The 576,716-nt window shown below is 44.7% G+C and overlaps 5 protein-coding genes across 5 annotated transcripts in view; 2 read left to right on the top strand and 3 right to left on the bottom strand.

The window, feature by feature from the left end:
* Positions 1-6,700: 6,700 nt before the first annotated feature.
* On the bottom strand, positions 6,701-11,778 carry LOC309545568 (polyubiquitin-C). Its single transcript, XM_082244778.1, has 2 exons — positions 11,652-11,778; positions 6,701-9,229 (listed from the first exon to the last, which is right to left on the bottom strand). Exon 2 carries the CDS (start codon positions 9,221-9,223, stop codon positions 6,710-6,712), a length of 2,514 nt encoding a protein of 837 aa, XP_082100904.1. The 5' UTR covers positions 9,224-9,229; positions 11,652-11,778; the 3' UTR covers positions 6,701-6,709.
* Positions 11,779-145,299: 133,521 nt separating this feature from the next.
* On the top strand, positions 145,300-192,769 carry CENPV (centromere protein V). The gene is made up of 5 exons (XM_082244374.1): positions 145,300-145,772; positions 162,047-162,145; positions 168,063-168,132; positions 183,508-183,622; positions 192,518-192,769. The coding sequence occupies exons 1-5, from the start codon at positions 145,501-145,503 to the stop codon at positions 192,640-192,642; spliced, it is 681 nt and encodes a 226-aa protein (XP_082100500.1). The 5' UTR covers positions 145,300-145,500; the 3' UTR covers positions 192,643-192,769.
* A 7,706-nt stretch (positions 192,770-200,475) lies between these two features.
* PIGL (phosphatidylinositol glycan anchor biosynthesis class L) lies at positions 200,476-475,624 on the bottom strand. Its single transcript, XM_082247317.1, has 7 exons — positions 475,335-475,624; positions 466,578-466,677; positions 277,039-277,129; positions 253,698-253,765; positions 230,500-230,531; positions 218,787-218,920; positions 200,476-201,032 (listed from the first exon to the last, which is right to left on the bottom strand). The coding sequence occupies exons 1-7, from the start codon at positions 475,552-475,554 to the stop codon at positions 200,907-200,909; spliced, it is 771 nt and encodes a 256-aa protein (XP_082103443.1). The 5' UTR covers positions 475,555-475,624; the 3' UTR covers positions 200,476-200,906.
* LOC309547454 (uncharacterized protein) lies at positions 295,503-296,857 on the bottom strand (the record flags this gene model as incomplete). The annotated part of the gene is made up of 2 exons (XM_082247316.1): positions 295,503-296,382; positions 296,526-296,857. The coding sequence occupies 2 exons, from the start codon at positions 296,855-296,857 to the stop codon at positions 295,503-295,505; spliced, it is 1,212 nt and encodes a 403-aa protein (XP_082103442.1).
* Positions 475,625-509,353: 33,729 nt separating the features above from the next.
* The window catches only part of NCOR1 (nuclear receptor corepressor 1), a 310,428-nt gene continuing 243,065 nt past the window's right edge, over positions 509,354-576,716 (top strand). The window contains exons 1-3 of the mRNA XM_082245149.1: positions 509,354-509,663; positions 565,624-565,798; positions 575,998-576,113. Of these exons, the coding sequence (XP_082101275.1) occupies positions 565,691-565,798; positions 575,998-576,113 (224 nt within the window). The 5' untranslated portion in view covers positions 509,354-509,663; positions 565,624-565,690. The remainder of the gene's footprint in view (positions 509,664-565,623; positions 565,799-575,997; positions 576,114-576,716) is intronic.

Consider the following 576,716-nt stretch of genomic DNA (forward strand, 5'->3'; position numbering starts at 1 on the left):
CGTTAAACAGCACCAGAGGGTGCTTAGAGGGTGTTATATACCTTTTAGGGTGTCTCAATGGGGAAACTCACATCCCCAATGAAGAGGGTGAGTGAGAATAGGGAGGGCTGTTGCAGTACGGCTGGGGCTGGAATTCAGCGTGGACAGATATTCTGGGTGGATAATGGTAAAATAAGTGAACAATTTGCATAGTGCATGTATGCAATGCATATTTCCATGCCATAGTCTTTATGACCAAGCACCGAGTAGGTAAATTTGCCCTTCCATTTTGATATTTCTACTCTTGACAATTTTGACCTACATGGTACAAATTGTTCACTAATTTTACCCTTATCCACCCAGGTAATGGTCGGGCAGGAAGGACATAGACGATAGGTGTAAAAACAATATTACTGCGCTAACTAAAAAGTGACACCAATCACTAGACAAAAAAAGTGATAAACAGAAAAAAAACAAGAAAAATAATGTGCAGCGCTAATAATGAAAATAATGTCCGACAACATATAGAGTCCAATCAATAAGCATTCTATCAATAAAAATTCATGTGAAAAAAAATGGTGATAGAAAGAAATCCAATGTGATAAAAAGATGTAAACTGATTGTGCAGCAAATCCCAACACCAGTGAAGGTAAAATAGATTGCGCTCACCAGATGGATGGGACCCAATTACCGTATAGCAAAGGGGTCAAACAGGCTTGAAAGAGTAATGGAGTGTCCCAATGGAATTCTCTGACCGTGGTGGACAACATGTAGATCCTTGGCAGAGGTAATCAATCAAGGGCTCCACTTCCACACGATAGATGGTATATCGGAAAAAAGGGGGACATACATAGCGTAATATTGCTAAAAATGGTTTATTATAAAATAAGCTGATACACTTACAAACATCCGTGAAAGAATGGCGTATATCATATAAAAACAGCTGGGCTGACTAAGTCCTCTTTACATGTTTCGGACATGTTTCGGCATATGTGCCTTTTGAAAAAGGCACATAAGCTGAAACATGTAAAGAGGACTTAGTCAGCCCAGCTGCTTATTTTAAAATAAACCATTTTTGGATTTCTTTCTATCACCATTTTTTTTCACATGAATTTTTATTGATTGAATTCTTATTGATTGGACTCTATATGTTGGACTCTATATGTTGTCGGACATTATAGACGATAGGTAGCAGAGTAATCGGGTCACAAGCCGGGTCGGTACCAGGAGAGCAGCATGGCAGGAGCGAAATCCAGAACACAAGCCAGGGTCAGGGTTGGAAGCAGACAAGCACAAGTTAGAGATAAGCCAGATCAAGAACAAAGGTCACACGGAGTCAGAAACAGTACACAGAAGCTGCAGACCAAACAGCAATGAATCTATGCAGTCAGTTTAAATAGCCAGCTTGGCGCTATCTAATGGCGGGAAGTTCCAACTACCTTATGGACCAAACTTCTCTGACACCTATAATTGGAGGCAGATGTTCACTTTTTTAAAAGTATCGGCCACAAACTTGGCCGATATTTTCTTAAGGTAGGGCATATTGGGCTGCCTCTGGAGGGGAAGGGGGGGGATGGGGATTACCTATGATAGACAGCACACTGGTGACGTCTATCATAGGAGCCGGTCCAGGAGGCGGGACTTCGTATGACAGTGCCCGCACCGGGTAAGCAGAAGAACCCTGCTCTGTGTAATCAGGCAGCGCTCTAATCCCCATGCACTGGACACTCTGCTTTGGATGGGGGCACTGGTCACTCTGCTTTGGATGAGGGGCACTGGTCACTCTGCTTTGGATGAGGGGCACGGGTCACTCTGCTTTGGATGGGGGGCACTGGTCACTCTGCATTGGATGTGTGATTGAATGTGCAGAATATCGGCCCATATCAATACTTTGTGACTAAAATATCAGTATTGGCCCTAGAAAAACCATATTGGTCTATCCCTAATATATATACACATAAATATAGCAGGGGGACATGTTTACTGTCTACCCAGATTCTGTCTTTTCTCCCCGATTCTCCACCTGAGTTGGTGAATCTGGGAGCGTGAATTCTGGCACAGATCACCAATGAAGTTCGGAGATTGCAGCTTCATAATCTGGCCGTTTCTGTGTCAGAATTAAAGATTCTCCGTGTGTGGAGATGATCAGCGGAGAACATGTTCTCCCCCGATCATCGGTTTCATAAACCAAAAATGATCCGAGATGAGCTGTGATTATCAGGATTGCTGCTCATCCGCTTCATAAATGGACATCTATCACAGATTTAGACACATTTGTAAATAATATTTAAGAGAAATAGGCCTTTTGTGTGCACAGAAGTCTTAGATTTTTAAGTTGAGCTCCTGAAAAATGGGGGCAAAAACAAAAGTGTTGTGTTTATAATTTTCATCAGTACATACAACACACACCCATACATACAGTGGGTACGGAAAGTATTCAGACCCCCTTAAATTTTTCACTCTGTTATATTGCAGCCATTTGCTAAAATCATTTAAGTTCATTCTTCTTCCTCATGAATGTACACATAGCACCCCATACTGACAGAAAAACACAGAATTGTTGACATTGTTGCAGATTTATTAAAAAAGAAAAACTGAAATATCACATGGTCCTAAGTATTCAGACCCTTTGCTCAGTATTTAGTAGAAGCCCCCTTTTTATCTAATACAGCCAGGAGTCTTTTTGGGAAAGATGCAACAAGTCTTTCACACCTGGATTTGGGGATCCTCTGCCATTCCTCCTTGCAGATCCTCTCCAGTTCTGTCAGGTTGGATGGTAAACGTTGGTGGACAGCCATTTTTAGGTCTCTCCAGAGATGCTCAATTGGGTTTAAGTCAGGGCTCTGGCTGGGCCATTCAAGAACAGTCACGGAGTTGTTGTGAAGCCACTCCTTCGTTATTTTAGCTGTGTGCTTAGGGTCATTGTCTTGTTGGAAGGTAAACCTTCGGCCCAGTCTGAGGTCCAGAGCACTCTGGAGAAGGTTTTTGTCCAGGATATCCCTGTACTTGGCCGCATTCATCTTTCCCTCGATTGCAACCAGTTGTCCTGTCCCTGCAGCTGAAAAACACCCCCACAGCATGATGCTGCCACCACCATGCTTCACTGTTGGGACTGTATTGGACAGGTGATGAGCAGTGCCTGGTTTTCTCCACACATACCGCTTAGACTTAAGGCCAAAAAGTTCTATTTTGGTCTCATCAGACCAGAGAATCTTATTTCTCACCATCTTGGGAGTCCTTCAGGTGTTTTTTAGCAAACTCCATGCGGGCTTTCATGTGTCTTACACTGAGGAGAGGCTTCCGTCGGGCCACTCTGCCATAAAGCCCCGACTGGTGGAGGGCTGCAGTGATGGTTGACTTTCTACAACTTTCTCCCATCTCCTGACTGCATCTCTGGAGCTCAGCCACAGTGATCTTTGGGTTCTTCTTTACCTCTCTCACCAAGGCTCTTCTCCACCGATAGCTCAGTTTTGCCGGACGGCCAGCTCTAGGAAGGGTTCTGGTCGTCCCAAACATCTTCCATTTGAGGATTATGGAGGCCACTGTGCTCTTAGGAACCTTAAGTGCAGCAGAAATCTTTTTGTAACCTTGGCCAGATCTGTGCCTTGCCACAATTCTGTCTCTGAGCTCTTCAGGCAGTTCCTTTGACCTCATGATTCTCATTTGCTCTGACATGCATTGTGATCTGGAAGGTCTTATATAGACAGGTGTGTGGCTTTCCTAATCAAGTCCAATCAGTATAATCAAACACAGCTGGACTCAAATGAAGGTGTAGAACCATCTCAAGGATGATCAGAAGAAATGGAAAGCACCTGAGTTAAATATATGAGTGTCACAGCAAAGGGTCTGACTACTTAGGACCATGTGATATTTCAGTTTTTCTTTTTTAATTAATCTGCAACAACAATGTCAACAATTCTGTGTTTTTCTGTCAGTATGGGGTGCTATGTGTACATTCATGAGGAAGAAGAATGAACTTAAATGATTTTAGCAAATGGCTGCAATATAACAAAGAGTGAAAAATTTAAGGGGGTCTGAATACTTTCCGTACGCACTGTAGATAGATACATACACACTGTACAATTACCCTATTACATTCTTAACTCAATATTACCTTGAACTATTAGCCTAATACACATTCAATAGCCTAAATATTACCTTTTGTCAGTAGTGTCCTTTTTTAGGGTATATTGATTACAAGTGTCAGAAAAACACACTGAAAACTGTAGCCTGAAATCCAAACTGTACACAATTAAAACCTAGCTCCAGCACCCACCCCCTCCTAGTAGATGTGTAGCATCATAATGCAGGACATGGCAAGCAGCAATTGGTCAAGGTGACTGCTGAAATTTGTAGGTTCAACCCAAAGGGGGGGGGGGGGGGGGGGGCTTCGTGTTTTTTTTTTTTTTTGTGTTCAAATGCTGGGATGCTCATTTGTGCATGTTTACCTATTTTTGTTGTTATTGTGTTTTGTTGAGTGGGTGTAGTTTTATTTCTGTAGGTGTTTTATTTATCTGCATAGGTCTTTTGTGTTTCATATTTGGTTTGTAGTGTCTATTTCATTTAGTTTTTTACCCTTTATTGTTTGTGTTGTTTTTGGTTAACCCTAGTACACACTGGCCAAATGTCAGGCGATATTGGCCAGTTAAAAAAAAAGTCCGACATTCAGCCTGTGTGTATGGCAGCCTGTCCGGCGGGCTTCTATTGGGACATGCATGCTGGTAAACCAGTGGCCAACCCCCGTCAGTACACAAAAGCTCAGCAGGGAAGATCGCTGTACTAACATTGCATTGTTAGTACAGCAGCTCTGCCTGAAGCGGTGAGTTCTTTTTCATTCAACCTGCTAATTTGAACAAAAAAAAAAAAAATAGTTTGTGTTTTTTTTCGTGTGTAAAAGTTGAGCCTTTTTGGCAGCTGCCACTTATTCTCCTCCGATGGCTTCCTGGATGGTATCAGCATCATGTGGTCCAATGTGTGCGTGATGCCACGACGTGGTGCACTGCACACACAGTAACAGGCAATACATCAGGGTGTTTGTGGCGCAAATGCACAGCCTTCAATGGGGATGACATTTTGGGCACATTGATTTTCCCTGCCCAGGTATCAGGCAGTTTTAGGTGGATGCTGCACTGCATTCATTTAGTACCTGCCAACCACTCACAGTAAATATATTGTGAGTGGCAGGTACATGCACAATCCCATACGTGACAGCCTTTTTCTGGGTTTGGGACACGTGCACCCTGCCAATCCATGCTGCGATTGGACAAGAGTTTGGCTGAAATCAGCTGCATATTATCACACAGAATTCTTGCATAGCAACAGCTATATGGCTGTTTCTTTAGAGAGGGAAAAAAAACAGTCAGATCTGTTAGTAAAAGCAGCACATATTTTACAAACCATAGGCACACAGCTAACCCCTTACCAGCTAGTGTTATTAGTATAGTGCTAATGTACAGTATCACTGTATTGATGTCAGTATCATTTATTGACCCTCCCAGATGAGGGAGTGCCACCCTATTACAGTCCCACTACAAGTTGCTGATTACCACCATTATTGTATAACAGCTATAGCTGCATAAATTACAGTATATAGCATAGCTACTATAAAAAACGCACACAAACCCAATTAATATACCACATCAGAATTTTTGTTTTTACCAAAGACATGTAGCAGAAAAACATGTTGGCCTAAAAATATAGCATCCATTGGAGAGCTGAAATACTTTCAGCATAAGGAGATTTGACTAACCTAGCACTTAAAATTAAGACCTGTATTATACACTTTTTTTTAGCTGACCCTACCCATTCTGCATCCATTTATCCAGAAAAATCTATGGAGCCTTGTAAAACCATTACACTGCAACAAAACACACTCCCAGTAAACACATGTTGCAGAGCAACACTACCATGTGTTGCCTTTTATAGCTAAAAATGTCCCAATTTCAGATATATTGTGGAGCATTAGGTAGCCCAGTCAAATAAATGGGCTTTCCTAATGAAATACATGTTATTGCATTGCAGCATTCCAACCAGGTGTGAAATGGCCTTTAGACCAGCGGGCCACGACCCCTTTGGGAGTCAAAGGACCCTTTCACAGAGGGTCGCTTAAGACCATCGGAAAACATTTCTGAAGGTCTTAAGCAGGGAACACAGAAAAAAAAAAAAACACCACACACACTATATTGGTACATAGTGGAGCTGAAACAAAAAAAATAAAAATGTGTTACCCAGTGTTAACTAATGCCCCATACACACGTGCAGATTATCTGAAGACTTGTCTGCAGACTTACCAAAACCATATAATATGAGGTCAAACCTAAACACTTTCAATTTGTATGCAATCCGGCAGGCCCTTGCACTACATAGAAAAGTTAAGTCTGCAGACAAAAGTCTTCAGATAATCTGCACGTGTGTATGGGGCAAAACATTAGTGAAATGTCAGTGTTGGTTAATGTAGTGAAATTTCATAGTGTTTGTTAATGGCAACCAGATTTCACCATTTACTGAAAACCGATTTAATGGTCACTTTGGGCAACAATTAAAACTTTCCTACACAAAAGACTACCCTGGGCTCTCATCACAAGGAGCAAAGTGCAGCATCTTACATACCAAACACTTAAGAAACCACAAGTTGTTCAGTGTGCAACAAACTTTATTTTACTATACCGGGTCAGTATCGCAGCAAACAATACAGTGCAACAAAAATAGCAATGTGTAAAAGTTTTGAGGTTTAAAAGCCCCCTCTCAAACGGAGCACAAGGTGCAATGTGGATTCTTTCTGGATGTTGTAGTCTGAAAGTGTGCGGCCATCTTCAAGCTGCTTGCCTGCAAAGATCAATCTCTGCTGATCTGGTGGAATGCCCTCTTTGTCTTGGATCTTAGCCTTTACGTTTTCAATAGTGTCACTGGGCTCAACCTCAAGGGTGATGGTTTTTCCTGTGAGGGTTTTTACAAAGATCTGCATACCACCTCTCAGACGGAGCACAAGGTGCAATGTGGATTCTTTCTGAATGTTGTAGTCTGAAAGGGTGCGGCCATCTTCCAACTGCTTGCCTGCAAAGATCAATCTTTGCTGATCTGGTGGAATGCCCTCTTTGTCTTGGATCTTAGCCTTTACGTTTTCAATAGTGTCACTGGGCTCAACCTCAAGGGTAATGGTTTTTCCTGTGAGGGTTTTTACAAAGATCTGCATACCACCTCTCAGACGGAGCACAAGGTGCAATGTGGATTCTTTCTGGATGTTGTAGTCTGAAAGGGTGCGGCCATCTTCCAACTGCTTGCCTGCAAAGATCAATCTTTGCTGATCTGGTGGAATGCCCTCTTTGTCTTGGATCTTAGCCTTTACGTTTTCAATAGTGTCACTGGGCTCAACCTCAAGGGTGATGGTCTTGCCTGTGAGGGTTTTTACAAAGATCTGCATACCACCTCTCAGACGGAGCACAAGGTGCAATGTGGATTCTTTCTGGATGTTGTAGTCTGAAAGGGTGCGACCATCTTCAAGCTGCTTGCCTGCAAAGATCAATCTCTGCTGATCTGGTGGAATGCCCTCTTTGTCTTGGATTTTAGCCTTTACGTTTTCAATAGTGTCACTGGGCTCAACCTCAAGGGTGATGGTCTTGCCTGTGAGGGTTTTTACAAAGATCTGCATACCACCTCTCAGACGGAGCACAAGGTGCAATGTGGATTCTTTCTGGATGTTGTAGTCTGAAAGGGTGCGGCCATCTTCCAACTGCTTGCCTGCAAAGATCAATCTTTGCTGATCTGGTGGAATGCCCTCTTTGTCTTGGATCTTAGCCTTTACGTTTTCAATAGTGTCACTGGGCTCAACTTCAAGGGTAATGGTTTTTCCTGTGAGGGTTTTTACAAAGATCTGCATACCACCTCTCAGACGGAGCACAAGGTGCAATGTGGATTCTTTCTGGATGTTGTAGTCTGAAAGGGTGCGGCCATCTTCCAACTGCTTGCCTGCAAAGATCAATCTTTGCTGATCTGGTGGAATGCCCTCTTTGTCTTGGATTTTAGCCTTTACGTTTTCAATAGTGTCACTGGGCTCAACCTCAAGGGTGATGGTTTTTCCTGTGAGGGTTTTTACAAAGATCTGCATACCACCTCTCAGACGGAGCACAAGGTGCAATGTGGATTCTTTCTGGATGTTGTAGTCTGAAAGGGTGCGACCATCTTCAAGCTGCTTGCCTGCAAAGATCAATCTCTGCTGATCTGGGGGGATACCCTCTTTGTCTTGGATTTTAGCCTTTACGTTTTCAATAGTGTCACTGGGCTCAACCTCAAGGGTGATGGTTTTTCCTGTGAGGGTTTTTACAAAGATCTGCATACCACCTCTCAGACGGAGCACAAGGTGCAATGTGGATTCTTTCTGGATGTTGTAGTCTGAAAGGGTGCGACCATCTTCAAGCTGCTTGCCTGCAAAGATCAATCTCTGCTGATCTGGTGGAATGCCCTCTTTGTCTTGGATTTTAGCCTTTACGTTTTCAATAGTGTCACTGGGCTCAACCTCAAGGGTGATGGTTTTTCCTGTGAGGGTTTTTACAAAGATCTGCATACCACCTCTCAGACGGAGCACAAGGTGCAATGTAGATTCTTTCTGGATGTTGTAGTCTGAAAGGGTGCGACCATCTTCAAGCTGCTTGCCTGCAAAGATCAATCTCTGCTGATCTGGGGGGATACCCTCTTTGTCTTGGATTTTAGCCTTTACGTTTTCAATAGTGTCACTGGGCTCAACCTCAAGGGTGATGGTTTTTCCTGTGAGGGTTTTTACAAAGATCTGCATACCACCTCTCAGACGGAGCACAAGGTGCAATGTGGATTCTTTCTGAATGTTGTAGTCTGAAAGGGTGCGGCCATCTTCCAACTGCTTGCCTGCAAAGATCAATCTTTGCTGATCTGGCGGAATACCCTCTTTGTCTTGGATCTTAGCCTTTACGTTTTCAATAGTGTCACTGGGCTCAACCTCAAGGGTGATGGTCTTGCCCGTGAGGGTTTTTACAAAGATCTGCATACCACCTCTCAGACGAAGCACAAGGTGCAATGTGGATTCTTTCTGTATATTATAGTCTGAAAGGGTGCGGCCATCTTCCAGCTGCTTGCCTGCAAAGATCAATCTCTGCTGATCTGGGGGTATACCCTCCTTGTCTTGGATCTTGGCCTTGACATTCTCAATAGTGTCACTGGGCTCAACCTCAAGTGTGATGGTCTTGCCTGTGAGGGTTTTCACAAAGATCTGCATTTTGGCCTAAAAACAACAAAAAGCTTAATTTAGAGCACAGTTCACATAATACATAAAGACATCACACCTTGAAGATTTTTCACCAACTACCAAACCTTTTAACTAAAATGGGAGGCATTTAGTAAAACTGACACAGCTGTGCATATAACCCCTAGGCTAAGAGCTTTGAAACTAAAGCTAAAAGCCTATTAGTTGCCAAACAACACTACTCCAGTGTTAAAGAGGTTGTAAACCTGAAAAAAAAAAAAAAAAATTTTTCTTTTTGCAAGCTGTAAGCGAAACACATAATGAGCTAGTATGCACCGCATACTAGCTCATTATGAAATACCTTAGAACGAGCATCCGCTTACCTGTATGACGGGCGAAATGTCCAGTCGCCCGCCTTCCCGGGATCGCAGCATCCGGCCATCTGATTGGCCGGAGCCGCGGTGACGTCACTCCCGCGCACGCCGACGGTCACAGCACGGGGCTCTGAAGAAACGGCACCAGAGGCCGTTCCTTCAGAGTGCATGCCCCAGTGACATCACTGGCTGCATCTAAGGTAAATATCTCCTAAACAGTACATGTTTAGGAGATATTTACAGTACCTATAGGTAAGGCTTACCTATAGGTAAAAGTGTCAGAGGAGGGTTTACTTCCTCTTTTAAAGAGGAAGTAAACCCTCCTCAGGAAGTTGTACCTATAGGTAAGCCTATGATAAGGCTTACCTATAGGTTCTGTAAATATCTCCTAAACATGTACGTTTTAGGAGATATTTACCTTTAATGCAGCCAGTGACGTCACTGGCGCATGCGCTCTGAAGGAACGGCTGATCGTGCCGTGACCGTCGGCTCCCGCGCGGGAGTGACGTCACCGCGGCTCCGGCCAGATGGCCGGATGCCGCGATCCCGGAAGACGGGCGACTGAACATGTCGCTCGTCATACACGTAAGAGAGCGGCACGGCGGGGGCTCGTTCTAAGGTAAGTATTTCATAATGAGCTAGTATGCGATGCATACTAGCTCATTATGTCTCTCTTGCAGGTTGTAAAAAAAAAAAAAAAATCTTTAAACGAGTTTACAACCTCTAAGTAGATTCCCCTCATTGCATGTGTCTGTAGCAAAAGTTTTAGGCTTCATTCACCCAGCTGTAAAAGGGGTATTTAAAAAAAATAAAAATAAAGGGGGGGGGGGGCGGGGGTTTAATTTTTTTTTTTAATTAACTGCATTGTTTAATTGGAGACATGTACATAGACTGCGTTCAGATCCATAACACAAATTCAAAAATCTGCACCTGATTTGTGTGCCAGATGTGGGTATTGTGCAAGCCAGGCCAATTTTACAAGATTACGCAGGAACTTTTGTGCAAGAGAAAATCCATAGGTAATCAGAATAAAGTAACATTTATATGCCATGTGAAGGTAGCCTTAAGGTTTACATCCACACATGTCTTCTAACACAAACGTTTTACCTGACTGCACTATTTTTTTTTTTTTTTTTGCAACTGTCACATGAAGGCGGTAAATATGGAGACAGGGGGAGGGGCACATGGGAGATGACAGGGGGAGGGTGCATGAGACACAAAGACGCACTATGCCCAGCCTTAAGGGGGGAAGGCCAAAGCTGACCCCGAGTTCCTGGTTCCACAATAAAACATCTTAGCAGGCTGGTAGGGCATGCTGGGACATGTAGTTTCCCAGCCAAGAAGCTGTATCATGGCTAATAATACCTACAAACTACTAACAGGCTCTATACACCAATCTATAATAGGAGAGAATTGATATAATCTCTAACCACAATTCTAAGCTTAAATAGCTGCAATATGGATCGTTATGATAAACCATCAGCTTGGTGAATGGAGCTTCATCAAGAAAGTGAAAGGAGGAACATGGCAGCAGAAATCAGCACATTTCATCACCCAGGCCACAAAACCCTTGTATTAATAATTACTAAATAAAATACAGTTAGAGGAAATGTAGTTACATTACAATTAAAAGCAAAGCCAACCCAGCGAGTTCTATAGAAATAAAACGACCACACTATATAGCATTGAATAAAATACCAACCCCCCGCCCCTAAAGGCCATTTCTCCGACCACCGATAACACGGATTTATAATACAAAGACCCATAAGCGGCCTCTCACCTAATATCAGAGTTAAACCGACCAGCGAATTCCCTCTCGTATAATACCGATCGTCTTCTACGCAGTTATGCTGGCGGTTTCCTGTCCCCTCCTACTTATACAGCAGGCGGGTGACTCATCACAGCCCCGCCAGTCATGTGCTATTACGCCAATAAAGAATCCCTAGCCCTCAGAACAGGGCGGGGTAGCACCCGTACATGTAGAAGAGACTCGCTTTTTCCCGCTAACTCAACCACCTATCTGCCTACACTCACAAATTGCGATTAAAATAAGCATCCCCAGGTGGGAAAGACAGAAAACACGTTACCTCAAAAAAAACCGGCGCGGAGGGATACTAGGCGGAGGGGTGAAGACGGCGCCTTAGTTCTCTAGAAGATTCCAGCCGTTGCTGAGAGCGGGGTGGGATGTGGTGTTCGCTGATTGGAGGGATGTGACGCAATGTTGTTGCTGGGGCTGACGGGCAGATTCCAGGCGTCCTGTTAGAGGACTTGCTGTGTACTTCCTGGTTGTCTCTTCTTCCTGAATGTGCTGGAAGTGGGGTTATGAAAGTGGATTATTACTGAGTGTAAAGGAACACGACCTTGGCTGACACATTTATGTTATGTGGAAAAGTTACAAAACATGAATTACATAATTTCCCCAAATTGTGTTGTAAAGGAGCTGTGTCAGTCATGGGGTATTCAGGGCTGCTTCTCCTCAGTGTCCCCAATGCTTGATATTGCAGTGCACCCCTTAGGTTCCATTCACTTCTGCGCATTACAGGAACGCACACAGAAACATGGAAAATGTGCGTCGTATTTGTGGTGCCTTTAATTGTTAATAGAACCCCAAACACACAGGCATTCTGCCACATGCAAAACACGCTGTAAAATCATACAAACCGGAACCCATACTTACCAACAAACAACCTTCAGTAACAAAGCTACGCGCGCACTGCGCAGAATACTCAGTGCCGTCAGATTGTGCTAAGGGAGAGAGTCTTAAAGGCGTATGGTTACATAAAAACTGAGTCTAACAGACATGTACAGCACTCAGCACAGTCATTTAGGCCCCTATCACACTTGTACAACCTGAAAGTCGCACGACTTTGACACGCCTTGAAGCAATGCCTGCATAATCCTGAGGTTTATGGACCTCAAGTCACATCAAAGTCAGACCAAAGTAGTGAAGTCACACAGTTATGAACGGTACTCATTGGAAATCATGGGGTACCACTTGTCATGCGACTTTGCAGTCCCAAGGCGCAGGACAAGTCGCACAAGTGTGAAAGGAAAAAAAAATTAAACTTTTCCATTAACCACTTCAGCTTTGGAATATTTACCCCCCCCCCCTTTATGATCAGGCCATTTTTTGCGATAGGGCACTGCGGTTTTTTAACCACTTGCCGACCAGTCACGTTGACTGTACTGCGGCAAAGTGGCTCGTTCCCGTCCAGCGACGTAGACCTACGTCGCTGGACTCCTCCCCTTGTGGGCGGCGCGCGCGCCGCTGGAGGCTCGCTCCCGCTGTTTTCAGCCACAGCGGTAGTCGGGCCAGGGGAGGAGCGGCGGTGATCCCTGATCGTCGGGGAATCGAGTGTGGAAATCCGCCCGCTTGTGTAAACAAAGCGGGCGGATCTCCTAAGTGACAGGCAGGGTTCAGCATAGCTGAACCTGCTATCTGTCCCTGTGTCACTCAGTCACCTCCCCCCACACACGTTAGTAAGCACCAGGCATACATTAACCCCTCCCTCTCCAATAAAATTAACCCCTTCCCTGTCAGTGTCATTTTTACAGTAAGGGCCCTTTCACACGGGCGCTCCCTATGTCCGCAAATCATCCTATTTTTTTGCGGATGATTTGCGGATATAATGTAAGTCTATGGCATTGCGGATGTCAGCGGAATACCATCCGCTGACATCCGATTTTCTTCCTGTCAGTTCTGCTCCGTTTTTTTGAACTGAACAAAACCCTATTTTTGTTCCGTTCAAAAAACGGAAAGGAAGGAAAATCGGATGTCAGCGGTGTCATCCGTTGACATCCGCAAACCCCCATAGACTTACATTATGTCCACATATCATCCGCAAACGGATGGGATGATATGCAGGCATACGGAGCGGATGACAGAAATGTCATCCGCTCCGTGGAAAAAAAAAAAAAAAGTCCCGCAGCGGAGCTCTCACACGGAGCGGCCGTGTGAAAGAGCCCTAACAGTGCATATGTATAGCACTGATTACTGTAGTAATGTCACTGGTACCCCCAAAAGTGTCAAAAATGTCAGTCAAGGGTCCGATCTGTCCGCCGCAATGTCGCAGTCCCGCAAAAAAAATTGCAGATCGCCGCCATTACTCGTTAAAAAAAATAACACCAAAAATGACAGAAATCTTTCCCTTAGTTAGTAAACGCAATAACTTTTGCGCAAACCAATCAAAATACGCTTATTGTGATTTTTTTTTACCAAACATAGGTAGCAAAAAACAAATTGGCCAAAAATTTTAAAAAATTTTGAATTTTACATTTTTTTGGGGGGAATTTCATATAAAAAATGCGAAAAATATTGTTATTTTTTCAAAATTTACGCTCTTTTTTTGTTTATAGCGCAAAAAGTAAAAATTGCACAGGTAATCAAATACCACCAAAAGAAAGCTCTGTTTGTGGGAAAAAAAGGACGTAAATTTCGTTTGGATACGGCATCGCACGACTGCGCAATTGTCAGTTAAAGTCGCACAGTGCCGAATCGCAAAAAGTTGCCTGGACGTAAGACAGCAAAATCCTCCGGTGGTAAAGTGGTTAAATGACAATTGCGCAACACTGTACCCAAACAAAATGTATATCCTGTTTTTTTCACACTAGAGCTTTCTTTTGGTGGCATTTGATCACCTCTGCGTTTTTTTTTTTTTGCTATAAACAAAAAAAGACCGTCAATTATGATAAAAAAATCTATATTTTTTACATTCTGCTGTAAAACATATCCAATAAAAAAAATGTAAAAAATCTATTGACTTTCTTCATCAATTTAGGCCACTATGTATTCTGCTTCTGCTTACTTTTGGTAAAAAAAAAAAAAAAAGTGTATATTGATTGGTTTGCGCAAAAGTTATAATGTCTTCAAACTATGCAATGTTTTTATGGAATTTTTTTTATACATTTTTTTTACTAGTAATGGTTGTGATCAGCGACTTAAAGCAGGACTGCGATATCGGGGTGGACAAAACGGACACTCAGGAGGTAATGTACTGCTCCAGGGCAAAGATACCTCAGTTAAAGTTCAAGCCTCAGAAGGATATATCGGGTGCACGCCCTGGTTGCAACAGGAACATGTGGAAAAAATGGACTGGATGGCGGCACTCCGAAATAATCACATTTATTCAAGAATAAATATCAAAGGATGAATGTACCACAACGGAGATGATAACGGGGAACAGTTAATGCGTCTCGCACCAAAACTGGTGCTTAGTCATAGCTATGACTAAGCACCAGTTTTGTTGCAAACATGTTAGCTGTTCCCCGTTATCATCTCCATTGTGTTACATTCATCCTTTGATTTTTATTCTTGAATAAATGTGATTTCGGAGTGCCACCATCCAGTCCATTTTTTCCAAAAATCGGACACTAATGGCGCTTTTCCACTGAATGGAACGGATCGGTTTGGCTCGGTTTGGCGCTTTTCCACTGCATGGTACCGTATGGTACGTGTTAGAACGGTTCAGTACAGTTTGGTACAGCGGCACTTTTCCACTACATGGTATGGCTCGGTACGGCTCACTTAAACAGTACCACCTCGGTTGTGGTTCCAAGCGTTCCGTACCTATACCATATCCCACAATCCTTCGCATGCAGCCTTGATTGTTTGTCACTACTAGCCACTGATTGGTCAGAGAATCGTTGTAATCCCACCCACTTACTACTTTAGTGGAAAAGCAAACCGAGCCGAGTAGAGCCTATACAGTGCTGAAAGGTGCCGACTTGTACCACGCAGTGGAAAAGCAAACCGAGCTGAGCAGGGCCAAGCAGTGCCAAGTGGAGCCGAGCCGGTACTTGCAGTGGAAAAATGCCATTAGTGATACTTTTTTGGGGACCAGTGCCACTAACACAGTTATCAGTGCTGAAAATATGCACTGTCACTGCACTAATGACACTGGCAGGGAAGGGGTTAACATCAGGGGCGATCAAAGGGTTAAATGTTTTCCTAGGGAGTGCTTGCTAACTGTGTGGGGGGTGCTTTTCCTCTGGGAAGACAGAGATCCCGTGTTCCTGCTTAGTAGAAACACAGGATCACAACCCTTCTCACAGAACGGCAATCTGCCTTGTTTACATAGACAGACCCCTGTTCTAATTCTCTTGGGAACGATCGGCGGGTCCTGGCGGACATCTGCTCCCACTGTGTCCAACCCAGACCCGGAATAGCAGAATCCTGTGTAGGTACATGATTCTCCACAGGGAAACCACCTTACCGCCTTATATATACAATATATGGTCAGCAAGCAATTAAATACACTAAGCAAGACGGTTGCAATAGTTCAGCAACTTTTACAACCTCCGTTCATATTAGGGACCCCCCCCCCCCCCATATGAGAGTATTCTTTTACATCAAAGTCCCCTCTAATAACAGAATCTCTTTTTATATCATATCACCCCCTTACATCAGTCTCCCTTAGATCAGAGTCCTTTTTTACAATAGTCCCCTCTTACATCAGAGCCCCCCCCCCCCCCCCCTTAGATCACTCTCCTCTTTCATCAGATTCCTCCTTAGATCAGAAACCCCCTTAGATCAGAATATACAGTATCCTTAGATTATAGTCTCCCTTTAGATCAACGCCCCCTTTTTACCAGAATCCCACCTTAGATCAGAAGGCCCCCCTAAGGCTGGGTTCATACATATGCCAATTGGATGTGGGTTTCCCCATGATGGCATTGGAAGAGAAGCCAAGAACATAGGCAGCCCTTGCTGATAGGAGTCCTCAATGGGTGCAGATTGTGTTTGAGGACATAGTGGGCCCCATCCCCCGTTGGGACGCACACATTGCACTTATTGAGAATATGTCACTGGCCACCACATAATTGCATTACACTAGAGGGAGGCAGTTAATATGCTAATTTTCAATCAAGTGAAATCTGTAGCTTTTGTTAAAATAATCCCTATTTGTAGCCTGGAGGTCCTTGTCCATGCACTTCCTGTGTTGGGGTGACAAAGCTCTGTCCCTCCAGCTGTAGTTGTGCTCCAGAGCTGAAACCATCACCTGTGCTTCTGATAGAGACTACAAATGGAACTTTCAACACACGTTACACAGATATGGGTTTTCTGTTGTCACCCTATAGAAAATGTTATTGTGCCATAAAAAATGCATCGGATCACATCACATGAAAACAAAAACCCAGGAAACCTTAGAAAAAAGAAAAAACAAGGGGGTGACAAGGGGAAAAATGCACTGGAATGCATTGAAAACGCATAAAAATGCATATGCAGAAATGTATCTGGTGTGAGTTTTTGTGGTGTGAACTGGAAGCAAAAACGCGCGCAGTTTTTGTGGTGTGAACTGGCCCTTCCATCCAAGTGGTGTATTTTGAATTTAGGTGAAGTATGATGTGTTGTTTCTCACTGGTATTCATTCCGTTGAAAGATCTTCCTGCTATACCTCCCACTCCTGGTGGAGTTATGGTTTGTACTTCACCCTTCACTTCTGATCTGATGGACAGATTGGTGTAATGAAAATATAAAAAAATAAAAAATAAAGGTATGTAAACAAAAAAATGCAATAGGCCCCTTTCACACGAACAATCCGATCAGATCCGCCTGTCAGTTTTTTAGGCGGATCTGATTGGATCCTCCATGCATCCCTATGGGTCAGCGGATTTCAGCGGAGACATGTCCGCTGCTATCCGATTCCGATCCTGTCCATGAAATCTGGACACAAAAATAAAATAACAAACATGTAATGCCCCGTTCACATAGGGGCGATCTGACTTCGGGTGGCGACCTTCGAGGTCGCGGTGCGAGCAGCTCGCCGCGACCTCGGAGCGGCCGCCACGGACTTCATAACATTGAAGTCTATGGCGGTCGCCTCCGGGTCGCCCCAAAGAAGCTCCGGACACTTTTTCTAAGTCGGAGCGACTTGTGTCGCTCCTATTAGAACGGGTCCGCAGCTTCCCTATGGAAGGCGACCTACGGCGACCTGTGAGGCGACCAGGTCGCCTCACAGGTCGCCTTAGTGTGAACGGGGGCTTATACTTACCTTCTCTGTGTAATTGGTTTTGTACAGAGCAGCCCGGATCCTCCTCTTCTCGGGTCCCTCATTGCTGCTCCTGGCCCCTCCCTCCTATCGAATGCCCCCACAGCAAGCAGCTTGCTATGGAGCACCGAGCCGAGCTGCAGCTCTGTGTGTCCATTCAAACACGGAGCTGCCGGGGGCATGTCCAAGATGGGGACTTGATAGGACGCATAGCGAGGAGCTTCGCTGCCTAGCCCAGCTTTAATCCTGTTTAACTGCTGCCCTACTACTCCTAGCCCGCCCCGTGTCCGCCGGTGAGTTCTCCAGCCTGCTATGACCAGAGGCAGGCAGTCCTCTGTGTCCCGTAAGCCATCTACGGAGCCTGCTACCCCGGCCGGCGCGAAAGCTGGGCCTCGTGCTCCTTCCAACATGGTGACTCAGACTGAGGGGGAAGACCCGGCGCTCAGGGAGACTAGTAACTTTAATGTCCTCATGCAAGCCATTACTTCTTGCCAAACGGCACTGACGGGCAAAATTGACTCCATCCAGATGGACATAGGCCTGATCCGCCGCGATATGGACAAATTTCGCATCAGGATGACGGAGGTTGAACGGCAGGTCAGTGATGCTGAGGACACGCTCCGTGACCACTCTACTTCCCTCCATACCCTGCGTGTCAAGGTTAAAGCCCTGGAGTACCACGCTGAGGATTCTCAGAACCGGAACCGGCGCAACAACTTACGGATCCTGGATCTCCCGGAAGGCGTGAAGATCCACACCCTGCTGACTTCACTGAACTGCTTCTCCGCACGCTGCTCCCTCAGGCGGCCTTCTCCCCCTTCTTTGCAGTGGAGCGTGCCCATCGGATGCCGGCGCACCGGGGACCTCCCGGTTCCCCCCCACATACCTTCATCCTGCAGTTACTCAACTTCCGAGATCGGGACCTGGTGCTTAGGGAGAGTCGGAGGTCGAAATCTCTTTGAAGGGGCAAAACTCATGATCTTTCCAGATTTTTCGGTGGAGACCCAAAAGCTGCGTAAATCCTTTGATCACGTTAAAGCGGCCCTCCGCCAAAAGGGTCTGAAATACAGCATGTTATGCCCGGCTCGACTGCGGGTTCAAGATGGTGAGTCCCTACGGTTCTTTACCTCACCCGAAGAGGCCTCTTCGTGGCTGGAGTCCCTGCCCAGGCGCTGATGCTTCTACCCTGATGCGCCCTAATGTTTGTGATCTGAACGTGTTGGAGCTCCCTTGCTGTCTTTTTACCCACTGCCTTGCGGTCACATCTTTCTGGATACTGCGGTCCTGCCTGCCTCCCCTGATGCCTAACCCTCTACGTTTTGGACCTAGTCTCTCCCCATTGTGTGGGGTCCCGGAGTGGTGGGACTGACTTTGTGCCCTGGTCGCTTGGACTGTCTCCTTTCCCCCCATTACCATCTCCGTGCATTCCATTTTTGGGTTTCCCTTGGGGGGGGGGGAGGGGGGGTCCTGTTGGAGGGTAGTGAAATGCACTTGACTCCTGGAGGGTTTTGTCACTTCTTTTCTTTTTGGGACATACCATCCTCTTTCTTTTTTCTATTTTGAACACTATTTTTATTTTTTCTGGTTTTGTTCCTCCGGGCGCTGTTGCGGTAGCTCCTGGACATCGGACTTGTTCCTGTTGGTGCTCTCTTGGTATATGGTCCCCCATTGACCATTTGTCATGTTCAGTTTGGGGTCTCAAGCTCACCCGAATTTTTGGGGTGTTGCAGGGAGGGGGGAGGGGGGGTTCTTTGGGATTGTTTTGGTTATGTTTTTAGCTTATAGTTTATTTACAGTATATGTATGCCACCAGGGTATCATGTTACCAATATGTGCACTACTTTCTATGGAATTGCATAGTTTCCATCATTTTGGGGAGTTATGGGTGGTGTGGGGTGGAGGACGTCTGGGGCCTCGGGCTCGAGTGGTGATCCAGCAGCTGTACCCCGGTATTTATTCTTTGCGTTTGTCCTATGGCCCCTCTGAGAGTGCTGACCTGGAATGTGCGGGGCTTAAATTCCAAATTTAAACGGTCCCTGGTATTTTCATTTTTATAGAAGCATCACCCGCACATTTGTATTCTTCAGGAGATGCATCTCACGGGGGCCAGGGTACTGTCTTTAAAGCGGTCCTGGGTTGGGTCCTATTATCACTCTACCTTTTCATCCTACTCTCGGGGTGTGAATAGTACATCGCTTCCTACCGTTTACGCTGCTGGATATCCATCTTGACCCTGAGGGCAGATACGTGGTAATGCATGCTCTCTGTGACAGGCTTGAATTGGTTATTGCTGGTTTATATGTGCCACCGCCTGCTGATATGACTGTTCTGCACAAGCTTCAGAATCTGGTTGCTGGTTATCCTACCCCTAATGTGTTTTTTGCGGGTGATTTTAATATGGCTCCTGAACCTACTATGGACCGGCTACGTGAGGACCCATCGACTGAATCGGCCCTGGCACGCTGGGTGGAGGCGTTGGAGTTGCGGGATGCCTGGCGCTGGAAGCTTTTCTATCCGGCAATACACTTGCCATTCAGCCACGCATGCCTTTTCGCGCATTGATGTGGTGTATGTTAGCTAGCTCGTCCCTGTTAAGGGTGGAGGAGGCTTTAATCCTGTCTCGGGGCATCTCTGATCATGCCCCTGTGCTAGTGCGTCTCGCGACTGACGCGGCCGCGGGCCAGGGTCTGTGGAGACTATCCATATTCTAAGTCACTGATGAGAGGGTTGTGCCGCCGATGTCCTCTGACTTGGAGGACTACTGGCGTCACAATGCTGACACTTCTGCGCCGGCCATGGTGTGGGACGCTTTTAAAGCTTATGCCAGGGGTCGCTATGAATACACTATTGCTAAGGTTCGGGGGAATCACGGATTCGCTTGTCACTAGCTGAGTCAAGGGCGGTGTCTTTGGAGGCTAGCTACCTGGCCTCGCAGGATGGGAGTACATATGCTGATATGCAGTCGGCATACAGGGAGGTGGCGTTGATCCGCGCTGAATCCTGTCGTCGCTTCCTCCTTTCCCAGTCCCAACTTGTGTTTGAACAGGGGGAGAGGTCCGGCAGGCTGTTGGCGTGGCTGGCGGGGGAGCGCTCTGGTACGGTAGACATTGCTAATATAAGGGCTGTGGATGGGTCTCTCCTTTCTGAACCGCGTCTGATTAATGCTAGATTCGCGGAGTACTACTCCCAGCTTTATGAATCTAGGGTAACTTACTCCCTCCCTGAATTGTCGGCGTACTTAGATGGCATAGAATTCCCCTCGCTCCCCTCCGCCAAGGTTCAGCTTCTGGATGCTCCCATCTCTTTGAAGGAGGTTTGGAGGGCTATCAAGTCTTTACAGATTGGGAAAACTCCTGGGCCTGACGGACTCCCTACAGAATTTTATAAGACAAATTTAGACATTGTTGACTCTCACTTTCACAAAACGCTCAGTACTGCCTTGGAGGCGGGTGCCCTGCCGCCCTCTATGTCGGAGGCTGTTGATGTTGTCCTGCCCAAGCCCGGGAAGGATCCCGTATTATGCTCTTCCTACCAGCATATTTCACTTCTGAATGTGGATGCTAAAATCCTTACTAAAATATTGGCCAACCACCTGAATTCAGTGATTCTGACTTTGGTACATGGCGACTAAACGAGTTTTATGCCGGGTAAGGGTACGGACATAAACATTCACTGCCTACAAACTAACCTGGCATACGAGGTGGCTAGCGGTTCCCGGCGTGCAGTGGCCTCTCTTGATGCCGAGAAGGCTTTTGATTCCGTGGAGTGGGAGTACCTGTGGCAGGTGCTTTCCCGATTTGGCATTGGACCACGCTTTATTGCCTGGGTTCTACTCCTTTATGAGACCCCTGTTGCCCGGGTCCGCACTAATGGCCTTCTGTCCCCCTCCTTCCGGTTACACAGAGGTACTAGGCAGGGATGCCCACTTTCCCCTGGCCTTTTTGCTTTGACTATTGGACCTCTCGCCATACTACTATGAGCGTCGGACGCGGTGGGGGGGATTGATGATAGGCCCGGTGGTTGAGCGGATTTGCCTTTATGCGGATGACACTCTATTGTATTTAAATGATACCTCTGATTCCCTGGTGGCCGCATTGCAATTAATAGATGTCCATGGCGGGTTCTCAGGGGTACACATTAGCTGGTCCAGGTGTGGAGGACGCTTCTCCCCAAGTTCATATATGTCTTTAGAAACACCCCTGTGCCCATACCGGCATCCTTTTTTCGCCACCTGGAAGGTGTTATCTCTTCCTTCGTGTGGGCAGGGGCTGTTCCACGTATATCTAGATGGAAGCTGCCTCTGTCCTCAGGGGGACTGGCCCTGCTGTGCTTTAAGAAGTACTACTGGGCTGCCGTGCTAGTTACTGTCCGCTGGTGGTTTGCTCAAAATAGATCCAATCCGGCGGTCAACCTTGAAGCTGCAATTTTGGGCTCTTATGCGGCACTGATGAACCTGGTTTATAGGGGGGTGGGTGCTGCCTCTCAGATGAAGCTCTCTATGAGGACGGTGGTGCGGGTGTGGGAGCAAATGCTGGGAGCCACGGGCGAGGCCGGAAACCGCCTCACCTTACACACCCCTGTGGGGTAATCCCAGGTTGCCTCACCTCCGCTCCATTCCCGACCCGGGTGTTTGGGCGCAATATGGGGTAACTATGTTGCAACACATTATGCCTTCGGGCTCTTTGCTAACCTTCCAGGCCTTGCGGGATAAATTTCACCTCCCGTCACGAATGCTATTTAGGTACTTACAGCTTAAACACGCTGTACAGGCACAGTTTCCGACGCCTCTTACACTTGCTCCCGACATGGTTGAGAGGTTCTTGACCACGCGTAATGCGGACAAGTTACTATCCTCTATTTATCTTCGCCTCACGTGTGGTGGCTGGAACGGGACCCCCTCCTGCTCCGACAGTGTCAACAGGACATTCCTGAGCTGTCGGAGGATGACTGGAATCAGTGTATACCCCACTATATAATCTCGGCTAGGGATAGGTTCATTCAATTAAAATTTTTACACAGGGCGTACTATACCCCGCAACGTTTGGCTCGGATATACCGCACCCAGTCAGACTTGTGCTCTAAATGTCAGCAGGCGGTGGGCACCTTTTCCATGTCACATGGGACTGCCAGTTCATTCAGGATTATTGGAAAGGCATAGTCCTGGAGTTAAGCTCTGTACTGCAGTTGCCTGTGCCATTGGATCCTAGGGTACTCCTTTTGGGTATGGGAGAACTGGTGACGCAGGCAAAATATCCTAAGCTTCTATTATTTTTTATTTGCTTTTATGCCAGGAAAGCCCTGCTGCAGAAGTGGAAGGGTGATGCTCCCCCCTACAGTTGCACAGTGGAAAGCGTTGGTGGACGCAGCTTTGCCCCTTTACAAGTTGACCTATATGGGACGTCAATGACCTAAAAAATATGGGAAAATCTGGGATGGTTGGATTGCCACTAGACCTCTGCAGCTTTAGTCACCCACCGTTAGTTGCAGTTCCTATGGGCCCTGGTGGTGGGATTGATATTGTATGGATGCTGGTTGGGGGGTGCTGGGGGGCAGTGTTGTCTCTTGCCCCCCCAGACTCCTCCCTCTGGGGCTCCCCCCACTACTTCCCCCCCCCATGGAGACCTAGGGTCTCAGGGGGGCGACGGCTAGTTGTGGCCTTGTTTGATGTTACTATGCTCCTTGATGATGGATTGTTCTCTTAGGTTTTACTACAATGCTTGTAACCAATGTGCACGTGTTCTCTTTGACTGCTGTATTCATTTAATTTTTCACTTTTTGTATCTGTACCTTGTTGGCAATGTTTACCTTTTTGTTTGACACTTTTATAAATAAAACGTTTCTGTTAAAAAAAAAAAAAAAACACGGAGCTGCCGTTTGGCCGTGCCCACACTCTCTCCTGATTTTCTAACTGATGGCTCTGTGGCTGTGTCCCTGCCAATCAGGAGGGAGAGTGTCCGACGACGGAGGGACTCGTGGACATCGCTGGATAAAGAAGGACCTCAGGTAAGTATTAGGGGGTGCTGGGGAGGTTGCTGCACACAGAAGGCTTTTTATCTTAATGCAAAGAATGCATTAAGATAAAAAAAACTTCTGCCTTTACAACTCATTAAATTCTGAAACAAACTTTAACCTCTATTACCAAACAGAACTGCTGTTAACTATTAACCACTTGCCGACTGCCTAACGCCGATCTACGTCGGCAGTCAGCCCCTCACAGGCAAAGTGACGTAGGGCTACGTCACTAGCTTGTGAGGGTCTAGGGAGCGAGCGCGCGCCCCCGGAGGCGCGCTCCCGCTCCTGCGTGGTCACGGACCCCCCCGCACGTGTGACCGGCGGACCCGATGTCCGCCGGTCACTCGGCGATCGGCGGGGGAGAGGGAGAATGTCAGGCAGCTTGTGTAAACAAGCTGCCTGTCATTCTCCTTGCTGTTAGGATACTGATCACTCGGATCTAGTATGTAGATCCGTTGATCAGTGTCCATACAGCTCAAGCCCCAGCCAATCACAGTAGAAAGCACGCCCCTAGGGATACACACAGCCCCTCCCTCCCAAATAAAGTTAACCCCTTCACTACCAGTGTATTTTTACAGTAACAGTGCATATATATAGCACTGATTACTGTAGAAATGTCACTGGTAACCCCAAAAGTGTCAAAAATGTCAATCAAGGGTCCGATCTGTCCGCCCCAATGTCGCAGTACCGCAAAAAAAATTCGCAGATCGCCGCCATTACACGTTAAAAAAAAAAACAACAAAAATGACAGAAATCTTTCCCTTTGTTAGTAAACGCGATAACTTTTGCGCAAACCAATCAAAATACGCTTTTTGCGATTTTTTTTACCAAACATAGGTAGCATAAAACAAATTGGCCGAAAAAGTAAAAAAATTTTGATTTTTAAATTTTTTTTTGGGGAATTTCATATAAAAAAATGTGAAAAATATTGCTATTTTTGCAAAATTGACGCTCTTTTTTTGTTTATAGCGCGTGATCAAAAAATCGCACAGGTGATCAAATACCACCAAAAGAAAGCTCTGTTTGTGGGAAAAAAAGGACGCCAAATTTGTTTAGATACAGCGTCGCACGACCGCGCAATTGTCCGTTAAAGTCACGCAGTGCCGAATCGCAAAATACCCCCTGGTCAGGAAGGGGGTAAAATCTTCCGGGGCTTAAGTGGTTAACAGATCAACATGCTTAGTCAAAGACACAAACAGTAATATCTTACACCAACCAAATAACAATTTACCAACCACTGTCCACCCACAAAGTGGGCAATGTTACCATATAAAGATAAACCGTGGTAAGGGAAGGGAAGGCTGAAGATAACCCAGAGGTGAGTTCAGATAACACACCTGAGGACAGGGGGGAAAAAACAGGTGAAAGGTTACACTTATTGGTCATGAGTTTTCCCGCCAAAAGATTTGTCACCAATCCAGTGCTCAACTGACTCAAGATCTGTTCAGCAACCAAGGTAAATATTCCTAGCAACAGCAGGTAGCTCATAACCTGAAACACAAACCATAAAAAACAGCATAGCCTTCGGACACGTGGTAAAGGGTCAATCACAGTGGCTCTTTACAAAATAATCTGCTCTGTCCAATCCAGGGCAGACCCTACCATGGGTCCCCCTGGGAGGGGCGGTAAATTAATGGCCTAGATATTTTTTTCCAGCAGTTTTTTGTGTCATCCAGGGATGGACTGGGCCGAACCGCAAATAAGAGAAAAAAAAAAAAAGCTCCGCCTGCGATGAAGGCTAACCACCACTACCTGCTCCGCCGTATGACAGTTCCAAAATAGGTAAGGGTGGAGCCCCTGGCGACATCACCTGGTGGCACCGCCCCATGTGATGTCACTGACCCAGCATGCACCGATCGGTGATGTCACACGGGGTGGTGCCACTAGGTGACATCGCCAGGTGGCTCTACCCCTTACCTATTTAAGAACTGTCAAATGGCAGAGCAGGCACACGGCGATTAGCCTTTGTCATGGACGGAGCGTTTTTTTTTCTTGGGTCCATCGGTGGTGGTGGGCATCATGATTGAGGATGAATCTACAACCGGGGACATCATTTTTTTATTTTTAATAAAGACATTTCCAAAAACTGTGTGTGTTTATTTCTTTTTGACACATTTTTGGTGAATGGGTAGGGATACTTTGTACCCCATACTCATTTACGTAGGGGAGTTGGGATCTGGGGCCCCCTTGTTAAAGGGGGCACCTAGATTCCCATAAGCCCCCTGCCTGCAATCCCTCACAACCGCAGCCCATGGTTGTGGAAAAGAGGCCCTTGCTTTGGGGTGGGGGGCTTCCCGACCCAAAGCACCCCTCCATGTTGAGGCCATGTGACCTGGTATGGTTCAGGAGGGGGGCACTTGCTTCATTCCACCCCCACCCCTCTTCTCATGAGCTGCCGGGCTGCATGCTCGGATCTGTCTGGGTCTGGTATGAATGTTCAGAGGGACTCCATGCAGTTTTTTTTTAATTTTTGGCGTGGCATGCATTGGAGGGGGGACCCCCACACCATTTTTTTTAAAACATTTCTGTATTACTGCCAATGGTATTGTGTTGCCGGCAAGTGAAATGTCATTTATATATGTATATATATATATATATATATATTTATATATATATATGTCAGTTTTGCTGAAGCAGGTTCTATACATGGTACAGATGTTCAACTTTACAGGCAGACTAAGAGAATTCCCCAGGCACTATATTTAAAGAAATTTTTATTGTTTCACTTTAAGCTTCATTAAAATTAGTAAAAACGGTTGTTTTTAAAAAGAGTTTTTGCATTGATACATGCCTTCCAGGGCAGTACCTGGACCCCCAAATCCTTTCTATGGCCAATAACTTGCATATAAGCCTTCAAAATGAGGACTTTTGATTTTTCAAGTTCCCATAGAGTTCCTAGATCGGTTCCAAACTTTTTACATGTTCAGGACTTCTGGTGTGAACCAAACTGGGGCGTGTTCGGCCCAACTACAGCAAACCTTCTGCCTTTAGAACCACTATAAGGGTTTATACACACTGCAGCTATAAAAAAAATAAATAAATAAATGAGCTGCTTTTATAGGCATTTGAGCTTTTATTTCTCTGCCAAAAGCTTGAAGAAGCTTGTGCTTTTGTTTTTTGTGCGTTTTTTAAGCTTTTCAAGCTTTTCTGAGCATAAGGCTTTTTTTCACAAACCCTCCCAACAGCTAATTTTTGCATTCTTTTTGTGCTATTCCGCCCTTTTATCACGCTTTTCCACACTTATTCTGGTATATTCACGCTTTTTCGTGCTTTTCACACATTTTTGGGTGCTTAGGCATCTTTTCTGCTCGAAAGCTCCTCACAAACGTGAGTTTGGTGTGGGTTTTTTTTTTTTGCCTGTGAGCTTATATGACTGTAAACTCCTGAAAAAGCCATAGTGTGCATGGACACATTGGCTAACATGGAGGGGAGTTTCCAGGAAAAAAAATGAAAGTTTGAAAAAGCTCAAAAGCCTGTAGGAGCCGCTTCTTTAAGCTTCTTTGAGATGCAGTGTGCATAAGCCTAACAGTCACCATAGCCCTCTATTAAGAATATAATGGGCCAGTTTTTTTTATTTCATGGTCCTAAGAGTGTGATTAAAAAACAATATTGGATCTGCTCAGTGATACCGCGTGAGAAATGAGTGCAGTGTGTTTCATCAGCTTCACTGCCAAGTCATATGAGACAGGCACATTTTTTATGTGTGTGTAATATGCCAAGCTAAGTTCTCTGCTGCACTGTAAGAAACAGGAAACGCCTGAGAGTAAAATACTTATTAGGTTAGGATACTGTACACAGATCATGGCTGTTTCTGCTGGTGATACTAATAAAACACTGCCTTGTAACTGAATTCACTGTTTTGAAAGTCTGGGATGGGATGCCATTTGTAAAAATATAATTCAAGTTCTCATTGGCATCATCCCAAATTACAGATACAAATAATTAGAACACACAGAACAGGACTTTAAATATGCCTTTCAGAACTCAGACCACATCAAAGTTATAAAAATGTACAAGGATTTTACAGAATTACATATTTAAAAAGACATATAAACGTCATAATATATATACCATACAGTATAGAGTTCAAAAATAGAGCTGGTGTATAACTTGAATTCAGTTGGTCAATGATTTCATACGCATTTCACAGGAGACCTTGCTTCTTCAGGACCACAGAAATTATATGTTATCTATAGATCTAACTATAAACATACTGTATACCAAAAAAACTTTATATAGACCAATTTCTCAATATGACAGTGACTTTACCTTGCATGCTTGGAGCAGATGCTAATATGACTGCTTTTCCCTATAAGGTATGAGTTTTATTATGAAATTGGTGTGGATGCTTTCTGTTTGGGTCCCTTTTTAATTCCATATTGAAACACACCCCTATCTGTTGATCTTCAAGGATCTTTGATGGAGGATGGGGACTATCTACATGCACAATTTTTTTGTGAGGTCTTTTCACAGCGCCTCTCATTATTCTATTCATATATATCAATTGGGGACCTTATATACCATCCCACCCACATTGCTGATCCACCAACTTACCCACTGGGGGTAAGATCTTTATATACATTATAATACATTATAAAGTTATTACACTGAAGAAATAACACTATGCTACAATTTAAAGTAGTGAGTGTACAGCTTGTATAACAGTGTAAATTTGTTGTCTCCTCAAAATAACTCAAAATACAGCCATTATTTTCTAACCCGCTGGCAACAAAAGTGAGTACACCCCCAAGTGACGATGTCCAAATTGGGCCCAACTAGCCATTTTCCCTCCCCGATGTAATGTGACTTGTTAGTGTGACAAGGTTTCAAGTGTGAATGGGGAGCAGGTGTGTTAAATTTGGTATTATCGCTCTCACTCTCTCATACTGGTCACTGGGAGTTCAACATGCCACCTCATGGCAAAGAACTCTGAGAATCTGAAAAAAAGAATTGTTGCTGTACATAAAGAGGGCCTAGGCTATAAGATTTCCAAGACCCTGAAACTGAGCTGCAACACGATGGCCAAGACCATACTGCAGTTTAACGGGACAGGTTCAACTCAGAACAGGCCTCACTGTTGTTGACCAAAGAGGTTGAGTGCACGTGCTCAGCGTCATAACCAGAGGTTGTTTTTGGGGAATAGACATATGAGTGCTGCCAGCATTGCTGCAGAGGTTGAAGGGGTGGGGGGGGGGGGTCAGTGCTCAGACCATACGCTGCACACTGCATCAAATTGGTCTGCATGGCAGCGACCAATTACAGAAGAAGCCTCTTCTAAAGGTGATGCACAAGAAAGCCAGCAAACAGTTTGCTGAAGACAAGCAGACTAAGGATATGGATTACTGGAGCCAAGTCCTGTGGTCTAATGAGACCAAGATAAACTTATTTGGTTCAGATAGTGTCTAGTGTGTGTGGCGGCAACCAGGTGAGGAGTACAAAGACAAGTGTGTCTTGCCTACAGTCAAGCATGGTGGTGGGAGTGTCATGGTCTGGGGCTGCATGAGTGCTGCCAGCACTGGGGAGCTACAGTTCATTGAGGGAACCATGAATGGCAGCATGTACTGTGACATACTGAAGCAGAGCATGATTCCCTCCCTTTGGAGGCTGCAGGGCAGTATTCCAATATGATAACGACCCCAAACACAGCTCCAAGATGACCACTGCCTTGCTAAAGAAGCTGAGGGTAAAGGTGATGGACTGGCCAAGCATGTCTCCAGACCTAAACCATATTGAGCATCTGTGGGGCATCCTCAAACGGAAGGTGGAGGAGCGCAAGGTCTCTAACATCCACCAGCTCAGTGAAGTCGTAATGGAGGAGTGGAAGAGGACTCCAGTGGCAACCTGTGAAGCTCTGGTGAACTCCATACCCAAGAGGGTTTAGGCAGTGCTGGAAAATAATGGTGGCCACACAAAATATTGAAACTTTGGGCCCAATTTGGACATTTTTACTTAGGGGTGTACTCACTTTTGTTGCCAGTGGTTTAGACATTAATGGCTGTGTGTTGAGTTATTTTGAGGGTACAGCAAATTGACACTGTTATACAAGCTGTACACTCACTACTTTACATTGTAGCAAAGTGTAATTTATTCAGTGTTGTCACATGAAAAGATATAATAAAATATTTACAAAAATATGAGGGGTGTACTCACTTTTGTGAGATACTGTACATTGCAACCCCTCCGCTTTGTTCATCGCTTAGTGGTTCACCATCTATCACCCATATTTTTGGTTTGAGTAGATTTTTCAGGTAGGCATATTTCCACTTGGAGATTTTTTTACCTTCTTCTTTATAGTTAATACCATTCTCGGTTTCCATCGTCCACTATTACAGGTATGATGCTGAATTTACTTACTAGCTGTTTAACCAACTGAAGGGTCTGGATACTCCTCTGCCCATGTATATTATTTAATTTTTGTCTTTGTGGATGTCTGAGCGATCCATCATTATAATATCTTATTCATCAATGCTGTTTTATCAGTTATTCATATATGTTGTTTTTGTAACATGTTTTTTTTTTTGTTATATATTTATAGTTAGAACTATACATAACAGCACAGAAGGCTTTTCCTGAAAGCAGGGGGAGGAGCCTATGAGTGGCGCTAGCACAGAGCTTGAGCTAGGAGCTCCAGGGGAAGCCATTCGATTATGAAGTTGTAAAACTCCACGAAACTTTCCCATACATCCCCATCCCCTCAACATTTCGCCTCTTGTTGCCTATTGCCTGTTGACGAGCCACAGCTGGAGAGGACTCCTCATGTGGGGCCGCAGAGAGGGGAGCTGCAGAGACCCATTGGATGAGAGGGGCGGTGGTGGACGGGACCGGAAAGGTTTGCAGAAACCAGCATCTTTGGGCGGAGATCGGGGACTTGGCTGGGATGTGGAAAAGCCTGAGGGAGACCGGTAATACCCAACAGGGCTCGATCAATCTCGGGAGAGAGGAATGCTGGAGAGTGCAGAGTCTGGTCGGAAGCCTAAGCCTGACATTGGCAGCCAGGCTCGGACTCGGTGGGAATGCTGAAAAGCCAGACATGACAAATGAAATATAGCAAATAGACAAGAAGAACAAAAATAAGGAAAATAAAACCACGTCTAAAAGAGGAATATAAGAACACTCCAGATGCCCATCTGAAGTTTGCCGGTCCTGGAACAAAAACAGTGGCAGCCCCCGCTCATCCAGAAGTGTTGTAGCAGACCCCACATGGAGCAGCAGTAATCCCCAGGCCTGAAGTGGTGGGTCATTCTTTCCTATTTTAACTATTTATTGATGATTTTGTGACTCTGTGACTGTTGCCTGCAGCGATAATTTGGCACAAAACGATGCAGAAATGGAAAATAGTCATAAGCATCTTCTAGACTAGGTCTGTGTACATAGTACAAGTGCAGAGGTGTAAGGGGAAATTCTACAAGGGGCTGCCAACAAGGAAAAAGTGTGGATCTTAAAAGAATAGAAGGAGAAAAGCATAAATATGAAGGGGAAAGCAGCAAGAGGAGGGGTGGTCGCAAAGTCCCCGAAAATGAGTTAAAGTCCAAGAACAATCAAAAAGTATATGTCCCAAGAAGGAAGTACAGAGAAACAGACAGTAGAAAAACAACAAGGAAACCGCACGTAAGTGGCAGAGGAAAAGGATAAACAAAACAGAACAACAAGTATAAGCTTGCTCAGTCAGTCAAGAATGGAGCAGGATTTGGAAAGTGACTTTGAGACGGGACAGAAGGAAGATCAAAATATGAAGGCCCAATTGCCAACAAAGTCAGAAATGGCGGTTATGTTTGCAGCATTAGAAAACTAATTAAAAACGGAGATGGCAACAATACATGATGATTTGGGGCACATTTTGTCAAGATTTTCCTAAACATTCCTAAAATAGATATACCGGGCTGGACAACTCCCAGGACTGAAAGAACCATGTTCGAAGAAGATCAATGGCGACTGATCTCTAGAAAAGAAATTAAGATTTGGATTATAACAGAAGACTAGACTTAAATAATAAGAAAACATAGGAAGGAACTTTGTTGGGCCGGGAGGGGGAGGTATGAGGGGGGGGGGAAATTTAGGGGAAAAGGATGGGGTACCTGGTTATCTAGCAGGCTCTAGATCCAATCCCATAGATAGGTGGATTGGGCCTGGATTAGGCGCTAGATAGAGCATCATCCCAAAAGAAAGAGAGCAGATTGGTAAAGTAGAGCCCAATAGGAACAACATAGATCTGCTTGATGACCAAGAGATGGTCACAACACCAACTTTCAGGATTACTGGCACAGGAGGGAGCGGGGGTGAGGTGAAAGTGGGGGGGAAGAGTGGGGGAGGGGGGGATTGAAGGAAAGATAAAGGGGAAGGTAAGGGGAAAGAGTCAATGGTGCCGAATACCTGGAAAACTCAATTTTTTTTGTCTCTCCCTCTCCTTTTGCAGAAATTCCCTCATTCTGGTGTAAAGAAACCCTTCGGATGCCCAGGATAGTCGATGGAGGATTATGACGTTTATATGTCTTTTAAATATATAATTTATTAAAAAGTTTTTTTACATTTTTATAACTTTGATGTGGTTTGAGTTCTCAAAGGCTTATTTAACCACTTTACCCCCAGCCACTGTGCTGCTACTGCGGCACAGTGGCTCGTTCCCGTCCAGCGACGTAGACCTACGTCGCTGGACTCCTCCCCCTGTAGCCGGAGGCGCGCTTCCGCTGTTTTCATTCACAGCGGGAGTCCAGCCAGGGGAGGAGCTGCGGCGATCGCCGCTGCTCTGCCCTGATCGTCGGGGAATCGAGTGAGGAGATCCGCCCGCCTGTGTAAACAGAGCGGGGGATCTCCTAAGTGACAGGGACTGACAGATCGGAGTGTTCAGCATAGCTGAACATCCGATCTGTCCTTGTGTCACTCAGTCACCTCCCCCCCCACACGTCAGTAAGCACCAGGCATACATTAACCCCTCCCTCTCCAATAAAATTAACCCCTTCACTGCCAGTGTCATTTTTACAGTAACAGTGCATATATATAGCACTGATTACTGCAGTAATGTCACTGGTAACCCCAAAAGTGTCAAAAATGTCAGTCAAGGGTCCGATCTGTCCGCCGCAATGTCGCAGTCCCGCAAAAAAAATTGCAGATCGCCGCCATTACGCGTTAAAAAAAAACACCAAAAATGACAGAAATCTTTCCCTTAGTTAGTAAACGCAATAACTTTTGCGCAAACCAATCAAAATACGCTTATCGTGATTTTTTTTTACCAAACACATGTAACAGAAAACAAATTGGCCAAAAATTAAAAAAAAATTTGATTTTTACATTTTTTTTGGGGGGAATTTCATATAAAAAAATTTGAAAAATATTGTTATTTTTTCAAAATAAACGCTCTTTTTTTGTTTATAGCGCAAAAAGTAAAAATCGCACAGGTGATCAAATACCACCAAAAGAAAGCTCTGTTTATGGGAAAAAAAAAGACGTAAATTTCGTTTGGGTATGGTGTCGCACGACCGCGCAATTGTCAGTTAAAGTCGCACAGCGCCGAATCGCAAAAAGTGGCCTGGACGTAAGACAGCAAAATCCTCCGGTGGTAAAGTGGTTAAAGTCCCGTTCTGTGTGTTATTATTATTTGTGCCTTGTAATTGAACCTTAGATGTCTTTCAGTACCCTTTAGCAATTAAAGTCCAATATCTATTAATGCACTTTAACAATTAACTTTTAATAGAGAACTAAACTCTCTCAGGCAACATTAAATATTTTAATCTTTTCTGGAAACATTAGTTATTAGATATGAAAATATTTTATATTTACTTGTTTTAAACTTTTTTTTTTATATTTCTACAGTTACTTTCAGGTATGTAGGCTTAGGCCAGAATGATGTCATACTGCCCAGGAGTTTTCAGGAGAGATTTTCTCATCTTAGCACACTCACCTACCCACATACCTTAGCTAAGGGCAGATGGATTCTAAGAAGTAAATGCTGCATGAATCATCTTCCCTTACTCAAGATGGAAACTGCTAAAATTTCCAGAGGGATGTTTTTCAAAGTGATTTCTCATCAAACTAAAGCATGGAGACATGGATGGATGGGGGAGTTTGCTTTGGATATTAAAAATGAATTAAAAAGCATTTTTCAGTTTATGGTGCTCAGATACACTTTTGTTTCGCTGTAAGTCCCCCTTTTATGTCATCACCTAAAATGTATATTTTGGCTATAGATGGAGTATGGGATGTTGCCCTCTCTGAAATCCTATACTAATTCTGATAGTATAGTAAGGGGGGCATTAATATATCTGAGCCCACTTCCATGGGATTGCAGCAGAAATTTTTTTTTGCTCTTCTTTGTAGAAAATTCTCATCATAGGGTGCTGGGCTCTAAGAATTCCTGTCAGCTTGTCTGCTTGTAGCTTCAGCGGGAAAATCTTCTCCTTGTGGCAGTCTGGAATGTTCTCTGGCTCTCTATAAAAGGATCATCTTGGCAGCTCAGCCTCACCCGGCTTAGTCCAGCTCATACCCGGGCTGTGCTCATGGGAAAAAAAGAAAAGCAATCAGATGACCTAGAAAAGAAGGATTAAAATAAGGTATTTTTTAAAGTAAAACTAAAGGCATTTTTTTTTTATTTTGGATAGGGTAAGGGAGGGTTATAACTTATAACCCCTGCCAGGTTTATTTTTCCATCTGGGTCCCATTGGGGAGATATCTTTCCTTCACTTCCGGCCCCTTAGCCAAAGTGAGGGAACTCCTGGTTATCACCGGTGTCACTGGAACTCATGTCCCAATTAGATTTCCCCTCTATTCCTGTTCTGGTGAGAATGTTTCCAAAGCTGTTGCAGTTGCCTGTCCAGGACTGCAGGTATACAAGTTACAAATAATCAGAAATCTTGTTGCAGATCATGTGCTGAAAGAGAGGCAACTGGATTTCCTGGCGCCTCCATGGCAGCATACCTGTGATAGAGCTCCGCCTCTACTCCGTCTTCAGGACTAGTGAATAGCTTAAAAGAAAGACGCCCCCTACTCCCAGCATTCTCCTTTTTTTCCTCATACCTTCTTGACTGGTGAAGAGTAGGAGTATGTCCTTACCTGCTGACCATCTGGCAGCATACGCTGGGTTAAGCCTCTCCCAAGCGCAGTCCCTGTACTCGGGCCGCTCTTAGCGCTAAAAAGTCTGGGAACCCCTTCTGCGGATCTTTTGGGGTATGCAGAGTTTCCTAATGAGGAACGCAGTCTGCCATAAACTCTTTTGAAAAGAGAGCTTTTTTGTGATTGGCATTGATGGCAGCACCAGCAGGATCAGCATTCTTTTGACTCCCCCCTGCTATCTTTCTTCAGGTATCTACATTTATTTTCCCTCCTCTCCAGGTGAGTTTGTTCCTTTTTGTTGTATCCCTCCTTCCCCTCTATCTGCTTAATTTTCCCCTTTCTCTTTACCAGCCAGCCAGGTGTTCCTTGGGGTGTAGATTTTCCTTCCTCCATTCATTCATTCAGAGGATCGTTTAAAAAAAAAAAAAGTGTGTGTATAGTGTAGGGCTGAACGATAGTCGATGTGATATCGACTATCGTTCTGCGGGCACGGGCGATTTTCATATCGCCGAAGCCACGATATTCAGGCTTTAGGCAGGGCGGGGAAGAAGTCGGGACTCGAGGGGAGGAGGAGGACTCGCAGTGATTGCATCCGTCCCACACTTCCCTCCCAGCTCTGCCTCTAGTATCCAGCCGACCATTACTCCGCCCTGCTCCGCCCATTGTCTCTCCTGGCTGCATCGGGGGCGGGATCAGGCTGTAATCTTTTTCAATGGACAATGGGCGGAGCAGGGCGGAGTAATGGTCGGCTGTTGACTAAGAGGGAGAGCTGGGAGGGCTGGAGTACGGGGCGGATTGCATGGCGGCGGAGAGGCTACAGTGTTTGCAGCAGGAGAGGGGGGAGAGACGTCCGGAGCATGGCGGAGGAGCACCGCGGGACAAAGGCTGCTACCGACAGCCTGCTTCCTCTACACTCTGGCTCCGACACAAGGCTCGGGCGGGAGAAGTTCTACGAGTGTGGTGGATCCCCTGGCAGAAAGCTGAGCTCTGCTAACGGATCCCTCCTCCGGAGACTGTCTGGGAGAAATATCGCGATATATATCGTTAAAAAAACGAAATATCGCAATATACTTTTTTCCCCAATATCGTGCAGCCCTAGTATACTGTATATATATATATATATATATATATATATATATATATATATATATATATATATATATATATATATATATGTGTGTGTGTGTATGTGTTGTGGGAGATTAGCTCACAGGGATCACCTTTTCCACGAAAGTAAGGCCAGCATGCAGGTGATTTCTTTAAAGTCTGGAGGGTTGCCAGCTTTATTTAGCAGAGGTTTGCAAATATGAAAAAATAACAAAACAGTAAAATAATTCCTTGCCCTCCTAAACTAAACAGCAGTTTTTTCTCACTATACGGTGTGGGGCTGGTCCCCATCACCCACAAAAACACATAGTAAAGCAAACCTTTTCTTTTAAAGTCCAAATAGAGCTCCTCTCTCAGATTCCCTTCTGAGTCTCAGGCCAGAGCATTCCTGTGCTCTCTTCCTGTTCATTTAAAGTCCAGCTGAGCATGGACTCAGGTGACCCACAATCTCCGGACCGGAACCTAGCCTGTCACAGAGGCTGGAAAAACCCGGGCCCGAGTTTAGTCTCTTACTACCGAACGTATGCGAGGTGAGATATACCGATTATCAACTACCTCACCTCGCATACCGTCACAATATATGTGTGTATGTGTGTGTATATGTATATATATATATATATATATATATATATATATATATATATATATATATAGGTATGTAATGTGTATATATTTATATATATACACAGGGCAGCCATCAGTTTTATGCCTGACCCCCCCCACCCCCCGGACCTGACCACCAACATTCCCCAGGGCCCGCCAACCATGTCGTCACCCTCCTCCAGTCCCATGTCCTACTTCTCCTCCATTCCCATCTCCTCTTTCATCCCATGTCCTCCTCCTCCAGTTCCATCGCCTCCATCCCAGGAAAATAAAGGTGAATGGTTCTAGTAAATGCTGCCCCTCCTGTCCAGGTGTGAACAGCTTGACAACAGGGGAGGGCAGGGTCTACAGCTGTGTGTGAGGGCTAGTGAGGGGCAGGACCCCCTACATAGTGCCAGTCTGCAAGGGATTGGCAGAGCTTACAATTGAATGGTATTGCAAGGACAGATGGCAACCCTACCCTGTTTGGGGCCCCCCGCGACGCCCGGGCCCCCTACATGTGTATTGGCTGTATCCCCCTGATGGCGGCCCTGTATATTATATATATATATATATATATATATATATATATATATATATATATATATACACACACATTAATGAAACAAGCCTTCCCATTTTTAGTTTATAAAAAAAAAAAACCCTGCAATCAAATATTGCCTTTTTTCCGGTAAGAGCAGGTCCCAGGGATTACATTCCCTCCCCTTCCCTATAAATTCTGATTAATCAGTCTGAGGCTTGCTGGCAAACTGTGCACCGCCTCGTCAGGTCGTGTCGTTGACCAGGTACACCTTTTTCTGGTATTTCCTTTAAAAAAAAAAAAAGAGAGCATTAGAATATCCTTTCTTTTTTTTTTTTGGCACAATTTTGAAGCCTTCTTCCTCCTCCCTATTTTCAGCTGATCCTCTTGCTGTAGCCAACATGAGCCATTCACCTCATGATCAAGATCCGCAAATGTCCACCCATGGGACCACCCTTGCGTGAGTATCAAAAGAGCGCACTGACAAATGTGTTTTTAACAAAAAAAAACACATTTCTCTCTCGATATTTTTTAGCCCTGTTTACTCGAAGAGATCGAGAAAGTCATCCGGACATTATGCTTATCCTTGTGAACGCAGTCCGGGCAAAAGGTCGCATTCATCTAGACATAGATCTTCCGGTCGATCTAGATCTCATAGGAGCTATCACTCTCACTCTCCTCATACGTGTTCAGTGAGTAAAAAATGCTGGGCCTGTGGCGCCACATCCCTACCTAAAAAGCTGGTCTTTCAGAGTTGCTTTAAGGAACACACAGCTGACTGAGACCAAGAAAGTCTACAAGTAGCCAAGCTTTTGAAACAGACCATGAAAGTTTCTCTTTCTGAACTGGCTGACAGGATGCCTGCTCAGGCAATACCTCAGGACCCGCAGGCAACGGACATTGATCCATAGGTGCCAGGCCCCTCTATGGCCAGCATGCCAATTCCCCCTTCAGGGCACAGGGCCAGAACCCCTTCTCAGGAAAAGGAGGTGATTGAGGAGGAGTGGAAGAAGAGGGAAAATACGTTTTTTTCACTCGCAAAGTTTGGGAAACTTTACCCTCTAGTTCCAGCTGATTCGGAGCCCCTGTATTCGATGCCAGTAGTGGAAGCAGCAGTGACCCAACTAGCAAAGAATGTTACTCTTCCTATGGAAGATTCAGCATCCTTTAAAGATCCTTTAGAGAGGTGTATGGATCTGGATCTCAAAAGGAGCTATCTAGCTTCAGGTGCAGCATGTAAGCCAGCAATCGCCCTTACATCAGTGTCCACAGCAATAAAAGCCTGGACAGAAAACATAAGAGTTGGCTATCAGGCGAGATGTGCCAAAGCAAGACATCGTAAAAGCACTGGATGAGCTGAAGATGTCAGCCAATTTCGTCGGAGAAGCAGCAATTGACACCATTTGCTGCTCAGCCAGAGCAATTCAGTCATGGCCAAAAGGGCCTTATGGCTAAATCCGTGGGCAGCGGATATTGCTTCAAAACAGAACTGGTGCAGGATACCCTTTTGGCGCTTTTCCACTGCATGGAACCGAACGGTTTGGCTCGCTTTTGTGCTTTTCCATTGCTGGTACCGCATGGTATGGTGTAGGAACGGTTCGGTACGGTACAGCGGCACTTTTCCACTGCATGGAACCGAATGGTACGGCTCTCAAAAACAGTACCACCTCGATTGTGGTTCCAAGAGGTACCATACCCGGTACCATATCCCACAATCCTTTGCATGCAGTCACTACTAGCCACTGATTGGTCAGAGAATCCCACCCACCCCGTTGTTATCCCACCCACTTAACTTTAGTACTACTTTAGTGGAAAAGCAAACCATACCGTACCGTACTGAACCGTTCCAACACCGTACCATGTGGTACCAGCAGTGGAAAAGCAAACTAGGCCAAGCAGGGCCAAGCAGGGCCGAGTAGAGCCGAGCCGGTACTTGCAGTGGAAAAGTGCCATTAGATAGGAAGGCACTGTTTGGGGAGAGATTGGACAAAGCAATCTCCAGAGTGACTGGTGGCAAGTCAGGCTTACTTCCACAAGACAGACGGGCCGGGAGATCCAGAAACTTCTCTTCTAGATTTCAACAATCCAGGTCAAGAAATTTCAGACAGTCTCGCCAAAATAGAGATGGCTGGAAAACCTGGAGGGGTACCCAGTTTTCCTTTCTGGGGACAAGAAAAAGTAAACCTTTCTCCGCCCCCCAGGATAAAACAAAATCCTTTTGACATAGGGCAGGCCCAAACACTCCCGGTGGGACCCAGGCTCAAACATTTGCGCAACCCCCTCTTGATATCTTCTCTCTGTTTGAGCCTCATAGGTTCAATGTCAGCATGCATTCCGATGGTGCCATGGTCACTTTGGCATCTGAGGTACTTTCAGACCGGCTTCCTAAAACAGTGGAAGAAACAATGACTCTCACAGCCCATCCTCTTAACACCATGCATGTGCAGAAGTCTTCATTAGTGGACGAAGCTTCAGAACCTCTCCAAATCAAAAGTTGGGTTCCCTCACCTGGACCACAATTACTTCAGATGCCAGCGGAAAAGGATGGGGAGCCCATTGCGAGGAAATTGAGGTCCAGGGAAGATGGTCCATTCAAGCCGAGAGCCTAGTCTCGAACATCCTGGAGTTGAGAGGAGCATTCCTATCCGTAACCTCAGTAGCTCCCCACATCAGAGGCAAGAGAGTCCTTCTACGACTGGACAACATGGCATGTCTCCTATATTCAAAAACAGGGCGGGACTCGCAGCAGGTCGCTTCTGTCAGAAGTAGAACCGATCATGCTCTGGGCAGAGAGGAATCTCCTAGACCTCAGAGCAGTGTATCTCCCGGGCAGGCTAGACAATCAAGCGGACATTCTCTCCAGATCTTGTCTGGACAACAACGAATGGGCCCTGCATCCGCACGTATTTCACCAGTCACTGGAAATATCCTTAGGGGGATCTGTTCGTCTACACCATGGAACACAAAGCTTCCCAGATTTATCTCCCGTTTCCACACCCCCAGGTGGAAGCAGTGGACGCTCTGACATGCACCTGGGACTTAGACACAGGGTATGCCTTCCCACCTCGCCCTCTTAATTCTAAAATTCTTCCTGAGGCTCCTGAAGCAACCAGTACACATCCTGGCGATTCTCCCTATTTGGCCCAAGAGACCTTGGTTTCCACTAGCTATGCGGCTGTCTGTGAGCACACCTCTGACACTTCCCCTGTTCCCTCAACTTCTACAGCAGGGCAGAGTCTCTCATCCAAACCCGCACAGACTGGATCTACGGGTGTGGAAATTGAGTGGCGGAGGTTTGAAGCCTTAGGCTGTTCCCCGGAAGTCATTTCGACACTCCTTCAAACAAGGAAACCATCCACAAACTCCATCTACTCAAGAGTCTGGGAAAAGTTCCAAACCTTTGTGGCTGGAAAAAAAAAAAAATTTGATTGATTCTCACCTTCAGTCTCCAATATTTTGGGGATTCCTGCAGACCGGACTTGACCTAGGCTTAGGTTTCTTTCTTTCCAGACAGAGTGGAACTGCGACCTATTCAAGGTTTCACCCCTAAAGTCGCTACCGCAAGTCACCTCAGGGAACCATGGGCCTTGCCAGTTTTTTTCCCAGTCAGAAATAGACCCAAGCTTTGACATACCGAAAATCCTCAAGAAGTATCTCGAGGCTACAGAAAAATTTAGAACATCTAACAGGCTGTTCATTATCCCATGGGGAAAAAACAGAGGGAAGGAAGCCTCTAGCAGGAAGCTTGCATCCTGGATTGTCAAACGAATACATAAAGTGTACAGGGCTAAAGGCATGGTTCCTCCGGAGCAGGTGAAGGTTCATTCAAGGAGATAAATTTCTGCCTCATGGGCAGCCAGAGCGAACGTCTCCCTGGATACCATCTGCAGGGCTGGCACATGGTCCTCTCAGCACACATTTATAAAACATTATAGAGTTGACCCTGGAACGCTCACCACTGTAGAATTTGAAAGAAGGGCAATGCAGGAAGCCCTTTCTTCATCTAAATAAAAAAAAACAAAAACATTTCTTTGTGTTTTAGCTTCTACCCACCCTTTTGTCAGCTAGTTATTTATCACAGGTATGCTGCCATGGAGGCACTAGGAAAACGGAAAATTGTATCATACTTACCGTAATTTTCCTTTCCTGGTGCCTATCAATGGCAGCATATGCTCCCTCCCTCGGTATTCCATATCACAGGAGAATGCTGGGAGTAGGGGGCGTCTTTCTTTTAAGCTATTCACTAGACCTGAAGGAGGAGTAGAGGTGGAGCTCTATCACAGGTATGCTGCCATGGATAGGCACCAGGAAAGGAAAATTACGGTAAGTATGATACAATTTTCAGTTTTGTACTAGATAGTGGCCTGTTCTGTCACCATCTTGCTTGATTAGTTCCCCCATTATAAAGGGATTTTTACAGGGATATTAAAGTCTTGTTTTTTTTTTTCTTTAAAATAACAAACATGTTATACTTACCTGCTCTGTGCTATGGTTTTGCACAGAGCAGCCTGGATCCTCCTCTTTTAATGTCCAACGCTTAGGGTGCGCTTCTGGCCCTTCCCTCTCACCGAGTGCCCCCAGACACGGCTTTGTGTGTCTATTTACGCAAGGAGCCGTGGCTCAGACCCCCCTTTCCTGATTGGCTCACTGGCTGTGATTGACATTTCCTAATGGCTCCCAGTGCTGCCAAAAGCCAATAGGGAGTGTGAGTCCCTGGAGAGACAAGTCTCTCACGGACATTGCTGGATTGAGAGGAGGCTCAGGTAAGTATTGGGGGTCCTGCTGCACACATAGGGTTTTTCACCTTCATGCATAGAATGCATGAAGTTAAGAAGCATTGTGCCTTTACAACCCCTTTAACTACTTCCCGCAAACCAACATACCTGTACGTCGGCTTGCAGAAGTGGTTGTACTGGGATGATGCCTCCAGCTGCAGGCATCAACACAGTACCGTTTTTTAGAGACGGCGGTCGGCATTCAGGAGATAACAGCCGATGCGGCACAGCAGCCACTCAGCCATTATCACAGCGACCAGGAGGGGACGCCCTCCCCCCTCCCGCCACCTTCCGTGGCTCTTCCAGGTCTTCCGTCCCACCGGGAGACCCGAGCAACCAGCCGGCATGTCCCCTGGCTGATTGGAGTCCCGAACAAAGCCAGATTCGGCTTTTACCGTCTCTCCGATGTAGTAACCCGGACACGACGCGACAACATCACTTCTGGATTACTCAGCTGCTAACGGTACCGATTTAAAAAAACTGTCAGTATTCAAAAATTACGTTTCGGCATTTTGAATACTTTGAACTGCAGTGGAGGGGTCTGGGGTCATAAAAAATCAGAAGCATTTAATCTCACCAATCTGGGTGTGATCAGATGCTTTTAAGTGCGGAGGAGGGATTTGGGGTCTTTTAGACCCCAGATCCCTCCATAAAGAGTACCTGTCACTGCCTATTACTGTCACAAGGGATGTTTACATTCCTTGTGACAGCAATAAAAGTGATCAGGTTTTTTTTTTTTAAAACAGTGCTCAAAATAAAAAAATGAAATAAAATAAATGGGAAATTTTTTTTTTTTAAGTGCCCCCGTCACTGTGAGCTTGCGCACGAAAGAAAACGCATACGTAAGTCGCATCTGTAAATGAAAATTATGTTCCAACCACACACGTGAGGTAATGCCGCGATCGCCAGAGCGCGAGCAATAATTCTAGAAAAAGACTTCCTCTGTAACTCTAAACCTTTTAACCATTTAAAGCGTCGCCTATGGAGATTTTTAACCACTTCAGCCCAGGAAGATTTTACCCCCTTCCTGACCAGGCCCTATTTTGCGATTCGGCACTGCGTTACTTTAACAGACAATTGCGCGGCCGTGCGGCACTTTACCCAAACAAAATTTTTCACATTCTGCTATATGACATTCCCAAAAAAAAATTTAAAAATTGAAATTTTTTAACATTTTAGGCCAATTTGTTTTCTGCTACATATTTTTGTTAAGAAAAGCGTATTTTGATTGGTTTGCGCAAAAGTTATCGCATCTACTAACTACGGGAAAGATTTATGTCATTCTTAATGGTTTTTTTTTACTAGTAATGGCGGTAATCTGCGATTTTTTGCGGGACTGCGACATTGCGGTGGACAGATCGGACCCCTGACTGACATTTTTGACACTTTTGGGGGTACCAGTGACATTACTACAGTAATCAGTGCTATAAACATTGCTATAAACATGCTATAACAGTGCTATAAATATGCCCTTTTCTGTAATAATGACACTGGCAGGGAAGGGGTTAACAGTATAGGTGATCAAGGGGTTAAATGTGACCCTAGGGGAGTGATTCTAACTGTATGGGGGTTGGACCTATATAGCAGGATCACATGAGCTCTGTGATCATTTCAGGGAAAAGGACGGTCAGCTGTGTTTACAACAGCCGACCGTCCTCTCTCAGCAGGGAGCGATCGTGGGTATCAGGTGGCAATTGGAGCCGCCTGACACAGGCATCGGCTTCCCCGCTGACGATCGGGGACTGGAGCGCGCCGGCGGCGGCACGCGCTCGCCCCCTAGCTCCTCCCAGGCGAGCAACGTAGATCTATGTAGTTTTGCCTGTAGGAGCAAGCCTGCCGCAGTAAAAATACAGGAAGCGGTGGGCAAGTTGTTAAGGGAGCAAATCCTTCCGGTCCAGAAGTGGTTAAGGGAATGCCATTTGGCTGAGAATAGACAGCGGGGCCACGGTGGTTTGCAGAAATTAACACAAATCATTAATCCAAAAATTAAATAACAGTTGGAGATTTGGAGAATTTTAATTTACATGACTAGGGTACTAAAGATGTCTTTGACCACTTTGGCTAATACCACTCCCTCTAACCCTTTAATAACCACGCTGACAACCAACTGGAGTTAATGGCCAAAGCGGCCTTTTATTAACCAATGTAATAAATAACAAAAACATAACAACGTGAATACAATGTAAAATACAGTAGAACTGCAGCCTCAAGGTCCTCGTAGGCCTCACTCACCAGAAGAAAAATACCTGCGACCTACTACAGGCCTCCAGCCGCAACAGCACAGACTCGGAGACAACCAGCCGCAGATACCTCTATTATAACAACTGGGATCCATACCTCAGACGGGTCTCTACCAAGTACATTTTAGTGGCCACAGTAAACTACAAGGACCTTGAACCATCAGAAGCGACCCAATCCCAATAAATTACACAATTAACAAAAAAGGGGGGGCAAAATAACAGGGCGGGCGGGAGGGAAGTTGTCCCCTGGCTGATCTCCCTTCGACTGAAGACAGCCCTCCCTTCTGCCTAACCTCCCCCCCCCCCCCCACAACTCCTCCCAGACCTTACCAACTCCCCCTCCTAAACCAATTATAACATATTATATAGAAAACATATTTTAACCATTTTTGTTCTCCCTGACCCTTTAACTCCTGTCATGCCGGCCCTCCATTGATGTCTTGTTTTCTTTTACTCCGGGCCTCCCTGTACTTCGAATTCTTCATACTTGTGTACATCACCACATTTTATGAATTTTTACCTCCAGCTATGTAGTTACCAGCCGATCCAGCATTGTCCTGGCAGTATGAGGAACTAGTAACATATAACAAAACATTTAATAAACGGTTGCTGTCTGAAGGTGCTTTCGGGAAGGTTCTACAGAGAAAACATTTCACCTAGTTGACTCATAGTCATGAGTTACAAGGAGGAGAATATTGCGTCATTTTGCTTCAGGTCATGCTTTTAGCAAGGAACAGGCTGATCCCTAGTACGTGAATTCAGTTTCATTTCACAGATATGAAGTGTACGCAAACACCTGATTTTTTTTTATCTAAAGACCTGATTGCCTTCGTGGAACATATTTTATGAACTTTGAACTAACTTTATGGATAATCTTTTCCTCACAATTGATCCTTCCTTTAATGTTATCATAAAATTCATACAGCCTTTAAAACATTATGCCACAGCTAATAGCCTTCTCCAGATGTAAAAGTGTATTAAAAGCGGAGCTCCACCAAAAAAGGTGTTCGCACCCTCCACTGCCACATTTGACTTTGACAGGTACCTGCTCCCACTTTCTAGTAAGATCGCAGCACGGCGATCAACTTCATTTCCAGCCCCTCCTCCTCCCCCGCTGCCTTATAGGACACACAGAGGTCCCAGAAGATGGCGGGACCATTCAGAAAGCGCAGTGCGGTAGAAAATAGGCTGTGAAGCCGCAAGGCTTCACTTCCTGTTTCCCCTACTACAGATTCCGGCGCCTGCACTCAATTGACGAATAGGCTAGGGGTGCCGACATCACAGGATCCCTGGACAGATAAGTGTCCTTATATTAAGAGTCAGCAGCTACAGAACAATAAAACCTTGGTTTGCGAGTAATGTGGGATACAAGCATTTTGTAAGACGAACAACATTTTTTAAATAAATTTAACTTGATATACGAGCACAATTGATATACAAGTAGTAGAAGGATCACAGAGTTAATGTAAAAAAAAGTGGAATGACACTCACAATGGTAAAAACAATATCCCGCGGTAAGGAGTCTGGTGCTCATCCATGTAAAGCTGCTGGATATGCTGTAAATCCGCTGGTGTATACAGTATGTGGCCAGGGGTCCAGGGGCGCTAGTGGCTCCCAGCACTTCCTGGAGAACTCAGACATGCAGAGACACTCCCAGCCGGGTGGGGCGGACGTAACGCGCATTCGGAGCACTCAGAAGTGATGCCAATAGTTCCCCAGTGTCTCCGAGTTCCCCAGGAAGTGCTGGGAGCCACTAGCGCCCCCTGGACCACTTACTGTATACACCAGCGGCTCTACACAGATAAGCACTAGACTCCTTAACGCGGGTTATTTTTTTAAACTTTGTGAGTGTCACTTTTTTTTACAAAACTGTGATCCTTCTACAGTGGTGCTGCTCTTTTTGTTCTTTGTGTTTTATGTGCCTCTAAGTGTAGTAATATGATTACACTTTATATTTTAATATCATTTTTATATGAATAAATGATTGTGGAATGAATCGTCTGAGTTTCCATTAATTCTTATGGGGAAATTTGATTGATATTAGAGTGCTTTGGATTACCAGCATGTTTCTGGAACTAATTATGCTCTCAATCCAAAGTTTTACTGTATTTGTAGCTGCTGACTTTTAATTTTTTTTTTTTTTTTTACAGACTGGAACTCCTCTTAAGGCTGCATTCACATGTCAGCGTATAATCGCGGGCAGAACCGCCGCGATTCCGCCCGCGATTCGGAGATTTATTGCAAATCGCGGGATGCCTAGCGTTGCCCGTTGATTTGCAATAGCCCCCCAAACGCCGAGCGATGTTGCTGCGATTTACGCCCGCCGAATCGCGGCAACATCGCGCAAACAAAATCGCGGGACGCAATACGTTTCAAAAAAGTACAAGAGCTTCTTTGGAGCGTATTGCGTCCCGCGATTTTGTTTGCGCGATGTTGCCGCGATTCGGCGGGCGTAAATCGCGGCAACATCGCTCGGCGTTTGGGGGGCTATTGCAAATCAACGGGCAACGCTAGGCGTCGCGCGATTTGCAATAAATCTCCGAATCGCGGGCGGAACCGCGGCGGTTCTGCCCGCGATCATACGCTGACATGTGAATGCAGCCTTAGGAAATAATAAATAAGGCAGTGTTAGTATAGGACAATAGACTCAAGTTTCTGTACATACATTTTGGTTTGGATAAATGGAGCTTCAATACACTCAGAAACTCCCAAACCCAGAAGTACATGTATATGAATACTGCTTTTCTAAAAGTCATTGTTTAGGCATGCCCTCCTTCCCCTAATATCATTCAATGTAAATAGGAGTGCTGTTATGAAGTGCAGCGTGTAAGCAGGGCTACTCAAGGGCTGGGCTAGTTTAGCCGGTTTCTGGTCCCAGTGCCTAGCACAGTCCCTCACTATCTGCTCCTGTGTGTACGGATGGGGCCCATGTGACATGGGGGTTCAGGTCACCTGACATAAGACCTGTTTCAGGGGTCCTCTTCTCCTCTCCTCATTGCCACTGCAGCCGCCAGGAGTGTGTATAAATCTTATAAGCTGACTGTCAACCGAACTGTCACCTGGAAGCGATTCAGCAGCTTTGCAGCCACGGCATCGCTTCCATACACCCATGTATGTGTGCCCCCGCTCCCCCTCCATGTTTTCTGGTCTCTTCACACACCTTCCTGCTAATAAACGAGAAGCAACCTGTAAAGCGGCACTTGTAGGTCTTGTTATCACTTTACCCAACCAGTATGAATAGGGAAGAAGCTGGTGGAGTGTAATGTGCACTCCATTAGTTTCATTTTTCATTGGAGACATCAGGGGTCTCATTAAAGAGAACCTGTGACCAAAAATTGCATCACATAGGGGACTGTTTGTCCCCTATGTATTGAAGAAAAAAAGTTTAGTTAAAAATTTTAAAGTGTAAAAACATAAAGTCACACCAAGGCACTTAAAATCCCCTCATTTTCTTCCCCCCCCCCCCCCCACACTCACATACACACATAAGAATGAATGTAAATACACTCGTTAGGGATGCCTATGCACAATGTTGTATATCATAGCTCATGCAGAAGTGAGATCAATATTTCTAGTATTTCTAGGCCCATCATTCACAGTTAATTCTAAACTGCTAACCCTTCAGGGGCTTTTAAAGCGCTGCCTATGGAAAATAATTTACTGAAATTTGTCACTATTTAAGGGGTGCACAAAATTTTAAGGCTTCACATGTTGTTACTCAATGCAACCTCATCTTTTATATTTTACCAAAAAGAGGATCATTTATTTAATTTGTGCTTATAAGCCCTAAAATTTACTTAGTGTATTTTTTCAGAAGTTTAGTGTTTATAAACCTTTGCGTTATATCACGGGACATAACAAATTAGAATTTTCACATGTTTATTCTCTAGGGCAACTGATTTCAGAAAATGTATAATGTTTTGGGGGGTTTTACAGGCCTTCAGGCCATCAGAAGAATAATTTTTTAAACATGTGCCCAAAAAGACAGAAAAAATGGCTTTGGCAGTAGAAGAGTTAAATAACTTATAAAATATATTTTTAGTCCCAAAGTTGATAAAGAATAAATTGATATAAAACAGTGTACAATCACTTTAACAAGAAAACGAACATCAAGGTCCCTAAAATTATTTTCTCTTCTGGTTGAATGTTCTTAGCCTATAGTGTTAAGCTCTGTTTGTTAAATGTTCTTTAATTCTTCTGGTCGAATGTTCTTAAGGCCTTTTTCCTTTAGGTAGGGATGGGCCCGATGTTCAAGTCGAAAGCTGAACACAGGAACAAAAGCGGCATTCGTCGGGAAGGGTGGAGAGGAGGCAGATAGCGGGAGGCCTCCCAAGAGGTGTGAGTGTTTTTTTCCCCATCCCCCATCCCCCATGTTGAGGGTATGTGGCCTGGTATGGTTCAGGAGCAGGGGAGTAGCTCATTCGTCCTCTCCCCTTTCCTGACCTGCTGGTGTGCATGCTCGGATAAGGGTCTGATATAGATTTCAGGGGTAACCCTACACCTTTTTTTAAAAAATTTTTTTAGTGTGGGGTTCCCCTTAAAATCCATACCAGACCCAAAGGGCCTGGTATGAACTGGGGGAGGGGGGGGGGGGCTCCTTGTATTACAATAAATTACAGCAGCAAGCAAGTTTGAATGAGATTTTTTCCTTTAGAAATGTCAGTATTACTGCAGCAGGCTCTATACATCATACAGATGTGCCACTTTACAGGCAGACTAAGAGGACTCCCCATGCACGATATTTAAAGAAATGTTTCATGTTTATTGTTTCACTTTAAGCATCCTTAAAATTACTGCTTCTTTAAAAAAACGTTCATTTAAAAAAAAAGAAAAAAATGTTTGCATTGATACATGTCCCCCAGGGCAGTACCCAGGTCCCCATACACTTTTTATGGCAATAACTTGCATATAAGACTAAAATGAGATTTATTGTGAAAAAAATAAATACTAAAATGAGGATTTTTTATGTTTGTGTCCCATAGACCTTAATAGAGTTTGCCTGTTGGCTAGAACTTTTCCCTGTTTGAGATGTTCTGGGGGGTGTTCGGCCCATCACTACTCTAAAGATCGACAGCTAGGGAATGTTACAGTCTCCCTGCAAAAGGCAACATAAGAAACTAACATTTTACACGTAAAACAAACATTACGAGTATTATTTGTGAATCTTAACTTTTTAATACCATTCACAAAGCATTTTTTTTTTTTTTTTATAAATAGACCCTTTTGTGTCTGATGCAATCACAGTTCTATGTTCTAAAAAAAAAAAAACATCACCACGTATTCCAGTACTAGTACAACATGTATTGCATATCTTATATCTTATAAACACAAGCCCAGAGTCTTTCCTGTCCTGTAAACAGATTAATTCCCACATTTCAAATAACTAAATAGTTTGCAAGATCAGGGAGACTGTCATGTGAGGAGAGAGTGGGCAAACAGCCAATCCCCTGTGACTAGTCTGATAAAGATTCCAGGCAGAGAGACATTTTGTTTATCAAAAAAATCAGACAAAAAGAAAAAATGCTCTAGGGCCTGACTGTGGAACAATATAAGCAGCTGACACTTCACCCAGATACAGAGTACAACAGAATTCAAACAAAAAAGTGCAGCGCTACAGTAAATAAATAATGTGTATAAACCAAAAAATAGGCCTAAAAAGTGAAACATTTAATAAATAAAATAAATCAATGCACAATGTCAGAAGTTCTAACAGTAATCAATATACTTAACTCCGGACGATTTACCCCCCTTCCTTACCGGGCCATTGTTTGCTTTTTGGCACTACGTTACTTCAACTGACAAAAAAAAATCCTTTTTTTTTCACACAAATAGAGCTTTCTTTTGGTGGTATTTGATCACCACTGAGTTTATTTTTTGTGCTATAAACCAAAAAAGTAAAAAACCCAATATTTTTTACTTTCTGCTATAAAACATATGCAATAAAAAAAATTTCTTCATAAATGTACGCCAATATGTATTCTGCTACACATTTTTAGTAAAAAAGATACCAATAAGCTTATATTAATTGGATTGCGCAAAAGTTATAGTGTCTACAAACTATGGGATATACAGCTGCAAGAAAAAATATGTGAACCCTTTGGAATGATATGGATTTCTGCACAAATTGGTCCTAAAATGTGATCTGATCATCATCTAAGTCACAACAATAGACAATCACAGTCTGCTTAAATTAATAACACACAAAGAATGAAATGTTGCCATGTTTTTATTTAACACACCATGAAAACATTCACAGTGCAGGTGGAAAAAAGTATGTGAACCCTTGGATTTAATAACTGGTTGAACCTCCTTTGGCAGCAATAACTTCAACCAAACATTTCCTGTAGTTGCAGATCAGACGTGCACAATGGTCAGGAGTAATTCTTGACCATTCCTCTTTACAGAACAGATTCAGTTCAGCTATATTCTTGGGATGTCTGGTGTGAATCGCTTTCTTGAGGTCATGCCACAGCATCTCAATCGGGTTGAGGTCAGGACTCTGACTGGGCCACTTCAGAAGGCGTATTTTCTTCTGTTTAAGCCATTCTGTTGTTGATTTACTTCTATGCTTTGGGTCATTGTCCTGTTGTAACACCCATCTTCTATTGAGCTTCAGCTGGTAGACAGATGGCCTTAAGCTCTCCTGCAAAATGTCTTGACAAACTTGGGAATTCATTTTTCCTTCGATGATAGCAATCCGTCCAGGCCCTGACTCAGCAAAGCAGCCCCAAAACATCATGCCCCCACCACCATACTTCACAGTTGGGATGAGGTTTTGATGTTGGTGTGCTGTGCCTCTTTTTCACCACACATAGTGTTGTCTGTTTCTTCCAAACAAATCAACTTTGGTTTCATCTGTCCACAGAATATTTTGCCAGTACTGCTGTGGAACATCCAGGTGCTCTTGTGCAAACTGTAAACATGCAGCAATGTTTTGTTTGGACAGCAGTGGTATCCTCCCATGAAATCCATTCTTGTTTAGTGTTTTACGTATTGTAGATTCGCTAACAGGGATGTTAGCATTTGCCAGTGACTTCTGTAAGTCTTTAGCTGACACTCTAGGATTCTTCTTCACCTCATTGAGCAGTCTGCGCTGTGCTCTCGCAGTCATCTTTACAGGACGGCCACTCCTAGGGAGAGTAGCAGCAGTGCTGAATTTTCTCCATTTATAGACAATTTGTCTTACCATGGACTGATGAACAGCAAGGCTTTTGGAGATACTTTTATAACCCTTTCCAGCTTTATGCACGTCAACAATTCTTAATCGTAGGTCTTCTGAGAGCTCTTTTGTGTGAGGCATCATTCACATCAGGCAATGCTTCTTAAGAAAAGCAAACCCAGAACTGGTGTGTGTTTTTTATAGGGCAGGGCAGCTGTAACCAACACCTCCAATCTCATCTTATTGATTGGACTCCAGTTGGCTGACATCTCACTCCAATTAGCTCTTGGAGATGTCATTAGTCTAGGGGTTCACATACTTTTTCCACCTGCACTGTGAATGTTTACATGGTGTGTTCAATAAAAACATGGCAACATTTCATTCTTTGTGTGTTATTAGTTTAAGCAGACTGCGATTGTCTATTGTTGTGACTTAGATGATGATCAGATCACATTTTATGACTAATTTGTGAAGAAATCCATATCTTTCAAAGGGTTCACATATTTTTTCTTGCAGCTGTATACTGGAATTTTTATTAATTAACTAGAGGAGACAGCATCCCGGTATCCGTGCACTGTCAGAGAGAAAAAGAAGAAAAAGAAAGAAGAAATAAGGAGTGAAGGGAAAAAGACGAGACAGAAGGAAAAAGTGAGAAAAATTGGAAAAAGATAACAGAAAATGGAATGGGGAGAAGGAGGAAAGGAACATCAGCGGCTGGTAAGGAAAGAAAGGGTCGACATCCAGGTCCAGCACACCCCAGTGGGGTAGGTCCCCTGAACTCACTGTCCAAGGCGACCAAGGCGCCCGACTCCCCTTAAGGGGGGCCGGCCAGATACCTGATCCAGGGGTCCCATGTTTTGTCAAACATACACATCTTATCATTCAATAGCGCCACCATTCGTTCGTTTATAATGATCCAGGTCAGTTTGGCTTTTAGAAGCTCGAACGGCACTACAGGGGTTCGCCAGGAGCGGGCTATAGCTATCTTGGCGGCCGTGAACACAAAGGCTATAAGGCATTTGGCGGGTTTGGATGCCCCCTCTACTGGTTTACCCAAGAGGGCATGTTGGGGATCTTTTACCAGGTTAACCTGTGTCAGGGAATAGACGAAGTTATAGACCCGGATCCAAAAGCGTCTAACCTTCGAGCAAGTCCACCACGTGTGGAACACAGTGCCCGCCTGTCCGCTACCCCGGAAACAGTTGGGGGATGCAGTGCGAAACGCCGCCGCCAGCCTGACCGGGACCATGTACCAACGCAAAAATACCTTGAAGTTAGCTTCTATCAAGGAAGTATTAAGTATGGATCTAGAATTAAACTGTGCTAAAGAGTTCCAATCTGCTCGGTCCCAATTCTCATTTAAGTCCTCCTCCCAGCGCAACATGTATGACAATTTGGTGTCATCTTCATGTAGTATATTATAGATCGTGGATATATAGCTTTTTTGTTTATCCAGCGTACGGCAAAGATACTCCATCGGTGTGGAGGTAGTGATGTCACTCTTGCGCCTGAGGGAGGCTGCGAAATGAGAGATCTGGGCGTAGCGAAAGTACTCTCCCTCAGGGAGGGAATATTTCTCTCGTAACTGGGCCTTGGTAAGCAGTCCCCGGTGATCGCACAAATCTGCCAACCTGAGAAGCCCCTTGTTCGTCCACCAGGCAAATGCCACGGGGGTCAGACCTGGTGGGAACAAAGGATTGCCCAGCAGGGGTGCCAACGGAGCATGGAGGGACTTAAATGTGTGTCTGCCCGACAGCCTATCCCAAACCCCCAGGGAAAGGGACAGGGCAGGGCAGAGTACTCCTGGCCTGTCCCTGGCCCGCAACCACAACACGTGGTGGACTGGAACCCCCAAATGGGCCGCTTCCAATTGCATCCAGATTGGGAGAGGGTCTCGGGAGTGAAAGCGAATCAAATGAGCCAGTTGGGCTGCATAATAATATTTACCCAGATCCGGGACCCCCAATCCCCCTCTAAGTTTTGGGGTAAAAAGAGTACGTCTGTTTACTCTGGGCCTCTTGTCCCCCCCAAATAAATCGGATAACCGCCCCCTGAAATTCTCTAAGATCAGACATATTAAGCATTATAGGTAAAGTGCAGAACAGGTACAACAGTCTAGGCAATATGTTCATTTTTACCGAATTCAACCTACCGAACCACGACGGGGAACTAGCTGACCAAGTAGCAAGGTCTTCTCACATTTTTTTGTATAAAGGTGGGTAATTACATGTGTAAAGAGTAGCTATAGATGTCGTGAGATGAATCCCAAGGTATGGTAGCGATCGCTCCTGCCAAGTGAACGGAAAATTGTTTCTGAGGGCAGACAGGGTAGTGTCGTCTAATGTTAAATTTAGAGCCCCGGACTTGGAGGGGTTAATTCGGAGACCAGAAATGGACGCAAATTCCCCTAGGTCCCTGAGCAGGTTGGGGATAGAGATTAGTGGGGCTGAAACGTACATCAAGATGTCATCCGCAAACAGGGCGCACTTGTGCTCCACACCCAATTAATTTTTTTTTTTATACTTGTAATGACAATCAGTAACTTATAGCGGGACTGTGATAGTATGGCGGGCAATCTGACACATAACTGACACTTTTGACAAAGGAACCAGTGACACTAATACAGTAAACCGTGCTAAAAAATATACACTGTCACTGTACTAATTACACTGGCTGGGAAGGGGTTAACATCTAGGCGATCAAAGGGTTAAATGTGTACTGTGAGCTGCTTTTACTAAGGGATGTGCCCGTTTTTATTCTCTGCTTTGCAGGGAAACAAAAAAAAAAACAGCACATCCCTGCTGACAGGATAGAGCTCTCTATTGTTTAGGTTGACAGAGCTCTGTCCTCTTCCTCCTCGCCGATCAGTGGGTGTCGGAAGTGCCATGCTAATCACAGCACAATCGACGCGCGTGCCCCCTACTCGGACATGCTGGATCACTTACTAGATACAAGATCCGGCACAGGCGATCCATTCTGTCTCTGTTTTCCTACTTGAGGCGGCCGGCAAGCGGTTAATGTATCACATTAAAAAACATATACACATCTCAACAAAAATATGTGCATAAGATTAATAAATGAAGAAAAAGTGAAGGTCACATAAATAGTGATATAAGTCCCAAAGGAGAACCAAAAGACGAAAATGGTCTTGTTAAAAACCAATAGATGTCAGCAGCAGACGTGAGTTATTTTTGAGCAGGGGGATTGTGGAACCCAGATTACCTTAGAGAGGTCGGGAAACTCCTTGTCCAACTCCCCCGGCCCCTCCTAGTGTAGGTCACCCTGTGTCTATTAGGAGCATAGGGAGACAGAGAACCCCAGTCGGGTCCGCACTAACCAAACTCACTGTAAAACCACACCGGACTCAGCATTTCGTGTTACCCAGGTATTCATGGGTTCTGTATTTCTGGTTTGTGTTAAAAGAATGAAGGGGCTTTTTCACTTAGGACAGTAATATGTATAAACAATATCCCTCAGGAAATATATGAAGATAAATTGGTTTGACCTTTTCAGACTGCTTGTAGGAGTTTATTCCATAGATAATTGCTAGATAGTTTGAGGTGGGGGTGGGGTTTGTTATTGTTAAGTGCCTGTATCCCATTGTTCTATTGTTTCTGTCTGCCTAGGGATCAACCTATTATGGGATGTATATGTGTATGTTGATTATCTGCTAGACGGGAGGGGGGATTTCTCCAGCAGCCCTTCCTGAAGACTGTCTACTGGAAAGTTGAAGATATCTGTGTGTCATGTTACTGAATGTAGTTTACCCTGCCCTGTGTCATTATGCAAAGAAGGGGGGATTGTCCCCTGAGTGTATATGTCTTTGTGCCTGTCTTTGTATATGTCTTTGTGCCTGTGCCTGTGTTTGAATAATATGCTTCCTTCCACCCTACACTAAAGTCTCAACAAGCGACTGGGTGGGCTAAGGGATCTTGGATCGTACTGGTATCAGGCAAGGCAAGATTATATGGTGGACATACTTTTCTTGAGTATGGGGGTCCATCACAACGTGGATCACAACAGGTCCCCCCAACCCCAGCAAGTCAGCGCATTACACTACCCTAGTGCAACAGGCGGAGGCCTACCAGAATACAATGACTCCCAATAAAGAGTGGTCAAACAGCCCTTGATGCAATATATACTGTATGGGTCTGTAACATCACTGCAGCAGTTACCCACTATGCAGGTATCAACAATATTGCTCCACAAGGTTGTCACTCCCTGTTACGGAACCATGAACCAGACGTACAACAACAGATAAGTGAAAATAAGAAAGCTTTATTGAAAAACAAGCTATAAAGCAAAAGTCCAAACGGATGGCGAAACCGATGCAGAGTCTTGCGAAGCCAGGGATCAGGAACCAGCAGGGTAGTCAGACGAAGCCAGGAACAGGAACCAGCAGGGTAGTCAGACGAAGCCAGGATCAGGAACCAGCAGGGTAGTCAGACGAAGCCAGGAACAGGAACCAGAAGTAGCAGCAGTCTTAGTAGCATGTGAACACAGGAGGACCAAGCAGGGAACTGAAGCCACAGACCTCCTATATATATGAGCTAGGTATCCAGCTCCTCCCAGTGGGAAGGAGGAGCCGCAGGGTGGGAGGCTACAAGAAACCCAGAAACCAAGATGGCCGCCAGCACATGTCAAACGAAGGAGAACAGCAAGAAGGTAAGACCATGACAGTACCTCCCCCTCAAGGGCCCCTCCTCCGCGGAGTAAAGAACGGTTTCTGAGGGAAGCGTGCGTGGAAGGCTCGGAGCAAGGCAGGAGCATGGACATCTGCGGAGGGAACCCAGGAACGCTCCTCTGGACCATAACCACGCCAATGAACCAAAAACTGCACCCGACCGCGGACCAGGCGTGAGTCCAGGATATTGCTCACCTCATACTCCTCACGATTGCCCACTCGGACCGGACGAGGCCGAGGAACCGAGGAAGTGAAACGATTACACACCAGAGGCTTCAACAGGGAGACATGAAACACGTTGGAGATCCGCATGCCAGGAGGAAGCGCAAGGGCATAGGCTACCGGGTTTACCCTGCGAAGCACTCGGAAGGGACCAACAAAGCGAGGCGCCAGCTTGGGAGTGGGCACTCGAAGGTTGAGGTTGCGGGTGGACAACCATACACGGTCTCCGGCCTGGTAGGAAGGAGCAGGCGCTCGTCTGCGATCAGCCTGGAGTCTCTGGCGCTGCGCAGAGACCTCAAGGGACTTCTGGATCTGTACCCAAGAAGCACGTAGGACGGAAAGGTGATCCTCCACAGCCGGAATATCCTGGGGAGAGAATACCTCCGGTAACACGGCAGGTTGGAACCCATAGTTGGCCATGAAGGGAGACGTCCCAGAGGAAGAGTTCACCGCCGTGTTCCTGGCAAACTCAGCCCAAGGCAGGAGGTCAACCCAATTGTCTTGGTGATCGGAGACATAGCAACGAAGGAATTGCTCCAAGGCCTGATTGGAACGTTCTGCGGCCCCATTGGACTGAGGGTGGTAGGCCGAGGAGAAGGAGAGATGAATCCCCAACTGGGAGCAAAAGGCGCGCCAGAACCTGGACACAAACTGACTCCCCCGATCCGACACAATCTCCTTGGGCAAACCGTGCAACCGGAAGACCTCCCTGGCAAAAATCGTGGCCAACTCCTGTGCAGAGGGTAACTTCTTGAGAGGAACACAGTGACACATTTTGGAAAACCGATCCACAATCATGAGAATGACCGTATGGCCTCGGGATGCAGGGAGGTCCACAATGAAATCCATCCCCAGGTGTGACCATGGGCGCTCCCCGGTGGCTAAGGGTTGCAGAAGGCCCAACGGAAGGTGCCGAGGGGACTTACTCTGGGCACAAACGGAGCATGCCGCTACATATGCGGCGATGTCGGAACGTAGGGAAGGCCACCAGAACAGACGTGAAACAGCCCAGGACAGCTGATTCTTTCCAGGATGCCCCGCGGTCTTGGAGTTATGGTAGGTTCGCAACAACCGAGTGCGCAACTCCTCAGGCACAAAACATCTGCCGTTGGGTCTCCCAGAGGGAGCACCAGATTGAGCCGCCAAAATCTGCTCACCCAGGGGAGAGGTCAGGCTGGTGCGAATGGCAGCCAGGATCTGATTCGGAGGTATGACCGAAGTCGGAATCGACTCCTCCCTGGACAGGTCGGAGTACTGCCGTGATAAGGCATCAGCCCTGATGTTCTTGGAACCGGGTAGGTAGGAGACCACGTAATTAAAACGTGACAAGAACAGAGCCCATCTGGCCTGACGTGGTGTCAATCTCTTGGCCTCAGAGAGGTAGGTCAGATTCTTGTGGTCCGTCAGGATGAGGACCGGAACCACCGAACCCTCGAGCAAGTGCCTCCATTCTTTAAGAGCCTGCACGATGGCCAATAACTCCCTGTCACCAATCTGGTAGTTGCACTCCGCGGAAGACAGTTTCCGGGAGTAAAACCCACAAGGAAGCAGAGGACCCTCTGGTGTTCTACGCTGAGACAGAAGGGCGCCTACTCCCGTCTCAGACGCGTCCACCTCGAGGACAAAGGGCAACCCAGGGTTGGGATGCGACAGAATCGGAGCCGACACAAAGGCGGACTTTAGAGCCTCAAAAGCTCGGATGGCCTCGGGCGGCCAGACCTGGGAATTACTGCCCTTCCTGGTCAGATCCGTGAGAGGCTTGGCTAGCATGGAAAAGTCCCTGATGAACTTCCGATAATAATTGGCGAAGCCCAAAAAGCGCTGCAGGGAGCGAAGACCACTGGGCTGGGGCCACTGTAAGACAGCCGAAACCTTCTCAGGATCCATGGAGAACCCCTCAGCGGAAATGATGTAACCTAAGAAGGTTACCTGGGATCGGTGAAATTCGCATTTCTCAAGCTTACCGAACAGCTTGTTCTCTCGTAACCGTTGCAACACTCGTTTGACATCCAGAATGTGGGTCTCCATGGACTCAGAATATACCAAGATGTCATCCAGGTAGACCACCACACACTGCTGCAACAGGTCACGGAAAACATCGTTGATGAATTCCTGAAAGACTGCGGGCGCATTGCACAGCCCAAAGGGCATAACCAAGGATTCATAATGACCGGTCCTGGTGTTAAACGCGGTCTTCCACTCATCGCCCGCCTTGATCCTTACGAGGTTATATGCCGCCCTCAGGTCGAGTTTGGTAAAGACCGTGGCCCCTTTAAGGCGATCGAACAGCTCGGAAATCAAGGGTATCGGGTAAGCGTTCTTGATCGTGATGCGATTGAGACCCCTGTAATCGATGCAAGGCCTCAACTCACCGCCCTTCTTTTTCACAAAGAAAAATCCAGCCCCTGCCGGGGACGAGGATTTGCGAATGTGTCCACGTGAAAGCGCCTCCCTCACGTACTCCTCCATGGCCTCATTCTCCGCTACCGACAGTGGATAGACTTTGCCACGAGGAGGAACGGCACCAGATTGTAACTCGATGGCACAATCGTATGGGCGGTGCGGAGGTAGGGCAACCGCGCGCACCTTATCGAATACATCCCGGTACTCCTCGTATTCAGGGGGCAACAGAGAGTCCGAGGAAGTACACAGCAACTTGACAGGCCCATGGATGCAACTAGCCCCACACTGCGGTGACCACGAGAGGATCTCGGCCGATCTCCAATCGAAAATCGGATTATGCTTCTGGAGCCAGGGGTACCCCAAGACCACCGAGTAGTGTGGAGACGAAATAACCTGGAAGCAGACCGACTCTCTGTGGACGGCACCAATGGCTAACCCCACTGGAAGGGTCTCATGAGTCACGTGTGGCGGCAGAAGGGGTCTGCCGTCTATCGCCTCAAGAGCCAGAGGAGAACCTCGAGCCTGCAGAGGAATGGAATTGGCGGCTGCGAACACACTATCAATGAACAAACCACCAGTACCAGAGTCCACCAACGCCTGGGTCGTCACCGAGCCCCCGACCCAGGAAAGAACAACAGTGATCAGTGGTTTGTCAACACGGGAAACCGGGGACGAGGAGACTCCACCCAAGATCTGCCCCCGACAGGATCTCAGGTGCGAGCGTTTCCCTGGACGGTTCGGACATGCCAACCGAAAATGCCCACCGAGACCACAGTACATGCATCGGCCCTCGCGTCTCCGGAGTACCCTCTCCCCCTCGGACAGGCGAGCAAACCCCAGCTGCATGGGTTCACCCCCAGACAAGTCATCCCCAGGAGGCGTGGGAGGAGAGGGAGGCACGGGTGGGACAACAAAGGTAGGCGCCAATCTGTTAGGAGGCCTCCGCAGACTCTCCTTAAAGGAAGGTCTCTCCCTGAGTCTGGTGTCAATCAAAATCAGGAAAGAAATAAGAGACTCGAGCTCCACTGGTAGGTCCTTAGCTGCAACCTCATCCTTCAAGGCATCCGAGAGACCATGAGAGAAAGCAGCGACCAGAGCCTCATTATTCCAGCCCACCTCTGCTGCCAGGGTACGAAACTCAATGGCGTATTCAGCTACGGATCGTGAACCCTGTCTGATGGACATAAGGAGCTTCGCAGCAGAGGCAGCACGAGCCGGCACATCGAATACCTTCCGAAGAGAAGCAACAAAACCGGAAAACTCGGCAACCACCGGATTGTTGTTCTCCCATAAAGGGCTGGCCCAGGCCAAGGCCTTGTCCGAGAGCAGCGAGATTAAGAAGCCCACCTTTGATCTCTCAGTAGGAAAGGCATGTGGCAGCAACTCGAAATAAATGCCCACCTGGTTAAGGAAACCTCGGCACTGAGTTGGCTCTCCCCCAAAGCGCTGTGGAAGGGGGGCAGAACCGGACATACCCTGAAACACCGCAGGCGCAACAACAGGTGTCGGGGTAGACTCTGGCGCAACAACCGGAGTGGCAGTAGGAGCGGACCCAGGAGCGACAACCGACCCATCGGCAACGGGAGCGAAATGAACCGTGCGTTCAAGCAGGGTTTGCAACGCCACGGCGAACTGACCCAACAGGTGATCCTGCTGATCAAGTCTGGCAACCAGCGTGGGTAGTGAGGATGGCCCTGCACCGTCAGAATTCGTGGCCTGGGGTACCGTGCGTTCAAGCAGGGTTTGCAACACCACGGCGAACCGACCCAACAGGTGATCCTGCTGATCAAGTCTGGCAACCAGCGTGGGTAGCGAGGATGGCCCTGTACCGTCAGAATTCATGGCTTGGTCCTAATGTTACGGAACCATGAACCAGACGTACAACAACAGATAAGTGAAAATAAGAAAGCTTTATTGAAAAACAAGCTATAAAGCAAAAGTCCAAACGGATGGCGAAACCGATGCAGAGTCTTGCGAAGCCAGGGATCAGGAACCAGCAGGGTAGTCAGACGAAGCCAGGAACAGGAACCAGCAGGGTAGTCAGACGAAGCCAGGATCAGGAACCAGCAGGGTAGTCAGACGAAGCCAGGAACAGGAACCAGAAGTAGCAGCAGTCTTAGTAGCATGTGAACACAGGAGGACCAAGCAGGGAACTGAAGCCACAGACCTCCTATATATATGAGCTAGGTATCCAGCTCCTCCCAGTGGGAAGGAGGAGCCGCAGGGTGGGAGGCTACAAGAAACCCAGAAACCAAGATGGCCGCCAGCACATGTCAAACGAAGGAGAACAGCAAGAAGGTAAGACCATGACACTCCCGCAGTAAACACCGCTCACAGAAGTAGGCAATACTACCCGATGTACATAATAAACAGGCAAAAAATTTGGGGGAGCATACCCATGTATTTCCAAAGCTGCTGCAGCTATGAACCAAAAGAAATGTATATTAAAAAAGAATAGCGCGCAAATGCAAAAGAAATTACTACCAAATCTGAAGAGAGTCCATAAATAAAAATGGGGGTTTCATCTCTTTTTCATGGATAGTGTAGGACCCACTGATAATGGGGTACTTTGACGCAGTGGTGGGCTTGAGCACGATATGGCCATATGGTGGGACCAAACCCCCATTTTTATTTATGGACTCTCTTCAGATTTGGTAGTAATTTCTTTTGCATTTGCGCGCTATTCTTTTTTAATATACCCGATGTATTAACATCATAGATACAAAAAGAAAACAAAATATCCATAGTGAAGATCAGTTGGAGAATAGATGTTTATTCAGTATATACACTTACATTAAGAATAGGTAATCTAGCGCTTCTATATCAATCCAGAAACTCTGTGAACCAGAATCAAAGATGGCCATAGCAAGTCCTGCATGCATGGTTAGTGTGTGTACTGGCTCCACCCAATGAGTTTAGTCACAAAGGACGTCATAAGGGGCACCGAAACTCGCAAGGGGGATCCAGAACACATGCCAACTATGCATGCACAACTTGTGTGACACAATAATATATTGATCACTGTAAGAACTTCAAAAATTGGGCATTGATTTATCTCATGTTTCACTTTTATGCCTATTTTATGGTTAATGCACATTATTTATTTAGTGCTGCACTTTTTTAGTTTGAGTGAGATATTTTGGGAAGCAGATTACTGTTTTTTTCTGCAAGTTATTATTGAAATACTTTTGTTTTTACATTCCTCAAAGCTGAACCCTGGGAAATTAAAAACTTATTGATTTTTCCTTTATTCACAGTTGTCCAATAATTAAAAAAAAATCATTTTGGAAGTGCTTTTATTCAAAGTGATACCAAAGGGGTTTTTTTTGTACATTAAAATAAAATTGGATTACACTTACCTGCTATGTGCATCTATATTGCACAGAGCGGTCGCTCACCCCCTGTTTTGCAGTCCCCTGCCTGCTCTATCTGCTCCTTTCTCATCCGGGTGCCCCCGCAAGCCGGGTAGGCACTGAAAGTTTTTCTTGCTACCCAGTGAGCTGAAAAAAATGACAGATTGCCATACTATCACAAGCAATGTTAGTGAGGCAATCTCCCCCCCTGTGCCTTTGTATTCTGACAGGGCAACTCCCCACCACCCCTACCCCTGCCATAATACACTGATTAGTGCTCGCAGCAATTGGCTGCAAACACTGATCAGATGCTGCTTTTCCAGCATGTCCTCTCGACAACAGCCAGCCAGACAGAAATATTTACACACTGACTGAATGTTGGCTGGTTCCTGCTAAACTGGCCGATTTTCCCACACAGTGCCAGCAAGCCAAACCCATGCTCCCTTCTCACAGAAGTTTGACTAACAGCAGCAGAAGCCTATGGCTCCCACTGCTCTCAGAGTCTCCTATAAATTTCCAGGAAGAGAGCGCTGCTGTAGCCAGGGCAGTGCTGACTTTAAACATTTCTTTCTATACATGAAGTGCTACTCCCCCAGGAGCTGCTGGTTACTGGTTCCCCTGTTCCTGCACAGCCAGGCAACACGCATTTCAATTTGCATCCAGACACAAGAAATCAGTCCATGGGCTTGTTTTTGTTGTTTTATAGGGGAAATCAACCACCTGGATAGAGTACAGGGATTATGGGATGCCCAACTTGACTTGAAGAACAGATGAGGAAAAACTTCCTTCTCTATGTTCAAAAATAAAGATCTCTCTATGTACAAAAAGAGATGAAGATCCTGGACCGTACTACCTCCAAAATATACGCAGTTTCTATGGATCAGTGACGAGATCCTTTACGGACCAGAAGCTCTCGATCCCCTTTAGTGAAATAGCACAAGGTTGCAAACTGTATGCAGAAATATCTTGTCTCCTCTGCAGAACTTCACCCAGTGTGACGCTTGCAGATACTACCAGCCCAACTGGCTGCTTGACTACCAGCCCATCTGGCTGCTCTGAAGAACTCCCCAGGACAAGGGATCAGGATTTAGCACAACGCTGTCCTTGGAAAGTATGCTATGTCTGGCAGTCTTTCCCCCTTGTATGCCCCTGGTTATGCTAAGGTATCCACACTGCCTTCTGCTCCCTGCTGCACTGGGAAAGATTCCAGTCCAAGCCTCCAACTGATCAGATTTTCCCATGCCAGGAAGTCCTCTAAAAGGCTTCCTCTCCTTCCTTTCCTGAGCTTAGCTCCTCACCCAGGCCACAGGACAGCAATCTCAGCACTCCATCTTCCACCTGACTCACTTGCTGGCCAGACTCCACCATATTTAAGGGCTGATCCAGTCATTCTGCCAGGCCCTCTGCCTGGGGATGGCCAGATTCCCTCAAGTATGCAGCACAGGACCTCCTGGCCTCCACCCACTAACTTCCAGAAGCTTCCCCAAGCTTCTAGAGGGGGTGGTACCAGAGCCAAGCCCCTTAGAGCCGTCCAGCCTGACCTGCAGTAGTATCTGACCTAATTACAGACTCACACAGTTACCACGAGTCATACCAAATACATTTACCTACACTAGTTGCATACTAGAGGGTGCTACGTAAACTTTAAAGAAAAAGTCTAACTATAAAGATTATGTTCCACCTAGACATCGTCCCATCTGCATTGTCAATTATTCTCATTCTCTGAGTCAAAACAGTGCCAGCCAGAACATTCTGTAGTGTGTGCCCCTTGCCTCCTGCCTATCCTATTAGTGCTCATTCACACAGAGGACACAGCCCTCTGCACACCCATGCAATCTGCCAAGGAGGTATAAGTGGTCAATCCAGTCGCGTGCAGCCAGCCTGTTAAAATCAATGACAGGCTGCATGGCTATTCATGATCTGATTTTCGCACACATCCCTGAGTGTGCATTTTCGTGGGACTGATGCATGGCTCTGGAAGCAGACAAATTGATCACGTACCCTGTTTGTGGGGAGAGCACTGAATTGTGAAGAAACACTTGGAAATAACCTAACCTTAGTGTTAACGATTACGTACGCAGATGTTTCCCCTTTTTCAATTTTGATGTGAATAACAAAATATTCATCTTTGGGAAAACCCTGTAGGAAGGGGAAGTGTTGTAAAACCAATCCACTGGCATAAGTGTGTTGAGATTGAGGGCTGTGGACCGAGATAATGGTGAATGAAGGAAACTCAGGGAGTACTGAGATAGGCCCACGCAGTGCAGGAACAAGGTGTCACGGAACCATGAACCAGACGTACAACAAAAGATAAGTGAAAATAAGAAGGCTTTATTGAAAATCAAGCTGTAAAGCAAAAGTCCAAACGGAAGGCGAAACCGAGGCAGAGTCCTTGCGAAGCCAGAGGTCAGGAACCAGGAGGGTAGTCAGACGAAGCCGGGATCAGGAACCAGCAGGGTAGTCAGACGAAGCCAGGATCAGGAACCAGCAGGGTAGTCAGACGAAGCCAGGATCAGGGACCAGAAGCAGCAGCAGTCTTAGAAGCATGTGAACACAGGAGGACCAAGCAAGGAACTGAAGCCACAGACCTCCTATATATATGAGCTAGGCATCCAGCTCCTCCCAGTGGGAAGGAGGAGCCGCAGGGTGGAAGGCTACAAGAAACCCAGAAACCAAGATGGCCGCCAGCACATGTCAAATGAAGGAGAACAGCAAGAAGGTAAGACCATGACAGTACCTCCCCCTCAAGGGCCCCTCCTCCGCGGAGTAAAGAACGGTTTCTGAGGGAAGCGTGCCTGAAAGGCTCGGAGCAAGGCAGGAGCATGGACATCTGCGGAGGGAACCCAGGAACGCTCCTCTGGACCATAACCACGCCAATGAACCAAAAACTGCACCCGACCGCGGACCAGGCGTGAGTCCAGGATATTGCTCACCTCATACTCCTCACGATTGCCCACTTGGACCGGACGGGGCCGAGGAACCGAGGAAGTGAAACGATTACACACCAGTGGCTTCAACAGGGAGACATGAAACACGTTGGAGATCTGCATGCCAGGAGGAAGCGCAAGGGCATAGGCTACCGGGGTTTACCCTGCGAAGCACTCGGAAGGGACCAACAAAGCGAGGCGCCAGCTTGGGAGTGGGCACTCGAAGGTTGAGGTTGCGGGTGGACAACCATACACGGTCTCCGGCCTGGTAGGAAGGAGCAGGCGCTCGTCTGCGATCAGCCTGGAGTCTCTGGCGCTGCGCAGAAACCTCAAGGGACTTCTGGATCTGTACCCAAGAAGCACGTAGGACGTAAAGGTGATCCTCCACAGCCGGAATATCCTGGGGAGAGAATACCTCCGGTAACACGGCAGGTTGGAACCCATAATTGGCCATGAAGGGAGACGTCCCAGAGGAAGAGTTCACCGCCGTGTTCCTGGCAAACTCAGCCCAAGGCAGGAGGTCAACCCAATTGTCTTGGTGATCGGAGACATAGCAACGAAGGAATTGTTCCAAGGCCTGATTGGATCGTTCTGCGGCCCCATTGGACTGAGGGTGGTAGGCCGAGGAGAAGGAGAGATGAATCCCCAACTGGGAGCAAAAGGCGCGCCAGAACCTGGACACAAACTGACTCCCCCGATCCGACACAATCTCCTTGGGCAAACCATGCAACCGGAAGACCTCCCTGGCAAAAATCGTGGCCAACTCCTGTGCAGAGGGTAACTTCTTGAGAGGAACACAGTGGCACATTTTGGAAAATCGATCCACAATCATGAGAATGACCGTATGGCCTCGGGATGCAGGGAGGTCCACAATGAAATCCATCCCCAGGTGTGACCATGGGCGCTCCCCGGTGGCTATGGGTTGCAGAAGGCCCAACGGAAGGTGCCGAGGGGACTTACTCTGGGCACAAACGGAGCATGCCGCTACATATGCGGCGATGTCGGAACGTAGGGAAGGCCACCAGAACAGACGTGAAACAGCCCAGGACAGCTGATTCTTTCCAGGATGCCCCGCGGTCTTGGAGTTATGGTAGGTTCGCAACAACCGAGTGCGCAACTCCTCAGGCACAAAACATCTGCCGTTGGGTCTCTCAGAGGGAGCACCAGATTGAGCCGCCAAAATCTGCTCACCCAGGGGAGAGGTCAGGCTGGTGCGAATGGCGGCCAGGATCTGATTCGGAGGTATGACCGAAGTCGGAATCGACTCCTCCCTGAACAGGTCGGAGTACTGCCGTGATAAGGCATCCGCCCTGATGTTCTTGGAACCGGGTAGGTAAGAGACCACGTAATTAAAACCTGACAAGAACAGAGCCCATCTGGCCTGACGTGGTGTCAATCTCTTGGCCTCAGAAAGGTAGGTCAGATTCTTGTGGTCCGTCAGGATGAGGACCGGAACCACCGAACCCTCGAACAAGTGCCTCCATTCTTTAAGGGCCTGTACGATGGCCAATAACTCCCTGTCACCAATCTGATAGTTGCACTCTGCGGAAGACAGTTTCCGGGAGTAAAACCCACAAGGAAGCAGAGGACCCTCTGGTGTTCTACGCTGAGACAGAAGGGAGCCTACTCCCGTCTCAGACGCGTCCACCTCGAGGACAAAGGGCAACCCAGGGTTGGGATGCGACAGAATCGGAGCTGACACAAAGGCGGACTTTAGAGCCTCAAAAGCACGGATGGCCTCGAGCGGCCAGACCTGGGAATTACTGCCCTTCCTGGTCAGATCCGTGAGAGGCTTGGCTAGCATGGAAAAGTCCCTGATGAACTTCCGATAATAATTGGCGAAGCCCAAAAAGCGCTGCAGGGAGCGAAGACCACTGGGCTGGGGCCACTGTAAGACAGCCGAAACCTTCTCAGGATCCATGGAGAACCCCTCAGCGGAAATGATGTAACCTAAGAAGGTTACCTGGGATCGGTGAAATTCGCATTTCTCAAGCTTACCGAACAGCTTGTTCTCTCGTAACCGTTGCAACACTCGTCTGACATCCAGAATGTGGGTCTCCATGGATGCAGAATATACCAAGATGTCATCCAAATAGACCACCACACACTGCTGCAACAGGTCACGGAAAACATCGTTAATGAATTCCTGAAAGACTGCGGGCGCATTGCACAACCCAAAGGGCATAACCAAGGATTCATAATGACCGGTCCTGGTGTTAAACGCGGTCTTCCACTCATCGCCCGCCTTGATCCTTACGAGGTTATATGCCGCCCTCAGGTCGAGTTTGGTAAAGACCGTGGCCCCTTTAAGGCGATCGAACAGCTCGGAAATCAAGGGTATCGGGTAAGCGTTCTTGATCGTGATGCGATTGAGACCCCTGTAATCGATGCAAGGCCTCAACTCACCGCCCTTCTTTTTCACAAAGAAAAATCCAGCCCCTGCCGGGGACGAGGATTTGCGAATGTGTCCGCGTGAAAGCGCCTCCTTCACGTACACCTCCATGGCCTCATTCTCCGCTACCGACAGTGGATAGACCTTGCCACGAGGAGGAACGGCACCAGGTTGTAACTCGATGGCACAATCGTATGGGCGGTGCGGAGGTAGGGCAACCGCGCGCACCTTATCGAATACATCCCGGTACTCCTCGTATTCAGGAGGCAACAGAGAGTCAGAGGAAGTACACAGCAACTTGACAGGCCCATGGATGCAACTAGCCCCACACTGCGGTGACCACGAGAGGATCTCGGCCGATCTCCAATCGAAAGTCGGATTATGCTTCTGGAGCCAGGGGTACCCCAAGACCACCGAGTAGTGTGGAGACGAAATAACCTGGAAGCAGACCGACTCTCTGTGAACGGCACCAATGGCTATCCCCACTGGAAGGGTCTCATGAGTCACGTGTGGCGGCAGAAGGGGTCTGCCGTCTATCGCCTCAAGAGCCAGTGGAGAACCTCGGGCCTGCAGAGGAATGGAATTGGCGGCAGCGAACACACTATCAATGAACAAACCACCAGCACCAGAGTCCACCAACGCCTGGGTCGTCACTGAGCCCCCGACCCAGGAGAGGACAACAGTGATCAGTGGTTTGTCAACACGGGAAACCGGGGACGAGGAGACTCCACCCAAGATCTGCCCCCGACAGGATCTCAGGTGCGAGCGTTTCCCGGACGGTTCGGACATGCCAACCGAAAATGCCCACCGAGACCACAGTACATACATCGACCCTCGCGTCTTCGGAGTACCCTCTCCCCCTCGGACAGGCGAGCAAAGCCCAGCTGCATGGGTTCACCCCCAGCCAAGTCATCCCCAGGAGGCGTGGGAGGAGAGGGAGGCACGGGTGGGACAGCAAAGGTAGGCGCCAATCTGTTAGGAGGTCTCCGCAAACTCTCCTTAAAGGAAGGTCTCTCCCTGAGTCTGGTGTCAATCAAAATCAAGAAAGAAATAAGAGACTCGAGCTCCACTGGTAGGTCCTTAGCTGCAACCTCATCCTTCAAGGCATCCGAGAGACCATGAGAGAAAGCAGCGACCAGAGCCTCATTATTCCAGCCCACCTCTGCTGCCAGGGTATGAAACTCAATGGCGTATTCAGCTACGGATCGTGAACCCTGTCTGATGGACATAAGGAGCTTCGCAGCAGAGGCAGCACGAGCCGGCACATCGAATACCCTCCGAAGAGAAGCAACAAAACCGGAAAACTCGGCAACCACCGGATTGTTGTTCTCCCATAAAGGGCTGGCCCAGGCCAAGGCCTTGTCCGAGAGCAGCGAAATTAAGAAGCCCACCTTTGATCTCTCAGTAGGAAAGGCATGTGGCAGCAACTCTAAATAAATGCCCACCTGGTTAAGGAAACCTCGGCACTGAGTTGGCTCTCCCCCAAAGCGCTGTGGAAGTGTGGAAGGGGGGCAGAACTGGTCATACCCCGAAACGCCGCAGGCGCAACAACAGGTGTCGGGGTAGACTCTGGCGCAACAACCGGAGCGGCAGTAGGAGCGGGCCCAGGAGCGACAACCGACCCATCGGCAACGGGAGCGAAATGAGCCGTGCGTTCAAGCAGGGTTTGCAACGCCACGGCGAACCGACCCAACAGGTGATCCTGCTGATCAAGTCTGGCAACCAGCGTGGGTAGCGAGGATGGCCCTGTACCGTCAGAATTCATGGCTTGGTCCTAATGTCACGGAACCATGAACCAGGCGTACAACAACAGATAAGTGAAAATAAGACGGCTTTATTGAAAATCAAGCTGTAAAGCAAAAGTCCAAACGGAAGGCGAAACCGAGGCAGAGTCCTTGCGAAGCCAGAGGTCAGGAACCAGGAGGGTAGTCAGACGAAGCCGGGATCAGGAACCAGCAGGGTAGTCAGACGAAGCCAGGATCAGGAACCAGCAGGGTAGTCAGACGAAGCCAGGATCAGGGACCAGAAGCAGCAGCAGTCTTAGAAGCATGTGAACACAGGAGGACCAAGCAAGGAACTGAAGCCACAGACCTCCTATATATATGAGCTAGGCATCCAGCTCCTCCCAGTGGGAAGGAGGAGCCGCAGGGTGGAAGGCTACAAGAAACCCAGAAACCAAGATGGCCGCCAGCACATGTCAAACGAAGGAGAACAGCAAGAAGGTAAGACCATGACACAAGGTCACCTAGAACCGAGGGCAAACTGCCCCCCCCCCCTGCCCCGTTCAAGGGGGACCCTACACTCAGCAGTCATTTGCTTATCAAAATTACTGCCGCTGTCACTACTCCTGTCAGCCTTGCAACAAAAGGAAGGCGCCCCCATTCCTACAGTAAATCATTGAGCCCAGGGCAGCCGCCTCTCTTGTCCACTCTTTCTCCTGGCTCACACATCTCACCTGGAGAAAGACTAACTTGTGGTTTGTGACCGTGCTGGTCTCCAGTATGCACCTGCTATCAGATGCAATTGATGCCACTGCCAGCTCTCCTTACTGTCACTCACACCTCATTAGATGTTCATCTCCTTCAGAACAGCATGGTCAGACAATGGTAGGGGGAGGAGGTGAGCTCTCTGACCACACTGCTCAACATCCAGAGCACCTAACAATATGGCAAAAGTGCTAAATGCACTTTGTCCCATGGAGAAGGAGGGAAAAGGGAACAAAAAATGTTTAAAGCTTTGGAAGTTAAGCCTTATGTAAACTCATAAGCTACGTTAATGTCAAGCCTGGTATGCCCAGCTCTACTAACTGTACGTTTCTGGCTGGCTGACAGAAAAACCGCAGAGAGAAGCAGAAATATACACCAATTGCTGATCAATCACCTATACTGAGTCATTTCAAAATTTAATTTTGTATGCCAAGCCTCAGGGAGCAATGAGAGCAGATCAAGAAAAGAGTCCTTAATAATTTTCAATACTGTGTATGTATTAAATTATGTTGAAAAGCATAATAATAGTGTCTACTATAGCTCTCTAATTTTAGAAATGTAGGTGATCTATATGCATTAAGGATTTAACAAGCTGCATTGTAAATTTCCCACCCATTTCTGTTCTGAAGAAAAATAGGATTTTTTTACATACCATAAAATTTTTTTCTTGAAGTTCATTAACCACTTCAGCTGTGGAAAATTTAACCCCCTACATGACCAGGCCATTTTTTACTGCACTACTTTACATCGTGATTGCGCAGTCATGCAACAATCTACCCAAACAAAATTTATATCATCACACAAATAGAGCTTTTCTGTTGTGGCATTTGATCACCACTGTATGTTTTATTTTTTTGCAATATAAACGAAAAAAAGACCCAAAATTTTGTAAAAAGAACAAAACAATATTTTTTACTTTCTGCTTTAAAACATATCCAATTAAAAAATCAATAAAATCAAATTTCTCCATAAATTTTGACCAAAATGCATTCTGCTACACGTTTTTGATATAAAAAAAAAAAAAAAACCCCAATAAGTGTATATTGATTGGTTTGTGTGAAAGTTATAACGCCCACAAACTATGGTATATACAGTATACTGGAATTGTTTTTTTTTTTATACTACTAATGGCGGTGATCAGCGACTTCATGGACATCACCAGTGACATTATTACAGTGATCAGTGCTAAACCTATACACTGTCACTGTACTAATGACACTGGCTGGGAAGGGGTTAACATCTAGGGTGATCAAAGGGTTAAAAGTGTGCCTAACTATGTGTCGTGTGCACAGTGTGCTGCTTTTAATAATAATCTCTGTTTTTCATCCCTGAAAACTAACACCGGTAGCTGGGCGGGGGGCAGCCACGCATGGACCCGCCCTAAGCCGTTGGCGGGAAGAAGTTAAAGTATTTGTGAACTCTTACCTTGTAAAACAACCCATTTAGTTTAAAATAGAAATTAAAGGCAAAACTTGTGTATATATATATATATATATATATATATAAATATATATATATATATATACATATACATATACACACACATTATATTAACCCCGGTTTTTGGGTTTTTTTTGCCTTCTTTTTTATAAGTGGTCATAACCTCTGTTGTCAACTACATAGGGGGCTTAGAGAGCTATGTATGGAGAATCAGCAGCACACTAATCATCCCAGTGAATGGCTGTGATGGGGGAGCTTGTCAGCACAAGTTTGATCACTGGAGAACAGACAGGATGACCTCCCAGCACAGCCAGAAAACTACGCTGAGATGGATTAGGGTCTCATGTCTAGCCTGGGCAGTCTGAAATAGGAGAGCAGGGGGACTGGCAGGAACACAGAGTATTTCACACCTAGGACAAAAGAGAACAGGGTACTTTTTAACACTAGTACATGGTACAGCAGGCACATATCAGGAATTTGAAATGGTTGAGTAATGTATTCTTTAAGGTGGTGTTTCTCAACCTTTTTTCAGTCAAGCACCCTTTAAAATTCTGCACAATCTTGAGTCACCCCATTCTAAGTTATAAAAAAAATAAACTAGTAGTTTTACATAACGCAGCAGCATCCACACACATAGGACACCCAATATTAAAGGTGATTTATTCTTCCAAAGTAAATACACCTTTGCACACTGCTACTGACTATTATTCCAATGTTTCTGGACCCCAGTGCTCACGGAGAGGGGCAACCAGGGATGCTGTGCAGTCCTCCTTGTCAGCCGATGATTTCATTGGTTATTAGGACACCGGCAGCTAGAAGGTTGTAACGGTGCACAAAGAAAATCTGTGGCTTTGTGTAACCAAAAGGCAGGCTTTGTCTATCTGCTGGCCTGTTTTGGGCAGTTTTTAGGCATTTAGTCAAGACATCCCTGAAGTAACATGAAGGCACCCAAGGTGCCTGGGCACCCTGGTTGAAATAGGCTGCTTTAAGGGACTAAGTAGGCGAGAGCCACTTTGCCCCCATAAAACAGTGTTATGCAGTTGGCAAGTGGTAATGAACACCAATAACCTGATTTTACGAGAAGCACAAAAATCCTATTTTCTTTATCATTCATTAACCACTTGCCGACCACCGCAAGTACATATACTGCGGCGGTCAGCCCCTCACAGGCAAAGTGACGTATGGGTACGTCACTAGCCTGTGAGGCTCTGGGGAGCGAGCGCACGCCGCCAGAGGCACGCTCCCGCTCCCGCTCGGTCACAGACCCCCCCGCGCGTGTGCCCGGCGGACCCGATGTCCGCTGGGCACTCGCGATCGTCCGTTAGAGCGGGAGAAAGGCAGGCGGCTGATGTAAACAAGCCGCCTGTCATTCTCCCCTGTGTAAGAACAGTGATCATACGGTTCTACTATGTAGGACCGTTTTTGATCACTGTTCCTACACCTCAAGCCACAGCCAATCATAGTTAGAATCACGCCCCTAGGGACACACACAACCCCTCCCTTTAAAAAAAAAGTTAACCCCTTCACTGCCAGTGTCATTTTACAGTAACAGTGCATATGTATAGCACTGATTACTGTAGCAATGTCACTGGTAACCCCAAAAGTGTCAAAAATGTCAGTCAAGGGTCCGATCTGTCCGCCCCAATGTCGCAGTACCATAAAAAAAATCGCAGATCGCCGCCATTACGCGTTAAAAAAAACAACAAAAATGACAAAAATCTTTCCCTTAGTTAGTAAACGCAATAACTTTTGCGCAAACCAATCAAAATACGCTTTTTGCGATTTTTTTACCAAAAATATGTAGCATAAAACAAATTGGCCTAAAATGTTAAAAAATTTTGATTTTTACATTTTTTTGGGGGGAATTTCATATAAAAAAATGTGAAAAATATTGTTATTTTTGCAAAATTTACGCTCTTTTTTTTGTTTAAATCGCACAGGTGATCAAATACCACCAAAAGAAAGCTCTGTTTGTGGGAAAAAAAGGATGTCAAATTTGTTTAGGTACAGCGTCGCACGACCGCGCAATTGTCCGTTAAAGTCACGCAGTGCCGAATCGCAAAATAGGCCCTGGTCAGGAAGGGGGTAAAATCTTCCGGGGCTTAAGTGGTTAAAGGATACAAGATCAGTAGTTATTCTGATATAGCTGAAATGTCCAAAAACAGTCCAACTGACTGATGGGCAACACAGCAAGCAAAACAATTACAGGCCAACAAACAATACAGGAAAAAAAAAAACTAAGGGCGGGTGTTTGATGTGATAAGTGCTATCTGATGGACCTTATGTCCAAAGCTGCCATCAGGAGAACCTTAAACATCCGCTTAAAATGAATGTGTGAACAAAAGATCGAGTCCTAAAAATGTAGGTTGCCTGATGCCTAAAATCCGAAGAGACACTCACTGGTGCGCCTTGACGGGAAAAGGTAGAATGTTGTCCTTAAGACCATAAGCTTGAAAAATGAATAAGAAGCTGGCTTCTTTTATGAGAACCTTCAGGGATAATAAAAAGAGAGTCAATCTTTCTAATGGATGCAGTGGCTCAGTAAACCCACACAGCACAAACTACAACCAGACAGTGCAGGGAAATGTCTTTATGAGTTATTGAAACTGGACAGAGATGGAAGAAGAACGTCCAGGTGGAGATGAAAAGCCAAAACTACCTTATGAGGAAATTAGTCTTTAGGCCTCAATACTATCTTATGCTTGTATAAGACTAGAAAGGGTTCTTAACAGGATTATGCTGCCAGCTCAGACACATTTCTTGGAGAGATAATGGTGGCAAGGGCTGCAACCTTGTGAGTGAGAGTGATAAGGGGAATATCCCTGATAGGTTTAAAGCCCATTCTTTGAAAAGCCAACAGCACCAAATTTAGATCCCATGAAGTCACAGGAGTTCGAACAGGCAGAGCCAAGTGAAAAACACCCTGTTTAAGGCTCCAATCGCACCTTTACTAGCGTTTTTTCGGGCATTTTTTCAAAGCATTTTGGAAGGTTTTTACAAATATTTTTAAAGAATTTTAGAAGTGTATTGCAAGAGTTTTACAGCTCATAAAACGCTCGTAAAATGCTCAATCAGGCTTTTTTAGTGAAGTCTATCAGGCCAAAAACGCTTGTAATCTGCCAAAAAGAAGCTCATGTACTTTTTTGAGTAACGGACGTTTTGCTTCAGGCGACAGAATGCTCAGATGTAAACGGGGGCCATTCAAATTAATGAGATTGGGCTTGTTCAGCATTTTAGAGCTACAAGCTTCAAGCAGAAAATTGTTCAGGTGAGAATGGGGGCTAGTATTGACCAAACTATGGGAGGCCAGCCAAGCTTTGACTCTTCATGATACTTAAGGCCAAATGCTGATTTAGAGTTGATTATAAAAAGGTCAGAATTTGTCCAATGGAGTTGTTTCTGGGGTGAAAAATAAACTTTCTTTTTCTTACGGGATGTAGATTTCCTGGCTTTTAAAACCATGTAAATTACAGAGTCAGAGACAACCTTGTCTCTAAAGATCTGGGATTTAACAGGCATGCTGTTAAAGTAAGCGACCATGAAGCAGTATGGTAGACTGGACCTTGAGTTTGAAGATGCAATCAATCTGGGAGAGTCCACAGGGTGTTTGCCGGATGTTGTATAGGGTAACACATCCGACTCTTAGGGGCTGACAGGGCCGGTGCTAGACTATTTTGCGCCCTAGGCAAGACCAGCTACTTGCACCCCCCCCCTAAAAAACTGTACACATTGCCCCCCTTCCTGCACATAATGCCCCCCCTTTAACCCTACACTCCCTACCTGAACACACTGCCCCCCCCCTTCCTGCACACAGTGCCCCCCCTTTAACGCTACACCCTCTTCCTGCATACACTCCTGTATACTCTGCCCTCTTTAATCCTACACCCCTCTTCCTCTACCCACTGCTCTCCTTTAACCCTACACCTCCTTTCCTGAACACACTGCCCCCCCTTCCTGCACACAGTGCCCCCCCTTTAATGCTACACCCTCTTCCTGCACACGTTGCCCTCCTTTAATGCTTCACCCCCTTTAACCCTACACCCCCCTTCCTATACACACTGCCCCCCTTTAACACTACACAACCCTTCCTGTACACACTGCCCCCTCTCTAGAGGTGACATCCACTGGGGATGAGGAGGTGACAGGAGAGGAATGTGGCACTGGCCATGGCGGCGCCCTAGGTTTGCAGTGCGCCCTAGGCGGCTGCCTAGTTCGCCTAGTGGTAGCACCGGCCCTGGGGGCTGATTTACTAGAGGCAAATAGACTGTGCACTTTGCAAATGCAATTGCACTCTGCAAATGCAATTGCACTCTGCAAAGGCATTTGCTCCAAAGCTTAGTAAATAAAGTGAAGCTTCAATTTGCAAAGAATACCCAATTAGATGCAAGGAAAATATAAAAAAACTGCATTTTTGCTTGCACATGATTGAAAGATGGAAGTCAGCAGAGCTTTCCCTCATTTACTAAGTTGTGGAGCAAATGTCCATGCAGAGTGCAACTGCACATGCAAAGTCAGCAGTCTATTTGCCTTTAGTAAATTAACCCCATATAATTTAGAGTCCAAGTCTTAGAACAGAGTAGGAGAAGCTTTTCTTGAGGAAGAAATTGTTTTTACTGAGCTGTGTCTAGGATGGGACCCACATAATCCAAGCAATGTGTCAGCTACAGCACTGATTTTTGGAGGTTCAGGATCTAACAATCTTTTTAATGTCTGGACTATCCATATTACATTGACAGTCAGAGCCTGAGTTAACCATTGTTACTGTAATAAAGGATTGTCTAGATATCCCACAATAAGGAAAGCCCCAAAGTGTGGCATGGCAAGCACAGGGGCTAGAACCTTGGGGAACACAGGCAGACGATAGGCCAAAGGGTAGTGCTACAGTTAGTAGTTCTTGATGTCTACTGATGCTAGAAAGTCTTCCTGATTGAGGGAAGCTTTGGATTCCATGAAGAAGAGCTTGAATGAAGACATTTTGAGCCTTCGGGTCCAAGATAAGGGGAAAACCACCTTTTAGTTTTTTAACAATGAAAATGTTAGAGAAAAAACCCAGAAACCTTTCTGCAGATGGAAGCATTAAATTGACTCCTAGGTTTAAAAAAATCTGCACGCGCAACATGACTGGAGACAAAAAAAATGTTTGGGAGGAGAAAATAATTTGCCATGATGTTCCCAATCAGTGTAGAGAACAGGCTGAAATCATGAGTGAACTGGAAATGTTTTGATAGGGCAGGCTGGCCACATTATACATTTTTCTTGTACAATTTTCCTTTAGATTTACCAAAGCCAAATATTATGAGGTCAAACCTAAACACTTTTAATTTGTATGCAATCAGGTAGGCCCTTGTAATACATATTTAAAGGTAAATCTAATTAAAAAGGAAAATTATATGTTATATGGCCAACTGTTAAAGCGGAGTTCCACCCAAAAGTGGAACTTCCGCTTTAAATAGTCCTAACCCCCTGACATGCCACATTTGGCATGTCATTTTTTGGGGTGGGGGGAGCGGGTACCTAGTTTTGACAGGTACCCACTCCCACTTCCGCTCGGAGCGCCGCGGCGCCCTGAGCGGAAGTTCTCCTCTCTCCCTCCCTCCCTGCAATCTTCTGGGACATGTCAGAGGTCCCAGAAGATTGCCGGCCAATCACAACGCATAGCGCAACTCGCGCATGCGCAGTGCGTACCCGGCTGTGAAGCCGCGAACTGTCACAGCCGGGTGTCCACATCAGTGATGCCGGCGCCGCAGAGCAGAGAGGGAGAAGACAGCGCATCGCTGGACCGTGGGACAGGTGAGTGTGTGGTTAGGCTGGAACTCCGCTTTAACAAAGCCCAGACTGGTAACTGCATTAGTTGCCAGTTTTAGAAGTTTACATTAAATTGTAAAGGTCATTTTTAATAACATTATATCTCAAAATGTGTGTGTGAGTATGTGCTTGCTTTGTGCACTGGTGCGCAGTCATGTCAGAACAGGAAGGGGCCATCCCTAAACTGTTCCCACAAAGTTGGGAGCATGACATTGTCCAAAATGTCTTGGTATGCTGACAGCTTAAGAGTTCCCTTCACTGGAACTAAGGGGCCAAGCCCAACCCCTGAAAAACAACCCCACACAATAAACCCCCCTCCACCAAATGATTTTAACCACTTACCCACTGGGCACTTTAACCCTCTTCCTAATCAGACCAATTTTCAGCTTTCAGTGCTCTCACATTTTGAATGACAATTACTCAATCATGCAACACTGTACCTATATGAAATTTTCGTCCTTTTTTCACACAAATAGAGCTTTCTTTTGGTGGTATTTAATCATCATTGGGTTTTTGTAAAAAAATGCACTTTCTTAGTTTCGGTTTTAAAATTTAGCAAATTTAGTAATTTTTCTTCTTAAAGTTTGGCCAAAAGTTATATTGCTACATATCTTTGGTAAAAATAGCCCAAATAAGTATATATTATTTGGTCTTTGTGAAGGTTATAGAGTCTAGATTCTAGAAGCTAGGGTGCCAATATTTGAAAATTGATCACACCTGATGTACTGACGGCCTATCTCATTTCTTGAGACACTGACAAGCCAGGAAAGTACAAATACCCCCCAAATGACCCCTTTTTGGAAAATAGATATTCCAATGTATTTAATAAGAGGCATGGTGAGGTTATTGAAGTTGTAATTTTTTCCCATAATTCTTTGCAAAATGAAGATTTTTTTTCACAAAATTGTCACCTTACCAAGTTATTTCTCACACACTGTATAGGCATACTTGCAACTACACCCCAAAATACATTCAGCTACTCCTCCTGAGTATGGCGATACCACATGTGAGACTTTTACACAGCCTGGCCACATACAGAGGCCCAACATCCAAGTAGCACCTCCAGGTGTTCTAGGAGCATAAATTACACATACTGTATAATTTCCTGACAACCTATCACACTTTTGAAGGCCTTGGAGCACCAGGACAATAGAAACGCCCACAAAATGACCCCATTTTGGAAAGCAAACACCCCAACACATAATCTAGGAGGCATTATGAGTCTTTTGAACATGTGATTTTTCCCACAAGTTTTTGGAAAATGTGGAAAGAAAAAGAAAATGCATTTTTTGTTTTTCTTTTCAATAATTTTTATTGAGAATTTTGACATATACATCAGAACAACGACATTTGGTATCATTTAGGGGCAAGGCCCGTGCTGCAACAAACTGTAACAAGCCCAGAGGCAAACAGTAAACCCACAGTATTTACCCCGCATAACAATCCAACAGAGGCCTTTGAGATAGACTACAAAAGCGTATTCCCCTGAGTAGGTAAAAAGTGCTAGGGTACATAGCTATGTGCCCTCTCAAGGCAGCCCCATGCTAAGCGAAAAGTACTGAAAAGGCAAAGAAGGAAGGTAAAGAGAAAAAGAAACGCGAGAAAAGAAAGGGAAGAAGAAGCGATAGAATAAAGGAAGAGTAGAAAAAGAATGGACCCAACTCCGCTCCCCGCCCCCTGCCCCCTGGACCGCCCTCAAGCCGGCCCCGTCAGATAACTGAGCCAGGGCTCCCACACTTTATCAAATCCGCGCAGCTTGTCGTCCAATTGTGCCGACAGCCGCTCATTCAGCATAATCCAGGACAGCTTGTGCCTCAACTGCTCAAATGGTATAACAGGAGACCTCCAGGACCTGGCTATGGTAATTTTAGCTGCCGTAAAGATAAAAGTGATAAGCCGCCTCTGCGCTCTCGTGGCCGCACCCACCTTCTGACCCAACAGGGCCTGCTGTGGAGATTTGATTAGGTTAACCTGGGTCAAGGTGTAAATAAAATTGTACACCCTGATCCAAAAACGCCGCACTTTGGGGCACTGCCACCAAACGTGAAACATGGTACCCTCCTGGCCGCAACCCCGAAAGCACAGAGAAGATGCGCCCTGGACGAAAGTTGCTATTCTGGCCGGCACCATGTACCAGCGGAGCAACACTTTATAATTCGCTTCTACGATGGAGGTGTTGATCAGTGACCTGGAGGCCTCCTGAGCCATAACATGCCAGTCCGCCAGCTCAAGGGTGTCCTGGATGTCGGTTTCCCAACGGAGCATATAAGGAAGTTTTATAGGTGAGTCAGTTAACACGTTATAAACCATGGAAATGTAGCCTCGTAAGTTGCGGTATAAATACTCTACAGGCGTCATTGTGGTCAGATCTGAGAGGCGAGACAGTGTACGTACATAGTGGTCAATCTGAGTGTACCTAAAATATTCGGACCGAGGCAAAGCGTATTTGTCAACCAGCTGCTGTCGTTTAAGGAAACCTCTATGGTCGCATAGATCTGCTATGTGGATGAGACCCTTATTCGTCCACCATTGAAAGGACCTGGGGGAGAGACCCGGGGGGAACCTGCTATTATTGAGAATGGGGGCCATGGGGGTGTGGGGGGATCGAAAGGCATGTGTTCTAGACAAACGATCCCAGATGGCTAAAGAGTGGGATAAAGCTGGACATAGAATGGGGGGGCGATCTCTAGGTGGCAACCACATAACATGGGAGACCACCCCATCCGGTATGCAACTTGCTTCCATGCTCATCCAGGCCGTAGGGGACTGATGGGAGTGGTACTGTATTAATTGGGCCATCATTTTTTGTTTTTACACAAAGTTGTCCATTTATAAGGTATTTCTAACGCATAGCATGTACATAGCACAAATTACACCCCAAAATACATTCTTCTACTCCTCCTGAGTATGGCGATACCACATGTGTGAGATTTTTCCACAGCCTTGTCACATACAGAGGCCCAACATTCAGGGAGCACCGTTATTTCCTGACTACCCATTACACTTTTGAGAGGCACTGTAGGGCACTAATAAGCTCTGTAGTGGCACTGATGTGGCGGCACGGATGAGCACTGATGTGGCATGGATGTGGCACAGATGAGCACTGAGGTGGCATGGATGTGGCACGGATGAGCACTGATGTGGCATGGATGTGGCACAGGTGAGCACTGATGTGGCATGAATGTGTCAAGGATGAGCATTGACATGGCATGGATGTGGCACGGACAAACACTGATGTGGCATGGATAAGGCATGGATGAGCACTGACCTGGCATGGATGGTCACTGATGAGCACTGACTTGGCATGGATGTGGCACGAATGAGCACTGATGTGGCATGGATGTGGCACAGATGAGCACTGATGTGGCATGATTGGGCATAGATGAGGCATGGGTGGGCACAGATAAGGCATGGATGGGCATGATTGAGGCACGGTTGGACATGATTGAGGTATGGATGAGGCACAGATTGGCATGATTGAGGCATGAATGTGCATGATTGAGGCATGGATTGGCATGGATGGGCATGATTGAGGCACCGATGGGCATGATTGAGGCATGCCTGAGGTATGATTGAGGCATGATGGAGGCACGGATGGACATGATTGAGGCATGACTGAGGTATGATTGAGGCATGATTAAGGCACGATTGAGACATAGGAGGTGGAAGGTGTGAGCGGTGCTTCAGCCTCCCTCCTCTCCTTGCATGCTGTTCCAATTGGTGTGTACAGCGTGCGAGGAGAGGAGAGAACCGAACCAGACATGCGCCAGTTTGTTGACAACTGATTGCTTTGTCATTGGACAGAGCAATCAGGTGGTACAGGGCCGCTGTCATTGGGCCTTTACCACCATCCATGATGCCTTGGAGCCGGCGAGCACGGACACTGTGGGTGCCTCAGGGGGCATGCAGGAAGCATGATTCTGGGAGGACATCATTGTACCCGCTCCCAGAATAAACTGACCGCGCTGTAGCCATCATTTGGCTATGGTCCGGTCGGCAAGTGGTTAACCAGTGCACAAAGCAAGGTCCATAAAGACATGAATAAGTTTGGGGTGGAGGAACTTGACTGGCCTTCACAGATTCCTGATCTCAACCCGATAGAACACTTTTGGGATGAATTAAAGCGGAGACTGCAAGCCAGGCCTTCTCGTCCAACATCAGTGCCTGACCTCACAAATGTTCTCCTAGAAGAATGGTCAAACATTCCCATAGACACACTCCCAAACCTTGTGGACAACCTTCCCAGAAGAGTTGAAGCTGTTATTCCTGCAAAGGGTAGGTCAACTCAATATTGAACCCTACAGACTAAGACTAGGATGCTATTTAAATTCATATGTGTGTAAAGGCAGGTGTCCCAATACTTTTGACAATATAGTGTGTGTGTATATATATATATATATATATATATATATATATATATATATATATATGTATATATATTTTTTTCTTTGGACTGGAGTTTTCCTTTAAGGTGAACAAGTTTTACTTGCTGTACCTTACCTGCTATTATTGGAAATACTGGGAGGGGTAGGTTTTGCTGAGTCACTTACAGTCTGCGTGTTTCCAGAGGGCATAGAGGAAACATTAGGGCATTTATACGTAACATATTAATGTGTCACCTTATCTTAGTTCTAGGTCATTTACAGCCAAAAGTATGTTTCTAGAATTTAAGCTTTTATTTTTCTTGCCTATTGGTGATCAAAAGGGAGCATTATGCATATCCAAGTCGGCCTTTGTTTTCTAGATGATATGATAAACTGTACTTTTACTTTGTACTTTGCTTCTTAACCAATGATAGGTACATTCTTCTAAGATCAGGGTGTACTTTGACTTTTTCCAGGAAGTACATAAAAAAAAAAAACCAAGCCTATTTCTGACACGTTGTTTACAAGTTAACCACCTAAGCCCCGGAAGATTTTACCCCCTTCCTGACCAGGGGGTATTTTGCGATTCGGCACTGCGTGACTTTAACGGACAATTGCGCGGTCGTGCGACGCTGTACCTAAACAAATTTGACGTCCTTTTTTCCCCACAAACAGAGCTTTCTTTTGGTGGTATTTGATCACCTGTGCGATTTTTTGATCATGCGCTATAAACAAAAAAAGAGCGTCAATTTTGCAAAAATAACAATATTTTTCACAGTTTTTATATGAAATTCCCCCCAAAAAAAAAGTAAAAATCAAAATTTTTTAACATTTTCGGCCAATTTGTTTTATGCTACATATGTTTGGTAAAAAAAAAAATCGCAAAAAGCGTATTTTGATTGGTTTGCGCAAAAGTTATCGCGTTTACTAACAAAGGGAAAGATTTTTGTCATTTTTGTTGTTTTTAAACGCGTAATGGCGACGATCTGCGATTTTTTTGCAGTACTGCGACATTGCGGCGGACAGATCGGACCCTTGACTGACATTTTTGACACTTTTGGGGTTACCAGTGACATTACTGCAGTAATCAGTGCTATACATATGCACTGTTACTGCAAAATTACACTGGTAGTGAAGGGGTTAACTTTATTTGAGAGGGAGGGGCTGTGTGTGTCCCTAGGGGCGTGATTCTAACTGTGATTGGCTGTCTGTTGAGCTGTAGAAACAGTGATCAACGGTTCTACATAGTAGAACCGTGTGATCACAGTTTCTACACAGGGGAGAATGACAGGCGGCTTGTTTACACAAGCTGCCTGACTTTCTCCCTCTGCATCGGGTCCGCCGGTCACACGCGCGGGGGGGTCCGTGACCACGCGGGAGCGGGAGCGCGCCTCCGGCGGCGCGCGCTCGCTCCCTAGGCCCTCACAGGCTAGCGACGTAGACCTACGTCGCTTTGCCTGTGAGGGGCTGACTGCCGACGTAGATAGTCGTGCGGCAGTCGGCAAGTGGTTAAAAGCTGTATTTTTTGCCAGAATATTACTTAGAACTCCCAAACATTATATTATATTTTTTTTTTAGCAAAGACTCTGGGGAATAAAATGGCGGTCGTTGCAATATTTTTTGTCACGCAGTATTTGCGCTGCTGCCTTTCAAACGCAATTTTTTGGGAAAAATTACATCACTGAATTTAAAAAAAACGAAACAGTAAAGTTAGCCCAATTTTTTTTGTATATTGTGAAAGATGATGTCACGCTCAGTAAATAGATATCTAACATGTTACGGTTTAAAATTGGGCACACTCGTGGAATGGCGACAAACTACGGTACTTAAAAATCTCCTTAGGCGAAACTTAAAAAATTTCTAACGGTTACCAGTTTAGAGACACAGAGTAGGGGTCCTTTCATACAGGCGATCCGATCAGATCCGCCTGTCAGTTTTTCAGGCGGATCTGATCGGATGCTCCATGCATCCTTATGGGGCAGTGGGTGCCAGCGGAGACATCTCCGCTGACACCCGCTGCTATCCGCTTCCGATTCTGTCCATGAAATCCGGACGAATGGAAACCCCATTTTCTATCCGTCCAACGGATCGGATGGGATCGGATGAGAACAGACAGGCGGTCCGTTCTCATCTGATTCCTCCATAGAGGACAGCGGGGATCTGACAGCTATGGCCATGCATGAACCACTAATTGATCCAAGAGGGGCACGGCAAACAGGGAGACATCTGGCCCGATAGGGCCGGAGTCCAGAGGGCCGGGGCCCGACACATACGTAGTACCTAGCCAAGACAGTCTAGGCAGCCATTACAGGACTCTCAAGCCAAGCCTGCCAGACCTTCTCAAATTTCGTTGGGCAACCCCTACTCAAGTACATGGCTTTGTACAGCGGCAATGTATTGATCAACCCCTTCCAGTAAGTGAGCGAAGGCGTAGTAGCTTTTTTCCAGTACATGATCAAGGCCTTCCTAGCATAATAGAGCAATAGGGACAACAGCGTGCGCTGAGCTTTTTTGGGGGCGCTAAAACATCTACCAAGCTTAATAAACAGACTGCTACCATCATCGGGACCTGTAAGGAAGTGACTACTGAAATACAGTTGAGTACGTCCCTCCAGTAATCTCCAACCAGGGGACAGGACCAGAACACATGCCCGAAATCAGCCAGAGAGCAGGTGCAGCGCCAGCACTTGGCTGACGCCCCAGTCTGGCCAGTTTGTCAGGTGTGTAGTAGATCCTGTGTAAGAATTTAAAGTGGATCAATCTGTCCCACGCCGACACCAAGTGGGTGAACGGTACTGTCCAGAGATCATCCCACTCCTCACCTCCGAGGTCGGGAACATCCGCGACCCACTGCTGCCTACACCTAACCACTGAGGGGGGGAAACGGGGAAGAGTTCCTTATAAAGTTCTGACAAAGTCTTCTTTAAGGAATCATCCGTCAGGAGACTTTCCAGGCTTGACACTTTGAGCACCACATTAGTGGCACCAAACTGGGCAGCAAAAGCAGGTAGCGGAAAAGATAATGATTTGGTAACTTAAACTTCAGCTTAAGAGCATCAAAGGTCAGCAGTTTCCCCCCTGAACAATGTCCCTGTCAGGACCCGGACTTGAACCTGGGACCTCCATGGTGTCTGGCAATGACTCTACTCACTGAGCTACCTGGAATGCTGGACAGCTCCCTGGACAAATCCTTGAATGATCCTGCTGTGAATCTTTATTGCCTTGAACCTTGAACCCTTTGCTCCTCCCATGAACTTCCTGTTATAAACCATGTCTTTGCACTTCCTGGTCGCCAGAATATTGTGCCTTAAACAGCCGATATCTCGCTTGTCTCTCCTGCTGCCGTCTGTATCTTTGCTACCATCCGTTATCGACACTTGGCTTGTTCCTCGACTACTCTTCTGTTTGATCCCAACCTGCAACTACTGGTTACCGACCTTTGGCTACTCCTTGAGTACGCTTCAGCTTAATCCCTATCTGCTACTGGACTCTGACTTGCTCACTTCCTGGTGGGGCGATCTTGAGGACCGCAACCTGGTGCTAACACGCAGCAAAACCCATCTCCACCTTCAGGAGCGCTGGTGAAGACCGGTTAGTACTTAGACTCCGCACCTCAGGTGAGCCTGCGTCATCTGCCTGGGTGACCTGTCAGTGTTCCTATCCTGCTGGTTCCTGTGTGACCTGCGACTGCTATAGCTACTGGTCTTCGAGCCTGACCCCGGATCGCGACAGAATATTCTGGCCCAAAATATGGAGGCCGCTATAGCAAGCATCGTGACTCCTCTTAGGCAACAAATTGCTGAGCTGCAAGAATTTGGTGTTACCTGCCAAGAAAAAGTTAATAAACTAGAAAGTCTATTGGAAAGACAACAGAAGGAGATTCATGCTCTGCAGAGACTACTACTGGACCGAGGTGATACTATCACACATATGCCTCAGCCTTTACCATCCAAGTTTAATGGAGACCGCCATCATTACAGGGGTTTCCTAAATCAGTGTCGTTTATATTTTCAAACACACCCTGCTGCATTTCCTTCTGAGAAGAGAAAGGTAACCTTGATTCTCGAACTTCTGACTGGAGAAGCTCTAGCTTGGGCCTCCCCATATATTGAGCAGGACAGTGCTATTTTAAATAATCTGCAGACCTTTTTGACCGCAATGGATCAGGTTTTTGATGATCCCAACCGCTGTGCTACTGCTGAAGCAAAGCTGCATAGTATGAGGCAGGGAAGACGCTCTGTCGCTGAGTACACAGCAGAATTCAGATGTTGGGTTGCAGATACTACTTGGAACCCTGCTGCGCAAAAGAGTCAGTTCCGCCGAGGGCTTTCTGAACAGGTAAAGGATGAGCTCGCTAGAGTTGAGACTCCTGATGATCTTGATGCCTTCATCCAATTATGTATCAAAATTGATCAGAGACTTACAGAAAGGAGGAAGGAGAGGCTGGGAATGTTTGCAAGTAAGAGTGGCATGCGTTTCTCTGCTACTCCATTTGTTCAGCAGGATTTCAAAGTTGCTCCTAATTCTAACACTCCTGAGCCAATGCAGGTAGATGCAATTAAGAGATCCATTTCCATTCAGGAGAAAGAAAGAAGACGTTCTGAGAACCTATGTCTTTACTGTGGAGATTCTGGTCATTATGCAATTAACTGCCCTAACAAGGTTAGAAGAACAATTGCATCGGTTGATGTGATCACGCCTGAACAAATAAACTCCATTAGCCAGTCCATCTCCCCGTTGGTCCAGGAAGAAAATAAAGTAAATTCTTCACTACCTCATTTTGTCCTCCCTATTAAACTTATCTCTGAGGGCATTGAGATTCCTTGCTCTGCTATGCTGGACTCTGGTGCAGGGGGGAACTTTATGGACATAGACTTTGCCAAAAACAATATGATTCAGACAAGAAATAAATTAGCCCCAGTCGATATGGAGACAGTGGATGGTTCACCCTTAACTTCAGGACCTGTTACCCATGAAACAGTCCCTTTGGTTCTCCAATTTGAGGCTAACCATCGTGAGACCATCAGTTTTCAGCTGATTACGTCACCTAAATTTCCTGTGATCTTGGGCATCCCTTGGTTTTCCACCCATAATCCCTCAATCAATTGGGAAGCACGCGTTATAAATTTTACATCCCCCCATTGTGAGGAATACTGTAGAGAGCCTTGTCCAATTAGTTCTCCACAGATTAAGGAAACGCAGTTGGATGTGGTTACAGCACAGTCATATCTCAAACTGCCTCCACAATACCATGAGTTTCAGGATGTCTGTGATAAGAAGAACGCCGACCAGTTACCTCCTCATCGCCCATATGATTGCCCCATTGAGCTACTCCCAGGTGCAGAAATACCTTTCGGCCGCCTATTCAATTTATCAGAACCTGAATTAAAGGTGCTCAGGGAGTGGCTTGATGAGAATTTAGAGAAGGGGTTTATTAGACACTCAACATCCCCTGCTGGAGCAGCCTTGTTCTTTGTTGAAAAGAAAGACTCTACCTTACGTCCTTGCATTGATTACAGGCACATGAATAAAGTTACTATTAAAAACCGTTATCCTCTCCCGTTGATCTCTGAAATGTTGGAAAGACTTCGTTCTGCCAAGATTTTCACAAAGCTTGACTTGCGGGGGGCTTATAACCTTGTTCGTATCCGCCAAGGAGATGAATGGAAAACCGCCTTTAGAACCAGATACGGACACTTCGAGTCCTTGGTTATGCCTTTTGGTCTTTGTAATGCCCCTGCAACCTTTCAACACTTCATCAACGATGTTTTTTGAGATCTGTTGGACCAATTTGTAGTTGCTTATTTGGATGACATCCTCATTTTTTCCAATAACCTAGAGGAGCATCGCAAGCATGTTTGCACTGTCCTTGAAAGATTAAGGCAGAATCGACTTTATATCAAATTGGAGAAATGTGAGTTTGAACAAACCCAGATCCAGTTTCTGGGGTATATTATTTCACCAGATGGAGTAAGCATGGATCCTGAGAAGATTAGAGCAGTAGTAGATTGGCCTGTCCCTGCAAACGTTAAGGAAATTCAAAGATTCATCGGGTTTGCCAATTTCTACAGGAAATTCATCAGAACTTTCTCTAAGGTGATAGCTCCGATTACACAGCTGACAAAGAAAGGGGTGCCCTTTGTGTGGTCATCTAATGCTCAGGCTGCTTTTGATAAGTTAAAGACTCTGTTCACTTCTGCACCAGTATTGGTACATCCCAATCCTGAGCTACCGTTTGTAGTGGAAGTGGATGCTTCTGACTCTGCTGTGGGAGCTATCCTTTCACAACGAAGCGGTGAAAAGATGCAGCTTCATCCTTGTGCTTACTTTTCTCGTTTAATGTCTTCAGCCGAGAGGAATTATGACATAGGGAATAAGGAGTTACTGGCAATTAAGGAAGCCTTTTCTGAATGGAGGCATTTGCTGGAAGGTACTAAGCATCCTGTGACCGTTCTCACTGATCACAGAAATCTAGAATTCATTTGTTCGGCCAAAAGATTGTCTTCTAGACAAGCACGTTGGTCGCTGTTCTTTTCTAGATTTAATTTTATTATCTCATATAGACCTGGGTCAAGAAATGGTAAGGCTGATGCCTTATCACGGATGTTGTCTGGGCCTTCCCAGGAGAACAATTCTGAATGCACAATCCTGTCTCAAAAGAACTTCCTAGGTGTCACAAGTTCAAAGGCATTCTTGAGTCTCCTCAAAGAAGGTTACGAGAATGACTCACTCCTCAATAATCCTCCTATGGACATCAGTCTTGAGTTCAAGAATGGCTTTTGGATTAAAACGCATCGCCTCTATGTACCTGAGTCTGCTCGGGTTGAAGTCCTCCGGTTGAGTCATGACTCAAAACTTGCTGGACATTTTGGAGTTTCTAAAACAGAGGAACTTTTATCACGCTCCTTTTGGTGGCCTGGGTACAAGAAAGATGTTAAAAGGTATGTAGCCTCGTGCCTGACCTGTGCACGCAATAAGACACCCCGAGCTTCTCCTTTGGGGTTGCTCCAACCACTCCCTATCCCATCAAGACCATGGGGGTCAATTTCTATGGACTTTGTGGTTGATTTACCCCCCTCAAAAGGAATGACCACTATCTTGGTGGTCGTTGACCGCCTCACCAAGATGGCTCACTTTATACCAGTTAAGGGGGTACCCTCTTCGGAAAAAACTGCAGAGTTGATGGTTCGAGAAATCTTCAGACTACATGGAATTCCTGAAGACGTTGTGTCAGATCGAGGAGTACAGTTTACTTCAAAGTTTTGGAAAAGCTTTTGCTCAGCTTTAGGAGTAGCAATCAACCTGTCTTCTGCTTTTCATCCTCAGTCTAATGGTCAGACTGAGAGGACCAATCAAACTTTAGAACAGTACCTTCGATGTTTTGTTAGTTATCTTCAGGATGACTGGGTGGACTATCTTCCCACGGCAGAGTTTTCTTACAACAATTCTAGACATAGCTCAACCTCTCAAAGCCCGTTTTTCTTAAACAATGGTTATCATCCAGTTTTTATTCCTGATCTCCCTATCTCAACTCCAATTCCTGCTGTAGCCAACAGATTAACTATGTTGCAAGAGATTCAGGAGAAATTAATTGAGACTTTGAAGGAGGCTCAGGAATGTTACAAGAAGGCTGCTGATAGACATCGCCGATCACTTCCTACCTTTCAAGTGGGTGACAAGGTTTGGTTATCAACCAAAAATTTGAAGGTCCATGTTCCATCTGCAAAGTTGGGACAAAAGTTTGTGGGACCTTTCCAGATTTCTGCTCAGGTCAACCCAGTCACTTTCCTTTTAAAACTTCCTGACAGTATGAGAATTCACCCAGTTTTTCACATATCACTGCTCAAGCCATTTAAGGAAAATCCCTTTCCTGGAAGAATTCTTCCGCCTCCTCCACCCGTTGAAGTACAGGGTGAAGAAGAATTTGTAGTGGAGAGAATTCTTGATTCCAGGATGTTTAGGAATAAATTACAATATCTGGTTCAATGGGAAGGATATGGACCAGAAGAAAATTCCTGGGAGCCAGAAGAAAATGTTCATGCCCCTAGATTAACAAAGGAGTTCCACCAGAGGTTTCCTCTTAAACCTGGTCCTAAGACGTCCAGCGGACGTCCTGGGAGGAGGGGAGTACTGTCAGGACCCGGACTTGAACCTGGGACCTCCATGGTGTCTGGCAATGACTCTACTCACTGAGCTACCTGGAATGCTGGACAGCTCCCTGGACAAATCCTTGAATGATCCTGCTGTGAATCTTTATTGCCTTGAACCTTGAACCCTTTGCTCCTCCCATGAACTTCCTGTTATAAACCATGTCTTTGCACTTCCTGGTCGCCAGAATATTGTGCCTTAAACAGCCGATATCTCGCTTGTCTCTCCTGCTGCCGTCTGTATCTTTGCTACCATCCGTTATCGACACTTGGCTTGTTCCTCGACTACTCTTCTGTTTGATCCCAACCTGCAACTACTGGTTACCGACCTTTGGCTACTCCTTGACTACGCTTCAGCTTAATCCTTATCTGCTACTGGACTCTGACTTGCTCACTTCCTGGTGGGGCGATCTTGAGGACCGCGACCTGGTGCTAACACGCAGCAAAACCCATCTCCACCTTCAGGAGCGCTGGTGAAGACCGGTTAGTACTTAGACTCCGCACCTCAGGTGAGCCTGCGTCATCTGCCTGGGTGACCTGTCAGTGTTCCTATCCTGCTGGTTCCTGTGTGACCTGCGACTGCTATAGCTACTGGTCTTCGAGCCTGACCCCGGATCGCGACAGTCCCCCAGCGTCTTGATCCCCCAAGCAGACCATATAGTAGGGTCCGGAATGGTAAGAAACTGGGAGACACAAGGGTTCAACCACAGCGGGGAGGCCGGGGAAAGGGGCGCAGGAGCAGGCTGCAGCAGAAGCTGTACAGAGTCCCAGGCTTTAAGAGTGGCCCTCATAGTGGCTCTAAGGGGAAACGCAGGATCCAAGCCCCTATATAACAAAAGGTGCAGGCTCTCGTAAGATCCCAGCACCGCAGCCTCCAACACCGTGGCCGAGTCCCCATCATCCCCCCTAAGCCACGTACATGCAAACTCCCCCTGAAGTACTTAAACAAATCAGGAAGTGTGAGATCCCCCTGACCCCACGACACCTGCAGAGCCCTGAGACCTATCCTCGGGGGGGGGGGGGGGCTAGCCCCCCAGACAAAAGTGCTGAAGAGGCCAAGCTCTTTACGAAAAAATGAGTGAGGGATCCAAACAGGCAAGCTGCGAAGGAAATACAAAAACACCGGAAGAACCTTCATTTCGAGGAGATTAATACGACCGATCACCGACAACGGGAGATTGCTCCAGGCCTTCGACCGACGTCTATGAAAATCCAGCAGCGGCTGAAGATTCAGAGCAAAATAATCAGCAATCCTCGCCGAGACCAGCACACCGGGATACGTGAATTGTGTAACCCATTGGAGCCCAATGGACGCATCCGTCTGTGCTACAGCAGCAGAGTCTATCCGCAGCATGGTGGATTTATCCCTGTTCACCCTCAGGCCCGAAAAGCGCGCAAACTGATCTAAAATTTGAAAAACCGCCCAAAGCGATTTACCCGGATCCCTCATAAAGAGTAACATGTCGTGTACGTAAAGTGCCAAGCATTCCCTGATGGAACCCACTTCCAAAGCCTCTACCTCAGGGGAAGAGCGGAGTGCAATTGCCAGGGGTTCAATCATCAGTGAAAACAAAAAGGGAGAAAGAGGGCAGCCCTGACGCGTACCCCTGCCTATGGTAAAAAACTCAGAAATAGAGGACCATATCTTCAACGCCATCCGAGGCGAGCTTTAGAGAAGCGAGGCAAGCTTTAGAGAAGCGAAACCCACTTCCTATAGCGAGGTCCAAACCCCATGCGTTGAAGCACCACCCCCATGTATCCCCAGTCAACAGAGTCAAAGGCCCTGACCATGTCAAGGGATACAATAACCCTGGACCCTGTATGTTTGTGAGAAATCTGAAGGTGAGTAAATAAGCGTCGCAGGTTGGTGTCCGTGGACTTACCCGGCAAAAAAACAGTCTGGTCAATGTCAAACAAGGCCGGGAGCACCGTAGCCAGTCTGGTCGCCAGGATCTTAGTAAGTATTTCAAAGTCAGCGTTAAGCAGGGCTATAGGTCTGTAGGACGCACAGTCTGCTGGGTCCTTGCCAGGTTTTGGGATGAGAACCACATAAGCCTCCAGCATAGAGGGGGCCAAGGCATCAGACTCAAAACAGTAGGCATAGAGAGCCTGCAACCGGGGGGCAAGGACATCCAGGTGATGTCTGTACCAGTCAGTCGGGAACCCATCCGGGCCTGGGGACTTGTGTGGGGGGAACGAGCGAATGGCTCCCTCAATTTCAGGGAGGGTAATATCGCTGTCCAGCCAAGCAGGCAGTTCTGTGGGAGCGAGACAGGCAGGAGTAGCTCCGCACCCCCGAGTTTTTCTAGCGCCAGACCACTGTGAGCTGGAAAGCCGAGGCTCAGGACACAAGGTCCAGGGAGAAGGTCCACGAGGGATTGCAGGAGTCCAGCGTGCCATCCATAATAGCATTATTATCCCCAGCAATGAGTAGCGATAGGTGCAGGTAAGGGGCCAGTTTCACCAGGAGATCATACAGGATCTGCGAGTGAAAGGGCAGAGGCACATAAATACAGACAAGCACCAGTACTTGACAATACTTAAAACGTAAGGTATTATCTTTTAGCAAAGAATGTCCTTTAACATGTAAAAAATCACTATAAATTCAAATTTAATTATTAACATACTGCAGTGTGGTGTATTGGCACATAATTTTAAGGGATCGTTTTTCAGAGGTGTTTGACAGGCGGTGAGGAGGTAATATGTAACATTATCACCACCTGATCTGACTCTAAAATTGTACATGGTTGCAGCGTGGTTCCGGCAAGGTTCCATAAAACTGAATTAGTCACGTTTGGCAGGCTGAGCCACCCACCGAAAGCGACATTCTGTTTAGGTTTTGCTGCGGCCGCAAAGCAAGCATTGTGGTCATGGCATGTCTACAGTCATGAGCAGCTGCATCTTCAGAGTTTAGTAGGGCTGTTGGGGGGCAATAGAACCATGGCTCAACTGGTTTTACCACCCATGATCCCACATGTGAATGAGCCCTTAGTGCTGGACGAGCAAGTATTTCATTTTATTGCACAGTGAATTTATATACTGTATACATTAAAACACTTTGTAATCACTATTATTTTAGTTTTTGAGCACTTTACTTTTTATGTAGTCCCTACTAACACCAACCTCTGCCCTACTGACACCGTCCTCTTCGTTTTGAGGGGTGCCAAACTGAGTCTTTGCCCTGGGTGAAAGAACATTTAGCTTTGCGACTGGTATAGATAGGTGTAAAAATAGGGTAATTTTTATATAACACATTTTCAGAGGCTTTAAAACTTTCTAGAAATTGTTGACAGACCGGTTTCCTGTAAATCAGGTTATTTCAGGAGTTATCATGCAAGATGTTGTGACTTTCAGTTAGCAAGATCAAAAATAAACTAGTACAAAATCTTGGCTGGTTGTTGCCCTGACATGTCCCAGCATTAGTCAGCAGTGACACATTCTTACCAAGTAAATTTGTTTAGACATCCCAGTGTGTTCACTGACCAGAATAGCTTCTACTGCTTAGCACTCCTGTGGTCACAACAGAAGGATTTTGTCATGGTATCAGCATCTGCTATGAGATGTTACTAACGCTATGTGAATAAACACAGGGCTGATTATCCAATGCAACAAAAGCTTTTTATGGTGAGAGCCAACCTTTCAGATCTGATCGCTTACACCTACACACAATAGACCCTTTTTACATTTCACATGAACATCTAAGGTTAAGTCCATGTTGGAGGAATCTCCAATATCTATGGATCTAAGGCGCTTTTCCACTGCATGGAACCAAACGGTTCGGCTCGCTTTTGTGCTTTTCCACTGCATGGTACCGCATGGTACGGTGTAGGAACGGTTCGGTACGGTACGGTACGGCTGCGCTTTTCCACTACATGAAACCGAGCGGTACGGCTCGCTTAACCACCTTACCGCTGAGTACCGTGGTACTACTGCGGCAAAGTGGCTCTTGTAGGTCTGACGACGTAGACCTACGTCGCCAGACTCCTCCCCTGTAGGCGCGCTCCCGCTGTTTTCATTCACAGCTGGAGTCGGGCCAGGGGAGGAGCAGTGGCGATCGCCGCTGCTCTGCCCCGATCGTTGGGGAATCCAGTTTGGAGATCCGCCCGCCTGTGTAAACAGAGCGGGCGGATCTCCTCAGTGACAGTGAGTGACAGATCGGACTGTTCAGCATAGCTGGACATCCGATCTGTCCCTGTCTCACACAGTCACCTCCCCCCCCCCACACATCAGTAAGCACCAGGCATACATTAACCCCTCCCTCTCCAATAAAATTAACCCCTTCCCTGCCAGTGTCATTTTTACAGTAACAGTGCATATATATAGCACTGATTACTGCAGTAATGTCACTGGTACCCCCAAAAGTGTCAAAAATGTCAGTCAAGGGTCCGATCTGTCCGCCGCAATGTCGCAGTCCCGCAAAAAAAATCGCAGATCGCCGCCATTACTCGTTAAAAAAAAAACACAAAAAATGACATAAATCTTTCCCTTTGTTAGTAAACGCAATAACTTTTGCGCAAACCAATCAAAATACGCTTATTTTGATTTTTTTACCAAACATGGGTAGCAGAAAACAAATTGGCCTTGGCCAAAAATTTAAAATAAAATTGTTTTTTGTATCTTTTTTGGGGGGGGAATTTAATATAAAAAAATGTTAAAAATATTGTTATTTTTTCAAAATAAACGCTCTTTTTTGGTTTATAGCGCAAAAAGTAAAAATCGCACAGGTGATCAAATACCACCAAAAGAAAGCTCTGTTTGTGGGAAAAAAAGGACGTAAATTTCGTTTGGGTACGGCGTCGCATGACCGCGCAATTGTCAGTTAAATTCGCACAGCGCCGAATCGCAAAAAGTGGCCCAGACGTAAGACAGCAAAATGCTCTAGTGGTAAAGTGGTTAAACAGTACCATCTCAGTTGTTGTTCCAAGAGGGCCGTATCGGTACCATATCCCACAATCCTTTGCATGCAGCCTTGTCTGTTTGTCACTACTAGCCACTGATTGGTCAGAGAATCGTTGTTATCCCACCCACTTACTTTAGTACTACTTTAGTGGAAAAGCAAACCGTACCGAACTGTTCCAACACCGTACCATGCGGTACCATGCAGTGGAAAACCAAACCGGGCCAAGCAGGGCCAAGTGGAGCCAAGCCGGTACTTGCAGTGGAAAAGTGCCATATGAGACAGCACATCACATTGCTGGCCTGTGTATGTATGCTGTATTAACAGAGACGGAAACAGTACTGGGCAAAGTTCTCAATCTAGCTGTAGCACCCTTAGGAACATTTTGTTGGAATAAAAACAGCTTTAACAATCACAACTCCAAAGAGGTTACATCAAAACTTCAAACCTGCCCACTGCTTGGTACCTCTACACGTTACGTGTGGGCAGGTGGGTAGGTTTGAAGTTTTGATGTAACCTTTTTGGTGTTGTGATTGTTAAAGCTTTTTTTATTCTAATAAATGTGAGTTTAATATTTGAATTTGGGATCTGGGTTTATGCCTCCTGAACATGTTGATACTGCGCCATTGGAGATTGTCTTCTTTTTTTTCATATGTCCTAACCCTTTTGGACCAACACAGAGTACAGTAGAGCGATTTATTGAATGAACGGCATTACTCTAGATGCTCTCTAACTGCTTGAGACCCCTTGAGAGTGAATTATGAAGGTGAGCAGACACTTCACCTGGTGATAGCAGCACATCACTTAACCACTTCTGGACCTGAAGGATTTGCCCCCTTAATGACCAGGCCATTTTTTGCGATTCGGCACTGCGTTACTTTAACGGAAAAATGCACGGTCATGCGACACTGTACCCAAATACAATTGATGTCCTTTTTTTCCCCACAAATACAGATTTCTTTTGGTGGTATTTGATCACCTCTGCGGTTTTTAGATTTTACGCTATAAACAAAAAAGAGCAACAATTTTGAAAAAAACGCCATATTTTTTACTTTCTGCTATAAAACAATCCCAATAAAAAAATTTTAAAAAATTTAATTTTTTTATCAGTTTAGGCCAATTTGTATTCTGCTACATATTTTTGGTAATAAAAATCCCAAAAAGCGTATTTTAATTGGTTTGCGCAGAAGTTATAGCATTTACAAACTACGGGATAGATTTTTGCACTTTTTATTTTTATTTTTTTATTAGTAATGGCAGCGATCTGCGATTTTTAGCGGGACTGCGACATTGCGGCGGACAGATCGGACCCCTGACTGACATTTTTGACACTTTTTGGGGACCAGTGACACTAATACAGTAACCAGTGCTAAATAATATGCACTGTTTCTGTATAAATGACACTGGCAGGGAAGGGGTTAATACTGGGGGTGATCAAAGGGGTTAAATGTATGCCTGTATGCTTACTGACTGTGTGTTGGGGGGGAGGGGGTTCTGTGACAGGCACAGGCAGATCACAGTTTCAGCTTGGCTGAAACTGCTGATCTGTCCCTGCCTGTCTGAGAGAAGATCCGCCTGCTTTGTTTACATAAGTCTCCAGCTGTGTCTAAACCACATCGAAACCACATGCACTCCAGTCACGTAGTACTACGTGACTGGAGAGAGCCGAGCCACCCTGTCGCAGTAAAAAGGCAGGGGGCGGTCGGCAATTGGTTAAGGGGTAGACACACACGGAATGTGTATGGGTTTTTCCAATAGAGACTTTTTTTTACTTTATATATTGCACATTTGCACTTTTGGAGTGGTTAATTTATTTTTCTCACTTTGGATTTATCTGCTTTGTTTGCACTTTCATTTACCAGAGACGAGGTCTCTGCACTTTATTGCACTTTATTAGATATTTACCTATTGGCACAACATATATTACAGTACATTATATAATCCTTTTTACACTGGGATTTTTTATATTACTAATTTTATAGTAGCGGTATCACAATTTTTTTCCTCCTATGTAATTGTTTTTTATTTAGGATTTATTTGTCTTGTTAGCACCCCTTGTTTAATCAGAGACGGTGTCTCTGCATCACATCACACTTTAGTAAGCTATTTATTTACTTTATTTGCCACAGTAAGCCCCCGTTCACACTGGGGCGACGCTACTTCGCACCGCGACCTCCGAGGTCGCTGTGCGAGCAGCGCGCCGCGACCTCGGAGCGGCCGCCACGGACTTCATAACATTGAAGTCTATGGCGGTCGCCTCCTGGTCGCCCCAAAGAAGCTCCGGACCCTTTTTCTGAGTCGGAGCGACTTGTATCGCTCCTATCAGAACGGGTCCGCAGCTTCCCTATGGGAGGCGACCTGCGGCGACCTGTGAGGCGACCAGGTCGCCTCACAGGTCGCCCCAGTGTGAACGGGGGCTAATTGTATGATATTTATCTTTTGTACTGTTTATATTATTATTTATTCCTTTTTAGCAGCACTACCACATTTTACCATTCCATTTTTTTTTATGTGGGAACACATTTAGGTGGTAGCAGCAGCTGGCATTTTATTCATCACAAGGGTAGCGCACAATTATACTTGACTCTACCATTTAGTTGGGCTCAGAGGAGCTGGGGCTAATTTGTTTAGAGTTAGTTGGCAGAGCTCCAAGGGCTGAGTCTCTCTCACCTGCCCTGGCTTCTGGAACTGCTGGAGAGTTCTAGACTTTTTAATCTCCACCAATCACTGGGTGAGGACCAACCAGAAGGTGGACAGAAAACACATAAATATTCCGGAGCCTGGCCATGTGGGAGCAACGTCCGGGGTCCAGTTGCCCGGAGGGGTCCCCTGTGCTTGGGGGGGCTCTGCCCCTGGGCGGACAGAAGAAGCCAGAGTACTGCTGGCCATACACTATACAAAAAATCTTTCAAACTCATTTTTCGAAAAACGAACACTCGGCCGTGAGAGCAGACGATCATGCCATCATATAATGATCGAATTTTGATCAATAAATAGTTCAATGGACATAAATTAATCAGTTTTTCATTTTGTCACATTTGCCTAGTGCAAACAGTTCGGGCAAGAAACACATTAACCTTTCAATTTATCATTCATTTGGCAGAATGTTCCAAACTGTTCCTTTAATTTTTCAACTCTGAAAAGTTAAAACCGATTTTCTATTTGTGCCCATTAACTGGACGAAAAACAAACAGATCAAATTACAGATTTTCACACTATTTTTTAGCTAGTGTATGGCCAGCATTAGAGAGAGAGCAGCAGAGAAAGCCTTACACTTACACCTTTCAGCCTGAACTAGGCTTAGCTGAGCAGAGGCATACCTAGGGTCTCCAGCGCCCTTGGCAAGGAGCTGTATCAGCAGCCCCCCCCCCCCCCATGAAAAAGTAAAATATTAAAAAAAATGTTCTTGTTTAGATCAATTTCAATCATTTTCTACATTTTTTAAAGGTGATGTTCCTATATAAGTTCTCCACCATGTAAGGAATCTAAAGAAACATATGTAGCATTATATTTTGTTTCCTAATCCTCCCTGTTCCATAAAATGTATAAAAGGGAATTGAAAGTTTCTGAGGTTTCCAGCAGTCACTCAAAGCCCTCCGCGCTTCCTCAATATTTCCCCCTCTTTTGCCAACCTCCCCCCTTGCCAACCTCCCCCCCTTCCATAGTATTCCCCCCTCCCCCTTGCCAACCTCCCCCCTTCCTCAATATCTCCAGCCCCCTTGCCAACCTCCCCCATTCCTCAATATACCCCCCATCCCTCAATATCCCCCCCCCTTGCCAACCTCCACCCTTCCTCAATATATCCAGCCCCCTTGCCAACCTGTCCCCTTCCTCAATATCCCCCTCTCCTCAATTTCCCCCCTCCCTCATTGTCAACCTCCCCCCCCTTCCTCAATATCTCCAGCCCCCTTGTCAACCTCCCCCCTTACTCAATATACCCTCGCACCCTTTCTGAAATCTACTTACCTATGCGATCCTCGTCCCAAGCAGCACTCACAGAGCTGGCTGTCCAATAAATGGCTATCCTCACTTTCCTCCCTCCCTGCCGTTTTGCCTGTCGTGGCAGGGGAGCGGAGGCAGACGCCCGATGTCTAGCGTGCTGTCTGCAGTCATGTGACAGCCAGCGCTCCTACTCAGACGGCTAGGGGGAGGTGCTCCTCTTGTGTACTGTGCGTGCGGTTCCTTGATCGAGCCGCACGCTGCCTGGGGGTGCAGGCTGAGCGAAGGCTGCAAAAATCACTGATAGTGCTAACATTGTCAATTGATTTTTGCGCCCCCCCCCTCGGCCTGCGCCCCTGGCAGGTGCCAGTTTCGCCAGCCCCTTGGTACGCCCCTGGTTGAAGCACATATATATATACATGTAGCAAGGTTTCCAGGCTTATGGCCTGATGTGGGTCTGCCATTAGTACCAGTAATCTCTCCAGCCCATGTGAGCTGTGACCCTGGGTGTGACAACTGAAGCAGCGACAACTCCGGCATCTTTGTTAGTGGGTTTTATTGGAATAAAGGGGATGGGAGAAGGGAATGAGTGGGATACTCCTTGAGGCTTGAACTAATTACAATTGGGACTTTACTTCTGAAATACCCGTTGGCGCTTCCTTGACGCCAGCCTGTAATGTTCTGGTACCTCTGGTACCCTTATTTCCACATTTCTCTCTTAATATTGCGTCCCATCTTGCTATCCAAATGGAACGCATACACCTTTAAGGGCAATGACGTCATCGCCGGGCGCCGCTATGAGCGGCTATTTCAATCGCCGGCTTTCTCTCACTCATTGCTCGTTCAAACCGCATGTTGCCTTGTCTTGTCCAATGCTGCCGGAGCTTCAAGCTATTCCCCTTGCCTGAACAAGACCGGAACCTCGCTACCGATCCAGTATCTCGCTACGGGATTACTCCATTACTCTTGGACCTTGCTACTACTAACCCATCTAGTGATAAGTACCCCGCAGGGGATTCCTTCCTCAACCTAACTTTCACTATCTACTACTGCATACTAAAGGGACTATTACTATCTAAGCTATTTCTATCATCTGCATAGATTGCTAGCTCTTGGGACTACCATCACCTATCATTGCACTAGGTTACTCTCTCTTGCATACTTCATCTGCTGTCCCCTACCACCTGTTACTATACATGATTGCTAAAACCTATCTGCATACTATCATCACCTACCACTCTCCTGAATACTACTACTAAGTGCTCACCATTCTATTGCCTGTCTCTCACCTCTATTCTATCATATACATTCTATCACTCCAGGAACATCATATTGAGTGTATGTATATTTGCATAACAGGCTGTACACAGTGATGAAGTCCTGAGAGTTGGATATGTTGTTCAACACATTCTCTACATGACTACTGAGTGTAATAATTCTGCAGCTGCAAATGCATTCACTAACAAAAAACGCATGAGCGTTACACAGCCAACGCTCACTGACACTCTGTATAACAGAAGAAGTGCTGAATCCTCGACTTATAGTCCAGAAGATCCAAGACTGAGAACTGTAGAACTCCTGACACTGTTGTACTATGAAAGTCACTGAATATTTTCCCCCGCCTGGCACAGCTTGAGGTAGTATATAGTAGAACTCTGTATAGCTGTCACTTTAACTGGCACACTCAGGGCCCAAACTGCAGGTGCCCCCTTTGACCTTGAACTCTTCAGGATCCACTGAATATGTATCCCCTCTGTAGCTTCAAGGTCCTCAACCTAGGTACCCCCTTGTAGCTAGCTGACACTGGATCCCAGAACCTCTTCCGGAGTGGTCCCCTCTAACTTCAGGTAGACCCCCAGGGGTAATCCTCAGTACTCACGACCTGTGTAGGCTTTCCTGGGACTGGACCCCTCTCTCTCTCTCCGCAGGTTCTCGGCACACCGGATCCCCTCAGCTCAACTCAGCACTTTCTGGACACTCGGGCGACACCCAGGATATCCACCTTCCTCAGACAGGAGGGGAGACAGCCGCACTCCCCTTCCTGGGACTCTGCTCCCGCCAAAGACACCGTGCCACACACTTCCCTCCAAACTTATACCCACTCCCAGAATCCTTTGCAGCATAATCTGCCTTCTGGGGTAGTTACAAGATTGGATGTGTCCCCTGATTGGGCTTCCCACACTGCCCTATGAGAAGCCTCTCACAGGAGCCAGTGGGATTACTTCTCCCCTCAGCAGTCACATCTGGAACCCCTGACACCCTAGCTAAATGAATCACAGCCCTACTGTTAGACAGACAAGGCCCACTATACATTTACCTAGCACCTACCTGTAGGGTGCTACGTACAGTAATGTGATCACCTCTTTCCTGCCACTCACAGGATCCCGACTGCCAGCTCAGTGCCAACAAACTAGTAAGTGCATCTGAGGGGTTAAAATTCTCTGCAGTTCATACATAGGGCGATTTTTGACCAGCAATCGGGCCAACCCACACCAGTATTAAGAATTTCAAACTTTTGACAGTTATTGGTGGGAAGGTTGCTTTGATTCATGCTGCTGCCTTAGGAATTCAAAGCTGGTCAAAGCTTCCTTTATGTTACACAACTGTCATATGACCAGATCTGACCCGATACAGGAGAATACAGCAAATGTGATCTGAGCTTTAGGAGAATGGAGCAATGCTCTGCAGAGTTTGAAAGGATGTTGTGTGTTTGTGAGGCTGCTGTGTGTTTGTATGACTTTAGATTGTAAGCTCCTTGGAACAGGGATGGATGTGAATCTATCTGCATATGCAAAACACCAAAGGATTTGCCAGCACAATATAAATCAATGTTCTGCAGCATTTTGGAAGGCTGTATCAATGCACTACATAGCTTTATGGGGCTGGAGCAATGCTCTGCACATGCATTACATTTCGGGGCTGTTCAAATGACCTTTGCAGTTCTGAAATGTTGGCTTATTTGGGTCCAGGTTTGTTACACTTCAAACTATCAAATCTACATAAATTTAGGAAAATGGGAGCGATGCTCTGCATGCTTTTCAGAGAAGACTGCAATCCTCTGCAGCAGATAAAGCCTGAAACAGCGCTCTGTATCTCTTTGTGGGCAATGCTCTGCAGCTGTTGGAAATCAGAGGAATGCTCTTTGAAGAAGGGAGTAGTACATGCTTATCTCATTGGCAGGCTGGAGAGATGCCCTGCAGCTGTTAGAACCTGGAGCCTGCTCTTCTGCTCTTTGGAATATGTGAGCAATGCTCTGTTGCTTTTAGAGATGAAAGGAATGCTTTGCAGATGTTGAAAACTTGAACATTGCTGTGCAGCTAAAAGTTGCAGCTATTATATGTAGCCTATTAGTAGAAGGGAAAGGGGAGCAAATCGCTGCAACAGATGCAGGTAAGAGTATTGTATTTGCATCTGTTAAAAGCTGTAGCAATGCTCTAAGTTAAATGAAAGGTAGCAATGTTCAAAGTCAGCACAGCCCTCTAGCAGAAAATTCTAGAGCACTGCTGACCAGCTTTATTGAGATGTTGATTTAATTTTCCCAGCAGGACTTGGCACCTACATACACTGCCAAAATTACCAATATCTGGTTTAATGATCATGGTATCACTGTGCCTAATTGGCCAGCTAACCCACTTGACCTAAACCCCATAGAGAATCTTTGCGGTATTGTCAAGAGGAAGACGAGACACACCAGACCCAACAATGCAGACGAGCTGAAGGTCACTATCAAAGCAGCCTGGGCTTCCATAACCTCTCAGCAGTGCCACAGGCTGATCACCTCCATGCCACGCCACATTGATGCAGTAATTCATGAAAAAAGAGGCCCAACCAAGTATTGAGTGCATACTATACTGTACATGGACAAACTTTTCAGTAAGCCAACATTTCTGTATTAAAAATCCTTTTTTATTGGTATTCTGTAATATTGTAATTATGTGAGATAATACATTTTGGGTTTTCGCTAGCTGTAAGTCATAATCATCACATTTAAAATAAAAAAAATGCTTGAAATATATCACGTTATAGGTAATGCATCTATATAAAATACGAGTTTCACTTTTTGAATTAAATTACTGAAATAAATTAACTTTTGTATGATATTCAAATTTTATGAGATGCACCTGTACAGGGCCGGCCTTTGGGGTGTGCGTGCTGTGGGGATGTAGGGGTAGTGGGGGACAGGAATATAAAGGGGTACTGTGGGACAGGAAAGTAAAGGGGTAGTAGGGGACAGGAATGTAAAGGGGCACTGGGGATGAGGACAGGAATTTAAAGGGGTACTGGGTACAGGAATGTAAAGGGGTACTGGGGATGAGGACAGGAATGTAAAGGGGTACTGGGGATGAGGACAGGAATGTAAAGGGGTAGTGGGGGACAGGAATGTAAAGGGGTAGCGAGGGACAGGAATGTAAAGGGGTAGTGAAGGGGTAGTGGGGGACAGGAATATAAAGGGGTACTGTGGGACAGGAAAGTAAAGGGGTAGTAGGGGACAGGAATGTAAAGGGGCACTGTGGGACAGGAATGTAAAGGGGTAGTGGGGGACAGGAATGTAAAGGGGTACTGGGGATGAGGACAGGAATTTAAAGGGGTACTGGGTACAGGAATGTAAAGGGGTACTGGGGATGAGGACAGGAATGTAAAGGGGTACTGGGGATGAGGACAGGAATGTAAAGGGGTAGTGGGGGACAGGAATGTAAAGGGGTAGCGAGGGACAGGAATGTAAAGGGGTAGTGAAGGGGTAGTGGGGGACAGGAATGTAAAGGGGTAGTGGGGGACAGGAATGTAAAGGGGTAGTGAAGAGGTAGTGGGGGACAGGAATGTAAAGGGGTAGTGGGGATGAGGACAGGAATGTAAAGGGGTAGTGGGGGACAGGAATGTACAGGGGTAGTGGGGGACAGGAGTATAAAGGGGTACTGTGGGACAGGAAAGTAAAGGGGTAGTAGGGGACAGGAATGTAAAGGGGCACTGTGGGACAGGAATGTAAAGGGGTAGTGGGGGACAGGAATGTAAAGGGGTACTGGGGATGAGGACAGGAATTTAAAGGGGTACTGGGTACAGGAATGTAAAGGGGTACTGGGGATGAGGACAGGAATGTAAAGGGGTACTGGGGATGAGGATAGGAATGTAAAGGGGTAGTGGGGGACAGGAATGTAAAGGGGTAGTGAAGGGGTAGTGGGGGACAGGAATGTAAAGGGGTAGTGGGGGACAGGAATGTAAAGGGGTAGTGAAGAGGTAGTGGGGGACAGGAATGTAAAGGGGTAGTGGGGATGAGGACAGGAATGTAAAGGGTGGGGGGGGGATGAGGACAGGAATGTAAAGGGGTGGAGGGGGGGGGGGGACAGGAATGTAAAGGCGAAAGGGAGGTGATAAAAAGGGGGCTGAGGAAAGGAATGCAGAGGGGGGCTGAGGACAGAAATGTGAAGGAAGAGGGGCATGATATAAAGGGGCATAGGGATAGGAATGTAAAGGGGGGGTTGATGACAAGGATGTGAGGGGAGTGGGGGATATGAAGGTGGGCTGAGGACAGTAATGTGAAGGGGGAGGTTGTGATGTGCAGGGGGACTGAGAACACTGTTGTAATGACAGGATTGTGATGTGAAGGACCTGAGGCTAGGTTTATAACATTGCTACATGTGTTCTGCATGTAGGCAGCCCATTCATTTCATTGCAGAAACATACAAAGAGTAGTCCCTGGCTCTTTTAAATTGCACTGCACCAAGCATTTGCCAATTCTTCAAGGTGCCATTAGGAATCAAACATACAATTCGGACCTCTACTGGAGGAAAACTTTAATGACTGGACCTCCATAAATTTTATTCAATTCAATTTTTAATTCAATACCCCTGCTTTAGCCTAAAGCAATGACAATTCTCTGTGTCTGTGGCAGTATAGGAAAACACTTTGTGATCCGTGTGATCTGGAACAAGTGAGTCACCTCCACTCAGCGTTGTACTGTATTTATTCTGTGAAATGAAGGGAAATGTGTCTCGGACTCTCTCTGCTGGTTGATTCACATAGTTCATGCAATAATACAAATTACATTCAACACACTGGAGCCTTAGGCTGGAAATAGTAAAGACATATCAAAGAATAGGTCAATTAAATCTGTTTTTGCTGCCTCTGTCCCTGATAGGTAGAATTACCCTTTCTATTCACTCGGTGACCATTGTTACCAAAAAAGAATTGGAAATCCCAAATTTTAGGATGCACATGACATTATCATTTTGTGGGAACATGTGGAATATCCCAATGCGCAGTAACGTACTGTATGTAACATGCTCGGCGGTGCCAATAGTTTTGAACGGTACTCCAATACACTAAAGCAACGCGTGTGTGGTATGGTTGCTATGCATTGCTTTAAAAAAGGGTCATATCCAATTTTGGATACTCTGGGGTGCGTTGAAAACCCATTTATTTCAATGGGCTGCCTTAACGCAATGCATAATAACACGTGATATAACATGCCCTAAGACTGCATTCACAGGCAGATTTGTCGCAATTCTGCCGACGATTTCAAAGCCTCGAGGTGTGAATGACAAGTCGCAGAACGCACATTTGAGATGCCATTCTTTTAAAAAATGGTGCGGTTCTGCCGCAATTCTCGTGCAATAAATCGTGCTGCAATCGCAGCAACCTGCATCAGGTGAAGCTTGTTGCCCAATAAAAGTTCAGTAGCTACTTTTGGGGGACATGCTTCATGTGATGTGGGTTGCAGCGATTGCAGCGCATCTTATCGTGGGACAATTGTGGCAGAACCGCACCGCCATTTTAAGTGACATTCAAATAAATGGCATCTCAAATGTGCGATCTGCGATTTTGTCATTTACACCTCTGCACTTTAAAATCGCGGGCAAAATCTGCCCACGATTCAAAACGCCGACATGTGAATGCAGTCGTTAGAGTTGTCAACAGATCAAAACAAGGTACAAGAGCTGAGGGTAAATATTCCAATGCAAGCAAATATATGTATAACCGCGCTCATGTGCAAAAAATGTATGTTAATAAAAATAGCTGCAGCTTCCAGTGTGATAGCACCAAAACCAAATAAACAAAAAACAAGCTGCGCTGAATGAAAAATATATATATAGCAGTATAATCATATAGGAGTGAACTTGAATCAAATAAACAAGTGAAAAAAATAAATACATATATATATATATATATATATATATATATATATATACAGTATATATAAAAAGTACAATGAATCCCAATCTGTGAAGAAAAAGGATGCTACATTGGGTAACACCACACCGTGCTGTGTCCACCACCAGTGAGTTATCCTCCTTACCAGATAAATGGTAAATCAAGCCTGTAATTTCCAAAGCAGTTGACCACAAAAGAGACAGCCAGAAAGGAAATCCTCTTGGGGTGCTGGACAAGGACTGAAATGGCAAAGTAAACCTCCGGGGACACTCAGGAACCTGCCCTCAATGACTCCCATACATCTTCGAGAAACCAGGGAAGGAACCATCTGGTTGCGATGTATGGGAGTCATTGAGGGCCGGTTCCTGAGTGTCCCCGGAGGTTTACTTGGCCATTCCAGTCCTTGTCCAGCACCCGTGCCTGAGGCCCAAGAGGATTTCCTTTCTGGCTGTCTCTTTGGTGGTCACCCGCTTTGGAAATTACAGGCTTGATTTACCATTTGAAAAGAAACACAGGCGCCACTCTAAGTGCAGTAGCTGGAATTTTATTTAAAAGGATACAACTTAATGTTGGGTACTCACAAAGGTAATAAGTAATCAGGCACAGAGGATGCTCCGGTGGAGAGTCAGGATGGCCAGAGCGGTAGCAATGGGCAGGCTGCAGCGATATCGCTGTACTTCCTCGTCCCGGGGACACTCAGATGCCGGTCCGTCGTCACTTCCGAGAGCGTGGGCGTGATTACGTCATGGCGCCGGCGACGCGTTCTCGGAGCATGCGCTCCTTCTTCAGGCCGATATCGCGCCATTTTGGATAAGGGATTTAAATAGGATGGAAGCCGTAGCCTCCCGGTCCTAGAGTCCGCCCTAATATTAAATGTATTTAACAGTTTGGTTTATCTGATAGGTCTGGCAGTGTCTGGTGCATATAAAATCAGCAATTTCATAATACAGTAACGGATATTCAAACAGCAATTAATTTAAAAGCAGTGGTTAAAACAATATACAATATAGGAGCAGCTTATAAGCGGAGAATGTACTTATAGTAACCATTGTTTTAGCCGCAGTATAAAATTTTTAAATAATTGTAAATACAAATAAAATTAAATTCACATAAAATTAAATATAAAAAAGAAAGAATATAAAAAAAAAATTATTAGAAAATAAAAAATAATATATATATATAATGCATATAAAAAATATATAAAGAATGGCAAGATAGGTTCAACAATTTTAAAAATATTAGTTAAAACGCACTAAATGAGCGAATTCGTTTCGACTTCTTCATTTAAGCCACCTGGCACTAACGTGTCCAGGATATATATCCAGTACGCCTCCCTTTGACACAACCGCTTAAAACGTTAAAACGGGAGGCTACGGCTTCCATCCTATTTAAATCCCTTATCCAAAATGGCGCGATATCGGCCTGAAGAAGGAGCGCATGCTCCGAGAACGCGTCGCCGGCGCCATGACGTAATCACGCCCACGCTCTCGGAAGTGACGACGGACCGGCATCTGAGTGTCCCCGGGACGAGGAAGTACAGCGATATCGCTGCAGCCTGCCCATTGCTACCGCTCTGGCCATCCTGACTCTCCACCGGAGCATCCTCTGTGCCTGATTACTTATTACCTTTGTGAGTACCCAACATTAAGTTGTATCCTTTTAAATAAAATTCCTGCTACTGCACTTAGAGTGGCGCCTGTGTTTCTTTTCAGTTGGCAACAAGCAAAACTTCTACCTTGTCACTAGAGCTGCCTAAGGAGTGCACATTGGAATTTTTTATGGACTGTGTCACATATGGACTTATGGACTTTCTATACCATATTGATTTTCCTTTTAACAGTTCATTAGTATGTGTCCAGTATTAGCGGTATAGTTTTTTGGTGATACTGTTTCTCCCCGTGGTGCGCCAGTTATTTATTATTTATTGTTTGATTTACCATTTAAGGAGGATAACTCACTGGTGGTGAGTTATATAAATGTATTTATTTTTTGCACTTGATAATTTGATTCAAGTTCACTCCTATATGATTATACTGTTATATGTATTTTTTCACTCAGTGCAGCTTGTTTTTTGTTTAAATATTCCAATGGGCACACTTATTCAGTGACAACCGTCTGTCCACACGTGGCTCTAGCTTCGGCCTTCTCCTGCTGACCTGAAATTCCAGATGTGGGTGGCTCTGTCAGCACCACCTCGCTCAAGAAAATTTGACCTTTCAGTCAAATTTTTTTCCATGGAACTGGGTGGAAATCGTTGGCCCAGCAGTGGCTGCACCCAATCGGATGCACTCACTGTTCAGGTATTCAGCAGCCATTGGTCCCACTGCCAGGTGGCGGTTCTTTCATCCACACTGCTTAATGCAGATGGAAGAATCTATTAGATTTTTCTTGTGTAGTCTGTGGGCTGATCAAGAAAAATCTGTATGTGAATGGCTAGCTTAAAGTGGTTCTAAAGGCAGAAGGCTTTGATTTACCTTAATGCATTCTATGCATTAAGGTAGAATATCTTCTGCATGAAGCTCCCTTCACTTTAAAGCAGTTCTTTGCACTGTTTGAAAAAATGTAAAAGTCAGCTGCTGACTTTTTAAAAAGGACAGTCACCTATCCAGGGGTCCAGCGTCACCCTCACCTGAAACAGTTCTTCAACAGTGTTTGGGTCCCTGGCAAATGTTTACTGTGGGCAGCCAACTATGATTCCTTGCGACTTCACAACTGGCTGCACATTGCTCATGCGTAAAATGTGCTGCGCTTTGTGAATGGTCCCACAGCCTTCCAGGACTTTTATGTGCCCCAGAAGGTTGTGGGCAGGGAGGGTTGAACTTCCGGTGGATGTGCCGCAGCAATCTGACTGAAAGTGGGAGCCATGTGCCTGTCAAAACCATGTACTTGCTTCCCCCCTTCTCAAAAAAAGTGGTGGGGGGAGGGGGGGCATAAAGTGGAACTTTCCCTTTAGGATGAAGTTGTGATTTAAGAAAGGAATTTTCCTCACTTTTCATCTAAATCTTTTGTTGCATCTCCAGGGCAGGAAGTTAATGGAAATCTTACAGCAGGACACAGAAAAAACTGACTGCGGTTTTAACTTTTCCAGACTCCAGAAATGTAAGGCTGGAGACCTTACATTTAACAAAGTTATATCACCGTTGATGCTACATAAGACCTCCTTGTGTAGCATCAACTGTGATATAACTCTTGCAGTCACTTCTTTTTCAGTTGATCAAAACTTAGGGAGTATGTTACCCCAATATTTCATATTTATGATATGTGTCTGTTGTACCATGTACTTATATGAACAAGTATCCAGTTCTCTTTGTATTCCTTCCTTTGTGTGAAATCCCTGGTGATCCTGCCAGCCTTATATCTCAAACTGACCACACTAGGCATGAGAGCACATCCTTACCTGTGTAGTTAAGCCCCATACACACACGCAGATCGTCGTCATACAAATGTTCGTCTTTTCTCCCCGGGATGTCGGTGTCTGTTGAAAAGTACAAAGACAGCACAAGGACAGCACAAGAATTTTGTCCGCAGACTTCAGCTGACTGCAGAAGTGATGTCATGTAATGGTTAACTTTCCCTGTGTTTTTTATTTTCTGAGCATGCCCAGTCTTGCAAATCTGCGGTCTGTCGGCTGATTTCTGTACTGACAGGCGAACAATCGTCCGTTCTGGTGTCTGCAGACAAAAATTTTAATGTTTGCAAGAAAGACTTTTGTCCGCGGATTGTGTGCAGACATCTGTCGGAGGCACCATACTAACACGCGTACAATCGGCAGATCTTTCGTCCGCCGACGTTTGTATGACGACGATCTGCGTGTGTGTACGGGGCTTTAGTTTTCTGGCTGTGTTGGGAGCTCACCCTGCATGTCCTCCAATGAACAGATCTGTAGTGACACGCCTTCCTGCACAGCCATTCATTGGGAAGATGAGAGTACTGCTGTTTCTCTACTAACATGCACTCCTGCAGTCTCCTCTTCACCCCAAACTGTCTAAGGCTCCATGTACACGGGACGCTGGAAATGGTCGTTTAGGAGCAGTTGGGCGTTTTTTTCAGAAGCCCCTGAACCCATCTACATTTTATCTTATCTGTCCATGTACACCAGGTCGTTTACAGTCATTTGCAGGCAGTTGCGTTCAGGGACTTTTTGTAGAACGCAATTATTTGCGTTCGAACGTGTGTTTCCCGGCGTTTTAAACGCACAAACGCGTCCGAACGCGTCTAAACGCGTCCGAACGCATCTGAACGCGATGACCCGCGTTTAGCGTTCGCGTTTTTCCATTTTAAAGGGGAATAATTTTTTTGACCTCTAGGAACGCTTCTAAACGCAAACGCCCCTAAACGCCACTAAACGCCCGCTAAACGCGGGTACAAACGCGACCGAACGGACGTTTCAAACGTCCTAAAAATTCCAGCATTCAAAGGGACTTTTAACAACGTCCCGTGTACATGGAGCCTAATGCCCCATACACACGTGCAGATTATCTGCAGACTTTTGTCTGCAGACTTACCAAAACTATATAATATGAGGTCAAACCTAAACACTTTCAATTTGTATGCAATCCGGAAGGCCCTTGCACTACATAGAAAAGGTAAGTCTGCAGACAAAAGTCTGCAGATAATCTGCACGTGTGTATGGGGCATAAGCCTTATATGCAGCTGAGAACAGAGGTCTTGTGATCACATATAGAAATAGAAATTTGTTTCATTTAGTATATATATATATACACACACACATACACACAAAAAGCCTTTCATTTATATTTTAAACTGAATGGGTTGTTTTAAATGTAAGGGTTCACATACACTTTGAAATTTAATTAAAGGCACATTTTTTTTTTTTGTATTTGGACAAAGTGGAAAGGGATTAGAACACCTGTCAGATTTTTTTTTGCTGTTTGTGCCCCCCATTAGGGAGCTCCACCTTACCTGTTTACTATCGTCAAAGGTAAAAGTAAAAGAAAATCCAGAATAGTAAAAGAGGGGGAATGTTCCAATGGGGACACTAATGCTTATGTCAACCAGAGATTTCCTGACTTTGAGGGCCAGTTCACACTATTGCGAGTGCGGCGATCGCATGTAATTTGGAGCGCACTGCTCCTTCATTACATGCAATCGGATGTGCGGATGCAAATTCAGCCATATACTTTGTATGGCTGAAATTCGCACTGCACCCGCACAAAAGACGCACAGGACCCTTTTTTCCGGACGCATCAGGATTGGTTCGCACAGTGGTTCACACTTGTGCGATCCGATCCTGTGCGAACTGCAGACATCTCAAGTCTCCCGCAAGTCGCGGGAGACTCCCGCTTTCCGCCCTGAGCTCACGGACACCCGCGAACTCAGGGCGATATCCCGGCTGTGTGTGTGAGTCAGATGACTCATCGATGCAGGCAGAAGAGTGACTGTGTCAGCAAGCCTGCACGGAGCCGAAGTAGATCCGGCTCACAGGCGGAGTGATATGAGTCATGCACTCCGCCTGTGGGAGGAGCTGCAGAGAGCAAGCAGAGGCTTTGCTCTCTACTACAGCCACATCCTCTACTCCAGGAGGCATTTTGGCGCGCGGGGGACCAATCATCGTGACACCCCACTCTGTGACAGACACGTGACCTAACCTGAGAGCAGCACCAGAGAGCCAGCACCTGAGACCAGTACCAGCAAATGACCAGCACCTATGACCAGCGCCAGTACCAGTGACCAGGCCAGCACCAGTGACCAGCACCAGTGACCAGGCCAGTACCAGCACCAGTGACCAGGCCAGTACCAGCACCAGTACCAGTGACCAGGCCAGTACCAGCACCAGTGACCAGACCAGTACCAGTGACCAGGCCAGTACCAGCACCAGTGACCAGGCCAATACCAGCACCAGTGACCAGTACCAGCACCAGTGACCAGGCCAGTACCAGCACCAGTGACCAGGCCAGTACCAGCACCAGTGACCAGGCTATTACCAGCACCAGTGACCAGGCCAGTACCAGCACCAGTACCAGCACCAGTGACCAGTACCAGCACCAGTGACCAGGCCAGTACCAGCACCAGTGACCAGGCCAGTACCAGCACCAGTGACCAGGCCAGTACCAGCACCAGTGACCAGGCCAGTACCAGCACCAGTGACCAGGCTATTACCAGCACCAGTGACCAGGCCAGTACCAGTACCAGCACCAGTGACCAGGCCAGTACCAGCACCAGTGACCAGGCCAGCACCAGTGACCAGGCCAGTACCAGCACCAGTGACCAGGCCAGTACCAGCACCAGTGACCAGGCTATTACCAGCACCAATGACCAGGCCAGTACCAGCACCAGTACCAGCACCAGTGATCAGTACCAGCACCAGTGACCAGGCCAGTACCAGCACCAGTGACCAGGCCAGTACCAGCACCAGTACCAGCACCAGTGACCAGGCCAATACCAGCACCAGTACCAGTGACCAGGCCAGTACCAGCACCAGTGACCAGACCAGTACCAGTGACCAGGCCAGTACCAGCACCAGTGACCAGGCCAGTACCAGCACCAGTGACCAGTACCAGCACCAGTGACCCGGCCAATACCAGCACCAGTGACCAGGCCAGTACCAGCACCAGTACCAGCACCAGTGACCAGGCCAGTACCAGCACCAGTGACCAGTACCAGCACCAGTGACCAGGCCAGTACCAGCACCAGTGACCAGGCCAGTACCAGCACCAGTGACCAGCACCAGTGACCAGGCCAGTACCAGCACCAGTGACCAGTACCAGCACCAGTGACCAGGCCAGTACCAGCACCAGTGACCAGGCCAGTACCAGCACCAATGACCAGGCCAGTACCAGTACCAGCACCAGTGACCAGGCCAGTACCAGCACCAGCACCAGTGACCAGGCCAGTACCAGCACCAGTGACCAGGCCAGTACCAGCACCAGTGACCAGGCCAGTACCAGCACCAGTACCAGCACCAGTGACCAGGCCAATACCAGCACCAGTACCAGTGACCAGGCCAGTACCAGCACCCGTGACCAGACCAGTACCAGTGACCAGGCCAGTACCAGCACCAGTGACCAGGCCAGTACCAGCACCAGTGACCAGGCCAGCACCAGTGACCAGGCCAGTACCAGCACCAGTGACCAGCACCAGTGACCAGCACCAGTACCAGCACCAGTGACCAGCACCAGTACCAGCACCAGTGATCAGGCCAGTACCAGCACCAGTGACCAGGCCAGTACCAGCACCAGTGACCAGGCCAGTACCAGCACCAGTGACCAGGCCAGTACCAGCACCAGTGACCAGTACCAGCACCAGTGACCAGGCCAGTACCAGCACCAGTGACCAGGCCAGTACCAGCACCAGTGACCAGCACCAGTGACCAGGCCAGTACCAGCACCAGTACCAGCACCAGTGACCTGGCCAGTACCAGTACCAGTGACCAGGCCAGTACCAGCACCAGTGACCAGGCCAGTACCAGCACCAGTGACCAGGCCAGTACCAGTGACCAGGCCAGTACCAGCACCAGTGACCAGGCCAGTACCAGTACCAGCACCAGTGACCAGGCCAGTACCAGCACCAGTGACCAGGCCAGCACCAGTGACCAGTACCAGTGACCAGGCCAGTACCAGCACCAGTGACCAGTACCAGCACCAGTGACCAGGCCAGTACGAGCACCAGTGACCAGCACCAGTGACCAGCACCAGTGACCAGCACCAGTGACCAGTACCAGCACCAGTGACCAGGTATACTGATTACATTTAATTTCATTATTCTCTGGTAGTGTTAAATTGGAAAGGGGGGGGGGTGCGGCGCGTGCGTGGGGGGGGGGGGGGGCGTAGGCGTGTGGGGGGGGGGGGCTCACCTCCCTGAAATGAGTTTTTGCAGGTTGGGATGTCTTTACTGTCAGATCGCACTGCGATATGCGATCAAACTGGGGGTGTCGTTAACAATTAATTGACACCCCCTGCGTATCGCATATGGCAGTGTGAAGTGACAGATGTGCGTTTGCGATGCGGGAACAGGCTGCGAATTTGCGGCCTTCCCGCATCTCACAAGTGTGAACCGGGACTAAAGGAATTTTCTCCCACTTCCTGTTTTGGCTAATTGACAGTAAGTGAAGGGAAATCTCTCCAATGGAACACACATAGCACAAAAGTGCCTGGCAGGAGTTATAATCCTCCCTCCCACTGCTCTGCCACATCGGACGACTTCTGATCAGACTTTGCCTTGCGACTTCATGTTTAACTTCCATGCGACTTCATAAAACGAGATCTGACTTTGATTCAACTTTGAGATGATTGCGCCTTGTCCTTTGACCAATCAAAACAATTTCTTTGCTTCTGATATGGAGGAAACCTCACGCCAAATATAAAAAAAAAAAACAGCATGGGTTCTCTCCTCCAGATACATACCAGGCCCTTTGAGATCTGGTATATAGTTAGATAGTTTGTGAGGTTGAAAAAGACATCAGTCCATCCAGTTCAACCTATGGTGTGTTTGTGTTTGCTGTTAACCGTACATTGTATACCCCTGTATGTTGTGGTCTTTAAGGTGCCCATCTAATAGTTTTTTGAAACTATCGATGCTCCCTGCTTATACCACTGCTTGTGGAAGAGAATTCCACATCCTTACTGCTCTGACAGTGAAGAACCCCTTACATATTTTAAGGTTAAACCGTTTTTCCTCTAGTTTTAGTGAGTGCCCACGTGTCTTATTGTATTCCCTTTCTCTGAAAAGTTTGTTCCTTATGCTAGGGTCGCCAGTACAGTATTTGTACATTGATATCATATCCCCCCTCAATCGTCTCTTCTCCAGAGAGAATAAGTTCAGTGATTATAGTCTTTCCCCATAGCCGATGCCCTCCATTCCCCTAATTATTTTTGTTGCGCCTTCTCTGGACTCTCTCCAGTTCCAGCACATCCTTCCTGAGGACCGGTGCCCAGAACTGGACAGCATACTCCAGATGTGGCCGGACCAGAGTCTTGTAGAGTGGGAGAATAATCTCTTTATTTCTGGAGTGAATCCCCTTTTTTATACATGCTAGTATTCTGTTGGCTTTGCTTGCAGCGGCTTGGCATTGCATGCCACTGCCAAGCCTTTTGTCTACCAGTACCCTCAGGTCCTTTTCCATCTTAGACTCACCTAGAGGTTTCCCCCCCAGTGAGTAGCTTGCTTCCGTGTTTCTGACGCCCAAGTGCATTACTTTACATTTTTCAACAATAAACCTCATCTGCCATGTAGTTGCCCATCCTGTTATTATGTTCAGATCCGCTTGTAAGGTTTCCACATCCTGCATAGAAGATATTGGCATGCTTAGTTTAGTATCATCCGCAAATACTGAGATTGTACTAGATATCCCCTCCTCTAGATCATTTATGAATAAATTAAACAGAATTGGCCCCAGGACAGAACCTTGGGGGACCCCACTTTCCACACCCACCCAATCCGAGTACTCCCCATTAATCACCACCCTCTGGACTCTCCCCTGGAGCCAGTTCTCTATCCAGGTACTCACCCTATGGTCCATACCCACCTTCCTTAGTTTGTATAGTAAGCGTTTGTGGGGAACAGTGTCAAAGGCCTTTGAAAAGTCCAGATACACCACATCCACAGGCTTACCTTTATCTAGGTGGCTGCTCACTTCATCGTAGAAGGTTAATAAATTGGTTTGGCAAAAACGATTTTTCATGAATCCATGCTGATTACTACTAATACTACCATTTTCATTACTAAAGTCTTGTATGTGGTCTCTTAACATCCCCTCCAAAATCTTGCAGACTACTGATGTTAGGCTAACCGGCCTATAGTTACCCGGGATATATCTCGGCCCTTTTTAAATATTGGTATCACGTTGGCTTTTTTCCAATCAGCTGGCACCTTACCTGTCTGTAGACTATCCTTAAAGATCAAGAATAATGGTCTGGCAATCACCTGGCTATGGATCTTGAAGAGGAACCCCAGGCAAAAAAAACAAAAACAAAAAAAAATGGTGCGCCTCCCCCCCCCCCCAAGACCATTCAAGACCCTGGATTTTGAGGGGAAACAATGCAAAAAAATGTAAAAAAAAAAAAAAACAGTGCCCCCCCCCAAAATCAATACTAGACCCTTATCTGAGCATGCAGCCTGCCAGGTCAGGAAAGAGGGGGAACATCAGCGGAAAGAGAAGACTGGAGGAAGAAGACAGCTGAGGGAGAAGATCAGAGGAAGAAGACACGTTGGAAATATGGGGGAACGGGGGACGTTCTTCATTTTTAATAAAGGACTTAATAAGGACGTAATGGGGTCAAGATGCTTTGGGGTAGGGGGTGCATAGCTCCCATGCCCCAAAGCACCTCCCCCCATGTTAAGGGCATGTGGCCTAGTATTGTCCAGGAGGAGGGTGCTCGCTCGTCCCCCTCCCTTTCTTGACCTGACGGGGTGCATGCTCGGATAAGGGTCTCCTTTTTTTTTTAATTTTGGCGTAAGGATCCCCTTCAAGATTGTGAGAGCACAAGTCACATGCCACAAGTCGGAACAGTTAAGATGATGATCCGACTTGGATCTTGGATGCGACTTCAAATCATTGGGGCTTAAATCATACCCAAGTCAGGCAAAGTAGTGCAGGAACCCTTTTCAAAGTCAGACTGACACAAGTCGGACCAGTTAAGAGGACTCTTATATGTAGCACCCTCCTAGGTAGGTGCTAGAAGAGAGTATAGTTTTTGGGTCTTTCTGCTTATCAGGAAGATTGCCAGGAAAATGTATAGTGCTCTTTTCCTACCAGGGATCAGGATGCATTGGTAGGGTCTGCCCATGGTGCTCAAGAGCAGCTCAGCTTGTCTGAATGTTTTACACTGGTCCAACAGGGAGGCATAGTGGACAGTGGGAGGAAACCTGAAAAGTGAGGGCACAGGCATTGTTACAGCCCTGGTGATTGGCAGAGGAAAGTGCCTCAGAGCATGCTAGGTGACTGTGGGTACAGATCTGTGCCATGGGGCCCGTTCTTTGAGGGCCATCCCCTCAAGTGGAAGAGTCAGTGGATGAGTGTCAGTCAGATGCTAGAGAGTGTCCTGAAGATAAAGTAGTTGCATCAAGTCTGCTGCAATAGAGAGAGTAAGAAGACGTTATTCTTCAATACAAGTAGCAGTATAGTAAAAGCAGTGTCTCTGCTTCCACAAATAATCTGGCGAGGCCAAGTGAGAGTTGTCCTTATCTACTGTGAATAGTTCAGTTGGAGTATCCCAATATTCCCTTCTCACAACCAAGTTCCACAATAAATATAAAAAAACAATTACCCTGGATTGTTTATTTAGCAACGAGCAAATGGGAGTAAGGAGGGATATGTAAAAAACCCCCAGCAACAGTCTGCAGGTAATCGGAGGAGGTCTAAGAAGTCAACACACAGCAAGCCCTACGGGAACAGTGCTACACATAGAGAACCATTGATTTTGACATGCCATGGGACTTGTGCTCTCAAAGTCAGAGCATATATTGGACCAGTGTAGCTTGTAAACTTACTTAAAGTGATACTAAAGTCTCATATTTATTTATTTTTTTAAATAACAAACATGTCATACTTACATGTTCTTTGCAGTGGTTTTGCACAGAGCAGCCCGGCTCCTCCTCTTCTTGAATCCCTTGATTGCTTTCTTGGCACCTCCCTCCTGTCAAGTGCCCCCACAGCAAGCAGCTTGCTATGGGGGCACCCAAGCTGAGCCGCAGCTCTGTATGCCCATTCATACATGGAGCCACAGTTTGGTCCCTTCCCCTCTCTCTCCTGATTGGCTAACTGATTTTGATTGACAGCAGTGGGAGCCAATGGTACCACTGCTGTATCTCAGCCAATCAGGAGGGGGAGCCAGTTGTCCGAGGCAGATCGCTGGAGGAAGATTGGGCTTTAGGTAAGTATTAGGGGGGCTGAGGGAGGCTGCTCCACACAAAAGGTTTTCCTGACGCCAACATGGCAGCATACATATGATAAAGCTCAGCCCCTATATCCACCCACAGGACCTGTTTAAATCTATAAAAGTCTGAGCAACCTCCCCCATTCTCCTTTTTTGTCCTCAAGATATACACACGCAAGACTGTGATATTGTGATAAGTCCCTAACTGCCAACTGTGTCAGTATTCATCTGGGTTTAGCCTCTCCCAGGCACAGTCCCACATATTAGGTTTCTAAATGCACCAACAAGGTGGGGGAGCCCCTTCTGGTGGTCTTTTGGGGCTAAGGAGTTCGCTAACTAGAAACAACAGAACCTCATTCGGTGCACCTGAGATGGTGTTTGGCTCCTGGAGTCCATGATACACGTGTCTCTCTACACACCTGTGCTGGTGTTTGTTTGCTGGAGCCCATGATGCATGTGTCTCTCTGCACACCTGAGATGGTTCTTCGTTGCTGGAGTCCATGATGCATGTGTCTCTCTGCACACCTGAGATGGTTCTTCGCTGCTGGAGTCCATGATGTGTGTGTCTCTCTGCACACCTGAGATGGTTCTTCACTGCTGGAGTCCATGATGTGTGTGTCTCTCTGCACACCTGAGATGGTTCTTCATTGCTGGAGTCCATGATGCATGTGTCTCTCTGCACACCTGAGATGGTTCTTCGCTGCTGGAGTCCATGATGTGTGTGTCTCTCTGCACACCTGAGATGGTTCTTCACTGCTGGAGTCCATGATATGTGTGTCTCTCTGCACACCTGAGATGGTTCTTCACTGCTGGAGTCCATGATGTGTGTGTCTCTCTGCACACCTGAGATGGTTCTTGACTGCTGGAGTCCATGATGTGTGTGTCTCTCTGCACACCTGAGATGGTTCTTCATTGCTGGAGTCCATGATGCGTGTGTCTCTCTGCACACCTGAGATGGTTCTTCACTGCTGGAGTCCATGATGTGTGTGTCTCTCTGCACACCTGAGATGGTTCTTCACTGCTGGAGTCCATGATGTGTGTGTCTCTCTGCACACCTGAGATGGTTCTTCATTGCTGGAGTCCATGATGCATGTGTCTCTCTGCACACCTGAGATGGTTCTTCACTGCTGGAGTCCATGATGTGTGTGTCTCTCTGCACACCTGAGATAGTTCTTGACTGCTGGAGTCCATGATGTGTGTGTCTCTCTGCACACCTGAGATGGTTCTTCACTGCTGGAGTCCATGATGTGTGTGTCTCTCTGCACACCTGAGATGGTTCTTCATTGCTGGAGTCCATGATGCGTGTGTCTCTCTGCACACCTGAGATGGTTCTTCACTGCTGGAGTCCATGATGTGTGTGTCTCTCTGCACACCTGAGATGGTTCTTCGCTGCTGGAGTCCATGATGTGTGTGTCTCTCTGCACACCTGAGATGGTTCTTGACTGCTGGAGTCCATGATGTGTGTGTCTCTCTGCACACCTGAGATGGTTCTTCACTGCTGGAGTCCATGATGTGTGTGTCTCTCTGCACACCTGAGATGGTTCTTCATTGCTGGAGTCCATGATGCGTGTGTCTCTCTGCACACCTGAGATGGTTCTTCGTTGCTGGAGTCCATGATGTGTGTGTCTCTCTGCACACCTGAGATGGTTCTTCACTGCTGGAGTCCATGATGTGTGTGTCTCTCTGCACACCTGAGATGGTTCTTCATTGCTGGAATCCATGATGCATTCTCTCTGCACACCTGTGCTAAATCCTGATGCTGGTGTCAGTGCTGCAGTTTCTTTTCTCCTATAGGCATGTGCTATCCTTTTTGTTTTTTCCTTTGCCTCTAACTTCATTAGGCTTAAAATTTGATTGCAGATCTTCCTCTGCTTGTTGTTCTGTGCTGCCTACACACCACAAGATTAATTCTGTCCTTGTCATTTTCCACTTAAATTCAACCAAAATCCCCATGCACTATTATTGGTTAAATGTGTTTTATGAGCACAAAACAAAGACACGAGTTCACCGCAGAGATTTCAGTTCATAATTCACAACACATACTGCACATTATCCATTAGATGTGGATCAGAATTTCCTTTCACATCTAATTGAAAAGATCTCTCCACGCACTACAATTTTCACATGATATTAATCTCACATGATTGCATGTGCTGGTTCTAGTTTTTTCTTTTTTCTGCAGTTTTTTCCTTTTATCTGTGGGTTTTCCTTTGACCAACGTGCGTGTGTGCACGATTCGGTCCAGGTTTTGTGACTGTTTCCGGTCTCAGGGCTGGCTATGGTGTCCATGCATGCACTGTGCAGAGGGCATTGTGTGGCAGACATCGAAGAATTGATGGATATCTGAGAGATTCATATCAAGACGCAGGGGGTGCTTATAAGCCAGTGATCACAGTACTTTATTGCAAGCGCAGCACAATTGGGACCCAGAGTGGAGGTCTCCATCACCCATGAATCGCTGAAAGAGCAGATTATTTGTGCTCTTGGTGAGTTTAAGTGATCGGCAGATTTTGTGGATGAAGTAGCATTTGTTATCAATGTTCCCCTAAGGCAATGCTGCATTCAGCGACAATGAAGGGGGCTTTAAAGCCCAGTTCTTGGTCAACAAACCCATCCTCAGGTAGGGTGGTCGTAAGTGCCTGTATGATGACAATTTTCCCTTTGACTAGAAGTTTTGATTATTCCAAGAGACTCGCTTCTGGTTGTCTTTAGTTTTCTGTGCAGATGGATGGTGCTCTTGATTGCCGTTTAACAGGCTTTAAGTTTCATAGAGCGGCACACAGCCTTGAAATTTCGAACACTCTTTATAGGCCACGATTAAAAGTCACATGTACGTTCCAAAGCTTAGCACTATTCCAGGAGCAATCGGTGGTTAGTCTGGCCTTTCTCCTCATATGAGGTCGAGACTCTGGTGAGTTCTGATAATTTAGTTCACTCTATATTCCAGGACTCAAGATCCTTTTGCCAGAATGGAAAACTTCAAGAGCAAATGGAAAGGTGTGCAAGGGCACCTTTCTAAAGGACACACAGCCATGGTCCTTTTCAATCCCTTCATTATACCCTACAGGAGTTTGGTTGATGGGAGACCCCCCCCCCTCCCCAAGTGCTTAAGTCTTGGTGTGAGATGGACATTTCCAGTTCGTGGGTCTTCCTTTCAGGGCTATCTGCCTCACCGATGACCTCTTATGGAGGTTCTAATCTCTGTGTAGCCCCTTTTGGGAAACAGGGGTGCTTCAAATCCACCATCACTAGTCTAGATGACCTACTAGTTCAAAAGAGAATTCTTATGGCCACTCTGAGAAGTTTTGGCTGGATAGGAGGTGTCAAGACATTTGGAGCAGACCTGACTAGTCATCGATACGGAGCTCCAGTTCAATGCTTACGCGAGCACTTTTTCTCCTCCGTTTTGAATGGGCCAAGCAGTTGTCAGCTTCCCAATGCAGGGGTCTCTTGGAAATGATGATGTCTTGCATCCCTATGCTACCCTGGGAAAACTGGATTCTCTGGACGTCCAATAAATTTTCTTTTTGCAATGCAAAAGGCAGCTGATTCAAGGTGCTTCTTCCCAGATGTGCAGGAGCCTCTGGTGATGGATATGTCAGGGGACCCTCACTTGATCCCTTCTGGTAGGTTCATTACCTGGGACCATTGACACCACTGATGCCAGTACTTGGTTCCCAATGAATGGGTCTTTAATTGGAAGATCTTGCTCATATCACTCAGGTACTGGGCCACCCTCAGCTGAGTCTGAGTCAGATGAGTCTGAGTCTCATTCATAAGGTGCATCTCTTTCTACCCTCACCTGTTGGTGGAGGAAGTGGATGCCCTCACTCACCCAAGAAATAGTCACCTAACAGATCCCTTTCCTCTACTGCCTTTGGTCATGAAGTTCCAGGGGAGACTGTTATCTGACGGACTCACTAGGATAGCAAGCATGCCGATTGGTCCGCAGGCCTTGGGTTTACCCTAGATATGGAATCTAGGCAGGACCAGGCACTTCAGATACCAGTGTTTCCTCAACACCTGTCCAATGATGGCCTGTAAATGGAGGGAGAAGGATTGGAGGACTTGGGCTGTCTTCTAGAAGTGGTTAAATCCTGACAAGGTTCCAGAAATGGCGTTAACAAATCTATTTACTCCAAAGTCTGGAACAGGTTCACAGCCTGGGCAAAATTTCCAGAAGTTGCTATAATTTTCTCACCTGGTTCTGGATTTGTTGCTCAGCCTAGTCCTGTAAAGGCTCACATTTCAGCTTTCACCAGGGAAAATGGGCACGTGAGCTGTCAGGGGAATGCTTCGTGAGGTCAGTACTGAGACTTTGCCCTGAGGACGAATAACGTTACCCAGTAGGTTTTTTTTCTGGTCCTGGGTTTTCTTGCCAGGACTTGCTAGTGTCCCTCGATAACTTCAAGGGGCAGAGTATCAGTTCTGAAAACACTTGCAGAGTCTTACATCTTATTCCTTCCAGACAGGTTGGGGCTTATGCTCCTCGAGCACCTATGTTCCCAAGGTGGCTACTGTTTTCATCTTACAAACAAAGTGGCGGATCCATCTTTTCCATCAGAGACAGTATCGAACCTACACTGGATGTACCAGTGTGTCTAAAATGCCTACCTTCAAGCAGCTTACTAGGTAAAATCCTCCACAAGGCTGTTTGTGTTTCCATTAAGCAAGTTTGGAGGAGGAACCTACAGCAAAACCTTGTCATATTTGAGAGTCAAGGTCATCCAGAAAACTTACAGTATGGCCAGGCAGGAGCCTCCAAAAGTGATTCAGGCTCATTCAGCTAGGTCAATTTTTATAGCTTTAAATTTGGGCATTTTTCTATATAGACCTCTGCAAAGCAGCAGGCTGGTTGGTATGGTGCACTTGCCTACGGCGCTACAGGGAATATCCAGGGGCTTGTACATCAGTGGACTTCAACAGAATGACGGTCCAGGCTTTTTTGTCCATTGTAATAAAGTTTGATTATGCATTTTAGCCCTCCCTGTTTAGCTCGTTATTTATCATATGTATGCTGCCATGTTGGCGTCAGCAAAATGGAAAATTGTATCAAATTCTTACCGTCATTTTCCTTTCCTGACGCCAATCCATGGCAGCATACGAACCCTCCCTCTGATCTTTGTGCTTTGTACGGAGAATGGGGGAGGTTGCTCTGTCAGACTTTTAAACAGGTCCTGTGGGTGGATATAGGGGCAGAGCTATATCATATGTATGCTGCCATGGATTGGCATCAGGAAGGTAAAATTACGGTAAGTATTTGATACAATTTTCCATTTTTTATGTGAATGCATAAAATGCATTCAAATAAAAACCTTCTACCTTTAGAATCACTTTAATGAAGATCCCCACACATTAAGGCCTTTTGCACACTGCTGCACACTGATGGACCATATATCACTTGTGAGCAGGAAGCGTGGCATTTGCACGTATTTGCGGCAACCTGACCGGCAACTCAGATTTCTGTATTTATTTATAAGCCTGGACACATTGAAAATAATACACTGCATTTAGATCAGTAAAAAACCAAAAAAAAACAAAAAAAAAAAACGCCTGTATGACTGAAAACTTAGGTGTCTTGTACACTGTTTTCAGTCAACAGTGTACAAGACGCCTAAATGCAGCCCATTGTTTTCAATGTGCCTGAGCACACCGGCCTGGAAACATACTCTGTGTATTGATCAATAAAAAAAAAAATACAGAAATGTGAGTTGCTGGTCACTATTTTGTGTGTATACTCAAATATGTGCAAATATCACGCTTCCTGCTTGTGTGTGCATACTCACAAATATGAACAAGTGATATAAAGCCTATCCTTTTTCTGCCAGGAATGTCTGATGCCCATAAATAAGTACAGTGTGCAAAAGGGCCTCACTATTTGGAACTCTGTGACACATATTCACTATGCCACTATGCCCTGTGAGCCTGGGTTCACAGTATTGCAAACACAGACATCGCATGCGATTCACACCGCATTGCTATGCAGATCACATGCAATATCTGTGCGATGTAAATTCAGCCATACTCGCATACCAGTCGCGCAAAAATGGTGCAAGAACCTCTCCCCCCCCCCCCCCCCCCCCCCGGAATCAAATCCAACTACTTAAAAGTTATGTTCCACCCTTTTGCATTCACTAATTGTTTTGCATCAGCAAATCTTCCAATAGTGTCCGGGTGACCTGGGGGTACCCAAGGAATTCCCTTAAATTGCAGGGACTTCCTCTCCCTTCTTGTTTGGCTATGGGACAGGAAGTGAAGGGAAATCTCTGCAATGGGACACAGGTGGCAAAAAAAAATTCTGACTGGGGATTAAAACTCTCCCTTAAGCCTCCTACACACGCAACGATTATCGGCCGACCGATCGTCCGACTTTTGTCCAGAGTTGTGATTTGTTGGTTGGAATGTGCCTAGACTGCACACAAATTTTCTCGGCCAACAAAAATCTACTTCAGAAGTGATGTCATGTGCTGGTTTACTTTCTGTGTGTTTTTTCTTCTCTGAGCATGCCCAGTCTTGCTCATCAGATTTTTTTCTGCCGGAATCTGTACTGACTGACGGAAAATCGGCCGTTGTGTTGACGGCCAACGAAAATTTTATAGCCTCCACACCAGATTTTATTCGGCCGAAAAGTCGGAGTCGGTTGTCGAAAGCATCATACTAACAAGCCGAAAATCGGCCGTTTGGACGTTGTCCGAAAATTCCCTGCCAATAATTGATGCGTGTGTACGAGGCATTACTCAATCCAAAATTTAAAAAAAAGTTTTATTTTAAAGACTAAGTCCACCATTCACAAAAAAATAATAAATGTGCACATGTATACAGCATTTGCAGAATAAAATGTGCATTTATTATTTTTTGCAGATAAGCCTGCAAAGTATTGCAGCCACGATCAGTGGATCACGGATATATTGCCAGGCTCCTGCCAGAGGCGTAACTAGAACCTTCAGGGCCCTGATGCAAGAAAACAATGAAGGGCCCCCCAGACCCCTGGCCGGGGCCCTTACCTTCAAGCCCAGGGCTCTTCCCACTAATCCTGGGGCTCTTTACACTTGTTGCATGGCCTTTTATTACTGTCCCGCAGCAGGATTCTTTCACAAGTTCTGCAGTGGGCCCCCTTCCTGCAATCTTGTGGGCCCCCTTCCTGCAATCTTGGGGCCTCCCCACAGTGGTGCAATGCCAGGGTCCGGTCGCAAGTGTGACCTTTGCGATCCTGGAAGTTCACCCACTGGTTTGCTACCGGGCCCCCTGGAGCATGGGGCCCGGTAGCGATTGCAACCCCTGCAACCCCTGTAGTTACGCCCCTGGCTCCTGCAGTCTCTTCACCTAACTCCCATGGCACTTTGTTACACCCTAAATATGTAAGATCATCTTAAAAGAGGAAGTAAACCCTCCTCAGGAAGTTGTACCTATAGGTAAGCCTATGATAAGGCTTACCTATAGGTACTGTAAATATCTCCTAAACATGTACCGTTTAGGAGATATTTACCTTTAATGCAGCCAGTGACGTCACTGGCGCATGCGCTCTGAAGGAACGGCTGATCGTGCCGTTCCTTCAGAGCCCCGTGCCGTGACCGTCGGCTCCCGCGCGCGTGCGCGGGAGTGACGTCACCGCGGCTCCGGCCAATCAGATGACCGGATGCCGCGATCCCGGAAGACGAGCGACATGTCATGTCGCCCGTCATACAGGTAAGAGAGCGGCACGGCGGGGGCTCGTTCTAAGGTAAGTATTTCATAATGAGCTAGTATGCGATGCATACTAGCTCATTATGTCTTTCTCTTGCAGGTTTTAAAAAAAAAAAAAAATTTTTAAACAAGTTTACAACCTCTTTAAAGGTGGAGGTAGCCTTTAATCCCGCTGCTGATATTTGTCACTAAACATTGGACAACAAACACAAAACACAATATTTACTAAACATTGCTTTGTCTTACAAATCTTTGGCTAGCTGGACATTCCAGAAACAAAAGACATCAGGCAACATGATTGTTTTAAAAGGCATTCTTTTTTTGCATTTTCTCACATAGTGAAAGTGAAATAAAAATGGTAAAGATGATTCTTGTACGTACAAGTAGAACAATTCTTGGCAATACAGATCAGAATGTTTCTATGAATATTCAGTACATTTCCATCTCACTGGGAGGCAGCAAGTGTGAACGCACACAGAGAGTCTATAGATGTGTGTTTACCCTTCAGCACCTCCGTCAGCCAAGCAGTGTGAGCAGATGGTAATACTGGTATTTATCTGCTTCTTTTCTTGACGTTCAACAGAGCAACAATGGCGTGAACATTGGGACAGCTGGCCAACTCCCAGATGAACATAACACTCCGTAAAATAACAGGTGTCACAACTGCACCAACACCAACAATGAGGGTTTGTCATTTTCCCAGGAAGGTCAGAACTGATGGAATATGTGTATAAGGTATATACATATATATACACAGTATCTCACAAAAGTGAGTACATCCCTCACATTTTTGTAAATATTTTATTATATCTTTTCATGTGACAGCACTGAAGAAATGACACTTTGCTACAATGTAAAGTAACGAGTGTACAGCTTGTATAACAGTGTAAATTTGCTGTCCCCTCAAAATAACTCAACACACAGCTATTATTGTCTAAACCGCTGGCAACAAAAGTGAGTACACCCCAAAGTTAAAATGTCCAAATTGGGCCCAAAGTGTCAATATTTTGTGTGGCCACCATGATTTTCCAGCACTGCCTTAACCCTCTTGGGCATGGAGTTCACCAGAGCTTCACAGGTTGCCACTGGAGTCCTCTTCCACTGCTTCATTATGACATCACGGAGCTGGTGAATGTTAGAGACCTTGTGCTCCTCCGCCCTCCGTTTGAGGATGCCCCACAGATGCTCAATAGGGTTTAGGTCTGAGGACATGCTTGGCCAGTCCATCACCTTTACCCTCAGCTTCTTTAGCAAGGCAGTGGTCGTCTTGGAGGTGTGTTTGGGGTCGTTATCATGTTGGAATACGGCCCAGTTTTCCAAGGGAGAGGATCATGCTCTGCTTCAGTATGTCACAGTACATGTAGGCATTCATGGTTTCCTCAATGAACTGTAGCTTCCCAGTGCCGACAGCACTCATGCAGTCCCAGACCATGACACTCCCACCACCATGTTTGACTGTAGGCAAGACACAGTTTTCTTTGTACTCATCACCTGGTTGCCGCCACACACGCTTGACACCATCTGAACCAAATAAATGTATCTTTGTCTCATCAGACCACAGGACATGGTTCTAGTAATCCATGTCCTTAGTCTGCTTTTCTTCAGCAAACTGTTTGCGGGCTTTCTTGTGCATCATCTTTAGAAGAGGCTTCCTTCTGGGATGACAGCCATACAGATACAGATTAATTTGATGCAGTGTACGGCGTATGGTCTAAGCACTGACAGGCTGACCCCCCACCCCTTCAACCTCTGTAGCAATGCTGGCAACTCTCATTCGTCTATTTGCCAAAGACAATCTCTGGATAGGACGCTGAGAATGTGCATTCCACTTCCTTGGCAAGGCCATATATATATAGTGTAGTAGTATATGTACTCTTTAACCTGTTCCTGTATTTTTGTCTTCACAGTGTACCATGTGCACAGGGCCCCATAGGGAAACTATCCTACATCCTGGCTTAACCAGTACCTGTTGACAGTCCTCTGCACACCCGCTTCAGACCTTACATCAATGGTGCCCGCTCTTCCCCTTGGGAGCAAGTTTAACCACTTGCCAACTGCAATCCTACTGCCGCAGTGCCTCCTCTTTCCTGATCGTCAGGGAAAGTGTGAGAAGATCCACCTGCTTGTGTAAACAAAGCAGGCGGATCTTCCCAGTGACAGACAGGGAGAGATCACAGGATTCAGCATAGCTGAACCTGCGATCTCTATCTGTGTCACAGAACCCCCTCCCCCCTCACACAAGTCAGTAAGCATGAGGCATACATTTAACCCTTTGATCACCCATAGGGTTAACCCCTTCCCTGCCAGTGTCGTTATTACAGTAAAAGTACATATTTATAGCACTGTTTACTGTAGTAATGTCACTGGTCCCCCCAAAAGTGTCAAAAATGTCAGTTAGGGGTCCGATCTGTCCGCCGCAATGTCGCAGTCCCGCACAAAATCGCAGATCGCCGTCATTACTAGTATAAAAATAAAAGACCAATAAAAATGACATAAATCTTTCCAGTAATTAGTAAACGCGATAACTTTTGCGCAAACCAATCAAAATATGCTTATTGCGATTTTTTTCTTACCAATAATATGTAGCAGAAAACAAATTGGGAATGTTATATAGCAGAATTTGAAAAATATTGTTTTTTTTTTTTTTTTTCAAAATTGTCGCTCTTTTTTTGTTTATAGCGCAAAAAGTTTAAATCGCACAGGTGATCAAATACCACCAAAAGAAAGCTCCATTTGTGGGGAAAAAAGGAAGCAGAAGTCCACACCACAGTGGCGTAGCGTGGCAGGTGCAGGGGGGGGCGGCCGCACCGGGCGCAACATCTGGGGGGGGGCGCATCCTGCAGTGTCACTCTGTCTGACATTATATATATTACTAACACGGTGTCATCACACACTGTTTGCGGCTGCCGCCATCTTTAGGCTGGGAGATAGCCGGCGGGCGCCCTATGGCTGGAAATTGCGGGTCGAGGCGGGGGCGTAGCTGGACTGTGCCTCCCCTGCCCATTGGCGTAGCGTTGCAAGCCAAGCCCCACCTGTCGGCGGCGTGTTCTGCACAGCTCAGTCAGCTCAGCGAATCAGCAGCCTTCTTTTCACTCAGCCGCCCGGCGCTGTCACAGGAATCATTCATCTCTATCTTTCTAGTTGTGGCACTCAGCCAGCACAGCATGAAGTGGACTGAAGAGAGAGTTGTGAGAGGTGAGGTGAGACCATGAGAGATGTTTTTTCTGGACTGACAGACACACACAAGGCATCTAGGGAGGGAGGGAGGAGGAAGGGGGGGGGAGCAGCCTGGACTGGAGAGCACTGACTGCAGTAAAGTGAAAGTGGAACTGTAGGGGAGGTCAATGTAGGTGTCAGTGGGGGGTGAGTCAGTGAAGGGGGGTCAGTGTAGGTATCAGTAGGGGGGGGTTGGTGAAGGGGGGTCAGTGTATGTGTCAATGTGGGGGGGGGGCAGTGTAGGTGTAAGTGAAGGAGGGGCAGGGAAGAAGGGTCAGTGAAGGGGGGCCAGTGTATGTGTCAGTGTAGGGGGGTCAGTGTAGGTGTCAGTGGGGGGAGGGGGTCAGTAAAGAGGGGAGGTCAGTGTAGGTGTCAATGTGGGGGGGGGGTAGGGAGGTCAGTGTAGGTGTCAGTGTAGGTGTCAGTGTGGGGGGGGGGGGTCAGTGTAGGTGTCAGTGAAGGGGGGGGTCAGTGTAGGTGTCAATGTGGGGGGGGGGGGTCAGTGTAAGTGTCAATGTGGGGGGATGGGGGTCAGTGTAGGCATCAATGTTGGTGGGGGGGGGGGGGGTCAGTGTAGGTGTCAATGTGGGGGGGTAGGGGGGTCAGTGTAGGTGTCAATGAGTGGGGGGGTCAGTGTAGGTGTCAGTGAAGGGGGGTCAGTGTAGGTGTCAATGTGGGGGGGGGGGGGTCAGTGTAGGTGTCAATGTGGGGGGAGGGTCAGTGTAGGTGTCAATGTGGGGGGGTCAGTGTAGGTGTCAATGTGGGGGGGTCAGTGAAGAGGTCAATGTAGGGGGGTCAGTGTAAGGGTTCAGTGAAGGGGGGGTCAGTGTAGGTGTCAGTTTAGGGGGGTCAGTGTAGGGGGGGTCAGTGTAGGGGAGGGGTCAGTCTACAGGTCAGTCTAGGGGGCAGGGAAGAAGGGTCAGTGATGGGGGGCAAGTGTATGTGTCAGTGAAGGGGTCGATGTAGGTGTCAGTGAAGGGGTCAGTGTAGGGGGGGGTCAGTCTAGGGGGTCAGTCTAGGGGGGTTAGTGAAGGAGGGGCAGGGAAGAAGGGTCAGTAAAGGGGGTCAGTGAAGGGGGTCAGTGTCAGTGTAGGTGTCAGTGTAGGTGTTTGTGAAGGGGTCAGTGTAGAGAGGGTCAGTGTAGGGGTGTAAGTGTAGGGGGCAGTGAAGGTGTCAGGTAGGTCAGTGTAGGAATCAGGAATGTCAATGTAGGGGTCAGTGTAGGTGTCAGTGAAGAAGGGGTAGTGAAGGGGGTCCAGTGTATGTGTCAGTGTAGGTGTCAGGGGGGGTTCAGTCTAGGGGGGTTAGTGAAGGAGGGGCAGGGAAGAAGGGGGGGGCAGTGTAGGTGTCAGTGAAGGGGTCAGTGAAGGGGATCAGTGTGTGGTGGGGGGGGGGTCAGTGTAGGGGTGTAAGTGTAGGGGTCAGTGAAGGTGTCAGGTAGGTCAGTGTAGGAATCAGGAATGTCAGTGTAGTAATAAGGTAGGTCAGTGTAGTGATCAGGGTTGGTTAGTGCAGGAATCAGGTAGGTCTGTGTAGTGGTCAGGTAGGTCTGTGTAGGTGTCAGTATAGTAATCAGGTAGTTTAGTGTAGGGGTCAGTGTAGGGGGGGCAGTCTAGGGGGATTAGTGAAGGAGGGGCAAGGAAGAAGGGGGGCAAGTGTAGGTGTCAGTGTATGTGTCAGTGTAGGTGTCAGTGAAGGGGTCAGTAAAGGGCTCAGTGTGTGGTGGGGAGGGGGGGGGGTCAGTGTAGGGGTGTAAGTGTAGGGGTCAGTGAAGGTGTCAGGTAGGTCAGTGTAGGAATCAGGAATGTCAGTGTAGGGGGTCAGTGTAGTAATAAGGTAGGTCAGTGTAGTGATCAGGGTTGGTTAGTGCAGGAATCAGGTAGGTCTGTGTAGTGGTCAGGTAGGTCTGTGTAGTGGTCAGGTAGGTCTGTGTAGGTGTCAGTATAGTAGTCAGGTAGGTTAGTGCAGGAATCAGGTAGGTCTGTGTAGGTGTTAGTATAGTAATCAGGTAGTTTAGTGTAGGAATCAGGTAAGTCTCTGTAGTGGTCAGATAGGTCTCTGTATGTGTCAGTATAGTGATCAGGTAGGTTAGTGCAGGAAACAGGTAGGTCAGTGTAGGGGTCAGTGTAATTGTCAGGTAAGTTTGTGTAGTGATCAGGTTGGTTAGTGCAGGAATAAGGTAGGTCAGTGTAGGTGTCTGTATAGTGGTCAGGTAGGTCTGTGTAGGTGTCAGTATAGTAATCAGGTAGGTCAGTGTAGGAATAAGGTAGGTCTCTGTAGTGGTCAGGTAGGTCTGTGTAGGTGTCAGTATAGTAATCAGGTAGGTCAGTGTAGGAATAAGGTAGGTCTCTGTAGTGGTCAGGTAGGTCTGTGTAGGTGTCAGTATAGTAATCAGGTAGGTCAGTGTAGGAATAAGGTAGGTCTCTGTAGTGGTCAGCTAGGTCAGTGTAGGTGCAAATACAAACACAAAGAAAGGGCGCACCAGCCTAGCGCATTATCCTCAGCGGGCTTTTAATAACATAAGTTTAAAATCAACTGCTCACAAACATGTGTGATAGACCAGCATATCAATTCCACAGAGCAGCATCAATAGAAAAGTCCAATGTCTCATGTAGATGGAGGGCTGACGCGTTTCGAGGCCGTGCCTCTTCCTCAGAGCCTCGTCAGTGTAGGTGTCAGTGTAGTGGTCTGTGTAGATTTGTGTAGGGGGCGCAAATTACTTACCTTGCCCCGGGCGCTGACAACCCACACTACGCCACTGCCACACCATGAATGCCTTTAGTAGTATATTAAATCAAAGCAGAAATATTTATATTCTTCACCAAGGTGGTGGCACTCAGCTTGAGTTACAGATGGTCTAGCATAGTTCAGACAAATGTAGAAGGACTGGAGAGATGAAAGACCCGCTACTTATAGGAAGGGTGTTTCAGAGTCTGCCATCCCACAACAAAACTCTTGCCACTGCTCCAGACATTCCACCAATTTGAAAATAAGGAATAAGGCCCAACTGAGTACATGTTGAACTGGTCCGGTTGACCCAGAGAGATAACAAGTAATCCCTCTCCATGTGGCAACTAACCCAGGACATTCTCTGCCTTCCTAATATACCCTTACCCAGGGTGCCCTCTCCAAGCATGGGCAGCACTGGTATTTAGGCGATTTAAAACCTTGGTGATCTGCCCAGTAAAACACCTGTATTAGAGTGCCCCCACTCTGGATAAAGGAGCACAGGGGGCACACAGACAGCAGCATTGTTAATCTAGGGGTAGGAGAGTGTTAGATGGACTTGCAGATTTAGATACACTAACAAATTGAAAACAAACTCCAGCCTTCACTGCAGTTACAGCAACAGTTTTTTTTAGTTTTTTTGTTCTGGGATAACATTTTTACATGAATAAATAAAAGCTGATCATTGTAAGCACCCCTGCCAGTAGTGAACGGTTTGTGTCAAAATTCTTAACAGATACATATGCAGAAGAGCTTGTTCTTTTAAAAAACAACCGACTTACTGGCTGGGTCACCAGATGAAAATAAAGGAAAGAAAATCTAAAAAGAAAAATGAATGCAGTCATATCATCTAAGAATGGATAAGCTGCAAGATAATGTTTCCTTCTAACTCTGACTCCTGAATCTTCGCTGACTCCTTGTTTTGGGGACATCTAGTGGCTTAAGAGGGAATTACAACAGGCTCACCCCTGTGCCCTACATATTATATACTGTACTGTAAAGCATATATAGTTTCCTGGAAAGGAAGGGGAGTGAGGAGAAGTAATGTACATATGGTTTCTGGGGGCGGGGGAGTATTGTATACAGTTAGTCCAGAAAGTAGTCACAGTGCTTTTTCCACATTTTTTTATGTTACATCCTTATTCCAAAATGGATGAGAATAATTATTTTCCTTAAAAATCTGCAAACAATACCCCATAATGAACAAGCAAAAAATTGGGGGAGCAAACCCTGAACCCTACCCCATAATGACAACGTGAAAGAAGTTTGTTTGAAGTCTTTGTAAATCTATTAAAAATAAAAAAATGAAAAAAATCACATGTACTTTGGTATTCACAGCCTTTGCCATGACACTCAAAATTGTACTCAGGTGCATCCTGTTTCCACTGATCATTCTTGAGATGGTTTTACAATTTGATTGGAGCCCCCCTGTGGTAAATTCAGTTGATTAGACATGATATGGAAAGGCACACACCTGTCTATATAAGGTCCCACAGTTAAACATGTCAGAACACAAACCAAGCCATGACGTCCAAAAAAATGGTCTATAGACCTCCGAGATAGGATTATATTGAGGCACAGATCTGGGGAAGGGTACGGAAAACGTTCTACAGCATTGAAGATCCCAATGAGTACAGTGGCCTTATTCGTCCGTAAATGGAAGAAGTTTGAAACCACCAGGACTCTGCCTAGAGCGGGCAGCCTGGCCAAACTGAGCAATCGGGGTAGAAGGGCCGATATGCACTTTCCCCGATACATCGGAATCGGCCTTTGAATTTACCGATATTGCCGATATTTCGGGAAAGTGCTTGTACCTCTAGCTGCAGGCATCACCCCGGTACCGGTGTTCATAGCTGACGGTCGGCTGAGAAGCCGCTCGGTTGTCATTACAAGGAGCAGGAGGGGATGTCCCCCCTCCCGCCGCCTTCCGTGGCTCGCCTGGGTCTCCCGTCCCACCAGGAGACCCAGGCATCCTACCTCCACCACCGCCGCTGCTGAAGAGAAGAGCGGTGTACTGCGTCTTCATGTAAAAAACCCGGACGTGATGTCATGACATCACTTCCGGGTACTCAGCGCCGAATTAAAAAAACTGACAGCATTCAAAACAGCCAAACTTGGCGTTTTAAATGCTTTTCGGTGCCGAGGAGGGGTTTGGGGTCTTTTAGACCCCCAGATCCCTCCACAAGAGTACCTTTAGAAAAAAATAAATAAAAAAAATATATATTTTTTTTACATGTTCGAACATTTTGGCAGATATCGGCTGATACCGATATCCGATGACCAAAATATCGGTATCGGCATTAAAAAAACGATATTGGTCGATCACTACTGTATATATTATGACAGTGCGAGGCTCTGCCTCTGAAAAGGGAGTAGAAAGAACACGGGGTTCTCACATATGTACAGCGTGGGGCTGCAGAATATCCATTGTGAGTGGAGAAAAACGTTTTTTGGTTTTCGCTAATTTTGGCATTCCCGAACTGGGTTCCATTGTCTGGAGATTTCATTTGGGGAGGGAAAAACATCTCCAACCCAACATCTAGGTCTTGCAGGAGACCAGCAGGCTGTGAATGCAGGTGCACACAGCCCTTATAATGGAGGACTTGAGCATAGATCAGAATTCCTGTTAGGAGAAAGGCGTGTGCTCCCATTAGGAGACAGTTGTGCTCCACTCAAGAGATAGCACTCCATGTTGGAGGAGAGATTCCTTGCTCATATCACTGAGAGAGTCAAGGCAGCTAAGTGAGTCTAGGAGACCGAGATGGCTGAGACAACTAGGTGAGTCCAGACAACTGAATGAATTGGTAAAGCTGGATACACCTTCAGATTTACCTTTTCTATGTAGTGCAGGGGCCTTCCAGATTGCATACAAATTGAAAGTGTTTAGGTCTGACCTCATATTATATGGTTTTGGTAAGTCTAAAGGAAAAAGTCTTCAGAAAATCTTATAGTGTATATGGCCCATAAGTCTCAAAGGAGTGAGAGATCGGGGGGTGTCAGGAGAACCCCTATTGAGAGATCAGGGAGTGGACCCTTGCAGTAAGGTGCTGCAACTGAATTGTCTGGGAGAGCCATGCGAGCTGGGAGACGGCTGCAAAAGGAAATACAGGGGTACTGTGTTCGGTGATCTGGGGGACCAGAAGTCAAGAGCCAAGGTTAAGACCAAGGTTAAGAGCCTGGTGGCTCAGCATTTATTTCTGTTAGAATGGTGATGGTGAAAATAAGAATGGTGGTGGTGAAAATTCCCTTGTGTGGGCAATTTGTTGAACTTTAACCACTATGCCTCTCACACATGTTCACCCCCTATGGGTCAGAACAATTTTTACATTTCAGCTTTGAATCCGTTTATTGGGCAATAACTTTGTCATTCCTAAAGATTCCTAATTGTGCTCATGCAAATGCTCTAATACCTGAAACCGATACCTTTGCAGTGTGATTTGAGCTCATACAAAAATAAATGGGATCAAATTGCACTGCAAAGAATTGCATGTAATTTGAACAGGAATGTGGTGCAATTCCTGTCTGAATCACATGCGTGTCATAGTGACTTCAGCCTGGATTCACACAGGAGCAGTGCGGGAAACCGCATGCAATTCAAACAGGATTCACTCCGCATTCCTGCTCAAATCGCATGCAATTCTTTGAAGTGTGATTTAAGCCTATTCATTTGTATAGGCTCAAATTGCACCGCAAAGGTTTCGGCAAGTGCTTGAGTACAAATATCGGTATTTATATTCATAGAAAAAAAAAAGTATGGGTGCAACCCTACTAAAGCTACATGTACGCTAAATTGTAATAAGGAAAAAAGTGCGCTGGACTAACAGAAAAGCTGCAACCCTAGAAAAATAAAAGTGAAACCTAAAATGTGCTTGCTTACTGTGTTGGGGGTGCTTGTACTATGGGAAGGCAGGCTGCCTTTCTGCTTCTCTCTCCCAAAGGATCGGTGGGTCCCGGCAGACATTGAGTCCGCCAGACCCATCGAATGGCTCCCGCTGTGTCCGATCACAGCAGGAGCGGGTCGCCGGCAGGGTGCGGGTGTGTGCGTCCCAGAAATGCAGGATCACGTATAGGTACATGATTCTGTGCAGAGAATCCAACCCGGCAGTCGTGAACCGGTTAAGGACAATCAAAGCATTATTTTCATGATATTGAATTGCAAGAATGAATGTTTTCACAATCTTTAGATAATAAACGCAACAAAGTGCATTTTATTCTGTAATTTTGTCTTGTTTAATATGACACTAAAATTATGATTCTGTAACAAAGCATTGCAAAGTTGTTGTTTTTTTGTTTTTTATAAATGAACTGAAGCGAGAGAAGGAGACTAAGCAGTCAATTAGGGCTGATTACAGTAAACTTAGGGTTAATGAGGGGTTAAACAGTGGAACATTTTATTTAAAAAAGAAAAAAACACTTTTTTTTTTTACTTGTCAGGTTGTCTTAACTGACATCATCTGCAGATCTAACTTCATCCCTTTGATCTGCAGAAGAGTAGAAAGATACAAATGTAACAATGTTACTTTGTATACTCCTGGTCTGGAGCCACGTTATTTGTAAACACTAAGGCCCCTTTCACACAGGCGGACCGTTCAGATCCGCCTGTTCGTTTTTTTGGCGGATTCCCATCCGATTTCCCCCATAAAGATGCATGGGGAACTGACAGCTGTGTCTCCGCACACAGCGCGGAGACACAGCTGTCATCCTTCTGCTCAGCGGGGGGATCGAAAAGCGATGAGAAAAGCGGAGTCCGTTTGACGGACACAGTGTGTGAAAGAGCCCTAAGGCTCCTCTCACACGGTCCGCTCCGTGCTGCTCGCGGGTGATCGATACACTGATCCCCGCTGAGCAGGCAGGTGACAGCTCTGTGTGCGGAGAGGGAGGTGTCAGAGCCCCGCTGCTCTCTATGGAGAATCGGATGAGAACGGACCGCCTGTCCGATCTCCTCCGATTCCATCCGATCTGATCCCCTGGACGGAAGGAAAATAGGGTTTCCATCCGTCCGGATTTCACGGAAAGGATCGGATACGGATGGCAGCGGGTGTCAGCGGACATGTCTCCGCTGACATCCGCTGCCCCCCAGGGATGCATGGAGGATCCGATCAGATCCGCCTAAAAAACTGACAGGAGGAAATGATCGGATTGTTTGTGTGAAAGGAGCCTAATTCAGACTGCTTTTTTGACAGCTAGAGCTGTCAAATTTTTTTGCTGAGTATACTGTAATGCCGGCTGGGGGAGGAGGCGGCTCAGAAGCAGGGCAGCAGATAGACTAGACGTGTTACACACGCTCAGTGTACAATTACATTTTTTGGCCATGACTAGCACACCCAAATTCTGCAGCTAGTTAAAGTGGATCTTCATGGCATCCGAGCTCCACAAACCAAAAATATCATTTCATTAATTATTATTCAAAGCAAACTCCCCCATCCGTCCCAGTTTCCATGCTTTATTTTGTTGAGATATAACCTAAACAAGACCATAGCATTTCTGGCCATGGCCATCTTGAGTAAGAGCGAATGATTGACGAATGATGTAGCATTTACTTCCTGGAATCCATCTGCTCTTCGCTCAAGCATGCATGCAGGAGAGTATGCTTAGCTGAGAAAACCTCTTCTCTTCTCCTCTCCTCCCCTCCTGAAGACTCCCGGGTTACTTAACCACTTGCCAATTGCTTACTATATATGTATATACGGCGGCAGGGTGGCTCGTACAGTGGTTAAGTAACCCGGGAGTCTTCAGGAGGAGAGGAGAGGAGAAGAGGTTTTCTCAGCTAAGCACACTCTCCTGCATGCATGCTTGAGCGAAGGGCAGATGGATTCCAGGAAGTAAATGCTACATCATTCGTCAATCATTCGCTCTTACTCAAGGTGGCCATGGCCAGAAATGCCATGGGGTTGTTTTTCAAAGTTATATCTCAACGATTGTGTCCCACTCGTTGTGAGTCTTCACAAAAAATTACAGTTTTATATCCTTATGTCTGAAGCCTGAAATGTGGCAAAAGTTCAAAAAGCTCAAGGGGGCCGAATACTTATATATATATATATATATTAAACAGGCAAAAAATTTGGGGGGAGCATACCCATGTATTTCTAAAGCTGCTGCAGCTATGAACCAAAAGACATGTATATTAAAAAAGAATAGCGCGCAAATGCAAAAGAAATAACTACCAAATCTGAAGACAATCCATAAATAAAAATGGGGATTTAGTTCCACCATATGGCCATATCGTGCTCAAGCCCACTACTGCGTCAAAGTACCCCATTATCAGTGGGTCCTACACTATCCATGAAAAAGAGATGAATCCAGCCTTTCTAACCCTTGGAGATAATACTCCTTGCTGGGAAGGATGTGCAAATGCACTACAGGGGACTCCTCCTATATCCACTTGATGGTGGACACTGATTGAGTACAGGTGTGTGTGGGGGGTGGGGTGCTCAACCTCGATAGTCTGGTCAGACCGAATACATAATAAACAGGCAAAAAATTTGGGGGAGCATACCCATGTATTTCTAAAGCTGCTGCAGCTATGAACCAAAAGACATGTATATTAAAAAAGAATAGATACAGTATATATATAAAATCTTTTTTTTTTTTTCAAAATTGTCGCTCTTTTTTTGTTTATAGCGCAAAAAATAAAAATTGCAGAGGTGATCAAATACCACCAAAAGAAAGCTCTATTTGTGGGGAAAAATATTTACTAATGCCATCTGTATGGGGATTTAAAATAATCAATGTTGATTGGGAGAGTGCAGTTCCATTTTATAATTATATAATAAAAGTGGGCTGGCAAAAGTGGGCCCCCAATAAATTAAAATAAATCAATAATATCCCGGGGGGGTGGAAAAAAATTATGTATATTTGGTTTATAAGAGTGGGATGGTAGAAAGTAGTATTAGAAGGATTCCTGATGCTCTCTTTGTTCTAAGTCTTGTTTGGGAAGATATGTTCCTCCTAGACCAGGGGTCTCCAAACTGCAGCCCGAGGGTTGGATGCCGCCTTTTGCTAGCCTTTACCTGGTCTTTGGGGCACTATTCTTCCCAATGATATGAGACCCTATTCCTGACACCAACAATGGGACACTATTCCTCCCACTAATACCAAATGATGGGGTACTATTCCTCCCACTGACACCAATAATGGGGTACTATTCCTCCCATTGACACCAATTATGGGGCACTATTCCTCCCACTGACTCCAAGGATGGGGCACTATTCCTCCCACTGACACCAACAATGGGGCACTATTCCTCCCGCTAATACCAAATGATGGGGTACTATTCCTCCCACTGACACCAATAATGGGGTACTATTCCTCCCACTGACACCAAGGATGGGGCACTATTCCTCCCACTGACACCAAGGATGGGGCACTATTCCTCCCACTGACACCAAGGATGGGGCACTATTCCTCCCACTGACACCAAGGATGGGGCACTATTCCTCCCACTGACACCAATGATGGGGCACTATTCCTCCCACTGACACCAATGATGGGGCACTATTCCTCCCACTGACACCAATGATGGGGCACTATTCCTCTCACTGACACCAATGATGGGGCACTATTCCTCCCACTGACACCAATGATGGGGCACTATTCCTCTCACTGACACCAATGATGGGGCACTATTCTTCCCACTGACACCAATGATGGGACGCTATTCCTCCCACTGACACCAATGATGGGGCACTATTCCTCCCACTGACCACCAACCCTGAGGCCAGGTTTATTCTTACTGATGCTGGGCCTGTGACATTTTCTGGCCCCTAAAAGTCTGAAGGACAATAAACTGGCCCTTTGTTTAAAAGTTTGGAGACCCCTGTTCAAGGCTATAGCTGTAACCCCATGCACAGACTGCAGTATGTGATCCCCAGTGATTATATGAATGTACTTTAACCACTTAAAGCTGAACTCCATCCAAAAGGGGAAGTTCCGTTTTAAGGACTCGTCCCCCCGCTCCTCTTGCACAATTGGCACTTTAAGGAGCGAGGGGGGGGGGGGTTGGGGGGCAGGTACCCGATATTGACAGGGACCTGCTCCCAATTCTGTTCCTGAGTGCAAAGTTCTCCTCCCTCCCCCCTGCAGTCTTCTTGGACACTGACTGGTCCCTGAAGACTGCATCCATCAATCTAGGATGCACTGCGTGACTCGTACATGCGCAGTGGGCACCCGGCTGTGAAGCCGCAAAGTGTCACAGCCGGGTGCCCATAGTGAAGATGACGGCGCTGCCGAGGGAGGATAAAGATGGCTGGGGTAAGCTCACCGATGGACCATGGTACAGGTGAGTGGCTGTTTTTTAAAAGTCAGCAACTACGCTCTTTGTAGCTGCTGACCTTTATTTTTTTTTATAGGTGCCTGGATCTATTTCTGACATTTGTTGTTTACAAGTTAAAAACAGTATTTTTTGCTATAAAATTACTTATAGCCCCCAAATATAGATAGATAGATAGATAGATAGATCTTTTTTTTTTTAGCAAAGACTCTGAAGAATAAAATGGCGGTCGTTGCAACATTTTTTGTCACACTGTATTTGCGCAGTGGTCTTTCAAACACAATTTTTTGGGAAAAAATACACTTCACTGAATTAAAAAAAACAAAAACAGTAAATTTAGCCCAGTCTTTTTGTATGTTGTAAAAGATGTCATCCCGAGTAAATAGATGCCTAACATGTTAGGGTTTAATACTGTGCGCACACATGAAATGGCGCCAAATTACGGTACTTAATCTGCATAAGCGACGCCTTAAAATTTTTTAATAGTTTAGAGTTATAGAGGTGGTCTTTAGCTAGAATTATTGCTCTCGCCCTGACAATCGCGGCGATACCTCACATGTGTGATTTGAACGCGGTTTACATCTGTGGGCACAACATTGTATGTATGTAATAAGAAAAGAGAGGTAGATGGCGCTGCCTATAGAAACAATATATGTAATAAATAAGGCTCTGCTTATAGGGTTGTCTAAAAGCTTAAAATGTATAGAGTGAACATGTGCTAAACCAGACAGAAACCTTAAAAGTGACCAAGTGATATAAATTCCTTAGAGGAAGCAAACCCTCTGGACCAAATTGACTAAATGAAGAGGAAGCCCCAGTGCTAGAGCTCAGTGTTCCTAAAAAAAAAAATTTTTTGGGGTGTAAATATAAATCAAATAAGCAGTGTCTATGTATTAAAGTTCAATTGTGATAAAATGACCTTATACAAGGTATATCTTAGGTAGAGGTACTAAACTGTGGAACCAATACACCGTGAAAAACAAAAATAAATAAAAAATAGATATTATGTATCATGCGATTCTCAAAATCGCATATACGTCAACGCTAGAAAAGTGCTTGACTGGTGCTAAAAGTGACAATGTGCTCAATATAAGATGTATAAATATACTAAAAAGAATAAATAAATTGTGTAATAAGCTTCCAAAAGTGTTGAACGCAGGTGTCTGGGTCCTACGTTCTTAAATACCAGCTCCAAATCCACTATTTTATATAGAGATATTGCAGGGTTAATATTTCACAATATACCAAAGACCTAAGATATACCTTGTATAAGGTCATTTTATCACAATTGCACTTTAATACATAGACACTGCTTATTTGATTTATATTTACACCAAAAAAAAATTTTTTAGGAACACTGAGCTCTAGCACTGGGGCTTCCTCTTCATTTAGTCAATTTGGCCCAGAGGGTTTGCTTCCTTTAAGGAATTTATATCACTTGGTCACTTTTAAGGTTTCTGTCTGGTTTAGCACATGTTCACTTTATACATTTTAAGCTTTTAGACAACTCTATAAGCAGAGCCTTATTTATTACATATATTGTTTCTATAGGCAACGCCATCTACCTCTCTTTTCTTATTATCTTCAACTATATATCCTTGGATTATAGTTTTAGAGGTGGGCTGCAGCCATTGTTTATACTTGAGATATATAAATATCCTAAGCGCGGATTAATTTACAGTTTTTTGATTCAACACTGTATGTGTTTTCTTTGGTGTGCGAGGTGATGGGGGGTGCTTTAAAAAAAAATGTATTTATTTATTTTTATTACTGTTCCTTTTTAAAAAAAAATAAAAATCTGTTAACTTTTTTTGCTGTCACAAGCAATGTACATTCCTTGTGAGAGCAATAGACAGTGACAGGTACTCTTTATGGAGGGATCGGGGGTCTAAAAGACCCCAAACCTTTCCACAACACTTAAAATTATTCAAAACGCCGAAATCTGCATTTTAAAATACTGTACTGTCACTTTTTTTTAAATCGGCGCTGTTGGCAGCCATGTGACGTCACTTCCGGTTTACTTGATCAGAGACCTAAACAAAGCCGAATCTTAGTTTAGGACTCCAACTAGCCAGCGGATGTGTTGGCTTGTTGCTCGGGTCTCCCGATGGGACGGGAGACCTGGGCAGAGCGGCAGAAGGCAGCGGGAGGGGGGGGGGCGTCCCTTTCCGCTCGCTGGGATAACGGCTGAGCGACTGCTGAGCCGCATCGGTTGTTATCAGAAAGGCAACCGCCGGCTCTAAAAAACGGTACCGGGTTGATAGCTGCAGGAATCATTCGGGTACAACCACTTTAAGTGGATGTACAGGTACGTCGATTTGCAGGAAGTGGTTAACCACTTGCCGCCCGCCCGCTGCATATATGCTGCAGCCGGCTTGGCTGCGCGAATCGCCATACCTCCACATTCTTTTCGAAGTGGAGATTTTTCATTATGAGGGAAAATCTGTATTCTGACATGACTGTGCCAAAGAATGGAGTGGCAAGTAATGTATTGGTTGTCCAGTACTACTTCTGCAGGGGTTTGCCCACCACTCCCTGAAGAGTTATTAGGCCCATACATTTCCAAATGTCCTCTTTGGTCACTGGTTCCCACTTTCTGCATCTTGCAAACTTCCGATGCGTAGCCAATTGTTGCTCGTTGTACCGGTTGGTCTCGGTAACTATTTTTTCAATAACCTCGACGGTCAGAAATAATTGTAGGTATGCTAAGTCGCTGTCATGGTCATCATCAACCTTCATACCAGGTGCTCCAGTAAATGGGAATCTTGGGGGCACTGCATGATCCGTACCACAGTCAATAGAGCACCAAGTCCGCACATCGCTGAGCTCAGTCGCAGAATCGTCGCTGTTGTCACTTTCCATACCTGATGCCGAATTTTCCCACGAATCGCTATCGCTCAGTTCCTCAAATATTTCCGATTCACCGTCACTGTTTTCCAGTTCGTCCAAAAGCGTTTTTGAGCTAAAAGAACGCTTTTTGGACGCCATGGACGTTATCAATTTTCCAGGCACAAAGTACTGCAAAAAGTACAGGCAGGGCACTGGAAAAGACACCAGGTGAAAACCTGTGGTGAAATGGCATGATACGAAGTTGTAATTCTAACAGATTACACTGTATCATGTCATATGTTTTTTTCTTTTTTTTTTAATCTTCCACCGGTTTTACCCCCCTGAGATGCGGCGCTGGCAGGGAAGGGAACCGGAAGAAGGTGCCGGCATCGGCCGAACACACAGCAAGGAGAGAGTGGGAGGATGGCTGCAGGAAGGCTGGGGAGGGTGGCGGGGCTCGCAGGGGAAGGTGAGTTTCATTCTGGGGTAATCCTGAGTGTGGCTCGGGGGTTACCGCTTTTGGTACTGAATATTAACCCTGAGCCACACTCAGGAATACCGCCAGGGAGGTTAAGGGGGAAAACCTTCCGGTCCAGAACTGGTTAAAGAAACCAACATTTTAGTCTTTTGGTAGAACTGTCTGAAATTCTGACATAGTGTCAGGAGCTGCACCTCTTGGTGCTGACATTTTCTTTGTTGGCAGCTTGTGATGAAGTTTTAAAAATTGTGTTTTTAGGCTTAATACACACTGCAGCTCATAGAAGGAGCTTTTGAGCATTTTCCTTATGCTTAAGATACTCTCCAGAATGCACAAGTAATGTTTTAGCGGGCATCTGCTGCTTGTGAAAGCAATTCAGCGGCTAGTTGGCATCATCCCAGTATAACTGCTCAAATTCCAGCGACGTACGGAGCTCAAGTGGTGAAATCCCTTTTGTATTTTCACTTGGTGATCCTGGCAATAACACACTTCCTGCCAGGGCCTCCTGTTAGAAATTATGGGGTCCCATACTGCTTACCAAACAGGACCCCCCCCCCCAAAATATAAAAACAATATTTTTGTTACTAATACACTAAAATCAATTTTACACAAACACACCATAACTTACAAAATTCCTGCTAAATCTAAAAGATAAAACTGTATTAAGGTATGAAAGCTCTATGTGTGAATGAGGTATTGGGGGAGCTGCAGCCCGTAAAGTATAAATCAGCGCTTTTCTTTTTTTTTCCCTTCCATATGGCTGGAGCTGTGTAATAATATTTTTTTATTTTTATTTTTGTAAACATTTTTAACAGACCTATTGAGTAGTGATGCACCGAAATTTCGGGCACCAAAAATTATCGGCCCAAAAATAGGGTTTTCAGCGCTGGGCCAAAAGTAAATAGAAAATGTAGATAATGGCTGCCGAAAGCACCTGTGATTTTGCCGCGAGTTCACGGTGCTTCTGGTGTGTTTTTCATAGGTCATGTGACCTATACAATTCATCAAAAAACACAACACAGGTGCAGTTTTTGATGCATTATTGCTGCTTTTTCAATGGGGAGGTACTGATCAAATATGAACCAAAAATGCAGCAAGCAGGGTTCTAACACCGCTTCAAAATATGCCGATAATGGCCGACAAATTCATATTCTTTTAAATTCATGATAATTAAAAAGTAAGATATAACACATTTATTTATAAAAGATATATATACACTGAACAAAATTATAAATCAACACTTTTTTGTTTTTGTCCTTTTTTTTCATGAGCTGAACTCAAAGATCTAAGCCTTTTTTTTTTTTCTATGTACACAAAAGGCCTATTTCTCTCAAATATTGTTCACAAATCTGTCTAAATCCTGTTAGTGAGCACTTCTCCTTTGCCGAGATAATCCATCCATCTCACAGGTGTGGCATATCAAGATGCTGATTAGACAGCATGATTATTGAACAGGTGTGCCTTAGGCTGGACACAATAAAAGGCCACTCTAAAATGTGTCATTTTGTTCAGTGACCCTCCATTCCAGGTACATAAACCCCCCTCTCTCCCCATAGACACCTGGTGCCCCAACACCCTCCATTCTAAGTACATACCCCCCCAAAAACACTTGGTGCACCCTCCATTCCAGGTACCCCTTCCATTCAAGGTGCATAACCCCCCCCCCCCATAGACACATGGTTCCCCCTCCATTCCAGGTACATACCCCCATAGACACCTGGTGCCCCCTCCACCCTCCATTCCAGGTATGTAACCCCCCCCCCATAGACACCTGGTGCCCCCTCCACCCTCCATTAGAGGTACATAACCCCCCCATAGACACCTGGTGCCCCACCACCATCCGTTCCAGGTACATAACCCCCCATAGACACCTGGTGCCCCCCTTCACCCTCCATTCCAGGTACATAACCCCCCATAGACACCTGGTGCCCCCTTCACCCTCCATTCAAGGTACATAACCTCCCATAGACACCAGGTGCCCCTTCACCCTCCATTAGAGGTACATAACCCTCCATAGACACCTGGTGCGTGCCCTCCACTCGAAGTGCATAACCCCCCAAAAAGACATGGTGCCCCCTCCACCCTCAATTCCAGGTACACACCTGGTGCCCCCTCCTTCCTCCATTCCAGGTACATAACCACCCATAGACACCTGGTGCCCCCTCCTTCCTCCATTCTAGGTACATACCCCCCCCCCCATAGACACCTGGTGCCCCTCCACCCTCCATTCCAAGTACATAACCCCCCAAAAACAATTGGTGCCCCCTCCACCCTCCATTCAAGGTACATAACCCCCCATAGACACCTGGCGCTCCCTCCATTCCAGGTACATAATCCCCCCTAGACACCTGGTGCCCCCTCCGTTCCAGGTACATAACTCCCCCCCCCCCCCATAGAAACCTTGTTCACCCTCCATTCAAGGTACATAACCCCCCATAGACACCTGGTGCCCCCTCCGTTCCAGGTACATAACTCCCCCCCCCCCATAGAAACCTTGTTCACCCTCCATTCAAGGTACATAACCCCCCATAGACACCTGGTACCCCTCCACCCTCCATTCCAGGTACATAGCCCCCATAGACACCTGGTGCCCCTCCACCCTCCATTCCAGGTACATAGCCCCCATAGACACCTGGTACCCCTCCACCCTCCATTCCAGGTACATAACCCTCCATAGACACCTGGTGCCCCCTCCGTTCCAGGTACATAACTCCCCCCCCCCCCATAGAAACCTTGTTCACCCTCCATTCAAGGTACATAACCCCCCATAGACACCTGGTGCCCCTCCACCCTCCATTCCAGGTACATAACCTCCCATAGACACCTGGTACCCCTCCACCCTCTATTCCAGGTACATAACCCCCCATAGACACCTGGTACCTTTCCACCCTCCATTCCAGGTACACACCCCCATGGACACCTGGTGCCCCCTCCCCCCCATTCCAGGTACACACCTGGTGCCCCCTCCTCCCTCCATTCCAGGTAGATGTGCCCCCTCTATGCCAGCCTGGCTTTGTGCTGTCCCCTCTCCGCGCTCTCCAGCGCTCCCTGCTGGATGTTCAGCGAAGCGAGAGAAGGCGATAGAAGAAGCCAAACAAAGCGAAGAAGCGTCTTCCCGTCCGTCCTGTGCCCGATCCGTCCCTGGCAGCCTCCGATCTCCGGGCGAAGACAGACCGGGAGGGAAGGGTGAGCACTCTGCCAAGGCTTCCCATTGTCAGATACAACAAGGACAACCACCCAGAGCCGAGATGGTGAAGGCGAAGAAATCTCCGGCGAAGCGGGCACCCGCGGAGCGGCACACAAGGGCATCGGGGAAGCTGGAGGCGCCGAAACCCGCCGCCAGGGCCCCGGAACCCAAGCCGAGCAAAGCCAAGAAGGCGGCGATGAAGAAGCAGGTGGAGGAGGAGGTGAAGGAGGACGATGTGCTGGAGATGGGCGCCCAGAAGGAACGATGGATCAACTTTATCCGCCAGCACAGTGTCAGCCCCGAGGAGGCGGCCAAACTTCTGCTGGACTCCTAGTGAGTATATAGAGGGCACTGGGGCCAACCCACTGGGGGCCACATGGACTGCTGGGTACCAAACACCCTACTAGCCTGCTGGTGCCATGGTAGAACACCTGTACACAGGGGTATAGGGGGGCACTGAGGTCTGAGGGGTCATCTATAATAGAATCCAACTCATCTCCATCAGTAGAACTATAGGACATGGGGGGGGGGGCAGATATATGTAGATGGAGTTACCCCTTGGCCAATGGCTCTTGCTCCATACCTGGACACAGGGTTATAGGGGGGATTCCGGGGTCCCCTGTGCTGGGTTCAGTTGGCTCCTCTATAATAGTATCCAAGTAACCTCCATGAGTAGTACTCCAGGTTATGGGGTCATTAGGGCAGAGAAATGTATGTGGGATTACCCCTCGGCTAATGGCACTTTCACCACTACCTATACCCAGGGCTGTAGGGGGGTTCTTGGGTTCCACTATGCTTGGGTTTGGTGGCTCATCCTGTAATAGATAGATTCCAACTAACCTCAATCCATAGTACTGTAGATCATGGGAGCAATAATGGCAGATAAATGTAGATGGAGTTACCCCAAGACCACTGGCACTTGCTTCATTACCTGGACACAGGGCTGTAGAAGGGTTCTTGGGTCCCTCTATGTTGGGGTTTTGGTAACTCATATATATAATAGATAAACGGCACCTGATCTTCATTAATAGCATTGTAGGTTGTAAAATGTTATAGGGCAGTCGGGGTAGATACATGTAGAAAGAGTTACCCCATGGCCAGTGGTGTGTGCTCCATTGTCTGGACACATGGGAGTTGTTCGGTCCCTCTATGCTAGGGTTTGGTGGTTTATATATAATATATGGCAACCAATCTCCATAAATAAGGCTATAGGTTATGGAGGCAAAAAGGGCAGATACATATAGAAAGAACTACCCCGTAGTCAGTGGCGTTTGCTGCATTTATACAGTTCTTGGGTCACCTCTGTGGAGGAGTTTGGTGGCTGTTATATAATATAGATGGCCACGGATTCCCACGAATAATACTATAGTTCTGGTAGAGAACTGTAGATGGAGTTACACCATGCCCAATGGCACTTGCTCTATTATGTGGACACAGGGGCATTCTTAGGGGACCCTATGATGAGTGGCTTAAATAAAATAGATGGCAACTGGCAAGTGGACAGTACTATAGGTTATTGGGCCAATAAGGCACATACATGTAAGGGTTACACCACGAACAATGGCGCTTGCTCCATAACCTGGAAACAGTGTTAAATTGGTGTTTTTAGGTCCCTCAATGCTGGAGGTTTGGTGTCTCCGATATAATGGATGGCAACTGATCTCCTTAAATAGTGCTATAGGTTATGAGTTCAATAAAGGCAGACAAATGTAGGAAGAACACCATGGCCAAAGACTCTTGCTCCATTACCTGTACACAGGGCTGCAAGGGTGTTTTTCGTTCCCTTTATGCTGAGGATTGGTGGCTCCTATATAATAGCTGGTAATTGATTACCATGAGCAGTGCTATAGGTTATCCCAGGTTATGGGAGCAATAAGGCAAATAAATATGAAATGAGTTACACTATGGCCAATAGTACTTGCTTCTCTAGCACAATTGGCACCATTCATGTTTTACACAGTGAGAGTAAAAAAATAATAATTCCAGGCACTATAGAGTCTTTTTTGTTTAGGGTCTTCCATGGTGTCTTTGTTTGGCCAGCAATCGTTATTGCATGGCAGTGGGCTGGCAGCTGAAGAGACAGATTGATCTGTGAATATCGCATCTAATTTATGCTGCCAGAGGTCTGATCATCATCAAAACCATCCAAAAAATGATCTAATGCAGATGTCATACAACACATATTAGTAATATTATGGGTTTATCACCTTTTTTGTCTCATGTGTGAGATTATATCAGATTATATTTCTGTTTTTCCTTTTATTAAAAAACATTTTTTTTTTTTTTAGCCAGTCTGTTAGGAGTTCCTATACATCGGAGCTCAGTGTAATTTGTTTCACATCACAAAATGGCAGCGTGGTGTCTCTATAGAGAAAGCTGGGGAATCCTGGAGGTGTAAATACATATAGATTATAAAACATAGCAGAATAATCTATGAACATATTTCACTCTGCTGTGTAATAGATATTATTTCTACCAGGAGAAGAAATCAGCAGCTGCACTGGCCCTCTTCTGTAAATGATTTGTCCCTGCAGGTCGCCATGTCCTAATTACAGGTATATTCAGGGTCATCTCGGCGCTGAAGAGGTGAGGATCCTGTAGTTAGTTATATTGCAGGACTGGGTATCTGATTGGATTCATCGTCAGAACCTTATGCCATATTCTGCTTAATGTCAGCGTCTTTTATTTCGTGTGTGTATGGATCAAGGGATGTATGGTGAAGCGTGAGCTCCGTTTCATTATTGTCTGCTAACCACTGACATGGGTTGTTGTATATAATAATTTCATATTTTTATATTTGAGAAGGGGTTGTTGTATATAAATAATTTTATATTTTTTTTTAAAAAGGGGAAAAATACTAAAAGGTGACAAATACAATGCATAGAGGTTGAAGTGGAAAAATAAATATTAAAACATAGAATGTAAGTTATTTAAAATTATTCTTTTTTTTTTTAACATTTTATTTTTTAACCTTGCACAGCTCTGCCTAGTATCTGTATCTCTCTATCTGCTCAAATAACTCAGGTTACATTATATATATATATATATATATATATATATATATATATATATATATATATATATATATATATATATATATATATATAGTGTATGTGCAGCCATAATGTGATCATGGGGACTGGAACTAGGGGAGATATATAGGAAATGGGAGACAAAATGTTTATTTGATTACCCGTTGGATAATAAAGGCAGAGCTGGGATTTTTTTTTAATCTAATAAATGAGGATTAAACACCCTTGAATGAGCTCTGTGTCTCAATTAGGAATCGTTGAAATCTAGTGGCCAAAACCTTTATTTGTAAATAATTCAGAAGAATTGTGAACAATTTCTTGTGTTTGGTCAACAAAATCTTTGAGCACAAAGGCTCGTACACACTATAAGAAAATTGGGCAATCCTTTCAGGCTCGGTTCACACTTATGCGATGCGGGAAGGCTGCGAATTCGCAGCCTGTTCCCGCATCGCAAACGCACCCCCGGCAGTTCACACTGCCATATGCGATACGCTGGGGGTGTCAATGTAATCTTAACGACACCCCCAGTTTGATCGCATATCGCAGTGCGATCTTGCAGTTCGCACAGGATCGGATCGCACAAGTGTGAACCGCTGTGCGATCCGATCCTGATGCGGCTGCAAAAAAGGGTCCTGTGCGTCTTTGCTGCGGGTGCGGTGCGAATTTAGCCATACAAAGTGTATGGCTAAACTCGCACCGCACAGCCGATCGCATGTAATGAAGGAGCAGTGCGCTCCGACATTACATGCGATCGGCGCAGCCGCATCAGTGTGAACCGGCACTTACTCCGAAGAAACGATCGTCCAATTTTCTGATAGTGTGTACACAACTTTGGACAGCCGATTCCTACCTTCTAATTGCAAATTTCTGAAGGTGCAAACGCCAAAATTTTTCTCGTAAGGGAACAGAAGGAACGATTTTCGTTTAATGTGTACTTTTTTCGTACAAGTTTTGTATGAAAAAAGTAAAAAACACAAGACTGCGCATGATCAGAAACAATAAATAACACTTTCACACTGGCTTTCTGATCATGTCAGCCTGTCAATTTTTCAGGTGGACCTGATGGGATGCTCAATGCACCCGTATGGAGCGGCGGATGTCTGCTGACATCGCCGCTATTTGATCCGATCCTGTCCGTGAAATCCGTCTGGAGGATTGGATCGGATGTAAACGGACAGGCGGTCCGTTTTCATCCAATCTCCCATAGAGGAGAGTGGGGCTCTGACCGGTCCATCCCTGCACACAAATCGGAGACGGACCTGTCATCCGTCTGCTCAGCGGGGATCGATCCCCACTAAGCAAAATGGAGTCCGGCGGGCGGAAAGCCCGTGTGAAAGGACCCTAAAGAGCCTGCTGTCATACTGCATGTAGATTGTAGTCCTCCAGGTGAAATGACAGTGCTGGGTGACATTAAAGATATGTGAAATCTGTTCATCTGAATGTAATTGATGAGAAGCTGTTTAGGAGGTGAGGACATCAACAGGGAAAATGTAGGCAGTGTTCACATCAATGTGTATTAGTATGTGGAGTGTAATAAAAAAAATCCAGCTTGATGCAGTTTCCTGTAAATCTGCCCATAGATGGGTACAATTTTGAAAAAAAAATAAAAATCTTAGAAAAGAATGTTCTAAGAAAGTTTTTGTTTTTCTCATCATTAGTGCGTCAAATCAGCAATTGGTTTCGTCCGCAGTACCGTGAAAAATCAAAGGATGGAAAATTTTCTAATTTCTAAAGCCTAGTACACATGATGAGAAAATCTGATGAAAATCAGAGAGATCGTTCAATAACCTAATTGTTATTACACAGCTTCCGACATCTGAACATGACATGACATTGATCTTTGTCGCTGTTGATTTTATATGTTCTAAAATAAAAAAAACGAAAAAATAAAATCTAAATTAAAAGAACATTACAGTTCAGACAAAAGTTTCCGAAGGGACAGGAGTGAAAATTTTTTCTCGTCTGATAACAGAACAAATGATTTTCGTGTGATAATATATGTATTATAATAAATGTATTAATATAGTATTCATATGAAACAAATTGAGTGACCAAGACTACACATGATTGTAAAATAAAAGAATGGCCCAGAAGAAGAAAAGCTCAACAAAAACAATTGTCGTTTAAAATGAAAATTAATATCAATCTAGCTTGACAAACCGAACGTAGACAACAAACGAGTCGATGTGTGGACAAAAAACATTGCATGAATTCTCCTTGGTACCCCGAATGTGTATCTCTCTAGAGGTGGATAGAAGAGGAGTCACGCGTACATTACATCACTTCTGATTGACGCTAGAATCTAGCTACGTACGTTGGAAGTTGTATTCTGTCGTATGAGAATTTTCATAGCTTTAGTGACCTTGTTTTTTAGCATACAAATAACGGACGACTGTTCGTCCGATTATCTCATCGTGTGTACTCCACATTACAATGTATGCGGTTTTTGACCAGTAAAGTCCATTCATTCCAAAATCAAATGCTAAAAGCAAACAAAATCTTTTGAACGACATTTGAATGTTTGGAGAATTTTCTTAAAGCAGTTGTATACCCGGCTTTGTTATTTTTACTTATGCCCCTTTCACACGGCTCCGTTCCGAGGACTATGTGATTTTTTTTCCATACAGTGAGGATCTGACAACTGCAAACAAGGATTGCTGACAACCAATTAGGTTAACCACTTTACGTCTGCTCACAGTAATACTACTGCGGCAGAGTGGCTCGTTATCGTCTGACGACGTAGTATTAACGTCGTCAGACACTCCCCCTTCTGGGCGGCGCTTGCGCGCCGCCGGAGGCTCGCTCCCGCTGTTTTCATTCACAGCGGGAGTTGGGCCAGGGGAGGAGCAGCGGCGAACGCTGCTGCTCTGCCCCGATCGCCGGGGATCTAGTGTGGAGATCCGCCCGCCTGTGTAAACACAAGCGGACGGATCTCCATAGTGACAGGGAGTGACAGATCGGACTGTTCAGCATAGCTGGACATCCGATCTGTCCCTGGCTCACACAGTCACCTCCCCCCCTACACGTCAGTAAGCACCAGGCATACATTAACCCCTCCCTCTCCAATAAAATTAACCCCTTCCCTGCCAATGTCATTTTTACAGTAACAGTGCATATATATAGCACTGATTACTGCAATAATGTCACTGGTACCCCCAAAAGTGTCAAAAATGTCAGTCAAGGGTCCGATCTGTCCGACGCAATGTCACAGTCCCACAAAAAAAATCGCAGATCGCCGCCATTACGCGTTAAAAAAAAAAACACCAAAAATGACAGAAATCTTTCCCTTTGTTAGTAAACGCAATAACTTTTGCGCAAACCAATCAAAATACGCTTATTGCGATTTTTACCAAACATAGGTAGCAGAAAACAAATTGGCCAAAAATTTTTTAAAAAATTGGTTTTTACATCTTTTTTGGGGGGAATTTCATATAAAAAAATGTTAAAAATATTGTTATTTTTTCAAAATAAACGCTCTTTTTTTGGTTATAGCGCAAAAAGTAAAAATCGCACAGGTGATCAAATACCACCAAAAGAAAGCTCTGTTTGTGGGAAAAAAAGGACGTAAATTTCGTTTGGGTACGGCGTCGCACGACCGCGCAATTGTCAGTTGAAGTCGCACAGTGCCGAATCGCAAAAAGTGGCCTGGACGGAAGACAGCAAAATCCTCCGGTGGTAAAGTGGTTAAAGCTAGTCATACACACTTACAGGCTAAACAAGAGAAATCCAATAAGCCTTGTGTGTACACTAAACAGTAATAGAAGAATCTAACGGCTATTGTACTCAGGCAACTGCAGCATCTGTGGCTGTCTGTATACCGGAATCTTCACTGCATTTGATTGGATGGAGTCCGCATTCCACTGACAATTTCATCCAGCTGGGAAACTACAATCATCACCAACACTGGTGTGTGCAGACTTTGTATTCAGAACAAATCATTGGCCGGCCCCTCTGCTGTTTGCATTTAACCTCTGATCCAAGAAGTTCTATGCGATTAGGGGCTCTGACCAGCCCTGGACACAGGCAGGTTGTGTCTGTCCAGTAATGATGTTTCTCACTGTAAACAAAGTGGCTGTAAGTATTTTTCCAGTTTGAGTTTCCAGTTTTGAGTGCTACTGTGTCCAGATGAAGCAGCCTATTGGCTCATCTAAATCAGGTCTAAGGCAGGCCATACACGGTTCAAATCTTGGCTGGTTCAGCAGAAACTGGCGAAGATTCGAACCATATATGGCATGGGTGCTAAAGCAGTGGCCCTCAAGCTATTGCCGAACTACATTTCCCATCATGCATTTGGGAGTCATGCTTGTAACTATTTTTAATGCATCATGGGGCCATAGTTCTACAACAGCTGGAGGGCCACAGCTTGAGCACCTATGGGCAGGCTGAATGTACCAAGTTGATTGATTGATCTGTCAACTTGGATTTAACCAGGATGCTGGGTCTTACCTGCAATAATTGCGAGCAGCTAATATAACCGCTAGCAATAATCATTGTCTCCTGGCGGGGACGGCTTCCCCCTGCCCCACGCTGCTAGAAGACAATGATATTCCAAAAATAGTATCTCTCCTGCGCTCAAGTGGTGTGCAGGAAGGTGAATGTTCTAAATGGTCTTTGTAGCACAAGAATAGGCAGTCTTGCTGCCCCCTCAGGACCAAGGGTATCCAAAAACACTGTAAGACAACAACAAGAGAAGGGTGCACCGACTTTGTGCATTATCACTAAAGAAGTTTATTTGAATCCAAATAGGTAGCATACATCATACTCCCAAATGTAGGATGTATACATGCATGTAGGAATGACGATTTTGGTTCTGAGGAAGAGCGGTCTCCCTCGAAACGCGTAAGCCAGGTCATTGTGGACACCATCACTCCATCCAGCAGTATAGAAGTGTTCTGGAGGCGATTGGTTCCCATTTCCTACATGCATGTATACATCTTACATTTGGGAGTATAATGTATGCTACCTATTTGGATTTGAATAAACTTTTTTAGTGGTAATGCACAAGGTCGGTGCGCCCGTCTCTTGTTGTCTTTCAGTGTTGCTAGAAGACAGTGGCCTGGCAGCAGGGATTCCTGCATCAACACTGTCTAGCAAGTTTATTTTGAAGAAATTTGCTCTGTATATGGCCAGCCTAAAAGAAAATAACAAAAAGAGGGGTGCATCGACCTAGTGCATTACCACTAAAAACATTTATTAAAATAGTAAAACGTATAAATTATACTCACATCAACGTGATCAATAAGAAATCTCCAAGGTAGCCAAGGCACTGCGTGATGCTGGAGGCATGCAGTGTACCGCATGAAACTGCTATGGCTGGGCTGACACGTTTCAAGGGCGAGCCCCCTTCCTCAGAGCCAAGAAATGCTGCTGAACCCCCAGCCTAAGCCTAGGTTTAGTGATGCGTTTTTCAGTGCGTTTTCAGTATGTAGTATGCTTTTGCTCATTGTTATGCACTTTTTTTGGTAGGTTTTCATGTGTTTTTTTGTAGAAGGAGGAACTGGTTGTTAAACACAAATCCCTGCCAAAAACTGACTAAAAATGCATGAACATGCACTATTCTGCACCAAAAGAAGCACCTGCACCTTTTCAATAACTGCACTGATGTGAATGGGCACCATAGAAAATAATGGGATTTGCATTGTCATGCATTGAAGCATGATGGCAGACGTAGAAGAAATTGCACCAGTGTGAACAGGGCCTTAAGCTGGCCATAGACGGTTCGAATCTCAGCCAGTTCAGTAGGGACCAGCCAAGATTCAAACTATGTATGAGCAGGCTGATTTTACCCAGGTTGATCGATCGATCAACTTGGGTATAACCAGCCTGTCAAATTTTTCATGCGATTATTGCCATTGGTTATAGCCGCTAGCAATAATCACTGTGTGTTCTCCATGCCAGGACAGACACTGACTGTGTTGAAGGGGGGAATGAAGTGATTTTTATTCCTGCAACCACAAAAGAAATTAGCGCAATCTATGGCTGGCTTTAGAGCTAAATAATACACATTGTTTTCATGTCACAGAACAGCAGGAGCAAACTATATTTCTGGCACATCAACAGTTATGTTTCTGTACTTGCAGCGTGATTTACACCTTTTTTTTTTTTTGGCATACGCTTTAAAGTAAGTCTGTGAAGAGAATTCAATTGATACTAAAGTCTTTAAATTATTTATTTAAATTAGCTTTTTTTTTTTTTTGTTAAAAATAACAAACATGTTATACTTCCTCTATGCAGTTGGTTTTGCACAGAGTGGCCCGGATTCTCCTCTTCTTCGGTCCCTCCTCTGTGCTCCTGGCCCCTCCCTCCTGTTGAGTGCCCCCACAGCAAGCAGATTGCTATAGGGGCACACGAGCCAAGTCACAGCTCCCTGTGTCCATTCAGACATGGAGCCACGGCCCAGCTTCCCTCTCTTTTCATTGGCTCACTGACTTTGACAGCAGCGGGAGCCAATGGCGCTTCACTGCTCTCTCAGCCAATGAGTAGAGAGAGTCCCGGGCAGCCTAGTCTCTTTTGCAACATCGCTGGATCGAGAGGGGGCTCAGGTAAATATTAGGGGGGCTGCTGCAAACAGAAGGCCTTTTATCTTAATGCGTAGAATGCAAAAAAACTTCTAACTTTACAACCACTTCAATCTTAGAATCTGCCACCTTCAGTGTAAGGCAGCCTTTTTCAACCAGGGTGCCTTGAGGTTTCTTCAGGGGTGCCTTGGCAAAATGCCTAAAAATTGATCAAAAAAATGTATACAAGCCAGTGGGTGGATCAAGCCTGCTGTTTAGTTACACAAATCAATGGGTTTTCATTATGGACCTTCAAGACTTTCTGACACTGGCATCCTAACAACCAATGACATCATCAGTTGATAAGGAGGATATTTGTTGCCTCCACAGCATCCTTGTTTGACTCTTCTGTGCCCCTCTCCCTCAGCACTGGGGTGACATTAGCTGCTGATGGAGAGAAATTGAGGGAGAAGAGAAACATTGGATTACTAGTCATTACCAGTGTGCAAAAGTGTATTTGCTTTGGGAAAAATCACCTCAAACGTTGGGTGTCCTACATGTGGAAGTTGCTGCATTGTGTAAAGTTATTGAAATATTTTTTTACATTTTAAAATTGGGTGCCTAGAGACTGTCCATAATTTTAAAGGGTTCCTCGACTGGAAAAAACAGTTGAGGAACACTGGTGTAAGGTGTTTCCAGGTCATCCCAGTTTATTCTGTCTGAACATCAGCATGCTCTGATATGTAAATACTGACGTCTGTGGGGCCCGCTCCTGTCCATCACATTGAAGGGTGACCTCACCAGCCAGTAGTTGGGGACAGGCTGAGTTGGAACAGGATCCCTTTACTTACACTGAACAAAATTATAAACACAAAACTTTTTTCATGAGCTGAACTCAAAGATCTAAGACTATGTACACAAAAGGTCGATTTCTCTCAAATCTGTGTAAATCTGTGTTAGTGAGCACTTCTCCTTTGCCGAGATAATCCATCCACCTCACAGGTGTGGCAAATCAAGATGCTGATTGGACAGCATGAATATTGCACAGGTGTACCTTAAGGCCCGTACACACGCAACGATTATCGGCCGACCGATCGCCCGTCTTTTGTCCAGAGTTGTGTTTTGTTGGTTGGAATGTGCCTAGACTGCACACAAATTTTCTCGCCCAACAAAATTCTACTTCAGAAGTGATGTCATGTGTTGGTTTGCTTTCTTTGTGTTCTTTCTTCTCTGAGCATGCCTAGACTTGCTCATCAGATTTTTCCCTGTCGAAATCTGTACTGACTGCCCAAAAATTGGCCGTGTTTTGATGGCCAACAAAAATTTTATAGTCTGCACACCAAATTTTTTTCGGACGAAAAGTCGGAGTTGATTGTCAGAAGCATCATACTAAGGCTCCATGTACACGGGACGTTGTTAAAAGTCCCTTTGAATGCTGGAATTTTTAGGACGTTTGAAACGTCCGTTCAGTCGCGTTTGTACCCGCGTTTAGCGGGCGTTTAGCAGCGTTTGCGGGCGTTTGCGTTTAGAAGCGTTCCTAGAGGTCAAAAAAATGATTCCCCTTTAAAATGGAAAAACGCGAACGCTAAACGCGGGTCATCGCGTTCGGACGCGTTTAGACACGTTCGGACGCGTTTGTGCGTTTGAAACGCCGGGAAACACACGTTCGAACGCAAATAATTGCGTTCTAAAAACAGTCCCTGAACGCAACTGCCTGCAAATGACTGTAAACGACCTGCTGTACATGGACAGATAAGATAAAATGTAGATGGATTCAGGGGCTTCTGAAAAAAACGCCCAACTGCTCCTAAACGGCCATATCGGACGTCGGACGAAAAGTCCCTGCCAATTTTCGACGCGTGTGTACGGGGCTTTAGGCTGGCCACAATAAAAGGCCAGTCTAAAATGTGCAGTTTTATCACACAGCACAATGCCACAGATGTCACAAGTTTTGAGGGAACGTGCAATTGGCATGCTGACTGCAGAAATATCCACCAGAGCTGTTGCCCGTGAATTTAATGTTCATTTCTCTACCATAAGCCGTCTCCAAAGGCGTTTCAGAGAATTTGGCAGTACATCCAACCGGCCTCACAACCGCAGACCACATATAACCACACCAGCCCAGGACCTCCACATCCAGCATCTTCACCTCCAAGATCGTCTGAGACCAGCCACCCGGACAGCTGCTGCAACAATCTGTTTGTAAACCAAAGCACAAACTTTCATAAACCGTCTCAGGGAAGCTCATCTGCATGCTTGTCGTCCTTATCGGGGTCACAACCTGACTGCAGTTCATCATCGTAACCGACTTGAGTGGGCAAATGCTCACATTCTATGGCGTCTGCCACTTTAGAGAGGTGTTCTCTTCACGGATGAATCCCAGTTTTCACTGTACAGAGCAGATGGCAGACAGCGTGTATGGTGTTGTGTGGGTGAGCAGTTTACTGATGTCAACATTGTGGATGGAGTGGCCCATGGTGGCGGTGGGGTTATGGTATGGGCATGCGTATGTTACGGACAATGATAGGGCTGCAACTAATGATTATTTTCATAATCGATTAGTTGGCCGATTATTGTTTTGATTAATCGGATAAAAACCTAAACAACAAAAAAGATTGGTGTATAATTTAGTTAATAATCTTGAATATCTATATACAGTGGTAAATATAAATATTCAGCTATATAGTTGGACATTTAATCCACTTTGAGACAGATCTATGTATTATTGGAGGTTTAAATGTGGTACATATCAGACTCAGACCAAAATTTTAAAAAACTTGAAAAGAACTAAAACACTTTTTTTGCAAATTTTCAGACCAGATTGGTATATAATATTCAGTATAGACTCCCTTATTAATAGGCAGGTAGCTTGATACAAGTTCCCTGCCCCCGCTGTCACTTATGCTGGCCATACACATACTACATTCTTTTAGAACATTTTTAAAAACATTCATCCGATTTTTACAACCATTAGTGGGGTCCATTTGATGTTCGTTGCCAACCACAGGGACAGGAACATTCGAAGGAGCAGAATGGCAAACCTCTCCATCAAACAAATCTTCAAATAGTGTATGTGGTCTATTCTCACAAGTTATATTCATTTTAGACCCCGTTCACACTGGGGCGACCTGTCAGACGACCTGGTCGCCTGCCATAGAGAAGCTGCGGACCCGTTCTAATAGGAGCGACACAAGTCGCTCCGACTTAGAAAAAGGGTCCGGAGCTTCTTTGGAGCGACCTGCATTGACTTCAATGTTATGAAGTCCGTGCCGGCCGCTCCGAGGTCGCGGTGCGAGCTGCACACCGCGACCTGTGAGGTCGCCCCGGCAAGTCGGATCGGCCCAGTGTGAACGGGGTCTTAAAATTGAATGTTAAAACAAATAATATGTAATACAAATATGTAAACAAATAATGCATTCTGTATACTGGACAACTAATCGGCTGACCGATTAATCAATCGGCTGACTGGTTGACAACTATTTTCATAATCGATTAGTTGTCGATTAATTGATTCGTTGTTTCAGCCCTAGACAATGAACACAGGTGCATTTTATTAATGGCATTTTGAATGCACAGAGATACTGTGATGAGATACTGAGGCCCATTGTTGAGCCATTCATCGACGACCATCACATGCATTATTATGCAGCATGGTAAAGCACGGCTCCACGTTGCAAGGATCTGTACACAATTCCTGGTAGCTGAAAGCATCCCAGTTCTTGCTTGGCCAACATACTCACCGGACATGTCACCCATTAAACATGTTTGGAATGCTCTGGATCGGCGTATACGGCAGCGTGTTCCAGGTCCGGCCAATATCCAGCAATTTCTCAGCCATTGAAGAGGAGTGGACCAACATTCCATAGGCCACAATCAACAACCTGATCAACTCTATGTGAAGGAGATATGTTGCAATGTGTGAGGGAAATGGTGGTCACACCAGATACGGACTGGTTTTCAGACCCCCAAATACAGTAAAACTGCACATTTTAGAGTGGCCTTTTATTGTGACCAGCCTAAGGCCTAAGGCACCCCTGTGCAATAATCATGCTGTCTAATCAGCATCTATGCCACACCTGTGCGGTGGATGGATTATCTCAGCAAAGGAGAAGAGCTCACTAACACAGATTTACACAGATTTGTGAACAATATTTGAGAGAAATAGGCCTTTTGTGTACATAGAAAAAGTCTTAGATCTTTGAGTTCAGCTCATGAAAAATGGGGGCAAAAACAAGTGTTGGGTTTTATATTTTGTTCAGTGTATACAAATATTCTGAGCTCCTTATGGGAACTGCCCTGGAGGTGCCCACTATTGACTGTAAGTGGCAGTTCCTGACGTTGACTCTCTTCATTGTTAGAGACACTTGGCCTCAGCGTCTGATTTCACAGGGTATCGGTTTAATTGGGTTCTGGTTGCAGGAATTTGTGTCCAGCAGAGAGGAAATAATTCAATCAAACTTCATTCACTCATCTGATAAATATATCCCATTAGCCCGCTCCCCATCTGTCCCATCTCGCAGGAGGCGCGTGCGCTGGTCACACCACGGCTCGCCTTGTCATCTCTGTGCTGTAATTATTCCGTGTGAAATACATTCCTATAGCAGGTACAGCTCTCTGATATGATATGTCACATTGACAACTGAGGGGTTGAGCTTATGTTGCCTAAATATGACATCAAAGCAAAATACCAGGAAATTAAAAAAAAGCCTTTTTACCCAAGTTATGCATTTTTTTTTTTTTTTTTTTTTAATCGTTCAAAACAGTCTCTTGCAGAGGAAAAAAAATAGTGTGAGAAGCCTCAGATTGAAGCTGCTACAATCTGCCTGCCAAGTCTGTACAGTAGTTAGTTCTGGAGCTGTGGTTGTTAGCAAGTCATAATAAAGTGGGTCTCCGATCTCGTGTACAGTATAGGATTCTGTTAGTACAGTTGACAGTGCGAATCCATCTTTGTCCTTAGAACTCTAGTGTCTTAACAGTTCCCCGGGTGCAATGCCGATCCACTTCATTACTCTTTCGGTCATTGACCCAGAACAAGAATGCCATTTCGGAGGTCTGTCTTTCCCAATCTGCGTGTTTGTTAGTGATTCAAGACAATATTGAAGCCAGAGACATGTAAAAAGAGAACAGAAGAGCCAACATCTAAGTGTATAGGATTTATTAAAAGCAAGAATAAAAGGGTTAAAATGCACAGGGTAGTACAGACTCTGCACTACCCTATGGCTTCACAGACCGCTTTAGCCTGATGAAATGCAGTTTATTCTTCTGTAGTGAGTTCCTTTTTAACCCTTTTTATTTGTGCTTTTAAAACCTCCTCTACACTTAGATGTTGGCGCCCTCTTCTGTTCTCTTTACTTGTGTGCAATAGGTTACGCAAGACCATTCTAAGAGGAGCTGCAAATATCTGCTACTTTTTCCAAGTGACTTTTATTGATCAGCTTGTCTATTTTAGCAAATAAGACTTAACATAGATGTTAACATACTTTATTTCTCATCGATTAAAGCCAGAGACAGCCTGCCAATAAGCATTTTCAGAATGAGGTCAGTAATGGCAGCCTATACTTCTTAGTAAAGGTTTTCTTTTAAAGGGAACCTATCAGAACAGAATTTTGGGAGCTGCCGTTGAAACTTTTTTTTTTTTTGAAGGTGCATGTTCCAGGACTGTTGTCTTTTAGGAGAAGTGCAGAAAATCAGAAAAACAAGCATCCATACTCACTCACATTCTGTATATGTCTGCAGCATTGATCTGATGCTGCAGCTGTCCCCTGCCAGCTCTAAGACCAAGAACTGAGCAATCACAACCTGTTGATCACTCAGTTTTCAATCCACTCTGAGCAGAGATCGGTAACTGTCAGTTACCGCTCTTTACTCTGCCCCACCAGCAATCACTGAATCATCGGGCTGTAGAGGGGGTAGAAGCGGCTGATTCAGGATCTTTGTGGCCCGCTAAGAGGTCAAGCCAGCTGCTGGTCAGGCATCTGGGTGGCAACCTTAAAGTCAGGATTCTTCTAGAGTCAGGACCAGCTATGTGACGTCAGCAGAGAGTGGCTTTAGACCACTCGGCTGAATCTGGGTCACAAGAGTACAGAAATAAGGGTACTCCTGAAACCAAGAAGAGAAGTAGGGCCAAAAAAAGCTTTGGCCATACTTTACTTTTATTTCACCAGTGCATCACTGACCAAAACAGCATGCACATTTCTCACACCTAGGGATGTATTTATAACAAATCCACTGGGCTTTTTGTCCTGTGAAACTGCATGTACATTTGTTCTTTGAGAGCAAGCGTTGAATGGTATTAGGCTATGTTCCCTCCAGGTCAAAGGTTGTTCCTCCTACAGAATGGCCACTAGATGGGGCTGATGATAATGTTAATCAGGGGTCTTCAAACTATGGCCCTCCAATTGTTCCTATCATACCTGGTCATGTATGTGAATGTCAGAGTTTTACAATGCCTAATGGGATGTTTAGTTCCGCAACAGCTGGAGGGCTGTAGTTTGAGGATCCCTGCTGTAAATACTTATTTACTGTGATCATCAGCTCCATCTAGTGGCCATAATGCAATATTTTCCCCGATTCATTTTATTCTTTATGAAGAATAACATATACGAATTATGCTCGCAATCCAATGTTTTACTGTACAGGATAAATAATTCTGCAAGTTTTTTTTTTATATATATAAATACACCCTCTAATGTGCACACATGCTTGTCTCAGGTCAGTAACTAACATAGTAATGAGGTAAGGATGAGGATGATCGGCCCTGGAACATGCTGGAACATGCACTTTCACAGACTGGTTAGTAGTGACCGCTCCCATAATTCTTTCCTGACAGATTGCTTTTTACATCTACTTGTATTCACACCCGTGACCCGCCATGGGAAGTTTCAAGTGTGTGCAAGCAAGCTTTGACTCTGATACATTGCTGTGGTGCAGTACAGGCATTTCTTGTTTCAGGCAACTTTGTTGAATGAGACCCAAAGTAGAATAGAAAAGCATTTTATGAAGCTTTGGTTTCTGATTTACAATAGTTGGGAAATAATCCATAGAAAAGAATGACTTTCAATGTTTCTTGTGCATACAGTGAGTACAAAGGCCTGGTGAAGCACAGCGGAGGATGTCACTGCGGAGCCGTGCGATTCGAAGTTTGGGCATCAGATGAAATTCACGTCTTTGACTGCAAGTAAGTTATTAATGAGAAACAACAATCCTAAAATACATTCTTCTGTGACATGAAATCCCTGGGCTCTGCCCTCATTTCCCTTCACACTTTCCTGCCATTTAAATGCCGATTGATGCAATTCCTTATTATGGCTCTTACAAAAACGTTTCCAAATTGCAATTTCACATCCAGCAGGGAAGCTGAATTGCTGTAATAAATCTTGATAAGTAGTATTAGAAATGAAATTAAAAGATTAGCCACAGTTGCTGGAATATGTTTTTTCAAGAATCAACATTTCATTATTTCACATCACGGATATTAATCATATTTAAATGCTGATTTATTGGTTTTTAAATGAAATTTGATATTGCTTTGAGAAGTTTAGTGGAATTGTGGAGACAAAATATAAGAATTATCGCAATATATTGATATAGATTGATGGTCTGGCCAGAGGTAAATTACTGGTATTTATGTAGGGCAAGTCCCTGCCTTGGGAGCTTGCACTCTAAGGTCCTTATCTCACATACATACACATACAGGGGCCAGTCCAGACAGGAGCCAATTAACCTACCAGTATGATTTTTGGAGTGGGGGAATACAAGCCAACACAGGGAGAACATGCAAACTCCATGCAGATACCATGCTGGACAATATTTTAACCGAGGTCCCAATGCTGCAAATCACTAAGCCATGGTGCGGCCCATAGATACGTGTTTTACTCATTAATGTCTATTTTTTTACTGCTTATGCAGCTCTCTTGGTCCAGGCAGTGACACAGTGTAACACAATGACAGAGTGAGAAGGGGAAGGCTGCATTTACTTTCTACCAAGCTTTTTAGGCTGGGTTCACACTTATGCGAATTGGACGTGGGTTTCTCCGCATCCAATTCGCATGACAGGAGAGTGTGACTGGCTCTCAAAGGAGCCGGTTCACACATCTCTGGGACAGCTGCGGTCCGCACTGGAAAAGGGATTCTAGGACAATATCCCCCTTGGACAATATCCTCCCTGGACAACATCCCCCTTGGACAATATCCCCCTTGGACAATATACCCCCGGACAATATCCTCCCTGGACAATATCCCCCCTCTAACCCTAACCCTATGTCCTGGGGGATATTGCCCGGGGTGATATTATCCGGGGGGATGTTGTCCCGGGGGGATGTTGTCCCGGGGGGATGTTGTCCCGGGGGGATGTTGCCCGGGGGGATATTATCCGGGGGGATGTTGTCCCGGGGGGATTATGTCCAGGGGGATGTTTTCCGGGAGGATATTGTCCTGATACCGGAAAAGGGTCCTGTGTGTCTTTAGCTCCGTTTCAGGTCCCAAATCAGACAAAAATTGGGACCTGATTCACACCTGAAACAGTGAATGGGATGCACGGGACCCCTGCTGTGAGCCGCAGCTAGTGTGAACCCGGCCTTAGTCTTGCTAGCTGGCATTATAGTGCCACTCCTAAAGTAAAATTGTGTAGTTAGCCTGTTATATTGTCAAGGAATTTGTCCATTGTATCCAAAACAGTACTTCAACTAGTCTTCTACATCATGGTTCAGTGATGATGATGATGATTTCTTTACAGTGGGAAGGGTGACCTCCCCCTCCTAACCTATTAAGGTTATGTAAATCACAAGACTGGCTGAATAGAATAACTTTTGTCAGCTGAAACAACAAACGCATGCTTTTTTTTAAAAGTTTTTGGATACAAATTCCTCCAAAATTATATTTTTGTTGCATTGGAATATTATTGTGGGTCTTGATCATTGCTAAGATCTCATTTGAATATTTAGGTAAAATGAAGCTTATTAAAGTTAACACTAGTAGAAAGCTGCCACTTTTATTATTATTTATGCAGTGATTTGATTCTTGCTACAGGAAGTACATTTCTTATCCCAAATGATTTTGTTTGGTGTTATGGATGTGTCTGCTTGTTCCAGAATTCATATTCCTGAGCCTGACCCTGCAATGATAGCACATAGCAAAATTCAGAACATATCAAAAAGACATTGTTTTTGGAGAGGGATCACATAGACACGAACACTCCAAACCAGCTCAGGCTATTTCTGTTCTTCTAAATTGGATAGGGATGAATATCGCAGCTCTAACTGATGGCTTTGTAGTGCAGGTCTGTTATTCATGCCATTCTCATTATGTTTGATCCACTAGGGCTCATCTACACGGGTGTACAATATGCTGTGTTCAGATCTGTAATGTATTTGGATCTGATTGCAGCAATATGAAATGCTGTGGCCCATTCACACCGCTCCGTTCTGGTCTGTAGTATTTAGCTACATTAACCTAATCAAGAAAAATTTGGGACCACTCTCCGACTTGTACCATATTTATTTGCTGTACACATGTAAGGGCTCTTTCACACGGAGTGGACCGTATTGCGATCCGCTCCGGCACTTTTTTTTTTTTTTTCACGGACACGGGTGTCATCCCATCCATTTGCGGATGATATACGGACATTATGTATGTCAATGGCATTGCGGATGTCAGCGGATGACACCGCTGACATCCGATTTTGCATCCGTTCCGTTTTTTAAACGGAACAAAAATGGGGTTCTGTTCCGTTCCACAAAACGGAACAGAACTGAAAGGACGAAAATCGGATGTCAGCAGATGGTCATCATAGACATTCATTATGTCCGTATATCACCTGCAAACGGATGGGGTGATTTACGGGCATACAGAACGTCCGGGTGAAAGAGCCCTAAGTGTTTGTCTAAATGTTTACATGCATACAGCGTAAATTTAAATAGTCGTATGGGATTCTGCTGCCTAGTGAACTCAGGGCCAGGATAAGATGTAAACAATGGGGTTGATTTACTAAAGGCAAATAGACTGTGCACTTTACAAGGGCATTTTCTCCAGAGCTTAGTAAATGAGGTGACGCTTTACTTTGCAAAAAATTCCCAGTCACATGCAAAGCAAATAAAAAACTGCATTTTTGCTAGCGCATGATCAAATGATGGAAGTCAGCAGAGCTTCCCCTCATTTACTCAGTTTTGGAGCAAATGCCCTTGCAGAGTGCAACTGCACTTGCAAAACCTACAGTCTATTTGTCTTTAGTAATTCAACCCCAATGCATAGGTAGCAGCTGCTGCGCAGGTACAAACTGCCCTTGACCTTCATTCTGCATGTCTGAAGGCCCAGGTCATTTTACACTTTCACTGCTACCTACACATTGTTATTTAGATCTCCCCCTGATTGAGACATTCACACGGCGCAGGGCAAGAAGGGACTTGGCCATCAATCATTCACAATGATTAAAAGTGAAGATCATTCTATGCCTGTGCAGCCACCCCTACCTAGTGAATAAATCATTCAGGGGACAATGACATCCTCAAACATGTGTAGGTACTGGCAGAAGCCCAGGTGCAGAATTATTGTACATAATAAGCATCTCAACTCATATGAACACAAGCAAGATACTACCTAAGGCTGACCAGAGATGAGTCCTTTTTTTTTTCTTTCAACCAGCTGGTTGAACAACAAAAACTGACCCGATTTCCCCCATCCATGCACTAGAGGTGGAGGGAGGAAGAATCATCCTCACTGAGTCATTGTATTCTGACAGTAGGGAGACTTCCCCACCGTCAGAATACACAGATCAGCACTGCAGTCTATAGCCTGCAGCATTGATCCAGCGGAAATGTTTCCAACATGGCAGTTGAACAGAAGTTGATCGATAGATCGACTTCTGTCCAACCACAGTGACCATACAGTGCCTTTAAAAAGTATTCATACCCCTTGAAATTTTTACACATTTTGTCATGTTACAACAAAAAACATTTATTTAATTGGGATTTTATGTGATAGACCAACACAAAGTGGCACATAATTGTGAATTCAAAGGAAATTGATAAATAGTTTTAAAAATTTGGTATATCTGAAAATTATAAATATCTGAAAAAGAAGCCATGTGGGGGACACAGTAAACATGTGGAAGAAGGTGCTCTGGTCAGATGAGACCAAAATTGAGCTCTTTGGCCTAAAAGCAAAATGCTATGTGTGGCAGAAAACTAACACCGCACATCACCCTGAACACACCATCCCCACTGTGAAACATGGTGGTGGCAGCATCATAATGTGGGAATGCTTTTCTTCAGCAGGGACAGTGAAGCTGGTCAGAGTTGATGGGAAAATGGATGGAGCCAAATACAGGGCAATCTTAGAAGAAAACCTGTTAGAGTCTGCAAAAGACTTGAGACTGGAGCGGAGGTTCACCTTCCAGCAGGCCAACATCCCTAAACATTTTTTTGTTCAATAAGTCTTTATTAGAAAGAAACCAACAATATGGTAACAAATCACAGATCCAGAGCATCCATAAAAAGAAAAAAAAAACATAATACAGCAAAGAGAAAAGCAATAAGCATCAGGGTCCGTTAAGTAAAGAACAGCAAGTAAATTAAGTAAAACAAATATATATACTTGTTATATAACTGTTGGAAGGCGGATATAGAAGGTACCGCATAAGGAGGCAGGGAGAGAGGAGTAGAAAGGAAAGGGGGCAAGTAAGGGGGGGAGGTAAATGAGGAAGGGAGGAAGTGATGGAAAAGGTGAGTAAGAAGAAGAGGGGAGAGAAAGAGAGGGGGGGGAGGGGGAGGCTTTAGCGTCAGGGTCTTACCATAACCTGTAAACTGAGAAAACAAGTTATTGTAGAGTCCAATATATAAGTTGAGCGATAAATAAAAAACAAAAGTACACATGGGTGGCTTAAGTAGTGAACAATCCAGGTGGACCCACAGAAGGAGATGAGGCGGAGAAATCAGCAAAGGAAGGAGTGTTCTTAAACTGAATCCACATAGCTCTTATATCCCCGATCAATGTGCCCTTTAGAAATAAAGGTCAAATCTTCCATAAGTGCAACCGAATCCACTTTGCTGACCCACAGACGTAGGGAGGGCGGATCAGGATGGCCCCAGTGGGCCGGTATCAGGGCCTTCGCAGCATTCAAGAGGTGAGGTATTATTGAACGTTTATATGATCCCAAAGGTTCTTGAGTGCAGTGGAAGAGGACAGACAATGGGTCCGAAGGTATAGTGAGACCTGCGATCCGGGTTATGGTAGAGAGTATAGTTCTCCAGTATGGCTGTATTAAGGGGCAAGACCACCAGATGTGAGCATGAGTAGCTATTTGTCCACAATTCTGCCAACATAGCGGTGAATATGACGTAAACATCGCGTGTAATTTAGATGGTGTATAGTGCCACCTCGTTAAAAGTTTGTAATTGACATCCGCTGTTCTAGTGGACAGACGTTCACAAACGTTAGCCGGCCATAGATGATTCGAATCTCGGCCAGTTTAGCAGAAACCGTCCAAGATTTGAAGCATGTGTGGGCAGGCTGAATCTACCAAGTTGATCGATCAACTTGGGTACAACCAGCTTGCTGAATTCAGTTGTAATTATTGCTAGTGGCTGCTATAGCTGCTAGGAATATTTACTGTCTTCTCCGAGAGGGGACGGCTTTCCCCCACCAGAAGCAGACAGTGGCTTGACGGGAGGGATTCCTTTGTAAGCGCTGTCTGTGTTAAGGGGGGAATCGTGTCAGTTTCTTTCCTGGAACCCGTGGTTGCAGGAAAGGAATTTTCACCGTCTATAGCAGGGATCCTCAAACTACGGCCCTCCACCTGTTGCGGAACTACACGTCCCATGAGGCATTGTAAAACTCTGATATTCACAGACAGGACTAGGCATGCTGGGAATTGTAGTTCCTGAACAACTGGAGGACCATAGTTTGAAGACCCCTGAACTATAGCAGTGGATTCTTCAGTCATGTTTGGCAAGGTTGGTTCACACAATTATGATGGTGGATATTTGGCAGGTATTGTAGTTACAGATACAGTACATAGACATATCTTACACATCTTAGAAGTTTGTAAAACATTGGAAAGTTTTTTTTATTTTTTGGTCAACTATTATTTTTTGTTTCAGTTGCAGCATATGTGTAAAGAAGCAAAACAGGCATTTCATTGTACCTGGATCACGTTTTAAGTTACTGAAGGTGAGTGTTTGTGCTTTACGTAAAACTGACTTCCATACATGTAAGGCCTTCTTTATAAATGATGAACAGTCATGCCATTGCATAGTATCTTTGCGCTATGTAAACGTCCATTTTTTTTTTTTTTTGTTCCCAATAAAATTGAAATAAGAACAGTCAGAGATAACTCCCCAGCCACCTTTCAGAGAGTAAATGTTTAAACCTTATTGGCTCCTATGAGTTGATGCTTTAATAAATAAGGGTACATTTCACTATTTGTGTTCAACCCGTTCACTGCCGCTCCAAAACTGCCTCCTTACACCCATGTTTCCGGCGCCCCCCCCCCCAATGTGCCCACCCCCCGCCATGTATTCCAGGCTTCGCTTGCCCATCTGCGAGCTGGCGGGTGGGGGGGAGGTAGGAAAGCGCTTTCCTCCCCTCCTTGCTGTGACTCAGAAAACAACGGGTATGACATCACTTTGCCCAGTTAGCAGAGTCGGGAAGGGATGGATTGCAATACATTCGGTGGAGCCCAGAAGAGACATGCAGGGTCATGTCTCATTAAAGAGAGCTACCACTATTTTATTCTTTAGGGTTTCTGCTTTCAGAAAATGTATAATTGGGGGTTTTATGTAATCTTCAGGCCTAAAATTATTTTTTAAATGTGTGCAAAAAAATGCAAAAATGGCTCTGGCAGCAAAAGTGTTAAAGTTTGCTCCTCCTACTGAAAACCTTTTTACAGTTGTAGTTGGGAAGGAGGTAAAACCAGGTGTATCATCCTAGAGCAGGGATCCTCAAACTACGGCCCTCCAGCTGTTGCAGAACTACACATCCCATGAGGCATTGTAAAACTCTGACATGCACAGACATGACATGGGCATGATGGGAATTGTAGTTCCTGAACAACTGGAGGGCCATAGTTTGAAGACCCTTGCCCTAAAGAAATAAAACCAAAAAAACCCACACTACCTTCCAATCTTCAATTCCCAATTGTGATAAATTCAGAGCAACGAACACTCTTGTGTACCACCACACCACAATTAAACTGACAATATCACTTTAAAATTGTGCAGCAGATATCCGAGCACCGCACAATTTTAAAGTGGTAAAACCGGGTGGATGAGCTGAGTTATCGCCCCCCCTCCCCTAAGCTGCAAAGGCAGTTGGACAGAAGTGTACACATGCAGTGATTGTGATGCTTTGCTTTACGGCAAAAATTATCCCCCTTGTCATGTTTGGCAGGCGGGCACTACCACCACCAAACACAGCCCAGTCAAGTGAATAAGGCTGTGCCGCAACTGCATTTAATGCACGCAGTTGTAATGATATGATGCAGCATTTACAGGGTTGAAACAGTCTGTGAGGTGGTAACATATCACCTCCTTAAAACCTGTCAAACTCCTCTGAAAAGCGATCCACTGTGGATTGCTTTCCAGAAGGGCGGCCAGGACTTCTAGTTTCACACTAATGGCAACACCGCTATTGGAAAGCAGGGGCTCTTTATAAGCATTGCTCTGTGCTGGTACAGAGGTCCACGCTGGTCACAAAGGTTACACAGCCAAGCTGTACTTCCTGATAGGTGCATTTATTGGCTTAGAGATATGAATGATACTTAAAGGCAGATTGCACTGCAAGAGTAAGTTTAAGTGGCACTGCAGTGTTTTTTAGTCTTGAAGAGAACAAGAAGAGTTAGAACTCCTTCAGGTGTTATTGGTGCCTGGCCCCAGTGGGGAAGCTTCTCTATACTTCCTGTCCTAGTGACCACACAAGAAATTAGCAGAATCTCTCCAAGTACACTGAAAGATAAAACAGACAGAGATTCTAAAGCCGTGTACACACCAGTAGTGTTTTTTTTTTTCTTTTTAAAGGGCTGAACGAAAAAAAAAACTGACAGCTCAGAAAGAGCCACTGTACTAACTATGCAATGTTAGTACAGCGATCTCCCCTGCTGTTCCATTGTGTTGTGAAAGGGGGGTGGCCCCCTGACAGAACACTCAGCTCCTGTAAGACGGACTCCAGTATACACAGGCCAAATGTCAGACAGTTTCTATTGAAGGGCCAAATTCAGCCCACTAGGCTTAAGATAGGCCATATATGATTTTTCTTCCCTTTCATCCAGCAGGTTTAACAAAAGAACTGATTCCTCCATCCACTCCTTTCTTGGGGGATGGGGGAATCACTCCCGCTGAGCTATTATAATTCTGCCAGCCGGGGGTCTTCCCCTCTGTTAGAATACAATGATCCGTGTTGCTGCCACTAATCGTTCAGGAAAAACCCAATAGGCTGGATCAACACAAGTCGATCGATAAATGTAAAGTACAACCAGCTAGCTCTTACATGGATTGAAAATCAACCAGTCCCTGTTGAACCGGTCAAAATTGGATCCATCTATGGCTGGCTTGAAGCAGTTGTAACCCTTAGGCCCCTTTCACACAGGCGGACCGTTCAGATCCGCCTGTCCATTTTTTTGGCGGATCTGAACGGTCCCCCCATGCATTCCTATGGGGCATCGGATGTCAGCGGAGACATGTCCGCTGACATCCGATCCGTCAAATCTGGACGGATGGAAACCCTATTTTCCATCCGTCCAGCGGATCGGATCGGGTGAGAACGGACCGACGGTCCGTTCCCATCCAATTTCCCCCATAGAGATGCATGGGGAACTGAGAGCTGTGTCTCCGCACACAGCGCGGAGACACAGCTGTCGTCCTTCTGCTCAGCGGGGGATCGGCGGCTCGATTCCCCCGCTGAGAAAAGCGGAGTCCGTTTGACAGACATAGTGTGTGAAAGGAGCCTTAAAAAGAAAAAAAAAAATTGATCCTGTTCCTTTAAAGCACGAATAATAGCACAGTGCACAGTGCTTGTGCTGTGTAATTTGTCCCTTTTTCTATTATCTAAAATACCTGGTTGATCCTGCCTGGCGCTTTCCTCCCCTCTGTAAACTGACCACGTCTATCATTGTTGTTGATCCATGATACCGTGGTTAGTTTACTTGCCTCCGTCATCCCGCTGTCTCTCCCCCCTCCCCCTCCCTCCCTGCCTATCAGCTAGTCTGCCAATCTAGTGCCAAGCTGCTCCCCTCCCCTTCCTTCCTGCTGCTATGATACTAAATCCTGCCAAAATAACTGTGTCTAATTCCTAGAATCCCCTGTGTTAGATTAAAGTTGTTGTAAAGCTTAAACATTTTTTACCTTTAATGCATTCTTTGCATTAAGGTAAAAATGTTTAGGTGTCAGTATCCCCCCTTACCCCCCTTTTTACTTACCTGTGCCCTCATTTGATCCAGTGCTGGGCACATCTGCAGATCTTCTCTCCCCTCACTTCCGGGTCTTGATGGCTCTGCTGGGCCAGCGGGAGCCATTGGCTCCCAGTGCTGTCATTTAGCCATTGACGAGGGAGTGAGGGTGCAAGGTCGAGTCCTGCTGTCTGTGTTGGCATGCGTGAGTGGGAAGCTGCTTCCCATGGGGGCACTGGGCCGGGGGGGCAGGAGGTCTGGTAGGGGACACGAAAAGAGGAGGTTCGCGTCCACTCTGTGCTATTCCTTTTAATGCTTTAAGTTATGTGCCACAGTGTATTTGCTTTATTAAAAATATGCAGTTTCATACTTTATTTCAGAGAGCCCACCATTCTCCTCCTCTCCTCGCAGCTGACGTCCGTGGGGGATTCTCAGCCCCTCCCACTGTAGTTCTCAGATTGGGAGAGGAGAGCGCGGGAGCTCACATGAGCGCCGAAAAATATACAAAGAAAACAATATTGTTGTATAGGTACTGTACATATCAAACAGGGTCGGCTATGCCGCATGGTTGCATATTACTCATAGGCAGGTATGGTGATTCCCGATGTAGAGAAACATGGGGTTCCGACGCGTTTTGGCATAAATCCAAAAAGTGCCTTTTTCAAGGTTAATCACCAGAGACTCCCAGCCCGGGGTTTGATAGGGGCCCGCCTCATCTGGGGTCACAGAGGTTGCCACTAGATCTTGAAGAGGAGTTTAAACATGTGAGTAAGGGGTCCCAGTAAGTGGTCCTAGGATTTCACTGTCAATGTCTGTTTGTATGATTCCCACTTGCGTGTAATCATATGCTCCTGTTTGTGGAAAGGACTAGGTCCACTTGAGGAACCAAACCACTTTTTAGTAATCTTATTAGGGATGTTGGCAACTACTATTCTTAAAACCATAGCTCTAAAGACTTAACTATACAACATATTTTTTAAAAAGCGCATACACTGGGGCACATAGCTTTTTTTTTTTTTTTAAAGTTTAACTTTGGGGCACATAACTTAATCTAACACTAGGGGGATTCTAGGAATAGGACAAAGTGCCTTTACAACCACTTTAACTCTGCTCTGTGCTATTATTGGAGAGATTTGTGTTCCAGTGACCATGATGGAAAGTACTGAAATCTCCTCAATGAACAGAATTAAACCTGTTACACACAGACACAGTATGAATGCACAGAAGTCTACTTTATGGTCCAGTTAAGCTGTATTAACATTTATGTAAAACCAAAGTAATGAACTTCTCTTTTTTGGTCTGTTAAATAGACCACTGGAAGCATTTTGTTATCTGTTTGATGAATGAACAAAAAACAATTGATCCTGTCAGAAAGCCAGTGCTGTCCCGTGTCCTCTGCACATTCTCTGTGTTATCTCAAGAAGTTTCCAGTTCTTATCTTGGATTATAGAACAATTTGCTTCTATGTCCTAGAGATGAGTACAGTGGGAGGGTTAGAGTAGCTGGCAACTGGGCAGGGCTGACACCCAGTCCACAAAAATAGCGTTTTTTTTTTTTTTTTGCTGCTGTGATCTGAGGGGTGTCAAACTGGTGGCCCTCCAGCTGTTGCAGAACTACAAGTCCCATCATTCCTCTGACTTTGGGAGTCATGCTTGTAACTGTTAGCCGTGCATCTCCTTGTGGAACTTATAGTTCATCAACAGCTGGAGAGCTGCCAGTGAGGGGCTATGTTCAGTCTCCATGGTTCCACTGTGTGCAGAAATGTAGCCACCATTTCTTACTCGTCTCATGATGGACTAGGGACTGTGGGATGTGTAGTGTGCATAGAGCAGTGTTTATAACTGCAACCAATGTATACTGCTCATTCCAAAAAAAGTGATTGGGGAAAGGAGAGGTGTGGGAATTACCAGATGATGTTACTAGGAAGTCAAAAAACACAGTAGGGCCCCTTTCACACAGGCGCCGTCTGGCGGAGTCCGCTCTGCTCAGCGGGGGAATCAATCCGCTGATTCCCGCTGAGCAGGCGGATGAAAGGTCCGTCTCCGCTCTGTGTGCAGAGATGGAGCTGTCAGATCCTCGCTCTCCTCTATGGGAGATTGGATGAAAATGGATCGCCTGTCCGTTCTCATCCAATCCCATCCGATCCAATCATCCAGACGGATGGAAAATAGGGTTTCCATCCGTCCAGATTTCATGGACAGGATCGGATCGGATATCAGCGGGTGTCAGCAGAGATGTCTCTGCTGACATCCGCTGCCTCATAGGGGTGCATGGAGCATCCGATCAGGTCTGCCTGAAAAACTGACAGGCGGAATGGGTCGGATCGCCCGTGTGAAAGGGTCCTTAGAAATGATTTAATTAAAAATAGATTACAGGGCCATTAAGTAGTGAATGTGAATGAATCATTTTGGAGAAAAAGGATATTGTTTAGTGATTGTTTAATCTTTACCCCAACTCCACGGTTATCATAGCAAGACTGAAAATCACAGTGCACTAATGCAATTCCGCTACAGTCTGCTCTACATAGACTAATCTCATCAGATTCTGCGGTTCACTGATCAAAAGTATGCAGGAAAGGCAGCAATTGTGTTAAAGGGAAAGTCCTCAAAAGGGATATTCAGTTCTAGTTTGAGCATGGTGGGCTGAATTATTATATGGCTTGTATACAGAACTTCCTGCTGTCATTTCTAATTTTTGAATTGTCCACCTGGAAGTTTTGGGCATGTTTAACTCTCAAGCATCTGCAAAAAAATTAAAATAAATAAGTAAATTATTTGTGCACTGACCCCTATAGGAAGACCTTATTGTAGCCTTATAAAACATGGGGAAATGTGCATGTATTGCACAGATGTACTGCATATTTTTCAATTTTTAGCCTGAAGCTAGTACCAAAATAGAAGTGTTGGGGGATCTTTACTAAAACGTATACAGAATCTGTTGCAGCTTTGCATATGCTTGATAACAGTCAATTGTTTCAATCAACTTCTGACAAAGTGACATGCTGGAAAACTTCTGTTGATCAGAGACTGCAGCCACTGATCTGTGTAATCTGACAGCGCCAGATGTCACCTGTCACATTACAATGTCCTGGCAGGGGGGATTCCTTATCTACCTTGTTTTTGGGGATGGAGAAATCCATTTTTTTTTTTTTTATTTTTTTTTTTCGTTCAGGCCACTGGCAGGCAGAATAAAAAAATAAAAACTACCGGTCAATGGCCAGCTTTAGGCTATATTTTCTATTTCGTATATACAATAACACTTCTGATGGAATATTCTTACGTTTTTTTCTCTTTAGATTAAATGTTAGGAGGGTATGTTGCATTTGCCCTCTGAAATGCAACAGATAAAAACTGACACATTACACACATAATTAGTATTATTCATGATTTTGGTGTGAATGCTGAGGCATCCACAAGGAAATCTTTATAAATAAAACCCTATTTTTTTTTCTTTAATGTAATTTAAAGCTGGGACATTCACATGACAATTTTCATAAAGAGACTCCCAAACATTTTCCGTATTTTTAAACAACACATTTAAAAATGTAAATTAATACAAAAAAAAATGTATGTTAAATAAAGAAAAAAGGCAAAAGGAAAAAAAAAAACAGGTATGGAGGCATAAAGATGGGGTTCATTTAAAGTTGAAAAGAAAAAGAAACTTTAATAAAAACAATTTATTTTTTCACTTTACAAGGCTGTGTTTGTAAATGATTTACAAAGTTAGGCTCCATGTACACGGGACGTTGTTAAAAGTCCCTTTGAATGCTGGAATTTTTAGGACGTTTGAAACATCTGTTCTGTCGCGTTTGTACCCGCGTTTAGCGGGCGTTTAGCAGCGTTTGCGGGCGTTTGCGTTTAGAACCGTTCCTAGAGGTCAAAAAAATTATTCCCCTTTAAAATGGAAAAACGCGAACGCTAAGCGCGGGTCATCGCGTTCAGACGCTTTCGGACGCGTTCGGACGCGTTTGTGCGTTTGAAACGCTGGGAAACACACGTTCGAACGCAAGTAATTGCGTTCTAAAAACAGTCCCTGAACGCAACTGCCTGCAAATGACTGTAAACGACCTGGTGTACATGGACAGATAAGATAAAATGAAGATGGGTTCAGGGGCTTCTGAAAAAAACGCCCAACTGCTCCTAAACGGCCATTTCCAGCGTCCCGTGTAAATGGAGCCTTATCCTGCTGCCTTATTAGTGCTAAAGTACCTCTGAAGAATCCCTGTAACTGGCTGTTACACTTCATTCAGCCAAAAAACACATTGATTGGCTTACATGTCAGAAAAAAAATTTATAGCATTTTTCTATCTTCTTCTCTTTATTTATTTTGTTTAGTGCTCAAAAATAATAAATAGCACAAATGGCATATGACTATTTTACATGTACTTCTTGAGCCACTTGATGGAGCTCTATGCAAGTATATAGCTGTGTGGAGTTTCTTTATTTGAGGCCACTGTTGTGATAAAGCTTTTTTAAACACCAAAATATCAATAAAACACATAGCAGTTTACCAGATTAGATGCAATGGGTGTATTTTGTTTTTACCTGGTAATCCAGCGAATAACTTGCCTATTTTCCTTGGGTGGCTACGCTTACTTCTCTGCTGTATCTATTGGAGGAGGCCATTGTTGTCACACAGACTAGTATTCAAGCATGTCTGCTTTTTGTTTGTTTCCATTAAAGTGATGCTAAAGGCTTACATTTTTTTAAAATAGTACATACTTCACATAGTAATGGTAAAATAGTAATGGTTTTTCACACAGCAGCCTCGATCCTCCTCTTTCTTGGGTCCCTCGCTGGCACTCTGGGCTCCCCTTCGCCGGCTGCCCCTTGCAATGAGGGCACTCGTGCATGCTCACTCCTAAGCCGTGCACTGTGTGTCCAAAAGATACACAGAACTGGGCTCAGCCCCACCCCCCTCCCTGCCTTTGATTGAATGCAGTGGGAGCCAGAGGCTCCCGTTGATGTCTCTGAGCCGACGACGAGGCAGAGAGCCGGGACAGCAGCAGCCGCTCTTGTGCACTTCGCTGGATCGAGATCGGGCTCAGGTAAGTATTGGGGGGGGGGGGAGGGGAGCTCCATACTGAAGATTTTAGAATGCATGAAGGTAAAAACCCTTCAGCCTCTACAACTATTTTAAGGGCCTGTTCACACTGCCACACAGCCAAAAATGCTGCTGCCTGCATATTAAACTGGTGTACGGGCCCTTCCCTTGGCTGCAGAGCCTTGCAGCAGGGTTGTTGTACTGTGCTTGCTGGGCGGTGACAAGCGGGACCATGCAAAGCAAACATGTTGCATAATATCACACAGCTCTGGAACACTACAAAACACTGCATTCTGGTCGGTCAGGGCACGACACACAGAAAACTATTGTTTTCTGTTCAGGATATAGTCATCCTGTAAGCAAGAGCTACATAGGCAGAGAAAACTTAAAAAAAAATATATATAATACACTGTGTTGTGTGTGTAAATGTAGGTGTGTGTGTGTGTGTGTATGTGTGTGTGTGTATATGTATTTATATATATATATATATATATATATATATATATATATATAATTTACACAGTGCATCTGGAAAGTATTCCCAGCTCTTCGCTTTTACCACATTTTGGTATGTTACAGCCTTATTCCAAAATGGAATAAATTCATTATTTTCCACAAAATTCTACAAACAATACCCCATAATGACAATTTGAAAGAAGTTTGTTTGAAATTTTTGCAAATTTATTAAAAATAAAAAAGGGAAATATCACATGTACATAAATATTCACAGCCTTTGCCATGGCACTGAAAATTTGAGCTCAGGTGCATCCTGTTTCCACTGATCATTCATGAGCTCTTTCTACAACTTGATTGGAGTCCACATGTGGTAAATTCAGTTGATTGGACATGATTTGGAAAGACACACACCTGTCTATATAAGGTCCCACAGTTAACTGTGCATGTCAGAGTACAAACCGAGCCACGAAGTCCAAGGAATTGTCTGTAGACATCCAAGACAGGATTGTATGGAGGCACAGATCTGGGGAAGGGTACAGAAAAATTCTTTAGCATTGAAGGTCCCAGTGAGCACAGTGGTCTACAGTAAACCCCCCTCCATTGCGGGGGTTACGTTCCGGACCCAGCCGCGAAAAGTGAAAATCAGCAAAATAGAAAAACCCTATTAAAATGCATTTTAGGCATGTTTTTTTTACTGTCACTGTACGTGTAAAAGCATTTTAAGGTCTTTAAACACACTTTTAAAACAATAGAAACTCATTTAAACACATAAAAGATACTGAGAGACATAGCAAGAGCTATGGAAAACACAAAAATATTTCATTTTTAATGATTTATATAGTAAAATAACATTACAAAAAAACCCGCAATATACCGGGACCGCAAAAACTGAACCGCAATGGAGCGGGGATTTACTGTACATCATCCGTTAATAGAAGTTTGGAACCACCAGGACTCTTCATAGAGCGGGCAGCCCGGCCAAACTGAGCGATCAGGGGAGAAGGGCCTTATTCAGGAAGGTGACCAAGAACCCGATGGCCACTCTGAAAGAGATCCAGGGTTTCTCTGTGGAGAGAGGAGAACCTTTCAGAAGAACAACCATCTCTGCAGCACTCCATCAATTAGGCCTGTATGGTAGAGTGGCCAGGCGGAAGCCATGCCTCAGTAAAAGGCACATTAAAAACCAGCCTGGAGTTTGCCAAAAGGTGCCTGAAGGACTCTCCGACCAGTGGCGTACCTAGATACCTAGAGCATTTGGCACCCGGGGCGGATCCTATATCTGGCACCCCCCCCCCCCCCACTTTAGAATGTAAAAACACCCGCAAAAAATTGTAATGTCTCCAAGAATGTTTATTGCACAAATTTTCCAGCCCCCCTATCACAGTGCCCTTTGCAGTCTGCCCCCCCCTGTCTCTCTAATCACAGTTCCCCCTTTTGCACTCTCTGCCTCCCTACCTTTGGCATAGACAGATAGCTAATACTATTATCAATGTGTTTAAGTTTGAGTAGGAGATTGGAGACATGCTAAAGGAGATAGTCAGAGACTGAGGACATGATGCAAGAGATGATAAGAGACTACGGACCTAAAACAAAAGAAATCAGATACTGAGGACATGATACAAGAGATGGTCAGAGACTGAGGACATGATACAAGAGATGGTCAGAGACTGAGGACATGATACAAGAGATGGTCAGAGACTGAGGACATGATACAAGAGATGGTCAGAGACTGAGGACATGATACAAGAGATGGTCAGAGACTACGGACCTAATACAAGAGAAATCTGATACTGAGGATATGATACAAGAGATGGTCAGAGACTACGGACGGGATACTAGAGATGGTCAGAGACTGCAGAAAACACACAGGAGATGGTCAGAGACTGAGGACATGATACAGGAGATGATCAGAGACTGTGGACATGATCCAAGAGATGGTTGGTCAGAGACTGAGGACATGATCCAAGAGATGGTCAGAGACTGAGGACATGATCCAAGAGATGGTCAGAGACTGAGGACATGATCCAAGAGATAGTCAGAGACTGAGGACATGATCCAAGAGATGGTCAGAGACTGAGAAGAGCATTAGGGGGGCACAGGGCAAGCAGAGAGCACTGGAGGAGCTGAAGGGCGTGGGGGGGGGGGACTGAAGAGAATTAAGAGGGGTTTGAAAAGCATTGTAGGGGGGTTGGAAGGCGCAGGGGTGGAACTCACTGAGGGGGGAGGCAGGGAGCACAGGGGGGTGGAGAGCACTGGGGGAGCCAGAGAGCATAGGGGGGAGATGAAAAGCACTGCGGGGAGCTGAAGAGCACTGGGGGGCTAAGGAGCGCTGGGGGGCAAGAGCACTGAGGGGTTAAGAGCACTGAGGGTGTTAAGAGCAAGGGGGGTGTTAAGAGCAAGGGGGGTGTTAAGAGCAAGGGGGTGTTAAGAGCAAGGGGGTGTTAAGAGCAAGGGGGTGTTAAGAGCAAGGGGGTGTTAAGAGCAGGGGGTGTTAAGAGCAGGGGGTGTTAAGAGCAGGGGGGTGTTAAGAGCAAGGGGGTGTTTAGAGCAGGGGGGTGTTTAGAGCAGGGGGGTGTTTAGAGCAGGGGGTGTTAAGAGAAGGGGGTGTTAAGAGCAGGGGGGGTGTTAAGAGCAGGGGGGGGTGTTAAGAGCAGGGGGGTGTTTAGAGCAGGGGGGGTGTTTAGAACAGGGGGGGTGTTAAGAGCAGGGGGTGTTAAGAGAAGGGGGTGTTAAGAGAAGGGGGTGTTAAGAGCAGGGGGGGTGTTAAGAGCAGGGGGGTGTTTAGAGCAGGGGGGGTGTTTAGAACAGGGGGGGTGTTAAGAGCAGGGGGTGTTAAGAGAAGGGGGTGTTAAGAGCAGGGGGGGCTGTTAAGAGCAGGGGGGGGTGTTAAGAGCAGGGGGGGGGTGTTAAGAGCAGGGGGGGTGTTTAGAGCAGGGGGGGTGTTTAGAACAGGGGGGGTGTTTAGAACAGGGGGGGTGTTAAGAGCAGGGGGGGTGTTAAGAGCAGGGGGGTGTTAAGAGAAGGGGGTGTTAAGAGCAAGGGGAGGGGGGGCTGGAGAGCACTAGGGGGCCAGCAAGTTGTATAGGAGAGGGGATGGGACAGCTGCATATAGATGATTTGATCTTTACATATTCCTTCTGCTGCCGCTAACTGACTGCAGGAGGGAGAGGAGAATCGGCCATTCAACGGCAGCAGGAGAAATACGGAAAGATGAATCCTTCTATATCCAGCTGTCCCATCTCCTCTCCAGTCCAGACAGTCACACAGACACACAGGAGGAGGCTGCTCAGTGCTCACCTTCTTCCCGCCAGCCGCCGCCCCCGCGAGCAGCGCAGACTTTAGAAACTGCAGCTCCTTCACACTGACTGATATTCCGAGCAGCCTGACACCCCCCCCCAGTGCGTGGCACCCGGGGCGGCCCGCCCCCCCGCCCCCCCCCCCGTAGGTACGCCACTGTCTCCGACCATGAGAAACAGAATTCTCTGGTCTAATGAAACAAAGATTGAACACTTTGGCCTGAATGGCAAGCATCATGATTGGAGGAAACCAGGGACTGCTAATCACCTGATTCTGCAGTAACACACTTTCTGTACTCGGGTGACAACCCTTACTCACCATTCTGTATCGGGATTGTCACAGTGCCTGTCTTACCCCCCCCCCCCCCTCAGCTGCTGATGCGTCTCCCACGACTCCACACCACATGCAACTAACATGAGTCACCTGGTGTTTTCCATGTGCCCCAGCAATGACCTGACTTGATCCAATGTGGTAAAACACAGGCCACTGTACTGTGTGTGAATGAGCACTTAAGCATCTTGTTTTGTGCACATGCATGTATGTTACATATTTTGGTTTTAACAATGTAACACGTTTGTGATAGATGAATAACCATTTCTCTATCGTTCATTGGTGGACACAGCTCCTGATCTTCTTAACCATTGGGTTATACTGCCCCCTACAGGAGTACTACGCTAGGCAGAAAAAAAGCCAGACTACGCCTATGGGCGGTCCCAGGGGGTATACTCCAACTCTCAGCTGTAGGCCTAGTGAGGAGTAAGGACCTAGTTCCTTGCTGGGAATTTCGGTCTGGCAATTTTCTCCTTTTTTAATGAATTTTTTCTATTTTTCCTGTGAGAATCTACAATCAACTGCTGGACTGGGCGACGGACTGGATATTTTTTAAAACCCAGTAATAACCTCAGTCTGGCCAGTGAGGGCATGCAGGCCTCAGCTCCACGCTATGTTGGCTGCGACATAGCCCCACTGGACGGGGGCTGGCCTGCGAGGTTGCATACAACCTGGCCTTGGCCTGAGTCGCAGCGTTCCTCCTCACCGACAGCCCCCCATTTCGATGGAGAGGAGGTTCTGTCTGGAGCGGTGCCCACCCTGTTCCTGGTATGATAAGTAGCTCTCCCTCCTCTCCCCCTAGTGTGTTTTGGGGTATACATGGGCCCCTCCCTGGTACGGTCAGACCCCCAGGTTCTCCTCCTTCCCATGGAGCTTCCCCCCTCTCTTGGTGGTCCCTGCGGACACTCCCCCCCCCTCATCTGCCTACCCGCCCCCCTTCCCTGTGGGGTGGCCATACCACCTTTTCATGTCGGACTGGGGTGCTGAGTTGGTAATGGGGGAGCACGCCGCCGGTGACTGGACGATCGGCTTTTGGGAGGGGGCTGTACCTGGTGGGGCTCCTGCCAGTGACCCTCTTCCTGCTGGTGTCCTTTTCGGGGCCCTTGGGACCCCTCCTCGGCCTGGTGTTCCTCCCAGAAACAAACTTTTAAAATTGCAACATGCAATTCGGCTCCTGCTGTCCAGCTGTCGGTCGTTTCTCAGAACTTGCATGCAAGTGCTGGGCCTGATGGTTTCCGCCTTTGAGGCTGTTTCATTCACACAGTTCCATACCAGACTCTTGCAAAAGGAGATTCTAACCAAATGGGACAAGGATCCCCAGTCTCTGGACAAGTTGATCCTGTTGAGTCGGGGTGCGAGAAGATCTGTGCTTTGGTGGCTCCGCTCCCCGACGCTCCATCAAGGGAAATCCTTTCTCCCCCTGTTCTAGACAGTGCTAACCACGGACGCCAGCCTGTCCGGGTGGGGAGGGGTCCTGGGCACGGCAGTGTCCCAGGGGTTCTCTTTCAGGGAGGAGTCCGGTCTGCTGATCACTATCCTGGAAATTCAAGCGATCAGGTTTGCCTGTCCCAGTGGACGGAACGTCTGCAGGGGTGTCTGGTGAGGATTTAATCGGACAACGCCACGGCCGTGGCATACATCAATCATCAAGGGGTAACAAGAAGTGCCCTAGCGGCCAAAGAAGTGGCCGGTATTCTAAGGTTGGCAGAACGCTTTGTTCCAGCGCTCTCTGCTGTGCACATTCCAGGGGTTGAAAATTGTCAGGCAGACTACCTCAGTCGTCAGGCTCTGTGGCTGGGCGAATGGTCCCTTCACCCGGAAGTGTTCCAACAACTATGTCTCCGGTGAGGGACCCCCCGATGGGGACCTGTTGGCTTTTCGTCTCAACCGAAAGGTTCTGAGATTCGTTTCGAGGTTTCGGGATCCTCTGGGAACAGTATCGTCTGATTTATGCCTTTCCTTCAAAACAACTTCTGCTGAGACTTCTGCGCAGAATGGAGGCAGAAAGGATTCCAGTGAGACTGGTGGCTCCAGACTGGCTTTGTCAATCCTGGTTCGCAGGCCTGGTAAGACTGGTAGCCGATGCCCCTTGGTGGCTTCCTCTCAGAGAAGATCTTCTGTCCCAAGGACCGATCTTCCATCCTGCTTTACGGTCGCTGGCTTTAACGGCTTGGCTATTGAAAGCCAGGTGTTGAAGGAGAGGGGGATGTCGGTGATCAGTGATTCCTACTCTGTTGACTACTCTGTCTACGTCTCTGAAGATTTACCATCGAGTTTTAAAATCCTATATTACTTTGTGTGAGTCTAGGGGGGTTCCCCCTGTTCCTTTTAGGTATTATGTCTACTGGAGTTTCTCCAGAGAGGTGTAGATCAGCGTTTGGCTCTGGGTACTATTAAGGACCAGATTTCAGCCTTGGCAATCTTCTTCCACAGGCCGTTGGCTGGAAATTCCTTGGTTCACACCTTTGTGTAGGGGGTTCACCATCTGGCCCCGCCGTTGCGGGCACTGGTGCCTCCGTAGGACCTTAACCTGGTGCTGTCTGTAATTTTAAAGACCGCCCTTTTGAGAATATTTGTGATAGTCCTTTGCCTACCTTGTCACAGAAATTGTCTTTTTTGGTAGCTATTACTTCTCCATGCAGAGTTTCCCGCAGCATAACCCACCCATCTAATGAAGATATGAAGCTGTGTCCGTCAATGAACATCAGAGAAAAGGATTTTACGGTACAACAAAAATCAATTTTTTTCTCTAGTCTTGCATAGAATAGGGAAGGAGCAGAACTGCCCCCCCCCCCCAGTGTCTTCTAAGGCACTGCCAGAGTGACCCCCCCCCCATTTACTTTCGGTCCTGTATCTGTACCCAAACCTTTTTTTTCAATCTCTTGAAAAGTTTAAGATGCCCTTGTTAGGAGGTGTGCCAACTTCCTAACCTGGAAGATTCATTGTTTTTATTAAATGACACAGGTATTGATTAAGATGTGTGTCTGCATGTGTTGTTTCTGCAGATAATGTGATACTTATAACCTTTGTGTTTGCAGGGTGCTAATAATCTCACCACTTACACCTTCAACACCAAAAAAGCACAACATACATTCTGCAAAACGTGCGGAGTCCAGAGCTTCTACACCCCTCGCTCCAACCCTGATGGCTACGGTAAGTAACAAGTTAAAACAACAGTTACTCATATTGCACTGCTATATAAAGGGACAGATTGTAGTTAAAGTATAACTGAAGGCAAAACTTTTTTCTTGTTCAAAATATTTTATGAGTTTAAGAGCATATAACAAATAGATAAGGATATGGAAGTAATTTCCCAAATACATGAAAGTTGCATAGCACAGGGTCCAAACAGGAAGAAAACATATCCATCAAGTTTAAAGTATACGACTATATTGCAAAGGTGGAGTTCAATCGGGGTAAAGGAAAGAGGAAGCAAGGTCATGATCTCCTTCAGGACACCCCAAAAGGGATCAAACTGTGTCCCTCTGAGACCATACAGTAAGAAAATCAACATACAAACTAATATAATGTGAGAATTATAGGGCATCAAGAGGAACTACGTTCCGTTTGGAGCAATAAGATAATAAGAAAAATGTAGGCATGGGGTGTCCTCTAAAGACACGATAAGATAGGACCCGAGTATTTGGAAAATAGATGACTAGTTAAAAATAATTGTATTTAAAGAAAACCATATAATAAGGGTGTAAGAAAGATAAAAGAGAAGTAGAAAGGACGAGGGGTGAGCCGAATAGGAATAGAGAAAAGAGGCTGCAGAGTCAAGAAAAGGAAGGAAAGAAAGGTAGAAAGTAGTTCTCGAGAATGACTCATGAGCAGGTGTGGATAAGGGCATTACCAAAAAAGTAGCACGGATTCATTAACCACTTGCCGACCGCCCACAGTATATTTACTGCGGCAGTCAGCCCCTCCTCGGCAAAGCAACGTAGTGCTAGATGTACAGATGTAATTCCATCTTCTATTTCCGCATATAGTGCACCCTGAACAGGTAATGAGATGAGTAGCTGAGTTTGTAACGCACAGCCAGCTGCAAAGAGTCTGCTATATGAAGGCTGTGTGAACTGTGCAGTGATGCCCAAAGCTGGCCATACAATAGTAGAATTTAATTTTAAGAATGTTTGTTTGGTTTCCTAATCGTTTATACGGAGGATGTTCATTTTCAACTGCAGTGGCAAGAAAATGTTAAAGAACAGGATAGAAAATTGCAAAATCAATTGTTAAAACTAAACCAAATTTGGAACAACATTCATCTAGTCTTCAAATGTTTTGAGAATTTAGGTACCAACATTCATTTAACAACTTGCCGACCGCCGCAAGTACATATACTGCGGCAGTCAGCCCCCCTGGGCAAAGTGACGTATCGGTACGTCACTTGCTCGCGAGCCAATAGGGGGCGAGTGCGCGCCGCCGGAGGCGTGCTCCCGCCCCCGCTCGTTAACTGCCAAACTTTTTTGGGGAATTTCATATAAAAAAATTAGAAAAATATTATTATTTTTTCAAAATTGTTGCTCTTTTTTTGTTTATAGTGCAAAAAGTAAAAATCGCACAGGTGATCAAATACCACCAAAAGAAAGCTCTGTTTGTGGGAAAAAAAGGACGTCAATTTAATTTGGGTACAGCATCGCTTGACCGCGCAATTGTCCGTTAAATTTATGCAGTGCCGAATCGCAAAATAAGCCCTGGTCTTTGAGCAGCCAAATCCTCTGGGGCTTAAGTGGTTAAAAATCAATTAGTGTATGGCAGGACTTGAGTGCCCTGATCTCTCTATTGTAGTGGTGTTTGGTGGGAATACCCTTAGGGCTTGTTTACACTTGTTGGATTGCTCTTCAGAGGGCATTTGACAGGCATTGAGGAGGCATTATTCCCTCCTCACCGCCTGTTTTAACCCCTAAAAACCCCAACCGCCGTGCTACTAGTGTGGTCGAGTGCCATGGCATACGTAGACAAATACCAGCTCAGACACGAGTTTACCACCCCTTAACTGCAAGTGTAAGGCCCCTTTCACACTAGGGAGTTCGTCGGCAGACTCCGTTTTTCTCAGCGAGGGATCGATCCGCCGATCCCCCGCTGAGCAGGCGGATGGCAGCTGTGTCTCCAAGCTGTGTGCGGAGACACAGCTGTTAGGTCCCGCTGTTCTCTATGGGGAAATCGGATGGGAACGGACCGTCTGTCCGTTCTTATCTGATCCAATCCGATCCGCTGGATGGATGGAAAATAGGGTTTCCATCCGTCCAGATTTGATGGATCGGATGTCAGCGAACATGTGTCCGCTGACATCCAATGCCCCATAGAGATGCATGGGGTCCGTTTTTTAGGCGGATCTGAACGGTCCGCCAGTGTGAAAGGAGCCTTAGGCCCCTTTCACACTCGGCGGACTCCACTTGCTCAGCAGGGGATCTCTCTGCTGATCCCCGCTGAGCAGGTGGATGACAGGTTCGTGTCCAGGCCACTCATGCAGAGCGAACACAGACATAAACTGCTTCCTCTATGGGCAGTAATATATAATAGCTTGACTTGTATTACTGCCAACAGCTTTGGAGATGTATGAATAGCAGATAAATGGATTTTTGTAAAATCTTACCGTAAAATCCTTTTCTCTTAGCTCATCGACAGACGTAGTCCTCGGTGATACACCACCTTCGGGTTATGTTACCTCCGCAGGAGCAGGACTAGACAGGAAATTAAAAAGCTCTGGCCACACCCTAGGGGCAGTCCCAGAGGGTATATCCTCTCTCTCTCTGCCTCAGCAAATCAGTTATGTGAAAAAGCAGTGCTTAGAGAATTTAACCCAACCCAACTCCAAAACAGAGGGGCGGGGACTACGTCTGTCGATGAGCTAAGAGAAAAGGATTTTACGGTAAGATTTTACAAAAATCCATTTTTCTCTAGCGCTCATCGACAGACATAGTCCTCGGTGATACACCACCTTCGGGACGTCCCAGAGCAGTATCACAACTGAGGGGTGGGAAAATGGAAATCAAATCCCAATCTAGAAGGCCCAACCGGTGCCAACTAGAAGTTTACAATGCTCATCCTTAATGATGAGACTCAACCAAAAAAAGAGAAAACAATTTTTTTTTTTTTTTTTTTTTCAAACAGAAAAAAACCCTCGAGGTAGACCACCGGTCTCCTCAAATTGCGGCCTGCAAAACCTTGCGGCCAAATGAGGCATCCGCCGATGCCGTCACATCAATTTTATAGAATTTTGTAAAGGTATGTACCGACGACCAGGTGGCCGCCTTACATACCTGGACCACTGACGCCTGATGGCGAAAGGCCCAGGAAGTACTCTGCGCTCGAGTGGAGTGCGCCCTAACAGGGAACGGAGGACTCTGACCCTTAATAGAATAAGCCTGTACCACCGTTTGTCTAATCCATTTGGCAATGGTCGCGGCAGATGCAGGCAAACCCTTTCTGGGGCCATCCGTGATCACAAAAAGTGAATCCGTCTTACGGAATGATTCCGTAGCTTTCAGGTATACCCTGATTGCCCGAACCACATCTAAGGAATGCAACGCATGTTCCCGATGATGCTTGGGCTGAGGACACAAGGAAGGTAGTACAATATCTTCATTCAGATGAAAATCTGAAACCACCTTGGGAAGAAAAGATGGCTTAGGATGAAGTACTACCTTATCCCTATGAATCACTAGGTATGGTGACTGGCATGATAATGCAGCCAGTTCTGACACCCTGCGAGCAGAAGTAATAGCCACCAAGAAGGCCACCTTCTGGGATAGAGTAAGCAAGGGAATCTCCCTGATGTTTTCAAAGGGAGGTTTCTGTAGAACCGACAAAACCAAATTAAGATCCCAGGGCGGTAAGGGCGCGCGGACTGGAGGAGCCAGGTGCCGCACCCCCTGGATGAAATTCCGCACCAAGGATTTGGTAGCTAAAGGCTTCTGAAAGAAGATTGCTAATGCTGAAACTTGACCCTTGATGGTGCTCAAGGCTAGCTTCTGCTCAACCCCTTGTTGCAAAAAGGCCAATATTCGAGTCACCGAATAGGTACGTGGAGGAAATCCTAAAGATTCGCACCACGCAATATAAGTCTTCCATGTGTGATAATAGACTTTGCTGGAAGTCGCTTTCCTTGCTTTAATAAGGGTAGGAATGACTGAAGTAGACAAACCTCTGTCCTTCAGTACTTGGGTCTCAATGGCCAGGCCATTAAAACCAGCGACTGTAAAGCACGAAGGTAAATTGGTCCTTGAGACCACAGACACTCCCTGAGACGAAGTTCCCACGGAACGTATGCGACTAACATGTCCAAGTCGGCCAGGCCGGCTTGAGGAGGCCAGCCTAGAATTTCTAGGACCACTGGCGCTGATTGGATCTGAACCAGGCGTCCCTAGAGCTATCTGGCCCCGACCATCCGAGAAAGTCTGGTCGTTTTCTGTTCCCACACATTTATCAGATACCTGATAGTTATCAGGAAAGGTGATCTTTTCTGGTTGAACCTCAGGGACCGAAGTCACCCGACTAGAGGCTACTTGGCCTATCTGGTCAACCAGATCCGATTCCTGTGAGGTATCGGGACTAATCTTAGGAAAAGGTAAAGGAAAAGATCTTTTCAGGGAACGGTAACTACCGCTTCCTGTGGTACTTAAATGTTGGAAGGGAAGAATCGCACCGGTAGTAGTGGTTGATGCTCGATCTAATGTCCTGAATACCGGTGAAAACGTCCCCCCACCCTGAAACCGGGTGGGGGCGCACCTTCAGGCTGTGTACTCCTTTGCTTCGGGTTTGGCTGGGTTGGTCCCCTTCTTGAACCCTCCTGGAGGAGTCTTGCCTTTCCCGCTAGTACCAGCCGGGCGCCCTTTATGGGCGGTAAAGAAAGGTCCTCGCTTGTTGCGAGGTCCCTTAGCTTTTGCAGCCTGTGGCAAAAAAGTGCTCTTGCCCCCAGTGGCATCCTTAATGATTTCATCTAGGTTGGCTCCAAATAGACGATTCCCCTGAAAGGGGAGATTGGTCAAGGTCTTTTTGGAACCTAGGTCAGCTGACCAGCATTTTAACCACAGCACACGTCTGAGGATCACTGCTAACTTAGATGCATGCCCTAATAGGGGAGTAGTGTCCAAGGCTGCGTCACAGATAAACCGTAGCCCTTGTATGATCTGTTCCATCAAATCAGATGTCTCCTGGGGAATATCTTTTCCCCTAAGATCTTGGCGTACCATTTTCGCCCATTCCGTAAGTGTCTGGGAAACTAGACCAATAACGATTACTGGTCTAAATGCTGACCCTATCAGAGAAAAGATAGTGCGGGACTCTGCTTCTATCTTTCGATACACCGGGTCCTTAAAGGACGAAGTGTCCTCCACTGGAATAACCGTGGCTTTATTCAGCCTGGAAATAGGCGGATCCACGACTGGTGGTACCGTCCATTTCTTAATGATGGATTCCTCAAACGGATAGCGTCCCACAACTAGTGCGTCCACCAATGCTTCTTCCTGAATTATAGCAAGAGAAGAAGCGTCCTCCTCACTGTCTGAGGGGGCTTTACCTGGGATAACAGCCCTTGCAGAGGAACCTGCAACTGCCGTGACCATCTCTGAATCGGAGTCAGAGGTGTCAGATGGTATAGGGGTAGGCGGGGGTCGCTTCCTTGACCCCCGTCCCTGACAGGCCGCCTCCACCCGAGCCACCATAGACTCCAAAATTGCTGTAAATGACTCTATACTCTGTGCACCGGCGGGTCCCGAGGCCCCCTCGAGGGAAACAGGTGGGGGAATATGTGTGGCAGGGTCCATAATAACTCCAGTTACTTCCTGGATAATATAATTCAAAAGTAAAGAAAAAAACTTTTTTTTTTTTTTTTTTCTTTTCTGACCCCCAGCGCCACAAAAAAGCCCCTTAGTGTTACCTGCTTAGGGATCCCTATCGATCGAGAGAGAGAGAGAGATAGACCCCCAGGCTCACCACTTGATGCTCAGAGTTAAACTGCAACAGCTTACAGCGCTGTCTTGACAAACAGGAAGTCTTTTGGCTGGCTGCCCAGGAAGAAAGGAGGCGGCTCCGCCCCTCTGCACGCCTTCCGGCGCCTCCCCCAAGCTCCACGAGGTGTAGAATCACCTCAAACATGGCCGCCCCCATGCTGGAGACACGAGGCTACGCCAAAATGGCGGCTCGTGCGATCCAGCAAAAAAAATGGCGGCAGCCTAAACTGAATAGCGGTGTGCTGCAGGGCACACAACACTCTCTCTGCATGGGGATATGGCGTGGTTGGCGGTACCGGCCCTGGCGGACCGCGTGGCCGTTCGGGAGGCCTGCTAAATAGCTGGAGATCTGATTTGGAAGGCAGTCTACATGTCCGTGGCTTCTGACTGGTAGGTAGCTTATACTTAACCCATAAGATTCCCAGAATGCCACAGATTACATCTTTAAAACATGTATACAATAGATTGTTAGCTCCCAAGCCAAGCCTCCTGGCTTTTGCACACATAAATCACACTCAAAGTAGGAGGATTTGTGACATGTTATAGGATAGAAAGGACTCTTTCTTACCATACAGAGAGGGGCCCGCGTTCACCACAAAACCCGTCAGGGAAAAAGGGGGAACATACTACTCACCATACCGGAACCAGGCGGGCACCAACTCCTGACAGTACCCCTCTCCACCGGGGCGGGAGGGCTGTCGACCAATACGGACGCCGTGACTCATGGTCTTTGGCGTTTCAGCGAGACGTTTAACTCGCGGGGTCAGTCCCTTAATGGGACTTTGTCGCGGCCGACCCAGCGCGGAGCTATGGCCTGCACGCGCTCGTAGGCTGAACTGGGGTGACCACCGGATCTCAACATCCAGCCCGTCGCCCAGTTCAGCTTTCTTGCTTGAAGATCTCACAGGAACACTGGAGAAAAAAGCTGTCTAAAAAATCTTTTTAAGAAAAAAATCTTGCCAGGACCGAAGATCCCAGCAAGGTATCTAGGTCCTTACTCCTAACTAGACAGAAAATAACTGATTTGCTGAGGCAGAGAGAGAGAGGATATACCCTCTGGGACTGCCCCTAGGAGCTTTTTAATTTCCTGTCTAGTCCTGCTCCTGCGGAGGTAACATAACCCGAAGGTGGTGTATCACCGAGGACTACGTCTGTCGATGAGCGCTAGAGAAAACATATGTTAAGAGCGAATCTTGTGCTATTAGGGCCTGAGCTGATGAGCTTATTTACCCAAACAAGCCCATGAGATGAAAATGCATCTGAAGCTGGTCACATAAACCTGCAGTGAATTCCTGAATAATGTAAAATGCATCTCACACTAATATACAATTCCTCATGGAAGCTTGTGAACTACGGATAGACCGATATGGTTTTTCCAGGGCCGATACCGATATTTTGGTCACAAAGTATCGGTATTGGTCGATATTCTGCACATTCAATCACACATCCAATGCAGAGTGACCAGTGCCCCCATCCAATGCAGAGTGACCAGTGCCCCCATCCAATGCAGAGTGACCAGTGCATGGGGATTAGAGTGCTGCCTGAATACACAGAGCAGGATTTTTCTGCTTACCCGGCGCGGGCACTGTCATACGAAGTCCTGCCTCCTGGACCGGCTCCTATGATAGACGTCACCAGTGTGCTTTTTATCATAGGTAGGAGGCGGTCCAGGAGGCGGGATTTCGTATGACAGCGCCCACGCTGGGTAAGCAGAAGAACCCTGCTCTGTGTAATCAGGCGGCGCTCTAAATGCCCAGGGGGCAGGAGCTGGAGCAATTTACATGTTACACCATTAATATGGGTGTAACATGCTCCAAAAGGTGAACTTATTATTTTAAAAAAAAATACTGCTATATAGCTGTCATAAATTTACTTCACTTCAGGGTTCTGTTAAAAGAAAGGTATGGTTACACCATATAGATAGGTAAGAAAATATGATCAGCATCAGTTCATGACGGAAGCATCATGTCTGTCAATCCCTGAGTCAGGATTTAGCCCCCGCTCACATCGGGCCGATTTCACATGTGATTTGACATGTCAAATCGGAGCCTATTGCCAGCAACGGCATGGTCTGAATTGGCGCGTCGTCAACTTTACGGCGCCCCACTGATTAACAAAAGTAGTTCCTGCATTACTTTTGGTGACTTCTGGGGCCTTCCAATAGACATCTGAGCATGAACCAGCACAGATGTCTCTCAAATCGCCCCCAAAATCAGACTGAAATGCCAGTTTGAAATCGTGCAAGCTCAGCTGAACATGCATGATTTCAAACACGCATTCAGTGTGAACCTAGCCTCAGATAGCATCCCTAATGATTCTGCACAGCAGCTGTTCCCAATCTGACATCTGTGCGGGCGTGGGTGCATGGCCTCAAACACAGACAGTATGCGTTTTTGGCCAGTGCTTGTTGCCAAATGAAAGGATATGTGTCTTTAAAAAAAGAAATATGTAAATTTAAGGCTAGGAGTGGTAGAGGACAGCCAGCAAAAAAGGACTAATATACAAACCCTAACGACTCTATAAACTGTGTAATGCGGCCCCTATATCATCATCAGTATTAAAAGTAAACTTGTCACGTGCCCACCCAATATTTGCATCAAAAATTATGAAGTTATTCATAGACTAAACAAAATCATAAGTGGCATATAAATCTAGAACAGTGAATACCACATCAAATATCACTATATACATAAAGCATGCAAAGAAATTGAGACACCTGTGTCTTGGTAAGGAATTAGGTCAATATGAAGGAGCTAGGCTGTGTATTACTTTCTATGCATTGCTCCTCTGGGTCATATTGACTTTTAGTTTCCTCTACCTAGGTTTCAGATTTATATAGTCTAGGGGAAATTTCAGCTGCAGCGGCTATTTTGTGGTTCTTTGAAGTGCCTACAACAGTAAAGTATTCACCACAGGCATTTTAGCTTCCAGCAGAGTTATCTGGAGGGTGACAAAATACAAAATGCGTAATGCAAGACGCCAAAGCAAAAGATTTTTGAATCCTGGGCATAAGTGTTTTTTATACTTTATTCTCACCTAAATCAACTGAAACCAATTTAAGCAACGTCTGTTCAACACCTACTCTCACTTTTAGGTATAGCAGCACATTGCCTGGATGAAGGGACAGTCCGTAGCATCCATGTGGAACAGATCAATGGGAAGGAATGGGAGAAGGCTATGAAAGAACACAAGACCATTCGTAACATGTCAAAGTCCTGAGAATGTTCTGTACATCTGTTTTCTTTCTGTATGTTTCTGCGTTTCCGTCCATTACTAGTTTTTTACACTTCTGCCTTTGTGGCATGTCTACTTCAGTTAATTGAAATAAATCTTTTCTATACACTCATTAATACCTCTTTTAGTCTCTTTATGTAACTGTGTTGGCTCTTTACCATATGACACATTCAACACAGATTTACAAATCGGATACTGGAACCCGAAGAAGCGTGGCCACAAGCGGCACGTGAGTAGATGCATCCCACCGAGCTCCTGATGATCATCCTACATTGATCCTGTTCCCAACCTCACGATTCTACACATCACCGGTCTTCATTGCTTACTGCAGCCCTTGGAGCTATCTCCGGTCCGATCGAGTGTCATGGTGACCCGTAAGAGGATGCCTCACAGCTGGAAAACCAATGTGTCCCCGCAGCGGCCCTTCCACAGTGTGGTCCGCGTGGTGCAGAAAAAGGACACTGAGTAAAGCTTCTAAAACTCCCCAAAACCCTACCAAAGACCCACCTCAGGACATGAGGTTTTATGCCCAGAAGTTACCTGTGCTTCAGAGATGGAGGTAGTTGAGGAACCAGACTGCCCTTCGGAGCTATCTGACAAGAGAGCTGGGGATAGCTGACAGCACTCTAGACCCAGCTTCCATTACAGGCAGGCCAGCAGCACAGTGACATGGAGAAGACAGAGGAGACCCAAGAACAACTTTGCAGAAATCCTCTTGGCAGTACACAAATGCACTGCCTCAGTGTATACCATATAAGACCATTTTGGGGGCCTGAAGGCAATTAGGCAAGACTTGCAGAAGGACAGGGAGAGAACCATGGTGGTGGAAAGCCAAATCAGTGACATTGAATATCAGATATTCCCTCTGGTTAGAGAATCTCGGGCTATTCCTATTATGAAAACCTAATATGTGTAAGCAATAGCATAAACTCATATATACAGTATCTCACAAAAGTGAGTACACCCCTCACGTTTTTGTAAATATTTTATTTTTATTATATCTTTTCATGTGACAACACTAAAGAAAGGACACTTTGCTACAATGTAAAGTAGTGAGTGTACAGCTTTTATAACAGTGTAAATTTGCTGTCCCCTCAAAATAACTCAACACACAGCCATTAATGTCTAAACCGCTGGCAACAAAAATGAGTACACCCCTGAGTGAAAATGTCCAAAATGGGCCCATTTAGCCATTTTCCCTCTTGACTCCTTAGTGTTACAAGGTCTCAGGTGTGAATGGGGAAGCAGGTGTGTTAAATTTGGTGTTATCGTTCTCACTCTCTCATACTAGTCACTGGAAGTTCAGCATAGCACCTCATGGCAAAGAACTCTCTGAGGATCTGAAAAAAAGAATTGTTGCTCTACATAAAGATGGCCTAGGCTATAAGAAGATTGCCAAGGCCCTGAAACTGAGCTGCAGTATGGTGAACAATACCATACAGCGGTTTAACAGGACAGGTTACACTCAGAAAAGGCCTCACCATGGTTGACCAAAGGAGTTGAGTGCACGTGCTCAGCGTCATATCCAGAGGTTGACTTTGGGAAATAGACACATTAGTACTGCCAGCATTGCTGCAGAGGTTGAAGGGGTGGGGGGTCAGCCTGTCAGTGCTCAGACCATACGCCGCACACTAAATCAAATTGGTCTGCATGGCTGTCGTTCCAAAAGGAAGCCTCTTCTAAAGATGATGCAAAAGAAAGCCCGCAAACAGTTTGCTGAAGACAAGCAGACTAAGGACATGGATTACTGGAACCATGTCCTTTTGGTCTGATGAGACCAAGATATAAACTTATTTGGTTCAGATGACATCAAGCGTGTGTGGTGGCAACCAGGTGAGGAGTATAAAGACAAGTGTGTCTTGCCTACAGTCAAGAATGGTGGTGGGAATGTCATGGTCTGGGGCTGCATGAGTGCTGCGGGCACTGGGGAGCTACAGTTCGTTGAGGGAAACATGAATGCCAACATGTACTGTGACATACTGAAGCAGAGAATGAGCCCCCTCCCTCCCTTCGGGGGACTGGGCTGCAGGACAGTATTCCAACATGATCATCACCCCAAACACACCTCCAGGACGACCACTGCCTTGCTAAAGAAGCTGAGGGTAAAGGTGATGGACTGGCCAAGCATGTCTCCAGACCTAAACCATATTGAGCCTCTGTGGGGCATCCTCAAATGGAAGGTGGAGGAGCTCAAGGTCTCTAACATCAACCAGCGCTGTGATGTCGTCATGCAGGAGTGGAAGAGGACTCCAGTGGCAACCTGTGAAGCTCTGGTGAACTCCATGCCCAAGAGGGTTAAGGCAGTGCTGGAAAATAAGGGTCGCCACAAAAAATATTGGCACTTTGAGCCCAATTTGGACATTTTAACTTTGGGGTGTACTCACTTTTGTTGCCAGCGGTTTAGACATTATTGGCTGTGTGTTGAGTTGTTTTGAGGGGACAGCAAATTTACACTGTTATACAAGCTGTACACTCACTACTTTACATTGTAGCAAAGTGTCATTTCTTCAGTGTTGTCACATGAAAAGATATAATAAAATATTTACAAAAATGTGAGGGGTGTACTCACTTTTGTGAGATACTGTATACACACAATATCAAAGTTCAAAAATCAATAGAAGTCAAAATCAAGAAAAGTCCATCATATTGGTGAAAATTATTGCAGTTCCGTCATAATTAAAGTGCTGAAGTGCCAAATGTTGTAAACAAAATCGGTGCAGTCCGTACTTCTCCATTGTGCCCACTCGCCCACCAGCTACCATAGGCTCCCAAACCAGAAGTCATGTGCGCTTTTCAAAACATCTCAGATGCTGGGGTTAGTAGTCCTCCAACTGAGCTCCTTCTTTGTGGATGCGGATTCCCTTCATCTATAGTATAATACCAGAAAAGAGGAGGAATATATAGCGTAATTCCATTTATTAAAATGATACTAAAAAACACAGTATTGCACTCACTTTTGTACAAAGTAAAACAAGCATAAAAAACGGAAACCTGAAGTACGCCGCCACTTGCGCGTCACCGGCCGGATCTGATGGCATCAGTCGTGGTCAGCTGACGCGTTTCGTCCCTCCCATGGGACGTTATTACAGGGTGGTGTAAAATGTCCATTAATATAGTCCAATACTTCCCCTCTACACCTGATTTCTATTATTCTCTAACTCCTTAGAGATTAATGGAAATTAGGGGTAGAGGGGAGGTATTGGACTAAATTACCTTGTACAAAAGTGAGTGCCATACTGTGTTTTTTAGTATCATTTTAATAAATGGAATTACGCTATATATTCCTCCTTTTCTGGCATTATATTATGTACTATACATTAAGGCAATCCGCATTCACGAAGGAGCTCCATTGGAGGACTACTAATCCCAGCATCTGAGATGTTTTGCAAAGCGCACATGACTTCTGTTATGGGAGTCTATATGGCAGCTGGTAAATGAGTGGGCACAAAGGAGGGGAGCACGGACTGCACCAGTTTTGTTTACAGCATTTGGCAGTTCAGCACTTTAATTGTGATGGAACTGCAATCATTTTCACCAAATGATGGATTTTTATTGATTTTTGAAGTGTGTATGTGGGAGCACCCTTTTTAAACAAATATATATATATATATATATATATATATATATATGATTTAAGGCACTACACCTTTTAACCACTTTCCGACCGCCGCAAGTATATATACTGCGGCGGTCAGCCCCGTGCAGGCAAAGTGACGTACCGGTACGTCACTAGCCTGTGAGCCAATAAGAAGCGAGCGCGCGCCGTCGGAGGCGCGCTCCCGCCCCCGCTCGTTCACGGACACCTCCGCACGAGTGACCGGCGGACCCGATGTCCACCAGTCACTCGCGATCGTCGGTTACAGAGGGAAAAAGGCAGCCGGCTAATGTAAACACAGCCGCCTGTCATTCTCCCTTGTGTAACAGCAGAGATCAAACGGTCCTGCTATGTAGGACAGTTGATCTCTGCTGTTACACACACAGCCACATCCCTGCACAGTTAGAAACACGCCCCTAGAGACACACTTAACCCCTCCCTCTCCAATAAAGTTGACCCCTTCCCTGCCAGTGTCATTTTTACAGTAACAGTGCATATGTATAGCACTGATTACTGTAGTAATGTCACTGGTACCCCCAAAAGTGTCAAAAATGTCAGTCAAGGGTCCGATCTGTCCGCCGCAATGTCGCAGTCCCGCAAAAAAAAAAATCGCAGATCGCCGCCATTACTCTTTAAAAAAAAAAGACAAAAATCTTTCCCGTAGTTAGTAAACGCAATAACTTTTGCGCAAACCAATCAAAATACGCTTATTGCGATTTTTTTTTACCAAACATATGTAGCAGAAAGCAAATTGGCCAAAAATGTTAAAAAATTTTGATTTTTACATTTTTTTGGGGGAATTTCATATAAAAAATGTGAAAAATATTATTTTTGCAAAATTTACGCTCTTTTTTTGTTAATAGCGCATGATCAAAAAATCGCACAGGTGATCAAATACCACCAAAAGAACGCTCTGTTTGTGGGAAAAAAAGGACGTCAAATTCGTTTAAGTACAGCGTCGCACACTGCGCAATTTTCCATTAAAGTCACGCAGTGCCGAATCGCAAAATAGGGCCTGGTCAGGAAGGGGGTAAAATCTTCCGGGGCTTAAGTGGTTAAAAAGAGCAGCAACCTCACATATAATATTCACTATTTCACGTAGTTTATTTATCATTTCTTACCACACCCATTAGCGCAGGTATATATACACGTGTGTGTATGTATGTGTATATATATATATATACACAGAATCCAGAGAATCTCAGGCTACTACCCGTTTAGCCAAAGCTACTGATCAGGGTGCTGAGGACATTGAAAGGCGCAACAATGTTTGTACTGTAGGCCTGGCCGGAGAAAGTGGAGGGCAGAGACCCCACAACCTATATAGAGCAATAGTTACTAGACATCTTTCGTAAGGAAGCATTTACCTCCTTATATGCAGTGGAGCGAGCCCACCGGGTCCCCCCCCCCAGACCTCTACAACCAGGGCGCCGTACTATGTTGTCACGGCTGCTCAGTTACATGGATAAGGAGATAATCCTGCACACCTAGTAGGGAAAGGCAGAACATACAGTTTAATGGAGCTAGGATCTCATTCTACCCTGATTTCTCAGCCTGTATGAAGCTGGTGTACTGTTTACATCCTATGCTATCTTATGCTATTCCTTCAGTGGCATCAGTGAGCAAAGCTTAGTTAGGCTGGCCATAAACGGAATAAATTTCACTCGGTTCCTGATGAACTGGTCAAAATTTGTTTTGTGGGAGCCCTGTTGGCACCCTCCCACCCGACACTGAAGCAGCTGGGTAACAACTGTCAGCTGTCAGAACACAATAACTGCAAATGCAGACTTGTCTATCCTAGCTGTATAGTGTGGATGAAGGAATTTGTTATATTTTTCATTCTGCTTAAAGTCCAGCTTTAGTCTAAAAGAAATCGGTTTCAGGCTGACTAGTAATAAATTCTATCTGGCATGTCACAATCCAGCCCCCCCCCCCCCCCTGTCTCTGCTGTACACTGCCTGCCTAAATCAATCAATGTTTTCTGAATGAGAAAATAGAATGGGGGTGCTATGTGCAACAATATCAGAAAGTACCAGTGCTTAAAATGTAATACCTCAATTAAACCACTATAGATGTGCAAATATTTTCATATAAATGTGATAATCCTATACAGAACTACAAATTCCTCAAAATATATTAAATCATTTTACAAAAAAATAATTAACAAGTGGATTACATGTTCTAATGAGAAATCAGTCCATGCACTATGTGTATCAGTTCTTCAACACAAATGTATGAATCTTCAAATTCTTTAATGCGTCCTCCACCAGAACAGAATGCAATTACACCCAGTGGGACTCAATGTGAGCATTATTTATACATGGTTTTAGACATTCATATACAATAAAATACTAAACCTTTTTAGTGCATTTTTCCTTGGGTTTTCTGTGTTATGCTGATGGAGTAGAGGGAGTGACAGGAGGATGCAGACATCCAATCCCTCTGGGCTGCAGTGGATCCAGGAATAAAAAAAAACAAGCACACATTGACCTTTTTAACTAAAGGGGGTCTAAGTGGTCCAGGGAGTGTATTAAATATTGAGTACCACTGGGTGCATTTGTATGTCTGTTCTAAAGGAAAATTTTGAAGAATTTGACAATGTATTCATTTATTTTGAAGGACTTAAGCCCTGTACACACGCACAGATTGTTGGCCGTAAATTGTCGGCCAACGTCCGATCTGCCGATTGTCGGCTTGTTAGTATGATGCTTCCGACAACCAACTGCAAATTTTCGGCCGAAAAAAATCTGGTGTGCATGCTATAAAATTTTTGTTGGCCAACAAAGAACGGCCGATTGTTCGTCAGTCAGTACAGATTTCGGCAGACAAAAATCAGATGAGCAAGACTGGGCATGCTCAGAGAAGAAAAAACACACGGAAAGTAAACCATCACATGACATCACTTCTGAAGTTGGATTTTGTTGGCCAACAAAAATCCAGTGCAAGTCTAGAGCACATTTCAACCAACAAACAACACTGGACAAAAGATGGCCGATCGGTTGGCCAACAATCTGTGCGTGTGTACGGGGCTTCACACATGTGCATGGACTGATTTCTCATGAGTGCACGTGATCCATTTGTTATTTAATATATTTTGAGGATATTGTAGTCCTCTAGAGTATTGTTAAATATTTACATGGAAATATTTGCACATCTATAGTGGTTTATTGAGGCATTACATTTTAAGCACTGCCACTTCCTGATACGGTTTCACATAGCTCTCCCATTTCCCTTTCTCACTTTTAGTGTACATAATACACTGGGTAGGTAGCTTACATATACAATCACATACACGGTGGCACAGAGTTTTTCTTCTTTTTTAAAAACGTTTTCTGAGTAATGGAGGATATGAACATTGCCCCGGCTTCATACAGGACAAGTAACAGGGATTTCTGCTGAAAAAAGCAACCTATTCATAGTTTAGCAGAGTATTAAAGGCCTATTGTAAGGGTGCATTTTTAAATCATCATACAGTATTTTTTCAATAAACCAAGATTTAAAATAAGCAGCTTATAATGAGGTAGTTGATAGAGTTTATGGCATTTTTCACTCGAGAATCATACATATTCAGGCACAAAGTACAAGTGTATCGAAGACTTTTGGTTAAGGGTTCTTTAAAGAGGTTGTAAACCCCTTTTGTTTACATTTACCTATAGGTAAGCCTAAAAATAAGGCTTACCTATAGGTGCTATAAATATCTCCTAAACATGCACAGTTTAGGAGATATTTACAGTGCATGCAGCCGATGACGTACATGCGCAGGAGTGATGTATTCGCGCCCCCGGCCAATTAGATGGCCGGAGGACAAGATCCAGGAAGCAGGACAGCCGGACATGTCGGCCGTCCTGTCGGCACTGCGGGGGCTTCGTTTTTAGGTAAGTACTTCACAATGAGCTAGCTCATTATGCCTTTGTCTTTACAGGTTTTTTTTTTTCAAATTTTTTTAAAGGGGTTTACTTCCTCTTTAAGAGCAATGAAGCACCAGCACCACGGACCATAATAAACCGATCTAAAAAGATACCTTAGTTACTTACAAACCTTGTGGACGTATGACCTTTGCACATTCATGCTGTCCCCTTTTTTGATAATAAACAGAGAAATGATGTTTACCAGACAGAAACATTCCTGAGTGCATGAACAAAGTACAGATGTCACAACCAAGATGCAGTGACTGCTGCTGGAGTGTACAGCAATAATGGGTAACTAAACACTGGCTATCCATAAAGCCTTAAAGATGTACAGTACGTAAACTTTATTTTTTATTTCAAATGTAAAAATACAACAAAAATAGACAAAAAGAAAACATCAGAGGAAAATCAGTGTTGCAGTCCGTAGTAATAAGCCAGATGTATGCGGTCATAGTCCTGGAAGATGTTACTGGAATCTGATTACTTTAGGCAACTACTCTCATTTCTTTGAGATCCAATGTCCATTTATTATGTTACAATACCAAAATGCCCCGATATACTGTATAGATATATACCACTTCACCGTTAAAATGTTTTTTTTTTTTTACCATGAAAGAGAATAATTCCATTTACCCGACCAACACACTTGTCTTTTAACTCCAGCTCGTCTCTAAAGCTGAGCCATGCTCATTGACTTGTATGCAGCAATAACAGTCTCATGACAAATCCAGCTAGAGATCTGAGGGTCAGCTATCCTTTTCTGTTTTCTCATCATGAAGAAAGTGCAATGAGTTGATAGCCATGTAACGGGAGAACAGCAGGTAAATGTGACGAAACCAGAGCAGCTGGCTTTGATGACACATCATGGCGTCCTGGAACACAAGCAGACACAAGATGAAAACACACGCTCCCATAAAACGGGCATAGAAATACATATTTATAGTTCAGAAAAAAAATTGAGGCTCTTTTATAAACCATTGGTATCTTTATTCTGATCATTTTATTTATTGATCTGAAATGATTGTAGAAGTGTTATGAACAATGTATCCAGCTGTGAGGACTGGCAGCCTATTCACAGAACAAAAATGTAATATACTGTAACTTGCCAGTCCCTAGATGTGGTGCCTGCCTTCATTCTCTTTCATTCCCTTTATATTCATCTGATGATTCTGGAAGTAACACATATCCTGTGCTAGGATGACAACGCTTGCTCACTGTACTGTATCTTTGGAGCTGCTTTGTTATCCAAGGCTGGTCTGATTTGGTCTACAGAACACCTCCTCCTCCCTTCATCTCCATTACATAGAGGGAGCAAATTATGTAATTTACAAAGGAGAAGTGGGCAAGTCTAAAAACACTTCTCATTGGATTTCTGACTGGATTAACTACTTGCGGACCACCCGCCTCCAATGTACTGTGGACAGGCAGCCCGCATGGGCAGAGCATGGATGAGAAACTAAGAGGTCTATTAGTAAAGGCAGCATTGAGGGGCACTGATGGGCACTGATAGGCGGCACTGGTGGGCAATAATGGGCACTGGTGGGCGGCACTGATAGATGGCAATGATGGGCACTGGTGGGCAGCACTGATGGGGAGGGCACTGGCAGGCTCCCTGAGCCCTGATTGCCATCACTGGTGGTCATGGGTGGGCATCCCTGGGGTCATGGGTGGGCAGGGGAGGACTGGACCAGGGGGCAGGGGGGCAATTGCCCCCTGGGCCGCTCTGATGTCCTGTAAAAAGGCTGCACCGCTTCTGCCACAGACATGCCTAAAGGATTCCTGGTGAAGAGAAGAAAAAAGTCCCCACTGCTGACCTACTGAGTGCGGGTTGAAGACAAGGACAGAGCGCAGGCCTTTAGATGGTTTAAACTGTCTGAGCAGAGACCGGTTCTATGCCCCACTGGAGACTCTCCTCCCCTGGCCAGCCCCAACTGAGCTGTCCCAGCTCCCCCCAACTGCCCCCTGCTGGCCAGGTTGGGAACCCGGATTCAGCCGGTGAGTAGAGAGTACCTGGAGCAGAGCTTCAGCCAGGAATAGGGGGGGGGGGGGTCAGGAGGAGGACGGGAAGAGGGAGAGTGGGAGGGGGGCCGAGTCGCTGCAACACGGGCCTCTGCTTTGTACTTGCCCCCTGGGCCGAAAGTTGCCAGTCTGCCCCTGTGGGTGGGCATCCCTGGGGTCATGGGTGGGCATCCCTGGTGGCTCTAGTGGCACCCCCCCCAAGGGTCTGCACTGGTAATCAATGCTCTACACTATGGTAGGCACTATTTTTGGTGTGATGAAGTGCAATTTGCGCCCATTCATAGTGTCAACCAGGGTTAGTAAATGCTCTGCACTGTGAAGCTGATGTTTCTAGTGACACTAAGGGCAAAATCAAACTTGCACAGTAACCTGCATTAGTGCGATACAGTGGCATTCATTTTGAATGATATCCCAATACATTTTCTCCAATTCACCTGTATGGTAGCATGCTGTAGTGCATGGCAGCATAGAATATTGTGTTATGTTACAAAAAAGGGTCATATGTCACAGTGCGGTATCTCTAGGGGTGCTGCAGCTGCCTGATGTTTTTTGGGTGTTGACCTGTGCTGCAACACAGAAATGTCAGTTCACACCCAGTGCTTCTGTGACAGCTGGAGCTCAAAGTGGGAGAAAGTCTCCTCACATCTCCCCTCCTCAAGAAGACTTCCTTCGTACTGAGTGTACTAAAGATTTGGTCCTTAGATAGAGGGCGGAATATGGGTTGTCATTAATGAAGATTCTGTATTTGGGAAGGGGGGTATTGGTGATTTCTCCAGGCAGGATTCTGTATTGGGGTATTGGGGATGGGTTGTGTCCTAAATTGATTTTTTTTTTTTTGAGTGGGGGTTCCTTTGAGAATTCCTCCTGCACATCTGCTAAAAAGCAGCACGTTTTGCTTGCAGGTGTGGGAATGCATATCATTTACACATACCTGTATCTACTTCCAGACCGCTCGCCATGTATTTACATCGCTACTTTGACATTAAATACCGGAGTTATGGCAGCAAACAGCTACCATTACCCCAATATTTTCTTACCGACAGTCCCAGATGCGGATTCGCCACAGAATCACTTTTATGGGCGGGGAAGAGGTGCCCAACCCCCTCCTGCCACTTCCTAGTTGTTTTCCCCTGCCTACCGGGGCCATTGATAGTGGGGAAAACGATCCAATACCCTGTGTTGCTGGGCAGAAAATTGTGCAAGGGCAAGATGGCCCCCATTCGACTCTACGACCTTGGAGGACCGAAGAGACGTCAAATGTCACTTCCACCCAATGGCCTTAAAGGCCCAAATTTTTTTTTCCTAATAAAAAAAAGAAAGATTACATTTATTACATTTTTAAAATTTTTTTTTAATAAATGTGAGATCTGAGATCACTCTAAACTGGTAACCTTTAGAAATTTTTAAAGCATTGTCTATAGCTGGGGTGGGGAACCTGCGGCCCGCACGATCGTTACGTCCGGCCCGCACAATGGATGCGTCCGCCCCCCCCCCCCCCACCCGTGCCGCTGTGTCAGAAGGAGCCGATGGCTCCGTCCTGACACTGTGAGTCTCCAAAAAAGGGTGGACCCGGGATGCAGAGCAGTGCGCCTCGAGCCCGCCCATTTGTGTGGCAATAGCGAATGAAAATTTGCTATTGTCTCACGTATCCTCCTCCTCCTTGGCCAATGCTATTGGCCGAGGAGGAGGCGGGACGCGGGAGGACTTGAAGAGACGCGGGGACTAAAGAGAGGAAGCCGCCACTACAACAGGTAAGTCAAGTGCACTGGTCTGAGGGGCTTGGCACGCTGTTCAATCTGCATTGAAGGGGGCACGATGATCTCTGCATTGTGGTCAGTCTGCATTGTAAGGGGGCATGATGATCTCTGCATTGTGGTCAGTCTGCATTGAAGGGGGCACGATGATCTCTGCATTGTGGTCAGTCTGCATTGTAAGGGGGCACGATGATCTCTGCATTGTGGTCAGTCTGCATTGTAAGGGGGCACGATGATCTCTGCATTGTGGTCAGTCTGCATTGAGGGGGCACGCTGTGGTCGGTCTGCCTTGTAAGGGGGCACGCTGTGGTCAGTCTGCATTGAAAGGGGGCACGCTGTGGTCAGTCTGCATTGAAAGGGGGCACACTGTGGTCAGTCTGCATTGAAAGGGGGCACACTGTGGTCTCTCTGCATTGAAAGGTGGCACGCTGTGGTCAGTCTGCATTGAAAGGGGGCACGCTGTGGTCAGTCTGCATTGAAAGGGGGCGCGCTGTGGTCTCTCTGCATTGAAAGGGGGCATGCTGTGATCAGTCTGCATGGAAAGGGGGCACGCTGTGGTCAGTCTTCATTAAACGGGGGCACGCTGTGGTCAGTCTGCATTGAAAGGGGGCACGCTGTGGTCAGTCTGCATTAAAAGGGGGCACGCTGTGGTCAGTCTGCATTGAATGGGGCCACGCTGTGGTCTCTCTCCATTGAAAGGGGGCACGCTGTGGTCTCTCTGCATTGAAAGGGGCACGCTGTGGGCAGTCTGCATTGAAAGGGGGCACGCTGTGGTCAGTCTGCATTGAAAGGGGGCACGCTGTGGTCAGTCTGCATTGAAAGGGGGCACGCTGTGGTCAGTCTGCATTGAAAGGGGGCACGCTGTGGTCAGTCTGCATTAAAAGGGGGCAGGCTGTGGTCAGTCTGCATTACAAGGGGGCACGCTGTGGTTAGTCTGCATTAAAAGGGGGCACGCTGTGGTCAGTCTGCATTGAAAGGGGGCACGCTGTGGTCAGTCTGCATTGAAAGGGGGCACGCTGTGGTCAGTCTGCATTGAAAGGGGGCACGCTGTGGTCAGTCTGCATTGATGGGGGCACGCTGTGGTCACTCTGCATTGAAAGGGGGCACGCTGTGGTCAGTCTGCATTGAAAGGGGGCATGCTGTGGTCAGTCTGCATTGAGAAGGGGCACGCTGTGGTCAGTCTGCATTGAAAGGGGGCACGCTGTGGTCACTCTGCATTGAAAGGAGGCACACTATACCTTGGTTACTGAAGGCCCCTTTCACACTTTTGTGACCTCAAAGTCACGCAATTTTTTACAGCGTTTTTTGTCGCAAAGCAATGCCTATTACATTTATGCATACATTTTGTACGGCCCCCGAATGATATTACAAAAATCCAAATGGCCCTTGGCAGAAAAGAGGTTCCCCACCCCTGGTCTATAGAGATTTTTAAGTAAAAAGTTTGTCGCCATTCAAAGAGCATGCGCAATTTTGAAGCATGACATGTTAGGCATCAATTTACTTGGCGTAACATTATCTTTCACATTATAGAAAAAAATTGGGCTACCTTTACTTTTTTCTTATTTTTTTTATTCAAAAAAGTGTATTTTTTTTCCAAAAACATTGCGTTTGTAAGACTGCTGCGCAAATACAGTGTGACATAAAGTATTGCAATGATCTCCATTTTATTCTCCAGGGTCTCTACTAAAAAATATATATAATGTTTGGGGGTTCTACGTAATTTTCAAGCAAAAAATACTGATTTGAACTTGTAAACAACAAGTGTCAGAAATAGGCCTGGTCCTAAAGTGGATATTCCTAGCCACATATATGTGAGCCTAGCCTTAATAAAGATTCTGTACTTGGGGGAGGGGAGGGTCTGTACTGAGTGTTCTGCACCTGGGGTGGGTGTATGGGGAGGTGTCTGTACTGAGGATTGGGGTGGCTGGGATGGAGGATTAAGGAATTTTAGGGGAGTCAATCTGTACTAAAGCGTCTGTGGGGGGGGGGGGGGGTAGGGGAGTCTGTACTGTGGGGTTTTTGTTTTTGCTGGGCAGGGGCATCTATACTGTGGGGTCTGTGTTGGGGGGGGGGGGTCTGTACTGAGGGAGAATTAAGGGAAGCTCTTCTCTAAGGTCAGCAATGTGTAGAAAATGATGTGTAATGGAAGAGTTTAATTTTATGAAGATGAGTGTGCAGAGGTTTCTAGGTCTTTTACACTCTTGCTTGTGCCACAGACATTTAAGTATTTCTAAAAAATATTTTTTTTTTTAAATAATAAACATTATATACGTACCTGCTCTGTGCAATGGTATTGGACAGAGCTGCCCTGAACCTCCTCTTCTGGGGTCCCCTGGCCGGCTCTGCACCTCCTCTTTTGTGTCTGACCCCATAGCAAACTGCTTGCTTTGGGGGCAGATGTTCAGATGACCCACTGTAGGGCCTGAGTGACCAGCCAGCTGGCCGGATACCCGAACAAAGTCGGCTTTGATCAGGTCTCAGATTTAGTAACCCGGAAGCGATGTCACAACCTTACTTCCGGTTACTGGAGCCCTAAAGGCGCCAGATTTTTAAATGTCAGTATTTAAAACAGCCAAACTTGGCATTTCGAATGCTTTTAAGTTTAAAAGAGGGATTTGGGGTCTTCTAGACCACAGATCCCTGCAAAAAAATACCTGACACTTGACTATTGCTGTCACAAGGGATGTTTGCATTCCTTGAGACAGAAATAAAAGTGAAAAAACAAAAAATAAATTAAAGTGACAATGAGAAAAAAAAATAGGAAAAAAAATGAAAGTGCGCCATCCCTCCATGCTTGCGCACAGAAGCGAATGCATACGTAAGTCGCACCCACAAAGGTAAACAGTGTTCAAACCACACATGTGAGGTATCCTCGGGATCATTCGAGCAAGAGAAATAATTATAGCACTAGACGTCCTCTGTAACTCTAAACCGGTAACCATTAAAATGTTTTAACGCGTCGCCTATGGAGATTTTTAAGTACCGTAGTTTGTCACCATTCCACGAGTGTGTACAATTTTAAAGCATGACATGTTAGGTATCTATGTACTTGGCGTAACATCATCTTTCACATTATATGAAACAAATGGGCTAACTTTACTGTATTGTTTTTATTTTTCTTTCATTCATGAAATTTATTTTTTCCCCAAAAAAACTGCGTTTGAAAGACCACTGAGCAAATAAACTGTGGCATAAAATATTGCAACGACCGCCATTTTACTTTCTAGGGTCTCTGCTAAAAAAATATTTATAATACTTGGATTTTAACTTGTAAGCAACAAGTGTCCGAAAAAGGCTTAGTCTTTAACTGGTTAAAGCATGATTTGTGGGTAAAAGGACTATGGCATATATGTGCCGAGTATAGGGGTCTCAGGTTTTATTTCACTATGCCCCTTTAGGTCCCTCCCACTGTTAGTGAAATTTGACCACACCCACAATTTGGCACAGTGTGCTGCGTGCACTACTTTATTTCTTACTAACATTTTTGGAAAGGGGGGGGGGGGACAGTTATCAGCCCGGGTTTCCAGATGTGGTAGGTAGGACACTGAGACCTCACCTCCTGTTCCAGTACCATTTGTCAGTGGTGGGATTGCCTTACTTTTGGTCAGAATCACAACTGTGGGTGAAGGGTTTCAGAAAATGAAGTGATGGGAAATATCCACAAAGAAAACAATGAGTGGTGACCCTTTCCCACTTCATCCAAATTTATTGGAATGGTATATGCTGGAGTTCTAGTCTTGATACATAGTTTGTATGCAGATCTTCAGCAGAAGAAGTCATTCTTGCATATTACATGTGCAGCCTATAACTCCTGCTTAGCAGTGCAGCACAGTCATGGAACTCCCCTATCAGGCTGAAAAGACATACTGAAAACAAAGCACTCTCAATGTTGGCGATAATAATCCCTAAAGGGAAGTCTACAAATCTCTGTATGGAATAGGATCACAAAGGCATGGACAGGAAGTACAGGTGGTTTTCAGTTAACTATTAAAAAATAAGTCATAGGATGAATGTTTTTTTAAAGCAAATTGTGGAATGATTAAGCCACAGCTGACAAACAAACATTGGCGCTGTTACAATACAAATGCAGCAGGGGCTTTGTGCGAAGAATGATGTAAACACGGATGTTTCTTTATGTACACACTCTGGTTAAACAATGGAGAATTCTTTTATAACAGTCAACACAAACATGTCTGTGCAAGTTGTAACCAAGAAGAAATAAGTCATGTGTCTGATCCAGCTCTATCAGTGTAAAGTCTGCTCAGGCATTTAATTAAAGGCCCGTACACACGTACCGATCGTCGGCATACAAACGTCGGTGGACGAAGGATCTGCCGATTGTACGCGTGTTAGTATGGTGCCTCCGACAGATGTCTGCGCACAATCCGCGGACAAAAGTCTTTCGTGCAAACATGAAAATATTTGTATGCCGACACCAGAACGGACGATTGTTCGCCTGTCAGTACACAATTCGGCCGACAGACCGCAGATTTGCAAGACTGGGCATGCTCAGAAAATAGAAAACACAGGGAAAGTTAACCATTACATGACATCACTTCTGCAGTCGGCGGACAAAATTCTTGTGCTGTCCTTGTGCTGTCTTTGCACTTTTCAGCAGACACCGACATCCCGGGGAGAAAAGAGGAACATTTGTAAGCCGACCATCGGTACGTGTGTACGGGGCTTAAGAATATACCATGATGACATCGTATCACACAATAACTTTTAGTAATCACAAGATCTTGGTGGGTAATTACACGTTCTAGATAGAAATTTAGCATTAAAGTGGAGTTCCACCCATTTTTGGAACTTTAGATCTTTGTAATCCCCTTTAAAATGGCTTTTACCAATGGAAACTTTTTTTTTTTTTTTTTTGCTAGTAAATACCTTAATTTCGGATTTATTCCTCCTCTCCTCACTTCCTGGTCCGATCGGCGATGACGTCATTCGGCGATCCGCAGTGTCTGCTGGGATGTATTCTATTCCAGAAATCTCAGTAGCTGTATCTGTACTGAGCCGTGCCTGCCCCGCCTCCGCCCCGCCTCCTCTCAATGAATTGCATTGTATGAATGTATTAAGGCTGTTCTCTGCCCAGCCTCCGCCCCGCCTCCTCTCAATACAACTCAATGAGAGGAGGCGGGGTGGAGGCGGGGCAGAGAACGGCCTTAATACATTCATACAATGCAACTGAATGAGAGGAGGCGGGGCGGAGGCGGGGCAGGCACGGCTCAGTACAGATACAGCTACTGAGATTTCTGGAATAGAATACATCCCAGCAGACACTGCGGATCGCCGAATGACGTCATCGCCGATCGGACCAGGAAGTGAGGAGAGGAGGAATAAAGCCGAAATTAAGGTATTTACTAGCAAAAAAAAAAAAAAAAGTTTCCATTGGTAAAAGCCGTTTTAAAGGGGATTACAAAGATCTATGTATTCCAACCTATTAAAAATGGGTGGAACTCCGCTTTAAGGATAGAAGGATAGCAGCCGAAGATTTAAAAGAGAAGTGTGGGAATCAAAAATGAAAAACAATTATACTTTGCTAGATGTCTGCAGCACTAAACCCAGATGGCCCCTGCTGCCTCTAACCAGAGGACTGAGAGATCAAAGACTGCTGATCGCTCAGTTCTTGGTCTTTAGCAAGCAGTGGGCTGTGCAGGGGGAGGCACGCTGAGAAGCTGAGTCAGCTATCGGTCCAGGCATGTTGTTGGAACCCGACAGAAAAGTCGAGATCTCTCCAGAGTCTGAACTGGTTCTGTGATGTCAGCCGACAGTGGACTTTAGCCCGCTGTTGGCTGAAAACGGGTTACGGGAATGCAGAAATAAGTACACTCCTGTGACCCACAGGAGAAGTAGGGCCAAAAGAGCTTTGGCCATACTTCTCCTTTAACTCTCACAAGGAAAGGCTAACTTATACTTTTAAAGCTGAAATCCCAACAAAAAGCTAAATACACAGTTGAAATATATATTCCTAATACTTGTACATAAGGCTTCTTTCACACTTGTGCGAATTGGGATCCAACTTGTGAGTCCCCAAGTCACAGGACGTGTGAAATGCTATTTATTTTCTACGAGTGCTGTTTCTACTTACACTACAGAAGTCGTGGCAACTTCAGAAAAGGTTCCTGCACTACTTTGGAATGACTTTTGATGCGCCTTTGGTCCAGAAAATGTAAAAATGGATTTTTGTAAGAACTTACCGTAAAATCCTTTTCTCTTAAGCTCATTGACAGACGTAGTCTTCTTGATTCTCAAGAGCTGGGTTATGTTGTCTCCGCAGGAGTAGGACTAGGCAGAATGACAAAACGTTCTGGCTCCACCCTAGGGGCAGTCCCTGAGGGTATATCCTCCCTCTCTCTGCTACAGGGAATCAGTTCTGTTTAAAGCAGTACAGAGAATTTAACCCAACCCAACTCAATGATAGAGGGGCGGGTACTACGTCTGTCAATGAGCTTAAGAGAAAAGGATTTTACGGTAAGTTCTTACAAAAATCCATTTTTCTCTATCGCTCATTGACAGACGTAGTCTTCTTGATTCTCAAGAGCTGGGACATCCAGAAGCAGTGCCACAAATGAGGGGTGGGATTGACAAAATCAAATCCAATCTAGAAGGCCCAACCGGTGCCAAACTAGAAGTTTTAAAGGCTCATTATAAACAAAGAATGAGGCTAAAGAAAAAATTTTCCAACGGAAAAAAACCCTCGAGGTAGACCACTGGTCTCCTCAAATTGCGGCCTGCAAAACCTTGCGGCCAAATGAGGCATCAGACGATGCCATTACATCAACTTTATAATGTTTAGAGAAGGTATGCACCGACGACCAGGTAGCCGCCTTGCACACCTGGACCACTGACGCCTGATGGCGAAAGGCCCATGACGCACTAAGTGCCCGAGTGGAGTGCGCCTTAACAGGGAACGGGGGCTCCCGACCCTTAATAGAATAAGCCTGTACTACCGTCTGTCTGATCCATCTGGAAATGGTCGCGGCAGATGCAGGCAACCCCTTTTTGGGTCCATCTGGGATCACAAAAAGTGAATCCGTCTTGCGAAACGAGTCTGTCGTTTTCAAGTATACCCTGATCGCCCGGACCACATCCAAGGAGTGTAACGCAAACTCCCGAGGATGACTGGGCTTAGGACACAGGGAAGGTAATACAATTTCTTCATTCAGATGAAATTCTGAAACCACTTTTGGTAGGAAGGATGGATTCGGACGAAGAACCACCTTATCTCTATGAACCACCAGATATGGTGAACGACAAGATAATGCGGCCAGTTCTGACACCCTGCGTGCAGAAGTAATAGCCACCAAGAAGGCCACCTTCTGGGACAACGTGGGTAGAGGAATCTCCCTAATATCTTCAAAGGGAGGTTTCTGAAGAACCGACAACACTAAATTAAGATCCCAGGGGGGTAACGGCGCGTGCACTGGCGGAGCCAGATGTCGCACCCCCTGGATGAAATTCCGCACCAAGGAATGAGTAGCCAAAGGCTTCTGAAAGAAGATGGCTAATGCTGAGACCTGACCCTTGATAGTACTCAAGGCCAGTTTCTGCTCAACCCCTTGTTGCAGAAAAGCCAATATTCGACTAATCGAATAAGACCGAGGACGGAACCCCAAAGGTTCACACCATGCAATGTAGGACTTCCATGTGCGATGATAAATCTTTCTGGAAGTCGCTTTCCTTGCTTCAACTAGAGTAGGAATAACTGAAGCTGACAAACCTTTGTCCTTCAGCACCTGGGTCTCAATAGCCAGGCCGTTAAAGCCAGCGATCGTAAAGCAGGATGGAAGATCGGTCCCTGAGACAGTAGATCCTCCCTGAGAGGAAGTCTCCATGGGACGTCCGCCACCAGTCTGACCATGTCGGCGTACCAAGCTCGACGAGGCCAGTCCGGAGCTACCGGGATTCCTTCCTCCTCTACCCTGCGAAGAAGTCTTGGCAGTAACGCGAGAGGAGGGAAGGCATATATTAGCTGGTATTGCCCCCACGGGGCGATCAGTGCGTCTGCGGTTTCTGCTAGAGGATCGCGGGAGCGAGCCACGAATCTCTGAACTTTCCAGTTGAATCGTGATGCCAACAGATCCACATCCGGGGTGCCCCACCGTAGGCACAACTGGTGGAAAACGTCTGGATGGAGGGACCATTCCCCCTGATCCAGGGTCTGACGGCTGAGATAATCTGCCTGCCAATTCTCCACCCCCGGAATGAACACCGCAGAGATTGCTGGAACAAATCGTTCCGCCCAGCGAAGAATGCAAGCCACTTCTTTGGCCGCTCGGACACTCTTGGTGCCCCCCTGATGATTGACATAAGCCACGGCCGTGGCATTGTCCGACTGGATCCGAACCGGGCTGCCCTGGAGCTGCTCGGTCCAGTGAATCAGACAAAGTCTGATCGCTCTCAGTTCCAATACATTTATCGGTAACCTGGATTCTTCCGGGGACCAAAGTCCCTGGACAGATAACTGACCAAGAATTCCTCCCCATCCGGATAGACTGGCATCCGTGGTCACTATCGTCCAATATATTGGCAGAAATTACTTTCCCTGGCTGAGCATTGGAGACCGAAGCCACCAAACCAGAGACTCTCTGGTCTGTTTGCTCAATCGTATCTGATTGTCCAGGGATTCAGGATTCCGATTCCATCTGAGAAAAATCTCTTGCTGAAGAATTCGGGTATGGGACTGGGCAAATGGGACTGCTTCGAATGAAGCCACCATCAACCCCAGAACCCTCATGCACGTCCGAAGGGAAGACCAGCTGTTGGACAGTAACAACTGGACTGCTGATTGAATCTTTCGAAGTTTCCCTACCGGAAGGAAAACTCTCGTCCTGACTGTGTCTAGAATTAGACCCAGATATTCGAGCCTCTGGGTGGGAACCAGAAATGACTTTTGCTGGTTCACCAGCCACCCGAATTCCTGTAAAGAAATCATAGTAATTTCTATGTTTTGTAGCAAGGTCTGAGGAGACTCTGCATGAAGCAGAAGATCGTCTAGGTAACCTAGAATCGATATACCTCTTTGGCGCAGAAGTGCCAACATTGGGGCCAACACCTTTGTGAAGACCCGCGGAGCCGTGGCGAGACCGAAAGGTAACGCCACAAACTGATAGTGGTTCTCCTCTACGGAAAAGCGTAGAAAACGCTGATGTCCTGCGAAAATGGGAATGTGAAGATAGGCGTCCTTGATGTCTATGGACGCTAGGACATCCCCTGGATGCAGGAAGGCTGCTACCGTGCGAATGGACTCCATTCTGAATCTTCTTATGTTGACGAAAGAATTGAGTGCTCTTAAGTCCAGAATTGGACGCACTTTGCCCTCTTTCCTGGGTATTGTAAACAGGTTTGAATAAAACCCTTGAAACCGTTCTGTCCAAGGAACGTGGACTACCACTCCTTGTTGTAGTAAATCTGTGACTGCTCTCCGCAGATCTTCTAAACGATCTGCGGATAGACGGATATTGGAAGGGAAGAATCGCGCCGGTGGGAGAGATCGAAACTCGATCTTGTACCCTGACCTTATGACTTCGCAAACCCATTTGTCCGGGATTCTGGAAAGCCATGGATCCGGGAACCGGCGAAGACGTCCCCCCACCCCAGTTATGGGTGGGGGCGCACCTTCAGGCTTTGGATGGTTTATCTTCAGGTCTGGAGGGGGCGGGCTTTTGCTTGCTCGACCAACGACCCCTGACGCCTCCTGCAGGAGCTTTGGAGGACTTAGTTTTTTCACCCGCTGGACGAAAAAACCTCTTGTGAGCAGAAAAAGAAGGCCCTCGTCTTTGACGAGTTCCTCTACCTTTAAAATTTTGCGGTAAAAAGGTGCTTTTTCCACCGGTGAGATCCTTAATGATCTCATCTAAGTTGGCTCCAAATAGACGCTCTCCTGAAAAGGGGATATTAGCCAATGCTTTTTTGGAACCTTGGTCGGCTAACCAACCTTTTAGCCACAGTGTACGCCTGAGAACCACTGCTGAGACTGATGCTCGCGCCATTAATGGAGTGGCGTCTAACGCCGCATCACATACAAACTGTAACCCCTGTATCATTTGTTCCAACAAATCTGATACCGCCTGAGGGACTTCTTCTAAGTCCCGGCGTAACCACTTGGTCCATTCAGTTACAGCCTGCGAAACCAGACCAATAGCAATTATTGGTCTGAAAGCTGATCCAATCAAGGAAAACATGGTGCGAGACATAGCTTCTATCTTGCGATCCACTGGATCTTTAAAAGACGGAGCGTCTTCTAAAGGAATAACCGTGGCTTTATTCAATCTAGCAATAGGTGAATCCACCACAGGTGGTTCTGTCCATTTCTTAATAAGGGTTTCCTCAAACGGATAACGCCTGTCAATGCGTTTAGAAATATTAAAAGTGCGTTTTGGCAGACGCCATTCTTCTTTGATTGGATTGCCAAAACATTTGGGCAATGGAAAAACCTTCGCCACTTTGATGCGCTTTTTAGTCCCAAAAGGGATCTCAGTTTCAGCTATTTCTGATGGAATACCCTGTAACCTTAAAGTCTCTTGAACAGATACAATGAGTGCGTTTACCAACGCTTCCTCTCGGGCTATGGCTGATGCCGAAACATCCTCCTCACTGTCTGAAGAGACAGGACCCGAGACACCAATACCAGATGAAGTACCTGCAACTGCAGAAATAGGCTCAGAGTCTGAATCCGAAGTTTCAGATAATAAGGGGTTAGGCGGGGGTCGCCTTCTTGCGCCCTGTCCCTGACAAGCCACTTCCACCCGGGACACAAAAGTTTCCATAATAGCTGACAAAGATTCAATTGTCAATGGGGTGCTGGAGGATCCCGCAGACCCCTCGAGGGGATCCGGAGGAGATACATGAGTGGCAGGGTCCATGTTAATACAGGACACCTTTGCCAGCAAAAACAAAAAAACTTTTTCTTTTTTTTTTTTTTTTTTGTGTGTCTCCCCCTAGCGCAATAGCGCCCCTCAGAGTACCTGCTTCTCGATCCCAGAGAGAGAGAGAGGGACCCCCAAGGCTCACCAACCGATGCAGTGCAGTTTCCAACAAACTGCAGTCAGCGTCTGTCTTACACAGACTGGAAGGAGCTGTTTGCTTTTTCCCGGGCAGAAGGCGTGGCTCCCCCCCCTGTGTACGCCTTCCGGCGTTCCCAGCCCTCCACGAGGTAGCTGGGCTCACAAAACATAGCCGCCCCCATAGAAGAGACATAAGACTCCAAAAACATGGCGGCCGGCGTGACCTGAGGACATACATGCATTCGGTCTACGGCAAAATGGCGGCGGACCGCCGATATCGTCTTCCCAGCACATCCACCTGCACTCTGCTAAGAGGTGACATATGGATCTACAGAGATACACTGCACATAAGGTAGGATTATACCTCCTATGTCTGCTGTAATGTTACAGTCTGCTGGGTAGAGTGTTAGCTCTTGAACCAAGTCCACTTCCCACAAACACATGCTGTATTACAAGGGGGACTTGTAAGTATCAGATATATACTGACCATATATGGAGGGGCCCATAATATATACTGCCTCATAATGAGGAAAAAAGGGAACGTTTACTCACCATACCAAACCGACAGGCACCCTCTCTTCACAATACCCTCTCCACCGGGGTGGGGGTTTGTGGACGCCTCGACTCTCTGGTACCTGGCGTCCAAGCGAGCTTTTAACTCGCAAAGTCAGTCCCTTTACTGGGACTCCGTCGCGGCCGACTCAGCGCACTGGTCTGCACGCGCTCTTAGGCAGAAACCGGGGTGACCACTGGATCTCAACATCCAGCCCGTCGCCCGGCCCCGCATACTTACTTGAATATGTCGCGGCCGACCAAGCGCAATGCCATGGTCTGCGCGCGCTCGTAGGCCGGCTGGGGTGACCACAAGTGTCGCCCAGTCCGGCATTTTTGCTTGAAGATCTCACAGGAAAAAAACACTGGAGAAAACTACCTAAAAAATGTCTTTTTCTTAAACAAAAAAAAAAGTCTTGCCAGGACCAAAAGATCCCAGCAAGGAACTTAGGTCCTTACTCCTGACTAGACAGAAAAAAACTGATTCCCTGTAGCAGAGAGAGGGAGGATATACCCTCAGGGACTGCCCCTAGGGTGGAGCCAGAACGTTTTGTCATTCTGCCTAGTCCTACTCCTGCGGAGACAACATAACCCAGCTCTTGAGAATCAAGAAGACTACGTCTGTCAATGAGCGATAGAGAAAGTTAGATTAAAGTTGCAACTAATTTGTACTGCAAATCGTGCAACTTTGGAGACGCCCTAATGTAAAACAAGCCCTGAATGGTATCACCCCAAATCCAAACTTTTGTCCTACATGCCAAATTTTTTATAATTCTGTTATGCCACTCACACTATCCAGTTAAGGCTCCATTCACACTTGTAAATAGGGCCCTTTGTGTTTAGCTTCAGAAGTCCCAGCTGGGGTTGCCTACAATTAGTTGTGGACGGGAAGCCTCAGTAAAGCAATGGGAGCAATCAATGCAGATCCGGGGCCGATCATTCACAATATATTGCTGCATGAGCGATTATATGCGATCTTCGATGAGTAGCTGTGGGAGCTGTCAACCTCCCATTGCTTTTAATGGACTTGCATCCTGCAGTAAATCGCGAACAGCCCAATTCGCAAAAGCAAATGGAGCCGAATTCTGCCAGACAGCACAGCCAGATTCTGAACCTCAGATGACTACATTGCAGGTAGACAATACCACCTGGTCCAGAACATAAGGCAATTGGACAATGAGGGAGCAGCAGCACACTGACACTGTGTTCTCTTCTCCTATAAGCATGTTCACAGTGTTAGAATGATAAGAAATTTTCTGAAGCAGTAGACCCCTGAATAGCTGACTCTGCCTTTCAGAGGAATATCTGCTGATATCCAGTCACATTTGGATACAAAAATCTTGTTTCTGTTTAGAACTGAACTCCAGGAATTATTTGTATTGCATACATACATTGGTGCAGCTTGGCAAAAAGTAAGTATGAATATCTTATACCTGATGGGCCGCTGGGGAAGCTGAAATCACTGCAGTATTCGGTGCTACTACAATGGCGATCTTCTGGGTCCTGTGCAAGCGGCTCCTGTGCAAGCGGCTTCACTCCTGCATACTGACCACAGGGGGTTGTTTGCATGGCACTGCCACAATTTATAGGATGCCTTTCATTTTTCAATAAATACAAGGCATTCTTTGATTGGACAAGGTGAAGATCATGATGTCACTGCCCTTCCTCTTTACCTTGCCCAGTCAGAGAATGCCTTGTATTCTCTGAAAAAATAAAATAAAACGTATTCTATAAATGGTGACCCCTGTGGTAATTGTGCAGAGGGGAAGTCACTCATACAGAACACTGGATAAGATTGCAACTATCACTGTACTAGCATCAACTACTACAGTGCTTGTCAGCTTCCCTAATAGTTCATCAGGTATGAAATGTGCATACATACATTGTAGCAAGCTGGACCAATGTAATTATACAATAAAGAAAATTCCTAAAATTCACTTTAAAGTGTAAGTCCACCCTAATTCTAAAATCCCTGCATCTATAGACCTCCACGATTTAGCACTACTTATCCTGCCCTGTAAAGAAGAAATCGGTATACATACCTTTTTGAAGCTGATCCGATCCAGTCTCCAGCGGCAGAAGCTCTGCAGAGGACACAGCAGACAACGGCTGTGGAATTAATAGGGAGTAACGTCACCCATAGACTTAATATGAGACTTCTGTTGTCGGTTGTGTTCTCTGCACCCGCCTCCACAACAAAGCCGCAGCTGACAGCTCAGTGTGGGATCGGGTCGGATCATTTAAAAAAGGTAAGTATACTGATTTCTTCATTACAGGGCTAGATAGGTTAGTGTTAGATCATGGAGATCTATAGATGCAGGGATTTTAGAGTTGGGGAGGACTTCTACTTTAAGGCTCGGTTCACACTATGAGACCTCAAGTCGGATGACATGTGAAATTCAATGTTTTTCTGTGATAGCTGTCTTAACTGATACTACAGAAGTCTGTCTGACTTTAGAAAATGTTCCTGAACTACTTTGGTCCAACTTTCATACGACTTCTATGCCACAGAGTGTAAAAAGTCACATCAAGGTCGTATCAAAGTCAGACTCCAAAGTTGCACTGAAAGTCGCACGACTTTGGAGTCAGGCTAGTGTGAACCGAGCCTTAAAGTTCAGTACAGTCAGTGTCATAGTTTGTTACACTGGACAGCGTGCAGTAACTATCATTTGTCTCAGAGTTATGCACATTTTTGTGATAGTGGTCCTATAATAATAATAATATATTTGACAGACTAATTGACAGCAAATAAATATATAAAAGTCATGTAAAAGTTGGGTCACACAGACTTTTAAGAAACACTCACCTACTGCCTGACTTTGACTGAGATAAGTGCAGCAAACATCAGTCCCACCAACTACTTTTAAGGTTTACTAACCCCACAATCAGCACTTTTGGGTGTATACCTGCACTTTACTGGTGTGCGGAGTTCAGAGGAAACCATTATAGTAGGACATTTTCCTATTCAGATGTTTTCCACTATGGTTGGCCAAACAGTCTCAGATGTACACCTTAGAATCAATGCTTGTATAAAGCTTCTGAATATCCCGCCAATAAAACTCTACATCCCAGTCGGTTCTGATAGCGGGATGACAACAAAAATAGCTTACATCTCCCACGCCTTATCCCACCTAGAATGTGAGACAGTAGTGTATTGTCTATACAGTGCCTGACAGAATAAAGTGTGGAGAAGGCATGCCTATGGTATATATACATGGTATGTGTGTGAAACCAGACTGCTTATATCCCTAATCAACTGAATAATTAGAACAAATACAGCACATACAGTTACCTTGGCTTGTCTGTATTGTGCCCTGGATGAAATATAGAGGATATTGCTTTGGAATAACCAGCTGATTGGTAGATCTAGTACAGAAAGATATTTCCTGAAGATGTTAACTGATTCCAAAACCACAGCAGAGCACCCTACAGAGAGGAACACACATAATGTTAGATATTCATTTATAAAGAAAATAAAATAAAGAAATGATATGGAATAAATGGATCACAAACAATCATGATTTATTTTAGAATTAAACATATACAAACAAACACACCCATTAAATCGCTTATGCCTTTCTTTGAGTGCCGGTTCACACTTGTGCGAGTGCCGGGTTCGCATGTAATATCGGAGCGCACTGCTCCGACATTACATGCGATCGGCTGTGCGGTGCGAGTTTAGCCATACAGTTTGTATGGCTAAATTCGCATCGCACCCGCAGCAAACACACGCAGGAGGCATTTTTGCAGCCGCATCAGGATCGGTTTGCACAGTGGTTCACACTTGTGCGATCTGATCCTGTGCGAACTGCACGATCGCACTGCGATATGCGATCAAACTGGGGGTGTCGTTAAGATTACATTGACACCCCCAGCGTATCGCATATGGCAGTGTGAACTGCCGGGGGTGCGTGTGCGATGCGGGAACAGGCTGCGAATTCGCAGCCTTCCCGCATCGCATAAGTGTGAACCGGCACATAAAGTCATGGAATTGTTTCTCACTTCATTTGGTATTATTTGTCTAATAATAAAATTTGTTAAATTCAAATATAATCTTCTAGGAAGATTTTGATTAAATAAAGGGTCTGGCAACAAGGTCTCTTTAAAGCAAATATGTACAAAGCATGTAGCTACACAATACTGCTACAGGGTAGTAGGTACATAGGCTGCCAGACTGTAACTTTACTTTGAAGGCTACCATAGACATTAGAGGGAGCTCAGATATGGGAACATGCTCGGTCTAACCTTAGACATCTGAACATTTTGAATGTTAAATCTATTAATATTAACCATTAATATTAAGCCTTTGGAGAATGGCCTGCAGATACCCCATTATTTTAGATCATTTGCCAAAAGACAGTCAACCAATGTCTTCAGGCACCTCTAAATTCAGAGTACGGCTGGAGCCCTCCAAAGCGCATACAAATACATACCCAGTTTCCGAAAGTTAAACTTTTTATGTGCTACATTAAGAAATGTGGGAATGGTTGTGCCAATTCTCCCCATACCTGGAAGTCAGTATTATTCAGAGGGGTCCTGCAGATGCAGTAGAGGTATCATATGTCATATTATCCCTTCTATCGGGAAACAATGTTTACTATACAGTAACAAGAAATTAAAGTGGTTGTAAACCTCAGACATGAAATATAAACAAAGCATATCTCTCTGAAGGGTGTACTTGTCTAAATTCAGAGCACTTCTGTCTGCTGCTTTGTTCCTCTGCTATCAGCATGAATCACTTCTGACAAATTTTCCTGACACCAAGAGAAAAATGCTTATAGGGGAGGGACCTCCAGCTGATTGACAGCCTCAGCTCTGTTCCTGTGAGCTGTGTGAAGGGGAGGTGGGGGGTGTTCCTTCCCTCCAATCAACTCTCAGAGATCTCCTCACTGGGCTCAGCAGAGTGTAATTTCAGCTTTCTGTCTCCCTTTTTTTCTGACAGCTCAGACAAGCTCTAAAAAAATTCTGGCATTTGAATGGATGTTGAGAAGAGAAGACTGCAGATAAACAGGTACAAGTTATGTAGGAAGATTTGTTTTATCTCAGTGTATCACCTGAGGCCAGTCACTTCACTGGGTATAGATAGGGTTTACAACCATCTTAAGCCTTATTTCAATACAGGTTAAAGCTTTGGATAGCCATGTTGATGTGCTTCAACTTACAGAAAGGCCTTGGTCATCAACGATGTTAGTTTGCATGTTTACCAAAGCATGCGTTTACTTTAAAAGAAAGTACAGTGAGCCACCCTCATTTTTATTTAAGGTCTTCTCCAAAGCATCCCGGGAGTCTCTGACTCTGGGGTGCTATGTATCCTTATGACAGCCTGCAGGTTCAAAGTCAAAATTCTGATACTCAGTCTCCATGGATTCTCTGTAGTTAATTCATTCAAAGTGGAACTCCAGCTAAACAGGCCTACTCCGGGTGTATAAAAAAAAAAAAAAAAATTCCCCTTGTAGTGGCCCCCCCCCCCCCACTCCACAGTCAATGTGTAAACCCTACCTGCAATGATTCAATACCACAAATGTATTTTTTATTCTATTTGATGTTACCTGCATTTGACACTGTAAGCTGAGAATGAACACACGTGTATAAATATGGAACTTGAATAATAGCCAAAAACTAAGGTAAGCAAAGTTTATAGTCCCAAAGTTTTAGCACAAAGGCCTAGAACAAGGCCTAATACATCTACAAGTATATGTGTGTCCACCCTTTTTACCTTCCTGGGCTACATTGGAAATAGAGGAAGTGTTTTGGGCCACACATAAAATACACTAACAATAAGGATAGCTGATGAGCAGAAAAAGTCGGGCAGATCACAAGTTAATGATCACTGGTATTGATAATGATTCTGAGTAATAAAACTTGTACTTTTTTATCATAATAGTAAAAGAGGACAACAAAAAACAAGTGCAATATTTGTTTTTGATACTATTGCATCAATATCTGGTTTAATGGATCAAGAAGCATCATTTTGCCCTTCGTGTGCCTCATCCTTGAGAATAGATGCTCACAAATATAGGTGTTGCTGAAAACTGATGACATGAATAAGATGTGATTGTGAAGAGTGGGATATTTTTCTTTGGGAAGATACAACTTCAAAAGCGCAGTAAAGAGGCACTGTTTTTCTTCGGCCGCATGTGTTCGCTAAGTGTAAACGCATTTTTACAAAACATCTCCCTCCCCAAAAATCAACATTGTTAAGTAAATTTTAATTTTGTGTTGGGCTGCATTCATAGCCGTCATAGGCCGCATGCAGCCCATGGGCCATAGGCTGGACACCTTTAAGCCACATGATTAATCAGCAATGACACGACGTATTACACAGCAACCTAAAAATGGGATTTTTGACCTACCGTAAAATCCATTTCTCTGAGTACATTGAGGGACACAGCTTCTCCATTATTCAAAACTATAGGGTTATATTGCCCCCATACAGGAGTAGGACACTAGGCAGAAAAAAGACTTGGCTATGCCTATGGGCAGTCCCAGGTGGTATACTCCCCCTCTCTGCTATAGGTCTTCAGTTTAGTAATAAGCAGTGTCAGAAGTATAACAACTCTATAGAGGGGTGGGTGCTGCGTCCGTCAAGAACCGCAGAAAAATTGATTTTTACAGTAAGTCAAAAATCTAATTTTCTCTTTCCTTCATTGACGGACACAGCTTCTCCATTATTCAGAACCATAGGGACGTTTCCAAGCAGTGCCAAAACATGAGGGGAGGGTCAAACATAAATCCCAAGGCTAAACACAATAGCCAACCAGGTAAACAGGAGCTTAACAAAAAACAACCTGAACAATACACCCCCAAAAAGGGAAAAGACCCTCTAAACAGCAGCCAAAACGAAAACTGTGCGGCCAAAGGAAGCATCTGCAGATGCCAACACATCCACTTTGTAGAAGTTTGTAAATGTGTGCACCGACAACCAAGTGGCCGCCTTGCAAACCTGCACCACTAATGCCAAAAGACCCAAGAAGCACTAAGCGCCCAAACACAGTGTGCCGTTACAGGAAAAGGAGGGACCTGACCCCTGATAGAAGAGTCACCGTCTGTCTGATCCGTCTGGAAATGGTTGCAAAAGAAGCGGACATCACATTTCTTGGCTCGTGTGAGATCACAATTAGTGACTCTGTGACTGCCAAATACACCCGAATCGCCTGAACCACATCGAAGGCATGCAAAGCAAATTCCTCAGGACTGGGACACAGGGAAGGCAACACAATGTCTTCATTCAAATTGATAGCAGAGACTATCTTAGGAAGGAACGGTGGACATGGACGAAGAACCACCTTATCTTGTGGACCACTAATTAGGGAGTACGACAAGATAACACCGCCAGCTACGACACCCTGCGAACAGAGATGACCTTCTGGGTCAGTGTAAGCAGGGGAATCTTCTGAATATTTTTAAAGGGAGGCTTCCAAAGAACTGAAAGCACTAAGTTCAGATCCCAAGGAGGTAGAGGAGACCGCATCGGTGGAGTCAGACGAGGAACCCCTTAAATAAAGGTACTCTCCAGGAAGTGCGTGGCCAGGGGTCGCTGAAAGAAGACCGCCAAGGCTGACACCTGGCTCTTGAAGGTACTCAAGGCCAATTTTTGCTCAACACATCGTTAAAGAAAGGTCAAAATCTGAGCCACCGAAAAAGAACGAGGGTGAACACCAATCGACTCACACCACAAAATGTATGCTTTCCACGAACGATGGTAGATCTTCCTAGAGGTAGACTTCATAGCCTTCAGCAGTGTCGGAATTGCTGACCCAGGCAAACTTCTATCCTTCAGCACTTGGCTTTCAACAGCCAGGCTTTTAAAGACAGTGACTGTAAAGCAGGATGAAAGATCGGCCCTTGGGGCAGTAGATCCTCCCTGAGAGGCAGTCTCCAAGGGAGGTCGGCGACCAATCTCACCAGGTCGGCATACCAAGAATGGCAAGGCCAGTCTGGGGCCACTAGAATGACCAGAAATCCCTTGGCCTTGATTCTGTGAAAAAGCCAAGGCATAAGCTTGAGAGAAGAAAAGGCATAGATCAGACGATACTGGCCCCACAGGGCCACCAGAGCGTCTGTAGCGTCTGCCTGAGGATTCAGTGACCTTGACACAAACATCGGCACCTTTTTGTTGAGCCAGGACGCCAACAGATCCATCTCTGGGGGTGCCCCACCAGAGACATACAGTATCGCACAAAAGTGAGTACACCCCTCACATTTTTGTAAATATTTTATTATATCTTTTCATGTGACAACACTGAAGAAATGACACTTTGCTACAATGTAAAGTAGTGAGTGTACAGCTTGTATAACAGTGTAAATTTGCTGTCCCCTCAAAATAACTCAACACACAGCCATTAATGTCTAAACCGCTGACAACAAAAGTGAGTAAACCCCTAGGTGGAAATATCCAAATTGGGCCCAAGTGTCAATATTTTGTGTGGTCACCATTATTTTCCAACACTGCCTTAACCCTACTGGGCATGGAGTTCACCAGAGCTTCACAGGTTGCCACTAGAGTCCTCTTCCACTCCTCCATGACAACTTCATGGAGCTGGTGGATGTTAGAGACCTTGCGCTCCTCCACCTTTTATGTGGGAATTCCCCACAGATGTTCAACAGGGTTTAGATTTGGAGACATGCTTGGCCGGTCCATCAACTTTACCCTTTAGCAAGGCAGTGGTCGTCATGGAGGTGTGTTTGGGGTCGTTTTCATGTTTGAATGCTGCCCTGTGGCCAGGTCTCCGAAGGTAAGGGGATCATGCTCTGCTACAGTATGTCACAGTACATGTTGGCATTCATGGTTCCCTCAATGAACTGTAGCTCCCCAGTGCTAGCAGCACTCATGCAGCCCCAAGCCATGACACTCTCACCACCATGCTTGACTGTAGGCAAGATACACTTGTCTTTGTACTCCTCACCTGGTTGCTGCCACACACGCTTGACACCATCTGAACCAAATAAGTTTACCTTGGTATCATCAGACCACATGACATGGTTCCAGTAATCCATGTTCTTAGTCTGCTTGTCTTCAGCAAACTGTTTGCGGGCTTTCCTGTGCATCATCTTTAGAAGAGGCTTCCTTCTGAGATGACAGCCATGCAGAATAATTTGATGCAGTGTGCGGCGTATGGTCTGAGCACTGACAGGCTGACCCCCCCACCCCTTCAACCTCTGCAGCAATGCTGGCAGCACTCATACGTCTATTTCCCAAAGATAACCTCTGGATATGACGCTGAGCAGGTGCACTCAACTTCTTTGGTTGACCATGGTGAAGCCTGTTCTGAATGGAACCTTTCCTGTTAAATCACTGTATGGTCTTTGCCACTTTGCTGCAGCTCAGTTTCAGGGTATTGACAATCTTCTTATAGCCTAGGCCATCTCTATGTAGAGCAACAGTTCTTTTTTTCAGATCCTGAGAGAGTTCTTTGCCATGAGGTGCCATGTTGAACTTTCAGTGAGAGAGTGAGAGCGATAACACCAAATTGAACACACCTGCTCCCCATTTATACCTGAGACCTTGTAACAATAATGAGTCACATGACACCGGGAAGGGAAGTTGGCTAATTGGGCCCAATTTGGACATGTCCACTTAGGAGTGTACTCACTTTTGTTGCCAGCGGTTTAGACATTAATGGCTGTGTTGAGTTATTTTGAGAGGCCAGCAAATTTACACTGTTATACAAGCTGTACACTCACTACTTTACATTGTAGCAAAGTGTAATTTCTTCAGTGTTGTGAAAAGACATAATAAAATATTGTCAAAAATGTGAGGGGTGTACTCACTTTTGTGAGATACTGTATCTGATGAAACACGTCCAGATGAAGGGACCCCTGGTCCAACGCCTGCCGACTGAGATTTTCCAGTCAGTTTCCATTCAGAGATTTTTCCTGTCAGTTTTCCATTCCTGGAATGTGTACGGCAGAGAGAGCCGGAACGAAGCATTCTGCCCACCGAAGAATGCCAGCTACTTCCAGGGCTGCCAATACACTCTTTCTTCTGCCCTGGTGATTGACATAAGCCACCGCTGTGACATTGTTTAACAGAATCCGCACTGGAAGCCCCCTGAGGTGATCTGTTCAGTGATCCAGGCACAGCCTGATCACCCGAAGTTCCAGACACTTGTCCCATTTTACCAGGATCTCCTTTTGAAAGGACCCCGTATGGAACTGTGCAAACGGGACCACCTCCAATGTAGATACCATTAGGCCCAGCACCTGCATGCAAATCCAAAGGGAGGACTATCTGTTGGACAACAGGAGATGAATCGCAGCAAGCAAATACTGGAGTTTGTGCAGAGGAAGAAACACTCTGGCTAGAGATGAGTCCAGAGTCATACCAAGATAATCCAATTGCCTGGATGGAATCAGAGCAGACTTCTGGTAATTTAGAAGCCAACCAAACTCCTTTAGGGTCTGTATAGAGATCCCCATCTTGTCCATTAAGGCAGTAGAGGACTCTGCTCGCAAGAGGAGGTCGTCCAGATAGCCCAGTACCACAATCCCCCGCTGACATAGCAACGCCAGAACCGGGGCCAACACTTTTGTGAAGACCCGAGGAGCGGAGGCGAGACCAACGGGTAACGCCACAAACTGATAATGTTATTCTCCTACAGCAAAACAGAGAATTCACTGGTGTCGTGCACATATTGTAATGTGCAGGTAAGCATTTTTAATGTCGATAGGGGCAAGAAAACCCCCCTCATGTAGGGATGCCACCACTGTGCGAATGGACTGCATTCTGAACTTCTGTCCCTGCAAAAAGCAGTTTAGGGCCTTGAAGTTCAGAATCGGATGTAACTTGCCCTCCTTCTTTGGGACCGTGAACAGGTTTGAATAAAAACCCTGAAACCATTCTGATACCGGAACCCGGGACAACCACATCCTGAAGCAGCAGGTCTTGCACCACCCCAAAAAGAGCTTGTTTTGGGAACAGGCACACTTTGGAAGAGAAGAAACCTTCCGGAGGGCAAGAATGAATTCCATCTTGTAACCAGACAGTATCATTTCATGGACCCATTTGTCGTTTATCAAGGAGGTCCACGGTTCCGGAAATCAGTGAAGATGTCCCCACACACCAGGCATGGGTGAGGGTGCACATTCATGTCCGCAGGTCTAGAGAATCCCACTCTAGGCTTGCCAGACCAGGGCCACTTGGAACCTCCCGAGGAGAACTTGAAAGGTTTTGAACCCTTGTTAGTGAACCCTGAGGGACGAAAAAACTTGTTGTGAGCTGAGAAAGATGGGCCACGTCTGTGACAAGGTTCTTTTCCCTTCCCAGACTGTGGAAGAAAAGTACTCTTCCCTCCTTTGAGACTATTAATGATGTCATCCAGGGTAGCCCCAAACAGGCAATCGCCTTGAAAGGGTAAACCAGTCAGAGCTTTTTTTAGAAGTCTGGTCCACAGACCAACACTTAAGCCACAATACACACCTAAGCACCACTGCCAAAACAGATAGCACCACTGCCTGAAATTAGGGGAGCACATCCAAAGAGGCATCGCAGACAAACTGCAGCCCCTGGACCAACGTGTCCACCAACTCAGCAAAAGCAGGGGGAATCTGCTCACCCTCTATGTCACGGCGCAAAAGTGTAGCCCACTCAGTTAGTGTTTGCGACACCAGGGCAATGGCCAGGACCAGCTTCAGCGCCGACCCAGCAATAGTGAACATATTGCGGGCCACAGACTCGCCTTCCTGTCAGCCGGATCTTTAAAAGCCCGGGATTCCTCTAATGGAATCATGGTTGCCTTGTTCAACCTGGAGACAGGGGGGTCCACCACTTGTGGAAAAGTCCACTTCTTGAGGAGCGACTCCTCAAAGGAGTACTGCCCCGCAAAAGTGTGTAGGAACCACAAAGGGACATTTCTCTTTAGAGCCAAATTTTGCAAAACAGGAGGGATAAGGAAACACATTTTGCCGTGCAAGACAGCATGTGGGTGTCAAAGGTGACAAGCACCCCCGCCGTAGTCTCAGCTGCATTCTTCATTCTTTCATTCCTAAAGTTTCCCGCACAAATGCAATCAGTGCGTCAACTAGCGCCTTCTCGTGCGCAGCTACAGCTGTGGAGGAATCATCCTCACTATCTCATAATCAGGGAGCGTGGCTACAGGGTGGGCCAGGTCTATGGCGGCTGAGTCAGATTCAGGATCTGATGAGACAGATGAGGTAGGGGAAGGCGGGGGATGCTTTTTGCTAGCCTGCTGCCCAATGGCCACCTCCACCCGGGAAAGAAAGGACTTCAGGACCGCCGTCAGTAGGGATGTAACGATATCAAAATCTCACGGTACGATACAATTTCGATATTAACCTCGCGGTACGATATTTATTGCGATATTGTGGAAAAGCTCACGGTATTGTTAAATAGCTCACGATAGTGTTTGTGATGATCTTGACCACAATATTATGGTCTATAGGCATTATCCTTGGACACTATTTTATTATTAAGCTTTTGAACATTTTCTTTTTGCTATTGGCTAAATTATGTATACCATACCTTTCCTTCTATACTGGTGCAAATGCATTAAGCGAGGCAGGAATGCACTGCTTAGCTATACTTACACTTAATATTTGCCCAAAAGCAATCCAGGCAGGCACCCCATTTTCATTCCACTTTCAAACCCTTACACCCCTGCATTTAAAACACTCCCCTCACGCTCCCACCCTTCTACCTTCTCTCTAAGACACCACATTTTGGGCCTCATGCTCTTGTCCCCACTAGCACCTATGATACCTCTATCAGATTGCTCATGGTCCCTGTTCTCTTAGCACTGTCTTATCTCAATGTGCTTACTCTGTTACTATCCTCTTTCTGTGTAAATCCAGTAAAGTACACCCTTGAGTGGCGTCAGTGTTTTTTTTTTTTCATTTAATTTCTTTACACATTATTAAACTCACCGGCGGTCCGGTGTCACTGTCTTGCTCTTGCCGTGGTGCCTGCCTGGAAGCTGCTCCGCCGAGTCCGCCGCTCTCGTGCGCTGGCTCCGCCTCCGCCCCACAAGCCCGCCCACCCACACTGCTCCAAACCAACTGGCAGCCGCTCGCCTCGGCTCGGCCAATAGCAGACAGTGCAGCATAGAGGTGAGTGACCGTGACAGACAGGAGCCGACGAGACACAGAGACGGCGGCCAGACCAGTCAATGATACTCCGAGACGAGTCCCAGCCGCGGCTGCCAGCCGCAACATTTACTGTGTCTGTGTGTGGCAATTATTTTTTTTTCTTCTAGCGGCCGCTCTGCCACCTGCAACCGTGCACCCACCACGACGATATCGGGCCATGTTAACCACCGCGATACCGCGATAGCGGCAATATGGTTACATCCCTAGCCGTCAGTGCACCCATGGAGGGCTGGGACCCTTAGGGACCTGCAGCTTCTGAGAGGGGGTCAGATGGGGAAACGTGCTCCTAAGACTCCATAAGTAATGAGGGAGACCCCCATGAAAAGTGTCTAGCACCTTAGGGACCTGCAGCTTCTGAGAGGGGGTCAGGTGGGGAAACATGCTCCTAAGACTCCATAAGTAATGAGGGAGACCCCCATGAAAAGTGTCTAACACCGCTATGGGCAACCCCCACCACACCAGTAGCACCACCGGGTCACCAGCAAGCAGAGCACCCCACAACCTGCACCAGAGAGAGGGAGGGACCCCACCAGACTAGCATCGGTCTGCACCAGGAAGCACTGCTCCACTTGCGGTGTCCAAAGGGAAGGAAACAACCCAACAAACATGACCGCTGGCCATAGAAAGACATAGCTACAAAAAAATGTCCGCCACAGGTGGCTCCACGAGGCTCTCAGGGACAGAGGAGAGATCCTTGGCATTTACCCAGCAAGGAGAGGGGGGACTGGACACAGGACCCCAGTAACAGCCAGTGCGCCCCCCTCAGCCTAGAAGCCCAGCCGCTGGCGGCGCACCATGCCCACCGCTACAGTGCAGCACACCAGCCCCAGTCCCTATCTCAACCCACCACGCTACCCCAGATGGGGGGAGAGTGTTGGGTGGGGGGGAACCACCAACAACCGGGGGGGTCTGAGGGAAAGGAGGGGAACCCACAGGTCCGACTGTCCCAGGGAGGGGCCCGCATCCAGCCCAAAAATCTCCAGGTTGAGAGGAGGGATAGCTACTCACCATACCAGGAACCAGGCAGGCAGCGCTCCAGACAAAACCTCCTCACCATCGAAATGGGGGGCTGTCAGCCAGGAGGAATGCTGCGACACAGGGCGAGACTTGGTCATATGTGACCTCGCGAGGCATTTAACTCGCAGGCCAGGCCCTGTCCAGTGAGGCTATGTTGCAGCCAACCTAGCGCGGAGCTCTGGTCTGCGTGCGCTTTCTGGCCAGACTGGGGTGACAACTGGATCTCGATTATCCAGCCCGTCGCCCAGTCCGGCAGTTGATTGTAAATCTCGCAGGAAAAAAAATAGGAGAAAAAAAGCCATTTAAAAGGAAAAAAATTGCCAGGACCAGAGATCCCGGCAGGGAACTAGGTCCTTACTCATGACTAGGCAGTAGAAAAAACTGAAGACCCATAGCAGAGAGGGGGAGTATACCACCTGGGACTGCCCATAGGCATCTTTTTTCTCTCTAGTGTGCTACTCTTGTAGGGGGCGATATAACCCTATGGTTCTGAATAATGGAAAAGCTGTTTCCGTCAATGAACGAAAGAGAAATCCCTTTATTTTAAACTTACCTACACTCAAATTTTAAAAGCCATTTTAAATTCCCATTCCAATGTTTTGAGATACTATAAATTACACTCCCTGTTCCATGTCAATAAATAAAGCCGCTGTTCTCAAGACTTGTCATTGGTCATTTTTATTGTCACTGCTGCTATACTGTAGAATGGTAGCCGGGTTGGCTACATTAATAATGTTTCTTGAGTTATTTCAAATGGAAACATTATCTAAAAGTACATGCACCTAGACACAGTCTAGACCCAGGCTGTGAATAGTTACTATTTGTAAGTAGAAGCCAGAACGAATATTTATACCATAGGATACAATTAAAGGAAAACTGTGTACCTTCAGGTAACTTTCTTGAGTCATGCAGAGATCTGTAAAATAAAATAAGAAATTCATTTTTAGATACCTATTTTTTCCAGATATACACAACATCAATGTAATTGGCCTAGCCAACAAAAGAAAGTTCAACAAATGGATAACTTGTCTATAATGACCAACAAGGCTATATTTTTATTCTCTGGGAAGACTATCTAAGGAATCTGATATGTCATTTTGATAATTTCTCTGCTTCAGGTTATATTTATCTTTTATCCGTGTACGGTACATACATTGCTCTAGTAATTCCTCTTGTACAACCTTCAAAATAAGCAGCTGCAGCCCTCTAGTGGTTGGTGATATGCATAAACTCACTTAAATCTTACAATTTGAAGTATTAATAAAGCACAAACTTTTTTTTTCTTTTAGTTTTAGATAGAGTAAATGCGGGATAAAACCTCTGTCTGTTTTGGAAGCCCATCCTGCTGGCTCATTCCCAGCAAATAATCTCCTGTCACCATGAACGCATATGTGCAGCGTCTGGTAGTTAAAGCCCACTTTTTGCTGCTGAAAACCGTGTTAATTTTGGCAGCAAATTTCGATTTAGTTTTAGTCATAGCCTTTTGACTAAAATGTCATTTTTGACACACAGAAGTGCAACTTTAAAATACAAAAAAATAAAAAAAAACTGTAAGCTCTATTGGCTGTAATGTCATTGCACATATTACCTGAATATATTACCAACATTAAATATTAACAAAAAAAAAATTAAAAAAGCCTTTTTGCTCATTTTTTCTCTTTCAGCAGCTTAGTAGATGCCCCTTACTTATGCTCATTTGGTAGTGCAATACATGTTTAACCTTGAATGTGCTATTATTATTAATACAGGCTCTAGATGGAATTGTGTTACTGATTTAGAAATGGCTAGCAGAGTAGTGTTAATTTTGATGTCAATTTTCGATTTCGTTTTAGGCATAGTCTTTTGACTAAAATGTCATTTTAGTTTTAGTTGCATTTTAGTCTGATGACTAAGATGCCATTTTAGTTTTAGTCACATTTTAGTCATCTGAATTTTTTTTAGTTTTAGTCGTATTTTATAGACTAAAATAGTGTTAATTTAGTCGACAAAATTAATACTGGCTGCAAATCTGCATTATGCAGTTGGCAAGGGGTTAAAATTAGCAGTTTTTTAGCTATATATTTTCTGAATGCAGAGGCGATTGAGAATAAAAAGATGGTAGTTGCAAATATTTTATGTTGCACAATATTTGCACAACTGTTTGTCAAATCTTTATTTTCAGGAAAAATTACACGAAAATGAATTATAGTACAGACAAAAACAATTCCCAACTTTTTTGTACAATTTAAAAGGAAAGGTAGTGTTAAGTAAATGGATATCAAGTGCGTCAAACCTTAAAACTGCATGTGCCCATGAAATGAAGAAAAATTAGTGATTAAAATTTATAGTAGGTGATGCTTTAAATGTCTTTGCTGCTGTGACAGCTAATCACAGCGATCATATGATACAGAAGACACATTGTCTCCCTGGCATTAAAGCCCATCAAAAGGGCCAGCGGGAGGTACTGTTAAGGGGTTATTATGTTTGTAAAAAATGAAAACATTTCTCCAGAAGGGAAGTAGTTAAAAGTGCATCACTTTTAATAATTAGTTGCAGGAACCATATTTTAGGCATCATGCACAGGGCCTAATTGCTAGTATTCAGGTACGTTTAGACATGTTCTGAATGCTCAAATGATGTTTTGTTTTCTGTCTCTATACGCCTCTCTTACGTTAGTTAGCTTGTGTCCATACACATATATGCATTTACAGGCAGGGGCGTTCAGAGGCATTAAAAAAAAATGCTTGTGTTCAGAAGAGGTGCATTTCGTCAGAAAAAATGCCAGACACACCGAAAAGCAACTAAATGGACTTAAACACTAGGCACGTTCAGTGCTTGAGTTTTTTCTTGATTTCAATGGCCAGAACAAGCTATTATTCTGGCCAATGGAATAAATGAATGTTCAAATGCTTGACACGTACAAACGCACTTAAGGTGCTTTTTTTCTGCGCTTTTCTCCTATCAGTGAGACCTTAAGCAGTCATTAAGAAGCCAGCACTTTTTTAGCGCCAGTCTTTGTAAGGCTGACAATACACAGAGTAAACTAAAGCCCCATACACACACGCAGATCGTCGTCATACAAATGTTCATCTTTTCTCCCCGGGATGTCGGTGTCTGTTGAAAAGTGCAAAGACAGCACAAGGACAGCACAAGAATTTTGTCTGCAGACTTCAGCTGACTGCAGAAGTGATGTCATGTAATGGTTAACTTTCCCTGTGTTTTTTATTTTCTGAGCATGCCCAGTCTTGCAAATCTGCGGTCTGTCGGCTGATTTCTGTACTGACAGGCAAACAATTGTCCGTTCTGGTGTCTGCAGACAAAAATTTTCATGTTTGCAAGAAAGACTCTTGTCCGCAGATTGTGTGCAGACATCTGTCGGAGGCACCATACTAACACGCATACAATCGGCAGATCTTTCGTCCGCCGACGTTTGTATGAAGACGATCTGCGTGTGTGTACGGGGCTTTAGGCCAGTTCCTAATGAACCAGCTAACATTTGAGCCATGGGTGGCCCTATCGGTATCCTCCCATCTGACTCTAGAAAATTGCTGGCCGAACAGTGGCTGCATCCAATCAGATGCATGCCGGCTGTGAAAATACAAATGTCAGCAAAAGAGATTCATCCAACCACACTGTTTAGTGTAAATAGGGGAATTGAGTGATTTCTCATGTTCCACTCGCTGTGGTGGAATGAGTAAAATTTTTTACTGTATGGTGAGCTTTTGTCCCCCAATGTTCTCCAGAATTCACTTAATTATTATTATTATTTAGGATTTCCATAGCGCCAGCAGTTTACGCAGTGCTTTACAATGTTAGAGGGAGACAATACAGTTACAATACAATAAAATACAAGAGGATTGAGAGGGCCCTGCTCAGAAGAGCTTACAATCTATACAAGTTCGGGTGATAATTGTCAATGTACAAATACATTTAGGGTACAAAGGTTATGAAAGGCATTAGGTTTTCATGTTAGCTGTGTACATGATAAATGATGTGAAAGTGTGACAGTAACAAAAAGGTACTGGAAACAATAAGAGATCACTGAATTCTTCCTAACAGTTATAACAGAAACAGAAATTGAGGGGAAATTTAAAATGTCACAGTTACCAGAACAGAAGGCAAGGGAAAATCCTTCAATGACAAGTGTTCTGGTGGCAAGAATTAAAAGTGTGGTTGCACTCATTTTAGGAATACTTCCACCCCACATGTTTTTCAGACAAAAAGTCAAAAGCATGCCACAAGGCACAGTGTGGAAAATAATTATTTGATCCCCTGCAGATTTTGTAAGTTTGTCCACTTACATAGAAATGAAGGGTCTATAATTTTTATCATAGGTGTATTTTAAATGATAGAGACAGAATATCAACTAAAAATCCAGAAAAAAACACATGATACAAATGTTATAAATTTAGTTGCAGTTCAGTGAGTAAAACAATTATTTGATCCCCAAGAAAACCATGACTTAGTACTTGTTGGAGAAACCCTTGTTGGCAAGCACAGAGGTAAGATGTTTCTAGTAGTTGGTGACCAGGTTTGCACATATCTCAGGAGGGATTTTGGTCCACTCTTTACAGATCTTCTCTAAATTCTTAAGGTTTCTTGACTGTCGCTTGGCAACTCGAAGTTTCAGCTCAATTTCCTATGGTATTAGTGTCCGAAGACTGGCTAGGCCACTCCATGACCTTAATGTGCTTCTTCTTGAGCCACTCCTTTGTTGCCTTGGCGGTATGTTTTGGGTCATTGTCATGATGAAAGACCCATTCATGACCCATCTTCAGTGTTCTGGCTGAGGAAAGAAGGTTCTCATACATGGCCCTGTCCACTGGCCCCTCAATGCGGCAAAGTCGGCCTGTACCTTTAGCAGAGAAACAGTCCCAAAGCATAATGTTTCCAATTCTGTGCTTGACTGTAGGGATGGTGTTCTTAGGGTCATAGTCAGCATTTTTCTTTAAACATGGTGAGTCCCCCCTCCTCAAGAAGGCACATGTATAGTCATGCCAATGAACATCTAAATAATTCACAGAAGGAAAGTGCTGTGGTCAGAGCAGACCAAAATTGAACTCTTTGGCATTAACTCGACTCGCTGTGTTTGGAGGAAGAGAAATGCTGACTATGACCCTAAGAACACCATTCCTACAGTCAAGCATGGAGGTGGAAACATGATGCTTTGGGGCTGCTTCTTTGGTAAGCTACAGGCCGACTTTGCTGCATCAAAGGGCCAATGGATGGGGCCATGTATTGTAAAACCTTGGATGAGAGCCTTCTTCCCTCAGCAAGAACACTGAAGATGGGTTGTGAATGGGTCTTCCGGCATGCCAATGACCCAAAACATACCACCAAGGCAACAAAGGAGTGGCTCAAGAAAAAGCACAATAAGGTCATGGAGTGGCCTAGCCAGTCTTCAGACCTTAATCCTATAGAAAATGTATGGAGGGAGCTAAAACTTTGATTTGCCAAGTGACACTCAAGTGTGCATGCGACGGTGACATCACCAGTCGCTACAGATGTAAATATCTCCTAAACAGTGCACATTTAGGAGATATTCACTGTACCTACAGGCAAGTACAAATGGAAAAGCAGAGGTAATACCACTTTAATGTACTGTTTATTACAAAAAATATAATACATGTATGGGAAAGCCTATAAAACCAGATACAGTGAATTAAAAAAAAAGTCAAAAGTTCCCTTAACATTCCTCCACATATCAAGGAAAATTATTTTTGTGAATGAAAACATTTTATCATTGAAAAGCAAGCTGAGAAATGGAGAAAAATCCCAGAACCTCTGACACCAAGAACGCTACATGATCTCTCCGGAGATCCATATGAATGAAGACTAAAGTGGCAGTCAACCCATCAGATAGCACAAACCCATTCTGCAATCTTCCAACCTTGTGACTGTATAGTGAGATCATGGAAAGAGGTGTGTCCTGTAATCAGGCCAGTTGGATGAGATACTGCTGATCAAAAGAGTAGCTTTCCACTAAACATTAAAGGCAGTTAAAGCTAAACTGTAAATTTGTTTAGAACAGCAAACCAGAAGCTTATTTTCACAAATATGAAGGGGACATTTCTGCTGAGACTAGGGCCGGCCATAGACCGAGGGAATTTCTTGCAAGGTGGCAGGATCAACTTGGATACATTCAGCCTGCCCATACATTGTTCGAATCTTGGCTGGTTACTGCTGAACCAGGTGAGATTTGAACTGTCTATGGCTGGCTTAATAAACATGCATGCAAATGATTTGGCTTCATGATTAGGACAGTTTTATTTAAACTGGAACTCCACGCCCCCCGTTTTGATTAGAACTGGGCAGTGTAGGTCCTATGGCAGGTTTTATTGTTGGCTGTGTCCCTATTGATGAGATGTCCCCTCTACTGATGTCCCATCAGCACCAGGGCACTGCTGCACAATTACTTTTCTACAGGTATTGTTGAGAATCCACTAAAAATCCCATGAAATTGTCACCAGTCCCTAGTGGATTTTCATGCATGTATGAAAAATATATTTCAGAGAAGAGGAAATAGTATTTTAAAGTAACACTAAACTAATTTTTTTGATAAATAAAAAAAATGCTATATATTTAAATATAAGTAGAATGTACCTTCTATCTCTCTTCGTCGTTTCATCTCTCAAATGCAAGCTTAGGCCAGTGATCTAAAAAATATTCAAGCAACTAGACAGGCATGATGGCCAAGCAGCGTGTCAACAATGGTAGCCCAGGTAGTTCTCCCTGCACATTATCTTGTAAATTGAAAGCTACTACTCCCATCTTTAAAAAATATATGAAGCTGGGGTATAAGCATCTTTAAAGTTTCACAAGCCCCATTATTTTATATTCTCTTGGTGGACCTTAAGCATCTGTCCTTTTCTCTTTTATTAAAGTAGCCACAGTCTGGCATAATGCAAAGCAAGACTCTGGCGGTGTAGTTGAGATCTCAGGTGGCACTTCCCCCTGCTGGAATTCCAGAAACATGTTAGAAATTAGAAAGTGTGATCATGCCCTGCACCAAGCAACTCAACAGTAAATGCCTTTTGGGTGAATCCATCTACTACATTTACTGTATCTAATGTAAAAAAAATATATACATATATATATATATATATATATATATATATATATATACACATATATTAAGTTGCTTCATATGGTGCATTAGTTAAAAATAACATTATAAATAACTAAATGAAAACAAATGAAAAGATCAGTGAGTAAAACAACACATCATGCTGTTGTGAATAGTCTATGGCCTGAGGAATTGTATTGTACATTGGATTGGGAATCAGGTTAACTACTTCTGTTTTGCTCTCCAGTTTCCTTGAAGTTAAACATTGACGTGGCTTGTGATTCCAATTTGGCAGAGAAGTTTAAAAGTCAACGCCTTCTCTCTGGCTATGGGACCCAATCCAAGTAGAGTAAAGGTTTCTACTTTACATAAGCTGGTTTTGCTAGTACTGCAGTAGTCTAACAGAATTCATGCACCCAATATTTAATTCCCAAATTTCCATAAGTCAACTGGTCAGACAAAAGTATTTTATTTTTATTTGCCTTCCCATCAAAAACAAAAAAGGGTGGTTATTAGGAAGTGGATTTTGACCCCTAAAATTATATTTTTCTGACCCCTAAAATTATCTTTTTTGTAACCTGTAAGCACATATGTGCTCATATTTATAGTCTGAAAGCATCTATAACATCTTACCACTTCATTGCTCAAACTTAATTAAATACCTAGAAAAAAAGCATTTTTCCTCTTAAAATCCATATACCTCTGATCTCTATAGGTATAGGATTCCTGATACCTAATGGCAGTCAGGGTGCCATTTTCTAGCCTGTAGAGTTCTGTGCGTCCATAGATATGCCTCCTCAGACCATCACTGACCCACCACCTAACCGGTAATGCTAAACAGTGTTACAGGCAGCATAACGTTCTCCATGGCTTCTCCATACTCTTTCATGTCTGTCACATGCGCTCAGGGTAAACCTGCTCTCATATGTGAAAAGCGCAGGGAGCCAGTGGCGGACCTGCCAATTATGGTGTTCATTGGCAAATGTCATTTGAGCTCCATGGTGTCGGGCAGTGAGCACAGGGCCCACTAGTGGATGTTGGGTCCTCAAGCCACCCTCATGAAGTCTGTTTCTGATTGTTTGGTTAGAGACATTCACACCAGTGGCCAGCTGGAGGTAATTTTGTAGGGCTCTGGCAGCGTTCATCCTGTTCCTCCTTGCACAAAGAAGCAGATACCGGTCCTGCTGATGGGTTTAGGACCTTCTACGGCCCTGTCCAGCTCTCCTAGAGTAACTGCCTGTCTCCTGGAATCCCCTCCATGCTCTTGAGACTGTGCTGGGAGACACAGTACACCTTCTGGCAATGGTACGTATTGATGTGCCACCCTGGAGGAGTTGGACTGCCTGTGCAACCTCTAAAGGGTCCAGGTATCGCCTCATGCTACCAGTAGAGACACTGACCCTAGCCAAATGCAAAACTAGTGTAAAACAGGCAGAAAAGATGAGTAGGGAATAAAATTTAATTGGCCACCGCTTGTAAAACCTTTCCTGTTTTGGAGGTCACCTCACTGTTGCCCGTCTAGTGAACCTGTTGTTAATTTCATTAACACCAAAGCAGCTGAAACTGATTAACAACCCCCTCTGCTACATAAATGACCAGATCAATATCCCAGGAGTTTACTTGACTTGATGCTAAAGTCCAGGAAATACAAAAGTTCAGTAAAAAAATAAACTTGAGGTAATTTTAGGAAACATAAACGCAATTACCTGTTTTTTTGGTAAAATATAAAAGATGAGGTTGCGCTGAGTAAATAGATACCCAACATGTCAAATCTTAACCACTTGCGGACCTCCCACTGTACATTTACTGCGTCAGGACGGCCGCTCTGCGCAAGATCACATACCTAGTACGAGATCTGATACTTCTGGGTTTGGGGGCGCACACGTGCACCACCTGCAAACAGCTTCCTTTGTGACCACACACAGCGGGAGCCCAGCGGCAGGTACCGTGGACTAGATGTCCGCAGGCACCCATCACATTACACAGGACACAGGCAGAATGACAATCTGCCTATGTAAAAAGGCAGATTGTCGATCTGTCAGCAGGGAAGGCTTTGATCCTGTGTTTTTGCATAGCAGGAACACAGATCTTTGCCTTTTCTTAGTCAAAGCACCTCCCGCACAGTAGGTAAGCACAACCTAGGCACACAGTTAACCCTTTGATTGCCCCTGATGTTAACCCCTTTTTTGCCAGTGTCATTAGTATTTCTTAGCACTGATCACTGCATTAGTGTCACTGGTCCCCAAAAAGTGTCAGTTAGGTGTCTGATTTGTCTGCTGCAATATCAAAGTCCCGCTATAAGTCTCTGATCACCGCCATTACTAGTAAAAAATCTCATAGTTTTTAGACGCTATAACTTTTGCAAAAACCAATCAATACACGCTTATTGGGATTTATTTTACCAAAAATATGTAGAAAAGCTATACATATTGGCCTAAATTAATGAAGAAATTAAATTTTTACATTTTCTTATTGGATATGTTTTATAGCAGAAATTTTAAAAAATTCCATTGATGGACACAGCTTTCCCATTAATCAGAACCATAGGGTTATACAGACGGCATGTGTGTGCCAAAGAGGACCGGCACCTCAGCCGCAGTCTTAGCTGCATCCTCCATTCCTAAAGTTTACCGCACAAATGCAATCAGTGGGTCAACTAGCGCCTTCTCGTTCCCAGCTACAGGTGTGGAGGAATCATTCTCACTATCTGATAATCAGGGAGCGTGGCCGCAGACCTCGCAAGGTGAGCCACGTCCATGGCGGCTGAGTGATAGTCAGGATCTAATGAGACAGACAAGGCAGGGGAAGGTTGGGAGATGCTTTTTGCTAGCCCGCCACCCAAAGGCCACCTCCACCAGGGAAAGAAAGGACTCCAGGACCACTGTCAGTGTACCCATAGAGGGCTATGACCCCTTGGGACCCAGAGATCAAGAGAGGTGATACTGTCTGGTTACAAGGACCAGCAATCCCAGCAGGTATCTAGGTCCTTACTTATGACTAGGCAGAAAAAAAACTGAAGACCTATAGCAGAAAGGGGGAGTATACCACCTGGGACTGCCCATAGGCATAGCCAAGTCTTTTTTTCTGCCTAGTGTCCTACTCCTGTAGGGGACAATATAATCTCATGGTTCTGAATAATGGAGAAGCCGTGCCCGTCAATGAACGAAAGAGAAATATAATTTATATTTTTTTTTTCAAAATGGTGTCTTTTTTTGTTCATAGCACAGCACCTCATTAAATATCACCAAAAGAAAGCTCTTTTTGTGGAAAAAAAGGTCAAAAAGTTTATTTGGGTACAGTGTCGCACGACTGCGCAATTGTCAGTTAAAGTAACGCAGTGCTGTATCGCAAAAGATGGCCTGGTTATGAATGGGGGTAAACCTTTCTGGAGGACAAATGGTTAAACTTGTATGCGCCCATGACATGTTGAGATACTTCAGTATCCTATATTTTCCATAGGCAATGCTTTCGAAGCCCCTACAGGTCATCAGTTTAATGTTCCGCAGGAGCTCTGGGGCTAATAGTATTTCTCCCACTCCAGCGTATGCGGTGATATGTAAAATGTGTATTGCAATCAATGTTTTCTAGCATAGTCGTCCCCGAAAATGTGCGTGTATGTAGAGGTTGGGGGAGGGTCTCAAACTTTTTTGGGGGGGGGGGGGTCTGCATTGAATTTTTCCCAGGCCATACAGGTTGGGAAAACTGACATGGGGATGTAAAATATCACTTCCGGATCAGAAAGAAGGCGGAGAGAAAAGTGCACGCATGTCCACTGGGCTCCCTTCCCTGAACATTAATGATTGCCTTTGATGAACATACATACTCATTATCACACACTAGGAGAATTGAAATGGCCCAATTACTGTAAGCTATGCTTGAAATCAACAGAATCACTTTCTATTATCAGGCTTTTTACGGCCAGTCTAAATCTAAATGCAATTTTGTATATTTTGTTGTCTAGGATTGTTGAAGCACAGCTGCCATCAACGATATTATGGGATCGATTATAAAAAGTATACAAAATATTTTGCTACTTTGTTCCATCTTATTCGTTTCATTTTATTTCATGCATTCCATGAATGTTTCTTAGTAGACAACAATATGATACATGCACAGGTTGATACATTGAAAGTCAGGAGAAAATTGTTAAACCTCCAGCACAACGTTTTGATTAAAGTGGTTCTAAAGTCTCAAGGGTTTTTACATTCATGTATTCTATGCATGAAGGTAAAAAAACCTGTGTGCAGCAGCCTAGGTTCACACTGAGGCCAAATTAAAAACTTTCAGCTGAACTCAAACTGTTCAACGATTTCAAACTGGCATTTTCAGTCCGACTTCGGGTGCGATTTCACAGACATCTGTGCGAGTTCCTACACAGATGTCTATTGAAATCGCCCCGAAGTTGCCAAAAGTAGTACAAAAACTACTTTTGGGAATCGGTGCGGTGCTGCAAAGTCAGTGTCACACCGATTTGGACGGTACCATTGCCGGCAATTGGCCTTAAATTTTGAAATACGATTTGACCAATAGTGGGCTAATAATTACCTGAGCCCCCTCTCCATCCAGCGATGTCAACAAGAGTCTTGCCTCTCCATGGAATCGCACTCCTGATTGGCTATTGGCAGCAGCAGGAGCCATTGGATCCCGCTGCTTTCATACACAGCCAGTGAGCCAATCAGGAGACAGGGGATGCGGGGCCAAACCACAGCTCTGTATGTGAATGGACTCATTCCCAAAAGGAGGAAGGAGCCAGGAGTGCCTTCGGGGACCCGAGAAGAGGAGGCCACTCTGCACGCGCAAAACCACTGCACAAAACAGGCAAGATGTTTATTATTTTCATGAAATAAAAATGAAAGCTTAAGGGTCCTTTCACATGGCCGCTCCGTGTGTCCGCAAATCATCCCATCCGTTTGCGGATGATTTGCGGACATAATGTAAGTGAATGGCACTGCGGGTGTCAGCAGAATACCATCTGCTGACATCCGATTTTCCTCCTTTCAGTTTTGTTCCGTTTTTACGAATGGAACAGAACCCCATTTTTTCTTCCGTGTAAAAAACGGAGAGGAAGGAAAATCGGATGTCAGAGTTGTCATCCGCAGTGGCATATACTTACATTATGTCCGCATATCATCCGCAAACGGATGGGATGATATGCGGGCACACGGAGCGGATGACAGAAATGTCATCCACTCCGTGGAAAAAAAAAAAAAAAAAGTCCCGCAGCGGACCTTTCACACGGAGCGGCCGTGTGAAAGGACCCTTACAATCACTTTAAAGCCTACCTAAATCTAAAACCAAAATCTAATATACAGGTGCATCTCATAAAATTAGAATATCATGAAAAAAAAAGGATTTTTAATACAGAAATGTTGGCTTACTGAAAAGTATGTCCATGTACACTATAGTATGCACTCAATACTTGGTCGGGGCTTCTTTTGCATGAATTACTGCATCAATGTAGCATGGCATGGAGGCGATCAGCCTGTGGCACTACTGAGGTATTATGGAAGCCCAGGTTGCTTTGATATCGGCTTTGAGATCATCTGCATTGTTGAGTCTGGTGTCTCTCTCTCTTGGCAATACCCAAAAAACTCTCTATGGGGCTCAGGTGAGGCAAGTTTGCTGGCCAATCAGGCACAGCGATACCATGTTTATTAAACCAGGTATTGGTACTTTTGGCAGTGTGGGCAGGTGCCAAGTCTTGCTGTAAAATGAAATCAGCATATCCATAAAGCTGGTCAGTGGAGAGAAGCATGAAGTGCTCAAGAATTTCATAGAAGAGGGCTGTGCTGACTTTGAACTTGATAAAACACAGTGAACCAACACCAGTGGGTGAAATGGCTCCTCAAATCATCATTGTGGAAACTTGACACTGGACCTCATGCAACTTGGATTCTGTGCAAAATTTTCCACAGTTCGTGATGATTTAGGGAGTTATGTCATCTGCTGGTGTTGCTCTACTGTATTTTATCAAGTCCAAAGTCAGCTCGTCCCTCTACCAGGAAATTCTAAAGCACTTCATGCTTCCCTCTGCTGACCAGCTTTCTAGAGATGCTGATTTCATTTTCAAGCAGGACTTGGCACCTGCCCACACTGCCAAATGTACCAATACCTGGTTTAATGATCATGGTATCACCGTGCTTGATTGGCCAGCAAACTCGCCTGACCTAAACCCCAAAGAGAATCTGTGGGTTATTGGCAAGAGGAAGATGAGAGACACCAGACCCAACAATGCAGACGAGCTGAAAGCTGCTCTCAAAGCAACCTGGGCTTCCCTAACACCTCTGCAGTGCAACAAGGCTTATCGCCTCCATGCCACGCCACAGTGATACTGTATTAAAAGAAAGAAAAGAACTGTATTGTATGAAAAGAAAGAAATGCTTAAAATATATCACTCTGTGTATAACGCATCTATATAAAATATACGAGTTTAACTTTTTGAATTAAATTATATTAATCATTAAATGAATGCAGCCCCCTCACAATAAAATAAATCACATACCTTCCAAATGGGTCAGTACAGAATGTGAGGCTAATACAATAGCATCTTCTGTGGTTCAATTAGCTCTAAAGGCAAATTGGTAGCTATCCAGCCCTGACGAAATACATTTTTTTAATGTGGTTTGAAATAAACTTCTTTAAACATTTCATTACAATGGGGGTAAGAGCCATGAGACAATAGTCATTAAGACAAAAACAACTAGATTTCTTAGGAACTGGGACAATTGCAGATGTTTTCAGACATGAAGACATCTGTTGATCTTGCCAGAAATGCCGCATTGTCACTTCGTGTGAGGTGAAAAGATAAAAAAACAGTGTTATCTTTTTCTTTCGTACCCTACTAATCCCATCAACAACCATGCACTGGAGATGAACAAATGCAGACATATTTAAAGTCCAGCCCATGTGACAATCACGTCCACCTCAATAGATACACTGGAGGATTGAGTGTTGCCACCAAGGGACAGAAGTCTGTTATTCACAGGATCACCTGGTAAAAATAAAGAAAAAAAAAAGGAAAACAGGAATAGTAGGCTTCAATATATTCATTTTTTTCTGACTTGCAGTATATCAACGTGTGCATGTATTATATTCTGGCTCCTGTTGTCTACTAAAGTCATTCATTGAATACATGAGGCCATTACCATGTGCATGGTGTAATCAAGGACACCTGTAGAAGGCTTTACTTTAGTTCTACCAAACACTTGGAAGTTGGGACTATATTCAGACTTATCAATCATCAATTGGACTTTTTTTTTTGTCACACTGCTCTTGGTCTTGTTTTTTTTTATCTGGCATGTAATGTGGGCGGTGGTACTTTTTGGTTTATTGCTTAAAAATGGTTTGTAAGGCATATATAAATTTCTCTGCAAGTGAAATTCTTCCAAAGTAGATTTGAATGCTAATATCCCTGGGCTGTGCTTCCTATGTGTCTCCTACAGTATTTCCATTGCGGATGGTACAGGAACATCATTAAACACTTTCCCAGCTAAAAGAACATCAAGAACTGTAACAAAAAAGTCTGAATTCCTGCCAGGTAGAAAAAAAAGAAGCAGTTATCTGAAACACAATAGAAGCATTGTAATATTAGGTTTGTGCAACAATCCATAAGTATTGTTCCAATAAACATACCAAATTTAGACACCAGAACTTTGCCTTCCTCTAGGTTTATAGACGAGATCATTATTTTAAACACTCATCTGGGTCATATGAAATGGTGGAAGTCTATAAAAATTACATTTACAAAGCAAATCCTAATTTTACTATAAACTGTCCACGAGAACTGAGCTTCTCCCTGGCCTCTTATTCCTCATTTTCTGAGTCAGCAGCAGGAGCCATTGGCTCCTGTTATTGTCAATTAGTCAGAGAGCCAAAGAGTAGAGAGCAGGTTTTGCAGTTACAAGTATGACTCCCATAGGCAAAGGCATGATGAGACTTGTAGTTCTCTAACAGCTGGAGGACCGCCAGCTTGACACCCCTGCGAGCATAGCACAACTGAAGTTAACATCACCTGTTGTGAATGTGAAAAAGTTGCGCTGATTGCCTGACCTTCTGCTATCCTCCTCCATTCCTAAAACTCATAGTATCCTGTCCCAGAATAAAAAGTTGCCTGAAAGAAGGAGGCAGATGCTGTCATTCATTTGCCCATCCTCCATTAACAGAACACTTTGCACTCTGGGAAAGAAATCAATGAGTTCTAATAACATTGAAGACAGGGTGAAAAGTATGGGTGAGCAGTGCAAGTCTTTTGCACTCGCAATGGATGATGTTATCCCAGCACCCCCAGAAGTCCAACATTGTGGGGAGGACTCGACAGCAGTGCAAAGGTTTCTACACCATGCAGCAGCCAGCCAGACACTTGATTAAACATAAATAAATGAACTTCAGGTTTAAACACGTTTTATTTCTTTTCTGCCTCTATTCAATTTTATGTATTACAGCTTTCACGCATCAGCCCCTTTGCATTAGGCAAGTCGTGTCCTGTGCAAATGTCACAATCATGCAAGCGATACAAGCAACACTAAACATTACTGTGCCCTGCAACGAAGTAATGTTTGCAACAAAATTTCTTATTATTGCTCTATATAATCTATAACTGACAATGGATCATTCCTCAACAGCCAACATAATGGGATTTGGGCCACAAATGCTAAAATGTAATCATCATAATTTAAACTCATTCCTTTATGGCCAAAGACAGGTAGATGAGAATGGGTATTGGTGTACAGGCACCTGTCAAAAGGTAAGTAATACCTTCCCAAAATGTTGTACTTGATGCAGGCCCTCCCCATGCATCTCCCATCCTTCTTTTTTAAACGCATGGACGCCCTGTTCTAGGAGTTTGTTTGGTCACATCGAAGACCACACATCCAGCTCCAGCTCTTTTATCTACCAAAGTCTAGGGGGGGGGGGGGGGTCTGGGACTACCGAATGTGAAAGTCTACTTTAGAGCAGCCCATTTAACCAGACTGATCGACTGGTATTGTCATGCCGAGGCCAAAAGGTGGGTAGCCATGGAAAAGCTGGCCATGGACTACATTACCTATCCCAAAAGGAACTTAGTAGCCACCCCACTTTGGGCAGCACGCTTGCAGTCATTAGGGAGACTATGCTTCATACCGCGGTCTCTCCTCGTCCCTCTCTGATGGTGCCCGTTTTGGGCAACCCAGATTTTCCTCCTGGCCTTGAGGGTACATGGTTTCTTGGTTTTATCCAGGAGGGTCAATTACACCTTTGGGATTTTCTTGGGAACGATGGGAAACTTTCCGCAGAAATTTTGTCTAGGGCAGCCAATCCCCCACTGGACTTCTGGAGCGGTCTTCAACTCTGACATTTTCTCCACAAATGTCTTTGTCCTCCAGGTATCTTTCGCCAATTGACAGAAATAAAGCATATATGTCATAGAAGGGAACCGATCCACCAAAGTCTCTCCATCATTTATGCTGCCTTAATCAGCCTGCCCTCAGAAATTTCCCCTCCATTTCTGGCGTGCTGGGAGTCTGACCTAAACACCAATTTTACAGAAGCCCAAAAAGAGAAGATCCTCCATTTTGCACAAAAATCATCCATAGCCACAAATATACAGGAAACAGGCTACAAGACCCTCAGGAGGTGGTAAAGGGTGCCCTCAATTTTACATATTTTCTCCCCGCAAGTACCAGACACATGTTGGCATTGTGATCTCAATCGGGGGATCTTGTACCATATCTTTTGGGAATGTCCACAAATTAAACCATTCTAGCGAGCAGTGACCGACACCTTCAAACACTTAACCAATGTACACTTAGCAGACGACCCTGCGGCATGCCTGCTCCATCTCACTTGAAGGCCCATCAAAAAATACAAGACATCCCTTACTATTCAGCTCTTAAACGCAGCCAAGTATTGTACACCCCTTTGCTGGAGATCAGCTGTTCCACCCACAAGATCTCTTTGGTTTTCCAAGGTTAATGAACTCAGGAACATGGAGGAAATGTCAGCCACTCTATACAATCATGAGGGCATCTTTCACAACAAATGGGCACTGTGGCAATACTTTACCCTTACAGATGACTACCTTCAGGAAATTTCGCATCCTGGCTGAGTGGCGGGGGGACAAGGGAGGTCGGGTTCGGGGAGACACTGCACACTTTTTTCTGCCTCTTTCACCCCTCTTCCCTTTTCCCTCACATTTCTTTCTCGCTTTCATTCATACCCTGTTCATTATCACTATAAGATTCTCTTTGAATTCCATATACAGTATTTACATCACTTGAGATCTTCATGATCACCCTGCTCCTAATTTTATAACCGGTATTGACCAATACCTCTCTTTCTAAAAACGTATTTACCTCTTATTGTAAAAGGGTTCAGTTCGCTGGTTGACACGTCTGTCGCTGGCCAATTTAATACTTCCTCAATTGGTTGTCAATTGCCATGTTTAATGACCTTGTAAATGGCATCTCGGTGAGGTGTATGCAATCAAACTTGATGCTTCCTATGCAATTATATTGTTTGTTTTTGCTAAATCTTAATGTTTTGTGGTTGACCTGATATGTTATCTAACATTGTGTGCTATGTACCATTTCATCTCATATTCTGCCATTTCACCTGTTTGTATCGCAACCTTTGACTAAATAAAGGAATTACAGAAAAGGTAAGTAATAGATAATAGAAGGTTCCTGGTATGTTCACATCACTTTATTGGAGTGCAGCCAAATATATTCAGCCAAAATGTTTTAAGGAAAACACTCCCCCTTCATCATGGCACAGAGAACCTACATAGGGTACTTCACAACTGTGCAGTTTTACAATTGTTTTTATGGCATAGGGGCATAAACAAAGATTTTAAAAGACATAAAATTATATTATCAGATCATCTGAAAACAAAAAACCTATCTCACAGTATACTGTGGTAATAGCAATGCAGGGGGGATGTCAGCACAAGTCTTGGCCATTGAAGGACAGGCACAGCCAGTAAACTGACTACACTGGGATGGATGTGCTCTCATGGCTGGTATGGTCAGCTTGAAATAGGAAAAAAAGGGGGACTGGCAGGATCACCATGGATTTCACACAAAGGAAGCAATACAAAGAGAACAGGATATTTTTTCATACAAGTACGTAGTACAGCAACACACATCAGAAATATAAAATGTTGGGGTAACAGTCTTTAAGGCCCCATTCACACTTGGCGATTTGGAATTACAGGCAGAATCGCTGCAATTCTGCCTGCGATTCCAATTCCCTTGGCAAATGCTGCAAAGCACACAATGTGTGCTTAATGGCACCCCAAACACAGTGCAATTTTGCCGTGACTCATACGACAGAAATGCACTGCAATTGCGCCTTTAAAAATCGTGTGAAGCTTGTTGCCCAAAAAAGGAGCAGGAGCTTTTTTTTGGGTGACAAAAATGCACAGGGCAGCCCATTGAAGTGAATGGGCGGCCCTATGCGCGACACATGGAGTCACGTGAATATCACAATGCTAACCGCAAGGGAAATAATTGTACTGTTGATAAAAAGGTATGAAAAGCAACAAATAAAATGTGAAACTTGTACGAAATTAGCAGTACAATATCTTTAGCAATAATAGCAATCATAGTCATAAAAAGTCTTAAAAGGATACTCAAACATTATCTTCATGAATTAGTGACTAGAAAATATAAAATATATAGCTTGCACCTAGAAAACTTCTTAGTATGTAGGGTAAGGAAGAATGTCATTTTTGAGGAAGTATTGTATGACTACCTCTATGACTATGGCTAAAAGTACTACCACTCTGAGTGTTCCTGTGCACCAGAATATGTCCAGAGAAATCATGAGCACCTCTCACATTTGGAAATGCTCATCAGAAACCCCCCAAGGCACATGTGTCAAACACAAGGCCCGCACATGCCGAATTCCGCCCCCCCAGGCCATATAATGTGGCCCTTGCACGTCTTCTGCAGCTGTGGCACCTCCCTCATCTCCGTTCCCCACCTTGTTCAGCAGTCGACAGCAGAGAGGATGACAGAATTCCTCCTACAGATTCTGCACCTCTCTGTTCACTTGCAGCACCCCCTGGTCTCATCATTCAGCAGACTCTAGCAACTGACTCCAGCCTTCCTCTGGTCCTGCTCCAGACCCTGCACTTTCTGCTTCCCAGCTTCTTCCCAGCAGCAGCACAAGGGGGTGCACTTATATGTTAGGGAGGATGGAGGACTTTTGACTTCTGATGGTGGGGTGGGGGCTCTTGACATCTGCTTATAATTATTATGAGAATAATACAATTATTATGAGAATAATACAATTTTATGTCAGTTGAAAGGAGGGTCGCCCACCACTGGCATCATCCATAAGAAACTTTTTTGGATACTGCTCAGACAGAATACCATGGCAGAACCGGTTTCTTGGGGATGATACCAGTGGTGTGCAAACCTCTTTTTCAGATTTGCATCACCTTCTACAGGAGTGTGAGTGGGAACCATGCCCTTCACAGCTTAAATCTTCAGTTGTTAATAAAACTAGTAATAATTGCATACAGAGGCAATTGTTTAATATGATTTAGAGTAAATACATTTATATAGTCTTACAGATACAAATGGCCCTTTGAGGGCAACCATAATGCTGATGCGGCCCGCAATTGAAATTGAGTTTGACACCCCTGCCCTAAGGTGTCCAATTATCACTCAAACATTATGATTAATTAGAAATGGAATCATGACCACCTCTATCCATTACAATAATTTCATAAGTAACAATGAGTTCAAATAATGAACAATCATAGTTCACATGCAGCTCTTGCTACTCATGCAATGTCAGAAAGACCCCATTAAACAATGGTGACTAGTGTAAAGGCCAACATGCCAGTTACTGGACTTTGCTAATACTTGTGCACATTTTGTTCTGTTTCATATTATTCTGATATGAAAGAAAATGGTTGTGTGTGTTCAATATAGTTAAAAAGCATCAAAATGACTTTGTGAAGTGTACAGATTGAAAGGACCAAGCAGTTCTGGTACAAGTAATAATTAGAAAAAGTAAATCACAGCCCTGGACATTCACTGAAAGCCTGGTATCCAAGGCCATAGAAAGCAGTTGCCACAGTATTTGTAATACCCATCTGCTGATGGGTTAATGAATGGCCTCTTACGTAACCGTCACCATGGAAACCGTCAGAACAGCATTCACAAATGTGGGGGAGTTCAGAAACAGAACTCAACTGAAAGCCCCACAGAATAGCGTGAAAGAAACATTAGCTGGGCTATAAACAAGGCCATCACCTGAGATCTTGAAAAACATTTCCATTTCAAAGCATAATCCTAAACACTTGACTGTAAAGCAGAATAAGCATTGGATGTGAGAATGTGAGAATAAAAGGAGCCCATACTGTGTACTGATGTCTGGAATTCACCTTGCAAGGAGACTAAAAAAAATAGGGGGTCTGAATGACAAACCTCTAAACTGATCACCTGAATTGGGCATTATTGCGATCAGTATGACACAGCTACTCATTTGTCATATCATACACCAAATATAAATGGAAAAAAATACATGAAAAAAAAGTATATATCGCGCATACTGTATATACAGGGGGTAAAATAAGTATTGAACATGTCATCATTTTTCTAGGTAACTATATTTTTAACCACTTAAGCCCCGGGGGATTTGGTTGCTCAAAGGCCAGGGCCTATTTTGCGATTCGGCACTACGTGACTTTAACGGACAATTGCGTGGTCGTGCGACGCTGTACCCAAATGAAATTGACGTCCTTTTTTCCCCATAAATAGAGCTTTTTTTTGGTGGTATTTGATCACCTGTGCGATTTTTATTTTTTGCACTCTAAAAAAAAAGAAGAGCGACAATTTTGAAAAAATAACAATATTTTTCAAATTTTTTTCTATGAAATTTAAAAAAAAAAATTTAAAAATCAAAATTTTCTAACATTTTAGGCCAATTTGTTTTCTACTACATATTTTTGGTAAAAAAAAAAAAAAAATCGCAATAAGCGGATTTTGATTGGTTTGTGCAAAAGTTATTGCGTTTACTAACTACGGGAAAGATTTATGTAATTTTTATTGTTTTTTTTTTTTTAAACTAATAATGGCGGCGATCTGCGTTTTTTTTTTTGCGACACTGCGGCGGACAGATCGGACCACTGACTGACATTTTTTACACTTTTGGGGGTACCAGTGACATTACTACAGTAATCAGTGCTATAAAAATGTATAAATGACACTGGCAGGGAAGGGGTTAACTTTATTAGAGATCCAGGGGTTAAGTGTGTCCCTAGGGGCGTGCTTCTAACTGTCAAGGGGCGTGGCTTTTGATGTAACCACAGAGACATACGATCCTACATAGTAGGATCATATAGACTCTGCAGTTACACCAGGGAGAATGACAAGCGGCTTTGTTTACATTAGCCGCCTGCCTTTCTCCCTCTCCAGCGGGAGATCGCGAGTGACCGGCGGACATCGGAGCCGCCGGTCACTCGCACGGGGATGTCAGGGAACGAGCAGGGGCGGGAGCGCGCCTCCGGTGGTGCGCGCTCGCCCCCTATTGGCTCGTGGGCAAGTGACGTACCGGTACGTCACTTTGCCCAGGAGGGGCTGACCGCCGCAGTATATGTACTTGCGGCGGTCGGCAAATGTATAAAGATGCAATAAACCTGAAACCTTCACCACATGTCGGTATCAACCCATGTAATCTATATATACATAGAAACCAAAACAAATAAGTTCAGAAATTAGGTTATCTGTAATAAAATGGAATGACACAGGGAAAACTATAGAACACATGCAGAAAGGGAGGTGTAAAATGGCATGGAAAGCCAAGTCACTGGTTACAAATCTATCAGTAATCATAAAGCAATACTGCCCCTTGTCAGTGCAACATAGTATCAGTGGGTTTAGTCTCAACTGATGGCCTATAAAAGGTGTCCCATTATCAAGTTGTCACACAAGAAACAACTCATGATGGGTAAAAGCTAAGAGCTCTCTCAAGACCTTCGCAAACCTTATTATTGCAAAATTTACTGATGGCATTGATTACAGAAGGATTTCTAAACTTCTGAATGTTCCAGTGAGCACTGTTGGGGTTTCAATCCAGAAGTAAAAAGATTATTTCACCATTAACCTTCCTAGCGCGGTATTCCCGAGCGTGGCTCGGGGTTAAATTTCAGAGCCAAAAGCGGTAATCCTGAGCCACACTCGGGGTACCGATAGGAAGATCGCTGGATCCTGAAAGCAGGGTTACTTACCTTGTCACCGGGATCCAGCAATGTATTTCGGCGGTGTCTGGCGGCGGATCTTCCTCCCGATCCTCTCCGTGCCCCGGCTTCCGTCTCCTGCGACATGACGTTCGCAGGGGGGTGGAACCGGCGGCAAATTCAAATGTAAAACACACCAAACACACTGATACAATTCAAAATAAAAAAAAATCACATTAGTTTGCCCCCCAGTGCCCTTTCCTGCAGTTTTACTGTACTTTTTATGTATATATATATATATAATGTATTTATATATATAATTTTATCTGCTGAGAAAGAGACAGTTGTCCCTCATTAATCCCTCTCCCTGTGTAGGCACCCCTCCCAGCCCTGGCTCTAATGTTAGCCCTGCTATTTTTTTCATCTCCCCCCCCCCCTTTTTGCTCTGTCTTCCTGACACAGTCACAGCTGATCAGCTGCATCCTCATGGGGTGAAGAATTTACTGATACACTAGTTCCATAGCTGCCTTTTATCTTATCTAAATGAACCACTGATTCACACTGTACAGACCACAGCACCCATGTGCATGAGCCCCAAGACCTCATTCACACACACAGATTAATTTGACAACTCAGTTTCATCTTTTAGATTTAGCAGGAATTCTGTGAGTTATGTTGTATTTGTGTCTGCTAATAATGATTTGATTTGTATTTTTATCGAAATGTAGCTTTAATATTTTCTTGGGGGGGGGGGGGGGCAGGTAGTCTGTATGGGGCTCCGCGATTTCTATCAGCAACCCTGGGTGTGCATATCATTGTCAAAGTCTACAATGGAGAGAACGCTTTACGAGAGCAAATACAAAGGGTTCACCACAAGGTGCAAACCATTCATAAGCCTGAAGAATAGAAAAGCCAGATTCAATTTTGCCAAGAAAACATCTAAAAAAGCCAGACCAGTTCTGGAAAAGCATTCTTTGGATGGATGAAAGTAAGATTAATCTGTACCAGAATGATGAGAAGAAAAAAGCGTGGAGAACTTGGCTTGGAGCAGCTCTTGATCCAAAGCACACAACGTCATCTGTACAAAATGGTGGAGGCAGTGTGATGGCCTGAGCATGCATGGATTCTAGTGGCACTGGGTCATTGGTGTTTATTGATGATGTGACAGAAGACAGACGCAGCCGGATGAATTTTGCAGTGTTTGGAGATTCAGTCAAGTTGATTGGACGTGCTTCACAGTACAGATGTACAATGATCCAAAACACACTGCAAAAGCATCCCAGGAGCTTTTGAAGGAAAATAAGTGGAATATTCTGTAAAGGCTGAGTCAATCACCTGATCTCATTCCAATTGAGCATGCATTTCACTTGCTGAAGGCAAAACTATAGGCAGAAAGACCCACAGACAAAAACTGAAGACAGCTGCAGTTAGAGCCTGGCAAAGTATCATAAAGGAGGAAACGCAGTCTTTGGTAATGTCCATGGGTTCTAGACTTCAGGCAGTCATTGCCAGTAAAGGATTCTCAACAAAATATTAAAAATGAACATTTTATGATTATTTTAATTTGAACCCCTGAAAATGGTTCCTAAAATTTGTACTTGTTATTTATGTTCAACCCTTTGAATTAAAGCTGAAAGTCTGCACTGTTTCATTTTAATTTTATTATGGTGGCATACAGAGCAAAAAGTATGAAAAATGTGCCTGTTTCCAAATATATATATATAGACCTAACTGTATTTGCTGACACTCATTAGAAATGATGAAATGGCTTGGAAAAGCTAAGAAACATCTTCAACACAGAACCAGGTCCGGTTGAATGTTATTAAATTCTAGCTAGCTGTGAGCTGTAAAAACATAAAATACCTTACCTTATGGCGTGGTACAAGGAAATATGGTTCGAATGCCCACTAATGCCTTTTTCATCAAATGTAATTACCTGAAATAGAGATCACATAGTTCAAGTTTCCTGAAACAATGAGGAAAATTAGTAGTCTTCAGCCCCGGTTCACACTACTGCGTGTGCGGGGTTCGCATGTCATGTCGGAGCGCACTGCTCCGACATGACATGCGATCAGCTGTGCGGTGCGAGTTTAGCCATACAGTTTGTATGGCTAAATTCGCATCGCACCCGCAGCAAACACGCACAGGAGGCATTTTTGCTGCCGCATCAGGATCGGATCGCACAGCGGTTCACACTTGTGCGATCCGATCCTGTGCGAACTGCACGATCGCACTGCGATATGCGATCAAACTGGGGGTGTCGTTAAGATTACATTGACACCCCCAGCGGATCGCATATGGCAGTGTGAACTGCCGGGGGTGCGTGTGCGATGCGGGAACAGGCTGCGAATTCGCAGCCTTCCCGCATCGCATCAGTGTGAACCGAGCCAAATGTGCATTATGAGTTCAATGTGAGCACACTTGCATAGACAAATTTTCATTCCAGTTATATTCCACAAATTATTTTACAAGCCGCTTTGTCATTTACAGTTGTGCTCATAAGTTTACACACCCTGGCAGAATTTATGATTTCTTGGGCATTTTTTAGAGAATATGAATGATAACACAAAAACTTTTCTTTCATTCATGGTTAGTGTTTGGCTGAAGCCATTTATTATCAATCAACTGTGTTTACTCTTTTTAAATCATAATGACAACAGAAACTACCTATAATAGCCATATAAACCCCTTTGTGTCAACTTGAGTGCATGTTATCAGGCCAAAATCACCAGGGTATATAAACTTTTGGGTAGTTTCTGTTGTCATTATGATTTAAAAAGAGTAAACACAGTTGATTGATAATAAATGGCTTCAGCCAAACACTAACCATCAGTGAAAGAAAAGTTTTTGTGTTTTCATTTATATTCTCTGAAAAATGGCCAAGAAATTATAAATTCTGCCAGGGTATGTAAACTTATGAACATAACTGTATATAGCAGGGGCTATGCAGAACCTAATACATTTTGTTTATTTCAAATTGTAAGTGGTTATTTAGTTGGAATGAGAATTTATTAGTAACAAAGTCAAGGAAAACAAAAATGATTTAGAAAATTCTTGTCTAGCCGGGATTGGACTACCATAATATATATTGTATCTATATACTCGGCTTTACTGTTATGGTTGAGGTTGTTAGAGTGTTCCTTTAAGGCTGCTTACAGAAGAGGATCGGCTTGTCACAGGAAGTGGACTAATTGGATTGTGGGAGATATAGTTCAATACTGGATGCAGACTGTTGTTTGGATTGCCGAAGGAACTATACTCCCAGGAAGCATTGGGGAAGTGAAGGACCATTGGAAAGCCTATAAACCTATCTGCTTCATAGTGCACTCTCTTGCTTCCGGAACTCAGTGAGTACAGATCGGCCTGGGTGTGTGTGGAGACACTGTCGGTGATTGGGGTGACTACACAGAAGTGACGGATCCAGTGGAGCTGAAAGGAGAGCAAGTGGAGGCTGAGCTGACTGACCGGGACAGCCTTATATAGATCACTCCCACACGCAGGAGCGTGGGAGGGCACATCCCCCGTGTGACAGGGTCATCGCATATGGACACCAAAGAAGGAAAGATTGCCTGGTGAAATCCTAATCGCAAGTATAATACTCATTCATCAACACACTGACCGCAGACAGTATTGCACATATCACTATTTTGGGTTTCACAAATATCACATTGAACAGTGATGAGAGCTCCAACTGCCGGTGAAGACTTAGCAAGGCCTTGCTAGGAGAGGAGATCCAATATTCGTTTTTACCTTAAAGGGGACATGTTACAGTACTTTGAATTGCTATTAGTTAAAACCAATTATAGCTTTAGTAAATCTCTGAGACCTTTCTTTTAGGTCATAGTCATTTACACTGCAATAAGTATTGACAGTCATTATTTGATCTCCTATCAAATTGCATTATTAACAAATTTTGATATTTCTTATTAACTATTTACATTCATGTTGGTGTCATTCGGTTGAATCTCGCTGAGTTTGGTGGGGTTTAACTGACTGATATTGGTACGTTCTTTAATCACAAAGTTAGATCTCTTCACCTTTGAGTTATACTTGTTTATCTCTCCAGTAAAATAACAAAACGTTATTCTAATTGTGTCAGTGTGTCTTTGGAAAATATACTTGCCATGTCAGAAGCTAGAGTGTCAAGTGGGTCGAATGGTTCACAGGGTCAGATGAGTGCTGAGGAACACCTGTTAACCAGCAGCCCTCAAGGTGGCAGTGCTACACTTGAAAAAGAGAAATTTCTGTGTTGCCTACAGCAACCAATCAGTTCTTCCTTCTCAGATGAAATTCAAGGTAATTCAAGGTAAAACAAATCCTTAAAGTGATACTAAAGATAAAATTATTTTGTCTTAAAATAAAAAAGAGGTTATACACTGCCTGGCCAAAAAAAAGTTGCCACCTGGAATTAACTAAGCAACTAACTAAACTAAGCATGCAGCAACTATCCTAGTTGCTGCATGTGCCCAAAGAATGAGGTCAGCTGACTACCTGAATATTCTGAATGACCAGGTTATTCCATCAATGGATTTTTTTCTTCCCTGATGACACAGGCATATTCCAAGATGACAATGCCAGGATTTATCAGGCTCAAATTGTAAAAGAATGGTTCAGGGAGCATGAGAAATCATTTTCACACATGAATCGGCCACCACAGAGTCCAGAACTTAACCCCAATCAGAATCTTTGGGATGGGCTAGAGAAGGCTTTGCGCAGTGGTCCGACTCTCCCATCAATACAAGATCTTGGTGAAAAATGAATGCAACACTGGACAGAAATAAATCTTGTGACATTGCAGAAGCTTATCGAAACAATGCCACAGCAAATGCTTGCCGTAATCAAAGCCAACAAAATATTAGAGTGTGTGACATTTTTTTGGCCAGGCAGTGTATATAGCTGTTCTGTGTAACAATATTTCACCTTACCCATACCTCCTCTTTAGAGGTCTCCAGTCTGCGCTGTCCAGCTGGGCTGTAAGCATCCATAGGCACACACAGCACTAGTAAGCCACGCCCCCACTCTCCACTCACAGGAGTTTGACTGACAGCAGCTGGTGCCTATGGCTCCCGTTGCCCTCAGTGTCTACTGTAAGACCAGGAAGAGAGGAAGGCGGTGCTACAGCTGGTACGGTGGGGAGTTTTTTTTTTATCTTAATAGAGAGAATGCATTAAAGAGGAGCTCCAGGCTCCTTCGAGAAAAAAATTAAAAGTCAACAGTTACACATACTGTAGCTGCTGACTTTTTTCACAATTTGTGACAATTGTCTAAAAGGGGATTTCCCTTCTTTTAGAGGGATCATTACTTATTTCCATCTGTAAATCTCCCCAGTGAGACACAGATGTCAAAATACTTAACAGTGGTTTTAACCATTTCCAACTCTATTTAAAAGAAATAATAGGATTTTTAACTCACCTGAGATACTGTTAAAAGTTGGGGCTTAACAGACTACAGAGCCGCCTCAAGAACCTCACAAACAAAGTCAGAATCCAATGAAGCCTAAACATCCACCTGGTAAAGCCTAATAAAAGTGTGAAAGCTGGCAGCCTTGCATTTCAGAAGCCCAATGCTGAAAAGCTCAGGAAGCCCTAATGGATCTATGGGACTGCACTTTGACAGATTAAGTTGAAATGTAACTCTTTAGTCTTCAATGATGATGAAATGCCAAACACACATGAGAAGCAGGCTACGGGGACCTTCAGGAATGACAAACAAATATTTGGACTGTCTAAAAGGTGCTGTAGCTGAGAACAGTGGGTACCACATTCAGAAAAAAGCATAAAAACGAATTTGGTTTAACTACACAGTGAGGTTATTTATGGTGAGGGTGTCATGCAAATAAGAATCAATATTATGTATTGTGTGTTTCAATAAACTTTGGATATTTTTGCATTTATTCCTGATTACCATTTCTTGTTATTTTTTTTTTTCAAATATTCAAAATGAGACAGGCCCCTATTCTTCAGGACACAGGATTTAACAGGCAGGTCGTCAAAGCCAGCAAAAAGCAAGGTGATTTATCAGTCATTGGGACATAAAAATGGGATTTTTGACTTCCGTAAAATCCATTTCTCTAAAGTTCATTGACTGACATAGATCCTGATATTTATAACCATTGGGTTATACTGCCCCTTACAGGAGTAAGATACTAGGCAGAAAATAATTCTGGCTACACCCATGGGCAGTCCCAGGGGGTATACTCCCTCTCTCTGCTATAGCCACTTAGTTTTGTTACAAGCAGTGTCAGGAGAAATGTAACTCCACCTAGCGGTGGGGGCTGTATACATGAACTTTAGAGAAATTTATTTTACGGTCAAAGTAAAAAATCCCATTTTCTCTTTCGTTCATTGACGGACACTGCTCCTGATATTCATAACCATTGGGACGTCCCAAAGCAGTATTAAACATGAGGGGTGGGAACAACAAAAAAATTCCCAAGGTTAAACATTATCCAACCAGGCAACAGGAGCTCAACCAAATAACTGGAGCCGATCTGAAAAAAAAAGCACACCCTCAAAGAGGATCAGGTCCTCTTAAACAGCAGCCTGCAAAATTTTGCTGCCAAAAGAACCATCCGCAGATGCCAACACATGCACTTTATAAAACTTTGTATAAGTGTGCACCAATGATCTGGTGGCCACCTTGCAAACCTGCGTCACTGACACATGATGACAGAAAGATCAGTAGGCATCAGTAGGCATCAAGCGCCCTAATAGAGTGCTCCTTGACAGGGAAAGGAGGAACCTGACCCCCCCTGATGGAATAGGCCTGAACCACCGTCTGTCTGATCCATCTGGAAATGGTCGCAGAGGAAGCGGACAACCCTTTTCGAGGTCCATCCATGAGCACAAATAGAGAATCTGACTTCCTGAAAGACTCTGTAGCTGCTAGGTAAACCCTAGTTGCCCGGACCACATCCAAGGCATGCAAGGCAAATTCCTTCGGATGTTTAGTCGTGGGACACAGGGAAGAAAAAACAATGTCTTCATTCAAATGAAAATCAGAGACAACCTTTGGAAGGAACGATGGACAGGGGCGAAGAACCACCTTATCCCTGTGAATCACCAGGTAAGGTGAACGACAGGATAACGCCAACATTCCCAACACCCTGAAGAAAGGTACGCACCAGGGAGTGTGTGGCCAAAGGTTGTTGGAGGAAGAAGACCGCCAAAGCCGACACCTGGCCCTTGATGGTACTCAAGGCCAATTTCTGTTCAACCCCCCCGTTGAAGGAAGGTCAAGATTCCAGCCACCGAGAAGGAGTGAGGAAGAACCCCAAGAGACTCACACCACGCAATGTATGTCTTTCACATACGATGGTAGATCTTCTTAGCTTTCAACAGGGTAGGAATCACCGGCTTCAGATAAACCCCTATTCTTTAGCATCTGGCGGTCAACAGCCAAGCTGTCAAAGCAGGATGGAAGATCGGTCCTTGGGACAGCAGATACTCCCTGAGAGGAAGCTGCCAAGGAATGTCGGCGACCAGCCGCACCAGATTGGCGTATCAAGCCCAGCGAGGTCAGTCCAGAGTCACTAAGATGACCAAAATCCCTTCTGCCTCGATCCTGCATAGAAATCTTGGCAGAAGCTTGAGAGGAGGGAAGGCGTAAATCAGATAATACTGACCCCACAGGTCCACCAGCGCGTCCGTGGCGTCTGCCAGAGGATCCCTTGACCGAGCCACAAACTGCACCTTTCTGTTCCGTCAAGACGCCAACAGATCCACCTCGTGGGGTGGATGAAGAGACCAACGCTTGCCAACTGAGGTAGTCCACCTGCCAATTTTCTACCCCAGGAATGTGTATGGCGGAGAGAGCTGGAACAAACCGTTCTGCCAACCTTAGAATTCCGGCTACCTCCAGAGCCGCCAAGACACTTCTTGTGCCCCCTTGATGATTGACATAAGCCACTAGACAACCCTGAAGACGATCCGTCCAATGATCCAGACACAGTCTGCTCGCTTGGAGTTCCAAGACATTGATCGGGAGTCTGGACTCTTCCAGCGTCCAGATCCCTTGAGCAGAATGCTTGCCGAGGACCGCCTCCCCAGCCGGACAGGCTGGCATCCATGGTAACCACTGTCCAATACAAGCGGAGGAAGGAATATCCAAGCCAAAGCATTGGAGAATGAAGCCACCATTTCAGGGACTCCTTTGTGCCCCGACTCAACCGCATCCGATTGTCCAGAGACTGCGGAGTCTTGTCCAATATGGTCAGAATTTCCCTTTGCAGGGACTCCATATGAAACTGCAAATAGAACTGCCTCGAAGGTAGACACCATCAGGCCTAGCGCCCGCATGCAAGTCCGGAGGGATGACCATTTGTTGGACAGCAGGAGGCGAATTGCAGCCTGCAATTTCTGGAGTTTGTCCAGAGGAAGGAGCACTTTGGCTAAGGCCAAGTGCAGGGTCAGGCCCAGGTAGTCTAGCTTTGTGGATGGAACACAAGCCGACTTCTAAAAATTCAGAATCCAGCTGAACTCCTGCACAGTTCCTATTGTGATCTCCAGGTTCTCCACCAGAGCAAAGGGAGACTCCGCTCGCAGAAGGAGATCATCCAAGTAGCCCAATACCGCGATCCCCCGTTGGTGTAGCAAAGCTAGCACCGGGGCTAGCACTTTTGTGAAGACCCGAAGAGCAGATGCGAGACCAAAGGGTAACGCCACAAACTCATCCGCATCAGTGCCTTATGTCACAAACGCACTTATGGAAGAATAGTCAAACATTCCCAGAGACACACTCCTAAACCTTGTGGACAGCCTTCCCAGAAGAGTTGAAGCTGTTATAGGGCAATTCAATATTGAACCCTGCGAATTAAGACTGGGATGCCAATAAAATTCATGTGTGTGTGTGTAAAGGCAGGTGTCCCAATACTTTTGACAATATAGTGTACGTCAGGGTGAAAAGAGGATTCTCCAGAGTCCAGACACTGATGATTAAGAAAGTCAGTCTGTCAATATTCCACAATTGTGGTACTCACAGTTGACAGGGCTGGGGCATGAAGTTTCGCCCAAGCCAGAATCTGATCGGATTCCTTTTTAGCTGCAAGACTTCTGGTTCCTCCCTGATGGTTAATGTAAGCCACTGACCTTGCATTAACTAAACCAAAAAACACACTGTGACGGTATGCGAGGTGAGGTAGTAGATAATCGCTATATTTCACCTCGCATACGTTCTGTAGTGAGAGACTGAACCAGAATCCGGCCCGGGTTTTTTCAGTCTCCGTGACAGGCTAGGTTCCGGTCCTGAGATTGTGAGTTACCTGAGTCCATGCTCAGGTGAACTTTAAAATGAACAGGAAAAGAGCACAGAAATGCTCTGGCCTGAGACTCAGAAGGTGATCTGAGAGAGGAGCTCTATTTGGACTTTAAAAGGTTTGCCTTGCAATGTGTTTTGTCGGTGATGGGGACCAGCCCCACACTGTATAGTGAGGAAAATTCCTGTATAGTTTAGCGCCGGACGGCAAGGATTTATTTTACTGTTTTGTTGTTTGTTTCATATTGGCAAACCTCTGCTGAATAAAGCTGGCAACCCACCAGAATTTTAAGAAACTACCTGCATGCTGACCTTATTTTGCTGGAAAAGGTGATCCCTGTGAGCTAATCTCCCACAACACGCTAGCTAAACAAACCATAAAACAATATCACTATTGCTGCTGTTCACAAATAAAAACTAGTACATCATAAACCACAGCGCAAAACAGTGCAAATAAACTTCAATAACATATAGGTAAAAATATGTGAAAAGTGAAACTTCATATAAATTGCTATTGAAAGCAAGTGCCAAGTTAAAGTCCATAAAAGTTCCAATGTTGATCCAAGAAAGTACTGAAGTGCCTCCGAACCTCTATGTACTCATGCAGTGAACTGTGCTCTTCACCCTCGTGTGCTTACACTTACCAGATGATGTGGACCCCTTCGCAGTACTGCATGTGGGTCTATCAGGCTGTGTATCGTAAGTGGGAAGATGTCACATCTCATGTGTCCTGATCAATAAACTCTTATTTGCTCCCGTTCCCTCAAAAAGTGCTTATTCTGTGTAAGCTGTGATCCTGGCAGACGGATTGTGTACTCGCATCCCCTCGTCTTACTCCTGGCACGTTTCCTCATCTGCTTATCTTTATTTTTACCTATATGTTATTATAGTTTATTTGCACTGTTTTGCGGTTTAGGATGTACTGACCTTGCATTGTCTGACTGAATCCTGGTTGGAAGATTTTACAGTCAAGAGGTCCAGCATTGATGTGATAATCAAACCTGTCTGAGTTTTAGAACACTGAAATGGAGACAAACTGCCTCCAGTGACTTAGTTCCTTGCAATGAGAAACTATACAGGACTCCTGCGTAGTTGTCAGGCTGGCATTTGTCATGAAAATCTTCCAGACCTGTAAAAGGAAAGATTTCCCCAACTCTAAATCTAGACTCGTGATCCACCAGACCAAGGCAAGCCTGGTTTTGTTGGTGAAATGTATATGATGGAGATTGAGCCCCTGGTTCCACAGGTGAAATTGGACATGGTAAACTGCTTGGAAAGAGACCTTCATTAAGCCTAGAACCCTCATGCAAACAGGAGTATTGATTAGCTCCTGCAGAGCAAAGTCCAAACATGGGAGTAGAGAGTTCTAGAGTTTGTCCTATGAAAGAAAAACCTTGGACAGGGCCATATCCAGGATCAGAGTTAGACAATCCAAGCAATAACAAAGTTCCAGCAGTAGCTTCTGGAGATTTTGGATACACCCGAATCTGCATAGGATCTGGACAGCCCAATGGACATTGGTTGACAGAGCCTGTTCTAACTGATCCCTCAGAAGAAGGTTATCTAGATATGGCCTAAGAATCAAGTAGGGCAAGAACAGGGGCTGGCCACTTGGTGAAGACTTAGGGATTGATTTGATAAAACTGGAGAGTGGAAAATGTGGTGCAGCTCTACATAGTAACCAATCAGCTTCCAGTTTTTTTTTGTCAAAGCTGATTGTCTACCATGCACAGCTGCGCCAGATTTTGAGCTCTCCGGTTATAGTAAATCAACCCCTTAGTGCACAGTGGACAGACAAAGGGCAATAAACTGCAAAATGCAGGTAGCATTGATGTACTGGAAAGATAGGGACATACCCGTCCACAAAGGCCAGGTCTCCTGAATGGAGATAGGCAATACCTGACCTAGCAAATTCCATGCAGAATTTTTGTACTTGGAGAAAGAGAAAGGTGTTGAGATCCTTAAGATCTAGAATGAGGTGGGTGCCTCCTCTGGTCTTCAGACAGTGAGCAGGTTTAAAAAGAAACCCTGGAAACACTGGAACCTTTCTTTTACCGAGACTAAAATTTGACCCCTTGAGAGAGAAATTACACCAATATTTGAGGGAATGTTGGCAGGTTTGAAAACATGGAACAGGGTGGAGGCAGAGACTGAAAAACCGGCTTGTAGTCTTTGATTACAATGTTATAAGGCTAACATACACCCCCTTCCCACTTTAGATAAGTGAGGACACCCCATTATTGTGAGGAGGACTTGTTTGTAGATTTGGAGGATTCAGGGGTCCAGAAATTATAGGGAAACTGAGTTCCTGTGCCTTGGATTTAGAAGCTTGGAAGAGACAAAGGGAACTTTTTTTTTTTTCCAAGAAAATAAACGTTTATTGAGCTTAAGAATCTCGTAGTACAAACAGTATAAAAGATAAAAGATATGACAGGAACATGACGTGCAACACAGTGCAATACAGGTCAAGATACAAAAATTCACATACAATCATGACATAATCAGAGGAAAGTGCAACTGTATGGGTATTATAAATTGTTCAGATACCAGGGCTCAAACACAGTGCATGATTCAGGAAGTCAAAGCTATCCTAACAAAGGAAGAAGAACCAAAAATAAAGAAAAAGGGAATGGGAAAGGGGAAACATTTCCACTGGAATACACATACAACAACACAGTAAGTATTGGAAGACCAAGTAACGTCTAGCCCATCAAGAGCCTATCCATCACCAGCTGAAGTGGTGCCAGGGACGGGTCATACCTGGTTGCCAAAGGGAATAAAACTTTTTGTGTGCCTTACGATGTTGATAAGTCACTTTTTCTCTAATTAGTAAATTATTAACTTGTTTGATCCATTGTGCCACCGTTGGTACACGGGAGGTTATCCAGTATCTAGCTATCAATTTGCGGGCCAGATACAGCAGTCGAAGGACCGCCGTATGGGCATGTGGTGTCAAACTCTCTTCCTCCAATGCACCAAGCAGACACACAATCGGATCCCTAGGTAATCTAAAATTATAAACCCTGGATATAGAGTCTATGACCTCGTTCCAGTAACGGAACAACTTGGGACATCTCCAAATCATATGAACAAGGGTGCCCTGATCCCTGTTACATTTGGGACACACATCGGTCTCCCTACGCCCCCATTTAAATAACTGAACTGGAGTTCGATAAGCTCTATGGAAGAGATATAGGTGGGAGATTTTATGCGATGCCGACACAGAGACCAATTGTATGGAGGAAAGACATAATTCCCAGGTTTCTCCATCAATAGGGCCCAAGTCCCTCTCCCAGCCAGCCCGGGCCGGAACAGAGGCCGGATTCTGCAAAGCAGCCAACAGAGTAAGATAAATGCGAGAGATCATACCTCATTTGTCAGTAGTCCGAAAAACATCTAATGTCAGGTTATGCTCAGTCAGCCTAAGTGGTACTGTCCTTGATTGGATTGCTATGGTGTGGCGCAACTACAGGTATCGAAAAAATTATTGCCTAGGGAGATCAAACTCCTATTGGAGTTCCTGAAATGATTTCAGTATCCCCCCCCCCCCTATAAATCTGTGCAAAAAAAGCAATGCCCCTTGCCTCCCAGCGCTCCATCCCCTCCAACAGAAGCAACTCTCGATAATTGGAGCTCCGCCACATTGAAGTACCGCGAAAGAACCCCTTTATTCGGAGCAGTTTCCAAACACATTGACACAGTGTAATGAGTAGCCTGATCGTCGGGAGCGAGGCCTCTAGATGCGTAAACCCGGCCTCTAAGTGTGTGAAAGCTGTATATGGAGAATTAGGGGAACCAGAAGAGCACGGATAGGGTCGGAGAGATTATGCAGCTCCCAGCCGCCCAGATGCTGAATCTGGGAGGCGAGGAAATACACCCTGGGATTGGGGACTGCAAGTCCTCCATTGTCTCTGCTCATCTGGCACGTGGCGAGCCTAATTCGAGCCACCCTCTTTTTCCAAATTAAATCACGAAACAAGGATTCCACTCACAGGAACCACCGCTTTGGGATTCAAAGGGGAGCATTGTGGAGTACGTAGAGGAGTTGGGGAGCCCAGATCATCTTGACAAGGTTAGCCCGTCCCGCCACACGCAGAGGAAGTTTGCACCAAGCCGTACACTTGATGCGAAATTTACGGAGCAGGGGTACTAGGTAAAGTTCCAGGTATCGTCCTACATCTGGGGACACTTGAACACCAAAATAGTTAAACTGATCCACCACGCGTACAGACACGGCGCAAGCTGGCAGGGGGGGCAGTGATGGGATCCAATGGCGAAAGGACTGATTTGTCCCAATTACTAGAGAACCCGGAGAAGGAACCACAGAAGTCAATAAGAGACATAGCCTCATTCAGCGACTCCCCCGTGTCCCCCAGGTATAGGAGGCTGTAGTCTGCATATAGAGAAATTACATCAGCATGGGGACCCCGCCAGAAGCCAACAATCCCCAGGGAGGCCCGTATGTGGGCTGCCAATGGCTCCAAGGCCATGGCAAACAGCAGGGGTGAAAGTGGGCACCCCTGCCTAGTGCCCTGGAAGTTGAAGGATTCCGACAGTTCCCCATTGATCCTCAGCCTTGCCCGTGGATTAGCATAGAGTAGTTTAACCCAGCTTATAAAGGTCACACCCACTCCAAAACGCCTCAGCACTGCCCAAAGATAAGGCCATTAGACACTGTCGAAGGCCTTAGCTGCATCCAGGGAGAATATCGCTCTGTTACCGGGATTATCTACAGGGAGCTGAAGGTTAAGGTATAGACGCCGCAAATTCAAGGCCGTGGCCCACGTGCGGATGAAGCCCGACTGATCCCTATGAATGAGAGTCTGTATGACCACTGACAGTCTGGAGGCCAACACTTTGGTCAGTAGTTTAATGTCTGCCGTAAGTAGGGAGATACGTAGGTCGATACGAGTCAGCCAGCAGCGGGTCCTTACCAGGCTTAGGAATCAGGACAATAATAGCCTCACTCATAGAGTCGGGTAGTGACCCTTTTTGTAGGACGTCATTAAATACTTGTAACAGGATAGGCACCAGTTGTTCAGAATATCGCCCATAAACCTCGGACGAAAGGCCGTCCGTTCCCGGTGATTTACCTTTTCGGGGCAGCTTTTAGGGCCATAAGAAGTTCATCCTTGGTCAAGGGGGCGTTAAGCCCCACAGCCTCCGAGGCAAACAATACGGGTAACTCACAGGCATCCAAGAAATCCTCCACCACCTGTGGCGCAGCCGACACCGTGGATGAGTAGAGATCCGAGAAGAACTTCCGGAGAGCCCTAGAGATATCAGGGGTAGTACTCCACTGATTGCCCGAAGGGCCCCTAAGCTCCGTAATAAATGCTGCTGGCTATTGGGACCGTACCAACATGGCCAGCATGTGGCCCGTGCTCTCACCCTCCTCAAAATGTTTTTGTTGAAGAAAGAACCTTTTGTTTTCAACTAGCTGTAGTGCCACCGTTTTAGAGCGGGATTGGGCTGCCAACCAAGAGCGCTGCATGTCATCAGTAGGGTTATTCACATATGCCTCCTCTGTCCTTGTCACTTCCGCCATAACCGTATTCTCCCACAATTTAGTAGAGGATTTAATATTGTTAATAAAATAGCTAAATTGTACCCGCAAAAATGCCTTTGCCGCATCCCACACCACTCCCAGGTCCGCCGTATTCAGGTTAGTGTGAAAGTAGGAGGACAATAGAGCAGACAGGGGGTCTGGCCGAGGGAAAAGCGTTAACCAGAAGGGGTTTAGTTGCCAGAGGGTCTTCCCCGGAGCGGGGCATGGTCCGAGACTCAGCCTCCACCACAAGTGGCAAGAGGGCCCCGTTACCGAACCCCATGTCAATACGTGAAAGGCCTGCCTGCGCAGCTGAAAAGCATGAGTACACACAATCACCCAGATGGCCCATTCTCCACACATCCGTCAGTCCAAGCTCCCCCATCAACCGAGCACAGGGGGTCCCGATGCCAGCCGGTGGAGGGGCACTGGAGCGAGGGGAGAACCTGTCCCAGTGGGGATCCAGTATTGCAATATAATCACCGACCACTAACAGAGGAACCGCTGGAAGTCCAACAATTCGCTCCGCCAGTAGTCTAACTACCCCAGTAGAAAATGGAGGCGGGACATAAACTGTAATAAGTGCACAAGTCAACCCCCCAACAGTACATAGCAAGATCACAAATCTACCCTCCGGATCCAAGAAACTAGAGGAGCAGGCAAATCTGACCCCCTTCCTCACCAAGACACAGACCCCTCTGGAGTAATTAGAAAAAGTAGAGTGATATTGATAACTAAACATAGTAGGGGCCAGGCTAGGCGACAGGTCGGGGGACAGATGGGTCTCCTGCAGGCATACCACGCCAGCCTGCAATCTTTTTAGATTTCTAAGTACCGCAGTTCTTTTCAACGGGTTGTTCAGTCCACGAACATTCCATGAAACGATGCTTAAGGTGTCAGCCATATCTGGTCTTGCAACAATAGACTTAGACAGGTAGTTTAAAAAAAAAAACATAGGGCAAAGTACACCAAGGGGGAAGAGTGAGCACAGGAGGAGAAGGAGATGTCCCATAAAAAGATAAGGGGGCAGGGTAGTCCGAGTCCCCGACACACACAAGGGTAGTACCATGGTTCATGAGAGAGGACGTTACGGGTGAAGACAAGAACATGGTCAATAGATCCAGTGGAAAAAAGGGTAAAAATAAAGGGAAAGAAAATGGAAAAAAACTTCCAGGGATAACCAAACACGGGAAGCTGGGGATCCCTCGGCAAGCCCACCGCCAACATGTTCGGGTGGGAGTCGGCTGTCGTCAGAGTTCGTCCAACCAGAACCCATCGGGGGGGGGGGGGGGAACGGTGGGAGACGCAGCTGGCTCAGCTATCTCCACAGGAACAGCGTAGAACAAAACAGGTAACTTGTTGTGAAGGTAAGCTGTACATGTAGACCAACCTCCGCCTAGAACAGGGTGTCATGGAGAGCACCCTATCCCAAAAGTAGTAAGAACTTCAGCAGTACAAAGTCACACAGCAAACAGTATTAAGGGGCCCCTCGTCCCGGGGACATCTTGGGGGCGCATTGCTCGCCCCTCCACCTCCAGCCATTGAGCCGCAGCCACAGGATTGTCAAAGAACTTCACTCCATCCCTCGCCACCACCCTAAGTTTAGAAGGATAAAGCATGGCATACTGTAGATTCAGCGCTCTCTTTCTTCTCTTCACCTCCCCAAACTTTGCCCTCTGCTTCTGCACCTCCGCTGAGTAGTCCGGGAAGAGGGAAACTTTAGAGTTATCAACCACTAACTTTCCTTGCAGACCAATTGCCTTGGTCAGGATGGCATCTCTATCCTTATAATTTAGCAATTTAAAGATGAAAGTGCGTGGTGGGGCTCCGGGGGGGGGGGGGGCGCATGGGAACTCTGTGCGCCTGCTCAATCGAGAACATGGGAGTGAACGAGTCTTGACCAAAGGTGGCTATCAACCAGTTTTCAATAAAGTTGATGAGGTTTTTGCCCTCAGCCCTTTCTGGTATGCCGATTGCTCTAACATTGTTACGCCTCATTCTGTTTTCAAGGTCTTCCAGCCTTGCGGCCTGTTGTGCAGCCAGGAGCGCTGTATGTTTAACCTCCCGATGTAATGGCGGCATATCATCTTCTATGGAGCTAACATGGCCCTCCACAGCTGAAGTACGCTCTCTAAGCTTTTGCATGTCATGCCTGAGAAATGTGATTTCAGCCTTCACCCCCTTTAATTCCACAGTGAGCGCAGAAATGGAGGTATTACAAGTGGTAACTGCAGTCATTATATCTCTCAGTGTGGGTTCAGCAGTATGAACTGGAGAGGGATGCTGGAAAGTGCAGGCAGTGTCCCAATATGAAAGCTGTGCAGACAGATCCCCCAATGGGGTAGTATCATCAGCGTCCGAATGGGAGTCTGGGGAGGTAGTAGGGGTGGCAGCAGCAATAGGTGCGGGGCGCGTAGCAGGCTTTGTAAAGAATTTCTGTGCCGCTTCTCTGTATGTCTCCTTCTGGGAGACACGCTGCGGCTGGGCGCCATCTTGGGCCTGCAGCTCGGGAGCATGCCGGCCGTTCGCCTGCCGTTTGGCCATGGGACAGCGGGGATGGAGGACTCACCGATACACCCAGGTAAGCAGGGGATCTCAGAGTTGCCGCGACCGGTAAGTTTTCAGCCGAATCGGGTGTCCGCAGGATAAGTGAACAGGATAGTCGGCGGAGCGAGTGTCTCACACGTCCGGCTACATCCACTGCTCGGCCACGCCCCCACAAAAGGAACTTTACCTAGCTTCAGATATAGGTGGGCTTCTAGATTGAGGTTCTGCCATCTTTTGCTGGAGCAAAAGAATACTCTTTTTTGACTTCTCAACTGATAAAGTTGTCCAGGAATTAAGTAAAGAGGCACTCCCAAATAAAGAGCATACCTATTAGATGTTTCTTACAGTGTTATCTCCACAGATTAGCACATGAGCCACAGGGGCCTCCACAAGTATACCGAACTAAAGCCCATTCTGAAAATTTGGCGTATAATATCAGCTAGTCTAAGGTCCAGCAGAGGGAAATGACCGCATTAGAAGTTTGCAGGTTAGGACCTGTAAGGGAGAATAAGGCCTTGGGAAATTCTTCCAGCCTTTTAGCCACAGAAGTGCAGAAGTTAATATGCTGAAAATGTCTTAACAGGCTCAGGGATGTTAAAAGAAAACAGACTGGTAATTTTAGGTATAGTTGAAAATAGCTTCAATTCCAGCGAATGTGCAGACTATATCATGAGGGAACAAGATGGTATCCTCATGTTTTGGAGTTATGTCTGCAGATTGAGACTCCTATACAAAGACGTCCATTCTCCTAGGCTGTCTTACAGCTTTGCCAATGTCCAATCAACTGAGGATAGCAACATAACCAACCTGTACCTGTGTCACAGTACTTCACCTTGTGTTCCGTAAAGTATGGATAAGAGAAAAAGTTTTGGCTTTAGATAGTATACAGTGGTTAAAGAAAAGAAGCACCCCCTTTAAAATAATCACATTTTGTTGCTTTGCAGCCTGAAATAAAGACAGACACAGTTTATGTTTTATCCAGCTGTATTTTCTAGTTCAACTTATAACATTCCATTGAAAGATATAACGCTAACATGTCATTAAAAAAAATAAAATTCAAAACCAGAATCACTGAGTTGAAAAAAGGATCAACCCCTTTAATGTCAGTATTTTGTTGAACCATCTTTTGCTTTGTAAGTATGCACCCCCTGGTTACTAGTGATAGGATTACATGTCGGAGCCTCCAGAAAGGAGAACAGTGGGCAGCACAGTAGTGCAGTCACAAAATCTCACTCCAAATATGGCGAGAAAAGTAGTCAAAAAAGCAGCAGTAAGGCTGCTATGGAAGTGGCGGAGGGGAGGATTTTTATTATGGGTGATTTTTATACAGTGGAAGATCCCTCATTGGATAGGATGAGGGCCCCTGCTGGTTCCCCGGCTCCTTTGGCGAGATGGTTGGCCACTTATGGATTCCGAGATGTCTGGAGGTATACACACCCGGATGTCAGGGAGTATTCCTGCTATTCTGAGACGCATAAATCTCTGTCTAGGGTGGACACGGTTCTTGCTGAGGAGCTGGGCTTGGAACTGGTGGAGTCTGTGGAGTATTTGCCCAGGGTTCACTCAGATCATTCGCCCCTGGTTCTCACTCTTCGAGTGGGAGCTCGGGCGGGTATTCGTCAATGGAGGATGGAGGCGAGCTGGTTGCAGGAGGAATACATTAAAATGAAATGTACTCAGGCCATTACCAATTACTGGGTAGAGAATGGGGCTTATGGGGCTCCCCCGCTTCAATGGGAGGCCTTCAAGGCTACTTTGAGGGGGGTTTTCTTGACAGAATTGAAGAGTTTTCAACGGCAGCTGGCCTCTACCAGGGTGGACAAAGAAACTGAAGTCTCTCGGGCGGAGGTGGACTATGTGCGCAGCCCTGACTCTGACAGACTGACTAGCTGGCGACAGGCGACTAGAGACTTGCAGCTACTGTTGACGGATCAGACTACTAGAGCGATGTTGGCCCAGAGACAGAGGATTTTTGAGTTTGGGGACAAGAATAGTCGTCTCCTGGTGTTCTTGGCCCGCCCGGAGCATGCCCCGATGCATATCAGATGTGTTACTGGGGCATAGGGACGGGAGGTTACGGACTCTACAGAGATACTGCAGGAATTTACCTTTCTATCCCAGGAATGTAACAGGAATTGAAAGAAAATCTCTTCAATGAGAGGGAAATTCCCCTCTTAGATAATTTTTACTAGACCAGATGTCCCCATTGAAAGATTTACCCTTAATTTATGTTCTGGTGATAACTGTAAAATCTTGGCTGTGCCATATCTTTCTATTATCATAAAAATGGTCACCAAGACAAATAGAGAAGGTGAATCTGCTTAACGGGAACATAGACAGCAACTAAACGGAAAATTTTATACTTACCTGACGGTAATTTTCCTTTCCTGATGCATAAGCATGACAGCATACACTTATGTGTATAGGCTCAGCCCCTTGCCCAATCAGGACTGGTTATACTATATCAATGAGTCGTCCATCCTAAGGCGGCGTTCTTGTAACTATACTCAAATGCGAAACCCCCAAGGGAGGGACCTGTATGCTGTCATGCTTATGCATCAGGAAAGGAAAAATACCGTCAGGTAAGTATAACATTTTCTGTTTTCCTGACACAAGCATGACAGCACACACGTATAGGATGTAGCACGCCAACAAAAACCCATAAGGGAGAGCCAAACATGGTTTGTAGTATATGAATCTAGTTGGTATCCTGTAAAAATAATTCTGGACCTATGAATTCTGCCCATGAGCATGCCACCTGTCTGCTAAAGTGGGCTCTGCACTAGATTGATGGATTCATCTTTTTTCCTATGACCCCCCCTACTTCGACCCAAGATGATGCCATCATTCTAGTGGACAATGAAAGTCTTGTTCTGATACCGCCAGGCCTGAAGAGACCCCTGTCTGACTTTCTAGAGAAGGGCCACTTCCATGTATTTCTTCCACATCGAGTCCACTACCCAAGCTTGTGGTGACTTAGACATTTCAGTTTGGACATGCTGGAAGGGCGATGTCCTGTTCCAGATGCAAGGATGCAGACCTTTGTATGATGCTGGAGAAGAAGAAACTAAAGCTTATTTGTTTGATAAGGGTAGCATTAAGGTAGTGTACTGCTTGACGCTTGGATATCACAAATCCTTCTCACAGACGTGATACTAGCCTTAGGAAATACTGCTTCAGTGTCATGGAAAATGTTGAGGAAGTCTTGCTCAGAAGAATGGAGGAGTGGGACAACCTTCCCAACACTAGTTGCACTGCAAGTTCTAAGGGGAAAGAACGATCTGTACAGGCCTTTTGGAATTGGTTTACCAAGATGTGCAGCGGTCACTGGATCTTAGGAAGTGAGGACCTGACAAGACTTGACTACCACTTAATCCCTTATCCCGGCTTACTTTCAGAAATCTTAATCTTTACAGTCTGGAGCAGAGGATTCCATCCCTAAATTCTGCAAGGTTTCCCATGTTCTAGTATACCTGAAGTTTGTAGCAGGTTCCCTGGCTTCCACAAGGTTTCAAATACTGAAGGTGAGACCCGTAGATAAGCCTTCCATACTTGGTCTCCCAGCTGCTAGATCTAACTTGGCTGAATTTGGATACACTTGGCCCCACTGTGTATGGTCTGAAATGTCAGGAAGGAGAATAAGAGGTTCTTGGGCCAAAGACTGTACTTGAGGACACCATGGCCTGCAAGGCCACCAGGACATTATTTCCCTTATTACAGCTGGAGGACTATGGATCCCGATGAGGAGCTTGGAGACCACTGGGTCTGGTGGCTACAGGCCAACCTGCCAATACATGTTAGTAGATTCACTGCTTCAACTTCTGGGAAGCTCCTTCTTGCAGGAATAACTTCCATTCATGACCATAGAAGTCACTGTCAGGTTGAGATTCATTGAACTGCTTGTTGGTCTGGGGGCACACTCTTGACATCCAAGACTTTGTATCTTACAGTGTCTGACAGGAAGTTCAGGGAAGCCAGAACACAAAGAAAGATGAGATGAGACAGGTTCTACTGTTGGTAAACCTGAACGGGAGATACCTTTAACATAATTTTAATAATATTGAATTTCTTCTTGCCACGAAGATAGAAGTTTAACATTGCCATCCGTTTGGAGCATAACTGAGGCCTCCTAGGCCGTGTTGTCCAAACCAAACAACTTCAATGCTTGGGAATCACTGCACCCCTGATGTTAGCCATTTAGTCCTCCATTGGCATATGTCATTGACCTTAAGCTAGGAGGCTACTGAGATAAATACCAAGAAAGTGAATGATGATTGGTATGCCAGGAAGCTGATGAAAGCTGAAAAGATTAACTATCTTTAGCCACCACTAACGGGATTTGTCTCATATGTGGGGTCATCTTCTCTGGAGTAGGAAGCAAATCTTCTATTACCTTAGAAGGTCAGATTATAATGTTCTCAGTCTTTCAGTCAGTCCAACAGACTGCATGGATTACTGCAGACTACTTCTCGACCATTTGAGACTATGGGATATAAAAAGATGGGATAGAGTAATAACTTGCCCAAGTGAGAACCTAATACTGTCACCTTCTGTGAGGGCAACTCTACAGTATTCTCCTAAGTGCCCAAAATGTCATTATTATAAAGGGTCAGGGCTGTGTATACAGCATATAGTTAGTCCAAAAACCGAAGACACGGTGCAGACCCACAGCCTCATATGGAGGTAATCAGCTATTGCATATTCACTGATGCTAAATCTCACACATCTGTGTGATGTAGATCCGCTTTCGGGAACAAGCAGATCAAAAAGCGCCTCCCAGTATCATACAGGATAACCGGCCTCTGCACTTCTCAAATCCAGACTCATGAGAAGTAAGCTGGTCTGGTGTATTTATTCACAACTGAAGATTGTAGAATAAAATACCAAAGTACCAAGTGGTTACCATGTGGTCCTGGTGGCCAGCGAGGATGTTGACAAGGTCCCATGTGAGTACACCAAATAGACTTGTTGTCACTCTCTCCCTTGAGATGTCACAGAACCCTAAAGAGTATGGATGAAATCCACATGAGGGGCTAGAAGTAAATCGAGATGGGACACAGCTTGACGAGCTTGACAAAGCGTATGCGTGTGAAACATGTAGTCACGGCAACAAGGCAAGCTTGAGTTCCACGTTGGTTCCTGTTCTGGGTCAGATGCCCAGCGACCACGTGAACGGAAGCTGCGCTGCCTGTGGCGCTTGTATGTTATGGCCGGCACACGCGCCGGCGACGTCCATTTTGGATTCACTTCTCGCCCCTCATGTGGATTTCATTCATTCTCTTTAGGGTTCTGTGACATCCCAAGAGAGAGAGTGAAAACAAGTCCAATTGGTGTATTGACACGGGACCTTGTCAACGTACTCGCTAGCCACTAGGACCACATGATAACCACCTGTATTTTGGTATTTTATCCTACAATCTTTAATTGTGAATAAACTATTTTCATATTATCTCTCGCTGACTGTGTATGGGTTTATCCCTCATATATATACCACTACTGTGCGCTGCCCGTGTTTTGTCTACTATGTTTTGCATCTACATCCCATGCCAGGGACTGGCGGCATTGTTAGTGGTTTATTTATCATAGCGACCACTGGCTCAATCGATCATTTTTCCATAAGGGGTGTTTTGGATTGTAAGCGCCTGAACTTCATACAATATTCTTTATCGTTTAAGCTTACCTACCTGGGCAGCACCCATCCCAGACTGGCTCTAAGGTGATGGGACAGGCTCTATTCCTGAACAGGTGGCCACCAATATACCCCCAGGCAGCTACTACCGGGAACCGGAAGTTATCCCAACGCCATCTTGCTGCTCCTCGTCGACCGCAAGTCTGCTCACACCATCGCCATATACACATCCATCTGGAAAGGGCAGCCCGCAGTACAGCCACAGGAAGTAAACAAGGAGCCATCTTGGAAGGGGGCAGCTGCCCTAACAACAATGCCAGCGTTTTGCAAGGGAAACGAAATATACACAAAGCTCCAGACTAACCAAATAGTGTGTGGAGCCACAACTCACCAGAGGGAAGAAACTGGATCAATCCCAACAATCAACAAGGTAGAACGGTTTACCTGGATCCAGAGACCAGTATCCTGCACCCCAGTACCTGGACATGGGGGAAGCCTCCCTCGTATAGGCTGTTTACACCTGAACGGAGGGAGCTTGGTCACAGGATGGGCTGAACCTGTGCGGCTGGCCAGATGAATACGGCAAGGTGGGGGCAAAAAAAAAATCTTCCTTCCATAGTTATAACTGATTGAGCATTTGAGGAACAAAAAGAGAATGCTGCCTTAGGGGAGGCGACTCATTTATAACCAGTCCTAATTGGGCGATGGGCAAAGCCTATACCCATACGTGCATGCTGTTATGCTTGTATCAGGAAAAATTCAAATCTAAAAAATAAAAGTTTTGTCTATAAATTCATTTTAAATATTTCACATATGCACAGTATTTTAGATAACAATCTAGGGACAGTCTTTTTCAGATACAACTTGTGAGATACTTAACTTCTGTCACTAGAGGGCACACGTATTGCACAAACAGCTATTAGGATGTCGTTTGTGTTCCTTACATTATACTAAAATAAACAGTATAGTACATAACTAAAAACTGCTTTCATTTTGCATTCTATTTTTTTTTTTTAGATGTCTACAAAGGTGTACATAAAAACTATGTCTTGTGATAATATCAAAAATTTTACATTTTTTATAAAATTTTTCTTTTTAGTTAAGTGTCAGCAAAATAATACAGCAATTTTTAAGCAATTTAAATCTTAACAAAAGCCCACACAAATTCTAATCATAATGCTCTTGAGATATCTGTCAATATAACAAATAATGTTCTTTCTGTTCTGAAGCTGAAGGCTGGGTTCACAATAATGCGATTGCAGACATCACATTTGATTTGCACTGCATGCCTGTGCACATCACAAATTTACCCATACAGTAAAGGCTGAAATCGCATTTTCACCAACATGGTACAGGACCTTTTTTGGTCCACACTGGAATGTAATCGCATGGGTGTTCAGACCTATGCGATCCGATTCCAAAGTTCGCACTGCGTTCTGCAAAACCGATTTGGGGATGTCATTAACTTTATATTTACATCGGCAGCAGCTCGCAGAGCACAGTGTGAACTGCCTGTGATTCTGACGCGATGCGGAAACCACAGGAATCGCTGTGGTTCCCGTAACGCACCAGTGTGAACCTAGCCAGAGGGAGCTAACTGGCAAATTAACTGATCTCCTCAACCAGGACAATTTGGTGCCTGTGCCTAAAATGAATAAAGATTATGAGGAGCCACAATCAGTGTGCTAAGCCTAAAGGAACTGTATACGAGATTCCAGTGATTGAGTTTATAAATACTCTATAGCCCAACTCCTTATTGGTAGCATTTTCATTTTAAAGTGCTGGGAAATAAATTAAAAGAAAAGATCCATTAATGCGGACTTCTGATCATGTCCGTCTGTCTGTTTTTTTTTTAGGTGGACCTACATAGAAGCTCCATGTAAGTCTATGGGCAGGCAAATGTACACGGATGTGCATCTGTTTACATCTGCTTACACTTGTATCCATTCAGGTCCAAAAATAAATAAAAAATAATGAAAAAGACTACGTCCTTCCTTTTCCATTTTTATGGATTATAATGTGACGGATCAGAAGTAGCCTGATATAAACTGACAAATGTCTGTGTTTATTTGGCTGTCCATCGATTGAACAACTACCACTGTCATAAAGCAGAAAAAACTGAATACACATGGATGTCACAAAAGTTACATATGTCCCACTGTGCTCCGATTCTGTGAACAACCAATTACAGACCATGTGATAGGACCTCATACAAAGAATTGCTAATACTTACCAAATCAATATTCTGCTGTTTTATATGGGTTACAATTAGATCTGAGAGGAGATGCACATCCCATTGTACATTGGGATCGTCTGGAAGGTTTCTAGAAAAGAAAAAAATGCTTACATTGAGAACACAGAAATATAGTGACACTCCAAAAGACAAGGTTTTACACATATATTGCAGTTTTTTGTTTTGTTTTAAAAGTATGGTCAGAGTTTTTTTGGTCATACTTCTTTTCTGGGTCACAGGAGTACACTTACTTTTGCACTTCTGTGACCCAGAATCAGCTGACAACGGGCTAAAGCCTGCTGTCAGCAGAAGTCACAGAGCCACTCCAGGCTGTGGAAGGACCCCGATACAATAATGTCGGGATCCACCCAGATGCTTAACAGGCAGCTGGATCACTTTTTCAGTGCACCGCTTAGGGCCTGTGCCAGCCGCTCTCGCCCCCCTCCCCAGTCCAGCACTACAGTGAATGCTGGAGCGGCAGAGTACAGAGCGATGACCGACAGTCAACACTCTCTGCTCAGAGCAGACTAAGAACTGACCGCTCAATTCTCAGGCTTAGATCTGGCGGGGGACAGCTGCAGCATCAAAGGGATGCTGCAGCCATTGAAGTGAATATAGATTTTATTTTCATTCCCACACTTAAGCAGTAGTAAAGTCCGCTTTTTTACTGGTACAGGTAAGCCTCTAATAAGGCATTGTGCTCTGAATGTACAGCACACTCAAGCATCATCATGGCCAGACTATTCAAATGGCTGGATTTCACAAACCCGGAAGGAAGGGAAGATGGAAACCCTGTCAGGAGGGATCTGCTTTGCAGATAAGCTCGTCATAATGTCTCCCTCTTAGATTGTAAGCTCTAACGAGCAGGGGCCACTGATTCCTACTGTTTTAAAGTGTATTGTATTTGTATTGTCTACCCTCAAGTTGTAAAGCACTGCGTAAACTGTTGGCACTATATAAATCCTATATAATGATAATAATAATAATAATGTGCTAATAGTGCATATTAGCACATTATGACATTTACCTGCAGTGGGACCTTTTTATTTTAACCACTTCCCGACCACCCGCCGCAGATTTACTGCGGCAGTGCGGCTCTCCTGCGTGAACCGAGGTAGGTCTACGTCGGTAGCGCGGGAAGCTAGGGGGCGAGCGCGCGCCACCACCGGTGTGCTCCCGCCCCCACTCGGCAGCGGGGAAGCCAATGCACGGGTGAGGCGGCTCCGATTGCGGTCTGACACCCGCGATCGCTCCCCTCTGAGAGAGAAGGAGGGTCGACTGTTGTAAACACAGCCGACCGTCCTTCTCCCTGCAATGACCATAGAGCCCATGTGATCCTTCTATATAGGATCACATGTCTCTATGGTCATTTCACATGCCACGCCCCCCACAGTTATAATCACTTCCCTAGGCTCACATTTAACCCCTTGATCACCCACAGGGTTAACCCCTTCCCTGCCAGTGTCATTTTTACAGTAACAGTGCATATTTTTAACACTGATTACTGTAGTAATGTCACTGGAACCTAAAAGTGTCAAAAAATTCAGTTAGGGGTCCGATCTGTCTGCCGCAATGTCGCAGTCCTGCAAAAAATTGCAGATTGCCGCCATTACGAGTAAAAAAAAAAACAATAAAAATGACATAAATCTTTCACGTAGTTAGTAGATGCAATAACTTTTGCGCAAACCAATCAAAATACGCTTATTGCGATTTTTTTTACCGAAAATATGTAGCCTGATCATTAAGGGGGAAATCCTTCCGGTCTTAAAGTCGCTAAAAGAGACTTTTCTACCACTTTAAAGTGTAAGTTTTCCTTTACAGAAAATCTGAGCGGTGACCTTACACTGGACCCCCTCCCCACCCCGGGTCCCGCTTCACTGGTACCTCTCAGTGCGTTTGTACAAGAGGCATATACAGTGCTGACCAATCATAATCCATCTACACGGTCCTTTGTGAGGAAAGGAGAAAAGACAGGAGGATTTCAAATACCCGGACAGTGGAAACGGTGTTCCGGTCGCTGACAGAGCAGGATCAAGGGGCTGCAATACAGCTGGACTGGGGTGGGGGTTTAGAGGGGGCCTTACACTTTAAGTTGAGATTCCTGCTTCTTTTCTGTAGATATTACATTTTTCCTATGGACTGCAAAAACGTAACAATGAGAGGGTGCGCAGGAAGCATTAGCCCCGGTTCACACTTCAGCCCAATTTCAAAGTCGCAGATCAGTGCGATTGGCACCACCAATTTCATTGCAGCAGAAGTCTAAGCAAGTCACAATGAAAACTGAAAAAAGCAGTGCAGGAACCTTTTTCATAATGGGGTGCCACTTGTCAATTGCATCTGTGTGAATGAGGGCTTATTGCAGAGCTTGTCAGTAAATGTAGCAAATCACTGAACTGTTTCCCACAATGATGAATCATTGGTCTTGGAGAAGCAGGGGAAGAAGATGCCTTCTTTGAGAATCCAGAAAGTTTTGTCAGCAGATCAAAAAGTAGTAATAAAACTTTCCTTGCCATGGTAAGAAATTTGATTCTGAGCTGTGAAAAAACACTCTAACAAAAGATAAGTAAACTTGGCAATTTATTCAAAGTATCTATGACTCCTAAAGAGGAAGTAAAGCTTCCTTTGTAACTTGTACCTATAGGTAAGCCTTACGATAAGGCTTACCTATAGGTAGTGTAAATATATCCTAAACATGCACCATTTAGGATATATTTACTTTGCATGCAGCCAGTGATATCACTGGCGCATGCGCTCTGAAGGAACGGCCCCCCATGCCGTTCCTTCAGAGCCCTGTGCTGTAAACGGCGGCTCCTGTGCGCATGCGCGGGAGTGACGTCATCGGGACTCCGGCCAATCAGATGGTGGGAGGGCGCAAACCCGGAATGAAGACGGCTAAACATGTCGGCCGTGTCACCAGTGAGCGGGCAGCACTACGGGGGCTTGGTTCTAAGGTAAGCATTTTATAATGAGCTAGTATGCGATGCATACTAGCTCATTATGCCTTTGTCTTTCAGGTTTTTTTTTTCCTGAGGTTTAAAAACTCTTCAAGCCTGCCATGCATGGATCTAAATCCGGCTGCTTCAGAAGGGACTGGCAGAATTTCGATCCATGTTTGGGCAACCTGGTTGTACAGAAGTGGATCTTCTTCTGTACAAGCAGGCTGTCAGATAAATGCCACTCGATCAGTGCTACCGAATATAGCCAGCAGCTCTGATCAGTGTACACTGACCATTGGGAACTCTAGCTGTCATATTACAATAGCTCAGCGGAAATTGTTCCCCCATCCACCTTGAATGTGTGGATTGGGGAATTGGGTTTATTTTTTATTTTTTTTGGTTCAACACGCTGGTTAAAATGTAAAAAAAAAAAAAAACTGACCCATCTACCAAATAATTTTGATCACTACTGCAGTGAGGAGAAAAGTCAAAGCGCAGGATGGAAAACTTTTTTTGCAAATTTATTTCTAACAGTCTTTGTGGTTTTTGTGTGGGAAAGTCTGTTTGTTCTAAAAGCAAATGTTAACGAATATGTAAACCCAACATTTCATATTCCTTATATGTGCCTGCTGTACGATGTACTTGTATGAAAAGGTATCCTGTTCTCTTTGTATTGCTTCATTTATGTGAAATTCCTGGTGTTCCCGCCAGTCCCTCTGCTTTCCTATTAAAAACTGACCAAACCAAGCAGGAGAACACACTTTGGTCAGTTCTCTAGCTATGCTCTCCTCCAATGATCAGAATTGTCCTGACACCCCCCCCCCCCCCACTTCAAGCACAGCCATTTACTGGGAAGACTAGGATACTGCTGTTTCCCCCCTCCCCAGCTCTCTAAGCTCCTTATGCCATTATGAACAGAGGGTGATGTGATGTGATCAGTGGGAAACGGGTATTTACAATGTTTTTTATATGTATGCCCCAATGTTTTGCCTTTCATTTCTATTTTAGGCTCGGTTCAATCTGCCGTGACCTGAAAGTCACGCGACTTTGCTAGGCGACTTCACTGCGACTTTGAAGCGTCTTGAGTGTGAATTTGAAGCTACTTTGAAGCAACTTCAGGGTAATCTTCCTGTAATGTTGGATCAAAACCACATCAATTAAGATGAGTATTGACTTGTAAGTGACTTCAATTAAACTCTATGGGCAGAAGTCAGAATTAAGTCGCCTTGAAGTAGATCGAAACCTTTTCTAAAGTCAGAGCAACTACAGTAGTGCTAATTAAGACCGCTCTCATTGACTAATCTAGGATTGCATATGTCACACAACTTGGGGTCTCACAACTCGGATCCCAAGTCGTGGCAGTGTAAACCGAGCCTTAAGGCATGTTTCACACGGACTTCACTTGTATAAGGGTAGTGTGAACAGCAAGCGTTGACAAAGCATTTGCAGAGATTTCTGTACACTTTGTTGAAGCTTTTAAATACCGTTTAGCTCCAGTTTGAAAATGTTGAACAGAGATCCTATTGGGAGTATTAATTGCCACTTTAAGAAAGCTCCTAGCAGGCTTTCAACAAACTTCAAGAAGTTCGTCCTGGTTCACATGTGTGCAATGTCAGACATACAACTCGCACAGGACCTTTTTTTGGGCCCGCACCAGAATCGGATTGCATGGGTGTTCACACCTATGCAATCCGATTCATGTCCGATCTGACAGTTCGCACTGTGATATGCGAACTGATCTGGGGGTGTTGTTAACCTTGTATTGACACCCCCAGCGATTCGCATATGGCAGTGTGAACTGCCTGCGAGTCGAAATGCGATGCGGGAACCTGCAGTGGATTCGCAGGGTTCCCGCTTCGCATATGTGTGAACTGGGACTTCAGAAGCCTGCTAGCAGCTTGTTTAGAGTGGCAATCAGCAATCCTATTAGGATCTGTGTTCATCATTTACAAACTGGAGCTGAATGATACTTTAAAAGATTCAACAAAGATTGCGGAAAGCTCTGCAAATGCTTATTTAAAGCTTGCTGTTCACATCGCTCTTATACATTTACAATTTATTTTTATACAATTAATATTATTTTTATTTTATACAGTTTTTTTCTACACTGTAATCCGGGGTATTGTTAGCATTTTTTGTGAGCTTTGTATCAGTCTGAAGTTCTGAACTGATTTTTAGGGCATAGCATCCCACTTTTTTTTAAAACAAAGTCTATAAACATCGCTTCCCTTGCAAGGGGTCCTCAACATCAAAAAAATGATGCTTCCAAAGCACCACTGCTAGGAATACTAGTTCCTCGGACTACCGGTTCTTCAGGCACACTAAGACTTGTAGATTGCAGAACCTCACTGCACAGAAATAGGGTTCTCCAGACCCCCCAAGCTTGCACGCTCTACCAGAGACTTCCTGGACTCTCTCTAGCCCCTGGACTCAATAAGCACCTCAGCTGTTTTGGGCACCCAGACCCGTGTAACTGTCCTAATTTTCACAGTCCAGTAAAAAGGAGTCCCCACCCATGGGGTGCATTCTCCTTCAGGAACACACAGTTCTTCTGAAAGGGCTCGTCACACATATGGAAGCAACTGCCCTGAGCTCTTATCAGGCCTGGCTTGTACTGAGTGTGTGCATCTGGACACACACCCAACTTGCAGTCTTTTAGTAAGAACTGAATATGGGATTGAAGGTTCTGTCCCATCCAAGACACTTTGGAATCTTCAAACTCCAGGCCCCAAACTGGGGTTATAAAAACTCGGAGAAAGCTGAAAGAGATTGTAAAGTCTTTTTTTTTTTTTCTAAATAACAAACATGTTATACTTACCTGCTCTATGCAGTTGGTTTTGCACACAGCAGCCTGGATCCTCCTCTTCTCGGATCCCTCTGTGGCTCTCCTGGCCCCTCCATCCTGTTCAGTGCCACCACAACAATCAGCCTGCTGTGGGGGCACCCGAGCCAAGTCACAACTTGTCCATTCAGGGCCCCCCCCCCTCTCTCCTAATTGGCTGAATGATTTTGATTGACAGTAACGGGATCCAATCCCCTTGTGCTGCTGTGTCAACCAATTGGGGGGGGGGGGGGAGTCCCAGGGAGCTTAGACACTCCTGCAACATCGCTGGAAAAAGACGGGCTCAGGAAAGTGTTAGGGGGGGCTGAAGGGAGCTGCTGCACACTGGAGGTTTTTTTTTTATCTTAATGCATGGAATTCATTAAGATAAAAAACCTTCCGCCTTTGCAATCCCTTTAAAAGCCAGCTTACTCCAATACGAAAGAGCATCTTAGAGCTTCGCACTCTGTCTTATGCCCCGTACACACGTTCAGATAATCAGACAACTTATTGTTTGCATTTTGTTGCATGATACTAACATTGAATTCGACAATGCGTACAAACCGTAAAACAATGGCAGCCAGGTTTTTTCTGTGCTATTTTAGTGCTTTTGAGCATGCGCGGTCTTTGTCGATCGATTTTTAGCGGACGCATAGTGTACTGATGAAACGATTGTCGTTCGCGAGGCTGTCGTACGACAGAAGTTTTCCTGTTTGTCCCTTCGGATTTTGTTGGATGAACTGTCGTGATCGGCTGTCGAAAGCTATGTACTAACGATCAGATTATCGTGCAATCAGGTCGAAAGCGAGTTTTGTCGTACGATTATCGTAACGTGTGTAGGGGGCATTAGAGCAAACCTTATGTCAGTTTTACCTTCGTTCTCGCAGTGTCAAGGCCCCTACTGTCACAACACTTTTTTATTTATTCATTTTTAGTTTTTGCTTGATTGCTGTCCCCTGAGTTGTAGATATAGTAATAATTATTAGGGGTTCTGAGACCTGAATGTTACAGATGGGGTTCCTCCATGTTAAAAAGGTTAAAAAAAAGGCTGTTCTAGAAGAAAGGGGTAGATGCTCAAAAGTTTGTTCTAAAAAAAAGGCAGTTGAGTCACCGGTTGAGTCAGTGACTCCAGATTTCATGGACTGCATGAATCTGGTAAGGTTCCTCCAACAAAGCATAATGATGTTGTGTGTATTATGTACAGTATGAGAACCATTTCTTATCTCAAGTGTTAGCCTTGACACACATGGAAAATACAGTTCTGGATGATGACATTGTAAACAGATAACAACAGCAGAGTGCTTTTCTGGAAACTATTGACGTCAGCAGAAGGATTTTCAAAAGTGCAATCTTGCTTAGAGTACACACCTTGTTTACCTTTACTTTATCTCTGTACAACTTTATTGTGCCAATAATTCAAGTATTCTTTTTTTTAGTTTTGGATTGAGTAGGGAAGGATTCAACTCTCCCCATGCCCTGTCTGGTGTCTATGTTCCCACAGGGAAGATTCACCCCTCTATTTGTCATGGTGACCATGAAAGAAAGAGATGAAGGAGAATTATCCAATAGGGACAACTATTTTGGTGACGGCTGTCTAAGAATTCCCTTCATTTTGGGGAGATTCCTCATATTTACTGTTACAAATCAATGACAAGAAGTGAAGGGGAATCTTTCCTGCAGGACACATACAGCAAAAATATCCTGATCCCAAACAAAAAATGTAAAAGGTTTTGCTATGTACAGTGGGTACAGAAAGTATTCAGACCCTCTTAATTTTTTCACTCTGTTATATTGCAGCCATTTGCTAAAATCATTTAAGTTCATTCTTCTTCCTCATGAATGTACACATAGCACCCCATACTGACAGAAAAACACAGAATTGTTGACATTGTTGCAGATTTATTAAAAAAGAAAAACTGAAATATCACATGGTCCTAAGTATTCAGACCCTTTGCTCAGTATTTAGTAGAAGCCCCCTTTTGATCTAATACAGCCAGGAGTCTTTTTGGGAAAGATGCAACAAGTCTTTCACACCTGGATTTGGGGATCCTCTGCCATTCCTCCTTGCAGATCCTCTCCAGTTCTGTCAGGTTGGATGGCAAACGTTGGTGGACAGCCATTTTTAGGTCTCTCCAGAGATGCTCAATTGGGTTTAAGTCAGGGCTCTGGCTGGGCCATTCAAGAACAGTCACGGAGTTGTTGTGAAGCCACTCCTTCGTTATTTTAGCTGTGTGCTTAGGGTCATTGTCTTGTTGGAAGGTAAACCTTCGGCCCAGTCTGAGGTCCAGAGCACTCTGGAGAAGGTTTTTGTCCAGGATATCCCTGTACTTGGCCGCATTCATCTTTCCCTCGATTGCAACCAGTCGTCCTGTCCCTGCAGTTGAAAAACACCCCCACAGCATGATGCTGCCACCACCATGCTTCACTGTTGGGACTGTATTGGACAGGTGATGAGCAGTGCCTGGTTTTCTCCACACATACCGCTTAGAATTAAGGCCAAAAAGTTCTATTTTGGTCTCATCAGACCAGAGAATCTTATTTCTCACCATCTTGGAGTCCTTCAGGTGTTTTTTAGCAAACTCCATGCGGGCTTTCATGTGTCTTACACTGAGGATAGGCTTCCGTCGGGCCACTCTGCCATAAGAGTGGAGGGCTGCAGTGATGGTTGACTTTCTACAACTTTCTCCCATCTCCTGACTGCATCTCTGGAGCTCAGCCACAGTGATCTTTGGGTTCTTCTTTACCTCTCTCACCAAGGCTCTTCTCCCCCGATAGCTCAGTTTGGCCGGACGGCCAGCTCTAGGAAGGGTTCTGGTCGTCCCAAACGTCTTCCATTTGAGGATTATGGAGGCCACTGTGTTCTTAAGTGAACCTTAAGTGCAGCAGAAATCTTTTTGTAACCTTGGCCAGATCTGTGCCTTGCCACAATTCTGTCTCTGAGCTCTTCAGGCAGTTCCTTTGACCTCATGATTCTCATTTGCTCTGACATGCATTATGATCTGGAAGGTCTTGTATAGACAGGTGTGTGGCTTTCCTAATCAAGTCCAATCAGTATAATCAAACACAGCTGGACTCAAATGAAGGTGTAGAACCATCTCAAGGATGATCAGAAGAAATGGAAAGCACCTGAGTTAAATATATGAGTGTCACAGCAAAGGGTCTGAATATTTAGGACCATGTGATATTTCAGTTTTTCTTTTTTAATAAATCTGCAACAATGTCAACAATTCTGTGTTTTTCTGTCAGTATGGGGTGCTATGTGTACATTCATGAGGAAGAAGAATCAACCTAAATGATTTTAGCAAATGGCTGCAATATAACAAAGAGTGAAAAATTTAAGGGGGTCTGAATACTTTCCGTACCCACTGTATATACTGTAAAGCTAAACTCCAAATAGAAATTCACCAATAATACAAATATGTATTAAATAAAAAGCCATGAAATTATGATTTTTTTATTTAACCACTTCAGCTCTGAAAGGTTTTACTCCCTTCACAACCAGGGCATTTTTTGCTATTCGGCACTGCGCGACTTTAACTGCGCGATCATACAACACATTATGTACTCAAATAAAATGTATATAATTTTTTTCACACAAATAGAGCTTTTTTGGTGGTATTTGATCACCGCTGGGTTTCTTATTTCTTATTACATAAACAAAAAAAGACTGAACATTTTGAAAATAAAAAACAATATTTTGTAGTTTCTGTTATAAAACATATCCAATAAAATCACATTTCTTCTTGAGCCCCCGTTCACACTGGGCGACCTGTCAGGCGACCTGGTCGCCTGACAGGTCGCCGTAGGTCGCCTCGCATAGAGAAGCTGTGGACCCGTTCTAATAGGAGCGACACAAGTCGCTCCGACTTAGAAAAAGGGTCCGGAGCTTCTTTGGGGCGCCGGAGCAACCTGCATAGACTTCATTTGACCTGTGAGGTCGCCCCGAGAAGTAGCATCGCCCCAGTGTGAACGGGGCCTAAATGTAGGCAAATGTATTTTGCTACATGTCTTTGGTAAACAAAAATCCCAATAAGTGTATATTGATTGGTTTGTGTGAAAGTTTTAGCCTCTACAAACTACGGTATATATATTTGAAAACTGATCACTCCTAATGTACTGACGGGCCTTTCTCATTTCTTGAGGCCTCAAAATGCCAGGATATTACCTACTACCTAAATTGTACACCCTTCTAGCGTTAGTGTTTAGTGGCAGGGTCCCTTGCATTGGCGTTCAGGGCTTTCTTATCGGAGCACCTGTTCCCACCGTCTCTCTCCATGATGGCATCATACCAGGACTATAGTTATACTGTTGGACGGAGATCATCCTGTCTTAGGGCCACTTCATATTGGTGCGGTGCGGGAACCCTGCAAACCCACTGCGCATTCCCTCAACGCACCCGAATCACAGGCAGTTCACACTGCCATATGCGAACTGCTGAGAGTGTCAATACAAAGTTAATGACAGCCCCAGATTAGTTTGCATATCGCTGTGCAAATGTTTAATTCGGACAGGAATCGGATCGCATAGGTTTGAACACCCATGCAATCCCATTCTGGTGCGGATCAAAAAAAGGGTCCTGCACGATTTTGGTCCGAATGTGATGTGAATTCAGCCATACAATCTGTATGGCTGAATTCACATCGCACAGACATCGCTATTGTGTGAACCTGCACATATAGTAACAGTATCTCAGAGCGAGTGTCCTGCAACCTGCTTCCACTCTGCAAAGTCCAAGAGTCCTGGGCTCGGAGGGGCAGTCCGCGGGACACGGACACTTTATTTACAGTAGCACAGTAGCTGTAAGAGGAGGAGTGAAGAGAGATACTATAGAGCAGTGATGGCGAACGTTGGCTCCCCAGATGTTTTGGAACTACATTTCCCATGATGCTCAGCTACACTGCAGAATGCAAGAGCATTGTGGGAAATGTAGTTCCAAAACATCTGGGGAGCCAAGGTTCGCCATCACTGCTATAGAGTGTAACCAGGGCAGCCATCAGACATTTTGGGGCTCCTTACACAGCTTTAGGCCTGGGCCCCCCGGGTCTGACCACCAGGTTACATCCTCCTCCTCTGTGGGGGCGTGTGAATGCATGTGATTGGCTGGTATGATGCCAGGCTGTCGTAGCAATCAATGATTTTGACAGCGGTGGCCAGCGGAGGGATGGGATTCAGGAGCCAGCGCAGCGGATGGCACCAGTGGGAGTTGGGACTAATTGTCAGTGTAGGGGAGGTAAGGAATAAAAGAGGAGGTGCCAACTTGAAGCCCGGGGCATCCCGAGGGATTGGGCCCCTCGGGACGCACGGACTCCCTACAACTGTATGGGCTGTACCCCCCTGATGGCGGCCCTGAGTCAGGGCTGGCCCAAGACATTGTGCTGCCTGGGTCCAAGAATAAAATGCTGAGGGGTTGAGGGGCTGCTTTGTGGGTATAGGGACAAAAAAACAAAAAAAACAGTAATAACATTATTAAATATAACATTTGGAAAATATTATGTGTACTGTTATCTTCTTCAATACCTCACCACCGTACCAGTCCACCAAACACCCACTGTCTGTTCTCCTGTCCCTCCAGTGTCCACCACAGCCACCACCCTAGAAGATCCAGCCTGCCCTGCGTGAGATGGAGTGCGCTCATGTCTGACGTCATTGCGCACACCACGGTCAAGCAAGGGACATTCACCGGAGGAGACCCTCCGCCTCCTCATTCTCAGTTTGCACTACGGGCAGCAGTATGAGATGGGGGAACGTCAATTTGCTGCCCCTCTCAAAATTCTGCCTGGGTCCAATGGACCCAGCGGGACCCATGATAGGGCCGCCCCTACCCTGAGTGTAACTTGGGTGAAAGCTATAAGTCTGCTGGGGCTGACTTGATGCTGACATCACTTAGAAGATGGTGGTGCCCAGCAGCGGTCTCAGGGCATTTGAATGTCTACACAATTTTTTGTACAGGAAAATAAATACAATAAATGAACATATCTTTTTTTGAAAAGATTGTAGTTTAAAAGAATGGTCTAGCAGGGTCTTTATAACAGCAGCAAAGAAAAACTAGGTTGCCAATCTTGTGCTGTCTGCGGGATTTTGTAAGTCTCACAACTGCATGCACAAAATGACAAATCGTTTGGCAGGCAAAACCGTCTTCAATATGTATTTGTATTTTGCATTTGTTTGTCTGTAAGGCCTGTTTCAGATGGGCTTCAGCTTGTATAAGAGCAGTGTGAACCAAAAGCTTTTACAAAGCATTTGCAGAGCTTTCAGGAAGATTTGTCAAAGATTTTAAAACAGCTTTCAGATTAAGTTTGTAAACACTGGACACAGATCTTAATGGGAGTGCTGATTACCAATTTAATCGAGCATAAATTTTCCAACAGGCTGGTTGTACAGAAGTTATTTGAGAGTTTGACTTTTGTACAACCAGCCTACCCACAGATGGATCAAAGTTAGTCCGGTCCCTGTTGGACCAGCCAAATTTCGATCCATCTATGGCAGGTTTAAGCAGGTTTATTCACAAGCTGCACTGACAATTCTCATCAACAATATGTCCTACCTAGGGTGATAAAGATAGCTATCACAAGTATAATGTATGTAATGCAAACCTTTTGTGTTCAGATACTTCTTAAGAACATTTTAAATGGAAATCTCTAATACCGACAGACAAAAATAATTTAAAGGGAAAGGATAGGGATAATGTGATGATGGATTAAAAAAAATATATAAAATGGCCTTGCTTCAATTTACTATCATTGCTTAATATTAATGTGAGGATGTGTTACAAAACAAGTCATTTGTTTCAGTCCATGACCATTACGAGACAAAGGATGGCGTGATGGTGCCAGACCGGCCTGCTTGGTTCCCTAAAAAATAATGAAGTAAGATTTATTTTGGGAAAAATGCCAAGTGAAAAACATTTAGGTATTAGGGGAGCGAAATGGGGTCAGGACGGATACATTAATATTAGGTGTGACAGGGTGTAGAAAGGCCTCAGGGTCTTTGCAAGGTCTGTTCTGTCTCTGGGATGGGGACAGAGACAGATAAAGGTCACTTCAGTTCATTGGAACCCTACAGCTGAAAGGAACAATATCAATGCTTCCAACATTCACCCTTCATTGACAGCGTTCACATGTTTTACACAAACCTTCAGAGTCTAGCCCCGGACTTTTAACTCCCAAAAACGGCATTGCTTGAAAGGCATTCCTTCTATTTCATAAATATCCAAGAACTACCGATACTTTGCTAGAAAATCCATACTTAGAACCAGCTGAACTTTACAGACACAAGAATGAAGAAGCCGATAAAAACAGTTGGCTTAAGACAGCCAGTAATTATGTAATACTGCTTTCCTAGTCAATAAAATGTCCTAATTTCCAAATTCAAAAATTTAAGATGAAAGAGAAAAAAAAAAAAAAAACAACTGTTGGAACCTATTACCAGACAAGTATTTGAAGGAAATACATGATGGTTTTGGGTCACTTTTACTTATTTTTTAAGATATATACTGTATATATATATATATATATATATATATATATATATATATACACATATATACAGTGCCTTGCAAAAGTATTCGGCCCCCTTGAACTTTGCGACCTTTTGCCACATTTCAGGCTTCAAACATAAAGATATAAAACTGTAATTTTTTGTGAAGAATCAACAACAAGTGGGACACAATCATGAAGTGGAACGAAATTTATTGGATATTTCAAACTTTTTTAACAAATAAAAAACTGAAAAATTGGGCATGCAAAATTATTCAGCCCCCTTAAGTTAATACTTTGTAGCCCCACCTTTTGCTGCGATTACAGCTGTAAGTCGCTTGGGGTATGTCTCTATCAGTTTTGCCCATTGAGAGACTGAAATTTTTGCCCATTCCGCCTTGCAAAACAGCTCGAGCTCAGTGAGGTTGGATGGAGAGCATTTGTGAACAGCAGTTTTCAGTTCTTTCCACAGATTCTCGATTGGATTCAGGTCTGGACTTTGACTTGGCCATTCTAACACCTGGATATGTTTATTTGTGAACCATTCCATTGTAGATTTTGCTTTATGTTTTGTATCATTGTCTTGTTGGAAGACAAATCTCCGTCCCAGTCTCAGGTCTTTTGCAGACTCCATCAGGTTTTCTTCCAGAATGGTCCTGTATTTGGCTCCATCCATCTTCCCATCAATTTTAACCATCTTCCCTGTCCCTGCTGAAGAAAAGCAGGCCCAAACCATGATGCTGCCACCACCATGTTTGACAGTGGGGATTGGTGTGTTCAGGGTGATGAGCTGTGTTGCTTTTACGCCAAACTTAACGTTTTTTGCATTGTTGCCAAAAAGTTAGATTTTTGTTTCATCTGACCAGAGCACCTTCTTCCACATGTTTGGTGTGTCTCCCAGGTGGCTTGTGGCAAACTTTAAAAACACTATGTATGGATATCTTTAAGAAATGGCTTTCTTCTTGCCACTCTTCCATAAAGGCCAGATTTGTGCAGTATACGACTGATTGTTGTCCTATGGACAGAGCCTCCCACCTCAGCTGTAGATCTCTGCAGTTCATTCAGAGTGATCATGGGCCTCTTGGCTGCATCTCTGATCAGTCTTCTCCTTGTATGAGCTGAAAGTTTAGAGGGACGGCCAGGTCTTCGTAGATTTGCAGTGGTCTGATACTCCTTCCATTTCAATATTATCGCTTGCACAGTGCTCCTTGGGATGTTTAAAGCTTGGGAAATCTTTTTGTATCCAAATCCGGCTTTAAACTTCTCCACAATATTATCTCGGACCTGCCTGGTGTGTTCCTTGTTCTTCATAATGCTCTCTGCGCTTTAAACGGACCTCTGGTACAGCTCAGGGGGCATTCCCAGGACACTCCAGCTGTGCAGGAATGAAAGACTCCTGTGCGCATACGCGGGATGACACAATTCCCCATGCGGCCAATCAAGAGGCTGAAAACTCAGCACACAAAAGTAGCTGCATAACAGAGGACAGCAGGGGGTGGGGCGTTTAACCCCCCCCCCCCCCCCCCCGTTGTATCGCTGGAATGAGAAGGTAAGTATTTCTGTGAGTTTAGTCCGGATTTCATTTATTTATATCTTTATATTATGGACACTCGGATCTTAAAGTTTTCATATGTCTTTTATAGAAGGTATGACAATTTAATTCCCAGAATGTCTGTGACGTAGCACTATGGTAGTGTTCTGACATGTCCTCACTTGCACACGCCTGGGTCTCAGACCAGTTGACTCGTTCTTTATGGAGTAGTACAAGAAATAATGTGTATACATTGCACTGTGAAAATAGGAAAATAAGTGGCAGGAATTTGGAGCAGCGAAATAACATCAAATTTTGTGTTAAAATTAGCAAAAATGTGAGTGAAATTTTAGCTCAGTTACAAAAGGCTTATGGTAAACATCCCATGAAGAAATCTAGTGTGTTTTTCATTGTATAGGCGGGAAGATGTCCACAATGACACAAGTAGTGGGGCAGCCGAAAACGCAAAGGATGGATGCAAATGTGGACAATGTGCGAATCCTCATAGGCTCAGATTGAAGATTAAGTGTGGCAATGATGACAGAAGAATTAAACATGAACAGGGAAACAATGCGGTAGATGTAGATTTGAACTGTGAATTTGGGAATGAGAAAGATTTCCTGCAATAGATGGTGCCTTGAATCTTGACAGAAGATTAGAAAGAATATCGTTTTCAGATTTTATCCAACCTTCTAACCAGTAGTGCAGATCATTTTATTTAACTGACACTATAACAGAGAACTGCATGGAGTCAAACCACAAGCACTGGAAGCATTGACTGATCAGCTGTAAAAAGTTACACCTTAGGCCCCATGCACACGGGGCGTTTTTAACGCCGCTGTAAGCAGCGTCAGACGTTTTCCTCTTGCAGCCTAAAAACGCCCCTCCATGTTATTCTATGGCCTCATGCACACAAAGACGTTTTTAAGCTGTAAGTGGCCTAAGCGTTTTTCAGCTGCAACAAGAACCCACGGCCTGCGCGTTCTGAGGCCCAGCGTTAGAGCGTTAAAAGCGCTTGACGCTATTTAACGCTATTTAACGTTTTTATCGGCGTTTTCCAGCGTCCGGCGTTATTAAGCTGTAGAAATTTTCAGAAATGTGATTGGTCACTGTAATGGAGTAAAAACACAGGAAATGCATTTTTACATTTCCCAAGTGTCCTTTGCTCAGCCGTGTGGGTGGGTGGGTGTGTCTGTGTGGACATACAGGAGAGAGAGGGACAATGGCTGCTGATATAGGTCAGACAGAGCTTATCTCTGCAGTTGAGGCCCATCCAGAGCTGTGGGATGTCTCCCATCCCTTCTATAGTGACAGGATTAAAAAATCAAAAACCTGGATGGATATATCTGAAGCCCTAACACCAGGCTGGGACCGATTGAGCACCGCAGAGAAGAAGGAAAGAAGTAAGTTTTTCAGAAATGCATGACTTGTGTGCTGTATAATTACAAAGAATGCATATTTTAACCTTACTTCACTTTTCTTCTTAGGCAAAATTTTCCAAAAGAGGTGGAAGTCCCTGCGTGATCGGGTCAGGAGGGATCTGACAGAGGAGGAAAAAGCTAACACAAGTGGTGCAGCTGCCTCCCACAAAAGAAGACACGTGTACCACAACCACCTGGCATTCCTGCGTCAAGCAATGATAGACAGCAGTAGAGAGTAAGTCGCACATACTGTATTTTTGACTTACATATAGGGGTGCTCAGAGCATCGTTTTCTGTGAATGTATTGCTATTCTGCAGCCATTTTTTTTTACATATTTTTCAGGACAACATCTAATATTGCGGACCTGACTCAGGATGCTAGTCAGGAGGTGGTTGAAGAACCAGAGGACAGACCCCCCAGTGCTGCCACTGAAAACAGTGACATGACGATCCAATCCAGTGGATCTCATGTCTGCGATGAATCCACAATACAGGTTAGTGTCTGTCTAGTCTGTCTGCCATTCTTTTCTTCATTGTATGTATGTGACAAACTGAACCTTTTTCTTTCTTAACAGGAATCCAGGGACCAGGAATGTGTTGTGGAAGAAATTCCCGATAGTGGTGTGGGGCGTGGCCGTGGCGAGGTACCCGTTCGTGGCAACGAGGTATGTGTGCGTGGCCGTGGCGCTGTGCGTGGCCGTGGCCGCAATCAGCGTCAGAGGGGTGGCGGTATTGTCCCTCAAAACGAGGACGGGGTGTTAGCGTTGCTGCAGGAAGTGCGGCAGGAGAGGCGCAGTGGGGATGTGTTCCTCGATCCTGGCAACTCACGCGCCGCCTTCTGCCGTGCTGCATACTACATCCTGGAGGACATTGGGGGACCTGAAGAAAAGCTTTGTATGGATCGTGTGCTCGCCATCATGACACAATATAGGCATGCAAAACTAAGTGGTGGCCCGCCACCATCAAACGATCCATTCAACACTTTTCTTGATCCCCCAATGCCCTCTGTGACCTCAGCAACGCTAACACCCCACTTTCAATACCGCCCCCTTCCGCAACGCCACCTACCTACCTTGTCCCCTCCGCAACGCCACCCAACACCTGTCTTGTCCACGCCCTCCTATTTCCCACCCCACTCCTCCATTGATTTCTCCCAACCACCTACCCAGTTCCCTCCCCCAAACTTACCTGGACCCCCTTACCACCATGAGGTTGCGCAGGAACGACATGTCCAAGCCACCCACTCGCATCCTGACATCAGCTATCCACGTTCAAAGTCACCGCGGTCAAGCCAGGACGATCAGTCAGGATACACCTACCAGCATTTGTGATTTTTTTCTTTTTTTTTGTGTTTATTTGAATAAAAACCTTTTTTTGAAATGATATTTTGCCTCATTTTTTTTTAAAGTTGTATGTTGAAATAGAAGTACATCTGCACAGGCCATTGGGCTGGCACACACTTGCCACATGCAGAAGGAAACCCCCCTCCTTCTTCTGCATGTGGCAAGTGTATGCACAGGCCATTGGGCTGGCACACACTTGCCACATGCAGAAGGAAACCCCCCTCCTTCTTCTGCATGTGGCAAGTGTATGCACAGGCCAGGGCTGGCACACACTTGCCACATGCAGAAGGAAACCCCCCTCCTTCTTCTGCATGTGGCAAGTGTATGCACAAGCCATTGGGCTGGCACACACTTGCCACATGCAGAAGGAAACCCCCCTCCTTCTTCTGCATGTGGCAAGTGTATGCACAAGCCATTGGGCTGGCACACACTTGCCACATGCAGAAGGAAACCCCCCTCCTTCTTCTGCATGTGGCAAGTGTATGCACAGGCCAGGGCTGGCACACACTTGCCACATGCAGAAGGAAACCCCCCTCCTTCTTCTGCATGTGGCAAGTGTATGCACAGGCCAGGGCTGGCACACACTTGCCACATGCAGAAGGAAACCCCCCTCCTTCTTCTGCATGTGGCAAGTGTATGCACAGGCCAGGGCTGGCACACACTTGCCACATGCAGAAGGAAACCCCCCTCCTTCTTCTGCATGTGGCAAGTGTATGCACAGGCCAGGGCTGGCACACACTTGCCACATGCAGAAGGAAACCCCCCTCCTTCTTCTGCATGTGGCAAGTGTATGCACAGGCCATTGGGCTGGCACACACTTGCCACATGCAACATTGAACTAGAACAATGGAAGAATGATAGACATCAAAAGAACTGACATACATGTTTAATAAAAGCTGTATGTGAAGATATCACAAAGTTTACAAGATGAATGATTTTAGACAAAATTATCCTGCCATGCCACTTCCCCATCAGGCGAGACAAAGAAATCCGCAAACTTATCTCTGATGGTCATGACTCGTGCTGTTGTTCGTAAGTCCATAAACTGCACGCGGTGCATGGGGTTACGTGGCTCTGGTTCAACGCTGCTCCTGTCGCTTCTCCTTAGGAAATTGTGCAAAACACAGCAGGCCAGGACAACCTTGGTGGCATTGTCAACATCCAGTTGCATACATGACAGCAAAACCCTCCATTTTGCTGAGCACACACCAAACGCACACTCCACAACACGACGAGCTCGGCTCAGCCGATAATTGAATATACGTTTGGTGTGACTCAGTCCATAGCCACTGTATGGCCTCATCAGATTTTCTGCCAGTCCAAATGCTTCGTCGGCCACCATGACCAATGGCAAGCTTGGTTCCTCAGTACACGGTAGCGGCCTGCTTGTTGGTATGTTGAGTCGTCCTTCGTGTAGCCGACGTCCAAAGGCCGATTCTCGAAAGATGCGGGCATCACCCTGGCTGCCATATGCTCCTACATCAACAGCAAGGAATTGAAGATGGGCATCAGACAATGCCAGGAGTACCACAGAAAAATATTTCTTGTAGTTAAAGTATGCAGAGCCGGAATGGGGGGGCTTCTTCACCCTGATGTGTTTTCCATCAAGGGCACCGATACAGTTGGGGAACTGGGTTTTCTCCCAAAATTCGTCGACAACTGCTTCCCACATCTCTTCAGTCGGCTCCGGCATGACCACCTCCTTCAACTGCTCCCATATTGCCGCACATGTCTCCTTAACAATTTTGGCCACCGTGGAGACACCGAGCAGAAAATAGTGGTGTAAGGAGACAAAGCTTTGGCCAGTAGCAAGAAACCTAAAATAAAAATAAAAAATGATTACATATTACATCTATCTTTCAAAAATACATTGAAAATGTTTTAACTAGGACCTCACCACCTAACCCTCTTAACCCAAGTACTAACCCTATACAAAACACCCACAAATGATTTCACTTACCGAAGTGTCACAAGCAGCCTTTCCTCCGGTGACACACTGCTTCGCATGTTCGTGTCCATCCTGGATAGCCTTGGCCTGAGCTTCTCCAGCAGGTCATCGAAAAGCGGAACGGACATACGTGAGAAGTTGTACCACTTGTCCGGATACATGCGGAGTTGGGTGTACATGGTGGTAAAGTACCCCACGGACAGACGCTGCAACATGACAGGATGCACCCAGAACCTTCGCCGTATGCTCCTCTCATTCTCCTCCTCCAACTGTCTCCTTCTACGCATCCTTCTCAAGATGATGAGCAGGATCGCCTCATCAACCTTCTGCATAACAGGATCCATGACTCAGAAATGCAAAAAATACTCCGAAAATACAAGAAACATTCTCAGCTGATCTGAAAATGCTCTCTCCTCTCTCTCTCTCCTACCAAAATGGCTTCCACACATTGCATTGTGGTTATTTTGGGTGTGGAAAATGGAGGAGGACTGATTTTTTAAAAAAACGCTATTTAGCGCTGACGCGGCTTAACGCGGCTTAACGCTCATTAACATAATTTGAGAAACGCTGTTTAACGCGCGTTTTTAACGCCGGTTTTTCCCGGCGTTATAACTAGCTTGGACGTACGTTTTTTTGAACGCCCCGTGTGCATGGGGCCTAAATATGGATAAATCTAATGCAGTCATTCCCTTTGCTAAAAGTGTATGTCAATTCACTAAAATCCCATATAAGCTTCATGTTACTGTCATTTTTAATATTTTAAATCTGCAGCTTTCAATAACCACTTAAGCTCCACAAGGTTTTACCCCTTTTATTGCATTTTATTGCTATTCGGCACGGAGCTACTTTAACTGGTAATTGCGCAGTCATGCAACACTGTACGTAAGTTTCATTTTTATCATTCTGGGATTTTAATTTAGTTATATATAAACGAAAAAAAGGCAGACATTTTTGAAAAAAAAAAGTTTTTACTTTCTGCAATAAAACATATCCAAATTTTTTATTTTTTTTTTTAAAATCAAGTTTCTTCATAAATTTTGGTCAAAATGTATTCTGCTACATGTCTTCGGTAAAAAGAAAAAAAAAATTCCAATAAGTATATATTGATTGGTTTGTGTGAAAGTTATAGCATCTAGAAACAATGGTACGTATACTGGAATTTTAAATTATTTTTATACTAGTAATGGCAGTGATCAGTGACTTATAGCGGGACTGTAATAGTGTGGCGGGCAATCTGACACTGGGTGGAAATTGAATAACACACACTGATACCATTAGTGACACTAATACAGTGTTCAGTATTAATACTCTACACTGTCAGTGTACTAATGATACTGGCTGGAAAGGGGTTAACATCTAGGGGCAATGAAAAGGTTTAACTGTGTGCCTAACAAGTGTAATGTGTGCAGTATGTGCTGCTTTTACTAGAAGATGTGGCTGATTTTCCTCCTTGCTTTGCAGGGAGAAAAAAACAGCCACATCTTTGCTCTGTATACAGAGCCTGGTGTTGTTAGTAAGCACAGGGCTCTGCATTGTGAATCTTTAAAGCAGAGTTCCGGCCTCGGGAGTGAAATTTAGCTAAAAATACCCCCGGACAGTCAGGGCTAGTACATTCCACAATGGATAGCCTCTGTACTGTCCCGGGTCGCACTTACCTTTTAGAAAAAATACTTACCTTGGAAATTTCTTCTCCAGTGCTGCCATCTCGGATGTGGGCAGCTGAAGCCAGCGCGTCCTCTTCTGCGTCCTCTTCCGTGTCCTCTTCTCCCAGAATGCGCCTGCAACGGCCCCGCTTGTCACTTCCGGTGTGGGCGCGTCACCCCTGTCCAGAAGCGGTTTAGCTGGGAATGAGGCGCCCGCACCAGAACTGAAGAGCGGGGCCGGTGCAGGCGCATTGATTTCTGGGAGCGATGACGTTCAGCTCCCAGGAATCAATGCAAGGAGGAAGTGACGGCGCGGGCCGCGGCCACAGAGGGAGGAAGTAGAAGAAAGGTGAGTATATTTTCTTCAATAACAAGGTAAGTAAACAAAAAAAAAAAATCATAACTATCCATTTGTTTTCAGGTTGACCTAGAGCAAGCGGATGGCCCAAAATCGATTATGTCGATTTTGAGGCCGGAACTCTGCTTTAAGCTGATCAGCAGGTCCCAGCCATAATTTATCTGCCAGGACTTGCTGATTGGCTTGTGCTGTGCCGAATCATTGCACAGACAAGTTTTTAGGCACGTGTGCCCCCTACCTGGAAATGCCGGATCACGTATATGTACATGATCCGGGGCAGAACGGCCGCCCTGTCGCCGTATATGTGCATGGGGTGGTTCGCAAGTGGTTAGAAGAAAACCTGGTGATCCTCGTTCTGGCACTTCCTGTTATAGTGTCACAATGCTCTGTTCATGTGTTATAAGTGAAAAACAGTCACACTATCTTACTCTAAACCCCGATATTATCAATCAAATACTGTAATCACACTAATATTCCCTATATCATATATCTGAATATTGTCAAAAAATGATAGTATTAGAAAATGATAAAGAATGTCCATCGATGTTCCTTATGTTTGTCCATACACCACTACACTGTACCGTGTTCAGCATACTTAATCACCACAAATAAAGTGCATTATCCTCCACCTTCCACATTTCTTACCAGATACCAACAAGTATAAAGCGTTACGATTAAAAGTCTTCCTTTCTCTTTAATCTACCAGGAATCCTGCAGCTAATTGGGTGATTCCCCCTCTCATTCAGTCATGCAATCAAAAAGGACTATCATTGCGCAACACATTTATTCAATATAAAATTGTACATTCATATATAAAATACAAACCCACATTTAAAAGTGCCCTTGGATCAGCACTAAGTCTATCCAGCAATCTGTGTCAGATGTGTGTCACGCCGCTCCGTGCAGTCAAGTTGGCGTGCGCTCCAATCATTAGATGTAACGTTAACCAGGGACAGGAAGTGAGGTACGCATTGCTCTGCTATACTCCAACCACGCATTTCACATAAATAATGTGTCGTCATAATGCTCAGTTCATGCTTCTGTGTTTTCACCCCTGTCACTACTGCCCATTTCAAAACACATTATGCAGGCATGATATACTGTTGTCACTATCAGGAAACCTGCCCTAAGAACTGCCATACAGCCATCAACAATGTACAGTATATGCATATACTGTAGGTATGAAGTGGCTGCTTGAGATGCAGTAAAGGATGAAAAAAAGGTGAAAATTACAAAAGGCAATTGTTTACGATACAAGGTGTTTAGTAAAATAAATGTAATTTAGTTAGGGTTTACATCAACTTTAGAGGTCAATAATAGGTAACCAGGGGATGGACCTGTGGCTGTGTTATATTTTTTTCCAACTCCTGTAATGGTCAGTCTATACTGGGGAAAAATAGAAATAAAGCCATTTATAAAAAAAAATGGAATTCATATACTAAATACTATGATTCTATGTATTAAACTCCAACAGGGTTATCAAACGCAATATTTTTTTCAATAGTGGTTCTTTCAGATGATTTTGGTAAAGAATATTTGTTGAATCTTCTAAAAAATTAGCTTGTATTTAGCTTGTCTAAAGCACAACATATTCCACTGATGTTTTGGCAGATAGTTTTCTGGGCCCCTGAATTAATCTTCAAATCGGATATGGAAAATCTGCATAATTTTCCTCACTGCCGAATAAAAAACAATAATCTTTTCCAAGTGTTATGGTGGGCCAAAACTAAGTTACAAGAGCCTTTCCTAAGTCTGCCTGCGTCTCCAGGTTGGAAATGCCAGTAAGACTTGCAATAACTTGTCTAGGAAAACCTAGAGAGCCAAAGTGAAATGCCATGACATGGAAACTATGTAACTCATGTGCTGGAGCCAGCTTTCTACACGTGATAAGATCTGTAAGCTCAAGGTCACTGAGTGGAGATAAAGCAGTGTGATGGACTGCAGCTGAGCCCATTTTGTCTATGTCAGTGGGCCCAGCCTCCCCTCCATCCCCCTGGTCTTTTGTCCCTGGGGTCTTGATGTCCTGGCTGCCAAGCAGCATGATGGATCAAGGTATAAATCACGTGCTGTATAAGAGGGAAGTCACCAACGCACCCCACCCCTTGTCACTGGAGAAGCCAAACACACAATGGTTTAACTCCATCTCAACCACAGCCTATAGAGTTGTTAATGAATTACTGACTACAAAGGCAGTCCCATGAGTAGAAGTCCAGCCTGTATCTAGACTTGCAACAATAAAATCAATTTTACACAGGATAAATATATATGTACTTTACTTTGTTAAAATACTAACATATCAACATACTGTACATTAAAGAAGAAATTTACTGGTCTAAAAAAGTTTTTTTCTGGCTGACTATAGTGACACCGCTGTTTGAATAAAAAGTCTTAAATGTTATCACCATACAAATCAACATAATTCTGTGGAGATTTTGCAAATACCATACTTCACTATAACATAGCCTGACCACCCAAATGACCTAATGATCCCACGCTGCATTGCCGAAAACCCAAAATTTCAGGTATGAAGCAAACATTAACACTGTTTGTGCTTATCACAAGACACTATGCTGTGCCGACTTAAAGCAGAGTTCCGGCCTCAAAATCGATTTTGGGCCATCCGCTTGCTGAGTGCAACCTGAAAAAGAAATGGATACTGCAGATTTGTTTTTTTTTTTTGGTCACTTACCTTATTATAGAAGAAAATATACTCACCTTCCTTCCACTTCCTCCCTCTGCGGCCACGGCCCGCGCTGTCACTTCCGGTTTGCGATGACTCCTGGGAGCTGAACATCATCGCTCCCAGGAGCCAATGCGCCTGCACCGGCCCCGGGGGTGTATTGTGGGACTCCGACGTCACGGAAGAGGACACGAAGAGGGGACGCTGCGGCTTCATCTGCCCACACCTGAGATGGCAGCACTGGAGAAGAACTTTTCAAGGTAAGTATTTCTTCTTACAGATAAGTGCGACCCGGGACAGTTCAGAGGCTATCCATTATGGAATGTTCTAGCCCTGACTGTCCCGGGGGTATTTTTAGATAAAATTGACCCTCGAGGCCGGAACTCTGTTTTAAAGTGCTTGTAAACAATCACCTTGTAAAACAACCCATTCAGTTTAAAATAGAAATTAAAACCCAAACATTTCTATAGAATGATATCTATAATTTATATAGATATAAAACAACATTATGAATACCTTTTTTGGGAACCAGTGACACTAATATAGTGATCAGTGCTAAAAATATGCACTGTCATTGTACTAATGACACTGGCTAGGAAGGGGTTAACATCAGAGGTGATCAAAGAGTTAAAGCGGAGTTCCGGCCTCAAAAACAACTTTGGCCCATCCACTTGCTGAAAATCACCTATAAAAGAATTGGATAATCCCAATTTATTTTTTCATTTACTTACCTTGTTATAGAAGATGATATACTCACCTTCCTTCCACTTCCTCCCTCTGCAGCCACGGCCCACGCCATATCTTCCTGCTTGCATTGACTCCTGGGAGCTGAACATCATCGATCCCAGGAGTCAATGCGCCTGCACCGGCCCCACTCGTCACTTCTGGTGCATGCGCGTCATTCCCTGCTAAACAGCTTATGGGCATGCCCAGAAGCTATGCAGGGATGATGCGCCTGCACCGGAAGAGACAAGCGGGGCCGGTGCAGGGAATTCTGGGACCGAAGAGGACACCGAAGAGGACGCCCTGGCTTCAGCTGCCCACACCTGAGATGGCAGCGCTGGACAAGAAATTTTCAAGGTAAGTATTTCTTCTAAAATGTAAGTGCAACCTGGGACAGTTCAGAGGCTATCCATTCTAAAATGCACTAGCCCTGACTGTCCCAGGGGTATTTTTTTATCAAAAAAACGTTTCTGAGGCCAGAACTCCCCTTCAACTGTGTGCCTAGCTTGTGTTTTACTGTAGTGGGGGGAGGTGCTTTTACTAGTGGAAGACATGGATCAGTGCCCTTCCTTTGCAGGAACACAGTATCAATGCCTTCCTTATACGTGATCCTGCATAGCGCTGCCGCCCTGTACCAGTAAAACTGCTTCAGGATGGTCAGCAAGTGGCTAAACTGACACCTCTTGCTACTAATATGTAACCATTTTCCGATGATAGAGAAAGAATAATGCAGCATTAAAAATGTACTGTACATACTATACAGGGGACTGAACCAAAGTATATTTATGAGGAGGTAATGCAGTACTTTAGAAATAAAGAAATTGGAGACAGAAGTAAAACCAGGAGTACAATCATTGAAGGTCGTCGCTCAAGAATACATGGACAAAACAGTAGTGACAAGATGGATGTTTGATGGTCAGTCAGACTGGACATTTCAAAGACAATAGATGATTGCATTCTGAAAGACATCTGGCAAGGACAAAGGTTGCCCGATACCTGAAATCTCATTGGAAGGGACAATCGTGTAGTGCTTGAAACATTTCTACAATACAGAAACATTTCTACAATGATTTTGTAACTAGAAAATAGGCATTGCTGTATTCCTAGAGTTAAAACAATGGAAGCATGACGGCTCAGCTCCCAAAGTACAAAACGTATGTTATTTCTGAAGTTATTATGATAGAAACTTTCTAATGCAGTTATAATTGGCACCATAACTGCCTCTGCTTTGCTTTAGAAATGATCTTTCTTACCTTGTTTACAAAGTTCAGTCATGTGACTATACATCTCTTCTTCCTGGGGGCGGGGTTACAGGACACTGCATAGTCACAGCATGTGTCTGTATTCCATAGACTGTTCAGTCTGAGGCAGGATGTAGGCTGTGCTTGTGCAGGGGCGTGTTCAAGAGGCAAGCTGTGATTGGGAGGGAGTGTGTGCCAGGCTGTGGTTGGTCAGGGGGCATGATGATTGAACAAACTACCCAATACAGTCATGGTGTGTTTATGCACAGTGTCCTGTACCTCTGGATGGACAGACAAAGGATAACAACTGACCACTTAAGAGCAGATCAGCTTATGTCCTTTATGTGGTCAGTTTAGAACAGGGAAGAAAGGTGGACTCTCATCGCGCACATTTCCAACTTGCAACATACGCATTTCCCCTCTTCCCATCCCCCTCACCCTGTATTTTTCTACCTCCTTCTCTGTCTCTTCCTTGTATTCCTTTTCCTCTGCATTTATTCCAGTGTTTTATGACAATGTGGGAAGCATCTTAACCAATTCGTTTTGGAGCCTCTGAATGTCATGTTCTCAGATGTGACTGTTCCCGTATATATTAATCCTGAGTTTGACTGATACCAATTTTTACTGTTAAGCTCTTTTGTGTTATCGGGCCTTTTTCTGACTTCAGATTATATGCAATATTCCATGGCTATGCTGTGTATTATTATAGTCTGCTAACTGGATTGATTGCTCCTGTAAGTACTTGAAAAGAATAAATAAAGAATTGATAAAAAAGAAAGGTGTCTGACAGGATCAACCAAGTACTTCAGATGGAAGAAGTACATAAAAAGATAGAGATTTTGATTTAAAAAAACGCACATATGTTAACACACACATAGAAAAAAAAATATTTAGGGTAACAAACTTTAATGTCCTAGAATATGGAGAGGGAGGTGATGGTAGATTAGCTTGTAATGTTCCAAACTTTTACCAGGGAACACTAAACTGAATAGTTAAGGAAATATTAACATTTTGTAGTATAAATGCTGAGCACAGGGGTGTTTCAGCAAAATAAATGCAAGAAAGCTACTTTCCAACTGACCCGAAAACGCCATTACTGATCTGACATTGCTTCTAACCATTGTTTTCCTATATTAGGAAAATATACATTATACATATAAATATAAATAAATATATATAAATGTACATTAGGCTATATTTGTACCAAACTGCAGCAGTTCTGAAAGTAAAGTTGTCTTCAGGGCCTGATAAGGAATTATTATATGCATGGATCCACCCACTATTCTAGATTGCTTGGATCTGTGAGGCATCCAGATACCTTCTGTTTTAGCCTGGGTTCACACTATTGTGAACACAGACATCGCGTGTGATTCCCAACGCATTGCTGTGTAGATCACATGCGATGTCTGTGCAATGTAAATTCAGTCATACAGTTTGCATGGTTGAACTTCCATTGCAATCGTGAGAAAATGCTGCAGGAACCTTTTTTTCCCTCACTGGTATCGGATCTCATGGGTGTTCATACAGTATGTCAAGAAGATTATGTTCATGAAGCAGCGCTACCCCACATACTAACTCAGAAATTAGGAATTATTTTCCCAAGGGGGCCACACGAAAAACTGTTGTGGAGTGCCGAACCAAAGTTTAGTATATAGTAACAAATCTTTTGATAAAACCAGCAGTCTGTGGTGAAGAACACTAGACTGGAAAGGTCAGTAAGTAGGTAAACATATAGAAAACAAACACCTGGCACCAGGAATAATAGGTAAAACTGCTCATGAAATAGGTCCAGCTGCCCACCCAAGCGGTAAAAAAACAGCCAGAGGGGGCTGTTTACATGCTGCAGCTGCAATTCTTTATTTTGGGGCTGCATCATTTTTACTTCAAGGTGCAGAGTTTGACAAGTGGCATCAATTGTCAAACTCACCCACTGTGGTTTAATGGGGCCGCAAAAAAATATGCACTATGCATTATGGGGTTAAATCAGGCAGTGAGCAGGTAATATCCAACTCCTCACTAGCTGTCAAATTCCCACTGAAAAGCACTGTGATTGGAAGGAGAAGGCACAAGATGGGTACTGAGGAGATTTCTGCAGATCTTGACCTGGAATGAAGAACAGGTTCATGGCTCCTGGAGTTCACTGCGTGCAGGCGCTAGCCTCCCCACTGTACCAATCAGCTCCTCAGACCCTCTCCTTCCAGTTCTTGCAGCTGTCCACAAGGAAATCAGTCAGTGTGATTCTCTGAGCCTGTCCACTTCTTCAGTCAGGCATGGTGTCTGTGGAGGCATTGATAGTTGGGTGGAGACAGCAAAGGGCCACATGCGGCCCTGGGGCCACAATTTGCCCAGGTCGGTGCTAACTCATGTATGTAAAGTATGGGGGGGGGGGGGGTTGTGTGCTGTTACAAGACTGTAGACAAAAAGGGTGACTACTATTCCAATGCAAATGTAACTGAGGAAGAAGAGCTGGTAATGAAAAAGCTGAGAATGTAGCTGGAGTTTTCAATGTGTGAGTCTACCATTTATCTGATATAAATACCTCATTAGCAAAAGTACACAGGGCATTGCACAGTGTCCTGATCGGTACACTTCACCTGGAAAAATTCCAATTACAAAGTAAACGAGCTGCAAGGCTCAAAAAAAGTATTATAAAACAATACTATAATTACAAATTAACTTCATGTACTTCACTGAAAACCAAAAAAATATACCAGAACTTTGAGACAATAATACCTAAAAGGAAAACTATCATACACTTTTAGCATGTATACATTATACGTTTATTTTGTAATGTTTATTGTCATGTTAAAGTTTGGAGTGGCATTCTCAGCTCAAAAAATTATTCTGGATAAAAAAAAAAACCCACATTGTATTTAGCGACTATCATAAATTTTCTAAAGTAGTAATTCTAAAGCTTTCACGTTTTTTCTTAATAAAATAATTAACTTGTTATACTTACCTGCTCTGTGCAACCCTGATCTGGGGTCTTCTGCCAGCACTCCTGGCTCCTCCTGTCCAGCGTGTGTCCCCATTGAAAACCGCTTTCTATGGGGGCACTTTTTCAGGCTAGATCCTGAGCTGCCCGGTCAGTGTCTATAGACAGGAACAGACAGGAACAGTGTGGCTTGACCCCACCGCCTCATCACAGAATTTGATTGACAGCAGCAGGAGCCAATATCTGCTGCTGTTATCAATCTGCCCAGTGAGAAGGGAGAGAGCTGAGAGAACCACTGCTGTTGGGCACAACCCTGGATCAAGAATAGGCTCAGGTAAGTATAAGGTGAGGCTGGGGGGATCCTCTGGCACACAAGGTTTTTTACCTTAATGCACGTATGTCAAACACAAGGCCCGCGGGCCGAATGCGGCCCTCCAGGCCTTGTCATGTGGCCCTCACACCCAGTTTTGCAGCCAGAACATGGCTGGAATGCCATTCCGCCACCTCCGGCTCTCACTTCTCTCCTGAACTCTGCACGTAATGCCCACCTGAACTCTGTACGTAACGCGCTCCTGAACTCTGCACATAACGCCCTCCTGAACTCTGCAATCTGTACATAGAGTAGTCCTGAACTCTGCACATAATGCACTCCTGAACCTTGCACTCTGTACATAGCGCACCCCAGATAAAACCGGCCCTTTGAGGGCAACCATACTGCTGATGCGGCCCGCAATGAAATTGAGTTTGACACCCCTGCCTTAATGCATAGAAAGCCTTAAGGGTTTTTTTACCTTAAAACTTTACAACTACTTTGTAAATTGTTTTTCTAGGCTGGCCCCATAACCACAGTGGCATTTAAGAGCCAGTTGGTTAGGCTTCATCAAAGTCTTCCATTGGCTCTCAAATGAATGTCAGGTAAGCAAAAGTGCTGACTTTCACAAGTCAGTAAAACACTTAGATGCAGGCACTGAGATTACTCCACCTTTCAGCATTGCCACACACATTTACTATGTTGTAACATTTTTGTTTTTATTATATATAAGTAGAACCTATGGTGCCATCCAGGCTACAGTCAGTAAAAATAAAAAAAAAGTGGCATGGCAAAAACAAAAAAAACAGTGAATACTTTTGGCTATGAGCTAATTATGAAGGACTGAACATCTTATAATATTAGTGTGTCTCAGGCCGGCCATACACGGTGCAAATTTCTTACTTGCAACCACTGGTTGCAGGAAAGAAATTTGCATGATAACCCCATCAACACAGACAGTACTAATGGCGTCCCCCCCCCCCCCCCCCCCGGAGAAGACAGTGATTATTGCTAGCGGCTGTTGCTACCACTAGCGATAATCATAGGAGAATACAGCAAGATGGTTGTACCAAAGTGGATCGATCAATTTGGTATATTCAGCCTGCCCATTAGAGCTGCACGATTCTGAATAAAATGAGAGTCACAATTTTTTTTCCCTAAAATAAAGATCACGATTCTTGGTGTAATATCATCATCTTTCAAATTATACAGAAAAATTGGGCTAACTTTACTGTTTAGTTTTCTTTTTAATTCATTGAAGTGTATTTTTCCCCAAAAAACTGCGCTTGAAAGACAGCTGCGCAAATACAAAATATTGCAATGACAGAAGTCCATCCCTTTGATCTAAAAGAACCAATTGATACAATCTTTAGCTTTATCTCTCAGCGATGAGCAATGTTGTGATAAACTTTGCTGCTGAGGAGAGAACGGCTCTGCACTGTTACATAAATCATGGAAATGCCGGATGAAGATAGTGAGGGGGGCTGAATCGAGATGGTGACTTTTTAAGGATTAATTGTGCAGCTCTACTCCCTGTTAACAGTTGCTATCTCAGCCGGTTCCTGCTGAACCAGCCAAGATTTGAACCGTGTGTGGCCGGCCTAAGGTTCAAGTTCAGTTTGGATGGACTGATCAGACAGTACATGCAGGGATGGGGCACTTCTGCTTGTCCAATTAAGTTAAGAAACCACTCAAGGTTTTCCTTATGGAGCAAAAATAACCATGAACATGTAATCCTTGTTCAGTTGCCAAAGCCGAAAAAGGATTCTATCTCTGTTTCTACTGTGCTGTCTATCAGGCAGGATATGGAAGGTTTTTGTAATACAGCAAAGCCGGCATTAAACCATCTTGCTCCACACTCATGAAGGGTACAATAGCAAAAACTACAAGTCGGTGCATAGCAGGACATATGCCAGAAAGGAAGTCAAAGATTTGTAGAACCACAGCCTGTAGTGTCACTACCACATCTCACCATGTTGACAGCATGCTATTGCTATTAGGGGGTGCGTTATTACCTGTTGTGATGATGAGGGAAGGCTCTGGTACATAGTATAGAGGAGAAGACGCTACAGTAGAATGGGGAGCCAATCTGCGGAGAGGAGGAGCCACTGTCTGCATTGCCTGTTCACTTTGAGTCGCATAAGTAAGGATTCAAACCCCCGTCTGACTCTGCCCCGTTATATACAGCACAGTAACAGCGCCCCTGCTGGAGAAAAAAAGTACAGTCTATGTATGGCACACAGCATAGGATGGCCTGTGTACTGCCATACAAATACAACCCAGTGTATATGCTCACCGAACCCCTTTGCTTTCTCTGCTGTGGAGTGACTAATCACAGCCACATTTTCAAGAGACTAAGGTGAATGGCCATGCTATAGGAAACATTCTGGGGACAGTCCAGCTTGGGGTGTGGGGTGGACAGGGGGGCACTATCTGTTGTCTACCTTTTATGTTGCCAATGGGATTTTGCTCATTCTCACACTTCTCTCCTGTCCCCAGAAAGGGCATTGCATGTCTGCAACCCTTCTATGCCAAATTATGGGGAACAGATAACTAAATCGCACTGGACAAAGCTGGCAACCTATTATGAAGTGCAACATATTTATTTTCATTCACTATATTCACTCATCCTGTTTAACAATGGAGCACACTTTTGCTAGTTGCCGTAAATTCCAGGTAATCGAGACATACTGTATGTATTTAATCTTTTTTTTGATAATATTAATATGGTGAACAGGTTCGCCCACATGTAAGACGTCACAGACTGTTCTCACAGCACAATAAGGTAATATAACCACATGTAATTCATTCATTATATGAAAACTGCGTATGCTTCGTCCCGAGCAGCCTACTTAGGATGTTCAGAGACAAAAGTACAGGATGTACACTATGGGTAAATTATTAATGATTCTCAGAAACAAATCCAAATTCATTTTATATGAAACAAAATGTTCTGATTGAAAAATGTTCCAAAACAAGGATTTCCCTTGAAGTCACAATTAATAATCCACAATTAAGACAAACCCTGTCTGAAAGGGCACGTTTATCGATTTATCACTTAACAACCTCATTATTAATTTTTCACCGATGGAGGTCCAAAATAATGATCATAGCAGATCCAAAAATTAACAAAAGTTACAAATCAAGTTCAAGGTTTAGAGCCGGTTCACATTCATGCGGCTGCGGGGTTCGCATGTAATGTCGGAGCGCACTGCTCCTTCATTACATGTGATCGGCTGTGCGGTGCGAGTTTAGCCATACACTTTATATGGCTAAATTCGCACCGCACCCGCAGCAAACACGCACAGGACCCTTTTTGGCAGCCGCATCAGGATCGGATCGCACAGCGGTTCACACTTGTGCGATCCGATCCTGTGCGATCTGCAAGATCGCACTGCGATATGCGATCAAACTGGGGGTGTCGTTAAGATTACATTGACACCCCCAGCGTATCGCATATGGCAGTGCGAACTGCCAGGGGGTGCGTTTGCGATGCGGGAACAGGCTGCGGATTCGCAGCCTTCCTGCATCGCATAAGTGTGAACCGGGGCTCAAGGTCTATATACAGTAAATATTTTTTAAATAACAGCTATTGACATTCTCCAAATTTAAAAAAAAAAACTAAATAAATGGCTACCTCTTCCTGCAATTCTGATAAAAATTAAAATTATTAGAAATGATTATAAATGATTATTAAAATGATTAGAAATTATTATTAAAATTATTATAAATTATTATTAATGATAATTTATTTGAAAAATAATTAATGGGGTAACTCAATACAATAACCGTATAAAAATCAAACTTTAAAAGTACTAACTGCTAAACAACTGCATCAAGCGCCAATCACAAGTTCACTGGAAACACATTTAAGATTAATGCCAGACGCAATCCAATTTTTTCCTGAACACACCTTCTCCTTTAAATGGATTTTGCAGGCCTCCATTTTTCTTTTTCACAAATCCTAAAAAAGATAAATTATAAATTTCCTTTAAAAATCTCCCACACAAAAATGCTGAGTGTGGTCCTGTAACTTCTCCCCACTTCCATGCTGATGATTAAACCTGTATTTTTGTATTGAAAGTGGTTGTTAAGCCACTATGTGATCTTTACATCATCCCCTTCGTTAGATTACAAACTGTATCCTAGTGCCTGCGCTTTTTTTATTTAAAAAAGCTGATTTCTACATGTTTTCATAGCTCCTATCGGTGATCGCGTGACTCCCGACTCTCTTCGTTCCCTGTCTGACATCTCTCCAGGAGGCGGGGCCATGAAATTCCTCTGATGACAGCAAGGGAGGCGGGGAGGAAAGGAGGAGAGAGCCGGGAGTCACATGACGGCTGAGCGGCGCTGTGAAAACAGGTAGGAATCTGCTTTTTTTTTTTTTAAATAAAGCACAGGCACTAGGATACAATTTGTAATCTAACAGAGGGGATGATGTAAAGATCACACAGTTTTGTAGCAGCTGGGAGGGGAGCAGATCGGTGCTAGTGAGCTGACAGGCAGGGATGGGAGGGGGAGGAGGACAGAGGAGAGCAGATAGCTGCGGATGACGGAGACACGTATGCTGACCACGGTGTCAGGGCTCAGCAGCCATAATACACCGTGGTCAGTGTACAGGGAGGAGGGTAGAAACTGGCAGGATCAGCCAGGTATTTTAGGTGATATGGGGGGCCAAATGACACAGCACAAGCACTGTGCTATATAACGTGCTTTAAAGGAACAGGATCTGTTTTTCGTTTTTTTTTTTTTTTTTTTAGGGTAACAAACGCTTTAAAGCTGAACTAGTCAATTACTGCGCCTCTTCCTTAATCATATCTAATCGAATCCTAAATCTAACCTAATCTATCCATTTCTTTCCTACCTATCAATTTATAAATATCCAAACGTCTCCTGCCCACTTTTGGAGTATTCAGTTTTCCCAATACCCATCCAGTTAAAAACACGTTGGGAGTAACATCAACACATAAACTAAAGGGATTTTAAAGGAAACGTGGAAAAAATTATTAAATTCAGGTATGTAAAAATATGCATGGTTATATTTCAGCATGACTGTGGAATCATTACCTATAACTAGTAAAGCATTTTTGTTTTTGTGTGTAGAATACTTTTTTACTCATGTGTCCTATTTTATATTATCAAGGATGCAGGATGTTGTAAGAGTAAACAAAGTTCATTTTTGTAGGGTGAGGCCCGGTTCACACTGATGCGACATGCGCTCCAACTTTGGGAGCACATGTCGCATGAGAAGTCGCACCCCATTTAGTGCAATAGAACCGTTCTAAAAGGAGCGACATGAGTCGCTCCGACTTAGAAAAAGGTTCCTTTTGGTGCGACTTTGGCACGGCTTGCATTGACTTCTGTTAAAGATTATCAGACTAATGATCTTCTATTTTGTTTTGCATGCTGATCTCATATCGAAAATGAAGAGATTACTAAAGGTGCGAAAATTCTTGTATGACAGAATAAAAATTCAGAAGTGATGTAACATGGTATTATATTTGTATTGTATTTTTGGATAAAAACTGTGCCGAATAAACAAAAATTATACGATCTGGTATCGTAAGAGAAAACTTTTCATGCTTGTCCCATCGGATAATGTTACACAGCCTGTGCTGATCGGCTCTTAAAAGCTGTGTACAAACGATCAGATTATCATACGATTTTTTCAAAAGTGGTATTTTTTGTACGATTTTCTGATCTTGTGTACTAGGCCTTACTGTACAGTTAGTGGGTTATTTCTGGCCATTGGACATGACACTGGACAAATTCCACGGCTTGGTTACCCCAGTGGTGTTCGAGAATGCTCGAAGTTTGCATACTTTTTAATATGAGCATTTTCAGTATTTCCTAAAGGAGCATTTTGGAAGCATATTGTGGTGTGCTAAAACGCTGAAAGCAAGCATTTTAGAAACAATTTAAGAGATTTTAGTAACATAATCTGTTACCAAATTCTATCTATATTTCATAATTTCAGAAGAGTATTAAAAATAGCATTTAATCTAGTAATAAAATAGCAAATTATCTGAATCCACGTTTATGGAAAAAATAAAGAAAATAAAAAAATAATACAGCATATACAATTGCTACACATGCCATGTTTTAATTTAATATTATTAAAAATTACCTTTCCTTTTCAATCTGCAGTGCTGTAATATTTTGTAAAATTCAATGTAATTTGGCAACCTGGAGGCATTCTGCACACAGTTTGGTGCACAGAATGCCTATAAAAATGCCATTTCCTGCTTGGATGATTGACTCACAGCTTTTCCTAGAAGACTGTACTAGATATAAATCATATTTTAGGCCACCGCCTGTAAAAGAAATGTAAGTTATGGTAAAATACTCCCTAAGCATTATTCACTTCTAAAGGGTGCATACATAGCAACTTTTCCCATTAGAAAACAGAACATGTATCAGCTGATTAAAAAGAACCAGTCACTCCCATTCAGATTGAGTATGCGATTAGTCTGTTGAAACAAAGAATTGTTCCTTCTCAGCAACAAAATGTAGGAATCTGTTACAAAGTTTGTTAAAATCCCTGCAATGTACATTGATAACCCACAGGGAATTGTTTTGTTTTTTTTCTTCACAAAAGTGTGGCTACGTGGTTAGCACCTCCGCCTAGCAGCACTAGGCATTGGTTCGAATTCCAACTACGGGACTATTAGCCTGGAGTTTACATGTTCTCCCTGTGCCTGCGTGGGTTTCCACTGGGCACTTCAGGTTCCTCCCACTCTCCAATGACATGCTGCTAGGGTAATTGGCTCCTGCCTAAATTGGCCCTAGTATGTACAAATATGAGTTAGAGATCTTAGATTGTAAGCTCCTTGCTGTGTATATTGACAGTGCTATATAAGTACCTGTGATAAAAAAAAATAAAAAATAAAACAACTTTAGCTGTCCTGCCTCCTCCCCCACACATACTTTATCAATATTGCAAAGTAGAACTTTCGCTTTTCCTGCCTAGACTAAATGTTCTCCCTGCCCCCCAGAGCAGGCGCTGATGTGCCGCAGGGCTTGGAGGTTTTTGGTCTGTGCATATGGCTATAAAAGCAATGATAGATTATTATATATAAATGAGATCCTTAAACTGACCAAACTAAATTGTAATTTGGTCGTACAATTGACTCTAGATTTACCAAAACTATAATATGACTCCTTCCAATACAATCCCTTTAATTTTTATCCAAACAGGCAGGAATATGCACTACATAGTTATTGGTAAATGATGGGTAGAGGATTGTACAAGCAAACTATAACAAGTATGGTCATGTTAGGATTATGATTATTACTAAAATTACAGTGGAACCAACCAAAACTCTATTTCTTATTGTTTGGATACTGTAGGGAGGGGTTGAAATCTGTATTAATCGTTTACAGATGTTTGTGCTCCATTGGGGAAATTTCTCACCAAATCCTGTCCCTTTGACACATAGAAAGTAAGCCCCTTAATTGGTACACAGACAGCAATAAAACCTGGCAGATGATTTATAATGATATTTTCCTCTGATGTGCTAAAAAATTTGATTAAATTAGTTAGAACCCCCAAACATTATATATGTTTTAAAAGAGAGGCCCTAGAGAATAAATTACGCATGCCTGTACAATGGCGACAAATGACATAAATTTTACTATCCATAGGCGATGCATGAAAACCTTTACAGGTTACAAGTTTAGATTTACAGAGGAGGTCTAGTGCTACTGAAAGTCATCCCTCCTCAGCATTGACCTCTGCACCACTTCCCCCCCCCATCTCCCATCTACCTGGCATGGCTCTAGTACCTCCCGGCAGTGTAGGTGGCTCTGCCTCCCTCTCACTTGCAGGGAGTTCATTGGTCGGCATCTGTGCAGCCAGGTACAGATGGAGATCACAGTTTACTACGTGATGCTGCATCCCACACAGCATCTGCATCTCCCTTGTCCCAACTGTGAGTGAATGGCAGGCAGGATCTGTGAGAGCTGCCACAAGGAAAGCTCTCCTCATAAACAGAGTAGGCTTCAGTGTTTACAAGCTATTGTAGTGAGCAGGGAACGGCGGGCGAGAGCCAGAGGTGGCCCGCAAGCCTTGTATCCCCTGCATAGTCATACTGCATACGGCATATACAGATAGATAATACTATTAGCAATGTGCTTAAGTATTATTAGGAGATTGCAGACATACTACAGGAGATGGTTAGAGACTGGGGACATGATACAAGAGATGGTAAGAGACTGCGGATATGATACAAAAGATAGTCAGAGACTGTGGACATGATGCAAGAGATAGTAAGAAACTGTGGACATGATACAAGAGATAGTCTGAGATTGTGGACATGATACAAGAGATGAATGCAGCCTCATCAGTGCCCATCATATGCAGCCTCATTAGTGCCCATAAAATGCAGCCTCCTCAGTGCCCATCAAATGCAGCCTTATCAGTGCCCAAAAAAGGCAGCCTTATCAGTGCCCAAAAAAGGCAGCCTTATCAGTGCCCAAAAAAGGCAGCCTTATCAGTGCCCAAAAAAGGCAGCCTTATCAGTGCCCATCAAATGCAGCCTCATCAGTGCCCATTAAATGCAACCTCATTAATGCCACTCAATGCAGTCTTATCAGTGCCCATCAAATGAAGCCTTATCAGTGCCCATCAAATGCAGCCTCATTAGTGCCCATCAATGCAGCCTGATCAATGCCCATCAAATGAAGCCTTATCAGTGGCCATCAAATGCAGCCTTCTCAGTGTCCATTAATGCAGCCCTATCAGTCCCCATCAAATGCAGCCCGAACAGTGCCTATTAAATGCCACCTTATCAGTGCCTATTAAATGCAGCCTTATCAGTGCCCATCAAATGCAGCCTGATCATTGCACATCAAATGCAGCCTGATCATTGCACATCAAATGCAGCCTGATCATTGCACATCAAATGCAGCCTTATCAGCGCCCAATAAATGTAGCCTCATCAGTGCCCATCAAATGCTGCTTTATCAGTGCCCATCAAATGCAGCCTACCAATGCATATATATTTGAACAGTGGTACTGTATATAAAGCAGACCCCCCTGCACATTCAAGCCATAGTATTTCAACAAAATAGTAACAAGGGGCAAGACTTGCACAGAGCAGCATGGTCATTCAGGTGTATCCAGGAAAGTATGAAGTCTAAATCAGTGGTGGAACTAGCAGGGTACACCTCTCTCATGCACCCCAGAGCTAACGCTGACAATACCCCCCCCCCTCTTCCCCTACCCCTGCAAGGGTGGGCTAGGAGAGAAAGAGCTGGATCTGCTCCTCCTCCTCCCTCCCTCTCCTCCTGGGTCTGCCCCGCCCACACTCCCTGGCAGTGCTGTGCCTCAGAGAAGGGGATGTGTGAGCAGGAAGTTTGAAGCCCAGCAACCAGATGAGGAAAGGTGCCAACTAACAATGCACTCACCATCCATCCACTATGAATTAATTCTCCCCCCTCCCTCCTGCATCCCAGTGAGTACACTAATGTAAGGAAGAGTCAGATGCAAAGGGTGCTCTGTGGACTATGATCTAAGGGGGGCTTTGGTGAGCAGAAACCCCCTTACATCAGAATTCCCCTTTACACCAGGGTACACGGTATCCCCACTTACATCAGAGCTCCCCTTAAATCAGGGTTACCCTTTTGATTTCAGAGTCCACAGAGATCTCCTTTACACTGTAAGTGGAAATTCTGCGGACTCTGATGTAAGGGACGCTCTGCAGACTCTAATGTAAGGGTTGCTCTGCAGTCTCTAATGTAAGGGGCGCTCTGTAGACTCTGATGTAAGGAGGGTTCTGGGAACCCTGATTAAACGGGAATGGTGGGAACTCTGAAGTGGGGGCTCTGGTTACCTGAAATCTCTATTATATCACAGTTTCCCTTTACACCAGAGTCTGTAGCGTTCCTTCTTACATCAGAGCTCCCTCCTTACATACTAGTGTTCCCCCTTAAATCAGAGTCCTAAGAGTTCTCCCTTACATCAGAGTCTGCAGAGTCAGCTCTTACAACGTAAGAGAACTCTGCAGATTCAGATGTAAAGGGAAACACAGCGGATTCAGATGTAAAGGGGAACTTTGTGGATACAGATGTAAAGAGGGAACTCTGTTGACTCTGATGTAAGGGTAGACTCTTGTGATTAAATCCATTTCATTAGAAATGTTATTTAACCACAAAACATAGGTATAGTGTATACTACCAATAAAAAATTAAAAATTGCAGCGTGATGCTAAAGTTTTTGGGTTTGGTTGAAGAAAAGGTGGTAACCCTAACCAACACAGTAGGAAGGGAGCCTGCTGCAGAACATGTGAAAAGCTCCCACTGCAGGACCATAATAAAGGGCCCTGCAATGGGAGTAAAGGGAATGAAAAGGGCCCCAGGCTAGGAGGGAATAAGGGGTTTAGGGGGTCCTTAATGGTTTCTTGCACCAGAGCTGTGAAGGTTCTAGTTACAACTCTGGTCTAAATGTAGCTCAACACATACAGCTGTGGCCAAAAATATCCTGGTCTTATAATATCGGTCTTACAGCAGGACAATGACCCAAAACACTGGTCCAAAAGCACCCAGAAATGGTTTAAGACAAAGCACTGGAGAATATTGAACTGGCCAGCAAAAAGTCCAGATCTAAATCACACAGAGCACCTGTGGAGGGATCTTAAAACAGTAGTTGGGAAAAGGAACCCTTCCAATCAAATATCTGGAGCAGTTGGCACAAGAAGAGTGGTCCAAAAGTCCAGTAGAGAGGTGTAAGAAACTCATTGTTGTTACAGGAAGAGATTAATTTCAGGAATTTTTTCCAGGGAGTGTGCTACTAAATAATAAATTGAGGGTGCAAATAATTTTGTCCAGTCCATTTTTGGAGTTTTGCATGGAATGTGTAAGATTTGGCTTTTTGTTTCTCCACTTTGTTGTGTCATACCAATACAAACAAGAGAAAAAAATACATGAGAATGCCTAAACATTTGTAATTGCAACGATTTTCTGGACAAAGTGGTGCATTATATGACAGAAATGCAAAGGTACCAATATTTTTGGCCATAATTTAGGTACTCAGAAAAATGTTCAGTTTGTGCTCAATTAAACATGGACGATATAGTGTTGGTCAAACTTCATGCTGCACCACTTGACTATCACATCAGAGATGTGCTGTTTCCAAGTCTTCTTGGAGTTAGCAGCTAGATTTTGGGCATATTTATCATGTGTTTAAAACCAATTTACACTTTGTACAGATACGTTTATTTTCCTCTCTAGAAATAATTGTTTATGTGCTAGACGATGAGAAAAAAGACCAAGATGCTGAAATGCCAACCCGCCTTGAGACGTTAACAAGCTGTAGGGCAGAGAGGCCAGTGTGAATCCTAAAAACGTCCCCCGTGTCACTCCCACATATGCTATTTGCGCAGACTTTAAAACACAGCCAAGAAATTTGTGTTTAATCATTTACATTTTATCAGACGTCACTGAAGCATTAAATCTAACAGCTTCCTGCTGTTTTCCTCTGGTGCTCAGTGAGACTTGACCTGAAAGGTGGAGATCCTGTTCTTTCTGGTTGTTCATTTACATTTCTATCTGCACCTTCCACTCCTGCCCACTGCCTACCTAATAACATGCCAGCAGAACAACATTTCCAAAACTTCCCTGACCGAGGATTTTTAAGTGCAGGCTGTGATTAGCGATTTTATAGCATGAAGTAGAACTGTTGGTCAATTACCGAGCCAGAAAATAAGAAACTTTTGGGCTCACTGATCAACACAATGGGGTTGATTTACTAAAACTGGAGAGTGCAAAATCTGGTCCTGCTCTGCATGATAGCCAATTAGCTTCTAACAGCTTGTTCAATTAAGCTTTGACAAAAAAAACCTGGAAGCTGATTGGTTTCTACGCAGAGCTGCACCAAATTTTTTCATTCTCCAGTTTAATTAAATCAACTCCAATACTTGCAATCTGAATCAGATGTCTATTGGATACCAATGATTGAAATAGAGATTAATGCCTGGTACACATGCATCGATTATTGGCTGGGAATTTTCGGCCAACGTCCGATCGGACGATTTTCGGCTTGTTAGTATGATGCTTTCGACAACCGACTCCCGACTTTTCGGCCGAATAAAATCTGGTGTGCATGCTTTAAAATTTTTGTTGGCCGTCAACACAACGGCCGATTTTCCGTCAGTCAGTACAGATTTCGGCAGACAAAAATCTGATGAGCAAGACTGGGCATGCTCAGAGAAGAACACACGGAAAGTAAAACCAGCACATGACATCACTTCTGAAGTAGAATTTTGTTGGGCGAGAAAATTCGTGTGCAGTCTAGGCACATTCCAACCAACAAAACACAACTCTGGACAAAAGTCGGACGATCGGTCAGCCGATAATCGTTGCGTGTGTACGAGGCCTAAGTTGGTGAAAATGGTATTGGATTGTCTTGAATTTTTGCAGAAAATAATTTGTTGTTCTATCAAGACGGACGCAGTATTCTTACAATTCACATAAACATGCTTATTGTTAGCGAACAAGCACGTTTTTTTGTGTAACAAAAAAAAAAAAAACATTACATTGGGTCAATGCAAATACATCTCTGTTATTTCATGTTTTATTATCATTAATGCTATGGCTCAGCTTAACCACTTTCGGACCGATCACCGCATATATACTGCGGCAGGGCGGTCCGGCTGCGCAAAATCACTTACATATGCGTGATTTTGTGCCCGGGTTATTGGGGGTGCATGCGAGCCGCTGGAGTGCCACTCCTGCTTTGATTGGGCACAGCGGGAGCCAATCAGCGGGTCCGGCGATGGTCGCCGGCCCCCGCCGATCGTTCCCTGGAATGACAGAACAGTGGTCTGCCTATGTTCATAAGGCAGACCACTGTTCTGTTACTGAGGCAGAGAGAGTATTTGTTTTTCAGCTAAGCTGAAACACAGATCTCTCTTTTCCTCTAGTACAGTGGTCCTCAACTCCGGTCCTCGGGGCCCACTAACAGGTCAGGTTTGCAAGATAACTAAATTACATCACAGGTGATCTCATTTGCTGCTCAGTGATTGCAGTATTCTAGTCTGCATCTCCCCAAGGTAATACTTAAAATCTGGCCTGTTAGTGGGCCCCGAGTTGAGGACCACTGCTCTAGTACATCCAGTCCCAGTACAGTTAGAAATCACTCCCTAGGAGCACACTTGATCATACCTAGTGTTAGCCCCTTCCTGCCAATGTCATTTATACAGTAACAGTGCATTTTTTTTAACACTGATCACTGTATTGGTGTCACTGGTCCCCAAAAAGTGTCACAAAGTGTCAGATTTGTCCGCCACAGTGTCGCATCCCCACTAAAAATCGCTGATCGCCGCCATTACTAGTAAAAACAATAAAAAAATAAAAAGTCTATAAATGTATCCCATAGTTTGTAGCGGCTATAACTTTTATAACCAATCAATAAACACTTGTTAGAATTTTTTTTACCAAAAATATGTAGCAGAATACATATTGGCCTAAATTGATAACAAAAAATAGATTTTTTAAATTTTTTTTATTGTGAATGTTTTATAGCAGAGAGTAAGAAATGTTGTTTTTTTTTTTTTTTTCAAAATTGTGGTTCTTTTTATGTTTATAGCGCAAAAAATAAAAACCGCAGAGGTGATCAAATACCACCAAAAGAAAGCTCTATTTGCAGGGGAAAAAACACATAAATTATTTGGGTACAGCGCTGCATGACCGCGCAACTGTCAGGAAAAGTAATGCAGTGCGTATCGCAAAAAATGGCCTGGCCATTAAGGAGGTAAAACCTTCCGGTAATTCAAGTGGTTAAAGCGGAGCTCCACACAAAAGGAGAAGTTTTGCTTGCTTTTTTTTTCGTGGGGGGGGGGTTGTGTCAAAACTAGGGACACTTGTGGGACACACACAGGTTCCAGAAGATGGCAGTGCGTCTCGCACATGATAGCAAGCAACTGTGCTGCAAGTTTGAAAATGACTTGCTAAGCCATTGATAGACTTGCCAGGCTTCTCAAGTTCTCAAGTTTGTTGCACAACTGCAGCAAGTCTGCATTGCATGACTTCAGGTCAGCTTTCTTTGCATGACTTCAGGTCAGCTTTCTTTGCATGACTTCAGATCAGCTTTCTTTGCAAACATTTTGAAAGTCTGCTGCAAGTTCTGGTTCAGTTATGTTGTGCAATAGTCATCCCACCACAGAGGTCAGTGTGGCTGAATTTGTATGCTGTAGACTTGCAGAGCTCTTGCTATAGACTCAAAGTGGAAGTGTCACCTTGCACTTCAAGTTCTATGCAAGTGTACAACTTGCCAGTGAAAATGTGCAGCAAGTTAACAAGACTTACAATTCAACACTGCCACAAATTTGTGGCAAGTTATCCTTGCTATCTAGGACCGCCAGAAAGCATTCCCTTAGTGAAGATGCCGGTGTCTGCACTCAAAGCCGAATGAAGAATCAACATCACTGGATCCCAGGACAGGGAAGTTTCCTTATATTAAAAGTCAGCAACGACAGTATTTGTAGCTGCTGACTTTTAAATGTTTTTCGCCCAGACTGGAGCTATTCTTTAACATATTTGTGTTATGTAGTGGCCAGAACCATGGGACCAAATGTAGCCAGGTCAAACATGTAATGCTGACCTCAAGGCAAACAGCTAAAACAACATATGAAATCCATATAAGGGAGCTGTTTTATCTGTCAAAAGATTGGGATTTCTGTCCTAGTCCTGAGATTTACACAGCATAAGCCTGTCTGGCAAGGAAGGGGACCTGACCTCCTGCAGTTTCATTATCAAACTCACTTCCAGGTCCCCACCCCACTAGCACACTTTGAAGGTACATACAGAGAAGAAGCAGTAGACTTAGGCTCCGTTCACATTTAGGATTTTTGGATCGCTGGCAGAATTGCCGCGATTCTGCACGCAATTCCAAACCATTGCAGGTCGTGGGACGCCCGAGCCATTACCGTGACTTGCAATGGCACCCCAATTGTGACGCGATTTTGGCGCAATTGTCGTCTGATGAATCGCAGTAAAATTGTGCAAATAGAATCACGGGACGCCTTGTTGAAGTTCTTGTACTTCTTTTGGGCGTCAGACGTCCCACGATTCTGTTTGCGCGATTTTACCGCGATTCGTTGGGCAACAATCGCGGCAAAATCGCGCCGTGTTTAGGGTGCCATTGCATGTCACAGGAATCGCTCGGGCGTTATATAGCAGAATGTGAAAAATATTGCTTTTTTATATAGCAGAATGTGAAAAATATTGCTTTTTTTTTTTTTTTTCAAAATTGTCGCTCCTTTTGTTTATAGCGCAAAAAATAAAAATCGCACAGGTGATCAAATACCACCAAAAGAAAGCTCTATTTGTGGGGAAAAAAAGGACATCAATTCTATTTAAGTACAGCGTCGCACGTGCAATTGTCCGTTAAAGTAACGAAGTGCCGAATCGCAAAATAAGGCCTGGTCATTAAGGGGGCAAATCCTTCCGGTCTTAAAGTGGTTAAAGAGATAGAACACTGGTGAAAAAAAACAACAAAAAAAAAACATACACGCAGGAGCCCTCCGTTCTGGAAAGGAGCTCTGAAGTTCCGGCATGATACGCCGAACCTTCAGAGCGCATGCAACACTGATGTCAGTGGCTGCATGCAGGGTGAATATCTCCTAAACCAAGCAGGTTTAGGAGATATTCATTTTACCTACAGGTAAGACTTATTATAGGCTTACATGTGGGTAAGAATCACCAAGCGGGGTAAACAACCATTTTAAAGAGTTTCCTCAACACAGAGAAAAACTACAAAATAAAACATATATAAAAAAACATAAACCCAAAAAAGCAAAAAAACTGCAAATACAGTGTGTGAGACCCCTTCTATAACATTCCAACCATGAGTCCATAGCCCTTCCTTGTCCCCTTCCCATAGTCATTCAGATATCCACTACGCCCTCCAGTGTGTCAGTAGAATCAACCCAAGGGAACCACACCTTCTGATTTTTTGGGGGCACCCACAGTAATTTTCGAGCAAAAAAATATAATTTTTTGTAAGAACTTACCGTAAAATTATTTTCTCTGAGTCCTCTGACAGTCGCCGCCCACTCATACAGTCTTCACTTATGGGTATTGACCTCTTATCCACAGGAGTAAGCTAGGCAGAAGATTTTGTTAGAAACATTCACAAAAAGCTTTGCAAAGACACACCTATAGGGGGCTGTCCCTCTGGTCCAATACCCCCCTCCTAGCAGCATTCCTAATTCAGTTTGGTAGCAAGCAGTAGATAGTCCATGAACCCCAAAAAAGAGGGGTGGGGGCAGCGACTGTCAGAGAACTCAGAGAAAAGAATTTTACGGTAAGTTCTTACAAAAAATTATATTTTCTCTTACGTCCTCTGACAGTCGCCGCCCACTCATACAGTCTTCACTTATGGGACGTCCCAAAGCAGTGTAGCACCCAGGTCAGAGAAAAAAACCTTATCTGAACCAGAAAGGTAACACACTGGGTAACAGGAAAGCTCAACAGGAGCGAACAAACCCAGGAAGCAAATGACCAAGGGGGAAAAAACCCCAACAGGAGGGGACAGGCTAAAAACGCCATGTCTCCCCTAAGGCACTGCCGCACTCAGAACTTTGCGGCCCAAGGAGGCATCTGCCGATGCCAAAACATCAAGTTTGTAAAATATTGTAAAGGTATGCACGGACAACCAGGTCGCCGCCTTGCACACCTGGGACACCGATGCCTGATGACGGAAGGCCCAAGACGCACTCATCGCTCTGGTAGAGTGTGCCGTGACAGGGAAGGGCGGAACCCTTTTCCTAAGCGAATAAGCCTGTACAATCATCTGTCTGATCCATTTAGAAATGATTGCCGCAGACGCAGCCATACCCTTCCGAGGTCCCTCAGGAAGAACAAAAAGAGAATCCGACTTTCTGAAGGATTCGGTAGACGACGGGTAAACCCTGATCGCCCTGACAACATCCAAGGAATGCAAGGCAAACGCCTTAGAATGCTTAGGATTCGCACACAGCGAAGGTAAGACAATGTCCTCATTATGATGGAAATCAGACACTACATTCGGAAGGAAGGATTTATGAGGTCGCAAGACCACCTTGTCCCTATGAACAACCAGGTAGGGGGAGCGGCAAGACAAGAAAGGCGACTTTCCGTGACAGCGACGGCAGAGGAATCTCTCGGATGTTCTCAAAGGGAGGACGTTGCAAAATGGACAGAACTAAATTCAAGTCCCAAGGAGGTAAGGGCGCCCTCCTAGGGGGGGGCCAGATGACGCACCCCTTGAATAAAGGTGCGGATCAAGGAATTTGACGCCAAGGGGCGCTGGAAAAGAATGGCCAGCGCAGATAACTGACCCTTAATAGTGATCAGCGCAAGACGCTGGTCCACACCGGATTGCAGGAAGGCTAGCACCCTCGCCACCGAAAAAGGAGCGAGGATGAAAACCCTGCGATTCACACCAGACGAAATAAGCCTTCCAGGTACGATAATAAATCTTACCGGACGAGGCCTTCCTAGCCTTGAGTAAGGTAGGAATGACTGTCGACGAGAGACCCCGATCTCTCAAGACTTGGCGTTCAACAGCCACGCCATTACAGCCAGCAACTGTAAAGCAGGATGAAAGATCGGCCCCCGAGACAGCAGATCGTCTCGTAAGGGGAGCCGCCAGGGAGGCTCGACAACCATTCGCATGATGTCCGCGTACCAAGACCGGCACGGCCAGTCCGGAGCCACCAGGATCACCAACCTCGGTTCCGAGACCAACCTGCGAAGGAACCGTGACAACAACTGGATTGGGGGGAAGGCATATATCAGGCGATACCGATTCCAGGGCACCACCAGCGCGTCCGAGGCGTCTGCCAGAGGATCGCGTGTTCTTGCCACGAACCTTCCCACCCTGTTGTTTAGACGAGACGCGAACAGATCTACGTCCGGGGATCCCCATCGCGCACACAGCATCTGAAACACCTCCGGGTCCAGGGTCTGGCGACTTAGATAGTCGGCCTGCCAGTTTTCCACCCCTGGAATGTGAACTGCCGAAAGCGCCGAGACCCGCGTCTCGGCCCAACACAGAATCTTGGCCACTTCCTTGGATGCCCGGGCACTCCTGGTGCCCCCTTGGTGATTGATGTACGCCACTGCAGTTGCGTTGTCCGTCTGCACCCGCACAGGGCTGCACTGTAGACGATCCGACCAACGTAGCAAACATAGTTTGATCGTTCTCAGTTACAACACATTTATCGGCAGAGAGGATTCCTCCTCCGACCAAGTGCCCTGGGCAGACAAATTGCCCAGAACACCACCCCAGCCCGACAGGCTGGCGTCCGTGGTGATCACCGTCCATAACAACGGCAGGAAGGACTTTCCTACCGTCAGAGCCGGAGACTGGAGCCACCACAGAAGATCCGTTCCTACTTGGGGGCTCAAAGAGATCCTCCTTTCCAAGGAAAGAGGATGCCTGTCCCACGTGGCCAGAATCCCTGCCTGCAGAGATCGTGTGTGGAATTGCGCAAATGGTATCGCCTCGAAGGCAGACACCATCAACCCCAGGGACCGCATGCTGGTCCTGAGCGACGAGGATTTGTTGTCCCTGAGGGACCTGACCTCTTTCTGCAGAGTCCGGAATTTGTCCTCCGGCAGGAAGACTTTTCATTAGCTGCAAGTACACCATTGCAAGTACAACATTTTAAGTACAGTGAAGAGATATTGCAGGAAATTGAATTGATTGAAGAGATACTGAAAGAGATTGGCTTGGAGTTTGCAACTGACTCATCTGTGTGTTTTGCTGACCATTGCTTGAGAAGGGGAAAGGAATTTGGTCAGGTGTTTGCTATTTGCATTTGCTAATGAGACTAGCCCATTAAGGTGTTACAATTGTTGCTGGGGGAGGTGCTGTGAAGGAGTGTGTATATATAGAGAAATACTAATTAGCTGGCCTAATTCATTAGCTGCAAGTACTCCATTCAAGTACAACATTTTAAGTACAGTGAAGAGATATTGCAGGAGATAGTCAGGAGGTAGGCTGGAAGGTGGAAAAAGAAAGAAAAGGTAAGATTTGTTTGACTTAAATTTACAAATTTATTTATTTATTTTTTTTTTCTCTCCTCTTTAAAATGGCAGACTTGGTTCAGTGCAGGAATTGTTGTGCATTTATTTCATGTTCCACTCTTTGGAGATTCGGATGCTGTCAGATCTGTAGGCAATTCTCCTTACTGCAGCAGGAAATTGCATTTTTGAAATCAGAGATATTTAAATTATCTGTTAAACAAACTCCAGCTGGGACTGCTGCAATGCCACTGCCACAGAGGACCCCCAGAAATGGCAGATGAGTTACTGCAGGTTCTGGAAGACTTAGAGTGGTGGATAGAAGACATGTCCCACAGTCGGTGGTTCTCCAAAATTCATTTGCAGCACTCTCAGAATGTAAGGACAACATGGATATGGACTTAAGCACAAAGGGTGAGAAACCATCGACTCCTATGTCTAATGTATGCAAGACTGCAGCCAAGGACAAAAAAGATAAAGTGAAGTCTCAAAGGAAGCAGCTGTTGCTGGGTGATTCAATCATAAGAAGTGTGGAGCTTAAAGAAAATGGTTTTGTGAGATGTCTCCCTGGTGCTACTGCTAGGCGAGATAGAAGACGTATTATTAATATTGTTAAGCAAGCAAAGCAGGAAGGGGACGTGGACGTTCTTGTCCATCTAGGGACAAATGACCTGGCTTGCAATGAAGTGTCAGAGGTGAAAAAATCTTTTATCACACTTGGAAATGACATACAGGATTTTGCATCCACCATCTCATTTTCTGAAGTTCTGCCTGTGCATAATGTTCAGAATGATAGGCAGAGGCGCATAAAGGAGTTCAACATATGGCTTAGTAAATGGTGTCAAGAGCAAGGATTTGGCTTTGTTTCTCATGATAGCTCTACTTGGAATAGAAAGGAACTGTACAAAAAAGATGGTTTGCATCTTTCTCTCAAAGGAACAAATATACTTAGTGAACAACTCCAAGAATTTGCGAAAGAGTATTTAAACTAGGAAGGGGGGGCAAAAGAGTGAAAATACAAGAGTCCAATTGCCCCCCGAAACAATGCCAGAACAGGTCAGAAGCACAGAGGTTAAGAAATGATAAGCTCAGAGTCCTGTCTACAAATGCTCGCAGTTTAGGTAAAAAAATCAATGAACTTGGGTCAATAATGGCATCTGAGAATGTAGATTTAGTGGCTGTTACGGAAACATGGTTTAATGAAAGAAATGACTGGGACATAACCATACCAGGATACTCTTTATACAGAAGAGACAGAGAAGGCAAGAAAGGAGGAGGAGTGGCCCTGTATGTGAAAGATAGCATTAAATCTAACCTAATACAAGTTGGTGAGGCCAACATAGAGTCAGTTTGGGTTACGTTGCAGTTTGCTAATCATGCAGTAACTCGTGTAGGTGTGAGTCAAGTTAAAGAACTAGATGATCTACTAGTTGAAGAAATAGCTAAAATGACAATGAAAGGAGAAGTTATCATTATGGGAGATTTCAATCTTCCAGATATAAACTGGAAAACCAAAATAGCAAGTTCTACCAGGAGTACAGATATTCTATATTCCCTACTGGGGTTGTCTCTGCAACAAGTGGTTGAGGAGCCAACCCGGAGGGAGGCCATTTTGGATTTGGTATTCACAAATGGGGATTCGGTATATGATGTCATTGTAGGCGAAACCTTGGGATCTAGTGATCACCAGTCAGTGTGGTTTAATATAAGAACTGTGAAAGAATCACACCACACAAAAACAAAAGTTTTAGATTTTAGAAAAACAGACTTTTCAAAAATGAAATTAGTCATAAATGAGTCCTTATCAGACTGGAACGGATTACATGGAGTCCAGGAGAAATGGGACTACTTAAAAGGTGCACTATTGAAGGCAACAGAAAATTGCATTAGACTTGTCAGTAAAAGCAAAAAAAGGAAGAGACCACTGTGGTACTCAGCAGAAGTGGCCCAAATCATTAAAAATAAAAATCTAGCATTTTGTAATTATAAAAAAACCCAGAGCAATGAAGATAAGGAAATCTACAAGATTAGGCAGAAAAAGGCCAAGCAAGTTATAAGAACTTCTAAAGCGCAGGCAGAAGAAAAACTAGCTCAGTCTATGAAAAAGGGGGATAAGACATTCTTCAGATATATAAATGAAAAAAGGAAATTAAAACAAGGAATAACTAAATTAAAAACAAAGGACGGAAGGTATGTAGAAGAGAATAAAGGGCTAGCCGACTGCCTTAATGAATACTTCTGTTCAGTTTTTACAGAAGAAAAAGAAGGAGAAGGACCTCCACTTGAAAGGATGACTAATGAATCGTTTGATGCATGTGTCTTTACAGAGGAAGATGTTCTAAGATTGCTGTCTAAAGTGAAGACAAATAAGTCACAGGGTCCTGATGAGATACACCCAAAATTATTAAAAGAGCTTAGTGGTGAGCTGGCAAAACCATTAACAGATTTATTTAACCAATCATTAGTAACAGGAGTCGTCCCGGAAGATTGGAAATTGGCAAATGTCGTGCCCATTCACAAAAAAGGTAGTAGGGAGGAATCGAGCAACTATAGACCAGTGAGTCTGACATCAATAGTAGGCAAATTAATGGAAACCCTATTAAAGGATAGAATTGTGGAACATCTTAAATCCCATGGATTGCAAGATGAAAAACAACATGGGTTTACTTCAGGGAGATCATGTCAAACAAATCTTATAGATTTTTTTGACTGGGTGACTAAAATAATAGACGGTGGAGGTGCAGTAGACATTGCATATCTAGATTTTAGTAAGGCTTTTGACACTGTCCCACATAGAAGACTTATCAATAAACTGCAGTCATTGAACATGGACTCCCATATTGTTGAGTGGATTAGGCAGTGGCTGAGTGACAGACAACAGAGGGTTGTAGTCAATGGAGAACATTCAGAACAAGGTCATGTTACCAGTGGGGTACCTCAGGGATCTGTACTGGGACCAATTTTGTTTAATATCTTCATAAGTGATATTGCAAAAGGCCTCGATGGTAAGGTTTGTCTTTTTGCTGATGACACAAAGATATGTAACAGGGTTGATGTTCCTGGAGGGAAATGCCAAATGGAAAAGGATTTAGGAAAACTAGAAGAATGGTCAGAACTCTGGCAACTGAAATTTAATGTGGATAAGTGCAAGATAATGCACCTGGGGCGTAAAAACCCAAGGGCAGAATATAGAATATTTGACACAGTCCTGACCTCAGTATCTGAGGAAAGGGATTTAGGAGTAATTATTTCAGAAGACTTAAAGGTGGGAGGACAATGTAATAGAGCAGCACGAAATGCCAGCAGAATGCTTGGATGTATAGGGAGAGGTATAAGCAGTAGAAAGAGGGAAGTGCTTATGCCGCTGTACAGAACACTGGTGAGACCTCACTTGGAGTATTGTGCGCAGTACTGGAGGCCATATCTCCAGAAGGATATAGATACTCTAGAGAGAGTTCAGAGAAGAGCTACTAAACTAGTACATGGATTACAGGAAAAAACTTAACCGGAAAGGTTAAAGGACCTTAACATGTATAGCTTGGAAGAAAGAAGAGACAGAGGGGATATGATAGAAACCTTTAAATACATAAAGGGAATCAACTCGGTAAAGGAGGAGAGCATATTTAAAAGAAGAAATACTACCACAAGAGGACACCGTTTTAAACTAGAGGGGCAAAGGTTTAAAAGTAATATGAGGAAGTATTACTTTACTGAGAGAGTAGTGGATGCATGGAATAACCTTCCTGCAGAAGTGGTAGCTGCAAATACAGTGAAGGAGTTTAAGCATGCATGGGATAGGCATAAGGCTATCCTTCATATAAGATAGGGCCAAGGACTATTCATAGGATTCAGATATATTGGGCAGACTAGATGGGCCAAATGGTTCTTATCTGCCGACACATTCTATGTTTCTATGTTTCTAAGACATTTGCTTGGGCAGAGTCCAGAACCATACCCAGGTAAGGGAGTTGAACAGAAGGAGACAATGTCGAAATTGATGGTCCACCCGAACTCCTGAAGCATCTGAACCATGGTTGAAAGATCGCGCAACAAATTGGCACTGGAACTCGACCTTAATAGGAGATCGTCCAGATACCCCAGGATTGCAATCCCCTGCGCCCGCAACAGGGCCAGGACAGGAGCCAACACCTTGGTAAACACCCTTGGAGCCGAAGCGAGACCGAAAGGCAATGCCACGAACCGATAGTGCTCCTCCGCGATTGCGAATCGGAGGTACCTCTGATGACCCTCGTAAATGGGGATGTGTAAATACGCATCCTTGAGGTCGATGGAAGCCAGGAAATCTCCCGGGCTCAGGGAGGCCACCACCGATAGCAGGGATTCAATGCGGAACTTTTGAACCCGCACAAAGTGGTTCAGAAACTTTAAGTCCAGAATTGGACGCACTTTGCCCTCCTTTCTGGGCACCGTGAACAGATTTGAGTAAAAACCCCCGAAATCTGTCCCGATGTGGCACCGGGACGATCACCCCCTGGGCGAGGAGATCCTGAACCGCCCGTTGGAGATCTTGGAAACGATCTGGAGTCAAATGAAGATTTGAGGGAAAGAATCTGTCTGCTGAATGAGTTCCTGAACCCAACTGTCCTGAATTTTGGCCAGCCAAGGTTAGGGAAAACAGCGCAGATGTCCCCCCACCCCTGAAACGGGTGAGAGCGCCCCATCGGGTCGAGGCGGACTGGGTCGCCGTGTTAGAGTGGGCGGCTTTTGACTTGCCCGCCCAATGCTTCTTCTGGCCACCAGAGGCCTTGAAGGATTTTCCCTTGTTTTGTGCCTTAAAGGCACAAAAGGACCCCTGGTTAGGTTTAAAGGAAGGGCCCCGCTTACCGTGGAAAAACTTACCCTTGGACACCTGGGGCAGCAGTGTGCTTTTACCCCCAGTGACCCGCTTAACCAACTCGTCCAGGGAGTCCCCAAAAAGGCTATTCCCTGCATAAGGGATGTCAGAGATACCGTCTTCCTGGAAGTCTAGTCAGCCGACCAGCTTTTTAACCACACAATGTGATGGATTATCACTGAAACTGCAGATAAGTGTGAGACTAACGGGGCCTTATCCAAGGCCGCGTCACACAGGTATAATTTGGTCCACCATCTCCAGAGTAGCAGGAGGGGCGGAATCAGCCACAAGGGTGCGCCTGAGCACCTTAGTCCACGCCACCACAGCCTGAGAGACCATAACTGAGGCGAACACGGTTTCAGCAAGGAACCCGCCACCATATAGGAGTGGCGGGTAAGAGATTAAACCCGTCTATCTGCTGGGTCCCTAAACACCGGAGAATCCTCTGTGGGCATCAGAGTGGCCTTGTTTAATCTAGATACCGTGTGGTCCACCTTAGGGGCCACAGACCAGCGCAAATTAGTCGGAGACGCAAAAGGATAAAGGTACTGGAACCGCTTAGGCACCGCAAAATTGCGCTTTAAATTGTGCCATTGCTCGTTCACTGTTTTGTGAAGCTCAGCGGGACAGGGAAATACCTGAACCGACTTCTAGGTTCTGTGGGTCCCAAAGGAAGACCGCTTATCCGGCGGGTGGGGCTCATCCTCCAAATGTAGCGTATCATTGACAGAACTAATGAGCACAGACATCGCATCGCATTCCCTGGCCGACCCGGAGGGGGAGTCCTCAGGGGGTACACTGTCCATGGCAACCATATCTAGCTCTGAATCAGAAGATTGAGAAAGCCTGGGCCTTTTCTTAGAAGCCCGCTCAGACATCAACAAATCCACCTTAGACACTAAAGTCGCAAGTGCAGCAGTAAGGGAGCCCATCGCAGAGGATTCAGGAGTACCTGAACCCTCCACCAGAGCTGTGGGGAATTTGCTGTCCTGGGACTCCATAAAAACACACTTAGAAATTTTATGGCGCTGGCCCTTTAAATCAGCAATAGCGTCGGTTCCCACCGCAAAGCACCGCAATGAGACAGCCTATGCTACTAAACACTGAAAAGAAAATAACTGCCAGCAAGGATATTATCCCAGAAAAACAGCAGAAAAGCCCCCCAGAAGTGTACCCATACAAACTGCGCTGCCAGCTTGATCTGAACTGCTTGGAGAGAGGAAATGATGTCACGCCGCTAGAGGCCAAACATGGTACTGAGCCAAAAGAAAATGGTTGCCAATGTAAGTCTATGGGGAGGCTCCGGGAAAATGGCCGCCGAGCACATGGGGACAAACATTGCCAAACTAAAGATGGCGCCCGAATGGGCGCCAATTCACTACGGGGAAAAAGGCTGCTGCCCTTACATGAAGACGAACAGCCTGTCCACACCCAAAATGGCAGCCCCACGGCTTTTACATCGCTGCGGCCACCACACAAGTCTGTACCCCCCACGTTGCACAAGCACTACCAAGGGACTCCGGGACCCCCGCAATCCCCCACACCGCGGCATGACTGCAATAGCGCCCCCGCAGGGACAGTGAGGGACACACGGGAATCATACATACAGACATGAAGGGGGATATCACAGACTCCAAACAGACTGCCATCCCCATAACAGAGGCCCCACATACACCCCCTGACAGATATAGACAGAGGGGTAGCATGGTACTCACCGATCCAGCGAAAGCGCGGGTGCCGCTGTGTGACTGGAAGCCTCCTACCCAGGGTGGGGGTGCCGTCATCCAAACAGGATGCTAGCAACATGCGGCGTACCACAGTTGAGACATTCTAGTGAAGTAGCCACTCCGCGGGCTTTGTCCCTGAGGACAGGGACAGGTCGTTTGCGAGGCCTGGGCGTACGCATATCCTGCTAAACGCTCGATGGCGGGCTGGGATTCCGTAAGGCTCTAGGATAACCAGTCCAATTCCCAGCTCCGCAAACGCTGTAGTCTTCCGAAGCCTGACTAACTAAGCGCAGGACAAAATAAAAAGCTATCAGTGTAAAGAAAACACACTTAGCAGAAATAAAAAATGAAGAAAACAGGAGAAAAAGGCTGAGACTGTAGCCCAGCTAAGGGAAGCCTGCCTACTCCTGACTAGGCAAAAGACAAACTGCATTGGGAATGCTGCTAGCAGGGGGGTATTGGACCAGAGGGACAGCCCCCTATAGGTGTGTCTATGCAAAGCTTTTTGTGAATGTTTCTAACAAAATCTTCTGCCTAGCTTACTCCTGTGGATAAGACCAATACCCATAAGTGAAGACTGTATGAGTGGGCAGCAACTGTCAGAGGACGTAAGAGAAATACTGATTTTTAACTTGTAAACAACAAATGACAGAAAAAGACCTTGTCTTTAGGTGGTTAAACTGCCCTCATTTACAGATGGAAGTTCATCCCTTTGCTCTAAAAGAACCAAATGATACAATGCATTTTATCTCTCAGCACTGAGCAATGTTTTGATAAAGGTTGCCAGCTGCCTTTTTTTTTTTTTTTGACAGCTGTTAGCGGTGAGCAGAGAACAGATCTGCACTGAATCGTGCAAATGCCAGAAAAAGATTGTGAGGGGGCATGATTTTTAACGATTAATCGTGCAGCTGTAAGTCTGAGAAATAATTTCATAGCCTCAGCCACCTCCTCAGTAACACTCAGAAGAAATAATAGGGGGTTGGATATGTAAGAAAAGCTGAAAGACCCCCTGAGACCATAAAGGTCTTACCTTGTAGCACTCCCACATCATGTGAAAGAAAGTACCCTCACACAGCTGGCATTTATTACATAGCACAGAGTCTTTCTTTTAACGAAATAGATGTACAAGAGTATAATATGTCTTGTGTAGATATCATAACTGGATCATTTGATCTATTGAGGAATAACTGAGTAAATACGTAGCAAGCATCTCACTCCACACCCCATCTGACAACTCCAATGCATTAGCAGTCCAATGGGCATTAGCTCGCTCAACTAATAGTGAATTACCAGGATCCAGGGCCACATAATATCTGAAGACCAGATTTATAGGATCCGGATCCAGCAAAACTGCTTCTAATTTAATATTATGGAGCTCAACACCACCTCCCCCAAACTGGGCTAATGCAGCGCTGTGAAGCTGTATATATTGAAAACGCCAAACACTGCCTCTGCTGCGGTTGTTGCATTTGGAGTTCAGTGGGGAAAAAACGCTAATGTCGATATATATTTTGGAAAACAAAGTGATAAACCCTCAGATCCGGCATCTCCAGCCCCCTCACAGCCAAGGGTAACTTCAGGGTAGCCACAGACACTCGGGGATTACGGAAGCTCATTACATTAATGGGGGAGTTGGACAATTTATATAAACATTTGGGGAGGAATATAATTATAAATAAGTTTATTCGCACCATAAGGGTAAACGGTAAGGCCTGCCATCTACTCACCTTCTCCTGAAATGCAGCCATCACTGGTGATAAATTAGTATCCAAAAATTTAGAAACTGGCATTTGAACTTACAGGTAATGAAAGGAAGTTGACAACGGGATGGCACAATCCCCCTGGGATGTCTGTAACATCATCAAGGACGACTTGGACCAATTAATGCGGAACACCAGAAAAATCTCCAAACTCCTGATTTAAGGCAAAAGCAGCTTGACAGAGAGGAGCCCGAGTAGATACAACAGCATGTCGTCAGCATACAATGATACACATTCCTCCAGCCGACCCAAATATAAACCAGAGAAGGAACCAGTGGCGGCCGTCCAATAGGGGGCGCCGCCCCCCCCCCCCAAAAAAAAGGAGAAAAAAAAAGATTAAAAAAAAATTGTCAATTTTTGCCCACCAGGGGCGCCGGCCTGTGTGCTGGGTATGGGAGGGGTGGGGTTTTTGACCCCACCCTCCACTGGCAGAGGCGCCGATTGGCGCTCTTCTGGGGGTCATCAGGGCGCAGAGCAATGCGCCCCGACACGCCCCACTTTACTGATGTCCGGTCTGTGATTGGTCCAGACTCCAGCCTGGACCAATCACAGGAGGACATGGACCTGGTGACGTGACGCGTGGGGGCGGTGCACCGCCCTGGCGTCACGATCACCTTCCGTTCCCCCCAGGCACAGAAGAGAGAGGACAGGACACAGGACAGCGAGTTGAGAGCCACTGCCTAGGACGAAGCCGGGAGGACGAGGAGTCGCCAGCCGCCGCTGAAGGGAGCCCGGAGCAGTACCGAGGACTGGAGTCGGCGAGAACTGGAGCCGCCCTGGAGGTGAAGAAGTGACAGCCTGGAACCCCCGAACAGTACTGAGGAGTCGGCGAGGACTGGAGCCGCCCTGGAGGTGAAGAAGTGACAGCCCGGAGCAGTACCGTCGGCGAGGACTGGAGCCGCCCTGGAGGTGACAGGATGTGATCCTCCGAGTCCTGCAGAGCACAGACTGAAGGTTATTCTTTGCCTAGTGGGCAAAAATTGACAATTTTTTTTTTAATCTTTTGTTTTTTCCTTCTTTTTTTGGGGGGGGGCGGCGCCCCTGCGCCCCCTATCGGCCAGCCGTCACTGCTTATAACCCACTTGCTAGATTTTAAAATGTAATTTTTTCAGTAAAATTCAGCTTTAATAAAAGCACAGATTACATTGGTTCATGTGGTTTTGCTACTCATAACAACATTTTCTGATAAACAAAGATGGCCATACATGCATGAATTTTCCATACAATCAGAAATTATCGATTAGCAGAAAATTGTGAGCATGGTGATTGAACGATTTGCTATAAACAGACCACAGATTTACAAATCTGATATTTTTTACTTGAAATCAATCGCAAATTTTGAAACTAGAGGTGGCTCATACATGCATCGATTTTCTACACGGTCAGATATCCAAACAATTTATTGCCCAAAACATTACATACCTCAAAAAAAGAAAACAAAATAGTTTGAAAAAAATAATTTGCTTAACCATACATGGAGCGATTTTATCCCTAAAGAAATTTAAGAGAACCGATCTGACTAATTTTGAAATGGACAATCAATTTAAATCAGGATTGGTAAATAATGAAACATGTTCTATTTTGATAATTGCCCCATGTGATATTTTTGTCCAACTCTTTTAAAATTTGTACCGTCCTATAGATATGTGTTTGGCTACCTTTAGGTCAACACATGGCAGCTTTTCTTGAAAAACATGTCCTACGTGCTGAATAAAAAGTCAAACTCTAGGCAATAATACACATAGAACAGCTAATGTCCCCCTTTCTGGCTGCATCTATCAGGGCAGGCGTCTTTCTGAGATTACGCAATCCTTTAACCATAGCAACAGCCAGGATGATCTGCAGTAACCTCTGCTGCCTCCACCCTCCTCTGCAGATGAACACGTCTGATTGCTTGAGGGCTTTGGCACGCATGTGTTCAACTTTGGCCTACTAGCATCCCTCCTGTTTTGATTGGCAGGGCTCCTGCATGTTTGGTGGAGTCACATGGCTTTTGGTGTAGGAAGGCTAGGGGTGGATTTGGAGCACCTACTTTTAGTATCGAAGTTGCTTTTTCTAAACCTGCTGACCCCTGCAAGTACCTTAGCATTAACTGTTCCACTGCTCACACACAGCTATTTCAAATATATTTTATAGTTTCCTTAGGGATGTAAAAGTAGAGCTGCGCAAAAAGAAACGTAACTACGTATGTAAAGGTATCAATACCTGCATAGAAAATTAGATGTTTGACAATTTTACTAATTTTTTTAAGGATAAGGAAAACATAACACAATATGAAATGTAAACTCGCTCTTCATTCCCATACAGCAAACAGTGGTACATCTACATCTACACAATTACAATTGTATCTACACAATTACCCAAAGGTATAAGAGAAGGATCTGCTGTGTACTGACTGTTTAGACCAGGGGTCTCGAAATCTTTCAGTACAAGTGTCACATAGCATATCATACAAATATTTGTGGGCTAAAAAAAAAAAAAGAAGTCCCTTTTTTGAATAAAAGAGTCACTCTTTACACCTCTGTCCTCTTCAGAGCAGTGGTCCTCAACTCCGGTCCTCGGGGCCCACTAACAGGCCAGGTTTGCAAGATAACTAAACTACATCACAGGTGATCTCATTTGCTGCTCAGTAATTGCAGTATTCTAGTCTGCATCTCCCCAAGATAATACTTAAAATCTGGCCTGTTAGTGGGCCCGAGGACCACTGCCCTAGATCAGGGTCCACATGAGAGTCCACCTTGACAACTCTTTCCCCATCTGAGTTTCCCTGACATCATGGTCTCTATCAGAATACCTCTTACATCAGGAGCTCCATCAGTCACCCTTTACATCAGGGTTCCCATCAGAGCCCCCCTTATATCAGGTTACCCATCAGAGTATCCCCCTACATCAGAGTCCACAGGCAGCCTCTGCTGACCTGAATCCTCAATCTGTACACATCACGCCCCAGACCCTAGCCATGGGCCCAGTCAAACCTTGTAGCAGGCCGTATCTGGCCCATGTGCCGAAGTTTGGACACCACTAATTTAGATGATATGTACCAATGCCCACACAAACATATTAGGCAATACCTGCCATCTTCCAAAAGTTTATACAGAAATTCTACAATGTTCATCAGAACATTTGTCTTGCCATAATGACTAAGCTAATTTCCTGTGAAAGCTCTTAAATTTTTGTCCAGATCTGCCATTTGAATAGCAGATTCAAAAAGAGGGTAGGCAATTTTCACACAAATTGTCCTTAGGCTCGCCATACACATATAGATTTATTTCTTTCCTGTGGGCAGAACAAAAGAAATCTAACAGATTCCTCTATCCACGCTAAACAAATCTCCTACTGTGGGCTTATAGTATTCAGACAGCTACTACCGCCGCCAGTTGTTAGAATACTCAAACAGTGTCTGTATATTATTGGATGCAGACACTTCTCTCGTCTGACAATTTTCTATTTGTAACGTGTCATTTTTTTCTGCATTTTAGTGCATGGGGAGACACATAAGTCAATGGCAAAGCATTAAAATGTATCTTATATGCGTTTTGATGCAGTGCCATTGCCTTCTATGTATTAACAAGACTTGATAAATAGCTGTCAACTCTATCGACTCCAAATTCAAAAGTGTGTTAAAGTACATCAGTGCTAGACTGGGCCAATATTTGGACCAATTTTTACAGAAAAGTGTGGTTCAAACCAAAGCCTTTCTGAAGGATACCACGGATCTTCTTCTCATGCTGGATGGTGTGGTACTTGGGGACGACTCGCCGGTCTTCCTTGTGACGGCCGATGTGTCGTCCCTGTACACCATCATCCAGCATGATGATGCTTTGTTGTCCTTAAATTGGGCACTTAGTCAGAGGGAGGACCTACCTCGAGAACAGAAAGTATTCATTGGTAGGGCTCTAGACTTTTGTCTGAGCCATAACTATTTTTGGCATCAAAGTAGGTTCTACAGTCAAAAAACAGGTGTTGCCATGGGCGCCAAATTTGCCCCCAGCCTGGCAAATTTGTTCATGTCGGAGTGGGAGGACAAGTTTGTCTATAACCAGGTACGGCATGAACTCAGGCTATAAAAGCGCTTTATTGATGACATCATTTTCATCTGGCAAGGGGCAGAGGAGGATTTGGTGTCCTTTATGGAACACCTAAATACCAACCACAATAATATTAAGTTGGATTTCCATCATAGTCCTGACGAAATCAATTTTCAATGACAATGGACAATGGATGTCACTATTAAAAGAGAAGGCAATAGATTAACCACGAAAGTGTACTTCAAAATGACAGACAGGAACAGTTATTTGGCCATCCAAAGTGGACACCACCCTAACTGGCTTAGGAATATTCCTAGGGGCCAGTTCATCCGAGTCAGGCGGAACTGCACTTCTGTAGATGACTACATGGAACAAGCAGCAGTTTTGAGGGATAGGTTTATGGCCAAAGGCTATGATGAGACCAACTTAAATAAAGAAATCACCAGAATTGGGAATGCCCCCAGACCATTAAGACCTGCGGCTAAACCTGTTAGGTTGGATGATGATCCTAAACAATGGAGCTTCTTGTCAGATTTTTCTAACGATTACAAGAAGGTAGAGGAAATCTTTAGACACCATTGGCCTATATTACAGATGGATAGAACATTATGTTCAGCTTTACCAGCTAAACCATCGTTTATATATAGGCGAGCCCCAAATTTTGGTGACCAAATTGTAAAGAAAGTACTAGACCCTCCCAACGTCTCCTTCTTCCCGAACATGAAGGGGTCTTTCACCTGTGGAAGATGTAGAGCCTGTTCATTTACACCGACCAATTTCAGGAGGAGGGACTCTTTCATGGTTCGAGCTATCAATAAATCCTTCAAAATCAAAAGCTTAATTACTTGTGACACCACACATGTGGTCTATGGACTGATGTGTCCCTGTAATTTCGTTTATATTGGCCGTACTAAGCGGGCCCTAAAAGTTAGAGTAGGTGAGCATATCACCAACATTTTGAAAGGAAATCGCGACCACAACGTGTCCGCACATTTCCGCCAATTCCACCAGAGGGATCCTAGAAGCCTCCACTTCTGGGGCATTGAGCGAGTTACCCCGTCGTGGCGGGGGTCAAATTGGGTGAGGGAATTATCCAAATGTGAGACCAAGTGGATTTTCCTCACCCAGGCCCTCGCACCGACGGGGTTAAATATAGAGTTAGACTTGAATTGCTATATTAGCGATTCATGATCTTTCCTTTTCCATTTACTTCTATAATGGTACTGAAGTATGATTGATTAGTCTCAATTTATATTTGGGATTCCATTGGTGTGCTTTTTTAATATGCTTTTTATATGCTTTTTATCATTTCTAATAGACATTATATTGGCACCTTCATTATGGGGGTACTGATTAGTGCAATATAGATGGTTGTTGCATTTTTAATGTTTACCATGATTACCTGTTTTTTATGCAGAATGTTACTGGCAATGCTCTGCAGATCCATATCGGCACGGGGTAGTACTCCAAGGAATAACAATGTTATCCTTTTCACCATATTATAGTATCTGGATTGTTATTTTTCAGTGCCAAAGTGAATCTTTATGATATGGCAGGTCTCCCTATTGTTGTTATTGATGTCGGAAGTTCCGCAATGCGGTGTGCTGGTTCACTTCCGGTTTACTTACCTCATTGCCGATTGGACGCAGAGCGTTCCAGCAGGGCTATTTAGATGCCGGATGTTGTCGTTTAGGTCACGCCTCCAGTTGAAGTCGGACATGACGAAACCGGTCGGGGCGTGACCTGACGACACATCCGACATCACGGGACACGGCAGAGGAGCTACCCGGAAGGGACTGGGCTGGCGTGGAGTTAGCCCAGTACACTGGACGAGATAGGCTTCCTCTCTGACCGGAGATATGATATTCAATGCCTACCCATATGCTTTTACATGTGAGTGCAAAATTTTTATGTTTTAATAAAGCAAGTGTTTTGATGGTACTTCACTATTTGGAGCCCTTCTCTTTTTCCATAATACCATTACATTGAGGAAAGTGTGTGAAGGATACTTTTATGCGGCAGTGGTGAAGAGACTCTGGTCTTCCATGCGTGTATTCCCTACATCTGTATGGTATCCCTGCTCAATTTGCTCTGGTGTGAGAACACTTGAGCATCGTTTTCTGGTGAGTTGCCATTTCTGCTATCTATCGGTGTGACACCTGGTGGTGGATGGTGATCCATTTATATACCTCACGCACTCCTGGATTTATGGACTTTTAAGGACATTGCTTTTCTCTACATATTTTTGAGTGTTCATCAAGCAGTATCTTTGACAAGCATGCTTTTTACACTTTAAGTCATCTAATAGTGATTTTATGCGCTACTTCTTTTCCATTTTTGTGTTAAAGTACATGACAATGCAATTACCTAATGCTAAAAAAAAAAAAAAAACTACACTGCACTAAGCACAAGCATAGATCTAAATACGCCCTAAAATGAAGTGCAAAGATACTGATGCTGCACAAACAACAACAAAAATAAGCGCTCTATAGGCTGAGAACAGGAGGGCATATACAGGAGTAAGTTCTGGTTAAAATTAGAGATCGAACGATTATCGCCAACACCGATATATCGGGTGCCGATATGCACTTTCCCCGATATATTTGTATCGGCGCTTGGATTTGCAGATATTGCCAATATTTAGGCAAAGTGCATGTATCGGGATGATGCCTGCAGCTAGAGACATCAACCCGGTACCGTTGTCCATAGCCGACGGTCGACTGACTTGTAATGACAACCGATACGGCTGAGAAGTCGTTCGGCTGTCATTACAAGAAGCGCCCCCCTGCCGCCTTCCGTGGCTCGCCCGGGTCTCCCGTCCCACCGGGGGAGACCCAGGCATCCTACCTCCACCGCCGCCGCCATAGAGAAGACCCGGGTCTCCATGTAAAAAACCCAGAAGTCATGACATCACTTCCGGGTACTCAGCGTCAAATAAAAAAAAAATGACTGCATTCAAAACAGCCAAACTTGGTGTTTTGAATGCTTTTCAGCGCCGAGGAGGGGTTTGGGGTCTTTAGGTTTGGGGTTTTAGACCCCAAGATCCCTCCACAAGGAGTACCTTAAAAAAAATAATAATTGTTTACCCTCCCTGGCGGTATGATTCTTTTGGATCTTAGGTGCTGAAAGCGGTACCATTATTTTGCATGTAATTCTTGTGAATGAGCAGCCCAAACCAACTGTATACATAATACACAATAAATGTATACAGTTGGTTTGGCTGCTCATTCACAAGAATTACGTATATATATATATATATATATATATATATATATATATATATATATATTGTGACAGGAAGTCAGGAAAATCTGGGAATGTAGTCACTGAGAGGAGACACATTCCCACCTGCTTTGAAAGTTCACTGATACTATAGGGTGTTGGCTGCAGAGAGAGCCAGCAGGAAGTTGAAAACCATTCAGCTGTTCAGAATGAGGAGATCAAGGACTCTATAATTTGTCCAGAGAAAATCTATTGAGTGCTGCCTCCTGTCGCTGTGTGAGCTGGGAAGAGGAGGACAGACATACGTGTACCTCCCGACGCCGTGTGGGCATGGGAGAAGGACTGCTGCCGCCTGTCGCCGTGTGGGCTGGGAGAGGGGGACAGTCGGATGTGTGCCTCCCGACAAGCTGGTGAGCATGGGAGAAGACCCCCTAAAGCGATGTGAAGCTAAGGAGGGTAACCACGAGTGAAGACGTCTCAAAGGTGAGAAGACAAAGTGTTCCATGTGAAGAGTGTGCAGAGAAGTGTTCCATGTGAAGAGTGTGAAGAGTAAAGGGACATGTTCAATGGACAATGTTTGTGCTGTGTGAAAAGCAAACAAATGGACATTTGAGTGTCTGCTGTAGGATCAGCAGTGTCGGCCCAACAGTAGGTTGGAAAGACTTCTTAGGTAGGTTCCAGCTGTGAGAAGGTAGCCGCCCACAGAGGCAAGGATTTATTTTGTCTTTTATTTTATTTTGGCTGTTTTGATGCTTGCAATTGTGTTAAGTAAATTGCATGAATAAATCAGTCTTGTTTTTCAACCTCTAATCGGCTATCTCTGTGAAAACGCACCCCCAAAGGGGTCACCCATACGCCTACCACCGAGCTAATCCCTTACATATGGTGGAGGTATGCAGTGGGCATAAGCAGAGATCCCTGCAAGGAAGTGCAAATGTTTGATGAACTTTATCTGGTGCATGAGATTGCACAATCTATGTGTGCAGGAGAGAAGATCCTGACAGAAAAAAAAAAAAAAAGTGTTTTAAAGAGACAGCGGTCTCAAAATTATTTGATGAACTTTGTTGTGTCTGGTGCAAGTGACTGCACAAACTGTGTGCGCAGGAAAAGAGATCTTGCAAGAGAGAGAGAAAAACTACATGTGTTAAAGAGACAGTGGTCTGAAAAATTTTTGCTGGACTGTGAAAAATTTGTTTGTGGAGTTATTGAAGATGGGGCGTTCAAAACGCCTGAAGAATGCAAAGATAGATGAAATGAGAGACCGGATTCTATGGATGGAGGGGATGTTGCCGTCTGAACCAGCCCCATCCATGCCTAAAGAGAGTCTACTAAAGAGGAAGGTTGTTGTCCCTAGCAACACTGATGAAACCGCTATGGAGACGCAGTGTGCTCAGATGAAAAGTAAACTCAAAATGGAGGAGATGTTGAAACATCTGATTATATCAAATGCAGCTCAACAGCAAGCAAATGCAGCTCAACAGCAGGCAAATGCGGATTTTCAGCAGAGCTTTGCAGCTCAACAAAAGGCTCATCAAGAGAGCATGGCAGGCTGGAAACAGAGACGCCAGCAGCCAATGGAGGCCATCGGTTTGGAGGAAACCGAGTATGTGTGCAGGGCTGAGTTGGATGCCTTGCAACGGAAAATGGAAGAAAAGGAACAAGCCTTGGAATTGCTTAAAATGGAGCATAGAAACTTGCAGGAAATGAATGAACTACTCAAGTCTCATGTGTTACAGTGGGAAGAATCCACTGCTCTTCTTTTGGTCGAGTTGCAAAAACGCAGAGAGACTATAATGGAGAAAGATACCATCCTCATGGAAAAGGAAAGTGAAATTCAGACTTTGCAGAAGCAAAGTATGGCTGATATGTTGGAGTTGCGTAATCAGCTGAAAAAAAGTCTTCAGTGTTTGGAAGTTACAAAAATAGACCTGCAGGAGTCGCAGGAACAGAATGTCGCTCTGAAAGCGACATTGTCTCTCAGCGACAAAGAGAAAAGTGAAAGAGAGGCTAAATTACTGAGTACTGTGTATGAGCTCACTACTTTGAGCAATGTGGTAGATGAATGGCGTGCGGACTGTGAAAGTTGGAAAGGGGAAGCCCAACGTGTCCAGCAGCAGTTAAAGGAGAAAGAAGCCTGTGTGGCAGAATTACATTCTTATTCCCAGATGCTAGCCAATGAGGTGAAGGCTCTTATGCAGGGAAAAGGAGATTGTGAACATAAGAGGGAAAAAGTAGAGGCACAGCTTCTGGAATCGCAAGTCAAGGTGTCAGAAGGTGACCGATTGTGTGCTAAGCTGTCAGAGAAGGCAAACCGACTGCAGGTTGAGTTGGACAATGTTACAAATCAGCTTTCTCAAGCAGACAGCAAATCTAGAGAAATTGCGGAAGATTTTTCTATCTTGGAATCGCAGCTGCAAGACACGCAGGAACTCTTACAGGAAGAGAGGTGTCAAAGGCTGAGTTTTAGCACAAAGCTCAAACAAATGGAAGATGAGAAAAATGGCTTCCTGGAACAATTAAAAGAGGAGGCGGAAGCAAAGAAAAACCTATCAGAGCAAGTCGCAACATTGCAAGCTCAGATAGCGGATATGAAAAAACGCATGGAAGAAAGCGTTGGTTCATTACAGTGTGTTGAAGATGTGAAAAAGAAGTTTGATCAGATGCTTGGTGAAGAGAAGACTGTGTCTGCAAAATATGCAGAAGAACGCGCACGTGCAGAAACGGAGGTGCGTGATAACGAGAGCAAAGCCCTGTTCTTGGCTCGCTCTTTGGAGGAAGCTCTAGAGTGTAAGGCTGAACTAGAAAGTGTTAAACAGCTGCGTACAGAAATGGAAGAATTGGTCAGCTCCAAGGATGATGTTGTGAAAAGCGTTCAGGAGCTAGAAAAGTCTAAGCGAGCCTTAGAACAGCAAGTAGAAGAGATGAAGATTCCGTTGCAGGAACTGGAAGAGGAATTCCAGGCAACAGAGGATCTGTCCCAAAGAGGGGATAGTGTGCCTGATGCAGTTTTTAAAAGGATCAGTGTTTTGGGGTCTGTCCCGAGTGAGCCTCAGAAATGTGACGACATGTGGCTTGAATCACCCCTTTGGAATAAACCGTTCCTTCAAAAACTTCAAGCATTGGAAAATGTATCATTAGAACTTCAGCAAACAAAGGAGCTGAGTAAGAAATGTGGTGATTTCTCAGTTCAGGCTGAAAACCTAGTGGAGAAAACTAAGGCTGTTGGTGAAAAAGTGAAGCAAATGAATAAGTGCCTTTCAGGGAGTGTTTCCAAAATGGAACTGGTGAAAGACGGGTGGCAGAAGTTTGATCGTGATCTTGAGATGCATTCCATGTGGAATTCAGATAGAGAAAAAGAACTAGGTGACCTTGAGCGGTCAAATAGTTCAGCAGAAAGTGCATTGAAGAAACCTGTAAAAGAATGTGTTGCAGTTCCATGCTTCTTCACTGATGCAGAGAGGAGGTCTATAATGGATACCACCCAGATCGCTGGGTTCAACTGTGTTGTTGCCTTTGACCCCTATGTTGGTGGAAGGAAAGTTGATGATGTTCTGGTTGGCTTCTTCTGTGAAGAGTTTGGCAAGAAATATAAACTGAATATCAAATCAAATAGTAGGCCTTTACTGCGACTCGCTCAGGAGGGCGAAAAGTTTAAGAAGTTGATGAGTGCAAATGCTTCAGATCTGCCTATGAATATGAAATGTTTGGTGAATGATATTGATATCTCTGGGAAAAGGAACAGGGGTCACTTTGAAGAAATGTGTGACAGCCTGTTGTCTCAATTGGAAAATCCTCTGCACAGCATCTTAGAGCAAGCAAAGCTCAAGAAGGAAGATCATTCCCTTTTACAACAAAAAGTCAATGATTGTGTACAGATGTATGGAGAGGCAACTCAAGTCACAGAGGGATGTCAAGAGTCCCTACTTGGAACAAAGCTTAGTGAAGCAAAGGTTCTCAAAGTTTTGTGGAAAACATTTATGAAATGCAGAGAGAGGCGTCTTAAGAATGTTGAAGACATTAAGACTAGCCCAATTGAGTTGCCTATGGATCACGGACCTCCATGGTGGATTGGACAGACGGTTATGAGGGACAAGCTGTCTGACATTTATGAGAAAGCTGTCAATGAAGATGACAGAAACGAGAAGGAGCAAAATGATGCCAAAAATGCAGTTGAAGAATGTGTATATGAGATGAGAGACAAACTGTGTGGCATTTATGAGAAATCTGTCAATGAAGATGACAAAACAGTTTCATCCGGAAGCTTGAGGATAATAGGAGGCTTATCAGTGAGTCAGCAGTGCCTGACACATGCGTGCCTGGAAATATGTGTCCCAACCCTAGGGTTGAAACAAGAGGGGGGGGTATGTGACAGGAAGTCAGGAAAATCTGGGAATGTAGTCACTGAGAGGAGACACATTCCCACCTGCTTTGAAAGTTCACTGATACTATAGGGTGTTGGCTGCAGAGAGAGCCAGCAGGAAGTTGAAAACCATTCAGCTGTTCAGAATGAGGAGATCAAGGACTCTATAATTTGTCCAGAGAAAATCTATTGAGTGCTGCCTCCTGTCGCTGTGTGAGCTGGGAAGAGGAGGACAGACATACGTGTACCTCCCGACGCCGTGTGGGCATGGGAGAAGGACTGCTGCCGCCTGTCGCCGTGTGGGCTGGGAGAGGGGGACAGTCGGATGTGTGCCTCCCGACAAGCTGGTGAGCATGGGAGAAGACCCCCTAAAGCGATGTGAAGCTAAGGAGGGTAACCACGAGTGAAGACGTCTCAAAGGTGAGAAGACAAAGTGTTCCATGTGAAGAGTGTGCAGAGAAGTGTTCCATGTGAAGAGTGTGAAGAGTAAAGGGACATGTTCAATGGACAATGTTTGTGCTGTGTGAAAAGCAAACAAATGGACATTTGAGTGTCTGCTGTAGGATCAGCAGTGTCGGCCCAACAGTAGGTTGGAAAGACTTCTTAGGTAGGTTCCAGCTGTGAGAAGGTAGCCGCCCACAGAGGCAAGGATTTATTTTGTCTTTTATTTTATTTTGGCTGTTTTGATGCTTGCAATTGTGTTAAGTAAATTGCATGAATAAATCAGTCTTGTTTTTCAACCTCTAATCGGCTATCTCTGTGAAAACGCACCCCCAAAGGGGTCACCCATACGCCTACCACCGAGCTAATCCCTTACAATATATATATATACGTATATATATATATATATATATATACACATATACATAAAAAGTACAGTAAAACTGCAGGAAAGGGCACTTGGGGGCAAACTAATATGATTTTTTTTTTATTTTGAATTGTATCAGTGTGTTTGGTGTGTTTTTACATTTGAATTTGCCGCCAGTTCCACCCCCCTGCGAACGTCACGTCGCAGCAGACGGAAGCCGGGGCACGGAGAGGATCAGGAGGAAGATCCGCCGCGAGACACCGCCGGGACACATCGCTGGATCCCGGTGACAACGTAAGTAACCTCTCTTACAGGATCCAGCGATGCTTCTGGCGGTACCCCGAGTGTGGCTCGGGGTTACAGCTTTTGGCTCTGAAATGTAACCCCGAGCCACGCTCGGGAATACCGCTAAGAAGGTTAATGTCCGAAAATATCGGCAGACGATATCGGTCGATCACTAGTTACAAGTGTCTATGGGCGGCACAGTGGTGTAGTGGTTAGGACTTTCACCTAGCAGCAAGAGGGTCGCTGGTTCGAATCCCAACCACAACACTACCTGCCTGGAGTTTGCATGTTCTCCCTGTGCCTGCGTGGGTTTCCTTTGGGTACTCCGGTTTCCTCCCACACTCCAAAGACATGCTGGTAAGTTAATTGGATCCTGTATAAAAAAATTGGCCCTACTGTGTATGTATGTGAGCTAGGGACCTTAGATTGTAAGCTCCTTGAGGGCAGGGACTGCTGTGAACGTACAATGTATATGTAAAAAGCACTGCGTAAATTGACAGAGCTAAACAAGTACCTGAAATAAATAAAGTTCAAGCATGGGCTGATTGCTGGACAAAGGAGAAATACTGGCTGTAGAAGGCTGAGGACTCTGTAAGAGCTAGAAGGAAATCTGTGGAAATGTACAGCAAAAGAGAAAGGAGAGCAGCGCCATCTAAATGCAGTGTAAAAGATGTGTTTAATAACAACAGACAATGCAAACTCACAGGATGGGCATGATAAACTGGCATGTAAAGGGTTCATCCACTCCAGTGGGAGGACAAGCAGCAGAGATCCAGGGAATCTTTGCTGGTCCTGGCTGTGCTAGTGGCTCCCAGCACTTATGGGTACGCGGTGTCCCTCAGAGAAGAGCCGCTGACTTTACTTCCAGGTAGAAGGGTAATTGCCTGAGGAAGAAGCACACATGCTTCGAATGCACGCGCCTTCCACTCCACCTTCTACTCGTGAAGTCAGCGGCTCTTCTCCGAAGGGACACCACATACCCGTAAGTGCTGGGAGCCACCAGCACAGCCAGGACCAGCGAAGATTCCCCGGATCCCCGCTGCTCGTCCTCCCACTGGAGTGGATGAACCCTTTACATGCCGGTTTATCATGCCCATCCTCTGAGTTTGCATTTGTCCGTTGGTATTAAATGCATCTTTTATACTGCACTTAGATGGTGCTGCTCTCCTTTCTCTTTTGTTAAAGATACTGATGCTGCATTCTTTTTAATGTACAGTAGTGTTGGCGGTGGATGGGTAACCACCTGAGGCGTTTGCACTGACTGTATTAATTGAATACAAGCAGCTCACACCACACATGCACACACATAAATGTACTTTTGAAAAAAGAAAAAGAGCCCCTGTCAGGTTTTTATTGCTGTATGCGTTCCCACTGGGAGATTCACCCTCTCTTTTTGTCCTGGTGAGCATCGTCACCAGGACTGAAATTTTAAGGAAAAGAGAGGAAATGAAAGTGCCACTCAGGGCAAAAATGATAAACTGTACTGTGCAAGTTTGCCATTGTGTACTGTTTGCACATCATGCTTTTAATTCATAGCCTTAGATTTCCTGGTAGACCTGTTGTTCCCCTGAAAATGACATTATTACCTGTCCCAGGCCGACAATGCTTTTCAGCTTTTCAGTCAAATTACTGACCCCCGAGTGCTGTCAGTACCTTGAAGTAACGCATAAGAGCTGTACTCTTTTTTTCACTGTGGATGCCCTGGCATTGTTTACTAAGATCAGACTGGCACCACTTACCCTGATCAGTAACATATAGCCTCTTCCTTTCCTCACTTTGGCTTTCAGGGGCAGTGTCCTTCTTTCCTGTCATCAGTGTTCAGGGAAAATCAAAGTGGAATTTAACTCAAAAATTAAGATTGGTTTTCTTAAAGGGAAATTATACATTGTGCAAAAACAGTACCTTGAAAAATGTACCTCCGCCTTGAATTTCTCCTAAAAAATAAAAGTGCAGTACCTGACACATAGCTGTGACTAAGCACACTGTTCTGTAACTCAACTGTAGATCTGCAGTGTGAGATCATCTAAGGCAGGGGTAGGGAACCTTTTTTCTGCCAAGGGCCATTTGGGTATTTATAAAATCATTCGGGGGTTGGCTGTACAAAATTATCAGCTTAAAAATTAGCCTGTTATATTTGGTCCAAAATTTAATTAACTCACCCTAATGTGATGGCTGCAACTGCTTCTGTTTGGTGAGGTGTGTGATGTTAGCTGGTATTGATGATGTTGCTACTCGCAACTGGTTTTCCAGGTTTGCGTCGGTCAGTCTGGAGTGCAGTCGACTTTGTGGTGGTAAGTTTTGAAAAGAACTGCTGGCGGGTAATGCTGGTGGGTATAGCTGGCTGGTACTACTGGTGGGTACAGCTGGCTGGTACTGCTGTGGGTACTGCTGGCTCAGGCTGGTACTGCTGGCTTGTACTTTTCTGTGGATACTGCTGGCTCAGGCTGGTACTGCTGTGGGTATTGCTGCTTCAGGCTGGTACTGTGCTGTAGGTACTGCCTGGGGTACTGCTGGCTCAGGCTGGTACTGTTTGCTGGTACTGTGCTGTGGGTACTGCTGGCTAGTACTGCTGGCTCAGGCTGGTATTGCTGTGGGTACTGCTGGCTGGTACTGTGCTGTAGGTACTGCTAGCTGGTACTGTTGTGGGTACTGCTGACTCTGGCTGGTACTGCTGTGGGTACTGCTGGCTCTGGCTTATACTGCTGTGAGTACTGCTGGCTCTGGCTGGTACTGCTGTGAGTACTGCTGGCTCTGGCTGGTACTGCTGTGAGTACTGCTGGCTCTGGCTGGTACTGCTGGCTCTGGCTGGTACTGCTGGCTCTGGCTGGTGGCGGGAAATGCTGGCTAGCAGCGGCGCCGTGCTGGAGGAAGAGATGTATCCTATATTGGTCACAGGCGGAGTGCATTTGATATAACTCCGCCTGTGACTCACTCAAACTGTCAGAATGGAGCCGGAACTATACAGGAAGCATTGGCTCCGTTCTGACAGATCAGCTGAGAGACACAGACTCAGCTGCACGGGGGGCCAGACCAAATGACTTTGAGGGCCGCATACGGCGCCCGGGATGTAGGTTCCCTACCCCTGATCTAAGGTATTGTGCTTGTGACTGCTGGTCTTATGAAATTTGGAGAGCGATTACTGCTGTGGTACTTGCTGGAGAGATGGCTGTAGCTGAGAACCTGCAGTGCACGGATATTCCTGCTCCATTCTTCCTGTGGACCTTTGCTACCTTCTATTGCTTAATTACTTATTGACTAGTAATGATATCAGCAGAGGGGCAGATTATATGTGGAAACAAAGATCTGCCTCTACTACAGAGACACAGTGTGAAACAAGCATGATAAGTCAGTAATGGATAAAACATCAGCTACATTGGTACTACAGGATATAGTGGTGACTTATTCAGGTTCCCTTTAAAAAACTGCATTGCTTTGTAATCGACCTGCTTACAAAACTCCTTGAAATCCTAACAAAGCCATCTCCTCCCCCTGCTTGTGCTGGACATTTAAAGGACACATAAGGGGAGATTTACTAAAACTGGTGCACACCAATCAGCTTCTAAATTTTATTGCCAAAACTTAAAGTGTTACTAAACCCACAACAGTAAAATCAGTCTTTATATGCAGTAAATGCTTGTTTTACTCACTGTGGAACCTAGAGGGTTAATCCTGCACATTGTGTAAAAAGGCTGTTTGATTCTGTCTTCTCCACCTCCTGATAGTACAGAGTATTTGGAGTAACTCTGCACATAATCAGTTTGGTGTGTACTGCTAGAGTGTTTTTTTTTTTTTTTGGGAGGGTGCATGTGATAAGCACAGGGCCAATCAGAACTGCCCAGACAGAGTTTCAGGGGTCCTGCACCCTCATAGGACAGTCAGAGTAGAATGACAACTCCTCCTACAAGCTTTAACCAGACAATGATAGAAATCACAAGCTATATGCTGCTGATGAGAAAAGGTATTTAGCATATATTATTAGAGCCCATTCACATTAGCGCGACTTGTCAGGCGACTTGTCAGCCTGACAAGTCGCGGTATGTCGCGGTCCATTGAGTAGTACAGGACCTGTTCTAATAGGAGCGACACAAGTCGCTCCAACTTAGAAAAAGGGTCCTGTACTACTTTGGGGCGACCTCGCAGCGACTTGCATAGACTTCCATTATGTGAAGTCTCTGCAAGTCGCGGTGCATGCGACTTCACAGGTCGCCCCCCGAAGTCGTGTCGCCTCATTGTGAATGGGCTCTTAGTTATTCGTTTATATTTACTAAAATAGTTGCATTTCCATGTTCTTGCGTACTGTGGGAGACCGGATATAGTGAATGCAGGATCCTGGGTTTAGTAACACTTTAACTGAACAAGCTAAAGTTAGAAGCTTATTGGTTACTATGCACAGCTGGACCTAATTCTGTGCGCACCAGTTTTAGTAAATCTCCCCTGTAGTGTTTGCTATACTGATAGAGAAGCTCAATGCTGATCTGTGCCTTTTATCGCACTTTTCCACTGAAAGTACCGGCTCGGCTCCACTCGGTACTGCTTGGCCCAGCTTGGCTCTGTTTGTTTTTCCACTGCGTGGTACAAGTCGGCACGTTTCAGCACTGTATAAGCTCTACTCGGCTCGGTTTGCTTTTCCACTAAAGTACTAAGTGGGTGGGATTACAACGATTCTCTGACCAATCAGTGGCTAGTAGTGACAAACAATCAAGGCTGCATGCAAAGGATTGTGGGATATGGTATAGGTACGGCCCGCTTGGAACCCCAACCTAGGTGGTACTGTTTAAGCGAGCCGTACCATGTAGTGGAAAAGCGCCAAAGCGAGCCGTACCATGCAGTGGAAAAGCACCAAAGCGAGCCGTACCATGCAGTGGAAAAGCGCCTTTAGTTAGGCGTTATGATGGTGACATAAAGCTTACCAACATTTTTAAACTGCTCTAGTATACAATATTGAAGATAAGTATTATTTTCCCCAAGCCATAGCTGGGTAAAATCCAACTTTCTTGGCTTTAGAGTTCTCCTGAAAACTTTTCTCTTATATAGACAACATTCCTTCTGGCATTTTTACCAGAACAAAGACGCACCCGGTTGTTACTTTTCGTGCCCACGTAATTAATATGCCACCTTTGTGCAACACCACGTCGGCTTCAGCTGGTCCTGGATGGCATCCGAAATTGCCACCTGGATGAAAAACTGGCATATACCAGGTTCTATATCACATTGGCACTTCTTGTGTATGTGTTTGTTGGCTGTGCTTTCTAAACCACTAACACACAAAGGTCACTGCTGTTTGAGAACAATAAAGTGGAGTCCAAAATCTGTGTGCAATACTGTTTGCTGGCAACTCTGTAAAGGCTAATGCCCAACTGACTGCCAGGTGACCTGAAATGAGATAGCGTGTGTGGGATTTGTTTGACTTCTCCGTATTCCATGTTTTATAATGATTAGTATAATGAACAAAAATTTTAAAACATAATGTATTGTCATGGAAACAGGGTGATACAGTATAAAATGGGGACATTTATTTTAATTCTTTGCCTAATCATTAGAGCCATAACAATTATAATTTGTATAGAGTTATTATGAACTTGATAATATATTCAAGGTGAACACAGCTCAGTCTGGGCAAAGCATTCATTTTGCTTGAATTTCCCACCCCTCCCCAGCATAATTTTACCTTTCCATTGCTTCTAGAGCCAGGCGCTGAAGAAAACACGCAGTTATTCGGGGTATGGACGACTGTTGGACTCCATATGACAGCTGGGTCAATCAGTGGTGTCACATGGGATGTCCACAGATGCCACTCCAGACTTGTAACTTCCAGGGCAAAGCACAGGTTCACTTTATGGTTTTATCTTGATATAGTTGCCCTGCATACAAGAATTATTTCCATCATTCTGCCCACGACAATAAATTGGGAAGTAATCCCGATTTAGATCTGTTTTTCTTTTTTGGACTTGTGATAGAAGTGGTAAAAGTAATATTTGGTTCCCAGTATTTTACTAAGCAATTAATTTGTTTTTAATTTTACCAGGCATGCCCTCGTGCTACATAGTTGGCAGTATAGCTAAAGGTGAGTTTATGGTCAGCTTGTGGGTAGGTGCAGCATGGTGCTGGGCAGTAAGCACTCAGAGTCTAGTTGCAGAAAACAGAACTATATTGAAATTAAAGTTCAGTAATGCACAACAAGCCTGGCGGGAAGACAACCCGACTGGCTGCATTTAAAGGATGTTCCGCAATGAGTAGTAGCAGTAGGTCTCAGGCGTACTAACAGCGTTTGTCTGGAGGAGCGGAATGTGGCCTGGCTGGTCAGTATCCAAGTGGGGAAGCTGCCAGGATGAATAGTTTGCCCCTGCACTTTGCCTACTAGTCTAGACCCTCTCCCTGATAGACAGGTGACCTGTCCCTACTCTAGCCACACGCAAAATGTGCACCAAATAGACTCTGCCTGACCCAAGATGGCCACCAAAGTCACATGAAATGAAAGCATCCAATCAGATGTAGCCAGTTTGAGACCGAGGAAATTTTAGAGGAACTAGGTTTCTCTCGACGTTCTTCTCCACCTGCAGTGGGAAAACCCGACTGCAGCTGCCTACAAGCTCAAATCATGTCAATCATACTGTACAGGTATACTCTACTGAATTAAGACCACAGCTCAAAGAAATCTATATGTACCTATTATTAATGGCTACTATGACAAATTGCATCTTCAAAGCCACCAGAACATCCACTAAACCACGTGTCAAACACGGAATGCGGCCCTTCAAGCCATTTCATGTGGCCCTCACACCTTTCCTGCAGCTGTGGCACCTCTCTCATCTCTGCCCCCACCATCACAGAGAGGAGGACAGAGCTCCTCCTACAGATCCTGCACTTCTCTGTGCAGCCATGGAGATACTTGTTTCTGCTCTCTCCCCCACAAGGAGTGTGAGTGAGCTCCGTGACTGTATGCCCCTGTCCTTCAAAGCTTAATGCTTTAGTTATTAATGAAACCAGTAATAATCGATTACAGAGGCAATTACTTAATATGATAAAGAGTAAAACACATTAATATAGTCTTACAAATACAACCAACCCTTTGAGGGCAACCACAATGCCAATGCGGCCCGCAATAAAATTGAGGTTAACACCCCTACACAAAACCAAACTAAACCAAGACCAAACAATTGCAGTCAGCTAATGGCTGATGTATTCGGACAGGTAGCAAAAGTGTGGGGCCAGGATGGGATTTTAAGGGTACCGTTATATAACTAATAAAAAAAAGGTTGTATCTACAGGGATAGCTAAAAAGTATATAATTTTTATTATATCACATAGAATGAAAAAAATAATAATACAAATACAAATACAAGAACATTACTGTTACAAGATAATATGATACATCATCATAGTAACAACAGAATTGATAAAATATCGTCAAAGATAATTTCCTTGAAATGTGGACAGGACTCGTCAGGGGTCACAGTTAGTCTGGAGGTGCCAGAACTGGTATGTGTCCCTCTAGTCGTTCCAAATACCACTACCCGACATGTTTCGCGGTAATACCGCTTCTTCAGGGGTATAAAGGATGTAACTTGATAAAAAGCCACTAAAGAATGACAAAAGTAGGTACATGATTATCATACATATATCAAAGCGTGTGTACACATACATGTTCGTTTTGCTATTTCGAATATCGGTGTGTGTCAAGTATGGAGCAGTTGGCGATAAGCCCCTCCTACTTCTGACACTAATACGTCATTTATTCGATCACATGGTAAGCATTTTACTTACATGAATATATAAGAAGAGTGTTCTACACTGGCATGCAGGCCAAATGTATATCGCCTTAGGAGGATTTTTAGTAAATAGTGATTTCAATCACAACGCTGGGAACCTGGGTGTTGCAATATTTTTGAATCAAGAATAAGTCCCGGTTCACACTGGGCCAACTTGTCAGGTGACTTAGCCGCCTGACAAGTCACGCTCCATTCAGTGCAATGGAACTGTTCTAATCGGAGCAACTCAAGTCACTCCGACTTAGAAAAAGGTTCCGGCACTACTTTGGGGGCGACTTTCATTGACTTCTATTAGATAAGTCATTTGCAAGCCCCGCTGAAGTCGCGCTGCATGGGGCGGCTTCAGAGTCGGGCGACTTTGAAGCTGCCCCAGCGTGAACCCAGCCTAAGAGTCCTTCTCTATGCTCTATTTATCCCTCCTGCAGTTGATTGCTATACTGGCCACCACCTGTGGGCCATGAACTTAGGATACTTTTTGTGCTCTTTCCCTTTTTGCTCGTTGCTGCGATATACAAACCAGACCTTACTTTATATCTCAAACATTGTGCTCCTTCTTTGGTTTAGCTAAATATATCCCCTGAAGAAACCAAATCAATGGTAAAACATGTCGGGATTGCTACACTGTGACTCCTTATCGTACTAAATCACTTTGATGAACAGCGACTTGAGATTGGTCCTTTTGTCTTTTAATATGTGGTCACTACATGTTTTTTAGTAAATATAATTAAAATGTTTGAATTTTACTTAATGCGTTAACTACAGTTATTGGCACCTTAAAAGTCCCAAGCTCTCATATACAGTGCCTTGCGAAAGTATTCGGCCCCCTTGAACTTTGCGACCTTTTGCTACATTTCAGGCTTCAAACATAAAGATATAAAACTGTAATTTTTTGTGAAGAATCAACAACAAGTGGGACACAATCATGAAGTGGAACGAAATTTATTGGATATTTCAAACTTTGTTAACAAATAAAAAAGTGAAAAATTGGGCGTGCAAAATTATTCAGCCCCTTTACTTTCAGTGCAGCAAACTCTCTCCAGAAGTTCAGTGAGGATCTCTGAATGATCCAATGTTGACCTAAATGACTAGTGATGATAAATAGAATCCACCTGTGTGTAATCAAGTCTCCGTATAAATGCACCTGCACTGTGATAGTCTCAGCCCCCGTTCACAGCAGCGCGCCGCTACCTCGGAGCGGCCGCCACAGACTTCATAACATTGAAAGTCTATGGCGGTCTCCTCCGGGTCGCCCCAAAGAAGCTCCGGACCCTTTTTCTAGGTCGGAGCGACTTGTGTCGCTCCTATTAGAACGGGTCCGCAGCTTCCCTATGGGAGGCGACCTGTGAGGCGACCAGGTCGCCTCACAGGTCGCCCTAGTGTGAACCGTCACTCAGAGGTCCGTTTAAAGCGCAGAGAGGCAGGTCCGAGATACTGTTGTGGAGAAGTTTAAAGCCGGATTTGGATACAAAAAGATTTCCCAAGCTTTAAACATCCCAAGGAGCACTGTGCAAGCGATAATATTGAAATGGAAGGAGTATCAGACCACTGCAAATCTAGGAAGACCTGGCCGTCCCTCTAAACTTTCAGCTCATACAAGGAGAAGACTGATCAGAGATGCAGCCAAGAGGCCCATGATCACTCTGGTTGAACTGCAGAGATCTACAGCTGAGGTGGGAGACTCTGTCCATAGGACAACAATCAGTCGTATACTGCACAAATCTGGCCTTTATGGAAGAGTGGAAAGAAGAAAGCAATTTCCTAAAGATATCCATAAAAAGTGTTGTTTAAAGTTTGCCACAAGCCACCTGGAGACATACCAAACATGTGGAAGAAGGTACTCTGGTCAGATGAAACCAAAATCGAAGTTTTTGGCAACAATGCAAAACTTTATGTTTGGCGAAAAAGCAACACAGCTCATCGCCCTGAACACACCATCACCACTGTCAAACATGGTGGTGGCAGCATCATGGTTTGGGCCTGCTTTTCTTTAGCAGGGACAGGGAAGATGGATGGAGCCAAATACAGGACCATTCTGGAAGAAAACCTGATGGAGTCTGCAAAAGACCTGAGACTGGGTCAGAGATTTGTCTTCCAACAAGACAATGATCCAAAACATAAAGCAAAATCTACAATGGATTGGTTCACACATAAACATATCCAGGTTTTAGAATGGCCAAGTCAAAGTCCAGACCTCAATCCAATCGAGAATCTGTGGAAAGAACTGAAAACTGCTGTTCACAAACGCTCTCCATCCAACCTCACTGAGCTCGAGCTGTTTTGCAAGGAGGAATGAGCAAAAATTTCAGTCTCTCGATGTGCAAAACTGATAGAGACATACCCCAAGCGACTTACAGCTGTAATCGCAGCAAAAGGTGGCGCTACAAAGTATTAACTTAAGGGGGCTGAATAATTTTGCACGCCCAATTTTTCAGTTTTTCATTTGTTAAAAAAGTTTGAAATATCCAATAAATTTCGTTCCACTTCATGATTGTGTCCCACTTGTTGATTCTTCACAAAAAATTACAGTTTTATATCGTTATGTTTGAAACCTGAAATGTGGGAAAAGGTCGCAAAGTTCAAGGGGGCCGAATACTTTCGCAAGGCACTGTATGTGTGAGAGCATTCCTCTTTGTTCTTGCTTCCTATATATCTGGGATGTGGTGCCCTTGAGACTTTCCCCAACTAACCCATTCTTGTTCAAGTCCAAAAGTGTTTGGAAAAGAAAGTGACTTAGGAGCATTTTTGCAGCCGCTTTTCTTCCGAAGGAGAAAAGTGTTTAGAAAGCCCCAGTGTTCATGAAGCCTAAGGCCTTTGCAAACCTTTAAATTACAAACTTTTGCTTGCACTTTGTGTTGACTAGTTCGGTCAGTGTGCTGGAAATATTTTGTATTGTATTATTTGCATGTTATGACTGAAATGTCGCAAATCACTTCAGTCATTTGGAACATGAACATACTCTAAGAATACCAGAAAGAACTCTACAAAGATGTGTGGTAACAGCTTTCAGAGGCTCTGACGGGTTCCAAATGACAGTTCATGTATTAGGGAAACTACACTAAAAAAGAGATAATACTATTACTACTACTTCTGTATCTTATGCCTCGTTTCCACTGAGTGGTACGGTACGGTTCGGTACGGTTCGGAAGGGTACACATTGCGTTTCCACTGCCAATAGTATCCTTTCATGATAGCCGTGGTGTAGCAGGAAAGCAGTGATAGACGATTCTCTGTCAACCAATCAAAGTTCTGCAGAGTGTAGCTCCACCCTGTTGGTACGGTACTAATGTGCTTGGTACCCCAACGAAAGGGTACCAAAAAAGTGGTACGGTACGGTTCGGAATTAGGGTACCATTCATAATGGAAACGGCATAAAAAGCGTACCGTACCGAACCGAACCGTACCAGAAAGCTCAGTGGAAACGAGCCATAAGTGGTGAAACATTCAGGTCTCACTGTCTTCTGAGCTTCCTGGCACACAATGCACAAGGAAGGGGTCTGCTAACGCAGTCATAGGAAAGAATTTCTGACAAACTGTCTTGAGGTGATTGTATCCGTATTAGTGCACTTGCGACTGTACTGTCCGTGATACTTTTTTTATATAAAAAAATAAAAAAAGTATCACGGACAGTACTCATTTGTCTCTGAGAAACTGTCTGTAACTGAAGTTCATGGGACCCATGTAGGACTACAGGCTTGAAAGGAATTTCCTGGTAAAGGGAATATTTCTTATGTTCCTTATTATCCCGTGACTTCTAAAATGTAAACAAGACAAGGCTATTACCTTCCGCTAGAAGTAGACAATATGCAACTCTGAACTGCAGACATATTAATCACAATAAAGCCATACAGTAATTTACTACCCAGGAACTAGTATATTGGCCCAGGGTCTGATCACATACACTAACAGTAAGGCCTTATGTACACTGGATTTTTTAAAAAAAAACGGCAGTAGAATTAGCTGTAGAAAGCTGTGGCTGTAGAATGAGTTTTGCAGAGTTTTTGCAGTAGCGTCTTTCATGGTTTGTTAGCAAAACTGTACTCCCACAAAAGCTTATGGCTCAAAAATGCTGATGAATGCAGAATAGTCAAGTTTTTCAGCTTTTATCAGAGTAAAGCCTCGTACACACGCAACGATTATCGGCCGACCGATCGGCCGTCTTTTGTCCAGTGTTGTTTTGTTGGTTGAAATGTGCTCTAGACTGCACACAAATTTTCTGGGCCAACAAAAACCAACTTCAGAAGTGATGTCATGTGTTGGTTTACTTTCCGTCTGTTTTTTCTTCTCTGAGCATGCCCAGTCTTGCTCATCAGATTTTTGTCTGCCGAAATCTGTACTGACTGACAAAAAATCGGGCGTTGTGGTGACGGCCAACAAAAATTTTATAGCATGCACACCAGATTTTATTCGGCCGAAAAGTCGCAGTCGGTTGTCGGAAGCATCATACTAACAAGCCGAAAATCGGCCGATCGGACGTTGGCCGAAAATTCACGGCCAACAATCGATGCGTGTGTACGAGGATATAGGCCCCTTTTTACACACAGAGTCAGGCAGGCGGACTCCATTTTTCTCTGCAGAAGATTGATCCGCCGATCCCCCGCTGAGCAGGCGGATGACAGCTGTGTCTCTGCCCTACGATGTCTCTACTAGTAAAAAAAAAAAACAATAAAAATGACATAACTCTTTCCCGTAGTTAGTAGACACGATAACTTTTGCGCAAACCAATCAAAATACGCTTATTGCGATTTTTTTTACCAAAAATATGTAGCAGAAAACAAATTGGCCTAAAATGTTAAAAAAAATTGATTTTTAATTTTTTGGGAATGTTATATAGCAGAATGTGAAAAATATATATATTTTTTTTTTTTTTTTCAGAATTGTTGCTCTTTTTTTGTTTATAGCGCAAAAAATAAAAATCGCACAGGTGAACAAATACCACCAAAAGGAAAGATGTAGTTGGTAATTTGTAGTCATTTTGTACTTAAAGATATGTTCTCTATATACTCTTGTATTTTTACTGCTTTAGGCAGTATTATGGAAATTGTCATAGGTCCGCTACTCGGCACCATTCATACGAAGTCTTATTTTTTCTTGATCCTGTTGTTTAATTATATCTGACAAGAACTTATACATACTTTCTGTAACAATGACTATTGTTTATTGTTGTTTACCTCACTGATAATATACGCTTTTGTACCACAATTTTTTCACCCTAATAAAAAAGTTTGTATACAAAAGAAAGCTTAATTTGAGGGGAAAAAAGGAAATCAATTTTATTTGGATGCAGGACCGCGCAATTGTCCGTTAAAAAATTACCTGGTCATTAAGGGGACAAATCTTTCCAGTCCAGAACTGGTTAATATTGCTAGGGAGTCCTGGAAGGTTGACAGGAATGTGACCAGTAAGTCACAGCCCTGCTGGCCACATGTCTGACTTCAGTGTGATGTGTGAGGCCTAAGGAACAATTCCAGGAGTGGAAAGTTTCCGTGAACTAGAATCCATAGCCTCTTCCAGCAGACAACAGGTGTGGCTGTCACCACCTGCAGGATAGACTCTATTTTCCTCTCCAGTGTACACACAAAACACAGTCCCCTCCAGGAGTGGCTCCTCGGCGTATCCACCACTGTTTACTTGGATAATTATAGAAGACAGATGTGGATGGAAAGCCACAATGACCTTTATATGGCTACCAGTAATACCCTCGCAGTCCTTGCACACCCATACAAAACTATACAGAATAAAACCAGGCACAGTAACAAAAAAATAAAATAAAAAAAACAGAATTCTTGTGGTTGATCTTGTCCAAATATTATTGTCTGAATGCTAAATATTCACACAGCATGAGAGGTGAGCATATCCAGCTGGAGCTATGAGCATTTTCCTGTGCGCATCAACAGCAAAACTGGACTGTGAGAAGACTAAGCCCCGGGTCACACTTGTGCGATACAGGAAGGCTGCGAATCTGCAGCCTATTCCCGCATCGAAAACGCACCCTTGGCAGTTCACACTGCCATATGCGATACGCTGGGGGTGTCAATGTAATCTTAACGACACCCCCAGTTTGATCGCATATCGCAGTGCGATCTTGCAGTTCGCACAGGATCGGATCGCACAAGTGTGAACCACTGTGCAATCCGATCCTGATGCGGCTGCCAAAAAGAGTCCCTGTGCGTGTTTGCTGCGGGTGCGGTGCGAATTTAGCCATACAAAGTGTATGGCTAAACTCGCACCGCACAGCCGATCGCATGTAATGAAGGAGCAGTGCGCTCCGACATTACATGCGAATGCCGCAGCCGCATGAATGTGAACCGGCTCTAAAGCCTGTCATACATGGTTCAAATGCTGGCCAGATCCCCCTGATTTGCACAAACATCAAGCAGTAGGTGGCAAACTTCAATTGAAAAATCAAAGAGGCTGGGTAGAAAATTATTGGGTGAACAGTAACTGCATCCAATCAGATATCGTCACTGTTCGGGTATTCTGACAGCCCCAAGTGCCAGCCATCAAATCTAATATCCAGCAGGGGAGATTCTTCCATCCATGCTGTTTAACATGGAAAGAGAAATCTACACAATTATGGCTAGTCTAACACAGCAGATTGAAATGAATGGGCTGTATAGGAACATGCTGAACCAAGCCAAAAAGTGTGCACTATCGCACCTGCGAGGTGTGAACGGAGCTGAACTCTTTTGCCAACCCCTATATGTTCTTATTAACGATAATTAATAAATCATTTTTACCTCTAATATCTGTATTTATTATACTACACATTTCAGATAAATTAAGGGAAGAGGACCAAAAATGACATAACTCTTTCCAGTAGTTAGTAGACACGATAACTTTTACGCAAACCAATCAAAATACGCTTATTGCGTATTTATGTTCTTATTAACGATAATTAATAAATTAATAAATAAATTAATAAATAATTTATACCTGTAATATCTGTATTTATTATACTACACATTTCAGATAAATTAAGGGAAGAGGACCAAAAATGACATGAGTATGACATAAGTATGGAACTTATGGTAGCCATGTCAGAAATTGATTTTCTGTTACTTGTACATGTTGCATTATGCTAATGAGGTCTGGGAATTAGGTGTCATAATTAAAATTCATATTTAGCTATCAAATTGTCCGACTGAAAAGTCAGTTCAGAGGCACAGAGCTGGCCATCATAAACTCCATCAACAAAGCTCAAGCAGAACAAGGAATCACTAAAAGCAATGAAGTCTGCAAAAACTGTTGATCAGCAGTAGTAAAACAGAATTTTTGTAAAATCTTACCTGTAAAATTCCTTTCTCTGAGTCCTCCGACAGTCGCCGCCTCTTCATATTCGTCACATATGGGGTATTAGACTTTGCTCCGAAGGAGTAGCTAGGCAACAGAATATGTTAACATTAAAGCTTTTAACATATCCCACCCTCAAGGGGTGGTCCCCTCAGTCAATACCCTCCTACTTCCTGCAACCATATCTCAGTTTCAGTGGAATAGCAGTAGAGTATACAACCAAACCCCAAAAGAGGGGCGGGGGCGGCGACTGTCGGAGGACTCAGAGAAAGGAATTTTACAGGTAAGATTTTACAAAAATTCCGTTTTCTCTTACGTCCTCCGACAGTCGCCGCCTCTTCATATTCGTCACATATGGGGACGTCCCAAAGCAGTGCAAACATGAGGGGTGGGAAACGCATCCGCGCCGAAAGGCAACGCAGTCTCCGCATCAAAGAAAGGAACCCTACCAAAGGAAGGAAACCAGCTGGGCTACAGGAAAAACAAGTGCTCAACAGGAGCAACAACCCAGGAAAAGACAAATAACCAGGGGATAAAAAACTTATCCCAACAGCCAGAGGTCCCCAACAAGGGACCCTAGGAAATTGCCGCACTAAGAACCTTGCGGCCAAAGGAAGCATCCGCCGATGCCTGAACATCTACTTTGTAGAATTTTGTGAAAGTATGCACGGTCGACCAGGTCGCCGCCTTACACACCTGGGCTACAGAAGCCCCATGACGACAGGCCCAAGACGTACTCAAAGATCTAGTAGAGTGCGCCTTCACAGGCACAGGGGGAACCTTCCCCTGCAAGGCATAGGCCTGTTCAATGGGTCTTTTAGTAGATTGAGCAGCCACCAGCATCTGCACCTGAGCAGCAAGGCCAGCCACAATAGTGGCTAAATCCCCCCCTGGGGGGGAAACAGCGGTCCCCTGGCTTTCCACCAAGGCGGTAGGAAATTTGCCCTCCTGAGAATCCATTGCCCCTATTACAAATGCCGGATAATAAAGGGTTAACTGCCCCTTTAACAAGCGCGGCGAGCGCAGCCCACCGCACCACACACAAGCACAATGAGACCCCCACAGGGACAATAAAACTGACACAGGCAATGGATAAGAAGGATATAACCTGAGGAGACCCTCGCCGCTGCTGCTGCCTCGATCGGTGTTCCTGGAGAAGAGGAAGTGATGCTGCCAGGGCGCTCTATGAAAGCCTATGGGAGGCTACAAGAAAATGGCCGCCATGCATGTAGAACATGCGGCCGGAGCGAGTGTAGGCAAAATGGCGCCGTTTGGCGCCGAAACCGCCGCTCCACAGTACAGTAATGCACACATGTCATCCATGTATAAAAAAACATGTCAGATCGCCGCAGCGATCGCTGTATAGTGCCCAAACATGCCCAAAACATGCCCCACAGCACACAGCTTCTCACACTGACAAGGCTGACACACACAGTGTCACACAGCTCCCCCCGCCCCTTGCAGCCCACAGCATGCAGCCGAGTGATAGGGAGACAAACAGTGTGAACAGAGGCAGGTTACACAGTCCCAGACTGACACCCCCCCAGACAGACAGGTCCCCACATAGATACACTTACCTCACAATGGCGTGGGGGACCCGCACAGGCGAACAAGCCGCTGCACATGAGGCAGGGAGAGTCGCATACAAGACGCACAGAATGAGGGTTAAGAAACCGCACAGGGGGGCGTGGCCGGCTACTGATGTGAGAGCAGCGCGGTCCCGGAGCTCTCTCCTGCTTGCCCTGATCCTTCCGTGATCCTGTGGAACCCCGAGCCGCTACTCACCTGCTTCCGACGCCTGTGTCCTCCTGATCCCTCGGTGCATCAGCGGAGATGGTGAAGATCGGTCCCCCTGGTCCAGGGGCGCCTGGATCCCGGCCGTCGGCCTCCCTCCTCGAGCGGTCCCAAGATGGCGCCGGCCCGCCACGGAGCTCGAGCCAGCCAGCTGCTGCTGCACGATCCTCGCAGCCATCCGCCTCTCTCTCCCACGGAGGTGGTTCGGAGCCTGGCGACTCTTCTTCCCTGCATCGGCATGAGACTGTGAGTGACCTTCTTCTTTCCTCCCCCCTGGACCCCACTGCTGGGGCGGGGGTGGGGGTTGATAGGCCTGAGCCATCCCTTGCTGCCATCATGGATGCCATCCGCCATTGTCAGGCCTCTCTCACTACTCAAATTGAGTCTGTGAGGATGGAGATGTCGTTCCTGAAGCAGGATGTCCATAATCTCCGCCATAGGGTGGGCAACGCGGAACAACGTATTGGCGACCTGGAGGATGCCCACCGCCCCTTGCAGGCCTCTGTGTCTGATTTACAGAGGGGTCACACGGCCACCATTGATAAGATCACTGACATGGAGGATCGCCTCCGACGTAATAACCTCCGCTTTCTGGGATTCCCTGAGGGGGCGGAGGGAAAGACCCCCGAATCATTTATGGAAAAGTGGCTCCTTGACACCTTTGGGAAGAATGTTTTTTCTCCGTTATTCGCCATTGAACGGGCGCACAGGGTGCCGTTGCGCCCCCTGCCACCAGGGGCGCCACCTCGTCCTCTTCTTATTAAACTTCTGCATTTCCGGGACAGGGAGGCTGTGCTACGGGCCTCCAGGGAGAAGGGCCGTGTCTCCTACAATAATAATGCTATCTCCATCTTTCCTGACTTCTCTGCAGCCACCCAAAAGCAGCGGGCCTCCTTTATGGCAGTTAAGAGGCGGCTGCGTGATCTCCAGTTACCATATAGTATGCTTTATCCTGCCCGTCTCCGGATCATCTCTCAAGGCAAGGCTCATTTCTTCCAGGATCCTCGGGAGGCCGCGCACTGGGTGGACTCCTTGGGCCGTGGCTCTCCTGGCCGCCAGGACCGGCGGTCTCCTCCTAGATGAAAGACTGTCTATCTGCTGATAGTCTGGTTGGGCTCTGGGCTCGTCCTGGTGCTCTTCATGGACCCTCTCTCGCTTGATTGATTTTTTGGGACAGATGGCTATTCCCTTTTTTTGAGGGTCGGGGTTCCTATTTTTCTGTTTTTGCTGATGGGCATTTTTGGGGTGGGGGGGCTCCCCCCTCATCTCCTTCCTTTTTATTGTTTTTTCTCGTTTGTCTACTACAGGACGAGCAGATCCACGTTTCCCTGCATTTGACTTCCTTTTGTTGTTATGGGCTACAAAGCTCTCAATTGTTGGGGTTTGAGGGCCGGGTGGGCTAGGGTGGGGGGAGGGGGTGTTTGTTACTATTGCCATCCGCAACCTGCGGGTTTAGGCGGGTTTCTTCTTTTTGGTTTGCTTGTTTGCACCATTTTGATCCACAGGGTCGGTACAGTTTTTCCTTTTTTTGTTTTTGGGGTCATGCTCTCTCCTTATGCGATACAGTTGATTTTGTTTACTAGGTTACTGTGGTCACTTTTTTTATGTCTTATGTGTACTCCTTTTTCTGGGCTCCTCTCAGATGCTGGTTGTGCCTTGGCCCTTCGGGGTTTGCCTGTTTTTGGGCTGACCTACGGGGCGCTAACGCTGATTGTTGGTATATTTCTATGTCTACTCTACGTATAATCTCATGGAACGTCAGGGGGCTAAATTCTAAAGTGAAACGGTCTCTGATGTTTGACTATTTAAAACGCCATAGTCCTCACGTTGTTTTGTTACAGGAGACACACCTCCAGGGGTCCAGGGTTATGGCCCTTAAGCGGGCACACGTGGCGTATGCGCTACACTCTACCTACTCTTCCTATGCCCGAGGCACGTCCATTTTAATTGCCAAATCCGCTCCAGTCACTATTAAACATCTAAAGACGGACCCCTCGGGGTGCTTTGTTATCCTTGTTATTGAATATTTAGGTAAACCTTATACCCTGGTGAATGTTTATGTCCCCCCGCCGTTTACTAAGTCATTCTTTGACCGTGTTTTGGGTTTGGTTTTGGAAATGGCGGAGGGCCCTCTTATTATGGCGGGTGACTTTAACACGGTCCTCGACAATGCTTTGGACCGCTCTGGGGCTGCTTCTTCCCAACATACCCCCCTGCGCTCCTACTTAGACAAATTGGACCTCACGGACGCCTGGAGGTGGAAACATGGGGGGATTACTGAGTTTTCTTGTTATTCGAGCTCACACCACACTCTATCTAGGATTGACCTCTGTTTGCTCTCTCGGGAACTGCTGGGTCCGCTCTCGGGGATCAGGTACCTCCCTCGGGCGGTATCTGACCACTCCCCTTTGCTGGTGGACCTTGCTTTGGGGTCCCCACCTAACTATAAATTGTGGCGACTGAGCCCTCTGTGGCTGGCGGACCCCGCGGTGACTGATCAGGGGCTCACGGAATTGAATTCTTTCTGGGCGCTCAATGGACGGGAGGGGTCGGCACTGCTGACCTGGGACGCCTTCAAGGCCACTATGCGAGGCACCTTCTCGTCTGCCATAGGCCATGCTCGGAAGGCACGTCAGACCAAGTTGGTTGACGCCGAACGGGCATTGCATACGGCTGAACGGCAATACTCTGACGACCCCTCCCCTCAGAATCACGCCGCTTGGCGGGCCAGAGCCCGTGATTTGGATCTCGTCCTTATTGAGCGCACCCAGAAAAAACTGTTATATCAGAATCAAAGAATTTTTGGACTGGGGGACAAAAACAGTCGCTTGTTGGCCTACTTAGCTAGGCAGGATTTTCAACCTTGTATCATTCCCCGGGTCACCAGCCAGGCCGGTGTCATTGTAGAACAAACTCCTGATATTCTTCATAGTTTTGTTGAATTTTATTCCTCTTTATACCGCACCCAGGCCCATTACACTATTATCGAACTTGATGATTTTCTATATGATATTGAATTGCCCGCATTGTCGGTCGACCAATCTCGCTTCTTAGACTCCCCTTTGACCACAGATGAGATTGACAAGGCCGTAGCTACGTTTGCACATAATAAGACTCCTGGCTTGGATGGTTTTTCCTTCACTGGCCCCTCTCGTCACTTCCAGCGCGGTGCCGCATTCCTACACGGCTTCTGGGCATGCCCAGAAGCTGTTTAGCAGGGAATGCGGCGTCGCACCGGAAGTGACGAGCGGGGCCGGTGAAGGCGCATTGATTCCTGGGAGCGATGACGTTCAGCTCCCAGGAATCATTGCAAGCCGGAAGAGACGGCGCCGGCCGAGGTCGCAGAGGGAGGAAGTGACGAAAGGTGAGTATTTCTTTCTACAATTACAAGGTAAGTAAAAAAAGAAAATAATCCTAACTACCCAATTCCTTTTCAGGTGAAGCAAAGCAAGCGGATGGGCACAAAATCGATTAAGTCGATTTTGTGCCCGGAACTCCGCTTTGATCCAATATCTCCTAACCAGTGATGGCGAACCTTAGCACCCTAGAGGTTTTGGAACTACATTTCCCATGATGCTCACCTACACTGCAGAGTGCATTAGCATGGGAAATGTAGTTCCAAAACATTTGAGGTGCCAATTAGCCAAGGCTTTATGGCAGGTCGCAAATATTTTTAGCAAGCAGTGGAATATAGGTCCCAGTTTTTTACTATGAAGACAAAATGTATGCATCATTCAAAATTTCTGGGATGTTCAAATTATGGTAATAATGATACTTCTCTATTAAAAGTTGCAGGAGGCAAATTAGACACGTTTCATCTACAAAGTGATATAGGCATCTGAAACATAGCATATAAAGATTAATTCAATTCCATTTCATTTTATGCAATAATATATTGGTTGTGAGACTGTAACCAGTGGGCATATGAAAATATGCATGCATTTAGTAAGCTATATCTGAAGCAGTGGTGGCTGAACGATAATACATTTGAACCCCCCCCCCCCCCAACCACTCCTCAGACAGTTTGCTTAGTTATGTCATACCTGCAACAGCCCTCTTCAGGGGCCACAAAAAGCTGGTGCTGCTGCGGTTTGACATTCACACGGGGGCAAAAAGGGGGTTCAAATGTAGCCTTAGCCAGGGAGTCCGTAGCCCTGTCTTAGCTATGACTGAAAGCTTACATTTTCCTTCTGCTCCCAACAGCTGACCAAAGTGGCAAAGCACAGGTCCGCTTTAGGTTCCCCCACCAAACTCTTTTTGAATACATTAGCTGCCTGGTTGTCATGTTGACACAGCAGTGCCCATAGGGCGTTGATGGCGAACCTTGGCACCCCAGATGTTTTGGAACTACATTTCCCATGATGCTCAGCTACATAGCAGAGTGCATGAGTATCGTGGGAAATGTAGTTCCAAAACACCTGGGGTGCCAAGGTTCGCCAACTGCCTTAGGGTAATCTTGATTACACAGACACAGCAGTACCATGCAAAGATCTGCACTACACAGGTGCAACAGTAGCCATGCAGCGATCTGCACTACACAGACACAGAAGTGGCTGTACGGTATTGTGGACTGCATAGCCACAGCAGTGGTTGTACAGTAATCTTAACTGCACAGACACAGCAGTAACCTTACAGTAAACTGCAATGCAGAAAAACAGCAGTATCCATACGGTGATCAGGACTGCACAGCCCCAGCAGCGGCTGTATGGTGATCAGGACTCCACAGCCCCAGCAGCGGCTGTATGGTGATCAGGACTCCACAGCCCCAGCAGTGGCTGTATGGTGATCTGGACTCCACAGCCCCAGCAGTGGCTGTATGGTGATCAGGACTCCACAGCCCCAGCAGCGGCTGTATGGTGATCAGGACTCCACAGCCCCAGCAGCGGCTGTATGGTGATCTGGACTCCACAGCCCCAGCAGCGGCTGTATGGTGATCTGGACTGCACAGCCCCAGCAGTGGCTGTATGGTGATCTGGACTCCACAGCCCCAGCAGTGGCTGTATGGTGATCAGGACTCCACAGCCCCAGCAGTGGCTGTATGGTGATCTGGACTGCACAGCCCCAGCAGTGGCTGTATGGTGATCTGGACTGCACAGCCCCAGCAGTGGCTGTATGGTGATCTGGACTGCACAGCCCCAGCAGTGGCTGTATGGTGATCTGGACTACACAGCCCCAGCAGTGGCTGTAATGGTGATCTGGACTGCACAGCCCCAGCAGTGGCTGTAATGGTGATCTGGACTGCACAGCCCCAGCAGTGGCTGTATGGTGATCTGGACTGCACAGCCCCAGCAGTGGCTGTATGGTGATCTGGACTGCACAGCCCCAGCAGTGGCTGTATGGTGATCTGGACTGCACAGCCCCAGCAGTGGCTGTAATGGTGATCTGGACTGCACAGCCCCAGCAGTGGCTGTATGGTGATCTGGACTGCACAGCCCCAGCAGTGGCTGTATGGTGATCTGGATTCCACAGCCCCAGCAGTGGCTGTATGGTGATCTGGACTCCACAGCCCCAGCAGTAGCCGCACAGTGAGTTTTTTTTGCACACTTTTTTTCAACAACTTGACCAATGCAAATAATAACTGTGCCTTTCAAGGTGCAAAAATGGCTGACTAAAAAAAAAAAAAAAAAGAATAAGGCCAAACCTAATTTCTGAAATTGTTAAAGCTGAAGTATGTTTGTACATCTAAAATACCTTCCCTAATCCCGCCTCCCCAGTGATCAACGTGCGATTAACATCTTTTAACAACATTTTTTTGTTTTTCAAAAAATACCTCCTTTGAGATTCAGTGACATGATCACTGGGTGTACTATCTTTAAGAAGGATCTCATTATAAAGTGTCTCCTTGGGGAGAGACACTGTGCGATCTCTGAATGGAGAGGACAGAGCTAATAATAATATATACAGGTACATATAATCGCCAAACAATCTCTTCTATAATGTTTAAAGTTGGCCATAGATAGATCAAAATTTGACCATTTCAGCAGTGACTGGCCGAATTTTCATCTACGGTCATTCCCACTTGACAAAAGTCAATCTAGTGATCAACTTCTGTTGGAACTAGAATGTTGGAACATTTTCATTCGATCAGTGGCTGCAGCGCTGATCAATTTATTCTGTTTGTGTGGATGGGGGAATGCATTCGTTTTTTTTCAATCATCCCACTGGCTGCTAAAAAAAAAGACACCCATCTATGGGCATCCATACTTCCATTTTGCCAGGTCTACTCTAAAACCCCGTACACACGATCAGATTATCGAACGATCTGTCCTCAGTTTTTTGTGGCATGCTAGTCTGATGTGGAAAGTGAAGAGGTTATTTTCATACGAATTTTCCCGTATGACAGAATTCTACTTCAGAAGTGATGTCATGTGTTGGATTGCTTTGGATTGCTATGTGTTCTTTCGTCTCTGAGCATGCCTAGTCTTGCTCTTAAGATTTTTCCCCATCGAAACCTGTACTAATGAGACGAAACTCAGACGTGTGTTGACGGAGGACAAAAATTTTATAGCCTGCACATCATGATTTTGTCAGCCGAAAAGTCGGAGTCGGCTGTCGAAAGCACCATACGAACAATCCGAAAATCGGCAGATCGGTCGTCGGATGAAATTTCCCTTCCAAATTTCTTATCATGTGTCAGGGCTTTAGTATCAGGAACAGGATGTTCGCCTAATTACACAATAGTTTTAGAAACCATACATTAAGAGATATGCACCTCCCTAAAATCATTATACTTTACTATATTAACCAATGCCAGCTCAATATTTACACAGGCTAGAGCCATGGCAACACTAACATGTACATTGATAACCTATATTTCTGAGTCATTTTCCCTCTCCCTCTCAAGGGAAACAGTAATGTATTTTCATTGGGTTATGTTTGCTAGATATTCAAATATTCAACTGGTTGCTGAGATGTATTTTCATTAAAGTATTTAATGTACCAGTCTGCAGATGTCTTTCTACACGACACTGAATTGAAACCAATTACACAAAAAACCACGTTGGTCTAAAAGAGAGATACAAAGTACGAGGGGGGCGTTCAAATCAAACCGGAACTTTTTAGTTGATATGATAAAAGAACAAATTTCAAAGATTGGAAACTGCATTTATTTTTCGACATACTCCCCTGCTACATTTATACGCTTATCCCAGCGTTTAACGAATGCCTGGAAAATTTCGGCATAGAAAGATTTGTCAGTAAACCTGAACCATCCTAGGACAGCCTGCTTTACTTCCTCATCCAAAAGATTCATCTCTTGTGCAATTTCACAACAGGTTATGTATGCATTGATTATCCATGATCAGGTGTTCCACGCACTGAATGTTCACAGGAATGACTGCTGTAGGCTGGGAAAAACCACGGTCAGGATCGTCACTGATGGACATACAGCTATCTTTAAAGGGTTTACACCAGTGGTTCTCAACTCCTTTCCTCGGGACCCACTTACAGGCCAGATTTTAAGTATTACCTTGGGGAGATGCAGTCTACAATACTTCAGTCACTAATCAGCAAATAATATTACCTGTGATGTATTTTGGTTATCTTGCAAACCTGGCCTGTTGGTGGGTCCTGAGGACAGGAGTTGAGAACCCCTGGTTTACACCCTTCAAATGTCTTAGTGCGGCTGAGCGTCTCATCACCATACTGTGCTTGAAGTCTTCTGTAGATATCCACGGGTTTTACGCCTTCATTCACAAGAAACTTCATCACCACACGCTGTTCCATGCACGCAATAACTCTGTTGTCTGCCAAAAAAGGGATGCTAGCATGATGGTATTACACGCAGTAGTAAGTGGCGTGTGTGTCCTATTACTGTAAGGCAGTGCACACTTCGCGGGCCAATCCAGAGACTGTTAATCAACAGTCTCTGGACTCGCCTGCAACGTGTGCGCTGCCTTATAGTAATAGGACACACACGCCACTTACTACTGCGTGTAATACCATCATGCTAGCATCCCTTTTTTTTTTTTTACCAGTAAAATTAGAAGTCCAGGTTTGACTTGAACGCCCGTCCTACAATTGCTGTGATACATATCTAAAGACTGTTTTCATAACTGCTCCAAATTAAGGAACTCCTTCTTTAAGGATGTGTTCACAACAACTTGCATGCCATAGTGGGGTTGATTTACTAAAACTGGTGCAGTTGTGTATGGTAGCCAATCACCTTCTAACTTCAACTTGTTCAATTAAGCTTTGACAAAAAAAAAACCTGGAAGTTGATTGGTTTTTATGCAGAGCTCTACCAGAATTTTCAATTCCCTGAGGAAGTCACGTGATAACGTGACGCAACGCGTAGGAAACCCAGAAGTCACGTGACTTGATGGGACAGGACGGATGTCCCGCGGCGCTTCTCTGCATACAGTTGACAGTCATTTTAAATGTAAGTCTGCTATATTTTTTGAAAATAAAAGCTATACATACTATACCATGATGGCCCTATTGTTTTGATGAGCTACAAGGAGCAGAGGTATTCGCTACCAGAACGATCCCGGAAGGACCCAAAAAGCCCTCATAGGAAGCTCACCCTAGGTAAAAGAGACGGACTGAGGCCAGGAGAGGCGGAGAGCCCCCGTAAGGAGCAGGACTGCGTTGGGATAAGGAATTAAAGGAGCCACATCCATTAATTATTTATATTTGTATTATTTATATTTGTATTTTTTACAATTTTGTGATTGGACACTTTATACTCAATTTTGATGAGAATCTCTGTTTTTCACTAATATTGGAACCAAGTGTATATATATATGGTTACAGGAGAGAGGCACTCGCACTGGTTGACACGGAACACATATATTTATATGAATATGCACGGATTCACTTTAAGCGATATAAGCACCTTATAGTCTATATATATTTATATTGTGACTCTGACACTTTAGCACTTTATAGTGTTTATGTTTTTTATATTGATTTGTATATATTTTTATATTGATTCATTTGGACAAGTGATAATATTTTGCACATGATATCTGTAGTCACATGACACACACAAAAGCACTATATTTATCTATTTATTGAATTATATAAGAGATCTATTTAAACACCCTTGAAGCGCAGTGAAAATGTATATACATGCTACATTTTTAAGGTCCATGCACACTGGCATAAAAAATGCCGCTTCTAGAGGAGTTTAGCATTTTGCCTGTAGAAGCAGCTAATGTTATCCTATGTGTCCATGCACATTAGGATGTTTAGAAGCATATTTTAAAGTGGCAGTAAAGGTGTTTTTTTTTTTATTTACACCTACAGGTAAGCCTATATAAGGCCTAACTGTAGGTACAGTAAATATCTCCTAAACGTGTATCGTATAGGAGAAATTTACTTAAGGTGATGTCACTGGCGCATGCGCACTGCGCTCTCAATGGAAGGCATGCTGAGTCATGGGATTGACAGCATCACTGCTCGGGCAAACAGATAGTGGCAGCCAGTGAACCTAGAAAGAAGACTGGGTAAAGATAGAAGCCCTGTCCGCAGTGACAGCATGCCGCTGGAGGGCTTCGTTTTCAGGTACATCTTTCATAATGTGCTAGTATGTGATGCATTCTAACACATTGTGACAAACTTGCTGGGAGATAATTTTTTTTTTTTTTTTGTGGTTTACTACTGCTTTAAGCTCAGGGTTTAGAAACAGATTCTGATTTGCGTTTTTTTAAAGCAGTTTTCTGGCAGAAAAAACACGAAATGCTCCTAAACCCCTGTACAAAAATGCTCTATATGAGCATTTTTTTCTGCCAAAAGAAGTTTTTTTTTTTTTTTTAAGCCCAGTGTGCATGGATCCTCCTTACACAGCACACACCACCATACCTGTGTGGTATAAATGGGGCAAAAAAAAAAAAAAAAGGTGCCCTTGGGTTGATCTATACAGATCAACGTGGCTCATGGTGTGATGATCCAGTGCTTTCCCTCCCTGAAATGAGCAATTATTCCAGGTTTACCCAATTTACAGGCTACTCTTATTACACACTGGATCAGAAGGGGACACCCTTGGCAACTAGTTTTCCTGTTTTGACCTTTCAAAGAAGACATTTGAGATGTTCATGGGCCTGTCCCCAAGTTCGCTGCAGTCCCCTCTGCACAGTGTGTGCTTGGCGTTCTAACAGGAGAGTCACGCACTAACACACACACCCTTATTTGGTGTCTGAGGTCTGCGTTTGTCCTTCTCAGTCTCCTATTTCTGTGCCAAGTTTTTTCAACTCAGTCACTTCCTCTGTGGTCCAAAACACACAGGGGTCATGTCAGTTCATTGTTAAAGCAATGGAGCGTTTGCAGATCTGGACTGATTACACCCATCCCACAATGCCCTGGGGCACACAGACTGTCAACACAGCCGTCCTCTTCAGTCATCTTTTGGGACACAATCCAAGAGGCCTGCCAGCCCCTGGGCAATCTGTCATATAGGAGACTGAGGAAACTGGATGCCAGGGTTTACTTATTAACCTGTTAGTGGCAGAGGTACAAGCTACAGTCTTTATTACACAATCAAGTGCACAAAATAAGATACACGTATAAGGGAAACAGATGACAGCTGGTGCTATATATTCAAATATTAACTCCTGGCCATTCTATGAGTCATTCTCAAGCTTTAACAAGAGCTCACAAATTTCAGAAAGTCTCAGTATCGTGATTCGCACTCTGAATTGTTCTTTATTTCTTAAAGTACATTCTTTATCTTTGCAGTTTACAGTAGGATAAAAAAAAAAAAAAATAACCACACCTATATTGTTATCAATATAGAATGTAACACAAAACAGTTTGTGTAGGGGTCCTATTCACGAAAGAGTACATTATTAAAAAAAGAGATTTACATATTTTATAGTAGAGCTGCACAATTAATCGTTAAAAAATTGTGATCTCGATTCAAACCCCCCCCCCATCTTAATCCAGCGTTTCCTGCTCACAACTGTCAAAAAAAAAAGTTGCTGGCAATCTTTATTTCTTTATCAGCAACATTGCTTAAGGGCCATACACACTTGATGAAAATTGGACGAAATATCCTCCGATTTTTCTCTGTCTTCTCAGCGTTCATTACCGTTTTTAGTCGACAGTGCATAAATGTTCACGAAATTTCTCGTCCAATTTTTATTTTTTTTGGCACATTTTTTCCTAGACTTCTGGGTTGTCAGCAACTTCAGATCATGCGCGGTCTTTCATATCCGATTTTTCACGGACCTACTGGATACACATTAAATGAAAATCGGTCGTCTGGGGACAGACGAAAAAAATTTTGGTGTTTGTCCCTCCGCTTTTTTTCGTTGAAAATGTCGGCATCAGCTGCTGAAAGTTGTGTACACACTAGGCGAAAATCGGACGATTTTACCTCGGACTGGAATTTTCGGCAGATTTTCTACTGGTGTGTACCCCACTTTAGCTCTGCTGAAAGATAGATAAAAAGAAAAACATTGTATCTTTCTGTTCATTTACAGATCAAAGGGATGAACTTCAGTCTGTAAGACCCCGTTCACACTGGGGAGATCCGACTTGCCGGGGCGACCTCACAGGTCGCGGCGCGCAGCTCGCACCGCGACCTCGGAGCGGACGGCACGGACTTCATAACATTGAAGTCAATGCAGGTCGCTCCAGGTCGCCCCAAAGAAGCTCCGGACCCTTTTTCTAAGTCGGAGCGACTTGTGTCGCTCCTATTAGAACGGGTCCACAGCTTCTCTATGGCAGGCGACCTACGGCGACCTGTCAGGCGACCAGGTCGCCTGACAGGTCGCCCCAGTGTGAATGGGGTCTAAATGAAGCTAGGTTTACTTTAAAGCAACCTTTTTTAACCCTTAATTTACTCTAATAAGCTTTTTTTTTGCTTTGTTAATTAATATGTTTACACATTTAACATATATTTACACATTTCACATTGAAAAAAATAAATAAATAAATAAGTATAAGTGTATTTGTAATATAACTTTTTAATGCTTTATACCATTGCTGACAGCTGAAGTGTAAACAAAAAGGTTGCGGTAGGTATCGGTAATTGGTATCGGCAAGTACTAAAAGGTACCAATATAACTTAATTGTAATTTTTTTTCTCTCTTTACGCATTACATTATTTTTCATTACATTTCTTTAAATTTGATTGAAGCAAAGAGTATTAGGTCTTATTTTATTACCATCTTGTTTGATAATCTAATGTTTAGGGGTTGAAAATCTTTAAAATAAAAAAGTTCTTCAGAATTGTGAGAGAATTGGGCATGCACAGCTCCCTGGATTATAAAAGTTTACAGTATTGCAGAGAAGACATTGCTTAAAATAAATGTGATTGCTTGCATTGTTTTTTTTATTTAGGCAGAGCCTGGAACCATGTAATGATGTGGCATTACTCTCAGCGGTATTCTGTGAGATCAGGACAGCTTAAAAGAGAAGTTTGGGATTTAAAAAAAAAAAAAACATTTATACTCATCTAGGTGGGTGCAGCATCGACCCCTCTGGTTCTACAGAGGTATGAAGTTCCAGGTTATTGAAAAAATGCATGCCCCTAAGAGGAGAGGTGATATCTTTCGTCTACTATATCGAAGAGAGGTATTTTGGATATTTCCACTCAAAACTCGCATTCCATCCCGACTCAATTTCTAATAGGATGTGAGTCACTATTATAATTAGGATATCCATGGCGATTCTCTATATTGGTTAATATCCAGTATCCTATCCTTTTTGCCACTCTCCAACATACATACTTCGTCTTCTGCTTCTCTATTACTCCTTTTCGCCCCAGTATCACTGTTTTGAGGTGCAGGTTTGGCCAGGAGGTTCATCCACAATTTATTCATATTTTACATGTAGATTAAATATTGGCCCTCTGGCCATCCATGCACTTTTAACACACTGTTTTGATTTTTCTCATCCAATGTGGATTTTATATAATTTTTTTCCTTTACAAAGAAGTGTATTTATTAGTATTGTTATTGTATATACTCTTATTGTTTAACACTTTCTAGTCTACCTCTGTATATATAAAATTAAAAAAAAATATATATATTTTTGATTTTCTATTTTTTTTTTAATTTGTCCCTCAAGGGTCATGAGTTGGGACCCATGTTCATTCCCCTTCCTTTTTTCCCAATTTTATTTTATTTTTCTCTTTTCTACTGCTTTAGCACTCGTATTATACATGGTTTAATTTGTCATTGGTATTTCATATCATTTGGGTTCATTTATGTTATGTTATGTTCATAGGGGGATTCACGTTTGTAGGTGAAATGCTTTTATTTGCTTATCAAGACACTTGGGGAACTGATCACATCACCTAGGATGGCTCCTTTTTAAGTGTGGATTCAGTATTCCCCTAGGTTTTGAAGAAGCACGCTGTCTGTGTGAAATGCGTCAACCTTTCCATGGTCTATGTCCTTGTCCTGGTGGCAGTTTTATACAGGCTTCAATAAATCTATTGGAGCGGCGGAGGTGTGCAGCCAATTTCTTTCCCAATCTGTATACATGGATGCGAGCCGGGGCTAGCACCCTGTCCCACCTGTCCTCGGGATTACACCTCTCACCTGGAGCAGCAATTTGGCCTCTCTGTTTTTCCTGGACCAGTTGATTGAGCCCACTGTCCACTGTCGGCTGAAAAAGGATCACAGGAGTGCAGAATGAACTGCGCTCCTGTGATCCATAGGAAAAGTATGGCCAAAAAAGCTTTGGCCATACTTCTCCTTTAATGATATACCACTAAGGGAAGACGACGGGGCTCACAGGTGGCGGACTACATTTTGCTGGGTGTAATTCAGTTCAGTAAAGGACAGATGCTAGATCAAAAAATGATAAGGCTGTGGGGGATAGTACTGTAGAAGAGGTATAAATTCCAGCCAAAAAAGATGCTTTTCCATGTTAATACTGCTGGATAAAAGGTAGTGTTGAACTTTTAGGCTCCGTTCACACTAGTGCGATTTCAGCTGCAACTTCAATCGCACAGAAATAGGACAATGGAAATCACAGAATCATAGGACAATGGAATGGTGCCTTTCACATCAATGCAACTCAGCACGGTTTTGATTAACCACTTTACCGCTGAGTACCGTAGTACTACTGCGGCAAAGTGGCTCGTTATCGTCTGACGACGTAGATCTACGTTGCCAGACTCCTCCCCCTGTAGGTGGCGCTCACGCGCCGCCGGAGGCGCGCTCCCGCTGTTTTCATTCACAGCGGGAGTCGGGCAAGGGGAGGAGCGGCGGCGATCGCCGCTGCTCTGACCCGATCGTCGGGGAATCCAGTTTGGAGATCCGCCCGCCTGTGTAAACAGAGCGGGCGGATCTCCTAAGTGACAGGGAGTGACAGATCGGAGTGTTCAGCATAGCTGGACATCCGATCTGTCCCTGTCTCACACAGTCGCCTCCCCCCCCACACGTCAGTAAGCACCAGGCATACATTAACCCCTCCCTCTCCAATAAAATTAACCCCTTCCCTGCCAGTGTCATTTTTACAGTAACAGTGCATATATATATAGCACTGATTACTGCAGTAATGTCACTGGTACCCCCAAAAGTGTAAAAAATGTCAGGCAAGGGTCCGATCTGTCCGCCGCAATGTCGCAGTCCCGCAAAAAAAAATTGCAGATCGCCGCCATTACGCGTTAAAAAAAAAAACACCAAAAATGACAGAAATCTTTCCCTTTGTTAGTAAACGCAATAACTTTTGCGCAAACCAATCAAAATACGCTTATTGTGAATTTTTTTACCAAACATAGGTAGCAGAAAACAAATTGGCCAAAAATTTAAAAAAAATTTGATTTTTACATTTTTTTGGGGGGAATTTCATATAAAAAATATTGTTGTTTTTTCAAAACTTACGCTCTTTTTTTGTTTATAGCGCAAAAAGTAAAAATCGCACAGGTGATCAAACACCACCAAAAGAAAGCTCTGTTTGTGGGAAAAAAGGACGTAAATTTTGTTTGGGTATGGCGTTGCACGACCGCGCAATTGTCAGTTAAATTCGCACAGCGCCGAATCGCAAAAAGTGGCCCAGACGTAAGACAGCAAAATGCTCTAGTGGTAAAGTGGTTAAGGAAAAGTTTGCTGTACTACTTTACTGTGATTCCAGTGCTATTTTGGCCCCATAGGATATGCAAACCCCAATATATAATTGCACTGAAGACCAAATCATATTCTGATCGCAGCAGTAAGTTACACCTGTTAAACTCTGATATCTTCCTCACCTTCCCTGAGAAGTCTCATACATGCCCATCTATGCTCCACCAAGTCCTTGGTGTAGGGTCTGCTCAGTTGCCAAAACAAACAGAGTACAAAACCACAATGACATTGAAGTTTTGGTGTTTTTCTTGACATAGCATTGCATATTTTTGCCAGCTATTGAGCTACGTTGGGAACATTGTCCCAGAAGCATTATGGAACGTCCAGGTGATATTTCGCAAACTTGAAACAAGCATCTTCTTTGTTTTGCTTTTTTTCTGGAGGTGCAGTTTCCTCTCGTGTGCTTCAGTGTTTGGTGAACATAAAAGCAGAGACTCAAAGTGTTACTAAACTCACAACAGTAAAATCATATTGTATATGCAGTAAAGCTCACTGTGGAATCTAAGGGACAATCCTCTAAATTGTGTAAAAAGGCTGTTTGATCCTGTCTTCTTCTCTGATTCTCCCCATTCTCCACAGTCCCCAAACCATCTCGTGATAGTACAGAGCATTGGGGGCAAACTGCAAATGCTCAGTTTGGTGTGTATTTCTAGATTGTTTTTCTTTTCTTGGAAGAGTGCATCTGATCAGCACAGGGCCAATCAGCACTGTCCAGACAGAGGGTCAGTGGTCCTGCATCCTCATAGGACAGTTAGAGTAGAATGAAAACTCCTCCTACAAGCTTTAACCAGAAACTGATAGAAGTCACACGACTGCTATATACTGCTGATAAGAAAAGGTATTTAGCAGTTTATATTTACTAAAACTATTTCATGTCCATGTTCCATGCACTGTAGGAGACCAGATGTAGTGAATGCAGGCACCTGGGTTTAGTAACACTTTAAACCACATCTAGCCCAAGAACAAAATTGCCTAGAGAGAAGTGAATTTTACCTTACATTAGGTCACACAAGGAGGAAGTATAGGGGCCACCAGAGAAACCAATATCTTTGTGCAAGTTAGGTAGTACTGCTCTGCCATTTTAGCACTTCAAGAAATGAGATAGGCAGTCAGAAAGTAAAAGCTGTGTAAATTCCAGCATTTACCCAATAGTTTGTAGATGCTATAACTTATGCGCAAACCAATAAATATACGCTTATTACGTTTTTTTTTTTTTAAAAAGACATGTAGCTAAATACATTTTGGCCTAAATGTATGACAAAAAAGAAAAAGTAGAAAATGTCATTTTTTTCTCACAATTTTCACTTTTTTTGTTTATATCGCAAAAAATAAAAACCACAAAGGTGATCAAATATCACCAAAGAAAGCTCTATTTGTGAGAAAAAAAAGACCTAAATATTGTTTGGGTACAGCATTGCATGACCACGCAATTGTCAGTTCCTGCTCATTAAAGGGGCAAATCTTTCTGTTCCAGAAGTGGTTAAAGTGTTACTAAACCCAGAACCTGCATTCACTATATCTAGTCTCCCGCAGTACAAAGAACATGGAAATGCAATTCTTTTAGTAAATATAAACATGAATCATGCTGAAATATAATCTCACATTAAAGGTTACTTGAATTTTTTGGCCAGTTAATGGGTCCAAATTGGTAATCGGTTGTGACGTTTTTGAGGTGAAAAAACGAAGGACAAGTTTGGAAATTTTCTGCCGAACAAGCGATAAATTGTTTCTCGTCCAAACTGTTTGAACTAGGTATATGTGAAAAAAATAACAAAAAATGGATTCATTTATGTCCATTGAACGATTTATTGGTCATTACACGATGGCACGATCATTTGCTCTCATGGCCGAGAGTTCATTTTTCAAAAAATTTGTTTGAATAATTTTTCGTATAGTGTATGGCCAGCATTAGAGAGAAAGCTGTGCATGATGTCATCAGCCTAGGCTTTTTACCAGACAAGAAAGAGGAAGCGGGCTGTACAAGGTATTTACTGACAGAAAATAAATGTTTTACTATCAAAAACAACAAGAGCAGAAGATTTAATAGATGGAAAGATGAAAAAAAAACTGAAGTTCCGCTTTAAGGCCTCATGCACACTGGATATTTTTACAGCTGCTTCCAGGGGCGTCTGACGCAGTGGCGGCCGGTGCATTGGGGGCGCAGGGGCACTGCCCCCCTATCCATGCGCCCGGCCCCCTAATCTACATGCGGGGCGCCGGACACATTGAGTTTAATGGGGGTTTTTTTTCTTCTGAAGCACGTGATTAGAGCCAGAGGCTTTAATAGGCTTCACAAAAGGGTGGACCCGGGGCACAGAGCAGTGCGCCCTGAGCCCACCCATTGTGTGACAATAGCGAATGAATATTCGCTATTGTCACACGGATCCTCCTTCTGGCCAATCAGGAAGCGGGGTCTGAGACCCGTTTCCTGATTGGCCGAAAGGCGAACCTTTGCCATTGGCCAAGGAGGAGGAGGAGGGAGAAGCAGAGGACTGAGGAGAAGCTGCCTCTGCATCAGGTAAGTGCACTGATCTCTCTGCACGCTGGTCACTCTACATTGATGGGGGCACGCTGTGGTCACTCTACATTGATGGGGGCACTCTGTGGTCACTCTACATTGATGGGGGCACGCTGTGGTCACTCTACATTGATGGGGGCACGCTGTGGTCACTTTACATTGATGGGGGCACACTGTGGTCACTTTACATTGATGGGGGCACACTGTGGTCACTCTACATTGATGGGGGCACACTATACTTTGATTACTGAAGGCCCCTTTCACCCTTTTGTGACCTCAAAGTCATGCAATTTTTTGCCACGTTTTTTGCCGCAAAGCAATGCCTATTATATTTTTCTGTTTTGCGCACCAGCCGCCACTGGTCTGACGTTTTTTTTTTTCCTGCCTCTAAACTCCCCCAGATGTTAACTTATGTCTCCACACACAAATAAGCTTTTAGAAGTGTTTAGTGGCGGGAGCTTTTAGAGGCAGGAAAAAAAAACACTGCAAGTGCATCCAGGAGCAGCAGAGTTTGGCCAGAAAAAATGCTCAACGCTACTAAAAGCTGCTAGAAGCTGCTAAATGAGCATAAAAGCTAGTGCTTTAGCAATAATAAATTTCAATGGCCAGAATAATTGGTTTATTCTGACCAATGAAATGAAATGAAAAAATGCCCAAGAGCTTGATGCCCGTAAACGCTCCCAAAAGCTTTAGATACTTTTACAAGCTTCAGGTATTTTTTCTGCAAAAATGCTGCCAGTGTCTAGGAGAGCTAAAAAAACAGCCTGTGTGCATGAGGCCTAAATATCAAATGGCCGTACTGAAAAAAACGAATGGTGACCTTATCAAGTTCACACTCAGTTCAGCAATGTGGTTGAAAGGGGAAATGTCATAACACTGACAGTACTACTTTCCCCAAAGCTGCTATTACATTTTCCGTTTGGTTACAAAACATACAGTTCAGTAGAAGGCCAACACACAGCATTACCTTTTGTCTGCTGCTGACACAAAAGATGCTTTAGGCTGGGTTCTCCACTAGCTGTGGCCACGGCTCACAGCAAGGGGTCCTGAAACAGACCAGAAGATGCACAGGACCCTTTTCCAATGTGGACCGTGGCTGCCCTGGAGCTGTGTGAACCGACTCCATTGAGAGCCGTTCACACTCACCTGTTATGCAAATAGGATGCAGGGAAACCTGCATCCAATTCCCATCAGTGTGAACTGGAAAGTGGCCTGTCCTTTAGCGAGTAGCTGTACTTGCCATTATTGTTCTCCAGAAGGACCAGTGAAGTGTGTGCACTACTTTCTTCCTCCAATTTTACAAAATGAGTTAAGGATCAGGCCCACTGCCAGTGAACTTTTTCAAGTTGGAAAATCTCTTCTAACTGGAAAAATCTTGTAAATACCAAGGTCAAAGCTTGGCACCCCTGAGCTCCAGCACAAAAGATGACCCCGGGCCTCTTAGCTCCAATCTTGTTTCCACTGTTCCAGAGCTACAAAAACTATCACTGGGGAGAAAAAAAAGCAAACTGATGTAGATACGAAGTGCAGGCAACTAGGGGTTCCAGCACATACAGTACCTTCTATACTTTCCTATCATGGAAACATGGACATTCAAACAGGCACTTCGGCACTTCTTGAAAGTACAGAGGCGTATTACCTTCACTTTCTTGCCTCCTTCATCTAAAAGCCCTGCTCAATAACTGCATTTCATACCTCGATCCATCGTCAATCACAGCACCCACCGCACCTTAACAAAAAAAAACAAAAAAAAAAAAGAAGCTTCCGCCATCCATGAAGGCCGTCTGCCTGCTGCAGGCTCTGCCATTTTATAGGAAAAGGCGGGGCAACCTGGCAACATCACCCAGTGGTACTGCCTTCCCTGTGATGTCACAGACCGGTGCATACTGGGTCGGCTGAGCCCCCCTGCCCCAAAGCACCCCCCCCGAGTTGAGGGCATGTGGCTTGGTATGGTTCAGAAGGGGTGGAGTTGGCTCACTTATTCCCCCCTATTCCTGACCTGTCAGGCTGCATGCTCAGATAAGGGTCTGGTATAAGTTTTGGGGGACCCACGCTGTTTTTCTTTTGGTTTGTGGTTCCCCTTAAAATCCATATCAGACCTGAAGGGCCTGGTATGGACTGGGAGGGGGATGGGGGGGGCACGCCGTTTTCTTTGTTTTTTCTACTATTTTTTTACCGGCATTTTTTTTTCTATCCAGCTGGGTGGCGGCAATTGCAACAGTGAGTCAATTCAAATGTGTTTTCACTCGTTTTTTTTCTTTAGAAATTTCATTTTTGCTGCAGCATGTTCTGTATATGCTACAGATGTGCCACTTTAAAGGCAGACTAAGGGGACAACCCAAGCACTAGTTTTCATTTTTATTGCACTTTTAGCATCATTAAAGTCATTGCTTCTAAAAAAAATAATTGTTTTTAAAAAAAGCTTGCATTGATACTTGTCCTCCAGAGCAGTTCCCGGACCCCATACCCCTTTTATGGTCAATTACTTGCATATAAGCCTTCAAAATGGGGTTCCCCATTCAAGTTTGAACTTTTCGCCTGTTGGGGAGTTCTGCTGCAAACCCAACAGGGAGGTGTTCGGCCCATCTCTACTGACAACCTTTATATCTAGTTTTTTTGAGAATGGAGTAATGGAAAAAAGAAGTACCAATGAGGTTTAGGATAAGTGCAGAAGAACATGAACCAAGATATGCTATGCGATTAGGAACATGTAGCAAATATAAAGTATATATAACAGAGCCTCTAAATTGCAGCCTGCAAAACTTTGTGGCCAAAGGAGGCATCGGCAGATGCCAAAACATTCACTTTTGTAAAACTTTGAAAAAGTACGCACCAATGTCCAAGTGGCCGCCGTGCACACCTGAGCCACTGACGCCTGATGATGGAAGGCCCAAAAAGCAGTAAGTGCCCAAAGAGAATGTGCCATCACAGGGAAGGGGGGGGGGACCCGACCCTTAACCCCCCCCGACCCTTAAGCGAATAAGCCTGGGTCATGGTCTATCTGATCCATTTGGAAATGGTAGCAGAGGAAGCAGAAGGCCCTTTTGTAGCCCGTCCATAATCACAAAGAAAGAGTCTGAACCCTTAAACGACTCAGTGGCTGCAAAGTAGACTTAGATAGCTCGAACAACAGCCAGAGTATGCAAGGCAAATTCCCTGGGATGAGCCGGCCTGGGACACAAGGAGAGCAGCACAATGTCCGCATTCAAATGGAAATCAGAGACAACCTCCAGAAGAAACAACAGCGGCGGTCGCAGGACCACCTTATCCCTGTGAACCACCAGATAGGGAGAATGACAAGACAAAGCCGCCAAGACTAGGCCGCCAACTCAGACATCCTGTGAGCAGAGGTGATAGCCACCAAAAAGCCACCTTTTTTACAGAGTAAGTAATGGGAACTCCTGTCTAATGAATGGGAAAGTATCTTTAAGCAGGGAGGGGGATCATGCCAGCAAAGGACGGCCCATGGGGCGTAGCCAAGCTTTTGTGTTGTCTGCCTAGTCCTACTCCTACAGAGGGCAGCATAACCCTATGGTACAGAATATGGAGCTGTGTCTGTAAATGAACGCAAGAGAAATAAAACTGGATTTTTGTCTTACCGTAAAATCCTTTTCTCTGATGTTCATTGATGGACACAGCTTTATATCTTCATTGACCGTTGGGTTATGCTGCTCTTCCTAGGAGTAGGACACTAGGCGAAAAAGGGTTAACAAAAGTTACCAAGACTTTGCCCACGCCCATGGGCAGTCCCAGGGGGTATACTCCCACTTCCTGCTCTAGGACGTCAGTTTTGTAACAAGCAGTGTCAGAAGAATACATAACCCAACTCCACAGAGGGGTGGGTGCTGTGTCCGTCAATGAACATCAGAGAAAAGGATTTTATGGTAAGACAAAAATCCAGCTTTCTCTTTCGTTTATTGACAGACACAGCTTCATATCTTCATTGACCGTTGGGATGTCACAAAGCAGTGTCATCATGAGGGATGAGGGGTGGAAAAAACACCTAACAGAAAAAATAGCCAACCAGGCTATAGGGAGCCCAAGCAGGAACAACTGGGGTTTATCAACCGGAACAAAAAAAAAAAAAAAACACACCCTCAAGAGGCCGCAGCTTCCACAACAGCTGCCTGCAAAACTTTGCAACCAGAAGCCGCATCCGCAGGTGCTAGGACATCAATCCTTGTAAAACTTGGTGAACGTATGCACAGATGACCAGGTGGACCACCTGGACCACTGACGCCTGATTAGAGAAATTGGAATAGGCCTGCAAATAGTCGCAGCAGACGCACCCTGTCCCTTATGGGGTAGCATCCATAAGTACTAATAAGGAATCCAATTTACGAATTGTTTCAGTCGCTGCCAGGTACACCCTGATGGCATAAACCACATCCAAGGAATGTAAGGCAATCTCTTTTGGATGTTTTGGCTTAGGACACAGTGAAGGCAACACAATGTCCTCATTCAAATGGAAGCCCGAGACGACCTTAGAAAGAAATGACTCACAGGGACGAAGAACTACCTTGACAGGACAATGCAGCCAATTCAGAAACTGTGCTGAAGTAATGGCCACCAAGAAGGCCACCTTCTGTGAGAGTCAATAAAGGAACCTCGCAAATATTCTCCAAAGGAGATTTTTGAAGAAAAGATAACTCAAATTAAGATCCCACGGGGACACCGGAGACTTCACAGGAGGGGCCATATGGCGAAACTCCTTGCACAAAAGTGTGAACTAAGGAATTTGAGGCTAATGGGCATTGGAAAAAAATTGCTAACGCAGAAATCTGGCCCCTAATGGTGCCCAGAGCTAAGTGCGCGAAGGGAGACACCCCGAGCCTCATACGTAATATACGCCTTCCAAACTCGATGATAGATCTTGGGGAAGTACATTTTCTTGCTCTTAACAGAGTAGGAATCACCGAATCGGACAATCCTCAATCCTTCAGTACCTGGCTTTCAATAGCTAGGCCGTTAAAGCCAGTAAATGTAAAGCAGGATGGAAGATGGGACCTTGAGACAACAGATCTTCTCTGAGAGGGAGCCGCCAAAAAGCGATGGCGACCAGTCTTACCAACCCGGCGTACCAAGATCGGCGAGGCTAGTCCGGAGCCACCAGGACCACTGAAATCCCCTCTGCCTCGATCCTGCGCAGTAGTTTTGGCAGAAGCTGTAATGGAGGGAAGGCATAAATTAGATGATACTCACCCCAGGGGGCCACCAGAGCATCTGCTGCGTCTGCCAAGGAGTCTCGAGACCTTGCTAGGAACCTCTGAACCTTCCTGTTGAGACGAGAAGCCAGTAGATCCCTATAGGGAGTCCCCCACCAGAGGCAAACACCTCCGGATGGAGAGACCATTCGCCCAGACTCAGAGCCTTCCGGCTGAGGTAGTCTGCCTGCCAATTGTCCACCCCTGGAATGTGCACAGCAGAGAGGGCTGGAACATGTTTTTTTACCCATCTCAGAATACCAGCCACTCCTTTGGCCGTAAGGGCACTACTTGTGCCCCCTTGATGATTGACATATGTCAGGGCAGCGGCGTTGTCCGACTGAATCCTTACCGGACACCCATGTAGACGATCTGTTCACTGGGACAGACAAGATCCGATTGCCCGAATTTTAAGGATGTTGATCAGATTCCTGTCCCATTTTGTCAGGATCTCCCTCTACAGAGGTCTTGTGTGAAACTGAGCAAACTGAACCACCTCGAAAGTGGAAACCATCAACCCCAGAACCGCCATGCAAGTCCTGATAGATGACCAGCGGTTGGACAACCAAAGCTGAATGCTGAAGCTTTTGCAGTTTCTCCTCCGGAAGAAACACTCAAGCTGAGACCGAGTCAGCCCCAGATAATACAACTTGTTGGACAGAGTCAGAGCTGATTTCTGAAAATTCAGCATCCAGCCAAACTCTTGTAAAGTTTGCACAGTGATGTCCAGATCGTTCTGTAAGACAGAACGCGATCCCACTCATAGAAGAAGGTACCGCAATTCCTCTCTGCCTGAGTAAGGCGAGTACCGGGGCCAACACCTTTGTCAATACCCGAGGAGCTGATGCAAGGCCAAAGGGTAACGCCACAAATTGATAATGCTCTTCTCCCACCGCAAAGCGAAGGAAGCATTGATGTCCACCCTTAAAGTCAATAGAGGCCAAAAAAATCCCCTAGCTGAAGGGAAGTCACTACTGTGTGAATGGACTCCATCTTGAATTTTTGGACCTTCACAAAGCGGTTCAAAGCCTTGAGGTCCATAAATAGATGAACCTTCCCTCTTTTCTGGGGACAGTGAAAAGGTTTGAATAAAACCCCTGAAAGCGTTCTATTTCTGGAACTGGCATGATGACCCCCTGCAAGAGGAAATCTTGCACAACCCCTATGAGGCCCTGCAACCAACCCGGGTACAGGTGAAGGTTCAAAGGCAAAGACCGAAATTTGATCTTGTAACCGGATCTGATCAATTCGTGAACCCATTGTCTTGAATGAGGGAGGTCCAAGGATCCAGAAAGAAGCGAAGATGTCCCCCCACCCCTTGAATGGGTGAGAGCGTCTCTTCAGGCCGAAGAGGACTTGTCTGCTGAGTGTGCTCTTACCAACAGTGAGACCTTTAATGATCGATTCCATTGAAGCGCCGAACAGACGGTCCCCCACAAACGGGAGATCAGTCAGCACCTTCTTGGAAGCTTGGTCCGCAGACCAACATTTAGCCAAAGCAGGCAACGGTGGGTCACCGCAGTCACAGACGTCCCGCAGGCCAACAGGGCCGCATCCAGGGAGGCATCAAAGATATACTGCAACCCCTGTATGAACTGGTCCATCAATTCCGCCAGCTCAGGAGGGTGTTGACCCACTTCCAAATCCTGGCGCAGCATTCTAGCCTATTCCGCTAAGGTCTGAGAGACCAAGGAACCTGTCACAGTGAAAAGATGGCGGACCAGAGCCTCAGCCTTTCTGTCCGCAGGGTCTTTAAAGGACGGAGCGTCCTTTACCGGTAGCAAAGTGGCCTTATTCAGTCTGGAAACTTCTAAATCTACCACCGGCGGAACCATCAGTTTCTTAATGATGGACTCCACAAAGGGGCACCTCCGAGCAAAACGCTTAAGTATCCAAACCATGCGTTTCAGGGAGCAACCACCTCAGAATGGGCCAGCTTCCACCCAAAGTTTCTCAGAGGAGAAAAAAGGGGGAACAAGTTACTCACCAAACCTTTGGAGACCAGGCAGAACAACTCCCCATCTTGGTATGGGGGCAGCTGCAGGCCAGGGGTACGCTGCGACTCAGGTCTCAACCCGGTCATGTGCATCCTTGCGAGGTGTTCCACTCGCCGCCCAGCCCCCGTCAAGTGGGGCTTTGTCGCGGCCGACTGAGCGCGGAGCTACAGTCTGCATGCACTCGCTGGGCAGACTGGAGGAACCGTAAGGATCTAGAATATCCAGTGATCAGATCAACCAGTCCGGCAGTTGATTGCAGTTCTCACAGGAACAGCTTGATTGTAGAAAAAAATCAAAAAAGATTTTGTTTGAAGTTGAGAAAAAATGCTAGGACCAGAGATCCCAGCAGGGAGCTAGGTTCTTACTTCTACTAGGAGGAAAAAAACTGACGTCCTAGAGCAGGAAGTGGGAGTATACCCCCTGGGACTGTCCATGGGCGTGGTCAAAGTCTTGTTAACTTTTGTTAACAAAGGGTATTTACAAAGTCAAAACTGACAACAGCGACATGAGTTAGGGCTGTTTGAGCATGGAAGTGGGAGTATACCCCCTGGGACTGCCCATGGGCGTGGTCAAAGTCTTGTAAAATTTTGTTAACAAAGGGTATTTACAAAGTCAAAACTGACAACAGCGACATGAGTTAGGGCTGTTTGAGCATGTCCTGTGTATAAAAAACACAGTCAAGCTTTTAATTTAATAAAGCCACCCACAATGATTAAAAGTTTGTATTTAAGCCTGCAAAACGTTACAACTGTGATCAGTGTGTCATGGGTGCAATACACAGGCTCCTGCAATGTGTACCCCTTGCCATAGGTCCATACGGAGGTATGAATTTTCTGTCATGAAGCCAGTGGAAGTAAACAATGGGCTACAAGTGCAATGACACCACCTCACTTGTTCCAGCATTATGTAGAAGTCCTTCTGCTGTGATGCCAGATGGGACGCAGTCTTCCCATTTACAGATCTCTGTGAATAGATGATGTACAGACAGAGCCATGCTAAGTTAAAATACCAACAGATGTCTGCACGAAGCACCCCACAATTCAGGTAACTGGGAGGCAGTTTGAGGAATGCAACCATGTTTCATATTACAGTACACTCTAAATATCGGTGTAATATGAAACATGGTCCCAAAGGTGGACTATTCATTTAGAATAAAAATAGGAAATCTTGACTTACCAGTAAGTTCCGTATCTTGGAGTGCAGTACAGGACACAGGGCTTGTATTCATAGACCATTAGTTATTTGCAGCTACCCTCAAATAATTGGGCACTGGCAAAAAAAAAAAAAAAAAAACTTGCTAGGGCCACCCCTAGAGCTTACACATATAACTCTGCCCACTCCATAGGAAAGTTTTTAGCAAGCAATAAAGAGTGCTCAAAGAAAGAGGGGAATGACCTGTGTCCTGTACTGTACTTCAAGATAATTCATTCAGAGTAAGTCAAAATTCCTATTATCTTAATTGGACAGTACATTGGCACAGGACTGACTTATATGCATAGACCGTGGGGCGTACTCACGCACAAACTGAGAGTTGGGCAAAAACACAGCCAACAGAACTGCCAACAGGCTTACAAGAAAACAGGGATTAACCACTTGACCTCCAGAAGATTTACCCCCCTTCATGACCAGGCCATTTTTTGCGATACGGCACTGCGTTATTTTAACTGACAATTGTGCGGTCATGCAACTCTGTACCCAAATAGAATTGATGTCATTTTTTTCCCTAAAATAGTTCTTTTGGTGGTATTTGATCACCATTGCCTTTATTTAATTTTATTTTTTTGCGCTATAAAAAAAAAAGACCAGCAATTTTGAAAAAAAAAACCAAAAAAACAATATTTTTTACTGTAGTTGTGTCTTTGAAGAAGACTGCAGTAAGAACGTAGCAATGTGCTTTATGCATTTTAGGTGACTAAATGCAGGCGAGAATGTATCATCCAGGAGATGTGATGTATTTATCTCATCTGCATGAGACTAAGGCCTAATGCACACTGGACATTTTACAGCTGCTGTTTTTGGCTTAAGGCTTGGTTCACACTAGCCCAAAGTCACGTGACTTTCAGTGCAACTTTAGAGTCTGACTTTGATGTGACTTTTTACACTCCGTGGCATTGAAGTCGAATCAAAGTCAGACCAAAGTAGTGCAAGAACCTTTTCAAAAGTCGAAAAGACTTGTGTAGTATCAGTTACAAGAGTTGTAAAGGCAGAAGGTTTTTTATCTTAATGCATTCTATACATTAGCATAAAAAGCCTTCTGTGTGTAGCAGCGACCCCAGCAACCCCTAAAACTTACCTGAGCCCCATCTCTATCCAGCAATGTCCACGAGTCCCTCTGCTGTCCGGGACTCTCCCATCTGATTGGCTGAGACACAGCAGTGGTGCTATTGGCTCCTGCTGCTGTCAAAGTCTGTTAGCCAATCAGGAGAGAGAGGGGACAGGGCCGAACGGCAGCTTTGTGTCTGAATGGACACACAGAGCTGCAGCTCAGCTCGGCTGCTCCCATAGCTAGCTGCTTGCTGTGGGGTCACTTGACAGGAGTGAGGGGCCAGGAGCACTGAAGAGGGACCTAAGAGGAGGACCTGGGCTGCTCTGTGCAAACCCACCTGCACAGAGGAGGTACAGTATCTCACAAAAGTGAGCACACCCCTCACATTTTTGTTAATATTTTATTATATCTTTTCATGTGACAACACTGAAGAAATTACACTTTGCTGCATTGTAAAGTAGTGAATGTACAGTTTGTATAACAGTGTAAATTTGCTGTCCTCTCAAAATAACTCAACACACAGCCATTAATGTCTAAACCGCTGGCAAAAAAAGTGAGAACACCCCTAAATGAACATGTCCAAATCGGGCCCAAAGTGTCAATATTTTGTGTGGCCATTATTTTCCAGCAATACCTTAACTCTCACCAGAGCTTCACAGGTTGCCACTAGAGTCCTCTTCCACTCCTCCATGATGACATCACTGAGCTGCTGGATGTTAGAGACCTTGCGCTTCTCCTCCTTCCGTTTGAGGATGCCCCATAGATGCTCAATAGGGTTTAGGTCTGGAGACATGCTTGGCCAGTCCATAACCTTTACCCTCCGCTTTTTTAGCAAGGAAGTGGTCACCTTGGAGCTGTGTTTGGGGTCATTTATCATGTTGGAATACTGTCCTGCAGCCCACTCTATGAGGGCTGGGATTATGTCACAGTAAATGTTGGCATTAATGGTTTCCTCAATGAACCGTAGCTCCCCAGTGCCGGCAGCACTCATGCAGCCCCAGACCATGACACTCCCACAACCATGCTTGACTGTAGGCAAGACACACTTGTCTTTGTACTCCTCACCTGGTTGCTGCCACACACTCTTGACACCATCTAAACCAAATAAGTTTCTCTTGGTCTCATCAGACCACAGGACATGGTTCCAGTGATCCATGTCCTTAGTCTGCTTGTCTTCAGCAAACTGTTTGCAGGCTTTCTTGTGCATCATCTTTAGAAGAGGCTTCCTTCTGGAACGACAGCCATGCAGACCAATTCGATGCAGTGTGCAGCGTATGGTCCGGGCACCAACAGGCTGACCCCCAACTCCTTCAACCTCTGCAGCAATGCTGGCAGCACTCATATGTCTGTTACCCAAAGACAACCTCTGGATAGGATGCTGAGCACATGCACTCAACTTCTTTGGTTGACCATGGCAAGGCCTGTTGTGAGTGGAACCTGTCCTGTTAAATCGCTGTATGGTCTAATCCACCATGCTGCAGCTCCGTTTCAGGGTCTTGGCAATCTTCTTATTGCCTAGGCCATCTTTATGTAGAGCAAAAATTCTTTAGAGAGATTTTGAGGTGCCATGTTGAGCTTCCAGTGACCAGTATGAGAGAGTAAGAGCGATAACACCAAATTTAACGCACCTGCTCCCCAGTCACACCTGAGACCTTGTAACACTAACAAGTCACATGACACCGGGGAGGGAAAATGGCTAATTGGGCCCAATTTGGACATTTTAACTTAGGGGTGTACTCACTTTTGTTGCCAGCAGTATAGACATTAATGGCTGTGTGTTATTTTGAAAGGGACAGCAAATTTACACTGTTATACAAGCTGTACACTGACTAATTTACATTGTAGCAAAGTGTCATTTCTTCAGTGTTGTCACATGAAAAAATGGATTTTTGTAAAATCTTACCGTAAAATCCTTTTCTCTTAAGCTCATTGACAGACGTAGTCCTCCTTGATTAATATCAACTCAGGTTATACTGCCCTCTACAGGAGTAGGACTAGACAGGAAAGAAAACGTTCTGGCCACACCCTAGGGGCAGTCCCAGAGGGTATATCCTCTCACTTCCTGCTACAGCAAATCAGTTATGTCACAAAGCAGTGTTTAGAGAATTTAACCCAACCCAACTCAAAAACAGAGGGGCGGGTACTACGTCTGTCAATGAGCTTAAGAGAAAAGGATTTTACGGTAAGATTTTACAAAAATCCATTTTTCTCTGTCGCTCATTGACAGACATAGTCCTCCTTGATTAATATCCACTCGGGACGTCCCAAAGCAGTGCCACAAATGAGGGGTGGGAAAATGGAAATCAAAATCCAATCTAGAAGGCCCAACCGGTGCCAACTAGAAGTTTAAAAGGCTCATCAAACAAAAGATGAGACTCAACAGAAATTCCAACGGAAAAAAACCCTCGAGGTAGACCACCGGTCTCCTCAAATTGTGGTCTGCAAAACCTTGCGGCCAAATGAGGCATCCACCGATGCCATCACATCAACTTTATAAAATTTTGTAAAGGTATGCACCGACTACCAGGTAGCCGCCTTGCACACCTGGACCACTGACGCCTGATGGCGGTAGGTCCAGGAAGTACCGAGCGCTCGAGTGGAGTGCGCCTTAATAAGGAACGGAGGATTCCGACCCTTAATAGAATAAGCCTGTACCACCGACTGTCTAATCCATTTGGAGATAGTCGCGGCAGATGCAGGCAACCCCTTTCTAGGGCCATCCGTGATCACAAAAGTGAATCCGTCTTACGGAACGATTCCGTAGTCTTCAGGTATACCCTGATTGCCCGCACCACATCCAAGGAATGCAACGCACATTCCCGAGGATGACTGGGCTTAGGACACAAGGAAGGTAGCACAATATCTTCATTCAGATGAAAGTCTGAAAACCACCTTAGGAAAAAAAGGATGGCTTCGGATGAAGAACTACCTTCTCCCTATGAATCACCAGATATGGGGAATGACACAATAATGCAGTCAGTTCTGACACCCTGCGTGCAGAAGTGATAGCCACCAAGAAGGCCACCTTCTGGGATAACGTAAGCAAGGGAATCTCCCTGATATTTTCAAAGGGAGGTTTCTGAAGAACCGACAACACCAAATTAAGATCCCAGGGTGGTAAGGGCGCGCGTACTGGCGAAGCCAAGTGCTGCACCTCCTGGATGAAATTCCGCCAAGGAATGAGTAGCCAGAGGCTTCTGGAAGAAGATTGCTAATGCTGAAACCTGACCCTTGATAGTGCTCAAGGATAGTTTCTGCTCAACCCCCTTTTGCAGAAAAAACCAAGATTCGGGTCACCGAATAGGTACGTGGGGGAAAACTCCTACGATTCACACCACGCAATGTAAGCCTTCCATGTGCGATAATAGACTTTGCTGGAAGTCGCTTTTCTTGCTTTAATTAGAGTAGGAATAACTGAAGCTGACAATTCCTTGTCCTTCAGTACCTGGGTCTCAATGGCCAGGCCGTTAAAGCCAGCGACTGTAAAGCACGATGGAAGATCGGTCCTTGAGACCGCAGACCCTCCCTGAGAAGAAGTCTCCAAGGAGCGTCCGCGACTAGTCTTGCCCAAGTCGGCGTACCCGGCTTGACGAGGCTAGCCCGGAATTACCGGGATAACTGGAGTTCCCTCCACCTCTATCCTGCGGAGAAATCTCAGCAGTAACTTGAGAAGGGGGAAGACATACAGTAGCTGATACTTCCCCTACGGGGCGCTCAGCGCGTCTGCTGCGTCCGCTAGAGGATCGCGGGTGCGAGCCCTGTTGAGCCAACCTGCCAACAGATCCATCTCCAAACTCGATCTTGTATACCGACCATATGACCTTGCGAACCCCTTTATCCGGGATTCTGGAAAGCCCTGGATCCAGAAACCGGTGAAGACGTCCCCCCACCCTAGAGATGGGTGAGGTCCATTCTGTCAATCCCACGGGATAACAGTAGCTTTATTTAGTCTGGAAATCGGTGAGTCCACTATTGGTGGTACCGTCCATCTTTGTAATGAGGGATTCCTCAAAATGATAGCGCCTAGCAATGCGTTTGGAAATAGCAGAGGCTCGTTTACGGACGACCCCATTTGAGCAAGGGAAACCCTTCATAATTTTGGTAGGCTTGCTAGTACCAAAGAAGGAATATGAGTCTCCGCTACCTCTGCCCGTGTAACCTCAAGATTTTAAGGTTTCCCGGACAGACACAACTAGTGCTTCCACCAACGCTTCTTGTGCTATGGCGGAGGCAGACGCGTCCTCCTCTCTGTCTGAGGAGACCGTACCTGAGACAACAACCCCAGAAAAAGGGGCTGCAATGACTAGCTCAGAATCCGTATCTGAAGTATCAGATGACCTAGGGGTAGGCGGGGGTCGCTCTTCATGACCCCCGTCCCTGACAGGCTACCTCCACCCGGGATACCAAAGACTCCAAAACTGCTGATAATGCATCATCACAAATGGGGTACTGGAGGGTCCTGCGGCCACCCCGAGGGGATCAGGTGGGGATACATGTGTGGCAGGGTTCATGTAACAAGACACTTGCCAGCAAACACAAAAAAATTAACTGCAAGAAAAAAACATTTTTTTTTTTTTTTTTTTTACTTAGTCCCCCAGGGCAATAGCGCCCCTCAGTCTACCTGCTTGGACCCCTCAGAAAGAGAGAGAGAGAGACCCCAAGCTCACCTGATGCACAGAAGTTTCTATCAACTTGCTTCCAGCACTGTCTGTTACAGACAGGAAGTCTTTGGCTTGCTTTCCCTGGGCCAAGGAGGCGGCTCCGCCCCTTTACACGCCTTCCGGCGCCTCCCCATAGCTCCTTGAGGTGTTTGGTCACCTCAAACATGGCCGCCCCCATGCTGGAGACACGAGGCTACGCCAATATGGCGGCCTCGTGCGATCTGCAAAACAATGGTGGCGGCCTGTGTAGGATAGCGGCGGCTAGCAGCGGCCTGCGGGAAGTATGTATTCGGCCTGGCGGCCTGCGGGAGTGCCTCGGCCCCACAAACTTCACCCTGAATGGTGATAAGCCTGGCCGGTGGTATAGGACCCTGGCGGGCCGCATGCGGTCCATGGGCCGTCGGGAGGCTGTGCAGCCCGTGGAAGTGACCGGTTGCTGGAGGAATGGCGATCTGGACTGCAGTAACTCAGGCACCTGTGTACACACTCTGACAGGTAGGATACCTTCTACTTCAATAGTAATACCCTTTTGTACTGCCACTGACTTCAGTCACCCTTACAGTCTTACAATGACTTTAGATTGTCAGCTCCCAAACCAAGCCTCCTGGTTACTATTCACAAACAATCACACTCAAATTGGAGGATCTGTGACCTGTTATAGGATAGAGGGGAGACCCATCCTACCATCCCAGAGAGGGCCCGCGTCCACCACAAACCCGACAGGGGGGAGAGGGGGAACATTCTACTCACCATACCGGAACCAGGCGGGCGCAAACTCCTGACAGAACCCCTCTCCACCGGGGCGGGGGGGCTGTCGACCAATACGGACGCCGTGACTCTGTTGGTCATTGGTGTCCAGGCGAGACGTTTAACTCGCAGGGTCAGTCCCCGTCCAGTGGGACTATGTCGCGGCCGACCCAGCGCGGAGCTATGGCCTGCACGCGCTCGTAGGCTGAACTGGGGTGACCACTGGATCTCAACATCCAGCCCGTCGCCCAGTTCCAGCTTTCTTGCTTGAAGATCTCACAGGAACACTGGAGAAAAAAGCTGTCTAAAAAAAATCTTTCTAAGAAAAAAATCCTGCCAGGACCGAAGATCGTAGCAAGGCATCTAGGTCCTTACTCCTAACTAGACAGAAAAAAACTGATTTGCTGTAGCAGGAAGTGAGAGGATATACCCTCTGGGACTGCACCTAGGGTGTGGCCAGAACGTTTTCTTTCCTGTCTAGTCCTACTCCTGTAGAGGGCAGTATAACCCGAGTTGATATTAATCAAGGAGGACTACGTCTGTCAATGAGCGACAGAGAAAGATATATTAAAATATTTTCAAAAATGTGAGGAATGTATTCACTTTTGTGAAATACTGTAAGTAAAACATGTTTGTTATTTGAAAAATAAAAACAACAAAACACGAGACTTTACAATCACATTAAAGCGGAGTTCCACCCAAAAGTGGAACTTCCGCTCATCTGCTTCCACCCCGGTGCCACATCTGGCACCTTTCAGGGGGGAGGGAGGAACAGGTACCTGTTTTTGACAGGTATCCTTTCCCCACTTTCAGGAGACAGCGGTGCGGCGCTGTCCCTCAGAAGTGCGGCCCCCTCCTCCTTCCCCCCACTGCCGAGCCAATTAGAATGCGCAGCACGCTTCGCGCATGCGCAGTGGGGAACCGTCTCTGAAGCCGAAAGGCTTCACTGCTGGTTTTCCTTAGAACGAATGGCGGAAGCAGCTGATTCTAAATTCAGCTGGGGTGCTGACATTGCGGGCTCCCTGGACAGGTAAGAGTCTATATATTAAAAGTCAGCAGCTACAGTATTTGTAGATGATGACTTTTAATTTTTTTTTCCCCAGCTGGAACACCGCTTTAAGACAGCTCTCATAGGGAAACATTGCATTTCACTTTTCATTCTATGTTGCATCAGTGTGAACTGAGCCTCAGACTTTTTTTTCTGCAGCCATTAAACTCCCCAGCATGTTATCCTATGCGTCCATGTACGCATAGGCTTTTATCAGTGTTTTTTGGCAGGGGGTTATTTTCTGCCTGGAAAAAAAAAAAAACCTAGAACTAGTGGGTTTGAGCTTTTTTAGCTGTAAAAACATTCCTTCTCTGAAAACCCCCCCCAAAAAAGCTGAAAAATGCAGCTATTTGTGGGAGTTTCGTTTTGTGAAAAAAATGCTAAAAAAGCTAACACAAAACTGCTGCAAAACTTATTCTACAGCTTTCCACATCAAACGCTGCTGCCGTTTTTTATAACGTCTAGTGTGCATGAGGCCTAAGCTTGGAGAGGAGAAAAAACACCAAATTTAAAAGAATCATTAGAGAGAAAATGACAGAAGGTATCACAATAAAGTAAATAAATCCCCATCTCTATGGCCATTACACCACATAGTGTGTAAATCACTGCAAATAGTTTTATTAAATGCTATAAACCGCTGTAAACATACAGAGAAATCCTGTCTTACTTTATCTACAATGCTGGGCTTGTTAGAGGTCCAGTATAGTTCATATTCCTATTGCACACCTACCTGGTTTGTAGGCTCATGTGTACTAAGTGCTGAAGCGATCACCAGTTGGCAACTGGATCAGTTACAAGTAGATACATATTTGCCAGCACACCAAGGATCCCTTTTGGGGTATGCCCACTGTGATGGGTGAAGTCTGGACCTCTAACAAGTAGATACATATTTGCCAGCACACCAAGGATCTTGCAAAAGCAGTCTAAAAAACTTTATTCCAGATAAGATCACATTGGAAAAATATAGTGCAACGTTTCGGAGCCGCACAGGACCCCTTCGTCAGGCATGTGATGTCCGACGAAGGGGTCCTGTGCGGCTCCGAAACGTTGCACTATATTTTTCTGATGTGATCTTATCTGGAATAAAGTTTTTTAGACTGCTTTTGCAAGATCCTTGGTGTGCTGGCAAATATGTATCTACTTGTTAGAGGTCCAGACTTCACCCATCACAGTGGGCATACCCCAAAAGGGATCTTTAGGATCTGGGAACCAAATAAACACACCACGGCCCTGGACATGTATAACACCATTTGGTTAACTACACTACATGCCAAGGTGAGTTCCTCTTGTAGGATCCAGTGCCCAAAGCGAGCGTTACAGGCCAGCCCCACATAGTAAGGTCTAGCTACAGTTCCCAAGGTACACAGCCAGAGCCCCTGGTCCGGAAACTGCTAATTACCCTAGGCAAGAAGCAGTCATATCTTGATAGAAGTTTCAAAGAAAAAAAATGAATTGTTTAAAAAGAAAAATACTTCTCAAAAGGAGAACAGGTTCATCACGTAAGGACACTAGCAAAAAACTGGGGTCTCATGGACTGGGTGGGGTTATATGTGTACGCTCTAGGGGCAGACGACTCCAGCATTTATTTTTTTTTTTTTAAATGACCAATCACCTGAAGGGTCTATGAATAAAAGGCCTGTGTTCTGTACTGTATGATTAAGGTATATTTATTGCACAAATGATATGAGCCTGTACAAGTCATTGAGGGAAGGTAAGGGGATTTCCTGTAATATCGGGTTGTGTTATCCAGACATGTTCTATTTAAAATAGAAAATAATTTTTTTTACACATCAGACATTCCAAGTCTTCCGTGAGGTGTGCGGGAGTCTTCCGCATTCGGCCTGCGGCTCAATGACACCCGCAAGTGCCGCACGATATCCCGGCTGCAGTGTCAGCGAAGAATGGAGCCGATGCTTCCTGTGTAGTTCCGGCTCCTGTCACAGGCAGAGTGATATCAAATGCACTCTGCCTGTGACAGGAGGGATACAGGAAGCATCGGCTCTGCTCTCTACTGTAGCGGCATGCTTCCACCAGCGCCGCTCCTGTCACACTCTCCATCTCAGAGGAGCCAGCATTACCCACCAACAGTACCCGCCAGCAGTACCCACCAGCATTACCCACCAACATTATCTGCCAGCATTACCCGCCAGCATTACCTGCTAGCAGTACCCGCCAGCAGTACCAGCTAGCAGTACCCAGGCCAGCAGTACCCACCATCAATATCTGTCAGCATTACCTGCCAGCAGCACCCACTAGCAGTACCCACCGGCAGTACCTGCCAGAAGAACCCACCAGCAGTACCCACCAGCAGCACCCATCAGTAGTAACCACCAGCAGCACCCATCAGTAGTACCCACCAGCAGTAACCGCACCAGCAGTACCCACCAGCAGTCTGCAAAATAAGTAGAAAAGGTATGTGCATTAGCGTGTGTAAATTGTTGCAATATGTTTTTTAATAGCTAGTTGTGTTCTGTCATAATAGAATGTCATGTCCTTGTTCATACATGTATGAACAAGGACATGACATTTTCAGGCTGCTCCCCAGCACACAATTGTAAATATCCCAGCATTCAAAGTTTTTTTTTACTCCTACCACCATGACCACTTCAAATCACTGAAGTGGTCATTGTGGTTAGAGTGTTCCTTTAATAGGAACAGAAGATAAACCTCTGTATACTGATTCCACTTCATTTGATCATTCTCTAGTTGTGTTAAGTTGGTGGGGAGAGGGGGGGGGGGGGGTGTGCCACCTCCCTGAAATTAGTTTTTGCAGGTTAGGATGTTTGACACATTTGCAAAATACATTACACGTGACTGCCCCCGAATCCCTTTAGTGCCATGTGAGACACGTGTAGGTGTGTGTATCAGAGCTAGATCAAACCAGTGTTGCCCAACAACTGCGTCTATATTATGATAAAAATGAGGTATGCGGAAAATGCAGTCCTTTCTGTACATGATTTTGAATGGATCTATTTGTGGTTTGAAACTTGCAACTGTTTATTTACTAACTGGGGAAACCTGAAGAACAGGTCTTGAAAAGAAGCTTCAATATAATTAAAAAAAAAAATAAAAAATAAATATATATATATATATATATATATATATATATATATATATATATATATATATATATATATATATATATATATAACAATCACACAGCTTAAGATATATCACACTATATTTCTTATGGAAACCAATTTTAGGTCCTGCTCAAAAGTAAGCATTTTTGGTTTAGTTAAATGCATGTAAAACTGCATGCAACATGCATGATGAGAATTAGGCCTTCATAATTAACAGCACTAGAAATGCAGGAAAAGATTTAAACATTGTCATTGGCTCTGACGAAACAGATCTCATCATCCCATTTTGCAGGTAGCTTTCTATTAATTTGAGCTGCACCAAAAAAGCACAAATGATGAACATGATTTATTCACAATTTCACTGCTCTGGGCATTTACACCTCTGATTTTGAATATGAATTTATTGTCAGCCATTATTGGCGCAAAAAAAGCAAGAAAAATGTGTCAAACTGGTCTGCTGCGCTTCCATTGTGGTGTGAAAAATCCTGCTTGCTGCGTTAAAGTTAAAAAAAATGCACCAAAAACGCATCTCCCCATTGAAAGGCATTGAAAACGCAGAAAGAACACATCACTACTGCACCCGTGTTATGTTTTTGATGCAGTTTTTGAGTCACATAAGCTATGAAAAACAAACCATACGCACAGTAAAATCGTGGTAAAATCGCTGCAAATTTGCTGTAAAATTGCAGCAAAATCATCTCAAGTTTGTGTTAAAATCGCAGAAATAATGCTGCAAATTCGTGGGAAAAATTGCATGCCTTTTTTTGCGATTATCGCCACCTTTTTCTTTTTTTGACAAAATGCCGATAACACAATTTTTGTACGATATTTGGCCGAAATTTTGGTACATCTCTTATTGTGCTTCTTCCAAAAAGATATTTCAACACTTGGATTTGCCCCATTAAAAGATTCATTCACTTAGATTGGACCATCTGAACTGACTAACGTGTAACTCCACTTTTTTTGAGAAGGCCTAAATGGCAAGCGTCATGTCTTGAGAAAACCAGGTACCGCTCATCACCTTGCCAATACCATCCCTACAGTGAAGCATGGTGGTGGCAGCATCATGCTGTGGGGATGTTTTTTAGTGGCAGGAACTGGGAGACTAGTCAGGATCAAGGGAAAGATGACTGAAGCAATATACAGAGAAATCCTTAATGAAAATCTGCTCCAGAGCGCTCTGGACCTCAGACTGGGGTGAAGGTTCATCTTCTAACAGGACAAAAACCCTAAGCACACAGCCATGATAACAAATTAGTGGCTATGGGACAACCCTTTGAATGTCCTTGAGTGGCCCAGCCAGTGCGCAGACTTGAACCTGGGTGAACATCTCTGGAGAGATCTGAAAATGGCTGTGCACCAATGCTCCCCATCCAATCTGATGGAGCTTGAGAGGTCCTGCAAAGATGAATGGAGGAAACTACCCAAAAATAGGTGTGCCAAGCTTGTAGCATCATATTTAAAAAGACTTGAGGCTTTTTGTATTGAGCAAATACATATGTACATGTGATTTTTTTTATTTTTAATACGTTTGCAAAGATTTCAAACAAATCTGTTTCCCGTTGTCGTTATGGGGTAGTTTGTAGAATTTTGAGTAAAATATTGAATTTATTGAATTTTTGAATAAGGTTGTAACATAACAAAACGTGGAAAAAGGGAAGAGCTGTGAATACTTTCCAGATTCACTATATATGGCAAAAAAAAATTCACTGGGGTTATAACCCTCCCATGCACTATCCAAAATGAAAAAAAAAAAAAAGTTTTGCTTATAGTTCTACTTTAACCACCTCAATACTGGGCACTTAAACCCCCTTCCTTCCCAGACCAATTTTCAGCTTTTAGCGCTGTTGCAATTTGAATGACAATTGCGCGGTCAGGCAACACTGTACCTAAACCAAATTTGTGTCATTTTTTCCCCACAAATAGAGCTTTCTTTTGGTGGTATTTGATCACCGTCAGGTTTTTTCTTTTTTGGTGCACAAATAAAAAAAGACTGAAAAGTTTGAAAAAAAAAAAAAAGTTTTTTTGTTTAGGTTATAAAATTTTGTAAATAGATATGTTTTTTCCTGCACTGATGAGCACTGATGACGTCGCACTGACAGGCACTGATGAGGAGACACTGATGGGGTGGCACTGATGGGGTGGCACTGATATGCAGCACTGATGGGCACTGATAGGTAGCACTGATATGCAGCACTGATGGGCACTGATATGTGGCACTGATAGATAGCACTGATATGCAGCATTGGTGGGCACTGATAGGCAGCGCTGATGGGCACTGATGGGCACTGATAGGTGGCACTGTTGGGCGGCAATGATCGGCACTGATCGGCACTGATAGGCAGCACTGGTGGGCAATAATGGGCACTGGTGGGCAGCACTGATAGATGGCAATAACGGCACTGGTGGGCAGCACTGATAGATGGCATTGGTGGGCAACACTGATAGGGAGGGCACTGGGGGGCTCTCTGAGCCCTGTTTGCCATCCCTGGTGGCCATAGTGGGTACCCCTGGTGGTCATCCCTGGTGGATCTAGTGGCATCCCCTCCCCCCAGGGCTGCACTGGTAATCAATCATCTGATTACCAGCACAGACCCCCCCTGTGATCAGTGAGTAATTAGAAATACTCACTGATCACCCCGGCTGCAGAACCGATCCTCTGATCTTCTCCTCACTGACAGGATCTGTCAGGAGGAGAAGAGATCGAAGCCGTTACAACGGCTCTATTTACATTACATGACGGCTGTGATTGGACACAGCCGTCATGTGATCAGGAGGGCCAATCACAGGGCCCTCCAGCCGAATGATGTTGCTCTGTGTCCGAGGGACACAGGCACATCGAGATCGCGCCGCTGCGCGTGCCCGCGGCAGCGCAATCTCTCTCCTTCTGAAGGACGTTCCGGAACGTCCATTCAGAAGGACGAGACTCCCGCCCGGCCGTATATGTACTATGGCCCGGGTGGGAGGTAGTTAAAGGGTAACTCAGCTTTCGTGCGGGGAAAAAAATAGCAAATAAAGAAAAATATTATAGCTTATACAATTGTGACACAAATCATATTGTAATTGAATGTTATTAAAAATGACCTTTCCTTTTCAATCTGCAGCTGCTGTAATTTTCTGAAAATGTAATGCAATATGGCTACCTGGAGGTATTTTGTACACAGAATGTGTACAGGATGCCCGTAAAAACATAATTTCCTCCTTGTGTGATTGGCTCACCAATTTTCCCAGAAGTCTTCACTAAGATACAAGTCAAAATTCAGGCATCCCCTGAAACAAAAATGTTATTTTTGGTGAGATACTTCCAATAGGATCACATCTAAAGGAATCCAGGCCCAGCAGCTTCTCTCATTAGTGCCCTGCAGCTGCTGTAACTGATTGATAATTAGGAAACCACTCCCATTAGACTTTCCCACATGGACACAGACAAACACACAGGGATTTCTTCAGAATAACAAAAGGTAGGAATGTGCAACAAAGGTTGTCAAATGTAATGTACGGAGATTACCCAGAGGGGAATGTTTTTTTTCTCAACAAAAGTGGAGATACGCTTTAAGGCTTAAGGCCCGTACACACGTACCGATCGTCGGCATACAAACGTCGGCGGACGAAAGATCTGCCGATTGTACGCGTGTTAGTATGGTGCCTCCGACAGATGTCTGCGCACAATCCGCGGACAAAAGTCTTTCGTGCAAACATGAAAATTTTTGTCTGCGGACACCAGAACGGACGATTGTTCGCCTGTCAGTACAGAATTCGGCCGACAGACCGCAGATTTGCAAGACTGGGCATGCTCAGAAAATTAAAAACACAGGGAAAGTTAACCATTACATGACATCACTTCTGCAGTCAGCTGAAGTCTGCAGACAAAATTCTTGTGCTGTCCTTGTGCTGTCTTTGCACTTTTCAACAGACACCGACATCCCGGGGAGAAAAGACGAACATTTGTATGCCGACGATCGGTACGTGTGTACGGGGCTTTAGGCTCCATGTACACGGGACGTTGTTAAAAGTCCCTTTGAATGCTGGAATTTTTAGGATGTTTGAAACGTCCGTTCGGTCGCGTTTGTACCCGCGTTTAGCGGGCGTTTAGCGGCGTTTGCGTTTAGAACCGTTCCTAGAGGTCAAAAAAAATTATTCCCCTTGAAATTGGAGAAAACGCGAACGCTAAACGTGGGTCATCGCGTTCAGACGCGTTTGTGCAATTGAAACGCCGGGAAACACACATTCGAACGCAAATAATTGCGTTCTAAAAAAAGTCCCTGAACGTAACTGCCTGCAAACGACTGTAAACGACCTGGTGTACATGGACAGATAAGATAAAATGTAGATGGGTTCAGGGGCTTCTGAAAAAAACGCCCAACTGCTCCTTAACGGCCATTTCCAGCGTCCCGTGTACATGGACCCTAAGCTTACTTTTGTAAAAAAAAATCATTTGTTAAGGGGGACCTGCGCTTTTATGAATTGTGTAGCTTTAAATTTGGAGCTTTATGTGCCATACCTGTCTGCCCATTGCAGCTTACCCACAAGCCTTGTTGAAAAAAGACTAATTGGAGAGATCTGTACCATCCTGCCTGTGATCTCCATACAATGGATGTGCTCCCACCCATTGCTGGAATCAACACTCTCCCTCTTTCAAGTCCCGCCCATACACACTGCACTCTCCCTTCCCTGTTGCAGAAACCCTGAACTCAGCTGCTGCAGTGACAGGGGGAGCATTGCGCATGCACAGGTCTTCAAAAAGGGAAAGCGCTTGTTTCAGATGTTGGGAGCATGCCCAACGTATTGGGTGGTCCAGATCCAAGGCAGGATGGTGCAGATCTCTCTCATTAGTAATTTTTCAGCCGAGCTACGGGTAAATTGTGATGGGCACACAGGTATGGCAATTAAATAAACTCCAAACTTTAAAACTACAAAAAGATTTTACTGCATAGCAAATTTTTTTACACAGGTGAACTAATCCTTTACCAACAAACTTTTAGTTAAAACATGCTGGCCAGCTTTATAAATACTAAATAATCCAGGCAGGTGAATGTGCCTGGATTTAGCCAACATGTATGAATGGATTTTTCAGCATTTATGTAGCAGGATTATAACTAATATTCAGCAGACAACTGTAGCATTCCAGGATTAGCTACGTGTTGCTTTAAACAGAACTGGCCCCTTTAATGCTGACAAGAACAGTCTGGGCACATTGTATTGTGAAGTGAGGACAGGGGAAAGCAGGGCCCCTGGAGTGTTGCATTTCCCTCCGGAGATCTCCTTTGCTGGGGTTAGGCTGTTTATGTCACTGGGTTATGAAATGACACCGTTTCCAGGAACTGCAGGCAACACAGCTCTACTCAGAATAACCAGTATCATCCAGCCATCAATTTTGCTTCCATGGAAAGCGCATGAAATTGCAAAGGCCATTAACAAAAAATAAATAAACACTGCACGAAATAAACCGGTAAAGCAGCTACAAATTAAACCAATATGGATACTGTAATTAGAAGTCTGCCAAAACTGATTCATACTGAACCATGCTGCAAGCCTAAACACTATCCCATATAAAAATACATTTTTACTTAGCTAATCTCAATGAAAAATTACTCAAAAGTATATTTTTTTTACAATATTAAAAAGATGTAGTACTTATCCTTTCTTTGCAACTATATTGCACAGAATTGTCACTTACTTCCTCTTTGATGGTCCCCCACCCCCCAGCGTTCTCTGCTCCTTTTTCCTATGAGTGCCCCCTCAGCAAGCCGGGAGCTAAGGAGGCACATGTGAATGTAGAATCCTGATCTGGGCTTTGTGCGTCCATAGACACACACAGCACCGGTAAGCCTTGCCCCAGCTTTCTCCTCACAGGAGTTTGACTGACAGCAGCAGGATCCTATGGCTCTCACTGCATTCAGTGTCTCCTGTAAAAGCAGGAAGATAGAAAAGCGGGGCTGCCCACAGGACAGCACTGGATCTGTGACTCAGTCAGGTGTTTAGGTACAGGGGTGGGAAGGTTAGGTTAGAGAATTTTTTTTACCTTCATGCAGATAATGCAATATGGTAAAAAACAAAACAAAAACATTTTGTGTTTAGAACTACTTTAATAGTTCCAAAACCTTAGCTCTAAAACCGTTGTATTGATTCTAAGTTTTTGGACATAATAGAAGAATCCTTCAGGAAATAAAAAATGTCTGAGCCATACATTTATGATAAATACATTGTTTTGATCTATGTATTTGTATTCTAGATATATGAATATATTTCTCATACCCCTGATAAAGGAGATGTATACACTCTGAAACGCGTCGGTGGAGGAAGTATCATCGTATATCATAGTTGGTGTACCAGTAGCCTTCTGTACCATGTACACATTGTTTTTGTGTTTCTTTTATCCGTTGACATATTAATAAAACCTGTTTTTATGAATTAACTCTCTACATACTATGTTATTGAAGTGCCTTAAAAATCCCATAATTTGGAGAATTCTCGCTTTTTGTATTTGAATCATAGGGATGTGGCACATAGCGGAGTTTCATCACCTACATTTAAAGCGGAGTTCCACCCTGGAAAATATTTTTTAGCTAAAAATACCCACGGGACAGTCAGGGTTAGTGCATTTCAGCAACGATAGCCTCTGAACTGTCCCTGGTTTCACTTACCTTTTAGAAGAAATACTTACCTTGAAAATGTCTTGTCCAGCACTGCCATCTCAGGTGTGGGCAGCTGAAGCCGGAGCGTTTTCTTCGGTGTCATCTTTGGTGACGTTGGAGTCCCAGAATGCCCTGCACCAGCCCTGCTCATCACTTTCGGTGCAGGCGCGTCATCCCTGCACAGCTTCTGGGCATGCCCAGAAGCTGTTTAGCAAGGAATGACGCGCCTGCACCGGAAGTGACGAGCAGGGCCGGTGCAGGCGCATTGACTCCTGGGAGCTATGACGCTCCTCTCCCAGGAGTCAATGCAAGCAGGAAGAGACTGCGCGGGCCGCGACTGCAGAGGGAGGAAGAGGAAGGAAGGTAAGTATATTTTCATTAAAAACAAGGTAAGTGGATAAAAAAAAATATTATTTTTCAGGTAAAAAAAAAGCAAGCGGATGGTGCAAAGTTGTTTTTGAGGCCTGAACTCCGCTTTAATGTAGCTCTAAAACTATGGTCCCCTGAGGAGCACTTATTCACATGGTTGACACTATGACAACTTTTGCTAGAATATTTGTATGTAAAAATGAGTACTTTTCGTAAAAGTGTAATGCCTCTTTCAGATGGACAGAGCAGACTCCGTCCCAATCAGCAGGAGATCCACACACTGCTGTTCGGAGTAGAGCAGGCAGATGACACACCCCTGTCCGCTCAGTTTCTGCAAAGCAGACATGTACAAAGCCCGCTCTGCTCTATGGGCGGCTGCTCAAACGGCACAGGACAGATACCCTTCTGTTTTTGTTTTAGCAGACAGATTGGACCCAGAGGTATGAGGGTGTAAACAGACACAAGCCTGTCCGTTTACATCTGCCTGCCAATAGGGGTGAATGGACCATCAGATCAGGTCCACCTGAAAAACTGACAAGAGGACCTGATCGGACCTGCTGTGTGAAAGGGGCCTTAGAGGTGACTATTTTCCCAGGGAAAGTAGTGGATGTAGGCACAGGAGTCTCAATTACTGTGACATGGAGTAAAGCGGAATTAAACTCAGCTAAAATGGGCCTCAAGAAGGAAAATGCCATAATGTGCTAGTATGCACTGCATACTAGCACATTATGAAAGATTTACCTGTCAAAAGAATCCCACAGGCGCTCCCATTTTCTTGCGATCTTCCCTCCAGGTTCTCGCAGTTTGACTGCTTGAATGGCTGAGCCATGATGACGTCACTTCATCATGGCACACAGCAGGGGTCGTAAATATACTCGAAGCTGCGCATGCATGGCTCAGTGCACATTACCACTGACAGGTAGGGGAAGCATTTATGACAGAAGAGACCATTAGGGTCTACTGTGTCATAAAAACCCTGCCTGTCAGCGTTTTTTTATATTAATTGAGGTTATTACCACTTTAAAGTATCCCATGGACTATGAACTTTGAGAACCAGTTTATTAAAGAAAAGCCATTGTTGCTCATATTCTTCTGTTTCATTTAACCTATTTTTTTTATATGTATGCAGGAAGCTGAAAAAACTTCATTATGAATTTAAACTCAGGTCTAGCAAAATAAAATAAATAAATAAATAAAAACTGATCTGCTGCTGCATAGTTGCAAGTTTACATGCAAGAAAAATTGAAATAAAATAATGTAAAAAAAAAAATTGAAAAATGAACATTCCCTCTCCAGATTAAAGGATAAATCCACTTTAAAAAATAAATATATAATAAATGCACATTGCAAGTAAAAAAAATATATTTTTTATTTTTTGTTGCAGGAGCCTATAAAGCAGGCATGTCCAACCTGTGGCCCGAGGGCCCCCTATTGAATCCAAACTGAAAAGAGACCGCTCCAGGTGAGGTAATATCAGGTGCTGGTCGGAGCCGTAATCCAGAGACTGCTAGTTCAAAAGGAAAATGACCGCACTCCGAAATAAATCAAACAGGAGTGTATTTATTCCACATCAAAAATAGGCATCAAATTACAAACTGTGAGACCCAGGACAAAGGTAGACGCGTTTCACGACTAGGAATGTCGCTTACTCATCTTGGTAATGAGTAAGCGACATTCCTAGTCGTGAAACGCGTCTACCTTTGTCCTGGGTCTCACAGTTTGTAGTTTGATGCCTATTTTTGATGTGGAATAAATACACTCCTGTTTGATCTTTTTCGGAGTGCAGTCATTTTCCTTTTGAACTAGCCCGAGGGCCCCCTAACAATGTTTTTTTGCTGGGGAGGAAGGAAGTCGGGCCAGGGGCATGGCCACAGCAGCTTCCAACTAACGGTAGGCAGAGGCTGAGGGGGTTGGGGGGGGGGGAGGCGAGCATGTGCAGTGTTTCTGACTCCTACCACCATGACCACTTCAAATCCCTGAAGTGGTCATGGTGGTTAGAGTGTTCCTTTATTGTCTCTCAGAAGAAGTAAACCTCTGTATACTGATTCCATATAATTTGATCATCCTCTAGTTGTGTTAAATTAGTGCGGGGGCGCAGCAGCATTTTATTACATGCCTTAACTATAGTATATATTTTATATGTGGCCCGAGAAAATTTCTCTACACTCAATGTGGCCCAGAGAGGCCAAAAGGTTGGACACCCATGCTATAAAGCATTGCACCAGTGATCAGCTATCTTTCAATCTATCTGCTTGCTTTGCTTGTACCTCGTACGAGGAAGCCCGATACATTTTGACAGGAAAAATCAATGAACTACCACAGCGCTCACAGTGCCATGGTAGTTCATTGAAAACTACAAGCCGACAGCCGCAAAGCATGTCGTTGTAGTGACTTGTAGTTCACTCATACACACAGCTCTGTGTATGAATAATGGGGCTGTGTGGGCGGAGCCCTGAACGGCCGCACTGTTTTAAAAAAGTGACCGCTAGAACAGAGAACTTCTCCCCGTACTGCTAACACAGGGAGAACGAGCAGCGGGCGGTGGCTGCAGCAGTGGGAACATATTACATGTTACAATGTTGTTAGATGACCTGTAAGGCAACTGCACTCATTGCACAAGCTTGAAATTCTCTTATACGAATTTTTAGTAATTGCAAACTTGTGAAAAAGTCACTGTTGTGTTCATCTGTGGCCTCGTCAATCCAACCTAGCCTTATCTTAAAGTTACGCTAACAATTTATATAAATATATGTATCAAAATTTGATACCAAATGAAAGCCCTATCTGTCCTAAAAAGAAATAATCTATAATATGTTAGGGTAGACTACAGAACCTAAAACATAAAAAGTGTGGAACTGAGAAACTGTCTAAATGAAAAAATGAATACTCTGGCACTTAAAGCATAACTCCACTTTTGTTGAGAAAAAAAACATTCCCCTCTGGGTGATCTCTGTACATTACAAGGATTTTAACAAACTTTCTTGCAGATTCCTACCTTTTGTTATTCTGAAGAAATCACAATTTTTTCCTCTGTGCCGAGTGGGTCAAATGGGAGTGGTTTCATAATTATCTATCAGCTGTGGCAGCTGCAAAGCTCTAACAAGGAAATATGCTGGGCCTGCATCCCTTTAGATGTGTTCCTATTGAGAGTATCTCACCAAAAATGACATTTTTGTTGCAGGGGATGCCAGAAATCTGACTTGTATCTTAGACAGACTTCTGGGAAAATTGATGAGCCAATCATACAAGAAGGAAATGATGTTTTTGGGGTGTGGTCAGCATACATTCTGTGTACAGAACAGCTCCAGGTAGCCATATTGCATTTCCAGAAAATTACAACAGCTGCAGATTGAAAAGGAAAGGTATTTTTAATAACATTCAATTGCAATAAGATTTGTGTCGCAATTGCATACGCTATATTGTTTTTTTCGTCATTTGCTATTTTTTTCCCCAAGAAAGTGGAGTTACCCTTTAAGTCTCAGTTCACACCCGTGAGACTTGTCATGCAATTCGACAGTTCCATTTTCAGCAATGGAACTATTCATTGCGCCGCGACTCGATGCAGCAATTATGAAAAAGGTTCCTGCACTACTTTTTTGGTGATTTAATTGCAACTTGCATAGACTTCTGTTAAATGAAGTCTCAAGCCACATTAAAATCTTCAGTGCAAATCGCACTGATGTGTCAGCATGATTTTAAAGCCGCACCAGTGAGAACTGGGACTAAGGGTATTAAGGGAGAAAAATGCCTGAAGTTTTTAAGTGGTTAAAGAGAAAACATATCCTGCATGTGTACAATGGCTTTTCTTTGGAACACAAATACAGGGCAGCATTGTGGCTAAGTAGACAACACTGGGTTGATTTATTAAAAATGGAGAGTACAAAATCTGGTGCAGCTCTACATAGAAACCAATCAGCTTCCAGGTTTTAGCCTAGATTCATAATAAATGCGGGTTTGAAATCATGCGAGTTCAGCTGACATAGCACAATTTCAAACCGGCATTTCAGTCTGACTTCGGGGGCAATTTGAGAGACTTCTGTGCGGGTTTATGCGCATATGTCTATTGAAAATGCCCGTGAAGTCGCCAAAAGCAGTGCAGGAACTGCTTTTGGGAATCGGTGCAGTGCCGCAAAGTCAGTGTCACACCGATTCGGACAGTGCTGTTGCCGGCAATAGGCTCCAATTTGGCATGCGGTTTGACATGTCAAATCGCATGTCAAATTGGCCCGATGTGAAAAGGCGGGTTATTGTCAAAGCTTAATTGAACAAGCTGAAGTTAAAAGCTGATTGGTTACCATGCACAGCTGCACCAGATTTTCACTCTCCAGTTTAAATAAATCAACCCCACTGTCCATACTGTCCATAAGGTCAGTGATTCAGTCAGTGATTCCTTAAAGGACACTGGGGTTGATTTACTAAAACTGGAGAGTTTAAAATCTGGTGCAGCTCTGCTTTGCAGCCAATCAGCTTCTAACTTCAGCTTGTTCAATTAATTTTTCATAAAAATAAACCTAGAAGCCGATTGGTTTCTTTGTGCTGCTGCACCAGATTGTGTATTCTCTAATTTTAGTAAATCAACCGCACAGTTTAGGTCTTTTCAATGTTTGCTCTAGTTTCCACCAAATGATCAGACTCCATCAACAATCCAAAAACCTGCTGTTATCCTAATTGGCCAACCAATCAAAAACCTGCCCTAGAAGAGGGTGACTGAAGCAAATGGTCCCATGTTCTCTGTAAAACCCTGTGACGAAAGTGTTAGCACTGTAATAATGGGTAAGTCCTGTAAATAATTGCATTCGTATAATTGGCTAAATAAATTAAAAAAAACGATTCCTTTCAAAAGTCCTGGTCCTGCATTAACCACTTTACCACCGGAGGATTTTGCTGTCTTACGTCTGGGCCACTTTTTGCGATTCGGCACTGTGCGACTTTAACTGACAATTGCGCGGTCATGCAACGCCGTACCCAAACAAAATTTACGTCCTTTTTTTCTCACAAACAGAGCTTTCTTTTGGTGGTATTTGATCACCTCTGCGCTTTTCATTTTTTGCGATATTAATAAAAAAATGCGACAATTTTGAAAAAATAACAATATTTTTCTACTTTGACAGTTAAAAAATATCCAATCTATTAAATTTTTGTCATATATTTAGGCCAAAATGTATTTAGCTACATGTCTTTGACAAAAAAATTCTCAATGAGCGTATTTTTAACCTCTTTAAGACCGGAAGATTTTACCCCCTTCCTGACCAGGCCATATTTTGCGATTAGGCACAGCGTTACTTTACCGGACAATTGCGCGGTCGTGCGATGCTGTACCCAAATTACATTTATGTCCCTTTTTTCCCCACAAATAGAGCTTTCTTTTGGAGGTATTTGATCACCTGTGCAATTTTTACTTTTTGCGCTATATACAAAAAAAGAGCGACAATTTTGAAAAAATAACATTTTTCAAATTTTTTTAAAAGAAATTCCCCCCCAAAAAAATGTAAAAATCAAAATTTTTTTAACTTTTTTTGCCAATTTGTTTTCTGCTACATATTTTTGGTAAAAAAAAAAAAATCGCAATAAGCGTATTTTGATTAGTTTGCGCAAAAGTTATCGCAGCTACTAACTACGGGAAATTTATGTCATTTTTATTGTTTTTTTTTTAACTAGTAATGGCGGTGATCTGCGATTTTATTTTTGCGGGACTGCGACGTTGCGGCGGACAGACTGGACCCCTGACTGACATTTTTGACACTTTTGGGGGTACCAGTGACATTACTACAGTAATCAGTGCTATAAATATGCACTGTTACTGTAAAAATGACACTGGCAGGGAAGGGGTTAATTTTTGTTGGTGATCAAGGGGTTAATGTATGCCTGGTGCTTACTGACGTGTGTGGGGGGAGGGGACTATGTGACACAGGGACAGATCGCAGGTTCAGCTATGCTGAAACCTGCAATCTGACCCTGCCTGTCACTTTGGAGATCCGCCCGCTTTGTTTACACAAGCGGGCGGATCTCCACACACGATCCCCGACGATCGGGGAAGAGCGGCGGTGATCACCGCCGCTCCTCCCCTGGTCCGACTCCCGCTGTAACTGAATACAGCGGGAGCGAGCCTTCGGTGGCACGCACGCGCCGCCCACAAGGGGAGGAGTCCAGTGGCGTAGGTCTACGTTGCTAGACGATAACGAGCCACATTGCCACAGTAGCAGCAATGTGAGCGGTCGTAAAGTGGTTAAAACCAAGGTTGCACAATCATATCACCTATTTTATACAATCAATGAATACAAAACTCTATGAAGATATCTAAAGCAAACAAACATGAATGGCATCACCCAAAAAGGCAAAGTTATGCTGAGTAGAGAGATCACACAGTGCAGAGGAATTACTTTTGGGACAAATTTCCTTTTACTCCTGGAATACACAATTCTTCAGAAGCTCGGCATTTAGGACAGGAAGCTTTAAGTATTGTGCCTCCACACTTCATTTATTTCCTGATGTTTTTATTGTAAAGCTTCAATATTGTTCCTTTTCAAGAGCAGAAACCGTAAGGCCCAGTAATCTTCTTCTAGATGCAGATTTTATTAAATCCTGCTGTGAAGCAACAGCCAAAGCCCAAGGCTTGTGTGTATACAGCTGGGAGAAGCACCCTGTATGATAAATGGCTAAGAATCAAACATGCTAGGCCCGTGGATAGATCTGATCTTACTTGGAGAGCAAAAGATTTGTCCTATTTCTTTCCGTCTCCCTCCTCTGGGTCCCCTTTCACCTACCTCGCCCTCTCCCGCCTTCCAATCTTTTCTTTCTTATACTAAAGGAAATGAATTATGTTTGAAGCAGTGAAAAAAGACTCAAAATGTTCCTTTCTTTACCTTAGTCAAGTCAAAAGAGCAAATATTCCATAAGGGGAAAAAAATCCTTATTGAAACCTTTAGGTGAACAAGGACACATAAATTGCATCTCTGAAAACAGGAAATTGACCTAGGGACAGAGTTCTAAAAAAAGCAACAGAAACTTTCAAGTACATTGCATAATAAAAGACACGGATCTTACATGAACAGTACTATTTAATTGTCCGAGTATGGCATGGTGTCCAGAACTAAGTTGTTAGGTAGAAAACGAATACTGTACAGTAAACCCCCCTCCATTGCGGGGGTTACGTTGCGGACCCAGTCGCGAAAAGTGAAATTCCGCAAAATAGAAAAACCCTATTAAAATGCATTGTAGGCATGTTTATTTTACTGTCACTGTACGTGTAAAAGCATTTTAAGGTCTTTAAACACACTTTTAAAACAATAGAAACATTACAAAAAAAAGAAAACGCAAATTACCGGGACCGCAAAAACTGAACCGCGATGGAGCGGGGGATTACTGTACTCATAATAACCTCAAAATATTAACACAAACATGATAACTTTGGATTGTCTAACACAGAAAGAAAATGAAAACAATTTTGTATAAACATCAAGTTTGATTAGGAAACTAACTGAAAAGTCTTAGACTCCGTTCACACTGGGGCGACCTGTGAGGTCGCCCCGGCAAGTAGCGTTGCCCCAGTGTGAACGGGGTCTAAGAGTCGGTTCACACTGGGGCGACACGACTCTGTACTACTTCGGAGCGACTTGCATGGACTTCACATAATGGAAGTCTATGCAAGTCGCTCCGAGGTCGCCCCGAAGTAGTACAGGACCCTTTTTCTAAGTCGGAGTGACTTGTGTCGCTCCTATTAGAACGGGCCCTGTAGCAGTCAATGGACTGCGAGGGAGCGCGACTTGTCAGGCTGACAAGTCGCGCTAGTGTGGACCGGGTCTAAGGGCTCTTTCACACGGCCGCTCCGATTTTTAATTCCGCTGCGGCACTTTTTTTTTTTTTTTTCACGGACACGGATGACATTTGTGTCATCCGCTCCATATGTCCGCATATCATCCCATCCGTTTGCGGATGATATACAGACATAATGCATGTCTATGGGGATTGCGAATGTCAGCGGATGACACCGCTGACATCCGACTTTGCTTCCTTTCCTTTTTTAAACGGAAGAAAAATAGGGTTCTGTTCCGTTCCGAAAAACGGAACAGAACTGAAAGGACGAAAATCGGATGTTAGCGGATGGTCATCCGCTGACATCCGCAATCACATTGACATCCATTATGTCAATGCGTGTCAATTTTTTATAGTACCAGGTAGTAAGGAACAGATGAGTATATCATGTATGACATTCTAATGGCTGATGAGCGCTCTCGTAGTTCATGGACATTTCCTTCAGCGTTCTAACAGAATGCCCATACAGAGATATGGGCAAGAAAGCTGGAAGAAGGGTCTGCAGAATTGCATTGCATCCACAATCACACACAATCCACTGATCGCGGGCGCAATGCTGTGCAGGCTCCTCGGGGAAAAAATAATGAATGCGCTTTTTTTTCTGCAAAAATATGCGCATTTATTATTTATTCTTTAACACTATCTAATGTCCTTTTTTAAAATTACATTTTTTGGACCTTCCTTGCTCGTGCTCTGCATTTGAGACCTCAAGATGGCAGGAAAAGCTTTTAGAACTTGGTGGTCCTTGGTAAAGCCATACTATGCCAAAGCTTATCAAGAAGTGTGGGTCGGTGTTGGTATAATGGGTTTTCTCTACTATAAAGTATCATATGGTGGAAATAAAGCTGTACAAGACAACAAGGCGGGACACCACTAGTTCAGTAAACCATCCACCATCTGTCCAGGGACCCTGTCATGTACATCCAGTACATGCCATTTTGAGAAACATCCTGATTTATTCAACCATATTTAATTTGTTTTTCAAAACTCAAATCCAGCATTTGCTTTATGCTCCTTGTTGAAAATACAGTTTGTTATAAAAGTTTCGAAGTGTTTTATTTGATCTAAAAACTACTTTCCTGCTACCCACACTAACTTTGAAAAAAAAAAAAAAAAACTAAAGTGAGATGGTTACCATAAAAAAAAAAATTTAATTTTTATCCTCCTATCTTTCCCCAGGAAATGAAACTAAATTCAACAAACTCCCACCCAATTATTAGTCTGCATTTGTACTGGAAAATAAACATTTGCAGGTGATTTTGGAGCATTTTTTCTTCTGTGAATTATTTTAGGAATATCTGCGAATTATGAAATCCATTGCCCCCCCATGTCACTAGCACTAATGCCCCTCTATTACTGTTCTGGGGACAACCAAAATTTGGGATTTTACTTTTGATAATAACGATACACAGGACAGATAGAAAGGGCAAATTTTCCAAATGGGGGCCAAGTTAGCAACAAAAACTGACAGTTCTTCTAATCCATCTCCACTTTGTCCAAAACTAAAAAAAAGAGGTTTTGCTGTTGGGTATACTTTTATATAGTTTTCCTCTCAGAGTTTGCTCCTTCATCAAGCATCAAGATGCTTGATGAAGGGGCACGGCTGCCATAACAGTCGCAGCGCACATGCTCGGAAACGCATCGCACTCCAGTGACTTCATTGCCCTACGCCGCTTAGCCACCTGCGCCCTAAGCCTCTGTCTGAGCATCCATCAAACCCAGGGCCGGCTTCCCATTCACAGTGATCAGCGAGGTATCCTCTACATGGCGCTGCTAACGAGTGGACTCTACGTTTACTGACGATTCTTGGGATATCTACTCCAAAGACGTGCCTGTTTTTATCTTACAACATGTGAGTTGCCAATTGTATGATTTCTTTAAATCATTTTAATCCTACACTTAGAGGCACCTCTTGTTCTTGTTTACTTTCAGGAGAAAGCCCTAAAGTTGCTCCAATTATATTTTATTATTATAATATCTAATTCTTGCACGCATTAGTAGGTTATTGTTTTCTATTTTTAGCATCACATTCTCACTGTTAATCAAACACTTAATAGTGAGAGGCTATCAGCAATATCTGCAAGAAAAGCAATCTAGTAAAAGCTAAACTCAGATTTTCATTTGCTTCAGCGAGTTCAGGTGGGCTTCAAGGTAGCCCAAATTTACGCCCAAATTTATGCCCAAACCTCTCCCCTTCCCAGAATATTTTTTTTCTTTTTATATCTCCATTTCGTCCAATCAGGGAACGTTTTGCATTCATTGAGAGAATGCAAAGTGATCTCTGAATGCTGCCCACACCGAGTGGGCAACCTCCAGCTGCTCAACACAAGACCTGGAATCTAGTAGAGTTCACTGGAGAAGCAGTGATTTTCAGCTTCCAGGGGATCTCAACAGGTATAGTATAAGCCAGGGCTCGACAAATTTGCTATGAATCTAGGAGCCAGCTAAAAAAGTTAGGAGCCAGTTTTTTTTTTGGTAGCGTGGGTTGTCAGGGCAAGTAATTTGCGCCCCCTAACTCACTTACAGCAGAGTGGTCAGTCAATAACTCCAATGTAACGCATTACGTCAAGGTTATGGGCTGGCCAGAAAGAATGACATTAAAAACCTGTTATAGGGGAAACTCCTTTTTATGCTAATGCATCATGACTGCGGCATGTAAAATACCCTCATCTGCTGCCTATTGTAGCTTAAAGTGGAGTTCCACCCTATTTTTATACTTACCTCCATCTTCTCGCTCCGGGTCACCTGAAAAAGAAATGGATAATCGCATATTTTTTTTTTTTTTTTTACTTACCTCGTAGCGAAGAAAAAATACTTACCTTACTTCCTTCTTCCTCCTTCCTCGGCCGCGGCCCGTCGTCACTTCCTGGCTCTGCAATGATTCCTGGGAGCTGAACGTCATCGCTCCCAGGAATCATTGCGCCTGCACCGGCCCCGACGTCAGTTCCGGGTCGCGCGCGTCATCCCCTTCTAAACAGCTTCTGGGCATGCCCAGAAGCTGTAGAGGGATGACGCGCGCGACCCGGAAGTGACGTCGGGGCCGGCGCAGAGCATTGTGGGACCAAAGAAGGCGGAAGAGGACGCAGAAGAGGATCTCGCTGGCTTCAAGCTGCCCACATCTGAGATGGCAGCGCTGGACAAGACGTTTGCAAGGTAAGTATTTGTCCTAACAGGTAAGTGCAACCCGGGACAGATCAGAGGCTATCCATTGTGGAATGCACTAGCCCTGACTGTCCCGGGGGTATTAAAAAAAAAAAAAAAAAAATCCAGGGTGGAACTCCGCTTTAAGGGTGGCTGTTGGTGGGTGGCAAAAACATGTCTTTACAGCACCCAACTGCACATCTAAATAAAGCCTTTGTGACATTTTAAATAAAACAAACACAGAAAAGGATGAAAGAAGTATTCCAGCGCTGCTGATCTTCTGTTGCCTCTTTGCAGCTACTTCCTGCCTGTGTGTCCCCCTGTGGTGATTGTTGATAATACACAGGGCTTTATCAGAGGACATAAAAAGATCATTTTAAAGCATGCCAGCCTCATCTCCCCTCCTCCACCTCACAGCCCACCTTAAACAACTTTGCACTATTAGAACAGCGGCTCAGTGTGTCACAGCATGGAAACATGAACACACACACAGGCAGCCCCCGTGCTCTATCCTCCACCAGAACTCTCCCCCCCTCCCTCATAGTAGTTACTGTGACAGTCTGCCTGCTAGGTCAGGTAAAGGGCACACAGGCTGCCGGGTCCCCCTCCTCCTCCTCCTCACTCTTCTCCAAGGTCTGAACTCCCGCTGTGGTCCCTGGGGGGAGGAAGACCAGCCTGATAAGGACGCTACGGGCAGCAGAAGAGAGCTCAGAGAGCAGCCATTCCGGACCGTGCTCTGGCAGAGGAGAAGAGGCCGGCCCCCTCCCCTCTCATGTTACACACAGCCGGACTTCAGATTACTGCACGGCTCCAGGGAAAACACGGAGACCAGGGAGGGGGGAGAGCGAAGCATCGGCTGCCTGACACTCTGAGCTGCGTGTCCGGGCAGTCAGTCAGGAGTTGCAGAGAGTGGGCTGGCCGCAAATCAGGAGCCAGGACGCGGTTTCTGGTCGCCATGGCGACCTGGCGACCGGGGTTTGTCGAACCCTGGTATAAGCAGTGTTACATTGGTCCAAGCTGTAAATGATGTAAAAATCCCCATACCTGGAATTCATCTTTGAGCATGTCCCCAAGAACTATTATTAATATTTCAGGTACTGTACTTGTATAGCACTAACAATTTACATATTGTATATTTACATCTGCCCCTGCCCTCAAGAAACTTACAATCTAAAGTCTCTATCTCACATGCGTAAATCCACATACTATGGCCAATTTAGAATTTCAGAATCCAAAGAAATTACCAATATGTCTTTGGAGGAAACCGGAGTATCCAGTGGAGACCATGCAAATACTGCGTTTTCCCGAAAATAAGACGTACCCTAAAAATAAGACCTACTGTTATTTTCGGGGAGTGCTGCAATATAAGCCCTAGTTTAGTGTTTGTAAAATCCTAGAATCCACTCTATTACTGTTTTATATAAATGTCCAGTGTGTTTCTGTAATATAATTGTATGAAATACCTTTGGTACAGCGCCGCTCGGCGCTCAGCTGATCTCCTGCTGCTCTCCTCTTCTCAGAGGGGGATCTCAGCCCCTCCCCTCTGCAGTGTTCAGAGCAGGTCACAGAAGCACCGAGTATTATATCATAATTGTGTGAAATTCCTTAGTTACAGCGCCGCTCGGTGCTTCCGTGACCCCAGCTGTCAGCGGGAAAGAAGAGAAGGAGAGCAGCGGGAGATCAGCTGATTAATTATAATATAATACTCGGCGCTTCCATCACCCGCTCTGAACACTGCAGAAGGGAGGGGCTGAGATCCGCCGCTGACAGTTATAAGAAGAGAAGGAGAGCCAGGAGGTCAGCTGAGCGCCAAGCGGCGCTGTACTGCAGGTATTTCAAACAATTGGATTACAGAAACACATTGGACATTATATAAAACAGTAATAGAGTGGATTCTAGGATTTTACAACCACTTTTACTAGGTTCACACAGGGGATTCCTGACAGGCAGGGAGGGAGAGAAGACAGCACATTACACAATAAGACCTACCCTGAAAATAAGCCCTACTGTTTCTTTTCGTGCCAAAATTAATATAAGACCCAGTCTGTTTTTCAGGGAAACAAGGTAGTGCCCTGACTGGGCCCTAATGCTGCAAGACAGAAGTGCTTACCACTAAGATACTGGGCTGTCTATCTCCCATGAGCCCTTTACCTATACACAGTGTGTGAGCTAAGTCAAGGCAGAAGTACTATTTAGCTGCAAAAGAAATGTATGCATTTGAAGAGGGATAGAGGGGTGGAGATACATGCAGTTCTGTAGTTTGGTAGGAGAAACTCAGGTTGAGTTGAGAATTCTGCTTGGGATTTCAGTGCAGCATAGGCAGACTGCAGAGATTTACTGAATATCCCCCCCCCCCCCTCAAATACACTTTATTAAGTCAGAGCTTCACAGGGCTTATTATTCTGAGTAAATTACGGCACCTTCATGGCAGATGTATATGCTGCTAGGAAGGGCAATAATAAAGTATAAGTGAAGACAAAAAATGGATTTTTGTAAAATCTTACCGTAAAATCCTTTTCTCTTAGCTCATCGACAGACGTAGTCCTCGGTGATACACCACCTTCGGGTTATGTTACCTCCGCAGGAGCAGGACTAGACAGGAAATTAAAAAGCTCTGGCCACACCCTAGGGGCAGTCCCAGAGGGTATATCCTCTCTCTCTCTGCCTCAGCAAATCAGTTATGTGAAAAAGCAGTGCTTAGAGAATTTAACCCAACCCAACTCCAAAACAGAGGGGCGGGGACTACGTCTGTCGATGAGCTAAGAGAAAAGGATTTTACGGTAAGATTTTACAAAAATCCATTTTTCTCTAGCGCTCATCGACAGACGTAGTCCTCGGTGATACACCACCTTCGGGACGTCCCAGAGCAGTATCACAACTGAGGGGTGGGAAAATGGAAATCAAATCCCAATCTAGAAGGCCCAACCGGTGCCAACTAGAAGTTTACAATGCTCATCCTTAATGATGAGACTCAACAAAACAATTTTCAAACAGAAAAAAACCCTCGAGGTAGACCACCGGTCTCCTCAAATTGCGGCCTGCAAAACCTTGCGGCCAAATGAGGCATCCGCCGATGCCGTCACATCAATTTTATAGAATTTAGTAAAGGTATGTACCGACGACCAAGTGGCCGCCTTGTCTAATCCATTTGGCAATGGTCGCGGCAGATGCAGGCAAACCCTTTCTGGGGCCATCCGTGATCACAAAAAGTGAATCCGTCTTACGGAATGATTCCGTATCAGGAAAGGTGATCTTTTCTGGTTGAACATCACGGACCGAAATCACCCGACTAGAGGCTACTTGGCCTATCTGGTCAATCAGATCCGATTCCTGTGCGGTATCGGGACTAATCTTAGGAAAAGGTAAAGGAATAGATCTATACAGGGAACGGTAACTACCGCTTCCTGTACTTAAATGTTGGAAGGGAAGAATCGCACCGGTAGTAGTGGTAGATGCTCGATCTAATGTCCTGAATACCGGTGAAAACGTCCCCCCACCCTGAAATCGGGTGGGGGCGCACCTTCAGGCTGTGTACTCCTTTACTTCGGGTTTGGCTGGGTTGGTCCTCTGCTTGTCCGACCATCCCTTCTTGAACCCTCCTGGAGGAGTCTTGCCTTTCCCGGGAGTACCAGCCGGGCGCCCTTTATGGGCGGTAAAGAAAGGTCCTCGCTTGTTGCGAGGTCCCTTAACTTTTGCAGCCTGTGGCAAAAAAGTACTCTTGCCCCCGGTGGCATCCTTAATGATTTCATCTAGGTTGGCTCCAAATAGACGATTCCCCTGAAAAGGGAGATTGGTCAAGGTCTTTTTGGAACCTAGGTCAGCTGACCAGCATTTTAACCACAGCACACGTCTGAGGATCACTGCTAACTTAGATGCATGCCCTAACAAGGGAGTAGTGTCCAAGGCTGCGTCACAGATAAACCGTAGCCCTTGTATGATCTGTTCTATCAAATCAGATGTCTCCTGGGGAATATCTTTTCCCCTAAGATCTTGGCGTACCATTTTCGCCCATTCCGTAAGTGTCTGGGAAACTAGACCAATAACAATTACTGGTCTAAATGCTGACCCTATCAGAGAAAAGATAGTGCGGGACTCCGCTTCTATCTTTCGATCCACCGGATCCTTAAAGGACGAAGTGTCCTCCACTGGAATAACCGTGGCTTTATTCAGCCTGGAAATAGGCGGATCCACGACTGGTGGTACCGTCCATTTCTTAATGATGGATTCCTCAAACGGATAGCGTCTAGCAATACGCTTGGAAATAGTAAAGGTACGTTTAGAATGCTCCCATTCTCCTTTAATCTGATTACCAAAACATTTAGGTACAGGAAAAGCCTTCGCCGTCTTGATGGGCTTATTAGTCCCAAAAGGCCTTTCTGTTTCAGTTGCCTCTGCCGGTAAAGCCTCAAGTTTTAAGGTTTCTTGCACTGCCACAACTAGTGCGTCCACCAATGCTTCTTCCTGAATTATAGCAGGAGAAGAAGCGTCCTCCTCACTGTCTGAGGGGGCTTTACCTGGGATAACAGCCCTTGCAGAGGAACCTGCAACTGCAGTGACCATCTCTGAATCAGAGTCAGAGGTGTCAGATAGTATAGGGGTAGGCGGGGGTCGCTTCCTTGACCCCCGTCCCTGACAGGCCGCCTCCACCCGAGCCACCATAGACTCCAAAATTGCTGTAAATGACTCTATACTCTGTGCACCGGCGGGTCCCGAGGCCCCCTCGAGGGAAACAGGTGGGGGAATATGTGTGGCAGGGTCCATAATAACTCCAGTTACTTCCTGGATGATATAATTCAAAAGTAAAGAAAAAACTTTTTTTTTTTTTTTTTTTTTTTTTTTTGACCCTCAGTGCCACAAAAAAACCCCTTAGTGTTACCTGCTAGGGATCCCTATCGATCGAGAGAGAGAGAGATAGACCCCCAGGCTCACCACTTGATGTTCAGAGTTAAACTGCAACAGCTTACAGCGCTGTCTTAGACAAACAGGAAGTCTTTTGGCTGGCTGCCCAGGAAGAAGGGAGGCGGCTCCGCCCCTCTGCACGCCTTCCGGCGCCTCCCCCAAGCTCCACGAGGTGTAGAATCACCTCAAACATGGCCGCCCCCATGCTGGAGACACGAGGCTACGCCAAAATGGCGGCTCGTGCGATCCAGCAAAAAAAAATGGCGGCGGCCTGTGCTGACTAGCGGTGTGCTGCAGGCACACAACACTCTCTCTGCATGGGGATATGGCGTGGTTGGCGGTACCGGCCCTGGCGGACCGCATGGCCGTTCGGGAGGCCTGCTAATAGCTGGAGATCTGATTTGGAAGGCAGTCTACATGTCCATGGCTTCTGACTGGTAGGTAGCTTATACTTAACCCATAAGATTCCCAGAATGCCACAGATTACATCTTTAAAACATGTATACAATAGATTGTTAGCTCCCAAACCAAGCCTCCTGGCTTTTTGCACACATAAAATCACACTCAAAGTAGGAGGATTTGTGACATGTTATAGGATAGAAAGAACTCTTTCTTACCATACAGAGAGGGGCCCGCGTTCACCACAAAACCCGTCAGGGAAAAAGGGGGAACATACTACTCACCATACCGGAACCAGGCGGGCACCAACTCCTGACAGTACCCCTCTCCACCGGAGCGGGAGGGCTGTCGACCGATACGGACGCCGTGACTCATGGTCTTTGGCGTTTCAGCGAGACGTTTAACTCGCGGGTTCAGTCCTTTTAATGGGACTTTGTCGCGGCCGACCCAGCGCGGAGCTATGGCCTGCACGCGCTCGTAGGCTGAACTGGGGTGACCACCGGATCTCGACATCCAGCCCGTCGCCCAGTTCAGCTTTCTTGCTTGAAGATCTCACAGGAACACTGGAGAAAAAAAGCTGTCTAAAAATCCTTTTAGAAAAAAATTCTTGCCAGGACCTAAGATCCCAGCAAGGTATCTAGGTCCTTACTCCTAACTAGACAGAAAATAACTGATTTGCTGAGGCAGAGAGAGAGAGGATATACCCTCTGGGACTGCCCCTAGGGTGTGGCCAGAGCTTTTTAATTTCCTGTCTAGTCCTGCTCCTGCGGAGGTAACATAACCCGAAGGTGGTGTATCACCGAGGACTACGTCTGTCGATGAGCGCTAGAGAAACTTTTTTTTTAGCTGTAGATGGAATAGAGAAGGGTTAGAACCGCTGTCAGGTTGTTGTTTTTTTTTTTTTTTTGCTGTCTGTGTCCCCACTAGGTAGGTTTGCCCTCTCTATTTGTCCTGTTTATCATTTTCATTGAAAGTGAAAGTAAAAGAAAATCCCCAATTTTAGGCTGTCCCTGGAACAATAACAGAGGGGAAATCTTTAAATGGGGACACTAGATCAGGGGAACTGGGGGCCCCAAGGGATTCCCTTAATCTGAAGGGATTTCCTCTCACTTCCTGTTCTGGCAAGGGGACACAGATGACAAAAGAAAAACTGACAGGGGGTTATAACACTCCCTAAGGCCCCTTTCACACTTGTGCGACTTGGGACATCAAAGTCACATGACAAGTCGTATTCCATGATTTCCAATGAGTACCATTCACATCTGTGCAACTTCAAAGTAGTCCCTGCACTACTTTTGTCAGACTTTGATGTGTTTTGAGGTCCATAGACCTCAAGATTACACAGGCATTGCTCCAAGTCTTGTCAAATTTGCGGCAAAACATTGTGGCAAAAATGCACGCCTTGTAGCTTTTAGGTCGCACAAGTGTGAAAGGGGTCTTACTCTATCCAGAAAAAAAAAATTGATCACTTCTGCGGGTGGCGGGAGAGGGTTCTACCCCCTCTCCCTGACTCTGCCATGAGATCGCGGCGCCCTTTAGCGAGGTGACCGGTGGCAATGGCTGCACAGAACAGAGGGAGCTAACTGTGACCCCAGAAATCAGGAGCGACGAGTATGTTGTCACTTCCGGTTCTGCCTCTTTGTTTACCTGGCCATTAGAGGCCAGGAAAAAGCAACCAATCAGGCCAATCTGTGTCTAATCGGCTACATTGGAGGCCAGAGGAGAGATTTGGGGTCTAATAGACACCAGATCTCTCCATAAAGAGGACCTGTCATGGCCCATGTTGTGCATCCCCTTGTGAAAGCAATGAAGTTATTCCAAAAAAAATAAATAAACCTTTTTGCATCAAATAAATAGTAATAATTAAAAAATGTAAAGCATCACCATCCCCACGTACTAATGTGCAAATGCAAAACGCATACGTTACTCCCGCACGCATATGTAAACAGTGATTGCACCACACGCTAGGTATTGTCGCAAACATGAGAGTGAGATCAATAATTCCAGCACCAGACATCCTGTGTAACTGTAAACTGGTAACCTATACAGGCGTTTAAAGCGTCGCCTATGGAGAACTTTAAGGCACCATATTTTGCCGCCATTCCATGGGCAGAGACAATTTTAAAACGTGACATGTTAGGTATCTTTTTACTCGGCGTAACATCATCTTTTCACATTATACAAAAAAATTGGGGTAAATAGTGTTTTGTTTAGTATTTTAATACATTTAAGTGTTTTTTTCCAAACAATTGTGTTTGAAAAACCGCTGCACAAATACCGTGTGACATAAAAAATTGCAACACCCATCATTTTATTCTATAGGGCCTCTGCTAGAAAATATATAATGTTTGGGGGCTCTCAGTAATATTATAGCAAAAAAAGTAGATTTTTACATGTAAGAGCGAAGTGTCAGAATTGGCCCATATGCAAAGTTGTTTTACTTGTATGGGCAAAACACAAACTGAAGTATAGAACTGCAAGAAAAAAAAACAACTTTCTTTTTTTTTTTGCTTTTTCATTTCACAATAAACTACTCATGTGTGAAGGAAGTCTAGGGTCCTTGTATTTTGTTTAGAAAACCCCAATGTACTTTGCCTTCACAGAAATGTCAGTTGCTGCAATGAGATCATTCTTTAGAAGAAAATAAACAAAGCTTTATCAATCCAGGCGACCTTTGAAGAAATGATGAGACTGAGTAATGTGGGAAGAGGGGATAGGCTGCAGACATCCTATCTGTTTAAAAGATAAACTTCTGAACTCTCAGTTATGAAGCCGAAAAACTGCATGGATTTGTTATGCAACACAATAAATGTTTAAAAAATTTTTAACATTTATAATTCTAGTGCTTTTACGTTTTTTTTTTTTTTTTAACGGCTATTTAATTTTTCTGGATGGATACATACAGTACATAGATACATAAAGTGGATCTTCAGCGTCAGGAGAGACATCCCTCCTCCCCTCCACTGCCAGAATAGGGCTCTCTTTATCCCCACCCTCCCATGCATCATTTGCCTAAGTGAATGACGTGCACCGTACCCCCTTTGCTTCTTGGGACATTCATGTCACATATCCCAGGAGGCACAGCGCCTCATTCATAAAGGAGAAGTGGGGCGTGCCTAGCACCGCATTATCAGGGGAATGCTGGCTGAACCAGGAAGAGCCAGCAGGCCTCTTGATCGTGGAATCATTAATTTAGTGGCGGAGGACATAAAGGTAGCTGAGAACAAGAGGATCTTGGCGGGACAACACTGGATCCTCTGGGTGGGTGAGTATCGAAAACGGGCCACCCAGTAAGGGGGGGGGTTTGTAAAAAAATAAATAAAAGAGGGAGACAGTGGAAGGAGATCCGCTTTAAAGATTTAGTTCACATTTTTTGAAAAATTAAAAAAGTAAACTAACACCCTACACCAGTGATGGGGAACCTTGCCCCCCCCCCCCCTCAGTCCAGGAATTTGAAATCACAAACACTTCCTTACGTCTTTCTACAGAGCTTCCGGGATAGATCAGAGTGATTCTCTGTGCCAGTGCTGACCAATCAAAATTGCTTTGCTATGTCCCAGAATTCCTGCAGAAAGAAGGGAAAGAAGAGAGGAGATTTCAAATCCACAGACCAATACAACGGCTGCGTGGGCCCTGAAAACTCATCATCGATAGAGGCAAGTACAGCGGGGACCAGGGGAGGGGGATGTACCTTTTTTGTTTTGTTTTCTGAAAAGGTGAACTTACAGTTTAAAGGGATGAGACCAATTCAAGCACTGGAGAAGCATGTTCGTGAACTTCCAAGCAATATTAAGGACTTTCTTTCCAACATAGTGGAAAATGACACTAACTTCTTCTGTGTGGTCTAAATATTTCTCAATCCAAATGTCACCACCTTTACTTCCATATTATTTTCTAAATTTTCTCCTTCTTAACCACTTAAGGCCCGGAAGATTTTACCCCCTTCCTGACCAGGGGGTATTTTTAACGGACAATTGCGCGGTCGTGCGACGCTGTACCTTAATGAATTTGGCGTCCTTTTTTCCCACAAACAAGAGCTTTGTTTTGGTGGTATTTGATCACCTGTGCGATTTTTTGATCATGCGCTATAAATAAAAAAAGAGCGTCAATTTTGCAAAAATAACAATATTTTTCACATTTTTTTATATGAAATTCCCCCCCTAAAAAAAATTTAAAAATCAAAATTTTTTAACATTTTCGGCCAATTTGTTTTATGCTACCTATGTCTGGTAAAAAAAAAAAAAAAAAAAAAAAAAAAAAAAAAAAAATCGCAAAAAGCGTATTTTGATTGGTTTGCGCAAAAGTTATCGCGTTTACTAACAAAGGGAAAGATTTTTGTCATTTTTGTTGTATTATTTTTTAAGGCGTAATGGCGGCGATCTGCGATTTTTTTGCAGTACTGCGACATTGCGGCGGACAGATCGGACCCTTGACTGACATTTTTGACACTTTTTGGGTTACCAGTGACATTACTGCAGTAATCAGTGCTATACATATGCCCTGTTACTGTAAAATTACACTGGCAGTGAAGGGGTTAACTTTTTTTTGAGAGGGAGGGGTGGTGTATGTCCCTAGGGGCGTGATTCTAACTGTGATTGGCTGTGGCTTGAGGTGTAGGAACAGTGATCAACAGTTCTACATAGTAGAACCGTATGATCACTGTTTCTACACAGGGGAGAATGACAGGCGGCTTGTTTACATTAGCCGCCTGCCTTTCTCCCTCTCCACCGACGATCGCGAGTGACCGGCGGACGATCGGGTCCGCCAGACACATGGGGGGGGGGGGTCCGTGATCGCGCGGGAGCGCGCCTCAGGCAGCGCTCGTTCCTGAGACCCTCACCGGCTAGCGACGTAGACCTACGTCGCTCTGCCTGTGAGGGGCTGACTGCCGCAGTAAATATACTGTGAGCAGTCGGCAAGTGGTTAAACCAATGAGTGACTCCACTAAACGATCAATTAAATCCCATGTTATCTCTCACCTTGACTGCTGCAACTAACTTGGAGTCCCCCCCCCCCCCTCAGTCCATACCACGGCAAAGTTAAAAAAAAAAAAGAAAAGAAAAAAAAAACAAACGGCATAAGGGCATAGGGTCCCCTGCCAAAATCCAGGTCAGTTACACCTGAGGTTACATGCATAAGCATGTCCCGACTTCCTGGTTCCTGATGTTAGCGTGCATTCCAGGGAGGTCCCAGCGTGGCCTGGGGGAGCCGCTAGATCTCTGTTGTTCGGCCTTCCCCCAGCCCCCCCACGAAGAGAGTGACTGCAAAGGCCCCCCAGGATGTATGTATACATACACACATTATAAGACTGGAACCCCCCCTTTTCCTGGAGATTCCAGGAATATAACGAAACAGTTAGGCCTACCTACTATCTCTATTATTGTTAGATGCAAGTTGTTTCACTGAGGGGCCCTGCTGGTCAGGGGATTTATGTGTATATATTTATCTATTTCTTTATTTTATTATTGAGCATACACATATATGCAAATATAATTTTTATCTAGGATTATGTTTTATATGCTATTTTATTAATCAACTTATGCATGTAACCTCAGGTGTAATTGACTGATTCTTTAGTGTTATGGGTCACTATGATATTTATTTGTTTATATATTTTATAAGCAATTTTAATTCTTAATGTATTTTATTGCATTCTATTCTATGTAGCATAAGTCATTATCTATATGCAAATGATGCTAGAGGGGCAGGGCTGACCTATGTGGGAGGTCCTGTCCACTCTACTGGACTATATAAATGTCTGGTTCATCAGTTGAGATCAGGGCTCTTGATGAAGAGGGTTCTCTCTTGCAAAGTGTCGGCCCCATCACCACCGACGCCTTCCAGTCCTCCTGCTTTATCAAAAAGTACTTCTTTTCTGGAGGTCTCCTGATTGCAAAAATAAACCTTTTCCATGCTTACCGTTAGCATATGTTTGTGAGTACTATGTGTGGCATGTGTTTTAATCTTTTATTACAAGTCTTATGATCTTGCGCTAGGTTGGTGCGCCCTTCTCTCGTTTCCTATATAAGAACTGTCAAAACGGAGAGAAGGCATTCGTCGGGACGCCACCCAAGAAGATGAAGCATATTTTTATTTTGGGTCCGGCAGGCATCGTGATTGATGATGGATTTACATCGAGGGACACTATTTATACTATCTAAGGACTTGTCAAAAACGGTTTCCTGTGGTTCTTACTTTTTAACACTTTTTTGGTGAACGGGTAGGGGTACGATGTACCCCATACTAAATGTCATTTTTGGTGAGATACTCCCAATAGGAACATGTCTAAAGGGATGCAGGCCCAGCAGATTTCCTCATTAGAGCCCTGCAGCTGCTACAGCCGATATATAATTATGAAAACACTCAAATTTGACCCACTCAGCACAGAGGCACAGAGGAACCAACAATGATTTCTTCAGAATAACAAAAGGTAGGAATCTGCAACAGAGTTTGATAAAATCCCTGCAATGTACAGAGATCACCCAGAGAGGAATGTTTTTTCTCAACAAAACTGGGGTTATGCTTTAAAAGGCCCGGTACCAGAGTATCCCCTATAGGGTAGAATTGATGCTAGGTGACCGGTCAATATTGTGGGTCGAGCCCCAGGGCCTATGTATGCAGCGAGGCTGGTGTCTTGTTGAGGGGCCCACTTTTTACACAAGCGGGATTCCGCACAGCACTTGCAGCATGTATAGTAATATCATAGTGTCTGGAAGTATATTTAGTGACATTGTATTTAGAGGTGGGATGGGGAAAGCTGTCTGAGCCGAGTTTGGCATTCACGAGTGTATAACACTTTTATAACTTTTTGATAAAAAATAAATGTTCATAACTACCACAAGTCCTATGTCTGCTAAATAACTGCTTGGTTTTCCTGGGGGAGTCTCTTCTCTTCCTGATTTAACGGTTTTGTTTTTTTGCAAAAAACTCTATGGACTATGTTAAAAATATGTTTGTGAATACAAGGCTTTTTAACCAACAGTCCAATATGGAGTAACCGGTCCGTACCTATAGGAAAGAGCTTAAATTAAAGAAATTCCAAGATTAGGAGAAGTTGGGGATTCGTTATATGCCCCAGTTATATAATTGTATGATTCTTAAATGCTTTTCAGACTTACAAATGGATATTGCTCTTCCCTGAGGTCAGTTTTAGAGATACAGTGCCTTGTGAAAGTATTCGGCCCCCTTGAACTTTGCGACCTTTTGCCACATTTCAGGCTTCAAACAAATATATAAAACTGTAATTTTTTGTGAAGAATCAACAAGTGGGACACAATCACGATGTGGAACGAAATGTATTGGATATTTCAAACCTTTTTAACAGATAAAAAACTGAAAAATTGGGCGTGCAAAATTATTCAGCCCCCCTTAAGTTAATACTTTGTAGTGCCACCTTTTGCTGCGATTACAGCTGTAAGTCGCTTTAGGGTACTTGGGGTATGTCTCTATCAGTTTTGCACATCGAGAGACTGAAATTTTTGCCCATTCCTCCTTGCAAAACAGCTCGAGCTCAGTGAGGTTGGATGGAGAGCGTTTGTGAACAGCAGTTTTCAGTTCTTTCCACAGATTCTCGATTGGATTCAGGTCTGGACTTTGACTTGGCCATTCTAACACCTGGATATGTTTATTTGTGAACCATTCCATTGTAGATTTTGCTTTATGTTTTGGATCATTGTCTTGTTGGAAGACAAATCTCCGTCCCAGTCTCAGGTCTTTTGCAGACTCCATCAGGTTTTCTTACAGAATGGTCCTGTATTTGGCTCCATCCATCTTCCCATCAATTTTAACCATCTTCCCTGTCCCTGCTGAAGAAAAGCAGGCCCAAACCATGATGCTGCCACCACCATGTTTGACAGTGGGGATGGTGTGTTCAGGGTGATGAGCTGTGTTTCTTTTACGCCAAACATAAAGTTTTGCATTCTTGCCAAAAAGTTCGATTTTGGTTTCATTTGACCAGACCACCTTCTTCCACATGTTTGGTGTGTCTCCCAGGTGGTGGGGGTGGGGGGGGGGGAATATGGTGTGGGTTTTTTTTCCAGGGGTTTGGGGATGGCCCCTTCCTGTTCCAACATGACATCAGTGCCCAAACAAGGCCCTTAAAGACATGGATAAGTTTGGGGTGGAGGAACTTGACTGGCCTGACCTCAACCCAATAGAACACCTTTGGGATAAATTAAAATCAAGTACTAAGATCCTCACAATCCCTGATAGGGACCTATCCCTAAAGAAGTCTGTCCTTTGCCAACTGGTTAGGTGCAAGTCCTGGGACAACTAGCCATGGTTGCCACATCTAATAGAATTTTCCAGAGACATTTCTATGTTGGTATGTCATATTTTCACGTATGAGCATGTTATTCACTTGTTCCACCCATTGCTGCCTAGGCACGTTTATGATCGGTATACAACAAGCGTAAAACCACAGTGTGGGCATGTGGTGTTAGGAATGCCTCCTCCAAGGCACCCTACAAGCACACAATGGAATCCTTTAAAATCTTAAACATAAACACTTGTGATATTGTGTCTAAGACCTCAGACCAATAACAGAAAAGCTTGGGGCATGTCCAGAGCAGGTAAACGAGATCGCCATGATCTCATTCACATTTTGGGCACAAGAGAGTACTCCTATTCCACCCATCTGTATAGTTGGACTGGCGTTCTATAAGCACTGTGTATTAAGTATATATGAGAACGTTTTTGAGAGGCCAAAACTGAGACTAAAGAGGCAGATGACAAAGTTCCCAGGTCAATCAATAGCATCCAGGTCTTTCTGCCATCCTTTTCTACAGGGCAGTGCAGTGGCATCTTGGAGGGCATTATTAGGAATGGAATAGCTTCTAGAGATTATTCCTTCTTTGTCTTTTGCTAAGAGAACATCCTGAACTAAGGGATGATCAGTTAAACTGAGTCGAGAGAACTGTGATTGTGATTGGAGGGCGTGCCATAATTGCAAGTACAGTGCCTTGCGAAAGTATTCGGCCCCCTTGAACTTTGCGACCTTTTGCCACATTTCAGCCTTTAAACATAAAGATATAAAACTGTAATTTTTTGTGAAGAATCAACAAGTGGGACACAATCATGAAGTGGAACGAAATTTATTGGGTATTTCAAACTTTGTTAACAAATAAAAAACTGAAAAATTGGGCGTGCAAAATTATTCAACCCCTGATCCAATGCTGACCTGAATGACTAATGATGATAAATAGAATCCACCTGTGTGTAATCAAGTCTCCGTATATCGCACCTGCACTGTGATAGTCTCAGAGGTCCGTTTAAAGTGCAGAGAGCATCATGAAGAACAAGGAAAACACCAGGCAGGTCCGAGATACTGTTGTGGAGAAGTTTAAAGCTGGATTTGGATACAAAAAGATTTCCCAAGCTTTAAACATCCCAAGGAGCACTGTGCAAGGGATAATATTGAAATGGAAGGAGTATCAGGCCACTGCAAATCTACGAAGACCTGGCCGTCCCTCTAAACTTTCAGCTCATACAAAGAGAAGACTGATCAGAGATGAAACCAAAATCAAACTTTTTGCCAACAATGCAAAACGTTATGTTTGGCGTAAAAGCAACAAAGCTCATCACCCTGAACACACCATCCCTACTGTCAAACATGGTGGTGGCAGCATCATGGTTTGGGCCTGCTTTTCTTCAGCAGGGACAGGGAAGGTGGTTAAAATTGATGGGAAGATGGATGGAGCCAAATACAGGACCATTCTGGAAGAAAACCTGATGGAGTCTGCAAAAGACCTGAGACTGGGACAGAGATTTGTCTTCCAACAAGACAATGATCCAAAACAAAGCAAAATCTACAATGGAATGGTTCACAAATAAACATATCCAGGTGTTAGAATGGCCAAGTCAAAGTCCAGACCTGAATCCAATCAAGAATCTGTGAAAAGAACTGAAAACTGCTGTTCACAAACGCTCTCCATCCAACCTTACTGAGCTCGAGCTGTTTTGCAAGGAGGAATGGGCAAAAATTTCAGTCTCTCGATGTGAAAAACTGATAGAGACATACCCCAAGCAAGCGACTTACAGCTGTAATCGCAGCAAAAGCTGGCGCTGCAAAGTATTCCTTTAATTTTAATTTAAGGGGGCTGAATAATTTTGCACGCCCAATGTTTCAGTTTTTTATTTGTTAACAAAGTTTGAAATATCCAATAAATTTCTTTCCACTTCATGATTGTGTCCCACTTGTTGTTGATTCTTCACAAAAAATTCCAGTTTTATATTTTTATGTTTGAAGCCTGAAATGTGGCAAAAGGTCGAAAAGTTCAAGGGGGCCGAATACTTTCGCAAGGCACTGTATATACTTATTTGGCTTATTTTTACCAAAGATATGTAGTAATATAACTTTTGGCCAAAATTTATGAAGAAAAATTGCTAAATTTTAACAAAGAAAAATGCAATTTTTTTTTACAAAATATTTGGTCTTTTTTCATTTATACCGCAAAAAATAAAAAACCCAATGATGCTCAAATACCACCAAAAGAAAGCTCTATTTGTGTGAAAAAAGGACGAACATTTCATATGGGTACAGTGCTGCATGACTGAGTAATTGTCATTCAAAATGTGAGAGCACTGAAAAATGAAAATTGGTCTGGTTAAGAAGGGGGTTTAAGTGCCCAGCGGGTAAGTGGTTAAACTGTATTGTAATTGTGCAGTCTGCTCTTGTGTTGTAAAGCATGGCATAAACTGTTGGCACTATATAAATCCTGTATAATATTAATAACAATGTATGGCCAGCTTTAAAATGAACTCTTTTATGACCCAATGGGTTCTCTTTAAAAAAAAACCTCATAACAGCTTGGCAATACTGACAAACAACATAATGATTTTTATTTTGTACTTCTCACCACTGGCTTTCCGTTCTGTTTCCCTGTTTTCTGGCTGCATTTTAAGCTCAGCAAAGCCAGAAAATGACCTTTACAGACCATATAAATTCAGCCAAAGAACATGTGAAAATGAATTTCTGTCTTTTCCTAAAACTGATACACAGAGGAGGTAATCTGACAATTTCACCCAGCCGTGAGATTAATTGCCCCATGTCCCTGGCCTCCCTAGCATGGCCTAAAATCTGATCCCTCCAATCTATGAATCAGTGTTGTGTTGGTCTCCTGCTGAGTGGAGGATGGGTTGTAGTGTGGCTGCAGGGGGAACTGACCCTGTCTAGCACCAGTTCAGGCAGGCTCATCTGGCTTTAATGAAATCTGTCAGATTAATGGGACTTTTCAGTTTAATGCAGAGCACCAGGCAGACTCCACATACTAATGGGAGGCTCATGCACATTTTTACAAGTTTTTCATCTGACAGTCATGACATTTACAATTAGCACATCAGAGAAACTGCAAAGGAGTTACCTAATAATATAAACCTGTATCATATAAAATAATAAAGTCTAGACATTAGATCGTAGCATGTGCACCAACACTATTTACTATCTAGGATGCCCTCAGAAGTAAGAATCAGTCAAGGTATGCATGCAAAAGCCAACTGTCCTCATGGAAAACTGTCTTTAGGCCACTCACTAGACCTGCACATTCAGTTCTGCATGGCATGCAAATGTAACCACTTCAATAGGACACTTTGACCCCCTTCCTACCCAGGCCAATTTGCAGCTTTCAGCGCTGTTGTACTCTGTTTGAGACAGATAGAGCTTTCTTTTGGTGGTATTCACCACTGGGCTTTTTATTTTTAGCTAAACAAATGAAAAAAAGACATTTTGAAAAAGAAAATGTTTTTTTTTTGGTTTCAGTTATAAAATTTTGCAAATAAGTAGATTTTCTCCTTCACTGATGGGGTTGATTATCAGTGTAAATGTGCCCTGTCAGAAATGCTGGTTATCGGCTCTCCTTTTCTCACCCCGTGACAGTGCGTGAAGAAAGGAATGCCAATAACCGGCAAATTTGTTTACAATTGATCAGCTGTGATTGGACACAGCTGATTGATCACATGTTAAAGGGCTGATGTGATTTACCTTTACCATGAACTGTGATCAACTGTCCCGAAGGACACAGCGATCACAGATCACGCTAGATGCAAGCCTTAGGGAATGGCCGCTAGCTATAATTTTTTACATAGTTAGTGAGGATGAAAAAAACTGAATTTTTGTAAAATCTTACCGTAAAATTCCTTTCTCCGAGTCCTCTGACAGTCGCCGCCCACTCATACAGTCTTCACCAATGGGTATTGACCTCTTATCCATAGGAGCAAGCTAGGCATAAGACTTGTTAAAAACAAATTAATTTACATAGACACACCTATGGGGGCTGTTTCACTGGTCCAATACCCCCCTGCAATCAGCCATCCCAACTCAGTTTGGTACTTGGTAGCAAGCAGTTAAAGTCCAAAGAACCCCAAAATAGGGGCGGGGCGGCGACTGTCAGACGACTCAGAGAAAGGTATTTTACGGTAAGATTTTACAAAAATTCAGTTTTCTCTTACGTCCTCTGACAGTCACCGCCCACTCATACAGTCTTCACCAATGGGAGGACCCAAAGCAGTGTAGACATAAGGGGGGGGAAAAAACGCAACCGTCAGAAAGGCAACGCAGCACCCACATCAGAGAAAGGAACCTTACATAATCAGAAAGATATCCTCTGGATAACAAAAAAGCTCAACTGGAGCAACAACCCAGGAAAGCAAATAAACAAGGGGGAAACAAACAATCCCAACAGTCAGGGCCCTGCAAAACTAGGGTCCCCTTAAGGTACTGCCGCACAAGTTTATAGAACTTTGAAAAGGTGTGCACAGACGACCAAGTCGCAGCCGTGCACACCTGGGCCACCAAAGCCTGATCCCGGAAGGCCCATGACGCACTCACCGATCTGGTAGAGTGCGCCTTGACAGGGAAGGGCGGAACCCGTTCCTTAATCGAATAGGCCTGCACAATCTTCTGTCTGATCCATTTTGAAATGGTCGCCGCAGACGCAGCCATACCCTTCCGAGGTCCCTCAGGAAGGACAAAAAGAGAATCAGACTTCCGAAAGGATTCAGTGAACGACAGGTAAACCCTGATCGCCCGGACAACATCCAAGAAATGCAAAGAAACCTCCTTAGGATGTTTGGGATTCGCACAGAGCGAAGGCAAAACAATGTCCTCATTAAGGTGAAAGACAGAAACCACCTTTGGAAGGAAAGACTGGTTAGGTCGCAAGACCACCTTATCCTTATGAACCACCAGGTAAGGGGAGCGGCAGGACAAGGCCGCCAACTCCGACACTCTGCGTGCAGAAGTGATCACTACTAGAAAGGCAACCTTCTTAGACAGCAGAGGCAAAGGAATTTCCCTGATGTTTTCAAAGGGAGAACGTTGTAGAACGGACAGAACCAAGTTCAAGTCCAAAGGAGGTAGAGGCGCCCTCCGAGGAGGGGCCAAATGACGCACACCTTGAATAACACCAGCCAAAATATAAGCCTTCCAGGTACGATAATAAATCTTACCAGACGAGGCCTTCCGTGCTTTGAGCAAGGTAGGAATGACCTCTGAGGAGAGACCCCTGTCTCTCAGGACCTGGCTTTCAACAGCCATGCCGGTAAAGCCAGCGACTGTAAAGCAGGATGGAAGATCGGTCCCTGAGACAGTAGTCCCCTCCTCCCGTAACGGCAGCCGCCATGGAGGCTCGACGGCCAGTTGAATGATGTCCGCGTACCAAGACCGGCGTGGCCAGTCCGGTGCCACCAGAATCACCAACGTTGGTTCCGAGACCAACCTGCGAAGGAACCTGGACAACAACTGAATCGGAGGAAAGGTATACATCAGACGATATCTGTGCCAAGGCACCACCAGCGCATCTGAGGCGTCCACCAGAGGATCGCGCGTTCTTGCCACGAACCTTTCCACCTTGTTGTTTAGCTGGGACGCGAACAGATCCACGTCCGGGGGGATCCCCATTTGGCACACACCATTTAAAACACCTCTGGGTGCAGGGACCATTCCCCTTGGTCCAGGGTCTGGCGGCTCAGATAATCGACCTGCCAATTCTCCACACCCAGAATGTGAACTGCCGAGATCGCCGGGACGTGAGTCTCGGCCCAAGACAGAATGCTGGTCACTTCCTGGGCCGCCCGGGCACTCCTGGTGTCCCCTTGGTGGTTGATGTAAGCCACCGCAGTGGCATTGTCCGTCTGCACCTGTACAGGGCGGCCCTGAAGACGCTCTGACCAATGGATCAGGCACAGCCTGATCGCTCTCAATTCCAAGATGTTGATCGGAAGAGAGGACTCCTCCATCGACCAAGTGCTCTGGGCAGACAGGTTGCCCAGGATGCCACCCCAGCCCGACAGGCTGGCATCCATGGTAATCACTGTCCACAGCAACGGCCGGAAGGATTTTCCCTCCGCTACGGCCGGGGACTGGAGCCACCACAGAAGATCCAATCTGGTTTGGCGACTCAGAGACACCCTCAGGTCCAAGGACTGAGGGAGCCTGTCCCATCTGGCCAGTATCTCCGCTTGGAGAGACCGCGTGTGAAACTGAGCAAACGGTATCGCCTCAAAGGCAGACACCATCAATCCCAGGGACCGCATACAGGCCCTGAGTGACGAGGAATCGTTGTCCCTGAGGGACCTGACCTCGTTCTGCAGGGTCCGGAGCTTGTCCTCCGGCAGGAATACCTTCACTTGGGCGGAGTCCAGGACCATTCCCAAGTATGGGAGACGAACCGAAGGAGACAAAGTCAACTTCTGAACGTTGATGGTCCATCCGAACTCCTGGAACGTCTGAACCGTAGTGGACAGATCGCGCATCAGGCTCTGACTGGCACTCGATCTTAACAGGAGATCGTCCAGATATCCCAAGACCGCAATGCCCTGTGCCCTCAACAGGCCCAGAACAGGAGCCAGCACTTTGGTAAGGACCCTTGGAGCCGAAGCGAGACCAAAAGGTAACGCCACAAACTGATAGTGTTCCTCCGCGATAGCGAATAGGAGGTACCTCTGATGACCCTTGAATATGGGGATGTGTAAATACGCATCCTTCAGGTCGATGGAGGCCAGGAAATCTCCCGGACTCAAAGAGGCCACCACCAAGCGGAGCGATTCCATGCAGAACTTTTGAACGCGCACAAATCGGTTCAGAGCTTTCAAGTCCAGAATCGGACGCACCTTGCCTTCCTTTGTGGGCACAGTGAACAGATTCAAGTAAAACCCCCGAAATCTGTCCTGACGTGGTACCGGGACGATTACCCCCTGGGTGAGCAGATCCTGCACCGCCCAATGAAGATCTTGCAACCGATCTGGGGTCAAATGAAGATTTGAGGGAAAGAATCCGTTCCGCCGGTCGCGAAAGGAATTCGATCTTGTAACCTGATCGAATGATTTCCTGAACCCACCTGTCCGGAATTTGAAGCAGCCAAGGTTGGAGGAAATCGCGCAGACAGGTGAAACAGGTGAGGGCGCCCCTTCAGGCAGTGGCGGACTGGGCCGCCGCACCAGCCTAGGCGGCTTTCGGCTTGCCCGCCCAGGGCTTTCTCTGGCCACCCTGGCCCTTGAAGGGTTTCCCCTTGCCCTGCACCTTGAAGGCACAAAAGGGCCCCTGGTTTGGTTTAAAGGAGGGGCCCTGCTTACCGCGGAAGGACTTACTCCTAGGATTCTGGGGCAACAGAGTGCTTTTTCCGCCAGTAACATCCTTAACCAACTCATCCAGGGATTCCCCAAAAAGGCGAGACCCCGCATAGGGGATGTCGGACACCGTTTTCCGGGAAGTCTGGTCAGCAGACCAACTTTTCAGTCAAATCAGGCGACGGTTAAGCACTGCGACACTGGATAGGCGCGCAGCTAACAGGGCCTCATTTAAGGCCGCATCGCACAAGTACATGACCCCTTAATAAATCTGGTCCACCATCTCCAGTGTAGTAGGGGGAGCAGAATCAGCCACGAGGGTGCGTCTAAGCACCTTGGTCCAATCCGCCACAGCTTGAGCCACCATTACAGAGGCGAAGATGGGTTTCAGCATGGAACCAGCCACCATGTAGGAATGTCTGGAAAGAGATTCCAGCCTCCTATCCGTAGGATCCCTAAACACCGGAGAATCCTCGGTGGGTACTAGAGTGGCCTTGTTTAACCTGGCCACAGTGTGATCCACAGTAGTAGCCACACACCAGCGCGAATCCGTAGGAGACGCAAAGGGGTAAAGAAGTTGAAACTTTTTGGGCACCACAAAAGTGCGCTTTAAGTTACGCCCTTGTTCATTCACAGTTGCCTGAAACTCAGCGGGGCAAGGAAAAACCTGCCCGTCTTACGGAATCTGTGTGTACCAAAAGAGGACACTGTCCCTGGAGGATTGGGCTCATCCTCTAAATGTAGCATTTTCTTAATGGAAAAGATCAGTGCATCCATAGCTGCGTGGTCCTCGGCCGTCCCAGGGGGGGAATCGTCCACCCCCACAACCTCCGCCTCCCCCTCAGACTGAGAAGAGTGAGACCCTTCAAGGGGCACGCTACCTACGGCAACCAAGTCAGACTCAGAATCAGATGAAAAAGAGATCCTAGGTCTTTTTCCAACACGCTGTGCGGACATCAGAAAATCCACTTTTGACGTCAAAGTCGCAAGTGCAGCAGACAGAGTAGTCATAGCAGAGGATTCAGAGGACACTGAACCATCCACCAAGGCTGGGCTAAACTCTCTGTCCTGGGACTCCATAATAAAAAACTTTTTTTTTTTTTTTTTTAAAAAAAGGTACTGGCCCTTTAAGCGCACCGCGATCCCCTGCAGTACACCGCTATGAGGGACTATGCAAAACGAACCCCAAGCAGGAATAAGCTGCCAGCCAGAGGTATTCCCACAAAAAAGACAGCAAGACAGACCCCACAAGTGTTACCTACACGCCTGTCGATCTCCTCTATGCAGAAAGAGGAAGTGATGTCACCGCAATAGGCTGAACTAGGATTTTAGACCAAGGAAAAATGGTTGCCCATAGAAAGTAATGGGAGGCTTCGGTAAAATGGCCGCTGGCATGTGCTCAGCAAAAAACACATTGCCATACACAAGATGGCGCCGCAAGGCGCCAAAACACACTACATACACTGCTGTATAAGCGCCCACAGAGAAGCCAGCATGCTGCCCACACCTAAAATGGCGGACCGGCGGTTTTTAACCCCGCAGCGATCGCCGCACATGTCTGCACCTCCAAAAGCACCATAAAGTGACATAGGAGAGGGACCCCCACAAACCCACATAGCGCACCAGCTGTGAGAGAGCCCCCGCAGGGAACGGGATCAGGGAGCCCAAAAACGCACAGACATGAGGGTATAACACAGACACATAGGACTGCCAGCCCCAGACAGAGGCCCCACACAGAGTGTACTTACCGTACCCAATGGCGTGGGGTGCCTCTCATTGACCGAAAACCTCCCATCCTCAGATGGCAGGGGTGCCGTCAGCCAAAAACACAGGACGCTAGTAGTGCACGGAGAACCATGGGGAGACGTCCAGGCGAGGTAGCCACCTCGCAGGCTGCATCCCTGAGGACAGGGATGGGTCGTTTGCGAAGCCAGGGTGAACACATAGCCCGCTGAACGCTTGATGGCGGGCTGGGATTCCATAAGGCCCTCTGTCCTGGAACACCAGGACGACCAGTGCGACTCCTAGCTCCGCAACGCCGTAATCATCTGCACTACTAGCTGATAAAATAAACAGCTAGTAGTGCAAAGAAAAAACACATTTTTTCAGAAATAAAATCATAAAAACAGAAGAAAAGGCTGAGACTGTAGCCCCAGCACAGGGAGAGCCTCTCTCACTCCTAACTAGGCAGAAGACAAACTGAGTTGGGATGGCTGATTGCAGGGGGGTATTGGACCAGTGGGACAGCCCCCATAGGTGTGTCTATGTAAATAACTTTGTTTTTAACAAGTCTTATGCCTAGCTTGCTCCTCGAGGAGTGTGTGTATACGTGTTTACGTCAATAGTACTTACTTTACCCCTGTATGCTGTGGTCGTTAAGGTGCCCTTCTAATAGTTTTTTGAAACTACCAATGCTCCCTTCTGATACGAATTCTACATCCTTACCGCTCTGAAAGTAAAGAACCCTTTACGCAGTTTAAGGTTATACCCTCCCTTCTAGATTGTAAGCTCTATCGAGCAGGGCACTCTGATTCCTCCTGTATTGATTTGTATGGTAACTGTATTGTCTGACCTCATGTTGTAAAGCGCTGCGCAAACTGTTGGCGCTATATAAATCCTGTATAATAATAAATAAACCGCTTCCCTTCGGATTTTAGTGGATGGCCGCGTGTCATTGCTGGGCTTGTCATCTACTAGGACCCCCAGGTCCTTTTCCATTCTAGATTCCGCCAGAGTGGAATCTAGAATGTTAACTTGCATTCGTATTTTTGGGACCCAAATGCATTACCTTACAGTTTCTAACATTAAACCACATTTGCAATGTAGTTGCCCACCCCATTATTTTGTTCAGATCTTCTTGTAAGGTTTCCACATCCTGTGTATAGAAGTTCTTGGCCTGCTTAGCTTAGTATCGTCCGCAAATACTGAAATTATCCCATCCTCTAGATCAGGGATTCCCAAACTACGGCCCTGGCAGCTGTTGCAGAACTACACATCCCATGAGGCATTGCAAAACTCTGACATTCACTTACATGACTGGGCATGATGGGAATTGTAGTTCCTGAACAACTGCAGGGCCGTAGTTTGGGAATCCCTGCTCTAGATCATTTATGAATAAATTAAACAGGATTGGTCCCAGGACAGATCCTTGGGGGACTCCACTTTCCACACCAGACCATTCTGAGTACTCCCCATTTAACACCACCCTTTGGACTCGCCCCTGAAGCCAGTTTTCAATCCAGGTACTCACCGTGTGGTCCATACCTACGTACCTTAGTATGTACAGTAAATGTTTGTGGGGAACTGTATAAAATGCCTTTACAAAAAAATTATCACAAGTAAAATCCAACAAGTTGGTTGAACCCAAGTTGATCTGATCGATCAACGTGGTAACATTCAGCCTGCCCATACATGGTTTGAATCTCGACTGGTCCTTGCTGAAGCGGCTGAGATTCGAACCGTCTATTGCCTGCCTAAGGTAGGACTTTTTCCTTTACATCTTTGCCCCAGCGAATGATAAATATATAGGCCTTATAAAAACATATTACCCCTCTATTGGAGACATCCTACTTAGGTAATACAAGAGGTCCTACTAGAGAATTACTACTAATACCACTATAGCTAATACTAAAAACCAGAGATCCTATGTTAGGTAACTTTTAATCCTGGAGTTAAACCTGTAGATTTTTCATGATTTTTAGAGCCCATGACTTTTAGGCTATATTCAATATATGGGAAAAGGGGTTCCTATTCCAGGTTTTGGAAATTTTGATTTGCAAAAAATCAATAAACTGATGAATTATGGTACCCCTAGGTCCTCGTTGATCTCATTGTTTCTCCTGAGGTCATTGGCTGCCTTCCTGGATGTCGACACAAAGTCTGCTTTGTTTATATCACAGGCTGATAGACACGTGCACATTATATTTGGTAATACTTTGCTAGTGAAACATCATAAGTTTGCTACTGCTCTATCTTGTAGATAACATGTTCTCTTCAGCTACTGAGGAGGGGTACAAAATGTGTCAAGTTTAACCCCGCAATTACCAACATTAGATGTTATAATAATAATAATAATGACATTTGTGTGGTGCTCCGGTACTGTTTTTGTTGTTATTGCTGATATACTGAAGTACTTTATTAGCCTTAGGGCTCTTTCACATGGGCGGTCCGATCAGATCCGCCGGTCAGTTTTTTAGGCGGATCTGATCAGATGCCCCCTTTAGCCCTATGGAGCAGCGAATGTCAGCTGTGACATGTCCGCTGACACCCGCTGCCATCTGTATCCGATCCTGTCCGTGAAATCCGGACAGATGGAAACCCTATTTTCCATCCGTCCTGGGGATCGGATCGGATGAGAGCGGACAGGCGGTCCGCTCTCATCCGATCCCCCATAGAGAGCAGCGGGGGCTGTGACACCTCCCTCTCCGCACTGCAAGCGGAGACGGAGCTGTCATCCGCCGGCTCAGCAGGGATCGCGGATCGATCTCCACTGAGCAGCACGGATCCGCCTACGGAGGCGGACCGTGTGAAAGAGCTCTTATACTGTTTTTTTACATCAAAATATTTTTAAAAGTTTGGTAATCTGTCTGTAATCTGTCTTTGTTGACACTTTTTTTTTCCAACATAGCTCACTCTAAAACTGTGTACCCAAGTCTACAGACTAGTAAAACAATGAGGAATACACTAACCACAAAATTGTATACCGCACATGTAGTATATATATTACATGTAGATATAGATGGAATAATCTTTTAAAAGAAATGAAGGCTTAAAATTTCTTCTAGAAGCAGATAAATCCAAAAATAAAAAAACCAAGTGTTCAAAAATACGTTTTTTTTTTTTTGGGGGGGGTTAATTGCCAACAAAATACCAGTTTTGTGACATCTGACCAATCTGGTTGGGGTTTCTTCTCCTCATTTATCACCTAGATATAACCTAAATTGGTAGTGTTCATTCACTAATGCTGTTGGTCTCTCATCATGGGAATCCAAGTGTCTATAAAACTTTTTGATGTGTACTTTCTATGGTTATTAGAAAATCAGAACCATACTACCTCTGTACTTACTTTACACTCAGTATCTGTATTGCCTATTATAAAAAAAAACCTCAAGAAAACAAGATTGAACCAAAATAACCGATTCATTACTCTAATGCCTCGTACACACGCAACGATTATCGGCCGACCGATCGGCCGTCTTTTGTCCAGAGTTGTGTTTTGTTGGTTGGAATGTGCCTAGACTGCACACAAATTTTTTCGGCCAACAAAAATCAACTTCAGAAGTGATGTCATGTGATGGTTTACTTTCCGTGTGTTTTTTCTTCTCTGAGCATGCCCAGTCTTGCTCATCAGATTTTTGTCTGCCGAAATCTGTACTGACTGACGGAAAATCGGCCGTTATGTTGACGGCTAACAAAAATTTTATAGCCTGCACACCAGATTTTTTTTGGCCTGAAAAGTCGGAGTCGGTTGTCGAAAGCATCACACTAACAAGCCAAAAATCGGCCGATCGGGCGTTGGCCGAAAATTCCCGGCCAATAATCGATGCGTGTGTACGAGGCATTAGACTGAGTTTGCTGCTGCTTTAAAACTAATTTTTCCACACTAATTAGCTCATTGATCTGGGTACCACTTTCTGAAATAGGAAGAACATCATGAAACAAACATGGAACAGCAAAATATCAATGAACACCAAGCATAGCTGGTTCGGGAGGCCTCTTCTATTCCAAACTTCAATGTTAGATAAACAGCTCTGTGCCTATTGCTCAACAGACTGGTAACAATGCTGAAACAGCAGCCGGCACCCTCTGTGGAAGATCTGCTGGAAATCAATGCTTTTTCTAAAAGGTCAAGTACAAAAGAAGCCCTGACAGCAACAATGATGATTTCCTATCACAGCAATAACTCGGTCATTTTAAACGATAGCTTTTGTGTTTCCTAGTTTAGCACCTGGAAAGAAAAGTGGTCCAACTAAAATTACATAATATAATATATTTCCAAGGATAGCTAATATACTTGCCCTGCTAACAACTGGTGAATTTGTTACTAAAAGAGCATACATGCACATGTACATGGACGTAATTCATTTACGGATATTCACGCAAATCTTGCTGGCATCTGATGGTCAGTAAGTGCTTCTATTTAACTAAGAGTTTGGACATGTACACCTACAGATCTGTAAAAATTATTTTTACAATTCCTAGCTCAAACGTATGTGTGTACACATGAAAATTACTGACCACAGATGCAGATTATTCCATATCTGATTGTACAGATCCTACATTTGTTTTATCTCATGGTTACTGTAAAACTGTGTGAATGCATCAATGCAGTGCATGTTTATCTTTTAGAGCTTGGATTCATTGAATGAGTTTACCAAAAATGTAAATATTGCAGAATATATAGCCACATGCTACATAACTAAGCTCCATTTCTTGCTGAATAAACTAAATTAATATTGTTTTGTTCGCAAATATTAAGGATTCTAACTTCCAGCAAGAATACGTCCTTACATTTAAAGAGCACCAGTCAGATCTATCATGGCAGCGCCTGTTAACAGGCATCCACTCACCTGCTGCCACATCACCAGCTGTCCCATTAAAGTGAATAGGACTATCGATGAGTCCACAGCGGGTCAGAGGAGGAGCTGCTGTAGGATAGAGATGACAGTTGCTCTTTAAAAAATTATGATTTCAATCAAATCCAACCTGCTCGCATTAAATAAAAAATGCTGAAAAACTCAATAATTCACATAAAGTAGGAATAGTTACATGTATTTCAACATTGCACATAATTCATAGTAATTAACTTCTTGTACATCTCTCTCAACGTGTTTTGCAAGTGCTCACTTCCTCAGGAGAAGAACTCATATGTACAGGGAAAAACAATATATTAATATACTTACATTTCCAATAAGGTATCCAGAAAAAAGCACACATTGGATAATGATCTAGAGTCTAGACAGAAAATAACATAACCAAAACAAACGCAAAAAATGGCAACTTGTCCACGCTGTCCTGACCGGGAGTTGTGAGAAGGGGCTAGACCAACAATGGAAGATCACATGGAACACACGTGGTAGAAGGCGGCAGAATCGCCAATACTGGGGGAACAAAAAGTACACTTGATGGAGGATGGACATATAAAAAAAGGAGAATAATGCCTTTTAGAAAGGTGAAATACCACTCTATACAATGACCTCCAAAGAAAGACAATATAGTGGTAAACAAGTGATCAGAGGCTGAAGCCAACTGCTATACCAAAGATAAAAAAGTGAAAAATAGGAATAATTAAAAAAACAAAAATGAAAAAAATGACCCAGGCCAAAGAAAAGAGGACTAGAAAGTCCATAAAAAAAGTGTACATGCCTCCATTTTTTTTTTGGTATAGCAGTTAGCAAAAACCTCTGATCACGTATTTACCACTATATTGTCTTTCTTTCATCATTATGCCACCTTTTTCACATGCCCATCCTCCAACAGGTTTTGTTTTTGTTCCCCCAGTATTGGCGACTCTGCCGCCTTTCATCCACGAGGTCCATGTGATCCTCCATGGTTGTTATTTGTTCTGATTACACTATTTTCTGTCTGGAGCAGATATATCATTTTTTTTTTCTCCTTATTTCTTACGACCTGGTTTTTCCCTGTAGATATAGGAGTTCTAACTTCTGAGGGAGCGAGTGCTGTCTCACGAAATGCATCGAGACAGATGTGCAAGAACTTAATTACTATGGATTATGTGCAATGCTGAACTATATTTAGCCATTCCTACTTTTATGTTTATTATTCTTACGTTTTTCAGCATGTCTGATGTGTCTTTTTTAAGATATGTATTTTCAATAAAATGTAAAAAATGTTTTATCAATTTCAATGTGTCTAATAAAGTCCCTTGGGGATTGTTGTTTCCAGTATAAAGATATTTATTTATTTTTTTTTTTTAAAGCCGGTGGTGTGTGAAACACACTCAAAAGTAGGGTTGAGCGAACACCTAGATGTCCGTGTTCGACGGGTTCGGCCGAACTTTAAAAAAAAGTCCGGGTCCGTGTCCCGGACTTTTACCGAACTTTTCCCGGACACCGAACCCCATTGAAGTCAATGGGGACCCGAACTTTAAGGCACTAAAATGGCTCTAAAACACCAAAGGAAAGGGCTAGAGTGCTGCAAATGGCAGCAAAACGTAATTAAGAGCATGGCAAGTGCTCTGCAAACAAATGTGGATAGGGAAATAACTTAAAACAACAAAAAAAAACAGAAAAATAAAACAATGTTCTTCTTCATCTCTGAAGGACGAGGCCCATATGGAGTAGGAGGGAGGTTAAGGTGGTGGTGGATGTGGCGGTGACATAGGCGTGCGCACAGGGTGTGCTGGGTGTGCCTGGGCACACCCTAATCACCTAGGGCACATAGCATTGCCAGTGAGGAGATGGGAAAGATCTCCCTGGGACCTGCTCTGCTCTATTTCTCCTTGCCTACAGGTACATGGCCCCGATACATTACTCTCCCTGCTGGCAAACACATGCATGTGTATTTCAACTTTGGGGTGCACACCTTAATGCAATAGGCTGCGCACACCTATGGGCGGTGTAGGTGGAAGCGGCGGTGGAGGAGGACCAGGGCCGGATTAACAGCATCATGGGCTTGGTGCTGAGGATTTTGAAGGGCCTTAGGGCCGTGCCTTGCCATGCACCCAGAGGAGAAAGGGTGCAGCCATGCATGCCTAATTCAACATGGGATGCTGTCTCTGAAGCCCATAAACACATCCATGCATCGCCAACTGTCCCTCCTTGTCCGGCCTTCACGCTGTGTGGGGAGGTTCTGAGGGTGCTGCCTGGGGAAGCGAGCATAGAAGCCAGACTTCTGTGTTTACAAGTGACAGAAGAGCGGTAACAGTGAATATGGCCAACCCGGGGCCTATATAAAAGGTAGGGGCCTGGAGCTGCAGCTCCAATAGCCCCTACATTAATCTGGCCCTGAGGAAGAGGACGAGGTAGCCAACACTGCTTCTTTTCACAAATTTTAAATGAGGGTACACCCCAAAAGAGTGAGAAAGAGCAAAAATGGAACAATGGGTGGGTAAGGTCGGTATCCATTGCTATTCTGCATAAGGTACGGAAAAGTCCCGTGGGATCCATGCCTGGTTCATTTTAATGAACGTGAGCTTGTCCACATTGTCTCTGGACAGGCGGCTGCGCTTGTCTGTTATAACGCCCCCAGCCGTGCTAAATACCCGTTCAGATAATACACTGGCTGCAGGGCACGCCAGCACCTCCAAGGCGTAAAGGGCAAGCTCAGGCCATGTGCCCAATTTGGAGACCCAGAAGTTGAAGGGGGCAGACCCGTCATTCACTACATGTAGGCGTGTGCACACATACTGCTCCACCATGTTGGTAAAATGCTGCCTCCTGCTAAGACGTTCCATCTGAGCTGCTGGTGCTGCTGTTTGTTGTGGCGTGCTGACAAAGCTTTTCCACATTTCGGCCATGCTAACCCTGCCTTCTGAGGTGCTGGCGGTGCCCTGGTTGCGTTGGCGACCTCCTCCTCCTCCTCCTCTGCCTTGTGCTTCCACTGTGGCCCCGCTGTCAGATGGGAATGCCAGCAGCATGGCGTCTACCAGCGTGCGCTTGTACTCGCGCATCTTGCGATCGCGCTCCAGTGAGTGAATTAAGGACGGTACGTTGTCCTTGTAACGGGGATCCAGCAGCGTGGCCACCCAGTAATCAGCACAAGTTAGAATGTGGGCAACTCGGCGGTCGTTGTGGAGACACTGCAGCATGTAATCGCTCATGTGTGCCAGGCTGCCCAGAGGCAACGAAAGGCTGTCCTCTGTGGGAGGTGTATGGTCCGTGTCCTCTGTATCCCCCCAGCCACGCACCAGTGATGGCCATGAGCTGGCCTGGGTGCCACCCTGCTGTGAACATGGTTCCATCTCCTCCTCCAGCTCCTCCTCCAGCTCCTCCTCATCCTCCTCATCCTCCAGAACTGTGCCCCTGCTGGACAATTGCGTCCCTGGCGTTTGCGTGTGCAGGAACCCACCCTCGGAGCCCCTTGCGAATGACTGCCCTGAAAGCCTTGGAAATGTTACCTCTTCATCCTCCTCCTCCTCCTCATCCTGTGCCACATCCTCTTCCATCATCGCCCGAATTGTTTTTTCAAGGAGGCATAGAAGTGGGATAGTTAAGCTGAGAACGGCGTCATTGCCACTGGCCATGTTGGTGGAGTACTCAAAACAGCGCAACAAGGCACACAGGTCTCGCATGGAGGCCCAGTTAAATTAAATAGCGGAATAGAAAATATGATCCAAAAAAAGTGTATGTATATCACACGTACACAACCACACTAGGCCCCAATTACTATTGTTTGTACCCCTAAAAGGCTAGATGAGGAGTAGGGGGAGTATGGAACAGGCAGCACCCTCAAACCTTCAGAAGTATGAGATGAACCCCAACAACTTGGAAAGGTGGATCTCTCTCACACGTACCGACACAGACTATCCCGCAATTCAATTGATCCTCAAAGGTTTTTATTGAATAGCGGAATAGGAAATATGATCAAAAAAAGTGTATGTATCTCGCACGTACACAACCACACTAGGCCCCAATTACTATTGTTTGTACCCCTAAAAGGCTAGATGAGGAGTAGGGGGGGTATGGAACAGGCAGCACCCTCAAACCTTCAGAAGTATGAGATGAACCCCAACAACTTGGAAAGGTGGATCTCTCTCACACGTACCGACACAGACTATCCCGCAATTCAATTGATCCTCAAAGGTTTTTATTGAATAGCGGAATAGGAAATATGATCAAAAAAAGTGTATGTATCTCGCACGTACACAACCACACTAGGCCCCAATTACTATTGTTTGTACCCCTAAAAGGCTAGATGAGGAGTAGGGGGGGTATGGAACAGGCAGCACCCTCAAACCTTCAGAAGTATGAGATGAACCCCAACAACTTGGAAAGGTGGATCTCTCTCACACGTACCGACACAGACTATCCCGCAATTCAATTGATCCTCAAAGGTTTTTATTGAATAGCGGAATAGGAAATATGATCAAAAAAAGTGTATGTATCTCGCACGTACACAACCACACTAGGCCCCAATTACTATTGTTTGTACCCCTAAAAGGCTAGATGAGGAGTAGGGGGGGTATGGAACAGGCAGCACCCTCAAACCTTCAGAAGTATGAGATGAACCCCAACAACTTGGAAAGGTGGATCTCTCTCACACGTACCAACACAGACTATCCCCCAATTTAACTGATCCCCAAAGGTTTTTGATTAAATAGCGGAATAGAAAATATGATCCCAAAAAAGTGTATGTATATCACACGTACACAACCACACTAGGCCCCAATTACTATTGTTTGTACCCCTAAAAGGCTAGGAGTAGGGGGAGTATGGAACAGGCAGCACCCTCAAACCTTCAGAAGTATGAGATGAACCTCAACAACTTGGAAAGGTGGATCTCTCTCACACGTACCAACACAGACTATCCCCCAATTTAACTGATCCCCAAAGGTTTTTGATTAAATAGCGGAATAGAAAATATGATCCCAAAAAAGTGTATGTATATCACACGTACACAACCACACTAGGCCCCAATTACTATTGTTTGTACCCCTAAAAGGCTAGGAGTAGGGGGAGTATGGAACAGGCAGCACCCTCAAACCTTCAGAAGTATGAGATGAACCTCAACAACTTGGAAAGGTGGATCTCTCTCACACGTACCAACACAGACTATCCCCCAATTTAACTGATCCCCAAAGGTTTTTGATTAAATAGCGGAATAGAAAATATGATCCCAAAAAAGTGTATGTATATCACACGTACACAACCACACTAGGCCCCAATTACTATTGTTTGTACCCCTAAAAGGCTAGGAGTAGGGGGAGTATGGAACAGGCAGCACCCTCAAACCTTCAGAAGTATGAGATGAACCCCAACAACTTGGAAAGGTGGATCTCTCTCACACGTACCGACACAGACTATCCCGCAATTCAATTGATCCTCAAAGGTTTTTATTGAATAGCGGAATAGGAAATATGATCAAAAAAAGTGTATGTATCTCGCACGTACACAACCACACTAGGCCCCAATTACTATTGTTTGTACCCCTAAAAGGCTAGATGAGGAGTAGGGGGGGTATGGAACAGGCAGCACCCTCAAACCTTCAGAAGTATGAGATGAACCCCAACAACTTGGAAAGGTGGATCTCTCTCACACGTACCGACACAGACTATCCCGCAATTCAATTGATCCTCAAAGGTTTTTATTGAATAGCGGAATAGGAAATATGATCAAAAAAAGTGTATGTATCTCGCACGTACACAACCACACTAGGCCCCAATTACTATTGTTTGTACCCCTAAAAGGCTAGATGAGGAGTAGGGGGGGTATGGAACAGGCAGCACCCTCAAACCTTCAGAAGTATGAGATGAACCCCAACAACTTGGAAAGGTGGATCTCTCTCACACGTACCGACACAGACTATCCCGCAATTCAATTGATCCTCAAAGGTTTTTATTGAATAGCGGAATAGGAAATATGATCAAAAAAAGTGTATGTATCTCGCACGTACACAACCACACTAGGCCCCAATTACTATTGTTTGTACCCCTAAAAGGCTAGATGAGGAGTAGGGGGGGTATGGAACAGGCAGCACCCTCAAACCTTCAGAAGTATGAGATGAACCCCAACAACTTGGAAAGGTGGATCTCTCTCACACGTACCGACACAGACTATCCCGCAATTCAATTGATCCTCAAAGGTTTTTATTGAATAGCGGAATAGGAAATATGATCAAAAAAAGTGTATGTATCTCGCACGTACACAACCACACTAGGCCCCAATTACTATTGTTTGTACCCCTAAAAGGCTAGATGAGGAGTAGGGGGGGTATGGAACAGGCAGCACCCTCAAACCTTCAGAAGTATGAGATGAACCCCAACAACTTGGAAAGGTGGATCTCTCTCACACGTACCAACACAGACTATCCCCCAATTTAACTGATCCCCAAAGGTTTTTGATTAAATAGCGGAATAGAAAATATGATCCCAAAAAAGTGTATGTATATCACACGTACACAACCACACTAGGCCCCAATTACTATTGTTTGTACCCCTAAAAGGCTAGGAGTAGGGGGAGTATGGAACAGGCAGCACCCTCAAACCTTCAGAAGTATGAGATGAACCTCAACAACTTGGAAAGGTGGATCTCTCTCACACGTACCAACACAGACTATCCCCCAATTTAACTGATCCCCAAAGGTTTTTGATTAAATAGCGGAATAGAAAATATGATCCCAAAAAAGTGTATGTATATCACACGTACACAACCACACTAGGCCCCAATTACTATTGTTTGTACCCCTAAAAGGCTAGGAGTAGGGGGAGTATGGAACAGGCAGCACCCTCAAACCTTCAGAAGTATGAGATGAACCCCAACAACTTGGAAAGGTGGATCTCTCTCACACGTACCAACACAGACTATCCCCCAATTTAACTGATCCCCAAAGGTTTTTGATTAAATAGCGGAATAGAAAATATGATCCCAAAAAAGTGTATGTATATCACACGTACACAACCACACTAGGCCCCAATTACTATTGTTTGTACCCCTAAAAGGCTAGGAGTAGGGGGAGTATGGAACAGGCAGCACCCTCAAACCTTCAGAAGTATGAGATGAACCTCAACAACTTGGAAAGGTGGATCTCTCTCACACGTACCAACACAGACTATCCCCCAATTTAACTGATCCCCAAAGGTTTTTGATTAAATAGCGGAATAGAAAATATGATCCCAAAAAAGTGTATGTATATCACACGTACACAACCACACTAGGCCCCAATTACTATTGTTTGTACCCCTAAAAGGCTAGGAGTAGGGGGAGTATGGAACAGGCAGCACCCTCAAACCTTCAGAAGTATGAGATGAACCCCAACAACTTGGAAAGGTGGATCTCTCTCACACGTACCAACACAGACTATCCCCCAATTTAACTGATCCCCAAAGGTTTTTGATTAAATAGCGGAATAGAAAATATGATCCCAAAAAAGTGTATGTATATCACACGTACACAACCACACTAGGCCCCAATTACTATTGTTTGTACCCCTAAAAGGCTAGGAGTAGGGGGAGTATGGAACAGGCAGCACCCTCAAACCTTCAGAAGTATGAGATGAACCTCAACAACTTGGAAAGGTGGATCTCTCTCACACGTACCAACACAGACTATCCCCCAATTTAACTGATCCCCAAAGGTTTTTGATTAAATAGCGGAATAGAAAATATGATCCCAAAAAAGTGTATGTATATCACACGTACACAACCACACTAGGCCCCAATTACTATTGTTTGTACCCCTAAAAGGCTAGGAGTAGGGGGAGTATGGAACAGGCAGCACCCTCAAACCTTCAGAAGTATGAGATGAACCCCAACAACTTGGAAAGGTGGATCTCTCTCACACGTACCAACACAGACTATCCCCCAATTTAACTGATCCCCAAAGGTTTTTGATTAAATAGCGGAATAGAAAATATGATCCCAAAAAAGTGTATGTATATCACACGTACACAACCACACTAGGCCCCAATTACTATTGTTTGTACCCCTAAAAGGCTAGGAGTAGGGGGAGTATGGAACAGGCAGCACCCTCAAACCTTCAGAAGTATGAGATGAACCCCAACAACTTGGAAAGGTGGATCTCTCTCACACGTACCAACACAGACTATCCCCCAATTTAACTGATCCCCAAAGGTTTTTGATTAAATAGCGGAATAGAAAATATGATCCCAAAAAAGTGTATGTATATCACACGTACACAACCACACTAGGCCCCAATTACTATTGTTTGTACCCCTAAAAGGCTAGGAGTAGGGGGAGTATGGAACAGGCAGCACCCTCAAACCTTCAGAAGTATGAGATGAACCCCAACAACTTGGAAAGGTGGATCTCTCTCACACGTACCAACACAGACTATCCCCCAATTTAACTGATCCCCAAAGGTTTTTGATTAAATAGCGGAATAGAAAATATGATCCCAAAAAAGTGTATGTATATCACACGTACACAACCACACTAGGCCCCAATTACTATTGTTTGTACCCCTAAAAGGCTAGATGAGGAGTAGGGGGAGTATGGAACAGGCAGCACCCTCAAACCTTCAGTATGAGATTGTGTTCACTGTACCCCACAAAGATTGAGTTCACTGCACCCCACAATGATTGTGTTCACTGCACCCCACAAAGATTGTGTTCACTGCACCTCACAAAGATTGTGTTCACTGTACCCCCCAAAGATTGTGTTCACTGCACCCCACAAAGATTCTGTTCACTGTACCCCACAAAGATTGTGTTCACTGCACCCCAAAAAGATTGTGTTCACTGCACCCCAAAAAGGATGTTGTTCACTGCACCCCAAAAAGGATGTTGTTCACTCCACCCCAAAAAGATTGTGTTCACTGCACCCCACAAAGATTGTGTTCACTGCACCCCAAAAAGATTGTGTTCACTGCACCCCAAAAATGATTTTGTTCACTGCACCCCAAAAAGGATTTTGTTCACTGCACCCCAGAAAGGATGTTGTTCACTCCACCCCAAAAAGATTGTGTTCACTGCACCCCAAAAAGATTGTGTTCACTGCACCCCACAAAGGATTTTGTTCACTGCACCCCAAAAAGATTGTGTTCACTGCACCCCAAAAAGGATGTTGTTCACTGCACCCCAAAAAGGATTTTGTTCACTGCACCCCAAAAAGATTGTGTTCACTGCACCCCACAAAGGATTTTGTTCACTGCACCCCACAAAGATTGTGTTCACTGCACACCAAAAAGGATTGTGTTCACTGCACCCCAAAAAGATTTTGTTCACTGCACCCCAAAAAGATTGTGTTCACTGCAGCCCAAAAAGATTGTGTTCACTGCAGCCCAAAAAGATTGTGTTCACTGCAGCCCAAAAAGATTGTGTTCACTGCAGCCCAAAAAGATTGTGTTCACTGCAGCTCACACACAGAAAAATGGATGTGGATCACTGACACCTGCCTATCTCCAATCCCACACCACACAGCAATATCGATTGTAGTTTGTAGAACACAGTTTCCCTAAAATTCAGCAGACTCTGTCCCTAACAGGATTGAGAAGAGATCGTAGATCAGGATTGAGTGCAGACCCCACCCCCCACACAGCAATATCGATTGTAGTTTGTAGAAGACACTGACCCTATATAATTCAGCAGACTCTATCCCTAAAATGCCTACAACTCGCCCTGCCTAAACACTCCGACCTGTCCCTCAATTCTATCCGGACACAAATGGTTTTTTCCTGCCTATCTTTCCCTAATCAGCAGCCAGCACGTTGATGTGTGCTCTGTCCCTGAATCTAAGCAGCATAATGACGCCGCTGCGGCTGCCTCGAACTTATAAAGACTTGGTCACATGCTTCAGACGGCCAATCACAGCTACTGAGACATTTGCAGGCATGGCTGGGATGGCTTAAGGCACACCAGTTAAACGATTGTTGATTGGCTGTTGAAAGCCCGCCATGAAAAGAGCGCCAAAGCATGCAAAACCCGGAAATAAAACGACCGAACACGGATTTTTACCCGAACATACAGTAAAGTGTCCGTGTCCGTGTTCGGGTACAAAAAATCCAATTATTCGGTACGAACACGAATAATACAGTCCGTGTTCGCTCAACACTACTCAAAAGCTACACCCGATGCATAAAAAAGTGCACACACGCAAAACTTGAGAAACACAAAAAGTGCACAAGGCGTACACATAGCCCTCCTCCGAAAAAGGAAGGGCCCTAACCCTGATCCCCCGGGGCGCAAGGCTCCTGACAGGGACTGAGGTACTTCACTTTGTCCTGCCTGGCCGAAACCAGGCAGACCCCCGCCCTGCAGTCATTGCTGGAATTTATACCTGTACAAAGGACATTGCTCAGGACTGGTTTTCTTAAGGTGACAACTAGACCAAGAAATGGGCACTTATAGTCCCCAAAGAAGCCCGTTTGACTGCATGGTCACAATTAGAAGACAAGGACAGAGATCAGCCATCCTGTATCACTAAGTGCCTCAGCAAGGACCTTCATGGCAGAAACACCAGGTTGTAATTTATGAAATCGGAAGATTTAAAACAACTGAAAATGACTTTTTAAATATTAGTAACGTGGTAACAAGTATGTGGAATCTTAGTGTTAGGGTTTACATATACTTTAAAGCCCATTTACTGCTGGCTGTCATTCAACCCAGAAGCAGAGCACTGCCTAGTGGCAGTGGGGACTTTCTTCAGGGACAGCTGCTGATTAAGGATGGGTTCACACATGCGAATTGAATGTGGATTTCCCCGCATCCAGTTCGCATAACAGGAGAGTGTGACCGGCTCTCACACACCTTCAGGGCATCCGCAGTCCGCATGTGGAAAGAATTCTGCGCGTCCTTGGCTCCTAATCAGGTGAGAATTCAGGCAGAAATTCGGACCTGAGTCGGTGAACAGGGACACACCGGACCCCCTGCTGTGAGCCGCAGCATGTGTGAGCCCAGCTTAAAGGAAAGTATTACTGCAAAGACTGTTTTTTTTTTTTTTTATACATGCTAGGCAATTCATTTTTATTCTCTTTTAAGACTTGGGAGTTCTGCATTAACATTCCCCTGTTGATGCCTTGTGCAGAGGACACATTAATCTATGTCTACCGTTACAGCTGTGAATGCACAGCCCTGACAGCTATGACATTGTGATCACATGGCTCTGACTGTAAACTAAGCTATGTCAGTAAAAGATGCCACTAAATTTCCAAGTGCACTTGTTTTTAAAAAAAAATTACAAAAACAATGTTTTTCACTTGTTTGTCAGCATATGATAAGAAATCTGTGCAGGGAATATGTGTCCTTGAAAACAATATCACATTATTTATAGACAAAACAGTCAAAAAATTACTCTCCAGTTAAAGCGGAAGTATCCCGCTTTTTTCACTTTTAACTACAGGTAAGCCTATAATAAGGCTTACCTGTAGGTACAATTAATATCTCCTAAACCGGCACGGTTTAGGAGATATTTGCAGTGCATGCACCCGGCGGACCTTCAGCTTCCCTCTTGGGAGCTTGCCGGAAAATGACTTGCCAATGACAGCGCCGGAGCCGCCGAACCCGGAAGAGACGCCGTGGGATCATGTCAGCGCCCGCAGCGGTGTCCGGGGCCATGTAGGGGCTTCGTTCTAAGGTAAGTAATTCATATGCCTTTGTCATGCAGGTTATTTATTTATTTTTTTTGGTTTACAACCGCTTTAACCAATGCAAACTGACACTTAAATTTGGTTTGGACATCTAGTCAATTACCTCCAGTTACAAAAAGGTTAAAATAAAATTCCAGTGAATTGTAAAAAAAAAAACACCTTTAAATCCAGTTACATATTTATTTAGTCATCACATATTTTTTAAATACAGTACTGCAGGTACAAGTGTCAGAATCCGGCTTTATGCTGGTATTACCGAGCTCATGATATTTCCTCCTCCACGTGCCCCTTCCCCGGAATTCTCTGTCAAGATCAATGGAACAACTATCAGTCCTTCCACACATGCCAGGGCGCTAGGGGTAACCCCTGGACTCTGCACTGTCCTTTCAGGCTCACATCCAATCCCTGTTCAAATAGTGCCGCCTTAACCTCCGCAACATCTCTAGAATACGGCCCTTTTTAACCAATGACACCACCAAGCTTTTAATTCACGCCCTGGTTATCTCTCGCCTTGACTATTGCAACTCTCTCCTCATTGGATTACCCCTATATAGATTATCCCCCCTTCAATCCATAATGAATGCTGCTGCAAGACTTATATCCACCTTACCAACCGTTCAGTGTCCTCCACCCCTCTCTGCCAATCCCTTCACTGGTTTCCACTCACCCAACGAATAAAATTCAAAGTGCTAACAATAGTTTACAAAGCCATCCACAACTCTGCCCCCAGCTCCATCACTAACCTGATCTCAAAATATCAACCAAGCCGCTCTCTTCGGTCCTCCCAAGACCTCCTGCTCTCCAGCTCCCTTGTCACCTCTTCCCATGCTCGCCTCCAGGATTTCTTCAGAGCTTCTCCCATTCTTTAGAACTCTCTACCCCAATCTGTCCAACTGTCCCCTAATCTATCCATCTTTAGATAGACGATCCCTGAAAACCCTTCTCTTTAACGAAGCCTACCCGGCTACTAACTAATAACACTGTTTCACTTGCTCCATCAGCTCATCCCCCACAGCTATTGCCTTTCGTATCAATTGACCCTCCCTTTTAGATTGTAAGCTCTAAAGAGCAGGGCCCTCTGATTCCTTTTGTTCCAAATTGTATTGTAACTGTAATGTCTGCCTTCATTTTGTTAAGCACTGCGCAAACTGTTGGCGCTATATAAATTCTGTATAATAATAATAATACTTTTCATGGGACCACCCCCTTGTGGCCACAATACCCTTGGTTTTACCCTTTTCATATCTGTGTGACTTTTGAGTCGCAGCAACTTCAAAGTAGTCCCTGCACAACTTTAGCCCGACTTTGATGCGACTTGAGGTCCATGGACCTCAGGATTTCACAGGCATTGCTTCAAGTCGTGTCAAAGTCAAGCGACTTTCAGGTCGTACAAGTGTGAAAGGGGCCTTAAAGTGATCATAAGCCCTGTTTTTTTAAAGAACTGTTAGCAGCTCATGTAATCACCTACTGAGTATTCAGCTTCTGTGGAGTTGATTTACTAAGCCCCGATGCACACAGGACGTTATAAAAATGCCAGTAGCGTTAGCTGTAGAAGGAGTTTTGGAGTGTTTTTTGCAGTAGCGTTTTTTGCAAAACTATACTCCCACAAAAACTTATGGCTCAAAAGTGCTGATAATGGCTGAATAGCTGCGTTTTTCAGCTTTTATCACAGTTAAAGCGTTTTTACAGCTGAAAAACTCCTCTCAAAACTAACTAGTTCTGGGGGGTTTTTCCAGCCAGAAAAGCCCCTGCTAAAAACTGTTGATAACAGCCTATGTGTGCATGGACATGCATCTTCTTTGGAATGAGAGGGGGGGAAGTCCCTATCTCCACCCCCACCGTGGGGATTAACTGTGAGCCCTGAGAGGATTGTAAGGTAGATGGCTGACTTGGAGTTGTTATCGAAGAGCGAAAGGATTGTATAATAGCATCCAGCTCCATTTTAACCAATGCAATTAAATCGCAGCATGCCGTAGAAGCTTCCTCTTTAACCAGGGAGTCAACGCATGTCCAAAGTGATGAATCCCCGATTTTTAACAACTTAGGTCAGAAGGAGATGGGTTCATTTTGCCTAGGACGCATTTCAAAGCCAGCGTAGGTAACTCATATTTACATGCCCACAGTAATCATCACCCGCGCTGGATTAAAAATGTACCTTTTGGCCAATTCTGTAGGCTTATATGCACTTGTACCCTAAAAAGCGATTATATAGAACAAAGTAGCCTATTAAAAAGGAAGTTTAAGGACAAAGGGTACCCAGACACTCATGTAGAGGAGGCTTTTAACAAGTATCTAGTTCTATATGATAGTCTAAGCGACCAGAATAACACTCACATAAGTAGAGAAGCAGAGAAAAAAAAGGGCATTAGGGATAGTGAAAGGCAATGGACCAACTTCTGTACTAGATTCAATAATAAGGCCTGGCAGATGCAACACATTATTCACAAGCACAGGGATATTCTTGGGAGAAATCCTATTTTGGACGACCACATCCCAGAGAAGCCAGGTTTTATTTACAGAAAACCTTGAGATCTAAGAAGCCTTATTGCCCCTAGTAGGGTACAAAGATCTAAAAAAAAAAAACTCAAAATGGTGCATTTAATCAATGGTCTTCCCTATTCAACCAAAAACGCAACTGCAAGTGTGGTGTCAGAAACCGTGGCACATGTGTGTTCATGTGGCATCATAAACAGGACACTGTAGGTTCAGATGGCAAAATACATGGAATCAAACAATTTATCAATTGTGGGACTCCATTTGTCATATATGGCATCCTATGTCCTTGTGGTCTTTTATATGTTGGACGAACAACACACCCTCTGAGGGTTTGGATCGGGGAACACAAATGTAATATCATTCATAGAAGAGATGAATACTCGGTTCCCCGACATTTTAAGGCCAAACATAACGAGGACCCTACAACAGGCATGAGAGTCTTTGGCATCGAGGCCATTACTGAAGAACTAGATAAGGGTAGAAGATATCAGAGGCTTTGTAAGCGCAAAAGCTTCTGGATCTTCACCCTTGGTAGTCTAGCACCCAAAGGGCTGAATGGGGAAATTGAGGTCCATAATTTAGTTTATTAGTCTGGGGTCCAACATGTTGTATTGTTTCCTTTTTTGGTTCCCCTTTCCCTTCCCCTAATTTCATGCATAGTTCATTTTTTTTTCACATTCTCGCTCGCTCTGTACTTGCCGTGTTGAGATTATCCCATAATGGGTTTTAATTAATTTTTTATCTAAAGATGTGAGATTTTAAATAAAATTATACCATGCAGGTTTTACACGGGTACATGTTTATATGTAGATATACACAGGTGCACCATTCCTGGGATATATGTTTTTGAGCGTGTGCATATGTACACACCACATTCGATGTATCCTTTAGTGTCAGTCTTAGTGAATTACACACTGGCTTGCACATATCTTCTGAACTCTCCAATTTGATCACATTAGCTTGGTCTTTTTATGCATTTTGATTTTTTTTATGCATTTGAATTTAATATTAATGCCTTTTGACACCTCTAGGGGTGGCTGATTATTTTATCAAACTATAGGCCATTTGTTTTGGAAATAATGAAACTTTATTTGCCATTTGTGGTTTAGTATGTACTATGGCATTTGAGACATTCCCTTCCATAGTTTTATTGGTGCCTGGTCCCAAATGCATTGGAGCCCTATAGAGGGCGTAGCATGTTGCCGCGAGTTGGCTGCCAGTTACGTTCCTTCTGATCTGTAGTGTCACTTCCGCCAGAGGTGATGTAATCACCGGAAGTGACGCACAGTCGAGCCCTGGAACGCAGGAAGTAACCAGGATTAGGGAAGTTAACGAGTGGCTGAGGAGCTGGTGTAGTAAGGAGGGTTTCGGGTTCCTGGAGAACTGGGCCGACTTCTCAGTCGGTCACCGGCTCTTTGGTAGGGACGGATTGCACCTAAATGGGGTGGGTGCAGCCGTACTGGGTGAGAGGATGGCCAAAAAGTTAGAGGGGCTTTTAAACTAGGGAATGGGGGGGAGGGTACAGATGTAGAATTAGCCAGTGGAAAGCAAGTTTCAGAGGGCAGAATTGGGGGCATTAGCGGTAGGGTGTTCGGAGCCCCTATACCCAGGGTGGGTACGGGGAAAAATCAAGAGAGCAGCCTAAAAACATCAAAATTACGAGGTTTGTATACCAATGCCAGAAGCCTGGCCAACAAGATGGGAGAGCTGGAGCTGCTGATGTTTGAGGAGGACTTAGATTTTGTGGGGATAACTGAGACTTGGTTTGACAGCTCTCATGACTGGATGGCGACCATTCAGGGGTATTCCCTTTATCGCAGAGATAGAGAGGGTAAAAAAGGGGGAGGGGTATGTTTGTATATTAAGAACAGTATACAGGTAAATATGAGGGATGATATTAATAATGGAGCTATGGACGAGGCAGAATCCCTATGGGTAGAGCTTCAAAGGAAAGGCACGGTGGGGAAGGTAATATTGGGCGTATGCTATAGGCCCCCAAACCAGAGGGAGGAGGGTGAGGCGGACCTCATGTTACAGATAGGATTGGCAGCAAGGATGGGAAATGTCATTATAATGGGGGACTTTAATTATCCAGATATAGACTGGGCAGAAGGAACCGCGCATTCAGCCAAGGCTCGGCAGTTCCTAAATGTTTTGCAGGACAATTTCATGGGTCAGATGGTGAATGCACCGACAAGAAACAATGCGGTACTTGACCTACTGATTACCAACAATACAGACCTGCTCACGGATATAGAAATACGGGACAACTTAGGGAACAGTGACCATAGGTCAATTGGTTTCAGTATTAATTACAGTAATAGGAAACACAAGGGTAATATAAGGACACTGAATTTCAAAAGAGCCAATTTCCCTAAACTGCGCTCACTGCTAGAAAATATCAAATGGGATAGAACCCTGGGAACAAAGAACACGGAGGAAAAATGGGAGTGCTTCAAGAGCATACTTAACAAGGGGGTGGGCCAGTGCATTCCACTGGGAAATAAATTTAAAAGAGCAAAACTAAACCCTGGGTGGCTAAACTCCAACATAAAAATGTATATTAGAGCTAAAGAAAAGGCCTTCAAAAAATACAAGACTGAGGGGTCATTGGCAGCATTTAAGCATTACAAAGAGTGCAATAAGAAATGTAAAGATGAAATCAGGGCGGCTAAAATAGAACACGAGAGACATATAGCGGAGGAGAGTAAAAAGAACCCCAAGAAATTCTTTAAGTATATAAACAGTAAGAAAGCAAGGCCAGAACACATTGGCCCCATAAAAGATGATAAAGGAAAAATGGCCACTGAGGACAGAGAAAAGGCGGAAGTGTTAAATAATTTCTTTTCTTCAGTCTTCACAAAGGAATCGGGGGGCTACATGAACCCCGCTTGTAAGGCCGAACTAAATAATACACCTCAGGAAGTGCCGCCATGGCTAACAGAGGATAGACTTAGAGCTAAACTAGAGAAACTTAACATAAATAAATCCCCGGGACCGGATGGCTTGCACCCAAGGGTTCTAAATGAGCTCAGTCAGGTGATTGCCAGACCATTATTCTTGATCTTTAAGGATAGTTTACAGACAGGTATGGTGCCAGCTGATTGGAAAAAAGCCAACGTGGTACCAATATTTAAGAAGGGGCCGAGATATATCCCGGGTAACTATAGGCCGGTCAGCCTAACATCTGTAGTCTGCAAAATTTTGGAGGGGATGATAAGGGACCACATACAAGACTTTAGTAATGAAAACGGTATTATAAGTAGTAATCAGCATGGATTCATGAAAAATCGTTCATGCCAAACCAATCTATTAACCTTCTACGATGAAGTGAGCTGCCACTTAGATAAAGGTAAGCCTGTGGATGTGGTGTATCTGGACTTTGCAAAGGCCTTTGACACCGTTCCCCACAAACGCTTACTGTACAAACTAAGGAAGATAGGTATGGACCATAAGGTGAGTACCTGGATAGAGAACTGGCTCCAGGGGAGAGTACAGAGGGTGGTGATTAATGGGGAGTACTCGGATTGGGCGGGTGTGGAAAGTGGGGTCCCCCAGGGTTCTGTCCTGGGACCAATCCTGTTTAATTTATTCATAAATGATCTAGAGGAGGGGATATCTAGTACAATCTCAGTATTTGCAGATGATACTAAATTAGGCATGCCAATATCTTCTATGCAGGATGTGGAAATCTTGCAAGCAGACCTGAACAAAATAACGGGGTGGGCAACTACATGGCAGATGAGATTTAATGTAGAAAAATGTAAAGTAATGCACTTGGGGGCCAGAAACCAGAAAGCAAGCTACTCACTAGGGGGGGAACCTCTGGGTGAGTCTAGGATGGAAAGGGACCTGGGGGTACTGGTAGACAACAGGCTTGGAAGTGGCATGCAATGCCAAGCCGCTGCAAGCAAAGCCAACAGAATACTGGGTTGTATAAAAAAGGGGATTCACTCCAGAAATAAAGAGATTATTCTTCTAACTCTACAAGACTCTGGTCCGGACACATCTGGAGTATGCTGTCCAGTTCTGGGCACCGGTCCTCAGGAAGGATGTGCTGGAACTGGAGAGAGTCCAGAGAAGGGCAACAAAAATAATTAGGGGAATGGAGGACATCGGCTATGAGGAAAGACTACAAGCACTGAACCTATTCTCTCTGGAGAAGAGACGCTTGAGGGGGGATATGATATCAATGTACAAATACTGTACTGGCGACCCGAGCATAAGGAACAAACTATTTAGAGTAAGGGAATACAATAAGACACGTGGCCACTCACTAAAACTAGAGGAAAGGCGGTTTAACCTTAAAGTGCGTAAGGGGTTCTTCACTGTAAGAGCGGTAAGGATGTGGAATTCTCTTCCGCAAGCAGTCGTATCAGCGGGGAGCATTGATAGTTTCAAAAAACTATTGGATGGACACCTTAAAGACCACAACATACAGGGGTATACAATGTACGGTTAAAAGCAAACACACACACAGGTTGAACTGGATGGACTTGTGTCTTTTTTCAGCCTCACTAACTATGTAACTATGTAACTATGTAGGATGGCGGAGTCGGCGGGCGTCTTAAGGCACGAAAAAAAAAGAAATAAAAAGGTTCTATCACACAAAGCCATCTCCCGGTAATGCCTTCAGACCAGGAATGTCTGCTTAGTATGTACATCTCGGATTACGCTTTGATTCTATGCACCACATGGATCAAGGATATTTAGCAGTAGAAAACAGTATGTTCTATTTTATTTCACTATATCTCTTCCTTAGTGACATATAATTCAATACTGTGGGGAATTTGCTTTTTTTTTTAATCACACTTAGATGGTATTTAGGATGTAAGGTTATACACACAGTTCTAAAATTGGTCACACAAAATACTAATTTTTACTAAATAAATACTAATTTTTAATTGATTTATTAAGGTCATTGTTTGTTGAAATCATGTGATGTCTGCATTTTGACCCGCCCATAAGGGGTGGAGAACACTCGAAGTCATGTGACTCTGAGTATAAAAAGCCTAGCCACCGATACCTCAAACTAGCTCTGGGGGGGGCCACACCCCCGAAATGCGTAAGCAGTTTTTTTGAGGTTTACATCTCACCACTGTCCGCATCTGTGGATGAGGCTCGGTGGATATTCCCGGTGGACCAATTATTGCATATCTTGCTTGTGTTTTACATCCACTTTGTGAGTATTGTGTGTATACTGTCTTATTTAAATAAACTGTTTTAAAGGTAATGCGCTAGGCTGGTGCGCCCTCTGTACGTTTTCTTTTTAGAGTCAACGCATGTCTGACATAATGTTTTCTTCCAACCTTCAGGTAACTTTGCTTTGCATGAAGGGCATTTCTTTTTAACCGTCAGGTCAGAGCTCTTAGCCTGCCATAACGAGAAAATAAACACAGACAAGCCATCCCAGTGAGTCAACCTATTTCTCATCAGGGTCACCCAGGTGCACAGGAAGCATACATAAAGCTCCATGTGCCCAGACAGGCCCCCAGCCACCAGGGGGAAAAAGAAAGAAGGAGAGAGACCCCACAGTAATCAGGGCCAGATGCACAATCCACCCCTTACCTGGGCCTTGCTGGTGTCTGTGCCTGTCCCAATTGCTGCGGCGACCATGTCCATAGTGGTGTTGCAGCGTCCATAGATGGCTAGGGATGCCGATTCCAGACTCCAATAGCGCCACTGCACCAGACCGGAACCGGAAATAAGCACCAGCTCTGTTCCTCCCCTCTCCCCCTGTGCTTTCGGCGGAAGTAACGCCGTGTGCCTGCTCAACGAGCGCCGCCCTTTGCCAGATACCTCACTTCTGGCCGGGCGAGTCGCTACTCATATCCGAAAAGATGGCGGCGGCCTTTAGACAGACCGGCGGGCGGGACTAAGAAAAGAAGGAAGAAGTCCACCACCGGTGTCTGCCGCCGCCAAGGAACTGCGCTCACCTGAGCAGTACAGGCTCTCCTTGAGCACCAAGGAGGGAGAGGTAGCCCATCCAAAACACCAGGTCGTGCGGTATGGGAGGAACTGACTCTCTAATGAAAAAAGTAGGTATGGTGGAGCAGGAAGCCTGGACTCTCAGGACAGCACCTAAGAGTTCCTGACTCCCCACTAGGTGTTCCTCGGCCAGAGGAAACACAAAAACTTATGAGCTGTGGGGAGAAGCCTCCTTTTAAAGTTTGGTGGATGTGGTGTTTCCTGTTGGCAAGTGAGAGGAGCCATCTCCCAAGGTGCTGTCCTAAAAGACGTTAAAACGGTTGTAAACCTAAAATAAATAAAATAAAAAAAACCTGCAAGACAAAGGTATAATGAGCTAGTATGCATCGCATACTAGCTCATTATGAATTACTTACCTTAGAACGAAGCCCCGACACGGACCCCCGGACACCGCTGCGGGCGCTGACATGATCCCACAGCGTCTCTTCCGGGTTCGGCAGCTCCGGCGCTGTGATTGGCCGGAGCCGCGATGACGTCACTCCCGCGAATGCGCGCGGGAGTCATTTTCCGGCAAGCTCCCGGCAAGGGAAGCTGAAGGTCCGCCGGACCTTCAGAGCGCATGCGCCGCTCGTGTGAGCAGCTGCATGCACTGCACATATCTCCTAAACCGTGCCGGTTTAGGAGATATTGATTGTACCTACAGGTAAGCCTTATTATAGGCTTACCTGTAGTTAAAAGTGAAAAAAAGCGGTATACTACCGCTTTAAGGGAAAAAAGCAATTAACACACAAAATATTATCGTTACTTGTATTAACCGCATGCAGGTATCTGAATAGAATATTTTGTGTGAGACACAGGGAAATCATTGTAAATGTGTTACATCTCATCTATAAAATCTGCACAAAGGCATGCTGTAAAAGGAAATGCTGTATACATTTCTCTACAATGAGTCAACTTATAAAACCTCTGTAGTGACATAGGAGTCAATGCAAGGAACCAAAGCAGGGGAACAGGTATTTGACACACCAGGAAGTGTCAGATAACTGCAGCAGTAAAAGATCAGTAATGCATAAAGTTTTAAAGTGTGGACCGACAGTAAATGCATTTCCTGTTGCAGGCTGCCTACTTCTGCCATAACCCCATAATGACAGGGTCACTTCAAAGATAAAAGACTGCTTATGACAATGTTGTTTCTTCAAATGCATTCTGTGCAGGCTGTCTAAAATCTTATTTCGCAGATACAGTGGCATGAATGGTAGTTACCTGTGGTCAATTACTGTAACATTGGAAGGTGGTATTCCTAAAGCAGCACAGCTCTGAAATAATTCTTTCTTACGAACCTCCCCTTGATTGTAGTAATTTCCTGAGAATAATAAATATCTTAACTTACTTCCCATGTTTCTTATTATAGCAGTACTAGCTTAAAATGTATGTTCTGTACCACTTATGAAATAGTTTTCAATACAATATCAATGGGCCTATTTTTCAAAACTGAAGAGAAGAAAGTTCTATAGCAAAGAGGTGACCATTTGGGTTTATTCAGGAATGTGATATCTGATTGGATATGGCTCTTTACTTTACCAAAAAAGCTTATTTACCACCTGCCGCCCACTGACAGTACATTTACAGCTAGTGGGCGGCAAAGCTAGGCTTTACGTCGCTCAGCACATGCGCAGCGGCGCAATCCTGTGACCTGCTGTGTCACAGCAGATCACAGCGCTCAGTACCCAGTCCCTGTGAGTGGCCGGAGTATCATGTGATTGCTATGACCAGTCATATCGATTACATGATTACATGTATGCAAAACTGTCATGAACGGCTTACTTATGCCTCGTACATACGCATCGATTATTGGCCAGGAATTTTCGGCCAACGTCCGATCGGCCGATTTTCAGCTTGTTAGTATGATGCTTCCGACAACCGACTCCGACTTTTCGGCCGAAAAAAATCTGGTGTGCAGGCTATAAAATTTTTGTTGGCAGTCAACACAACGGCTGATTTTCCGTCAGTCAGTACAGATTTCGTCAGACAAAAATCTGATGAGCAAGACTGGGCATGCTCAGAGAAGAAAAAACACACGGAAAGTAAACCATCACATGACATCACTTCTGAAGTAGATTTTTGTTGGCCAAGAAAAATCGTGCGCAGTCTAGGCACATTCCAACCAACAAAACCCCACTCTGGACAAAAGTCGGACGATCGGTCGGCCGATAATCGTTCCGTGTGTACGAGGCTTTACTCTTGTGATTCTGTGATTGGCCAACAGCTTTCACATGGTACCTGGCACCCTGTACCATGTGATTAGCTGTAGCCAATCACAGCATTACAATAGTAGCAAGCTGTCATGAATGTAAGCCATTCATGACAATTAAAACTATGGCTTAAAACATTGATAATGGGGGATAATTGTAATGTCATTGCGTTTTAGGGCTTCAAGAAATCAGTACATCCCCATTAATCCATTGTCAGATATTTATACTATAGTTTGTGAATTCTATAACTTTCACACAGACTAAATAATATTAACTGATTTGTTTGTTTTTTTTTAACCAAAGAAATGCAGCAGAATACATTTTTGCCTAAATTTATGAAGAAAGATTATTTATTTGCAAACGTTTATAACAGAAATTCAGAAAAGTATATTTTTTTTCAAAATTTTCAGTATTTTTGTTTCTATAGCAAAAAATGAAAAACCCCAGAGGTGATTAAATACCATCAAAAGAAAACTCTATTTGTGTAAAAAAAATTATACAACTTTAATTTGGGTACAGTGTTCCATGACTGTGCATTGGCCAGATAAAAATGTCCTGGTTATGAAGGTGGTAAAACCTTCCGGAGGTCAAATGGTTTGTTTTATATTCCTGGCTCATCCATGGTGGGAAAGCCATTGCTATTATGTAGAGCTAGAACTAAACAAAATAGTCAAGAAAAAGTCCCCATTCACATCTATGAGGAAATAGGCTTCATGCACAAGGCTGTACAGGAGCTGTGTGATACAAACATGGAGCACACTTCTGTGCACATGCGAGTGCTTTATGCAACCCTGTACAGTCACATCTTCTAATTCATCTCAGTGGGTGGCTTAACACAGTGACAGCGGGTCCTGGGACAGTGATTGAGCAAGCTCTGCATGCTGTACGGCCCCTGTACAGCCGTGTGTATGAAGCCTAAATGACTTTTCTCCTGGCCAGCTACAGCATCTGAAAAAAAACATATATACACATATAAATATAAAACAAAGAATCAACCTAAAATTAAACAATTTAATTGATTTATAAATACGAAAAAAAAAAAAACAGAAAATGTGTAACTTAAATGTTGTTTTAGGTCTTAAACCTTGGGATAATTATCATCTGTTCAACAGAACAGCAGAAAAGATGATGTCAAGTGTGTGCCACATCAGGAAATTAAAAAGTACAATGACATGATCTCATTAATGACTGCAGGCTCTGAAGTCTTGTCATGCTTAGAATGCAGATGCTTTTTCGGCTCTATGAAAGACCATGTATGTAATCCTTCATATGATCAAGGCTGAATTTCTGCAAAGCCAATAGTCTGTGTCTTAAGCCTTGTAAACACTACTAGTTTTTTTCCGTTCAACCTGATGGGTTGAAAAAACGTACAGCTCAGGAGGAGCCGCTGTACTAACAATCTGATGTTAGTACAGCGATCTCCCCTGCTGTGCGGTTGTGTTCTGACAGGGGGATGGCTCCCTCACCAGAATACTCCAGTCTGCGCTCTCAGCCATTGGCTTAGAGCACTGACCGGGAAATGATCAGCAGCCCTTTTTCAGTCATGCAAACGGCCGGCTGCTGTCGGACCAGGTGCCAGCAAACGGCCGGCTTCTGTCGGGCCAGCTGCCAGCAAACGGCCGGCTTCTGTCGGGCCAGCTGCCAGCAAACGGCCGGCTTCTGTCGGGCCAGCTGCCAGCAAATGGCCGGCTTCTGTCGGGCCAGCTGCCAGCAAACGGCCGGCTTCTGTCGGGCCAGCTGCCAGCAAACGGCCGGCTTCTTGTACTAGGCTTTAGGGAAGGAAAGTTACAAGTGACAGCACACGGGCACTGCACAGCATATTGCTGACACTCAGTAACAGATTCTTATGCATAATAGAAGGTTCTAGACTGGGGCCATGAAAGTCACTGCAGCTGTCTTCATTGTTGAGGTCTCTGCACAGTTTGGGTGTTTCTATTGGAGGAATGGTGTAATACCATTTCAGCTGTTCAGATCTCTACCTCTAGAACCAAACTGCTAAGAGACTAGGGTACCAGCTCATCCACTCTGTTAATGTTTCTAAGTGTGATACAAAGTAATCAAAAATGTCTCTTTCAGCTTTTTTTGCCCCAGACTTGACATGCCTTATGTGACAATGTTTGGCGTGGATCTGAAACGAACATCAAACACAGGTCAGCAGATTCCCACTTCAGTGGTGTTGTGTGGATGACATCCCTGGGGCTACGTTTGACCTGCTTTGCGTTCTTTTTTTTTTTTGGACACAGCAGGCCCTGTTGAGATATGCTTACCTTGCAGGCAAACAAGGTTAAAGGTTCATTCAGATGAGAGACTAGACTGCAGCGTCAAGATTCAGCAGCAATCTGTGCTATGGCTATATTCAAAAATGTAGCTGTGTCCACCTTTGTGTGTAGCCAGAACCACCAGCCGTGGACACAAAGGGGAGATTTACTAAAACTGGAGCACTCAGAATGTAGCTGTGCACACCGGTGCGATTTTACAGTTCCACATGACAAGTTGCACCCATTGTCGGCAATGAAACTGTTTAAATTGCCACGACTCATGTTGCAGCAAATTTGAAAAAGGTACCTGCACTACTTTTTCCAGATTTTGTTGCAACTTGCATAGACTTCTGTTTAATGGGGTCACAAGCCACAATGAAACGGGAGGTGCAAATCACGCCGAAGTTGGGCAATTTCAAAGCTGTACCAGTGTAAAACCAGGGCTAAGCCCCCGTTTACATTGGCGCGATCTGACAGGTCAAATCGCATGACAAATCACAGCCTACTGCTGGTAATGGCACCATCCCCATTAGTGCGACGCCGCACCGATTCTCAAAAATAGTTCCTGCACTACTTTTGGTGACTTCAGGAGCAGCTTCAATAGACATCTGTGCATGAACCCGCCCAGATGTCTTTCAAGTTGACCCTGAAGTTGGACTTAAAAGCGGCTTTGAAATCGTGTGAAATTCAATGTGAACGAGGGCTAAAATCTAGAAGTGGACTGGTTACTATGCACAGCTGCACCAGATTCTGTGTGCACCAGTTTTAATAAATCTCCTCCAAACTGTCTTCATCCACAGACAGAAGCCCCAATTAAATGTAAAAACTCAATTGACAATTGATTTGTACAGGGTACAGATATGGCCACGGCTGTTTGCACATGCAGCTACATTCTCGGCACAGCAAGTATCACAAATTCTCATAGGTGGCTGTCCATGTGAACAAAGCCAACAGGCAGAATTTAGTGTTCAGAAGCATGCATTTGAGTAGCACTGTTCAGAGCCATGCCTTTAAAGTGGTAGTAAACCTCTGATATGAAATATGAACAAAGCATATCCCTCTATAGTGTGTACTTGTCTCAATTAGGAGCACCAAGTGTTATTTCTGTCTGCTGCTTCATTCCTCTGCTATCAGCATGAGTCACTTCTAACAAGTATTCCTGACACCGAGAGAAAAATGGTGACAGGGGAGGGACTTCCAGCATATTGACAGCCTCAGCTCTGTTCCTGTGAGCTGTGTAAAGGGGGGACATGTCCCTTCCCTCCTATCAGCTCTCAGAGCTCTGCTCACTTAGCTCTGCAGAGCGTAACTTCAGCTCTCTGCCCCCTTTTTTCTGAATCCCCAGACAAGCTTTATAATTCAGCACTTTGAGTGTATCCAGAGAAAAGAAGACTGCAGATAAACAGGTACAATGTATGTAGGAGGATTTGTTTAATCTTTGTGCATCACCTGAGGCCAGTCATGTAACTTGGTATATGTAAGGGTCCTTTCAAACGGACGGTCTGATCAAATCTGCCTGTCAGTTTTTCAGGCGGACCTGATTGGACCCTCCATTCACCCATACGGAGCAGCAGATGTTGGCGGTGACATGTCCACTGACAACCGCCGCTATCTGATCTGGTTTGCCAAATCCAGACAGATGATGACCCTATTTTCCATCTATCTGGATGATAACATTGGGTGAAAACAAACAGGTGGTCCATTTTCACCCGATTTCCCCATAGGGAAGAGCAGGACTCTGTCCGTCTCCTGCTCAGCGGAGCGTTCCCCCACTAAGCAAAGTGGAGTCTGCAGAGCGAACCGCTCATGTGAATGACCTTTAGGGTTTACAACCACTTTAAGCCCTGTTCACACTGGTGCCACACTAAAAGGCACCTCTCCAGCACGACCAGAGCACATGAAAAAATCTTCCCTTTAAATTCTATTGGTTCACATCACTGTGCTGCATTTTAAAAAGTCATGCAAACTAAAAATGCACCTTCCATTGAAGTCTACGGGAACACACCTAAAATGTACCGCGGTGATGTTTTTGAGCCACGTTTTAATTTTTTCTCAGGTGACCAATAATAAAAAAAATGCATTGAAAAAGCATATCTGTTATGCATTAAAAACACAAAATATATTAAGGCTCCATGTACACAGGACGTTGGAAATGGCCGTTTAGGAGCAGTTGGGCGTTTTTTTTTTAGAAGCCCCTGAACCCATCTACATTTTATCTTATCTGTCCATGTACACAGGGTCTTTTACAGTCATTTGCAGGCAGTTGAGTTCAGGGACATTTTTGGAACGCAATTATTTGCGTTCGAACGTGTGTTTCCCGGTGTTTCAAAAGCAAGAACGTGACCGAACGTACGTTCAGCCACGTTATAAGTTTTTTTTCTTCCATTCAAAATCAATGGTTCCCTATTGATTTGAATGGAAGTCGCACCGCAAGTCGGATCAGGATGATCCGACTTGCGGCGCGACTTGCACTGTGAGAATCTTGAGGGGGAACTCCACACCAAAAATGGGAAAAAAAACTGCTTGGGGGTCCCCCCCAGGTTCCAAACCAGGCCCTTTGGGAATACGGAATTTCCCCTCCCCCTTCCTGCCCTACTGGGCTGCATGCTCGGATAAGGGTCTGGTATGGATTTTAGGGGGGACCCCATGCCGTTTCTTCGGCGTGGGGCTACCCTCAAATTCCATACCAGACCCGAAGGGCCTGGTTTGGAACCTGGGGGGGACCCCCACGCAGTTTTTTTCCCCATTTTTGGCGTGGAGTTCCCCCTCAAGATTCTCACAGTGCAAGTTGTGCCGCAAGTCGGATCATCCTGATCCGACTTGCGGTGCAACTTCCATTCAAATCAATAGGCTCCCATAGGGAACCATTGATTTTGAATGGAGGCAGAAAAAACGCTGCTAAAAGCAACGTGGCCAAGCATGCAATAACGCCAATGGAAAAAGCTACTGAAAGCACGTTTAACAGCTGCTTTTTCCCAGCGTCAGGAGTAGCTTTGCAGCACGTTTTTTTTTCCTAACGTCCCGTGTACATGGAGCCTTAAAAAAAAAAAAAAAAAAAAATCAATACCATGTTATTAAGTGGCCCAGTATGAACAGGCCCTTATGTTCTTTAAGGACTGGTTCACATTTTTGTGAATAGAAAATGCAAAAAAAAGCCGATATGCATTCATTCTGCAAACCAGATTTTTTTTTTTATGTGCAGGCAGCCTATGTTACGCTATGGGGTTGCAGCAACTGCACAAACACAGACGCAGGTCCGAAGTTGACAGGTGTGAGGGTGCACAAATATGGCCCCAAACACAGAGAGTGTGCATTCAGGACCACTCACCAGCACTGCACACCTGTCAAAGTAGGACCTGTGGCTGTGTTCATTCAGTCCCTGCACCCCCATAAAGTAACAGGCAGCTCCAGCTGCACAAACAAATCGCTCATTCACGCTGTATGGGCCATTTTTATTATATGTTGCAATTTGTTTTATTTTTTTCACAATTTGGAAGGAGGAGACAGTGGATGGTGTCAGTGGGGAAGCAATTGGTGTGATTAGTTTTTTTTTTACAATTTTTTTTAACTGCCCTGTTGGGGGGCTTTGGTGAGATATGAGAGGTCTAGACAGACCCCTGCAGCCTCACTTTTGAGACACATTTCCCAGTCCCTTTATCTGTAGCCTCAGCTGCACTGGAGATGAATGAGCAGGAGACAGAGGCTCCGTTCATTCAGAAACTGAATAATAGTAAACAGTTTACTATGCTTCACTAAAGCCCCGTACACACGTACCGATTGTCAGCCGTAAATATTGGGCCAACGTCCGATCGGCCGATTGTAGGCTTGTTAGTATGATGCTTCCGACAGCGCATTTTCGGCCGAACAGAATCTGTCGTGCCGGCATTAAAATTTTTGTTGGCCAACACCAGAACGGCCGATTGTTCGCCAGCCAGTACAGATTTCGGCCGACAAACAGCAGATTAGCAAGACTGGGCATGCTCAGAAAAGAAAAAAAGACAAGGAAAGTTAACCATCACATGACATCACTTCTGCAGTCGGCTGTTGTTGGCCGACAAAATTTGTGTGCAGTCTTTTGCAGTTTTCAACAGACACGACAGCCCTGGACAAAAGACGGCCGATCGTTCGGCCGACGATCAGTACGTGTGTACGGGGCTTTAGTAACCGTGAGTGATTGATGGCAATCACTTACGGTGTTAATTCAGAAAAGATAGGGGCTGGTATATTATATATTTACTGGCCCCTCCCCCGCTCTCCATCCCGGCTCTGTATGTCTGCAGCAGCTGGCAGGAGAAGAGAAGGCAGCAGCGCTGTGTGGGGGGCGTCAGTTGGGGTTATTTAGACAGTGGACAGGAGGGGGTGATCGGTCCGGCGCGGGGGGCAATTAGAAGAACCGATCCGCTCTCTGCGCAGCAGCTGGAAGCAGTGGGTGGGAGAGGAGACCAAGCTGTTTTTCAGCTACTGTACAGAGAGCCATACAGGGGATCACTTTCCTTTATCGCACCCCCACTGATCACCCCCTCCTGCAGCAGGGTTAGAGATTTCCACACCACAGGTGACAGTCGCTAGGAAGTGTGAACAGGGCACATAGAAAACCATTGTTTTTGTTTGCCCTTTAGCCCTTGTTCACATTGGAGCATGCAATTTGATGTCGTACCCTATATTCGTGAAGGCCCATGTTCATATCGACGTGATGCCAACTTTGTGGTGTCGCGTCGTTCTAAAAAAGTAGTCCCTGCACTACTTTTGGCAATTTTGGGTGCGACCTAATTTGGACATCGGTGCATGAAGCCACACAGATATCTTCAAAGTCGCACTGAAATGTGGCTTTGAAATCATGTGAGTCGCACAATTTCAAAACCACATTTAATGTAAACGAGGGCTAATAGAGCGCTGCATTTTTATTCTACAGAAAAACACAGAGAACTGTTATAGTGTGACCCCTACGGCCCCATTCACACTTGTCCTGCGACTTGGGACAGCCAAGTCACATGACAAGTCATACCCCATGATTTCCAATGAGTACCAATTATATCCGTGTGACTTCAAAATATACTCTGATGCGACTTGGGGTCCATAGACCTCAAGATTACAGGCATTGCTTCAAGCCGTGTGACTTTCAGGTTGCACAAGTGTGAAAGGGGCCTAATGCACATATCATGCGTTTTCCTGGCCTTCCATTGACTTCAATGGGCCAGAAAAACACAGGTAAATGCAAAAAATATCAGATGTCTTTTTTATAGCAAAACGCAGCGCTCAGATGTGAACGGCCTCATTGCAAACAATGTATTTTCACAACACATGCGTTTCTGCGCTGTAAACGTACATGGATGCACACAGGTTTGGAGCAGGCGCCCTCCCCCACTACACATGAAGCAGCCTCTCCTCACCTACAACCAACGTCTACAGGCTTCTCTGCAGAGGAGGAAAATTATATGGCTACAGAACAACGATGAGAGGGGTGACAACCCCAGGGCCAAGCTGCAGGTGCCCGGCTCCTATGTCCATACCTGTGGAGCAGCACAGCACAGACAGGGGGCGCTGTTCCTGCAGCAGACCGAGGATGGTCGGGGCAAAGAACATACACTCATCGTCCGGGTGAGCAATGAGCAGGAGAGGAGCCCGCACACCCCGCAGTGTCCCCACCGGCCGCCCGGACAGCACATCTCTCCAGCGGCTGCACACACACCACAATACAGAGAGCAGCGCAACCAAAACCAAGGCCAGCATCCCCGAGACCGAGTGCTACACTTATACCGCTCCGTCTACAAACAAGGCGAGAGCAAAAAGGTTCCGCGGCTCGCTCAGCTCGTAGTGCGCATGCGTTTCCTCATCTTCAGTGGCTGATTGGATAATAGGGAAGTAAAAGGATTATGTAGTCAAATACCTGCTGCATCTGTCAATGCAGGCTTCCTGGGGACACTGAAGGACAGTGTAACCACTTGACCTCCGGAAGATTTACCCCCCCCTCCCTCCTGACCAGGCTATATTTTGCAATACGGCACTGCGTTATTATAACTGACAATTGCGCGGCCATGCATGCCACGCTTACCCAAACTAAATTGATGTCCTTTTTTTCCCACACATAGACCTTTCTTTTGTTGGTGTTTGATCACCTCTGCCGTTTTTAATTTTTGCGCTACCGACAATTTTAATATATCCAATATAAAAATTGAAAAAAAAAAATCAAAACTTCAGAAATTTAGGCCAAAATTTATTCGGCTACATATTTTTGGTAAAAAAAAAAAAAAATCCCAATAAGCATATATTGATTGTTTTTTTTTTTTTTTTACTAGTAATGGCGGCGATCAGCGACTTATAGCGTGACTGCAATAATGCGGCGGATATTCGGACGCTAACTGACCGTTTTAAAACTTTTTGGGGACCAGTGACACTAATACAGTGCTAAAAAAATATGCACTGCCACTGTACTAATGATACTGATTGGGAAGGGGTAAACATTGGGCGATCAAAGGGTTAAATGTATGCCTAGCCAGTGTTTTTGCACACTGTGTGGGGGTCTCTTTTACTAGGGGAAGGCATGGATCCTTGTCCCTGCTTTGCAGCCACACAGGATCCCGCTGCTGTCAATCAAATCCAGTGATGCGGGGGGGGGCGGAGCTGAGTCCTGCTGTTTGTCAATGGACACAGCAGCGGGACTCGTGAGCGCGCCCGCACATGTGCCCCCATGGAAAGCGGCTCTCCATGGGGGCACCCAATGAAGAGGAGGAGCCAGGAGCACCACCAGAGCACCCCAGAAAAGGCGGATCATGGCTGCTCTGTGCAAAACCCTTGCACAGAGCAGGTAAGTATAATATACCGGTATTTGTTTTTTGTTTTTTTTTAAACATTTACAATCACTTAAAAGCATAAGGCAGGCCACAGATTATTTCATTTTCTTTCCTTCCACCATAGGTGGAAGGAAAGGAAATTGCTGGATTCTCCCCATCAACACAGTCAGTGTTGATGGGGATATCCCTCTCACAGAACTATTGTATTCTGCTGGTGGGGAGCCTTCTTTGTTAGCAGAACACAATGATTAGTGTTATTCCCCGCGGCATTGATTTCAGGGAGAAATCCAACAGGTTGGTCGTGCATAAGTCAATCGATAGACCTCCTTGTGTACCTCCAGGGTGCCCATACATGGATCCATTTTATCCATGTATAACTGGCTTGAGTTTAGTTTTTTTATTCTTATTTTAAATCAAGACAAAGGACAGTACTTTAATTAAATGAGAAGCATCCCTTGTGCTGGTGACAGTACTTTCATCAAATGAGAAATGTCCCTTGTGCTGGTGACAGTACTTTCATCAAATGAGAAGTGTCCCTTGTGCTGGTGACAGTACTTTCATTCAATGAGAAGTGTCCCTTGTGCTGGTGACAGTACTTTCATTCAATAAGAAGTGTTCCTTGTGCTGGTGACAGTACTTTCATTCAATCAGAAGTGTCCCTTGTGCTGGTGACAGTACTTTCATTCAATAAGAAGTGTCCCTTGTAGTGGTGACAGTACTTTCATTCAATGAGAAGTGTCCCTTGTGCTGGTGGCAGTACTTTCATTCAACGAGAAGCGTCCCTTGTGCTGGTGACAGTACTTTCATTCAATCAGAAGTGTTCCTTGTGCTGGTGACAGTACTTTCATTCAATAAGAAGTGTCCCTTGTGGTGGTGACAGCACTTTCATTCAATAAGAAGTGTCCCTTGTGCTGGTGACAGTACTTTCATTCAATCAGAAGTGTCCCTTGTGCTGGTGACAGTACTTTCATTCAATAAGAAGTGTCCCTTGTAGTGGTGACAGTACTTTCATTCAATGAGAAGTGTCCCTTGTGCTGGTGGCAGTACTTTCCTTCAACGAGAAGCGTCCCTTGTGCTGGTGACAGTACTTTCATTCAATCAGAAGTGTTCCTTGTGCTGGTGACAGTACTTTCATTCAATAAGAAGTGTCCCTTGTGGTGGTGACAGCACTTTCATTCAATAAGAAGTGTCCCTTGTGCTGGTGACAGTACTTTCATTCAATGAGAAGTGTCCCTTGTGCTGGTGACAGTACTTTCATTCAATAAGAAGTGTCCCTTGTGGTGGTGACAGCACTTTAATTCAATAATAAGTGTCCCTTGTGCTGGTGACAGTACTTTCCTTCAATGAGAAGCATCCCTTGTGCTGGTGGCAGTACTTTCCTTCAATGAGAAGCGTCCCTTGTGGTGGTGACAGTACTTTCATTCAATAAGAAGTGTCCCTTGTGCTGGTGACAGTACTTTCATTCAATGAGAAGTGTCCCTTGTTCTGGTGACAGTACTTTCATTCAATAAGAAGTGTCCCTTGTGGTGGTGACAGCACTTTAATTCAATAAGAATTGCCCCTTGTGCTGGTGACAGTACTTTCCTTCAATGAGAAGCGTCACTTATGCTGGTGACAGTACTTTCATTCAATGAGAAGTGTCCCTTGTGCTGGTGGCTTCTCTGTTTGTTTAAATCCTCAGTCCTCTGCCAACCTTCATATCCCAACATCAGTAATCCTCCATGCTGTGGTTGGTAATAGAAGCTTCTGAAACCTGTCATAGCCACTGCTCAAGAGTGCTGCCTATACCCAGCCTTTTTTTTACTCCTCATCCACTCATAGAAGCTGTATGATAGTTGAGTTCCCATCAATAAAAAGGGCTCTATGAATGGAGGATGGGTGAATAATTGAAAGGTCCACCTCCTCCATTCATAGAGCACTTTTCACTGTGGGAAGCTATAGTACAGCTCCTATGAATGGAGGAGGGGGGGGGGGTGAAAGAGCAGCCTATGACTGACAGGGTCAGTGGCTTACCATTGTGGGTGTATGTGGGGTAACAGAGGGCTGAATATCTATACTTACATAGTAGTCACCAGCACAAGGGACACTTCTCATTAAAGTGGTATTAAAGCTTTGTTTTTTAAACATGTTAAACCTTCCTGCTCTGTGCAGTTGTTTTTCACAGAGCAGCTCTAATCCTCTTCTTTTCTGGGCCCCCGCCAGTGCTTTTGGCTCCTCCATCTCCAGCAGAGCCCCCAAGGAAAGCTGCTTGCCCTGGGGGCACCAATATGTGCTCGCTCCCGAGCCGCTGCTCTATGCGTCCATGCTTTATTCCCACCCCCTCTTTTTTCTACTTGGCTCACTAGCTGTGATCAGAGATGTATAGTAACTAAGTAGAACTACTTCACTACTGTACTTAAGTACCGAAAGGCGGTATCTGTACTTTCCTGGAGTAGAATTTTTTTCTCCTACTTCCACTTTGACTTCACTACATTTTTTCAATGATTTCAATACTTCTACTCCAATTTTTTTTTTTTTTGTGCTGCATAGTTACTCTTTACAATTATAAAAATGACCACTGCCAGAACAGTAGATGGCAGGTTTCATGAAGCTCAAAACATGTGTATTATCAGCGCATACGAAAATAAATGCTACTGTATGTATAAATAAAATCTGCATTTGAAATAATAAAAAACAATATGATGTTCAAACTTTTGACTTCTTTCTTTAATAACTACATAACACAGTACTGGTACTTTTACTTTCAGTACTTGAGTAGCAAAATTTTTAAAAAAACTACTTGCAATACTCAAGTACAAAAAATGTTGAATACTTTAGTACTTCTACTCAAGTCACTTTTTGATCAAGCACTTCCACTTCTACTCAAGTCACTTTTTGATCGAGCATTTGTACTTTTACTCAAGTATGGGTTTCGAGTACTTTATACAACTCTGGCTGTGATTGACAGCAGTGGGAGGCAATAGGCTCAGCCAATGAGGAGGGAGAGTCCTGGGACAATTGAGGGTATCATCAATATCACTGGATCGGGGGGCGCTCAGGTAAGAATTGGGGGGGCTGGGGGGGGGGGCACAGCACACAGGAAGCTTTTTACCTTCATGCATAGAATGCATGAAGGTAAAAAAACTTCAGCCTTTAGAACCACCTTAAATGTAAGTACTGTCTCTTGTGTTGATTAAAAAAAAAAAAAAATACAAGAAAAAAAAAACTTTGGCTAAAAAATGTAATTAAGGTGTGAAAAATCATCAAAATGCACTACAAATGAACAAAAAGTCTACAACAAAATGCATATATACAAATAAAAAAGAGTAAATCTCGTCCAAGGTAGGCAAAAAAGAACTGGCACTAACCACCTGACCTGAACCTGAGCACATAAAGCAAGCTTACACAGGCACATGCAGATCCTAGCCAGCTTCATAAGGGACAATGACATGCCGCAGGCCTGCTATGAATAAACAGTATCTCTCTTCCCTCATCTGAAAGGAGTCTGAATATGGAACTGTCACCATGTCTGCAGTGAGCCATCCTGCACAACAATTCGTATGGAAAGACTCCAAAGACTTATCATAAAACGAACATCTAACACTTAAGGCTGAACTCTATACAAATATTAAATACAAAAAGTAATGCAGCAGGGCTGGAGTGTGAGAGAAAGAAGCAGACAATCAGTTCATGTGCTGACAAGAAGCATTAAACTGCTGTCCAAACTGTTGGCGCTATATAAATCCTATATATGGCGGTAATAATAGGAGAGGAAAGCAGAGTGACAAAGAGATACGCTCATCACTGTGCTGCTTATCCTGTCACTGTCCAATCACAAACTGGGGTGGGTCCAGGATGACCATTAGTGTGAGGACATCTAGTGGCAGAAATAAAAAGTACCGTATAGAAAATCTCTGGATTGCAGGTAAAGATTGCAGCAAAAGCTGGTTTTGTTATTTATCTTTTAATCACTTCCCGCTAAATCACATACCTGTACGTCATTATGAAGAAGTGGTTGTTCTGGGGTAACGCCTGCATTACCCCGGTACCCAGTAGCGTCTGGTGCTCAGTAATTCGGGGGGGCGGCAAACCAACGCACCACCCCCCCCAGCCCAGCCGGACGGCCTGCCTCCTTACCTCCTCCTTCCTCCTGTCCCTGCTGGGGAGTGCTGGATGGCTGAGCCGCTGTGCTTCTCCTCCAGCCATATGTCTCCTCCCTCTTCCTGGCCAGTGGCCACTAAGATCGCTTCTCCGTTTTATCAATCGGGAAAGGGGTCTCACAACCCTCTTCCTGATTGGCTGGGAGGAGAATCAGTGTGACAATAGCAAATATTTTTTCGCTATTGCCATACAACTGGGTAGGCTCGGGGTGCAGTAGTGCTCTGCACCCCGAGCCCACGCTTTTTTGATGCCTATTAGAGTCTAAAAACATCCCGTATTGGAATCCATGCATGTAGTATAGGGATTTGGATGAGTGGATAGGGGGGGCGGCCTAATGGACCGGCCGCCACTGCCGGTACCTATTTTTAGAGCGTACAGTTGGCTTTCATGTGATAACAACCAATGCGTCCCCCCCCCCCCCCCCCCCCTGGTCGCCTCCGCTGCTCTGCCCAGGTCTCCCATCCCACTGGGAGACCAGAGCTACCAGCCGGCGCATCCGCCTGCTAGTCGGAGACCCTAACAAAGCCGGAATCAGGCCTCAATCAGGTCTTCAATGTAGTAACCTGAAAGCGACATCACTTCCGGCTTACTCGGCAGCCAACGGCGCTGATTTAAAAAAATCCAAAGTATTAAAACTTTGGCGTTTTGAATACTTTAAAGTGCAGAGGAGGGGTTTGGGGTCTTTTAGACCCCTAATCCCTCAATAAAGAGTACTGCCTATTACTGTCACAAGGGGTGTTTACATTCCTTGTGACAGCAAAAAAGGATGAGATTTTTTTTTTTTTTAAAGGGACAGTGTAAAATTAAAGAAACCTAAATTAATAAGAAAAAAATGCATACGTAAGTTGCGGCCGTAAATGTAAACAGTGTTCAAATCACACATGTGAGGTATCGCTGAGATCCTTAGAGTGAGAGCATAACATCACAATATACAAAAAAGTTGGGCTAACCTAAAGGCCCGTACACACGTACCGATCGTCGGCATACAAACGTCGGTGGACGAAGGATCTGCCGATTGTACGCGTGTTAGTATGGTGCCTCCGACAGATGTCTGCGCACAATCCGCGGACAAAAGTCTTTCGTGCAAACATGAAAATATTTGTATGCCGACACCAGAACGGACGATTGTTCGCCTGTCAGTACACAATTCGGCCGACAGACCGCAGATTTGCAAGACTGGGCATGCTCAGAAAATAGAAAACACAGGGAAAGTTAACCATTACATGACATCACTTCTGCAGTCGGCGGACAAAATTCTTGTGCTGTCCTTGTGCTGTCTTTGCACTTTTCAGCAGACACCGACATCCCGGGGAGAAAAGAGGAACATTTGTAAGCCGACCATCGGTACGTGTGTACGGGGCTTAACTGTTTAGATTTTTTACATTCAGTGAAGTGTATTTTTTCCCAAAAAAATTGCGTTTAACCACTTAAGCCCCAGCCCTATTTCGGACACTTTTTGTTTACAAGTTTAAATCAGTATTTTTTCCTAGAAAACTACTTAGAACCCCCAAACATTATATATATTTTTTTAGCAAAGACTCTGGAGAATAAAATGTCGGTCATTGTAATATTTTTTATCACGCGGTATTTGCGCAGCGGTCTTTAAAGCGCCATTTTTTTGGAAAATTTTTGAAAAATCACATTTCACTAATTTTAAAAAATACTAAACAGTAAAGTTAGCCCATTTTTTTGTATATTGTGAAAGAACATGTCACGCCGAGTAAATAGATACCCAACATGTTATGGTTTAAAATTGCGCCCCCCCCCGTGGGATCGCGACAAACTACGGTCAATAGAGATCTCAATCTGCGACGCTTTAAATTTATTTAACGGTTACCAGTTTTGAGTTAGAGTGTAGCTCTTTTTTTTAAATTATTGCTCACGCTCTGGCGATCGCGGCGATACCTCACATGTGTGGTTTGAACAGCGATTTCATTTGCGGCTCGACTTCCGTATACGTTTTTTTTGTGCGCGAGCTAACGGTGACGGGGGCAGCTAATTTTTTTTTTTTTTTCCCATTTATTTTATTTATTTTTTTAACTTTATTAAAGTTTTAAAAAAAAAAAAAATCTGATCACTTTTATTGCTGTCACAAGCAATGTAAACATCCCTTGTGACAGCAATATGTAGTGACAGGTACACTTTATGGAGGGATCGAGGGTCTAAAAGACCCTAGACCCCTCCACTACACTTCCCTGTATGCAAAACGCCGAAAACGGCATTTTTGCATACAGCCGTTTTTCAAATTTGCCGCCTTTTGCAGCACAGTAACCCGGAAGTGACGTCATGGACGCCGCCTCCGGGTTACGTCATCGGAGACCCGATCAATGCCGTTTCCGGCATTCATCGGGACTCCATCCAGCCGGCTGACGTGCCGGCTGGGTGCTCGGGGCTCCCGGTGGAACGGGAGCCTCGGGCAAAGCCACGGAAGGCGGCGGGAGGGGGGGGGACGTCCCCTCCCGCCCCCCCGGGTACCGATCGAGCGGCTCCCGAGCCGCATCGGTCGGTACCGACGGAAAGCCAACCGTCGGCTCTAAACCACGGTACCGGGATGGTGCCTCTAGCTAGAGGCATCATCCCGGTACACTACCGCAAAGTTTACCGACGTAGACCTACGTTAGTATGCGGTAAGTGGTTAATAAACCGCTGCGCACATACTGTGGGACATAAAATATTGCATTAACCGCCATTTTATTCTCCAGAGTCTCTGATTTAAAAAAAAACACACACATATATATATATATATATATATATATATATATATTGTTTGGGGGTTCTAAGTAATTTTCTAGAACAAAAACTTATTTTACCTTGTAAGCAACAAATGTCAAAAATAGGCCTGGTCTTTAGGTGGTTAATGAGCTTTTCACTTGCTTTGTTGTCAGGGATATGTCCACATACACACCAGTTGCACAGTGCACATCTCCTGTACTGAGTGCAATGCATTTGCCCTCCTAAGGCTGTTCATACACTATTCGATTTCTCACTTAAAACAGTACAAGATAAAATTTGTATGAACCCAGAAAACAGTAACTAATTAAAGTATAACTAAAGGCAAAACTTTTTTTTTGTTTTGGATAGAGTAGAGAGGGATTAGGACACTTCTCAGGATTTATTGCTGTCTGTGCCCCCTCTCTGTTTGTTCTGTTTACCATTATCATTTAAAGTGAAAGTAAAAGAAAATCCCATATTTTGGGTTGTCCCCAGAAAAGTAATAGAGGGGAAATCTTCCAATGGGGACATTAGTTCTGGTGTCCTGGAGGTCCCCAAGGAATTCCCTAATTTACAGAAATTTACTCTCACTTCCTGTCTGGCTATGGGACAGGAAGTAAAGGGAAATCTCCGCAATAGGACACAGATGGCGTAAAAAAAAAAATATATATATATCTGACAGGGGTTATAGCCCTCCCTCTATCCATAATGAAAATGTTGCCTATAGTTCTACTTTAAAGGAGATGTACAGCCAAAGCTCATTTGGCTGTACATCTCCTAAGGATCACATGAGCGCAGTTCGTTTTGCCCTCCTGAAGCCCCAAAAACCCCTGTCGAAATTGTGTGCATTGCAGCCCCCAGTATTGCTCACATGGATGCGTTAGCGCCATGTTGCGTCGTGTCAAAATTGATTGAACGCGTGTCATTTGCCAGGCTATGCTGCTTCCCACACACTTCCAATATTGTCAATGTAAATTTGCTGCAAATGCCCCTATGGCATTTTCAGCGCAATTAGAAAGTGTTACTACCCGGGATGATAATACAAAAATCAATACAATAAAAAACCAACACAGAGGGGGGACTTGGTAAGTGTTTTTTTAACGCAACGCAAACACATAAAAAACTTGTTGTTAACCCATCCTAACGCATTAGGTGCATTAATGCACCCACCTCCTGCTGACAACAGGTTTTCCTTGCACCCGCTGTTACATTTTACCACTTGCATCCCAAGCCAATTATGACACTTCTCTCCTACATGTAAAAATAATTTTTTTTGCTAGAAAATTACTCAGAACCCCCAAATAAGAAATATATATATATATATATATATATATTAGCAGAGACCCTATTATAAGGGATAGTTTTATTCCTTGTAATAGGGATGAAAGTGATAAAATAAATTAAAGGGACAGTGTAAAAATAATAAAATAAATAAGGAAAAAAAAATGAAAGAGTCCCCATCCCTCCGTGCTCACGTGCAGAAGCGAACGCATACGTAAGTCGCACACGAATATGTAAACGGTGTTCAAACCACACATGTGAGGTATTGCCATGGACGTTAGAGTGAGAGCAATAAATCTAGCGCCAGACCTCCTCTGTAACTCTAATCAGGTAACCTGTAAAGGCGTTTAAAGCCTTAACCTAAATACTGTAGTTTGTCGCCATTCCACAAGTGCACGCAATTTTAAAGCGTTGCATGTTAGGTATCTATTTACTTGGCGTAACATCATATTTCAATATTATACAAAAAAACTGAAGTATATATTGTGCTTTTTTTTTTTTTTCAAATTCATCAAAATGTATTTTGTCCCCAAAAATTTGTTTAAAAAAATGCTGCGCAAAAACCGTGTGACATAAAAAATTGCAATGATCGCCATTTTATTCCCTAGGATATCTGCTAAAAAAATAATATAATGTTTGGGGGTTATAAGTAATTTTTTAGCAAAAAAAATACTGATTGAAACTTGGCCTGGTGTTCAAGTGGTTAAAAAGCCATTTCGTTTAGTAGGCTGGCCATACAGTAGTAGAATTTTCTTCAAACGTTCATATGAAATATCTGAAAAATCGCTTACCAGAGCAATTAAACTTGCCATCAATGAGGCAGCTAAATCCGTTCGAAAGCTCCTAAAATTTTGTTCAGACCTGCTACATAAATGGAATCGCAGACGTATTAAACAGATTCCCTTTGTGCTTAGAACATAAAAAAACAGTTAAAAAAAAAAACTTTAAAAAGGCATATGCGTTTTTGATGCATTTCTGTTGTGTTTTCTGGGTGTCTATTACCCAGCATGCACCTGTGAAACTTGGACATGTGACTCAAAAAATGCACCAAAAACACAAGGCAGGTGCATTTTTTATGCATTTTTGTAGTGTTTTTGCAACTCTTTCTATTTATTTTATTGGGGACTTGTGTTTTTCGTGCGGTTATGAAAACCGCACAAAAAATGCAGCGTGCGGGACACTTCAAAATGCACCCACAGCACAGTGGTGTGAAAATCTCCATAGGATTTAAAGAGATTGCCTTTTTCTGTTGTGTTTTTAGCATGGTAAAAACGCATCAGTGTGAAGGCAGCATTAGAATTTTGCTTGTTGTACAAAACATTTCCATTCTGCTTCCTTTAAATTTTGTCGTCACTATACAGTATATCACCGATTTGACCCCACCAACCATTAGAAAATCAGAGGAATGTTCCATAAATGAAAACTAATAAACACATATCTACTTGCATACTGGCTTCACCATGTCTTGTTCTGCAATGTCCATATTAGTAGAGAAGCGGGGCTTGGCTTCCATGTTTCCTATGACATAGAAAATCTTCTCACTTTGAGTTCAGGTCCACTTTAATGATGTCAAACACAAGGCCCGCGGGCCGAATGCGGCCCCCCCAGGCCATTTCATGTGGCCCTCGCACCTCTCCTGCAGCTGCGACACCCCCTCTTGTCTCTGCCCCCATCCTGTCTCTGTAGTCAGCAGCAGGGAGGACAGAACTCCTTTGCCAGGTCCTGCACACCTCTGTGCAGCTGCAGAAAGGCTCATCTTGCTCCCCCCCCCCCCCACTTCTCAGCAGTCTGCAGCAGAGAGGAGAGCAGAACTCCTCCTGCAAATCCTGCACCTCTCTGTGCAGCCGCAACACCACCTTGACTTTGCCTCCCCTGGTCCCAGCATTCAGCAGACTCTGGAAGCTGACTCCAGCCCTCCTCTGGTTCACCTCCAGACCCTGCACTTCTTCCCAGATCCACCCACATCTTCTTCCTGGCAGCAGCACAAGGTAAGGGGGTGCATTGTGATTTAAGGAAGGATGGGTGACTTTTGACTTCTGATGGTCGGGGGGTTCTTGAAATCCCATGTAAGGGTGTAAGGGGGCGTGGGGTGCTCTGGACATCTAATGCTACAGATATAACCGGCCCTTTGAGGGCAACCATAATGCTGATGAAATTGAGTTTGACACCCCTGATGTAAAAGGTCACAATGTTACATCTGATCACCAGGGGAGAGGAGATGAGGAAATGCTTCCTGCTGCTCAAACAAAGTCAAAGCTGTTTAACGATAACAATACCGCTGCTGCATATCGGAACATGTCAGAAGTCAGAGTAATATTGCTCTTAGACACATGTAAGAAGTCAGAATGTTCTGGCATGACTCCAGCTTGCACACACTCACAGCAATCAAACATATCTAATGATCAGTCACATTGTTCCCAGAGACATGTAGTGATCAGAGTCAGATTGCTCTCAGACACATGTAGTGATCGGTGTCATATTGCTCTCAGACACATGAAGCGATGCTCATCTGCATTGTTGGGTCTGGTGTCTCTGATCTTCCTCTTGACAATAATCCACAGATTCTCTATGGGATTTAGGTCAGGCAAGTTTGCTGGCCAATCAAGGACAGTGATACCATGATCATTAAACCAGACATTGGTACTTTTGGCAGTGTAGGCAGGTGCCAAGTCCTGCTGGAAAATGAAATCAGCATCTCCATAAAGCTGGTCAGCAGAGGGAAGCATGAAGTGCTCTAGAATTTCCTGCTAGAGGGCTGCGCTGACTTGATAAAACACAATGGACCAACACCAGCAGATGACATGGCTCCTCAAATCAACAGACTGTGGAAAATGTTGCATTTGATAATCAAGGTCCCAGAGTCTGGAGGAAGAGTGGAGAGGCACAGAATCCAAGTTGCACGAGGTCCAGTGTGAAGTTTCCATTTTTCCTTTTTTTATTGGACTTATGTAATAATCTATTTTTCTGAGATACTGAATTTTGGGTTTTCACTAGCTATAAGCCATATTCATCAAAATTAAAAGAAATAAATGCTTGAAATATATCACTCTGTGTGTAACGCATCTATATAAAATATAAGGGTTTACTTTTAGAATTGAATTACTGAAATAAATTAACTTTTTGATGATATTCTAACTTTATGAGATGCACATGTAAATATGTTTGAGAAGCAAAAGACTCTGACCCCTATTTCATGTGTCTGAGAGCAAAATGAATCCAATCACTACATGTGTATTTAGAGTAATATGTCTCCGATCACTGTGTGTTTTTTATTGCAATATGACTCTGATTACTGTATGGGTCCAAGAGCAATATGACTCCGATCACTACATGTGTACGAGAGCAATATGACTCCGATCACTATATGTGTCTGAGAGCAATATGACTCCGATCACTACATGTGTCTGAGAGCAATATGAAACAGATCACTACGTGTCTGAGAGCAATATGACTCCGATCACTACATGTGTCTGAGAGCAATATGACACCGATCACTACATGTGTCTGAGAGCAATATGACTCCGATCATTACATGTGTCTGAGAGCAATATGACTCTGATCACTACATGTGTCTGAGAGCAATATGACACTGATCATTACGTGTCTGAGGGCAATATGACTCTGATCACTACATGTGTCTGAGAGCAACTTGACACCAATCACTACGTGTCTGAGAGCAATATGACACCGATCACTATGTGTCTAAGAGCAATATGACTCTGACCACTACATGTGTTTGAGAGAAATATGACTCCGATCACTACATTTGTCTGAGAGCAATATGACACCGATCACTACATGTGTCAGAGCAATATGACTCTGATCACTACATGTGTCTGAGAGCAATATGACACCGATCATTACATGTGTCCGAGAGCAATATGACACCAATCACTACATGTGTCTGAGAGCAATATGACACCGATCACTACATGTGTCTGAGAGCAATATGACACCGATCACTGCATGTGTCCCAGAGCAATATGACACCAATCACTACGTGTCTGAGAGCAATATGACACCGATCACTACGTGTCTGAGAGCAATATGACTCTGACCACTACATGTGTCTGAGAGCAATATGACACCGATCACTACGTGTCTGAGAGCAATATGACTCTGATCACTACATGTGTCTGAGAGCAATATGACACCGATCACTACGTGTCTGAGAGCAATATGACTCTGATCACTACATGTGTCTGAGAGCAATATGACACTGATCACTACATGTGTCTGAGAGCAATATGACACCGATCACTACGTGTCTGAGAGCAATATGACACCGATCACTACGTGTCTGAGAGCAATATGACTCTGATCACTACATGTGTCTGAGAGCAATATGACACCCATCACTACGTGTCTGAGAGCAATATGACTCTGATCACTACATGTGTCTGAGAGCAATATGACACCGATCACTACGTGTCTGAGAGCAATATGACACCGATCACTACGTGTCTGAGAGCAATATGACTCTGATCACTACATGTGTCTGAGAGCAATATGACACCCATCACTACATGTGTCTGAGAGCAATATGACACCCATCACTACATGTGTCTGAGAGCAATATGACTCCGTTTCACTTTTTGAATTGAATTACTGAAATAAATTAACATTTTGATGATATTCTAATTTTATGAGACGCACCTGTATATATTACATATATTTATATAGCGTCAAAAGTTTAATTATTTATTTATTATTTATTTAATTATTTATTCATTGTAATTATTTATTACAGGTACTTATATAGTTTTGTCACTATACGCAGCGCTTTACATATATTTTTCTACATCAGTCCCTGACCTCAAGGAGCTTACAGTCTAAGGTCCCTAACTCACATTCATACATACACATACCAGGGCCAATTTAGACAGTTAACCTGGCAGCATGTCTTTGTAATGTGAGAAGAGACCGGAGTACCCATTAGTGTTTTACATATACTGTACATTCACATTAGTGCCTGCATTCAAGGCACTAATGCCCATACATATGAAGAGAATATTGGGTAAATGATTGTCTGTTTTTTTTATTTCATGCTAGTCTCATATTGAAAATTAAGAGGTTACTCAACCTATGAAAATTATTGTACGACAGAACACAACTTTGGAAGTTATGTAATGTAATGTATTCTTTCATTCAAAGCATGCATAGACTTGCTCTTTCAATTTTTTGCGGACAAAAACTTTACTGATTATACAAAAATCGTACGATCTGGTTTGTATGAAAAAATTGTTCATGTTTGTCCCTTTCGAATAATTTCAGATGAACTGTCATGATTGGCTCTCAAAAGCTGTGTACTAACGATCAGATTATCATATGATTACTTCAAAAGCGGTATTGATCATCCAATTTTCTGATCGTGTACTAGGCTTTACATTCTAAGGTCCCTTAATTTACATACATATGCCAATTTAGCTAGGAGACAATTTTTTCATTTTTTTGCACACGTTCAAATGTTATTTTTTTGCTAGAAATTATTGTAATCCCCCCAAAAGAAAAAGTACAGTATTTTCTAAAAGCAAAGACCCTGGAGAATAACATTTTTATGTTGCACGATATTCGAGCAGGTGTTTATTAAATACAAAAAATACACCAAAATGACTTTTAATCCCTGTTCACACTGAATGCGGCTTTGAAAAGCAGCTTCCCGATATCTGTGTGACTTTATAGACAGATGTCTATGCAAGTCGCACATGAAATGGGCAAAAATAGTGCAGAACCTTTTTCAAATCAATGCAAGTCAGAGTTGCCCCAATTTAAATGGTTCCATGGGCACAAATAGAGTGCTACTTGTCATGCAATTTTAAGTTGCATGCCAAGTCGCACCGGGGTGAACAAGGGCTAGGGGTTCATGCACACTGGCTTTAAAAAAATGCTGCTCCTAGTGGAGTTTAGCATTTTGCCTGTAGAAGCAACTAATGTTATCCTATGTGTCGATGCACATTAGGATGTTTAGAGGCATATTTTAAAATCATCATTTAGAGGCAGAAAAAAAAAACCTTCTGGTTTGCGTTTTTGAGAGCAGTTTTCTGTCATAAAAAATGCTAAGCACTCCTAAACGCTACTATACACTCCTAAATGCCTGTACAAAAACGCTCCATGCAAGCATTTTTTTTCTGTCAAAAGAACTGGTGTTTTTTAAGCCCAGTGTGCATAAACTCTTAATATTTATTTATTAAAGCCAATTTTTGGTAGATCAGGTTGTGTTGAGTAAATAGATACCAAACATGTAATTTCCTAAAACTGTGCACGCCCATAAAATCACAAAAACCAATGCTATCAAAAATTCTCCATAGACAATGCTTTAAAAGTCTTTGCAGGTCATCAGTTTAGGCCTCATGCACACTGGACGTTTTTGGAGCTGCTGTTAGCAGCGTCAGACGTTTTTTTTTGCAGCTGCAGAACGCCCATCCATGTTATTCTATGGACTCATGCACACATAGAGCTTTTAGGAGCTCCAAGTGGCATAGGCGTTTTACAGCTCCAAAAAAAACCCAGAAACTGTGGGTTCAGGAGCTCCAGCGTCAAGCTGCAAAAAACGCCTGACGCTACTAAACGCGCCTAAACGCGGCTAAACGCGGCACAACGCGCGTCAAGCAGCGTCAAGCGTTTTTTTTTTTTTTTTTTTTTTTAACTGTGATTGGTCATTGTAATGACCTGGAAACCAGGAAATACAGAAAAAATGTGATTGGTGACTGTAATCACATGGAAAACAGCAAATACATGCCCACATTACCCAAGAGACCTTTGCCCCTGTTGAGAAGAGTGGATAGTGTGTAAAAGAAGCATGGCTACTAACATTCAACAGGCAGAGCTGATTTCAGCAATTGAAGTTAATCCAGAGCTCTGGGATTTATCCCACCCATCATATAATGACAGAATACGTAAAACAAAGATCTGGACGGAAATTTCAAATGCTCTCATACCAGACTGGGCCCGGCTGAGCAATTCATCAAAACAAGAACGAAGTAAGTTTTTTTTTTTTTTTTTTAATTCCTTTGCTATGTTTATTAGAAAGCATATTAACCCTTTTTTCAATTTTCCATAGCCAAAGCATTACAACGGCGCTGGAAATCAATACGGGACAGAGTAAGGAGAGATTTAACAGAAATAGAAAAATCTCAGCGGAGTGGAGCAGCAGCTCCACCCAGAAAACAATATTTATTTCATAACAACCTAGCGTTCCTGCGCCGATCAATGCTGCAAAATGCAAGAGAGTAAGTTAATTTTTTTTTTTTTATGTCACATATACCCTAACAAAAATTAAAAAATGTACATTCACATTTTAATTCTCTATAGAACAACATCAAACATTTCAGACCACAGGGATCCTATCGAGGAGGAGGTGGATGCTCCAGATGCAGCTTGTATAGAAAGTGGGAGTGTAACAGAAGCGGAGGTGCTATCCCCCAATCTCTCCATTTCCCAAAGCCCATCACCAGCACAGGTAATTATCTGTCCATTATGTCTCTTCTGTCTGTCAGTCTATGTACCAATCTGAACATGCCCATTTTTGTTCACAGGAATCTACGAGCCAGGTTACACCTGCCAGCAGCATCCGCCAGGAACCTGAATACCAGGTGGAAGTTCGTGGCCGTGGCAATGGCAGTACCCGTGGCAGAGGCCGCAATCAGCGCCAGAGGGGTGGCATGTTCGCCCCTGAAACAGAGGATAGGGTGGTAGCCTTGCTGCAGGAAGTGAGGCAGGAGAGGCGCGTCGTGGACCCATTTTTGGATCCTTTGAATGCGCGCGCCTCATTCTTGCGGAACCTGTACCACGTCCTGGAGGAGATTGGTGGACCCGAGGAGAGGCACTGTATGGATCGCATGTACGTTTTTGCTATGCAATATCGTACATCAAAATTAAGTGGTGGGCGACCACCTAGCGATCCATCCAGTGCTCTTCAGGATCTATCAATGTCCTCCAGGACTGTAGCAATGCTACCACCCCCCTCATATCAGCAGCCTAGATGGCAGCCACCATCTGGCAATTCCTATTACTCCCCACATTTCCCCACGGAATTTACTCCTCCCCCTCCTCCAGGACATGCAACATGCTCCAATTTTGCCATACCCCCTGCCTTCCAAGGACCCTACCATCCCCAGGACTTTGGGAATGAGCGCCTGCCCCAACCTACCCATTCCCACCCTGAATCCACTGTCCCCCGTCCCCAATCACCTCATCTGAGCCCTGCTGACCAATCTGCTCAATATCAGCAGTTATAAACTTGAGCTTTTTTGGTTTTGTTACTCCAGTTTTCTTTTTTGTTTTGTTACTCCAGCTTGTTCAATAAATCTTTAAACAAGAATTTGTATGTTTTTTTTTTGGGGTTAAGGTACACTTCAGCAGTATGTTAGCATACGGGTATCATACGCTTGCCTCAAGCAGAAGAAAAGGACTCTTTTTCTTCTGCCTGGGGCAAGCGTAAGTGCAGCCCAAAAAGGGGTATCATACGCTTGCCTCAAGCAGAAGAAAAGGACTCTTTTTCTTCTGCCTGGGGCAAGCGTAAGTGCAGCCCAACAAGGGATATCATACGCTTGCCTCAAGCAGAAGAAAAGGACTCTTTTTCTTCTGCCTAGGGCAAGCGTAAGTGCAGCCCAACAAGGGATATCATACGCTTGCCTCAAGCAGAAGAAAAGGACTCTTTTTCTTCTGCCTGGGGCAAGCGTAAGTGCAGCCCAACAAGGGATATCATACGCTTGCCTCAAGCAGAAGAAGAGGACTCTTTTTCTTCTGCCTAGGGCAAGCGTAAGTGCAGCCCAAAAAGGGGTATCATACGCTTGCCTCAAGCAGAAGAAAAGGACTCTTTTTCTTCTGCCTGGGGCAAGCGTAAGTGCAGCCCAACAAGGGATATCGTACGCTTGCCTCAAGCAGAAGAAAAGGACTCTTTTTCTTCTGCCTAGGGCAAGCGTAAGTGCAGCCCAACAAGGGATATCATACGCTTGCCTCAAGCAGAAGAAAAGGACTCTTTTTCTTCTGCCTGGGGCAAGCGTAAGTGCAGCCCAACAAGGGATATCGTACGCTTGCCTCAAGCAGAAGAAAAGGACTCTTTTTCTTCTGCCTGGGGCAAGCGTAAGTGCAGCCCAACAAGGGATATCATACGCTTGCCTCAAGCAGAAGAAAAGGACTCTTTTTCTTCTGCCTGGGGCAAGCGTAAGTGCAGCCCAACAAGGGATATCGTACGCTTGCCTCAAGCAGAAGAAAAGGACTCTTTTTCTTCTGCCTGGGGCAAGCGTAAGTGCAGCCCAAAAAGGGGTATCATACGCTTGCCTCAAGCAGAAGAAGAGGACTCTTTTTCTTCTGCCTAGGGCAAGCGTAAGTGCAGCCCAAAAAGGGGTATCATACGTTTGCCTCAAGCAGAAGAAAAGGACTCTTTTTCTTCTGCCTGGGGCAAGCGTAAGTGCAGCCCAACAAGGGATATCGTACGCTTGCCTCAAGCAGAAGAAAAGGACTCTTTTTCTTCTGCCCAACAAGGTACAAGGCACAGCTGAACTGAAGAAATGGGAGACATGAAAAGAACTGCCAAATTTTAAATTGCTTTATTTCTAAAAAAAACAAGAAGGCAGAGCTTAGAAAGATACAACATTTTTTTTAAATAAAATCATTTTGCCACGAAACTTCTCCATCAGGTGATAAGAAGAAATCGGCAAACTGGTTACGAATGCCTATCACCCGTGCCGTTGACCTTAAGTCCAAATATTGCACTCGTTGATTTTGGTTTCGGGGTTCCGGTTCAACGGTGCTCCTCTCCTTCTCCCGCAGGAAGTTGTGGAGAACACAGCATGCCAGGACCACCCTAATGGCATTTTCCACATCAAGCTGCATGCAGGTGAGTAACACTCTCCATTTTGCTGTCAGGACTCCAAAGGCACATTCAACAACGCGGCGTGCACGGCTGAGACGATAATTAAATATTTTTTGGCTGTCGCTGAGACAATTGCCACTGTATGGCCTCATTATATTTTCACTAAGTCCGAAGGCCTCGTCCGCTACCATGACCAATGGTAAGCTTGGTTCCTCGGTACAAGGTAGAGGCCTTCTTTCTGGAATGTTGAACCTTCCTTCGTTTAGCCGACGTCCAAACGCTGACTCACGAAAAATGCGGGCATCACTCTGGCTGCCATATGCTCCAACGTCAACCACAATGAAACGCAGATTCGCATCAGCTAATGCCAGCAGGACCACCGAAAAGTATTTTTTATAGTTAAAATATGACGAACCTGAGTGAGGAGGCTTCTTGACCCTGATATGTTTGCCATCCAGTGCGCCCAGACAATTGGGAAACTGAGTTTTTTCCCAAAATTCATCAACCACTGCTTCCCAGAGGTCTTCAGTTGGCTCCGGCATTACGACTTGATTAAGCTCCTCCCATATTGTCATACAGCTTTCTCGGACTATCTTGCCAATCGTCGAGACACCAAGAAGAAAGTGGTGGTGTAAGGACACGAAACTCGATCCTGTAGCAAGGAACCTAAAAAAGATCAAAATTGGGAGTGTCAAAACAATACAACGCAATACATTTTGTACACATGCAATGCGACATAAGCTATGCAATCGGTTTGCAAGAAATCGCAATGAACAGACATCGCATGCGATTTGCATAGCAGTTCGGTACAAATTGCATGCATGCAATGTCATGCAATGTGTGACATTGCATATGTGTGAACAGGCACTAACCCCCCTTTCAAAGCAAATATCACTTACCGGAGTGTCACGAGCAGTCGTTCCTCTGGTGACACACTGCTTCTCATCCTGGTGTCCATCCTTTCTAACCTTGGCCTGAGCATCCCCAGCAGGTCATCGAAGACAGATACTGACATTCTTGTAAAGTTGAAGAATTTTTCAGGATGCATGCGAAGATGGGTGTACATGCTCTGAAAGTACCCCAACGTAGGACGCTGGGATACAATGGGATGTACCCAGAATCTACGCCGTCTGCTGCTTCTCTCCTCCTCCATCTGTCTCCTCCGCCGCATCCTATGCAGAGCAATCAGAAGGATTGCCTCATCGATTTTTTGAATCACAGGATCCATTTTCCTCAAAACAAATGCTCTCTCCTCAGTTTCTCCTCACAAAATGGCATAGTCATGTGATATTTATCATATTTTATGGAATTCTGGGTAATATGTGAGTGAATTTATGTAAAAAGTTGTGTTTACTTTAAAAAACGCTTGTTAGCGCTGACGCGCCTAAACGCGCCTAAACGCGCCTAAACGCCAATGCAAAACGCGGCTTGACGCGCGTTTTTGACGCCGCTTTTTCCCGGCGTCAAGTAAACAGCTTTTGAGCACGTTTTTATAACGCCCTGTGTGCATGGAGCCTTAGAGTTAACCATGAACTACAGCCCTAGAATTATTGATTTCACTCCGATGTTTGCGATGACATCTCACATGTGCATGGAAATTGATGTTTACATACATGTTTGCCCTACGCTGCGCTTTTTATGCGTTGCCAGTGGGATGGGGGTGCTTTAAACGTTGTTTCATTATTTTTATTAGTTTTATGTATTTTTTTAACACTACAGTTGTGTTCAAAATTATACGGCCCCCGCTGAAATTGATTGTTTTGGGCAGTTTCACATTGATTTTGATCATTCAGTCATCCTGCTTACAATTAAATCAAAGAGGCACGTGTAGGTCAGACAAATATAACCTAACATTTATAATGAAATAACCACAAATGTCTTTTCTGTGCTCACATCATTATCAGTTTTATTCAACCCCCAAGTGACATTCAATCTTAGTACTTAGTACAACATCCTTTTACAGTTATAACAGCTTTTAAACGTGAAGCATAGCTTGACACAAGTGTCTTGCAGCGATCTACGGGTATCTTCGCCCATTCGTCATGGGCAAAAGCCTCCAGTTCAGTCACATTCTTAGGCTTGTGCACTGCAACTGCTTTCTTTAAGTCCCACCAGAGGTTCTCAATCGGATTTAAGTCTGGTGACAGTGATGGCCACTCCAAAATGTTCCAGCCTTTAATCTGCAACCATGCTCTAGTGGACTTGGAGGTATGCTTGGGATCATTGTCCTATTGAAAGGTCCAACGTCTCCCAAGCCTCAGGTTTGTGACGGACTGCATCACATTGTCATCCAATATCTCCTGGTACTGAAGAGAATTCATGGTACCTTGCACACGCTGAAGCTTCCCTGTACCTGCAGAAGCAAAACAGCCCCAAAGCATGATTGACCCCCCGCCATGCTTCACAGTAGGCAAGGTGTTCTTTTCTTCATAGGCCTTGTTCTTCCTCCTCCAAACATAGTGTTGATCCATGGGCCCAAACAGTTCTAATTTTGTTTCATCAGTCCACAGAACACTATCCCAAAACTTCTGTGGTTTGTCCACATGACTTTTGGCATACTGCAGTCGACTTTACTTATTCTTTGGAGACAGCAAGGGGGTGCGCCTGGGAGTTCTGGCATGGAGGCCTTCATTACGCAGTGTGCGCCGTATTGTCTGAGCAGAAACTTCAGTACCCACATCTGACAAATCTTTTCTCAGTTCCTCAGCAGTCACACGGGGACTTTTCTCCACTCTATGCTTCAGGTAGCGCACATCAGTCGAAGTTAGCATCTTCTTTATGCCACGACCAGGTAGCGTTTCAACAGTGCCCTTTGCCTTGAATTTGCGAATGATGCTTCCTATGGTGTCTCTTGGTATGTTTAACATCTTTGTAATCTTCTTATAGCCATTGCCCTTCCTGTGAAGAGTAATCACCTATTCTCTTGTCTTCCTGGACCATTCTCTTGACTTCACCATGTTTGTAACCACACCAGTAAATGTCTAGAAGGAGCTGAGTATCACAGTCATTTTAAAGCTGCCAAATTGGTGCTTATTGGGCTTTATTGCTGCTCCCTGACATCCACAGGTGTTTTCAATACCTGATTGAAAACACTTCAATGAACCTCTGTTCTTCAGACTGGTAGTCTTTAAGGGGTTGAATAATTGTGTCAATGAAGAATTCACAAAAGAAACATTTACTACTGTATTACAAAACCAATTGATGTCATTTTAGTTGCATATGGTTCTTTAAGAAGTCCTTGTAGGATTTCATTCTGAATACAATTACAAATGTACACTAAATTCCCTAAAACCCTTTACTGCATTGGGGGTTGAATAATTTTGAACACAACTGTATATTTATATTTTCCTGACAGACTCCATGGCAGCTTACGTGTGGGTTGGTCCCGCCGCCTCCTACCTCATAGGACCCTGCTCCTATAAGTCTTTGCTCTGGGCCAGAGGCCATGTTACTTTTTTGCCCTTCTCCTAATGGATTATGGTCAAGTCTTACCTTGTGAAGATATCCTGATTCACGCTTGGCAGTCTGCACGATGGATCCAGGCGGTGTCCCCTTAGAAGTCCAACAAGCCTTAGCTATTAGCGGGGTGGACATAGGCGTGAAGTATGGTGCCAAGAAGAGCTTACAAGCCTGGCCATTGGCGGGCAAGTGGCGGTATGGCTAATCGTCCTAGCTATATTAGCAGGAGGCCCATTAATACGTTCTGAATGTGCAGCTGCGGTGTCCCAGGTCTGGTCGTGGAGTGAAAACATCTTTCTTCTGTTTTATGGCAGCAGTTTGTTTTGTGTATTGTATTTAGTGTCTCTTCTTTTGTTTTCCCTGGGGTTTAGCTCGGCTATGGAACGCATATGCGTTCCAATCCACTGCTTTTCGTTCGCCCCACTGCCTGCCTGTGCCGTTTCCAGCCTCGATCCGAATCGAGACTTGGTTCGTACATGCGCAGTTCGGGCAAAATGGCAGCGGTCGCTCATGGGCACGAGCGCCGTCGGGCTCCGCTGACTCCAGCGCAGGCGCCGTGGGCAGTGATGTCATCATAGGCGGCAATTTTAAATAGCTGTCAGGACAGCTCTTCCCTAGGTTACTCTGCAAACTTACATGGCCTGCTTCCCAAGGCACAGCTATCTACTTCTGTGGGTGAGTACTGTTTCTTCAGGGAATGAGAGGTCTGTATCCTACTCTCCCTTCCTGAAGCTTATGGTATTTCTTACAGTCCACCTTCAGAGGCATGGATGTGTCACTGCCCCCCGGTGGCCAACTCTTACACTACAGGTAAGATTGGTTTACCCTCTCCCTGTATGGTTTGGGTTTGTATAATTTGTCTGTTAACCCTTCCCTTTCTCTTAAGCCCTTCTAGGTCTGAAAGGCAACACAGTACACGTGAAGATAAAGACCCTCCCAGGTCTCAACATCGTCATTCGTCTTCAGGTTCTAGACGCCATAAGTCATCTTCTAGGCATCACAGAGAAGATTCTAGAATCACGACTGGACACCGCCGCTCTGACAGGAGATCCTGCTGGGGATGTGGATCACAGGTCCCTGATGGCAAATCACTTTGCGAGCCTTGTTACGCCTGTCCTGTGAGTGAAAGGGAGGGTGGTAACCAGCAGGTGGAGTCCCTGGTTAGACGGGTGGTCCAGGAATCCCTAAAAGATTTGGAACCTGGCTGTACCCACAGCCCCTCTGCCGGCTTGGTGGGCATCCCTGTTGGGGACAATCTATATGCTCCTGGTCCTCCTCAGCGGAGCCACTCTTCGATCGTTTCCTCGGATAGTGAGGCAGAAGTGGATGACCCCGGTGCGGGTTTTGACTTTGCCCTGCTTCCCACACTGGTTAAAGCAGTCAAGGAAGCCTTGAAGTGGGAGGAGCCTGTGGAGTCGCCTTCCAAACAAAAGAGGTATTTTAAACACCTCAAGAAGGAGCACCCATATTTCCCCTTTTTGGGTGAACTCTGTGAGATTATTACAGGAGGAGTGGGGTTGCGCTGAGAGGAAATATTCCCTGCTATCTAAAGTAGCAAAGATGTATCCATTCAAGAGCGAAGACGTGAAACATCTAGACTCGGCTCCTCTCATGGACGCTCCCCAAATGAAGTTGGTGAGACATGTCACTCTCCCTCTGGAGGACACGGTATCTTTCAAAGATGGCCGTGAGAGGCGAATCAATACCTATCTCAAACACATTTACGTTTCGGCAGGTACGGCCTATAAACCAGCCTTGGCCCTTGCGGCCCTATCTAAAGCAATGGAGGCCTGGACGGATAATGTGGACGTAACCCTAAGAAGCATTTCTGAGGAGGTGGCCAGGAACTCAGCAGTTCACAAGCTGAGGCTGGCGACTGCCTTTCTGGGGGAGGTTTCCCTTGACATTATTGATTTGGTGGCGCGGGTCATGCTCTCTTCTGTTACTGCTAAACGCTCCTTGTGGCTGTGCCCCAGGTTAGCCAAACCTGCTTAAAAGCAAACATAGTGTTAAATTCCGATCAAGGGATCCTCTCTCATCGGAACAAGCTGGAGAGTGCCATCTCTCGCGCCACTGGCGGTAAGTCGGGATTCCTGCCCCAGGATCGGCGCCTGCTAGGTCGAAAGAGAGATCCGCCCAGGCAGGGTTCTAATCGGGCGAGGGACGCTCACCTTTATAGGCATGTCCGTGAATTCAGGAAGGCCTGAAGGAAAAATCAGTCATCAGGCCAGAAGATGTCCAAGGGAGTGTCTTCTGGTAGTCGGGAAGCGACTAAATCTTTTTGATATTGGGCCTGCCTAGGCAGAGCAAGTCGGTGCTTGTCTACTCCATTTTCAGCACATTTGGGCAGCCTCGATCAGAGTATTGGGTTGTCAAAACAGTTTCCTCAGGTCACACCTGGACATTCTGCAGCCCACCCAGACTCAGGTTTGTTCCCACTTCTTTACCACACTCCGAAGGAAAGAGGAACGTTCTTCTGTCCTATGTGGATTCACTGGTGGCTCAAGGGGCTGCCGTACCAGTTCCGGCCGACAAAAGATTCCAGGGCCTGTACTCCCCTCTCTTCTTGGTTCCAAAGAACGGTTCCTGGAGACCAGTCATAGACTTTACTCACATAAATTTCTTCATCAAAAAAGAAAAGTTCAAGATGGAGACATTGTTTACAATCCGTCAAGCAGTTCAACCAGCCAATTGGCTTGTGTCTAAAGATCTGAAGGATGCTTACTTCCATGTCCCGATAGCAGCAGACTTCCAGAAGTTTCTTCGGTTTGCGGTAGATCAGATCCACCTCCAGTTTACATATCTTCCGTTGGGGCTTACAATGTCGCCTCGTGTGTTTTCAAAGCTCTTATTGGCTGTCGTGGCCCTGAACAGGACCAAAGGGATTCGTCTCCACCACTATCTTGACAATCTGCTATTACTATCTCAAGACCGGGAGCAGCTCTTAGTACACAGAGCCCAAGTCATTTCTACTCTTCTCGAGTTTGGCTGGCTGTTGAACATGGAGAAAAGTCACCTGGAGCCTACACAGCCTCTGATATTCCTCTGGGCGCAATTCAATACATGCAAGGGCACCATCTCCTTGCCTCTGGAAAAGATCTCAGTTATCAGAGACAGGATACATCTGGCCATGTCATCCACTTATCTCCGAGCCTCTCAGTGTCTGGGGATAATTGGCACCATGGTGGCCACGACACCCATGGTGAAATGGGCACAGTGGAGTATGCGGCCTTTCAAGATGGGTTTTCTCCAGCAATGGAGCCCAGGCGACCAGGATCATCCTATAGGGATAGCGTTGTCAATGCGGAAGAGCCTTCCTTGGTGGCTGCAGCGGAAGAACCTCCTCAGCTGCCAATCCATGGTTCCCGTCTCCTGGGTCACAATCACCACAGACGCCAGCAATACTGGCTGAGGCACTCATTGCCTAATGGAAATAGCCCGGGGCAGTTGAAACTTCCCATCTCGCAGAGAAGTCTCAAACGTTTTAGAACTTTGAGCAGCACTCTATGCCCTTCAAGCATTTCACCACTTATCAGTGGGAGCCTCTGTCCTGAGACTGGACAACACGACAGCAGTCTCATACATAAAGCTGCAAGGGGGAACTCACAGTCGCTCCTTGCTAAAGGAGGTAGAGCCAATCATGACCTGGACTCAGAAGCACTTGTCCAACCTCGCAGCGGTTTATCTTCCAGGGGTACAGAATGTTCAGGCGGACTTCCTTTCAAGGGTTTACCTGGACAACAACAAGTGGAGCCTCCACGACAAATTCTTCAAGTGGCTCTTATCTTTGGAGATCTACCGGGGGTGAACCTGTTCGCTTCCCCGTGCAACTTCAAGCTGGAGAAGTACTATGCGAGGTTTCGTTGTCCCTAAGCCTTCGGGGTGGATGCCTTGAAGGACCAGTGGAGATTTCACAGGGCATACGCCTTTCCCCTGGTTCCTGCCATCCTCCGGTTTCTGTCGAGACTCAGGGTGGAAGAAGTGGAGATTTATGGTACTAATTCCGTAATTTTCCTTTCCTGATGGACTCCATGGCAGCTGGTGTCTTCTTTTTTTCAATAAAATCAAGAGATTGTTCTGCCAACATTTAAGTCCTCTGTAAACCACAGCATTCATCCTCTGGACGTGGGAGTCATTCTGAAATTGTATCTGGAAGCCACAGCTCCTTTTCCTCCAACAGATCATCTGTTCATTCTCTTCCATGGGAAAAACAAGGGTCTGCGTGCCTCTTCTAGGTCTATCGCGGCATGGATCATTCAGACCATCCAGTGGGCTTATAAAGCTAAGGGCTTGGCGCCTCCCAAGGCGGTGACTGCTCATTCGACTAGAGGAGTGTCTACCTCCTGGGCGGCCTCTCGCCACGTCTCTCCTGTAGTGATATGCAGGGCGGCTTCATGGTCTTCAATTAATACTTTTATGGCCCATTACTGTATTGAGCCAGACTCTTTATCCTCCGGTAATTTTGGTTTGCGAATACGGTCTGTTGATGGTGCAAATTAAAGGCTGCCCTGGAGTCTGTCAGGAAAAGTAAAATTTCCTATCAAATACTTACTGAAATTTTCCTTTCCTTATGGACTCCATGGCAGCTGGAGTCTAGACCCCCCCCCCCCCCCCAATCATCTGGATAGGCTATTTATGAAACACGACCTCTGGCCCAGAGCAAAGATTTATGGGAGCAGGGTCCTATGAGGTAGGAGGAGGCGGGACTAACCCACACGTAGGCTGCCATGGAGTCCATCAGGAAAGGAAAATTACGGGAAGTATTTGATAGAAAATTTTTTGTTTTATCTTCACTGCTATTCCTAAGAATTGCCCTATAGCTTACTCTCTCATACTGATCACTGGAAGTTCAACATGGCACCTCATGGCAAAGAACTCTCAGAGGATCTGAAAAAGATTAAACTCACTTTTGTGAGATACTTTATGTATATATATATATATATATATATATATATACACACACATCTCACAAATGTTAATACACCCCTCACATTTTTTAAAATATTTTATTATATCTTTTCATGTGACAACATTGAAGAAATTACACTTTGCTAAAATGTAAAGCAGTGAGAGCACAGCTTGTATACCAGTGGAGATTTGCTGTCCCCTCAAAATAACTCAACACACAGCCATTAATATCTTAACAACAAAAGTGAGTACACCCCTAAGTGAAAATGTCCAAATTGGGCCCAAAGTGTCAATATTTTGTGTGGCCACTATTATTTTCCAGCACTGCCTAAACCCTCACGGGCATGGAGTTCACCAGAGCTTCACAGGTTGCCACTGGAGTCCTCTTCCACTCCTCCATGATGACATCACGGAGCTGGTGGATGTTAGGGAAATTGCGCTCCTCCACCTTCCGTTTGAGGATGCCCCACAGATGCTCAATAGGGTTTAGGTCTGGAGACATGCTTGGCCTGTCCATCACTTTTAACCTCAGCTTCTTTAGCAAGGCAATGGCCCTCTTGGATGTGTGTTTGAGGTCGTTATCATGTTGGAATACTGCCCTGTGGCCCAGTCTCCGAAGGGAGGGGTTCATGCTCTGCTTCAATATGTCAAAGTACATGATGGCATTCATGATTCCTTCATTGAACTGTAGCTCCCCAGTGCTGGCAGCACTCATGCAGCCGCAGACCATGACACTCCCACCACCATGCTTGACTGTAGGCAAGACACACTTGTCTTTGTATTCCTCACCTGGTTGCCGCCACACATGCTTGACACCATCTGAACCAAATAAGTTTCTCTTGCTCTCATCAGACCACAGGACATGTTTCCAGTAATCCATGTCCTTAGTCTGCTTGTCTTCAGCAAACTGTTTGCAGGGTTTCTTGTGCATCATCTTTAGAAAAGGCTTCCTTCTGGGACAACAGCCATGCAGACCAATTTGATGCAGTGTGCGGCGTTTGGTCTAAGCACTGACAGGCTGACCCTCCACCCTTTCAACCTCTGCAGCAATGCTGGCAGCACTCATACGTCTATTTCTCAAAGACAACCTCTGGATATGACGCTGAGCATGTGCACTCAACTTCTTCGGTCGACCATGGCGATGGCCTGTTCTCAGTGGAACCCGTCATGTTAAACTGCTGTATGGTCTTGGCCACCGTGCTGCAGCTCGGTTTCAGAGTCTTGACAATTTTCTTATAGCCTAGGCCATCTTTATCTAGAGCAACAATTCTTTTTTTCAGATCCTCAGAGAGTTTTTTGCCATGAGGTGCCATGTTGAACTTCCAGTGACCAGTATGAGAGAGTGAGAGCGATAACACCAAATTTAACACACCTGCTCCCCATTCACACCTGAGACCTTGTAACACTAACAAGTCACATGACATCAGGGAGAGAAAATGGCTAATTGGGACAAATTTGGACATTTTCACTTAGGGGTGTACTCACTTTTGTTGCCAGCGGTTTAGACATTAATGTGTGTGTTGAGTTATTTTGAGGGGACAGCAAATTTACACTGTAAGGCCTCTTACACACGATACTCCTGTTTAAGTATCTCCTTTTTCAGCTGTAAATTTGTCTTATTGAAATGCGCGCATTTTCACGCATATGCGTTCACGCAAATATGCGTCTTTTCACGCAAATGTATTCTTGCGTTTTTTAAAAAAATGCAAATTAGTATTTTTCAGATCAACAGTATGTTTATGTGCATTAATTTGTGCGCAATTGCGCTTATTTGCGAGTATTAGACGTAAATTACTGTCCAAAAATGCAGATTTTTCTATTTTGTTCTTACTGAAGAATACACGGCGCTTATTTACGCGCCTGTGTGCATAGGCACATTAAAATTAATGGAAAAAAAAAAAGCTGTACTGAGCATTTTTAAGCTGCAGTGTGCAAGAAGCCTTAGAGCCAGTTCACACTAATCCGACTCAAAGTCGCCCCGACTTCGGGCGTCTTTGAAGTCGCCCCGACTTCTGGCAACTTTGAAGTCGCCCGTGCAGCGCAACTTCATTGCGGCTTGCAAACGACTTCTCATAATAGAACTCAATGCAAGTCGCTCCAACTTCGCCAAAAAATAGTGCAGGAACCTTTTTCTAAGTCGGAGCCACTTGAGTCGCTCTGATTAGAACGGTTCCATTGCACAGCATTGGGAGCTACTTGTCAGGTGACCAAGTCGCCTGACAAGTCGGAGTAGTGTGAACCGGCTCTTATACAAGTTGTACATTCACTACTTTACTTTGTAGTCAAAGTGTCATGTCATATATATATATATATATATATATATATATATATATTTTTTTTTTTTTTATTTTAAGCAGAGGCCCTATAGAATAAAAAGATGGGTGTTGCAATTTTTCTATGTCGCACGGTTTTTCAAACACAATTTCCTTGGAAAAAAAAGCAAAATTTTTTAGAAAAAAAAAAAATACACTGTCTTGAATAAAAAACAAAACACAATATTTACCCAAATTTTTGGAAAATGTGAAAGATGATGTTACACGGAGTAAATAGATACCTAACATGTCAAATTTTAAAATTGCGTCTGCCCGTGAAATGGTGTCAAACTATGGTACTTAAAATTCTCTGTAGGTGTCGCTTTAAACGCCTTTACAGGTTATCAGTTTAGAGCTAACAAGAGGTCTGGTGCTAGAATTCTTGCTCTCATTCTGACGTTGCGACAATACCTCAAGTGTGGTGCAATCACCATTTACCAATGCGTGTGGGAGTAACGTATGCACTCGCATTTGTGTGTAAGCAAGGGGGGGGGGTGCTTTACACTTTTTTTTATTTATTTATTATATATAAAACTTTTTTTTTTGTTTACACTTTTTTATTTTTTTGGATTAAAAGAGATATTTGGCTTTCTTTTTTTTTTAATTTCACTTCAGGGTCCTCTGACTAGGTACCCCCATCTAACACTTCAGGGTCCTCTGACAAGGTACCCCCTCTAACACTTCAGGGTCCTCTGACTAGGTACCCCCTCTAACACTTCAGGGTCCTCTGACTAGGTACCCCCCTCTAACACTTCAGGGTCCTCTGACTAGGTACCCCCTCTAACACTTCAGGGTCCTCTGACTAGGTACCCCCCTCTAACACTTCAGGGTCCTCTGACTAGGTACCCCCTCTAACACTTCAGGGTCCTCTGACTAGGTACCCCCTCTAACACTTCAGGGTCCTCTGACTAGGTACCCCCATCTAACACTTCAGGGTCCTCTCACTAGGTACCCCCATCTAACACTTCAGGGTCCTCTGACTAGGTACCCCCTCTAACACTTCAGGGTCCTCTGACTAGGTACCCCCCTCTAACACTTCAGGGTCCTCTGACTAGGTACCCCCCTCTAACACTTCAGGGTCCTCTGACTAGGTACCCCCTCTAACACTTCAGGGTCCTCTGACTAGGTACCCCCCTCTAACACTTCAGGGTCCTCTGACTAGGTACCCCCCTCTAACACTTCAGGGTCCTCTGACTAGGCACCCCCTCTAACACTTCAGGGTCCTCCGACTAGGTACCCCCTCTAACACTTCAGGGTCCTCCGACTAGGTACCCCCCTCTAACACTTCAGGGTCCTCTGACTAGGTACCCCCCTCTAACACTTCAGGGTCCTCTGACTAGGTACCCCCCTCTAACACTTCAGGGTCCTCTGACTAGGTACCCCCTCTAACACTTCAGGGTCCTCTGACTAGGTACCCCCCTCTAACACTTCAGGGTCCTCTGACTAGGTACCCCCCTCTAACACTTCAGGGTCCTCTGACTAGGCACCCCCTCTAACACTTCAGGGTCCTCCGACTAGGTACCCCCTCTAACACTTCAGGGTCCTCTGACTAGGTACCCCCCTCTAACACTTCAGGGTCCTCTGACTAGGTACCCCCCTCTAACACTTCAGGGTCCTCCAACTAGGTACCCCCCTCTAACACTTCAGGGTCCTCTGACTAGGTACCCCCATCTAACACTTCAGGGTCCTCTGACTAGGTACCCCCATCTAACACTTCAGGGTCCTCTGACTAGGTACCCCCTCTAACACTTCAGGGTCCTCTGACTAGGTACCCCCATCTAACACTTCAGGGTCCTCTGACTAGGTACCCCCCTCTAACACTTCAGGGTCCTCTGACTAGGTACCCCCCTCTAACACTTCAGTGTCCTCTGACTAGGTACCCCCCTTTACAGCTAGCGGACTCCTGGAACCTTCACCGGAGCGGTCCCCTCTACACTTGGCAGACCCCCAGGGGCAGTTTGCAGTACTTACAACCTTGGCAGGCTTTCCTGGAACTGAACCCCTCTTTCTCCACTGGTCCTCAGCACACCGGATCCCCTCTGCAGCTCAACTCGGCACTCTCTGGATTCCCGGGCAGCCACCGGAGGAGAGACAGCCGCACTCTCCCTCCTGGGACTCTGCTTTCCGCCAAAGACGCTGCGTCATGTGTTCCCTCAAAAATTATACCCACTCCCAGAATCCTCTGCGGCAGAATCTGCCTTCTGGGGTAGATACAGGCCTGAGTGTGTCTCTGATTGGATTTCCTCTACTGCCCAATGAGAATCCTCTCATGGAGCACAGTGGGGAGACTCCCCTCTCAGCAGACACACCTGGGAGACATGACAGCCAGCTGGAATCATGGCTCTGCTGTTAGGCAGCCAAGGCCCACTATACTTTACCTAGCACCTACCTGTAGGGTGCTACATTTAGGAGATATTCATGTTGTAAAGTGCTGCGCAAACTGTTGGCGCTATATAAATCCAATATAATAATAATATTTACTGTACCTACTGGTAAGATTTATTAAAAGATTACCCGTAGGTACACATTTTTTTTAAAAACAAAGGCATCAATTTACTAAGAGTTAATTACTGGTAAATAAAATGCGGGGATTTAGCGCTTTGATTAAATCAGTTTTGAAAGGGCAATTCACTAAGAATTTTGTATTAAATATGGAATGCGGTGTTTGTTCTACTGAGTGGTAATTACCGCACTTTTTCATGCGGTTATTTATCACATTGTGCTGGTTGCTAACGGATGACTAATAAGCTGTCAAGGGGCTCCTCACTGACAGCTGAATATAAAAAAAAAAAAATCGCCAGCAATTAAAAATTATGAAAAAAAAAAAAAAAACCAGCGTAGGGTCCCCACCAAAATCCATACCAGACCCTTGTCTGAGCATGCAGCCCGGCAGGTCTGGGAAAGGGGGGGACCATCGAGCGCCATACCAGGTCACATGCCCTCAACATAGGTGGGGGGGCACTTTGGGATGGGGGGGCCTGTCACCCCCCACCCCAAAGCACCTCGTCCCCCCAGGGTTGTGGGGGTCTGCAGGGAGGGGGCTTATCAGAATCCGGAACTAAGGGGGCCCCCAGATCCCTGCCACCCCCCATGTGAATGAGTGGTATATACTGCTAACAGCTGATGAGTCATCCGTTGTTAGGGACGCAGTGGCTGGCTTTTTGGCCCACTCCATAGCAACCATCTATTTGGGAGGGGGACCCCCACACTGTTTTTGACAAATATCGCACGTGATACCGTCAGTAAAACCCTGGTGATAAATATTGCATTTTGTTTGTTTACTCTCTGTTCCCTTTGTGAATTGGACTTAGGAACTTACCGCATAGTTTGATGATATTTACCGGCACATTTTTCATTTTGCAATAAATATTGCATAATTGTTATTTTTTTTTGGTGTGAATTGGACTTTATTTACTGCATGGAATCATTTATGCAAATGAGTCACGTGACTGTGTTATCGCCTGCGGTAAATGTCAGTGAATAGACCAGGGGTCTTCAAACTATGGCCCTCCAGTTGTTCAGGAACTACAATTCCCATCATGCCTAGTCATGTCTGTGATTGTCAGAGTTTTACAATGCCTCATGGGACATGTAGTTCCACAACAGTTGGAGGGCCGTAGTAGAGGTTCCCTGGAATAGACCCTAAGTTTACTACCAGTTTAATCTTCCAGCATGTCTTTGAAGGAGGAAACCCACACAAGCACTGGGAGAACATGCAAACTCCATGGGAACCCAGTGCTGCAGATCCCAGTCATAGTGCTGTGCCACACATGGGATTGGATTATGGTGTGTCAGTGATCGGACGATCCCATCTCTCGGTGCTCAGAGTGTATTGTCCCCCTCTAGCTCGCTCAGACACATGAAGCGTGTAAGATGAGTTGGCTCCGCCCCCTGACGATCTGGAGTTTCACTCGAGCCCGGTAGCGCTGCACCACAGGTCCTGGCAGCGCCGTAGAGCGGCTCGGGGTGAATTCCGGCAGAATGATCGAGGCGCTCCGTCTCTCGTTGCCGGTGTAATATTGCCCACACACGGACGATGCGCTGTGATCCGCCCGAGCTCTCGTCCTCTTACTCTGATTCGGCTATAAGCGAACCCGTGACGCTCTGACAGGACCGTGCGCGGCCGCTGTGTCCGAGAAGGAGGAGTGATCCGGACAGATCCGTAGAGCCGCCGCGGCACAGCACCGGGGACACAGCAACCTCCCGGGACATGGTGGTCGGGCCGCAGTGAGGCGGCTCCCCGGGCCTCAGCGCCGGGACCAAACGGAGGAAGGAAGCGGAGGAGGCGGAGCACAAAATGGCGGACACTGCGCGGATCCTACCCGGCTGACACTCCGGAGGGGGCGCTGAGCTTCGCAGTACGGAGATCGGGACTGACGGTGTGAGCGGAGCGGGGGAGGCGGGATCAGCGAGTATACGGTGAGTGGTGGGGGAGGTGCGGAGAGCCCCGGGCCTGTATGATATGGGGGATGGGGGGGATCTCCGGGGGCAGTCCCGGGTGTCCGGAGGGGCTCCTCGTGTCCTGTACACCCATCACATTCCTCCGCTACATCCGGCCGGGGGAAGATGATTCGGGGTGCTCAGGGGGGTCCCCGATGAGGATTTCCTCCTATAGGGGACACGGGGCCCATTCTGACATCATTTATACTGGGGGAGGGGTTTATATCTGTTTTCACCCAACGTTCACCAACTATTCTTCTAAAAGTCACACATTTCTCATTGGATTTCATTAGCAGGCTGAGATGGGTGGGTGAATCTTGTGAAAAATCATTGGGGGCCCATTCACGCCTCTGCTTTGCGGTTTTTGGAACGTAGAATATCGCACCGTGTATTGTTGGGAACGTAGAACATCGCACCGCGTATTGTTGGGAACGTAGAATATCGCACCGCGTATTGTTGGGAACGTAGAATATCGCACCGCGTATTGTTGGGAACGTAGAACATCGCACCGCGTATTGTTGGGAACGTAGAACATCGCACCGCGTATTGTTGGGAACGTAGAACATCGCACCGCGTATTGTTGGGAACGTAGAATATCGCACCGCGTATTGTTGGGAACGTAGAATATCGCACCGCGTATTGTTGGGAACGTAGAACATCGCACCGCGTATTGTTGGGAACGTAGAACATCGCACCGCGTATTGTTGGGAACGTAGAACATCGCACCGCGTATTGTTGGGAACGTAGAATATCGCACCGCGTATTGTTGGGAACGTAGAATATCGCACCGCGTATTGACGCACCTTCCGTGTCTAAGGCCGCTTTGTGCCTGGTGTAACTACACTTTCCCATAGACTTCTGTTAGATCGCATTCTGAAAATGCGCCAAAGATGCTGCAATTTTGGTGTGCTATCAGAAAATGCGCGATCTAATTAGGCTTGTGACGGTATCAGATTTTCATGCTGCGATTAATTGATTAAGGTTTTGCCACGGTATACGGTATTATCACGGTATTCTATTATTAAATTTAAATTATAAAATTTCCACCTCACTTGAATTTCATTGCTGAATTTAGGGGCTTTGGTTCACTTATGCACATTATTATATAGTCAGTCAGTACAGACTCTGTGAACCAGGCCTAAAATAGGTCATCAAGCAGTGTCTGGCCTAACTGGTGATAACTGGTCCTGGCGCTCGGCTCCGATCCGATGGCCTGGTCATTAAGAGGGCAAATCCTTGTGGTCAAGAAGTGGTTAAACCTGAAGGAGGTGTTGTTATTTATAAATTACTTTACTATTGCTTTAGGCCTGGTTCACATGTATGCGGGTTGGCGGTTCACATGTATGCGGGTTGGCGGTTCACATGTATGCGGGTTGGCGGTTCACATGTATGCGGGTTGGCGGCCCACATTTGCACAGGCATAGCAGCCCATTGATTTGAACGGGCTGCTATGCCCTCATTTTCTGCAGAAAAAAGGTGCATGCAGCATTTTTTTAAAATTCAGTGGCCTTGAAATCCATCCTGCTTTTGCACCATGCGACTAACCTGCAGTTCCTGCTCTGGCAAGCTTTCTGCATTTTTTGTATACGTGGGCAAGGCATTTAAAAACAGTTTGCGTGTGCAGCAACGGCAGGTAAGTCGCATGGTGCAAAAGAAGGATGGATTTCATGGCCACTGCATTTTTTTAAATTCTGCATGCACCTTTTTTCAGCTGAAAACGCAGGCATAGCAGCTCAAGCCCATTCACATCAATGGGCTGCTATGCCTGTGCAAATGTTGGCCCCCAACCCGCATACATGTGAACCAGGCCTAAAGCAATAGTAAAGTCATTAATAGATAAAAACACCGGTCCTCCTGCAGGTTTAACCACTTCTGGATCGCAAGGATTTGCCCCTTTAAAGACCAGGCCATCGGATCAGAGCGCCAGGACCAGTCATCACCAGGTAGGCCAGACACTGCTTGATGGCTATATAATAATGTAATGTGGGCTGCTATGTGTGTGTGTGTGTGTATATATATATATATATATTTATTAGAGCTGCACGATTCTGGCCAAAATGGGAATCATGATTTTTTAGCTTGGAATAAAGATCACGATTCTCTGTGTAACAAAAAAAAAATTGGGATAACTTACTGTTAGTTTTTTTTTTTTTTATTCATTAAAGTCTATTGCGTTTGAAAGACTGCTGCGCAAATACAGTGTGACATAAAATATTACAACAATCGCCATTTTTTTCTGTAGGGTCTCTGCTAAAAAAATATATAAAATGTTTGGGGGTTCTAAGTACTTTTCTAGCAAAAAAAAAAACTGATTTTAACTTGCAAGCAACAAGTGTCATAAAAAGATCCAGTCTTTAAGAGGTTAAACTTCCTTTCTCCCTGGCAGAGGGAAGGAAAAGATACAATGTAATCATTTTTGTTTATAGTTACTGGGAGAGCTGTGTGAGTGAATGAGTCATCCAGCTCACTGAAATGTATCAATTCACAAGTCAGACCCAGGAGTAGATAAACTCGGTATTTTAAAAATGCCACAATAACAATACCGTGGCTATGCAATACCGCGATATATCGAATTACCGAAAACCGGCATATGTCTAGATCTAATATGTCTATGGGAAGGAGTGGGTAACCTGAGCCAGAACCGCATATGCGTTGCGTAGAAACCACATGGGTTCTGTGTGAAATCGGCTATGAATTTAGTCTTGGTTCACGCTGATGCGATTTGGGTCACACTGGATTGCATGACAATGGGAATCCCATTGCTTCCAATGGTGCCCGTTCACATCAATGCAGTGCAGCTGCGATGCAACTTTGGGGAAGGGTTCTCTACTACTTTGGTGTGATTTACAGTGGTATTTGGCCCCATAAAATATATGCTAAATGTAGCTAAAGTCACACTATATAATTGCACTGTAAATCGCATCACAGTAGTGTGAACGGAGCTTTATACAATTTGTGGTGTGACAGCACTTTTCTGATGCGTTTAAAAAAAATATATATTTTAGAAGGAGATTTTATACAGAAATCTACCAAAAACGCGTGCACGTCCATTTTTAGATTTGTTTTTAGTGCAATTTTATAGAAGCTTGTGGGGCCAAAATCACACAGCAACTGCACCAGTGTAACACGTATCTTTTCCAAAAACACATTGTGCTGCATTGATTTGAATGGACACCAATGTGATCTCTATTGTCGTGGGATTCTATGCGACTGAAGTCCCATCTGAAATCGCGCTATTGTGAACCAGGCCTTAGCGCGTTTTGCGGCGCCTTTCTTGAATGCACTGAGGTTCCATTTACCTCTGCGTGACGTGCCATGTGCACACAACAGCATTCTTACATGTCAAAGTAATGCCTGCACTTATTTATTTTCCTGGCAGTGAGCCTCCCGTGTTTTTGTAATGCATGTTTGGGCTGCAACATAATGTGCGTCTCTCGGCCATGTTTGGGGTGTCTTTAAAAAATAACGGCATCACACGCATGATGATTTGAAGGTTTGAATGAAGCCTAAGGCTCCATCGACAAAAAATGCACTTAGCGCTCTCTGTGCCATTAGTTGTTAATGGCACCCTAAACGTGGCAAGAAAATACGCGTTTTGCTACACTCAAAAACAAGCCACAAACACATCAAAACGCGTTGTGAATGCCCAAATTGGAACGCAGCAAAAAAGTTCATGAGCTACTTTGCCGCTTGTAGGCATGCCATTGTAATCCATGGGCTGCTTTATGCATGTCACATGAAAAAACAAAAAACCCATTTTGGCTAGCTGGGAAGGCGCCATTCACACAGGGCGTCAGTGTTTGCTGGCGCAATGCAGGCTTTTTTTTTGCCGTGATTTTTAGGAGTGATGTGCTGTGCGGGAACTGTGTAAAGCATATATGGGGCAGCAAGAAAGGTAGGCTTTACCGCCCAGCCCCCCACACGTTCAGGGCTTGTTTACACTAGCAGTTGGGGGTGGTAATACCCTGCGGTTGAGCCACATGCTTCCTGCTCCTCAACCACTCCTCCTTTAGCTGGAAGGGCAGCAGTGGGGGATGTACACATGCAGGAATCTTACCCCTTTTGGTGTTACTGAAACCGGGGGTATAATTCCTGCATGTACCTGTCCCAAAGAGCAATGCAAATGCAAACGAGGCCTACTGTCCTTGGTGGCATGAGGTTGTGTGATGAGAGCGCACTACCAGCAATCTGACCGAACTGTGTGACAACTCTCGGTCATGGCTTCGGTTCAGGAGGCACCAGGACGGGCCCCTGATCATGTGTCTGCTGAGAGCCAATATTAGCAGCCATGTGATACAGATTCTGCCCAATCTCCTGGCCGTTAAAGGTATGCTGGGAGGCAGCGTTTAGGGGTTAACATGGAGGGTTTTGTAGCTTCGAGCTTCATAACCCTCGGGTGTGAAATGGGCCTAAGGATCCACTCACTCCCACTTATACGCTGAAATGCCTACGCGCTGCTCTGCTGGGTTTAGGGGTGCTTCCTATTTATAATGCATTAAATGTTTTGTCTTTCATTTACTTTATTGAATTGTCACAAAATGACACTCCAAGTCTATGCAGCACGTTGCACGGTGAAAATGCAGAGCATTGTACCTCAAGGCAGTGTTGTGGTGTGAACAGGGCACATAGGAAACCGTTTTCTATGTGCTCTGGTGTTGAGCTTGCACGCCTTAGATGATTTTCTTTCTCGGAAGGAAAGAAAATCTCTTGAATCCCTCCCGTGGAGCTTTTGTGTTCTCCTTCTGGCTGGGGGGCATGGGGAGCCTTCCTACCCGACAGAACACAATGATTACTGCTAGTTGCTATAGCCACCGGCAGTAGTCGTATGTGAAAAATCCAACAGGTTGATTGTACCCAAGTTAATCCATCAATCAGCCTCACCATAGATTGTTCGTATCTTGGCCAGTAGAGCATTCAATCAATCCATGAGCAGCTGAGGACTCGGTGGGGGACCCCTTACTGGGAGGATAAGTATAGATTTATATCATTAAGCCTTACCCATGGTTTAAGCGGTTTATTTGCTGTTAATGCCCTGTTGGTCCTCTATATTGGCATTAATGTGTATATAGACTTTTTGAGGTTGGCTCAGTCCTTTATTCTCTATTTCTGTCCGATACCCATGACTCCTGCATAGCAGGCTGTGATGTATATTTCTCACAAATAAATGGATCTGAATTAAGGGCTGCCACCCATACCTTCATGTAGATTGAGTTACATACCCACCTTGCTGTTAATTTTATGGACTTTGGTTCTGTCTTTGCAGTTCCCAGTGTGGCATATCTTACCCGGGATTCTTTCCAGGCGACGCAATTTGTAGCATTTTTACAGCATCACCTTCTGCTCCTGAGGAAGTGTAATACACGAAACATGTTGAGCCTCTTGTGAAGGAGTGGTGGAACCCTCTACTAGTTATCGACCGATATCGGTTTTTCATTGCCGATACCAATATTTTGGCCATTGCATATCGGTATCGGCCGATATGGGCCAATATTTTCATACATTTAGAGAAGAAAAATGTATTTTTATTTTTATCACTTGACAGGTACTTTGGGGAGGGATCTGGGGGTCTAAAAGACCCCAAACCCCTCATCTGCACTTAAAAGCATTCAAAATGCCAAGTTTAGCTGTTTTGAATGCTGTCATTTTTTTAAATCTTGCGCCGCCAGTACCCGGAAGTGATGTCATGACATCCCTTCATTGCTTATATCTTTAATTTGTACATATGTGAGTGGCATATTCAATAACATTTGTAAACGGAATCATGCTATGTGACATCATTTTACCCTCAAATGAGCAATATTTGGAATATCCCCCAGTTCCGGGGCTGATAAAAATATATCGGCAAAAGTCAATATCGGCCTTGCCGATAATCGGTCGATCCCTACCCTCTACTATTTATATCATTTGGATTTCTAATTTGAAATTTCATATGTTGGGTGACTAGAATTGGGCCGCAACCTTTGAAGCAGTAGTAAACCACTCCAGAACAGGCCCGGATAAGACAGAGCCTCGGAGTCAGACTGCATATGCTCAGTTTTGCTTGTGTTGCTAGAGGGGTTTTTATTCTTGGGAGAGTGCATGTGATCAGCACAGGGCCAATCAGCACTGTCCAGACAGAGGGTCAGGGGTCCTGGATCCTGATAGGACATCTCAGTGCAGTATGAAAATTCCTCCTACAAGCTTTAACCAGACACTGATAAAATTCACAAGACTGCTATATACTGCTGATGAGACAAGGTATTAAGCAGTTTGTATTTACTAAAAGAATTTCTGTGTACTGTGGGAGACCAGATATAGTGAATGCAGGGTCCTGTAGCTACACTTTAACGGTAATTTTATTTGGTTGTGCCTATTAAGTCTAAATGCTGCAGTTCAAATATACCTTATGGCCAGTCGCACAGAATATCATAGTACGTGGCATGGTTGTATTATTACGGTTAACCGGTGTCCACATTACCACCAGGTGGATTCTCTTTTATTTTCAATGTATCGCCTGCTTTAGACTGAGACTGATTGTACTGTTCCATATAAAGGTGCATGGTCATAATTCTTTATCTAATTGGTCATTTTGGTTTGAACGGGTTCCCTTATTGCAACACATGCTAACACAACGTTTGAGGACACCTAGGTTTCAATGGGCCCTCAATGTCAACTAGAACGCATCCTGAGGGGAACAAGCTGCAGTAAAACGTACCAGGAGTTCCCCATCAGGCCCCGTTCACACTTGAACGTTTACAATACGCTCAACAAGCAAACTCCCATTCATTTCAGTGGACCCTGTTCACATCTGAGCGCAGTTGCTTGTAGCAAAACGCGTGTCGCTTAAAGTACATGAGCTAATTTTCATGCAGAATTTAAAGGTTTTGTCCCCATAGACTTTAATGGGAATACCTGAAAACACTTGAATTAAGCATTTATTTTTACAGGTGTCTTTAGGTGATCTGCTCCCCTGTTGGCTAAAACAAAACTCCGAGATGAAAAATGCCTGACACATTTGCATATCTGCTAAAAAAAAAAACGCTTAAAAAATCTCATGAAAACACAACACTCTAGTGTGAATGTAGCATAAAGCAGAACTGGTGTGAAAGACCTCAGTTTTACAGGTATACTACAGTGCACACCGTGTGAGGGCTGTGTTTACCAGCATGGGGATGCACACTTGTGCAGGCAGTCCATTCAATTGGGACGCAGCGGCTGTGCGGACGCAACTGCTGCTCCCAATTTGAAATCTGTTTGGGTGAACAGTCCCTGTGAGGATTGTGCACCCGCACGGATATCCAATTAGGAGCAGCGGCTCTGTCCATGCAGCCGCTGCGTCCCGATTGACATGATTGAGGATGCATGGAATACTGTGCATCCCAGTGTGAACAAGACCTAAAAGAGAATAAAATGTGGACCGCGAACACTATAAAAAAAAAAGTGGAAGGAAAAAATGTTTAAAAAAAAAAAGAAAAAAAACGTGGTTTTGGGTTCGCAAGGGTGACATCACAATGTTTTTGTGTGATCCTGAGAAAGCTGAAGATCTGATTTGGAGCTTCATCTTCTGAGATTTGTTATCTGGGGCTCTCCTAGTGATGTCACTGGCACCTATAGGAGCAATAAGAAAGTTGTCCCCCCTACTAGGATTTGGGATGAGAATTTTTTTTTTTTTTACCAAAATGTCAGCAAAGCCAAACAAACATCCATGGCCGAATAATAATAAAAACGTGTAACTGAGCCCTCCATTATTTGCCTCCCCTCCAGCTATGTGACGTCTGCAAGCTCCCTTTCCAGTACTGACATCTTCCTGCTTTCTGGTTTTGGGGTCTTTAGCTGTCTTGGTTGGCCAGTCTGGGATGATGTACCCCCACGCATGTGTGTGAGTTCATTCATCTCAGCACCAAGGTGTTGGTAGAAAGTACAAATTGCACATGATCAGCTAAGTGAATGTTCTAAGGCAAGGGTCTTCAAACTATGGCCCTCCAGCTGTTCAGGAACTACAATTCCCATCATGCCTAGTCATGTCTGTGAATGTCAGTTTTACAATGCCTCATGGGATGTGTAGTTCTGTAACAGCTGGAGGGCCGTAGTTTGAGGATACCGGTTCTAAAGCATCTCATGGGGTGGAAGGTGTACAGAGTTTTTTTTCAGAAGGACGTAGTATGAGGTGTCTTTCTGAAATAGAAATCCTTACTCGCAGCATTTTATATTCAGGGTTAAGGTGTGTTTTAATGCAGCGCTCTCTTCCCTGTGCGCACGTGCAGCCCTGCTTTCTGCTCACAGGATGTGACTGCCAGCAGAAGGTGCCAATGACTCCCACTGCTCTTAGCCAAGCCTGTGAGAGTGGGGAGAGGGAAACAGACTGCAGATGGGCACAGTGCTGGATTGATACCGGACCCAGGCAAGTGTTTAAAGAGGTTATAAACCTCAGAAAAAAAAAAACACACCCTGAAAGACGAAGGCATAATGGGTTAGTATGCATCGCATGCTAGCTCTTTATGAAATGAAATGCCTACCTTAGAAGGAAGCCTCTGCAGCGCCACCCGCTCAATGGTGACACGGCCGACATGTTCAGACGTCTTACTTCTGGGTTCGTGTCCTCCAATCATCTGATTGGCAGGAGATGCAATGACGTCACTCCCGCACATGTGTGCAGGAGCCGCAGTTTATGGCACAGAGCTTTGAAGGAACGGCATGGGCGGCCGTTCCTTCAGTTCGCATGCGCCAGTGATGTCACTGGCTGCATGCAAATGAAATATTTCCTAAACCGTGCATGTTTAGGAGATATTTACAAGCCTTATCATAGGCTTACCTATGGGTACAAGTTACAGAGGCAGCTTTACTTCCTCTTTAAGGAGGGGTTGGGGAGGAACAGGAATTGGGTTTTTACTTTCTTGCATAGAATGCTTTAAAGTGGTTGTAACCCTAACATCGTGTTCCTTTAAGGCATAATCTATAGCACATTGCTTCTACTGTTTAATTTTTCCCTTCCTATCATGTAACATACCTGGTTGAACCTGCCTGTTCCTCTGTCTCCCTCCGGTGCTGACCACAGTAATCATGGCTGCTGAGTCAGATTACCGTGGTCAGGTTACGTGCTTATGTCAGCGTGCTGCTCCGCTGGTAGTCTCTCTCCTCCCTTCCCTGCCTGTGAGCATAAGAGCGGTTCTCCTCCCTGCCCCTCCCGCCACTATTCAGCTGCAAAATGCAGCAAAAATACTTGTATCCCCTCCGGAGTATGCTGCCATTAACGATAGTGTATGTTGTTTTTTTTTTAAGTGAGAAGGCTACATACCTTTTCTCAAACTGCCGCTGTGCGGTCACGTGATCCTCCTTTGCTGGCCGGCTGACATTACAGAAAAATCACAGTCCCTTCATAGATCGGGGAAGACGAGCGGAGGGGGACCATGTGACCACAAAACTGCAGTGTGAGAGGGTATTTAACCTTTTCATTAATAGTAATAAAAAAAAAAGCACACTATCATTAATGGCAGCATGCTCTGGTGGAGATACTTGTAAAGTCAGAAAGGGACTTTACAAACACCTTAAGGTTAAAAAAAAAAAAAAAAAAAAAAACACCCTTTGACCTGAAAGAGAAGTGTAGTTTTGTGGTTATTTTTTGGATTAATACTTACCTAGATGGATGCAGCATCGGTCCCCTGGTGCCTCTACACTGAGAACCGAGCGATCGAACACCTCAGATCGCTCGTGCTGACAGCTCCTAGAGCAGAGAGCCGCTGCCTGTCACTCAGCAGCTCCCTCCTCGCTCTCTGGAGCGCTTGGCTGTGGAGGGGGCGGAGTGGCCGGCTCAGGCTCTTAGCGACTCGCTGAGAGGCCGAGACGGTTGCCGGTCCAGGGATCTGGCGGATCCTGACTCCGTGGTCGTGATGATGCGGTGCCTGGACCTACTTCTGTGATGTCAGCGGAGAGTGGACTTCAGTCTGCTTGCTGCTGAAAACGGGTCACAGGAATGCAGAACGAATTGCACTCCCGTGATCCATAGGAGAAGTACAGCCAAACGAGCTTTGACTATATTTCTCCTTAAGAACCCCTTGAAGTGGTCAGGGATCTGTGCACATAGATGTGGTGTGATAGAAAAGTTCTCACTGCTCCTGTTTTGTACTCTCGCTGCTCAACAGAATTGATACGTTTTCCCTTTCCTGTGGCCTTGTATCATGTTTGCCCACGTTTTATCATAGTGGAAATTGACGTTTGTCAATAATTAATAGTTTTGACCTTGTCTGTCTAGGGTCAATCGGTAACTTTTTTTTCTAATTTGAAAGTTATATCACTGGTATAATTCCACTAAGCCGCCCCCCCCCCCCCCCCCCCCCCCTGTACTAACTAACCTGTGTAAAGCCTAGCACACACTAGTAGGTTTTTTCCTTCAACCCAGTGGGCTAAACGAGAAAAAAAAACTGAACAGCTGTACTGACTATGCAATGTTAGTACAGCGATCTCCCCGGCTGAGCTATTATGTTCTGATGGAGGGAAAGGTGGGGTGTTGGAATTGTAGATGTAAAAAGTCTGGGAAAGGTGGGAGTTGGTTGGATCCACTGATAATACAAAAATATTGGGAGTGTGAGGTGAGGTTCACACTTAAGCCCCGTACACACGTACTGATCGTCGGCCGAACGATCGGCCGTCTTTTGTCCAGGGCTGTCCTGTCTGTTGAAAACTTCAAAAGACTGCACACGAATTTTGTCGGCCAACAACAGCCGACTGCAGAAGTGATGTCATGTGATGGTTAACTTTCCTTGTCTTTTTTCTTTTCTGAGCATGCCCAGTCTTGCAAATCTGCTGTCTGTCGGCCGAAATCTGTACTGACTGGCGAACAATCGGCCGTTCTGGTGACGGCCAACAAATATTTTAAAGTCTGCACGACAGATTCTGTTCGGCCGAAAATGCGCTGTCGGAAGCATCATACTAACAAGCCTACAATCGGCCGATCGGTCGTCGGCCGAATATTTACGGCCGACAATCGCTACGTGTGTACGGGGCTTAATGCTTGTCGCAGTTGATGCATTTTCCAGTGTGTTGTTTTTTTTTTACATGTGTGTTTGACATACTTTTAATGCGTTTTGCATTTTTCGGAAGTATCTGTTGTCATGTAGGAGAAACCAGAGAAAAAAAGACTGGCTGAGAGATCAAACAATTCGGTGGAGGAGGAGTTTCCTGCTCAGCAGAGTGAACGCAACAATGTATAAAGTTAGTTCCAAGGGCTCCTGTTCAGCATAAATGTAACCAACCTGATGGATGTAAACATGGATATGTGAGGAAAGTACAGTAGAGATTACCACCTAGTACTGGTTTGCAGAATAAGTGCCGGTTCGCACCAAAAAACGCTCTCCACATCTGTTCCGGTTGGTTTCTGCATGCACATTTGTATGCATTCCAATGCATTTTCGATGCGTTTCTGGATGCAGTCCAGATGCTTTTACTTTTTTTTTCCTGTTTTTTTTTTTTTCCTCCACTGTGCTGGGGTCTGGTACGTTTTTGTGATGCTTGTTCTGTGCAGGGGAAAAAAGCACTATGTTTTATTATTTTTTTTTCTGATACTGAAATGCACTGGAACGCACTTGACTGGTGTGAACTATGCCGTTGGAACTCGCATAACCTGCATTTTTGTTGCAGTAATAGAAACACTGTGGTGTGAGCAGGCTCAATGTTGTCCCAATTGGGGCTATAAGGGGTCTCTTGTAAACTGGGTTCTCCAATGTGGTTTCAGAAATCCTGGGGGAGTGTAATACATATGTGGCAATGGTGCGCAGCTTTCTCGTGGCCAGCAAGATAGCGCACTTCAAGAGGAAACTGCGTGGGTGGGATGTCAGAACAGGACTCTCTGGCTGTGTTCTAGGGAGAAAGATGCTCAGTTCCTCAGGAATAGATGTATGGTTGGCTTATTCCTTGATAAAGATGACCATTTACCCATTGCATGCCGTCTGGAATATAGCTCCTAATATAGCTGGGAGTTGAGAGATGTGGAGCGGCGGGGTTGGAGTAGGTTGGTACCATGTGAGTGTTTTTTTTTTTATTTTTTTTAATTTCTTTGAGATTTTTGATGTTTTAAAGCGGAGTTCCGGCCTATTTTGCAACTTTAGTGATTCCTGGAGTGCTTGTTATGCTGATCAACAATTGGGCATTTTCAATTTTTTTCGTGGGTCCCTTACCTTATTTTCAGGGCATTTTTTTTTTTTTTTTTTTTAATTCTTTATTTAAAGGTATGCCATGAACAATAAGGAACAACAATGCTGCAAACATTTGCATGATGGTAATAGAAATGTGGACTACGTAGTACAGGGAACAACCTCGTGTAAAACATACTATCACAAAGCATAAACATATAGCATAACCTGGGTTTGTATGTGGTCTTATCTTCCATACTTATTCCTTCATGTGCAGCATTGCTGTATACAAGAGTCCATGTGGAGGATAGTCACCCACCCGAGTGGAAGGGGATAGGAATCCCCGCTGGCATCTACTACTTGGCCGGCAAGGGGGCCCACCAAAACCCCCACCTGAAGCGGGGAAGACCACGGGACCAGCCCCCCATCCTTTGTTTGGAGCACACCTAGTGGCATTTTATGACTTAATAGAAGGGATTCAGGGCATTTTTTATTGTACTTCCTCCTTCTCCCCCTCTGTGGCCACGGCCACTGACATCACTTCCGCCTTTGCATTGCATCCTGGGAGCTGTTTGTCATCACTCCCAGGAGGCTGGAATCGGGAAGAACTCCCAGAACACTCCCTGGAATCAGGAAGAAGGACAAAGCAGATTACACTGCGGCTTCAAATGCCCACATCCAAGATGGCCGCGACCAGGCATCGTTTTTAAAAGTAAGATTTTGACTAAAATCCAATACTGTACACCTTGTAAATATGAGAATAGCGGTTCTGTAAAGGGCAATGGATTCGTATTATAGGGAACTCTGCTGTAACACAGTTTGTTGTTCCTCTGAACTCTTGCACAGGTTAATATATACCTTGTCACAGAGAGTCTGAGGACCATAAATCGAATTGCATGATGAGTACAGCCAGTCACTGGCAAGCAGAGCAGTGCTATACTTCAAAACAAAACTGCGTCCGTGAAAATGTGTGCCTGTGTAGATTGGGTGGATAGGCTCTCAAACACAATTTTACAGTTTTAAATTTTGCTTCTTCTCTATTCATATATTTTTATATTCAAGATTACTCTCAAAGGCAGCATGTATTTTCTTTGCAGCCTTCATAAAAAATCTTGACTGTTCTACCTTAATAATTTTTGGTAGGATGCTGCTAGGGGACCGTAAAGTCTCCCCATTTGTTCCTTTTTTTTTTTTTTTTTTTTTTTTTTTTTTTTTAGATCGAGACCACATGATTTGAGGTACCATGACCAGTCCTAGTTGACATTGCTTTTTATATCTCCCATATTCTGGAACTTTGGGTGATCACCAGCTTATTGATACTTATTATTACCTGTTGATGTTTCTTGGTGCCTAGGTACTAATGGGCTCATAGCCTTGGATGTGCCAATGAGTAGAGCTGGATTGTTGGGCCTAAAATATTTTTCTATGTTTAACTGGTCAGGGTCTCTGATCATATTGGAAAATGCATCCATGTTCTGATAACTTTCTGATAGTTGTTAAAGTATAAACTTCTGAATGATACAATCAATTTGTGATAAAAACTATTGGACCGAAAAATGTTTTTGACCTTCATTGCTGAATGCACAGGGCCCTAAATTCTGGTACCATGCAGTACAATGTCTAGCCGCAGCTTGCCATAGACTTTGACCTGCTGCAGGCAACGGGGCTGGTAGCTGCAATTGTCCGGTCTAAGAACACTGCACCTAGAGGGCCCCGTGTGCAAGGGTCCTTAAAGTGCTAGTAAACTCTGCTTTCTATATTAAAGGTTTACCTGTAGGGTACAGTAAATAACTAAATATCTCCTAAACTCGCACAGCTTAATTAAAATTACATTAATTTTAAAACTGAATGTTAAAAGCAAGTGAAATTTCTAAACGGCATTCTTTCATTCATCGAATGTACGAAGATTTTTTTCATGTGAATATTCTCGTCCGAAAATCGAAACGTGTATGGCCAGCATAAGGATCGGTTCACACCTATGCAGTGCTTTTTGCTGTTCATTTTGTGCATGCGATTATGCTGGGATTTGTGTTTTTTTTTTTTTTGGTCAATTTGTTGTTGGGCAAATTAAAAAAACGCAAATCGCGGCAAAATCGCACTACATGCTTTTCTACAGCTTATGCATTGAAGGCTTTCAAACCAGAAAGGCAAAAAAAAAAACACCCTTTTGCATTGAAAAAAGTCCTTGACCTTTTCCAAATACGCAGCAGCTGAAATGAGCATAGATGTGAATGTGTCCCATAGGAAACCATGTTAAAAGAACTGTAGTGCGTTTCTGCAAAAAGCACCAAAAAATGCTTAGGTGTTAACCAGGCCTAAGACGTTTAGTAGTAGCAGCAGCAGCATGTTTTTTTTTTTTTTTTTTTGTATCACCTGTAATGGGGCTAAAAAAACAAAAATGATCCCTTTTATGGTACAAAAAGAGCAGATAATCGCTACTATAAGGGGTTAATTTATACTGGGAAACAGTGAAAGTAATAAAAATAAATATTTTTTTTCCTAAAAATACCCCGGGACAGGGCTAGTGCATTTAAGCAATGATAGCCTCTGAACTGTCCCCTGTTTCACTTACCTTTTAGAAGAAATACTTACCTTGAAAATGTCTTGTCCAGCGCTGCCATCTCAGGTGTGGGCAGCTGAAGCCAGAGCCTCCACTTCGGTGAGGTCTGAGTCCCAGAATGCCCTGCACCCGGCCCTGTTCGTCACTTCTGGTGCAGGCGGGTCATCCCTGCACAGGTTCTGGGCATGCCCAGAAGCTATTTAGCAGGGAATGATGCGCCTGCACCGGAAGTGACGAGCAGAGCCAGTGCAGGCGCATTGACTCCTGGGAGCGATGACGTCCATCTCCCAGGAGTCAATGCAAGGAGGAAGTGACGGCGCGGGCTGCAGCCGCAGAGGGAGGAAGAGGAAGGAAGGTAAGTATATTTTCATTAAACTCAAGGTAAGTGAAAAAAAAAAATTAATTATCCAATTATTTTTCAGGATTTTTTCTTCTATTGGAAACTGCGAAGTGAAAAAATAGGGTGGAACTCCGCTTTAAGGCCTCGTGTACACTGCTGCTGATAAACGGACGTTTAGGAGCAGTTGGGCGTTTTTATTCAGCAGCCCCTGAACTCTTCTCTGTTATCTTATCTGTCTATATTCTCTGAGTCGTTTAGAGGCAGTTGAGTTTACTGGCATTTTTTTTTAAAGCAAATAAAATGCATTCAGACGGAAGTTTATTGGCATTTGAAACGCCAAATGCAAGTAACCGCATGTAAACGCGTTAACTCGCATTTATAAGCGTTTCATTTATAGGTGTTTTTAATAGGGATACATCTCTACCAATCTTACAATATAAAAATGCTTCTAAACGTGGCAAAATTGAGGTTTTTAACCGTTGGTTACTAGCTGTCAAGTTCCAGCGTTCAGGAAACGTCCCATGTATGTGGCTGATTCCCACCTATAAGAAAAGATGGAAGTCATTTATAACACACAGGCGAGAGCTTACTACCATGTTGGCTGGACCGGCTGGTTTTAGGTTTTTGATCTGTACTCTGCCAAATCGGTGAAAGGGCATTGGCGCTGGTTATACCTGTTTACACCATGCAAGCTAAAAGTACATATTTGTGTTTGACCAGTTGTGACCACAGGACAGTTTTTACAGGCTTTGCCAATGCTTTTAATTTTATCTTAGAAGTGGCAATAGAATCTTTCCTGTCAGCAGTTTTTTTTTTTTTTTTATGTTTTAGTTACACAAGAAAAGCTTTTTGAATTCAACATGTTTTCAGCTAGTGAAGTTGTTGCTTTAAACTGATTGATTTAAATTTTAGGGTCATTTTCACCAGCTATGTTGGACTGAGTTTGGCAGCCTTGGCAGATACGTTCCCAATGCATAGATAAAGCAAAAAGCCCTATGTTAGGTCATACCACTGCAATACAGTGGCGTGCATTGGAAAATAGTATGGCATGCAGTACTTTTCTTCAGCAAAGTGCGGTGCAACACCGACCATCACATTGCACTGCACTGTAGCCAATAGGACTTAAAGCAGAGTTCCACCCAAAAGTGGAACTTCCCCTTTAAACACTCCTCACCCCCTTACATGCCACATTTGGGGGTGGGAATGGGTACCTAGTTTTGACAGGTACCCACTTCTGCTCGGGCCACCTAGACGGCTAAAGCAGAAGTTCTCCTCTTCCCCTGTAAGCATCTAAGACCCCGAGACCCTCCTCTGCACTTAAAAGCATTAAAAAAAGGGCTAATTTTGCCTGTTTTTAAAATACCGTCTTCTTTTTTTTTTTTAAATCTGGTGCCTTTAAGGCTCCAGTAACTGGAAGTGATGTCACGGTGAACGGGATACCCGGGTGGAGCGGCGGGGGGGGGGGGGGTGTCCCCGTGTCCCCGTGTCCCCGTGTCCCCGTGTCCCCTCCCACTGCTTGTAATAACAGCTGAGCGGCTGCTGTTTACAAGAAAGCCCACCCGTCTGCGCATAAAAACACCCGTCTGCGCATAAAAACGGTATCGGGGTGATGTCTGTAGCTGCAGGCATCACTCTGCTACAACCACTTAAAGCAATATTGGCAAGTTTGTGGCCCGATATCTATACTGCAAAAAAGATGAATATTGGCCCCACTGATAATCGGTTGATTCCTAGTTTGTAGACGCTATAACGTTTGTGTAAACCAATCAATATATGCTTATTGAGATATATATTAGGGCTGCAACTAACGATTAATTTGTCTTGTCGACTAATCTATCGATTATTTTTACGATTAGTCGACTAATCTAACGATTATTTAAATTTTTTCTTTTTTTGCTTAATCTAGTGTTCTTTCTTTGATTAGTTAAATAATCCTTTGAATAACTTTACAAAAAATGATACGTACAACTTCTAATATAATATTTCAACTTTTATTAAAGTTTTTCCAAAAAATACTTCAATGTGGTTGAAGTTTCAGTGGCAAAAATAAAATGTAAACAACACTTTAACATCAGGCAGGAATAATGCCATTAATTCAAAACCAAAAGCATTCAAAATGCCATATAAATTATAAAGCACTGCAGTGCTCAACAACACTAACTTGTGCAACTGTGCAAAAATACAAGAGACACATAAAGTGCCAAACACTTTAGGGCATCAGGCATGAAAAATGCCATATCTGCCTAACACTTTAACTTCTTTAAACTACAAGTCAGCTCTCTGCCTTCAGGTAATCTTTTGCTGTATTGGCCATTATTTTTGGCCATTACTTTTGCACAGTGTTGAGCAGTGCTTTTGTTGGACTAGTTGGCTCCTTTAAAACTTGGTTACTTTTTAGGTATGTTTTCCATATACAGTGTTTGACCAGTATTTTTTTTGGTGTGTGTGTTACTTGTAAATGTAAAACATACCTAAAAACTAACATAGTTTTAAAGGAGCCAAGTCCAACAAAAAGCAAGCACCGCTCAACACTGTGCAAATTATAATGGCCAATACTGAGGAAAGATTACCTGAAGGCAGCCAACAGCCATCTTGTAGTTTAAAGAAGTCCAACAATACAACCCAAGAGAGTGCAACAGGTACAGGTTGGGGGCCTGTACCTATAATATAGCATTGCAATGGAGGAAGGTTAGCATATCGACATGCTCTGCAGTTAGGCTTGCTCTTTTTTTAGTCACAATGTTGCCAGCAACTGAGAAAAGCCTTTCAGATAGGGTTGATGTTGCAGGCACACACAAGTAACTCTTTGCCAGCATGGCCAAGATGGGAAACCTCCCTTCATTTTCCTTCCACCATTTCAGTGGATTGTCTTCCTTTGGAATGGCCTGGTCACTAAAGTACATGTGTATCTCATTCCTCACAACTTCACTGTGAATTTCTGGATCTTGGATGTGAGTGTCATCCTCACCATTACTGTGGTGTTCATCTGAATCTGAACCGAGCAAAGAGTCCAACATAGACACTTGCCTCTTTTCTGAAAGTTTCATGTCTGGACTCATTGCACTGGCTGACTGAACCTGTTCCTCACATTGACGTTGATGTGTTTGCTCTTCCTCATATCTTCTTTTCTCTTCAAGAGCAAGAGCTTGGACCTTGAGGTGAACTTTTAAACTATCCTCTGCTGCCAGGAATTTTAGCTTGCAGAATCTGGGGTCCAGGGCTGCTGCAATAAGACATATATTTTCTCCTCCGTCATCTCTGAATTTCGTTTCCCGCTCCAATCTTGAGGTCATCTCCTGCACAGCAACATTTTGGAAAGCCTTGACTGCCGCTGTCTCGCAAATTGTGCTCTGTATGGATTTCTGGAGGTAGAGCGGAACCAGTCACATAGGACTCTCCACTCAAGAAAACAGTAGCACACTCAAAAGGCTTCAAGACTTGTTCCACTTCCTCAAGTAAGCTCCACTGATCATGTTTTAAATCCAGGAAGCGCTTCCCTCGTGGTGTGACATCAGGATCGGAAAGTGTTGCAGTGACAGGCCACCTCTGTTCAAGCAGGCGACTGATCATGTGTAAAGTACTGTTCCATCTTACGGATACATCATTTATTAGCGCATGATCAGGGGTACCCATTTGTTGTTGCTTTGTAGTGGCCAGCTCACTTTTTTTAAAATGTTCCACAAGGCACTTCGCAGCCCTCAGTGTCTTGCTGATCTGGGGATCCCTCAGGGCATGGTTGACAACTAGCTGCAATGTATGACCAGCACACCTGAGAGAAGAGATGCCAGGATGCTTTTCTTCCAAAATACGCAGAGCAGCGACAACATTTGAAGCATTATCATGAACAACTGCAATTACATTGGCCATGGATATCTCAAACTTCTCAGCTGCTTTTTCCACCCAGTTAGCAATGTTTTCAGCTGTGTGGCGATCTTCAAGTGGCATAGTGGTCAGATTGTAGGATGTAAGCTTCCAGTCTTCATTAATGAAGTGGCATGTGACACCCAAGTATGCCTCTGTGGCAATACTGGTCCATGCGTCTGTGGTGAGAGCTATTTTGGATTTGACATCTTTGATTGACTCTTTCAATCGTTCAAAATTCTCCTCATATTTCCTCTCCATCAGCTTCGTGAAATGGGACCTGGAGGGAAGTGTGTATCCTGGGTAAAATGTGCTGATCATCTCACGAAATCCTTGACCGTCTACAATGGAAAGAGGTCTCATATCTTTTAAAATCATGTTGAGTATGCTATTGGTAAGTGTAATGGCCACTTGGGGTGTGCAAGCAGTGACATCCTTTTTATGAAAGAAAAAATCTTGTACACCGCTTTGCCTCTTCCTGAGGAAAAACAATAATAATAATAATTAATAACATTACCAATTTACACATCTATGAATGCTCAGCCTCAACGCTAACCATATTAATTGTATTTTTTCTAGTAGAATTTTGAGATATCCATGGCCAATGTTGTAATTAATAATGCTGCAGAGTGCAGTCACAGTCAAAATAGCTCTCAGGTGTGCTGGTGGTCATGGTCAGATCATTGCACTTGTTGTCAATCATGACCTGAGGGATCCACAAGACAGACACTGAGGGCTGCAAATGCAAAATGCCTTGTAGTCCATTTAAGAAAAGTGAGCTGGCCCGGCCTAGGCAATCATCAGCTAGCAATGCAATGCATTAATTAATATTGTTGAAATTAGTAGTACTAGTACTTACAAAGATGGCTCGTCCTTTGTGGTCAGTGCGCCAGGATGCTTTCTTCTGAGGTGCTTGTGCATAGCAGTTGTGCTGCCGTGGTATGCCATTTCACTTTTGCAAAGGGAACAGAGGACCATTTTATTTGGCCTCTGCTGAAAGTATCCCCATACCCTTGACGACCGTGATCGGGCTCTCGCTGTCTTTTGTACTGGAACTGTGCTGCTGGAACTGCTGCTGGAAGCCTTTTGTGGTACTGGTACTCTGCTGCTGGACGTGGAACCGCTGCTGCTGCTGGCTTTTTCTCCCCCAGGATCAGATGTCGCCATTACCGCTGCTGTTCCGCTATTTTAATGCAACTCGCGCGAGATGCGTGTGACGTCACGTGCTGACGCGTTGATGCTTTTTACGCACGTCGACGATTTTTTGTAGTCGACGCGTCGTGGCAGCCCATATATATAATATATATATATATATATATATATATATATATATATATATATATATATATATATATATATATATATATATATATATATATATATATATATATATATACATTTATATATACATTTATTTTTTTTTACCAAAAACATAGATTACATATTTGTATTTTGTATTCACCTTGTGCCCAGTTCTTGATTGTCTTTATTGTTTCATGTCCCTTGTGTTGAGGATATTCACATTTTCAGGTTGGCTGGTCTGAGGCTTGTTGGACAGTGTAATATTGGCACCCTATTTCTTGGATGTTTCAAATAATGCTTTTAGCGGAGTATCAATGGAGCAAGCTTTTTGTTTTAGGGTCTTAGTATAGAGACCAGGTAGTTTTAATGTTGAGAGTTATAAATGTTTAGACTGAACTTTTCTTTATGCTCTTAAGAAAATTAATCTTAATAATTGCCACTGTTTTTTAGTGGTTAGCACGCTTGTAGCACAGGGCCCTGAGTTTGATGGCACCAAGGATAGTTTACTACAGGGCTTGACAAATTTTCCTGAAATCTAGGAGCCAGCTAAAAAAGTTAGGAGCCAGTTTTTTTTTTTTTTAAACTAACAACCAAGCTTTATTTAATAAAACGGATACTAAATTTACACATAAATACGACTATGACCCCACTCTCCTCTATAGCGCAATTGGATGAAAACAGACTGTCTGTCTCTTTCCATCCGATGCCATTTGATCCGATCCACGGGATGGATAGAAAATAGAACCACCATCCGTCTGCTTTTGGTGGACCGGATCAGATGGCGGCAGATTACTGCTCCATAGAGGAGAATGAAGGGTCCGATCAGGTCTGCCTGAAAAACTGACAGGCGGACCTGATCAGACAGCCCGTGTGAAAGGGGCCTTCGGCTGTGGCATGGCGATGAGGAAAAAAAAAAAAAAGTGTGTGTGTATGTATGTGTGTGTATATATATATATATATATATATATATATATATATATATATATATATATATATATATATATATATATATATATATATATATATATATATATATATATATATATATATATATATATATATATATATATATATATATATATATATATATATAAATTTTTTTTTTTTTTTAATAATTGGAAAAAAAAAAAGAAATATTTTTTTATTGTTTTTTTAATAATAATTTTATAATAATAAATTAAATTAATAATAGCCACACTCCCTGTCAAAGGTAACTAACTGGACAGGGAGATGGTAATGCATTGAGAACAAACAGACAGTGGAAACAGTCATTACAACAGTCATTACTCCCGGCCACCACAAGAGGGCGCCAGTTCCCCATTGGAAGCCTCTCTCATCTCAAGTAGGCCGAAAAGCCGGGGGCCTCAATTTTCGGACGGCGCGGAAGTCCATGCAAAAATGACAGGACACCTTCTGCAGGGCACCCAAGGCGCCAGGTCGCTAATTCTAGTCGCAAATGCGACCTGGCGCCCGGGGATTGTCGAGCCCTGGTTTACTATACATACTTCTTCCACATTCCAAAAGTAAACCAACTTCCAAAGCACTCAACAGAGGGCACTGTCTGCCTCCCGTTCTCCAGTATCTGTTCTTTCCCACCAGTTTCCTGCTTGTGGTTGCATTGATGGTGATGGGGGGCAATCAGCGCCTCTCCCTCATACAGTTTGCACCTCCCCACTATCACTGTACCCAGAAATCAGGGGAAGTATCGGGCTGCTGGAGAGTAAATAAAGCCAGTGTGGCTGGTAGGTCAGAATTTTCATGGCTTGCTTTGCATATTTAAAATGACTTTACCCCAGTCCTCAGCAGAATATGAAAAAAAGGAATCTCCATAGTGACTGAGTATGAACAGCATGTAATGTATCATTTATTGCTAGTTTTTTTTTTTTATGATCTGAGTTTAGTGACACTTTAATGTAGAAAAAAGTGTTTTCCTTTAATTGGTTTAAATATAGAAAAGGCCTGATCTCTTACTTTTTTATTTTTAAAGGGAATTGCAACAAGTTAGAACGATTATGAATTTTCAGGAAATTAAAATCTGAAGGGTTCAGTGTTTTATCCGCTACGTTGAAGGCAGGCTGCAGAGAACCTCAAACCTGTTGAGTGGATTTACTTGGTTGTATGTGTGAAGAAACAGAACAACATTATTGAATTCTGGAAATTTGAGTCATTTCATAAATAAAAGTTCAGCAACAATTTTGTTGGATTTGTGTGATTTCTATGTATGGTACATCAGAGTTGGACGGGAAGCTTATTGCCGATTTGTCATAGCTGTTCAAAGACTGCCTATTGGGACTGTAACAGTTGAGAAATATTGACTGCATCCATGTGTCCTCCCCTACTAAACACTAATCCGTAAGAGTTCTGTCATTTTAAGATGGCGTTCTTTTGGACAGGAACATGGTTTAAACCGATCTAGATTAGTTCTTATTCACTTAGGCCAGGGCTCGACAAACCCCGGGCGCCAGGTTGCATTTGCGACTAGAACTAGCGACCTGGCGCCTGGGGTGCCCTGCAGGAGGTGTCCTGTCCCTTTTGCGCCCCCCACCTCCTCCTCAAGTGCACAGACTTCCGCGCCGTCCAAAAATTGAGGCCCCGGCTTTTCGGCCTTCTTCTGTGAGATGAGAGGCTAGGGGAACTGGCGCCCTCTTGTGGTGGCCGGGAGTAATGCATGTTCTCAATGCCTTCCCATCTCCTTCCAGAGAGGAGAGGGTGTTTTTTAAGGCTTCATCTCTCTGTCCAGTTACCTTTGCTTAAAGGTAAGTGGACAGGGAGTGTGGTTATTATTAATTTATTTTTTAAATGTAAAAAATAAATTTTTTTCCTTTTTTTTTGATAATTGGAAAAAAAAAATTTTTTTTTTTAATTCTTATTAAAAAAAATTATATAATCTTTTTTTTTTTTTTTCCTCATCGCCGTACCACAGCCGAAGGCCCTTTTCACACGGGCTGTCTGATCAGGTCCGCCTGTCAGTTTTTCAGGCAGACCTGATCGGACCCTTCATTCTCCTCTATGGAGCAGTAATCTGCCGCCATCTGATCCTGTCCGCCAAAAACAGACGGATGGTGGTTCTATTTTCTATCCATCCCGTGGTTCGGATCAGATGGCATCGAATGGAAAGAGACAGACAGTCTGTTTCCATCCAATTGCGCTATAGAGGAGAGTGGGGTTCTAGTTGTATTTGTGTAAATTTAGTATCCGTTTTATTAAATAAAGCTTAGTTGTTAGTTTTTAAAAAAAAACAAAAAAAAAACTGGCTCCTAACTTTTTTAGCTGGCTCCTAGATTTCAGGCAAATTTGTCAAGCCCTTACTTAAGGCCCGTACACACGTGCAGATTGTCGGCCGAAAAGATTCGGCCGACGACCGATCGGCCGATTTTCGGCTTGTTAGTATGATGCTGCCGACAGCGCACTTTCGGCCGAACAGCATCTGTCGTGCAAGCATTAAATTTTTTGTTGGCCAACACCAGAACGGACGATTGTTCGCCAGTCAGTACAGAATTCAGCCGACAGACAGCAGATTTGCAAGACTGGGCATGCTCAGAAAAGAAAAAACACAAGGAAAGTTAACCATCACATGACATCACTCCTGCAGTCGGCTGTTGTTTACCGACAAAATTCGTGTGCAGTCTTTTGCACTTTTCAGTGGACACGACAGCCCGGGGACAAAAGACGGCCGATCGGCCGACCATCTGCACGTGTGTATGGGGCTTTAGGCTCCATTCACACTTGTATGACTCCAAAGTCCTGCGACTTTGGAATGCAACTTTGGATGGGTGTGACTTGTCTCTCTGTAAAGTCTGACCCACTGTTGCATGTAAAACTTTCAGATATGACTTTCATGCAACTTTTGAGGGTTAAAATTTAAGTCTGTGGCCCTCAAGTTGCATGAAAGTCGGATCAAAGTAGTGCATGAACTACTCTGAAGTAGCTGCGACTTTAAGTCACACATATATAAATCGTTCTCATTGGAAAACATAGGGTATGACTTGTCATGTGACTTTGATGTCCAAAGTCGGATGACAAGTCGCACAAGTGTAAATTCGGTCTAACTAAATCTTTGAGATACTCTTTTTCAATATTAAATGGTAGCTGTGTCATTTTTAGACTGAGTACAATAAGGGACATGCTTCATTTGTCCCTTGATGGCCAGCAAACATGAAAATGTGAAAGTGTGGCTTGCAGTTGCACATGGTGCCTGCATACGACCTCTTTTGGTTTGAGAGAGCTACCTCACACTCCAATGGCAAGGACAAAAGAGCATTGCTTTCAGTGGAGCTCATTTACATTGGCTACCATGCACATGCTTTTTCCATCGTGCAGCAACAATCCGCTTCTAAGGCATGCCATACACGGTTCAAATCCCAGCCGGTTCAGATTCAAACCGTGTATAGGCAGACTGAATGTACCAATTTGAATTATCAACTTGGGTGCAACCAGGATGCTATAGTCGCAAGCAATAATAACTGTCTTCTCCTGGCAGGAGACAGTATCAAAAAAAAAAAAAAATAATGGAGAGCCTGTCCGTTTTCATCCGATCTCCCCATAGAGGAGAGCAGGACTGGCTCTGCTTAGTAAGTGGAGACAGAACTGTCATTGGCCTGCTTAGCGGGGATCAACAGAGCGATCCACCACTGAGCAAGCTGAGTCCGTCCAACGAAGGCATCCTTGTGAAAGGGGCCTTAGTAATCGACCCAACAGTATCAATGTAGTGCTGGTCAAAGCATGCTTTCTGTTGCAAACATGTCTTGGGAGCCACCAAGAATTAAAATGCCTAATTAGTGTAGAATATATTTAGCTTTTATGGGAAATTCATCCTATAACCTAATTGTATTTTTTTTTAATTGGTATGAAATGTGGAAATGGGTACAACAAATGCTTTTTCTGTAGCCATTTGTCAACCAGTCACATACCTGATTCATCTGGATTTCAAGTGGCTATACCGGGATGATGCCTGGAGCTGCAAGCATCATCCCAGTACTGTTAGACCCAGCTGTTGGCTCTCTTGTAAAAGCAATCCTAGCGGTTAATTAGCCGATGGATTGCTTTTACAAACATCGGGAGTGGACGTTCCCCCTCCCCAGCCTTCTGCGGTTTTATTGTCTTTTAGACCCTAGGTCTCTCCATAAAGCGTACTGGTCACATGCATATTGCTGCTACAAGGGCTTTACATTCCTTCTGACAGCCATAAAAGTGATAAAAAAAAAAATTATATACATTTATATTAAAGCGACCGTGTCCAAAAAAAGAAAATATAAGTGTCCCTGTGCTTGCTCACAAAGGCAACGGTACGCGTCTGTCATGCATGCAAACAGCGATCATCCCACACGTGGGGTATCGCCGCAAACGTCCGATTATGGACAGCAATTCTAGCACCAGACCCCATGTGTATTTCTAAAGTGGTAACCTGTAAAGGCTTTAAAGGCATCCCCTATGGATAGTAAAATTTACGCTGTTTGTCGTCGCCATTGCACAGGCGTGCGCAATTTTAAAGTGTAACATGTTTGGCGTAACATCTTTTTTTTTTTTTTTTTTTTTTTATATTTTACAGAGACATTGGATTATGTATAGTGTGTTATTGCATTTTTGAAAAACTGTTGCGCAAATGCCAAACCTACTATATTCTCTTAAGGCCTCTGCTTTTAAAAATATATAATGTTTGGGGGTTCTGACTAATTTTCTAGCAAAAAATACTGATTTTTAACATGTAAACAATCGTGTCAGAAAAAAAGGTTAGTCTTCAAGTGGACAGACAAGTGATGTGGCTTATGTATACAGTTAACCCCTTGGAGCCTAAGCCTTTCTGACATATGTTGCTCACAAGTTAAAATCAGTATTTTTTGCTAGAAAATTTTATAGAATCCCAAATATTATATAATATATAATATATTTTTTTTAGCAGCGACCCTAGAGAAAAAAATGGCGATCATTGCAATATCTTATGTCACGCGGTCTTTTGTGCAGCGGTCTTTCAAATGCAATTTGTTTGGTAAAAATAAATTGAATGAATTAAAAAAAACAGTAAAATTAGCTCAATTGTTTTGTATATTGTGAAAGAGGATGTTACACTGAGTAAATGGGTACCTAACATGTCATGCTTTAAAATTGCACACACTTGTGGAATGGCGACAAACTTCGGTACTTTTTTTAATGGTTACCTTTTTAGCGTTACAAAGAGCGTCTTGTGCTAGAATTATTTCTCTAGCGATCGCGGTGATACCTCACGTGTGGTTTGAACACCGTTTACATATGTGGACACGACTTGCAAATGCGTTCGCATCTGCGTGCAAGCACGGAGGATGGAGGGCTTTAGATTTTTTTTTTCTTAAATTAATTTATTTTTACACCATTCATTTAAAAAAAAAAAAAAATTGATCACTTTTATTGCTGTCACAAGGAATGTAAACATTCCTTGTGACAGTAATAGGCAGTGACAGGTGCTCGTTATGGAGGGATCTGGGTTCTAAAAGCATTCAAAACGCCAAGTTTGGCTATTTTGAATGCTGTCTTTTTTTTTTTTTTTTTTTTTTTTTTTTTTTAAATCTTAGGGCCTTTAAGGCTCCAGTACCTGGAAATGATGTCATGACGGCGCTTCCGTGTTTTTTTTTTTTTTTTTTTTTTTACACCGAAGACCCAATCAGAGCCAAATTTGGCTTTTTTCGGGTCTTCGTCCAACCGACGGAATTGCGGGCTGGTTGGGGCTCCCGTTTGGATGGGAGACCTGGGCGAGCCGCAGAAGGCAGTGGGGGGTAGGAAGCATCCCCTCCCACTCCATGTAATGACAGCCGAGCGGCTGCTCAGCCATATCGGTTGTCGTTACAAGAAAGCCTACTGTTGGCTCTAAACAACGGTACCTGGGTGAAACCTCTAGCTGCAGACATCACTCCGGTACAACCCCCTGAAGCTGAGGCCGCATATTTGCGTACTGTCGGCGCGAAGGGGTTTAAGAACCAGGAGATCCTGAAAGCAGCGAAGATGCTTTGGGTGATATTTTGAGATGGGGTTGGTGATGTAACTGCGACAGAGTTTTAGATGGCTTTAAAGATGGATGTATTTTGAATTTGTTTTGTGGGTGGAAGCCAGTGGAGGGGATTGGCAGAGAAGGGTGGCAGACACTGAACAGTTGGCTGAATGGGTGTGCCATAAATATAGGTGGTGATGGCAGCTTGTAAATAATGTAGTGGTTTCCTGTTTTCTGATTTGGACATTTTCTTTGCCAAGTTCATGATCAGACTGAAGTTTCCTCATCTGCTGATACCAAAAGGGTCCCCTTTCTTAGTCCCAGTTCACACATATGTGATGCGGGAGCCCTGCGAATCCACTGCGGGTTCACACTGCCATATGTGAATCGCTGGGGGTGTCAATGCAAAGGTATCGACACCCCCAGATCAGTTCGCATATCGCAATGCAAACTGTCAGTTCGGACATGAATCGGATCACAAAGGTGTTAACACCCATGCAACCAGATTCTGGTGTGGACCCAAGAAGGGTCCTGTGCGAGTTTGGTCCGAATACGATGGAAATTCAGCCATAAAATCTGTATGGCTGAATTTGCATCGCACAGACATCGCATGTGATTTTACAGAGCAGTGCGCTGCGAATCACATTCAATGTCTGAAATCGCATATGTGTGAACCGGCTCTTAGAGATGTTGTAATCAGGAGACTGCACAGAACACATAAATCATGAGGCGATTATCCTTAAAATGCTTCCGATTTTTCGTGTTTTACCAGCTTGACAAGGTCAAGGAATTTCTACCTCGTTCAAAATGAAACCCATTCCCTGCTATTGTCAGTCTGTGGGGAGTGAAGAGCTCCCCAATGGAATTTACTGTAAAATCTGTCACAGAACTTGAATTTTTCCTTTGTGAGTTCTATAACAATTTGCAGCGTACAGGGCACCTGTAGTGACGCTGCAAAATGCATCTTCTTTTTTTTTTTTATTGCAGTAAAATAAAATCTGTGGTTTAGTGCTGTTAGGATTATTATTGTACCTAGTACTCATGTTTTAAAGGATTTTGCCGGTGTAAACCAAGGCTTCCATAATTTCTAATGGCAAAGCTTTTCAGATTTCTAAATATAGCCTGTTTAACAATTGTGTCTCTGTTTGGTCAGTTAAGATGTCATTTATTGTAAAGCACTGAAGATGATTGGATTTTTCTTTTCTGCAATCACAGGTTACGGTAAAGAAAATCGCTAAATTTTTACTATCAACACAGTCCTTGTTGGGGCTATCCCTTCCATAGTGCTATTGTGTTCTGCCGGCGGAACAAAGTGATTACTGCTAGCGGCTATAGCTGCCAGCAGTATTCTGACAGGCTGGTGCATACAGCCTGCCTGCCCATATATGGATTGAATCTCGGCTGCTCCATTTATGGCCATTGTTATGTCCAATAATGCCTCCTGTCAAAAAATGCATCCGACGAACTGTGCATGCGCAGTACGCAACGTCACTCCAGTTGATATTCCGATCAGCTGGCGTGACAATGACACTGCGCATGCACAGTTTTTCTGAGGCAATAATTGACAAGAGGCAAACTACAGAGCGCGCGGAGGGTTTAAAATCAAAATGTCAGATTCTGCCTCACTCTCAGCGCGTGCGCGCAATGAAAAACTATTATTATTGGGCAGATTATTCCTATTTGATATTCTTATTGGGCGGATTATTCTTATTGGGAAATAGCGGAAATATTGTCGCTAGTACAGTACATGTGCACACAGCTCTGAGGGGGACAAATAGAAGTATATCTGGACATTGATGCAAGGGGGCGCTCTGATGGGGACACTGATGCAAGGGGGCGCTCTGATGGGGACACTGATGCAAGGGGGTGTTCTGATGGGGACACTGATGCAAGGGGGGCGCTCTGATGGGGACACTGATGCAAGGGGGGCGCTCTGATGGGGACACTGATGCAAGGGGGCGCTCTGATGGGGATACTGATGCCAGGGGGCGCTCTGATGGGGACACTGATGCAAGGGGGCGCTCTGATGGGGATACTGATGCCAGGGGCGCTCTGATGGGGACACCCTGTAGGATATTTAACACACTGCACTTTATACAACATAACACAGTACACATTGAGGTCTATATAACACTTTGCATTTGCAGTAATCACAACTGGACATAGCAAGGGGTTGGTGGAATATCCAACTGATGTCACTGTGGCGGTGTGCCGGCTGGCTCTAATTATTTATATAATTATAAAAGTAAAAAGGTGACAGTCCTAAATTTACGTTCTGTGAAGTGTTAAATAAAAAATCTTATTTTTGCTATCTAGACCATGAATCTGCACCAGCAGACTAATGACATTTAATTTGATTGAAATGTAATTTTTTTCCCTTTACGTCTACAAGGATGATGGAGATTGGAGCTGGGGGTTCAGGCAGCTGTACATCCTGTTAGGAACCCACTGAGAGTTGTAATCCAGGTAAATATGGAGATTCTTGTTAATTTAATTAAACATACAATTTTCATTTTGATTTTGTTTCCATACATTGATTAGCAGTCTTACACGTGAATTTCTTTTGTAGGATCCACTGTGGGCATTATGAGGCATCTTGGTGATCATCTCAGGCCTAAGAAGGAATCTGCATTGGCCCCTGGAACCTGGCTAAAATATCGTAAAGATAAGGATCCAACTCCCTATCACTGACCCTCTATCACACTCTCACGCTGTCACTTATTCTCTCACTCTGTGTGTCCCTCTCTCTCAATCTCTGGGTGACAGAGTGGGAGAAAGAGTGACAGAGGCAGAAAGTGGAGTCGCACTCGGTCACTCTCTGTGGCAGTAAGTGCGAACACTGTGCCTCCATTTCACTCACACCCTGTATCACAGAGAGTGCGTCAGTGAAATGACACTGTGTGTGACGCAGGGTGCGTCTGTTTCCCTTCTTCATAATCTCTGTGTAACTCACGCTCCATCATGGTGTCTAAGCCACTCACTCTCACACTCTGTGACACCGTAACATAGAGAGAGTGACACACACTTTGTACTACTCATCCGCTCACAATCTGTGTCACTCCAGCATACACTCCCAGTAAGACACAGACACTCATCCACTCTGTCACCTATTCTCATTCCCTTTCTGTCACTTGACCTGTCTCACACTGAGAGAGCGAGAGAGACACGCACACTTTGTGAGAGATTGTCTTTCACAGAGACTGTGAGACGGAGTGTTACTCGTTCTATGTCCTCTCCTTTTGATTAAAGGGTACTGCAGGAAAGAAAGGAGAGGGGGATCCTTTTGCGTGGGAAATATGTTTTGGGTTGCCACAGCCAGTTCCTGGTTTGAGCCCCACAACCACAGCTGGGAACCCGTGCATGGCTCCCACTTCCCTGCCCCCAGTAAGCATCTTTGAAAGCGGAATAGAACCCATATGTTTTATTTGGTAAGAGTTAAGGTACACCCCATGGTGCATTTAGAATCATGTGGGTTCTATTCTGTTTTTTAAGGATGCTCATTGGGTGCAGGGTAGTGGGAGTCGTGTATGGGTTCCCAGCAATGGCTTTGGTGCTCAAACCAGGAATTGGGACAACTGGCTGTGGCAACTGAAATGCAGCTGGCAACCAATACATATTTCCCACACAAATGATCCCCCTCTCCTTTCTTCTCTGTAGTAATCTTTATTCAATGGAGAGGATTCACACTGTCGGTGACCTAGAGAGAGTGACACACAGTCTCTGTGAAAGACAGTCACTCAGAGAGTGTGTCTTTATCTCACATAGTGTAAGCCAGTGTACGTGTCTCGCTCACTCGCGTGCTCTCTCTCTCGCTTAGTGCGAGTCAGTGTGCATCTCTCTCTCCCTCACATAGTGCGAGACAGGTGAAGTGACACAAAGGGTATGAGAATGGGTGACAGAGTGGATGAGTGTCAAAGACAGTGTCTGTGTCTTACTGGGAGTGTATGATGGAGTGACACACAGATTGTGAGCGGACGAGTAGTAAAAAGAGTGTGTGTCACTCTCTCTTTTACGGTGTCGGGGTGAGAGAGTGAGTGACTTGGACACTATGATGGAGCGTGAGTTACACAGAGATTATGAAGAAGGGAAACAGACGCACCCTGCGTCACGCACAGTGTCATTTCACTGACGCTCTCTCTGTGATACAGGGTGTGAGTGAAATGGAGGCACAGTGTTAGCACTTACTACCACAGAGAGTGACCGAGTGTGACTCCACGTTCTGTCTGTCACCCAGAGATTGAGAGAGAGGGACACACAGAGTGAGAATAAGTGACAGCGTGAGAGAGTGTGATAGAGGGACAGTGATACGGAGTTGGATCCTTATCTGAAGCCAGGTTCCAGGGGCGAATGCAGATTCCTTCTTAGGCCTGTGAAGGTCACCAAGATTCCTCATAATCCCCACAGTGGATCCTGCAAAATAAATTAATGTGAAAGACTGCTAATCAATGCATGGAAACAAAATAGAAAAAAAAATGAAAATTGCAAGTTTAATTAAATCAGCAATAATCTCCATATTTACCTGGACTACAACTCTCAGCGGGTTCCCCCAGCCCAATCCCTATCATCCTTGTAGACGTAAAGGAAAAAATAATCACATTTCATTCAAATTGTCATTAGACTGCTGGTGCAGATTCATGGTCTAGATCGCAAAATTATTTTTTTTAATAATCACTTAAATTTCTGACTGTCACCTATTTACTTCTATAATTATTTAAATTGGAGCCAGCTGGCACGCCGTCGCAGTGACATCAGTTCACATTCAGTGACATTCCACCAACCACTCACTATGTCCAGTTGCTGTCACTGCAAATACACAGTGTGTTATACAGACCTCAATGAGTACTGTTATGTGTGGTATAATGTATAACGCACTGTGCTACATGTAACATTGTGTTGAATAGAACACACACAGCACATTGTATACAGCACAGTGTGTTAAAGGTCACATAGGGTGTTTACATCAGAGTGCCCCTTTACATAGGTGTCCTGATATACTTCTATGTGTCTGTCCCCATCAGAGCTATGTGTACATGTACTGTACTGATTACCATATTCCCGCAATTTCCCCCTGCCCAATAAGAATATCAAATATGAATAATCCGCCCAATAAGAGTAGTTTTCTGTTGTGCGCATGTGCAGAGAGCGAGGCAGAATCTAACCTTTCGATTCTACACCCTCCGCGCTCTGTCACATAATGCCTCTGACAAACTGCACATGTGCAGTGTTATTGTCATGCCAGCTGATTGGGATATCAGCTGGAGTGACGTTGCGTATTGCGCATGTGCAGTTTGTCGGATGCATTTTTCGACGGGAGGCATTATTCGATAGAACACTGGCTTTAGGGGTTTCCCTTTTAAATGTATTCCTTGCATTAAGGTAAAAAATGTTTAGGTGTCAGCATCACTTCTCTCCCCCCCCCCCCTTTTCTTGCCTGAGCCCCCCTTTAATTCAGTGCCATGCACTTCTGCAGCTCTTCTTTCCCCTCTCTTCTGGGTCTTGCTGGCTTTGCTGGAGCACCGGGAGCCATTGGCTCCCTGTGCGGTCAATAAAAGCCAGTGATGGGGGGCGAGCACACACGAGTAGCACTGGACAGAGGTTAGGAGCTCCGGTGGGGGGGACCCAAAAAGAGGAGGTTTGCGGCCGCTCTTGTGTAATTGTATTGCATAGAGCAGGTAAGTATAGAGATGTTGTTGTTTTTTTAAAAGTTACCTTTTACAATCAATTTAGGCTCTTGCTGTCCCCCTTTCCAAAAAGCAAAGAAGTCCTGGCTGACGTAGCAAACACAGGGAAGAATGCTCAAGAACTATTGCAGTGATAACCACTGAGTGCCATAGAGGTGCATTTCCACGTCACCATCTCATCTGAAAGATGCTAGGAATAGAATACAATGCATGTGCATTTCAGCAGGCCAACACAAGTAAAAGCTAGTAGAGCCTATTAGAAGATCGATTCTAAAATCTGCCATTTCCCTCTGATCCCTGTTCCGCTCCCTCCCTTTTCTATAGACCTAATGTGTAGGTTTTCGGACCTAAAAAAATCAGACTTCGAACAATTCACAAAATAGAGGTCCTCTGTAGAGATGCTATGTGGTAATCAGATGAGGTGGTTGCTCAAACTTCATATCGGGGGAGAAAGTCCTGCAGAATATATGAAGCACTGCAAGTCCCAGCAGTTAGTCCCTTGGAAGCATTCATGGCAGTGATAAAGCTGCAAGTCTTAGCAGTACATAGCATAAGTGTGGATGATTAATCTTGTTTGTATGAGAAACGTGGGAAACAAATCCTTCAGGCTCGGTTCACACTATAGCTATGCGGGAACCAGTGCGGCTTTCTCGCATCACATGCCTCTCGCCGACAGTTCACACTGCCCTATGCGAACCGCTGTAGGTGTCAATACAAAGTTAATGAAATCCGCAGATTGGGTTGCAGATCGTAGTGCGAACTACCAAATGCTGCAGGAATTGGATCGCATGTCTGTGAACACCCTTGCGATCCGATTCTAATGTGGACCATAAAAAGGTCGAGCGCTATTTTTGTCCGAATGCAATGCAAATTCAGCCATACAGATTGTATGGATGAATTTGTATCGCATGTGAATCGCATGCAATGTCTAACATCGCAATAGTGTGAACCCAGCCTCAGTGGTGGATTGCTAGTGGATCTTTCATTTTTTTATTTCTCTTTTTCTGAAGGCTAACCCTGGGGGAATGGACAGTGGTCACCTTTAGTTGTTTTAACACTGATGCCTTGTTTGCTTTTCATAGAGGCTGCTTTACTCTGGATTTTTATTTGTTATTCAGAGTTGCTGTTTGCACAGATATGGACGTAGGTAGCAAGTTGTCTTCATGGCAAACACACATATTCCCTTTCAGCAATGCGTAGCTTAGGATCTGCACTGTTGATCAAAGTTTAAAGTATATTTCCACTTTTGCAGTTGAGTTTTAGAGAAGTCTGCTATATGTTCCCATTCATACAGCATGCATAAAAAAGCTTAAAGTGAAATTTTAGCTTAACCCTTACTACTCTTAAAACTTTCCCTCTCCCCCTCTTACAGATTGGCTGACTAACCAGTGTAAGAAAGATACTTACCTGTTTTCAGCCTGTTCTATTCTGGTCCCATGATCCTTCTCCCCTGTGTCCCAGGGGAGAAGAGGGCACTCTGACAATGGATGGGCAATTGATGCCTGTGGGTCACATCATCACTTCAGGCTTACCAGCCATTTTCAGAGTGCTCTCTACTCTCCCCTGCAGCTGCTGCTGACTGGCACATGGGATCTCATAACTGGAGTTGGCTGAAAATATATACCTACAGTATATAAAATTATGTATAATGGTGTGTGTGTGTGTAATTCTTAAACCAGTTACGGGCAGTCCCCGAGTTACGAACGACTCCTACTTACGAACAGATGTCAATGCTAGCCGCTTGTGCTCCACGCTGGTCCCAGATACTGCCGAGCAGCCATCTTGCAGCACCGGACACATCCGACACTGCAGTACTGCATGGGCACAAGAGCCCAGATAACATGACTGCGCGCCCAAAGCGCCTGGAACTTCCCACATCACTGCCCAAGCTGCAGTTACCCTTAAAAATGCACTGTTTCAACTTGCAAACAAATTCGACCTAAGACCAAACCTACAGTCCCTATCGTGTTCGTAACCCGGGGACCGCCTGTAGTAAGCATAGGAGTTCGGTGGAGGGAGGAGATATTTTAAGAGTAGTTAGCGTTAGGATAGAATGCCACTTTAATCTGTCCCCACTGAGGAATAGGGACACACAGACGCTAACCATAGATAAATAGCTGACAGAATACACTGATCAGTGCTGCAGCCGTGGATCAATCAATATTTTCCAATATTCCTGTTCAACAGAAGTTGATGATTAGATTAACTTCTGTTGAGTGAGAACATCCATAGAGAAATTGAATTTCAGACTGTCCCTGATGAACCAGCCGAATTTTTATCCATTTATGGCCTCCTTTTAGGCGGAGTACACACGGTCAGAAAATCATCCAGAAGCGCTTGGTTCAGCAGGAACTTGATGACTTCCGGCATCTGTCAATGGCTGAACTTTGGCTGACCATAGACCGTTTGAACCGTGAGGGGGCAGACTAATTGATTTTAATCAACTTGGGTACAGCCAGCCTGCCAGATTTGCTTGCTAATATCGCTAGCGGCTGCTATAGCCGCTAGCAATAATCACGGTCTGGCTAGACAATTGCTCGGCTGGAGGGATTCCCCTGGCAGCACTGTTGCAGGAAAGTAATTCACAGGGTCTGTGACCTCCCTTAGTGTATACCCAGCATAGGTTTCCCTCCATTAACATACTATGCAGAAGCTCCTAGATCGCTAATGCTGTCTTAGGACAGACAGTGTTCAAATCCAGTTTACAACTAATAATGGTATTTGCCAGCACAGTACAGGCAGGGTAATTAAGGAAAACAGTTACTCCCCTGCATAGCAGAGAAAACCTTCAGCTTTGGTGTTTTCAGAAAAGAGTAAGTAAAAACGCAAGCAGCAATTTTAACTATTGTTTTTTTACATGTATGTGTAAAATAGGTGTTATCCCAATTTGTCTTCCAAAGTATATTTTTAAGAATAAGTTTTACAAATGTGTTTTTTTTTGGCAAAAGTTTTTTCAAAATTACAATATGCGCTGGACCATGTGTATAAATGGTGGTAGTGGTGGGGAATGTGCTGAAACCTGCCATTTTGATTCAAACTGTTATTTTTCTGGTGAAGAATATAAAATGTAGGCAAAGATCTGATTAATTACACTTCACTTCTCCTATTTTCATGAAAAACGATTACAAACAACCATATTGTTTATTAAAGTAGGTCCCAATGTTTTTATGAAATGATCAATGCTTCTGATCATGTTGGCATTTAGGCTGTGTTGTGGTGCCATTAATTTTGAATGACACATTGTTGCACCTCACCAGCACACCACAACGCAAATATATGTTAAAATGTCTGCAGGCGTTCCAACATTGCAAATGTGTCAAGTCAAAGTCCTTAAAATAAAAAATAAAAAAACCCTCTCTGTTGGGGTAACATTGCCATCCATGTCTCAAAGCGGTTGTATACCCCGCTTGGTGGTTTTTACCCACAGGGAAGCCTATAATAAGGCTTACCTGTAGGTAAAATTAATATCTAAACCTACACGGTTTAGGAGATATTCACCCTGCATGCAGCCGCTGACATCAGCAGCGGATGCACTCTGAAAGTTTGGCATATCATGCCGAAACTTCAGAGCTCCATACCGTAACGGAGGGCTCCCATGTGCAGTGTGGGATTGACCTCATCATGGCTCCGGCCACTCACAGCGCCATTGCCCATGAACCCGGGGGAACATGTCAGCCCCTAAGTGGTGATCTGGTGCTGCTGCCGGGGCTTCGTTCAAAGGGAAGTATTTCATAATGTGCTAGTATGCGATGCATGCTAGCACATTATGCTATTGTCTTGCAGGTTTTTTTTTTTTCAATGGTTTACTACAGCTTTAAATTTCAAGTCTTTGCAAGTGTCTTTTACTCCTCTTTCCCTGATCCACTGAGATCAGGATAAATGCATACTGCAATATCTACAGACTGGGAGAGGGGTGGGGAGCTTGCAGCGCATGTAAAGTGCAGCTGTTCTTTAGGTATCGTACATCTTAGCCTGTGTGACCTCCTATCTGAAGAAATCTCGTTTCCACAATACCTCCCCATTCCCTGTGTTGTGCTCTCTGTACTCTGTGCTGTTGTATCCTGTTTTTTTCCACTAAAAAATATGCCTCGTTTGGTTTGTGTGTTGTCTTTATTTTCGCATGCCAGTAAGTGGCGTTATGCGAGATGTAGGAAAGAGGTTTATTCCCTGACTGGTCATCAGGAGCATGGTGTTGGAGAAAAGGCTGACATCCCAGTGTGTATTTTACTTCCAAACATCAACAAAATCGAAGAATCCACCAGTGCCAATGTAGAATTACTTATTTGGTCAGGGTACAGTTGGCACCGTTATAGCCTAGATAATATATACAGCCAAAATGAAGTTGGCGTGGGTATCGGATTCACAGGTATATAATGTCTTAGTCTTGCTCCAAAACTCTAGCAGCCCTGAGCAATGATTCATATTGGCGTGTTGGCAATAATTGAATTTTTCTTTAGAACGTCTTCTAACAAAACTGTGCAATCAAATGTTACTCAATCAAAATCAAAACTCAGAAAGGCTGCAAGTCCACGCCAAACATGGTGGATGGAGGAATCTCATCTGCTGATTTGTATTCAGAAAGCCACAGCGCCTATGGCGGTCTGAGTACTGGATTGGTGACTACATGTGATAGGATGCAGTCTCTGTTCGGGTGATGATTTTTTTTACCTGGCTCATCTGGTGTTTTTTTTTTAATTGACCATGTTGAGCTGCGTATGGCTAGCTTTAGTGCGTGTATTAAAGTGTTTGTAAAGTCTCCTGTGTTTTTTTTTTTTTTTTTTATCACAAACCTGTTATACTTGCCTCCTCTGTGCAGTTGGTTTTACACAGGGCAGCCCAGATCCTCCTCTTCTTGGGTCCCGCTTCAGTGCTCCAGGCCCCTCCCTCCTGTTGAGTGCCCCCACATCAAACCACTTGCTATGGGGGCACCCGAGCGGAGCTGCAGCTCTGTGTGTCCATCCAGACACAGAGATGCTGTTCAGCCCCATCCACTCTCTCCTGATTGGCTAACTGACTTTGACAGCAGCAGGAGCTAATGGTGCCACTGCTGTGTCTGAGCCAATCGGGAGGGAGAGTCCCAGATGGCTAAGGGACTCATGGACATCGCTGGATAGAGATGGGGCTCAGGTAAGTATTAGGGGATGCTGGGGTGGCTGCTACACACAGAAGGCTTTTTATCTTAATGCATAGAATACATTAAGATATAAAAACCTTCTGCTTTTACAACTCCTTTAAGTAGAAGTCAAGAGCATTTTGTTGTGCAGCTCTTTGCTTGTTTAAGACTTGCTATACATGTTACAATCTGACCATACAATCTTTGTATGGTCAACTCTCGATTTAGCAAAACCATGTAATATTAGGACCTACCTAAGGGCTCATGCACACAGACCTATTTGCAGGCATATGGGCATACAGCATAACATACGTCTGTATTTCTGGAGCCCTGGGACCCCAGCTCCTGTATGAGTACTCATAGGAATGGATTACAAAATGCACTCTGCGAAGATATATGCATGTGAACTCTGTTGTGTTTACAGGTGCAGGAAAACTGCATGTTTGGGAAGATGCGCTTATAAAAGGAAGTCCGGCATATACTTGGGTACATACTCTGTTAGGGGTGAGCTCAGGCATGTTTGGTTCCTAGTCCAATCCCACCTGAGCTGTCCCACCAGGAAGCTGTCACTGCACAAAGCCAATCACAGGCTGCCTAGGCATTCCCCGCCCTGCAGCCACACATATGCATGCCCCCTGTAAACGCGTAGCTATGGGGCAGGGAATGCTGCAGCTGCTTAGGACTGGCTTTGTGCAATGAAGGCTTCTTGTCGAGATAGATGAGATGAGCTTGGACTAGGATCTGAACATGTACAACTATGAACAGAATATGTAGTCATGGACTGTGTGGACATCTAGAATAGGAACAGAGTACCATAAAAACAACTTTATTATGTATCATGAATAATGTATTAAACAGCAACATTAAAAGTTACTCTCCACATAGGGGTTCACAACATTTATTGATTCTGATTAGTTTGGTTCCCCATAGAGGTGAACCTTGACTTACTCACTTGCACCTTTATGGGCAACATACACATGCTATGAATTCCAGTCTACCCTACTGTCTGATATTACCCTATCAAAGATTAGGAATGGGTTCCAATGAATTGGTATGTGTTTTATATATATATATATCCATGTATCACAATATAACTTTGTAATTGTAACTCCTAGATTCTGTCACATGTGTTCCTGAAGAAGGATTCCCGAAACGCGTCAAGTCCACATGTAAATTGTATTCGGAATCTTTGCATGTTGTGATTCCCAATATGGAGAGTAATTTTGTATGTTGTGTAATAGATTTGTAATGGTATATAATAAAGTTGTTTTTATGGTACTCAGTTTCTCTTCTAGATGTCCACACAAAGTCCATGACTACATATTCTGTTCATAGTTGTACATGATTTGCTATGATGTGGACAGATGGAACACAGTCTGGGCTTCACTCCCACTTTAGGTATCAGATCTGAACATGCCTGAACTCATCCTTACTCCATGTGCTTAACCACTTAAGCCCCCAGAAGGTTTTACCCCCTTCCTGACCAGGGCCTATTTTGCGATTCGGCACTGCGTGAATTTAATGGACAATTGCGCGGTCGTGCGACACTGTACCTAAACGAATTTGATGGCTTTTTTTCCCCACAAACAGAGCTTTCTTTTGGTGGTATTTGATCACCTGTGCGATTTTTACTTTTTGCGCTATAAACAAAAAAAGAGCGTCAATTTTGCAAATATAACAATATTTTTCACATTTTTTTTATATGAAATTCCCAAAAAGAAAAAAAATCAAAATTTAACATTTTAGGCTATTTTGTTTTATGCTATATATGTTTGGTAAAAAAAAATTGCAAAAAGCGTATTTTGATTGGTTTGCGCAAAAGTGATTGCATTTACTAACTAAGAGAAAGATTTGTCATTTTTGTTTTTTTTTTAACGCGTAATGGTGGCGATCTGCGTTTTTTTTTTTTTTTTTTGCGGTACATTTCGGCAGACAGATCGGACCCTTGACTGACATTTTTGACACTTTTGGGGTTACCAGTGACATTACTGCAGTAATCAGTGCTATACATATGCACTGTTACTGTAAAATGACACTGGCCGTGAAGGGGTTAACTTTTTTTGAGAGGAAGGGGTTATGTGTGTCCCTAGGGGCGTGATTCTAACTGTGATTGGCTGTGGCTTGAGGTGTAGGAACAGTGATCAACGGTCCTACATAGTAGAGCTGCACGATTCTGGCCAAAATGAGAATCACGATTTTTTAGCTTGGAATAAAGATCACGATTCTCTCACGATTCTCTGTGTAACAAAAAAAAATTGGGATAACTTTACTGTTACGTTTTTTTTTTTTTTTTATTCATTAAAGTTTATTAATTGCGTTTGAAAGACTGCTGCGCAAATACAGTGTGACATAAAATATTACAACAATCGCCATTTTATTCTGTAGGGTCTCTGCTAAAAAAATATATAAAATGTTTGGGGGTTCTAAGTACTTTTCTAGCAAAAAAAAAATGATTTTAACTTGCAAGCAACAAGTGTCAGAAAAAGTTCTAGTCTTTAAGAGGTTAAAGAGGAAGTAAACCCTCCTACAACTTGTACCTATAGGCAAGCATATGATAAGGCTTACCTATAGGTACTGTAAATATCTCCTAAACATGTACCGTTTAGGAGATATTTACCTTACATGTCGCCAGTGACGTCACTGGCGCATGCGCTCTGAAGGAACGGCCGATCGTGCCGTTCCTTCAGAGCCCCGTGCCGTGACTGTCGGCTCCCGCGCGCGTGCGCGGGAGTGACGTCACCGCGGCTCCGGCCAATCAGATGGCCGGATGCCGCGATCCCGGAAGACGGGCGACTAGACATGTCGCCCGTCATAGAGGTGAGTGAGCGGCACGGCGGGGGCTCGTTCTGAGGTAAGTATTGCATAATGAGCTAATATGCGATGCATACTAGCTCATTATGTCTTTCTTTTGCAGGGTGTAAAAAAAAAAAAAAAAAAAATTTATACGAGTTTACAACCTCTTTAAACTTCCTTTCTCCCTGGCAGAGGGAAGGAAAAGATACAATGTAATCATTTTGTTTATAGTTACTGGGAGACTTAAATGCTGATAGGAGTTTGCAGGAGGAACGATACAATGTAATAATTTTGTTTATAGTTACTGGGAGTTTTCCACAGCTGTTTTCTCTGCTCCCTCAGCTATGCAAAGAATCGAGCATATGTCAGGTTTAGATCGTCAGGGGGGGGTGAATCGAGATCGCGATTTTCATACGATTAATCGTGCAGCTCTACTACATAGTAGAACCGTATGATCACCATTCTTACACAGGGGAGAATGACAGGCGGCTTGTTTACATTAGCCGCCTGCCTTTCTCCTGCTCTAACGCACGATCGCGAGTGACCGGCGGACATCGGCTCCGCCGGGCACACGCGCGGGGGGGTTCGTGACAACGCGGGAGCGCACCTCCGGCGGCGCTCGCTCCTTCCCTAGACCCTCACAGGCTAGCACAAGGTAGCCCTACGCGGGCTTGCCTGTGAGGGGCTGACTGCCAACTTAAATAGTCGTGCGGCGGTCGGCATGCGGTTAAACCCCAAACTATGCAATCAGTTTATATCCAAGTCCCTTGCACTACGTGCTTATTTGTAAATCTAAAGTAGATTGTAACTTGTGTATGGAGCTGAATCCTAGGTTCACACTCAATGCGACCTTGAAATTGTGTGACTTCAGCTGAACCAGCATTTCAGTCCGACTTCGGAGGCGATTTGAGAGACATGTGCAGGTTCATGCACAGATGTCTATTAAATCACCCCCGAAGTCGCCAAAAGTAGTGCAGAAACTACTTTTGGGAATCGGTACAGTGCTGCAAAGTCGACGTAGCTCCGATTTGACATGGCAAGTCGCATGTGAAATCGGTCCAATGTGAGCGGGGGGGGGGGGGCTTAGACAGATTTTCTATTAAAAGATGGCTGAAAACTCATCTGAAAAACTATTCACAGATTGCTTTTCAGAGGCCTTTACAAACCAGCCCCGTGGATTAGGCCTAAATGTGATTTGCTGCCTCGCAATACCATTGTTCTTTGTAAATGATCTTGATTTGGGTGAAATAATTGGAACATCAGGCTCTTACAGCAGACCGTATACTATTGTGTCTGAGAAGTAAACAGAAGGCCTGGGCTATTAAGCCAGCACAGCGTAGTCTGGCATTCACTTACATCCTCTTTTACTCTTTATTTTCCTTCCTGTGATGTTTGTATACTGATGTCACTGAGATGTCTGCACTCACACACAGGAAATGTGACAAAAATACCTAATGGGTTTTCATTACTCTCCTCCCCCATATTGGTTATTTCCTTACATCCGGACATTGCATTGCTTGCCATTCTGAGATTTTCACAGTATTGATGTAAGACGTAGGGGTTTCCCCATAGAACACAAGGCTGAGCTCCGCATCCAGAAATAAATGTGTAACAAAGAGTCATTAACCACTTCTGGACCGGGAGGATTTGCCCCCCTTAATGACCAGGCCATTTTTTGCGATTTGGCACTGCGTTAATTTAACGGACAATTGCGTGGTCGTGCAACGCTGTACCTAAATAAATTTGAATATCCTTTTTTCCCCCACAAATAGAGCTTTCTTTTGGTGGTATTTGATCACCTCTGTGATTTTTTTTTTTTTTTTTTTTTTGAGCTATAAACAGAGACAAAAATTAAAATAATGAAAACAATATTTTTAATTTTCTGCTATATAACATTCCTGGGGGAAAAAAAAAATAAAAATAAAAATTTTTCATTCTACTAGGCCAATTTGTATTCTGCTACATGTTTTTGGTAACAAAAAAAAAAAAAATTGCAATAAGCGTATTTTGATTGGTTTGCACAAAAGTTACAAACTAGGGGAAAGATTTGTCATTTCAATTTTTTCTTTTTTAAACTAGTAATGACAGCGATCTGCGTTTGTTAGCGGGACTGCGACATTGCAGTGGACAGATCGGACCCCTAACTGACATTTTTGACACTTTTGTGGGAGACCAGTGACATTTCTAGAGTAATCAGTGCTAAAAATATGCACAGTTACTGTAAAAATGACACTGGCAGGGAAGGGGTTAAAACAGTGGTGATCAAAGGGTTAAGTGTGAGCCTAGGGGGAGTGTTTTCTAACAGTATGGGGCAGGGACTTGTGAAATGACCACAGCGACCTGTGTTCCTATATAGCAGGATCACAGGCGCTCTGTGATCATTTCAGAGAGAACAACGGTCTGCCGTGTTTACAATAGCTGACTGTCCTCTCTCAGCTGCCTAGTGGGGGGTGGGAGCATTCACCCCCAGTACCGCTCTTGCGAACTGACGTACCCATTAGTCAATTTGCGCAGCCGAGCCAGCCTGCCACAGTAGTATATGTGCGGCGGTGGGCGGTCAGCAAGCGGTTAACCAAAGTCTGATACTTTAATGCACTTGATATGTACTAATCATTTAGGCCCCTTTCACACTTGTACGACCTGAAAGTCGCGTGACTCTGCCACGCCACGACTTGATGCAATCCCTGTGTAATCTTGAGGTCTGTGGACCTCAAGTCGCATCAAAGTCAGACCAAAGTTGTGCAGGAGCTACTTTTAAAGTCGGTGCGACTTGATGTCACAGATATGGTACTCATTGGAAATCATGGGATATGACTTGTAATGTGACTTTGCAGTCTCAAGTCCTAGGACAAGCTGCACAAGTGTGAAAGGGGCCTTGGGTTTCTTGCACACTTGAGCTCAAAACGTCTGCTTTTATAGGTGTTTGAGCTTTTTTTTTTTTTTTTTCTCCCTTTGTCCCTAAACAGCCATTCATGTTAGAGTTTAGAGGCCAAAAACATCACTTGTGCTTTTAGAAGAGGAACTTTTGAACATGAAAATAAAACACTGTAAAGCTCCGAAACGCTCATTAGGGGCCCTTTCTCACTTGTGCGACTTGTCATGCAACATTGCAGTCCCAAGTCACAGGAAAAGTTGTACCTCATGATTTCCATTGAGTACCGTTTATATCTGTGTGACTTCAAAGTAGTCCCTGCACTACTTTGGCCTGATTTTGATGCGACTTGAGGTCCTTAGACCTCAAGATTACGCAGGCATTGCTTCGAGTCACACGACTTTCAGGTCAGGGGCCTAAGGCTAGGTTCACCCGCAGTGAAAACGCACTGCTCTGTTAAAATGCCGCAGGGCTGCTATTCATTTTGTGTAAAGTCACATTATTATGCATGTTTACCATTAGAGGAAAATCCCACCACTGTTTTTAGTGATTTCTTTTAGCTTACTTTTGCATCTTCAAGACCAAGTGAACGGAAACCTCCCTGACAGGACAAAAAAAAATTAACTGCCAAAGGTTTTATCTCTTCTTTATCCTGTCCAAAAACAGAAAAAATGTTGGATTATATACACCAGGCATCACTAAATGGCGGACCGGGGTCCGGATCCGGACCCAGTTAATGTCTCATGCGGTCCCACCCTTTAGAGTTGTTCTGCCCACAGCCATCACCACTGCCAGTCTCACAGAGCCAACAGCTGGAGGCAGGACAGCTATAGACAGAGGACGGGGGCTATTCAAGTTAACAAGCAAGTGATTGGTTGCAAGGATACAGGGTGGCCATCGCACAAACATGTGATTCGGACCTCTGCTGGAAGATTATTTTATTGACTGGACCTTTGTAAATTTAAATTCAATACCCCTGATATATACCCTTTAACCAGTTCTGGACCGGAAGGAATTGTCCCCTTAACGACCAGACCATTTTTTGCGATTCGGCACTTCGTTACTTGAGAGCCGGTTCACATTTGTGCGGCTGCGGCGTTCGCATGTAATGTCGGATTGCACTGCTCCTTCATTACATGCGATCGGCTGTGCGGTGCGAGTTTAGCCATACACTTTGTATGGCTAAATTCGCACCGCACTCGCAGCAAACACGCACAGGACCCTTTTTGGCAGCTGCATCAGGATCGGATCGCACAGCGGTTCACACTTGTGCGATCCGATCCTGTGCGAACTGCAAGATCGCACTGCGATATGCGATCAAACTGGGGGTGTCGTTAAGATTACATTGACACTCCCAGCGTATCGCATATGGCAGTGTGAACTGCCGGGGGTGCGTGTGCGATGCGGGAACAGGCTGCGTATTCGCAGCCTTCCCGCATCGCATAAGTGTGAACCGGGGCTTAATGGAAAATTGCGTGGTCGTGTGATGCTGTGCTGAAATAAAATTGATGTCCTTTTTTTTTTTTTTCCCCCTACTAGAGCTTTTTTTTGGATTTTACTTGATCACCTGTGTGATTTATTTTTTTATTTTTTGCGCTATGAACAAAAAAAGAGCGACAATTCTGAAAAGAAAAAAAAACATTATTTTTCACATTTTGCTATATAACATTAATATAAATATACTGCGCTGGATTTTAATATTAATAATTAAATATAGAAAGCAGCTGACACAAAATCTTCGAATGTATACAAAAGATAAAAAGCAAATGCATAAAAAGTGCAGCGTTAAGTAGTCTCTCCAAATTTCTCATAAAAGGAAGGGGAAAGCGCCTTGGGTCATTCGTAGAAGAAACCAACACCCGACTTTACAGCCTCTTACCAAAATAGCATAGACCCCCATTACAAAGGTCTATGTAGGCAGATCAACAGATGATTCATTCAGTGTCAGATCCCAACAGCCTCCAGTGTAAAGCCCCGTACACATGTACCGATCGTCGCCCGAACGATCGGCCGTCTTTTGTCCAGGGCTGTCGGTGTCTGTTGAAAAGTGCAAAAGACTGCACAAGAATTTTGTCCGCCGACTGCAGAAGTGATGTCATGTGATGGTTAACTTTCCCTGTGTTTTTTCTTTTCTGAGCATGCCCAGTCTTGCAAATCTGCTGTCTGTCGGCCGAATTCTGTACTGACTGGCGAACAATCGGCCGCTCTGGTGTCGGCATACAAAAATTTTATGCTTGCAAGACAGATTCTTTTCGGCCGAAAGTGCGCTGTCGGAAGCATCATACTAACAAGCCTACAATCGGTCGTCGGCCGAAGCTTTTCGGGCCGACGATCGGTACGTGTGTACGGGCCTTAAGTCTCTCCTCAATAACTCAGGCAGATACCGTCATGTGGGAAAAATTGGGAGATTCCTCATAGTGCATACCATCAAAGTCCACTTTATTAAAAAATATAAGCACTTACAAGCAAGTAAAGCTTCCTATTCTCAACGTCTTACAATGTTGTCCAACCATCAAGATGGCTGCAGTGTCCCGGACTGCAAGGGCGCTGTGCGTCGTTGGCTCCTCCCTGGGTTCACGCAGGAGGGGCTGTCTGCCACAGCATAACTGCGGCAGGCGGTCCATAATTGGTTAACCTTCCTAGCGGTATTCCCGAGTGTGACTCGGGGTAAGATTTTAGTGCCAAAAGCGGTAACCCCGAGTCACACTCGGGGTAGCGCTAAGAAGATCGCTGGATGCTGGAGGAGGTTTTACTTACCTTTTCTCCGGGATCCAGCGAAGACTGCCAGCGGTATGCGGCGGCGGAGCTCTCTCCCGATCGTCTGCGAGCCCCGGCTTCCGTCTCCGGCGACGTGACGTCCGCCGGGGGGTGGAACCGGCGGCAAATTCGAATGTAAAATGCACCAAACACACTGATATCGTTCAAAATAAAATAAAATCACATTACCCCCCAGTGCCCTTTCCTGCAGTTTTACTGTACTTTTTATGTAAATATATGTATATATATATACATATATATACAGTATAAATGTGTATATATACGTATATATATATATATATATATATATATATATATACACATATATACACACACACACACACACACACACACACACACATATACATATATATATATATATATATATATATATATATATATATATATATATATATATATATATATATACACGTGTATATATATATATATATATATATATATATATATATATACGTAATTCTTGTGAATGAGCAGCCCAAACCAACTGTATACATTATATATATATATATATATATAATAAATGTATACAGTTGGTTTGGGCTGCTCATTCACAAGAATTACATGCTTTCAGCACCTAAAATAATGGTACCGCTTTCAGCACCTAAAATCCAAAAGAATCATACCGCCAGGGAGGTTAAAGAAGAACTGCAGTCTGGAAGGAAAAGGAAGTGGGCCGTATAAGGTATTTACTGGCAGAAAAAAAGTTTTACTATCCAACGTTAAAACAACAAGGGCAGAAGAGTAAGTAGATGGAAAGATTAAAAAAATGACTAAAGGTCCACTTTAAAGTGATTGTAAAGTCTCGCGTTTTTTTTTTCTCGTGAACAAACATGTTATACTTACCTTCTCAGGCCAGTAGGGTTTGCATGGGGCAGCTTGGATCCTCCTTTTCTTGGGTCCCAGACTGGAGCTCCTGGCTCCTCCTTCCTATTGAGTGCCCCCATAGCAAGCAGCTTGCTATGGGGTCACCCAAGCTGAGCTTCAGCTCCGTGTATCAATTCACGTGTTGGGCCCCGCCCTTTCTCCCCTTATTGGCTTACTGAGTTTAATTGACAGCAGCAGGAGCCAATGGCACCGCTGCTCTGTCTCAGCCAATCAGAAGAGAGAGTGTCAGACGGCTTAAGCGCTTGTGGACATCGCTGGATAGAGATGGGGCTCAGGTAAGTATTAGGGGGGGCTGCACAAAGAAGGCTTTTTATCCTAATGTATAGAGTGCATTAAGTTAAAAAATACCGTCTGACTTTACAACTCCTTTTTTAAGGAATTTTTTTTCAGCCAGTGCTTCCACCTTTCCAGAACCGAGCTGTGCAGCTGCTTTTGCTGGGTGACAGCAGGATAGTGCTGGATTTGCTTAGTGGGGAGTATGGTATTTCAGACATGGTAAGAAGGGGTTAATATTAAAAAGAACCTGGGGGAGGGGTTACATTCCTCTTTAGGCGGTTTGTCTGTTTTTTAACTCAATTTTGTCTATTTTGCCACAAGCCAGACTTCTAACATATGGACCCCATGTCTATAGACATGCCTTGTGTATCCTCCGTATTCTAGCGGTTTGCTTTTATAGTCGGGAAACATGTAGGCAGGCGTAGTTCTGGACTGAAAGGAAATACAGATCTTCCCTCTAATTCTCCAGCCTTTATTTTCAATGATCTTGTTGGAGGGGTTTCCCCTGCTCCTGCTGTTAATAATAGACTGCCATCCGTCTGACATTTTGTTGGCTGGTAACCACAAACTGCTTGTTTATGTTCAGTGGTTATGACATTTGTCTGCAGTGCTCTCTCCCTCACATATTCAGATACACACACACACACACACACACACACACACACACACACACACACACACACACACACACACACACACACACACACACACACACACACACACACACACTCAGATACACACTCAGATACACACACACACACACACTCTGATACACACACACACACTCTGATACACACACACACACTCGGATACACACACACACTCTCGGATACACACACACACACTCGGATACACACACACACACACTCGGATACACGCTCGGATACACATACACACAGACACGCACGCACAGAGGCACACACGCACAGACGCACGCACAGAGACACGGACGCACGCACAGAGACACGGACGCACGCACCATTTTATTCAGTAGCATTGGGCTGTTATTTATTTTTTACTTTTTTGGATGGAGGCAGTGCATTAAAGTGATTGTAAACGACCTTGTAAAACAATTTATTCTGTTTAAAACTGAAATGAAAGGCAAAACATTTGTATATAGATCTAAAAAAAAAAAAAAAGGTTTTCATAATGTAATTTTTTTTTTATATAAGTGATCACCTAACCTCTGTTCTTCCCAGCTGCATAAGGCCTCTTTCACATGAGGCAGATCCACCTGAGTGGAATCCGCCTGACCATCGGGGGATCTTTCCTCTGTTCAGGCAGATGACGGGTCTGTGTCCACTCTGCTATGCAGAGCGGACAAGGACAAGCCCCGCTCTTCTCTATGGGGCGGTCAGATGGAAATGGACTGCTTGTTCGTTTCCATCCGATAGTCATCTGATTTGACCCACTGGATGGATGGCGAACGTATTGCCATACCTCTGTTTTCAGCGGATTTTGTTGGATCGGATGCCCAGCGAGTGTCCCGCCCTATAGAGGACAATGGGTGGCCTGTCTATTGGCTCAATTGATCGGTCTGCCAAGGCCCCCTTTTCTGTTGGACTCCTCTTTTGAGCTCCGGGAGCATCCTCGCGGCTTCTCGGTGGTTCAGATCTGCAAAAAAAAAAAGGCAATGGGCAGTTTAAATCATAATGTGCTAGTATACATCGCATCACTGTTTACAGCACGGCTCTGAAGGAATATAGTTCCTCCAGAGTGCATGCGCTGGTGACGTCACCGGCTGCATCTAAAGTAAATATTTCCTAAACAGGGCATGTTTAGGAGATTTTTACTGTACTTTTGGATAAGCCTTATTATAAGCTTACCTATCGGTAAGAATCAAGAGTTTACTCCCCCCTTTAAAGCGGCATTAAACCGCCAAAAATTAAAAAGGGGGTCCCCCTGCCTGTTTATCCCATATTGTGTTAGTATTCACCGCATACTAGCACATTGTGACACACCTGCACACACAATCCTCCAGCACTGTCACAGCTCTCCCAGAGCTTTCATCTCCACCTAGTTTTCCTTTCGGGTTCGCAGGCTTCGGCCGCTTGAATGACCAGGGGCCTTGGTGACATCACTCTTGTGCATGTGCACGAGGGCCCAGTCGTTCCACAACACTCTGCATTCAAAAGTACACTTTGTGCCCTGAATGCAAAGTGTCGCTGCACATACACAGGTTAGGTCATCGGCTATTACCAGTGTGCAATGCTAGGTGACAATCTCCAAAACGGTGCATGTTTGGGAGATATTAATTACCTACAGATAAGCCTCGTTGTTAGTTTACCTGTAGGTACAAGTTATGCTAGGGGGTTTTTACTACCGCTGTAAGTCCTCAAAATGCCACAACTGTATGCATTGTATTCACTTGAATGGGTCGCATTCGGTGGTACTACATATGCTACATCAGGATTATGTTTTGCATGGCTACAACCTTGTGCAGCTGCATTGCTGTGTTTAGGTGAATGCGTAATCTGCATAAACAAATATTTTGTCGACTAATGCCGGAAATTAATAATCCATTTGCGTAACCCTTTTGTAAACCAGGGCTAGTCTGTTTTATTGTCTGGCTTGCAAGACAAAAAAAAAAAAATACTAGACTGCATGTGACTGGGGCAATGCTATTATCGACAAAGAAAAAAAATATCCTCGTCATGAATGTTTGACTGGTGATAAGACGCATGGAAATTCCAGAGTTCACTGAGGTCTTATATTCTGTGAACCAGATGACCTATTTGACTGCCATTTTTTTACCTGGTTGGCTTTTATGCAGCGTTATTTCTACCTTAAGCTAAAATACTGTTAAGGTTTTTTCTAAAATATTAAGAAGCTCGTTCCTTGAAGCTCAGCTCTGGTGCAGACTTTAGTATCGGGAGGGGTTAGAACCTGTGCCCTTATTGGGAGGTTTGGTAAGTTCAGGACATGAAGTAATGGCAAACTTCTCCCACTGGGGCTCTCACAAAAGAAAACATATTTTAGTAGAGTGGGTAAATGCTTTAATTTAGTACTGTCCATACGTTCTGTCCTGTTGATTCCAGCAACCCTCAATGTCTTGTATAAGTGTCATAAGAACTGAGGCAATTTCTCCCCAGTGGGATCACGGACAGAAATAAAAACGTAAAGCTTAAAATGGCAAACATTTTATATTTGATTGCAACGCTTTTGCACAGAGAGACTCGGAACTGCCGCTTCTGGGGTTCCCCGCCAGTGTTCTTGGCTCCACTTTTATCAAGCCACTTGCTATGGGGGCACACCTGTGAGCTGGATCCCGAGATGGGATGTGTGTGACTATTGTCACACACCGCGCAGCTCAGCCCCACCTCTCACAGGATTTGGCTGACGGCAGCAGGAACCAATGGCTCCCACTGTTGCCTCTGTTAGCAGGGAGGAAAGAGCACCTGCAGACAGGCACAATGCTGGATAGAGATCAAGCTTGGGTAAGAATACAGTGGGCTGAGGGGGTGATACAAATACGGGGACATTTTTTTTTTACCTTAGTGGTCACCAAAGTCAAAACTTTTTTTTTTTTTCTGGATTGAATAAGGGAGAGTTCTCACTCTACTGGCTGGCATTGATCGCATGAAAAATCTGACAAGCTGCTTGTACCCAGGTTGATCGATCACCTTGGGTACATGCAGACTGGTCATACATGGTTCGAATCTTGGCCAGTCCCTGCTAAACTTTACCCAAAACTGAAGAAAGTTTTGCCTCTAGTGACACTTTAGTGCAGGGAATTCAAGAAGGTAAAAATAATACAATAAATGACTCAAAAGAGCCCTCCCTGTGCTAAGCGAATATCTGACACTTCAAAAAAAAAAACTGTTGCTGCTGCTCATCACCCAGTGATCAAAAAAATATATAACCATAACACAGCGCTAAAGACAGTGCATCTCATTAAGCTCAGCTCCACTCATCTCATTAAAATTAGAGCTGCTGCAGGTTGACGTTGCTGCAAAGTCCGGAATCTCGTCGACGCATTTCGCCCCTCACAGTGGGCGTTCTCATAGACCAACATAGACCTAAATTTATTTTATTTTTTGCAATATAAATTCGAAACAGTCCCGGATGCCGCAATCAAACCTTCAGCTGTCTACTTTATGTGCCTGCATATGTCTTCTACATTGTGAGTAGTGTTTTTAATAAATATACTATATGTGGTTTACGGGATTACACTATGGTCCTTTGTCTTCATTTCCCTCCATATATTTATCTGACTAAACGGAGTGATTTAGAGAGATTAAGAGGTATCACCCACCTTCTTGGATTCACCGATGTATGGTTGTATATCTACATGCTGGGAGAGGCTTTCTCATTCATTCGAGTAGCCATGGCGCTCTGGTAAGCTTCTTTTATCATTTGTGCACTGAGGTGTCCCCCCATCCTACACTTTCCCTGGGTGTCACTGGAAGGAACGTCTCTCCCAGTATTTTGCACCTGGATTTATTTGGACTTGTATTATCTTCTGGGATCTTACTCACCATAATTTATCTTGGACACTATCCTAGTATTGTTGTTTGTGGATTATTTTTTCTCACTAGTTCATTCACATTTTTAGCGCTACACTTTATTATTATTGTTTCTATGAATCACTGTTGGTTGATTTTGTGTTGGCTGCTTTCCTTTATCAAAAACAATCCATACATTTTTAGCGCAGAAACACCCCCTTAGAATTTGACTCACTAGCCATGCCTGGACCATTGGACAGATCGTCTTCAGGGATGTCCAGTGCGCATTCAATTGGACAATGCCATGGCCGTGGCTTATGTCACTCACCAAGGGGGCACAAGAAGTGTCCTGGCAGCTCTGGAGGTAGCTGGCATTCTAAGGTGGGCAGAACAGTTCATTCCAGCCCTCTCCGCCGTACACATTTTTGGGGTGGAAAACTGGCAGGCGGATTACCTCATTCGGCAGGCGTTGGACCAAGGGGAGTGGTCCCTTCATCAGGAGGCGTTTCATCAGTTGTGTCGCCGGTGGGGCACCCCGAGGTGGATCTGTTGGCATCTCGGCTCAACAGAAAGGTGCAGAGGTTTGTGGCTCAGTCACGGGATCCTCTGGCGGATGCCAGAGGCGTGCTGGTGGCCCCGTGGGGTCAGTATCGTCTGACTTGCGCCTTCCCTACTCTCAAGCTTCTGCCAAGACTTCTATGCCGAAGCAAGGCAGAAGGGATTCCAGTCATCTTAGTGGCTCTGGACTGGCCTATTCGGGCTTGGTACGCCAATCTGGTGCGGCTGGTCCCCAACGTTGCTTGGAAGTTTCCTCTCAGGGAGGATCTGCTGCCCTAAGGACTGATCTTCCATCCTGCTTTACAGTCCCTGGCTTTGACTACTTGGCTGTTGAACGCCAGGTGCTGAAGGGCGGAGGTTTATTTGAGTCTGTGATTCCTACACTGTTAAAAGCTAGGAAATTTACTTCTACGAAGATCTACCATCGTACGTGGAAGCGTAGAAGACGTACATTTCGCGGTGAGTCTCTTGGGGTTCATCCTCGCTCCTTCTCGGTTGCTCGGATCTTGACATTCCTTCATTGGGGGGGTTTGGGGTTGAACAGAAATTGGCCTTGAGTACCATCATGGGCCAGGTGTCAGCTTTGCCAGTCTTCTCTCAACGACCTTTGGCCACACACTCCCTGGTGCATATCTTTCTTCAGGGTGTCTGACATTTGGTTCCTCCAGTGTGGTCTCTGTTGCTGCCTTAGGACCTCAAATTGGTGCTTTCTGCCCTCTCAAAGTCTCCATTTGAGAATCTTCGGGAGATTCCCCTGCTTACTCTGTCCAAGCAGGTGGCTTTTTTGGGGTGGCTATTGCCTCTGCGCGCAGGGAGGCGTAACTGGCAGCGTTATTCTGTAGTTCACCTTACCCAGTGATTCACAGAGATAAGGTGGTTCTTTGCCCCCTCCGTCGTTCCTCTCCAAAGGTTGTCTCTGATTTTCATTTGAATGTAGACATTGTGTTGCATTCCCTGTGTCCCAGGCCTAAACATCCAAAGGAAATTGCATTGCATGCCTTGGATGTGGTCCAGGCAATTAGGTTGTACCTGGCAGCTACGAAGTCTTTCAGGTAGTCAGGCTTACCATTTGTGCTCGTGAATGGACCTCATAACGGGTTGTTCGCTTCCTCTGCGACCATTTCCAGATGGATCAGAGAGACAGTGATTCATGCGTTTGCCATCAAGGGTCAGGTTCCTCCTTTCCATGTTAAGGCGCACTCTACTAGGGCGCTTAGTGCCTCTTTGGCCTTCCGTCATCAGGCGTCGGTGACAGTGATGCAGGTTTGCAAGGCACCCACCTGGTCATTGGTGCACATAGTGGATGTGTTGGCATTTGCGGATGCTTTTTTTTTTTTTTTTGGCCACAAGGTTTTGCAGGCTGCTGTTGAGAGGACCTGAGGGTGTATTGATTTTTTAAGGTGAGCTCCAGTTGTTTTGATTGAGCGCCTGTTGCCTGGTTGGCTACTAATTAGCCTTGGAAATTGTTTTGCTGTTCACACCCCTCATGTTTAACACTGCTTTGGGACGTCCCAATGGTAAAGACGATCAGGCGCTGTGTCTGTTTTGCAGGCTGCTGTTTAGAGGACATGTCCTCTTTAAAGGTTTTTTTTTTTTTTTTTTTCCAGGTGAGCTTCAAGTTACTTGGTTGGCTATGTTTAGCCTTGGGAAAGATTGTTTTTTCTGTTTTTCCCACCCCTCACGTTTGACACTGCTTTGGGACGTCCCTACGGTCAAGAGCTGTGTCTGTCAATGAACGAAAGTGAGAATGTGATTCTTGACTTACCGTAAAATCCATTCCTCTGTTGTTCATTGACGGACACAGCACCCAACCCTCTGTGGAGTTGTAATTCTTCTGACACTGCTTGTAACAAAAGGGAGTACTTATAGCAACGAGAGGGAGTATGCCCCCTGGGACTGCCCATAGGTGTAGCTAGACTTTGGTTTTTTTTTTGGGATCAGAGATGGCTGGCATCTCTAGGCAATCCCTGCGTGAGCCTGTGTCTAGTTTACATCCACCAACAGCATCTTTGTATACCCATCTTTGTGTTGGCGCTCTGCACTCTGGTCTTGCTGGACCTGCATTGCCTTGGTCTCCTCCTAGAGATGGCTGTGACCATGGATTTAGTTCACCTGCAGGGGTTGGACAGTTCATCTTTTCTTTTAGGGCTCTTTCACACGGACGTTCCGTATGTCCGTAAATCACCCCATACGTTTGCGGTTGATATACGGACATAATGTCTATGGGACTGCGGATGTCAGCGGATCAGTTCTGTTGTGTTTTTTTGGAACGAAACAGAACCCTATTTTTGTTCCGTTTTAAAAAAATCGGATGTCAGCGGTGTCATCCGCTGACATCTGCAATGCCCATAGACATACATTATGTCCGTATATCATCCACAAACAAGTGTCGTCTGTGAAAAAAAAAAAGTGCCGGAGCGGATCGCAATACGGTCCGCTCCGTGTGAAAGAGCCCTTACTATTTTGGCTGTAAAACTTACTCATCTATGTCTTAAGTACTGTTTGTATTACAATATACTTTATAACACCCCTGAAGACGGATAGTTTGTCCAGAAATGCGTCGGTGTATAACCATACAACCATACTTTACCTTTGTATTGTACTGTTACACACATGATGATGTCATTTTAGGGCTAGCCACCAATCTGTATGTCTATATAATGCTTTTTTCCAATATGTTTTTTATCATACATATGTTTTTCGCTCATATAGTGAAAAATTACAATACTCAAACCTTAAGACCTCAAGTTCCACCGGGGGGGGGGGTGTTTCCTCCTTTTTGTTGAGCATCAGGGATGTCGGTCTTGCCCCAAGTCTTCATGTCTCCTCCGCCAGCCCTAATTTCATCTGCCAGAGGGTATCCATAAATTGTTGTCTGGGCTGTAAAAATTGGAAACAGTGCTAGTTGTTTTTTGTTGTCTGAGGGCGATTTCACACTGTATACTTTTTAGGAACTGTGTACAGCACTGTTTATCTGTTTTTTTGTGCCGGTTACCCACGCTTTCCCATAGACTTCTAATAAATTGCGGGTTTTTGGTGCATTTTTGTGCACATTCACAAATCGAAGTGTATGGGAAACTGTAGGTGCCACTGTGCTTCTGCCTTACTACAGGGCGGCCGTCTAACACTGCCTGAAGGCTATTATGGCTGCGGGCACAAAATATTTTGAGAAATGTGAAGCCTGATGTCCAGCTTTTCATTATGTTAATGAAACAAATGCATCAAGACAACTTGCCACTAATTTATATGTACTGTATGTATACTATGTGTGTAAGATCTATATAGATGGATAGATGGACATCTCTATGTGTGTACATGTACATTTAAAATCTGTCTTATTTAACCTTATGCTTTGCCAACGTCTGGTCTATCAGTTGCTGATTGGCGGAACTAATCTATTTTCTTCTCTACAGGTGGTTTCCTGAAAACATGATTGTGCATTGGCCTTGACCTTCTTCAGCAAGGACTTTGTCTCCCAGTATGTCAAGTTCAGGGTATCCTCCTAACCAAGGAGCTTTTAGCACTGAGCAGAGCCGCTACTCCACCCACCCAGTCCAGTATACTTTTTCCAGCAGCAGACACCAGCAGGTCAGTAATTTTCTATACAATATTAAACAAACTAAAATTATTCATAAGCAAGACAGTCTTTAGTGTTACATTCACACCTATGCCTTTGCTGCAGGTCACTTTTGTGCAGGCATTGCGTCCCCTTCATTTAAACGGGCTGCTGCACCTGCGTGAAACACGGAAAACGGTCTTTGCACCTTTTTAAAAATGCAGCCACAGGCAATTTACATGGTGCTTTTGCACCATACGATTTCCCGCACCCGATAATGTGCTTTGTTTTCAGATGCGTGGGGATGTCATTAGGAATTAATGGCAGCTCACTCATCTGCAAAGGAGCAGTGTGTTTTGCCTGCAGGTTTAGGAATAGGTACAATTTACACGCTTGCCTGCACCCACAGCAGTGTGAACCTAGCCTACCAAGATGGTTAACCGCTCAGGGTGTCGAATTTATTATTATTTTTACTTCTGCAGACATTGGATGAAATATTTACACAAGGCAACAGTGAAATGTAAAAATTTGCAATAGGAAAATGTTTACATTATTGAAGTTTGATTTCACATCCCACCCCGTGAGATCACTTGGCAGCATTATCAGCTGTTAGAGGCCAGCTGACCTGTGCATGTCATTAGATTAGGGGTCGCTCAGAGACTCCTGTTTGATCTAGTTATCCTCTGCCTAGAAGAATTTGCATGAGCCCAGGTTCACATTGGGGCCGTTTTTGAAATTGTGCGAGTTCAGCTGAACTCGCACGATTTCAAGCCTTCATTTCAGTCCGACTTCAGGGGCGATTTCATAGACATCGGTGCGGGTTCCTATACAGTCGCCAAAAGTAGTACAGAAACTACTTTTGGGAATTAGTGCGGTGCCGCAAAGTCGGCGTCGCAGCGATTTGGACAGTGCAATTGCTGGCAATTGGCTCCGATTTGACATGTCAAATCGAACCAATGTGAATGTGGGCTGAATCTGAGAAGAGGGTGATTGTTCAGCCTTTTCTAGCTTGACATGCAGTCAAAATGATTGGAAAGGGATTTTCCTCAAGATTTAAAGTATATGCAAACTCGCTAGAATCTCATACACGCTTTCACATATTAAAGTCATTTCATAGGTAATGATGGCATTTGTAAATCTGCACATTTTCTGTAGCATAATACCTGGTAATCCTGCCATGAAAGTTTGTATTCAGGTATTTTTTTATAGGGTGAAAACACTCTGTCCTTGTCTTATCTTATTTTTATTTAATACAAGTATTTATATAGATATATATTGTCAATTTGTGCAGTGCTTTACCTACAGTATATTGTAAATGCATGTCAGTCCCTGCTCTCTGAGGTCCCTACCTCACATCAGTACATACTAGGGCCAATTTAGAGAGGAGCTATTTAACCTACCAGCATGTCTTTAGAGTGTGGGAGGAAACCCACAGAAGAACTTGCGCAAACTCCATGCAGATAGTGTAGGTGGATTTGAACCAATGACTCTAGTGGTGCAGGGCAGGAGTGCTAAGGACAGGGACTGCAGCACTGGGAACATGAAAAAAGCGGTTATTCCAGGTATGGATAATTTAGCATAAATTAAAAGCCTCATTTCTTTGGTCCATCTGTAAGTATACATGTTTGATAACTGGCCAGTCCCTGTGGAAATGGGGAGCTTGTTTAGTAGCCGCCACTAGTACAGTGATCCTTACGGTTTTCAGGATCCCCTTCATCAGAGGATGCACTGCATTCAATACATGCCATTATGTGAATGGACAAAGTGGAGATTGTGGCGTCATCGCCCCATCTCTCTGCCTCATCCAATTAAAGAACACTTTGCATCCATTAGGGGAAAAATACAAAGTGTTCTCTAAATGGCACAGGTGCCAAGTGAGAAGCCCCCTGTGTTCACTGTGCAACAGGGTATTCCCTTTCCATTGGGTTTCTAAAGACTGCGTGGATCACTGTAGTAGTGCTACTACAGCGATTCTCCAGTTCCATGTGGATCAGCCAAGTATGAATTATGCATAATTACATTTGGTCCAAGCTAGACCAATGTAACTATGCCCAAAAAAATATCCATACCTGGTTTTCAGCAATATTTGTATTTATTTATTTTTTTCTAATGGCCACCAACTGCTGGCACGCAGACTGGTGACAACATATCTTGTGATATCTCCCGTGAGTAGTGGAAGTGTGAATAATAAAAGCTAAGACTTGAAATGAAAAGCATCCCCTGAGAAGGTCTGCTTATACCTGCTGTTCATCTTTCTGGTTCTATAACATCCTCCAAGCACACCTCCTTCCACATTATTCTTATCCTGTGCTTCACCATGCCTCTTTTTTTTTTTTTGGCACCAGCCGTAAGTATAAACCCCCCCCCCCCCCCCTACCAACCAGAACACACTGGTTAGGAATCACAGCCATTGGCTGTGTGCTCTGATCCGATGCGTGTTTTCAAGCCGTTTGTCCGGCTTCTGTCAGACAGGCTGGCATACACTTTAGCTGGATGTTGGCTTGTTTTTGTTGAACCGGTGTAACGTTAGAAAACCATACCCCGTGAGAAATCCATACCCACGTCACTTCCTGTCAGTAACAGCTGAGCAGCGTAGCAGTGCGCATGCTCACAGCTCCGGATACGTCATTGAACAGCTGAGGAGCTGTCTAGTGCGCATGCTCGGAGGGTATGGATTTTTAACGGTAGTGTGTGTAAAGTTACACCGACTCAGCTGTTGTGGCGGTTACTTTAAAACAGCTCGGCAGCAATATGAATCATCTCCGCTCCTATCCCTGTCACTTCTCTGATCTCGGCTAGTAAATATAAAAGCGGCGGCGTGTGTATGAAATCTAAATGACGGAGATCTCGGCTCCGTGATTTATCTTTTCATACACCCGCCGCCGCTTTTATATTTACTAGCCGAGATCAGAGAAGTGACAGGGATAGGAGCGGAGATGATTCATATTGCTGCCGAGCTGTTTTAAAGTAACCGCCACAACAGCTGAGTCGGTGTAACTTTACACACACTACCGTTAAAAATCCATACCCTCTGAGCATGCGCACTAGTCAGCTCCTCAGCTGTTCAATGACGTAGGTGCACCGGAAGTGACGAGGGTATGGATTTTTTACGGGTATGGTTTTTTCACGGAACACCGGCCGATATTTGGCCTGTGTACCACTCTTAAATAGCTTTTTCAGGTTGTCACATTCCTTGAAATAACTTTATGTGACATACGGAAACTTTTTGATTTTCATGTTCACTGTCCTTGACCCTGGTTATAGCACGGCTTTACAGGCCATAACATACGGATTTATATGAATGATTAAGATTGATTATTTGAATGATTTATTAGCATAATGGATGCCTTTCCTTCTTGCTTATTTAATTAAGCAATAGGGGGTGTTGCATTGGAAAGACACATTCTGCCTGCTGAGGCCATTCATTCCGCTTTAGTGCTCACCAGATCCTGCTACGAGTGAGCTTGCTGGACGCGTTTCCAACCGTGTTACGTAACAGTGATTTATTTAAAGAACTCTTTATTGTCATGGGACAACGCAGCTGTAGAACTTTGAGCAAATGCAGATAAGGTTAACTTTAGGATTATTATTTTATTTTTATTTTTTTTGTAACCTGCCAGCAGAGTAGTTTTTTTTTTTTTTTTTTCATTTTTATAAGATTAAGTGTATTTTTTAGGGGGGGGGGGGACGCTCAAAGATATTAAACACGCCACCAGTTATAGAATTCTTTAAAATAATATATTTTTACTGCTGTCATATTGTTTGAATCCATACTGATGTTTGCTTCTAATAATCCTCTACACGGCAGTCACACTGGGAGGTGGAGGGTCAGAGCTTTGATGCTTTTAACACCAATAATCGGCTCTTTGAACATGTTCACAGGGGGATTGAGTAGAGAAATCACTTAATCATTGTGCTGGCTTCTCCTTCATTGTCCAATCACAGGTTGGTGTCCTAGCAGTCTTGCTTTACTGCAGTAGGGAAAGGTAAGTCACCAACCTGGTTATGCTGTCTGGCAGAGACTAGTTAAAACTAAATTTTAAAAAATCCTTTGGTTTCTTCCAAAAAAAAAAAAAACAACCTTTGGCAGATAAGGTAATTTATGTGTATCATATGTATTTTTGATTTGTGTTTATCAGTTTCCTTGGATTACTGCTTTAAAGCCGTAGTAAAGTCTATATTTTGTTAAAAAAGAAAAAAAAATTGATCCCCTGGCAGCTATAAGCCATGATGTACTAGTATGCACTGCATACGAATACGATATGACAGACTTTCCTACAAACGCAGCCCTCTAGCGCTGCGCTCTCACCGCTCTCTATTGTCCCTGGCCACTTCCATCTTCGCCCAGTCTTTCTTCTGGGTTTGTGATCTTCAGCCAATTGATTGGTCGTGCCGGGGCGATGTCACTCCCAAGCATGCATACAGGAGTCACATTGCAGTGGCACACAGAGCGAACTAAAATGTAGTCTAAGCTGCTCATGTGCGGCTCAGATCACGTTACTCGCTGACAGGCAGGGGGTAAGTTTATGACTTCTAGGGTCTCGTCTGTTTATAAAAAAAACCCTGCCTGTCAGCAATGTTTGTAATAACTGACTTTACTAGCACTTTTAAAGCAGTATGATTTTTTTTTTTTTTTTTTTTTTGCTATGTGATATTTAAAGCGGTAGTATACTGAAAAAAAAAAAAAAAACCCCTGCAAGACAAAGGCATAATGAGCTAGTATGCATCGCATACTAGCTCATTATGAAAAACTTACCTTAGAACGAAGCCCCGACACGGACCCCCGGACACCGCTGTGGGAGCTGACATGATCCCTCGGCGTCTCTGGCGCTGTGAGTGGCTGGAGCCGCGATGATGTCACTCCCGCGCATGCTCGCGGGAGTCATCTTCCGGCACTTCCCGGCAAGGAAACTCTGAAGGTGCAAGTATCTCCTAAACCGTGCAGGTTTAGGATATATTAATTGAGATATTAATTGTACTTACAGGTAAGCCTTATTATAGGCTTACCTGTAGTTAAAAGTCACAAAAAGCGGTATACTACTGCTTTAAGGCCCGTTCACACCTGAGCGATTTTCTGCTTGAAGCTTGTAGCTCTAAAATGCTCAGCAAGCTAAACCCTATTCATTTCAATGGCCCCTTTTTTTCACATCTGAGCTTTTTGTCACCTGAAGCAAAAAGCATGTCGCTCAGAAAAGTACAAATTTTTTTTTTTTTTCAGAATACAAGTGTTTGCTCCACTTCAATGAAAATGTAAGACTTGAGCATTTTGCCTCGTTTTCTGCTCAGATAGCAGCTCTCCACCCCTAATCTCCACCACTTCTCCCCCCAGTACTTTTTATTGGCTAAGCAAAAACGCCTGACGCCCTAAAACACTTGTAATATGCTTGTAATACACTTCCAAGTTGGTCAAAAACTCTCAAATAAAAATGACTGAAAGTACCACTGCTCAGGTGTGAACAGAGCCTTAAAGAGAAGTGCAGGCAGTACACAAAATTCAGGTGCAATTAGAAAAGCTATTTATCTGTGTGTTTTTTTATGAACTTATTTGAGAAAAGCCTAGGCAGATGAGAATTTTTAAAAAGCAAAGGTTATCCTGGTGAAAAAGTCATGCCAAACCAATGGATGGGTCAAGAACTGTATGCAACTGAAATTATATTCAAATATGTACTTTGGCAATGCACTTCCTCCCTTTTTAAGGTTTTCTATTTTCCTGTTAATGTGATGGATGGCCTCCCTGACAAATAGGAAGGTTTAGGACACGGGTCTTCAAACTATAGCCCTCCAAGTGTTTATGAACTACAATTCCCATCATGCCTAGTCATGTCTGTGAATGTCAGCGTTTTAGAATGCCTCATGGGACGTGTAGTTCCGCAACATCTGGAAGGCAGTAGTTTGAGGATACCTGGTTTAGGAGAAAGGCATGGCCATGACCAACTTTAATGGGGAAAATAAGGGATTTGCTATTAAAGTAGGACTATAAAAAAAAAAAAAAAAAAAAAAAATTGCCTATTTTGGGTAGAGCAAGGGAGGGTTATAACTATCTGTGTCCCATTGCAAAGATTGGCCTTCACTTCCTGTCCTATAGCCAAACCGGGAAGTAAGAGGAAATCCCTACAAATTAAGGGAATTCCTTGGGGATCCCCAGGTCACCAGAACTAAGGACCCTATTGGAAGTTCACCTCTTATTTTTCTTGGAACAACCCAAAATTTGAGATTTTTCTTTCACTTTCACTTTTAATAATGGTAAACGGGACAAATAGAGAGGGTAAGACTCCGTTCACACTGGGGCGACCTGTCAGGCGACCTGGTCTCCTGACAGGTCGCCTCCCATAGAGTAGCTGCTGACTCGTTCTAATAGGAGCGACACAAGTCGCTCCGACTTAGAAAAAGGGTCCGGAGCTTCTTTGGGGCGACCCGGAGCGACCTGCATTGACTTCAATTATATGAAGTCTGTGCCGGCCCCTCCAAAGTCGTGGTGCGAGCTGCGCACCGCGACCTGTGAGGTCGCCCCGGCAAGTAGCGTCGCCCCAGTGTGAACGGGGTCCAAATCTCTTTATAACGGGGGCACAGACAGCAATAAAACCTGACTGTTGTTCTAAACCATCTCCTCTCTATCCAAAACTAAAAAAAGAAGTATTTTGCCTTTTTTTTTTTATACTTTAATTTACAAGGGACATTATGACTTTACCTATTTAGGGGAGAGTACCAATGTCTATTGATGGCCAAAACTGAGCAAGGCATATAAAAGTACTGATCCACACGCTCCATGCTTTACTCAGTTATGTAGTTATCTCTTTTTCTGAAGTTTTGCTTTAATAGCAGTGGCAATTTCATTGCCATACAACATATAATTCAGTAATGAATATATACAGTGCCTTTAAAGGATTTCTATGCCTTGAAATTTTCCACATTTTGTTGTGTTACAACCAGAAACGTAAATGTTTTTATTGGGGTTTCATGTGATAGACCAACACAAAGTGGCACATATTTGTGAAGTGGAAGGGAAATGATAAATAATTTTCAAAATTTTTTACAAATATGTGAGGGGTGTGGCGTGCCATGTTTTGGGTTTCCCATTTTAGTCTATGTGGTGGCCATTTTCTTGAAGTCCAGTGCTGTGACATGCAGCGGGTGACTCTGGTGACAGTGTCAGCGCTTCCTCTTTGATCGTAGAGTGGCAGGCTTTTTTCGACTAGGTGTAGATCAATGTTTGGCTCTGGGCACCATCAAGGGCCAGATTTCAGCTTTGGCTATATTTTTCCAAAGGCTGTTGACGGCGAAGTCCTTGGTTCACACAAGTGTCAGTGTATTTTTTGTCTTACCGTAAAATCCTTTTCTCTGAGGTTCACTGACGGACAAAGCACCCGCCCCTCTGTTGGGTTGAGTTAATGTATTCTTCTGACACTGCTTGTTACAAACTAAAGTCCTATAGCAAGAAGTGATGATATACCCCCTGGGACTGCCTCAGGGGCGTAGCCAAAATTCTTTCCACCTTGTCTTACTCCTAAAAAGAGAGCAGCATAAGCCCAAGGGTCTAAGAAGACCGAGCTGTGTCTGTCAGTGAATCTCAGAGAAAAGGATTTTACAGACAAAAATCCAGTTTTCATTTTTGCACAAAAAAAAGTAACTTGCATTTACTATTTTTTGGTGCTTGCCCATTGGACCCTTCCGTTTACATGAGTCAGTCTTCTCGGCTAAGGAGTTTTCATTTCATGTGAACAACGGAGAGAGGTGAAGTGACAAGGCTGTTGTACACGAGCGGTAAATACTGCAGTCATTTATACTGTGCAAACTTTTATGTTATCATTACTATAGGTTGCCTTGCACAGCTTGGTTGGCATCTCCACTGCCGACTATTGTACTCGGATTGCCGTACCCAAACGAAATTTACGTCCTTTTTTTCCCACAAACAGAGCTTTCTTTTGGTGGTATTTGATCACCTGTGCGATTTTTACTTTTTGCGCTATAAACAAAAAAAAAAAGCGTTTATTTTGAAAAAATAACAATATTTTTAACATTTTTTTTTATATGAAATTCCCCCCAAAAAAGATGTAAAAACCAATTTTTTTAAAAATTTTTGGCCAATTTGTTTTCTGCTACCTATGTTTGGTAAAAAAAATCGCAATAAGCGTATTTTGATTGGTTTGCGCAAAAGTTATTGCGTTTACTAACGAAGGGAAAGATTTCTGTCATTTTTGGTGTTTTTTTTTTTAACGCGTAATGGCGGTGATCTACGATTTTTTTTTTTTTTGCGGGACTGCGACATTGCGGCGGACAGATCAGACCCTTGACTGACATTTTTGACACTTTTGGGGGTACCAGTGACATTACTGCAGTAATCCGTGCTATATATATGCACTGTTACTGTAAAAATGACACTGGCAGGGAAGGGGTTAATTTTATTGGAGAGGGAGGGGTTAATGTATGCCTGGTGCTTACTGACGTGTGTGGGGGGGAGGTGACTGAGTGAGTCATGGACAGATCGGATGTCCAGCTATGCTGAACAGTCCGATCTGTCACTCCCTGTCACTATGGAGATCCGTCCGCTTGTGTTTACACAGGCGGGCCGATCTCCACACTAGATCCCCGGCGATCGGGGCAGAGCAGCGGCGATCGCCGCTGCTCCTCCCCTGGCCCGACTCCCGCTGTGAATGAAAACAGCGGGAGCGAGCCTCCGGCGGCGCGCAAGCGCCGCCCAGAAGGGGGAGTGTCTGACGACGTAGTACTACGTCGTCAGACGATAACGAGCCACTCTGCCGCAGTAATATTACTGTGGGCGGAGGTAAAGTGGTTAATAGTGAGAATGCACCTTCTTCCTCCTGCAGCCGCGCATGAAAAGGCTTCGGTGGAGTTATTGTGTCTGACTGACCTACCTTTTGTAGGTGACCGTTTGTTCTGTGCCTCTATGGAGGAAATCATTAGGGCCTTATGGGCCGTTCCTTTTCTGTGTCTCGCCTTGGAGTTTCTACAACTAGGTGTAGATCAATGTTTGGCTCTGGGCACCATCAAGGGCCAGATTTCAGCTTTGGCTATATTTTTCCAAAGGCTGTTGACGGCGAAGTCCTTGGTTCACACAGGTGTCAGTGTATTTTTTGTCTTACCGTAAAATCCTTTTCTCTGAGGTTCACTGACGGACAAAGCACCCGCCCCTCTGTTGGGTTGAGTTAATGTATTCTTCTGACACTGCTTGTTACAAACTAAAGTCCTATAGCAAGAAGTGATGATATACCCCCTGGGACTGCCTCAGGGGCGTAGCCAAAATTCTTTCCACCTTGTCTTACCCCTAAAAAGAGAGCAGCATAAGCCCAAGGGTCTAAGAAGACCGAGCTGTGTCTGTCAGTGAATCTCAGAGAAAAGGATTTTACAGACAAAAATCCAGTTTTCATTTTTGCACAAAAAAAAGTAACTTGCATTTACTATTTTTTGGTGCTTGCCCATTGGACCCTTCCGTTTACATGAGTCAGTCTTCTCGGCTAAGGAGTTTTCATTTCATGTGAACAACGGAGAGAGGTGAAGTGACAAGGCTGTTGTACACGAGCGGTAAATACTGCAGTCATTTATACTGTGCAAACTTTTATGTTATCATTACTATAGGTTGCCTTGCACAGCTTGGTTGGCATCTCCACTGCCGACTATTGTACTCGGATAGCGGTGGAACATGTAGCTGCTTTAATACAGTGGGGCTGCCAAACAGTGAAAACATCTGATTTTAAATCAACTTTTTTCGAACCAGGTAGTGCTTGCAGGGCCAACCGGGATTTAAAATTCAACGGATTCCTGCAGAAACTTAAACTGCCTATGTCTAGCTTTGGCTAAGAATCCAAAATGAAGTTTTGGTCTATTGCTTAACTGCAGAGACTTTGTGAATTTACTCCAAATTTGTATTAGAATAAGGTGAAGTCAACATTGACATCTTTATCAGCATAAGAGCCCGGCGAATGGCATTTTTAATGGGGAGTTCAGTAAGTGCTGAGTATGTATTGTTAAATAATTGGTCACTGTGAGCTCAGTTATGCAGTGGTGAATATAGAAAGCCTATGTCATCTACTTTGACCCTTCTTTTCTGGCTCTTGGTTTCAGAGGAAACCTATTGAATTATTCTTCATGCCCAATGGAAGTAGAAGACAGTTTAACATGCCCTGTGCTTTCACCCCTTCTCAGTGTGTGTACCTGGTTGTTGCCATCGTTTTTTTTTTTTTTCTTACATTTTATTTTGTCTCCCCCTGTACAGGAGTTTCCCTTACAAGAGTACCGCAATGCTCATTTGGAGGCTTCCCAGCTATTGCAGCAACAGCAGCTCAGAAGACGGCCATCTTTGTTGTCGGAGTTTCACCCGGGGTCTGACAGGTATGTTTTTTCCCTTGATGGAAACACTTGGGTATTCAAGGATTACAATGATTCATAGCAATAAATTTATCTATTTTCCATCATATCAGCTGGAAAGACTGTTGCCACCATAGAATATGTATTTGGTGGAAGCTTAAACTTTGCTCATACTTTGCTGACTAAGTAATGGAGAGTTGCAGGGGAAGCTAATTTTTGCAGCTCTCCTATCTGGACAATTGTCGCTCTGTTTAGTAGCTACAGCAAAATCTGACTTGCAGAGTCTATGTGGTTTCAGCTGTACCCTCACTCTTAATAAGCCTCTGCGTGTGATCGCTACCTGCTAAGGTGAACACTGTTTATCTTCAATCACGTTGCTTAAATGCAACTGAAATTCTTCTGCTGTACGAGCACTCTGTTAAACCACATTGGAATGTTTGTTGGGTTCAACAGATTGCTTGCTAGACAAATCTGGTTTCCTTGTAAAATAAGCCGCCAGCCGCTTAGCCCAGAGCTATACAAAAATGTGCTTTTTCAAGTGTTTCAAAGTATGTAAAACAGCTTCTAGTAATGCAGCTCGCTTCTTGACCACACCATGCACAAATATTAGTTTTGAAATTATCTCAC

This window comes from Pelophylax lessonae (genome assembly GCF_965119305.1).
Source record: "Pelophylax lessonae genome assembly, chromosome: 2".
Classification (NCBI taxonomy): domain Eukaryota; kingdom Metazoa; phylum Chordata; class Amphibia; order Anura; family Ranidae; genus Pelophylax; species Pelophylax lessonae.

Excerpts from the sequence above, each read along its gene's own strand:
- PIGL (XM_082247317.1), bottom strand. The coding sequence starts at position 475,554 with ATGCTGGCCTTGGTTTTGGTTGCGCTGCTCTCTGTATTGTGGTGTGTG. Across the intron at positions 466,678-475,334 it reads TGTGCTGTGCTGCTCCACAG|GAAATTACTACAATCAAGGG; the intron begins GTATGGACATAG and ends TATTATTCTCAG. Across the intron at positions 230,532-253,697 it reads TCCTTGTACCACGCCATAAG|ATCTCTGCATGACTCAAGAA; the intron begins GTAAGGTATTTT and ends TTTATTTTACAG.
- LOC309545568 (XM_082244778.1), bottom strand. The coding sequence starts at position 9,223 with ATGCAGATCTTTGTGAAAACCCTCACAGGCAAGACCATCACACTTGAG.
- CENPV (XM_082244374.1), top strand. The coding sequence starts at position 145,501 with ATGGTGAAGGCGAAGAAATCTCCGGCGAAGCGGGCACCCGCGGAGCGG. Across the intron at positions 145,773-162,046 it reads AAACTTCTGCTGGACTCCTA|TGAGTACAAAGGCCTGGTGA; the intron begins GTGAGTATATAG and ends TTGTGCATACAG. Across the intron at positions 162,146-168,062 it reads ATTCACGTCTTTGACTGCAA|TTGCAGCATATGTGTAAAGA; the intron begins GTAAGTTATTAA and ends TTTTTGTTTCAG.